We start from the raw sequence: 576,716 nt of genomic DNA on the forward strand, positions 1-576,716 counted from the left end.
AACGCAGCTCAGTGGCGCTAACTGGAAGCACCTGGTGGGCTGGTTGGCCCCCAGGGTCCCTCAGGATTGAAGGTGAATTATTTCTCCAACTTAAAACGCACCACAGGGTATGTTTGCACACGTTAACTCAGGCACCGTCCCCTCCCTTCACCACTGCGTAAACACGCCTTGTGGACGTTTTTCGTTGGGAGATTAAGTTCATTTGAATCCTGAGGGTCCCTAGGGTCCAACTAGCCCACTAGGTACCTCCAGTAAGCACCACAGAGCTGCGTTGCAGAGAGGTGTAAAAAGTGGCATGGCCTGCACCACCTCTCTGCAACGCAGCTCAGTGGCACTTACTGGAAGCACCTGGTGAGCTAGTTAGCCCCCAGGGGACCTCAGGATTGAAGTGGAATTATTTCCCCAACTTAAAACGCACCATAGGTCGTGTTTGCACACGTCACCTCAGGCCCCGTCCCCTCCCTTCCCCTCTGTGTAAACACGCCCTGTGGCCGTTTTAAGTTGGGAGATTAAGTACCCTTGAATCCTGAGGGTCCCTAGGGGCAAAATAGCCCACTAGGTACGTCCAGTAAGCGCCATTGCAGAGACGTGTAAAAAGGGGGCACGGCCTGCACCACCTCTCTGCGCAGTGGCTCTTACTGGAAGCACCTGGTGGGCTAGTTGGCCCCCAGGGTCCCTCAGGATTGAAAGGGAATTATTTCCCCAACTTAAAACATGCCACAGGGCGTGTTTGCAACAGTCACCTCAGGCAGCGTCCCCTCCCTTCACCACTGTGTAAACGCGCCCTGTGGCCGTTCTCAGTTGAGAGATTAAGACCCCTTGAATCCTGAGGGTCCCTAGGGTCAAACTAGCCCACTTGGTACCTCCAGTAAGCGCCACAGAGTTGCGTTGCAGAGAGGTGTTAAAAGGGGCGTGGCCTCAGAACACCTGTCTGCAACGCAGCTCCCTGGCGCACACTGGAGATACCTGTTGAGCTAGTTGGCCCTCAGGGACCCTCAGTATTGAAGGGGAATTAATTGCCCAACTTACAATTGGCCAGGGGGTGCTGCAAGGAGGGGGTGTCGCCTCCGGCGTGATGTCGGTCATTTATTTATTTTATTTTTTTAAGAAGGGGGGCTGTGTGGCTCTACCCCTTCTTTTTCTAATTTATTGGCCCTGGGGACCCCATCCCCCAGGGCCTGGCCACTAATTTTGAAAAAAAATAAATTGGAAGGGGGCCGCGTGGCCCCCCTCCCAAGGCCTTAATCGGCCCCGTGTACCCCAACCCCCGGGGCATGGCCTTTTTTTTTTAATTCTTTAGGAGGAGGGCTGCGTTGCCCCCCTCCTCAGGCCACTTATGGCGTCGGGGACCCTATTCCCTGGGGCCGGCCTTTATTTTTTATTATTTTAAAAAAATATATATTTATAGAAACACCTAGGACATGCTGGACAAACCATATGTACCTATCACCATGACGATTTGCGTGATATTCGTTAAAAGGCGACTATGCATACAATGAATCCATGTGGAATGTATTTACACCACTAGTGAAGCTCTGACGTGTCTAACGCCCTACGGTGCCTAATCCTGGCGCCCCCGCCGGTGGGTACTCTCCAAGTAGACACCCTTGTCGTTTATTTACACAAACATGGGTAGCTATTGACGGGCACATTTAATACACATGCACACCAAGCCATTCAAAGGGGATTCGACAAAAATTCGACCAAAACTATGCAAGAAACCACCCTCATGGATAATAAAACACACATCCACCGCAGGACGTGTAATATTTTTTATTTAATCTCTGGAAAGGAGACGAACCTCTCTTGAGAGTCACAGCGTGCTCCTGGCTGAGCCCAATGCTGTGTTACACCCACCAGTGCCCGCCGAGTGCCACACACCTCTGTGTTATATTCCACCAGCTAGTGCGTATGCTATGACACTCTCTAGCCCATGTGCACTGTAACACCACCCCGTGAATATGTCATGCCACACTTGCCTTCGCACGGGTTATATTGCCCCATCTAACGTGCCTGCCTCGATGCCTATGTTATAACATACAGCGCTATGCCATACGTATTACAATCTGGGATCCATATCTTTGTCACAGTGCATATGCAACGTTACACTCCCCAGCACATAATTTATATTACAACTTTAGAGACTAGTTAGGTTACACAACACTGCCCTGTGCATATTACACTACAAGGCGCATACCGTATAGCACGCGCTAGTGCCTGTGCTATCTCACGCTCTCCAATGAATCTGTCATTGCACACAATGTATTGCATATTATATTTCACGCCCCAGTTCATCTTATATCACACTTTTTGGTGCATAGTTTATACCATACACTATACCTAGTTTTCATTTTCAATCGTGCTCTCTGGACTATGTTCTATATAACACTGCATTCACCTACCCTTTTCACGGGCATTACATTTTGCGATGGGGGTGGAGGGACAGGGGGTGCTTCTGCCAAGTGAGCCCGGAGTCACAGTCACAAACGTCCTCTTCTTCCTGAATAAAAGTGAGATTATGCTGCATACTTGTTCATACTTGTTCATATTTTAAGTAGTTTGCACAGACACACATTTTAGAAACAATAAAGTTCCTAATACCCACCTTCTCTGAACAGTTAGCTTGCTGCCCCATCCACCTCCTCCCTATCCTCTGTTGTCTGAACCCATGGACTAGCCTCCTCTCTCCTGCCATGCATGGTCTGATGTGTTGCCACTGCCCTTCATTTAGCATGATGTACCAGTCCACTCCTCCTGCCCTCCATTGCCCAATTCTATGCCCCATCATTGACCTCCTTCTTAGCCTCTGTGCTTAGCTTTCTGACCCTATTCTTCTTCCCCCTGCCCTCCGATGTCTTTGTGCATGCCCCTGCCCCATCCTTTTTGCCCACCATGTTCCATGGACCTGCCACTCCTATCTACTCTGAATGTTCTGTTGAGCTGCCACTCCCTTCACACCTGCCTAGCATTGTCAGATGACTGTAACCTGTCCCTGCCACCTCCACCCTGCCTGTCCACATGCCATGCCCCTATCCCCTTCCTCCTGTCCTCCATGGTCCATTTTACTGCCACACCCTTCTGCCCTCCCTGGTCTGTTGTGCTGCAACTGCTCCACCTGCCTGCCCTGCGCGGTCTGTTGTGAGGCCCCTTCCCCTGAACTCTCTTGTCTGTGCCCAGGTCCTGACCCTCCCTTCTATCCTCCATGGTCCTTTGTGTATGCCCCGGCACCCTCCTACTTGCCCATCATAGTCATTGTGCTGCCACTAACCCTCCCGCTTGCCATGCATGGTCTTCTGTGCTGCCACGGCCCCTTCCACCTTCCCTGTGTGGTCAGCTAGCTGCCCCTGACCCCCTCCCACCTTCCCTCCATGATCTGTGTGTATGCCATCATAGTATCACTGTTGCTCTCCATGGAGTGTCTTGTTTCTAGTGCCCATCCTGTCTGCCCCCTTGCCCCCAGCCCTCTGTTTCCATGTGCAGACCCCTATTCTCTCCCTCCTGGCTTGTCTGTTCCATTGTAATGCCCCTGATCCGTCCCTCCTGCCCTTTATGGTCTGTTATGCTGCAACTTTCTCTCCTGTCTGTCCATTATCGTCAGCTAGCTACCATTGCCTCTTTCCCCTCTGTTCTTTGTTGTCCATGTGCATGGTACTGTCCCCTCCCTATTGCTTTCTATGGATTGTTGTGCTGCACTCCCGTCCCTCATGCCCTGTGTGGTGTATTGTGCTGCTGCAAACCCTGATGCCTGCCCTGTAGGGTCAGTTTGGTGCACCTCTCCATGTCCCTCCTGTCCTCTGTTATCAGAGTCCATATCCCTACCCCAATTCCTCCTGCCTTCCATGATCCAATGTACCATACTTGCGAACAATTTGAACTTGGTAAGAGGGAGATTTTGAAAAAAAACTGGGGTATTGATTTTCCCCTTTGAGTTACATTGAAAAAGAGGAGAATGTAGCCCCAGTGTCTTTTCATGATTTGTTCATAAGCAGGGAGTTGGAAAGCCTCTTGTCATAGGTCATTGTTGCTGATGGTTTTTGCCCAGCCTATTAGGAGGATTTTCCCCAGACAGGTGTTGATAAAGGTCTGGACTTTGTAGGTGGTGGTCACTGTTGTCTTCCAAGTTTCTGCTCTATTCAGAAGGACCACTTTTATGTTGGTGTTAAAAAGACTGATCATAATTTGCAGCGGTAGGTCCTTGAAATTCCAGATCTTCTTTAGCTGAATAAAGGCAGCCATTGCTTTGCCGAGTATTAACTTGAAGTTAGCATCTGCGCTAACCTGCTTGTCTATGACACAGTCTAGGTAGGTGAAGGCCTCAATCGCTTCCAGTGCATCACCGGAAAGAGTGACTGCTGCAGTGCTGGCCATGTTAGCCTTCAGGATCTTGGTTTTCCCCTGTGGATGTTGAGGCTAAGTTGTGCTGATGTGGCTGCCACTTTGTCAGTCTTCTCTTGCATCTGCAGATGGTTATGCGAGAGTAGGGCCAGGTCGTCTGCAGAGTCCAGGTAATTGAGCTGCATCCAAGGTGTCCTCTGGATCCCATGTCTTCCTGATCCACTCTATGGCCAGCAGGAAGTGAAAAAGCAAAAGCAAACAACCCTGGCAGACTGCAGTCCTCACTTTGAAGGCTTTAGTCAGTTGTCCTTCATGGTCTACCTTGCAGGTCATTCCCTAATAAGAGTTCTTGATGATTTCTATGAGTTTATCTGGCATGCTGTAGTGGTGGAAGAGTTTCCAAATGGTCGCTCTGTCCACGCTTTGCCTGAACGCCTTCTCATAGTCGATGAAGTTGATATAGAGGGGGTATTTCCATTCCATCTCCTGTTCAATGGTGATGCGCTGTGTTGCAATCTGGACTGTCCAGGATCTATGTTTGTGGAAGTCAGTTTGCTAGACTCGCAACTGAGTGTTGACTTGTTCCTTAATTCTGCTCAGTATGACTCTGTTGAACACTTTGTCTGGGGTTTATGGAAAAGTTATCCCTGTGTAGTTTGCACAGTTACTCAGGTAACCATTCTTGGGGATCTGATCAGATATCCTCATTCCAGTCTGATGGCATCTTTTCCACTTTCTAGGTCCTTCCAGATATGGGGTAGAATATGTCTACTGGTGTGTCAATGTCTGCTTTTAGTGCCTCTGCAGGAATGTTGTCAGGTCCTGAAAGACCACTGACTCACCATCAGTGAAACTGCTCTCCCACCCTCGCAGCTCCACCAATAAGTGAGGCCTCTTTGAGCCCTGCACTCCCATAATGTTGGTGTGCGAGGCGCTCCTCTACCTGCAGGTTATACCTAAGCCTCATCCCTGGTGATCAAGTGGACCTCTGACTCCTTTCTCTCGCTCCGCTTTCTGCCCCCTTCTGCTCCGTTTTCACCTTTCTGCTCTTTCACCCATTCATTCTTTATAGCAATTTTTTCCTGCTTTCTGCTCCATGTCACCCTTTATTCTTCTCATCATTGTACTCCTCATACCTTTTTCCTTTTCTTGTTCACCCTTTTACTCTTTTTCCTCTATTGCCTGCTTCCCTCTGTTTTTCCAGCCGCTGCTGCCCCCGCGGCCACTCCCCCCAGTGCGACCAACCTGAGCCAGTTCCCCTTCCCACTCCCGCCTCCCAGCTGTCCAGCCCTCCCCGACCCCCACTTAATGGCGGCCGCTGTGCGGCCGTGCCAAAGGCAGGCCAAAGGCAAGAACACAACTGAACCGAAGGCCCTGAAATGCATTCTCCTCAACGTCCGATCACTCCACAAACAAGCCACCAAAATCTGGGACCTCCTCAACAGCACCACCCCAGGCATAGCATTCTTCACTGAAACCTGGACCAACACCACCTCGGGACAGGACATTGCCATTGCCATTCCCCAAGGATACAAGATCTCTTGGAGGGACCACCCCACACCCCCTGGAGGAGGAATCGCCATTGTCCACAAATCCACCCTCCGACTGAGCACACTCTTCGACGAGCCAACAGACCTGATGGAACACCTACACTTCAAGATACAGGCCAGCCCTACCACTCCGCTCCCTGGAACCCTCATCTACCAACCCCCTGGACCCTGCGGACCTTTCATCAACTCCATCATGGATATCCTCTCCCCGCAAGCCATCGCATCCACCAACTACACCCTGCTAGGAGGCCTCAACTTCCACCTTGACAACCAACTAGACCCCAACACCACATCTCTCCTGAACAACCTCCACAACATTGGACTCTTATTGTGACCAAACCCATGCACTCAGCAGGACACACCCTTGACCCCCTCTTCACAACAGGAAACTCCCATGGATAGACCACCTATGTGTCCACTTCACCTTCAGAACACCCACCATCCACAGACACCAACCCCATGCTCCCACGAAGAAACTGGACCAAAATCACCGATGACCAGCTCCCCTCCTCACTCAGCAACTCCACCCCAACCGGAAGACGACGACCCCAACACCGCAGGCCGAACTCTGCACAGATGGATCTCCGACAGCGCCAACACTATAGTCCCCCTCAAGAAAAACAACAACACACACGCCAAGAAAGCCAGATGGTTTACCACTGAACTTCAAGAGTCCAGACGCACATGCAGCCGCCTCAAAAAGGACTGGAGGGACACCAAATCCACAGAAGCCCACAAGAACTTTGGAGCTGCCACCAACACCACCACCAACACATCAGAAAAATTAGGAAAAAAGTGATCGAAGACAGAATCTCCACACACGCGCACAACAGCAAAGAACTCTTCAGCATCATTAAGGAGTTCACCCAACCCACCAGCGAGTCTACTGACATTCCTCCCTCACAAGACTTCTGCAACAAACTGAGCACCTTCTTCCACCACAAAATCAAGAACATTTACGACAACTTCGACGAAGACAACAAACACACTGAACCCTCACCAGCCACCCCCAACACCCTGAAGTTAACGATTGACCACTGTACAGCCCTCACCACCAAAGACACACTGAAGACAAAGGAGTCAATCCACTACGGGGCCCCCACGGAACCCTGCCCCCACCACATCTTCAACAGAGCCACCGAGACCATCGCACCCATTCTCCGCTACACCATCAACCGCTCCCTGGCAAATGCCTCCTCCCCCAATGACTGGAAACACGCAGAGATCAACCCCCTCCTGAAGAAGCCCTTGGCGGACCACACCAACCTCAAAAACTACAGAACCATCTCCCTGCTCCTGTTCCCAGAAAAAGTCATTGAGAAAGCCATCAACAGCCAACTTGCCACCTTCATTGAAGAGCACAACATCCTCGACTCCTCCCAATCCTGCTTCAGAAAAAAACACAGCACAGAAATCGCCCTCCTTGCTGCAACAGACGACATCCGCTCCCTACTGGACAGAGGAGAAACAGTAGCCCTCATCCTCCTCGACCTCTCGGCGGCCTTCGACACAGCCTCCCACCACACCCTAACATGTAGACTTCACTACGCAGGGATCCGGGACAAGGCCCTCGACTGGATCCACTCCTTCCTCTCCGGCAGAATGCAGAGGGTCAGACTCCCTACTTTCCTCTCGGACCCCACACCAACCACCTGCGGAGTCCCCCAGGGATTCTCCCTCAGCCCCATGCTCTTCAACGTCGACATAGCTCCGCTCTCCCCCATCTTCAGAAGCCACAGACTCAACATTGTCTCAAACGCAGATGACACCCAACTCATCCTCTCCCTATCCAACGAACCCAACACAGCCAAACACAACTTTGAAGAAGGCATGGAAGCTGCCGCCAAATGGATGAAAAGCAGCTGCCTACAACTCAACACCAACTAAACAGAAGTGCCCATCATGGGCCCAAACCCTGACACCTGGAACAACACCTGGTGGTCTCCCACCCTCAGACGCCCACCCACCCCCACGGACCACACACACAACCTTGGAATCATCCTGGAATCCGAGCTAAAAATGGACTGCCAGATCAACTCCATCGCATCATCCTGCTTCCACACCCTCCACCTCCTACATAAGACCTTCAAATGGATCCCCCGAGCATAGAAAGACCGTCATTCACGCCCTCTTCACCAGCAGACTCGACTACTGCAACGCACTCTACGCCAGATTAAACAAACACCTCACCCTCAAGCTACAAAACATCCTGAATGCCGCCAGAAGACTGGTCCTCAACCTGCCAAGACACTGCCATTTCTCCCAGCACCTGTGCACACTCCAATGGCTCCCCATCAAGGCTCGAATCACCTTCAAGATTCTCACCCACACACACAAAGCCCTCTACAACACCTGACCAGCATACCTGAACAGCCGACTCAAATTCCACGCACCACCCAAAGGACCCTACGATCAGCCCAGCTCTTCTATGCAGTGGTCCCCTGCACCAGAAAGACCAGATCGGGAGGTCGCTCCTACTCCTTCCTCGCAGCCAGAGCCTGGAATGCCCTAACGCTCAACCTCAGACAGACAACATTGCTCCCCATCTTCACGAGAAACCTCAAAACTTGGCTCTTCGACAGACCCCCTCCTTGATGGACTGGAACCTGCACCTACCCCCCCCCCCACCACCTCAGCACCTTGAGACCCTTACGGGTGAGTAGCTGCATTCAACAAACACGTCATTGATTGATTGATTGTTGCCTTCCCATTTCTCAGATGTTTTATGGCTTGCTGTATTTCTTCCTTGGTTGGTCTGCTGCAATGAATTGGCAAGTCCTTGTCAGCTGGCTGTATGTCTGGTGGAGACTGCAGCATTGCCCGGTTTAGCAGTTCCTCAAAGTGTTTCACCCATCTTCAGTGTTGACCTTCATTCCCCATGACTGACTTCCCAGCTTTGTCATCCACAGGTCTTTCTGGCTAGCTATATCTGCTGGAGAGTTTCCTTGTTATTAGGCCTAATGAAGATTCTTTGAATGTGTCTGAAGCAGGAACACCGTGTGTTAGATCTGGGGGTCTCTGGTTGGCAGAGGTAAGTACCTTAGACCAAATAGGGACCCTTGCTTCTAGTCAAGGTACAGGGACACACACTGTAGATAACCCCTGCTCACCCTCTAGGTAGCTTGGCTCGAGCAGACAGGCTTATCCCCAAGGCAATGTGTAAAGTATTTGCACGTAACAACTACAATGACCCCCCTAGTACACCACAAACGTAGACCACACAGGTAAGTATATCAAAAATATAACTTTATCTAGTTTCAGCAGTGGAAATCAATTATCATAGCATTGCACATTAATCGTTTTCTTAGGTTGTTAGGAGCGTAAAAAGATAGTCTCTAGTCTCTCGTGGGACGTCGTATTCAAAGAAAAAGAATAAGTTCGTAGGCTTTCAGTAGTTAAATACCCCTGTTCCTCCAGCGGTGCCTCTTACGCTTATAACTAAAGCGCTCCTCTCAGGCTGCGCGGTGCAGGGCTTTCACAGCTCCCGAGCGATGGACCAATCCGGTCGCGGCTCCCTCGACGAGCCCCCCAGTGACGGTGTCGACGTCACCGGAGTCAGCCACTCGCAGCGCGGCTCCTCCAGCCAAGCCTCCTACCAGCAACCAATCAGGTCGCGGCCTCCTCCTTCTCTTCTCCGCTGCTTCGCAGAGCGGGGAAGTGCAGCTTTCGATCAGTTTCAGGCCCCCGGGCCGCGGCGGTGAATCGCAGGCAGGAATTTCCAAGGCGCCCCGTGTCAGCGGGTCGATCGTGACGCCGCCAAGCCTCACAGCGGCTCCGTTACCACGGGGACGCCCTCAATCCTGCGGCCACAGCAGTACACGTGCCGATGAGCACGTCGATCTTCTCCACGCGGCAACCGGTGTCAGACCCAAGATCAGCGCGGCGCTCTCCAGCAAAACAGAGAGCAGCCAGCGCACTCCCCGGGGCAGATGTTTAGAAACTTGGCAGAAACAGCCACGGTCCTTGCAGCACACAGCAGCACAGAGGGGACACAGCAGAGTCTTAAAGTCTTGGCAACCTTTCTGTCCCTGGGTTGCAAAACAGGAGGCCAGCTCTTCTCAGGCCCTTGGAGATTCAGAGTTGAAGACACAGCACACAGCAAAGTCTTGTCAGGTCAAGTAGGCAGGGTCACAGCACACAGCAAGGCCCCTTCTCCTCCTCAGCTTCAGTTGCACAGCAGAACAGGTCAGCCCTTAGAGCACACAGCAAGGCAATCTTCCTTCAGTCCTTCAGCAGTCCGTCTTTCAGCAGAGGTTCCTCTTGATTGTAGAATCTAAAAATCTGTTGTCAGGGGTCCTTTACTTATACCCCTAAAAGTCTTTGAAGTCTTTGTGCAAGTGGGTCCTGAGCCCGGTCTGATCCAGTTCTGTGTGTTGCTGGAGCACTTTGTTTTCCTGGCTTCTTCTTTCCTTTCAGAGTGAGGGGCAGAGTCGTCAGCCGCCCAGCAGGAGGTGGAGCCAGCACTGTGGCAGGCAGGCACATCCCTATTCACTCCCAGGTGCTACCTCCTCCCTCCACTCTACTTGCAAATGTTGTCATTCAGCAAAGGGCTGACTCAGCCAACCTCCTGGGGGATCCCCAGCCCCTGTCACTCTCAAACCAGACAGTCAATCCACAAGCATGCCCAGGCACACAGAAGGGTCAGACAAGAGAACAGCTACTCTCTAAAAAGTACTATTCTCCAACTCAGGATTTGAAAACAACCTCTCCTAAAAGATGTGTTATTAAATGCTGAGCTCAGGGATATCAAACACTCATGTCTTATCTTGTTCCTATGAGAAGATAGGCTGATAGCCATTGGCACCAGCCTCCCCCATGTTAGCTTATGGAGCAAGATAACTTTGCAGCAGTGAACACACAAAATGGCCGCTGTTTGCTACCAGAGCATAGTACCTGCACTAGTACATGCTCTACCTTTTACATACACTGCACCCTGCCCAGGGGGGTACCTTGGGCCTTCCATAGGGATGACTGATGTGCACAAAAAGGGAAGGGTTAGGCCCGTTCAGTGTGGACACTGGCCAGGAGGACATGGCAGTCCAGGGACTGCAAGCAGGCCTGCGGTGGCAGGCCTGAGACACCATTTTAGGGCTACTCATGTGGGTGGCGCAACCAGCGCTGCAGACCCACTAGTAGCATCTGTCATCACCAGCCCTGGCACACAAAGTGCACTTTACTAGGGACTTCATGGTGATACAAATATGCCAATCAGGTATATCCAATCAATATGATATTTTACACAGGGAGCACTTACACTCTGGCACTGATTAGCAGTGGCAGAGTGTCCAAAGCATCTAAACCAGCAAAAACGAAATCCAGCACAGCGTCAAAAATCCAGGTAGTAGAGGCAAAAGATAGGGGAAAAACCCACGCCAAGGATGTCAGGTCTAACACCGTGGAATACCCTCTGTGTTCAATCTCTGCCGCAGGGACCGATATCACAGCTATTTTTCTGCAATAGTTCTGAAATAAACTACAGAAGAGCTAGTTGTTTGGTCAGGGTTGTTAGCCAGTGAGTGGTCATGGTAGCTGATTCGAAAGGGATTGATTTGAATTCAGGAAGAAATTTTGCCTGGATATTTCCAGCATCCAAGCATGTGTTATTGGTTCTTCTCATAACTTCAGGAACAGAGAAAGTTCACCTACTACATGCTTAGGTAGCAGGCATGGGGCTGGCAAAGTCCTGATTGCTGTTATTGTTTGGAAGAAGAAGAAGTGGATCAAACAGCAACCTATGACTTGAACTTAAAATTCAACTAAACTAAAAGCTTGAAAATAAGGATGTTCATGATATTGCTTCAAGAGGAGTGCCAGCACTGCTCTCTCAGCTAAGATATTCGTTAGAAATCTATGAATGATTGTGATTCTTGAATGTCTTTTTTACAGCTCCTCTAAATGACCTCTAAACAGAAACAACTCACCAAAGTGTAACATTAAGAGCTGCTTTCTGGGTTCCCTTACCTTTTCAGTCATGCAGATAACTCTGCCTTTTAGCAGTTATGGTGCTTGTGCTTGTAGCAAAGGCAATTGCTTTCAAGTCAGTACACATGACATCAGAAATTAATTTTGCCAAAAGCTCAATGTTAGGCCAAAGATTCCCAAAGTCCTCCCAAACCTGAACTGACTGACAGGCTTTAATGAGCAATTGAGAAGCTTCCACCTCGTATAGTTGAGCTTCAGTCGCTTGATTTAATCGTGAAAAATTCTGTATGTGGGATGGCCCCAAATGTTTTATCCACAGAATCACTCATTCTTACCAAATCACTGAAAATGTCCCTTCCAGGTTAGCTAATATAGTATCAAGAGCTTTTACAGCAGGAATGTCTAATTCAGCCTTAGCCTTAGGGTAAAGTATTGTGATTAACTGAGGTAGAGCAACCTTTTTAGGATTGTTCCAGTCCCTGAGAAGGAAATATTCTTGACCTCCCAGTCCACCAGCAGTCTGATGGAAGGAACATACCGTACTCGTACTAAACGTCCAATCTATCATTTAAAGCCGGGGATCATTCCCCAGATATCTGAAGAAACCACCAACATGTGATTCTGCTGAACATGCTTGCTACTGTGAACAGGCTAGGGCTCACATTGTTTATTATTAGCCATACTTTGGAGACCGCTGAGAAGTCACGAAGGAGGGAGAAGAATCATCTCCAGCAGAAATGTGGAAGGAGAAAACAGAATAGACTAACACTGTGACACTCCATGATCATTCTAATTAAAGATTTATTCAAGACCTAGATATTATTTTTAGAGAAAGAGGAAGAAGTTTCTGGATCAACACTTCAACTTCTAGCTGCTGTTTCTTCTTATTCCTCTCCTCTGGAGGCATGCTGACAATGAGAAGAGTGCTAATGGGGAGTGCAAGTGCCATAAAACACACCGAAAGCTTCTACCAAGCTTCTTAAATACAAGCTGAGAAAGGACAGTGGGTAGACGCAATACTACCTTACTATACCTTTCAAACATAAAAGATAAAAGAGGGCTGCCCAGAAGACAGGGACCCATGTTTATATTTTGGCAGTTGGGTATTTTTCCCACCGGCGTAAATTCCTCCACCACCTTGGTGGAAGTGCTGACTGCCGAATTTATAAATGACCGCCAAGCTGGTAGACATTTATAACGCATTGGCAGTAACCACCATACCCAGACCGAAGGTCCACCCGCATTTAAATTGGGCGGGCTGACCTTCATCTTACGATAGAGTATATCTACTGTCAACATTTAAGTCGGGGCCAGAGTAACAACAGTGCATGTACAGCCAAGTGACCCAAAGGCCCCACATTTTTCAGTCACCCAGCAATAGTATTCTGACCTATAACGTGTTTGAATTAGAAATGGGGGAAAAAAAGACCTCAATTAAAGAATTAATTGAGTCTATGTTTGCGCCCCCCGCACAGACACACAGAGCACTCTCTTTATTGAACACATAGCTTCACTTATGCAAAGGAACAGAAAAACAAGGGTTTCAAATGGTCATTTCATTTGAAAATGACCACCTTCCCAGCACTCCTAGCTACTCACCGAATGGGAAAGTGGCAACATATTCAAAACATTCGCAGCCCACCGAGAATCATCATCACTCACTATCCGAGAGGCAAGATTGTTGTACACTGCGGCCACTCAACAAAACGTTTGGTTCTCAACTGAGAAGAAGAATAAGACCAGCCAGAATGAACTCACTCACCTTCTACAGACCATGAACAGTCTCGGTAATTTTTCTCCAGCAACCCAGCTCAGCCATTATCAGCTGTTTGAAGGAAAACATAGTTTGTTCAACTCCAAGCAGCTAGTAACCACTGTACTCGAAAAACGCACTTGTGCCATTGAAAAAAATGTATTTGGAAAGATATACACAAACTTCAGCTCCCTGTAAAGAATTTCTTAAAGAAATAAAAAAAAGAAATTCATCTTTAGATAAAAATGTCACGGTCTACGCAAAGCCAGCATTAGCGCTGGAGTTGGCCTAACGGCTAGGGCGCTCGACCTGGGATCTGGGAGAACTGGTTTCGAGTCTGGGAATGACGCTGAACATCCTGTGATTCTGGGCAAATCACTTAATATCCCCGTGCCTAGCAAAGAATGAATGTGTGTCCTAATGTAGCGTAACTGGTGCTATGTAAAGCGCTCTGATACCTGATTGGATTAGGGTCAAGTTCGCGCTATAAAAAAACCCAAACTTTTTGGTGCTTTTGGTGCTCCCCCCCAATGACCTTCTCCACAGATTCTCTCACTACCACCTTCCAACATCCCTCCATGGCCCCTGTCTCACATGCATTTTATCTTTTTATAGCGCTACTTATACAATTGTAGGGTGTCAGACTGCTTTACATAACACATACATTATACAAAGAGAATGAATCATATATGTGTAAATCAGACTACAGGAAATGTTACATAAAACAGTGAGGATTACAAGGTGTATGAATCGCATGCCATCCATACCAGTAACTAGTATATTTTAAGAGTGTTTGGTCAGAAAACGCGCACTTTCAGGATTTAAAAAATTCCACAGTTGTTGGGGTTGACTTTACTAATTAATATATTATTGTGAAAATGAACCCTTTTTTAGTAACATTAGGATAATGAAAGACAGGTAAAAAACGTTTGCATGCAGGTCTTTGACGACAGTTCAGAGGTCACTTTGCTATATTAGGATTGTAAACAATGAACTGCAAGTAACAAAATAATCAATGTGACAAAAGCAGTAACCAACTGAGCTATCCACATAAAATACAGTTCTGTGAGTTGCATGGTACACTTTCTTTGCAGCAGGCATATCAACCCTCTGCTCTCTTTCAGATGAGTCAAGGTTGTCAGTAGACAAAATACCATCTCTCTCCAGCAGAAACTGTATTCACCAGCTTTATGTTGACATTTTTATTGTTGCCTGAAAACTGCTTGACACTCAAGGAACTCTGCAGCAGCTGCTTTTAAACTCCTTAGTTATTTCTCAATACAGCTCCAGCCTGAGGGCTACGCCAGGTGCTGGCCCTGGGGCCACGTGATTTCTGCAGAACTCAGAAAGAAAAAACAGATAGAGCGACAGGATAGTTAAACCTTTATGGGAGGAAAAGGAATCCTGATAGGGGGAGGCTAGGGTATTCTTTTGGGAGCAGGGGCCCGTTTCTATTTTTTATGAGATCATGTAGCGCCTTTGGGCAGGTGAGACGTACCTTATTTTGTAAGGACAAGATAGTTTCGAGAAGGTAATGCTTGTTTACCACAGATAGTTGGATGGGTCGGCAAAGAAGAGAGATATTGATCAAGGGGGGGGGACACACACATAAAGGCAAATGACAGGATAAAAGATACAGATTAAAGTCACTAAGGGGCTTCTGTATGTGGATGAAGACCCTCTTAAGCAAACACCTGAACGTTCACACAGCGTTGGGTACTTTCTTCCTGCAAGTTGACGAACAGTGTAAATGTTAACCGGACTTCTTAGCGATTGTTTGAAATTGTAAAGCAAACAATATGCCTTCCTCAATGGAAATATGCATATATTACGCCAGCCCACTGCTGGTGGTTAGATGCGCACGTGCAATGCTTTGGTGAAGAAGCAGCTGGAATGGTCTGTGTATGGTCATGTGGAAAGCTTTCCAGTTGCAGACTACAGTAAATGTATATATATCAAGAGATGTTGCTTCTCATAACTTTAGGAGGCGTAGGCACCCGGACCCTCGAACTTCATTCACACAAAAGCATCACAACTGCATCGCAGGAAAAAGTTCTTTAGAGAAACACGTACTGCGAATGTGAGAGAAATGGTTGTTGTTTTGCTGAGAATGCAGTTTAAATTGACTGCATTGCATCCGTGAATATATTTGTATTTGAGAAAACGCCTGGGGGTGTTTCTTTTCAACTGCTCCCTGCCACAAAACGAAAGCTGTGCGCTCTGCTTGACTGCCTGTGTGAAATCCCAGCTGCTTCAAGGTTTGTTGAACTTGATGTGTTTTCTTTGCCAATCCGCAAACACTGAAGCAGGCTGTTTATTACCAGTTTAAGATGTGACTGAAGATTGAAGTAGACAGATCTCGAGGGTCAGATTAACAAACAACTCGATGTAAATGTTTAACCTGAATGGCGAGGCTTGCCTTTCTTATTAACGAGGCAGTTTTTTTACAGCAGGATTCCTGGGCCAGGATTCCTGGGCGTATGCAGCTCACTAGGAGGGAACCAGGCTCTGTGAACGAGCGAAGGGGCCAGGTAAGAGGCAAACAAATATTGCTGCAATGTATGCAGAGGGAATGTTTTATATGTTCTCTGTCTTAGACGGTAACTAGGACAAAATGTCACCGCACAGCCACATCTTTTGGGAGACACGTTGGAAGATGTGACTTTATACTAATCGAAATGTTGTGGTCTGTGTTTTTAACCCTGGTTACCACACTTAGGGGCGTATTTACAATCCCCTGCTTGCGCCGCTAGTGCATCACCTTTTCCCATGTTAAACGCGGCAAAGGAGGCTTTTAAATAAGCCCCGAGGTCCTTAGCTTGTAAGAAAAAAAACAAATACACGCAGGGTCCAAAGTTTTTTTTTAAGACAACGTCTTCAGCGCTGACGAATGCTCGGATTGACAAATGCCAAGGCTCTATCTGATCTGACAAATCTAAGTTTTGATTCCACCTCCGACTCTTTGCCTATTTTGTCTTCCGCCTCCTTTTTTTCTCTTTTATCCCTCTTTATCTTACTTTGAGTCAAAGTCTGCTAATGAAAAAGTAAGTGTCATTCCTCAAAAAATAAGTGCTGGTGCCAACCGCCGGAACAAATTAAGCACTACCTGACTACAGTCAACCTACTTAAAAAGCAGGGGGGCCCTGGCAATGAAAAATGTTATATAAGAGCAGGGCCACTGGAATTATGCGATTTCGTGGTGTTATTGACATGATAATGGATTTGCTACATTTGACATATTATCCATCACCTGCTGAAAATTCTGCAGATTTTAACCCTTCAAAAATAGTTTTGCACTCAAATGGATTCAAAGGTACTGAAATGGCGGGAACCTGTGTTGCAGCAAATTCGAAGGCGCCATGAAAAGGTTGACTGGTTCTCTTTTAGTGGCTTATTACTGTATTTGGATGTTAAACTGGTCCCAATAAAGTGAAACCATTTCCCAGCTAGTGAGGTAATATCAAAAAATGTGCTGCATTTAATTACAAATTTGCCTTTTCTTGCCACATAATTTAGTCAACCCTGCCTCATAATTTGCTCCTCCTCTGCCACATACTTCCATTGTCCTCCATGAAAATTGTGTAATGTCAGTAGATTTTGTTACACAACCACATTTCTATGGGCCCTATGAGAGGAACCCACCACTAATGAAAAAGTGCTCAATGGGCACCCTTGGAGAAGGGAAGGTTAACGCTCCTATTTGATGGTGGTTCCATAATAAATTAATGTGAAGATTTTATTGATACTTCAGAACAAAATGCGTGATTTTTAAACTATGATATTAGACACCTCCGACAATGGCCTCTATACTGATCTATCAGCAGGCTATGTGGTTTATTGGTTTGTTGTAGAACTGGTTAAGAAAGAAAAGGCCTTGGTGTGCAAAGTGTTTTAAAATACATAAGAACAAAATCTATTAATTTACAGTTACTGAAATAGCACACAGCATCCACTCAGGAAATATCCAGCTAATCAGATACACGTGGGTGCAAATGTATCACTTGGTTACATACCTATTTTTCAGCATCCTATGAACTTCAGATAACTCCAGCAGCATCTGGGAACTGAACTGGTGTTTGGTATACACTGGTATTGTATGTTTTTTTTAATAGTTTAAAACAACATTCTATTGAACCAGTAAAGCTTCTCAAATGCCCAACAACCAAGGCGTTTAATCTGGATAAAGTAGAAACCATCTCCTACTAATGAATTGGAAATTCGACGGAGGTGGTCATAGTGATATTCTCGAGAATTTCACAATCATTCTTAGCTTTGTGCAAAGAGAACTATATGTCGCCTTTAAAATGTGAAATGAGATAAGAAAATACCTTCTCATAGGACATCCTAAGAGTGAATCTGGCTCACAACTGGCGGTTTTACTTGTTCTGCAAACATCAGAAACATAAAGTGGCTTTTTTATGTCACACCAGAGATGAAAATTCAAAAAAGGTCATATAAAAGAAAGGCACACGCATCAGACCAAATGTCGATATGGCTAATGTGGCTATTTTAGCTAGTGCTTGAGATAAAAGTATTTCATCTTCTTTTACCAGTGAACTGTTGGTTCTGGTTTTGCAAGAATGAATGCTGTTCTTTTTGCCCATTGAATGCGTATGATTGATTGATGAAGTTCAGGACCGTATTCTAGCACCGTCCCAGCACTACTTTGAAATGATAGTACTGCCAAATGGATTGATTTGATGACTGTTCTGCAGAGAAGGGCAAGTATTGTCCCATAAATTGTCAGTCCTGTAGACAAGTGCAGGTTCTGTCTCATTTTTTGTTTGGGAGTTCTGCAGAGAAGTGTAGGTACTGTACCTTTAATTGGCAGTCCTGTAGACAAGTGTAGGTTCTGTCTCATTGTTGGCTTGGGAATTCTGCAGAGAAATGCAGGTACTGTCCCGGAAATTGTCAGTCCTGTAGACAAGTGCAGGCTCTGTTTCATTGTTGGCTTGGGACTTCTGCAGAGAAGTGCAGGTACTGTCACATAAATTGTCAGTTCTGTAGACAAGTGCAGGCTCTATCTCATTGTTTGTTTGGGATTTCTGCAGAGAAGTGCAAGTACTGTCCCATTAATTGGCAGTCCTCTAGACAAGTGCAGGTTCTGTCTCATTATTTGTTTGGGATTTCTGCGGAGAAGTTCAGGTCCTGCTCCTTGACTGCTTGGCAGTTCTGCAGAGAAATGCAGGTACTATCCAAGTAATACCATGAAAGACCCCCTATGAGCACCCTTCCATCAACAGTAGAGCAGCCCTACTGAGCAATTTATTTAATTTATTTATTTAAAAAGTTAGATATATAGCGCTGGCTCCACTCAGGGGTATCAGAGCGCTTTACGTTACTATGACGGTAGTAAAGGAATACAAAACAATTGTTTCAAATGCAGCATTCAGACATGGTGGACATTAGAGGACACATTGAGTAATACAGCTTGAATTGAATAAAAATGGAACGAAGGAGCTATTTACAAACAACACGAGAATAATGTAATTACAAATTATTATACAGTATATGGCGGTAAACTCAGTAGTCTGTATATGGCGGGAGGGGTTAGGCGAGTGAGAAGGGGGTGGGGAAATGATAGGATGGGGAAGGGGGAAGAAAAAGGTGGAGAGGGGTAAGGCAGGGGATGGGTAGGTGAGGTCAACAAAAAAGGGGGGAGAGGGGGAAAGGCAGGGGTTTCAAGAGGAAGGGAGAGTATAGCAAGTATGGTAAGAGAAGGATTATGGACCCCAATATTTGTTGAGCAGGTGCATTTTAACCCCTTCAGTGCCACGCCCTTTCCCCCTCCTGTGCCGGGCGTTGCACTAGTGGGTGGGGTTCATGACGAGATAGTCTCGTCATGGGCACAGCGCAACCGTGCTCCATGACGAGACTATCTCGTCATGGGCACTGAAGAGGTTAAGCTCTTTTTTGAAACTGACATAAGAAGGGTTACATCGTAGTTCTTTAGGGAGGGCATTCTAGATGCTGAGGACCTTATCAGAGAAGGAGCGAGATTGAGAGGCTTTCTTTTTTAACAGAGGGGGGACGAGGAGGAGAGAGTTGGTGCTTCTCATCGGTCGGGCGCAGCCTGCTTTATTGAGTTTGATTGAAAGGTAGAGTGGGGTCTTTTGATAAAAGGCTTTGTGCGTAATGCAGGCAATTTTATAGGAGGATCTGCCTTCGATAGGAAGCCATTTAAGGTCCTTGAGGGCAGGTGAGATGTGGTCAAAACGTTTGCAGTCAGTTGTAAGCCTGGCCGCTAGGTTGAGAACAGATTTGAGGGGGCAAGGTGAACTTTGGGAGTTCCGGAGAGTAGAGTTACCATAGTCAGTTTTCGAGAGGACTAGAGATTGGACAACCGATTTGAAATCTTCCGCTGGAATGAAAGGTTTGATTTTTTTGAGATGTCGGAGCGTGAAGAGTGATCCATTGCCCGAATATTTTATATGGAAACTGAGCATTAGCTTACTGTCGATGGTGATGCCAAGAGATTTTACTGATTCGGAAAGGGTGAGTGAACAGTTTATGGCATAAAGGTCAGCGATCCATGTTTGGATGGGGAGTGGGTTGTTTTTAGGAGAGAAAATAATGATTTCAGTTTTATTTGGATTGAGTTTGAGATGTTTGGAGTAGAACCAGTATTGTATCTTAGTCAGGGCGGTGTTAAGGTGCAAGACGTCAGGGTGGGAATTAATTTTATAGTACAGTTGGGTGTCATTGGCATACAAGTGAAAGTTAATTCCGGCTTGTTTAAGTATGAGGGTAAGGGGTTCCATAAAGAGGTTGAAGAGAGCGGGAGAGAGGATAGATCCTTGGGGGACTCCAAGGGAGGCAGGTGTGGGGCTAGAGAGGCAGATTTGAATTTTACTTTGCTGGGTTCTGTGTCGGAAGTAGGAGGCGAACCAGTTAAGGCCAGTGCCATTAAGGCCGAAACGATATTTGAGTGCGTTAAGTAAGGTTGAATGGTTAACTGTATCAAATGCAGCAGTGAGGTCGAGGAGAATGAGTAGGTAGATCTCGCCCTTATCCAGGACGTGGTGGATGTCATCAACTATATTTAGCAATGCAGTTTCAGTGCTGCAGCCTTTACGGAAGCCGGATTGTAGGGGGTCGAGTAGGTTGTAAGTGTCAATGTGTTTATCCAATTGAAGTAGGGCATATTTTTCAAGGACTCTGGAAAGAAGGGGGAGGTTGGAGATAGGGCAGAGGTTGTTAGGGTCGTTAGGGTCGGCCTTGGGGTTTTTAGGAATGGGCGTGATTTGTCCGATTGGAGGGAGACAGGGACGCACCCCGTGGAAAGGGAGGAGTTGATGATATTGGTCCAATAAGGGACAATGACGTGCTTTAGATCTTGGACAAGGGTTGATGGGAGTGGGTCTTTTGTGTGAGAGGACGGAGTTCTCTGGGTCTATTTTTGGCACGGGCGAGTTGTGAGCGAAAGAAGGATGCATTTTCAAAGAAAATGTGTTTCTTGTAGGTAGATCTAGCGGTTCTAAGGAGGGCGAGATAGGAGGAGGAAGGGTGTTGTCTCCATGTTCTTTCAGCTAGTCTAAGTGCACATCTTTCATTGTTGAGGTCTGAGTTAAACCATGATTTGGAAGGGATATGTTTTAGAGTTTTGAGTTTGGGCGGGGCAAGTTGATCTAAAACCTCGGGGACAGTTTTATTGAAGTGCTCCGTGAGCTCATTGGCATTAGGAGAGGGTGGGATGCGGCGAAGTTGAGTTTGGAGTTTGGACTCCAGTACACCAGGGGGGATAAGATTAAGATTTCTGGTCAATATCGTGGCTTTGTTGTTTTTAGATGGGGCGGGTGGGGCTGAGGGCGAGATCATGAACAGTATGAGATGGTGGTCAGACCAGTCGATAGGGATGGTGTTGGATAGGGATGCCAAGTCAGTGTTTGCAATGATGGCGTCAAGAATAGCCCCTTTAGAGTGGGTTGGAGAACGGCAACGTTGTTTGAGGTCACTAATCTTGAGAAGATTAGTGAGAAGGTTGACTGTGGGGTCCTTGGGCTCATTCCAGTGAAGGTTAAAATCTCCTAGGATGAGATTTTTAAAGTTAGGAAGAAGTGATTGAGTAAGAAGGTCAGATAGTTCCTCAGCGAAGGGAAGATGATCAACAGGTTGATGGTAGATATTGTGTAGTCGTATTGGGGGAGAGCCTTGAATCTTAAGTTCGGCTCCAAGCTATTCGAAGGTTGTGTAGTCTGTGTTCTTGACTAGGGAGAGCTGGAGTTCGTTTTTAAAGATAATTGCTAAACCACTCCCTATTGTCTCAGGTCTGTTTTTTCTGATGATGGAGTAACCGGGGGGAGAGTAAGTCGAGAATCGTTGTTGAATGATCTTTGAGCCAGGTTTCCGTTTGGAAGGCGACGTCTATATCTTCGCTAAGAATGGTTTCAGATATTTTGGTCGCATGACGAACAGCCGTACGGCAGTTCACAAGCATGCAGGCCAGGGATTTAGGGTTGTTTTTGGAGGGAGAGCACGAGTGAATGGCGGTAAGTTGATGGGGGGGGTCTGGGGAGCCGGGAGAAGAGTGGATTCTGCTAATCCCCATAATAACTGGGATGTTGGAGTGAGGAAAGGAAGGATCCTTAGATGAGGTGTTTTGTAGGTAGGAGTTGCAGAGGTCGGAGAGGTCAGAAGCGGAGTCGTCGCTCAAGGTGCGAAGAGGCCTGTGTGTACGGTTGTGTAGTGGCGTGGTTTTCCAATGTTTGGGATAAGGGAGCTTTTGAGGGCCAGAGCATGGAGAAGAGGACCAAGAGGGGCTGGATCTAGGGTTGAGGGATTTGAAGTTTTTGAAATCCTCTCTAAGTCGGGCGAGTTCGGTTACCAAGTAGAAATATTACAGTCAATGTTGCAAAGTGTCTGGGTTAAAAGAGTGTGGTGGGATGTGGTTGGGGCAGAAGGTGGGGAGGAGGTATGTTCTGAGTAGGCCGGGGGAGGAGGTCTGGTGTTCAGAGAGGGTGAGAGGCCTGGGGGGGATGAGAGGAGTACTAAAACTGTGGGAGTGGGGAGGCCTGGGGTGTGAGAGAGGAGTGATCCGGCAGTGAGAGGGAGGGAGGGGCGTGGATATGGAAGGCACAGTTATAGAGGTAGGAGATGGGGTATGAGCAGAGGAGAGTGCGTAAGGGGTGTGAGGAGAAGCAACATCAGAATTGGGGGTTGGAGTGTAGTTCGGAGAGGGAGGAGTTGGGGCAGGAGGGGGTATAGTAGTGCGAGCTAGGAGGGGAGTTTGGGGGAAGGAGAGGGGTTTAAGGTGGGGTTAGGGGTCGGAAGGTATCGGCAATGCCAGTAATGTAGGACTATTAGCATGATAGATTCATGCTGAGATACGCTGGTATGCCCAATTTATTGCTAGCAAGTCAAAGTGCTAGAACTGTTCAATTAAAATTCCGGCAGTGGTACTGCAAAGTGCTGCTACTCTCCCACTAATACTATGGCTATCCTGCTGAGCTGTGTTGGATTTGTTCCTTTAAAGGTATGCCAGACATCTTAAGATGTGTGTGTGCTGTTACATGTGCATCCGCTTGACAAGAAGTCCCTGCCCTGGCCCATTAAAAGCTTTGCTGGGTTTTAGCAAAAAAACTTGTTAGAAGATAGCAACACAGTAGGATTTTGCACACCACAGGCAACAGCAATCAGGATTTAAAAGAAAACAGGCTTGGGATAAAAGGCTAATATTCAAAATACTAGGGAGCATATTTATCAAGGGTTTGCATTTCATGTGCACAACACAACTTGGTGCATGCACAACACAAACCTAAAAATGCGATTTATCAAGCCATGCAAGGCCACTGTGAGTGGCCCTGAGTGGCTTAATAAGTCAGTAGTAACACAACGCAGCACAAATTACTGCGTTGCGTTACTTTGCTCCAGAAAGGCAGTCTGTGGGCTTTGCATGGATGTTCCCACGCAACTCTAATGGATTTTGAAGCATTCACAGATTTGCTATTACTGGTAGACCTGGGAATGAGCCAAACTGCTACACCTTCCCAGGGGAGGCATAATGAGGAGAAATATCTTTATTTCTCCTCGTTACTTTCTCAGGGGATGGTGCCCCTTTCTGCACAAAAACAATCCTGCAAGGCATCCTGCATTGGCGCTAGGCAGCACCAGCACTGGGAAAAAGGCAGGTATGCACACTATTGTTTTTAAATAGGGTGCATTCCTGCCCTTTCCTTGTAACTCAGCTCAGCAAGGTGACTTGCTGCGAGCGATGTGCTAATTTTTAATAAATTGGCCCCTTGTTTTCTAATAAGAATAAAGTATCTAGCTGTGTATAGTGCTTCATTGCAAAGCTATGTTATCTCTCTGTTGTGTCAGATGTTGACTACCAGTTAAAAGACCCTTGTCCAATAAATCAGTTTTTTGCCATTACCCCAGAAAACATGGAGCTTAGTAGTTTGTCGCATAAATGATAATAAACGCATTCAGGTATAGCTAAATGGTTAGAAATGATTATTAATGCAAACTATTGCATTTATCAGCGCAGATATAACAGAATTACTTGCCGCCACCAAGGAACATAACAGTAGTGTACAAAAATGCATCTTCAATCATGAAAGTTTAGAAAGAAAGGCCCTGAGTTTTTTTCTGCAAAGAGGGTGTGCTCGAAGGTCCAGAGGAAGATTGTGCCTTGTCGTAGCAGCGACCACCGAGAATTCTCCATCACTAAACGTGACGGTTTTACTCAACAAAATTTGTCAGCCGAGCACATGGGTCGATGTGTAATCTCAAAATACTTGCTGGTATCATTTCATCCTTTAAACTGAATGCAGCTTGTCATTTTATGTGATATCATGCTATCTTCATGTAATACATGGGAGTCTTCAATCCTTGCATAAAATGTCTCTAAGGGCCAGATGTATTAAACTTTCAGTTTGCATTTCCTAAATAGTGAATACTAAGAAATCACTACTTAGGAAATGCAAAATGTAATGTACAAAAATAGAGATTTCCTAATAGCGATTCCTACAGAGTAAGAATCGCTATTAGGGAATTGAAAATTGAAAATGCAAAACCAAGGGTGCCTATAGGCCTAAGGCCCCTCCTTGATGCACTCCTAAAAAAAGGTGGTGCACATGTAAAGCACACAAATGCCCTAAGGACATGTACGTGCTCGATGGCACTTAAAAACAAGCATTTGCAATGCAATAGGTCTCGCATTTAGAAGAGTTTGAGCTATTGGCATTGTAAAATTACAATGACTTTTATTTATGTTTTGGTTTTAAAACAAATAAAAGGCATTGTCATTTACAATGTCAGTAGCATAAACTCGCATAAAAGCAGGGCGTGGAGTGCAGCAGTGTGCGGCGGGCAGCAGTGTGCGGCGTGCAGCAGTGTGAGGCGTGCAGCAGTGTGAGGCGTGCAGCAGTGTGCGGCATGCAGCAGTGTGCGGCGTGCAGCAGTGTGCGGTGTGCAGCAGTGTGCGGTGTGCAGCAGTGTTTCGTGTAGCAGTGTGAGGCATGCAGCACTGTGACGTGCAGCGGCGTGCAGCAGTGTGCGGCGTGCAGCAGTGTGCTACGTGCAGCAGTGTGCGGCGTGCAGCAGTGTTTCGTGTAGCAGTGTGAGGCATGCAGCACTGTGGCGTGCAACGGCGTGCAGCAGTGTGCGGCGTGCAGCAGTGTGCTGCGTGCAGCACTGTTGTGCAGCATGCAGCAGTGAGTAATGCAGCAGTGTGCAGAAGTGTGTGGCGTGCAGCAGTGTGCCGGTTGCACCAGTGTGTGCCGTGCAGCAGTGTGTGGCGTGCAGCAATGTTTCGTGTAGCAGTGTGTGGCGTGCAGCAGTGTGCGGCGTGCAGCAGTGTGTGGCGTGCAGCAGTGTGTGGCAGTGTGTGGCGTGCAGCAGTGTGTGGCGTGCAGCGGCATGCAGCAGTGTGTGGCATGCAGCAGTGTGAGGCATGCAGCAGTGTGAGGCGTGCAGCAGTGTGAGGCGTGCAGCAGTGTGAGGCGTGCAGCAGTGTGTGGCGTGCAGCAGTGTGAGGCGTGCAGCAGAGACATGTGGAGGATGAGGAGAGACACGTGGAGGGTGAGGAGAGACACGTGTAGGGTGAGGAGAGACACGTGTGGATGGTGAGGAGAGACACGTGTGGAGGGTGAGGAGAGACACATGTGGAGCATGAGGAGGAGACACCTGTGGAGGGTGAGGAGGAGACACATGTGGAGGGTGAGGAGGAGACACATGTGGAGGCTGAGGCGGAGGGTAAGGAGACACGTGTGGAGGGTGAGGAGAGACACGTGTGAAGGGTGAGGAGAGACACGTGTGGAGGGTGAGGAGAGACGTGGAGGGTGAGGAGAGACACGTGTGAAGGGTGAGGAGAGACACGTGTGGAGGGTGAGGAGAGACACGTGTGGAGGGTGAGGAGAGACGTGTGGAGGGTGAGGAGAGACACATGGAGGGTGAGGAGAGACATGGAGGGTGAGGAGAGACATGTGGAGGGTGAGGAGAGACATATGGAGGGTGAGGAGAGACGTGTGGAGGGTGAGGAGAGACACGTGGAGGGTGAGCAGAGACACATGTGGAGGGTGAGCAGAGACACGTGTGGAGGGTGAGGAGAGACACGTGTGGAGGGTGAGGAGAGACACGTGTGGAGGGTGAGGAGAGACATGTCTGGAGGGTGAGGAGAGACGGGTGGAGGGTGAGGAGAGACACGTGGAGGGTGAGACACGTGTGGCGGGTGAGGAGAGACACATGACACGTGGAGTGTGAGGAGAGTCGTGGAGGGTGAGGAGAGACACGTGGAGGGTGAGGAGGGTGAGGTGGAGGGTGAGGAAAAACAGAGTTGGAGGGTGAGGAGAGACGGAGGTGGAGGGTGAGGAGGGACCGAGGTGGAGGGTGAGGAGAGAGGGAGGTGGAGGGTGAGGAGAGACGGAGGTGGAGGGTGAGGAGAGACCGAGGTGGAGAGTGAGGAGAGACGGAGGGTGAGGAGAGACCGAGGTGGAGGGTAAGGAGAGACCGAGGTGGAGGGTAAGGAGAGACCGAGTTGGAGGGTAAGGAGAGACCGAGTTGGAAGGGAATCAGAAGTGGAGGAGAGAGAGAGGTGGAGGGTGAGGAGAGACAGTGGTGGAGTGGGGGGGAGGGGAGGATATCACTTTTACTTTCTCTCCTAGTGTAAGGTAACGCCCCCACCCCACAGGCCCTGCCGGGGCCGAGAGCAGATCACTGTTCGCATCAGCCGTCACCCGAGACCGCTCCGTACTTGTTGGTAAATAGAGGTTCACTATCTGTTGATAATGGGATTCACTTGGGGGGCTGACTTACCTCCTCCACCCCCAGGGCCAACACTGAGAAGGCATCAGAGACCTGGTGCTGCCTATGCTGCAGTACAGCGAGAGAGAGGGATGGGGGGGGGCGGGCAGAGGAAGAGGAGTGGAGTTAGAGAAGGGACAGGTGGGGAGAGAAAGAGGAGAGAAGGGACAGAGACAGAAAAGGATCAAAAAAAGAATTAGAGAGAGTAAAGAGGAGAGTTGGGGAAAATTAAAACATTACGAGAGAACATGTAGCAAAGAGGTGGAGAGAGAAGATGGGAGAGAGTAAGGACGCAGCCAAGAGATAGGGCAGAGACAAAAAGAATCGAAACAATACAAAAGTATTTTCCAAACTCGTAAATAACCACGGGCCAAACAACTGATCTGCAATGAAGCATCCGAATCCGGTATATCATGACGTTAACCATGCAATAAAAAAAAAATAAAAAAAAAATTAAAAAACACCCAAAAACACGTATACACCATGTTGACCCTTTTCCATGCAACGTATTCTAAAACGCCATTCTCATTTATACATTCACAGCAAACCTGTTCACAAGAGTGACAGAAAATGTGGTATTAGTGTTACATTTTTATGTACATCCATACCCGCTCACTTATGCAATTAAAGGATTCATGACCACACGGTTAAACAAAAAGTACTGATTGGCCTTGCCGTGAAGGAGAAACACGTGTTGACACACACTCCCGATCTGTGAAACGTTCACCCCACTTTCTCGAAAATGAAACCAGTGCATGTGTCCGACGAACTTCCTGCCGCTTATCTGAATGCACCAGTGGCAGAAGATAGTCACCATCTTGCAACAACACAATTAAAGGGAGGCATGTCTGTCTCTCCCCACCGCCACATGTCTCTGAGTCTTACTGTCTCATGCGAGATCTCCCTCTAGGAGACAGCTGACACCGACTCTTCCCCTGAGACAGTACGGGAGATGTGTGTGTGTGCATAGTGTGTGTGTCTATATGTATATATCTGTGTGTGTGTGCATGTGTGTGTGTTTGTATGTGTATATGTTTGTGTATGCATGTGTGTGTTGGTGTGCAAGTATGGGTGTGTCACTGTGTTCATTTGTCTTCATGGATGTGTACACATATGTTTGTGTGTATACCTATGTCTGTGTATGCATGTTTGTGTGTATGTATATGTGTTTGAGTATGTTGGTGTGCGTGCTTGTTTATATGTGTATGTGGGGTTGGTGTGTTGGTGTGCATGTATATGCATATGTTTATGCATGTTTGTGTGTGTTTGTATATGTTCATATGTGTGTGTAAATGCATGTGTGTGTTTGTATGTGTGCATAGTTGTGTATGCATGTGATCAGAGGAAAGAGAGCACTTGAGGGCAAAGAGGAAAACATACAGGGAAGAGTATGTGAGGGCAGAGAGAAAAATACAGAGGGAAAAGCACGTGAGGGCAGAGAGAAAAATACAGAGGGAACAGTCCATGTGAGGGAGGAGAGAAAAATAGAGAGGGAAGAGCTCATGTGAGAGCAAAGCGAAAAATACAGAGGGTAGGGCGCATGTTAGACTGGAGATAAAAACATAGAGGGAAGAGAGCATGTGAGAGCAGAGAGAAAAATATAGAGAGAAGAACACATGCGAGGGCAGCGAAAAAAATACAGAACGAAGAGCACATGTGAGAGCATAGAGAAAAAATGCAGAGGGAAGAGTACAAGTGAGGGAAGAGAGACCAATACAGAGGGAATAGCATGTGTGAGGAAAGAGAGAAAAATGGAGAGGGAAAAGGACATGTGAGGGCAGAGTGAAAATACAGAGGGAATAGCACATGTGAGACCAGAGAGAAAAACATAGAGGGAAGAGCATATGTGAGGACAAAGAGAACAAGTACAGGCTATGCGAAGCGGAAGTGATCGCGTTTGCGATCAAACATCAAAGCGGCGAAAGTGAAAGTAATCGAGCAGAGCATTAAAGGGCTGGGTGAGAAGGGAGGGGGGAATGCAAGGGTCAAAGTGGCTAAAGTGAAAGTAATCGAGCAGAGCATCAAAGGGCTGGGTGAGAAGGGAGGCGGGAATGCAAGGAGCAGAGGAGCAGCTGTGCACGTGCACGCCATCGTGCACTCAAGCCCTAGGCCAGCAAAACCATGTGGGTAGCACTTTTGAAAGCCCACTTACAAAATTTCTCAAAGAGACAGCTTTCGCTGTCTCAGCGAGACCTAAAAAGCATTTTCTGTGTATTTTTCAAATGTACGTGTTTACCATTGACTTGGAGTCGATGGTAATAGCATTTCCTCAACGCCCATTTCACATTTAGGGAATGCTTTGCACATGTGCTTAGCAAATCACGAATTGGAAATCCCCGTTTGCGATTTCGTGGTTAGAGAATCACAAAATACGATTTCTACTGGATAGAATCGCAATTTGTGACCATTTTTAAGCCTTAGTACTTACTGAAAGGCAGTATTGCATTTCTTAACGGACCAAAATTGTGATTCGGTCCATAAAGAAATGCAATTCCCTTTCGTACATCTGACCCTAATTTCCTTTTTACAGGCGACTTGTGACATCCCTAGTCACCTTTAATAAAGAAATGACGTAGCCACACAACTGTAATAACTTATTATAGTTAAGTTCTGATTTCACAATACCTGCTGCCAGGTCCAGAAGCTGAGGGGAAAGGCAGATCACAGAGAATAATTAAAGGTGCATTTAAAAATATTTTTTTTTTAAAATGCACGTTTTTTATTCCTTTCTTTGTTTTTCTAGATGAACCATGATAAGCAGAATGGAGATATGTATGGCAACATATTTATATTTCTTCAAACTTTTAAGTTATTCTAGAAAAGGTGGAATATCTCTGAGCGATAGAACTTTTTTTAATCTGACTTGTATTAAACTGACATGAAGACTATCTTTTAGGAAAAAATATCTAGCTGCTTTTTGGTATATTTCATTTTGCACTAAAGTTTCTAATATTATTCCTCATGTTTAACTCTTTCATATGAAAGAGAAAGCTAAGGGATAGGGCACACTTATTAGTAATGATCTAATGAAGTCCATTAATGTGTATCAAACAAAGCTATTCTGAAGTTCCACAATATGTTTCAAACAATGTCCTTTCCATTAGCTTTTTTTGATGTATTTAACTTTTTTGAATTGTTTGGTACAGGTCATCGGGGAAAGTAATGCACCCATTTTTGTGGAATGACATAGTGTGCGGTAACACATATCATAATCATCCTAATCAATAGCTCTTCATATGATAGAGCACCGCACTAAGGATACAAGTAGTTTGTGGTAAGAGTTTTTTGTGTGACCATTTACTATAAGGAATAAAGTACACCCTGCCTTACACTGTAAGAATATTGCAAGCCATTCTTGAGTTCCATGACCTTGTAGAAGAGCCCTGACTTCGGCCTGGTTCCTCTATATGGTCACTGAACTCCTCAGTGACTTGCAATATCCTTATGATGTATGGCAGAGGGGTACTTAAGCCCATTTCTCTTACCTTATCTTACCCCATGTATAATTATATTATTATTAGAATTCATATTAATATTGATTTATGCCTCCAGTTCTTACTAAATTATTTCAAGAAGGAAAAAGAGGCTGCCTTGCCCCTACTCCACTCACCGCCTTATTTTCTCTGCAATGTCTTAGCCAAAAGAGAGGCAGTCCTGTCAACAGTTCAGCTGAGGTTTATGAAAATTAGGGGCACAAGTGAGCAATGTCTAAATTGATATCAGAATTTCTTCATAAACCATCATGACCCTAGGGGACCACACCTCCTGTATGTTTGGACAGGCCCAAATTGTGGGACATGTTAAACTCAATGAGTGTGGAAGCATATCTAGTGACTTTACTCTCTAGATCATGGGTACTCACAAACATTTTCCAGGGGGCCACACAATAAGATCTGTGGTGTGCCCGAGGGGAGCACTGATGCCAACATGGTAGCAACAGGGCTTTCCGTTATGCTATATCTGAGTCGCAATCTCTTTACCTCACCTTGCGGGTAAGCGTTTTTTGCTTGCATCGCTCGCTTGAAAGACCAAAGAGTAAAAAGGAAGTAATTTAATTATTGAATTGGAATGAAATAAAATTGCACAATGTAAAACCATAAAACCTGGGATTAATCATGGCTTCCCCAATTGACCAAATTGTGTGAGCCAAGGCAATTGTCTAATTTCACTTTGCTTCCTTTTTCTTCATTTTGGCATAAAAGAACACCTTAAAATTCATGCGGACAAGATATCCTCTGATTAAAACTTTCTCTTCTGTTTGATTTATTAAACTACAATGTTGCCCATCTATAATAACAACCCAGACCACCCAGAGGGTTCCTCCTGATAACTGACTTTCCCCTTAGTTCAGTATTGGTATTCTTGCCAGGTTGGGAGGAGGTATGACTGTTTCTTTGTTCATGTTGAAAACTGTCACTTTTAAAAATACATCTCAAAGCACTGATAAAATCTGATGGTTAAAAGCATGTTAATGAAATACACTTTTTTAATTTTGAAAATACTTTATTTTTACATGTTTGTTGAAGGATATCTTACAAAGGAATGTGTTCATAAAATTAAATGGTACAGACTACTTATATGCTTTTTTCTTTAATTTCAGTTATGGTAAGTAAATGCTTGCCTGTTTAATTAACAACTTTATGAACATTAGCGCTCTCAGCAGCCCGGCGTTGTAGCTCAGCCGGGGTGGTGGGTGCTGGGGGGGGGGGAATTGCATGTGAAGGTCAGGAGGGATACAATCGGCCCCCGGGCTGTACTTTGAGCATCACTGCTCTAGATTATGTAAGAATGTGACAGCAGGATATTTATTTATTTACTATTGTCAGTAGCTCAGATGTGCCTAACATGATGTAAAGTATACTTTACATATAAGTAAAAGAAGTGCAAGCAAGGGCAGGCAAATAAAGAAGAAACTATTCATACGAGGCAGAGGAAAGGAGGACTACCAGTAAACATTAAAAAGGAATTAATTCAGGTAAAGGTGGAAGAGGTACGTTTTCAGGAACTTCTTGTTGGTTGGCAGATACGGTTGAATTCTGACTGATGAAGGGAAGGTGTTCCAGAGGCTGGCAGCACAGCAGAGAAACATTGTCTTTGAACTGAGGGTGTAAATGAGGGTTTTTGTGGGAGAAGTAATTTCTTGCTCCTCCAACTTCTCTCTTCCAGAGAACATAAGAAGTGCAGCAAGTTAGGGATGCTTTGCAATTTTTTTTTCTTTCAAAGCATTAAAGCATAACAAGGGTGCATGCTTGTCACCATTCTTTTCTCGCAGTATGCCAGTGGTCTGGAACAAGCACTATTTATTCAATTTGATCCTCCCAAATTGTGGATTAAGATGTTCCATTTTCTCACTACATAGAAGATATGCTTTTAATTCTTCAGACAGATAATGCACTGTAGTTGCTAGTACATGGTAATGAGCAATTTATGGAAGATCTAGGACTCAAAACTAATTTGGGGAAATCTAAAATAATGACTGAGGGTTCCCATAATGCTAAGATAAACCAATGCATATTAAAAACTTTAATCTAAAAAGGGTTGACTAATCCACATACTCAGTGGTCAGGTTCAACACTAGGGTGCCGATTACGATCCGGTAAAAAAATTCCCCGTACGACTCGTATCCGGTCTTTTTACCGTACGAATCGTACAAGTGCCGTACAAACAGCCAATTACGATTCGCATGGGAAAAAGTCCATACGAATCGCATTGGGAATTATTCCCCACACGTCCTCGGGTCGGAAAATGTGTCCGACACGTCCTCGGACGATTTACCATACAAGTGTGAAAAGTGAAGTCCGACCGCGGAATTACGATCCATCCCGTGCGTCCGATGTTACAACCGTATGGAAAAAACACCGTCCGCACCTCACTCCCATAGCAACCATGGAGACATGTGCCCGCATTCGCGCCCAACACCCCCCCCAGCCCTCCTATGTACGTGTTGAACCCCCCCGTGTATGTACACCCGTGTACGTGTCGAACCCCCCGTGTATGTACACCCGTGTACTTGTCGAACCCCCCGTGTATGTACACCCGTGTACGTGTCGAACCCCCCGTGTATGTACACCCGTGTACGTGTCGAACCCCCGTGTATGTACACCCGTGTACGTTCGAGTCGTACCCCCACCCGTGTATGTACACCCGTGTACGTGTCGAACCCCCCGTGTATGTACACCCGTGTACATGTCGAACCCCCCATGTATGTACACCCGTGTACATTCGAGTCGTACCCCCACCCGTGTATGTACACCCGTGTACGTGTCGTACCCCCCGTGTATGTACACCCGTGTACGTGTCGAACCCCCCCGTGTATGTACACCCGTGTTCGTGTCGTACCCCCCGTGTATGTACACCCGTGTACATTCGAGTCGTACCCCCACCCATGTATGGGGGTACGCACCGTACATACACGGGTGGGGGTACGACTCGAACGTACACGGGTGTACATACACGGGGGTACGACACGTACACGGGTGTACATACACGGGGGTTCGACACGTACACGGGTGTACATACACGGGGGTTCGACACGTACATGGGTGTACATACACGGGGGTTCGACACGTACACGGGGGGTATGACTCGAAAGTACGGGGGCTGGGGAGGGTACGACTCGAACGTACAGGGCTGGGGGGGTACGACTCGAACGTACGGGGGCTGGGGGGGGTACGACTCGAACGTACGGGGGCTTTGGGGGTCGACTCGAACGTACGGGGGCTGGGGGGTCGACTCGAACGTACGGGGGCTGGGGGGGTCGACTCGAACGTACGGGGGCTGGGGGGGGTCGACTCGAACATACGGGGGCTGGGGGGGGTCGACTCAAATGTACGGGGGCTGGGGGGGGTACGACTCGAACGTACGGGGGCTGGGGGGGTACAAATCGAACTTACGGGGGCTGGGGGGGTACGACTCGAACGTACGGGGGCTGGGGCGGTACGACTCGAACGTATGGGGGCTGGGGGGGGTACGACTCGAACGTATGGGGGCTGGGGGGGGTAGGGCGCGTACCGGGCCACCTACTCTGGTCGTTTCGCGCCGTACTTTGCTTTTCCGGCACTTTTTGGGTGCCGTGGAAATATTGCCGTCCGGACTGCTGTCGGTTCGAATCGTACTTCCTGGGTCGTGAAACACAAAAAACCTCTCCAATAGACATGTGTTGCTCAAACCAGAGTCCTGCTAGTATTTTACAAAACTTTTTTACATCAAGTGTGCAAGTTTATCTAGGATATCCTTCCATGCAGGTGTATTTTTGTAGCGCAAATCTATCCATAGGCAAGCATTCAGTCAGCGATTGACAGAAGACGTTGCTGGATTCTGGGAGCAGTATATTGTTACTGCATTGTGGTGTAGTGCACCTTCATCTCATCCCTAAACTGGAGCAGTGATCTGATGGTCCTGTTGAATATGGCAATGTTACTTCAGGTACTGGGTACATAGATGGAACAGCCCTTCTGACTTTTGTCTTCTTTTTTGCACTTCTTAGTCTCTAGTCTGATGGTGGTCTGGCTGTGGGTGTTTCAAGAGCCAGTAGAGAGAGTGAGCGTCTCTCTAAAATAAGTGTGGGTGCTTGTCACGTTCGCTTTGTTAATGATCAATTAGTTTTGGAGATGGATTAAACCTCCAAGAAGTTCTAGAGCAGGGAATTTCCACCATCCAGATTCAAGGGTACGAAAGCTTGAACAGCAGTTCTGAACACTTTCTGGAAGAAATGGATTCACTTTCTTTCAGAAAAGAGAGCTGGTACTAGCCAATCTTTGTTTGTTTGCAATGTGTTCCTTGAGGGTGTGGTTGGGGTCCAGGGTGAATTCATGTAACTTGGGCACTCAGTGAAAGTTGGGGTTCAAAGCCAACACGGTTCATGTCATGGGCCTAGGTTTGTACTATTTCTTGTTTAATATTCTTGGCAAATACCATGAATTCCATCTTGGTAAGGTTGATCATTTCATGTCTCGTGCGGAGAAGACTTTCAAGAACAATTGTGTATCATAAGCATATTGGAGAATGTGATGTTGATGTCTTTGTTTGAAGCCCCTAGTGGTTCCAGTTAGAAGTTAATGATGACAAGGGACATGGTGGAGCCCTGAGGGAATCTGCAGGTAATAGGGATCTTTTAGGACCTGCAGAACACACTGGTGTTGATTGGAAAGGTAGAAGGAGAACCTGTGAAGGACATTGCCAGTGAACCCTATTGAAAACAGGCAATGTCCTTGTCTGTAGCAAAAAACAAACAAACGGCAGACCAAGGTCCAACACATTCAGTCCATATGTACATTAAGAGTAGAAAAGTGGTGCAATCACTTCCTGCGCCTGCCGTCCAAAGGTGCCACTATTAGCCAACATTTTCAAAAGGGGATGGAAGGTGCACTCGTTGTGAAGTCAATAAAGTAAGCAGAGATCTGTTCCAAAAAATGCTTCTTTTTGAGCCCTGATGAAGTTCCCACTAGCAAAACTGGGAACGAAACGCGTTGGCTGTGTGACAGTTTTTAAGAAATAATGGAATAAAATAAGCATTTTTTGGAACAGATCTCTGCTTACTTTATTGACTTCACAACGAGTGCACCTTCCATACCTTTTTGAAAATGTCCTTGTCTGTGTCTGCTATTTGGTGGGGATGCCCTGAGGAGTCGACTGAAAAAGGAAGAAATTAGGAAGTAATGTCACTAATGGTACAGATGGGTGGTTTGCAGTGCCACTTTTTGTAAAGAATGATGATGGGATTGGAGTCCAATAGCTTGCCATCTTCTTTTAAAGATGGCATTGGCAGGAAACCACTCATGTCACTTACTTTGAAGATGGATGAAATGAAGCAAGTCAGCTTGCATGGATTTTTTTATAAAGTTAGTTTTAAAGATATGGCTTTGTTGGGAAACCAATTATATCATTATGCTTTAGAAAATGTAACACTTATCCTACTATATGATCAGATAGCCAGAACTGCAAGGTGCATTGGCTGCATGGAGATTATCATGACTCCAACCACTCCTGCCCTAAGAGATATATTCAGAGTTTTAGCTTTATTTACTTCTTATTTTGATGCAGAAGTAGAGAATTGTGTGAATTGTTAAAATCATTGGTTAAAGCCGATCTGTCGTAGACTTATACTGTTGGATGAAAGCTTTATCTGAGCTGGTTGAATCATCATTATGAGTGCAAAACACTTACACATTTCATGATGAGTCTTTTTTCAGAGAGGATTAACATATGTAAATGAAGAGCTCCAAGGGAGCAAAGTACTTGTCCATGCAACCAACAATCTAGATGATCTAACATGCATTGTTTTTGTGAATGTTATCATACCCCGAGGAGGAAGTTTCTGTTGCATGTTTTACAGTGATAAGTAATCAGGACCTGTAGAGAAATTAACGGTTTATCTAATGGCTATATATTTGCCATTGGTGTGTATTAAGAACTGTATTGAGGCTTACTGACTGCTTGGAATCATTTTATATCTAATACCAAACTAATTATACAAAAGCCTTTTAATGGAAGTTGGAATTCTTACAAGTGTCTGCACTTTATATCAGTCCAGGCAACTTATACGCTAAAGTTTGTTGCACGCACAAAACAAATGTAAAGCAGTAAGCAGGTATGTGAGGCAGACTCTTTGCAGCAGGTTTGCTTGTTGAAAGAAACTGGAGTATTATTTGAAGGGGTGAGAACCCTTAGTTCTTGTCAGGATGAAAAACTAGAGTCACTGAACAAACCGATTCTTAACTCTCTGGTAGCATAGACCAAAGCATTCAGGCTTTACTTAGGGACAGAAAGTAAAGTGCAAAGTATTTATGCAGTACTTGAACAGTAATAAAATTAAAACACAATACAAGAAAAAGCCCAAACCTATTGTGAGAAATAGAGTAAAATTTAATTAATAAATTGACACCCAAATCACAAAAATCCAATAAGAAGAACCAGAGATATACATTTTTACATTTTGAATGAAAAATAGCGCCAAAAGCACAAAGTGTTAACCGCAGCTATCTGGTCACGCTAACCTGGGTGAAAGTCAAAAGTTAGGATCAACCGTGATTGAGCCTGGATTGAATACAGGGACCAGGTTTGTCTTGGTGGAAAGTTTATCTTCTTCATTTGAGCACTTTTTAGGAAGCATTTTATTGCAATACAAAAAAATAGGAACCATAAAAAGTTTACCTTCTGACTTAGAAATGCTTATGGAGAAAAAGTGATAATCGATGAATCAATGGTGGGGCTAGCTGAAGCAGGGCTTTACAACGACTGGTTCTTGGAGAGTGGCATCCTGATGTAGTCATTGATGAGATCGGGGAAGCTCCAACCAGGGGAAATCTGAAATCTGTGCCCTGGAAGACCTCAATGTCGATGAGTTGCTGGTCGGCGTCGGTCCTCATTAAGTCTCAATGTTCGGACTTAGAGGGATTGTTGCAAGTCCGATCTCCTTCAGCAGGGCAAACCAGCAAGTTGACTCTGACTGACGATTCAATGTTGACCCTTTGGCTCAGAGGCAGTCCCGTTCTCCCACTGGTACGCTGGAGGAAAAGTTGGCAAAAAACATTTCTAAGTCCAATCTTTTGCAATTGGGTCCAGAGGAGTACACTCTAACACCAGCCAAGGGTCCAAAACCTGCAAGGAACCACTTGGGGATAACGACTCACTCCAATAGAAGCCAGCAACAGGGTCCAGGGAAGGTCTGGGAGGTACTGATCAACTAGGCAATTGCAGGCAAAGGGCCTCTTGAAGCTTGTTGTGCCCCGTAGCTCAAACAAGAGGTCAACCAACTGGCCCTTGGAGTCATTTCTAGGGTCTTGGGTTAAAGCCAAGCAGGTACAGGCTTCCTTCAGATTTCAGACAGAAGAGCAGTGCTTCCTCTGATATTCACAGGTGCAGGAATGTTCTGAGGCGAGTTATGTGGGGTCCACTTTCAAGACCAGTGGATGCCTGTGGGTGGGTTAAACTCATGGTCACTCCCTAACCAATGAGAGTAAAGGCTCCCAGGGATGATCCTTCCCACGTTTACAGCAATTTGTGCTTGATTTATTGTAAACTATACCACAGTGCCCCTCTCTACCTAAATCCAACATGGCGGAAACCTTCTTCCCTTGGTCAGACCTCCCTGTGACCATCCAGCGGTGTGGCTTTGATAACGGGCAAACCCTTTCTTGTGGTCACTCCAAACTTGTTTTGGGGCTGATCCTTCCTCCCACTGGATTTGGAGCCATGCTGGCTAGGAAGACAAATGGATGCAGTACTGGGTGTGAGCTACATTTGCGCTTCTTCTCGCATCTGGCTGCCAAGGCATGGAACCTTCCCCAGCACCTCAGGACTGCATCGTCGCTCCAACAATTCAGGAGAGAACTCAAGACCTGGATGTTTGAATAATCAACTCATCACACAACAGCAAAACTCTCCAGCACCTCAAGACCCACTCAGGTGATTAGCTGTTCTTTACAAATGTTTCATTGCTTGATTGATTGAAAACTTTAATATAAAATTCAACTTAAATTACTATTAAATGAGTCTTGAATTGTGTTCCTAGCTGCCCTCAAACTGAAACTAAGCACTGGGAGTCTTTATAATGTACCCTAGTGCCTAGTACCCTAGGGCTTTTCATTGCTAGGGCATTTAGAACATTAAATTACATTCCCTAACTTTTAAATACCATGCACCCTGCCCTGTGGGCATTTAGGGCCTACCTTACGGATGACTTATAAGTATGAAAAAGCATGGTTTAAAACTGGCAAAAGTTTTACTTTGGCTAACCAAAATGGCAGTTTAAACTGCACAAGTAGGATGCAAAGGAAGGCCTGGAGACATTTTACGCTGCTACTTTAGTGGATGGCGAAATGAGTGCTGCAGCCCACCAGCAGTATTTAAATTACAGGCCATGGGTACAGGTAGTACCATGTACTAGGGTCTTACAAGTAAATTAAATGTGCCTTTCAGGTGTATACTAATTTTAACATGTTTTAGGAAGACAGTACAAGCATCTTACTACTGGTTAGCCGGGATGAAGTGCACTAAAAAACAAGCTCAGCTGCAGAATGCAAAAATCTGGGGTGACTGTCCAGAAAGGGCAAAGGTTCAACACCCATACTTAACCTACCCTACACCCTACCAGCTACAACCACAATTAAGAGCTGTGCAAATGAGAAAAGTGTAGGGCTCAGTTAGAGAACAAATTGAGCATTTAATAAAAAGTAACATCATTGTTATAAATACAACTAGTGCTTTATGGAAAAGGAAGTATAATATGTTCTAGACAAAGTTAGGTTATTTACCAAAAATGGAAAGCTGTTATGTGTGTGGAGTGGGGAAAAACAAGTGCATTGATTGAAAACCACAAGCTGATTTTATGGCAAAAAATATGTTAATTTCCTGGTAGATTAATCTGATATTTGTGTGAGTCTTTCTGCTAACTAGGGCCATTTATTGTTGTCAATATGACATCAATCCCCTGGTGCTAGATGCAACATATTCTCTGTTATAACTATTATTTAATGATTCGCATGGAGGCTGTTCATTATCTTAATAACTTTATACAAGTCTGCTCTCTGAGGCCTGAACCTCTAATATTTGTGTAAGAATAGAAGTGTGTCTGAGCCTGCAACGTCACTATAACCTGATAGAGAGCCCTATAGTCTCAGTCTGTTATATATCTCCATGACCTCAGGGATAGCTCTGCCGTGTAGGATTTGAATGATTATCTGACTAGTACCATTTGGATAGAGCACATTACCTAGGAGTTGAGATTTGTGTAACTTCATTTTCTGATCCTTCTTCTTACTCTGTTATTCTTAATACTAATATTTTTTCAGCGTCTGCTGCCTTTTGTTGCTGAACCCATTTTGGTTGGCATTAGGCTTCTGTGCATTTTCACTGCTATCCAATAGCAAAGTGTTTGTGCTTTCTCCCTACTTGTACCTAGGGCCTGTAAATTAAATACATCTATTGGGCCTGCAGCACTCATTGCGCAATCCACTAAAGTAGCCCTTTAAAACATGTTGCCAGCCGACCCAGTGGCAGCTCCTCTGCTAAGATGGAGGAGAATTGCCCCACTGCCTTTAGAAGTGGAAAAAAGGAAAAATAGAATGATAATAGCTTGCGTTATTATCATTTTATTTGTTCCTGTTGTGGCATCTCAGCCGGGTGGGGTGGATCTGCTCGGCTCTCAGAGCAGGGGAGGGAGTGGTGGGCACTATGTAAGTGGCAATGAATGTTTGACTTGCCCTCTCGGGCCAGCCAAACATTCATGCACACTTTGCATGTTCTCCATGCAGGCTGCATTACAGTCTCCACCGAGAACATGCTCAGGCCCCCACTCCCTGGCAGAACACCAAACCACGGTGCTTTCTGGTTCCTGTTTCCATGGAAGAAGCCAGAAAGAGGATGGAGGAGAAGCTGTGGCAGCCGGTCAGTTGGCCGGCTGGCTGGCAGGTAACTGATTTCTTTTTTACCGTCCTCCCCCTTCTTCCGCCCTACCCACTCCACTGCTTCTTCCCGGGAGCAGCCACCACTAAGCCTACTACTGCATCGTGCAGTAGAGTTTTAAACTGCCATTCTAACCTGTCAAAATAAACCATTTGCCAGGCCTAAACCTTCCTTTTTTAATGTGGACATTACTGAGGAAGGACTGGCCTGCTGCCATACGTCTGCCCTGCTTCTCAGAACTGCATTGATGTCTGAGAAGGAAGACTGGTTCTGCTTACATCCCAGGCTAACCTGACTGACTCCAAGGGTCAGTTGGGTGACTTCCTGTGTTAGCTACAGAGACCTCCCTGCAACTGCCCAGCTGACCTACTACACTGGACCTGCAACTGACCTGTTTGAGCCCTGCTGGCCTCTGCTGGAGTGAGTTCCTTATCCCCAAGAGGTTCCCTCCAGGTCCCAGACCCTTGCCTTCATCAGTTTGAGCACCTCCAAAGAAAACTAAGTGAAATTCTGCAGTTTCGGCTCTTCGCCACTGTGAACATGCCCCTTCATGCTGAAACTCTGACATCTATGATGACAGCCAAAGCCAAGCTACGGTGAGATCTGCTCTTCGCGCTATAGACACAGCCAGTGAAGACAGACAATTTAAGGTCTGCAGTGACCATCAACGCGAAGCTACAGCAGCGACTATCCACAATACCCGACCGGGTCTTCGTGCTACGGTACGGACAGCCTGTGATACCCAGCCTACTCTTCGTGTTAGAACGATTCACGACGCTCTACCTGCTCCTCACAGTCTCCTCCACAAAGAACGGAACACTGGACTCAGAAGAAATCTCTTCAGTGAGACTAACTTTGTCCTTGTATCCAACCCATGGTCCATTATAGCCTGCCTGACCGTGTGAATTTACCGCAGTCTAGTGCAATCAGATTGAGTGGCACTTTCTGCTTTTAGGTGCTATTTTCACATAAAACTTTGAAGTTGAATATCTCTGGCTCTAACATTCGATTTTTGTTTTGGATTCCTTTTTATTAGCATGTTAGGTTTAGTTTTGCTTTGACTCTTGAACAATTTAAGGGTATGTTAATAAGATAGTATTTTCCATTTTAAGTCCATTGGAAAGTTTCCTTTCTACTACTGCAGAAACTGGTTATATTATGTTAATTTCTAAAGCGCACATTCACCAACAGATCTCTTGGAACTGAATTGTTCATTCTGGAATCACCAGTTGAGAAGTCCATGTCTAACTGTAAGCTAGGGTAAAAAGCCAGGTCTTCAGCTTTTTTCTAAATTGCAAATGGTTTGTAACTAGTCTCAGAGATGTGGTCAGACAGTTCCAGAATTGGGGTTCTTGTATTGAAAAATGCGACCCTCCTGTCTGTTTGAGTATGAATCTGTGGACCACCGATAGATTCATGTGCATAGATCTTAGGGTACGCTGTGTGGAGTATTTGTGAATTCTTGAGGATATGTACTTAGGACTTGTGCCATGTATAGCTTTAAACAGGACTGCAAAGAAAAGGGGTCCCCTGGTACTAATGTGAAGTTCACCTAGACAGGGAAATACATATTGTAAATAATCTAGGGCAACTTCAAAAGAATGAAAATATCAGAACATGTCAAATAAAAATAGTGAGACTAGTGTTTAGAAAAATACAAAACAATTTATTCAAAATTCATAATTCTATTTTAGATATAAAAACATGATAGATCTAGTCTTACAGAGACCATGATTTGTACAACATCCTAACTACAAACATCCATCACACCTTCATACTACACTTTATTATTCATATCAATATATATAGACTGTCTGATAATAATACGAATCACAGATAAGCCAAAGTTGATATAACAAAACATCTAATTGAACACATGATTATTAGGGTGGTTTCCAGATTATCTCTACGCATGTTTCGGCAGAACACTGCCTTCTTCAGGAGTTCCACCACCGAATGTTGTGCTCAAAATGGTAAGTATTTCAACAGATGAGGATGTAGGATAAATAATATGAAAAAAGTCCAGGTTCAAACCCAATGTTATATTGGATGAAGAATGCCTCAAAATGAGATGGAGCCAGCAAGCCACAGGTAATGTATTTACTTCTTACAAGAGAAAGGAATATACATTGCAAACTTAATATACTGACATTACAGAGGTGGAAGATCTTCTCTTATAGCATCTTAACCTTCAGGCTGGCAAATGATGAACCTGGCAGGGTGGACGAGCTGCCAATCCACTAGCTCTTGCAGCGTGTGCTGGGTGCGTTCACGCTATGAAAGGTGCAGACAGCTCTTTCACTGACGCCGGTCATGTAGACTGAAGCGGCAAGATTTACAAATACTGTGAGTCGCTAAAAAGCTTTAAACAGGATGCATCCAGTTTTGAACATGGAACGCTGCTCCACAGGAAGCCAGTGGAGCTCTTTAAGAAGTGGCCTGACGTGGCATCGTCTGCCTTGTTGATAGATGATTCTGGCGGCTTGATTTTGTATCAGCTGCAGACTGTATTTCTGATTGTACAGAAGTCCTAAATAAATCGCATTTGCATAATCAATTTTTGATAAGATCAAGGCGATAAGGATTTGGATGCTGGCCTCTCTGCTGAAAAACCTTCTGAACCTTCGAGTTGGAAAAAACATGCAGCAATACGTTCCATCAATATGTCGTGGTTAACGTTATCGAAGGCTGCATATAGGTCTAAGAGAACCAAGGCCTGAGTGCAGTACTCATCCACCTTTCCTTCCTTTTAGATCGTCCATGATGGATAGTATGATAGATTTGGTGGAGGGGGATGGTCGAAAACCTGCCGTATGGATGTCTAAAAAAATGGTTCCTTCTATAAAGGTGCTAAAAGATTTGGCTACATGTGTCACTAGTAGTTTAGCCTGGAAGGGAAGAAGGGATATAGGCCTGTAGTTGTCCAGCCTCTGAGGGTCAATACCTTGCTTTTTTTTAAGCAAAATAACCACTGCTTCTTTAAAGACTGACAGCACAGTCCCATAGGTCAAGGATAGATTCAGCAGGGCAAGGATAATCTCAGGAAATGCAATAACAATGGATTTTTGTATATGGGTGGAGGGGGTGTTAGGCATCTTTAGGGGAGTCTGATTTTACTTTATTTAGGAGTTTAGTGAGATGTTCTTTATTTAGGCGTGGGAAAGCATCCATGAGGTTGTAGTTGGTGTTTCCTGAAAATTCTTCCACATCCTTGTGGTTGAAATCTATGGATTCTTGGATTTTCATAATTTCTGTATAGCTATGAAAGGGGGGGGGTCACACAATCAGCGTTTGATAACTCCCTTAATGTATTGCAAATATATTTTGTCTTGTTATTTGAGTTTAGTACTTTGTTAGTAAAAAACATGTTTTGCCTCCAGGATGGCTTATTTATATGCCATTAGGCTTACCTCATATTGTTCTTTAGATTCTGGTGAATAGGTGTTACGCTATTTCCTTTTGGCCTGACGTTCTTTTATTTAAGCTGATTTTAAGTCGGCAGTGAACCATTTAGATGCTTCATGCCACCTAATTGTATGATGATCTGACCATAAACAAGGGTGAATTGTTAATTGTTAATTGAATAGTGAACTGAATCATAATAAATCATGTTAAATTTGAAATTAAGGTGAAGCATTTTTGAGGATTGACCTTTCTTGTAGTTTTGATTAAATACAGTCTGTATTTTTCAGTAAATGTATTTTACAACAATTTGTAAGATGGGCTTCATAAGGGTTAATTTTAAGCATAACTTGACAATTTCCAATTAGTGATGGCAGTTTCCAAAGATTCTGATGGGATCCATTTATACTGACAGTCTGAGTGTCTGGACTGTACCTATAGGAGTAGGACCAAAGCTAGAATCTGATTCCCATATGGCTGATCCCTCTTTGAAGTGGCATGAGGGTAAAAAAAGGGTGCTCTGGGCTGTGTATTTACCAGTGGCTGAGGTAATTAACCCAATCATTCCACCCATCATATTTTGTATCTGAATTTTACTTGGTTTTATTGATAGTTGTTTGCAGGGTGGTATTAGGGCACATGGGATGAGTGCAAGGTGGGCCATCAGCCATAACATGAGTGCAATGAATTTGAGTTAAGTATTAGTGAATAGAGAGACATCCAATAGCATAGTGTTATTAGACAATCTACAATACAAGTCTAGAGGTGGCTTCTAGGATTTAAAAAATGTTTTTGTTGCAGATACAATATAAAAAATAAGTATTTGTAAATGTGTAAGTCACCTATGGAGAACAAGTACAGGGAGAAGAAAATAAAATGAAGCTCAAAACTGAGCCTTTGGGATCCTCAACAATTAGGGAAGTTGGTGGAGTGTATAAAATGCAGGACAAAACAGAGAAGGATTGGTCACAGTGATAGAAGGAAAACCAGTTGAGTGCCCTACTGAAGATAGGGTGGCAAGTGTTGAGGTAGTTTTTTTGAAAGATCAGCAGCATTGAATGTAGAATAACCAAGGATATGCAGAAATGATGTGCTTGGGTAATGAAATTAGACCACTTAGGGAAGGCAGACTCTACTGAAAGAAGGGGTCAGGTACCTGACTGGGTAGGGTTAAATAGATTTTATGCTTAGAAAAATGATGTGATATATTTTAACAACAGGGTCCCCTTCTGATTTCTCTGTTGATTCTGCTTGGAGATACAGAGGCTGAAAATAACAATTCAAGCCTGTATCACCCTTTGAATTAACAGGGATCACAAGTTCAACTACCCAGAATCGTGAATAACCTGCTGCATCTGGAATTAATGGCGCATTTCACATTCTGATGTTTACCACCTGCACTAAGCAGATGGTAAATATTTGTTGTGACGGGTCAGTACAGTTTGGGAGCATTGGCTGGGGTGCGGAGAAGAGGATGGGAGGTTGTGGCTAGGAGCATTGTTTGATTCACTGTAGTGCTGGAGTGGGTGCCTCCGCCCAAGGCTTCTGCCCGTCACCATCTATGTGTTCACCAGATGAGGATCCACACCCAGTAAAACAGGTCCAATGTTTCTAGGTCTGGAAGGTTTGCATTCAGAAACAACATGTTAATATCGGGGAATGCGATGTAAATGATATACGTAAACATAATGTCAACACCAGTAAATGCAATGCCAATGTATGCCATAATCCATGCATGCGCAGCAATGCCAATACTAGTAAAAACTCTGTTGATGTACGCATAATAACGAGAATGCCGGTATATATGATATCAATGACTGCAATGTGATATGTACACATAATAACGAACTCACATCATTGCTGTTGAATTCACACAAGGTGACCTCCACATCAACCCTGAGTCACAGATACAAGGTCAGATACGTCCTGCGACCCACACCCAAGCCTACCGTTAGAGGGGTCACAGGTGGGGTTACACTTAGGCCAAAGGAAAACCCTGATCGATCCAACAGATGGGCAGTCACACCACAAACTGGTCCAAGGAGATTGGCCCCAATAAAACACGTTTTGCCAAAGGCACTCTTTCCCAAAATACCGCAAAGTCAAATACCACATGTAGCTAGGAATACTCAGCCATTCAGAACACAGCATGCACACCACATGCAGTGATCACCCACTCCCCATGCAGGACATCTGGACACATACACCGTGGCCCACTCTAGCTCTCCATGAGGTCGAGAGCCACCTGTGTCCTCCTTATCAGATGGTTGTTTTTATTGTTCATGAATGGGCCCGGATCTACATGCTTTACAATAATGTGTAATCATTTTATTCTACCTCATGAACTGCATATATATCACTGGCTAAAACATTCTGTACATTGAGACTGTCTTCAGACATGACTATGTTGATGCTCTCCTGGCTGCTGTGTTTCCTTAAACCAAATCAAATCCGAGCACCAAACAGACCACTGGAATATTATGCCCCATCATGGACTGCTCCAAGCAACTCATAATAGAGCACTAGATGATGATGGATCTTGAAGAAAGATAGAAATTCAGAGACACTGCATGAAACTCTCACAGACAAATGCCCCGTATTAGCTGATGAAATTGAGTTGGTCTGGCAGTAAATGTTGTGTAGAGAAGCTGTTTCTTGGTATTATATGGTTCTGATGGCTCATGATATTTCATTTGGGAGGAGGAAGATAGAAAGTTGTCACTTTTGTGCCACAAATTTTGCCACACATTTATTTTGATGATGTAAGGATGGTCTATAATAGCTAAAAACAAAAGTAAAGGTGCTAGGTCTAGATATGGTGCTTTTTTATTTTGTTTTCAAATCTGACATAGATGTATGGACTTCACCTTTATGTCTCTTGATTAATAAACTCTCACATTAGAAGCAGTTTCCTATTCTTGAAAATCTACAATAAGATTCCCCATCTTTATGAAGTGAGATAGGATTTCCCACCATCCAATCTTCCTTTTGTATGATATTGATAAGCTTTATTGTAAAATTCTTGCTGGCCACTTAATGAGCAACATTTGACTAAATTAGGTTTTGGTAGTAAATCAAGCTGGGCATCCAATTGGACTGGGAAAAAGAACAGGTTTTCTATCTCTTTGTCTTGATTCTTAAATATGTCACCTTGAAAAGAGGCAGGCTATTTTTAGCCTTCCTCCCCTGTTATGTCTAAATTTCAGTGTGAAAGAGTAGCATATAGTAGAAGAGTGGTGTAGGGTAGAGTGGAGTCGCATAGAATAGATGTGAGCTGCGCAGAGCAGGGAGGTGTAGAGTAGAGTGGCATTCAGTGGCGTAGAGTGGTGTGGAGTGGAGTAGAGTGGCATATAGTTGCATGTAGTGGCAAAGAGTGGCATAGTATGTAATTGTATGGCATAGAATAGAATAGTGCAGAGTGAAAGGGCATAGAGTGAAGTGTGAAGTGGAGTGGCATAGAGTGGACTGGTGTAGAGTGGAGTGGCATAGAGCAAAGTGGCATAAATTAGTGTGGCATGGAGTAGCATAGAGTTGTATAGTGTGGTGTACAGTAGAGTGGTGAACAGTGGAGTAGAGTTCCATAGAGTAGAGTGGAGTTGAATGGAGAGGCGTAGAGTAGAGTGAAGACGGGTAGGGTCGAGTGGTGCAGAGTAGAGTGGCATGGAGAGGAGCAGAGTGAACTGGCCTAGAAGTGAAGTGGAGTAGGGTGAAATGGAGTGGCATGGGGAGGGGTGGAATGGTATAGAGTAAAGTGGTGTACAGTGGAGTGGATGAAGTGGCATAGAGTGGATGGCAGGGTCACAAGGCCACATGTACGACTGTCAGGTTTTGTGACTCGCGAATTGCAATTGTTAGCAACTTGCAATTTGCGAGTCGCAAAACCTGATGTACAACAATGTCTCAGACACTGTTTGCAATTCCCAGATGAGTCGCAAGGGACCTTCCTTATTAATATTCATAGCACAGGTAGCAATAGTCAACCCATTGGGGTCCGTGGGACCACTGCAGGCTTTGAAGAATATTGGTGCCCCCATTCACAAAGAAAAAGAGGTCCATTGGGGACCCCCTCCCATTTGCAAATTACTTAGCACCAATTTGAAATTGGTGGTAATCTGTGAATGTTTTGTGATCGCAATCCCAGTCGCAAAACATTCATGCGACTCGATAATAGGAAGGGACGCCCCCTACACACCCCTTCCTAGTTGCAACTTGCAAACCCTATTTTATGAGTTCGTAATAGGTTACTGGCTCGCGTAATAGGATTGGTACATAGGAAAATGCATTTTATCAGTCTTAAATGGTGACTGGTAAAATGCATCGTACATCTGGCCCTTTGGGCTACATGTACAAGGTCAGGTTTTGTGAATTGCGAAATGTGATTTTTAGCGACTCGCAATTTGCGAACCGTAAAACCTGATATACAACAATGTCACAGACACTGTTTGCGATATGCAAATGGGTTGCAAGGGAGCTGCCTCATTTTATTCATAAGGCAGGTCGCAATTTTCGAACCATTTGGCATGGCCGGCACTCATAGGGACGGTGGCCTGCTGGGGTCAAAACGTGATACAATTAAAAAATAAAAAGTTTTTTAAAATGTGTTTTACAGGGGGCAGTGGCGCCGCCATTCACAAAGGTGAAGATACCCCTTTTCATTTGTGAATGGCTTTCCACCAATTTGAACTTGGTGGTAATCAGCGAATGTTTTACAGCCACATTCCTGGTCGCAAATCATTCATACATACCAGTGTGACTCGCTATTAGGAAGGGATGCCCTGTACACGCCCTTACCTGACAGTCACTTGCAAACTCAGTTTTGCAAGTCGGTAATAGGCTACCGACTTGTAAAATAGGGGTGTACATAGGAAAATGCATTATACCGGTCATAAACGGCCCGATGGGCCATTTGTGACCATTAACATTCGTCATACATCTGGCCCCAAGAGCAGAGTAGAGTGGTGTGTAATAGCATATGGTGGCATAGAGTGGCATAGAGTGGTGTAGAGTAGGGTGCAATGGTGTAGAGTGGTGTAAAATGAGTGAAATGGTAAAGAGAAGAGTGGAATAGCATATAGTGGTGTACTGTGGAATGGCATAGAATTGAGTGGCATAGAGGGTGGAGTGGTGAGGCACAGAGTAGAGTAGAGTGACATAGAGTGGAGTGGCATAGAGTGAGATGGAGTGGCATGGAGTGTGGTGGAGAAGAGTGGAGTTTCGTGGAAAGAAGTAGAGTGACATAGAGTGGCACGGCAAAGAGTAGAGTGGTGTAGAGTGTGTAGAGTGGAAAGGGTGGTGTAGAGTAGAGTGGAATAGAGTAGAGTGGAGACAAGCACAGTTGAGTGGTATAGAGTGGTGTGGTGTAGAGTGGAGTGGCATGCAGTGGAGTGGGGTGGCATGGAATGGAGTGTGTCCAGTGGCCCTCAGTAGAGTGGGCAGAGTGACAGAGTGGAGTGGTGTGTAAAACGAATTACATTGCGCGCGCTACAACGCATATGGCCAAAACTTACCAATTATCTTACAGTCATTATTTCACATATTTCGTGTGAAGAACTATCTAACACATCTCATCAGGGCTTCTTAAATACAACGTGGTGCATGCTTCCGGAGGTTCAGACATTATATTGTTTGACTATTTTAGGCCGACTGTTCCCAGGGTTTTCCCTTTAGCCAAGTCCCCAATATATTTTTTTAATTTCTAGAATTGTTGTCAGGACTTTTAGTGTCCCCCTAGATATATGGAAATTCTCAATTACTGTTCCATTGGACATTACATAGCACGAGTGCACGCAAGGGCCTCACATGGTGCAGATCAACTTTGCATAGGGGTAACCATTGCACTATCTTGTGTTCTGGCTTCATTTTGGTCCCACATCCGGAATTATTTCCATAATCTAACCTTTTCGGCTTGAAAAAGTGCCTGTTCCAGTTGTAAAAGTACGCAGCCCCTTTCAGCCAATCGTTTGCTGAAGGGATGTTTGGAGATATCCATGTTTTTCCCAAATTTCGTACAAGGCCAACAAAATATTATAAAACAGCAATGCCTTTGCCTTGTTATATAAGTGTGAACTACCCTGCCCTCTTAGTTAAATTCCAAATCAAGTTAAAATAGGACTTACCTAACCTCTGTGTTTGAAAATGTTTGTGAGCACTGCACTTACTTCATCCCAATATGACTTAAATTCGAGACAGCCTATGAACATAAGCATGTCATTTGCTGCAGGGGTGCCACATTTTCTACAGACAGCTTCTTAGTTTTCCTTGAATTTGCTTCGCTTTTGTAGAGTTCAGTATATCCTGTGAAGTGTCATTGCAGCGGATTTTATTATTGCGTAAACAATGTTGTAAGGTACTTTCCATAAATTCTCCAACTGTTGGTTCGGCAAGCATACTGCCCAAATAGTATTTGGTGGTTTCCTGTTACACGTCACCACTGAGCACAATGCCTCATGCTATTTTGCCACTTCTTTCTTCTGCGGGGCAATATATGCTTTAGAGCATAGGATAGCAGAAACATTCTGACATTGATTGGAATGTTACGTTCTTGCAGTGCTGGTATGTCGTGTTTTCAGCTGACTTCATCGATTAGCACGAAGGGCATTTTGTTTTGGAACTTGACCAATTCTTGCTTTTTCTTATGATTTGGAGCACATTTGTGATAGCATTGCTTCTATTTTGTATCAATGTGAACAATGTGCGTAGTTGCATTGAGGTCATTGTTGTGCTGATGCGGAGACTGCCTGTGAGACTACAAATATTGGTTACAAAATATATTATAATGTTATGGGAGTCACTGGAGTAGAGGTATCTACGTAGCAGTGACTATTGCACGTTAAGGACTCAACTATTGGTAGCTGACACAGACATATACCAGTAACAACAAATGTTTGAGCTATCAAACTCGTCCTCCTTAGCTACAGTTAGGTTTGTCTAGAAACAGCTTAATGCCAGAACTCATGAGATAGAACCAAACATAAGCAATAATAAAGTCAATAAGTATGGCTTTAACATGCTACCAAAATGCAGGCCTGTCTGAGTTTGTAAACGTAAGCGTACTGAAACCAGACTTGTTGGCTTTACCAGTGCTTGTTATTGCATTCCTTTGTTTCACCTGGCTCCAGTCAGTTGTGCTTTTTTTAAACAAAGAAACAAAACATTTTTCTACGCCTACAGTTCAAAAGATTGCGCTAACCAGTGGTCCCTGTCCGTCCCAGAAATAAATAAACATATAAATAAAATAAAAATACTATGCAGTGGTGAGCCATTAAATACAAATACAGTACAAATAAAATAGGGATGCCTCACTCACTGGCACCATTCCTTAATCTATTGAAGTGTTTGATATGAAAAATGTTTTTAAAGTTCGTCAAGCTCGAAAAACAGCACATCTGTTGGGTTATTCCGACTTGGAAATAGTTGTAATATATATCATTACAGTCAGATCTCATACATAAATCAAGAAGAGATGTTTTGCATGTTAGGGCACTGCATTTAAAAAAAATATGTAGTTCAGTGATAGGTACCTAGGAAACCTCAAAGAAGTTCAAATATACAAAATATGCGTGAGTGATTGAAGGCCTGAGCTACAAAGCAATTATGGCACAACCCAATGCTTATTTCACCTTTGTTAGACCTGTCATCCTCAGGGTTGTTTCCCCCAAACATTTAATCTCTAATTCTTCATTTTGCTGTAACTATTTTCATTGGCCTTAGGACTCTGGGTACTTTACCACTATTAACCAGTGCTAAAATGCTTGTGCTCTCGCCCTAAAACATGTTAGATAAACTTATTCCCAATTGGCATATTTCATTTCTTTGTAAATCCATAGTAAAGGGTTACTATGTGTAACCAGGACCTGTATATTAAATGCTAATAGTGGACATGCAGCACTGATTGTGCCACCTACTTAAGTAGCCCTTTAAACATGTCTCAGGCCTGACATTGCAGAGCCTGTGTGTGCAGTTTTAAACTGCCATTTTGACCTGGAAAAATAAACCTTTTACCAGGCCCCAGCCTTCCTTTTGAATATATATTAATTCCCCTATATTAGGCTCTGGACAGCCCAGTTGGCAGGGTGCAATGTATTTAAAAGTTGGACATGCACTTTTACATTTTACATGTCCTGGTAGTGAAACACTCTAAAATGTGTTTTTTACTACAGCAAGGCCATCTCGCCAGAAGGTTAACATTGGAGTGGCCTTATTACATTTTATAAGTATAGTTTCCAAATGGGAAGAGATAATCAGTTCATTTTTGGTGTCTTTCGAATTGAAGTGAAAAGCCCTATTTAGTGGTGAATTTGGGTTTTTGATTACAACTTTAAAGATTCAACATTTAGGAAAGTTGACATTTGTCTGGCCCTAGCCTTTGTGCACCTATGGCCTGGCCTGGGTCACACGCCTGGGTGTAACTAACAGTTAGACTTTTGCGAATTCTTCCTAGACAGTCACACAATAAACAAATTAGGTTTGCCTGAGTGGGCCATCTGCTAGCAGCAAGAAGGGGGCAGAGCTAAGCACAGTCCCACTTACACCTGAAAAGCCTGTGCTCTGCCTTCACATAAAGGGCCTAACAACCCTGCATTGTCACTTCAGTCAGCTTGGAGCCAGAGTTCAAAGCCTCTGTCTAGAAGCTTCTCCTACCTCCCAGAATCAGGGCACCACTGTACAGAAGAAGGACCTAAGACACCAACTCTTCAGTACATTTCTGGACCTGTCGATACTCTGCAGAAATAAGGACTGCTGTGGTACTACGAGGACTGCTACTCTGCTGGACCGTGGCTCTAAAGGAACAGCTGACTTGTTGTGCTGACTTGTTACTTGCTACCCCCTTGCCTGATGAAGATGAACTGGACCTGCAACTTCATCTAGAACCCAGGTCCCCAGAGTGACTCCAAGGACTAGTCTGCTGGCCTCCTGATCTGACCCTTAGGGACATAAAAGGCTTTCCATCAGCTCCTGCACCTGGCTTCAGTGAGTTCCTGACACCCAAGTGGTGCCTCTCAGGTCCTGAACCCTTGGTGTAGTTCACATGCTCTTTAATTCAAGCTTTTGTGCTCTTTGCAATTGCAAACGGGCCTGTTCACACCTGAAAAGCACCACTCACAACAAAATTCAGCCTGAGCCACAGCAAGCTCGTCTCTTTGCATAGAGTGCATCAAAAGCCCATGGTGGACCTCCATCGCGAAGCTTCAGCACACCCATCCACAAGGCATGGCCTGATCTTCGCACCATACCAACCACAGCCCGCCACTCTCCCCTTGCTCCCTGCGACCCTCTTGAGAATAGCAAACAATTATAAACTTACACAAAGTGTAAGTTTACTTTTGTGGATTAGGCCGTGAGACTGTATTTGACACATGCAGCATCACGGTCGGCCTGATCCTTTGACTTTGACCCGGTCCAGAGTGATCAGAAAGTCGCGGTTGGTGCTTTCTGTTTCAAGACGCTATTTTACAGTTTATTCTTTAAAATTTCATAACTCTGTTTCTACTGATTAGATGTTTGTTGTTGTGGTCTTTTTTATTTATTAAATGTTGCTCTATATTTCTAACTTGGTGTGTAATCTTTTTGTGTGGTGTTTTCACTGTTTTACTGTCTGAAAGTTTGCACAAATACTTTACACATTGCCACTAAGATAAGCCTGTGCCAAGCTAACAGGGGGTTGAGCACAGCTTAATTTGGGGTTTGCTTGTGCCTTACTTACCCTGACTAGGATTGTTGTTGATGTTTGACCAGGATTCACACCCCAGTTAACCAGCAACTAAATTTCCAACCACCTTTATGAACAAGCATTGAATGAATAGAATCAAATATGCTTTTTCCCATAATACTACACAACAGATCATAAAGATAGCTCCAAAATATACCCACCTAATATAGTCATAGCAAACTAACCAGTGTCCTTTTACAATAAATATTCTCAATGGAGCTTAGTGACTTTAAGGGACAGAAGCTATTCCATTTGTGAAGACACTTATTGAATACCAAATCCCAAACGTTGCCTATTTTGAACTATCACACTTTGGCCCTGGATGTAAGGTGGGTGATAATTTGGTGCAGTTTTTACATTTTAGAATGAACTAACCCTGTGTGTAAATTCTTACCAGTATTGACATACAAAGAAAAAATGGGGCCAATGGTACAAGCCAGAAAAGAGGAATAGGATAAGAGAGACAGCTGAGGAACAGAATTCCACCACTCTGCCTTGTCGGTTAAGGAGGTCCACAGGATGTAGTGGATGTCTAAAAGATAAAGAGCTATCTTGTGTAACATGTCAATAAGAATTCAGCACAATTGTAAATGTCAATGCATGCAGATCAGCAATATCTCAGTGCAAGCAGGGTCCATGCACTTTGATGTGAAACTAATAATTTCTGAAACTGGAAGTAAGCAAAAAAGTAATGGGTGGAATGCATGGATTAACACCAGTCTCTGGTGATTACAAGAGGAGCATCCTAGTCCATTATTTTGACTGATTTGCTTATGGCTCATTCTAACCTGAGGTGGCATAGTGGCAAGTAAAGATGGACTGGGGTGCGACCCCAAGTAATTACAATTTGCTGAGATTAATTAAAGCATGCCGCTCATTACTTTTTTGTTAAATGCAGTGTGATGCCCTAAGTGCAGTAGGAATTCCAACATATGGGTCTAGTGCTTACTCTGCTCCTAGAACCAAGCTGCACCTGACTGGGCAGCTTATCTCTTACTGGGTCTGGTGACTGACTGGCTAGGTGGACAGAGAAAGGAGGCAGTCCCAGGTGTTATTCACATCTGAATGAAGCAATACTATACAGCCTGCCTTATGGGCAGGTAGGGCCAGCGTATGGGTGGCTGATTACTATTTTAAAGGAGGGTTTAGGCCTGTCAAAAGGGATTATTTAGACATGTCAAATTTGCTGTTTAAACCTACACAGCCAAGCTATCGGAGGCAGGTAGCAATCCTGTTTACACTGCTACTATAGCGGATGACACAATGAGTGCTACAGTCCACTTGTGACATTTAACTTACAGGCCCTGACCCTCAACCCATCTTTACTCCATTGAAAATGGTGCCCCCCACCCCCCAGGGCCAAGCCCTTACCTCTTGCCATAAAAAGAGAAGCCATTTTTTTCTGTGCACTATTAATCGCAATCTTGACAGAAATAATGATTGTCATCCTGCATCGTCAGTCACTTTCCCTCACACTCATTAAAAGAAAAGGTCCTCCTGCTAATCTCCTCCTCCTTCTTCACTTCAATACAAATTGTCCCCCTGGTGGCTGAACCTCTTCTTTTCCCTCTCAACAAGGAAAAAGGTGAACTAGCTGCCCATGTCCTCTCTTCTACCAAGATTCAACTGTCCCCTGGACCCCTGACCCACGTTTCCCCATTACACTTGTAAAAAATGGTCCCTTTGCATCCAAAGCTCTCATTCCCTTAATGGCTTCCCTTTCCTCTCTCCCACCATGAAAACTCAGACCCTCTCATATATCCTCCCAGCAAATAAAATTTTTACTCCTGCGCAACCTCTAAGTTGATTTTGGGATTCATCATTGTAGGCGAATTCTAAGTAACTCCAAACTTCCCCTGACTGTCGCGCCACCACCAGGGAATGCGGTTCCCTAGCGGTTGTGGCGGTCAAATGGCCGGTGCGGAGGTGACTGGATCACCACCGCCACGCTCTTGCGAATCTGTCATCCATGGACCGCCAGACTAATAAGGCCCTATATCTGTTCTCCCAAATTCTGTTGACACAAAAAAAAAGTGCTCATTTGAGGGACCAGGGTCTTTGTGTAGGTCCGCAAGGACGATGACCCCGGGAATAGAGATAAACTAAGTCAAATATCTCACACCAGACAAGCTTCAATGTCGAAAACCATGAAGATTTATTAAAGATATAGACTCTATACAGAAGGCAAACGTTAATCAGTCAGTTCTAATCAAAATGTCAGTATATAAAAAATGCATATAAATTGGAATTAGCATAGGAAATCGAGACAGAGCCCTATTCTAGTTAATAGTCAGAATCAAAAACAGTCTAGCACAAAGCAAATAATTAGACAAAGAGGAAATTGTTATAGGGCTAGTCTGTTTTCAAAGCAAAGCAAGTCGTTAAAATCCCCATTTATTGTGTCACTAAGCGGACTAATGTGAAATCTCCTAAGTGAAAGGAAAAGTTTCTGGGAAGCATTTGAAAAACACCATGTTACATAGGTTTTCAGAAAGAGCAAATCACGTTATTTGCAAGGTGTGAAGTGGCACCATGGGCTGTACTAATAAAGGTACACTGACGGAAACCAATGAATATTGTAGAAAGTATATAAGGAAAAACAGGGCACCATGGATGTCGATTCACCAAAATGCCTGGGGTAGTGACATGAAATGCCCATTGATCTCATGATGATGTCACAGGAAGTGACATCACAAGAGGTTTGATCTGTGACATCACAGGAAGTGACACCATGACCCCGGACACCTCATCTACCCCCAATACTGTAGCGGAAAGCAACACTACAAGTCTTTGACGAAGCATCATAACAAGAAAGGGAGTATTTGACAATTGGATTGTTATCGTCCAACATTACACAACTATTGTCAAGTCCCAATATAATATTCTTTTCAACTGACCACAACTACTTTTAAAAAAAAAAAGATTTTTACACACTTTATTGGTGACTGCTGTACGTTCTTATGTTTACAACATATAACCATGCAAAATACAGTCTTTTGGTTTTTCCTCCCCTCCCATGCCCTTTATCCCCTCAGATAATTACAACAATCCAATGTCTCCCATCGTATCTGAGAGGGGAATTCTGCATCTTGCAACTTACCACAACTACCTAACTCACCTTGCCCTTTTTAGGTCTCGGCTGGCGAAAGCAGCGCACATGCACTGCTCTCGTCATAAGAGAGCTTTTGGAATCAATACAGATTCCAAAGCTCTCGGAGGCGGAGTTGAAGCCCCGCCCATCTTTCTCATTAGCTGGTGTCGTCCTGCATGCAAAACGCAGGGTCACGATTGAAAAGGAGGCTTCTTAGTCCCTACTTGTTGCCGCCTTGTCTCCTTTTAGCCCCGCCCACCGGGATTGCATCTCTCACTTGCGGCGTTACACACTCATTATCTGCTATGCACTATATTTTTCCCAACGCCGACAGCTTGTTTTTTCTTGCCAACAACGTGTCTGTCGCTAGCTCTTGTAAGCTGAGGTGGGTTTGGTGCCTAAATATTTTTTGCGACGTTACATGAGAAATAAACTCCGAATATGACGGGGCTATTTTATCGGAACGCTTGTTTTGTGATATCTTGCGCGAACAGCTTTCCAGCGATGCACTCTGCCCATGGGCAAAATAAATGAAGAAAAATGATCCCTCCGACATTTCTCTCCGGCGTTTTTTCTTTCTTTCTACTTCAGAGGCACAATATATACTGAACAGAGCACGACATTGCTTGCTCAGTCGCTCATTGGAACTATTCCTGACAACAAGAGTATCTACAAATATCATTGAGGTGGACAACTGGCCCGTGGGGCTCAGAAGGTAGTTAGTTACTTGCTAAATAAATCACAGTATACCGCTGCTCTGAGGCACCGTCCGCAGCTCTCCACAGTAGATTCTTTCTCTGCTGGGGGCTTGTTTTTTTTTTTGTAGTGTGAGTTATATTTAAACCCAAAACAAAATCATGGTACATTTGTAGAAGGGAGAAGCAGTGATTAGGGCCAGTCATACCGGCGCGGTAGGGGCGCAGGGCCAATTCGGCACAGATGGCTGGAATCAAGCGGTTGGAGGAGGCACGTCCCATTTAAATGTACAATTTGTAGCACAGCCGGTTGAGGAGGGGGCGGTGAGAGGCGGCCTCCGAGAGGGAATAGGAACTGCTGCTGCGTTTGATTAATGCAAAAAATTGGAAACAGTGTTTTCTCACTCTCTCACTTAGGAGGTGACGGGGACGGGCAGGCATGCAAAAATAATCTGAATATATACACACTGCAGCCAATCAGGAGGAACCTTAGGCAGGAGATGAGATACTTCACCCCCACGTGGTCGGCTGCAGAGGCCCAATAATGCACCAGTGATGGGATTCTGTATCCCCCATCGCTGCGATGGTGCACATGCACGCCGGTGTCTCATGCATATAATGTACACACCATTAAACCGCAGTCCAGTGCTTAGGTCCTTATTGCCCCGAAAACATGTGCATGCGGTGGACATACAGCGGTCCCAGCTGCCATCAACGCATAGCCAGCGGTAGATATGCCCTTGCATCACTACAACGTGCACTTTGCAAAGTATGCACACAGAAGCCATCAATATATATGCCCCTCTTACAGGTGCATCGGCACTCTACAGGCGTGAGCGCAAAATGTCAGAGCAGCTATTCATACATGTACGACCCACTGTGGAAGGGCATCACCAAGGCGTGTACATACAGTGTACACACGCAAGTCATGAGGGCACAGCTCACCGTATGCTTTCATCTGCACCCCGATACATGCACGCTACAGTAACTGCCACCATCAAATCCAACGGCTACTAGCTGGAAAGACACTTCTACATATGTGCGTCCGTGTGTGTCCTTGCGTATGGTCCACTGGGTCGATAAACAAACACGAAATTGAAGAACACAGCCACACGTCTTTCTCGTTTTAGCGGCCCAGAAGCTCAGCAGCTGAAAGCAGTGCTTAAAGGCCGCTATTGGCACGATTCATTCGTGTTTATATTTGATGTGTGGAGACGTGAAAGCCATAAAGCTCAGAACACATGCATTGACTCAGCTGCAAACGCTCCTCTGTTTGCGGAAACGGTTCAGATGCTCAGTTGAAACACATTTGAATTCAGCTGCCGAAGGCAGGTGTAAAATCGTGTCGACAGCTAAGCCAGGCACATTCACACCCCCTCAAATCAACACCAGGCTCGAATTAAGGAGATAGGTCGACATGTATGCTGAAAATATCACGGGCAGATACACGCACGAGAACATGTAGTCTGTCCATGTATGAAATACTTGAGAAGGCGGGAGTAATGCAGAGTAATGCAGCCAGGAGTCAGCCAACTTTCTGCACAGCCTCCCTGTCCCTCCAATCCCTCCTACATACATCGGCGTACACCTCCAGGCATTTCGGTGCACACCCCCAGAGTTTGTTCTTTCAGATGTGACATTGTATATATGAGCAGTTTTTACCCCCTCCAGACACACGTTTTTATCGGGGTGCAGCAGTGTTGGGGTGTGCAGTGCTGACCACAGAAAAAAGGTACATACAGCTCGCCTCAAAGTGATGCGGGGAGAGAAGTAATGACGTGGTACACCGCCCTGCACAGGTATGTTACACATTCGAGAGGGCTCGCCTCAACTAATTGGAAAACAGATTATTTTCTGGTTTGTCCTTTGTCTCTTTCATTTATCCCCCGGCCTTCTGTCGTGCCGTGTAATTGTTATACACTTTCGTCAGGAAAGTAGTGGCGGGGGAGAGGGAGGGGTCATAGGGGCGAAGTGGCACACAGGGAGCTTTGGAAACACCGAGGGTGGGCGTGGCAGACAAAGGAAGGGTGGGGAACATGGGAGAGGGGGAGCAGGACACACACAGTGTGGGTTGTTTACACACTGTATGAACATGATACACACGCGGTGAGCAAATGAATTAAATACTTTGTATTTGAGGTGGTTCATTCGGTGGAAAGTTTACACAGAGCGGAATGGTTCACACCCAGAGTGGATGGGTTACTTGGATTATGATGAGTGGGTTATGCTAAGGGTGGGGGCTACATCTAGGGTCTCTCAAAGCAGGGTTAAACAGGGTGGGTATGTTGCCCGCAAGGAATATGGGGTGCCCATAGCTTGTGCCCTTACGCACAGGATGGGTTAGAAATAAGGTAAATGATGTACATGCATGTTGGGCAACCTTACGCATACTTAGTGGGTGGTTTAGAGGGTGGTTTGCATAAAGAGAGGGCAGATGACGTACTCGGTGGCTAAATTACGACGGGCCTAGTATGTTGCATTGATAATGCATGTGTCACTCACATGATTAGTTGGGTACAAACATGTTTGATTGGGTGCACTGTAGACATGGTGGGTGGGTTACCTGGGAGAGACTGATAGATTTATAGACAGCGGGTGAGTTAACTACAGGCAAATTGGTTACACATAGGGTGGATGGTTGCATACTTATTATGTGGGTCACAAAGAGAATGGATGCCTTTCTTGCAGGGTTAGGGGATCAAAAACAGACTGAAATGGGTAATGAAAAAGATCATGGAATTACACATGAGTGTAACAGGTACACACATAGTGCATAGGTGACACAAAGTACGAGTATGGTTACCCACAACATATGTGAGTTACTTGCCCACAGGGTGGGAGGGTTATACTCGAAGTATGCAAGTCACACACATGGCTGGTCTGTTACATGGGATTATTGGGCTACACAGAGGGCAGGTGGGTTGCACAGACAGTAGGTGGTGATCTCACAGGGAGTGGTCTACAAGCAGGGTAGATGGGATGCATGTAGAGTAGATGTATTTCACACAGGGTGGGTGGGTTACAGACAGGAGGGGTAAGTCAAAAGTTGGGGCAAAAGGCTGCACAAATATGTGGGTGGGATTCACACTTTTCAAGGAGGGTGGCTGTGTTTTATAGAGAAGAGTGGGGTTGCACACACTCTAGATGGGTTATACATGGGGTGGATTGGTTCCAGAGAGGATGTGAGATTTAAATACAGAGTGTGTGGGTTGCCCACATCATGAATGGGGTGCAGTCAGAGTGAATGGGATACACACGGAGTGGGTGGGTTAAACAATAGAATAGAGCGTTTTCCGACAGTAGGAGGGAGCTGAAGCTAGCGTTAAAGAGTTGCACACAATATAAGTCAGTCAGTGGTGACATACATGATGAGTGGAATAAAAAGATTATTCTAGAAAATTAACCCCTTAACTGCTGAGGATTTTCCACCCCATTGCTTATTTGTTGGCTAGTTGGAGTTCTTCATGCTTACACCTGCATAACCTTATTTCCACATAATGTATCTACAGCAAATGTGTTTACCTTTCTTCCCAACATCATGGAGAGTCTACACATACCAAGAGTTTGTGAATTTCCAAGAAGGGCACGGAGAAAATAGCCTAAACATTTAGTTTTTTGGGGGGAAAAATGGGGAAGAAGCGGTCCACAATTAACTGTGTTTTTTTAACTAGGAATGGCACAAACAAAAGGTTTGCTGTGCTAAAATCACTATCTTCCCAGCTGTCAGGAACATGCGGAGATGTATGGAAAAAACATTTTCTGTACCACAGTTTTGGCATTTTTCTAAGAGGTAGCTCATTTTTAGGTCTCGCCTAGCTATTGCGTTTACGCAATCGCAATGCGAGACTCTAGTAAGAGGGGCATTTGAAAGTGCTCCCAAAAGTGGATTGCATGGCGAGCACGCGCACAATCACGTGCATCGTGCCGCCATGCAATCCGTTTGGGAAGGGCTTCAGCCCACTGGCGCCCTCGGCATCATACTTCAAAGGGTCCGCTCCCCCGCCTGGAATGCGCTCCCCCGCCAAGCGCGCGCGCCACGCTCCAATTTGCTTTGCTGTTTACTTTGGCGCTAACGGAGACACGATTTTCTTTTCTGAAAACGCATTTTAAATTTGTCCATTTATCCTTTGGTAACTTTGAGAGTATTTGTACGCGAATAGATGATAGTTTTTGTGCACTCAGTGTGGGTGTTCGTTGGCGCTAATGGAGACACGATTTTCTTTCTGAAAACGCATTTAAAATTTGTCCATTTATCCTTTGGTAACTTTGAGAGTATTTGTACGCGAATAGTTAATAGTTTTTGTGCACTCAGTGTGGGTGTTCGAAGTCAGAGCTGTTTTAACTGTTCATCATAATAATAACTTAAGTAGTAGTGCTTTAATCATAATAGTAAAATCAATCACTGTAATCAGTGAGTGAGGCAGCATGCGGCATTGTTTGTAGCTGAATTGTATTTGAAGACGTCGAATCTGTTCATTGCATATTAATTGCACTGTAACAAGTGAGTCGATTTTTTTTTTTTTGTGCTATCTTTTCATTCGTTCGAGGTTCCCCTGTGTAACGAGCGAAAATCGATAGCTTCACACAGAGCATATTCAGTTTACGATTATTTGCACCAGTGAGAAGGATACGAGGGGTGGAGCCTTGCATTGGTTTCCTTTCCAAATAGTGACCCCATATTGGTCTGTCAAGAGTGCAACTTGGGCGCATTTGGTCGTGATATTCGACCGAACAAATATCTACCTCTGCACATAACCTCTAGGCAAAGAAAGATGTCAATGCAATCGTGCTTGCCGTTCTACCCAAACCATACTCGGTCTGTATGTTGACATTTAAAAAAATGTTTTGGGGTGCTCATTGGTGCGAAGATCTTGGTCATTTGCTTTCACATGTGATACTGTACTGGATTAATGTACAGTTGTGCAACATAACTTGATACTTCGTGTGTTTAAGTACACCTTTTATTAGCTGCTGAAGCTTTAGTAACGTTATGTTGTTCTAATCCTACTTTGGTCTGACGAAGAATGTGTGGATACCCAGCATGATTTAAATTAATACATTGTTGTCACGTAATGTGATGTCCTTTATTTGCAGTTTTTCTTCTTTCGCCCGCTAGGTCGTTGGTGTTGTCTAGGGACAGGAGCATTCAGGCCAGTAGGTCCCCTTTTTTTTTTTTTATCATCTCAAGCGATCAGACGTTCGAAAGAAGGTCGTTTCTGTACCAAGCTGCAGGACTCCATGGAACGCTTGCTTAAACAAGCATTGGCATAGCCAATAGGTCTCGCTTTTGGGACCTTATAAGTATTTAGTTAAGCAGCACAATATCCTTGGTGCAATAACATCAACTGTTGCATGGCTCAAAACTTATAAGGTCCCAAAAGCGAGACCTATTGGCTATGCCAATGCTTGTTCTTAATGTTTGTACTTCAACATTTTTACAATTTGTGGCGGAACCAGGTGTGAAACCCATAGGTGATGCCAGAAAGCTATACATTTTTGAAATGTACACATAATTCTGAATTCAGCACAGGGTAATTTGGGCAGATCCAGCAAGGTTTACCTAAAGAAATCAACTCCTGAAACAAAACAAGCATTGAAAATGCAATAGGTCCCGCCTTTGATTAAGTTAAAGCCATTTGCTTTGCTAATGGTATTGTATAGCAAAGCAAATGGCTTTAACTTAATGAAAGGCGAGACCTATTGCATGCTTAATGCTTGTTTCTTTTACTTTCTGTTTTAAGACCAATCGTAAATGTGTTCAATGCCTTTCAGTGGAAATACGTTCCTTAGGGGCTCATTTACTGCAGATAATAGAATACGTTTCCTTAGGGGCTCATTTACTGCAGATAATAAAATACGTTTGGTTACATGGAAACTAAAGTCCATTTGTAGTCTTTTCTTATCACAGATTAAAGGTTTGTGTCAAGGGATATACAAATTATCCCATGGCCTTGGAGATTGTATAGGCGCTAACACTGCTACACTGGAATGTATTGATGATGGTTTACTATTCCAAAAATGTAAGATTGGTATGTGACAAGCAGTATGTCGCTACAGTAACCCGTGGGCTAGTTGTACCTTGCAAAATAGTACAAATATATCTAGCAGATATGCATGAAATACTCTATAATCAAACATACCTTATTTAAATTCTACTCAAAACATTTCTATATACAATGCCAGTAGCATACAGTATCTTCAGGGACATAGTTCGATTTAGTATTTGTTTAGAGCCTTTTTAAATAGTGTACTAAAAAAACAGTACATTAAATTGTAAGAATGCTTTGAATGGAATTTATTTGAAGTGATCGTTTTCAAGGATTAACATAGAAACATTCATGCCTCTTCGCCCTCTGCTCTGCCTATGATGCCCTTAGTGAACTAAGAATCAAATTAGTTGTCATGTGTACCCTATGTGGGGCCTCAGTTTTTAGAGATGGAACAATTTTAGAATCTAATAAAACATGTACACAAGAGGATTTTGTACAGCACACATGTTGAGCCTTTCCTTTGTATTTCAAGCTGCTCTCAAAGGTGAGCACAGTGAAATCAGGCAATTGGTTAGGATCACTTAACTTGGTCCAGTGGGGAAGCGGGAATTTATCCCTTGTTTACTAGCCTCACATTGTGTAACTCAATAAATTAAGTAAAAGCTGTAATGTGTGTGAAGAGTGGATTGTCTGTCACTGGTAGGATGTGGCTGCACATCGGCCTTTGCCACCCAATGTGGCCTTGTCCTTTATAGTGCAAACAAGTGGCTGCTAGAGCACATCTACAGCATAGTGCAACTTTCCAACCTCTAAGCACCACATATTTAACCGATTGTTTATTTTAAGCCAAAAAAATCAAGCCTTAATCTATATCCCGCCCCTACTGAATAATATGATTGGCTGGGAGTCAAAGGTCGCAAACAAAGTAGTGGAAGTCGGAATGGGTTGCCTTGGGGTTGCAGTTTTGACCCTTGGTGGCTCCCAATTTATGTCCATGGTCACCCTCATGAAACAGAAGAGATGAGATAGTTACTGCAGAGTTTTTGTAGGGTGTGGGTTAAGGTTGGGAAAGAGGATGTAGTGAAGAGGATTAGCAGGCAAAGTTGTAGTACGGAGGTGTAGGTGGAAGATAGATAGTGGGGAAGGGTAGCAGGGTGCAGGAGTAACATACAGTATAATTAGGGTAGAGGTTGTGAGTAGGGTTGTTAGTATTAGAGTTGGGATAGAGACGTACAAGCGGGGTGAGAATGTGTGAAGAGAGACTTGGAGGATAGGAATGGTTAGCTGTGGTTGTGGTGAGGGCAGGGTATATATAGGATTCCTAGGGTGCACATGAGTGTAGGCCGAAAGATGATGAGAGATTATCTTGTGAGCATAAATGCATGTATTCTGCAATTGTGAAAGAAGAAACATCTAGAATAAATAGAGAGGAGGTCTCTGTGGTTGTATCTGAGAAGGGAGGGATGCTACAACCAAGATCTAATAGCCCACCATACAAGGGAAAGGGGTGCAACATCCAAGAGGGACTAGTCTTGAGCTGTTGTATAGGAGAGGTCTTACCTGTTTGTGAAGTGGGTGAATTTTGATGGGGGTGCCTCTCACACCCATGTCCCAGTGTCACTGCACCTGCTGCTCTTTTCATATGTCTGCCTTAGGGACCAAGACATCAGACTGCTTTAAAAACAATCATATCTGTTAGAGTACAGAGCCAAATAGAGGGGCAGATTTACAATAACTGGCGCATCCCTGCATATCAGCAGGGATGCGCCAGTTATTGTGCGTCACGGCTCCGCCACCATGGATGCGCCACATTTACAATGCGGCGCACCATGGTGCAAAAACGGACAGATGCCTGACGCATCTGTGCCATAAAGGCGGCGCATTGCTGGAGTTGCATCACAAGCGCGACGCCGCTCCAGCAAGGCTCTGGGGTGCCCTATCGTTACAATGCTGCGTCAATCCTTACGCCTGCTTCAAGCAAGCGCAGGGTTTTGACGCAGCATGGACTCAAAAGTGACTGAGTGATATCTTGTAGATTTCACTCAGCCACTTTTAGGAGGCGTTCCTGCGACGGAACGCCCCCCCCCTGCACAGGAACGCCTACTTCTGGCGCAGGGTTTACAACGTGACGCATCTCCCAGATGTGTCACGTTGTAAATACCCCGCAGTATGGCGCTGGTTTTGCACCGCCGCTGCGTCACAAAAGTGACACAACGGCGGCATAAAAGAGGCGCAAGGGGCTTGTAAATCTGCCCCAGAATGTTTAGCATTTGAAGAGATTCATGATTCTCCCTCTGTACCAACTTCCATTTGTGGTTGTCTCTATCTTTGTGGCACTGCCTCCTTCCTAGTGGAAGCATCCCCAAGATACTCGGGCAAGAGCCCCTCCTCTCAAAGCTCGGCTGTGCAAACAACATGTGCCGGCCTGTCTAGATCTGGTGCTGTGGTGTCTGGATAGGCCTTTTTAGAGCCTTTGGGAGCTGCATGTGTGCCCTTCTTTGATTCCTGCCAGGGTCCATGTAGGTTATGTTTTTAAATAAAAATTATTGGCTGTGCCAGCCCCCAGTACTTGTCACATGTACATCCTGCAAAACAAGAGAGGTGGTGTTATGACAACCCCTGCTTATAGGCTCACTTTGTGAAGGGGTGGAACAAGGGAAGTAATTAATGGCATATATATATATTAAAAGTGTGCACCTCGTCAGTAATGGTGCTTTGCATCACGCCTCCCCTTTGCTGTAAGGAATGGAACGAGAAAGAGACAGAGAGTGTACTTAAGGGCTAGCATTTGCAGGACAGGCACCGGCAGCAACTGCAGGCCTGGACAGGGGGTAACAGATGCCCCTACAGTGCGGGGAGAGGCATCTCTCCAGAGGTTTCCTTTACTTTCAGGGGTCCCATTCTGCCCAAGGCCAATGAATATCTGTGATATGTAGGAGAATTAAAACCCCTTTCACATTCTGAGTTATGTCGCTGGGCCTGGATAAGTATTGAGTAGAGATGCCTACAGGGGATTTTATTCACAGAAATTTCATGTACACTTGTTACTGATTAGTTAGGCCCCAGTTGGTGGCTAAACATTGCAAAAGTCTACACATCAATGTAGTTGTACACAAAATCAATATTCAACAGAACAATTAGAAAACACATGTATATCTTTCTTTCATAAATACACAATTTTTAATGTGAAACAAATAAGTGAGGGGTACATTCAGAAACAATAAAACACTATGATGGAGGTTACATGAATGAGCCTGCAAATCATAAGTGTAAACATCTATTCCAAAAGAATACACAGAGGGAAAAGAATCTGCAAAAATAGAGAACAATTCCTCAAACGCCTTCATTGTTAGGGAAATAGATGTAATAGTCGACGTTTCGGTCTGCTGTGGCAATAACATCCGTCAGACCATCTTTAGGACATACCGTTTTTTGTAAAACAAGTCCCCTGTATAAATATAATATATACAATTATTTACAATAGTCTATTATGTACAAAGATTTAAAAGAAGAAAAAAGATTCCCCATGTGAAGAAAAAAGAAAAAGGCAACAAGCAAAGTCTGCCGATGATAAGTGGTTTAGACCTTAACCCGATGATATGGTAAGGATCATCAAAGTTCATGTGCAATCATAGAATTAAATTCAGTGACACAGAAACTATCACCAAGAGAAGCTTGATATAGACATGCTACTTACTCAAATCGTATTCAGTCTCGAACCAAAAATGATCGAGTGATAGAAATACAGGGAGGGCCTTATGAGTAGGCTCCTAGAAGTATTCAGACAAGAGTGTCTATTAATACAGCTCAAAGTGACTTTAAAATATTTCAAAAAAAGAGAAAGAGAAGGGGGTTGGTAAGGGACTATTCAGACTAATTGTGCACGTATGCCACCCTAAGATTGTAGATGACACATTGGCAATATCTGATTGACTGTGACTGCGCCATATATATCGCCAGGTATAAAAGACTTACTCCTCTATGTTTAGGGTAATATCTCAGTTCAACTTGCATACATAGAGAACATAAACACTTAATTTGAATGAAAACTAATAACTGGCAAACGAACATCTTGATTATTTATTTGTTTTTCCTGAATTGGTTAGCTTTTCAATCCTCGACAAATTTCATAGCAAGGCTATGTAACTAAGATACATCAATAATACAATTTTTAGATTCTACTGTAATGAAAGTATCACAGCAAACCTATTTATAGATACATAGAGGACTGGCTTACCTCTATTAGTAGAATAAACTAAACTATACAGCACACAGGAATAATCTTGATACGTATCCCTGAGATGATATTTGGGGACTCATGGACCTCCGTTTCTCACCGTCCACACACCATACATTGCCCTGAAGAAGTTCATTCCAAATTAACGAAACGCGTTGGTGGGAACGTGTTATTATTGGATGACATTTTGAATAAAGGACTCACTAACACAACCAAATAAGCCTACAGGTTTTATTGAGAAATAATATTTGAGTGGTGCACCACTCCAACTTTGTCTTAGTCTTCTCTGTGCCTGGCAGTTTGCACCTAACGACGGCGGGTGCAGGAGTTGCATGTGCACACTATTTGGAATTATCCATGAACAAAATCACACAGGGAAAATAGCAGGAAAGTGCGGTAACCTGGTCAGCCGTTGTCCATCTTTTTCTCAAATATAGAGACAAATGTTTGTTGATTATTCTTTTAATACTGTTCGTAGCTGTTCCAAATGTTGTTACACACACTAGCTGGGGTTGTGTTGGTTTATTCTTTACTTCTAATAGAGCGTCACGGTTGTTACACCATGCACGCTTTAATGACTTTTTAAGAAGCTTGTTAAGATAGCCACGTAGTCTCAATTTATCTTTGAGTTTTTTTGCTTCCAAAAAATAATCCGCCCTGTGCGAGCAGTTTGCGCAGAAGCTGCCCAAAGGGTAGGCCATTCTTGCGCGCTTGTGGATGATGACTATTATATTTCAGCAGCGTATTTCTTGCAGTGGGTTTAGTTGAAAGAGTTGTATATAAAGGTTTTTGCTGTCCACTTTGATTGAAATGTCTAATAAATTCATAGAGTTGTTTATCACATTTTAGTGGGAATTTAAGGTGTGGATTTCTGGAGTTAATCCAGCCATGAAATTGAAGTAATAGATCTTTGCTACCTCTTCAAATGAGGAAAACGCCGTCTATGTACCTGAGCCAACAAGAGATATTAAACATGGATGGGTTCAGGGCAGCATAGATGAACTTACTCTCAAAATCAGAGACATAGATATTGGCTATGTCGGGAGAATTGACGGCCTGGATGGCATCAAGGTCCATTGCCTTTGGACAGTATAAGCTGCATGAGGTGCAGAGTACGGTGTGCAGAGTCTGATGGGACATGACATGAGGTTGCTAAGAATCTCGTCCAGGTAACGCTGAGCTGCTTCGCCTGCTTGCTTTCCTCTGGGAATACAGACTCAACTCCAAAGAAAGTGAGACCCTCTGATGGCAGTAGCGAGGTACAATCTGTGTGTACCCATTGTATGACTGAAGTATGACTATGTGATTCTACCCTCTCCACTTCCTTGGGTGGAGCATGAGGTTGAACACCACAGAAAATATATAGTTTAACGTTCTGTTGACTGCAATAGAGATCAGTTAATCGTTCTCTATGTTCATTTTGGGGCATGTTCCCCAAATGCTCCAGGTAGTCTCCTCAGTGCAGCGTTCCCCCTTAGTGCAGTTGAAATGAAATGAAAAACAAAAAAGAAATTAAAAAAAACATTTATATAGCGCGATGGCTACCATGAGGCATTCCAGTGCTGCAGAACGAACGCGGACAGGCAGAGAAAGCCCAAAGGTTAGAAGCAGTTATTGAGGAGCAGTGTTTTTAGGAGTTTGTGAAAGGGGTAGTAGATTAGGCTCTGCCTGAATGTGAGGGGGAGAGCATTCCATAACTTGGTGGAGTTATAGGAAATGGAGTGTCTGCCACATCAGGCTCTCTTTATTCTTGGGAGTAGGGCGAGGGAAGAGGATGCTGAGCGGAGGTTTCTGCTGGGTTGGTAAGGGATTATCATAGATTGGCTGACTGCTGGACCATTCCTCCAGAAGGTTTTATGAGCAATGCACATGGCCTTGAATTGGATTCTCTCCCTGACAGGCAGCCGGTGCAGGCTCCTCAGTGCTGGTTTGGTGGATTGCCGATGAGGGGTCTGGAGGAGCAGGCGGGCTGCACTGTTTTGAATGATCTGGAGCTTGTGTGTAGTGGATTGAGGGGCACCTAAATAAAGAGCGTTCCCATAGTCAAAGCAGGATAGAATGAGAGCCTGGACCATGTTTCTTTTTGCCTGAAATGGGAGAAGAGGAAGTATTTTGTGTAGCATCCTCAGCAGGCCATAGCATGTGGCTGATAGTTTAGCTGCTTGGTAGTTGAAGCTAAGGGAGCGGTCCAACCAGATGCCGAGGCTTTTAATCTGGTCTTTAGGGACTGGAGCTGGGCCAAGGCATTTCAGCAAAAGTAGCTTAGGATTAAAAGAAGGAGAGTTACCGAGGAGCATAAGCTCGGTCTTGTCCCCGTTGAGTTATAGGCAAGAGAGCTCCATTCATTTTGCTACCTCCTCCAGGTAACTTCCTAGGTCGCTTGGTGACTTCTCGGGGTGGTTTAGTGCTACCACGAGCTGGGTATCATCAGCGCAGGTAATAATTTTTATGCCAAATGGACAGACAATCTCTGCCAGAGGGCTCATAGAGACATTAAACAGAGTGTGGCTCAGGGAGGAGCCCTGAGGCACACCACAGCTGAGGGGCATACGTTTGGATACGACATCACCCTCAAAGACCTGGAAAGATCGTTCTCCTAGGAAGGACTGTATCCAGGCGATGGCGCAGCCTGTCATTCACAGGCTCCTGAGTCTAAGGATCAGTATGTCATGGTTGACCGTATCAAATGCGGCCCTGAGGTCGAGAAGAATGATTGCTGCAGTACCGCCTTGATCCAGGATCCTCCTGGCCTCCTCAGTTACTGCGAGGTGCGGCATCACACCTAATGTTTTAAGTGCTGAGAAAAGCCTCCCCTGGGTCTTCAATGCCAGCCACTCCCCACCTCACCCTTTCTCTGCTTAACTTTTGCTGAAGTCTAACCCCTTAAACTGCCTAGACAATGCCAGCCACATTCTTCAGGTGCATCATCAGTGAAGACCAATGGAAAGGCAGCCCAGCGCCACTCCCGGTTTTTGGTACCTTTTTCTGGAACTGTCAGTTCCAAAGAAGGACAAAAGGCAGGAATATGGAAAGAGAGCAAGTTTTGGGGAGCAGCGGGATGTCACAATCTACTGTGCAATGTGTTGGTGCAATCATAAATTCCACCCAAGAAGGACACTGGGTGCATAGGACAACACTTTAAAGGTGGGTGATAAAAAAACCAGCAGTAATGCACGCTTTGCACTCATTCCTGGATGAATTCCAGAGTTTATGCAGTGAAAGACACCAATGCAGGCACTTCAACGAGCTTGAGACTGTTCCCAAACTGGAAGTGAGCACTATAGAGTTTCCGTATCTGAGAACCAATATCCTATGCAAGCTGCAAGCTTTCAGCTTGGGTTACCTCGGGTTCAGAGTTAGATTTGGGCACGTGGCTAATGTACACACCTGCTTTTAATCACTATAGATGGCAGGTTTGTAGGGGAGTTTGAAAAGGAGGGGCGTGTAAACATCTAGTTCACTGTTCAACAGAAAAATTGAAGTTAAACTCCATTTTCAACATGAAAACAAGCCTCTTTCTGAACATAATGTACGGTGGACATATATCAAAGGCCGAGATTAAATTGGCATCCACAATGAAATTAGGAAAGATTTAATGTTTATCTCTAGATTCTTGCTCATCAGTATCTGCTTGCCTATTCGGAGCTCCATTGTGTGCAACTGGGTCCCAACATTCCAGGGTAAACATCAGTGCAGCTCCTGTTCACAGATGGCACTCGTGGTGGCTCTGATGGTCGTTTGCCAGGCAAGCCCACAGGGACTTGCGGCATTTGATTGCAACCGGACTGCAACTCTCTCCACTAGTTGAGCCTGATGTGCCCCGCGCAATCACGCCCATACATGCCCACAAATGAGCTGCCAGTAGTGCACGTGGTGTACCAAATAGCCCAGACCTCCCACCCTAGCGCAATGTTTTCCCAAATCTGTTATTCTTTCACTTAGTTATATTAACTGAACCTACCGTGTCCTTATAAAGGAGGCAGTGGTCGCAAGCAAAGTGCCAGGGGACACAATAGTTTTCCTAGGGGGTCACAGTTTCGACCCCCCCCCCCCATTGATGTACATGCAGGGCACTCTAGAAACTATCCCAAAATTAATAATAAAAGAGAATCTCTAAGCTACAGACAAGGGGAAATGACATTGCCATACTGTATAATAAACTACTGAAAAAAAGAAAGGAATGTGGCTTAAACAGCAAGCATCATACACCTTGAACATTTGCAACATTAGTGCATGCTCCCTTCGGGAACATCAGGAACACGAAAAGGAATACATTTTAAGATAAAATAAAACACAGCTGTTAAACTGCTTAAGTTAAGAGTATTTTGTAACATACTAAAGGACACATTTCAGTTGCACAGAGAGAGAAATGAGAAAGCATTAAAAATGTGCAAATGTACCACAACTGAAAATAATTTATAGGACTATTCATGTCAACTTTAAATACACTATTATGCTAAATACAGCTCAACTACATCATTTGTGACCCAGCCATGTTAACTAAACACACTTAATTTATTAATTCTAAATGTACTCTCTCAGTCAATCCCTCTGATGATATACATGATCTCACACCACACTCCTTAAAACGTAGTATTAATGTTATTTTATTCCTCTTGAATTGCTGACATCTCGTCAATAACCCTAGCATGAAAAGTTGCCCATTTCAAATTTGTCCATTTTTATTGTTCAGTCATTGATTGTCATCTTTTCTTTTTTGCACCCACAATTTAACCCATTTCTGAAAGATATTATTACTAAAAACATAAGTATAAGTAATAGAAAAAATTATACAAAATAAAAAATAACTTTAGGCATTAAATGTTTACTTCTCATTCCTCCACCCATTCACTAACGTTAGAAAATCCATCAGTCACATCAAACCATGAGCCAGCATTCTCCCACACACTAATCTCCCAAAGAACATTTGTCTCACAGGAAATATTAGTAATATTTCTAATATTGATGCATTAGCTTGCAATGTTCTGGCACAAAAGTATAACCCTACTGTACTTTTAAAACACAGCACCCTCCAATTTCTTGTGCCAGAAGAATATCCAATATTTAGAGAACAATGGTTTAGATGTGACCTAAAAAGGTCCAGTGATACGAGGGGTGACCCAGAGAGGGGCCATGCTTTCTTTTTTAAGAAGGGATGAAATCAATTCAGTAAGGAGCAAAGCATGAGGCTGTAGAGGGTCATGTAGGTCACAGGGGTGACGAATATTTATTTTCACGAAATCAATTATAGAGTGCACACATACATATAAAGCGTTATACTACGAGGATGTGGGGTATAGTGGGAAGGCAGCAAACCTACTTGTGTGACTGACGAACTGGAATTCTTCTTCTCAAGAACCTCCGATTAATATATTTTTTCGCACATGAGTAAGTCTGCTGCCTTCCCACTATACCCCACGCCCTCGTAGTACCGTGGCTACAAGCGAAAGGGCTCGTTTTAATTTAATTTTCATACCCAATTCCTGCGTCGCCCTCCGGTGATTTGGTTTCACGTTGTGGCTCTCATGTTACACCTGCCGCAAGCGCTCAAAACAATTACACAATGCGCGCGCTGTCCTAACTATGGCTTTTAATTTTAATGTTACTCACTCCTAGACTGTCATGCGCTTGTCACCATCCATTGCTAATTCCGGTTAATAATTCACCGTTGAACATTTGCTCATTTCTATGTATACTAGCGCCGTAACTCATCCATCGATATCTGCATGCCATGCAATGTCTTCCCAATCTTCCTAAAAACAGACGTAATGTAATCATATTGATTGAATTGTTTATCTCCTTAAGCGTTTGTGGTACTGGCTTCATTTTAGTAGGCCACCACTATTGTATAATTTGAATGCTTGTAATCTTTCGTTTAGGGAGCAAATCAAAAAATGGATTCATTATTATTTTAGTTATGTATATGTATACAGGGTCTTAAACAAATGTTTTTTTCCCCTTCCCTTCCCTCTCTTAAATTCCAGCTTGCTCACTTTGACCTGAAGATGAACCCCAATAATTGGGTTCGAACCACCGTCGACCATTTCACAGCATGAATTCCGTTACAAAATTGCATAAATCACTTAAGCAATTCAACTGTTTTGTTGTCAATGCGATGTCTTTTTTAAAAACTCACAGTTACTATTTCACACCACGCTTTCTATGCATGTGATCACTCTATAATTGATTTCGTGAAAATAAATATTCGTAACCCCTGTGACCTACATGACGCTCTACAGACTCATCCTTTGCTCCCTACTGAATTGATTTAATCCCTTCTTAAAAAAGAAAGCAGGGGCCCTCTCTGGGTCACCCCTCGTATCACTGGACCTTTTTAGGCCACATCTGAACCATTGTTCGCTAAATATTGATCATTACCCCAGGTTAAAATATCGGGGTCCCCTTGTTTTCTGAAAGAAGAATATTGAAAGCAAGTCTGTGCTGTAAAACCATAGCAACATATGCCAATCACCTCTTTATTCATCCAGTTACTCAATCGACCAACACCAATAGGAGGAATCAGTACACTAAAAGCACTTGTTCAAATCTGTTTCACTCTTCTAAGACCAGTTCACACATTTTATTCACATCATAAGATCTAGGGAAAACTAAAGCTACCTAACAGTTGCCCAACCAATTGCATGGCAGAATAAAATAAGCTGTCTTTCCACAAACATAATAAATTTCTCTATATATAGGCTCTTAAACCTTCATATATTCATCATCAACCACAAATGAACAACTGCATTGCCTCTCTGCAATCATTTCTAACATTTCTAGATTTTCAGATTTTTCACGCATCATGCACACAGCGTCTTTCTTTTTATGATCAATTCTAAGTTAGGATGTATCTTTCAGTTTCTGAATATCTCTTCAGCCTCTTCTTGCAACTCAATCTCTTTCGTTTATTCCAAATTTCTACAAATGATTACTCTTGCGTCATTAATTCTCTAATAAAATGTTGTTGTACATCTGTCAGTCTGCGCACTCTTTTTTTATTATTGATGTTAGTTTTTATTTCAAAATGTCTAATTGATCCAACGTGCTTTATGTTTGGATCTAACTTTGCAATTTTAAGCATATTCTCTAGTGGAAGATCAATATTTATTTAATTTATATCTTTGAGATATATTGACATGAACGATAGACATGAAGACACTGCATGAAAAGACATAAGTATGTAGAAGTTGTTTGTAGGTCACCCCGTCTACGACAGAGGATGGCAAGTATGCACATATATAACAATTAGTCACACTCATTGTTATTAGATACTTGTTTACCAAACTAGCATAGACATATTCACTAAAAACACTCTTAGAAATATCTCTATGCTCTGTACTTTTATCCCAAGGACCAGTATTATAAATATGCAATATCTACACAAAATCCAAAATCTAAACTACAAGTTATGGCACAAAAATGAAAAACTTCAAAATCTTAAAATCTTAATGTCACCAATAGTAAGCTCAGATCCAAAGCAATGTTCATGAGAAACCTACTATTTTTGACTGGATACCTAAGGTAGAAAATTAATCTTCTGTGGAGCATAAGAAATCAGACTACACCTAAGAAAAATAAAGTAGGTATTTTTACAAATAATTTTAAAAATCTGAATTACATTTCAGCATTCCTACAAAAATTATTCAATATTGATTATCTCCAGTTTTATTTTATAATCGGTACATGGAGGTTCCTCAAAAATAAACTGATTGTCTTTCAAGTTAATGCCTCTTGGCTCTGGTTTAGTCTTTGTCAAATATGCCGAATCTAGTGCAGCATACTCTTGTTTGGTACTCTTATTTTTGTAGATCTTCTGACCAATTGTTGTTATGACAGAGAGTCACTCAGATCTATTTATGTTTGTTCTTGGTCTTGCATTGTCACTCTTTCAATTGTTTCAAGTCTGTGATCTTCCTTTGACATTTTTTTCCTCCCTCTCACACTCTCAAGTCATCCTTCTTTAGTCCAGCTTTCATCTACAGATCCGCTTATGGCAACTGCTGAATCTTCATCTTCACTTGCCACTTGAACCGTGCAGTTTTCAACTGGAAAAGCGTGATTTGCTCTGGAGGTTTTGAAATTCTGACTTCTGCTTTCTAATTTTTGTGAGTTTGAGTTTGTTGTTGTGCTTGTTCTTCTTGTTGCAAAGTTTGATCTTCACCTTCCCCCTTAGGATCCACTTAGCCAACTTGAGTTTGACACTGTGAGTCAGTGGCTGCTGTCACCATTTCTTCATCTACAGTCTCAGGGGCAGATTTACAATAACTGGCGCATCCCTGTATATCAGCAGGGATGCGCCAGTTATTGTGTGTCACGGCTCCGCCACCATGGATGCGCCGCATTTACAATGCGGTGTACCATGGGGCAAAACTGGACAGATGCGTGACGCATCTGCTGCCGTAAAGGCGGCGCATTGCTGGAGTTGCGTCGCAAGCTTGATGCAGCTCCAGCAAGGCTCGGGGGTGCCCTATCTTTAAAATGTTGCGTCAATCCTTACGCCTGCTTCAAGCAGGCGCAGGGATTTGACGCAGCATGGCCTTAAAAGTGGCTGAGTGAAATCTTGTAGATTTCACTCAGCCGATTTTAGGAGGCGTTCCTGCGCTGGAACGCCCCCCCCCCCCTGCGCCAGAACGCCTACATGTGGCGCAGGGCTTTACAACATGACGCCACTGCGCCACAAAAGTGACGCAACAGCAGCGTAAAAGAGGCGCAAGGGGCTTGTAAATCTGCCCCATAGTCTTTTTATGTGGGATATGTGGATCCACATCGACAAGCCTACATGCTTCACAACAGTATTCATTACAAGTAAGAATTGAAAGGGTCTATGCCACCTCAGCTCCAGGCAGCTCTTTTGAGCGTGCTTCTTCACTACAACCCAGTCACTAGGTTCCAAGTCATGGCAGGGTTCTTCTCTAGCTCAGTTATGTTATGTTTAAATTATTTGTAGAGTGCACGTACACCGTTTGGTTTCTTGGCACTATATAGGAGTAGCCTGATTCCTGATGAGTTATTCATAAGGCTGAGTGAACAGCCATGTCTTAAGGAGTTTTTGAAATCTCATGTGGTCTGTACAGAATCTAATATTGTGGGGTAGAGTGTTCCAGAAGCGGGGGACCTACACCGCAAATCTGCTGCCACCTAACCGCTTTCATTTATAAAGTGACCAGAAGACTCATGGGAGCTGATCGCAAATTATGGATGGGTATGTGTCTCTGGATTAGATTGGAGACTAATTTATGGCAGGTGCCATGCAAAGATTTGAAAATGAGGCACCCGATTTTGAAGGCACTGCGTTGTGATATGGGGAGCCAATGTAGCTTCCTCATAAGAGGAGAAGCATGTTGCCATCTGGGCTGATGAAAAATCAGTCTTGCAGCCTGGTTCTGCACAAGTTGCAGTCTTTTGACTAAATATAGTGGCATACCGAAATACAGTGAGTTGGCGTAGTCTATGTCAGAGATAACTAGGGCAATAACTGCCTACACCAGTGCTTCCCTAGTTAGAAGTCTACAGATTGTTCTTATCTAACGTAACTGAAGGAAACATGTAGAGACTACCGTACTGATCTGGGACTTCATTGATAAGTCGCAGCTGATTGTGACTCCGAGGGTCTTAGCTGAGGAAGATGGGGTGGGGGGCTCAGCAGGCCAAAACACGGAGCTGCAGGGATTTCGAGCACCTCCTACTAGAACCAGCTCGGTTTTGTCTTGGTTCAACTTTAAATGATTGCAATTCATCCAGATGCATATGTGCAGCATAGTAGCTTGGAATTCAGACCTATAGTCAGATGTGTTGTAGATGGTAAATATTAGTTGCAGATCGTCTGCATAGTTGAATGTGCACACATTTCTTTCTCTTAAAGACAGGATCAAAGGTCGTAGATATAAGTTGAACAAATGCGGGGACAGTGAAGATTTCTGTGGCACTCTGCACATTATGTTCATGTTAGGCACAGTAAATTGAGAGAGGCGACCAGCCTGGGAACGATCTTCCAGGAAGGACGTAATCCTGCTCAGAGCCAAGCCCTGGAGTTCTGCATCCCTGACACGGTCCACCAAAATACCATGGTCGACCGTGTCGAATGCCGCTGACAGGTCCAATTGCACAAGAGCCTGATGGATGCCCTTGTCAGCAGATTCCCGTAATTTGTCCAACACAGTCAATATTACTGCCTCTGTTGAGTGCGAAGGTCGAAACTCTGCTTGGTGAGGGTCAAGGTAATGGATTGTTCGATAAATGAGCAGAGGCAATTTGCCACAAGAGATCCCAATACCTTGCCAGGAAGGGAAGCAAGGATATAGGATGGTAGTTAATTGGGATCAGGGGGTCTGCCCCCGTTTTGTTTAGGAGAGGGACTATGATAGCTCTTTTAAAGGCTCTAGGGACACAGCCCTGTGGTAATGATTCATTTAGAAGAGGAAGGGCAGGCTCAGGGCTAGGGGTTAAAACTTCTTTAAAAATATAGGGTGGACAACTGTCAGTAGGCGATCCAGATTTGACTTTAATCAGAAGTTCAAGGAGCGATTCTCTACTGATTGCTGGGAGCAGGGGTTTCTGAGCGCCATGGGTATTGCCTCACAAGCACAGCTAGTAGGAATGCTGGTTTTGATTGTAGTAATTTTGTTGATGAAGAAAGTGTTCAAGGAGTTATAAAGTGCTTGGGAAGGGATGGGTTTATTGTAACTCTATCAGGAGTCGAAAGCTCATTGACAATTGTAAATATTTCTTTTGATTTATTGGTGGAGCTCAGGATCTTGGAGGAAAAATAGGCGGCCTTAGTTGATTGAATAGATTTTTTATGTTCCTTAAATTGAGCTAAGTAGATCTCTTTTTTTATTAAGGGAGTAGTTCTGTCTCCATTTCCTTTCAGTTTGGCGCCGGTCTAGTTTTTTAGACTTTAAATCTTCTGAAAACCATCTCTGGGCCTCATGGCATCTGGCTGTTTTTATTGTCCTGAGAGGGGCATGTTCATCACTAGCTTCTGTTAACCAGGCTGTAATATTTCCCTCACTTAGGTTAACTGTTGCTCAATGTGTTTTAAACTTCACTTGGCGAGAAAAAGTGCATACACATACACATCAGCCAAATCTTAACAATAGTCCAGAACAAGATCATCAAAAATGCTCACACGTGCAGCTGAATGAATACAAGGAATCCACATTGCTGTGCTCATGATCACTTTATGAGGAGAAAGTTTTTTTTCACTTTATTATGTGTGCTTCTTAAACTCATCAGTACTAGTGGTAGAGCATCTTGCCATTTCTGAATTGCTCAACCATTGAATTGCTCAACAACCTTTGGTGCAAAATAAGTGGAATATATAAAAGTTTCATGAATTCACTTGAAGTCACTGCCTGCATCTGACTTTAAAGAAGTTGGGAAAAGCTAGGGATCAACTCCCTCAACACAAGCTTGCCTACAGTTAAGCTATCCAGCATTCTAGTTGGGTAGACCTCTACCCTCCTGGAAAAAAGACAATGACTAAAGTATATTGTAGCGCATTGCATTGAGGAATCTCTACAATGTCAATCTGTAACCTTGTGAAGGGTCCTTCAGAATGATCAATGTGACTTAAAGTCACAGTTGTCTTTTTGCCAACATTTGATTGCTGGCAAGTAACACAACAATGACAAAATCTTTCAGCTACAGTCCTGATATGAGTATTAAACCAAAACTGTTTAAAAATCTTTAACCCCTTCGCTGCTAGGCCTTTCCCGGCCCCCGTTGTGTGAAGTCTTTTTTGGCTATTTGCGGAAGTTCGCGCTTAGGCCCCTGCAACTTTTTGACCACATAAGGTTTCTTCCAACATCCTGGGGACTCTAAAGGTACCCAGGGTTTGTGGATTCCCCTGGAGGGGACCCAGAATTTAACCAAAATACAGCTAATGTTTGGGTTTTATGGGGAAAAAGTGCTGCAAATGAAAGCACCATTTTCCCAGCTTTTAGGGAATGACAGACTTTTGTCAGAAAACCAAACTTTTTTACACAGTTTTGGCATTTTTCTGGGACATAGCCTATTTTTGCTATTTTTTATGCTTTCAACCTCCTTCCAGTTAATGGTAGACATGGGTATGAAAGCAATAATGGATCCTGGAAAGCTATACATTTATGAAAAGTACACAAAATCTTGAATTCAGCAAGGGGTTCATTTGTGTAGATCCTTCAAGGTTTCTTTATAGAAACTAACAGTTAAATATAGGAAAAATTGAAAATTAGTTTAAAAAAACAGCCTTTTGTGTCAACTTTTTCACCTGTAACTTCTTCTACTTATGACAACTCTTTGAAAGCAATATACGGTTACATCCGCTGGACCTTACTGGTTGTGGGGATATATAGGACTTGTAGGTTCACCAAGAACCCGACGAACCCAGAGCCAAAAACTGAGCAGCGACTTGCAATGGTTTTTTATTATGTACCGGGTATCTAGCAATTATTCTGGGAAAATGTATACATGGAAAAATCGGTATGTAAGACACCTATGTATTTCTGAAATGGGAACAAAATATAGAGTTTAGAAACAGTAGATATTTGCACATTTCCGAAATTGGGAATACTCATACTAGCATGAGAATTATCGATCATTTTTCAAAATTACTTCTTTTATACACATTGTCTTTCATTTGGAAGGCAGAAATGCATCGAAAGTCAATAGGTAATAACAGTTGCTTTACAAACCTGAATTACCCTAAGTCTCCCGATAAAAATGGTACCTCACTTGTGTGGGTAGGCATAGTGCCCACGACAGGAAACTGCTCAAAACGCAACGTGAACACACCACATTTTCACAATGAAAAATTACCCTTTTTTTGCAAAGTGTCTAGCCGTAGTTTTTTAACCCAAGCTCTGCCGGCACCTATGGAAACTTAGCAAACCTATACTTTTTTTAAAACTAGACAGCCAGGGGAATCCAGGATGGGGTTACTTGACTGGCTCTCACCAGGTTCTGTTACCCAAAACCCCTTGCAAACCTAAAAAAATGTTTTAAAAAAACTATTTTCCTCACATTTCTGTGGTGGAAAGTTCTAGAATCTGCGTGGATCTACAAATTTCCACCCACCCCGCCTTCCCCAAAGTCTTCTGAGAAAAATTGTACCTCACTTGCATGGGTAGGCCTTGTGCCCGCGACAGGAAACGGCGCAAAACGCAACGTGGGCACACCATAATTTCACAGTGAAAAATTACCCTTTTTTGGTAAAGTGCCTAGCTGTAGTTTTTTAACCCTAGCTCTACCGGCACCTAGGGAAACCTAGCAAACCTATACATTTTTGAAAACTAGACACCCATGGGAATCCAGGATTGGGTGACTTGACTGGTTCTCACCAGGTTCTGTTACCCAGAACCCCTTGCAAACCTAAAAAAATATTTTAAAAAACACATTTTCCTCACATTTCTGTGGTGGAAAGTTCTGGAATCTGCGTGGATCCACAAATTTCCACCCACCCCGCGCTCCCCAAAGTCTTCTGAGAAAAATGGTACCTCACTTGCATGGGTAGGCCTAGTGCCCGTGGCAGAAATCGGCGCAAAATGCATTGTGGACACACCACAATTTCACAGTGAAAAATGACCCTTTTTTGACGAAGTGCCTAGCTGTAGTTTTGAACCCTAGCTCTGCCGGCACCTAGGGAAACCTAGCAAACCTATACATTTTTCAAAACTAGACACCTGGGGGATTCCAGGGAGGTATGGCTTGCGTGGATCCCCCAACGTTTCCTTACCCAGAGTCCCCTGCAAACCTCAAATTTAGCTGAAAATATCACTTTTCCACACATTTTTGTGTGGGAAAGTTGTGGCATCACTGGGCTGACACAAATTTCCTACCACCCAGCGTTCCCCCGGGTATCCCGATAAAAATGGTGCCTCACTCATGTGGGAGGCCCAAGTACACGCGGCAGACAAGGGCCCAAAACGTATTGAGGCGACATTAAAATTGCCTATCTCAAAACGACCTGGTTTCGCAAGGGGGGGTCACCTGGGTTTTTGGCCCCGTGCTCGTCGGCCATCTAGGGAAACCTACCAAACCCACACATTTCTGAAAACTAGACACCCGGGGGATTCCATGGGGGTATGGCTTGCGTGGAACCCCCAAAGTTTCCTTACCCAGAATCCCCTGCAAACCTCAATTTTAGCTGAAAAAATCACTTTTTTCACAAATTTTTGTGTGAGAAAGCTGTGGCATCCCTGGGCTGACACCAATTTCCTACCACCCAGCGTTTCCCCAGGTCTCCCGATAAAAATGGTGCCCCACTCGTGTGGGAGGCCCAAGTACCCGCGACAGGCAAGGGCCGAAAACGTATTGAGGCGACATCAAAATTGGCTATCACAAAACAACCTGGGGATTCCCGGGGCCATGTGTTATGATGGCCACCGTGTCTCATGACATCTCCTGGCCATCATGAGCACAGAAGGGGTTAACATTTAACATCCTATCATGTCCAACATGTGTGGGACCATTCATAGATCTTGTCATTTGATTCAGAATACAATATGGCAAATCACATCTTCCATCAGGTGATCTCCACAATCAATTGTCATCATTGGTACAACCTACTTTAACCCACTTTTTCTTTTTTTCTTCAGGCACATTGTTGTGCAAATTTTTCAGCTCCTCTAATTGCTGTACTGATATTGACAAACACATTGTATGCTTTTTTTCTCAGAATTATACTCTTAGTTTTATTCCATTGTACTAGACAGAAGAGCATAGTATTTTGCAACGTCATCTCCATATCTGTTGCCAATTGTAATTTTGTCATCTCCACTCTTATGTGCTGCAGGTTTAACAATAGCAACTTCTAATGGTAATTGCAATTTATTCAGCAGACCAACATTTTGGTCAGTTTTTAATGCCAGAGGATGTTAAGAAACCCCTTGGTGTCCACAGCTGTCCAAAATCATGGCCTACTCAAAAATATACTCGCTATTATTGTAGATTGTAACACTCAATCCATTGACAACTCAGTGTGCTCTTACAATCACAATTAATTCAGCTACTTTAGATTATGCTTCAGTGATGAATATTATTATGCAAACCACATATGCTGCTCTCAATGTTCTTTGATTGGGTTTCAGACAAGAAACATCCACAAATCAAATCAGCCAATTCATCTTGAATGGTCAAGTGTTGTGTTGGTTGACTGGTACATCTTAAATGTCTGGTCACGGTTTGATACACAATTCTGCCACATCAATCCAGTCATGATCACAAATATTTTCTCCATTATAGGTATCTTCCAATCAAGCAATGACAAGAGTATGGTGGAATCCAAGGCATTGCAACATTTAAATGATATGTTCTCAGCTGCAAAAATAATTTGCTTGTACTTTGTTAGACAGCTGCTTGTCAGATGCTGAGGTCATGTATGAGTCAGCAAAATCTCAGGTGAATGAGGGACTAACACAATAAGTATAACCCATCACAATTCCTTCACTTTGCTAGTGTGAAGACAGGTTATGTCAATGCCCCTTAGGCAACCCGAATGTGTGGTGGCTACTGGATCACATGTACCTGAGAAAAAGGCTACTGGCCACTTTACCCCTCCTTGTTGCTGAGTGAGTACTGAAATTAAGCAACCTTCTTTCTAATGATGGAATAAATAAATACTTTTTCGTAATTAGACATTCCAAGAAAGGGTGCATACTATGTCTGAGCTTTATGGAGGCATGTATGCATTCATTCATGCACCGGATCACTCACATCACTGTGGATAAGCCTCTGTAAAGACTCTGCAATCAAAGAAAAAGTTTGGCTTGCACTAATGGCAGTAGCCATCCATTCACAGCACCTTGAGACTGTCACGGGTGAATAGCCATGCTTTATAAGCCTTTGATTGATTGACTGATTGATTACCAAAAAACACGCTCACTTCTTTCTGAGTTGTTGATGGTATCATTCATTTCCAGAATCATGGAGATGCATTCTGAGGTCATCTTCCTCACTTCTTTTTCAATTTTGTGACCCAAATAAATAACTTCTCTTTGGCAATATTGCAGCTTTGTTTGGGACACTTTATGACCATTTTCTGCTAGGTGATTCAGCAATGCAATTATATCTAGATTGCAAGAATCTTTTGTCTTGGCTGAGACAATCATGTCATCTAAACATTGCACCAGCGCTGAATTAGAAGGCAGATGCAAACTCTTAAAATCCTTATTAAAAATTTGAGACAAAATTGATAAACATGCCCTATACCCTTGTGGGATCCAACATCAGACAGTTACTCTATTTAAAAGTCTGAACGCAAGAGATAATGGTTGTCCTCATGAAGAAGAATGAAGAAAAAAGCTTGACACAAGTCAATAATTGTGAAACACTCTGCATCCTCAGGGATTTGGAACACAGTTAAGCAGGATTTGATATCATTGGACAACATTGAACTACAATCTTGTTAATTTTGTAAAGATCTTGTAGAATGCATTTCTTTTTTGAATGTTGATATTAGCATTGCCCTTGTTTGAGTTATTAATAAATTCTCTTTTTCCACCATGTTTCAGTTTGCATCTGCCTTTCCACTCAGTCCATACATGTTTAGGGATAATAATCTCAAACAATGTATTCAAGTCTATCCAAAGTATCCTAGAAGTTGTCAGAATCCTTTTTACTTCGGTAATGCTGCTTATTAGTTTCTTCTCTAAGTTTTGGAAACATTTTAGGAAATGTAAGAAGATCATATCACATACATGGTACATGCACATATGATCATCTATGGACTTCTCTCAAAGTATATCCTGCAAGTACTTCACATTCAAGATCACTCACACTATTTTATTTTATTTTTCAAATTTATTTTCCTTCTGTTTCAGTCTTCCGTTCTTCAACCAATAATCTCTAAATCCCTTCAAATTGTCTTACTCGCTTATTCTTTTTATGACATTTTTATTTTGTGCTCTCAAACTCACAGGTCCCATTCCTTGTATTTTGTCTTCACTCAGATCAATTCTATGACCTCTGCATAATCTTCTTCTATACAAATGTACATTCAATTAATTTCACAAGTTTTCAAGCTTGTCAAGCTCCTTCCTCTGTCATGTAACTCAATCATTTCTCATTATATGATTTTCTTCATTCTGAACTAATACCACTTTTAACAATCTATCTCTCGAAATTTAGCTTTTAGTCCACAAATGCCAGCTTCTTTTTTTGGAGTCTCCCTCGGTGCTGATTGACTAGCAAGCTTTATAGGTCCTGCTTGATTTTCATGTGGACTCCACTCTACAGCTCCTGTCTACTGCTCTTGCGATCTTGGTTCATCATTATATGGAGGTGGTCTTGAATTTAACTAATGATCTGAAACTCCATCCTCCATCACTTTCTATCTCATTCTTTTCTGTCTCATTCTCACTTTGGCTTTAATTTTTATCAATATGTATTTTGCTTTTGTGGTTTACTTTAACAATTGCAGGAATCATATGCACACCCACTATCATGTCTTCTCTCCACATCTTCTTTTGTATGTGACATCTCGCATCCAGCCAATTGCTTACTACATTTCTAACCTGACCTTTCATCATTTTCTTAGTCCTTTTTATTTGCTACATGACTCCACTCATTCAAAGATTTGAAATTTGCAGGTCTAGGCTGTGGTTTTGCCCCATACATAGCATTCCTCAAATACTCAATCTTTCTCACGTTAAAAGTACCCTTCAAAGAAAATTACATATTTTGTCATTAATAATAATCTTATTCCAAACCGTGAGTCACAAACAAGTATAAAGTCATGAATTTAGCAACATCTTGTGCGCAGTGGAACGTTCTGATAGAATCTTCTCTCCTCACAAACAGTCATTGTAATACATTTTCTAAGGAGAGCACAATTTTACGCAACCTAACTCATACTAAATACACATTGTCATTACAAATAAATAATCAATTACAATGCAGTCTTGAGCCACAAACTGGAAACAAAACAAAATTCAGTAATCCTAAGTAAACAATTAATTTTTTTCAACTTTACCTTGACGAGAAAAAGAAATCAAACTCTCTACAGAAAAAGGGAATAGTACCTTTTACTGCACTATCAAAAGTGTGTTTTCAACCATCTATCTCTGTGCACAAGAGGATAAACAAATGCAAATCCCAGTTAGTTCGCATTCTCAACTTGACCTTTAAAAACTGAGAAACTATAGTGTGATATGGAGCATCACAACTCACACTTCTACTAGCAGGCAATTGCCATTATACCATAAATATGTCGAGATCCTGGATTTCTTCGAATGCGCTAACCTTGTCCACATACACCTGGAACCTACAAACTTTCACAAATAACATAAAAATCAAAGCCTTCATTTTAGAATTCAACAAAAATACAACACATTAACATTATATGACTTAAACAATGCAACACAATATTTTTGTACTTACCTGTTTGTAGATAGGAAATCGATATTCTGTCATTCTATCATTGATATTTTGTCAGGTCGATATTTTGCTCCTCGATATTCTGTCAGCGATCCGAGAAGGATAAAGTGATTGAAGAATGAAATATAGGGGGGGAGGGTTAGAATGGTTAAATATGATGTCATTGAGTACCATTATATGTGCAGGACCGACAACGCCAATATCAATAATTGCAATGCTAATGTATGCCATAACCTGCACCCATATGACAATGTCAATGCTCATAAATACAATGTTAATGTACGTTTTAATCTATGTTTGCAGAACAGCGATGATACCAGCAGTAGCAATGTCTATGTATACCATAATCCATGTACACACGCCAATGATGTTACCAGTAAAAGCAATGTCAATGTATGTCATGATCTAGGAATGCATAACTATGTCAATATCAGTAAAAGTAATACCAATGTATGCTTTTTCAACTCTACACGAGCTATTGAGAATGTAAAAATTAATGACACCAGTGAGTGCCATAATATTTTTGGGAGTTTCAGTGAACTCGAACCATTGCTGTCGAATTTACCCACTCCATCAACCACGATTCAGAGATACCTGGTCAGGCAGGCCCTGTGACCCACTCCTATCAAATAACAGGCCACAGGTGGGGCCTCTCTTAACCCAAAGATAAATGCTTGCCCAGAGAATACCTTGATTGAACTCCAAGATAGATAGTTGCACCACAAAAAGATCCACTGCAATTGACATCAATAAAACACATTTGGCCAAAGGCTGGCGTTCCCCAATGTTGGACTTGGCCCTTTTTGCAGGGTCATCCCTAAACTTTTTGCCTTCCTCCTGTAGTTTTCCTGACCTGTTGTTGGCTGATTTATGACTCTGGGCACCTTACCACTGCTGATCAGTGCTAAGGTGCATATGCTCTCCCTATGGTAAAATGTATTATGTGAATTGACTTCCATGTTTGGCTTATTTGGTTTACTATCAGTCCCTAGTAGAGTGCACCAGGGGTGCCAAGGGCATGTATATCCAAATGCTGCTAGTGGGCTTGCAGCACTGGTTGTGCCACCCACAGAAGCAGCCTGGTAAAATGTATCTAAGGTCTGCCATTGCAGAACCTGCATGCAGTCTGGTACTGTCATGCTGACTGGGCAAGTGTCCCCACTTGCCAGTCCCTAAACCTTCCCTTACCTTCATATTAGTCACCCCTATGGTAGGCCCTAGGGCAGGGTGCATTGTAAGGATAAGGTAGGACATGCCCTGAGGTGTGTGGCATGTCCTAATAGTGAATTACAGCCATTTTCGTTTTTCACTATTGTAAGGCTACCTGCTCTCCATAGGCCAGAATGGGCTGCTAGATTATAACACTCTATAATCCTAGCAGGCTCAGGAAGCATGGTAGAAATTCATGTTTAGTATGCCTGAACTCAGAATAATAAAATACATCTTTTAGTAAAGGTTATTTTAATATCCTGGGTTTGCAAATGCTACTTTAAGAAAGTTAGCCTTTGCGTGCCTAACCATTTCAGTCCGCCTCTGGAGGGGAGGGCTATCTTCTTTGTGTGCAGCTTGAGTGACAGGGCTGGGAAGTTCCAGGAGACAGGCTGGGGCTGCCAGGTGGTGAATAGAGAGATTACACCAGGATGGGTGGGCGGAGTGCACCTTGACTCTGAATAGGGCAGTGCTCTACCACCACAATGCTGGCTCCACCACCTGGGGAGCGTCTGATGTCTCTGCCCTGCCTGCTGAAAGAAGAAGCCAGAGTCCCAACAACAAAGTGCTCCTCACTGAAAAGAACTGGACTGGGATTATGCAAAGGCCCCCCTGGGCTGTGAAGACAAAAGAAACTTGGTATAAATGTAGGAGCCCTGCTCCTAAGAAATCAGATCCTGATTGAACCACGAAGGAACTCTGCCTGACTAGAAGGACCTGGAAGAAGCTGAAGGAGGAGTAATTTTCTCTGACCTGGGGGATTGGCCTGCAGTTGGTGCCTTGCTGAGAAAGGAGAGGAAAAGACTGAAAGAGACTTTGCACTTTGTTTTTCAACAATCTCCAAGGGCTTGGAAGAAGAGCTTGCCCCCTGAACTGAGTCCCAGGACCATTGGACTTATCTGCCTTCCAAAATAGAGTTGCCTGGACGATTTGTGCTTGTTTCCCGCTGGATTTGGCCCCAGTACGCCTCGTACCCCATCCGCCGCAAAGCCGTGTCTTTGCCGCCCGGCACCGTGCGTCTACGCTGATCCAAAAGCGTTAGTACGCACCGTATCCCTCCCGGCCGCATCGCACCCAACCTTCCCCACCGATTCGAGACGTACAACACTGGCTGCCGAACCCTGTACGCCGGACCCGAGCTCCATCGTCCCGCAGGTACGGTCCGTACGCTGCTAACGTACTGCACCGTGCCGTACTCAGAGCCGAGAAGCCGCATCACGCTGATCCTCCCTGTACGCTGTACGGCACCGAGAAGTGTCGCCGCCCATCCGCACCGAAGGTACGGCTCGAACGCCGAACGCCACGGACTCTGCAAGCTGAGCCGGGCCATCCGCACGTATCCCTGAAGGTCCCGTACCAACGCTGCGTACCGACGCCGCGACCCGAACAGCATCTGAATACGCTGCCGAACTACGACCCGGACCCATCAACTTGTCCCGCACTGTCCGTCGCGGACCCCACGAACTTAAGGTACTTTGTTCTGTTCGCACCGCAGCGTGCGCGTCACGGACCTCGGAGTCCGCACCGATTGTTTGACTCGTACTTTCCTTGTTTTTAATGCGACGAGTCGCACACCCAGGTACGAACCGTACAAAGCCTGAAAAGAAGCAGAATTGAGTAAAAGAAGCCTATTTTTGTATTTTAAGCCTTTTTACAAGAACAATGAACTTTAAAATAATACTGTGGTCATTTTAATCGTTATTCTGGTCTTGTGCTAAGCCTTATATAAAGAGAACTATTTTTGATACAACCTTGACTGGTCTCCATTTGTGGTGTGTCATTGTATTACTGTATGTGTTCAAAAATGCTTAACCTATGACGCCCTGAGAATAGTCTTGACTGCTTGCGCCACACTACCTAAAGGGTGAGCAGGGGTTATTTGAAAGGGTGATCTCCTTACTCTGACTTAGAATTGAGAGTCCCTGCTTGTCGCAAGTGCATACCTGTGCCAACTAGAGATTCCCAATTCTAACACCCAAAAATAACACAAAGCTAAATGCCACAAGTAGATAGAAACACTCAGTACAATCTGGACACGACATGCACACCACACGTAGTGATCAGGCGTTGCCAGACATCTGGACACATACACACTAGCCCAAACTAGCTCTCCCTGAGGTCGAGAGCCATATCTGTCTTTATCAGTTGCCCAAGTTGTTTATTTACCACAGTGATGTCTTTGAGGAATGCATACATCATTTTATAGCAGAAGATGTGAATAAAACCAGGCGAAACTTTGTACACTGAGAGACTTTCCTCAGATGCATTCTGTTGTGACTCTCCCGGCCGCTGCATTTAATTAAACCAACTTGTTCCTGTTTTGCTAAACGCGTCTTGTCTTTTCATTTCTTTAAGGTAAATTCTTATCCGAGCAACAATGGTTAACTCCTGCCGACTCTAAGCACTGTACGCATAATTACCGGTAATTATTAGGCCTGGGCTAAAATTTCGTTCCGTTCGCGGAAATTGCGATAATTTGACATTTTCGCGTTCCGCGGAGAGCGCGAAAATGTCACATTTTCCGCGGCTTGGCGATAATTTGTTTCTTGCTCGCGCTGTAAAATAATACATTCGCCTTACCTGAATCCCTGCGTACGCCGACAAGTTTACTTGATCCGGTCACGTTCTCCATGAGATGTTGTATTGTTTTTAGCCATTTGCGCTGTCTCGCGACAGTTCGCGCCCGCAGTGACGTCATGCGTCGCGCGATCACGTCTTTCTTCTCGCGATCATGCACCGCGAGACAACTCAAAACAAGATGGCCGCGCCCGCGAGCAACCAGATGGGTAATTTGGCGACCCGCAACCATGCAGAAAATCTCGCGAACATGCGGGAAAAAAACTTCCGCATCTTCGCGATATTTCCGCTTGTTTGCGATAATTTTAAACATTTTCGCGATAATTTGCGAAAGTGGATTTCGCAAATTCCGCCCACCCCTAGTAATTATGCGGGAGAGAATGAGAGAAATTCACCTGTTACACCCACCCCTCTATATGATGTGTTTTTACTGTAATTATGCTAATTTTACAAACCCCAGAAAGACATGAGTCTGAGTTGAATCTACTGGAATTTAAAATTGCTGCCTGCAAATCACCCCATTTTTAGGTCTTGTGACGTAAGCAGCGCATGCGCTGCTCTCGACTTACGAGGCTTCTTGGAATCGATACGATTCCAGAAGCCTCGTCCCAGCTCTGCCTTCAGCTTTCATTCGTGCGCGTCGTTTGGCGCTACAAATGATGCCTAAGGCAGTGCAATGATTGCATGCAAGGCATGTCAATCGCTGCTTGTTGCCACCCTGTCTCCTTTTAGACACGCCCACCGGGATTGGATCGTTTACGGGCGGATTTACACTCTTTCCTTTAAAGGACACGAAGCACTATTTTTTTTCTCATTTGCAGCGTAGTCTACACGCTTGTAATGGCCGCTGGTAAGCACTTTAATCAATGTTTTTCCCGTGGGAGGACTTAGCGATGACCATGCCCAGCGCTGTGCCATACAATACGGGGCAATAATTAGTGACAGTAAACAAAGTCAGCCGCGTGTTTATTTTCGCATCGCGCTTTCACTTAAAGTGAAAGCGCGATGCAAAAATGGACGCTGCTAAGCACTTTAATCAATGTTTTTCCCATGGGAGGACTTAGCGATGACCATGCCCGGCGCTTTTTTTCCCATGGGAGGACTTAGCGATGACCATGCCCAGCGCTGTGCCATACAAGTATGGAGCAATAATTAGTGACAGTAAACAAAGTCAGCCGCGTGTTTATTTTCGCATCGTGCTTTCACTTAACCCCTTCAGTGCCCATGACGAGCTGGACTCGTCATGGGCTGCGGTGGCGCTGTGCCCATGACGAGTCCAGCTCGTCATGAACTCCGCCCGCTAATGCAAAGCGCGGCACTGGGCGGGGAAAGGGGCGGGCATGCAAGGGGTTAAAGTGAAATCGCGATGCGAAAATGGCCGATGGTAAGCACTTTAATCAATGTTTTTCCCATGGGAGGACTTAGCGATGACCATGCCCGGCGCCGTGCCATACAAGTACGGGGCAATAATTAGTGACAGTAAACAAAGTCAGCTGTGTGTTTATTTTCGCATCGCGCTTTCACTTAAAGTGAAAACCCGATGCGAAAAAAAAACACGCTGCTGACTTTGAGGTACCGCGCTTGTTTTACTTGTCTCTTTGGTTGGCATGATTACAGAGGTGATATACACACATTAATGGCACAGGGGAAGGGGATTTGGTTGCGATGAAAAACGGAGTATCTGCGTCTGCCCTGCCTGTTGAAATAATTTGACATGATGAAATTGAATCGCACGGCATGAAACGTTTCTTCCACAGGTAGTCTGTTACTAAACTGGAGCTCAGCCTCGTAATCTTCATGTCGCTTAATGGTTTCGAGCGTGAGTGGACGTGATACACGTCCTACTATGCGCTCAATGCAGTATATTGGCGGCAAAACGCCAAGATCAAAGAAGTGAGGGGCAGAGACGAGCTAGTGGTCTCTTTTGGCCCCAAGAGCAAGCCGATGCATCAAAAAAATGTGGGTAGAATATTTCGTTAATAACAACAACTACACAATGTACTGTGCTATCTATGCTCTTAAATGCTGGGATGGGTAGCCCAACACTTTTATAATGCTAAATTCAAAACCTCTCGTCCCAGAGTGCGTAGCGCTGTTAAAAGCTGGTTTCAGACACTGTTTTAACAGCAATCACATACCCATTATCAGCAGGCAGTTTGTGCCCTTTATTAAGCACTGTCGTTTACAACCTGCAGTAACAAGCCAGTGTGTATTTAAAACAAGCTAGCCATTAGTAACACAATTCACTTTAATTGTGAAGCATGCATTTCGTGCCTTCAAAGGATTGTTGGACAGTCCCTTTCTGGTTTTATACATACATTCCTAAAACACTGAAATTATTTTTGCGAGTCTCTTTTCAGGGGTGCTGTGGCAATTTAACAAGATCCTGCTCCCACTGTCATTCACCAATGCTTGTGCGTTACTACAGAGAATTTGAACCAGACATGGTTATTTATGCCCCCCGTGACGTCATACTGATAGCTCCAATGATTCTGCTTACAATCAGCTGAGCTGATAGGACTGGTGAGGGATGCAGCTTGAACATGAGATGCCCAGATTCCAAATGAATGTGAACGAAAAGTGCTCCAGGCAGCTTTCAGCTATGGCTTTCTTTCACCTGTGCAGTAGCTTAAGGGGGCTTTCTTATTCTGCTTCATTTCATAACGAAAATGGGTGCCTGTGAAATCCTGTTTAAGTGTGTTGTGGCACAGTGCTTTCTATGGGCCAGGAAGTGAGTTGAGGTACTTGGCCTCTTTAAAACCCAGTGATTAGCTGTGCTTTTCTCACATCCCTGTCGCACACATCCATGCTCATTCCCTGCAGTGTATTGTGCTGTAGTTTACATAGTCCCCCTGACCAGATGTTGAAGCACTTTTGATATTAGTAAGTTACTTAGAGGGATAAGTAGTGACACAACCTATGGTATTCAGCACAATTGCTTATCTTGATAATTTCTTTCACATTTTCTTTCTTTCTCTTCCTTCTGGCTTTTTAGGTCTCACCTGGCAAAAGCAGCGCATGCACTGCTCTCGCTATTGCAAGTACCTTTTGGAATCAATTCTGCCTAGGGCTTTCATGCACGCGTCTGCATGGACAAACATGGCTGCTCTTGCCATTTGTTCATAGCAAACAGCATACGCTTGTCCGTACGGACTGTGGACAATCTGACGCCATCTTGCAAAGCTTTCGTTGTCATAGCAACGAAAATGCGGCTTTGCGTATGCAGCTTGTTTTATTTTATCTTGAAAGAGCGGTGTCTTTCAGAGCCGACCTTGAAGTCCACTGTCTGCGATTTTTATTAAACTGCCCCCCGCCCCCAGACACAGGGCTGGGCCTGCACGCTGTATTCCGCGCCGATGATTTATATAGAGCCGCATTAGCCTGCATGCTGTATTCCATGCCGATGATTTATATAGAACCGCATTACCCTTGGCAGCTCGCCGACCCCGGCATCCGCCTGGGTGCTGATCAGCTACAGTGACCCGGTGAGACACAGTCAAGGGGGCGGTAGATAACAGCCAGCATCATGCTCTTATGTGGCGTTTGACGGAGGCGGTGCGCGCGCTCTTCCGGCAGTTGTGTGAGCGGCGGCCGGGCAGCCCACGCTCATTTAAACTCCGAGCTGTCATGCGCGCAGCTCTCCAGCAGTTCCAACCGGCGCGTACGGGGTTTGAAGCAGTGACGATAAGTGCGCAAGATACAGGACGTAGTTGCCTTTCCAACCCGACAGCCCACCTCTTATGTACGTGCTGAGGCACATGCGGAGAGGGCGTGTACTTGTGGGAATAGGAGGCTGGGGGACCACCGAGGGCCAGCTGGGCTCAGCCTGAGGAAAAGCGGGTGGGTCTGAAGCGATGTGTGTAAGTAGATGAGCCAACGCGATAAAGGTTTACCAGGACCGCGTGATAATTCTTCGGTGGTGTTATGATATGACTCCTCACCACGCGGACACATCTCTTTAAAAGCCTGATATTTGCCACCATTGGATTATCGCACCTCAAGGTATCACGGAGGCATATAGTACCGACATTATCACACTGCACAAGTGCCTTTGTGTTTTTTAAACAAATAACACTAGACAGTAAGGCAAAGCAGAGTACATTCAACATTGTGCGCTTATAAAAAGTCGGATTTCACACATGAGTGATCTGGGCTTGGATTATTCTTTGCATCTGGTATTTGTAGTCTAGAATTTATAATGGGATTAACTGTACTAGAAAGAATGAAACAACAACCACTCAAAGTAAATAGGTCTCGCCACTTTTCTAATGCAGGCTTTTCTGTCGCCTGGGTACTAAGCCTCCCTCGTTCAGGAATGCTGAATGTTACTGGAACTTGCTTATTGGATATTTCAATGTTTTTGTTAGCTCCCTTTTTATTGCTGTAGTAAGAAGAGGAAATGCCGGTGAGAGAGGATTAGCTCAAGCTTTAGTGGCAGATTTCTAATATGTTAGCATTAATTCTTGCCTCTGTCTAGAGGCATGCCAGTTTCATTGCCTTCATTTGTGCGTGCAAGTATGAATGATGTTGCATTGTTTCTTTTTTTTCTTCCTAGCAAGAGAGTTAGAGTGAAGGAAAGCAACAAGATTCTCAGGAGAAAATGACTTCTTATTGTCCAATAATAAAAATCACAGATTCACTAGTCCTACATATTATTCAGAGACCATCAAATGCTCTTCAAACATTGTTTTTATTTCTTTTTTGTGGATCATGTCAATTTCTTGTAAAGTTGTTCCACTTGTGACTTCAACAGGGATTTTATTAGCTATCTTTTTTTGTGCAACCATCAGATTGTTCACTAATTCTGTAAGCAGTAAATTCGTTTTTAAAGGGCCTTCCTGTAAAATCTGACAACCACCAATTTGTGTTTGCTAGCAGTTGAAGTGTTGTAAATGTGTCTGCCATCATTTAGGAATATGATGCTTCTACCATCAATGTTTGGATTGTTTTTAGCATAAGTAACAACTGCACTGTCAACTGCGATGTGCAACTGTGCAACAAATAAGTATATAAACTTAAAAATATAAATCCATTAAGACTTAGAAATATGCAACTGGTACCATTGCTTAATCACATTCATCACCTTCCTTCTCCGCACCTAATAGCTGCGTCTGATAGAACAAGCATTAAAAATGCAAGAGGTCTCGCCTTTAATTAAGTTAAAGCCATTTGCTTTGCTATACAATAACATTAGCAAAGCAAATGGCTTTAATTTAATAAAAGGCGAGACCAATTGCATTTTCAATGCTTGTTCTCATTTCATTCAGTTGGCTTCTCTCAGGGAAAAGCCGGAGAGTGTGATGAGAGAGCTACTTTGTTCTTTGACAGAACAATCGTGAGTGGTGTCTCATGGTGCACCCTCTCCCGTCAGTGAAAGGCTGTCGAGGGAAATGAACTCGTCTCATTGCTATGAGACAGAACATCTGAGACTCCCTCATTCCACGGAAACGATTGTGAAGGGGAGCCACCAAACTCGCAGTTAGAGATTTGCTTTTTCCTGAACGTCACTATTCCCTTGTTATAAACTATTACAAGGGAGTAGTGATGCAATGTTCCAATTACAGACACGTTCTGATTAAGCCTGGGCAAAGCACTACGCTATGCTCGCATAGTTTGCGAAGTTTGCGCTACTTCGCACTACGCGAATTGCACGTAGCACAGTGCAAACACGCGTAGCGTAGTGTTGCGTAGTGCAGCGGTCATTTTTTGCTTGCTCGCGGTCCTCAACGTCAAGTTGGCGACCGCGAGCAAGCAAAATGACATCCCGGCGAGACTTTTTCCTCGTTCGCGATCAGCAACATCAAGTTGGCGATCGCGAGCATGGAAAATAAACCTCTCGGCGAGATTCCCAACGCGAGGAGGTCAGGTTTCTCTTTGCGAGTGGTCGCGAATGCTCGCGACCGCTCGCGATGAGAAACTACCAGTTCGCGTTGAGAAAGCTGCCGCTCGAGTAAAAATCTACTCGAGCAGCAGAAAACTACAGCTCGCACTGTGCACGATGCCGTTTTCAATGATTGCACAGTGCCGGTTGCTTGTCCGCACTGTGCAATCATTGAAAACGACATCTTGCACAGTGCGAACAGGGTACTACGCAGTTCGCGAAGTGCTACGCGTAGCTCGCGTAGTGCGAAGTGCACTTTGCGTAGCTACGCGAAGCGCTACTTCGCGAACTACGCCCAGGGTTAGTTCTGATCACAAATTGTGGCTATAATATAAAAATAATGTACGCGCGTTTCTACCAACTCAACAACAGGTCAGAGAAAAATTTTCGTCACTCACACCTGAAAGCGTTTAGAACTCCGGGCACCCATAGAACGAAATAGAGACACTCTAATCCGGATAAAGTAGGAAGACGGACTCTGAAACAGACTACTTTACATCCCATTCAAATCTAATTCCCCCCCTGCATTTAATGTTGCTAAAGTTATCACTTTTTAAAAAATGTGTTGAGTTGCACAGTTTGTGAAACTTGGAAAAAGCAAAAATATAATTGCAAAGAGTTGAGTCACGAAACTTTGCATTTTTGACATCCCTTATCTACACCAAAATTATCTTTCAACCAATTCAGCTATTATGGTCCACCATATTGTGACAGTGCATTTGGGAGATGCATTTGGGAGGTGCATTTACACCAAGTGTGACAGCCCAGGGATGTTTTTAGCGAACCTTAAGTAGACCTAGGAGTCATTTTCCAGGTTCGATAATTCCGTGTTACCCTTTGATGCAGAATTTCCAATAACAACACAATTAATCTGGGGGGGGAGGAATCCTACGGTGAGAACAAATTCAGTGACCATGAGCAGCTGCTCATGGTACTGTTTGAGTTCTGTTGCATCCTCTCGTCCATTTTGAACTTATGGGTGCATTTTGCCCTAGGAAACTACTGCTAAAGGGCAGTACTAAATTGAGGGGAAATCCTACTCTAAGAGCACATTTAGGGAGCTCAAGCAGCTTCTCATACTGCTATTCATGCTCTGCTGCATTTAGCACTATTTCCTGGAGCAAACTGCGTCCACGTATCCATTTTGGATCCGAGGGGAATTTTTGCGTTAAGAAAATAGGGTTAAATGCAGAATTAGTCTTCTTGCGTAGTTCTGCGTAATCTCACAGAATTGCTAGGTAATTCTGCGTGATTACGGTACATGGAATTACGCGAGTTATGCCCACCCCTAATTAAGGTATATTCAATCGTGATATTATGTTTTTTATTATTTGGACCACACATTTTGCCATTTTGAATGATTTGATTATGTGTTAAAGGTTAAGGGTTTTCTTGTCTTCGCTTTTTTTTTAATGAGGAGTTGGGTTGGGTTTTAAGATTATGGCCTGAAATATATCAATTACCTCATTTAGAGCTGTTATTTTTTTAACTGATATATTATTGGACGAGTTCTGTCACAGTATCTATCTTAATGTCTTATTTCAAACTTTGTACAGTATTAGCTACATATAATCTTGACATTTTGGGTAGCTCACTCGCCTTTTTTATTTTCATAAACATTCCTCATTGTTAACACTTTTTACTTTCCCCTACGCTTCTCTCCCTGCGCGGGCCATACATTTTCTCTGAAGTCTATCAGGATTTCCTCTCTGCTTTGTATTTGACATTCCCATAATTCTCAGTAGGTTTATTTGTGCCGGCCCATCTACCTGCATCTCTTGGTACAAAAACAAGTTGGTTACCACATCCATTCCTATTTGACAACGTCAGTCAGTTTCTTTGAGATGAACCTGAAGGTGATTATTGATGCAGTTCTTGAAAGGGTTCCCTTTGGAGCAAGGGATGCTCTCTGAGCCTGTTGGATGGAGCAGCCATGAGGAGCAGTGCCAATGAGCTCAACGATGCATCTGGTTGCCTCTATTTTCACCTTATCATGTTGGCTACACACCTGGGGCTCCAATCTTTGTTATATGAATGTTGTCCATGATGTAATACATCTGTTGGATGAGCTAGAGTCCCTTTGCTACCCATCTGCATCTGACTAGACATTGTTAACTCCATGGAGTACTCCAGTGTCACCCATGAAGTCCCTCACTGTGAGTTCTGGGAAACAGTTCTTAACACAGAACACAACAGCACCTGCCTTTTTCCAAGACAACATGTGTAGTCCTGGATTCCAAAACTAGGTGTTGCCTTATCTGTATACTATTGTAGGGAATGTAGAGGGATAATACCCAGATTACAACTGCAATGCATCTCTAGGCTTGGACTTCTTGATAAATTGCATAAGCCTAGGGGCACCAAAACCCAGTGAACGCCATTTCATTTGCCACTCACACCACAGTTATATGGCATTCCTGCCCCTCTTCCCAGAGACAGTGAGTAGGCGGTTTCTATTCATAGCAAATGGCATGCAAGTTTGAGGAGTGGTGTGCTAGATGAGATCCATAAGAAGGTGGAAGAATATGAGTGTTATATTTAGACTCTTAGGATCCACTTAACGAAACATGTGACGCGATGCAATGCTTCATACGGCATGTGTCATGAGGATTCTAAAGGGGGAACAGAAAAGAATGACCATTGAGGTGCTGGCTGGCAGCTCCCTCTTGATGTTCCCGGTACTCACAATAAAGGTTAATTACTTACTATTCTGGATTGGTGCATCTTTTCAATAGTGACGAGGAGAACTGCATTAGGAGGCGAGCCCTCTTGTGGGCCAGCAACATAGTACAGTGAGGTGCTGCAGGAAAACATTTATTTAATTGCAGCACTGTGCTGCACGGCGCTTTATGAAGTCTTTCCTGCAGAAGACTTTATCAGTGGTGCCCTTTCCGGTTGATATGTAGTACAGGTATGGTGTGGTAAGGCGTATGTGTGCAGAGAGAAGCAAGGCTGAACTGTGCTCTACCCATGTGTGGAGGCTGCAAGCTAGTGCGTGGTCTGCGCATTCTGTAGTGGCCATCTTGAAGGTTTTCTAGGATTGGCACATCAATAAAATAAGCCCAACTCACATATGAAAAAACGATGTGACACACGGCACATTCTGTGGGCATTTTGAGGGATTGGGAAGATTCCCATTGGCAGCAATTGGCCTTGTGGTGCCATGTGAGACTGAATGCCACTTTGTAGAGAAAAGCTGTTGGGAATAATGTGTGGTGCTTATTCTGCCCATTACGGTGACAGACACATTAGAAACTGGTTGTTGAGTTTTGTCTGTCCATTGAAGCTGTGTGGAAAGATTGTCAGAGTTCCGGTGACAGGCACACCATGTATATTCATTTACATGAATAGTTCCAGACGCATTCGTTGGAAAAGAATGGGGAGAAAAGGAAAATATTTTAAATAAATAAAACCTTTTTTTAGTGCGTGGAAAAATAAGTTTCCTGGTGCGTTCACTTATGGTGTTTTGCACACCTTTCCTTTAGTTCATGTTCATACATTTACTCAATTTATATTTTCGGGAAGTGTGTCACCACTAGTTACGATAAGTTCTCAATTAAGGTTTATCTGGTCTAAGCAGTTCAAACATGTTAAAGCCAAGGATGCTATGATCAGTAGTTGCATTTCCTTCAATGCGTGATTGACAAGAGTGACATGCGAGACACTTGTCTGCAGGGTCATAGCACATAGCACAGTAACATTTTAAGTTCAGTGGACTGCTGCGTTATGACAGTAACTCAATATACCCTCTCTGGTATGTTAAACTCAATGTGGGGATAATCTGAATACTTGTAATCTTAAAATCAAAGTAGCACATCATAGCACTCTCACATGCAGTTCGTTTAGTGAGCAGTAGCTTTCACCAATGCACTCAAATATAAGTGTTTATAACAGGGAACGCCTTTGAACTTACAACGCAAGCTCAGAACTCAAATGTGCACTCGAGCTGAGAGCCATTAGCTTTTCATATATGCAACGTTCCTCAGTTCAACTCGACTGCGATCCCTCAATCATGCACTCTCTCTCTTACCGGGAATCTGAAGATTGGCTCTACGTTTGCTTTATTCGCGAGCGCTCAGGAAGCTCTCCAGGACAATACAACTCTTTCGGCGATATACAACCACGAGCGGTTGGTGTCGGGTACGGTCAGTATTTATGGGAGCACCACACCCAAGATGGCGCATGAGAGTTGAAACTGTCACAAGAACTTTGGGAGCGAATAATCAGGGTGCCTAAAACAATAACCTGACATGAGTCTATGGGATAGGCATGCGCAAGATGGGCTTTATATATATGATAGTGTGGCAATGAACTATGTGGCAATAAACAAACTATATACAATGAAGTCCCAACTTCTCTATGTCCTTCCTTATGATGGCTTTTGTATGTTTACACAGAAGTATACCATATATACCCTATCTCTCTAGCAATGTCAAACACAGTATAGCTACAGGGTGTCACATCTGTAAGTAGATGCCATCTAATGGGTATACAATATCAGCCAGTACGCAGTTTTTTCAGTGGAATGGGTCCATGGACCACCACACAACAGTTGAGATCTCAGATTCACAAAGGATCTGCCACCATATCTCGCTTTGCTGATCTTAGGTACCATGAGCAATCCTTGTGTCCCTGAGAACAGAGCTTTCCTGGTGACGTAAGGTGAAATCAGTTTCTGGATAATTGGTGGGCCTCTTCCCTGTATAATCCAATCGACATCACAATGGACCTTGAAGTGAGTTCTTTTATGAATCAGCAACCAGTGCAGCGATGCCAATCTGGGCTAGCTGATTGATGTTTAGGAATCAGCATTATGGACTACTTGAAGTCTTTTGACAACACATTTTGGACTTCCAGCAAAAAGGGCGTTACCATAGTCTAACATAGAGCAAATCAAATTTTGCCCAACCGCTCTTATAGTAGGAGGTGGTAACCAGTGCAGTGGTTTCCTAAGAGCTCTCAGAATTCCGAAGCAGGACCTGGCAATACCTTAGCCTCTGTTGCCACATTGCAGGAGGTGAAGGAGTATATAACAAATAGATGGCCAGCCAAAGGTAAAGCTTCTGATAAAGCAGAGTCATTCAGAAATGTGAATACAGAATTATCAGTCACCCCTGAGAGATATTTCTCAGGGGTGAGTTGCTGGTTGTACCTGAGATATTGAGAGATCGTATAGTAAAACTGGCACACAAGGGTCATGCTGGCATGAGTGCAACCAAGCACAGGGTGAGGTTGGAGTATTGTTGGCCAAGAATAGACAAAGATGTGGGAAGAGCGATAAGAGAATGTGTGCCATTTGCGTGGAGTGATAAGTCACAAAAGATGGTGGACAAAAGGAATGCCCCCTGGAAGAAATTGGGTTTGAACATTTCTGGTCCATGCAGAGAGATGGATTTGTGTTATAAATTTGCTCTAGTGGCGATAAATTTTTATTCCCATGGCCAGAGGTAAGATGTACTGATCATGTGACTCCTGAGGATTTAACACAATTCTTGGAAGAATTATGGCATGGAGAAGGGGTACCTGAGGGGGAGTGGTTTGGACGCCGATCGGGATGGCGGCGTGAGCCTGCAGCTCCGAGCCAGATCCCGTTACTTATTCTGTATACCCGCAGACAAGCACTGCTAGCGGCGCTGGCTTGCAGCGCGGAGCACCGGGGCTGTAGAGGACGGTGAAAGCGGGATGACAAGAGGCCAGGGGAGGTGCTGGAGCCTGGTCTCGGAGCTGGGAAGTGCGACGCTCTGACGGCAAGATGGCGGCAGCCCCGAATGCCGGAGCCTGACTAGCGACGAACGGCGGTTCGCGGCTGGGGTGAGAGGTGGCTCACCCCCTGCTGCACTGAGCGGAGCCGGTTCCCCACCGTCCATGATTCCACGGACACGGCTTTGGTGAGAAGAGCTTTCCGCCGCGACAGAGGTGAAGGATTGCGCCGCCCCTCCCCCATCGCCGAACGTGGCGACCTTGCGAGACGGGCCTTGCTCCTAGATTGTGGCCCGGGACATCAGCAGCTGCCAGGACACAGACGGCGTCAAGCCGGGGATGCCGCACACAGAGGAACATAGCGGAGACGGCGTGGGTGAGGAGAGCGGCGGACTCCGCGCCCGACTTCGGGGCTGATTGCTTGCCCCCACCGACGGCCCCACTGTGGCACGGCTCCCTGTGCAGGGACATGGCTGTCCAGAGAGGTTGCTGAACTGCAGGGGGAGTGGGCCCAGGCGCGATCTGAGGGCTGGCAGGGGGACCAAGAGATCGGCACTCAGCGGTTGTGCGCTGACGTTGGTGGTCCTTCGGGGCACCGGACGCACTAAGATTGAGGAGCACTGAGGGCAGGCACACCGGACTGCCGCGGAGCAGCTCCCCCCAGGCTACATTGTTGGCCCCTGCGGGTGGGCCGAGCTGGGTCTGCCTCGGCGTTGGCTTGAAGACGAGGTGAGCCCGCACTGCAGGCGACGCTGAGCAGCACAGCGAGAGGCCCTTGACCCACGTGGCGTTCACTGGCATGTAGAGGGAGGCAAGCGCTGCCAGCGCCTGGAACGGGAGGTGTCGGCCAGTGGACGGCCATTTTGCCACGAGAGGGGGGCATACGGACTGCGAACATATCGGTCCCCGAGGGCGGCGGCTGGGGTTCGACGTGGGCATCGAGACCATTGTGTGGGGGACGGGCTCGGGACCCTCTCTCCCGAGGTGGCTGGACATTGGAACCGGCTCGTCCTCCTAGGGTGGCCCTGCTCTGGCGCTCGCGCAGGGCGGGATGGCCGCTAAGGGCTCTGCAACGCAGCTGCCTCCTGGGCACGGCCGGGCGACGGAGCCGGCCGCGGCTGGCGGGGCCCAGAGTGACTCGCAAGGGTCGGCGCAGGAACGTCGCTTGAAGAAACGGCTGGATGGAATACTGGAGGCGATCACCGCGACCAAGGAGGCTTTGCATCAAGACATAGCGCAGGTCGCCACTGGATTGGGCCTCTTGAGGGCGGATCATGCTAAACTATCGGACAGAGTTAAGGACAATGAGTTACTGCTACAGGAGCTCAAGCCGGCGGTGGTGACTTCAGAACACAAACTCGCTGATATCCTTGGCCGCCTGGCGACGCTGGAGAAACGGGCGGATGACGCCGAAAGTCGTAATAGGAGGAACAACGTGAGGGTAGTGGGCCTGCCGGAAAACATTGAAGGGGGTGATGCGGTGGCCTATATGGAGAACTGGTTTAAAACGATTGTGGCCCCGGAGGGCCTCTCCCCCTTTTTCTCCCTGGAGCGAGCGCATAGGGTCCCGGCCCGACCGCCCATGCAGGGCCGCCCTCCCAGACCAATGGTGGTCAGACTATTGCATTACAAGGACAGGGATCTTTTGATACAGAGGGCACGCTCGGAGGGCCCCTTTCAGGTGGAGAATAGCCCAGTCACGGTGTTCCCCGACTACACGCTGGAGGTCCAGAAAAACAGGGCTTCTTTTCTGGCTGTGAAAAAAGAACTGAGGAACGAGGGCTTACAATACTCCTTGCTGTTTCCGGCAAAGCTACGAGTGATCTCGGGGGGAACGACCCAATTCTTCCTGACCCCGGATGAGGTATGGTTGTGGCTTGAGTTGTAACGCGCTGGAACGGACCGCAAAGGGAAAGGTGAGAAGGAGCGACAGAAGCCGGTCCAGGTGCGGAAATCCCAACGCATCCGCAAACATAATAAACTCAGGAGGGGGGTGCGGAACGACCAGATGGCGGACGACAGACGGGGAGCGCTGGCGGCAATGGCGATCATCATGGGCTCACAACAGGAGAGAATATCGGTGGGCTCGGACTCTGGTGAGGAGGGCGGACGGTCCGGCGGTGACGTCTTGGATGCTTATAGTTCCGGAAGGCCGGTGGTCACCCCACAGACGGCTGATGGCCTATTTAACGAATGACACTGGGAGTGAGGCCATATTCACAACTCCTGGTCTAGCTGGGTGCCCTGGTGCTCTGTGGATTAGCAGGTATTGTGTTGAGACAGACATGGGATCGTGGGCTCGGGGCGGGGGATTGGCCTGCCCCGGGTCGGCTCTGAATCACCCTCTCGTTGCCCTTAAGGCCTTCTGTGGTGACGACCCCAGAGTAGGGAATGTTTGGAGGATTGCAGGTTTGGATGGGTGCTGATATTGCATTATTGGGTCCTGTTCTGGGGAGAGGGGTGGGGGGAGTTTGTTGGGGTGTTTTGGTTAGGGGGTTCTGCTGCACTGATGTGGGTGATTACTGGTCACTGGTGCAAGGGTTGGGTACTGGCTGCAATGGGGACATTACCTAATTTTAAATGCCTCACGTGGAATGTCCGTGGACTCCGAACTATGACACGAAGATATAAGGTACACGCCCATCTGGTGAGGCGAGGTATCCAAATTGCTCTCCTACAAGAGACTCATTTAACTAAGCAGGAATACACTGCGCTGCAGAGGAGGTGGCATGGCCAGGTGTTTGGCACCACGTACTCAGCGTTTGCCAGGGGGGTGTTGGTGTGGGTGAGAGCGGGGGTCCCATTCCAGGCCACGAATCAGCTAGTGGACCCTGAGGGTCGATTTGTGGCGGTGGAGGGGAGGCTCTATGGCCAGGACGTAGTCTTATGCAGTATATATGCTCCTAATACGGACCAGGCCCGCTTCTTTGCTAGCCTGACGGGCTCCCTGGCGCACTTCCTAGCGGGTCCTATATTGATAGGAGGGGACTTCAACTCGATCACTGATGTTGCACTGGATAGGTCGCATCCGCCATTGGCCGACTCCCCTGTGCGCCGGTTAGCGGCGCACAGGGCAGACTGGCAGGAGAGGTGGGGCCTTGTGGATGTGTGGAGGGAGCAGCACCCTGGAGTTAGGGACTATTCCTTCTTCTCTGCTTTGCATGCGCTGCATGTTAGGATAGATTCCATTCTGTGCAGCGGCTCCCTGGCTCCCATGATGGCCCACACGGAGTATCTAACTAGAACCATCTCAGACCATAACCCGTTGCTGCTGACGGTGCAGTGGCAGCGGCCGCGGTCAGCAGTCCCAATGTGGAGGCTGCGACCTGATGCATTAGAAGACCTGGTGTTTAGCGATGCGGTCCTACAGGGCATCGAGCACTACTTTAGGGAGAATGAGGGCTCAACTGCCACGAGAGCGATAGAATGGGATGCAATGAAGGTGGTGGCCAGAGGCATCTGTATGGGCAGATTTTCGAATGTACGGACGACAGTCCTGGCTGATCTGGGGAAGGCGGAAGGGGTGCTGCGGGATTTAGAGCGGCGCAGGCCCGAGCGACCAGACTTACAGGACAAGCTGCTTGAGGCGAAGGAGCTGGTTGCGACTGAAACAGAGCGGCTGCGGTGTTTTGATTATAAGTTGTATATCACCAGAGTGCATGTGGAGAGGGACAAGGTAGGAACGCTACTGGCTAGGCTAGCTAACCCAGAACCCAGAGGTTGCCCGGTCATGAGCATTAGAACAGAGACAGGGGAGGTAGTCTATTCGCAAACGGCGGTATTGAAGCGATTCCAGTCGTATTATACGGGCCTCTATGAGAGCCAATTGGGGGTGGATGTCTCTACAATAGCCGACTATTTGGAGACTATTCATCTCCCGAGGTTGGATGTTGAGACCGCGAACGAACTGGGCGGACCTGTCACGCTATCGGAGATCTGGGTGGCTATCAAGCAGATGGCTAGAAACAAAACGCCAGGGGTGGATGGCCTGCCGGTTGAATTCTATGCGCAGTATGTGGATGTCTTGGCGCCCAGGCTCTTGCTGGTTTACGCTGAGGCCCTGACGCTTGGGCGTCTACCCCAGTCGATGAGGGAAGCATTAGTGGTGCCGCTGCTGAAGCCCGGCAGGGAAGTTTACGATGTGACGTCGTATAGACCTTTATCTATGTTGACGGTCGATTATAAAATACTGAGTCGTATCCTAGCCACTAGATTACTGCCACATATGACCAGGCTGGTTCATGAGGACCAAGCCGGATTTATCCCCACCAGGAGCACAGCCATAAATATTCGCCGCATGGTCCGCATAATAGATAGTGTTTGGGACCCTGATCAGAAACCAGCAGTATTATCCGTGGATATCGAAAAGGCTTTCAACAGCCTCGAATGGGGGTACCTCGATGAGGTGCTGACGAAGTTCGGTCTGGGAGATGGTTTCGGGCGTTGGACGAGGGTCCTCTACTCCTCTGCTACTGCCAGGGTACGGCTGGGATCGGTTATATCCTCAGATTATCCGGTGCGCAGGGGGACGAGACAAGGTTGTTCGTTGTCTCCCCTGTTGTTCGCCTTGGCGATGGAACCATTGGCGGCACAGGCGAGGACAGGGACGATGTGCGGTGGGATTAGTTGCGGTGAGGCGACGCATCATATCTCACTGTACGCTGATGACCTCTTGTTGTACCTAGAAAATACCGACGAAGCTCTGGTAGGGGCTATGGGGATGCTGTCAGGCTTTGGCAGGCTATCGGGCCTCAGGGTGAACTGGACTAAAACTTGTATTTTCCCGCTGCGGGCGGATACGCCGTATCCCCCTCCCACTGTGGATGTGGTCTGGGAGACCACGAGCTTCACCTATCTGGGGTTCCGAATATACCACGACATCGCGAACCTGTTAGACGGTAATATAGGGCGTTGTATAAGGGCCCTGAAGGGGTGTATGACCTTCTGGGCCTCCCTACCGTTGTCGGTGCAGGGCCGGGTTGCACTATTAAAGATGGTGGCTCTGCCTCGGCTGCTCTATTACTTCCGTATCCTGCCACTCTGGATCCCGCAGCGGATCTTCAAAGATTTGAAGACGTTGGTTATTGGCTTCCTGTGGGGGACCGGACGGCGGAGGGTGGCCTTGACTACTCTTGTGCGGCCCAAAATCGAGGGAGGGTTGGCGGTCCCTGATTTCGAATTATATTACCTGGCGGCACAGCTACAAGTTTTGACGCAGAACGTTGCTAAAGTGTTTAGAGGCCCGGAACAAGAGAGGGGGACCGGCATCCAAAGACACATTTTATCTTACATTGTTATGCAACAGAAACTAGACCTGAGAGGCCTATCCGTAGAGGAGAGAACTCTTCAGCTGTGCTGGCACAGGAGTATGAAGAGAGCGAAAGCAGCGTGACCGTATGCACCGGAGATCCCACTGGGGATGCTGACAGCTTTGCCGCATGGCGGCGACTGGTCCCCGTTGGCGGAGTGGGAGGAGCTGGGGCTGCAGATGGTGGGGGACCTCTATGTCAACGGGGCTCTTGCCCCCTTCGGGGTGTTGCAGGAACAGTTTGGCCTCCCGGATGGGAGTTACCTCCTGCATGCGGCGGTGAGTGCGGCGATACAAAAGCATTGGAGGGATGGGCTGGTGGAACCTACCGCAGCCCTGACCGGCCAATACGTGGTGATGGCGGCGGGAACGATTAAGGCGGTGACCTGCCTTCACTCTAGACTGTTACATGAGGGACTGGAACCGCTTACAGCATTGAAGGAGAGATGGGAGGACAGCATAGGCAAACCCATTCCGGACACGGTCTGGAGCCACATTATGCGGAGGACGTGGAAGGGTAGTAGGAATGCCCGTTTTCAGCTGGTACATTTCTTCGTACTCCATAGGGCCTACCTGACCCCGGGAAAGATTAGACGATACTTTAAGGTGCAGGATGCGGCGTGCCCGAGACGCTTAGCACTTGGGGCCGAGCTAGACCACCTTCTGTGGGGGTGCCCGAAGCTAGGGACGTATTGGGCCGAGGTGGGAGAGCTTTTGAATGCAGTCACTGACCGGGAGATGGAGTTCGACATGGCGGCATGTCTACTGCTCTGGTTCCCTCACACGGCAAAGACGAAAGTGATGAGCAAATTCATTGACCTAGGTCTCATGTTAGCCCAGAGAGAAATTACATGGCATCGGAAATCCCGGGAGGGCCCATCAGTTGGGAGATGGATGGCTGAGCTGTTGAAATGGTCTAGATGTGAGAGTGTGCTTAGAAGGCGACAGGCTACCAAGGCGGGTGACGAGAAGGGCTTGGAGTGGGCGAGGGCCTGGGAGATGATAGTACAAGCTCTGCAAGATTACCGGCTGGAGCGTACAGAGCACGAACGTTCGGAGGGCGGGGTTCCATGAGGCTTGGGAGACTACATGCAAAACCCGAGGAATGGCAAACATTAGCGTTAGAACCCACAATCATGGCCCACATCAGCAGCAGTTGGGGGGTGGGTAGGGTGGAGGGGAGTTGTTGGGGTGTTGTTGTAGTGTTTAGAAGAGCGCCGACAGGAAGGGTCTATGATTGCTGACCATAGGGGACCGGGGCTCCTGGGCAGCTCTCCTTGGGCACCTAGGATGTGCGTACTGATAGGCCTTAGGCACTGCTATCACGGGAGGGCACTGGTGTGGACTGAAGCTGTGGACACGGACAATACTGGTGCCAACCACTCTGAGTGATTGATTGTAGCTGGCGGTGTTTTTGGGGAGGGAGTTTGATGGGTATAAACGCAGATACTATATTAGGCTGTTGACCTGACATCTCTGTGAGGTGATCGCCATGATACTCTGAGTCTCTGTACTAGTACGCCGCCCGGCCCCCGGGATGTGGGCTGACTGGCTGTGTGCATTGCTAAAACGATGGGTGTGCTCTGAGATAACATGCGTGTACAGGTTGACTTAATGGATGCCTTATTCATAATTCTGCATTAAAAACATGTTTTAAAAAAAAAAAAAAATGGAGAAGGGGTACCTGAGCAGGTGGTAACCGATAATGGTGTGCAATTTGTTTCACAAGAAATGAAGGATTTGTGGGGGGTTTATGGTGTTGAGCACATCAGAGCTTCAGGTTACTACCCCAGATCAATGGACTTGTGGAGAGATGGAATAGGAATTTAAAACAGGGTTTACAACTGGCATTGAGCCAAGGTTACCAATGGAGGAGTGCAGAGGAAAAACTGCTGTGGGCTTATTGTACTGCGCCCAACAGTGTCTTTAACTTTGAGTAAAATCGGACGATATCCCACGCTGCAGAAGGATTCTTAGAGAACCCAATTATACACACCAGAAAACGATATTGGTGACTAAGGATAAACTGTTGTAACCCGGTGGAGGAAGTATTTGCCCCTTTTGTTTCGGGAGATCTTTTACCTGAAGGGACCCCAGACCCCTGTGGGATCGTTCTTTACATATACCGGCTAATATCCAAAGTATAAACGTGTGTAGTACATTTACCTAACCCTGATGTATAAGTAATCATCAGAGATTGAGAGTTACTATCTCAGGATGCAAGATAACACCATCTATCTGATGTTGAATTATATTTGACATCTTTCTTACCAGATGGATTAATACCACTAGAAGGTACATATGGTACTATGCCTTGTCTAAGAGAGACATTAAAATTGAGAGTCCCGAAGAAGGTGGCTTAGCAATATACTGCTCACCGAAACGCGTCGACGCATCTGATCTCACTGTTAAATTCGAGGAACTTTTAAGTCTAACTGCAAAAGAATTTATAGACTTCAACCATATTGATTCAGTCGAATTAACTTGGTTATGATGATTTTAAATTGTCACTTGTTTTGTCTCATTTTTTATTGAAGCCCAAATGTTATATATGTGAATCTAACTGTTGAATGGTTTTTTAACTTTCGAAAAAATTATTGTATTTACTAATTGTGTTTCATATGATTGAAATTGTTTTTTAATAAATGTGCTTTTGATATATACAAAAAAGAAAAAAAGTCTTTATAATAGATTTTTGGGTCCTTGTATAAAAGTTGATTATGGTTATTTAATGACCTTTATATGATTGAGTGCAGGTGATTACATTGTTGTTGAGGTGTGATCCAAGAGAAATTCTCCTTTTATACATGTTTTGTATATGGTACCCTGTCTCTTGGATAGAGGGGCCACTCTCTTTTAGTTTCTCACAAGAGAAGTGCCATTCAAAGTTATGCATGGAAGGAAGCTGAGAGGGTTGATGTCTAAAGTAGTGGAAAGGAGAAGATGGGCAGAAACTGTTGATGGACCAGGAAATGGATTCAAAACCAGGGATTGGGTGTGTGTCGGAAAAGGCCTTAGGGAAGACAAAGGTTTGGCTAAATATTCAGATACTTTACAGTTTAAGAAGGTGTATCCCATACACCGTGTTGTTGAGTGATTGATGGTAATGTGTCGAATTGTTAAAAAAATGTGGTTAAAATTGCAGAATGTTAGTTGAAAGATGAAGTGGAAGATGGATCAATGAAGATAAAAGACTTAGGTGGCGATCACGATCCGGTAAAAAAATTCCCCGTACGACACAAGTGCCGTACAAACTGCCAATTACGATTCGCATGGTAAAAAGTCCATACGAATCGCATTGGGAAGTATTCCCCACACGTCCTCGGGTCGGAAAATGTGTCCGACACGTCCACGGACGATTTACCGTACAAATGTGACAAGTGAAGTCCGACCGAGGAATTACGATCCATCCCGTGCGTCCGATGTTACAACCGTATGGAAAAAACACCGTCCGCACCGAACTCCCATAGCAACCATGGAGACATGTGCCCGCATACGCGCCGACCCCCCCCAGCCCCCGTACGTTCGAGTCGTACCCCCCCAGCCCCCGTACGTTCGAGTCGTACCCCCCCGTGTATGTACACCCTTGTACGTGTCGAACCCCCCGGGTATGTACACCCTTGTACGCATCGAACCCCCCGTGTATGTACACCCGTGTACGTTCGAGTTGTACCCCCACCCGTGTATGTACACCCTTGTACGTGTCGAACCCCCCCGTGTATGTACACCCTTGTACGTGTCGAACCCCCGTGTATGTACACCCGTGTACGTTCGAGTCGTACCCCCACCCGTGTATGTACACCCTTGTACGTGTCGAACCCCCCCGTGTATGTACACCCTTGTACGTGTCGAACCCCCGTGTATGTACACCGTACATACACGGGTGGGGGTACGACTCGAACGTACACGGGTGTACATCTACGCGCTGGGGGTACGCACCGTACATACACGGGTGGGGGTACGACTCGAACGTACACGGGTGTACATACACGGGGGGTTCGACACGTACAAGGGTGTACATACACGGGGGTTCGACACGTACAAGGGTGTACATACACGGGGGGTACGACTCGAACGTACGGGGGCTGGGGGGGTACGACTCAAACGTACGGGGGCTGGGGGGGTCAGCGCGTACCTACGGGGGCTGGGGGGGGTCAGCGCGTACGTACGGGGGCTGGGGGGGGTCGGCGCGTATGTACGGGGGCTGGGGGGGGGTACGGCGCGTACCGGGCCACCTACTCTGGTCGTTTCGCGACGTACTTCGCTTTTCCGGCACTTTTTTGGTGCCGTGAAAATATTGCCGTCCGGACTGCTGTCGGTTCGAATCGTGGTTCCTGGGTCGTGAAACGCTGCCTGACAGCGTACCGACATCACGTCGCAGAATTCCCGGAGCACATTCGTATGTATATTTTCGTCGGTCGGTGTTTTTTACGATTCGTACAGAAATGGTGGTTCCGTGCGAATCGTAATTCCATGTTTGTCAAGTTTTATGACCGGGTACGAGTCGGACGGAGAAAACGCTCTGACCGACGGTTCGTACCCGGTTTTTGCCGGATCGTAATCGGCACCAGAGTGTTCAGGATGAGAGGGTGCAAACTGGACAAAAAGATGGATTACAGGGTAATTGTGATCCTACTCGTCACAGGAGGAAAGAGGAATATGATGGAGGGATCAAACAGAAGCCGATTTCACATGGGGATTATGTGATGAGGTGATGCAACGCATGTTGTTTGGAAATGTGTTAGGCATGTTGTATTTTAGTTTTCTATATAATGAAAGGTTTAGTAACAGTTGAGAAAGTTTCTACATTATGTTGTGTTCACGTGTATTTCATTATTGTTGCTTTTCTTTCTTTTTCTTTTGTATTATTTTTTGTTAATATAAGGAGGGAGATGTGTAGTATTTAGAATCTTGGGAGTCCACTTCATGAGACATGTGGTACAAGACAATGCTTCGTGTGGTGTGTGTCATGAGCATAATACAGGGGGGAAGGAAAAGAGTGACCATTGGGGTGCTGGCTGGCAGCTCCCTCCTGATGCTCCTGGTACTTTCAATAAAGGGTTTTTACTTACTATTCTGGACTGTAGCATCTTTTCAGTGAGCTTCTGCCAGTAGCGTTGGTTGAGCTTGCCCCCTGTTACTTCCACCTGTGTGTATCCCTACATTCTCTGATAATTCACTGGTAGTAAGGATGGAGAAAGTGCTGATGGCTTATACATTAAGCAGAACAGGTTCGTGGGTGGAGGGTGGGGCGAGAGAAGGCTGTGCCATAAAGTGTTAATGAGATGGGAGTGAAGAAGGGGGAGGATGCAATGAATATTTCTTTCCCTTCAGTGTCCCTGTAATCTGGAAAGGCTCCCTTTATACTTTTCACTGCTTTTGTTTGCGATGGGATCTAAAGCCAGACACTCTGTTTACACTACCTGTTTGCTGTCCACTGAGCACAGATAAACTAAACCCTGGAACCACTCTGAGCTGGTTTGAAAGCTCTCAATTGCCCCACCTGCCATTGGGTGTTTTGTGGAGAGCAGGGAGGAAGGACTGATGGCTCCGCAGCTCCGGAGAAGAGGAGTAGGTGGTGTGCTTGGTTTGTTGAAGCACAGGTACGAGTTTCTACATCTTTTGGTAGAATGCCGACGATGCACGGCTGAGATGGGGTTCCAGTTTGCATTGCCTTCTCTCGGGCTTTCCTGTGGGTGCTGCTCTTTGTGTTGAAGTCTCTTAAAAATGGTCCTATACCATTGAAGCAATGGAAACTCGCTGTTGTTGACACCGTCTTGGGTGGGAAAGACAGGACTTGCAGACAGATTCCTATTTTGGATTTTAATCTTTTTTATTATTGGTATCAACATGGTCGCGGTTAAAATAAAATGTTCACTTAAATAGAACGTTTCTTAACCTCTGCCTGACATGAAGGGTGCCAGGGTAAGATTGATATAGTTTGTGAAGCTTTTAGATAAGCGGAAACATCATATGTTTTTTAAAAGTGCGATTTTGCAACTCACAAATCATGAAAAAGTTTCAGCTTTAAAGTGGTTTATTCGTTATCACACGCAGAAGAGCGCGCGCGGGTACAACGTGCACGTGCACACACACACACACACACAAGCACGCATACACACGATGTGACTGAGCAAAAGCAACGTACACAAAGACGGCAACCAGGCATGACCACAGTATTGTCACACAGTCAAGAAACTCTAAAAAAACGATCAAGATAGAGTAGTTTGCAAACACACAATTTTAATTCAGTAATGACCAACGTGTTTATCGTTCATTCCAGTGCAGATATGTTCCCGATAGAAATCTGAGTTTGTTTACGAGTCCTCAGTTTATATTTATGGCCGTTTTTTACTTGTTCAGATAGTTTCACGAGCCGGCAGGTTTTGTGAGTGTCTGTTCAAAAAGTGGGCATTACAAGATGGTGAGATGCAGACAGCTCACGTCTGAGCGAGCCATCTCAGAGTCAAACTCCATGCATTTCTAAACAATCATTGAGAGCACCAACAGGTCTAACTCTTTGTTAGGGCTCGGGTGATAGTTGAGTGCCTTCGTGTGCTTTGCCCCCAATTGTCTTAGAAATAAAATCCCACATTTAAGCATCATCACCCTAGCCACCTTGATTATCAGACTCTGGGGTAGCATGAGGGCATTTCATCCATTTGACATCAAATGGGCCAAGAGGTCGGTCAGCCCTCTCCTCCATAAACATGTATAAATACACAACGCCCTCAGAGCACCATATTCTTTCTTAGAGCTTCAGGAAAGAAGAACGTGGTGCCACCGAATGCTCCAGGTTCTCACCTTGCACCGGTGATGGCTCTGTCAGAGGCCGAAGGTACGGTATCGGGGAGAAGGGGGGGTCTGAGGGCTGAGGAGGGGCAGGAGGGGGGGTGTGTGGATGAACAGCACTCCATTCAATATACTTTGTCATAGAGGGGCCTCACACTTTCATCCTTCTACGATTGTCTTAAGAGAAACAAATTCACAAATTGGACACTCTTTCCATCAAAGATGTCTCATCTTTATATTAGTTTGACTGCTTTTTATATCTACGAAAAACTTTTTTATGGTTTGTGGGAGGAGAAAAATGCATATTAATATCTTGAATGCCTTGCTTCTTGTATGCTGTAAAGCTCCTCGTTGTACACCTGCAAACATATTTTACACAATCTGGATGTATGAGTGTGTCTTTAAAACGAAATTAAAAGTAGTGCATGCTAAATGACTACACATTGACATTTAAACTGCGCTTTTTTATCATGACTGCAGAGCCAGGGTGCACAAGGACAACATCCGCTTAAAAAGTTCAAAGTTCATTCATCAAAATATTGCACAAATCTCAAGTTCTGTCAGGTGCAGGCTTTTACCTTTCCTTACTAGTTCCTGTAGTTTTGGATTTTCAATTGCAAAACGTTCAGTAGTACTTTGATATGGAAAAACAGGACTGTCGAATTGACAGTGTAGTGTGTGAGATTTAACCCTGGGCGTAGTTTGCAAAGTGCACTTTGTACTACGAGAGCTACGCGTAGTACCCTGTTCGCAGTGTGCAAGATGCCGTTTTCAATGATTGCACAGTGCGGACAAGCATCCGGCACTATGCAATCATTGAAAACGGCATCTTGTACAGTGCAAGCTGTAGTTTTCTGCCGCTCTAGTAGATTTTTACTCGAGCGGCAGCTTTCTCAACGCAGACTGGTAGTTTCTCATCGCGAGCGGTCGCGAGCTTACGCGCCCACTCTCAATGAGAAACCTGACCTCCCCGGGTTGAGAATCTCGCCGGGAGGTTTATTTTCCACGCTCATGATCAGCAACTTGATGTTGCTGACCGCGAACGAGGAAAAAGTCTCGCCGGGATGTCATTTTGCTTGCTCGCGGTCACCAACTTGACGTTGAGGACCGCGAGCAAGCAAAAAATGACCGCTGCACTACGCTACGCGTGTTTGCACTGTGCTACGTGCAATTCGCGTAGTGCGAAGTAGCGCAAACTTTGCAAACTACGCGAGCGTAGCATAGTGCTTTGCCCAGCCTTAGTGAGATCTATGCCTAACCCTGCTGGGCATGAGCAAGAATGAATATTTCTCTTTTTCTCAGTCAACCCTACATACTCTCAGCTTGGTTCAGGAATTACATTTGTTAAACATAATAACACAATGTTGCATAACGCTCCATAACACACTTGTTTTTTTTGTAAGTGCTGTAAGTAACATATGTTACTGTTACTCAATTTGATGGTACTCGGTTTACTAACTACAAAAGGTTGAGTTGACCGTGGCAGTGTTTACGACCTGTAGATCACATCAGATGTTGGAAGTGAATGTTAACTGAGACATCAGGCCAACTAGGAGTTGTGTTTGGTGAGACAGTTGGGAAGTGGTTTCTCAATATGTAGCGGAATTAAGAATAATCTTTATAGAGCAGTGATTCTTAAACTGTGGTCTGCGGACCCATGAGAGTCTGCGAATACTACTCAGGGTGTCTGTGGCTGTTCATAAAAATACACTGTCCCCCAAGCTCAGGAGCACTTCATTTTAAAATATCAAACAGGGTTGAAGGCCCATGCTAAAGAGTTCTTGGTATGACCTGCAATTAGGTGATAATAAAAATGTCATGTTAGTTGTGGCTAATATACTTACTGGAGTGGATTGAGTTTTGTCTAGTGGAAGTTTTGATTCATCGCAAAAAAATCTTAAATCCGCCTGCTGCAAAAAGCACAACGTTTAGCATGCAGATCACAGGTTTTTATTCCATTTGGATAACGCAATGGGTTAATGATTTTGCCATAGAGATCCATTTTTTTACTTGCATAAAATGTAATCCCTATAATATAGCACAGTAACCAGCATCAAACAGCTGAACTCAAACGTCAAGGCATCTGTTTAGAAACGTATAGTATTGTCCCCCTCAATCTTGTTTTATTCTAAGGTTGCTAAAAATGTGGTGCCCTTGTGTAGTAATAATTTTTCATTAGGGCAAGCAACCCAACCATTCAGCAAAGTAGCGATTTAAAAAAACAATTAGAGAGAGGGGTTAGGAAGAGATGAGGGGCACTGTTGGTGGATGGTACTGAGGAGTACCATGGAAAAGTAGGCTATTGTGGAGGAGTCAACAAAGACTGCCGCAATGAGTACCATCAATGCTAAAGCCGTCCCTGGATTGATAAAGTACGTACACATAATGAAGCGGAATTAAAAGTGTCAAAATGCTCTATAAATATGTAGGAATTTGAAACTGGAGGCTAAAAATTAAGTTGCCATCATTAGCTTGATTTACTAGAAAATCACAAGTACATCAACCAGTTGTTAGAATGATTACTGGATTCAATTGAAGCACTAACATGCGCTGACAAAAAGAGAGGTTGCATTAAAGGCAAAATATTCAAAGCAATATAGTGGAGCATAGCATATAACTTTGGGGCATATTATCAAGCACAGCGTTAAAATTATCGCTGCTTTAGCGGCAGAAAACTGCAGCTAAAGCGGCGATTATGGGCTTCATAATATGCCGCAGAGAATTCCAATAGAAGTCCATGTTGACACCAGAACATGGGCTTCTATGGGAATTCTCAAGGGCATATTATCAAGCCCATTATCGCCGTTTCTTGATAATATGCCCCTTTGTCTTTTAGAAATAAACTCAACTTCCGAAAAGCTCCGACCTTCCCATTAATTATAATTTACATTTTTGTTTGTGGATTAAATAAAAATACTTCACAATTTGTGTCTTTGCTGGATGTATACTTGTTTTTGTAGTTTTGTGTATTTGTTTGAGATTACCATCATAGAAATTATTTGGGAAGGGGTCAACAGTGATTGAGTGGGGACCCACAGAAGTCAAAAGGTTAAGGAACTCTGTTCTGTAGTGTTCACTACTAGGTCTGTATTGTGTGAGTGACCGAAAAGAGATGCACAACGTAACATAGTAACAGATACACATGATGTACGCCATAGTAGTTAGATGAAGAGTATTCAGAGAAATAGAACAGAAAGAATTAGTGGCAAACAAGAGGAAATAGTAGCAGATACATAGTGACAGCAATTAATATAATGCCAGAGGAGGGGGATTTTGAAAGATAACGTTAGAGTGACAGAGAGGTAAAAAGGGTGACAGAAAGAGTCAGAGAAAGACCAACAGGAACATGAGTGACACAAAAAGAGTACAATTAGGTGAATGTGATAGAAGGTAAGCATGGAGATAATGATAGGTGAAGTGAAAGAGGGAGAGGTGTTGGGGAAAAATGACAGAGAAGACAAGATAGTACGTAATTGTTAAACATTGGGTTACTGGTCGACTGGGGTGTGAGACCTGGTCAAGCAGCCTCCACAATCCTAGTCAATTGAGGCACAAGCAAACCTCAAAATAACCTGTGCTGGAAGCTCTACTGGCTTCACTGGCCTTCATTCCTGCCTGGCTCCGTCTTACAGAGTCTTTAAAAAACTTGGAAATAGAGTGTGAGGGTTTAAGAAGATATGGATAGCATGATGTTGTCACTGCACCTCCTGTGTGCGTATACCCCACTCCTGGTTTTTCCCTCTACTTGATGGGCTCTTCAAAGGCATCCGTGAATAGGATTTAATCCGGTGTGCAAAAGAGGGAACGTCTTTCTTTAAACAATTATTTTTGCTTTTATAACAGTACAAAATAATGTTTACCTGGTACAAATAATCAGTTACAATAAATGTCCTGTATTAATTTGGATGTTATACGTGATGTCATTGTCCAGTAATCCGGGAACTGAACCTTGATTGTAATGGCACCACTTCTCCCATACTTTGCAATGTTTCTGAGTACAACCCCTCGATTTATAATACTCTTCTGCCTTGGCACAGTACTCATGCCCTGTGTCTATTCCCCTATAGAGGATGCACTGTGTGAGCGCCAGCAGCGGGCAATATCTGTTTGTGCAATTAATAATTTCATGGCCAGCAACAACCTCCTGAAAAGAGGGAGAATCTGTGCTCTGACAGCTTTGCAGCCCTGGCAGGCTGTCAACCAGAGGGAAATACATCCGGTTTTTTTCAGTAGGTAGCAGATACTTCTCCTGATATTCCCTTCATGACGTCCCAGCTTGTAATGATTGAATTCGTTTTATCAGTATTTGACTTCCTTCGGTGCCTACCTGCCAGACACCGGGGCAGTGCTTAATGTTTAAAATAAGTCCCGAAGCTCAAAATATATCCTAGTAGGCTGCCACCACTTCTTCCAGTTGTCCACCCTGCTACATTCCTTCCACCACCTAATTGTACCATTGCCACGACACTGCTTACATGCACAAAGGGAATGCATTCAAAATCCACAAAACCGCATTTATTTTAGAGATGTAGAAACCACATTCCATGTACACCAAAAATACTGAAAGTACTTACAATGAACACAGAGAACACAGCTAAAAGGCTTTAAACAATGGTAAAGACTCCAAGTGAAATAGGAGTGAACATACCTGTAATGAGTTGGCGTTCCAGCTAATCAGCCAGGCACAGGCCGGATGTGTCACACCCCCACGCTCATGCCAGCGGTGGAGCGCGATCAGTGGTCAAAGTGGGGGAAAAAAAGTAGGGGAACTGTGGGCGGAGAATCAGAGGGCGGGAATAACCCAAGGATTGGCTCAGTGGGCGGAGCCAGAGGTGTGGCCAGAATGCGCAAATATCCCAATTTTTAGTATTTGTTTGGCATTTCACTGCCCAGTTTAATCAACCAAATGGATACACATGATTATATAAGGTTATAATGAGTTATTGACATTAAAACACATTCACAAAGTGGGATATGCTTCTAATCACAGAATGTCCCAAATACGATAAAATGTGGAAGCACAAGCAATTTTTCGCAGAGCCATGATGTTTATCATCAGCACTTCTCCCTTTTTCCACAACAGCAGTTCAAACATGAATGGCAAAATATCCTAGTTTGCAAATGTTTTCTATTTAACTCTTCCAAACAAAAGGTTCAGAGTGTGCAATTCAAAAACAAATATCCAAAAACAATAAAAGCATGAATTTATGTAAACGAGAGAAAAAGGAAAAGGAAAAAAAAGGAAAGAGACCCTAATAGAAAAACATACAAAATGTATTTAATAAAACAGCTCAGTGTATTAAGCTGGTACATATAACATTAAAAACATATACATGACCAGACAAGTGGCAGACAAGGAGAAAAGTACATAACATGGGAGTTTATACTATTTTTCATAAAACTCCAGTAGACAAAGAAATATGTCCTCCAATAGTTGCAGCCACAATAGCGTCGACGGCGTTTCGACCTGTGGTGTTAATCCATGGTCATCTTCAGGACGATAAATGTACTGAGCATCCTAAGAAAGTGATCTAAAATTGCAAAAATTGCATTACATCATGAACATTTAAGAAAGGGCCAAAAAACAGTATTATTTTACAGAAGAAAGAAGAGAAGAAAAGAAAAGAAAGCGACCAGAATTTGAAAAAAGTTATTTCGAAAGATTCCACCAAGCCAGAATTCAGAGTTAGCAATGAAGAACCACCGGTGTAGTGGAAAAGATATATAATGACCGACTAGAACCCAATGTGCAATCAGATCCTGCCACCCATTAATTTCAAAGGTGACTTACTTCTGTGTTAAACAAATTAGATACCAATGTTATTTTGCTCCAGCGGTCTAAACTTCAGAAGCCGCTTGAAATAATATGCAAATGTCAGGAAGACTTCGACAACCTCAGTTTGAAGAGCCGATCGTAAACAATTATGAATTCAGGGGGTCATGGAGCGAGCAAATCGTCCTCAACTTCACCCTATTTAATCCAAGCTGATCAGCAAAGTAGAAGGGGGGGGGGGGGGAAGATAAACTTATTTAATGATAAAGCTCACTGAGTGCAAAGCTTTAAAGGCATATGTAGTTAGTCATAGTACAAAGGAGGTCATCATCCTTATCTTACCACCATATACCAATTAGACAAGTCAATCAGGCTTCAACGCTTCTTATCAAATATATTTTTCAGATGTGCTATGCAATAATTCGCACCTGAGTGAAAACAAATCGTCCTCAACTTTGCCCTATTAAATCCACGATAAACACCACGGACAAAGGGGGAGAAAAAGGATTAGACTTATTAAATGTTAAAGCTAACTAAGTGAAAGCTTTAAATTCGTATGTAATCATTCATAATACAACAGAAATCGTATTCCCGATATTAAAAATGACAGAATAAGTTTTTAAACAAAATTGTGTGTGGTAATGCAATACAAAACATGCCTAAAGTGCAAGATATTGCCACAAAATACCAATCAAGCAAGTGAATCCGGCTTCAACACCTCTTGCCAATTGTATTTCAAATATGCTGTGCAATAGTTCGCACCAACCTCACTAGAATCATCCTGTATATTCCAAATTACGAATGTTGGAAAACCAAGTTTCATTACAAACAAACAAACGAAAGAGCTTCCCGGGACTTAAACAAACGACAAATCTCAGGACCCAACATACTTACAATTACGAGTGCAAACCAGCTGCACCAAAACGTATTAAACAAATAAACAAACAAACACGGGCGCTTACCGGGATTAAAGCACCGCACGATATATCACGATACCAGTGGCAGCAGTTTCTGTAAGACAAAATGTCTCCGCCAGGTATAAAGACGCCGCGAAGGGCTATAGCAATAGAAAAGAGACTTGGACCGTTAGACCACAACGCCATTTTGAAACAGGTAAAGGAAAAGAAACATAAACATAAATGATATCATAGTACTCGATATCAGTGTTTATGCCACCTAAAGTCCCAATATTAATTTCAAATCAGACTGATACAAGGGCAGTTTATTATGAGTGGAGCCTCATTTATTGTTGTTCAATTATAAAATTAAACCACAATTAAAATACCGGCTCAAGGCGACCGAAGACTCACTAATAAATATCGAGATCAAGTGCCAAACAGTTATACCACTGCAACAAAAGGCAATTTATCGAAAGTGGCCGTGCTAAAGGAAAAGAAGTAGATTATACTGAAAGGAAAACTCAGCAACTACTCTAAAGACCCCAGCACCAAACAAAAGTGAAAACTGATTATTTTTACCACCACAAAAAATGGAAAAATAGACAAAGAAATATTAAAAGTACAAAGTCATCATCCCAACAATTTCACAAATTATTGTCATATATAGTACAACCAAACGATGATAACTAATCACAAAGTCATAATTTTAACTATAGCATTGCATATTGACTAACAAATGTTTTTCTTTCGATCAAAATACACTGTTACATCGTCTCGATAGTGCAAGATGATTTCATTACGTTTTAATACACATATTTGTACTAATGACAGTATGTTGTTATAATGTCAAACATAATTATCAATCGCCCACATTACAATAATTAGAAAAAATCCCAACAGTGTAGTTTCATGGGACAAAGAAAAAGGAAACCTTTAACATTTAAACAATATCATAGTCAATAATATCTAGACAGGGAAAGCTGAAAAAGGTACCTCCTACCCTGCAACAAAAGAATGGCATTCCTCTAGAGTATTCAGATGACCATATGATGTTACAATATCATACATCATTATCAATCGCCTACATTGCAATAATCAGAAAAAATCCCAACTGTGTAGTTTCACGGGACAAAAGGAAAGAAAAGAACACCTTTGTCATTTAAACAGTATCATAGTCTGCAGTATTTAGGCAGGGCAAGTTGATAGAAGTACCTCCTACCCTACAACAAGAGAATGGCATTCCTCCAGAGTATTCAGACCCTGATTTATACTGTTACAACGGAAAATCCAGCGACATTCACTTTTATTTAAGATGTTAGTAATACTACCTCCTCTCAAGGGTGCATGTATTACCTCAATAACCTGCCACTGAGCTGTTTTATTAAATACATTTTGTATGTTTTTCTATTAGGGTCTCTTTCCTTTTTCTTCCGTTTCCTTTTTCTCTCATTTACATAAATTCATGCTTTTATTGTTTTTGGATATTTGTTTTTGAATTGCACACTCTGAACCTTTTGTTTGGAATAACTATTGAATGCCCCTGGTTCAGGTGGTTTGGGCTGCCCTTGTGGTGGTTAATGATTCTATTTAACTCTGGCTCTGCCATATTTGCCTCCTAATGCAAGATCTGCTGCATGATCTGACCATTTAAACTAATAAATTGTTTATAGCTCAAATGTATCAAAAGTTAACAAAAAATGTGACTTGTTTTGCTGCGGAGTGGATGGCTTATTGCAAAGGTTGACTGATCATCTTTCTCACTGTTGCATTTGTATGTTACACTGGTGCTCATAAGGCAAAATCTTTCCAAAGACTGTTAGCATGTGTACATGTCAAAATAATAAAATATCAGAAAATATACTGCATTACGCTGCAGCCTTTTTTTAAATGCATAATTTAGTCAACACTGTGGCATAATTTTGTCCTCCTTTGCTGCATATTTAATTCCAGTGACCCCACAGCAAGCAACACATGTTAAAAGTGCTTGTGAATGAAGCAGAGAGACTGTGAAATTTGCGAACTTAGTTTGGTGTGCGTGCCAAATTCTGCATTGCCAATCCCTGGTGAGTTGCAGCTACTACTTCTGAAACAAGGCCAAAGGAGCTAACTATGGTTGAGGCAGACTGGCCTCAAGGGCAGGGCAGGTCTTAGAACTGGTGGTGCCCTCTGCATTAATGTTTGTTAGTACCCCCCAATGACCACCTCTGCCATGGATTCCCTCACTACCACCCTTTAACAGTGCCCCTCAAGTCACCATAACCACACTCTCTCTCAGATGCATTTAATTTGATTTACAGCGCCACTCATACCAGTGTAGGGTGTCAGAGCACTTTACATCACACACATTACTCAGAGACAATCAATATGTGTGTACATCACTCTATAGAAAATGTTACATAAGACTAAGGACTAGAAGGTGTAGGAGTCACATGACAACCATACTACTAGGCGGTATAGTTTAACAGTGATTGGTCTGGAGAAACAAACTTTGAATTTTAAAACATAATACCATGGTTGGGGGTTCTCTTTAATAATCAGAATTGATTTCTGTCCAAAAGAACACTTTTTGCAACATTAGGGTAATCAAAGACTGGGGGGAAAAAACATAACGCTCTAATCAATACCTTGCTGTTTGTATGCAGCTCTTAGATGAAAGTTAATAGCTCACTGTTCTATGTTAGGATTTTAACTTATAAACTGCAAGTAACAAAAGGACCTCTCTGAAAAAGCAGTAGCTCACTGACCTATTTACATTATGTGCACTTTGTGATCTGTGTAGGAAGGTGGAATCTGACTACATGGTTGCCCCCACTTTTTTCCTGGTGTTTTGCTGGTTTCCGACTTAGTCTGGCTGGGATCCTGCTATTCAGGACCCCAGTCTATCTGCTTTCTCCCTTAAATTGATTACAAGTACTATAGGTACACTCCAGATTGGATTCCGGGGTACCCTTATAAGTCCCTAGTATATGGTATACTATGTACCAAGGGCATAGGTACCCCAGAGGCCTACCAGGGGCTGCAGCATGTATTGTGTCACCCCTGGGAAGCCTTCCAAAATGACACCACAGGTCTGCTACTGCAGCCTGGGTAAGGGAGTGCATGCACCCCTTACTGAGATATAGGTTCACTATATCTCTCCATATTACTGCACATATAAACCTATCAGTCACCCCTATGGCAGGCCTTACCAATCCTGAAGGCAGGGTGCTGGGTTTTATGTGAGAGGGTGCCCATGCATGAGCAGAGCCCCTCAGCAGCCTTCAGAACCTTTATTCTGGGGTTGTTTGTGATGCTGCCAAACCATACACTCTTAAGTGCATTATAACCAAACGGTAAATGCTAACTTTGGAATGGCTGCAAAGAAACATGTTGTATTTGGTGTCAAACACTTTGGAATCATACCCCCACACAAGTAACTGGTGTGGGAGTATGATCCCACCCTTCTAGAGGGAGAGACATGACAGCACCGGTATACCCGGTACCAGCTAACAGAGCCCTGGCATCAAAAAATGGATGCTGCCAGCCACAGACACGAGTCTGCCCTCCTGTTGCTGGATGAAACTCCGGCAGGGGAGGCCTGGACAATAGGTTTCCTGTCACAGGGAGGTGTCACCACCTCCCAGAAAGGCTTTACTGTATTGGGGCTGGGTGGGTGCACGCCAAGTGTGCTTTGAAGTTCAGCACTGGGGGCACATTTGGTGTCCCTGTGCATAGTCCAGCTCAAACCAGTTGCAGGGGCTACCAGCCCCTGCTCTGGCACGAAACTGAACAAAGGAAATGGGTGTAGCCACCCCTCTTTCCTGACCCTCCCATAGGTGGGTCCCTAGAGTTTGTCCCACCCCTTCCTTGGGTATAAGAAAGGAACCCCTGGCTACAGGACTTTAGATTACACCTGGACGAAACTCTGATACTGAATCCTGGAACTTCGACGATCTACATTGAACTAGATAAGGAAAGAATCTCCCTTGGAGTAAAGGAGTTACTCCCCTGCAAGGCAGGCACCAAAGTCAGATCTCACCGGTTTGCAGCTCCGAAGCTCCCGCCAGACTCCGAAGAATTTTGCAACACAGGAGGTGGGTTTCCGTGGTCTTAGAGGTAGAACAGTGCCCACAGCAAGTCTGAGGCCAGTATCCCTCGTGGCGACCGTGCAAACCGAACCCCTGGACACCATGTCACTTTGCAGAAGCATCAGCTTTCCAACAACTCCTGCAGCTAAGCTTTGATTTATAGCCCTTACCCCGAGCAACATTTGCACTGAAGATTGCCCGCCTACACTCCACGAGTGTTCCGTGAGCTGGCCCTTTGTGTTTTTTCTCGAGGTCGCGATCCCTAGTCCGTCGACTGGTGGGTCCCTGTGAAGACAAATTTACCTCTAATTAGGCTTACCTGATTGCTCTAGACATGTCCTGACTCTCCATTGCTTGGGGAGTCCCCAGGACCTTGCTGGTCCGCACCAAAGCATCTTTTCTCTTTCTGCGTGGGTTGCTGTTGCCAAGGCTTGTTGTGTTCAATACGAGGACCGACACCCCAGCACTCGACATCCTTTGTGGGACAGCTCAAATCCAGCTTCTGGTTGTCGTCGACGCCTCCTGGTCCTCGTGGCTGCTGAGTCAAGCTTCGCCTCTTCGCACTTGAATCACCCAACATCGGTGTGTTTTCGTCTACCGTGCCCCTGGTCACTGGGAAGTGACCCAGACTCTGTACCCTCTGCTTTCAGGTTCTTCTGATCTTCGATCCAGGCTTGGATCACACCGGACACTTTTCTCCTTCCCGGCAGCAGCACTTTGCAGTAGATCGCCATTGAAATCAACGACGATCCCCGACTCCATTTGACACCTTTGCACCCGGCTTCCCTGGGTGAGGTAACTCAAGTTCTCCGGTGCTCCCGTAGGTGCTGGCCCTAGAGTCTAAAGGGGTTTTCTCAAAGTCCTCTCCTAAGTGTCCTTAACTTCTAAAATTCCAACCGTGACTTTCCCATAAAATAGTACGGGGCTCGCGCCTGTGTTCTCACACTGCACACGCCCCTGTCGGTCTCTTGTGTCACTACCTTGGGTGGTTCCTTGAGGTCCCAGCGATTCTACGTGCTTTAGGCACTGTGTCTAGTGAAGTCGTGGTTCTTATACCACTTTCTTAATATATGGTTTGGTCCGCCCCTAGGGCCCATTGTATATTGTGCTATTTACTGTCGTTTTAGAACTGTATTATTGTGCATCTTGGACTCTAATCTCATAAAGAGATTAGTAGTGAGTGTTTAGAAATAAATACATATATTTTATATATACCTTGTGTGGATCTCCTTTCATTTAGTAATTCAAGAGGTTATAATCTGGTAAACCAAGCTGCTTTACACTCCTTCAAGACTTAGCCTGAAGGCTGCTCTCCATAGCTACTACTAGGATAGCTTTCAATAAAGGTTGTCTTTAAACCTATCATCAATAATAATACCAGGCCAACTTCTCACAATCTGTATGGTACATGTTCTTTGTAGCAGGCACATTAACCCTCTGAGCTACCTTTCCATGAATCAGAACTTTCCACTAGACAAAATGATCTCTCTCTAGGAAGAACATTAAACACCAGAGTCATCATGACATTTTTATTGTTGCCGAAAATTGCTGGAGGCCAGGAAGAAGGCAGCAAGCACTTTTAAAACCTTAATATACTTGCAAACATAATGCCTCCACCCAAAGTCACCACCCGGTGCGGTCACACCGGTTGCACTGCCCTAGAGCTGGCCCTTCTCAAGTGTCCTGTGACCTCCGGTGACAGAGTCACTGTCGCTCTAGGGTGTGCTGCTTCATAGGCCTGTCTACAAGACTGGAGGTGAACTTCAATATGGATTGTGGTGGTTAACTCACACTTGCCACTGCTAGGGTCCACCTGCTGGTGCTAAGACACCAGGGCTTCTAAGGTCTTGCGCAGCCTTCTAAGGTCTAGCATGGGATTGTGCTCTCTCAGGAGAGTGGTCTGGTGGACTGGTTATTAAGGCTGAACCTGGTTCCCCACTGAACTCCATACTGCCCCACTGAGAAAAACTCACACTGCCTTAAACTACAACCCAATTGCTGCCGGCTATAAACACCTGGATGTGGCTCAATTTAAATGACGCAGAGCAATATGCAGCCTACAAAAAAAAGTGACAACATCCTGGAAAAAGCAAACACTCATAGGGAATGCAAAATTTAGCAAACCATGTGAATTGTAAGCAGAAACATCATGGTTACCTTAATGCATTTACACTCACTATTCAGAAATCAGTGAGTGCTCTTGCCTGAAAAGTTAAGGACATGACTACAGGGCCCTGAATGGACCCATTTCAATGCCCATTGCTTATATCCTTACAAAATGTTAGCAGTATGGTAAAAAGACCACATCCCTGTACGCAGAGCCGCAGTACACATTTTGTTTTCCAATCCACACTTTGCAGTACCTCCAGGATTGGTGCACTAGTTGCAAGCCCCGGGAAAACAAAGACAAGAAAACAAAAATAGCGCTTCACTGGCAAACAATGTAAAAGTGGCGCTAATGTGTTTGGGTGTGAATAAAATCAATCCGGTCAGTTTGCTACCAGCAGGCGCGCAACACCCATTGGACTCAAAGGGCTTCAGCCGCCCCCCCCCCCCCCGTCGTGTGGGGCAGCCCGGGATGAGACAGCTTCCCGGGCACCCAGACAGCCGCACCCGAGCACTTCACAGGTCTTTTAAAGACCATTTGCATGTTAATGAGGCCTTGCTGTTGTTTCACCCCTTCTAAGAGCACCTGCAGCTCCACTCTGCCTATTGCTTAAAGATTAAGCCCCCCCCGAAATGTTTTCTTTGCCCTCTGGCTACCAGTCTGTCTTACTTTACTTCGTTATTTTTCCTGACCATGGCTGGGACATTTGGGAAATTATTTTGTGGCAGCCAGGGAAACAGACAGGGCAGTTAAGCGATCACTACTACTTCACTATGCGGGGGAAGAAGGATACCTGTTATTCAAACATCTCCCAAACACAGGAGCCCCAAACAACAACGACGCGGCAGTGACGGCCATCAACGCGCACTTTGATCCTCAATTGAACTCAGATTTCAAGAGATTCAAATTGCAACAAAGGGCAAAAGGAGGGGGAATCGATCAACGCGTTCCATGCGATACTGAGAGAGCTGGCAAGTACATACGCCACAGAAGACAGGGCTGCAGAGGAGATTCGTGCTCAGCTCATCCAAGGGGTACACAGTAAGATACTACATGGACTTCTATTGAGGCAGTCGAACATACCCTTCAACGACATACTGGTTGTGGCCAGGACACACGACCTATCAGCAGCTAGAGTAGCTGAGATGGACTTAGCGCTGACGCAAATGACAGAAAAGAGCACAAGCATCAAGATGGAGCAGGCTTACGCTGTCAGAGCACGAGACAGAGGGAGCAGGCAGTGAGGCCATCCACCCCAGACCCCGAAAGGCCAATGCGGATGCTGTGAGGGTGAAGAGCTGTGAAGCAGCTGATAAAATGTCTAAAGCAGCACAATGATTCGGTTGTCATCGACAGCCACAGAGGATTCATCCAGGGTGAGCACAAACACATACTCAAAACATTTCATACCTTATGGCCTTAATATAAATATTATGTAATGTTCTTCGATTGTGTTGACCCATGAAACACCAATCACCTCTACTACTGACCTCTGCAATTGTTCTTCTGCCTATAACATTATTTACCACCCTGTGACTATGATCAGAGTGCCAGGTGGAAATGTTTAGTTTACAAATAAATACTTTTTTTTAACATGCCCTGAGCCGTTCTGCTAGAATACATATTTTCAATTTAAGTCGATTTTATGATCTACTACATACAATTTTTGTAACTTTCAACAATGTACAGAAATACATAATATGACTGAAGGCCTCTACACCTAAGCAGCTCTCTTTACAATGCACCTGTCCACGGTCACTGAGCCTTGCTCATTACCACAATTTGGATGACCTAGCCAATGCTTAACAACTAGGGGCCAGATATAAAACGGAATTTTGCATGCGCAAACAGGTTTGCGACCCGTTTGCGCATGCAAAAATCCTGTGGGCCATGTACCAACACTATTTTGCGAGTTGCAAATAAATTGTGACTCGCAAAATAGTGTTTAGCGACTCGCTATTAGGAAGGGGCGTTCCCTTCCTAATAGCGACCCCACAAGCCATGTACGAATGTTTTGCAACTGCGGTCACAAAACACTCGCAATTTACCGCCCTCTTCGAGAGGGTGGTAATGCAATCGCAAAATCGTAGGGGTCCTAGGTGACCCCTTCCCCTTTGCCAAAGCAGGGGAAAATATTTTTTAGGGGCAGGCAGTGGTCCCAGGGACCACTACCTGCCCTTAAAAAATTAAATGAAAAACGTTTCATTTTTTTAAAAAATGCATCCCGTTTACCTTTAGGGAACACGGGCTGCATTAAAAGAAAAAAAAAAACCTGCTTTATTTAAAAGCAGTCCCAGACATGGAGGTCTGCTGAGCCCAGCAGGCCACCACACCTGGAAGGGCCAGCCATTCTCAATGGGGTCGTAAATTGCGAGTGCCACATGAATATTGATGACGCATGCAATTTGCGACCCCATTGAGAATCGCAAACAGTGTCTCTGACACTGTTGTAGATGTCATTTTGCGAGTTGCAAATTGTGACTTGCAATTGAACTCAATTTGCGACTCACAAAATGACATGGTCGTATATCTGGCCCTAGCTGATTAGTCAGTCATGTCGCCAAGGATTAGAGTATTACTGATGTGCTGCTCGATCAACATAACTAAATCGCTTTTGCAACTCTTTAATTTTTATGCGTTTATCCCCAAACTTGTTGATGTTCTTCCAAGACCATCTATTTTATCTTCTTCTGTTATCGTAGTTTACACCGGGTCGCTTTTCAGAGTCTCTTTGTGCATGTTTTAAAAGCACCCCATTATGTCTCCCTTGTAGCCTTTTTCAGTTGTGCTTGCTTCCAGCACACATCGTCGCTTCAGTAACATGCCATGGACGTTCCTTCATTGGGCCTTGAAAGCGAAGTTTTTCCGGGGCATCTGGATACTTATCTTTCTGTACATCCCTTTCTTTAGTTGACCCTGCTTATCTTATGGCCCTTATGTTTAGCAAAAAAATCTAAAGAATTAGCTTGTGTGTTTGTGTTTGCATATATGTTTGCACACCTAAGTCCTCAAGCAAACTCAGCACTAAGTTGCCTGCCTGTGAAGCAGTCTCAGCAAGTTTTTATCTCTGCCAATTAACAGCCAGACTCAGCTCTCAACTTTTGTTCAGATAATGTATTTGTGATTGGGTTTAAGTATGTGCAGTTTGTAAAGATTAAGGAATTGTTTTCACAAATAAGCTCCATTAAAAGCAACACAATCCATTTCTTAAATTAAAACAGATCCATCTTTTAAATCATGTGAATAGCATCAATGCTTCTCGAAAAGCCAAGCTGATTAACATTACATTCACATTAGAATGACCTCTGGACTCTCTTACCTCATGCATAAAAGCCGGGGACAATTTTTGAAAAAAGTATTTGCTGCAAAATCCGTGTGCCAACAATATTAAGGGCTCTATTACGATGTCGGTTGGTGGGCCTCTGACCGCTTGTCGGAGGCTTACCGACCAACATCAATCAATCAATCAATCACGGCATTTGTATAGCGCGCTACTCACCCGGGAGGGTCTCATCATAGGTTTAAAGTCTGACTTCTTAATGCCAATGTAGGCAGTCTGAGTGTAAACTTGCTGGTTGGATCCACTAGCTTCCGACGGGCTCAAGGAGCCCATCAGCCAGTTGTAGGCGGCACATAATCCTCTATGAACGGCGTTTCCACCGTGGAGATTATGATGTCGGTTTCTGACAGGCTTTGCATGTCGGGCTTTCTGACATGAAAAGCCGGTCGGAAAGTGACTTTGAGCCCCCATGCCTCAGCTGCCTCTGGTTGGGGGCTGGGGGTACCTATGGTGACCTTCTGTTAATCCCTGCACCATGTGGCAGGCACCATAAGGTGCCTGCCATGAGGTGCAGGAATTAAGAGAAACTCCAATCTCTATGAGAACTTGCGACCGCACCATGTGCAGTCGAATCATGACTGCGTTGTCAGGATCTGACCGGAAGTTGGTCGGTCCAGAGACCGTGGCATTGTCAGTCAGAGGCCAACATCATAATGAGCCCCTAAATGTCATAAATGATGTTATAGAACATGTCATCAGTAATGTGATATGTGAGGTCATAAACAGTGCATTGCAAGAGCACAATTTATAGTTTGTTCTTATAACTATGACTGGTGCATTTCTGTGTTTTTTTGTTCAAAACGTTAATTGTGGCACTGACAAATTCACCTAACTATAATGTTATTTTAACCTTTATAATAGTCAGTGAATTTCTAAGTTTGTTTTTTAAACAAAAACAGATCTTTTAATACCATCTAACTATAACAGTACTTTAAAGTTTTTTTTGGTCAGTGAATTTCTAGTTTTTTTTTAACATTAAGGAATATTTTATTACCATACGCAAAGTCAAACCCCCACCTTTGGCTGTGCATGGTGGGGTGGCTGGCCACAGGACTTTGTCATGAGTGATGAAATGTGTGAGATCATAAGCAGTGCATCGTGGGGGCATAAGTTACAGTTAGCTCGTAACTACAACTGTTTAATTTCACAGGTTTTGTATGAGTGAAATCTAAGGCTAACTATAACACTCCTGTAAGGGTTGTGTTTTCAATGAATCTTTAAGTTTTTGTAAATTCTATTTCGTAACTGTAACGTCCCTGTACCTTTTGTATTTTTCAGTGAATTTCTAAGTTATTTCCTAACTATAATGTCCTTGTAACCTTTGTTTTTTTAGTGAATTTCTAAGGGTTTTAAAACATTTTTAATTCTTAACTATACCCTTTAACCTTTGAGAGTGAGTGTGTTAGTGAATGCATGTGTCTCAGTGGGTGTGTGTGTGAGTGAGTGTGGGAGTGTCACAATGGATGTGTGAGTAGGTGTGTGAGTATCTGAGTGGGTCTGTGAGTCCTACATACATGTCTCACTGGTGGTGTGAGTGGTTGCATGAGTGTCTGAGTAGGTCTGTGAGCGTCTGAATGGTTGTCTGAGTGCGTGCATGAGTATTTGAGTGAGTGTCTGTGTGGATTTGGGAATGGGTGTGAGAGTGTCTGAGTGTGTTTGATAGTGCCTCCATGAGCCTGTTAGGCAGTCAGTGAGTGAGTGCATGAGTGTCTGAATGAGTCTGAAAGTTTGTGTGTTAGTTTCTGAGTGGGTCTGTGAGTGCCTAAGTGGGTCTGTGAGTCTCTGGGTAGGTCTGTGATATGTGAGAGAGTATGAGTGGTTCTGTAAGTGAGTGCATGAGGGTCTGAGTGGGTCTGTGAGTGGGAGTTGGTGTCTGAATTGATCTGTGAGTGGGTGTTTCACTCTCTGAGTAGATCTGTGAGTATATGAGTGGGTGTTTAAGTGGGTGCATAAATGTCTCAGTAGATCTGTGAATGGGTATATTATTGAGGGTCTGTGAGTGGATGGATAAGTCTCTGACTGGGTGAGTGACTGGGTGCATGTGTGCCTATTTGGATCTGTGAGTTGATGCATAAGTCTGTGAGCATAAGAGTGAGTGGGTGTGTGAGTCTCGGAGTGGGTGAATGAGAGGGTGCGTATATGTCACAGTGGTTCTGTGAGTGGTTGCATAAGTGTCTGAGATGATCTGTCAGTGGATGTGTGAATATCTGAGTGTCCCTCTGAGTGGCTGCATAACTGTCTGAGTGTGCCTGTTTGTGGTGCATTACAGTCTAAAAGGGACTGTGAGCAAGTCTTTCAGTCTCTGACTGGGCCTGTGGCTGGGTGCATGACTGTCGGAGTGAGTCTGTGTTTATGTGCATGACTGTCTAAGACCCTAAATGAGTGTGTAAGTCTCTGAAAGATCCTTTGAGTAGGTGCATGAGTCTCTCAGTGCATCTGTTAGTGGATCCATTAATGTTTGAGTGGGTCTGTAAGTGAGTGTGGGAGTGAGTCTATGACTGAGTCCATGTGTGTCTGATTGAGTCCCTGAGTAGATGCATACGTGTCTGAAAGGGTCTGTGAGCGGCTGCATCAGTCTCTGAGTGAGGGTGTGAGTGGATGTATGATTCTCTTAGTAGGTCTGTAAGTGGGTGTGTGACTCTTTGAGTGGGTATGTGAGTGGGTGTTTCTGAGAGGGTGTGTTCTGACAGAGCCTCTGATTGGGTGCATGAGTGTCTGAATGGGTGAGTAAGTGGGTGTATGACTCTAACTGGGCCTGTTACTGTATGTTAGACTCTGAGTGGGTCAATGAGTGAGTGCATGAGTGTCTGAGTGGGTCTCTGAGTGTGTGCATGAGTCTCTGAGTACATCTGTGAGTGGGTGCACTCATTTCTGATGGGTATGAAAGGTTGCATGAGTGTTTGAGTGTTTCTGTGAGTGGATGTGTGAGTGCCTGAGTAGGTCAGTGAGTGGGTACATGAGTGGGTCAATGAGTGAGTGCATGAGTCTCTAAGTGGGTCTGAAGGTGGGCGCATTAGTGTCTGATTAGGTCTGTGAGTGTTTACATGAGTGTCTGAGTGGGTCTGTCAGTGGGTCTGGGAGTAAATGAGTGGGTCAGTGAGTATGTGGATGAGTCTCTGAGTGGATCTGTGAGTGGCTATATAAGTGGCTGATTGGGTCTTTGAGTGGTTGCATGAGTGTCTGAGTAGGTCTGTGAGTGTTTTAGTGAGTCTGTGAGTGGGTGCGTAAGTGTCTGATAAGCTCAGCGAGTGGGTTCATGAGTGTCAGAGAGGGTCTGTGAGAGGAGGGTTGAGTGTCTGAGTGGGGTCTGTAGGTGGGTGTAAGTGTGAGTGGGTGTGTGAGTATCTGTGGGGGCTCTGAGTGGGTGCATGAGTGTCTGACTGGGTCTATGAGTAGGTGCATGAATGGGTCTGTGAGTGAGTGCATGAGTGTTTGAGTGAGTGTACGAATATTCTTTTTTGTTTTTTCACCATATTCACAAATTCATTGAGACATTACATGGGGCCCAAGCTGAGCATTGAGACGCATTTGAAAAAATCACATGTTGAAATTTTTTTCCCCGATGTTTTGAATGCATAAGGTGTCCCAAAACCACCCCTATATTCCAGCCAAGTTGTCAGGGTAATTCTACCCTGACCCCTTATATCACTTTTGTTCTTTTTTTCAACCCTGTGGACTGAATTCTGTCACTTAAAATGGTGTCCTTTACTCTCTGCTCAGGTTACGGTCAGCCAATCACAGCATTCCTGTTGGCGCACGCATTCGCAATTCGTCACGAATTAGTCGCGAACCTTGATATGCACATTTGAATTTCCTTTAATATCTCGAAAACTGCTGAATGGATTTACACAAAATAACAAAAAGTTTGCCTTTCAGGACCCCAAGCTACCTTTCTGACAGATTTGATGTAATTCCGTCCAGTGCTTCAAACTGTATTCGTGTTCAAAATCCCTATGAGAATTAACATGAGAACACATTTTTTGACCTCCCCCCCTTTTTTTGATCCCCACTAGATGGAGGACACTTTTAATGGAACACTTCATGAAGATTTGTCAAATCTCGGTAAAGATATAGCCAAGTAAAAAAGTGATTTTTCTATGGAAAACGGGTTAAAACTATAATATCTACTAGTGACCTCCAGTAGTTAATATATATATACATACATATAAATTATAAAAAAGCGCAAAGCGTTTAAATTTCAGAGAGATAAGTTAGACTATCAAAATGGACAGGTTTTTACATTCGCAAAGAAATTTGATTCATTCAAAAAGACCAACACATCGGCACAATTGCAGCAAGTGCTACAGAATGTAAACCCTATAGTCCAAACATCATCCTCTCTATCAGATCTGAGCTCTGTACCTGGCAGCGAGTCAGATAATGAACAAGCCACCACTAGTTCACGATTGGGGTTTACCAAATTTTCCCTGGGACAAGAGGTGGACTGTTTGCGCCAGGATCGCAGACAAACTCTCAGACCTCGGGTGTCAAACAGAAGAACAGACAAAGAGCAAACATCAAACGCCATGAGCGCAGAGAATGCCGCAAGAACAGACAGCGGCGGAAAATCAAATTTCAAGAAGTCACAGAGGAAATGGAATTGGAAATGATTCCTCTGTTCAATGACTCTCTTTCCATCATCAATCTTTCTGATATGCATCTCACCACCTCTGAAAATAAAATCCTATCATTAGGATTATCTTTCTGTCCACCCAACAACTTTAGCTACACGCAGACTCGCATTGATTTGTACAAATATATTCGCAGATTGAAACTTAGGAAGTTCCACCTGCTGAACACACCTAAACGTGCAATTCGAGATACAACTACAGTTGTTAGCTCTAGTCCATCTTGCACAACAGTAGGTGATTATGAGTTAGTTTGTGACTTACAGGACTTACATAGGGAAGGCACACTAGACGAAATACCCATTGATTACAATTTGCAGCCAAGACTAGATATGCCTGGATGTTCAGGTTTCAAACCTAAGTCCAAATTCAATCCTATCATGGTACATGATAATATTGACATCTATAATGACTTGGTAATTACCCAACTTAAAAAACTGCACATCTCTACCTTGCAGGCTCAACAGAAATGTCAGAGACAGAACAACTGCTATGGCAGCTTAATGAAAAAATTGCAAAGCAACAACAATGTGGTAATTCGCCAATCGGATAAGGGGGGCAATATTTTCCTCTGGCCCAGATCAATGTACATGGCAGAGGCTCTCCATCATTTGAATGATCGTCTATGTTACAGACGGGGTGATTTGCAATCAGTTAATCGGGCTTGGAATGAGTTTAATTCTAAATTGTTATCATGGAAAAGAATGGGTTTACTTAGTGGTGATGAGTTCATGTTCTTAAAAACCAATCCCCCGGTCATTCCTGTTTTTTATTTGATTCCTAAAGTGCACAAAGACTCAGTCAAACCTCCGGGGAGACCTATTATCTCCGAAAGAAACAGCATGATGGAAAATACTTCACAGTATATTGATTTTTTCCTCCAGGAACATGTTAAGAACTTACCCTCTTATTTGCAAGATACGGGGGATTTTTTTAGGAAAATAGAATCTGTAACCTGGCAGGATGATTATCTACTAATAACGCTTGATGTCACTGCCCTATATACCAGCATCCATCATTTGGATGGAATCAAGGCAGTCGAACTAAACCTGTTCACATGTTGCAACACAACAAAATGCTGTTTGATATGATTCAGACATGTTTGAATAACAACTATTTTCTTTTCCAAAGCCAGGTGTTTCAACAAATGAGAGGCGTGGCTATGGGGGCTTGCTTCTCCCCCAGTTATGCCTGTTTACATATGGGACTGTGGGAGGAGCAGGTCCTCAGAGGCCGCTTCAGTTATACTATGGACAAGCATATAGTAGCCTGGTATCGCTACATAGACGATCTTTTTGTAATTTGGAAGGGGTCTGAATCAGCAGCTAATATGTTTATTAAAGAAATCAATGTGAACAACCTCAATCTTGAATTCACAGCACATGTGAGCAAAGTATCTGTGAACTTCTTAGATGTAGAAGTATTTATCAGAGACAATCACTTGGAGACCAGATTACATCGTAAGGTCACGGCAGGCAATACAGTTCTACATGCCACCAGTCACCACCCTGACCATCTGATGTGCAGTATTCCCTACGGGGAAATGCTGCGCATCAGACGGATCTGCAGCATGGACACTGATTTTGTGGAGGCCCAATTGAAGAGTAGGCAACGCTTCTTAGCTAGAGGATACACTGCTAAAGTGCTTGACATAGCGATGAAGAAAGCAAATTCCATCTCTCGCCTTGCAGCATTAGAATACAGTTCTGTTTCCACCGCGTCATCTGAATCTTCCAGTTCTAACTTAGAGCCACCCAGGCTAATTACCACCTATAGCTGGCAACACAACAAATTGCCCATGATCTTCAATAGAAACTGGCCGGTGGTTCGTATTGATTCAGTATTGGGTGACATGTTGCCTAAATCCCCTGCTATCACGTTTCGTAGGGCTCGCTCTATGAATGACATGCTAGTGAAGAGTAGCCCAGAAATCAATATAAGCAATTCTTGGATACAGAGCTCTAAAGGTTTCATCAAGTGTGTCAATTGCAAAGCTTGCAAATTGGGCAGGAATAAGACCACATATAAAATTCCTTTCAGTGATGTTCCTGGTAAGATATCGAAAAAATTGACGAGTAAAACTGAATATGCCGTGTATGTGCTGGAGTGTGCGTGTGGCCTACAATATGTTGGTAGTACCAAATTGCAGGTCCACAAACGCATTCTCCAGCACATGCGGGCTATCAGCAACAATGACGCAGCTTACCCAGTTGCCAGACATTTCAAAGAGATCCACGGTAGCTGTTTAGACTCTTTGAGCTATTTTGTAGTGGATGCAGTCCCACGGCTACGCTGGGGGGGGGGGGGGGGGTGACCGTGAGTCCCTGCTTAGGCAGTTGGAGACCCGGTACATTCTTGAGTTAGATACCAAAACCCCTAATGGCCTAAATTAAAGTGAGGATCTCTTCACCTGTCTAGTACCCGGGTAGGCAGTTTACTGTAGTGGCACGACATCTCTAGGAATGGGTCATACCCCGCATTTACATATGGCTTAAGCGTGGATTGTCAATTTCTGCCGCTTTTGGTATATATTTTTAGCATAGATTATTAGTGTTTTATTCACTCCAAAGTCACCCCACTCCTCCCCCGTTTTTTTCTATATATACATCACTGGTTCGTGACCTTTTAGGGCAGATTAGATGTTTGGTTAATAGGGCTTCAGGAATCATATCATTGCAGTTTTTAGATTATGGTGTAAATATTTATGAAATAATAGATATTTATTAATGCTCTCCTAGAGACTTGGAAATTTTTGCTTTTAGCTGGAAAATTGAATGAATTTTACAATCGTTATGGTTGATATCAATTCCCTTCCAGTTATGTAATCCAGTTCTGGGTTGTTCAGAGGCTTAAGGATATCATCCTTGCTTAGTGTATGGTTCTCACTGATATAATTCCTTTGAGTGCGATGATATTGTTGGCCATATATTTTGATGACACTCTTGGCAAATTGTGTGTTAGTATTGGGGTCCCTGAGAACAATAAGTGTGGTGTTTTTGCTGCTCCATTAGGAACAATTTTGCAGCAGATTTGTTTTGGTAAAAGATGTGATTGCACTTTAGCATGCTATACGTTATATAGTTGTTACCTCATTATGGGGAACATTATGACATGCCCATATTTGCACTTGTGGAAATTTGCACTTTGTCCAGTTTGCACACTTGTTTAACATTGCTGCTATTACAGTTAGTAACTTATATATTGTATATTTTACAGTTTATGTATTGGCTAAATAGCACTATGTAAAAAACATTTACTATCATAAGTGAATTACTCTAATTGAATATGAGTTTGTCCACAGGTACTATTAACATCTATGAACATTGCACATTTTTGTATTTTGCACAATCGTGTTTTGCACATCTGTCGCCGAGATTGGAATCAATTGTATCAATATTTTAAGTCCTTGTAGCCACTGAGTTCGGTTTGAGATTTCATGGTTATTTTTTCTATATCTATTGGCCCGATGGTCACGTAATGTGAGTACTTGCACTTTAAATTTCATGGTTTCTACCACATGCGTCATGTGATCAAGGCCTCCGTGTTGGGGCCAAAACGCGTCATGGCGGTGCGTGGTACACTCATGGTCGAATAAAATTACCTTGCACTGAATGGATCTGGGTCCGTTTCGTCTTTCCAGCGATTGTGGCAGCAGATGAGGAAGTTCAGGCTTGACAGGCTGTCGTTCTGCTACCGGCAGCAAGCTGTGTGTATACCCCCTCATGTGCGGCTTTTCCACTTTGGGCAACCTGTGGTTTTGAAAATTTTGCGGCTCGCCGGGTCGCGGAAAAGCCCCGCTGCTGCTTCTGGCGGATCTGTGCTGCTCAAGCAACGAGAGCGGCGATCAGAATGAGGGGGGCCTGAGCTGCTGGCATATATTGGCATCGTGATGGTGATGTTTTGGCCTCCTTTCACCCACTTGGGTTTGACATTTGAACTTTTGCAAGGACTTTGGCACCGATCATGGTTGAGGCACCCTGAAGTTCCTGTAGCTTGCACTACATAGACCACAATGCCTAGCTACAACCTAAGTGGGTGGGACATGAATTTAAAATAAAAACAGGTGTGTCTGAATATGCCGGATCCTTCATTTGCTTAGCCAGTGATCAAGGGCGGGATCACGCCCGAAACGCGTTTGGCACGAGAATGGAATGGGGCTTGACAGGCTGTCGTTCTGCTACCGGCAGCAAGCTGTGTGTATACCCCCTCATGTGCGGCTTTTCCACTTTGGGCAACCTGTGGTTTTGAAAATTTTGCGGCTCGCCGGGTCGCGGAAAAGCCCCGCTGCTGCTTCTGGCGGATCTGTGCTGCTCAAGCAACGAGAGTGGCAATCAGAATGAGGGGGGCCTGAGCTGCTGGCATATATTGGCATCGTGATGGTGATGTTTTGGCCTCCTTTCACCCACTTGGGTTTGACATTTGAACTTTTGCAAGGACTTTGGCACCGATCATGGTTGAGGCACCCTGAAGTTCCTGTAGCTTGCACTACATAGACCACAATGCCTAGCTACAACCTATGTGGGTGGGACATGAATTTAAAATAAAAACAGGTGTGTCTGAATATGCCGGATCCTTCATTTGCTTAGCCAGTGATCAAGGGCGGGATCACGCCCGAAACGCGTTTGGCACGAGAATGGAATGGGGCTTGACAGGCTGTCGTTCTGCTACCGGCAGCAAGCTGTGTGTATACCCCCTCATGTACGGCTTTTCCACTTTGGGCAACCTGTGGTTTTGAAAATTTTGCGGCTCGCCGGGTCGCGGAAAAGCCCCGCTGCTGCTTCTGGCGGATCTGTGCTGCTCAAGCAACGAGAGCGGCGATCAGAATGAGGGGGGCCTGAGCTGCTGGCATATATTGGCATCGTGATGGTGATGTTTTGGCCTCCTTTCACCCACTTGGGTTTGACATTTGAACTTTTGCAAGGACTTTGGCACCGATCATGGTTGAGGCACCCTGAAGTTCCTGTAGCTTGCACTACATAGACCACAATGCCTAGCTACAACCTATGTGGGTGGGACATGAATTTAAAATAAAAACAGGTGTGTCTGAATATGCCGGATCCTTCATTTGCTTAGCCAGTGATCAAGGGCGGGATCACGCCCGAAACGCGTTTGGCACGAGAATGGAATGGGGCTTGACAGGCTGTCGTTCTGCTACCGGCAGCAAGCTGTGTGTATACCCCCTCATGTGCGGCTTTTCCACTTTGGGCAACCTGTGGTTTTGAAAATTTTGCGGCTCGCCGGGTCGCGGAAAAGCCCCGCTGCTGCTTCTGGCGGATCTGTGCTGCTCAAGCAACGAGAGCGGCGATCAGAATGAGGGGGGCCTGAGCTGCTGGCATATATTGGCATCGTGATGGTGATGTTTTGGCCTCCTTTCACCCACTTGGGTTTGACATTTGAACTTTTGCAAGGACTTTGGCACCGATCATGGTTGAGGCACCCTGAAGTTCCTGTAGCTTGCACTACATAGACCACAATGCCTAGCTACAACCTATGTGGGTGGGACATGAATTTAAAATAAAAACAGGTGTGTCTGAATATGCCGGATCCTTCATTTGCTTAGCCAGTGATCAAGGGCGGGATCACGCCCGAAACGCGTTTGGCACGAGAATGGAATGGGGCTTGACAGGCTGTCGTTCTGCTACCGGCAGCAAGCTGTGTGTATACCCCCTCATGTGCGGCTTTTCCACTTTGGGCAACCTGTGGTTTTGATACATATATATATATATATATATATATATATATATATATATATATATATATATATATATATATATATATATATATATATATATATATATATATATATATGTTTTCACTGAAAAACAGTTAGTTGGACATTTCACTCAGACAAAACCAGAGAAATTTGGCTGTTATAGCTAGTTGAGCTAGTTATACTCGCGCCCCTGCAATGCACTGCTAATGACATCACATATTACATCACTCATAACATGGTCAGTGACGTCACTGATGACATCTCAAATGACATCACTGATGACATCACTGATGACATCATGCAGAGACTGGGTGATTTAAGAAAGTTTATGATTGTTATATATAGATGCGCAAAGTTGTATTGAAGAATGAGTGGGTGTATGAGTGTCTGAATGGATGATTTAGTGGGTGCTTGACTGACTGTATACATGAGTGATTAAACGTGTGTTAGTGAAAGCATGGGTGATTGACTATTCTGTGTGAATGTCTGTATCAGTCTGTCAGTTGCTGTGTAAGTGCTGCATAAGTTAGTGAGTAGCTACATGAGTGTCTATATGGGTTAATGATTGGTTGTCTGAGTACCTGTATGGGTGCCTGAGTGTCTGTGTGGGTGGGTGGGGGTATAACTCACTGCATGGATGTGTGAGTGGGTGATTCAGTGGGTGTTTGGGTTCATGAGTGCATCTGCGAGGGGCTGTATGGGTGAGTGAGTGTGAGTATGGCTGTGTTGGTGAGTAAATGGATGGTTTAGAGGTATATGTGTGAGTAACTACATATGTGAAAGGCAGTATATGTGAGTGTTGAAGTACATAACTGAGTATATGTGAGGGTGAGTGATTGTGAGAGTGGCTGTATGGATGAGCTTGTGCTTCTGTCAGTGACTTTATAACAGAGTAAGTATCTGTTAGTATCTGTATGAATAATTAAGGTGGTGGGTGTATAACTGTATCGATGAGTAAATGGCAGTGTGATTGAGTCTTTGGGTGACTGAGTAGGTGTGTGAGTATCTCTGTGGATGAGTGGTAGTATGTGAGTGTCTGTATGGGTATATGAGTGCATATATCAGAGGCGGTATTGATGAGCATCTGCGTGTATGAGTGACTGTGTTGGTGAGTGAATGGATGTGTGTAGACTATGACTCAGTGAGTGGGTACGTACTAACTGGTATTGGTGTATCTGTGGTTTCGAGAATGGTAGTCGGTATTTCAGAGTGGGTGTATAAAAGGTTATATTAGGGTGTGAGGAGTTGCATAAGATATTAAGTGGATGATGTCATCAGTGATGTCATTTGAGATGTCATCAGTGCTGTCATCAGTGATGTCACTGACCATGTCATGAGTGATATAATATGTGACATCATCAGCAGTGCATTGCGGGGGCACGAGGTAAAGTTAGCTCAATTAACTGTAATGGACAAATTTCTCTGGTTTTGTATGAGTGAAATGTCCAACCAACTATAACGGCCATGAAACCTGTGGTTTTTTCATTGAATTTCTATGGTTTTTACATGCTAATTTCTAACTATAATGTCCCTGAAACCTATGTTTTCTTGGGGTGAATTTCAAAGGTTTTTTAAATTCTAATTACTAACTATAACGTCCCTGAAACCTATGGTTTTTTCAATTAATTTCAAAGGTTTTTAGTGCTAATTTCTAACTATAAGGTAGTAGTCACATTTGCAGAGTGTTGCAGAAAGGGGTCAGGACCTCCGACCAGTGCTCAGGAATTCCACTGCATAGGACTTACAGGAGGTACCAGGAGGGCTTCTTGGCCCCCAAAGTCCCTCAGGAGTAAAGTGGACTTAATTCCCCAAACCCTAGTAAGCCAGGAGGCGCGTTTGCAAAATGGTGGAGAAGGGGGGGATGTGGCCTCCAAAGACCTCTTAGCAATCCCACTGTGTGGGACTTGCGGGAGGTAACAGGATGGGTAGTTGGCCCCTAAGGACAACCTTGGGGGCCAACTACCCCTCCTATTACCTCTAGTAAGTCCCACAGAGCAGCATTGTTAAGTTCTCATAGCAGGCCACGCCCCCTTTACCCACCACTCTGCAAACGTGCTCCCTGGCATGCTCTTGGATGGGGATTAAAGTCCCCTTCACTGCTGGGGGTCCTTTGAAACAAATTAGCCTACCTGATACTGCCAGTAAGCCCCAGATAGTGGGATTGCTGAAAGGTGGACACAGGCCACGACCCCTTTCTCCACCGCTTTGCAAACTCGCCTCCAGGCGCGCTCTTGGTTGGGGGATGAAGTCCCCATGCCTCTTGAGGGTCCCTGGTGGCCAACTAGCCATCCTGTTATCTCTAGTAAGCCCCCCACAGTTAGATTGCTGAGTGTTCCGAGGCCATGCCCCTTTTTACACCACTCTGCAAATGCGCCGCCTGGTGCACTGCTGCTCGGTAGATAAAGTCCACTTTAGTCCTGAGGTCCTCAGGATACAAGAGGACATCATCGCCCCCCAGCAGTGCACCAAGAGGTGTGTTTACAGAGTGGTGTAAAAAGGGGCATGTCCTCAGACCACCTCTCAGCAAACCCACTGTGTGGGGCTTAGTGGAGGTACCTGGAGGGCTAGTTGGCCCATAAAAACCCTTTGTATTCAAGGGGCCTTAATCCCCCAATGCAGAACGTGCCAGGAAGTGCATTCGCACAGTGGTGCAGGGAGGGGCAGCGTTGTTTTTTTTATTTTTTTTATTGTTAGAAGGGGGCTGTGTGGCCCCCTTCTCTTAATATTTTGTGGGCCCTGGGAACCCTATCCCCCAATAAAAAAAAAAACAGGAAGGGGGCCACGCACCCCCCTCCTGAGGCCAATTTCAGCCACAGGGAACCCATCCCCAGAGTCATGGCCCAGTTTTTTCTTTTTTTTAAAGGTATTTACACGGGAGGGGGGCCTGCCTTATTTACAATTTAAAAAAAAAATAATATCAAAAGGGAGGAGGAGCCATGTGGCCCCCCTTCCTGTGACACTATTGGCCCCAGGCCCCATCCCCGGGGCCTGGTCTTAACGTTGGGGACCCAACGGGAGCCCCAATGCCCCTGCGGTCCCAGCCATCTACCGTCTCCTGCCAGAGCCGGAATTGCTTTTGGACAAGGGGAGCTGCTGACATGCAGCTCCCATTGTCCAAAAGCAATACTGCTTTGCTTTATGAAAGCGAGAGCAGGTTTTCTACTCTCACTTCCATGAAGCGAAACAGGGTTTGCAATGACAGGGCGGGAGCAGTGCTCATGCTCTGTCATTGCAAACTGCATTGTCCCAGCGGTGGGCACCCCAGGACATTGCTGGAGCTGGCCCTGGCGGGTGGCGGTCCCCAGGGCCAAGGAGGGCTCCAGGAGGGGGGCCACTCAGCCCCCCTCTCAATGTGAAGATAGCCCCGGGGAGGTGGTGGTCCCCAGGCCCTGGGGTCCCCAACAGACCTCCGTATTTCAATAATTAGTGCCCCGGGGAGGTGGTGGTCCCCCGGGGCAGTGAGGGGGGACTGGAGCCCCCCACACATATTATTAGTAATAGCCCTGGGGAGGTGGCAGTCCTTGGGGTTTGGGGGGCCCATGAGCCCCCGCCCATAATTAAACAAAGCTCTGGAAAGGTTGTGTTCCCTGGAGCTTTTTTTCCCCTCTCGCTTCCATTAAGCAAAGCTGGGTTTGCAATGACAGGGCAGGAGCAGTGCTCCTGCCCTGTCATTGCAAACTGCAATGTCCCAGGGGGTGGGCACCCCGGGACATTGCTGGAAATGGCCCTGGGTGGCCAAGGAGGGCTCCAGGAGGGGGGGCCACGCGGCCTCCCTCCCAATGTGAAGATAGCCCCGGGGAGGTGGTGGTCCCCCGGGGCAGTGAGGTGGGGCTGGAGCCCCCACACATATTATTAGTAATAGCCCTGGGGAGGTGGCAGTCCTTGGGGTTTGGGGGACCCATGAGCCCCCGCCCATAATTAAACAAAGCTCTGGAAAGGTTGTGTTCCCTGGAGCTTTTTTTCCCCTCTCGCTTCCATTAAGCAAAGCTGGGTTTGCAATGACAGGGCAGGAGTAGTGCTCCTGCCCTGTCATTGCAAACTGCAATGTCCCGGTGGGTGGGCACCCCGGGACATTGCTGGAACTGGCCCTGGGGGGCCAAGGAGGGCTCCAGGAGGGGGGGCCACGCGGCCTCCCTCCCAATGTGAAGATAGCCCCGGGGAGGTGGTGGTTCCAAGGCCCAGGGGTCCCCAGCGGATCTCCATATTTCAATGATTAGTGCCCCGCATGTATTATTAGTATTAGCCCTGGGGAGGTGGCGGTCCCTGGGGATTGGGGCGCCCATGAACCCCCCCACCCATAATTAAAAAAAGCTCTGGAAAGGTGGTGGTCCCTAGGGCTTGGGGGGCCCGCAAGTCGCCCAGGCCATAATTGAACAAAGCCCTGGGGAGGTAGCGATCCCTGGGGCTGCGGGGGGCACGTGCCCCCCACACATAATTAATAAAAACCAGGGAGGTGGCCGTACCCGGAGCTGCGGGGGCCCGTGCAGCCTCCGCATTTATTTTGCACTTTGCCCCCGGGACCTGGCCCACACAGGGGCTTATTAAAACAAAGCATGGGAGCCCATGCTTCATGTTTATTTTTTCAGCGAGATGCGCAAACACAGCGTGAACTCCGCTGTGGGTCCCCCTGACCAGGCCAAGGGGATCAAGGAGATTCTACCCTGCCCCCTTTTCTTCATTTTTCACCTTTTTTTGTGTCTTTCATAAGATGGCTACCAACACTTTCTGGTTTGAAGTGTTGACAGGCAATCAGAATCAAGCTCGTTCTCGGGAGGATTTGCGAATCCACCACGGTCACCAGATATATAATTCTTTTTAAATATGAATATTTCAGGAACTATGGAACGGATTTACACCATTTAAAAAAAAAAGCTTTCTGAACCAAGAGCTACCTTTTTTCCATATTTGGTGTTATTCCGTTCAGCAGTTCGAACTGTAGCCTATTGCAAAATTTACTATGGAAATGAACATGGTGAAAACGCGTTTTGGGACCCCCTTTTTTCTCGGCGCCTGCTTGATGAAGCACGCCTAAACTTTCAAGACAGGAGCTGACAGAAGCGCCCTATCCGTTTTGAAAATGTCACAAAGTTTTGTCAAACAGCACCAGAAGCCTGCGTGATCGGGCAGCATTAAGCCACTTTTTTGGCTTAATTCTGCCTGATAAAATATCAATCCCTTTAATGCAGTGTTCTGCATTAAAGGGGCATGCAATGGGTGTAACCCGGCAACATCCATGGCCTTTTGCCACTGCCCCAGATAAATCTGAGGCAGCGCCAAAAGCTTATGGAGGCGCAACGAGGAGAAATATCTTTATTTCTCCTCGCTTTTCCTTTTTCTATGTGTGCTGCATTTTACATCACAGAAAGAAAGAGGGAAAAGTTTCTTGTGATTAGTTTTGTACAGAAAGGTTTGCCTTCCTGTACAAAAATAAAGATCCCTGCAACGCAGGCACCCTTGCACCATGGTGCAAAGGTGCCTGCATTGGCGCACGGCAGCCCATTGTGCGTTGGCGCAGAGGAAAAGGACAGGAATGCGCCATATCTTACAGATCTGGCGCCTTCCTGCCATTTTCTTTTGACGTAGAGAAGCACAGCAGGAAGTCCTGCTGCGCTTCCCTACGGCAAAACCTCATAAATGAGGCCTTATATATATATATATATATATATTTGCAAAAACGTCTTGTAAAACATGAACAGACGATAAAGGAAAGAAAAGCAACCAAGTTCCAAAGAGATAAACGGGACTATGAAAACGGCAGAATATATACGTTTTCTAAAAAGTTTGAGAATATTAGCAGGCAACAACTGTCAACTGCGGCTGAAGCCTAAAAAATACTTGGAGAACCCAGCGGCTCAGAGCTTAGCTCTGAGGTAGAATCTGACTTAGAGGAGATAGCAATAAGCAAGAAACCTTCAGTAATTCAAGAACTGTGTTTTTTATGACTGGAGCACACCATGCATCTCTGACCCCGTCCCCCATGGCAAGATCTGCCAAACAAAGGACGAGGACAAAAAACAGGAGGTGCAAAGACAGACGATGGGGCAGAAAATGTAAGTACATCGACAAAGTAAACCAACAGACGCATGAGGAGACAATATTAAGTAACAATATGGATAACACAGTAATAAATCTTACCAACATGGCTTTATCTAAAGAAGAAGAAGAGATTCTCTCATTAGGCCTCACATGGTGTGTGCCTACTAATTTTGACTATGTGCAAACACGTGTTGACGTTTTTCATTTGGTGCGTAAACTCAAACTTCGGAAATACTTCATGAATGTTCCAAACAATGCATCAAATCCAAGGGGGATCATTAATACTAGTGAATCAACCATTAATCTCAATGTGGAAGAAATGACTCTCCTACATGACATGGCAGAATAAGAATCTGGGGAAGAGCTACAATTAAGTTCACCTGCTATGCTGGAATCAGCTGTAGGTTTGGACATTTACGGCAACATCCACACGCCATGCAAACAGAAGTCAGTTTTTCTACCTAACATGCCTAGAGATGTGTTAGATATCTTTGCAGAAAACATGATTAAAGATCTTAAAGATTTAGCTATTAAAGCTAGCAAGGATTTCACCCGAACCAACCATGACAAAAGAACAAAATATGAAAATCTAATTAAAAAAATCAAGGAACGCCAAGATATAGTTGTGAGATGGTCCGATAAGGGTGGTAATATGGTGCTTTGGCCACTTGCACAATACAACACTGAAGCATTCTCAAACAGCTGCAAAACAGAGAGTGTTATTGCAGAACAAGCCCAACCAATATCGTCAGTGTGAAAGAAAAATTCCACAAGGCTCTTTATGAGTGGAGATGCAGTGGCCTAATGTCTAAGCAGGAACTTGAATTTTTGAAAACTGATTATCCCGTGACACCACAGCAATATTTAATATCCAAGATTCATAAATATGCGATCGACCCTCCTGGAAGACCTATCATAGCAGCTATAGGGGGCCTATTGGAAAATACCTCAAAATACATAGATTTCTTTTTGCAACAGTATGTTTGTGAACTCCCGTCTTTTATCAAGGACACTGGGGATTTCCTTACTAACATCTATGATGTACAATGGAATGACAATTATGTGCTGATGACTTTAGATGTAAACACGCTGTACACAAGCATCAGGCACAGGGACGGACTATATGCCTTGAAATATTACTTAGGCAAAAGACCTATGTATCTTTACCAACATACATCAATGTTTCTTGAAATGGCTGAATGGTGTTTGGATAATAACATTTTTATTTTTGACAAGCTGTTCTTCAAACAACTGCGCGGCACTGCCATGGGTACCTGCTTTGCCCCAGCTATGCAAATCAACATTGGATTGTTACTGTAGACTTTGGAGGCAGTATTTACCTGGCACACGGCTCGGGGGTGAACCACGCACCCTCCCACGGGCTTCCATCAACATCAACCTCAACCTCTTGCGTTTCCCGCTTCGCGGGAAACACTCGCTCTTGGGACTACAGAGGAAGTGTAGCGGGGAAGACTACCTGGCCCAGAAGCTCTTGGGACACACCAACACCTTCCCGCAACGCCCAGAGGAGGCGCATTTAAACACACCTGACCCGCAAACCGCGGTACGCGCGCGGGACGAGCCGGGCTAAGCCCGGGCCAAGAGCGGGCCCGTTTAAGCCCGTTCAAGAACGTGCAAAGACGGGACGGGCCCCCCTCTTTCGTTTTGCCTGGGGGATTGACCTGTGAGTACACTGCATCCTATTCTTTTTACCGACCTGTTGGCCTTGTTTTGTCCCTAAAGGAGGCCAGAGGTAGAGTGGTTAATGCTAACCTCACAGGAACTATGGACCAATTCATTACCAGGGTAAATTGTGTTATAGACCAGGAGATCACGATGATGGAACGTCGAGTTTCCCAGGACCTCGCGATTGCGAGGAGGTCTTCTATGGGGCATATTGCTAATGTACGGACTCCTGCCCATCAAGGCCTAAATAGTGGTATTACTGTATTACCAATTTCAGAATCCCCGATTACACATTTACCACCTTGTGGTACAACCCATGTTTCCTTGGGGGAACAGTCCACGGCTCCCGATTCGTTACTGACATCTCCCCATATGTTGCCTTCTGTCCCCATTATAGCAAAGGAGAATAACACCAGGCAACTGCGGGAGAAACATCCAGGGGCTATTCCTAAGTATAAGCAAGGGCTGTCCAACAACAAGAGTGGGAAGAAGAATAATAATGGTGGGAAGAAAAAGAAAGCCACGAGACACATTGGAAACCCTAGAGTAATTCCTGCTATATTGGAGCAGCCTGATATGGATATGGATGCCTCAGCAGATATAGTTGCACCTTTAGCTCACTTAACATCCACTAGAACGGCAAATCAGGTTGCAAGGGGGGGGATAAGCCAAGCTGAAAGGGCATAGGGAATGGTCCCCGAGTTGACCAATATTTGTGATATAATTAGACTTCTCCTTCATCCAGTGGAGGATAGATTAAGCAAGATTGAACAGCATTTAATAAGGATTGAGCTTGACTTTATGGGAATCGTTGATTCCTTAAAAAAGGATGCTCCTTCCAGGGTTTCTCAACCACTAGATAAAGCCAGAGGAGAAAATGTCCCGGTTGTCCCGAAAGTCCCCTCAGCATTGACTATAGATCACCAGGCTCCAGTTGAAGCCTTTAAGGGTTCAGCTGCGGCTGTTGTCAGTAATTCCTGCCAGTACAACACACCTCAGCTTAGTGAGGGTGATGGGGTCCCTATAACCCAAGGTCCAAGGTGGAAAAATATCCTAAATTTACCCCCGGAAGCATGTCCGTTTGTGGTAATTCTGGCAGGGGTTCCCGAATTGGGTAAGCATGAAGTTGAATCTCCTGCAACTTTGAGGAACAGGGTTGTCCATTGGTTAAACAAAAATAGACCATTGCCATTACATATAGTGTGTAAAATACTTATGGTTAGAAGGATGCCATGGGTAGGACACCTGGTCAAGAACATAAGGGGGGATTGCATTTTGATCAACTTCAATGACCCTAGAATAGTTGAGCATATTTGTAATTGGAGATACCCCAGTCCAGGAGTAACTATTCGCTCTCTCCCATTGACCTACTTTTATCCCCCAGGTCACTTTACATCTTTAGCGGATGGGTGGACATTAGTACAGCGGAATGGGAGGGGGCTGCCGCAGGGGGGTTGGCATAGGCCTCTATTATCCTTAGACCGCACCCCCATTCACAATCGATTCAGCGGTTTGGAGGCTGTTGATTGACTTCAGGATAGAGCAGGAGTACCGAATAGTCCCTTTTTCCCTTTGGGCTGCCGTACTCCTAGTTCTCTTGTACCACCACAGTTTCCGGGTCTTGAACTACCAATTCCTGTCAGAGTACCACAGAGGGTTAACAACATTGCTGGCCGAGACTTAGATCATTCCCCAGGTGCCTTAATCTCCTGTGATGGTTTTACCAGTCATTTTAAGCTTGTTTCGTGGAATGTGGCGGGCCTACGAAATAAGCTTTCCTTACCGGACTGGAATGATTTTATTGATGGGTATGATCTGTGTTTATTTCAGGAAACATGGAGTCTTGAACCGCTGTATAAGCCTGGCTTTTCCTGTTTCTATGTACCAGCTACCTCGGTAGGTCGAGGTCGCCCATCTGGAGGGCTCATGGTATGGGTCAGGGTAGAGCTCAATCTTAAGATCACTCATCATCCTTGTACTACACCAGATGTAATGAGACTCTCTCTCAAGGGTACGAAGAGTAATAATACCTGGGAACTCTTTAACATATACGTTAGAGGCACCCAAGGGGGGGCAAAATCCTCTACCATTTCTGTCCTCTCTGATATGCTCCTTTCCTGTCCCTCTGATTCCTTTATCTTAGTTGCCGGCGACCTTAATTGCTCATTTGAGCCTTTAGCAGTAGATGACATCCTGGGAATCTATGATGAGGATGCCAGATGGGGCATCCCCTCCTTGTCGCTTAAGCCAGTAAAGAGATGGTTACCGGTTGTCATTCAATTGAATGCTCTAATGCTAGAATTTGGGTTAAGAGCTGTAAATGGGCGCACGACCTCTGATGTAATGGGAGCAATTACATACAACAGGGTCTCCTGTCAAAGTAGAATCGATTATATAATGGTTGACAGGAGGGCATGGAAGTTTGTGGATGATATGGTCATTATACCATCAGTAAACAGTGACCATAATCCTTTGTCCCTTACAATGATGGAATTGTGGCATAGGAAGGAGCACACCTCCACCGCTGGATCGAGAATGTTAACTAAGACAGTCTTATCGTCTAATTGTAACAGGTTCCTCAAATGGCCTAAGTTTATTCTGAGTGAGCTAAGATTAAGTACCCTAGAAGAAATCCTTAATGATCAGACTATTAGGCTTTCTGCAGCTTGTAAGGATAGGGCTGGGCCCGTTGCTGCAGTAACAATTTATGTGGACACTATAGATTTGATTGGCAGGCTGTTTTTAGACCCCAGTAAAAAGCGCCTGATGAGTGTCAAGCCAGTACAGAAGTGGTTCAATAGAAACTGTAGATTGAAAAAAGCCAGTTTGGTCCTTGCTATCAAATCTAACAAACTCGAGTGACGTCCGGCTGGCAAGACTGCAGTATAGGCAGGCCATTGTAGATGCAAATAGTAGATGCAAATGGATAGGGAGTGGTTTGAGCATTTTAGGAAACTGTATGTAGGGGATGAGCAATTAGGTGGCCTTGGGCCCTCAAGTGGCATCATAGCCACCGACCCTGTTCAGGTTTTATTTACTAGGATAGAGAAGAAAGAGGTGGAGGCCGCTATAAATAAGATTGTACCCGCTAAGGCCCCGGGACAAGATGGTATTCCGGGCGACCTATTTAAAGCCAATACTGAGGGTTGGGCCTCCTATTTTGTGATTCTCATTAATGCTTTGCTGGAAGGCTCACCGGTCCCGAATTCTTGGAAGGGGGCCGAAGTAATTCATATTCATAAGAGGGGTTCCAGGGGGGACCCTGCCAACTACCGTCCAATTAGTCTCATAGACGCTGGACAGAAGCTGGTAGGCAGGGTTCTCCTGGAGAGGGTCCTCTCATGGGCGGATGAAAATAATATTATCTTACAGTTCTAGGCAGGCTTTAGGGCCTGTACAAGTATGATTGACCAGGCATTTAGGTTGGCACTTTTGCACTGGAAGGTGGTTACCATTGGCAAAGGCGGTCTTTATCTGGCATTTATTGACCTGAAGACCGCCTTTGACTTGGTCCCCCGTGACCGCCTATGGCTGGTCCTGCAGGAGATGGGGATTCCTCCGCCCACTTTGAATCTCTTGGCCCGTATGCACGATGGTAATTATGCCTGCATTAGATGGGGGTCACAGGAGCAAAAAACTTATAAAATCCCTGTGAATAGAGGGGTCCGCCAAGGATGTGTACTGTCTCCAACACTCTTCACGCTTTTTGTGAATGGTGTAGTCTCTTTTTTGCTTGAAGTCAATGCCGATGCCCCGGTCCTGGCGGGTGATAAAGTCCCCGCACTACTTTTTGCGGACGATACGTTGTTAGTATCGAAAACTCCGACAGGATTACAGAAGCTATTGGACCGCTTCTGTTTGTTTTGTAAGTTGAGGGGCCTTGTTATTAACACTTCCAAAACTAAGCTTCTTTACTTTAACCCGAGTAGATCGTCTAGATCTACCTTGACTCTCGACGGGGTGCCATTAGAGAGCGTCAAAGAGTTTGACTACTTGGGGATTAGAATTTCTGACAAATTTAAATGGCAGCCTCATATTGATAAAATGGCACTAAATTATAAGCGGGTAGTAGGAGTACTAGAGAGGGAACTTCGTGCCTCCACCTCTAAGCCCATTGCTCCTGTTCTGTAAATCTACGCTGCAAAAGCTGTAGGCTGCGCCCTTTATGGTGCATAACTCTGGGGCTTTGGTTGTGTAGACGTGCTAGTCACTTCAGAAAATAAGTTCTTCAGGGAGCTTGTATCGCTCCCGAAGGGCACCCCAACCAAGCCACTTTTGAGTGATTTGGGTCGCTGTTCTATCAAAGACCTAGTCACTCTGCGTCCTCTTTTATTTTGGGCGCGGTTATGGCGTACTCCAGAGCTCTCCAGGTATGCTGATGGCCTAAGAGAGGTCATGAATCTTCAAGGAGCCTATAAAATTGGATGGCTAGTTAATATAAAGAAGCTTTTTCGGGCAATAGGCCTTGTAACTGCTTGGGAGTCTCGGGCAGTGCTATCAAAGACAGAAATTAAGAGAGCCTTTTGGGCATGGGTCGATAATCAAGAGCAGAGGGACCCAAACCAAGGCAGGCTGACTGAGGCATTTCGGCAGCACAAGCCCACGCCCCGCCTGGAGCCCTATCTAGACTTTATTAAGAAGCCTAGAGATAGATCCCTTTTTATTCAGTTTAGGTTGGGCACCCTTCCTCTTCGTGATCGTACTAGTAAGTGGAAGCCCCCGCACCAAACCCCCGTGGACTGTCCAAATTGTTTAGGTGTCACTGAAAATATTCCTCACCTTTTCTTTGTATGCCCAGCCTATTCGAAACCTAGACTGAAATGGTTAAAACATGTGTGCCTGTAGCTTGGAACTAGGGACCTTTCTGTTGCACTTAGAATACTCAAGGCTGACGCTAGTACAACCTTAGTGTGCGGGGTGGCTAAATTTCTAAGTTGGGCTTGGTTGATTAGGCGGAAGTCTATATGATGAGTTTGCTCAACTAAATGTCTTTTTATTCACAAAGCTGTTAAAGTTAAATACATTTTTTATCTATTTATTGTAACAAAAAGGTTTTTATACGACTCTTCTTTTAATGTATCTTTTATGAATTGTGTTTTAATTTGTAAATGTGCTTTTATTATATCAAATATCGAAATAAAGCTTTGTTGTTGGCAAATCTGCATATGGGCTGGTGGGAGGAGCAGGTACTCATGATCACATACAAAGAGATAATGACAAAGAATGTTGTTATGTATGTCAGATACATAGACAACTTATTCATTTTGTGTCAGGGTACTGAAGAATCAGCACAAACCTTTGCTAATGAGATCAATATGAATTGTCTGAATTTAACTTTTACCTGTAATACCAGCATCACTAACATACACTTCCTGTATCTTGAGATTTTTATCGAAGACGGCAAAATACAATGCAGGACTTATAGGAAGCCAACATCAGGGAATTCCATCCTACATTCAAGTAGTTTTCACCCTGCCAAATTAAAAGAGAGCATCCCCTATGCAAAATGCCTTCGAATGAAGCGCAATTGCAGCACCAAAGCCAGTTTGACCACAACCACCAATAATCTTTTTGAGAGGCTCAATTCCCGTGGGTATAGTACAAAAACCCTAGAGAGAGCTCGTGCAAAAATAACCAACATCAAGAGGCAGGATCTGTTGTTTCTTTCGCCAGAGAGGAGCAATCAGCGGGAAGAGAAAAAGAAAAAAAATGAGTCAGGGATTCCCAGACTTATTACTGGGTATATCACCTATCATACAACTTTACTCAAAATGCTTTATAAACACTGGCAGATTGTGCGAAGTGACCCGGTACTTGGACCCAAAATTCCCAGAGTACCCCCGATCTCCTTTAGGCGAGCAAAGTCCATGCGCCAAGAACTTGTATGCAATGCTCCCAGTAACAACAAAGGAATGAACTGGCTCACAACCCATAGCGGCTTTCTAAAATGCTCCAAATTCAAAGTCTGCCTTCATGGTAAAAACACCAAAGAGATTCACACACCTCTGAGGCAATCTCCGTTTGTAATAAGAGGTACTTGCAAGAGTGATTTTGCAGTGTATGTTCTGCAATGAACCTGTGCAAAGCAGTACATGGGTAGTACTATACACCCCATACATGTCCGTATCTTGCAACATTTGAGGGCCATCAGCAATGATGACCCCAATTATCCAGTAGCCAGGCATATTAGCCAATGTCATGGAGGGAATGCCAGAGATCTCTCTTATTTTGTGATTGGTTCTATCCCTAAGAACCCGAGAGGGGGGAACATGCAGCTAGCACTCCGGAGACTTGATTCTAAATACATCATTCGCCTTAACACCAAGATCCCCACGGCATGAATGCTGATGAAACCCTTTCCGTACATCTATAGATCCCGCTGCTTGTCCCGCTCCCTACACAGCTCTCCGTTTTACTTCAGGCTCACCTTTTCATTTCAATTGAATGCTCTAATGCTAGAATTTGGGTTAAGAGCTGTAAATGGGCGCACGACCTCTGATGTAATGGGAGCAATTACATACAACAGGGTCTCCTGTCAAAGTAGAATCGATTATATAATGGTTGACAGGAGGGCATGGAAGTTTGTGGATGATATGGTCATTATACCATCAGTAAACAGTGACCATAATCCTTTGTCCCTTACAATGATGGAATTGTGGCATAGGAAGGAGCACACCTCCACCGCTGGATCGAGAATGTTAACTAAGACAGTCTTATCGTCTAATTGTAACAGGTTCCTCAAATGGCCTAAGTTTATTCTGAGTGAGCTAAGATTAAGTACCCTAGAAGAAATCCTTAATGATCAGACTATTAGGCTTTCTGCAGCTTGTAAGGATAGGGCTGGGCCCGTTGCTGCAGTAACAATTTATGTGGACACTATAGATTTGATTGGCAGGCTGTTTTTAGACCCCAGTAAAAAGCGCCTGATGAGTGTCAAGCCAGTACAGAAGTGGTTCAATAGAAACTGTAGATTGAAAAAAGCCAGTTTGGTCCTTGCTATCAAATCTAACAAACTCGAGTGACGTCCGGCTGGCAAGACTGCAGTATAGGCAGGCCATTGTAGATGCAAATAGTAGATGCAAATGGATAGGGAGTGGTTTGAGCATTTTAGGAAACTGTATGTAGGGGATGAGCAATTAGGTGGCCTTGGGCCCTGAAGTGGCATCATAGCCACCGACCCTGTTCAGGTTTTATTTACTAGGATAGAGAAGAAAGAGGTGGAGGCCGCTATAAATAAGATTGTACCCGCTAAGGCCCCGGGACAAGATGGTATTCCGGGCGACCTATTTAAAGCCAATACTGAGGGTTGGGCCTCCTATTTTGTGATTCTCATTAATGCTTTGCTGGAAGGCTCACCGGTCCCGAATTCTTGGAAGGGGGCCGAAGTAATTCATATTCATAAGAGGGGTTCCAGGGGGGACCCTGCCAACTACCGTCCAATTAGTCTCATAGACGCTGGACAGAAGCTGGTAGGCAGGGTTCTCCTGGAGAGGGTCCTCTCATGGGCGGATGAAAATAATATTATCTTACAGTTCTAGGCAGGCTTTAGGGCCTGTACAAGTATGATTGACCAGGCATTTAGGTTGGCACTTTTGCACTGGAAGGTGGTTACCATTGGCAAAGGCGGTCTTTATCTGGCATTTATTGACCTGAAGACCGCCTTTGACTTGGTCCCCCGTGACCGCCTATGGCTGGTCCTGCAGGAGATGGGGATTCCTCCGCCCATTTTGAATCTCTTGGCCCGTATGCACGATGGTAATTATGCCTGCATTAGATGGGGGTCACAGGAGCAAAAAACTTATAAAATCCCTGTGAATAGAGGGGTCCGCCAAGGATGTGTACTGTCTCCAACACTCTTCACGCTTTTTGTGAATGGTGTAGTCTCTTTTTTGCTTGAAGTCAATGCCGATGCCCCGGTCCTGGCGGGTGATAAAGTCCCCGCACTACTTTTTGCGGACGATACGTTGTTAGTATCGAAAACTCCGACAGGATTACAGAAGCTATTGGACCGCTTTGTTTGTTTTGTAAGTTGAGGGGCCTTGTTATTAACACTTCCAAAACTAAGCTTCTTTACTTTAACCCGAGTAGATCGTCTAGATCTACCTTGACTCTCGACGGGGTGCCATTAGAGAGCGTCAAAGAGTTTGACTACTTGGGGATTAGAATTTCTGACAAATTTAAATGGCAGCCTCATATTGATAAAATGGCACTAAATTATAAGCGGGTAGTAGGAGTACTAGAGAGGGAACTTCGTGCCTCCACCTCTAAGCCCATTGCTCCTGTTCTGTAAATCTACGCTGCAAAAGCTGTAGGCTGCGCCCTTTATGGTGCATAACTCTGGGGCTTTGGTTGTGTAGACGTGCTAGTCACTTCAGAAAATAAGTTCTTCAGGGAGCTTGTATCGCTCCCGAAGGGCACCCCAACCAAGCCACTTTTGAGTGATTTGGGTGGCTGTTCTATCAAAGACCTAGTCACTCTGCGTCCTCTTTTATTTTGGGAGCGGTTATGGCGTACTCCAGAGCTCTCCAGGTATGCTGATGGCCTAAGAGAGGTCATGAATCTTCAAGGAGCCTATAAAATTGGATGGCTAGTTAATATAAAGAAGCTTTTTCTGGCAATAGGCCTTGTAACTGCTTGGGAGTCTCGGGCAGTGCTATCAAAGACAGAAATTAAGAGAGCCTTTTGGGCATGGGTCGATAATCAAGAGCAGAGGGACCCAAACCAAGGCAGGCTGACTGAGGCATTTCGGCAGCACAAGCCCACGCCCCGCCTGGAGCCCTATCTAGACTTTATTAAGAAGCCTAGAGATAGATCCCTTTTTATTCAGTTTAGGTTGGGCACCCTTCCTCTTCGTGATCGTACTAGTAAGTGGAAGCCCCCGCACCAAACCCCCGTGGACTGTCCAAATTGTTTAGGTGTCACTGAAAATATTCCTCACCTTTTCTTTGTATGCCCAGCCTATTCGAAACCTAGACTGAAATGGTTAAAACATGTGTGCCTGTAGCTTGGAACTAGGGACCTTTCTGTTGCACTTAGAATACTCAAGGCTGACGCTAGTACAACCTTAGTGTGCGGGGTGGCTAAATTTCTAAGTTGGGCTTGGTTGATTAGGCGGAAGTCTATATGATGAGTTTGCTCAACTAAATGTCTTTTTATTCACAAAGCTGTTAAAGTTAAATACATTTTTTATCTATTTATTGTAACAAAAAGGTTTTTATACGACTCTTCTTTTAATGTATCTTTTATGAATTGTGTTTTAATTTGTAAATGTGCTTTTATTATATCAAATATCGAAATAAAGCTTTGTTGTTGGCAAATCTGCATATGGGCTGGTGGGAGGAGCAGGTACTCATGATCACATACAAAGAGATAATGACAAAGAATGTTGTTATGTATGTCAGATACATAGACAACTTATTCATTTTGTGTCAGGGTACTGAAGAATCAGCACAAACCTTTGCTAATGAGATCAATATGAATTGTCTGAATTTAACTTTTACCTGTAATACCAGCATCACTAACATACACTTCCTGTATCTTGAGATTTTTATCGAAGACGGCAAAATACAATGCAGGACTTATAGGAAGCCAACATCAGGGAATTCCATCCTACATTCAAGTAGTTTTCACCCTGCCAAATTAAAAGAGAGCATCCCCTATGCAAAATGCCTTCGAATGAAGCGCAATTGCAGCACCAAAGCCAGTTTGACCACAACCACCAATAATCTTTTTGAGAGGCTCAATTCCCGTGGGTATAGTACAAAAACCCTAGAGAGAGCTCGTGCAAAAATAACCAACATCAAGAGGCAGGATCTGTTGTTTCTTTCGCCAGAGAGGAGCAATCAGCGGGAAGAGAAAAAGAAAAAAAATGAGTCAGGGATTCCCAGACTTATTACTGGGTATATCACCTATCATGCAACTTTACTCAAAATGCTTTATAAACACTGGCAGATTGTGCGAAGTGACCCGGTACTTGGACCCAAAATTCCCAGAGTACCCCCGATCTCCTTTAGGCGAGCAAAGTCCATGCGCCAAGAACTTGTATGCAATGCTCCCAGTAACAACAAAGGAATGAACTGGCTCACAACCCATAGCGGCTTTCTAAAATGCTCCAAATTCAAAGTCTGCCTTCATGGTAAAAACACCAAAGAGATTCACACACCTCTGAGGCAATCTCCGTTTGTAATAAGAGGTACTTGCAAGAGTGATTTTGCAGTGTATGTTCTGCAATGAACCTGTGCAAAGCAGTACATGGGTAGTACTATACACCCCATACATGTCCGTATCTTGCAACATTTGAGGGCCATCAGCAATGATGACCCCAATTATCCAGTAGCCAGGCATATTAGCCAATGTCATGGAGGGAATGCCAGAGATCTCTCTTATTTTGTGATTGGTTCTATCCCTAAGAACCCGAGAGGGGGGAACATGCAGCTAGCACTCCGGAGACTTGATTCTAAATACATCATTCGCCTTAACACCAAGATCCCCACGGCATGAATGCTGATGAAACCCTTTCCGTACATCTATAGATCCCGCTGCTTGTCCCGCTCCCTACACAGCTCTCCGTTTTACTTCAGGCTCACCTTTTCATTTCAATTGAATGCTCTAATGCTAGAATTTGGGTTAAGAGCTGTAAATGGGCGCACGACCTCTGATGTAATGGGAGCAATTACATACAACAGGGTCTCCTGTCAAAGTAGAATCGATTATATAATGGTTGACAGGAGGGCATGGAAGTTTGTGGATGATATGGTCATTATACCATCAGTAAACAGTGACCATAATCCTTTGTCCCTTACAATGATGGAATTGTGGCATAGGAAGGAGCACACCTCCACCGCTGGATCGAGAATGTTAACTAAGACAGTCTTATCGTCTAATTGTAACAGGTTCCTCAAATGGCCTAAGTTTATTCTGAGTGAGCTAAGATTAAGTACCCTAGAAGAAATCCTTAATGATCAGACTATTAGGCTTTCTGCAGCTTGTAAGGATAGGGCTGGGCCCGTTGCTGCAGTAACAATTTATGTGGACACTATAGATTTGATTGGCAGGCTGTTTTTAGACCCCAGTAAAAAGCGCCTGATGAGTGTCAAGCCAGTACAGAAGTGGTTCAATAGAAACTGTAGATTGAAAAAAGCCAGTTTGGTCCTTGCTATCAAATCTAACAAACTCGAGTGACGTCCGGCTGGCAAGACTGCAGTATAGGCAGGCCATTGTAGATGCAAATAGTAGATGCAAATGGATAGGGAGTGGTTTGAGCATTTTAGGAAACTGTATGTAGGGGATGAGCAATTAGGTGGCCTTGGGCCCTGAAGTGGCATCATAGCCACCGACCCTGTTCAGGTTTTATTTACTAGGATAGAGAAGAAAGAGGTGGAGGCCGCTATAAATAAGATTGTACCCGCTAAGGCCCCGGGACAAGATGGTATTCCGGGCGACCTATTTAAAGCCAATACTGAGGGTTGGGCCTCCTATTTTGTGATTCTCATTAATGCTTTGCTGGAAGGCTCACCGGTCCCGAATTCTTGGAAGGGGGCCGAAGTAATTCATATTCATAAGAGGGGTTCCAGGGGGGACCCTGCCAACTACCGTCCAATTAGTCTCATAGACGCTGGACAGAAGCTGGTAGGCAGGGTTCTCCTGGAGAGGGTCCTCTCATGGGCGGATGAAAATAATATTATCTTACAGTTCTAGGCAGGCTTTAGGGCCTGTACAAGTATGATTGACCAGGCATTTAGGTTGGCACTTTTGCACTGGAAGGTGGTTACCATTGGCAAAGGCGGTCTTTATCTGGCATTTATTGACCTGAAGACCGCCTTTGACTTGGTCCCCCGTGACCGCCTATGGCTGGTCCTGCAGGAGATGGGGATTCCTCCGCCCATTTTGAATCTCTTGGCCCGTATGCACGATGGTAATTATGCCTGCATTAGATGGGGGTCACAGGAGCAAAAAACTTATAAAATCCCTGTGAATAGAGCGGTCCGCCAAGGATGTGTACTGGCTCCAACACTCTTCACGCTTTTTGTGAATGGTGTAGTCTCTTTTTTGCTTGAAGTCAATGCCGATGCCCCGGTCCTGGCGGGTGATAAAGTCCCCGCACTACTTTTTGCGGACGATACGTTGTTAGTATCGAAAACTCCGACAGGATTACAGAAGCTATTGGACCGCTTCTGTTTGTTTTGTAAGTTGAGGGGCCTTGTTATTAACACTTCCAAAACTAAGCTTCTTTACTTTAACCCGAGTAGATCGTCTAGATCTACCTTGACTCTCGACGGGGTGCCATTAGAGAGTGTCAAAGAGTTTGACTACTTGGGGATTAGAATTTCTGACAAATTTAAATGGCAGCCTCATATTGATAAAATGGCACTAAATTATAAGCGGGTAGTAGGAGTACTAGAGAGGGAACTTCGTGCCTCCACCTCTAAGCCCATTGCTCCTGTTCTGTAAATCTACGCTGCAAAAGCTGTAGGCTGCGCCCTTTATGGTGCATAACTCTGGGGCTTTGGTTGTGTAGACGTGCTAGTCACTTCAAAAAATAAGTTCTTCAGGGAGCTTGTATCGCTCCCGAAGGGCACCCCAACCAAGCCACTTTTGAGTGATTTGGGTGGCTGTTCTATCAAAGACCTAGTCACTCTGCGTCCTCTTTTATTTTGGGAGCGGTTATGGCGTACTCCAGAGCTCTCCAGGTATGCTGATGGCCTAAGAGAGGTCATGAATCTTCAAGGAGCCTATAAAATTGGATGGCTAGTTAATATAAAGAAGCTTTTTCTGGCAATAGGCCTTGTAACTGCTTGGGAGTCTCGGGCAGTGCTATCAAAGACAGAAATTAAGAGAGCCTTTTGGGCATGGGTCGATAATCAAGAGCAGAGGGACCCAAACCAAGGCAGGCTGACTGAGGCATTTCGGCAGCACAAGCCCACGCCCCGCCTGGAGCCCTATCTAGACTTTATTAAGAAGCCTAGAGATAGATCCCTTTTTATTCAGTTTAGGTTGGGCACCCTTCCTCTTCGTGATCGTACTAGTAAGTGGAAGCCCCCGCACCAAACCCCCGTGGACTGTCCAAATTGTTTAGGTGTCACTGAAAATATTCCTCACCTTTTCTTTGTATGCCCAGCCTATTCGAAACCTAGACTGAAATGGTTAAAACATGTGTGCCTGTAGCTTGGAACTAGGGACCTTTCTGTTGCACTTAGAATACTCAAGGCTGACGCTAGTACAACCTTAGTGTGCGGGGTGGCTAAATTTCTAAGTTGGGCTTGGTTGATTAGGCGGAAGTCTATATGATGAGTTTGCTCAACTAAATGTCTTTTTATTCACAAAGCTGTTAAAGTTAAATACATTTTTTATCTATTTATTGTAACAAAAAGGTTTTTATACGACTCTTCTTTTAATGTATCTTTTATGAATTGTGTTTTAATTTGTAAATGTGCTTTTATTATATCAAATATCGAAATAAAGCTTTGTTGTTGGCAAATCTGCATATGGGCTGGTGGGAGGAGCAGGTACTCATGATCACATACAAAGAGATAATGACAAAGAATGTTGTTATGTATGTCAGATACATAGACAACTTATTCATTTTGTGTCAGGGTACTGAAGAATCAGCACAAACCTTTGCTAATGAGATCAATATGAATTGTCTGAATTTAACTTTTACCTGTAATACCAGCATCACTAACATACACTTCCTGTATCTTGAGATTTTTATCGAAGACGGCAAAATACAATGCAGGACTTATAGGAAGCCAACATCAGGGAATTCCATCCTACATTCAAGTAGTTTTCACCCTGCCAAATTAAAAGAGAGCATCCCCTATGCAAAATGCCTTCGAATGAAGCGCAATTGCAGCACCAAAGCCAGTTTGACCACAACCACCAATAATCTTTTTGAGAGGCTCAATTCCCGTGGGTATAGTACAAAAACCCTAGAGAGAGCTCGTGCAAAAATAACCAACATCAAGAGGCAGGATCTGTTGTTTCTTTCGCCAGAGAGGAGCAATCAGCGGGAAGAGAAAAAGAAAAAAAATGAGTCAGGGATTCCCAGACTTATTACTGGGTATATCACCTATCATACAACTTTACTCAAAATGCTTTATAAACACTGGCAGATTGTGCGAAGTGACCCGGTACTTGGACCCAAAATTCCCAGAGTACCCCCGATCTCCTTTAGGCGAGCAAAGTCCATGCGCCAAGAACTTGTATGCAATGCTCCCAGTAACAACAAAGGAATGAACTGGCTCACAACCCATAGCGGCTTTCTAAAATGCTCCAAATTCAAAGTCTGCCTTCATGGTAAAAACACCAAAGAGATTCACACACCTCTGAGGCAATCTCCGTTTGTAATAAGAGGTACTTGCAAGAGTGATTTTGCAGTGTATGTTCTGCAATGAACCTGTGCAAAGCAGTACATGGGTAGTAATATACACCCCATACATGTCCGTATCTTGCAACATTTGAGGGCCATCAGCAATGATGACCCCAATTATCCAGTAGCCAGGCATATTAGCCAATGCCATGGAGGGAATGCCAGAGATCTCTCTTATTTTGTGATTGATTCTATCCCTAAGAACCCGAGAGGGGGGAACAGGCAGCTAGCACTCCGTAGACTTGATTCTAAATACATCATTCGCCTTAACACCAAGATCCCCACGGCATGAATGCTGATGAAACCCTTTCCGTACATCTATAGATCCCGCTGCTTGTCCCGCTCCCTACACAGCTCTCCGTTTTACTTCAGGCTCACCTTTTCATTTCTTTTCTCTAATCTCCTTGTTACTTTTAACTTAACACCTCTTTATCATTTCTTGTATAATAATTGAGTGCCCACTTGCTGCAATGCTACTTTTTTGGTCCTAAGATGACCCACTTGGGAACTATTCCACCTTCTTTGAATGTCCACTAGGGATTCATTCTCTCAGATGTGGCATGACGACTTTCTTAATGTGAGATAACGGTGGTGTTCTATCTTACATCCGTTAATTCATTTGAAACATCCTTGAATGATGTAATTTGTTCATTAATTTATTTATTAGCTTACAATCATGTTCAAATCATTTGTTATGAACATTATGCATCGCCCTGAATATTTGGTTGGTATTGCACTCAAATATGGTCAATGGATTTTGGTGTTTTGTACACCTTCGGTAGTTGGAAGCACGAGAGGACAGACATATTTTTAGTCTGTTTTCCTGATCAGTTTTTGATCAACATCTGTTTCTCTATATTTTTTTATTTTTCACCTAATTTAGTCACAAGAATTTGTCCTTAGATATTATTTATTGGTTACAATTTTTCAATTTTCATTTTACACCAAATTGTGCAATGTGTTTTCGCTTCTATGTCTATTGCGAGCATGGTTGCTGTGACAACCTCTCAAGTGACTTGGTAATTTAATGGTTGAACAATGTGATGCCAGTCGTTGTGACAAAGGCGGCTTGCCGTCGAAATGCGTTGTGGCCTTTTCTTGTTAATAAATAACTCCTTGTTTCATACATATATATATATATATATATATATATATATATATATATATATATATATATTTATTATTTTTGGTTTTTTTCTCAAGCAAAAGAATTTCACTGCACTCCTCGAGTCTGAATTCTTCAGTTCAGATTTATTCGGCACAATTTCCACCATCACCACCCCCTACGCGTTTCGCCCATGAAATGGTCTTGTTCACGGTTTCGTGAGTCCATTCTCTATTTCAATTTTATATAGTTCAGCCATATTAGCCCATTATGAGGCATTATAGGACTTGTAGTCCTAAGTTACGAAAGTTCATTTGTCAAGGTTATAGTGCCAGTTCAATAATTCTGGGGGTTGTTCTATGTTAATAGTCACATATACTTGATTCCACGTTCTCTCTCTTAGTGAGTTTTTCATCCCATGGTTCTTTATAGCTTTCAGACATTATACAATGTTTTTTTCTTTTTTCAATTGTGTAACTGGGTGTTTTGGCATTTTGCCTATTCCTCCAAGATGTTGCACTGGGACAAGATTATATAATTAGACAGTTATTTAACTCCCACTGGTTCTGTGTCTGTTCCAGTTGTGTTTAGTTATAAGCCCATTCTGTGACTTCTATTCTTATTTGGGCATAGTTGTCTATATTATATTGTGTCCTTAGTAGGTTATAGTCCCAGCCATCTCACATCACACATTTTCAGGTTGACAAAGGCTGTAAAGACAGCCGAAACACGATCCTGCTTTTAAGTGCAAGTGCTGCTTTATAAAAGACTTCTTCCATATCTCGAGCGCAGGCTCCTTCTGAATTGAAGGGGAGTGTTTTGGGATATATATATATATATATATATATTCACTGAAAAAACCATAGGTTTCACACATGTTATAGTTAGCGGAAATTTTACTGATAAAAAACCAGTGAAATTCCCCCGTTATAGTTAGCGCAGGCAACTATAACTCACGCGACCGCAATCCTCTGCTGATGCTAATACTGTATTTAGACACTTATTTGCCCATGTCTTCTTCCATACATTTTTAGCTATACATATATTACAAATATTTTTTTTTCATAAAGACACATATGTCATCAGCAGAAGATTGCAGTCGCGTGAGTTATAGTTGCCTGCGCTAACTATAACGGGGGAATTTCACTGGTTTTTTATCAGTAAAATTTCCGCTAACTATAACATGTGTGAAACCTATGGTTTTTTCAGTGAATTTGCAAGGTTTTTTAAATGCTAATTCCTAACTATAACGTGTGTGAAACCTATGGTTTTTTCAGTGAATTAGTACGGTTTTTTAAATGCTAAGTTTTTTTCCCTTATAATAAGCCCTGTACATTTGGTGGCCTTCGGCCACCAAAAGCACAGGGGGTGGGGTAAGTGTGGATAGTGTTTTTTGCCCTTAACATAAGCCCTGTACATTTGGTGGCCTTCGGCCACCAAAAGCACAGGGGGTGGGGTAAGTGTGGATAGTGTTTTTTTTATTTTTATTTTTTTACCGTACGCTTACGGTAAGCGTACGGTAAGCGTACCCCGCGAAATTGCCGAAAAAAAAATAAAACCGTTTTTGCACTTGGGGGATGTTTGGGGACTCCCTCAACATGACTATGTGGGAGGGAGTTGTCAAAACAGCCCCTTTACATGTTTTTGGGCTTGATATTTTAAAAATCACTCTCAGTGCGAGAGACAAAATGGCGGCCGCCGCTTCCTGGTTTCGGCCGATTCGAATGTTTACTAAGATCTAAGAGCCAATCAGAATCGCGCTCGCGCACGCCACCGTACGCTTACCGTAAGCGTACGGTAAGCGTACCGTAAGCTGGCTCAGATATATATATTGATTTAAAGGCTATTTTCTCAGAATCTACTGAACAGATTTACACCAAACCTACAAAAGGCACTTCCTTGACCTAGGGACTACCTCTCTGCCAAATTTTGAGTAATTCTGTTCAGCCGTTCGGGCTGTAGCTCGTTCTAAAGGTCCTATGGAAAAATGCATGGGAAAAACGCGTTTTGGGACCCCCCTTTTATCTCAGCCCCCGCTTGACGGATCCCCCCGAGACTTTCAGGGTAGGAGCGGAGCATAGCGCCCCACCTATTTTGAAAAATTTGCGAGGATTCGTCGACCGGCGCCAAAGTTATTCAAAATAGAATGTTGAGGTTTTCCTATGGAAACGTGGTCCTAACTATAACTACCTACTGGCTATCGCCAGTAGGTAATATATATATATATATATATATATATATATATATATATATATATATATATATATATATGTATATGTATATGTATATGTATATATATATCCAAACAAAGGGATCCAAATTCCGGGGCACACTGTCAGCGGGTGCTCAGCATAACGGGCCGGATCCTGGCCACGGAATCCACAATAATAATCCAAAGATGCGGCACTCAGGAAGGAGGTGATTTCAAACAATTCTTTATTGTTCACACAGCTCAACCAACGCGTTTCAGCCTACACGGCCTTGCTCACGGTTAGTGAGTCCTTCTTCTATGGCACTATATATACACCCAGCTAGCCTGAGTATGGCATTGTGGGAAATGTAGTGCAATCAATACAATGTTGTGCAATTTAACCAAAAGAAAATCGATCTTATATTGTATTTAACAGGTAAATGAATTAGCATCAACGGGTCATGGTATAGTACCTAAAACGCAAAGGTATACAAACAACTTATAGGTCATATAGGTCAGGTACTGCTTCTACCCTTAGCGCGCTGGTACGAGCGCTCTGCTCGCTCTGCATTTTAAACTCCAGTTTTGTTCTTTTTGTCATTTTGGCTTTTATTGTTCCCCTGCTTTTAGCAGGACTTGGGTATAGATCCCCCCCTCCCTCTTACCGCACGTAAAATTGACTAAAGCACCGTCACTTGGCGGGTCCGGGTTCCGTGGGTGGTCCTGGGTTGCAGCTTTAGGCGCCATCTTGCTTTGGGCTTTGTTGTTTGTTTGCGGGCGCCATCTTGGAGCGTATTGACGCTCGCTCGGCTCCAAGGAACGCCTATTTAAGGCGGACTCGGTATTGGGACTCTGGTCAGGTACTGCTTCTACCCTTAGCGCGCTGGTACGAGCGCTCTGCTCGCTCTGCATTTTAAACTCCAGTTTTGTTCTTTTTGTCATTTTGGCTTTTATTGTTCCCCTGCTTTTAGCAGGACTTGGGTATAGATCCCCCCCTCCCTCTTACCGCACGTAAAATTGACTAAAGCACCGTCACTTGGCGGGTCCGGGTTCCGTGGGTGGTCCTGGGTTGCAGCTTTAGGCGCCATCTTGCTTTGGGCTTTGTTGTTTGTTTGCGGGCGCCATCTTGGAGCGTATTGACGCTCGCTCGGCTCCAAGGAACGCCTATTTAAGGCGGACTCGGTATTGGGACTCTGGTCAGGTACTGCTTCTACCCTTAGCGCGCTGGTACGAGCGCTCTGCTCGCTCTGCATTTTAAACTCCAGTTTTGTTCTTTTTGTCATTTTGGCTTTTATTGTTCCCCTGCTTTTAGCAGGACTTGGGTATAGATCCCCCCCTCCCTCTTACCGCACGTAAAATTGACTAAAGCACCGTCACTTGGCGGGTCCGGGTTCCGTGGGTGGTCCTGGGTTGCAGCTTTAGGCGCCATCTTGCTTTGGGCTTTGTTGTTTGTTTGCGGGCGCCATCTTGGAGCGTATTGACGCTCGCTCGGCTCCAAGGAACGCCTATTTAAAGTCGTCCTCTCCCGCGCAGCGGGTACGCGCAGTGGGACGCCGTCGCTTAGCCGGAGTCGTGCCTGAGTCCTGCCCGTCTGCGCCCGTCCGCGCTAAGGACGCGCAGGGCGCAGCGGGCACCTGGGGTCCTTGAGAGTTGGTCTCGGCTCTCGTTACCATGCTGGTGTACTCTGGCGACACTCTGCGGGGCATAGGTCGTTCAATTGTGAGTTGTACCCTTCCCCCTATACACCCACTAGTGGGCCCCTTTCACTGTGCGTGTGGAAGGTGGTCTTTGGATCCCCCTACCCTGAGCTCACATGAAAATCCTACGGTTGCCCTTAGTAGGAACCGCGCCGAGCATTCCCTTCGCATCTTCAGCCTGAATGCCAGGTCTCTGGTGCTGCATTATCAGGCCGTGTTTGACCTGATACAGGAAGAGGCCCCGGACATCGTAGCCATCACCGAGACGTGGTTGAAGGATGACGATGTGGCCATTATCAACTTGGCATTTCCCTCTGATTTTTCGGTTTTTACCCTTAACCGATCTACTAGGGGAGGGGGTATTGCGTTGGCCATGCGACCTGGCCTCGCTGGTAGTTGGTCTGGTTTGACCATTGCGGGATGTGAAAGTGCGGTGTTTAAGATCTCGGTCACCCCACATTTCACACTCTCGGGGATGGTGGTTTATCGCCCCCCTGGGAGTGATGTGGCGTTTAGAGCGGCCTTCCCCGACGTGGTTAGTTCCTTGGTGGTAGGCTGCTCCAATTTCTCGATTTTGGGAGACCTCAACTTACATTTTGAGAACCTTACCTCCCCCTCGGTTAGCGGTATTCTTGCTGACCTGGAGGCCCTTCAACTGGTGCAAATGGTTCGACAGCCTACCCATACAGGCGGCCATACCTTAGATCCTTTTTTCACCAATTTGGCAGACGCTGCTGTCTCCGCCGTCACACCTCTTGGCTGGACGGACCACTCTTTGGTTACCATCTGTACCCCTTTGCCGGGAATGATTACTGTTCCCCCGGCAAAGCTGGTTACAAGGCGGCAATGGAGTAAATTACGGCTGGAGGACTTACATCGTGTCCTCGGTGAGGAGCCTTTAGAACCTCCGATGCTGGTTGACTCGGGTTACGAGAAGTTCTGCTCCTGGATCTCCAAGGCGCTTGACGCCCTTATCCCAATTACCGCTTGTAAAGTCAGCTCCAGGGACTCCAGTCCGTGGTACGATGGCGCCTTACGTACTCTCAAGGGTAGTTGTAGGCGAGCAGAGAGGGCTTGGCGGAAGGCGTACGATAGCGGGAAGAAAGCTATTTATCTCGCCTCCGTCAAAGTATACCATCGGGCTGTTTGCCAAGCTCGGGCAGCTTACTACGCTACTGAATTCGGCAACAGCTCCAACCCCTCTAAAACCATCTTTAAAGTGATGAAGGATCTTTTGGCAAAGCGTGCCTGTATCACGACGACTGGTTCCACCACTCACTGTGAGGCTCTCGCTCGTTTTTTTTTGGAAAAGGTCCAAAACATCTATCGGACGTTCCCTTGTACAGGGCCTCCGGTTGAGCCCCCGATCAACATCTATGGTGTTTCCACCTTGCACGTGCTGCCCCCGCTGACATCAGAGGGGTTTGACCTCCTGGCTCTGCAGGTCAAATCAGGGTCCCCCGCTGATCCGCTTACAGCGACTCTTTTTAGAGAGCAGTCGTTTGTGGGACGGGCCGTGGTTCACTCCTTGATTAACATCTCGTTGGAATCAAGCACGGTACCCGCTAGCTGGAAGCGGGCAGTGGTTTCTCCCATTTTGAAGAAGCCGTCCCTGGATCCAGATAAACCTGAAAACTACCGGCCCATCTCCTTACTTCCGTGGCCGACCAAAGTGTTGGAGGCCCATGTCAACAAAGTTCTTTCTGCTCACCTTATCCATGCTAACATCTTGGATCCCACCCAGAATGGGTTCCGTGCTGGACACAGCACGGAGACCGCCCTCCTCTCCATGGCTGAACACCTTCTTACGGTGATGGATGCGGGACAGACAGCAGCGCTCGTCTTATTGGACTTGAGCGCCGCGTTTGATACTGTTTCGCATCCTATCCTGTTGCATCGCCTGGAGGAGATTGGGCTGGGTGGACCTGCCCTCCAGTGGTTCCGGTCTTTTCTAGACGATCGTTTCTTTAGCGTTGCCGTCCCACCGTTCCAGTCCCAATTCCATCCTTTGAAACAGGGGGTGCCGCAAGGATCCTCGCTGAGTCCCACGTTGTTTAATCTCTACGTGAGACCGCTGGCTGAGGTCGTCAAGCAATGGGGCATGACTATGGTCTCATATGCTGACGACACTCAGCTAGCGGTTACGATCAGCGGGGATGCGGACCGGGATGCCCCCAGGTTTCAGAGTGGACTTAGGGCGGTGGCGAGCTGGATGAAGAACAACTGTCTCCAGCTCAACGCCAAGAAAACAGAGATCATGATCGTAGGCAAGAGATCGGAGCTATGGGGGGACACGTGGTGGCCTATGGAGCTGGGGCCGGCCCCCCTTCCGGTCACGGAATTAAAGAACTTAGGAGTATGGATGGATCCCTCCCTCAGCTACGTTGGCCACACGAAGAAAATCGCGGCCTGTTGCTTTGGTATCTTACGGTCGCTTCGCCCTGTTTTGAAGTTCTTTGACCATCGCACCAGGCAGCTGATAGTCCAGGCTACAGTGTTATCTCGCCTGGACTATGCCAGCTCTCTTCTGGTAGGGTCCAATGTGGCTGAGGTTACCCGCCTCCAACGTGTTCAGAACGCTGCGGCGAGAGCTATTGTTGGCCTACCCCGTACTTGTTCTGCCTCCAGCACATTGAGATCACTGCACTGGCTGCCTATCAGGGCCAGAATTCAGTTTAAAGTGCTGTGTATGGCGTTCAAGATTCTGAGGGGGGTAGGTCCCCCTATTCTTGCGGACCTTTTGTCTTGGTATGTGCCTACTCGGCCCCTGAGATCCATGGGTCATGCACTCACTGTGATTCCCCGATACAGGCTGTGTCGGGTCGGTGGCCGTTCTTTCCGGGTCAGAGCAGCCGAGCTCTGGAACTCCCTTCCTGTAGAGTTGCGACTGCTAGATGATCTTTTAGTCTTACGTAAAGCCTTAAAAACCTTTTTGTTTTAATACATTCACTTTCCTCCTTTCGTTGTGTTTCCTGTGGTGTTGCATTTTTACCTGCCATGCGCCTGGACGCCCCTTAGCTGGGGCAGCAGTGCGCATTACAAATGTATGTAACATAACATAACATAACATAACATAGAGCTTATTCAGCCTGGTGTCTCTGTATAGTACAAAGTATTGACAAACGGCGGGATATCTGAACTCAGAAGGTAAAAAATAAGTAAGAGAAAGTACTGTGTAGTGTCAAAAAAGAGAAAAGAATCAGTGCTTAAAGTGTATGAAAGAGGGAAAAAGGGTGAGAAAGAGAAAGAGGAAAAAGGGGATAAAGGAGACGGGATGAATACTACTGTCTCAAAATGTCATTGATGGCTAAGGAAAACTGAATTTGTTATGCCAAGTGCACGTAAAGTTCTTCATCATTGTTCATCCCTATCGGGGTCTTAGTTTGTAATCTGATAATATAGCGGGATTCCAACTGTCGTAGCTTTTTAGTTCTATCGCCACCGCGTTCGTTTGGCATGATAGTGGCTGAATAAGCTCTATGACCTATAAGTTGTTTGTATACCTTTGCGTTTTAGGTACTATACCATGACCCGTTGATGCTAATTCATTTACCTGTTAAATACAATATAAGATCGATTTTCTTTTGGTTAAATTGCACAACATTGTATTGATTGCACTACATTTCCCACAATGCCATACTCAGGCTAGCTGGGTGTATATATAGTGCCATAGAAGAAGGACTCACTAACCGTGAGCAAGGCCGTGTAGGCTGAAACGCGTTGGTTGAGCTGTGTGAACAATAAAGAATTGTTTGAAATCACCTCCTTCCTGAGTGCCGCATCTTTGGATTATTAATGTATATATATATATATATCTACACACAAATATATGTCTGTGTGTGTTTTCTCGTGTGTGTGTGTAAATATACATATACTCACACATTAAATATATATATATTATATATATATATATATATACACAAATATGGATAGATAGATAGATAGATAGATAGATAGATAGATAGATAGATAGATAGATAGATAGATAGATAGATAGATAGATAGATAGATAGATAGATAGATAGATATACAGATATATATACAGATAGATAGATAGATAGATAGATAGATAGATAGATAGATAGATAGATAGATAGATAGATAGATAGATAGATAGATAGATAGATAGATAGATAGATAGATAGATAGATAGATAGATAGATAGATAGATAGATAGATAGATAGATATACAGATAGATAGATAGATAGATAGATAGATAGATAGATAGATAGATAGATAGATAGATAGATAGATAGATAGATAGATAGATAGATAGATAGATAGATAGATAGATAGATAGATAGATAGATAGATAGATAGATAGATAGATAGATAGATAGATAGATAGATAGATAGATAGATAGATAGATAGATAGATAGATAGATAGATTAGGCTCTTGCATCTTAACCTTCCTGCATAAAAACAATCACAAGAGGCTTTTTCCTTTATGTATGTGTGCTGCAGAATGCAGCACACATAGAAAAAGGAAAAATGAGGAGTACTAAAGATATTCCTCCTCATTGTGCCTCCCTTCCGCCCTCCCCCGGGAAGGCGTAGGTTTTTGGACCTGTATCAGATTTACAATTTCTCGTAAATCTGGGCCAATGTCAAAATGCCATGGATGTTGCTGGGAACGCCCCCAGCCAATAATGACATTACCATGTCATTCTGTGTTTTGCACTTAGGAATGTAGATAACACCGTGATGCCTTGTGTTTACCCTATTCCAAGGTACAGAAATTAAAAATGATGATAAATTTCCTCCCATGGGATGTATAAACCACAAGTGTATTACTTATGTATAGAGTGGTTACTGCAGAGAACCATGTTCCTTATTCATAAATGAGATTAATTGCATTACACTAGTGCAGATATCTTTTCTTTATAAAATATCTTCTGAGGACATTTCACTGTTAGTTAGCACAGAAGATTTCCACCCATTCCCTCTTCTTCCAAAGAAAATATGAAAAAGAAAGAAAATAACATTTGAAAAAAATCAGCTTACACCAGTTGAGTTTATCATATGGAAATATCAGTTGGCCCATAGAGGCTCAATTAGACAGACCAAGACCTATTAACTACCTATGGGCACCCTTTATAGACTGAAGCACTGTTCAATTGACCACTTTGCAGATGTTGCAAAATGTTTCTGATTGAGAGTGGGTGTCTAAAGGGTTTTTGTTACCAGTATGGAATTGAAACATATGTCAGATTTATCAAAAATGATTGATAATAATATACCTGTGATACACTGATAGATCTAAAAATACATTTTCCTTTTTTATTACTAGCACAACATGCACACACACTACCCCACCACCAGACCCTCATCCGCATTCTCCATCCAACCACAGTCCATCCATTAGTTTATTTTCTTACCTTCGAGGTTACCTCCCTCCCAAGTGTTTTTCTTCTGTTTCTCATTTCTGCTCCCTCACCACTGCTTTCTCTGCGCAATCCTCTTTTCCTGCCAAACACTTGTATCTCCTTTTCTCCCACACTTCCTCCCCTGTATGATTCTTGTTTCCCCACTCACTCTTCCATCTTTGCAACTTCTCGTAAGTGATCCCATGGTTTTATTTTAATTTCATAGGCAAGGCATTGTAAATTGAAGCTCTCTTGACTTTAATACCATTCTCTTTAAGGTCTTGTTTACAGACAGTTTAGACTGTCTGTTATCAAAGGCATATTTTGTACCATACAATATGCAGAGTGGACTTTGGGTCATCGCCTCACTCATGATTGTAAAGCTTTATTGTCTATCTCATTTTCATGCTCCTTGTTTTTGCCCTGGCCCTGATGGAGCGGCAGGAATTGTTTACATTTAAAAGTCTCAATTTACCAGCATCAGGGCCAACCCCAACCACTCACTGTTGCGATGGTTCTTTGCCGGTGTTTTAGAGACGATCAGGAGCTGTTCATCACACAAATTATAATCACAATCACTAACACATTTTCATGCAATGAAGATAGTTTGTTATGAGTTGAAGTGTTTTATTATTTAAATCTTTTAGTAAATCATCTTTATTAAGATAAGTTAATTTGTATCAATTGTGAAATCTCTGTCCTCCATGGAGCACATTTCCCCTCATATTGTCCCATCTGTTAAGAGCTCCAACTTGTTTGCTCACTTTTTCTCTAATCAGGTCTCTAAAAGTTATGACACTTTTACTGAGGCAGGTAGGTATACTCCGTGCCTTGACGCATGGTTTAGCCCATCTGATTCTAAGGAGAGGCTTTAAAAGTTTAACACTCCATCTCTAGAAGAGTTACAGGCTTTTTGAACTAAGGTGAAATCAGGTTCACCAGCCGACCCGGCCCCACTGAGGATTCTAGTCCTTGGTATGGAAGCCATTCCCAGGAACTATGTGACCTGATTAACAACTCGCTTTCACTGGATCAGATACTTTCTAGATGGAAACACCGAGAAATGTGTTAATAAGAGGCTGATAAACTTTATGGGGACCAAGGATTTTCTACATAAGGCCAAATCAGGCTTCCGTGCTCATTTTAGCATGGAATCAGCTCTGCTACTGGCCTCAGATTCCCTCAGACTTCTTGCTGACAGTGACAAATTCAGCTGCACTAATAATGCTGGACTTAAGAGCAGCATTCGACACCGTCTGCCATGGTTTTCTGTTATAACATCTATGGAGGTGCGGTGTTGGTTACACAGCCTTGAGATGGGTGGCTTCCTTTCTGCAGAATCGCACAGTTTAGTTAGCCCAACAATCCTTCTTCTCTGTGGCAGTGTTTTCCTCAGTTCTCGGACGGGCTGTGCTTTTTCGGATTCTTAGCCCCAAAATTGTGCTGCCATATCTGAAACAGGAATACTCAGAAACAATTTTTTGAAAGAGTGCTTTTTAGACTAATGTTCCTGAGTTTACTAATTAGTTTTCATCTCTTTAATGATTAGTGAGTAATTTGTCTTTTCCTCCTGGCCTCCTTTGTGCTGCAATTCTAGTGCCGGGAGGCTCCATGTGGATTAACCATGCGCTTTGTAAATTTTAATTTTCTACTATTTTTATAATTGTTATTAATATATGAACAGAACTTGAAAATCAATATTAGTTAATCAGATCATAGAACAAATGCCTTAAAGTGTGTTCCATAAAGGAAAGAATATCTCTATTCTAGAAATGGTCAGAAAATAGTGTTAGTCAGAACCCAAAAAGAGTTCCAGTTTGAGAGAGTGAGGGGATTCAGCATAAAGCTTTAGCATTAAATATCAGCTATATGAATCAAAATATCAATAAAAGGAGAACTTCTCATAAAGAGAGGTATAATAAACTCAGTAGTTTCAGTGCAACTTGGTTCAGGTCTGGGTCTTGGTAAATGGGTCTGGACAAGTGTGTGTGTTAGCCTACTCTAGGAACACAGTCTATTATAGACAGCACATTTTACCAATGTTGCCTCTTGTGGTCTTCTTCCTTTGTCAGCCAGCCAATCATCTAGCGATGATCTCATGGGAACAGGATCACTCCTAGTCTTTCACAGAAATAAAATAGTCCACAGACAGCAATTTAAAATTTGTGTCTGAGTTATATGAATTCTAACTTTCATTGTAGGTAATTCTCCCATTCAGGTCTACTTTCCCACGTATAAACCACATTTCTGACCTTCCTTTAAAATAAGTATATTCACTTGAGTAACAATGGTCTTTGTAGAAAGTAAAACATCAATATAACAATAAGAGAATCATTTAGCTCAGCAATCATTTATTCTGTTTAGGAATGTGGCAATCGTCACATGTGAACTCTTCACTACCCATTTAAAAGACTAATTTCTAATCATGTGTTAACAGTGACCTTTGTGGAAATAGAAACCCTCTATGGAAATAAATTAAAACATTTATGCAACCATTATTTATTATGAAAAACATGATCACGGAAAGGTCAAGAAATAAATATTTTAGTCACATTAGCATTGCCAGTAAAGTCAACTTGTCATGCAGTGTTGCTTTATCCATTTTAGGCCTAGTACAAGTAAATATGGTTGCCTACTACAATTTTCACATTTAAGCAAATTATTTTCTCCATTAAGGCTAACACGTTAATTCTGCACATGTATTCTAAACTATATTATTTTTTAATATTTTAAAACCGCTACCCCACCCTGATGCATACCTTCATTATCATAATTTTAATGGAATGGGTTGTATCCTTCCGTTGCTGACATTCAGGAACTACTTTCTCATGTATGTTTTTGCATTCCATCGGAAAGAATCATTTTCCTTGGCCCCTCCTCCATGTCTGCTTCTCTGCCAATGGAGTTGTTATTCATTCCACCCTACCTGCTCGTCCAGTCATTTACTGCTCCTGTCGAACTTAGTTTTTTTATTTCTTTATGAATATTTATTTGTATTTGTATTATTTTATATTATTATATTATTATTGTGCGGGCTTAGCAGCTACACACTATCACTCCCCTGTCCCAATTGCGTGGCTTGCTTAATTGTGCTTACTTCATTTTTTAAGTTATCATTTAAAAGCGCACATCTGCTTCTTTTAACTTGTAAGTTGGTATTTAAACGCTAACAAAAAGTATTTCCAAGATGGATGCCGCATGAGAGGACACCTACACACACCAGCAATCTTCTTGGAATGAACTAAAACTTTTCCAAGATGTGTGCCTATGTGTGTGTGTGTGTGTGTGTGTGCACGTAGCAGCCATGATGGAATGTTTTTGTCAAACTATAAAATTCAATATGGCTATGTAATTCACGCATTCACATTGTGTTGTTCATTTGTACATGTGGTACTGCTGAAGTGTGCACGACGTAAGCTTGTGCAGTACTCACTCGCCTCTTCTTCCCCTTCATCACATTAGATTCAGTTTCAAACTCTCGCAGTATCTCGAGAGGAAGACATTGCTGTGCTGTCTGATTGCAGGGACGTGGAGGGCAGGAGTGTCATTGCAGTTCCGTACATGTTGAGTCATAGCATCTTTTTAGGCTGGTAGAGGAAAGAAACTGCTACTTACATTTAGGGGTGGGCGGAATATGCGAAATTCACTTTCGCAACTTATCTCGAAAATGTTAAAAATCTCCGCAAACACGCGGAAATATCGCGAAGATGCGGAAGTTTTTTTCCCGCCCGTTCGCGGTATTTTCTGCATGGTTGCGGCTCGCCAACTTACCCATGCGGTTGCTCGCGAGCGCGGCCATCTTGTTTTCACTTGTCTCGCGGTGCATGATCGCGAGAAGAAAGACGTGATCGTGCGACGAATGACGTTACTGCGGGCGCGAACTGTCGCGAGACAGCGCAAATGGCTACCAACAATCCAACATCTCGTGGAGAACGCGACCGGATCGGGAAAACATGTCGGCGAACGCGGGGATTCAGGTAAGGCGATCACGCGCACGTGAGAATGTATTATTTTACAGCGCGAGCAAGCAAAAAATTTCCGGTAAAATGCGGATTGTGGAAATTTTGACATTTTCGCGCTCTCTGCGGAACGCGAAAATGTCAAATTATCGCAATTTCCGCGAGCGGAACGGAAATTTAGCCCAGGCCTACTTACATTGTATACATTTTGATAACCTCCGGCTTACATAAGGATGTTGTGAGAAAGTTATGGAAGTTCAACAGGGAAAAGATATGGAAATTATATAGTGAGGCATATCATGCGATCACGTTACTTATTATCCACTTTCAGAAGCCATCTAGTATGGGTCTCCACACCCTTGGCAATCTCCGTTTTTAGATCTTTTAGAGTCAGGGTGAGGGGGAAAGCTTGAGGCAGTGGGTAAGCAGAAGGATTTAGTGTGAGCTGTTAGACAGGCTTTCTCTTCACTGGTCCCATTATCACATGAGTAGCAGGTGCCAGTGACCAGCATTGTGGCCGTTGGAAGAAAACTCTTGCGCTGGTGCTGCCAATCATCTTTTGCTGACTGCATGAATCCCTGTCACTGGAACACCACATTCTAAGTTCTCACCTTTCAATCATCAAATTAGTGCGTTCTTGGGAGTGTAGTATTAGTTTATAACAAACAAATCAAGGCATACAAGCTATTACATTTTGCAGTGGACATATTAGCAGCAAAATAACAAGCATAGTTCCAAGTGGGGTAATGCACCCGAGATCAATGATTTGCGGCAGCCAACAGTCACTACCGCTGCACTGCGGGTGGCCCTTTTACTCGATGACATTTGTTTAGTTTATTTTGTCTGCTCTCAGTAACAAATCTCTTAATGAGAAACAAAATACGTTCATGTTCCATTTCTTGCTGTTAAGGAATGAGCAGGATTTGCGGCTTGGCAGAAAAGAGTGAATTTTGAGATTTGCCGTGGGATGCTTCTGAAAGCAATCTTCCAGATGTGGTGATAGTCTCCTAATTTAAACAAGAAAAAGGTCATCTGCAGTAGTAGGAGGCACTGATTAAATACTCATCAGTTTTCCTTGCACCAAATCTATTTGCGAATGATTTGTCATTTGTCAATGTCGACAGGGCGAGTGCATATGTTTAACAAGAAGAATACCTAACAATTATCTACAGTATTTTCAGCACTGACCTTTATTTGTAGAATGCTGAACTCCCCAGGTGGGGGTCTCCTAGAAAGAACACAGAAGAGTAGCTACAATTAGTGTAGAGGGTCTAATGGGGCTGGGGCCCACTGCATCCCAATTATGACTGTCGTTTACTACCCAACCAGGAGATTGTGGGGCTGGGCTTTCCTTACTTCCATTAGGACCTATGGTACACATGGCTACACCACATGAGGAAACCTTCTGGGATATAATGCAGCACTAACTGCATTCTCTGCAGAGTCCTATCTCAGACAAGCTGCTCAAGGTAAACTGCAAGAAAAAAACAGTCTTCACCTGATAAATCACAAACAGTAAAAAAACTGACCTTCGGGCCCAACCAGGCATTCTGATATTGACTCTTCCTGTCACTTAGTGCAGCAATCCCACTCCTAGGTAGTGTCCTGATGCACTCCTTAAATGAGGTTCATAAGAGACATACACATTGACATGCCTGCAACAGTTGCAAACACACATGCTACATTTGAATGTACAATAATCCTTTTATAAGGAGTAGCCTTATGCAACCATTATATCATAAGTCACAGATTTAGACTGGGGCCTTCTGTTTACAGCAGCTCCTGGCTAGAGTCGCTAGCACAGAAGATAGTGGGTAGCGGAGGTTACAGCATGTCCTCTGATGTGACCGGCACCACTGAAAGGAGCCCTCTGTGGGCCCCACCTGAATATAGTCCGGATGGCTTCATGAGCCAACCGCCACTCATGCCACGATCACTTGGGCCACTGAATGAGTAGGATGAAGAGGAATCCTTACTTGTTGCTATGACTCAGAAGCAGCAACAGCAGTGCCAGCAGCAGCAGAGAAAAGTGGATGTCAAGTATGGCTGCAAGCAGTTTTGGAAGGGGCAGAAGGTGCTGAAGCAGTGGATCATGGAGCACCTGGTGCTGAAGGAGTGGATGATGGAGCACCTGGTGCTGAAGGAGTGGATGATGGAGCAGCTGGTGCTGAAGTAGTGGATGATGGAGCAGCTGGTGCTGAAGGAGCTGATCATGGATCACCTGGTGCTGAAGGAGTGGATGATGGAGCAGCTGGTGCTGAAGCAGTGGATCATGGAGCACCTGGTGCTGAAGGAGTGGATGATAGAGCAGCTGGTGCTGAAGGAGTGGATGATGGAGCAGCTGGTGCTGAAGGAGTGGATCATGAAGCGGCTTGTGTTGAAGGAGCTGATCATGGATCACCTGGTGCTGAAGGAGTGGATGATGGAGCAGCTGGTGCTGAAGGAGTGGATGATGGAGCACCTGGTGCTGATGCAGTGGATCATGGAGCACCTGGTGCTGAAGGAGTGGATGATGGAGCACCTGGTGCTGAAGGAGTAGATGATGGAGCACCTGGTGCTGAAGAAGTGGATGATGGAGCAGCTGGTGCTGAAGGAGTGGATGATGGAGCACCTGGTGCTGAAGGAGTAGATGATGGAGCACCTGGTGCTGAAGTAGTGGATGATGGAGCAGCTGGTGCTGAAGGAGTGGATGATGGAGCAGCTGGTGCTGAAGGAGTGGATGATGGAGCACCTGGTGCTGAAGGAGTAGATGATGGAGCACCTGGTGCTGAAGGAGTGGACGATGGAGCAGCTGGTGCTGAAGGAGTGGATCATGAAGCGGCTTGTGTTGAAGGAGCTGATCATGGATCAGCTCAGCATGCTGTACTTCTTTGAGAGACAATATGATATTAACCAATATCCAGTAACCCACAGGCGGTAGCCATCTTTTTCTATTTTTCTCCAAGACATCAAATGGACCACACTGCCCGACCATCCAAGGGACAGCAGTTGGTATCAGAATAAAACGCCATTAGAGTGTCATGGCCATATTAGGTGAGGGTCCATTCAAGTTTTAGTCTTCAATAATCGTCCGAAAATGTAACATGGAACATCAAGAGGCATTTGGGAAATTGTACACTTATACAACCAGCATCAACTGAAGGTTCCATCCCTTACATTGTTCCTGTGTAATCTGTTCTAGAAGTAGCTCTTCAGGGGATGCAATCACTTGTTGCAGCCGACAGTTTTCTTCTTTCATCCAGGGGAAGATTACGGTGTTAATTAAGCCAGTTACTTTGTCATTGATATCGGTATATGATTCTTCCACTTTAGAGAAATAGTCTTGTGGCCAGTACAGAAATGAGATAACTTTGTTCATGGTATAATACCCATTGCTGACATTGAGCACCAGAATCTCAAAAGGCACTTGGTTTAGGTTCAGGCACTCTATCAGCCCCCATTTTTCAACCTCCATCGTCATGGCTTTGGCAGTTGCTTTCCCTCTTCTTTCTAGCACACAATCATTTAAAGGGCTTTAATGCTCGAACACTCATTGCAGCTTGCTGCATGAAGATAATATTCAAAAGCTTTGGGACCTCCTATATGAGGGATTTTATGGGAACTAGCACACTAAATGATCCTCAGGTGCTCCTGAGCTTTAAAGGAGTGGTTGAAATGTATGTAAATAGAGTCATGTTGCCATTGTGTTGTGGACTACCTCTTCTTTTTAAAGAAATTCCTGCACAAGCAGTTTTGAGGTAATGATCTAAACACATTCTAAGTATACTTGATCTACCAATGCTTTAACAATATTATTTCCATTGTCAATGACAAGAAATCCAATGTTGACGCCTTTGGATTGAACCCATTCATAGACTTTGAAATGGAAATATTCCGGAATTGGTGGCTGCATGTGTTTTCTCCATTGAGAACATTGCTACTGCTGCATTCTAATAAAGACCTCCAAAAACATCTGCATTAATGGTGCCAGCGGCTAGCCTTTGCTTAAACCCCATAAATGAAACCTTGTGTAAAGTGATGCACACGTAATCTGTAGCTTTACTCTTGGTTAATAATAATAACAAATACTTAGATTTGTAGAGCGCACTTATCACCCGTGAGAGAATCCAGGCGCTGTCCATGGGCACAGAGAAATTAAGGTATTTGCCCAGAATCACAGGATGTTGAGCCAATGCTGAGATTCAAACGTGGATCCCCAGCTCTGAAGTTGGCAGCTCTGGCCATTAAGCCACACCCTATCCTCTATTTCACGTGTCCTCTGGTTCACATGTTTGTAGTCAAATGGATGGATTGCACAGAGCTCTCCTTCATTGTATAACCCCTTCAGTGCCCCGCCCTTTCCCCGCCCTGTGCCGGGCGTTACATTAGCGGGCGGGGTTCATGGGCACAGCGCAACCGTGCTCCATGACGAGACTATCTCGTTATGGGCACTGAAGAGGCTAGGCAACCAATACCGGCATTGATGGCGCAGTTGTGTGTGTGGAAAATAGATAAGGTTTTGAATTTTCCTTATTGCACACATACCAAAGAAAAATGGAGAAGAGTTAGTGCTATGTTTTTGGCCAGTTTCCCATTGTATACCTGGACCAATTGATGGTTTTGGTGGTATGGCACACCTTTCTTTGTTTTGGGTTTTTTGTGCCGATTACACCACAGGTGTTGTCTGTGGAGGTAGGATGCTTGGATGCTAAGGGTTAACTGTGGCATCCCTCTTTTCTATTTACTAAGCTGTAGTTGCTGCTAATAAAAATTATACATTTCAAGGAAATTGACTGTTTCTAATGACAGTGGCATCTTCTTCATATTCAGTATTTCCTATGTGTTCAGGTATTTCTCTCCCACAACAGCCATTTTTTAAGGTGCTGTTCCTACAGGTTTGGATTCTGTTTTTGTATATGGACATTTGGCTTCAGGTAACATAAGGCCAACCTGGCTTCCCACAATGCCGCTGACTGTGGAAAACTATTCAAGCCTGCAATGTGATCCATATTCGGCCGAAGTGTAAACATGTCCAAAACCATGAAGGAGTGCTTTCTTATACAGCTTAAGTCAGAATATGTGGTGGAGCAAAGCCGCATTTGTTTTTACTTAAGGAGGACTCGGTCTGTAGTAGAGTTTCTTTGGTGCTGGCTTTTGGAGTTTTAATAAGATGGGAGCAAGGGTGGTAGTGCAGGAGCACATTGAATAGAAGTGATCTGCATTTCTTTAGGCCCATTGTTAATCATTAATTGTCGAATTTCTGTCTTCTTTATCATATAAATCTATTTTGCCGACAGGTAGCCACCTAAACACCTTCCCACAGGTTACAGAAGAGGAACTCTTGCAGACCATAACAAATAGCTGCCCTTCGGTTCCCCAAATAATCATGTTCCAGCACGGCATCCAAAGCTACTACTTTTAGCTGCAAGTAATATGCTCCTGACACTTTTAACACCTCCTTAAAGCAAGGGATTTTTCCAGACCTCTTGAAAGCACCCATAGGGAGACCTCCACAAATGAATCCTGCCTCAGGGGTCAACAACATTAACAATCTTAGACCCATCTCATTGCTTCTTTACATGGGCAAAGCTCTGGAAAAAGTGGCAATGCATTGGCTTCAGGACTTTCAATAACTGATCTACCTATTAGACAGGCAACAAGCAGGCAAGCTGGTGCTCCCATTGGCCTTTAATGAATTTTTGCAAGGTCTTTGATAAAGGAAATACTGATATCCTCTTAGACTTGTTGCAGTAATTGATACCATTGGCCCAAAATTTCTGCTTAGGGTTGTCATGGACTAGCATAACTGGCACCATTCACAGCAAACATTTACTGCGAGCACGCCATACATCGTGAAAAATTACTGAGAAAATTTAAGATCAACAGAACATGAGCAGCTGTTGCTCACATTGCTTTTGATTTTTACACCGTTTTTTAGCAAAATGCGTCCTTGCATTAAAATTTGACTCAAGTACACATAAAATATGGCACCGAGTGACTGATTTGCATTTTGTGTAATTAAGAGTAAGTCATCATAACTGTGTAAAAATGTTGTGTAATTATGTAAAGCAAATTACACAAATTTTGCACACCACACTGGAAGCAGCAGATATCACAGGTATGCTCCTGCAGTTAATAAAATGTTTCATTTCAGGGAGCTCACAATTAGTTAATCTTCCTATGTGCTCTTCTAAGGCATGCAGCATGGATTGTGGGGGGCAACCCTGTCTCCCTTGAGTTGAACTTTTACGTGTGACTTCTTGACCAATTGCTCCACCAAACAGGAGTGCACTTTTACATGCATGTTGATATTACTTGGCTTATCTTTGATCTATCTGGAGCGTAACACCATTAACGGATGTCCTCAACATCATCAATGGATGGTTTTCTGCAACAACTTCCTAAAGATTATCTCAACCAAAACTGAGATCTTAATTACCTCTACGCCACCTGGAGCCAGTGACGGCCCGTGTAGGGCGTTTTAGCGGGGCGGTGACGTGGTGCAGAGGAGGGGCAGGGTGGGGGGTTGCAAAATGCGGCATACGGCCGAGTTCAGGTAAGTTACGAAAAAAATTAATAAAACAAATTTTGTTGCGTGCGCTGCATCGCCAAATGCGATGCAGCGCACGCAACCAAATTCGTTTTATTAATTTTTTTCTTAACTTACCTGAAATCGTCCGTTTGACGCATTTTGCAACCCCCCACCCTGCCCCTCCACTGCGCCACGTCACCGCCCCGGTAAAACGCCCTACACGGGCCGTCACTGCCTGGAGCAGAATGCGAGATAGGTTTATGCCCAGATATAATAGGCTGCCCCCACAGATCTTTTTACAGTGGAGTGAAATTTAGGAGTTCTTTAGATAACACCCTGGGATGTGTTATGAAAATGGCAAATTTTTCTTTGTTTGTGCTGGGGCACACCTTTCAAAAGGACAGTGTGCCCTATTAGAATGCAAACGAGGGAATGCCCTCTGATGATAGTGCTGGCTCTATTGGTGCGCCGGTGCTATCTGTACCAGAGAAGGACTGTACAAGCATCTGCAGCCCTTTCTTTAATGCCAAAGTGCCCCAGGGGCGTACAAAGCAGGCCGGGGCACTTTGTGTAATATGGCCCCCTGTCTCTGAAAGCCCATCCATATATATGGCCCACATCTGTTTCACCTTCTCTTTATTGACCCTTGTTTAGAAATACCAGTAGTGAACGCTACTAATTAGACTAATCTAATGCAATCTACAGTGAATCACCAGCCAAATCTTAAGTCAATTCCAACTTGACGAAAATGCTAGGGCACAAGTGGTTAACAAAAAATTGCCAGAAGACTGCATAAGTTAACAGTACTGAAATCTCTAAAATTGCTTCCCATTTGAATCTGGACAGTGTTTTAGGCCCTAAATATGGTCCACAAATCCCTCCGTTCTGGACAATAAATGTTACTTCTATCACCCATCATGCTCAGATCAGAATGGCTTTGGTAATTGGTGCCTATGGCCTTTAGTGCTCTGGCTCTTTTAATTCTTACTTTACTTTTTGGCTAGTTTTTATGTTGCAGTGTTGGTTGATTCTTTTACATTCCCTTTGCTGCTTTACCTGTGGTAAACCCACTGATGGGCAAAGTCAAATTTTGGGTGTATATTTGTGCAATCCTTTCCATGCAAAGCTACATGTATTTGTTGGTAGAGAGGGAAGAAGGGGTTCCTTGTGAGGCAGTGATGTTCGCTTCCTCATACAAGCTTCCTCCTTTCTTGCTGTATGCTTCATCACAATTTTTTAAAGCTAGTGTTTGTCTTAAAGGTGTCCATTTTGTCATTGTTCTGCATGCCTCTTCCATCCGTGACAAGTGCTTATCTACCAAATGGTGAATCAACCTACAAAAGGAGGGACAAAGGACCAGCACACATGCCCCAAGGAATACAAGTGTACACAGAGGTATGCAGTTCCTCTTGCAGGAAAAAGGTCGGAGGTGCCTGATGGATCAACTCAGGGGATCTTATCCTTCAGGAGCAAGGGCCCTGACACACCCCAATGGGTGCAATGCCCAAAGGGCCAAGCAGGGGGGCTTGTTGCACGAGTTATTTTAAGCTGCCACCATGAAGTTTAATGTGAGTGAGTAGAGTGGTGTATTGTGAATCTAAAAATAACTCAAGGTAATCACAAAGCGAACATTTAGGGGCCGATTCCTATCCTGTAGTTTTTTTTTCCCGTACGACTCGTATCTGTAAATTTTTCCATACAAATCGTACATGTCCCGTCAGACCCGTGAAGTACGATTCGTACGGGAAAAATACATACAGATCGGCCCGATCCGTACAAATCAGATCGGGAAAAGTTGTACGGGACGGACCCGGACACTTTTCCATACAAATCGTAAAAATGCAGTCCGACTGTACTAGTACGATTCGGACCGGCTTTCCAATTTACGATTTGTACGGAAAACGTCCTGTACACGGGGAATGCCATTACCCGCTACGAAGCGAACTTTGTACGACTCGTATCCTGGGAAAAGTTGTTCCCGGGGTGCGAGTCGTGCAGGGGTACGAGTCGTACAGGCATACACCCCCGTGTGTTGTGTATGTACTGTGCGTACCCCCAGTGCACATGTACTGTGCGTACCCCCAGTGCGCATGTACTGTGCGTACCCCCAACATCGGGTACCCCAACATCGCGTATGTACGGTGCGTACCCCCAACATTGCGTATGTACGGTGCATACATACGTGATCTTGGGGGTACGCACCGTACATACGCGATGTTGGGGTACGCGATGTTGGGGTATGCGATGTTGGGGGTACGCACCGTACATACGCGATGTTGGGGGTATGCACCGTACATACGCGATGTTGGGGGTACACAACGTACATACACAACGCACGGGGGTGTATGCCTGCACGACTCGTACCCCTGGGGACTCTGCTTTTACAGCTGTTTTTGGCTCCCGTAAGAAAAGAGCCATACGGAGTGCCATAGGGACGAACCGTACTTGCTGGTCAGAAAACCGCTGCTTAAATACGTACAGACGTCGCGTACAAGCTGTTCCGGATCAGAATCGTTGGTTTATTTTAGCCATATGGTCTTTTGTACGATTTGTACGGAAAAAGGCTTTCTGTACGAATCGTACTTCCTAGGTTGTAAGAAAAGTTTACCGGGTACGAGTCGTATTGGAAAAACGCTCCGTACAATGATTTGTACAGCCTTTTTCCAGGATTGGAATCGGCCCCTTAATGTATGGATCCCTCGATTATACTAAAAGCAGATATAGGCTGAAGAGTGGCTGTAATGATCCAAGTTGGCTCTAAATACAAGTGAAGGTCAAGATGTTTCTTGCCATGTAAGTGTCTGTCAGACGAGCAGTAGCTGAGCCCGGGGCAGGTCGCATGCTTTACGCAGCAGCTAATCTCCACGGCACGACGCTTTTGAAGCTTGATTCTGCTACCCTCTATGGAGTCTTAGCTCAGCATTTTAGCGGTTGGTTCATACATCGATTGCATCAAGGTATACTATATACTTTAATGAGCTGAGGTCTGGTATGGCTTTAGGAAATACATGTACTTCTGGCCGACTTTCCCATGAGTAGTTTAGCTTTCACCTTTCACGGTCTTGACGAATTGCCACAATCATCTCTTTGACACATACATGGCAAGAAACATGTTGACCTTTACTAGTATTTAGAGTCAACTTGGATCATTACATCCACTCTTCGGCCTATAACTGATTTTAGTATAACCAAGGGATCCATACATTAAATTTTTGCTTTGTGATTGCCTCAAGTTATTTTTTATTTCACAATACACCACTCTACTCACTCACAGCACTTCTATATTGCACCTCACACTTCACAACAGCAGCTTAAAAGAACTCCAACAAAGAGCCCTCCTGCGGGGCACATTGGGCTTTGCAGCGCCAGCCCAACGAGGAGCTGCCCTATGATGAAGCAAGACACCCCTTGGGTGTGTGAGGACCCTTGCTTCTGAAGGATCAGATCCCTTGACTTGATCCATCAGGCACCTCTGACTATTTTCTTGCAATAGGAACTGCAAACCTCTGTGTATACCAAATGATGAAACCAGTGTGTATCTCACAGGCAGCCATTTAGTCTTTAGCTCCATCCCTCCGACTTCCTTGCCATGTGAGAAAACAACATAATTTGCCTACGGCAGACTAGCCCCAAACAGTAAAACACCACAGAATAATCATGAATCTGGACAAAAACACAAGAAAAAGGACAGAATATATTTAAAGCCAGGCCTCTACCATTTTCAAATGTTCTGTGTCCTTACACTTTCATCCCTTAACCCCACAAGGGCCTCCCTCACAGCCCTAGTCCAAACACTAGACCACCCTATAACAAACAAACATATTGAAAAAAATAAAAACAGAGACAAATTGGGTGTCTTCCGTCCCTCAAACATCAAACATTTTCCAAGGTACTTTACTGAACTTTATTTCCCCAGAAATGCAAGCGTTCCAATGGTGAATGATTCAGCAGAGATTAAAGACAAAGAATGAGTGATGCCGTCCCTCCAGAATTTAGATTCAAAATGATTAAGGGCTCATCAAAATACAGGGAAGAGTTTTCAAGACAGGAAGAAGAAGTTACTAATGTATATTGAGTAGCCTCACTCTTTATGAATCTTGCCTGTGAAAATAAAACTAATAATATGTTTCTCTTAAAGATTATTTTTGTGCTAAAAAAGTAACCTGAATGAACTACATAGGTTAAATTTAAACTCAATCTTAATTTTTCTAGTCGATTTTTTGGTGCACAGCATTAAACAACAGCCACTTGTGTTTAGTTTGTTTGTGCTGTTTCCATGCTCCTGCAATTGTTTTATCAGATTGAAGTCTTGTTAATGTGACATGGTTTATTGGCATAAATTTGGGAATTACATGTCACATTAATAATGCCAAATGCCGGAAATCTGCGGTCTCTCATTCTTATTTAAGAGTTGTGCTATTTTGGTCTGTGTTAGACATGATGAAGCCCTGTCTCTCCAAATCAAAACATATTTTATTGAGAAGTTAACTTACAAGTGCAATATGCTATGGGAGTCTGGAGTGGATTTAATAAAATAATTGACAAAACTGGATTTGTGTAATAAGGTAAAATTTGAATCTTAAAAATAACAGGCTTTCTATAAGGTGATAGTTTAAAGAGTTCCTTGATATTCAATCAATCAATCAATCACATAATTTTTAAGGCGCACTACATACCCGTGAGGGTTTCAAGGCGCTGGGGGGGGGGCTGCTGCTATTGGTCGAAGAGCCAGGTCTTGAGTTGTCTCCTGAAGGTCAGCAGGTCTTCTGTTTGTCGCTGGTAGAGGGGGAGGGTGTTCCAGGTCCTGGTGGCGCGATGGGAGAAGGATCTGCCTCCAGAAGTAGTTCTCCGGATGTGTGGGACCGTGGCCAGGGCGTGGTCAGCGGAGCGGAGTTTCCTGTTGGGTACGTAGAAGGAGAGTCGACTGTTGAGATAGGCTGGGCCGGTTTTGTGGAGTGCCTTGTGTGCGTGGATCAGGAGCTTGAAGGAGATTCTTTTGTCGACGGGGAGCCAGTGCAGGTTCCTCAGGTGGGGGGTGATGTGGTCGCAGCGTGGGACGTCGAGGATCAGGCGTGCAGAGGCGTTCTGGATTCTCTGTAGTCTGTTGATGTCTTCTGCTGACTAGGGCCTGGGTGACTGTTTTCCTCGTGTTTGTCGGGATCCATCTGTAGATCTTGCGGAGCATGCGGAGGGTGTTGAAACAGGTTGAGGAGACTGCATTGACTTGTTTGGTCATGGAGAGTTTCGAGTCGAGGATGACTCCCAGGTTGCGTGCGTAGTCGGTGGGGGGGACCCCAGTGATGTGGGCCACCAAGAGTCGTCCCATACGGAGGGGTTGGACCCGAGGATGAGGATTTCCGTCTTGTCTGTGTTCATTTTGAGGCGGCAGTCCTCCATCCAGTTTGCGACGGCCTTCATTCCCTGGTGGAGGTTGGGTTTGGCGGTGAGGGGGTCCTTGGTGAGGGAGAGAATCAGCTGAGTGTCGTCGGCGTAGGAGATTATGTTGAGGTCGTGCTGTCGGGCGATGCGTACTAGTGGTGCCATGTAGACATTGAACAGCGTTGGGCTGAGGGAAGATCCTTGAGGGACGCCGCAGATGATCTTGGAGGCATCAGATCGGAACGGGGGGAGGCAGACTCTCTGAGTTCTGCCGGAGAGGAAGGAGGTGGTCAGTCCAGGGCCTTGTCTCGGATCCCTGAGTTGTGGAGGCGCGTGCGAAGTGTGCGATGGCAGACGGTGTCGAAGATGGCGGAGAGGTCCATGAGGATGAGGGCCGCCGTCTCGCCATTGTCTAGCAGGATCCTGATGTCGTCTGTGGCGGCGATGAGGGTGGTCTCGGTGCTGTGGTTGCTGCGGAATCCTGATTGGGACGGGTCAAGCATGTTGTTGTCTTCGAGGTGACGGGTTAGCTGGGTGTTTACTATCTTCTTGATGACCTTTGCTGGGAACGGAAGCAGGGAGATGGGTCGGAAGTTCTTGAGGTCGCTCGGATCCGCCTTGGGTTTCTTCAATAGGGCATTGATCTCTGCGTGCTTCCAGTTCTCAGGGAAGGTGGCGGTCTCGAAGGAGAGGTTGGTGGTTTTGTGCAGGTGGGGTGCGATGGAATTGCTGGCTTTGTTGAAGATGTGGTGCGGAAGAGGATCGGACGGGGATCCGGAGTGGATTGTTCCCATGGTCTTGATTGTGTCCTCGATGCTCACATTGTCCCAGGTTGTCAGGGTGTCCTGGGCGGAGGAGTGCAGTGGGTTCGGTGCGGTGCGGTCGGCAGGGGTTGTCAGGGGTCTGAAGCTGTTATGGATGTCGGTGATTTTCCGGTGGAAGAAGACGGCAAGGGAGTCGCACAGGGCTTGAGATGGTGGGATGTCATTGGCGTTGGAGCTGGGGTTTAAGAGTTCCTTCACGATAGTGAAGAGCTCCTTGCTGTTGTGTGCGTTGTTATCAAGGCGGTCTGTGAAGGAGATCCTTTTGGCGGTCCTGATGAGGTGGTGGTGGTTGCGGATGGCGTCTTTGTGGGCAGCGCGGCTGTCTGGCATCTTGTCGCTGTGCCATATGTTTTCCAGTTTCCAGCAGGTGCGTTTTGAGTCGAGGAGTTCCTGGGTGAACCAGATGACTCTTCTGCTGGTGTCTCTGCTGGTGGGATTTTTCAGCAGGCGATGGTGTTGGCGCAGTCGTTCATCCAGCGTTCGAGGGTGAGTGCACCCTCATCGGGGTTGGTAGGGTTCGTCAGAGGGTTGAGTGCGAGGCTTGTCTGTAGTTGTTCTTGGGTTTCTTTGCCCCAGCAGCAGCGGGGGGTCTATGGTGTGCGGTGGTGTGTGAGGGGTTTTCGGAAGGAGAAGTGGATATTGGATACATGAATGATCTAGAGGACAACTCTGAAGCTTGCTATGCCTTTTTGCTTTGAAATCAGGCAATCCCTTCATATCTCTACACCACAACATTATCCCTAACTGACTTCTAAGCATCATAATGAATCTCTCTTTACAGCTCTTCTTTGACATCTCTTGCACCTGCCTGCTTATACATACCAAACCTTACTTCTCTATTTCACATAATCTACAACCTTGCTGATCACAGACTGGTGAGCAGCACAATTTTCTCAGCATTTCTAACTGGAAGAACCCAGGGATGTTCCATGCCAGTTGATTAATCTGAAACATCTTTTTGAATCAAGTCTTGACATCATTAGCAACAACTAATGTTGTTTGAATACGCTCACTGTATTGTTTCTACAATCCCAATGGCTTATGGGTTGTATATTACCACCCTCTTGTGAACAATACTACTGAAATGCAAAACTTGCACACCATTGTCCACTGTAGTTTCTTATGATTATGCATAGCAGGACCCTTCTGAACCCTGATGGACTCCATAGGAGAATGACGTAAATGGTTGGGTGTGTCTGGGTGTGGCTGATAAAGTTTATGATGCAGTGAGTGAAGTTAACAGTTGCACTATGAAGGATAAACATGTGACTAGAGAGGTCCATGTGTGGTGTGGTCATTTGCATGCTACCGGGTTGGGGAGGATGCTTCAACTGGCGATGAGAAGGGGGATACGTGCCCCAAAGAAACAAGACTGCTCTCCCCAAGGTCTAGCAAACTGCTTGTGCGTGCCAAGTGCGCCTTATTCAAAGTGAAGCCATTTGCAGTTGGCGTATATGGATTCAAAGCACCACTCCAGCCAGTGCAAGATTTTAGAAGAAGGTTAGGGCCCTACGGAGAAGCCTATTCACAGTTGGCCAGAAACCTGCTGGTAAGGCCAAAAGAAGTGTTACTGTGCCACAACATACCACAGACCAGTTGTATGTACAGAACATTAGCGCTAAAGGCTGCGACAACAAGGTGCAAACGCATGCCAGAAGCATCCAAGCATGAAGAAATGCTAAAGGCAGGGATAAATAGGTGTGAAGAAAAACAACTGTACTCACCGGTAAGAATGAAGAAAGAGTCGTGTGACATTGAGTCAAGCCCTGGTCGAAAACCGGTGCATGCAAAGTGGCAAGAAGCATCCATGACAACTCAAGTGAACGCACAGGGTTGTGCTTACAAAGTTGATGTTATTTGAAGCGGCAACTACCAAAGCGCCACTTGCGCTCACCACAACTCAAAAGTCTTCAAGATTTTGAAGGGCCCCAATGACTGCCAAGACAAGTGCCACATATGGCGCCGCTGCTTTCCTTAAACCACGGCCTCCATTTGAAATAGCCAAAAAGCAGAATATTGGCACCAGATAGACTGCATGGATCGAAATATTTGATGATTTCATCAATGCGCTAGAAGAAGCAGATGACAAAAAGATCATCAAAATCTTAAAGAGTCTTACAGGTTATGGAGTGAAAGAAGTGATAATGAAAATACTACACGTTGATGAAATATCTCAATGTCAAATTCAAGAGGCATTAGAAACAAAGTTCAAGCCAATGCTCGAATGTCGACGATTAAAGATACATCTTCAACAAAGCAAGACAGCAAGCTAGAGAAAATATGGATGAGTTCAGAGAAAGAATTGACACCCTCATCAAGCACTGCAAGTTTAATGAATTCAATGATCAAGATGTTTTATGTCTCAGAGTCATTGATGGTTGCTTGTCCAACTCGTCCAGATGACGTATTTTGAGAGAGACGCTCAGGCTAGAGAAGGTATTCATGGCTGTGAGCACAGAGGTTCGTGCAGATCGACAAGCTGCTCTTATGGAAGCTGGAATGGCCCAGAGCGAATCAGCATTGAACATGAAGCAGAAAAACAAGGTCGAGAGCTGTAAAGTGATATCTCCTAGGAAAAAGAAGTTGTGCTTCTGATGTGGATTCTCCTCCCCACACATGGGTAACTGTGACACCATTGGACAAGTATGCAAAGGCTGCAGGAAAGAAAACCATTTCATAATGGTTTGCAAAGCGAAACCAACTGCATCACATTGAGAAGAGAAAATGGATGCCAGATATTTCCATAAACACTCACCCACAAGGCCAAATGGCGACATCAATTGAGACAAGTGGAAACTTAACAAAGTCGATCATCATCAAAGTCATCTTTTAAAAGCTCTTCAACGTCAATGTCGAGTGACAGTGAAGAAGATTGCTGTGCAATGATGATGTCAACCACTAAACAACGTGCACATTTAGCTTTGAGTGCATGCAGAGAGGAGCCCAAGACCAAGAGAGATCACCATGTGAAACAACCACAATCATTTCGACAGTGCCCTATGATCACACTAAGGGTGAATGGTTGCTCCATACCTTTCATCATTGACAGTGGTGCATCCATAAAATTCATTCCGGCAGAAAAATACAACTCTCTGGTGCTCTGTCTCACACTGTTGAAGACCTAGGTATACACGTGGGCTGCCTCCACGCCGTTGCAAAATCAAGGATCATTTTTAGCAACCATGTGACACAAGAAGATGACAGTACGAGGACCAAATCATTTTCTTTAAGGTACTTTGTCAAGTGCATGTTTACTCAGTTTCAGTCCTGCTGCTGACATGGGGCTGATCTCTATCAATTATAACCTGAATGCACATGCTGAGATAGGGAGTCAGTTCACGTTGTTGTTTCATAGAATAGGAAAGCTTAAGACAATAAAACTGCAACTTCACATTAATGAGTACATTAGTCCTGTTGCTCAACGACATCATCTAATTGTTTTCAACCTACAGGAAGCTGTTGAGAAAGAACTCGAAATGCTGTTGAAGCTAGATGTTATGATGTATGTTTTATGACATCATTATAGAACGTAGAATGGAAGGTGTTGAGAATTCCTAGAAGATCAGTTAGCCAGGTTGGCTCTCGGGCAGGATCGACGCCAGTTCGTGTGCTTTAATAAAGATCTTCAATTTACATTTCTGTTGTGTCTACGCTGTTACCTCATTTTGGAGATGAGTAAGAGAGAGCCTTGAGGAGTGGGAGAAGCACAGGGGAATTGCCTCAAGAGATGTGTTTTAATATGGTGATTGTGGATGTTAGCTCCAAGTGCTTGTTTGTGAACTTTATAAGGAAAGTCACTACTAAAGTGACAGTGGAGGACTCAAATGTTGACCATTTTAATGATGAATGTGATGCTTCCAGGGTAGTCAGAGAGTGTAGAATTAGCAAATGACCTACCTATCTCAAGGAGTGTGTGAGATAATTGTAGGTTGGGGTAGTAATATTGTTTTGTGCTGACTTAGGTGATTTATCTGTTTAGTGATTTTGTATGTTAACTCTTATGTCTTTAGTTCATTTTATCAATACAATTCCCGGTGTTAAGTCTTTTGTGCCAATACAATGATTTAGTGAAGGGGAGTAGATATGTGGTATGTTTCTTCTCATCATTATAGAATGTAGAATGAAAGGTGTTTAGAATTCATAGAGGATCCGTTAGCCCAGTTGGCTCCTGGCTCTCAGGACGGATCAATGTCAGGACGTCTGCTTTAATGAAGAAGGTCTTCAATTTACGTTTGTGTGGTGTCTACACTGTTACCTCCCATGAATTCAATGAACGCTCTACTGGTCTGACGCCATGGGTTTCGCCCATAGTGGTAGTACCAAAAAGGGACAGTGGCAGTGCCGTGCGCATTTGTGTTGAAATGCACCAAGCTAACAAGGCAATCAAGAGAGAAAGACATCCAGGTCCCCACACTGCAGACATGATTACATGGCTGAACGGTGCCAAAGTCTTTTCCTGCCTTGATATGAACAAGAGATATCATCAACTTGACCTAGAAGAAAACTGCAGGTACATTACTAACTTTTCGACCCATGTTTGTATGCTCAGATATAAAAGACTACTTTTTTGGGTATTGTCAGCTGCAGAACTTTTTCAGGATGTCATGTGCCACATAATACGACTTGTCACACATTTAATTACAGTGAGGATATACTGGTATTTGGCACCACTCAAAAGGAACATGACAAAGCCCTTAAACAAGTATGCCATTTACTCGCTAATGCAGGTCTAATATTGAACACAGAAAAGTGTGAGTTTCATAAAACAAAACACAAATTCTTGAGACATATTTTTTCTGAAAAGGGTAACACACCAGATCTAGCTAAAGTGCAAGCCTTATGATCCACTTATCCCCCACATGATGTGGCCATGCTGCAGTCTTTACTTGGCATAGTTACTGTTCCAGGTACATTTGTGACTTTGCCACGGTCTGACCAGTTGCTGTTCTAGGCACATTTGTGACTTTGCCACAGTCAGTGCCCCATTGAGAGATTTAACAAAACAGAATGCTCTGTTCAAGTGGTCATAGGAATGTGATCAGAGCTTCATGAAAATCAAGCATGCAATCGAGAACAAAATTTAAATGGCCTAATTGATCCAAAACTACATTCTGAGATTGTGGATGATTCAACCCTGGTGGAGTTGGGTGTGATCCTGGCCCAGCACGATTGACACAACAGTTCTCAGGGATAAATTGTGTCTTATGCGAGCAGGAGTCTGTCGCAGACCGAATGTCCCAACCTGAGAAAGAAAGCCTAGCTGTAGTGTGGGCTTGTGAACACTTTCATGCGTTTCTATATGAAAAGCACTTTACCCATGTCACTGATCACCATGCATTTCTCACCATTTTCGGAAATCTGAAAGTCATGATGGGGTTGTGCATAAGGCAGGAGAATATCAAAATCCTGCTGACTATTAAGCACACCTGCAGCTAAATCTGTGGAACAAATTCTTGCTGCTGCGAACTCCGATCGAGGTATGCTTACCCTCAAAGATATTATTGCACGCCAATCCTTGAAGAAACATACTCGGTCTCTTAAGGATGACTTTGAATATCAAAAGTTTAAAAATGTGAGTGATGAACTTTCTGTTACTCAAGAAGGCATTATCTTTTGGGGTTCAAGAATTGTCATTCCTGTGAGTCTTACATAACAAGTCATTGAACTAGCACAAGAGGGTCATCGTGACATTGTTGCCACTAAGAGAGCTCTCCAAGACCAATTGTGGTATCCTCGCCTTGATGAAAGAGTTGAAAGGGAATTAAAGGCCTGTCATTTGTGTAACTGCTTATCTGCCAAAACAACACAGCATCCACTAGTTATGTCTGATCTTCCGAAGCAAGTGTGGGAGTGGATTGCAATTGATTTCTTTGGACCCCTCAACAATGGACATCATCTCATGGTAGTCATTGATGAGTGCTCATGATCGATTTCCCCTTGTAGAAGAACTATCATTAACCACACATGACAAATTAATTAGGACATTAAATAACATCTTTGCAACATGGGGTGTTCCCTCCATTCTTAAGTCTGACAATGAGACCAACTTTCAACAGCTGAGGGTTTAAGGACTTTCTCATTGATCCAAATGTTAAACACCAGAAAAATATACCTCTCTGGCCACAGGCAAATGGTACTGTTGAGCAATTCATGGGCACCCTAAAGAGAGTGGTTCAGCTCGCTGTGCTAAAAGGAAGTGACTTCAAGTCAGCTTTATGTTCAGCCCTCCATGCTGTCATGTGTTCCAGTTAGGCCTGGAGGGAAACACTGCTATTTAACATATACATGGGTCTTTCCTAAAGTTACATTCGCTTTTACACAATGACTTCTGACACACATTTGCATCTGTGACAGTATGTATTCGCTTCTTGGAAACTATACTTGCTTACAAAATCAATTTTGCAAGAAACTATCATGCTACCTTGACATGTAAAAGTTTTATACATACGTTGTTCAAATGTACTTGTTGTTTTCCTACATATGGCGACATAGCTATCTATCTAGACTCTTCTACTATTTGGAAATCTAAATGTACTTCCTCGCCAGAAGGCTGCTTCAGGGATGGTATGGCCGCAGCTACGGTTTTGGAGTGCCAGCGCTGCGCCAACATCCTCCCGCATTTATCACTACTCAGGTAAAACCTATGGCAAAGGCGAAGCACGGCATATTCTGTCCTGTCAAGGTGTATGCATTTAAGGAGCAGTCTTTTCTTTTCCAGGGACCTCCATGCTCTCGGGCACCCGTACGTTTCTTTAGAAATATGTGCTGCAAAATGCACTATTTATCCCGTTTTTTAAAACTTTTCTTGGGGAGAGAAACTCTATGTGCCAAATGTTCTCATGCCATAACAGGAAATTTGACTGGTGTGAGATGTGTGGCTACCATGCACTAATACTTGTTGGCGACTTTATCCTCACGCAGTTTGAACTTGCCCACTAATAGATCTAACTTCCTCTTATTGACTCTTATGGATTGGGCTCGTAGGAGACCTTTTTTTAACCTGAAAACATAAGCTATTGATTTATTGGATGCCTTGCTTGCAATAGTTCAGGGCAACATTTTCAGAGAGGTGTATATGTAATGAAGCCAGAGAAAACAGAGATACAAGGAATGTCTCATGGAACTTTACATCCATGATTCATTGACACCCAACCTAGTTGTCTCTCATTGACAAGAAAACTAGAGGTTATTTCAACCATGTTTCTGCACACTCTTTCAATAGTTCATGTTTGAAAATTCCATTAACATGTTACACATCCCTGGGTGATTCAGGGTGATAAGCACAGTAGAAATATTGCTGTAGTTAGAGGGCCTAACTTGTTCTAGAAATGCAGATGATACAAAGTGATCACCATTAATGCATCTGAGCTTGCGCAGTAACTCAAACCTTTGGGATAAAACCCTGAATCCATCTTTTGGCCACTGTGAAGGCAACACCTTTGGCACAAGTAAAATCATCAACCAACCAAGAAAACATGTTGCATGTAGGTGAGGGGAAAAAGATCCTCATCTCTTACTCGTCATTTAATAAGCATGTATCCTTCTTATACTGGTTCTGGCCCAGAAACAGGGGGAGAGGCCCCTATCCCCCTAATTTGAAGTAGGATTTTGTAGGTGTATCTGGACAAGAGTATAAATTTCCGTTGATTAGGATAAAATATCCAATTGATGCAAGTAGATCAGATGATGAGGGTAAGATATTCGTATTTTTTATTATTCGTCAGCTGGAAAAGAAGAAAGAATGGCACAGCCAACACGTGTTTCGCCCCCTAATTGGCCATCAGGCCTGGGGCTTCCTCAGGGCGGGTATTCGCGTAAAGAGGTATCTTTGTACGAGGGTTTGTGAACCCGAAGATTCTCCGGTCTCGGCTAATGCCAGGTGCTGTAGGTATCCGCGGCTTTGGCCGCGGATACCTACAGCACCTGGCATTAGCCGAGACCGGAGAATCTTCGGGTTCACAAACCCTCGTACAAAGATACCTCTTTACGCGAATACCCGCCCTGAGGAAGCCCCAGGCCTGATGGCCAATTAGGGGGCGAAACACGTGTTGGCTGTGCCATTCTTTCTTCTTTTCCAGCTGACGAATAATAAAAAATACGAATATCTTACCCTCATCATCTGATCTACTTGCATCAATTGGATATTTTATCCTAATCAACGGAAATTTATACTCTTGTCCAGATACACCTACAACAACCAAGAAAACATGCAAGCCATTACCAACCAACCCCTAAAGATGAGACAAGCATCAGGCAATCTGAATAAAGTCCCTTGGATATGCACAAAAGTACATAGCATGTCTGACATGTTGCACAATAAAAGGAAAATGAGAAGTAAACTAAGTGTTAGCTGCAAGTGCCATTCCATTTATGCTTAAACGTGATTTCGTGACATAAATGAGTAAAATTAGGCAATAACAGTTGGGCGGGGGGAGAGCACTACTTAACAATCTCTTGACCTTCGCAAACTGTTCTGATGTAGGTTACACACATGCTTTCTCTAAATCATTTTCTCGTTCTCAGGTACTGTAAGACAGTAATAAGACATGCAGAGTGGCCATTATGGGTTCGAGGTGATAGAGGCATACCAGGAGCTACATTCTTGCTACATTCTTGGCAAGTGAATCAACAAGAGCAATTCCACAGAACACTTCATGTTGCAATGGCTTCTGGGTAGCACATTTTACCACAACTACCTACTTTGGAAGCTGCAAAGCAGCAACCTTGTTCTTTTTACATAAATGCCATTCTTGAATGGTGCACATGCGAATGTGAAGCAAGAGAGCTCTCCGAAGTTATCTGTAACCCAATGCACATTTTAAATATGTAAAAATGGTAACACATTTGGTTTTAGATAGGATACAGGCGCCAACAAAGTTGACACGCTTGTCTACCTGAACAGAATACACCTACTAGAAAGACATCTACTCTTCATTACTTCGGTTTGCATGTACAATGCATAATTTGCCACGGGATTTCCCTCACTGGTCCTTAGGCAGGATCTATATTCATGAAACACAATTTCAGATTTCATTACTGGTGTATCTTTGAGGTAAATCTGAGGCTTGGTGAGATTGGAGGCTATTGCTAAACAATCATGCATTTACCATCTTGGCTGATATGAAATAGAGAGGCAGGCTTCAACACAAGAAGACATCTTACAAGAATAATATGTGAAGCAGACAAGAGTTAATTTCTATTCCTTGACAGTCTTGACATAGACAAATGCTGCATTTTATTAGCCCAGAAGGGCAACAACAGAATGGGGAAAGGCAACTGTAAGCAGAGAACCCAACACAATATTTTCAGACACTTCAATCTAGTGTGTAGCCACCACCACTTCACATAAGCATGAAGTCAATCCAGCAGCAGCAGTATCAGTGACCCACCAGGGGAAATTGAGGGAATAAAAGTCTTTATTGATGCCTTGGGAGAAAATGGAGGACGATTCAATATAGGCCTGAAAAGGTTTTGTCCATGCTTGTTATATCTGTTCAAACGTAAAACCAAAACCAAATAAAGAGGTTCAAGAGGATGGATGCAAATACTGAATAAGAAGGGGCAAAAGGGCAATTTATATTTTGACGGACAAAGCGTTGATTAACTATGCATCTCCAAAACAACAATGATGTATTAACTGAAGGATACAGCATGGATGTTGCAGGAGCTCCATCTCACGGGGTACACCCGACCATAATTGTGAGTGGGCCGGATAGGGGAGTCTTATGTGTCCACCTACTCAGCTTATGTGAGAGGAACAGTGATTCTCATATGCAAAGGGATTCAGTGGCAGATGCTGAAAGTGATATGTGATACTGACGGATGATATTTCACTGTTCATGTGGTACTGATGGGTGTCAGGCAGTGCTTAATTTGAGCCGAGGGTTTCCGGTGCTCAGCACCAGCATTTAATCACCAGCACTGGTGCTTTTTCATTAGCACCAGTTAAGGAAACATTAATTTATGGGGAGATGAAGTGATTTTCCCAGAATCACAGGATGTTGAGCCTACACAGAGACTCAAACCTGATTCCCCCACTCTGAAGTCGGCAGCTCTGGCCATTACACCACATCCTCTTCCCACTTTCATGGTTCTGTTTTCGGCGGCACTAACCAAAGAAATGGGCTGGGGCAAGCTACCTCCTGATGAGAGCCCCGGCACGTATTTTTTCACTAATTGACCACTGGTGTCAGGGTTACCCTGGCGTGTGTCTACGGCTGAAATGCGGACTCCCCTGGATTGTCTGTTGTCCTGTGGGCCCAGATCATAGTCATGGGCCATGCAATAGTGATCTGCGGAGGAGACTTAAATGCAGTACTGGACCCATGTCTGGACAAATCACCTTCTACTTTTAAGCCGCACCTCCACACCTCTACATATCTGCAGTCTCTCCTCACTGACTAAGCGCTGGTCAACAGCTGGCTCGCCCAGTACCCCCTTGCCGTCAATGACACATATGTGACTCCCCCTACTATGATGCATGGTCACACATTGACTATTGGATGATTACACCAAACTTTTTCTAGTAATATTAAGGGTGTAGAGCACCTGCAGCGCACATTTTCTTATCACGCACCGGTGGAGCTCTCACTGTCACCAGCTGGGCCTTCACTTGGATTCTGCCTGCACATGCACTGCGAGACCCCACATTCAGATCCGAGATAAGCAGAGCCATAGTCGAATTCTTTACACACAATGTTGGATCAGTTACCTCAACTGGCCTCCTTTGTGAGGGATTCAAAGTCTACATTCGGGGTATCTGGATATCAAAACATGGCCAAGATGGCGGCATGGTAGGATGCAGGATTTCGTCCCTCCGGCTTCGCCTTCTCAAAAGCCTTGTTAAAGCCCCATCCCCGGTCCTCAAGCACGCAATCCGGGACCTGAGATCGAGAGGGACTGCTGCAGTACCTAAGCAGGGCCTGCCTGCTGCCTCCGTCGATCTGCCTGGCATGGTTCCTAGCCGGACGGGAGTGGGGCCCAGGCCTTGGATGTGAGGCGCGGTGCCGCGGCTGCAGTCGGACCCCGGCAGGGACCGGGAGAGCGCTTCCCCAGAGTACTCACCTCAGGAGCGGCCCCGTTTGGTGATCTCTCATGGCCCACAATCGTCTTCCCTTCAGCAGCGTGCGGAGTAGGGGCGGCAACGATTGCGGAGCACCCGCCATTTTGCTGCCTTCCCTAGCCTGATGTGGCATGCGATGGCTGCGGCCCTGAGCCGCATCCTGGGTGGCCGCGGAAGGAAACTGCTCAGCTCTGCACTGTGGAATCACGCATTAGCCTGCACCTCCATGTCACACGGCCGGACTCTCCAACAGCAGCGGTCCAGCTCTGCAGCAACGCAGCGGCCCATCCCACAACAGAGGGACTACCACTTCTAATCCTCATGGACAGCTGTAAGTAGGGCCCCATGGCCTCCCTGCTTGACACTTGCGATATTTGGCATCTTGTCGCGGTGGAGGGGGTGAGCAGCGAGACTGAGAGACCCCTGGGCAGTGAACCGCTCTCGACCCCCACTGGGCAGTTCCCTCGACAAACGCCGCAACCTGTGGGCGCAGGGGACAGACATAGGCCTTGCATGGCGGTGGCCTCGTGCTCGTGCAGCACATGCACTGAGGAGTTGGAAGGTCACGCGGGCCGGACACAGGAGAGACCGTGGCCAGAGTACATGCTTGCCACATGGCATGAGAGCCCCTGAGCTGGATTGCCCAGTGTCAACACAGACTTCGACCCCCAGCAGGCAACATCAGGCCCCATTGTTGTGAACCCCCTGCTGGCCTTGGTTTTGCATCATGTCTTCAGCCTGTGCCAAGAAGGAGAAGTCTCTTAAAGACTTACTGCTCAAGCAAACTAAAGGCCCTAGCACCGCAGGTACCGCTCTTGGGGACACAAAGCAACCAGAGGCGATGGAGGGGGCGATAGCCCGGCCACAAAGGCCTTCATGATGGAACTGTTCATGGCCATCAAAGAAGACATCATGGACCTGAAGGGTCAGCTCGCTGCAAATCTTAAAGAAGTTTGACGCGACCTCGACGAAGTGGGTGAACATGTAGCCACTCTTGAAGTGCACGAGCTTAGCCGAGAAGATGAACTTCACCAGCTGCAGGAAGACATGCTCCGGCTGCAGGAACAACACTTGGACCTGCAGGCCCATGCCGAAGATCTCGAGAATCTCTCCCAGAGAAATAATATACGGATCCGAGCAGCACCCTGGCTGGCAGAGGGAGACAACCTCAGGTCCTACGTCTTGGCCCTTTTTCAACAGGTGCTAGGGGAGGAGGACACTCAGGATATTCAAATGGACCGGGTCTACCGTGTGGGCCTGCCCAGAGGAGACAAGGCCCCTCCACCGGACATCCTCGTCTGTGTACATAACTTCAAGCTTGAGGAACAAATCCGGGGTGGGTGTCCTGGAGAGAGGCTGGAGGGACACACGAGTCTGCTCCCTGTACCCTGCTGACGGATCGCTCACCGGTGCACCATCAGGTACTTTGGGGTCGCGACTTGCTGCCAGTGCCATGACCCCATTGAGTTTTTCTTCTACTGACGGACTTGTGTGTCTTGCTATTTCTGGGTTCTGGGTACAGAGGGGTATTTGTTTCTTTCCAATTGTTGTTGTTATTTGTTGTTGTTAATCTTTTGTGGGGCCTCCGTACTGGCTCAGATGCCCCTGCTTCCCCCTCACCATCCTTTGTTCGCTCTTATCCACCCTCAGCTCCTCTTTTCAAAGTGTATCATGGCTATGCGACAGGCACTGTTTTCTGTTTCTGATGGGAAGGGATCTCAAGATTGTAAGCCTTAATGTCCGGGGCATAAATCACCCAGTGAAGCGCTCTGCCGTACTGTCCTTACCAGAGCACTCGGAAGGGGACATTTGCATTCTGCAGGAGACCCACTTGCTGTCCAAAGACTCTGCCTGCATGCGCTCATTACGCTTTCCCCACCAATTTTGGTCCTCAGGCTCGGCGAAGACGAATGGGGTGGCTATTCTACTAGGGGCGAAATTTGAGGGTAAGGTGCTTTCCACTTTCTACGAGGCAAGGGGCAGGGTTTTTGCGCTCAGGGTACAATGGGGACCACTATGCTAACTGTGATGAATGTATATGCCCCTAATACACACCAGTAGCCATGTTTGCGCCAGCACATTGTAGAGGGCTTGGCCTCCCCCGACACGGTGATAGTGGTGGGTGGGAATCAGAACCTGGTCATGGACAATGACACCAATCAGTCCAGTCAGCATTATACACAGGGGGTAGCCCTCTCCCCAGAAGGTAAACAATGGTTGGCTGATAGTGGCATGCATGATGTTTGGCGGCTTAAGCACCTGACTCTCAGGGACTTCACCTTCTACTTCACGGCTCACAAAACTTATGCACGTTTGGACATGTTCCTCATCTCCAAAGCGCTTTTGCCTAGGGTTACTGATGCATCTATAGCACCGCGCTCCCTGTCTGACCACACGCTGATTTCCATTCACATACAGTCAGAGGGGGTCGGGTACAGTCCGGCTAGATGGCGTCTACGGGTGGGTCTACTTCATTTGCCTAGCAATGTAGAGATTATACGCACGAAGATTACTGATTATCTGCAGCACAACGACACTGGGGATACCTCATTGGCGACCATCTGGAAATCCCTCAAACTGGTTATTCGAGGGGAGTTTATGGCACTTTCCTCAGCTGACAATAAGCAGCGTAAAGAAGCCTGACAGCGCTTAGAACAAGAAGTAGGAGAATTGGAGGTGATTCATAAATGTACTGGTGCCCTGAGAGTATGGAGGTCCCTGGAAAAGAAAAGACTGCTCCTTTAATGCATAGACCTTGACAGGACAGAATATGCTGTGCTTCGCCTTCGCCATAGGTTTTACCTTAGTAGCGATACATCCGGGAGGATGTTGGCGCAGCGCTTGCACGCCAAAACCGAAGCTGTGGCCATACCATCCCAGAAGCGGCCGTCCGGCGAGGAAGTACATTTAGATTCATAAATAGTAGAAGAGTTTAGACAATTTTAGCAATCCCTGTATAGCGAAAGGGAGATCATACACTCCGAGAGAGGGGCTTACTTGGAATCAAGCAAGTTTACCCGCCTCCCGCGGGCCCAGGCGGAGCAACTAGAATACCCCATATGCCTGGATGAGGTCATATCAGCCATTTCTCGTCTAAAACTAGATAAATCCCCTGGGCTGGATGGCTACCCCGCCCTTTTTTACAAAACATTCTGTAGGGAATTGGCACCTGTCCTGACATGACTTTTCAATTCTTTCTTAGACAGCGGTGTGGTCACGGACTCTATGTCTAAAGCCGCAATATCAGTCATCCTCAAGCCTCATAAAGATCCTGGGATTTGCAGCTCTTACCGCCCTATCTAGCTGCTCAGTATCGACGCAAAGCTCTTTGCGGAAATTCTGGCGGCGCGCCTGGGCCCCCTTATGGCAGGTCTAATGGACCCGGATCAGGCGGACTTCATCCTCTCCCGTCAGGGGGGGACAATACGAAACGCCTTCTGCCCCTCATGGACAGCATACATCGATCTCATAGAGAAGCCGTGTTCCTGTCCGTGGACAAAGAAAAAGCGTTTGACAGGGTGAGCTGGGGTACCTGTTTGACACACTTTGGAGCTTCGGGTTTAGACCTCGCTTCATCCAATGGGTTCAATGCATTTACCATGCCCCCTGGGTATTTGTCAGGGTGAATGGAGTGTCCTCGATCCCCTTTGTGATCACTAGCGGCACGAGGCAGGGGTGTCCACTCTCCCCCCTCCTATTTGCCCTCTACACGGAGCCCCTAGCTCAAAGAATTCAAGATCATCCAGGCATCCAGGGTCTCCGATTCGGAGGAGAAACACACAAGGCGAGCATCTACGCGGATGATGTCATCTTATCCCTCGCAGAGCCCCTCACGTCTCTACCTGCGCTGGTTAGCGAATTTGAGTCCTTTGGGCGTGTTTCGGGCTTTAAGGTCAACCTTTCCAAGTCTCAGGTGCTCAACTTGTCCTTGCCCCAGGCGCATGTAGATCTACTGCAAAAGAGCCTTCCCTTGCACTGGTCTAGTGACCCCATGACCTATTTAGGTATTTTCCTTGCCCCCTCAATCCCCCGCACACTAGAGCTGAATTATTTTACTCTGGTGGACCAGACTAGGAAAGTGCTGGAGGCTTGGACTTAGCTTAATCTGGCATGGTTCGGGCGCATAGCCATGGTAAAGATGACGATATTGCCGAGGATCCTGTACCTTTTCCAAACTCTGCCCCTAGTCCCTCCACCCAAAGCAATGCGAGCCTTGCAGCTGGCCATCATTAAATTTATGAGGAGCAGCGAAAAAGGCACGTCTGTCCGTCTTACAGTTGGCTCGACCCAAGGGCGGGGTGAACTTACCACTGGTCCACAGATACCTTCAGGCTGCCCATCTCCGGTATGTGCTAGAGTGGAACCGCCCCCTTTCCGAAAAGCACTGGACCTTCATGGGCCGGGCGGTCGCTGGAGCGAATATCTGGAGAGAGATCTGGCTTCCACGTAAAGCACGAGCTTGGGGCCTCTACTCCTCTCCTGTAACGGCGGCCACAATGAAAGTGTGGGATGAGATGGCGCTAAAGAGGGGCCTCACAACATTCCCCTCCCCTCCTTGATGACTTTGATGGTCGTCAACCCTGACTTCCCCCCTGGCTGTAAATCCGAGATTGCTCAGCGTTGGAGGTGCGTTGGAATAGGCTGGGGTATTTATTCGATTTGGACGGCATCATTCCCTTTGCACGGATATGCCAGGACTACAATCTACCATGTACAGATGAGTTCTATTACCTACAATTACGCCACTGGGCTACCTCAGCGGCGTAACTGACGCATGCGTCTCGCAAACTTACACCCTTCGCAAGATTGGTGGTGAGCAAGACCGATGATAAGCATTTGATAGCCAAATTTAATGTTCTACTTGCACCAGGCCTGAGAGGGAGTCGCTTGAAAGGTCAATTATGCTGGGAGGCGGAGTTGGGGCGGGCTCTCACAGACAAGGAGTGGAACAACATTCATTATAGAGCTCACCACACTACCTTCAATACTGCGGGGACTGAGTCTGCATTTAAAGTAGCATCTTATTGGTACCTCACGCCCGCCCGTATCCATCAATGGGACAAGAACCACACTGAGAAATGCTGGCGGGGCTGTGGCCTGACCGGCTCCTTAGTGCATCTTCTTTGGCACTGTCCGAAGTTGGAGCAGTTCTGGGAGCAAGTGTTAAATGACATAGATGCGGCCTTTGAGACTGAGATCCCCCGTTTTCCGGCCTACACATTATTGGGGGTTTCGAATCCCATAAAGGCATATGGCTTTGGCGTTACTCACTGCTTGCCCAGCCCTCCTGGTTCACAGGGGCACTATGACAGTCCCGGACCACACGGCATGGCTACATAGATTGTGGTCATCCCTAGCTATGGAACGTTTATCCCTAGTACATGATCATAAAGGCGAAAAGTACGCAGACTTATGGGCCCCCTTCATTTCTCTACTATCCAAAGAATTCCGAGAAGTCACCTGCCCCAAACTCTTGCAAATCCTCCAGCTGATACCTAGACCTCAGGAACAGGTGACTCTCAAATCAGAGTGACCAGGTACTAGGGTTGCAGATAGTGGGGTTGGGTCAGGATACTCTCAAAGATCTAGTGGAGCACGGTGCGGTTACCCCTCTTTTTTCTCTCTTTCTTTCTCTTTCCTTTCTTTCCTTGGGGTGAGAGGGGGGACTTCTGCTCTTTTACAAGTTTCTTTTTTCAATATATATTGGTTTTTTTGTCGGTTGATGCTTCCTCTTCAAATTCAGGCAAGTTAAAGGGGGCTGCCGGCCCCCAGGTTGTAGGCACTGAAGCTGTGTACACATGTATATACTACTCATCGTTTCCTAGCCGCCGGCCCCCGGGGTTGTAGGCATATGGCTGTGTGTGTACATTGGTCTAACTTATAAAACGAATAAGAAAGATTTGGTCCATAAAAAGAACTGAAGCATTTCCTACATGACAGAACTATTAAAATCGATGGGGAAACATGTCACGCCCCTTCGTCATCACCCAAGTGATACTGCATTATTATATTTCTATTTACCACTCCACCAGCGATATCCTGCTTGACAGGATTGATACTTACTTTGATTCCATCCAATTGCTATGGCTAGAGAATGGACATAAACAATACTTAGACATATTGATTACAGAGGAAAATGACAGTCTGGCCATCCATTGAATGGCTGGAGACAAAGCACCTGGGTTAGACTGCCTAACTGTCTAATTTTACAAAGAATATGCTGATCTCCTGACATGCACCATTTGGCAATGTTTAAGTATTCCAGGCAGTTGAGCCAACTACCACCCTCTATTTGTGATGCTCTAATTATCATGACCCTTGAAGCATGGCTGGTCCCTCAATATATGTGATTCCAACCAACCGCTATCTCTAATTAACATAGATAACAAAATCCTAGCACACATGCATGCAGTGAGGCTGATACCACTGTTCCCTACCATAGTTAGCCTGGGCCAGTCAGCCTTCATTCCAGGGTGCTCCAGCTCATATAATCTCTGGATCCTCTTCTCCCTATGCTGTACCCACAGCTGCCTGCGATGGTGCTCTTCCTAAACACCATGCAGGCTTTTGATTCCCTGGAATGGCCTTTCATATTTGCACTGCTCTGGCACTTAAGGTTCAGCCCCACAATTCTCGAATGAATTATCCGACTTTTTATGTTATCCGCATCTCAGCTGCACGTTATTGGCATCATATAAGATCCTATAGTTATTAGTAGGGGGAAGAGGCAGTGTGCCCTCTTTGACCCATCTTATCTGCAATTGCTATGGAACCCCTAGTGGCACGGCTGAGACAGCACCACTCTGAGAGTGGCCTCAACGACCTGGCCAGACTGCCGATGGTATCTATGTATACCTATATCATTACAGTCTACGTCAGAAACCCAGCACAATACTTGGCCCCTATGCTCCGCAAGTTTATACTCTTTGGGGGCTTAACCGGGATCTCAGTCAATTGGATGAAATTTGCAATCTTTCCCCTGATGGATGCAATACAATAACTCCCAAAGGACTTCCCACTAGAACAGGTGGGTAAGTCTGTTTGATATCTGGGGATCCAAATCAGAAGAGATATGATGCCTCTGTGGTAAAGCAGAGATATGATGCCTCTGTGGTAAAAGAACTATCAGTGGGCCGTGGCATGGCTGGAAGAGCACATACCTAGGTGGAGGTGTTTGCCCTTGTCATTAGCTGGAAAAATGGTGATTGCTAAAATGGCTGTTCTACCCAAATGTCTTTATTTATTCATCTACATTCCTCTGCCCCTCACCAAAGCATTATTTTACTTACCTGCACTCCCTTGTGACTCAACTGACATCGGCGGGTGGACAACCAAGACGCTTGTGGGAGACTCTCACTTTCCCCTTAGATGGGAGAACTAAGTGCCCCTGACATTGAACTATACTAATGGGGGCAGATTTACAAGCCCCTTGTGCCTCATTTACGCCGCCGCTGCGTCACTTTTGTGACACAGCGGCGGAGCAAATCCTGCGCCATGGTGCGGGGTACTTACAACGTCCTTGCGACGCAACTCCAGCAATGTGCCACTTTTACGGCACAGATGCATCACGCATCTGTGCCGTTTTTGCCCCATGGTGCGCCGCATTGTAAATGCGGCGCATCCATGGTGGCGGAGCTGTGGCGCACAATAACTGGTGCATCCCTGCTGATATGCAGGGATGCACCAGTTATTGTAAATATGCCCCTTAGTGTGCACAGGTCCCATATGCTCATCGCCGGTTCTACTCTACCCAATACTTACCCCCACACTGGGTGAAGGCGGCTAATGCCCGTTCCTGCCCCCTATCTATGGTTATGAGTGATTCATCGACTAGACCCACCACTGAAATTGACACAGTTAGATGCACGGCATGAGCATGGAACTGGCAGAGATGTAGAGCGGGATTGCACTGCCTCTATTCTACAGGCCTAAGCCACATACATCACCCTCCACTTCCCCTCACGAGAAAAGAGATGATACTACAACAGTTAATACTGTTGAGCTTGAACACACTGGGAGATCTGTACCCTACTGGTGAGTTCCTGTCTTTACAGGATGTGCGGTCGTGCCCTGGCTGCGCTCCATTATATACATTCCTCTACTATAGGCCGCAAAGTGCCTCTGGAGCATTACACCCCATGCTTACCCTAGATAATTTCATCACTATCCCCTCCCCAAGGAATTGATAACCAGGCTATATATAACCATGCAGAGGAAGGACCCTATGGTCAAACCCGGGCCTATGAGAGGTGGCGTGAGGACCTTAGGGAGGAGCTTACAGAGAAGAAATGGAAATACTGTTGTAATACCATGTGCATGCTTCACCCAATTACCCCCTCCACCTCTTCCATGTTAAGTATCTCCACTAGACCTATTGTGCACCGGCTGTGATGAGCAGGTTGGGCCTTCGACCAGACGTGCATTGCTTGCATTGTGGCTGCAGGGATGCTTACTTTATGCATTTGGCCTGTAGCTGCCCTGGGGTGTCAGGCTTCTGGACACCTGTATTGCTGCTCACTCTGAACCTTGAACACCCCTGGTTGCTCTGGTTCACTATGTCAAAGATATCCCTGCCAGTGTTTGCCGACTAATGACCAGTTCAAGGCAACCCTCCTCTTGGCTATGTGGAGGGTTGCCATGCACTGGGATGACATGACTGTCGGAAAGGTAAAGACTGGCTGGCAGACGCCGCCTTCTACCAGCAACTCCTAGACTAATATTGGGAGCCAATGCCTGAGAAAAACCGACCTAAAGACATAAGGACCACGTTTGTGATTTGTGTTGCTTGGCATGTGTAAAAAGTTCTTCAATGTCATCTGTTCCGGTGCAATATATGAGGTCTGGGATGTGAGGCTAGTGAGATTTGAGGACATAGCATGCTCCGACAAATTTGTGTTTGGGGCTCCGGCAGCTCACAAGATTGCCCACAATATTGCTAGGAGTGAACCATGAGTGTTTAGAAAGGACACTAAGGACACCTACTGCATAATATTACATGTCGTCGGATAGCAATATACTTTTCTGTAGGATCACTTATTTCTTGAAAAACTAAAAAAAAAAAAATGCCTTTGTCAGTCCATCCATGTTTGGCTGTATGCACGTTGTCTGTGAGTGTGCGTGGTTTATATGTAACCATATGTGAGATCCGAAGGATAAGGAAGGCTAGGATTTGCGGACGATCTTTTAGATACCTGGCAGCTAAGCCCTGGAACACATTACCAGTTGACATGAGAACAGAGCCCTGTGAAGCCACCTTCCGTAAAAGGCTAAAGACATGGGGGCAGATTTATGTCTCCTGGCGCATCCCTGCAAATCAGCAGGGATGCGCCAGGAAAGATGCGTCATGAAAGTTTACCCTTGCGCCACAATAGATGCGCCGCATTTACAATGCAGCGCATCGTGGCGCAAGGATAAACAGATGCGTGACGCATCTGATGGCGGAAGGTTGGCGCATTGCTGGAGTTGCGTCGCAAGCGCGACGCAGCTCCAGCAAGGCTCGGGGGTGCCCTATTGTTACAATGCTACGTCAATCCTTACGCCTGCTTCAAGCAGGCGCAGGGTTTTGACGCAGCATGGCCGGAAAAGTGACTGAGTGAAATCTTGTACATTTCACTCAGCCACTTTTTGGAGGCGTTCCTGCGCCGGAACGCCCCCCCCTGTGCAGGTACGCCCACATGTGGCGCAAGCTTTACAACGTGACGCATCTCCCTAGATGCGTCACGTTGTAAATGGGGCGCAACATGGCGCTGGTTTACGCCGCCGCTGCGTCACAAAAGTGACACAACAGCGGCGTAAAAGTGCCGCAAGTCCGTTATAAATCTGCCCCATGGTCTTTCCCTACCATTAAACCAGAATAGATGCTCGAGATCTCCCGTCATAGGCCCATGGGCTGAGTGGATAATGCTTTACTTTCAATTTCTGCCTTCTGAAAGTCTGCTATCAGCGCGGGGACACACCAGAGGTGTGCCCATGCGCTCGATCAATGGATGAATAAAAATAAATAAATTGCCGATGTATGAATGTGTGCATCTGTGAATGTTTTACGTTGATACCTGTTTGATGTTTCTGTACATCATTGGCTGTATTCGTATTAGCCTCTGTGTCTACCTATATACCTATCTGGTGCTTTGTCTGTGATAGGAGCCAATATTTTTCTGGTCTGATGCCAGGACGTCTTTGCGTTGGTGTTTGAAGACGAGAGAATTTGTCAATCGCGGGTGCCTGTTAATATGTTGCTCTGTCTTCAAGCATTCTTGAATTACATGCGAATGTGTGCACAGACGTTTTATGTCTGTTAGTGCATACATCATACACAAGGCAGACGTATTGGCCTTGTCTGTGCTTGCTCACCAATAGCTTTCTTCCCAACCGTCTTGTGATGCACAACTGTCTCTTTTTCTCAGTTTTCCCAGTTGAAACCCAATTGTTTTATTTGCTTTGGGAATGGACGCTCTGCCTGGCTTGGCAGCCCTAGACAGTGGGTAGGGCAATGCGTGCAGACAGCATTCTCAAGTTCTCCGCACTCTTTACCACTCTCTGCCTTGTGACCATTCAACTGCATTGGAATGTGTCCAACTAGGCCTCGGCGGGGGGGGGGGAGGGGGGGGCCCGGACACCGCTCCTTTATATGGTTTATCATTGTGGGAGCTGTTATCACCAACACGCCTTTACACCAGACTTCATTTGATATCAGACATTAATTTCCATTGATAAGCTAACAAAACACCCTATTAAGTTGTTCAAGGATAAATCCCTTCGCGGTGCTAACCTTAGCGAAGGATAAGATTACTTGTTATTTTAAATCAGGCTTTCCAAAAGTCAGTGGAAACTTCACAGAGCAGTGCCTGTTTTTCTGGCGCACATCAAAACCGGTAGCCCTCAGCTTTCTCTGCAACAGATAAGGAAAACTGAAGCATGTTATGCGGGATTTTGGCAGAAAGAAAACAGATAAATGTGATATGGTTAGGTGGTAGGAAAGCGATGTGACATATGGAAAACATTTCTTTTTCCTTGTAGCGTTCAAAGAACTTCAATTTGTTTTGGTTCGGCCCGAGTTCTGCTGTTTTTCCAGATCCGATTCCAAAACAAATAAGTCATACCACAAAACCATTGTTGATAACTGAGCTGTGGAGAATTTGTAAATTATAAGTCAGCGCATGCTATGGTGACAGAGGTTAATTCCGAATGCTATGTTCATCGAGCCAAACACTTGTAGTATATTAACCGATGTTTAGACCAGGAATGTTCTAGAATGCACACCTGGAGCCTCTTACTGTTCATTATCATGTACTGTTTGTGTACATACGCAGCGCTGTGCATGTGACTTTCCCCTTCATTGTCTGCCAGCCCCACAATAGGCGAACTGAAGAACGAAGGACAGCCTTGTGTGGAATTCGAGTGCGGGTCGCTGCCCTCCAGACACATTGCTTTGGTTTGCTTTACACGTTTGTCATTTAAAACAAAACGTTTATTATCCGAAATATCCAATGATTTATTAAGTTCTGTCACGGAAAGAGCATAAAGGCAAAGGCTTTAAGGTGTTTTTTCTTGAGACAGTACAACGAAATGCGAAAAGTAACCTGGCTAACCCTGGGTTACTGGCATCATTTATGGGCACTGGGCCATGAAGAAAACACAGAAGAGAAGGGAGAAGAACAAGAGTACCGATTAAAGCTCTCTAGTCTTCCTGGGGTATCCAAAGATTTCAAAATAGACGCCTCACTCACTTAGATGAAATGAAACTAGACAGAGCGGGGATCCAGAGAAGAGTAGCCGATAGTGAGTTAAAAATCCCTCATAATATATCCCAAGGAAAGTCTTTTATTAGTAGGGTACTGTGAGCATGAGTAAAAAACATATTAGTGTAACAAGGTTATAGTTTGAGAGTTATTACTTGGATAACCTTGATTTAACTGAATGCCAATTGATGTGTTTGGGAGAACGTAACTGGACAAAATAATATCCCGCTCTCTAGCTGTGACATAATTACTGACCTAAGTCACAACATACATTTTTGCGTCAATAGATATAGCCTGGCAGTCGCTGATGTCGCTTCGGAAAAAGTCATCATCTAAATGCCCAACCACCCACAACACCCCCTAAAACATTACCAAGACCAACAAAGCAAGCTCAGTTGTCTTAGGGATCGAAATACCTCCTGTCCGTTTATTTACACATATATACAAAACACCTTTTTTTAAATCACTTTATGCATGGTAACCCACAGTTTTACATCTTTGTTCACAGAGATTAAGTCATAGCCTTAACAGAGACACTAGCTACATATCCATTTCTAAGATTACTCCTGTGCATCCTTCAAATCATACTTTCACAAGTGAGATCATGACTGGTAGCAGAGTCCCTTACTCTTAGAACTCCTGACCCAGTAAAACTGGACATTGGTGGGTCACTCCTTATGTGCCGACCCCACCCACTGACCTCCCATCCTGGGATGTTCCTGTGCAAAGGGCCCGTCTGCCGCTAGGATACCTACCTCGGGCACCCCTTCACCCAATTCCCTCCCCCCAAGGCCCTGTGCTAGTTTGCGCTCACTGCACCTGTGCAGGTTGTTGCCAGGCAAGAAACGTGTGTCCGTGACAGCCCCCAACCCCACCGTCCTTAGAACCTCTTGACTTGCTGCCAGCACCCTTTGGAGGGTACCATGACGCCGCTGTCACTTTGGTCTAAAAGGATGCCTTACATGGACCTGAATTGTCCCACCAATCATAACCTTTGCCCACAAATACAGTTGCTCCCAGTCCTCGTAAACCCCCTCACCTCCACAGCCTGAGCACGCCACCAGATCTGCTACTGTGTGCAAGGAAGAAAATGCAGCTGTGAGCTGTGGCTGCTGAGTTCGCAGTGGAGCATGCCGTGCTAAACCTGTAAAGAAAAGGAGAGAGGCAAACAAAGGAGAAAACAAAACCCTAATGGGGTAGGCTGCAGTAAAGGGTCCATGACTGGTAATCTTCTTATGAGGCGCTGAGCTTGAAAAGAGACACGCTCACTGCGTCACCTTTTATGGGCAGGGCAGCCATGTGGCTGTAACAACCCTGCAAGCACTCAACTCGATGTTAGTCAATCCTGCAGCGGCTCCACCAAGGGACGTGGTAACTCCCGCTGCACCCCAGGGTTGGGCCGCGGCTAGCAGCCATATGTGCGGCACCCCCGAGTTGAGGACACCTCTGCGATATGTGTGATTTGCAGAACAAACACTAAAGAAGAGTATTTTCTCTACCTGTAGCACAGAATCTCATAGCTGATATAGAATAAGATGCACAGTCTTTCATTAAATCAATCATTTACCCCACTTTTTTTCATTTCATAAATGTTCCTCCTTTTGGTCATTTTCCAGGACAAGCCACATAAAGGAATAAGAGGTGCAGTTGAGCCATTAAGTGTTGGATACGTTTGATCTGATTATTGGCTGGTTGGTATTAGGGGCCAGCAGTTGCTTCATAGACATAGAGTTGAAAACAGTTGGAGGGGCGGAGATTGCAAGCTGGAAAATGGCTGCTTGAGCTCGTAGCTCCGGGCAGCCGCTGAACTATCCTTCAACTATCCTAGTTCTGCGGACTCACCTTGCTCGGAAACAACACGGAGCAGTGATCCGATGACACAGGCTGTAGTTTGAGCCATCTTGGAGACCCCTGTAACGCTGGTATGTGGAGCGGTGAGAAGCTACGAGTCTGCGGCCTAGGAGCGAGTGCGAGACCCCGGCCTGAAGTGCAGGGAACGGGAGGCGGAGACTGTGCGTACCTCGGCTGGGGCGCGCGACTCTCCCCCCCTGTCGGGGGCGTCCCCTGGGCCGTCCGCGACAACTGTGGTCCCATTGTCTTTGGGCCGGTGGCGCTTCACCCTGGGGGGCACTGGGTGAGCCGGCGAAGCAGCAGTAACGCTCCTGCGGTGGCCTGCAACGACTGAGGAGCCTGCTGCGATAACCGAGGAGAGTCGGCCGGGAACTGCCAACCGTCACACATCTGTTACCGACTTGCTCTGCCATGTGGATATCGAGTACTGCCCTGACAGCGGTAAGAGGGTGTGGTGTGTCTAAAGGTGGGCAATGTACACAACGCGCCTGGGTTGTGAGTGAACGTGGCCTGGGAGAGCTATAAAATACCCAGTGCACATTAAGATTGCTTCAGAGACACTTTTACTTGTGTATAAGTTCCTGTGAGTGGTGAGAGGAGGGCACTGGCTGCACTGGAAAATAAATGCCAGTGCATGGTGGACGTTACAGAAAACAATGGTTCTGTCGGGTATGATCAAACAATTACTTTGTTCTATGAATGGATCAAGAAAAATTCAGAATATCAATCCGAAAATGGAGAAATCAATCATAGAGAAGAGTATTCTCTTTTTGAACGGACCACATAAATTGTGAGATTCAAATCACAGACACAATGACAAAATACAAATCACGATGAAATCAAATTTGGAGGGTGACATGCTGTTCTTTATATATAAATTGCATCATTTATATACACACCCATATCATTTATAGCAAAGCACGGTTGCCAAAGTAATCAGCCATAAAGTGAATTCGTGAATCAGTGAAAAAGTGACATGCGTGACAAAGTTGTGCATAATATATACAAGAATTAAATACAAAAGATTTTTATGTACACGATATAAAAAAAGGGGGGGGGCAGTTTTGAAGCAAAGTACAATGACACCGTTTCACGGATAAATAAAAGTATGTATGAAAACAGGTCTTGAACTGGTCCTAGCTATTGTCGTCGACGTTTCAACCCAATATAAGCGACACTAAATCATTATGCGGGTCTTCATCAGGACTTTAAAATACATGATGGCAACCTAACCGTCGGTCTAGGCTGGCCTAACAAGCAAGTATTTAAAAGACGAGTCACTCATCCAATGGGGTAGCTCAAAGGCAGTTTACTAACTGCTAAAGCTGTGTTAGTTGGGTATTATCCGTCAGATCCAATCTGATGTCAGAATTTATGAGAGAATTCTACCAGCGTTTAGAGTGAATTCAAAGATTTGCTGTACAGCGATATCGACTCACGCTGCCAGACCGCCTTTCGTTGTTGTGGGCTTTTTTTTTTTTTTTTTTTTTCCACAACAACGAAAGGCGGTCTGGCAGCGTGAGTCCATATCGCTGTACAACAAATCTTTGAATTCACTCTAAACGCTGGTAGAATTCTCTCATAAATTTTGACATCAGATTGGATCTGACGGATAATACTCAACTAACACAGCTTTAGCAGTTAGTAAACTGCCTTTGAGCTACCCCATTGGATGAGTGACTCGTCTTTTGAATACTTGCTTGTTAGGCCAGCCTAGACCGACGGTTAGGTTGCCATCGTGTATTTTAAAGTCCTGATGAAGACCCGCATGATGATTTAGTATCGCTTATATTGGGTTGAAACGTCGACGACAATAGCTAGGACCAGTTCAAGACCTGTTTTCATACATACTTTGATTTATCCGTGAAACTGTATCATTGTACTTTGCTTCAAAACTGGCCCCCCCCTTTTTTTATATCGTGTACATAAAAATCTTTTGTATTTAATTCTTGTATATATTATGCACAACTTTGTCACGCATGTCACTTTTTCACTGATTCACGAATTCACTTTATGGCTGATTACTTTGGCAACCGTGCTTTGCTATAAATGATATGGGTGTCTATATAAATGATGCAATTTATATATAAAGAACAGCATGTCACCCTCCAAATTTGATGTCATCGTGATTTGTATTTTGTCATTGTGTATGTGATTTGTATCTCACAATTTATGTGGTCCGTTCAAAAAGAGAATACTCTTCTCTATGATTGATTTCTCCATTTTCGGATTGATATATTGAATTTTTCTTGATCCATTCATAGAACAAAGTAATTGTTTGATCATACCCGACAGAACCATTGTTTTCTATAACACTCACACCCAGGTTCTGAGGGACACAGGGTTACCCCATTGTTCAGATAATATGGTGCATGGTGGACAGCTGGCGCTATTTTTGCGACGCACGCAGGAGTGAGGTGTGGCCGGCTACTCCGGATATGTATGTAAATGACGCCGCCATTTTAGCTCCAGGCGCCAACGTCAAAACTCCCAGTGCCTGGGGAAGCGGCATGTGCCCGCCAGAACTGAATTAAGGGAGGCGCAACAAGCATGGCGAAAAGAGCGGCTCGCTTCCTGCCTGCACACCCGAGCGGACCGCGAGATTGTGCGTATATTGATGTCTGGAGTCGCGGCGAGCAGTGAAAACAAGAGCTGGACAGTGCGGCTGTGACAGTGTGCACGGTGCTGGTGAGCGGATGGGGAAATCGATAGACCATTCAACACGGAGATCCTTCCAGTTTGAGTTCTGACTGCAGACTCAGCGGGAGACCAAGGACAGATCTTCTCCCTCTAAAGACTTGCACACAGTGAGCAGCTCCACCAGGGTGACCACAGGGTGAGACATTGCTGGCTGGCACAGTGCAGGTTTGGCGCACCTGATATTTTTGTTGTGTAGCGTGGTGACGTTCTGGGGAGGAATACGGATTGATAGTAGACCACGACTCTACGGCCCTCCAGGAGGAGCAGGCTGCAAGGGCACGGAACAGACTGGGAGTGCGCTCGACTTAAACTGCAAGATCGCCTGTGAGGTTGTGCCATAAAGGGGCGCTAAATAGCTTGCAGCTGTGCTACGCATGAGCCCTGACCACCCCTGATACAGTTGGCATAGACACCCACTATACGAATCGTCGAATCGTGTCATCATGGCAGAGTAGATCGCTCCCAGCCTAAACTCACGTTTGACAGTAAGAAACCGAAGGGTCGGGATGCTTCTACAGAAGACGATGACACTACCCAAGACACAGTGCCTGAGGAAATGGAAGGTGATATCCGTTCAATGCTGGTCTTAATAGAGAAGAAACTCCAGGGTAGTATGGCAGGCCTGTGCACCAAAATGGACGCACTCTCATACCGGATGGACAGGATGTCTGAGAGGCTCGTCAAACATGAAGAGCGCCTAGACATGATTGATTGATTGATTGATTGATTGATTGATTTATTGATTGATTGATTGGGCCCCCGTCCGCCACCGGGAGCCCCCCCTCGGCCTATCATTGCAAGAATGTTGAACTACAGGGACAGAGACTCGGCGCTAACAGCAGCCCGGAAGAAACAATCATTGCAGTATGAAGGTGCGGCCATCTCACTGTACCCAGACTTAACGGCACGTGTCCAGGAAGCTCGTTGATAATTTGCACCTCTGAAACGGCAAATGAGAGACTTGAACATAGACTATGCCATGCTCTTCCCTGCCAGACTAAGGATTAACAGAAATGGGCAATCTTGGATTTTCACCGACCCTAAACTTTTGCAAAAAGCTTTGAAAGACTGGTCTAAAGAGAATCGCTCTAGCCCTAACAGGGAAGAAACATTGGGTGTGGCTGGAGGCAGCTTAGACGAGCAGGATTGAGCTGAACAACAAGAGAATTATGTGAGTTCAAACGTGCAACGATACACAGTAGGGTGATGGGGTTGAAAGAGTGCCAGAGGAGGAAGGAGATGGGGGGGACGGGGGCAATATATTGTTGATCGGGGGGGTATATGTTATTTTCTCAGGGCAGCCAAAGCTGGCTACATAATCTGAACTATTGTGGTGGTTTCATTGGGGGACTGAAGAAGTTGTTACCCACGAACTGTATACCTAGTGACTGAAACGTCTATATTCACAGAACTAAGAAGGTGAGGCGTTGCTTGGTGGGCTGCGCAAGTCACCCTTATTACTTATGTTCTATTTGAGCTTGCAACATCTGCCCTTTGGTGTATCACACTGTTTGAAGTTGTTTAATGGGGTTCATAGGGAGGGGTGGGAGGGAGCTTGCCGGTCAGACACAGTTGGGATAAGTCTGATGTGGGTGGGGGGAGGGACATGTTCGAGACTCACAGAGATAGACTTACGTTCTGATACTATTAAGATTGTTGTCTGTGGGGTGTCCATTTTTGCAGAGGTACAGCCAGGAAGAGGGTTCCAAGTCACACTGCACCGTAGAAAGTATGGACAATAACACTAGAGACATGACCCTTGACACTGTAACGGTACTACTAACATGGAATGTAAAGGGGCTAAATGACCATAGGAAGATACGCAAAGTTCTGAGCTACCTGACCAGACATGACGTCGACATCGCGTTGCTGCAGGAAACGCACTTGCCACTGGACAGTCCTAAGCTGCGCTCTAAAGGCTTGCACGGCAACGTGCATGCAGCTGGTTTTACTACGCATGCTAGAGGGGTGCTGACGTGGATTAATCCAAAGAAGCCACTAAAGTTTGAACCGATAGCGGCAGATCGGGAGGGTAGCTACGTGGTTACGAGATGCAAGGGGAAAGGGATAGACTACTTACTGATTAATGTATATGGACCGAATTATGATGACCCTAGTTTTTACCGGGCATTAACGGATATAGTACACTTGCATATGGGGAATCAGCTACTTTCGGGTGGCGATTTCAATTTTGTAAGAAACCTGAAATTGGACAGGTCAGGAGGCCCGGAGAGACATGTATCATCCTCAGCTAAAGTGATGGCGGACACGTTAGTACGCCTGGACATGGCTGATGTCTGGCGGCACAGGCATTCGACGCAAGGGGGCTACACGCATTATTCGGCATACTACAACTTACATACGAGAATTGACTATTGATTTATAGCTAGGCACCTGCTTACACATATTCGCACATGCAAGATTCTCCCTCGCACCTACTCAGATCATTCTCCATTACTTTTGGTACTAGACTCTCCGAAGGCACGAATACCCCCCTTTACATGGAGGTTCCCCCCTACTCGTTATTGGACGCGGTATTCAAAGATGAAATAGCCGAAGCGATAGAGCTATTTTTTGAGAAAAATGTGGGGTCGGTAGACGTCTTTTAAACAGTGTGGGAAGCGTTTAAGGTATACATCAGGGGAGTGGCTATGTCTAAACATGTGGGAGTATTACGGTCGATACGCCAATGTTTAAAGGACTTAGAGCGGAAGTTGGAATCCCTGGAAAGGGCCCAACTCTCTGGTCCTGACTAGGCAATCGCACAGGAGATAAAAGCGACTCTAGCGGAGTTCCATGATGCAGCCGATGCGGAGGTTAAGCACTTGGGTAAGTATGCCACCGCCCGTGTGTACGGTGAGGGGGAGCGACGTGGGGCGGTTCTTGCGCAGCTGCTCAGACAGCGTAGGGACCGGCAGGCAATCCTGGAATTTGTGGCGTCGGATATCGACACGCCGCTTACAGACACGGAGGTTGCGGAGGAATTTCTCCAATATTATTCGGAGCTCTACACAACTAGAGGGGATAATTCGGATGAGCGGATACTCGAGTATTTGACCTATATAAAACTGCCTTGGCTCACTAATACTCATAGAGAATTTTTAATGCGACCTATCGAAAGAGAGGAGATTGTTTTGGCAATATCAGGTATGAGAGCGGGGAGTGCCCCGGGTGGAGACGGATTGACCGTGGCCTTCTATAAGGCGTTTTAAGACTTATTGATGCCCCATCTGCTAATGCTGTTTGAAGACGTGCATGTCGGAACCGATGCCACCCTCAATGAGAGGAGCAATTATAGTCACAATACTCAAACTGGGTAAACCCCCAGGAAATTGCTCCTCGTATAGGCCTCTATCGTTGCTTAACGTGCATACAAAAATATTTGCAAAAATTCTGGCGAATCGCCTGATCCCCTTGGTGCCAACACTTGTGGAGCCGGAGCGAGCTGGTTCATGCCAGGCAGGAATTTGACATACAATCTGTGTACGGTGTTCGCCGCCATGCAACATACTAGACCGGAAATCCCTGCGGTTGCGGTTTTTTTAGATATGGAGAAGGCATTTGATTCGGTTGAGTGGCCCTTCCTCAGGCAAGTTCTGACACGGATGGGAGTAGGGCAGGTCTTTCTCCAATTAATTGGCATACTGTATCACACACCCACGGCTCGCATAAAAATAGGTGGTCTGGTTACGGACCCTATTCGCATCACCAGAGGCACTAGGCAGGGTGGCCCACTCTCTCCTATACTGTATGCAATAGTCGCTGAACCCCTGGCTTGTGCCCTATGGGAATATCATGGCCATAGGGGAATAAGGTTTCCTGGTTGTTCCCTTATAGTCTCTACTTACGTGGACAACACGCTGTTATATGTACGTAACCCGGCAGATAATCTTTCCACAGTGCTTCTGGAAGTGGTACATTTCGGTGCCTTGTCAGGATTGAGGGTTAACTGGACTAAATCCATTGTATTCCCGATTACCCCCTCGACTATGGTTTTCGAGTCAGAGTACCCACTACAATGGACCACGGAGGCGGTCCATTATTTGGGCATTAGGCTGCATACGGATTCGGAGGTAGTGTTCCAGGAGAATTACGGGGTCTTGATGAGTAAACTCGAAGATGACATAGAAACATGGATATGGCTGCCGCTTTCCCTAATGGGCAGGGTGTCCCTTATGAAGATGGTAGTCTTACCCCGCTTTTTATTCCTATTTAATAACATTCCCATGGTGCTCCCAAAGTTTTTTTTTAAACGCCTACAATCCCTGATGATCCATCTAGCATGCGCCGGCAAGCAGGCGCGTCTCAACTGGCGGACGCTTACCCTTCCGTACTCAATGGGGGGACTTGGGGCTCCTGACCTCGACCTCTATTACAGAGCGGCCCAGAGTGCACAGGCTCACTACTGGATCCATGGACCATCTGCGACACCATATATACGTATAGAATCTGTTGTGGCAGCCCCCACTCCGCTCCCTGCCTTGCTTATTAACCCTTCCGACAGACGAACAGGGATTATTGATCCACTCAACACAGTGGTACATACTTGGCACAGTTTATTACAGCTACAGGCTGGCGCTATTCTATATTCCCCGGTTGCTAGACTGGACTGGTGTTGATGGTTATTGCCATGTGAGGATAAGGGAGTTACCATTGCGCTAAACTCACTAGGGATTCACACTATAGGGGATTTATTCTCTGACAGCGTAGCCAAAAGCTGGGGAGATGTATCCACAGATGGCGCTCCCACGAAATTACTCCAGAGATTTCAATTTTACAGAGTTAGACACGCACTCAGTGAGCAGTAAGGTGATGACATGGCAGAGACCCCTGAAGTGAAGACTTTAACTAATATTATCAAAACACAAGCAACCACAAAAATAGTATCTAGAATATATCACATCTCAATGACCGCTCGGAGTGGCGACTAGTCTAAGGCGAGATTAGCCTGGCAGCAAGACCTAGGTAGAGACATCACGGACGACATGTGGACATACTGCTGCCTCATCACAAAGCGTATAACACTCAATGGGAGACATAGGTTGATACATTTTAAGTATCTCAATAGGATTTACTACACCCCGGAAAGACTCCACAGATATGGACTCCGAGAAGAGTCGTCCTGTGATAGATGTAACGAACAAACGGCTGATTTTTTTCATCTAGCCTGGTCCTGTCCAGGAATAACACATTTTTGGGAACAGATATTTGCTGAACTAAACCAAGTGGTTAACTACACTGACGCCGGACCCGACACTTGCATTACTGGGGTACACAAAGATGATACCAAAAAAAGTCAGACGATTAATAGACATGGGTATGCTGCTTGCTAAAAGATGTGTAGCGATATGCTGGAGGAGAGGTCCCCCCCGTACAATCGCACAATGGTCTAGGGAAATGCTTTATTGTAGTACCCAAACTGAAGTTTACAGTGAATTGCTTCCGCCAAGGAATAGACCAAAGAACTTTTGGGCGTTATGTAAGACTTATGCGGATAGTAAAAGTGATGATGGCGAGCGCGGGTGGAGGTGGTGAGAACGGGGACTTAGATTGGAACAAAAAAAGAGTTATTGCTCAACTGATGGAAGAGCGTATGTGAAAGGCCACCGTAAGGAACTGACGGTCCATGCTGAGAGAAGTTCCTGTTAGGGAATGTGGTTTGATGGACCCTTTGATGTAAAGTAAGAGTGACGCTGGACAGACAATAATTGCGCAGTTCGTATCTAGCAGAATGACCAATAATTATTTTTTTTGTATGCTGTATACGATGTACAATGAGTCTCATGTTTGTTGTGGGGAAAAAATTAAATAATGAAATGAAAAAAAAAGAGTTGAAAACAGTTCGACTTGATGTCTACAGCAGCATTTTGAAAATCTGGCATTAACATCAATGGAGAATGAATCCCACTATACAAGTAGAAGGAGAAGAACACTCTAAATACAAACTTCAGTCACACGCACACACCACAAAAAGCTCTCTCACAGAGCATCAGTCACAACCTACCAGAAGAATTCTTACATCCCTCACAGGTTAGCAGTCTCACACTACTGACAAAGCTCACACTCCGAACCACTAGCAGTCTCATAGTACGAAAAGAGCTCTCACCCCCACCTGCTATTAGTCACACAGTACAAAAAGCAGTCTCCCACCCATCACAGGCCAGCAGTCGCACAAAACCAGAAGCACTCTCACACCCCTCTCAGATCAAAAGCAAAGCCATTGAATGTGTCTGATAACTAAAAGTACTTCTTTAATTATTGGTGAGTTTGTAGGAGAGGTATTGTGGACTCACAAGTGGGCGAAAGCAAAAATAAGTAAATGAGCAGATGAATAGATACATTAGTGGAAGGATGAGTGATTGGGTACATGGATGAATGGATGAGTGAATTTCTGGATGAAACACCTAGACACTTTCAGTTCTAGCCCAGACCTATTGACTTTGCCAGTTCTTGGTATTTTTTGGATGAAAGTATTTCAATTAATTAGACAACCTTGCAACTACCAACACATAGGAGGTTATCCATGAAGAGAAAAGCACATTAATAGAGAAATGTGAGGGACTAAATATGTGATCATGCATATTTAGGTCAGGAGGTGTGCTGAAATGTTGTAGGTTTTGAATGTGCGGGTAGAATCAATCAATCACAGCTCTCACCATAGCTAGGGTGAATACAATTGGCTTCATTTGCTTTTGCATAGTTGCACAAAAGTTCAGAACAATTATGGGAAGTTATGTGTAAATATGCAAAATACAAAATGGCACCTGGCACTGTATTTTGTGTGCAGTGCGTCCACGTGTCATGCATTTCACTCTAAAAAACATTGCAAACAGAAGCACTCGGTACAAAAGTCTCTCTTATTCTTTTATAGACATGAGCGTTCGTGGAATTTTTTATCAGTAATGTTGCATTTGCAGTACAATTTAAGCAAATGGCTCATAAATATGCAACGTAACCGGCCTAATAGTGTGAGTTTAGGATTTTCGCATATCTAGAGTAATGCAAAATTATTAAAGTTATGCTAGATTGCGTCAGCGTAGTGAAAAAAGTTCCTAGGCCTATTCAAAAGTGAGCATTCTAGAGTTCTCACTTAACACAGAAATAATAAAGAAGTAATTTAATTGAAGCTATAATATTACACCACATTTCCTCCAGTTACATTCAACAACATTTTCAAGGAATGAAATTGCTTATAGCAGCTAGTAATCAGAGCATAGGGGTGGAGAGTGGGTGATTGCACATGCACATATACTCACTCACTCACACCCATGCGTTCACACGCACACCCACTCACCTCTGAGTGCAAACTGGCATCTATCATAAGCAAACGTATGAGCAGCTTGCCATTGTATTTGCGCACCCACACCTATGGAGCCCATGATTGCGTGTGCCGCCTGCCAACGCAGGCTTGTGCATGCTCACAGGCACACATATTGAGTAAACTAGTGTCCAGTCTGCTGTGCAGACTCGGGGATGCACTTGCACCCCAGGTGCTGGGGACTATGTGTCCAACCTGCCATCACAGGTCGAGTGCGTAATAGCGCATGTGCGCCCTGGTAGAGAGGAATACCTAGGTGTGTTTTCACTACCCATGAGGCCTGCTCTTCCCATAAGTTAACATGGGGAAATGGTTGACATTACTTCGGGCTGCAATAGTGGATTGCAGTGGAGCAGCCTCATGGTGTTTTCTATCAATGCATTTGCCATACTAAACCCTTTCCACTGGTAAAGGGTTTTTTGGCATAACTCGCTTCAAAATGGCACTTTTAGAAGATGGATATTTCTTTGCTCCAAGAGTCTCGTGGACTGTGGTGACTGGATCCAGTGGAAACCAGGGGTCAGGGGACCGCATCTGTGCATTCACTAAGTCACAGTCATAAACCATGGACATCCCACAGGAACAGCAGACCTGTGCCCTTTAAGGGCCAATTTGGATAGAGGGGAGAGAGAGGTTTTGAAATTTAGTTTCTAGGGGCTGCATCATGGCCCCACTAAAGATTAATATCTGCATTCCATGTCCCCATGTCAGACAGGTCGACAATTAAGAGGAGACTACTGTGGTACAAAAGGAAACCTCCTAAACCACCCCTAACTTCAAAGACACACAACAGTATAACTACTCGTGCCATCCTTCTGCAAAAGGTGAGATACGCTTGTGGCGACATGGGACCGGAGAACCCAGATTGCATTATGCACATTGCCAGAGGACTCTGTTGTGCACATGGAGGATAAGTGGCTGGCCCAGGCCGAGGACCTGCTGAAGTGTGACACCCTGAACAGTGCTCTCCAAGGGCCTGGTTGTGGGTCTCTTTTTCTCCCAGAGATCTCTAGGGCATCAAATATCTCCTGAGAGGGACCTACATGATCTACCAGTGACATCTGGAGAGCGGTGCCCTCTCAAGTGCCCACATCTGCTACTGAATCCCCACTGGTAGAGTGGCGTGAGTATGGAACTAAGACTAGGGTGGAGCTCCAGAAATCTTGCCAGCATCTAAGACATGTGGTTCTTGTACTGAAGGGATGCTGACACTCATAAGCGCCTAGTTTGGCAGTGAATGGATTCACCGGTTACAAGACCCAGCATGGCCTATTGTATAGAACAAGCCGCATTTCTCTTTTGTGGCATGCCGACTGAATTCTCATTGCATGCGGTGTCTGATTCAAGGGTGTGACCCTCACAGGTGGGGGTGAACCCATAGTAGTGCCCCATTCTACCTCATGTGTCTCTGCTGAACTTGTGCCTGTGTGTGAGCCACCAGACTGGTCTGGTGCAACCTGTATCATCGTACACCGGATATTGCGCCTCATTTCCAGGGAGGTATGGAATTGCAACACTTCGTTGTGTGTGTGACCAGAATTGCCTGGTGCAACCCATCTCAAAGTGCACTGGTCATTGAGTCTCATTTCCAGGGAGGTGTGGAATTTACAAATCATCGTGCTTGAAATCTGAAGTGCCGGGTGTGACACATACAATGCACACCAGACGCTGTGCTCATATTGCCTGGGCACAACCCAGATCTTCGTTTCCCGATCATGGCGCTTGCTCCTAGTGAGAGGTTCCCTGTGTTACTCCCCATTCATCGGTTATTCCCTTTTGACCCTCATCGTGGTGCACCAACTGCCCTCTCCACACCTGGCCCCTACGGAAGACATCTTGGCGCTAGATAGTAGCAAGAGAGATTGACTGAGTTGACAGGTCGGAGGTGGGTCAAGAGATTGAGAGTTTCCTTTGTGTTTTGAGACCAGTGGGTAAACTTCCAGAGTGGCTACTAAAGTCCCTATGTTTACATCTGCCTCCTAATTTAAACTTCTATATATTTCCACCTGCTTCTCGAGGACCCAGACTAAGTGTGACTTTGGACGTTTTGCAGCGGAAGTGTGTGAAAAACTGGTTACAGCAGAAATGACAATCACATTATAATACTCATAGTCATCTACCACAAATCCCCAATATCACAGAGTTTGGCCAATATAAACTCTACATCACTAATTTCCTTCAAAACCACATACCACGAGGTCCTCCGATAGATCTTTTGATTGTGCTAATAGGGACTCAGGTAATCAGAGACGTTTTGTGACTCCTTCATGAAGACTTGAAATAAAGAAGTGCCTTCCTAACAAACAAAATGCATATAAAATATTCAATGACTAGACACTAAGAAATGGCATACACATGAATAGTTATAATAAGTACATTCTTTATCTAACCTTCACTTTGAATGGTCAAGGCACAAAAAAACATTAGATTCCTAATACCAGTTATCCATTGATTACAGGTAAATCCCAGTACATCACAGTTCAGTGTCAAATACATTTCAAAACAATTACCTGATATGAGAGAGAGGGAGAGAGAGAGAGAGAGAGAGAGAGAGAGAGAGAGAGAGAGAGAGAGAGAGAGAGAGAGAGAGAGAGAGAACATAACGTAATTTCAGAATGCAATCACGAATCATACAAACCAAAAGAACGGTTGCAGATTATCAGGAACGGGGGACTCAAGATGAACATAGAAGGACACTAGAGCACAGCGTGCAATAGCCAGAGTCATTCAACACTTTAGAGCGAAAGGCTTGACCTGTTTGAACTCCCCAGCTGGCAAAGCGCAGGGAAATACAGGAGAGTTCTATTCAGGGAAGTTCAGTCCGACAGCATGTATTGGCATATAGGAAATTTTCAAAGATAGCCGGTCACAGTCATTTTCCCACAGGGCAGTTATACTTCCAATCGTTCAATAGTTCCTTCCCACAAAAGTATCTTTTGTGCAGTTTGCATGATTTCCATTGGTCAAAGTCTATGGTCTGTCCTTGGGGAGATCGTTACCTTACCAATTTTCATCATTCTGCTAAAAGTTCAATTTCATTCCTCCTCGGAATTTGGAAGTTCATTTGTCGTTTATCATGTCTGTTCCCAACCACTCTCTTCTGAGGTTTTGTACTAGCAGAGAGGGTGCCCTTCATTAAAAAACTAGAGAAAATAAACTTCAGCGAAAGTTCTCACAGCTAGTAGTGAAGTCATGTCAGCATATTCTTCTCTTATTCGAAAAGAAATAATGAAGGAAAATGCATTCTAAGGCCTACACGAAAACCTACTAAAACATTATTGCCTATTATAGGTACTAACTAATCAAACATTTAAGGAAAATAATGAAGAATCTTCTTCAGTTATGGTTATACTTTTAATAGAGAGTAATATACGATTACGAACACCATTTTTATTCTGTCAAGCATCAACTTCTTTGCAAATCATTTATAAATGAACATCCACATTTCTCTCAATATTTTGAAATTTCCGTTTTTCATGATAGTGCTGAAACATGAGCAGAAATCATTCTATTCATCTTCGACTTAAATTAATCAATGTATCTACTAAATGAGCACTTTATGTTAGCATTTTCATAATCATATTTGTTAAAAGCTACATCATTACGTCACACATTATGGCATTTACAGGTTTTCACAGCACATTATTGATCGTGAATTCATTAACGTTATTACTCTCTCTTTCTCAGGAATAATTTATATCTCGATCTGGTTTGCGACCGTTCTGCATGCTTTTACGATGCAGGTTGAACTCTCATGTGTTTTACAAGTCACACTGTTAGTCATATTTCTTGAGTATGTATTAGTATCAGACTATTCAATGAGCAGGAATTAACTGAGGCAAATCATACTAAGATAATTACGCTCCATCAGATGCGTGTAGCCCAGTGTCCAAGAGGCAGGGTTGGTTATCTTCCATCTGGGGTATAGAACAATTGAGGTGAATTAAAGGGTGAAGGGAGGCTTGGTCATGGAGACTGCAAAGTGTAAATCATTGATCTGCTGGGTACCTGTGACACCGCATTAGGATGCTAAGTCCATTTGTGTGTAAGAGTGTTCCGTACGGCCTGACTGATACCTGCTGCACTGTATTGCAGTGCAGAGTACGTGTGTGTGAGTGGGAGTGATCTGTGCAGTCCACCTGTGATTCACAACACTGGCCAGTGGTGCCGCTTCATATGTAAATTGTATGCCAAAAGCACAATACATTTGACATTGGGTTTATCTGCATGGTTACAGCCGGCGTTGCTGCTAGAAAGTGTTCTACATTCATGTATGTTTTTAATATTGTGCACCACATAAGAGTACTCTCTCTCAATTGGAGACGGAGGTTAGATTAGGAATTGTTCACAGTGTGCATATATAATAGTACGAGTGGGCCTAGTACTGCTAGTAATATTTCCAAATCTGTTATATGCCCAAAAAGTATATGATGTTCATGTTATAATGATTGAATATTGGTGTTGAATATAAACGTTTTAAATACATCCTGTGTGAAGTCTTATTTGTGGCGCTCACTGTTTTTATTGCAAGTAACTGCTGTGCCTTTGCTTTACAAATTGCCTCTGTTTGAAGCCTGACTGCTCAGTGCAAAGCTACCCAAAGGTGAGCACGGATTGTACAGTGAGTGTAATCCCTGCCCTTGGCAGGAGCAGTAGGTTCTGCCTGGCTGGGGGCATCCCTTCAGCCTACCACACACTGATGGTTCCAACAATATGCATCTCTCATACGTAGCTAATTTTAAGCATTCAGCCATCCATTTTTGGAGCATAGGCACAGCTGTAGTGTGCCATATGTAGAGGTTACTTATTTTTGCCACCATGGGAGCTGTTGACATCCTTCTTCTGAAGTGGGAAGAGGAGTCTGCAATATTAGACACATCATGTAATATGGCCTGTCTGGCCGATGTCACAAAATGGTGGAATGTCTTGTGTGCCAGATATCTGTCCAAGTGCAGGACCACAGAATTTGATAAATATCAGAGTCCGGGTCCAGACGTCTCTAAGATTTGTCATCTGGTGTAGGTTGGGCTTTTCGAAGTTATAGGGGTCCAGTACCATTTGTTGAGCACTATAAAGTATGAGTATTTTGGTCTGGCTTTTCTCCGGGCACAATCACGGTATTCCATGAGTGCACACCAGTCTTCGTCAGTATAATCTAGCCTGCCACTATATCCTAATCTCACTTCTTGTGGTTGAGTATAGTGTATCAATAAGGATCTGGTATATGTTGGAAACTGTGCATCTAGATACTCCCCATGTCAGCAAGTATTTCTGAATTGGTGACTCAGGTAACATAAGGGTTGAGCCCTAGCCTAACATGAATACAATTGAAACAAATTTCTTATGATGTATAGAAGTGTGTTTATTAATTTATTTTAGTTGTGCCACATTTCTACGCAAAGCCCTGTCACAGACAAGATGGTTGCCATCTTTGTCATTCACTCCTGTTCTCCCCCTGTGCACATACTCTTCCCAGAGGCTTCACAGTACACAGTCAAACTGAGGTCACATGGTTTATTTTCTTCCCTGCATTGTTTTACTTATGAATATCTTTTCATAGTGTGGATGTAAGATTGCAACAAGTATCCACACTTTCGATTCCTTCACTGGTTTTATACATTCATAGAAAGTTTTATTGTTAAATGTTTCATATTTGTTAGAGCATCTCTGAATGACATTTGCAAAGAGTGTGTTGAATAATTTATGAAAGAATTGCGACAGTGCTTATGTGTTAAAGTAATGATGTTTCTTGTTCTTGTATTCTGATTTGCTAAAGAAATGATACTTTCCCTCACATCACAATGCGTTTGCAGTATTGCTAATTTCCTATGCAAGAAATGTGTATAAGAACCCCTTGATTTTGCGCGTGACCAGAAGACCTTCCCGTTCTACTAGGGATGCTGCCCAAATTCTTTCTGATTTTGATTTTCATTTGGGACTTAGAATATTTCTTTGCTGTTACATACTCTGTTTAAGTTTACTTCTGAGAGCTTTCATGGCATTGCCTCTATACAGTTTGAGTTTTTGTAATATATAAATTTTCAATGATTCTGCAAATCAATACTTTTTTGATAACATATTTTTATTGTAATTTTCTATATAACATACAATATGAGCATGTAACATGATGCATACAGTAGCATCAGGATATAGTACATTATGTATACACTCAAGAGATGGTTGGCAGCAGAGACCAGCCGAGGTCCTGGGTACCCTCTGCGTGAAGCTGGTGATTCTATCTCAAACCTAGGATTGGAAATTTGGTTCCATACTCCCCATAGTTGACCCCGTCATCCAACAGGGAGGTAAACATATTTGACAGTAGGGCTCTGCCTAAACATCTCAGTGCAAAGGGTCCTGTGGGTCAGTAAATGCCAGTCCATAATATTCGCTCCACATATGCCAGACTCAATAGAATTTCCTGGGACAGCCTCTGGCTGCATACATGACTTTTTCCACCCCCATACATACATCGATGCTAGAAAGCAACTGACTCTTTTTTTTTTTTTTACAGAGTTTTATATAGCGCAAACTTGACCTGAATCGGGTATCAGAGCACTTTACATAGCACCAGTTGCATTACATGAGGACACATTAATTTTTGTTAGGCACGGGGAGATTAAGTGATTTGTTCAGAATCACAGGATGTTGAGCGTCATTGCCGAGACTCCAACCCAGCTCCCCAGTTTTGAGGTCGACCGCCCTAGCCGTTAGGCCAACTCCCGACTCTTAGTTGGTATAATGGGTGACCCCCATTTCTGTGCAATGTTTCTCTTCTACACTTTCAGCCCAAGTGCACCGAATATCCATTTTTTTCCGCTGGATATTAATATTCCAAAGGACCCCTAGCAGTAAGAATTGGTGATTGCAACGTATCTCGTCTTCATGTACGGTGCTGAGTTCCTGCAGGATCATGTCTCAAAATTTCTGAATCTCCTGGCACCTCCACTGAGGCTTCAGTATCCTGGCTTCTGAGACAGTATTGTGAGGGGGATCCTTCTTATTTTGTGGATCTTAGCCCTGTTCAGGTAGATCCTGTGAAGGATCTTCAATTGAATCAGGCAGAAGTGTGCCCTCATGGCTACTTCCTGGGGAAGCATCAGGGCGGCCTCCAAGTCCACATCCTTCATCGATCCCTGGTTGCATTCCCACCTCTGTCAAAGGCACTCTAGGTTGTCTGGAATGCTCAATTCAATTCAAAATCCTTTATTTCGGCTCGATTGAGTCATAAAAGGTACAAGATAAAAATACTCTCTTGATACAAAAGTTTTAGATTCACATATATAGCGTTCACATAAAATAGAAGTACAGCACGTACACAATCTTCTTTGAAACAAATACTTAAAAGAAAAGTATCCTTTCATGTTCAAATCACAGTGGCCTACAATAATATTTGGTAGACAAATCAAATAAAAAAAAATAGTTCTTTAAAATAGTTCTTTAAAATTCAACATGTGTCTTGAAAAGGAAGGACTATTATCAAGTGAGGACTTTTCAGTGTCCAACTCATTTCAGTGCCTTCATCCTAGTACAATACAATAATGTTTGTTTATCCTTCATATTCTTAGTGCTGTATGTCGCTCAGTAATACCTAACCAATGGCAAAGGGGGATGATCCAGTGAGAATGCTGTTTTGAGTAGGCTTTGCAAAAAAATAAAACATGCTCATCATTCTCAATTGATGGACAGCCCATAGGGTAGCTGTTAGGGATAGTATCTTTTTTGTTCCAGGAGGAGGTAAAACCAGCCAATAATAGAATCCCCATCCGGAATTTGATAAAAAGTGCTCGTGCAGCAGGATTGGCTAAAAGGTCTAAAAAAGGTTAAAAATTAGGTGCACTTTTAAACCTCATAAAGGAGTTTAAAAAACAACATATACTAGGCATGGAAATCTGCTCTCCTAGAACAAAATGTCAGTAAGCTATTTTTGCCTTTTTTCTAGCATCACAATTAATGAAGTAGGATGGAAGCAGTAATCTTTTAGGCCCAACTTGAGGAGACATGTTTTTATATGTAATAACCATGGGAAGGTACTCACTGATCGGCCTTCAATTAGTACTCTTATACAATTCCTACTGATCTTCATTGGTCTACAACGTGATCCAATAAAAAAATCGGTTTTCAAGCAGCCACATCTGAAAAAGACGTAAGATTAGGATCTAGTTGTATTGACAGCATTGGGGCTCTATTGCAAAGTCTCAACAGAGACTTTACAAAAGCATTTCCCACTTTTTCTAGGGGAAACAAATTGCAGTGTCCCTACAATGCCACCTCAAACAAAACAGCTCTTCAGGCTTCACTCTAATATATCTCAACTGGGGGAGTAATGGCAAAGGTGGAGGCCCTATTAGGAAATCTCAAGATAGACCCAGGCCTTTGCTTCAGGGATAGTACACGTTTTTCTATCTGGGGATCCTGGCTATGCAAATTACTTATTTGCACTCCCAGGTACTCAAATGCCTTTACTCTGTCCAGAGTCTCACCCTCAAGCAATATGTTTCCCTTTATTTTCTTCTGCTGTCTAAACACTATGTTTTTATTTTAATAAATAGGTTAAATTTTGCCAAAAGAGTAGATAATCCCTTTGCAGATTTGGAACGGAGGAAGGTATCATCTGCAAAGAAGAGACCTGGTATTTTGTGCCCCCCCCCCCATTTTAGGAAAATTATTTTTGCTATCATATAGATAAGGGACGCATCCATTTATAAATAGGAGAAAAAGAGTGGGGGCCAGGATACATCCTTGCCTAACTCCTGTTCTAATGGGGATGGCCTCAGTCAATTCTCCTTCGGGACCCCACGTCACCATTGTAGAATTCTCCGATTACAATGTCTGTATTAAGGATAGCAGACTCAAAGGGACCCCTGCACCTTGCAGAGTCTCCCACAGCTTTGTTATTTGGATAAGTTCAAAGGCAGCACAGAGGTCGACAAAGACCACAAATAGCGACCCTGGTCAACATCTACATTTTTCTATTTAATGGATAAAAACTGCATTGTCTGGTCTATAGTCCTAGAGTTTTGGTGAAAACCCACCTGGAGGGAGGACAACATTTGGCTTGTATCAACCCATTCTCATAGCCTATTCAAGATCTGCCTACTATAGACTTTTTGAATATTATCAATTACTAGGCCTGGGCGAAAATTCCGCTCCGCTCGCGGAAATTGCGATAATTTGACATTTTCGCGTTCCGCGGAGAGTGCGAAAATGTCAAAATTTCCGCAATTCCCATCTTACCGGAAAAAATTTTCTTGCCTGCGCTGTAAAAAAATACATTATCGCGTGCGCGCGATCGCCTTACCTGAATCCCCGCGTTCGCCAACAAGTTTTCCCAATCTGGTCGCGTTCTCCACGAGATGTTGGATTGTTGGTAGCCATTTGTGCTGTCTCGCGACAGTTCACGCCTGCATTAACGTAATTTGTCGCGCGATCACGTCATTCGTCGCACGATCACGTCTTTCTTCTCGCGATCATGCACCGCTAGAGTATGAGATGATTGAGATCTCGAACATGTCATTCTCCACCGCGAGCGAGAGTGTGAGGACGCGGGCACATCATATCAAACGCGAGCGGGCGGGACAAATGAAAACAAGATGGCCGCGCCCGTGAGCAACCGCATGGGTAAGTTGGCGAGCCGTGATCACGCAGAAAATACCGCGAACGGGCGGAAAAAAAACTTCCGCGTCTTCGCGATATTTCTGCGTGTTTGCGGAGATTTTGAACATTTTCGAATAGTTTGCGAAAGTGAATTTCGCAAATTCTGCCCACCCCTATCAATTACGCTTATGGGCCTTTAGTTCCCCATGACTGATTCATTTCCTTTTTTATATATATAGTGATTATTACAAGCTCAAACTGGGTCCCTTCCAATAGAGCATTTGACAAGCTGTTTACATATGGTCCCCACATCTCTGGTTCTGAACAGAGTACGTCAGCCGGAACTCTGTCCAGCACAGGAGCCTTTCATACTTCTTGGGCTTGTACGTCAACAATAGTTGCCTCTAGAGTGAAGGGCAATGCTGCCTGCTCCAGGAGATCATTAGATCCCTTCTGTGAGATGACTGTTGCGGCTTGAATAATGTTGACATTTGCATATAGAATTGAAAAATGTTTGACCCTTTCTACTGGCACTATGTGAAAATCAGGGCGTGATGGCTGTCTGGATCCACTATGAGCATTCAAATGCCAAAAGCATTTGTTACACCCTAGTTTGAAAGTAATAAACAGTTCCTCCAAAATACCAGCCTCCCACGAGCTTTGCTAATTCATGACCTGCCCATACTCTCCTCTTTTAGCTCCAATCTCCATCCTTTGATTACTTCTCAAGGCTAGAATCAGAGCCTTTTTGGTGATTTTATGTGGCTCGTCAAACCATTCATTCGTTCTCGAAGTATAAAAGGCCCTGCTCTTTTTACAGTCTTTTGTGAACATATTTCCCATTTTATTAAAAAGGTTATTGTGGTGACTCGTAATTTGAGTTGAAGTTAAGCTCTGCAACTCAAAAACTTCCAACTCACTAACAACAATACTTTGAGGGTCATGGATAATTTTCTTGGATTTAGAAACCCCCTCCCATCTGACATTCCATTTGTTATTAGTCAGTGCTATAGGTGTGTGCATGAGATGGCCTACTGATTCCAAACCCTTTATCCATGCCTGTTCTCACTGAAGTATGATTTGAAAATGGTCGCTCTCATAATGATCAGCACTGATTGCATGTCACCCACGCAAATCCTCAGTATATAGTCAATATGACTGTTGCAATTAGCCCTCTTGAATGTGGGTTTGCCAGCTGTATCTGAAGGAAATTGGACATCGGTCACAAACCGTATGAGTCCATGACGTCTACCATCAGAGGAGCAGCTGAACTCATCTTGGGTGGTTTTCTATGGTCAGAATAAGCAGGAATGCCCCAACCTTCATCTTCGTCCCTAAATAAATATAAGAGGGGAGCATATGGCTTGAAACACGCATTAAAATCGCCTGCAATAATTACATTATGTTTAGTACTTTGACCTTCTAAGAGGGAATTCAATTTTATTAAAGTCGGGGATGGTTTATTAAAGGTTGTCGATCTATTATAAATATTTATCAGTAGATACAGAAGACCTAACTTGGGTGATAACTCTAATGCTAATAAATCTGGGGAATCAACATTTATTCTCTTGCTGGTAGACTCTAAAGATATTATAATTTTTTTTCCAGATAGTGAGCCCTCTCGAAGGTCTACCTGCCACCGGTGGGGTAGCCCTAACACTGTAGGTTGTAAACCCCAAACTATGGATTTCAGCAACGGCCCAAGTCCCGTTCAAAATACACAAGTGGTATTTGTGTATAAAGCTACACCAGCCTTCAAATCAAATCAGGTGTTTGTTAAGCACGACTACTCACCCGTAAGGGTCTCAATGTGCTGGGGTGTGTAGGGGGTGTTCGCAGGTTCCAGTCCATCAAGGAGGGGGTCTGTCGAAGAGCCAGGTTTTGAGGTTTCTTGCGAAGATGGGAAGCGATGTTATCTGTCTGAGGTGGAGCGGAAGGTAGTTCCAGGCTCTGGCCGCGCGGAAGGAGAAGGAGCGGCCTTCCGATCTGGTCTTTCTGGTAAGGGGGACCACGCCATAGGAGAGCTGGGGTGATCGTAGGGTCCTTTGGGATGCGTGGAATTTGAGTCGGCTATTCAGGTATGCGGGTCCGTTGTCGTGGAGGGCCTTGTGAGCGTGGGTTAGCATCTTGAAAGTGACTCTAGCTTCGATGGGGAGCCAGTGGAGTGTGCGCTGGTGCTGGGAGATGTGGCAGTGTCTTGGCAGGTTGAGAACCAGTCTTACGGCGGCGTTTTGGATGTTCTGTAGCTTGCCGGTGAGGTTTTTGTTTATTCCGGCATAGAGTGCATTGCCGTAGTTGAGCCTGCTGGTGACCAGGGCGTGAGTGACGGTCTTTCTGTGTTCGAGGGGGATCCATTTGAAGGTCTTACATAGGAGGCAGAGGGTGTGGAATCAGGAGGACGAGACAGAGTTGATCGGGCGGTCCATTTTGAGCTCCAGGATGATTCCCAGGTTGAGTGCGTGGTCAGTGGGGGTGGGCGGGTTTCCGATGGCAGGGGGCCACCAAGTGTTGTTCCAGGCATCTGGGTTTGGGCCCATGATGAGTACTTCCGTTTTGTTGGTGTTTAGTTGTAGGCAGTTGTTTTTCATCCATTTGGCGACGGCTTCCATGCCTTCTCGAAATTTGTGTCTGGCGGTGTTGGGTTTGTTGGATAGGGAGAGGATGAGTTGGGTGTCGTCTGCTTATGACACAATGTTGAGTCCGTAGGTTCTGACGATGGGGGCGAGCAGAGCCATGTAGATGTTGAAGAGCGTAGGGCTGAGAGAGGACCCCTGGGGGACTCCGCAGGTGGTAGGTGTAGGGTCCGAGAGGAAAGGGGGAAGTCTGACCCGCTGTGTTCTGCCGAGGAGGAAAGAGCGGATCCAGTCGAGGGCCTTGTCTTGGATCTCTGCGTCGTGGAGTCTGCGTATTAGGGTGCGGTGAGAGACTGTGTCGAACGCCGCTGAGAGGTCGAGGAGGATGAGGGCTGCTGTTTCTCCTTTGTCCAGTAAGGTATGGATGTCGACTGTTGCGGCGAGGAGGGCGGTTTCCGTACTGTGGTTTTTTCTGAAGCCGGATTGGGAGGAGTCAAGGATGTTGTGCTCTTCGATGAATGTGGCGAGTTGGCTGTTGATGGCTTTCTCAATGACTTTTGCTTGGAACGGGAGCAGCAAGATGGGTCTGTAGTTTTTGAGGTCAGTGGGGTCCGCCAAGGGTTTCTTCAGGAGGGGTTGGATCTCAGCGTGTTTCCAGTCATCAGGGAACGAGGCGGTTGCCAGGGAGCGTTTGATGGTGTGGCAGAGCATGGGTGCGATGGTGTCAGCGGCTCTGTTGAAAGTGTTGTGGGGGCAGGGTTCCGTGGGGGCCCCGGAGTGGATTGACTTCATCGTCTTCAGTGTGTCTTCGGTGGTGAGAACTGTCCAGTTGTCAATCACTGGCTTCAGGGTGTTCGGGGTGGTTGGTGAGGGTTCAGTGTGTTGGTTGTCTTTGTTGAAGTTGTCGTAGATGCTCTTGATTTTGTGGTGGAAAAAGGTGCTGAGTTTGTCGCAGAGGTCTTGTGAGGGAGGGATGTCGGTGGACTCGCTGGTGGGTTGGTCGAACTCCTTGATGATGTTGAAGAGTTCTTTGCTATTGTGTGCATGAGTGGAGATTCTGTCTTCAATCGCTTTTTTCCTCGTTTTTCTGATGAGTTGGTGGTGGGCGTTGGTGGCGGCTCTGAAGTTGTTGTGGGCTTCTGTGGATTTGGTGTTCCTCCAGGCCTTTTCGAGGCGGCGGCAAGTGCGTCTGGACTCTGGAAGTTGGGTGGGTGAACCATATAGTTTTCTTGGCGTGGGTGTTGGTGTTTTTCTTGAGGGGGGCCATGGTGCTGGCGCTGTCGGAGATCCATCTCTGCATGGTTCGGGTTGCGGTGTTGGCGTTGTCATTTTCTGCGATGGTTGGGGTGGAGTTGGTGAGTGATGAGGTTAGCTGGTTGTCCGTGATTCTGGTCCAGTTCCTTCATCACCAAACAAGAAGAGATTCCTGCGATATTCCTAGATATTAAATAAAGTGAGGGCAATGCATGTATGTGGATGCAATTCTCTGTTGAAGATGTTGGCATTGTCTGGGTGGTGTTAGTTACCAAATAGGCTGCCTTCATACACCCCTTTGTGTTATGGTTTGGGGCACATATTTTTCCTCCCTGCCTTTTCAGGCACCTATCTTGTCATTGGTACAAGGTGCTGTGTGCTCGGTGCTGGTGAAACAACATGAAGGCCCTGTAGTCAGTCTACCATTGATTGACCACTCTCTTGAGCCATACTCAACTGAGCCCCACTTGTCTGGCTGGGACATTTTTTTCCTTCACCGAAACCCCCTATCCACAACCATCCCTGACTGCATCCGTCTTCATAACTGGGGGACTTAATTTGAAGCAACTTTCTGAGCCATTAGCGTTAAGAGTCTACATGTTCAATGAGATCAAGCCATTTACCAACTCCGGAGAGAATAAACTTAATTTAATCACATCTTTTACTCCTGCAGGCACAACTAGGTGTTTTGCATAGGTGATATTGGACTGTATAATCAAGTGACATTTCCAAATGGGCCTCACCCAATGGGTGACCTTATTCTTCAGAGATTTCTAGTGGAACAAAGGGCCCTTACTTGCAAAATAGCACATGAATTTGAAACATAGAGATACAATGAGGTCTATGCTAGGTCTCCAAAAACGGAAATTTATACATTTATTCAATTTGAAATAACACATAAAAATAAAGTGGGAAAACAGGCAAAAATAGAAGTTAACAAACTTCTAGGCTCAGACATTACTCCAAGTGAAATGAAGACAAAATGCTTATGTCACCTACATTTGTTAAGTACCTATGTTCACATAAACATTTTTAAACCAAAACTTTGAGTTATGGTACTATGGTTTATGACGTTTTGATCCCCTTAAAAGGATGTAGGGATCATCATCCGGACATAAGAGATTATGCCTGGGACAAGAATTCCTGCTGAGAAGGGGTAGAAGAGGAGGGGAGACAGAGCAGAGGGAAACAAAAGGAAGAAGGAATTAGAGATCTGTTTTTAATAAAAACTTCAAGGTTCACTCACTCAAGCCATGCAATAGTGAAATGGTCCCATCAAACGTTTCTTCTGAGAGTGAAGATCGTGATTACATCAGGCATCTATGGCATGTGGAGGACAGCAATTTTTCCTGGTCCTTGAACTTATTCTTCAGAAGTCACTACTCTCAAAGAAACCTGGCAGAATTTGTTCCACTTTCATCATAAAAACAAATGGGCTGCTCATGACTCACAACTACCACCAGTTTTCCCAATAGTCGGTACAATAGGAGGAGGCATGCACTCTATCCTACGCTCATTGTAGATGAAATTCAACCTACCGAACCCAGAGGATGACGATTAGAAATCTGCCAGCGGACACCCAGCGGGCCCATTACATCAGTGGAGGCCCCGATATCACCTATAATGTTGACCTGCGAACCGCGCTGTGTTAGGATAAATGTGTGTGGTGATAACACAGATGTCGTACGTGGCACAGTTAATTTTGAGGCCATGCACGGCTCCTGGGAAATTTCTGAGACTGCAAGGTGCAAGCATTAGACTTCCCTAGCTATGAGATACTTAATGGCCCTGGTTTATGGGCACTCACCACATCCAAAAGTATAACCTTCAGATTAGCAACTTCTTTTCTGAGAGCTATTATCAACCCAATTGCTTCACTAAGGGTTGAGACCCCTTTTAAGGTAAGCTTTCTGGAGTTGGTACAGGCAGTTGCTGGGAAAGAGGGGCAGAGGAAGAAACACCATCTTCCTGTAGCACTGCAATCCTACTTAAACATTCCACATTAATACATGAAATTATTACATCCTACTGATCAGTGTTGTGTGCAAGCTTTTTGTCTTTTCCGTCGACCACAGTATCTATTTGCCCCATGATAGCAGCATTAATAGCTGGGATGTGGCGGAAGTTTGTTGTGGCCCTGGCTTCAATTTAAATAGTTCTGGGACTTTTGGCCCTCTGAAAGCTGTAGCTGCTTTCTTGCAGATATTACCTTTGCTGCCGAGAATTGATTCTACTGCTTCTATCAAAGTGTCAGTTTCATTAGCAACACAGTTTGCTGCTTCGGACCTTGGCTGCTTTGAGAGTTTTGGTAGTTAGGTTTCGGGGACTTGCCCACGGGGCTATTCAAAACGTTCCTCTTTTCACATTTCTCTGACTGCTGTCTGTGAAAATGAAACACTAAACCTTCACAAATTGCAGGCCAGGTAGCCAAGGGGGTGGCCCTGCCCCGCCTCTTCCTGGTGCTGACGGGCGCAGGAGGGGGCCCAGGCTTTGTCCGGGCATGACCCACTCTTGCCCTGCGCAGCTGGTTTGCTGTAGCCCTTTTCAGTGCACGGGGAAGAGGCCCCATCACTTCACGGCCAACACACTGCAGCTGCTCCTCCAGGCGCTATGGAAGATGGGGGATAGAGTCCCCTAGTATGCTGTGGGTCGGGGGGGGGGTCAACTACCCCAAAACTTCACCTCCAACTGTCTGGAATGTTATTTATGATAAATTTCTAGAGTGTGGAAAACACTTCACTACTCAATGGCTCGCGCAGCAGGCGATTCTCCATGGGGACTGACTTAGGCAGTTCTTCCCAGTCTAACTCCTCAGCATGAAGGGTAAGTCTGAGTTGTGTATATTTATGTCATTAAGTATGTGAGAGGTCGTAATCTGATTGTAGATTCTCAAATGACCTGAAAGCTCCATTTTCTATGACATCCGTACTTTAGAAATCCCAATCATGTCCCATCTAGCAATATCTTGTAGCCTAGGTACCTCTCTTTGCAATAACCCCACCCATTGCAGGGTTTCATTCATGACCCTCCCTTTCCATCCCCTATGGGAGCGCAGGCTTGTCCCAGGCCACCAGTGCCTACTGGGCAAGGGCAGGTAGGACCCTTCTCCCTTTTCCATTAAAGAAGTAATGCTCCTATGCGGGTTCAACCATGACACATCTGTCAATCTGAACCGCTTGGTCTCCGGCCAGGGGGTGAACTCAGTCGTTAATAGTCTGTAACTTTGAGGCCCAGAAGTATGTCTGCAGGTGCTTTAGGCCAAATTCTCCATTGCACACAGATCAATAAAGGTTTTTTTTAGCTATCCGGGGTGGCGGAAACTCTTGTCCCACAACAATAGTCTCATCTCTCTGTCCAGTCTAAGAAAGTAGGATTCAGGGATCAGGTAGGGGGTGTTCTGCATGGTATATAGAAGTTTTGTAGAGTGATCATTTTGAAGATGGCCGGTCTACCAAGGAGTGTCAGCAGCAGTTTACACCATCTGGCTACATCAATTTGCATTTCGATCAGTGGCCTATCCAAGTTGGCCTTCATGAACTGCTCTGGATTTGTGATGACAAAAAAACCTAAATATCTAAAACTATCATCTACCACCTGTAAGAGAAATATGACATTGTCCCTGGGTCCCAGTTTCCCAGTACAAATAGCACCAACTTTATTGTATGGCCAGAACAATCTCTAAAGGCTCCAAAAATCTCCAGGAGGGGGTTCAACATCTTTTAGGGATACGTATATATACAAGAATATCAGCATAAATGGAAATCGTTTCCTTCTCCCATTCCGCGATGGCGCTACCACCGCTAGTATTATGTTCTGATCAAATCCAGGCTGCCAGAGGCTCAATGCATATGATAAAGAGGAAGGGGAAAGCGGGCATCCCTGTCTGAACCCTTGTGAAGGTCTCAGACACCTTCCTGTTTATCCATATTGTTGGTGTGGGCTCTGGGTATAGCAAGGCCACTCAACTGTGAAAGAGGGGTCCGAATTTAAAGTTTTTCAAGACCAGGGTTAAATATGGCCAGTGTATTGAATCAAATGCTTTTTCAGCATCTGTGGACACTATGGCCAGGGGAGTTTTCACATCCTTCACTGCATCAAGCTAGTTATACAACCACTTCTAATTCTGCTGGGTGGACCTTCAGGGCATGGACCTAATTCTGGTCATAATAGATGAGCGATGTGATGACCTTATTGAGCCTGCGTGTCAATATGGCTGTTAATAATTTAGTCTCAACAATAAAAGTTGAGATTGGGTGGTACAACCCATAGCCTGTCTTTGGCTTTTCCTCTATATGTATTATCATGATTAATGCATGCCTAAGATCAGGCGGCAGCCCTCCCTACGTACGTACCTCTTCAAACATTTGCAACAGATGTGGACCCAACAGTCCAGCATTCTCTTGAACAGCTCCATTGGGCCATTGGGCCTACCAATTGCATTGCAGCAAGTGCTTCCACTAACTTCTCAAGTGTTAAGCCATCATCTAGCAACTCCACATCTTCCTGCGATTGAGTTGGGAGACACAGTGCTCCCAGGAATCACTTTGACTTCTGGTTATCCGTCGGTGGCCACTCCTTGTAAAGATAAGGGTATTATCGGCAGAACTCCTGGGCTGTGTCTCTGCTGTCAGTTAGTGACTCCCCTGACTGAGTAACGAGTTCCCTCACCCACCATGTCCCTCCCTACCTGTGACCCAACCAGAAAATGTATTGCCCAACTTTGTAACCACGTCATCCAGTTTTCTCTGGGTTGTCAAGTAGCGACCATGTGCCTCAACTTCTGCTGTGTTCCGATACTCCTCCGTAGCTGCATTGAGTTGCCAGAGGGCATTTGCCTCAGGCAGCGCAACAACTCCCCTCTCTAGATCTAAAATACAGCATTCAAGGGTGATTTAGCTTCCTGATGTAGCCCTCTATTTACGTGCCACCAGCATCTGTATTTTGCCTTGCAGGACTGCTTTATATGCCTTTCACGTGATGACGGGGGAGTCCACTGAGTCCTTATTTTTCTCAAAGTACGTTTCCAAGTACAGTCTTAGCTGTTTTACGGTGTCTAGGTCTTGAAGTGCCCAGGTGTTGAGTCTCTACTGTCCCTACCTCGCCATTCCCCTCTGTCAAGGGTGTCCAGCAATGGTGAGTGGTCGGAAATACTCCTTGCAAGATATTCCACCTAGCGTACAGCTGGGTGTTCTCCTGCAGGTGGGAACAGGTAGTCTTACCTCGAGAATGTTCCCACAGCCCCTGAGAAAAATGAATTTGCTCTCTCCACAGGGTGTTGCAGTTTCCGCAGATCTTTCAGTCAGAGCGCCCTAGCAAACTGGGACATTGGGGTGTGTTGCGGGTCTCTGTCAGATGGTGTCCTCATCCTGTCTAGGTCCTGTGCCATAGTGTCATTTAAGTCCCCTTCCCCTATCAGTAGTGCTTCCAAAAGTATCTGGCCTATTTTCTCTAGTGTATCTCATTGCCAACTAGAGACCCCCATTTCTAACACCTATGAACACTTACTCTGATATATCAACTCTTAGATTCAAGATTGTCAAGCTGCTCAGGTTACAGTGCTCTCTGTTGCTTTCACAGAATACTACATTTTTATAGTGAAGATTATGGTTGACTTTGCAGATGAGGAGGGATGCTGGAGTATTCTCAGGATTCCTAATGAAGGACAGGATACTTCCTGAACATAAATAATGACGGATGCAAATTCCTTAAGTGCCAAATGCCCAAGTGTCGTACCTCTTTATGGTTCAGTGCATTGACCTAAGGATGAGCATGCAAAGAAAGCCTTTTTCAACTGCGGATAGTAGTTGGCTAATTTCTGTAATGTGGTGTATTTTTCCTTTTCGATGCCTGAGGGTGGAGCGTGATGCAGCAGGCAATGAACACTTAAACCATGGAGCAGGAGCACTCAAGGTGACAGGTACGGGTACTTGGGGGTGCAGGAAACAGGCACAGGATGTGGGAAGCAATTTCTCAGAACTGAATGTGGGCGGGGAACCGGACTCGGATGCAGGTGGGATATGGGAAACTGAATGTGGGCAGGGAACAGGAATCTGATGCAAGTGGGATATGCGAAACTGAATGCGTAACCAGAAGGAAGAAGAGGAAGGACCAGTGGGCGGGAGCAGGTATAAGTACCTTGCCCCCACCCTTGGCCACGCTAGAAGTGACACGTAGCCGCGGCGGACTACAGGACTCCCAGGGAGTCCATGCCACTGGACTGTGTGATGTGCCTAATGTGGCACTAGGGTGGCCGGCCTCTTGAGTGGGCACCCTGCGTGTACCGCGGGCAGCCTCAGGAACCAGATGCAAGTGGGATGCAGAAAGCTAAATGCAGGTGGGACTTCACTAAACACGAGTCAGTAAGCCAAGCATCCGATACTAATCGGTACAAGTTATAAGTAATGCCTCAGCCCCAAGATGGCCGCTGCTGCCCCATACCCCTCGAGCTCTCGGGAGATTTCAAGCCTGACTGAGCCACTGTGCAAAACGGTGTCATGGGAAACGGAGGCCAAAAAACAGCTGCTGCGGAGTATTACGAGGAGACACTCCATAAAGGGAGAGAGCGGATGAGGGACAGTAGCAAGTAGTCCCATTTTGGGTAACCGGAATCAACAGCATAAGCAGGGCGATTCTTGACAGTGTGTCTCTTTAGGTGGCATGACTTTATCTGCCCTTGGTTTCCCCATGGTGACTCTTCCGTCCCTGTTTAAAGTCACGAGAGTGACCCCTCTACACCAAGAGCCAGGGTACAATAATCAATATTCAAAAACAGCTACTCTTGGCAGATGAATAACCAATCAATATATTCAAACAATCACACCATACCACTTCACCAGTCTAGGAAAGAAAAACCAAAGGATATGTATGTATACAATAAATGTAGTTGAATTAAAACATCATCAGAATGTACATTTCAACAATAATAAAAATTAATAAGATAAGTTATCATACAATGATTCAACATATTAAAAAGAGAACAGCAAAGAGAAATAAAAACAACAGACATGAGCAGTTGTCATTGGTACTGGTTATTCCGAAAGAATCAATAGCAGTATTGGCAACATTTGTTTTTTTACCGTCAATACGTTTGTTCCTCGGATGTAACCCCACAAGAATAAGCATTGACACGTTTTGGTGGTATCAAAGCAGAGTAAGACCACCTTCTTCAGGACAATGTATAAACTATCCCTCTTTTCTTATAAGCAACCTCCAACATCAAGGTAATTTTCACGTAGAAGCTTGATCATTCGGCCCTTTTATTATAATGGGAACCCTTGATCATGTAAACCATCAAGTATTTCTTAAATCTCCCTTTTTTCCCAATTAGGGACTAGCAGGACGGTCATCAATATGAACTCTTCGTTTTATGAGTCCGTAGGGATAACTTTTTATCCAACTTCACTACACTAGACGTAGAAAGGTTAAAATTAATTAAGTCCGGCCTCACTGTGGCATATGTGCGTACAATCCCTTGTCCCTGACCGGCACCCTCCACTTTCACTGCTGCTTGTGGCTCATTGTTGTGGTAACTACCTCTACCTCTGTAGGAAAAGGGCATTTTTGTTGGGTACTCTACACTCGCGCTCTACACATGAGGTCCCAAAGGGGGTCCAGATCAGGCTGAATGTGTCCCAAGAAGCATCCAGGCAGTGCTGCCAGACAGTTGCTCCCCGGCAGTGCCGTAGCAGCCCGTAGGTGCTGCGATGCACAGCTTGGCTTTCCCTAGCTTTTCGTGTATGATAGTCCAGCCAGAGCCCCATCTCTGTTCCAGGCTTCTTCCTGTCTCAGAGGTGATGGGCTCACTACTTGCTGTCTTTCTGACTCCGGACTCCACCTTTCTCTGCTGGGGCGGATATGGTGAGAAGCAGGTGGGAAGATGCCCCCCTGTTGATGTGCAGGACATCAGGAGGGAGCACCTCTCTTGTGTCACTGTAGCTGGTGAGATGTTAGCTTCTGGGAAAATGCCACATTTCTTGGGGGAGGCTAATGTAGTATGGATCTGTAGAGGGTTCCACTGCCTACCTCTATAGCTGCTACTAATGGCTTTACCTACCCAGTCCCTTTCTAGTTTCTCTGACTCTACTTGTGATAAGTGCTTCTCTTGCAGTATAGCTATATCAGGAGATGTTTTTGCTATGTACGTAAGGGTCTTTTTCCTTCGGATTTAGTGGGTTAATCCACTTACATTCAACAGCAGTATACACAGATTCTTAAGATGTGATTGTTCTGCCATGTCTCTGTCTAACCATATGCAGTCTGTAATCTGGATACCAATGGGAGGTGAAATGTTGTGTGTTGGGTCCTAGAGCAATGAATTAATTGAGTGCTACGTATGAAGTGTACGTTACTCCTACGGTCAGGGGTGCTGTCAATCTCATCTGGAAATATAACTCAGTACATGCCCAAGAAAAGGTGTAATAAATACGGTTTATGGATTAACACTCTGTAAAAGAAAGAAGTAGATCACTACATATAGAACAATGTAATCCACACAATTACCTAACAACTGATGACTTTAAATGGGTGAGCTTTCTCAGTTCCTCCCATTCACCCAACACCTCTAAAACAGGTAGGTCTAAACATTAGCCCCTTCTTATCACAGACATCAGTGACACTCAATCATTGTGGCTGGGTATTGGAGTCGTAGTCTCTGTGGATGTTCTGTCTCATGGCTAAATGTGACCAAGGCTCCAGCGCCAAGTAAGTCGTTCATCATGGTCCATCAAACCCACATCCCAGCCAAATATCATAATTGAACAGATCTTACCCAACTGAGTGCAACATCCAAGGCTGCTGTCACGGTTCTTGCCCACGCGTCCACAAACATCTGGTCCAGTCAAGCTTTCTAAGGGGAATGGGACTTATCCCTGTCTGATGTTTGTGTGTAAGAAATCCCTTCGACACCGTTTCCAACCTCCACCAGTCCAATGTAGGGTCCTCTGAGGCATCCTCCGGATCTGCATCTCCTGTAGCCCCTCATGTTGTCGATGTGTCCGGGCTATCTAGTTGCTATGATGTGTTCATGTCCACAATGTCTATTGATTCCAGAAAATGTTCCAGGTCTTCCTCTTCCCTGAATTCTATATGTGTGCCACCGGATATCTAGCTTCTTAAGCATAGGTCGTAGTGCCAAGAACTTTTTCTTCTATATCGTAAATTAGTTGAGGAATCCACTGGTACATATATTTTATTGTCTTTATAGTTAAAAGTGCCATTGTGATGCTTCACCACTGAGATAAGTGATCTAGCCTGCTTATGTCGCATGTTTACAAGAACTAGTAAGTCTGGGATTGCGCCAAAAAGATACACCTTCCCTGGAGACACATAACGAGGAGAAATATCTTTCTTTCTCCTTGTTTCTTCCTCTTTCTATGTGTGCTGCATTCTGCAGCACACATGGAAAGAGGAATTGGCCTCTCAGGAACTTTTTTGTGAAGGAAGTTGCCCCTTTATGCACAAAATCAATCTGCATGCAACACAAGCACCCTTGTACCATTGGGCAAGGATGCCTGCCTTGACGCTAGGCAGCCAAAGGGACACCAGCACAGGGAATAAGGCAGGAATGAGCAGTATTGCCTTAAATACAGTGAATTCTTGCCCTTGCCCTGTCCCACAGTTCAGCGCAGCAAGATGACTTGCAGTGCTGCACTGCGTGACAAGTTCATAAATCTACCCTTGAGTATGGAGTGTATTCCCAGCTATCGGTCCTGTGCCCAAGCTAGATAAAAATTTAACCAGGCTGAAATCAGACTCTGGTGGTTGCTCATGATCCCATCTGGTGATAGTTGGCCTGCAGTCGCGGCTCCTAGCGCGAGTGCTGCGGGGCGGTGGGGGGTGGGGCGGCGGAGGGTCAGGTTGGGGGTAGTAAACTCCGGCATACGGCCGACCAAAGTTAAGTACATAAATAAATAAATAAATCTAATTACATTGCGCGTGCTGCAACACAAATGGCGTTGCATGGCGCGCAATGTAATTCGTTTTATTTATTTATTTATGTGCTTAACTCCGGTCGGCCATATGCCGGTGTTTACTACCCCCCACCTTAAATCTGGTCTCGGGCTGCTTGTTTTCCCATCTGGAGGGAACCCAGCCTGGCTATCCAGTCTGTATTGTTCCCATTGGAGGAGAACCAAGACTGATTCACATATGTCTGATCTATGTCCAGAGTTGCATAGTTAGCAAAAACATAAGAGACTGGAATATGGGCTGAGTACTAGCCTGTGCCTGAGATTTATTTCAACAATTCCTTTCATCAATATATTGCTTGTTAGAGGGGCATCTTTTACAGAGTGCATAAAGATCTGAATTTAGGTTTATCCCTCACTGGATAAGATGTGCCCAAGATAAGTTACTGCTGCTCCCCACCCCCAAACCCGGCCCGCCCCTCAAATCTGTAATTTCTCTTCTGTCACCATCAGCCCATTCTCATCCAGTATTTTCAACACCTGACACAAAACTTGGCCAATTTCCGTAACATCCCACTTGATAAACCAGAATGCCAAGATAGGAACAATTAGCACTTAAGTACTTCACCCATTACACTGATGCCAAGCCAAAAGGCAATTGTCTACATCTTTAGCTGTCAAAACTGTTCAATCTGAAGTAATGTGCCAATTCGTAAATTAGAGCGGCATGTACCAGAGACTGTGTTCTTCTTACAGTAGTCTCAATCCGCATTTGGTAGGGTAGTATTGCTGTTTTACTCAAAATAGGATGAGATGCACCTAAGGAGGGTTCAATCAGTGGTTTAGTTGCAGCAATTATAGGAGTAGGGACATTTAATTTGAGTGAAAGCATAGCAATGTTTTAGTGTTTAGATCATAAATACACAATATGATAGTTTAAGAAAAATTCCAGTGCATTATAATCTACATTATGCGTAGGTACCTTAATATTACTTCTACACCGCAGACTGTCATTCCTTTATCCTACACAGACTACCCTGCATATATTCTTTTTTCACCTGACTGGGCCATAGACCAAAGCATTGTCAAAGCCCACTGTGCAATTGGATGTAACACATTTGCACATACCTTCACTGCCCCTCATTACAGTATTCCCACTCCGGGCAACTGCAAGTTATCAAGCTCTCTAAATCCAGGCCTGTTCTAGGCAACTACATGTTTTCAGTATCTCGGGGCCCTGAAAAATCGGATCCTAGAACTTCCGACCCAATAATCCTGGGTCTGGAGAGTCCGGACCAAGAGACTTGTAAGGAGCTGCGTGAACGGCGGACTGCTGCTGTGCATGGCCTTCCCACCCTCGGTCTTCTAGACGGGCGGAGCAGAAAATGCTCTCCCCAGTGGAAGCAAAAGAAACCATTCCGCCTGCCACACACCGCCACCTTCACCCCGTCATGTCCAGTGAAAAAAGCCACCACAGTTTTTAGCAGCAGCTTTTCACAGGTGGTAAATGAGTGTCGATTTGGGCCTGTTATTATTTCGTCCTGAAGTAGGGGGCAGACATGCGGAAACCGGCTCGGAATTCCTTAGTCTGCATGTTATTCCCCATTCAAGGAAAAATAACTCATAATCCTTGTTAACTCTTGGGGGCATACTGGCCACAATTTTTAGGTCTCGCCTAGTGACGCAGCGCATGCGCTGCTCGCTTGCGAAACTATTGTTGTCGGTTTTGCTTCGGAAGCGGGGTGTAAGCTCCCCCCATGCTTTTCATTGGTGTGCGTCAAAAATGTGCGCTGTTGATGGGAAGGGAGGCATGTTTGTTCCCTCCCTGTCTCATGTTTGCCGTGCCTGCCCGGACAGGAGATGTGCACGCGTACGGCCGGTGTCTCTTTTGCTCATGGCGTTTGAGCACAACACGCGCATGGCGCGCTTTCACATTTTATTTTGTGTGGTATTCTCTTATCCCGAGTTTCGCGGGCGTCTCTTTTGCTCGCGATGTTTCAGCACAATGCGCGCATGGTGCGCTTTCACTTTTTTTGGTGTGGTATTCTGTCATCCCGAGTCTCGCGCTGCTTGCTTGCCTCGCTGCCCTTCCCCTTGCTCATGGAGCGCAGCCAGGGCTGGTGGTACCGTCAGTTATTGATGTGTGCCTTAAGACACGGATTCCCGTTCGCCCCTCGCTTGCTCCCTCCCTCCATCGGACCCCTCCTTCTTCCATTGTTGGTTTCAAGCCGTTGCCGGAAGTGTCCCCAGCTGGCGGGAGGATGCTCACTAGGAAAGCTGCCCAGAAGTGTTTTTCTGCAATTTCCTTGCTTCCATGTTCATTTCGCTCCCCTCAGCACATCACGGCCGTTCCCTCTTTTTAAAGTGCCTTTTCAGGTTAACTGCTGGTGAGACGGATATGCAGCAGGCAGCATCGGAAAATGGAAAATCCATTTCTGAGTTGTGAAGGGTATTTTTAGTTAATGTACTTTAATCTTGATGAGACTAGAAAATGCCATTGGCAGTAGAGGGAGTGGGGTGGAGTGCTGCGAGCGATCAGAAAGTGTCTTAAATGTTTATGTTATATATTTATATTCTGTTTTCGCCTTGTCATTCATATGGATCCAAACATGTTAAAAAGGAATGCATTGTATTTTGAAAGGGAGAAATATCCTTGGCGCATCTGTTTTTTATTCTATCAGATATATAGCTGCTGTAAAAAGGCAACGTATGCAAATTCACAACGCCAGAAAAAAATTAAAACATGGACTAACGAGGTAATATCACTGCAGGACTTGGTGTGCCGCTCGTGCTGAAGTTATCGGGAGTTCCATTCATGTTGCACCGATGTGATGTTTTTTACCGCTATTTTTGCCGTTTTCTTTTAAAACACAACTTTGAAGGGAGATATGTTTTGCTGGGTAAATGCAAAGCGTGCTCAAAAACATGTAGCGCTGTAAATATGGGGTGTTCATGTAATTACTATGCGAATCGTGGTCCTTATCAGCTCTGCCTCCCTGCTAGCATCACTGAGGCTATTACATGTAACTTTATAGAAAGCTTCCTTGGGATCTCAGGCTCTAAGAGGCTTCAGACAGCTGTGATGTGCGTGCAATCTGTGACTGGCCGGGCAATGTATAGTGTAACACATTTACAGCCTGAGATGCACGTCTGCTTCTCCACTATGAAGAGAACAATATTATGTATTATAAAAGTCCAATGTTTACAGCTCATCTGTTCTAATTCTGTACGCATCTAATGTCAAATAGTCTGTTTTGATATAACCCAAAAAGTACACCATTGAACGAACATTTTAAATCCCACGTGAAGTGTTTTGTTAATATATTAAATTAATTTGACCACCTCTAAATTGTTATACTGTCCTTGGGACTGAAGGTGGGAGGGGGTGAGAGCAAGTAGTGGGTCACTTACCGATACCCAGGCATGACATCCCTCTGACCGACTCATGGAGAGCGCCTTTTGTATTAAAAATTCAGACCTTATCAAGTGTGATGTCTTTTTCTGGCACAATACAGCATTCAGCTTAATCAAGGGGATTCGCCTTTTACCCACTTGGATGCAAAAGCTTGAGACTCACTCAAGACAGATTGAGAGTGATGGTGTGTTTGAACTTCTTAGGTTCAGTTGTACTTTAATAACATGGTACCCATAGAAAGTTTACTTTTTGCACTTAAGCTCGCATGTTAGGGGCAAGATACCTTCACTGCAAATGTTACACTCTGTAAATTAAAATAACATAATATGTCAAAAGTCTGAGCTACTAACTACGAGAGTCGTCTCGCTGACCATGTTCTTCCTGCATTCATTATATAATTTATGTGTTTTTAGGTCTCGCCTACGCAGTGCGCATGTGCTGCGTAGGAGACATTAAGCCGTCGTACAGCTCTTTTTCCAAGCACATACTCGTGCTTGTGGCGGCATACAGCTTGCGGGAGTGCACAGCGGCGCGCCAAAAGCACGAGTGTGTGCTTTGAAAAAGAGCAGACTGCGCGCACACACACGCACACGCGCGGCCAATGCTTGTTGGGGAGAGAGCTCATTTTGTGCTTCAGGGCGCCTCGTTGCAATACCCCAATCCTGTAATGTCTGGCATTGTTCAGGGATTTTAACTCGTAGCTGCCACCAGGAAACCCTTTAACCCTCACTTCTTATTTGTGTCTCGTGTATATGATTACTAAGAAGTTTTGCATAGCCCTGAGTTTAGGTATGCAGTAATTTTAGAGCGCTAAATTCGGCCACACATGCGCGAAGAAGTCCTCCCACCTAAAAAACAGACTTTACAGCAGCGGCTTGTACCTTAGGGCCCTGGAGCGCCGCCCCTCTGAACTGCAGACATGTTAATTAAAATGTTTTTTTTTTTTTTAAACTATTGCTGTTTAAGTATTTTACTACCTGGCTGGCGCTAGGTACATAGGGGCATATCAACAACAACCGGCGATAATTATCGCTCAGCGCTCTTAGCGTGAGGATAATTATCGCCAGCTAGCGTGAATTTTTATCGCTGAGATAGCGTGCTATTAGCAACGCTTACCTCAATAGCGATAAAAATCTACACGCTAACAGGCTAACGTGAGATTATCGCTGGAAACCCAGCGATAATCACACGTTACCTTGTTGATAGTGACAGGCAAACTTAGCCATGATATCCTCCTTCCATAGGATATCATGGCTAAGTCTGAAAATTAGCAGACGTAAAAAAGCAGCGTTCACCGCGGTGAGCGCTGCTTTTTTTTATCCCTAACAGGGTTAGCGACATTCTTGATAATAGGAGAAATGTCGCTTAGCGACATTTCTCCTATTATTTTACTCTGGAATGCCCCCTTTGCATCTCATTAGAGATGCAAGGGAGAGTGTAGAGTAAAAGCGTGCTAACATGCAAATTTGCGTGTTAGCACCCTGTTGTTGATAGGGCGCTAGTTTTATCTCTGCTTTTTTGGCTTTTAAAGCCAAAAAAGCAGAGATAAAGCCCTTGTTGATATGCCCCATAGTGAGACTGCCAGGCACTGGCAGGCTCGTCATGTGCATTTGCGCATGCATCAAATCTCGATGCCTGGGGGTCTTCATGACGCTGGGCTTACCTATTTACAGCCTGTGTTTCCTCTTGAGAAGAAATGGATGCTTCATATTGTTCAGCGCAGATTAAACTGAGGCCTGGTCGGGCGCTGCAATCTGAAGCCCTGCGTGCTATAAGCCATGTCACACATGAGCAGTCACTCCACTCGTTAGACTATTTCATTGGCCCCCCCACCATTCACGGCAGTCTTTCTTTACGGCAATCTGTCTTCACTTAAAAAAAAACAGGCTGCCTGCCACCGAGATTGTCTTTTTTTTGCTACTAAGCACCGGATAGTAATGGCGAAAGGAAGGCTTAACTCAGAGATCAGCAGAGCCTGATTGATGTGAGTGTCTAATTAATTGTGCCACTTGGGTCAAAGCTACTTCGATAGTAGTAGGTACACCAACAAAGCTGTTGCTGCTGCCCCAGGTAAGACTTTCAGCAGCAGGAAGTAACTTATTGCAAGGGAAAGCCCTGGAGCGAAGTCGATCTGGTTTCCAAAGAGTCAATACCACTATAATTATATAGTGCTCTTTTGGCTGTTGGCTCTTGCTGCTATGTCACTATTTTGTTTTAAAATTGCACGCCTTTAAATAATACCAGCAACGCTAGATCATTGATTCATTTAAAGGAGCTGAAGGGACCGCGAAAGCCCATCTCACGCGCATGCCAGTTTTTTTAGTCACTGCCTCACTTCTCGGATCTGGAAGTATGCATGAGAACTTTTTTTTAAAAACTTTCTGTGGCCTGCGTGGTCAACAATTTTGTGCACACACATGCACACAAACTCTGTCTCTCCTTGTAAAGTCATAAGCCTAACGGCCTTTGTGACTGGAGGTATAGATACAATGTTTCATTTGCTGACAATGGCTTTAGGTAGCGGTTGTTAAGCGTCTCTCGGAGACGCCGTAATGTGCACACGAGTGTACACAGCTGCTTTAACCCCTTCAGTGCCCATGACGAGCTGGACTCGTCATGGGCCGCGGTGGCGCTGTGCCCATGACGAGTCCAGCTCGTCATAGACCCCGCCCGCTAATGCAATGGCCGGCACTGGGCGGGGAAAGGGGCGGGCACTGAAGGGGTTAAACAAGGGGCAATGGTGCCATTGGCCCTGGTGCATGCACTCAAAATATCCCAACTATTTGCTTGTTTTAAAGTAAAAGCATCTAACTTTGTTTCTGGTTGAGGAAGAGCACACTTTCAATGTAAACAATACACAATAAAGTCCACAAAGTGAGTTTTGATATTCTTGAAAAAGAAGCAAAAAAACAGTCAACGCATATCGTTCCTTCCGACTGTGGAATTTCGGGAGAGAGAATGTTTTTGTTCATCACATTGAACTGCTGATGCACTAATTCCTTGTCCGTATGTGTTTTTACATGCAGTCACAAGTCAATCAAGCTGCATGTGCTCTACATTTCATGTACAATTTGGTTGCATGGGGCACCGCTGACCTGGCAGCACGGCACCACTGATAGCTATCTCCATTTTCCTCTCACAAAAACAATGTGACAGACCATGTCTGACCTCTCTCGCGAAAAACGTTCTCTGCACACAGTATGTACACAATGACCGTGCTCTCAGCCCCTCAAAACCAAACATGGGGCCTCCCTTGAGCACTTACAACCACTGTACTTTGCACACAGACAACTATGCACAATTCCTTCTGTCATAGAGATAGTATTCCAGATGCACTGTTCTGCTGTCTACATGCCCAGACCACAGAGTCTCTCAATTCCACAGTTTTTTTTCACATGACACACGTGCACACACACAACTTTATCATATTTTCATGAAATAGCGTGGAGGCCCATCAGTGGGTGTGCAGCCTTTCACCAGTGCACCTGAAGCAGCAGTAGATGTTTCAGCACCCAGGATAATGTGCTGCATGGCTAAATACTTATAAGATCCAAATGGCGGGACCTATTGGCTATGCCAATGCTTGTTAAAACCTGCAAGCGATGCGTGAACATGCACTTTGTTCTGATAGTCCTTGCTTACGAGAAGCAAGACTTACAGTAAAAGAGGCGCAGTTACCGCCAGTCTTGCTTCTCGTAAGCAACAACTATAAGTACAACGTGTGTATTTTCGCACAGCTTGCAGGTTTCAAAACATATAAATATAAGACATTGCCATTTACAATGCCAATCGTTCAAACTCTTGCAAATGCGAGACCTATTGCATTGCAAATGCTTGTTTAACTCACCCGGCCGGTGGAGTTAAAGGGAAAATAGTAAAGAGGACCTGTGTGAAAGAGATTAAATCACTGATCCGCTCAGAGCCTCAAAGTTGCTTGGACTGATTTATACAATTGAATGCGCACATGGTGCTCTTGCAACATGAACGAAGAGGTTCTTTTTATTATTATTTTGTTTTACAGCAGAGGGACTGGAGTTTAACCTTTCCTTGTTCTCCATTTGTAATATTCATATTTTCAGATTTTGACTACACTTTTTGATTTACATAATTGCACGGTGTGCTTCTGAGTGACCACTTTCGCTGTGCAAATATTTTCACACTAAATCATATTTTATCCATTTGGCATAAATATCATATCATAGTGTTCCTTTAACTCTATGACTATATTTTTCTTGGAATCACGTCTGTCAGCTCAGACGTGCAATCCTGAGTATTTCACATTACCAGCGGATCCGGGTAAAAAACGCTTAGAAGCAGGCTCCTGCTGGCATAACAAAGTGTGCGTGTGTCCCGAATCCCAACCAGGGCTCGCCAGAAGCCCAGCAGTTGGCTGCACTCTGTGAACTAGCACCCTCTGATTCACCAATCGATATTTACTCGTGGGCATTGCCAGTACAATTTTGTCACTGTTCTGGCAAACAGCAATACATTTTGCAATTAGCAGACTGTAAAACCTCAAGGTAATCAGGTACACCGGGAAATGAATTACCACCGGTGTCAACACTGCCCTCGTGGTTGCACATCTCGCTGTAAATTCCAAAGCCAGCAGGGCCTGCTAAGAAGCGATATCTTGCACAGAAGCCTTTGTTCATCTTTGGCTCTGAATATTGAAATACCTGAGATGTCTGATGAAACTCTCATATCATAGTGACATTCATACCGAGATAACAAGGCACCTGAATCTATCTCACACTCTATGTATATGTACATTTCTCATCAAACACGTGCAGTCACCAACTTGAAGTTACATCTGACAAACAATGGACAAGAGAGTTGTTTTAGTTTGAAGATACTATAAATTGTTTCAGATGACCTTGACACTGCTTCCCACAAATACATTATGTCAAATTTTGTGGGCAATAAAGATGTTCTATAACCCTAGAACTGCATAAGAAGTGCATTTTACGGATAGGGTAACATTTTGTACAACAAGAGGCCTGGGCATATGGAATGCACCAGTGCCTGTGCAAATTTGCACTAATGTGCACCTTTTAGTGAAAAACTGTACAGACGTTGGTGCAGCTTATGTAATGCGGGAATGTTGTGCAAATATTGCATTTACAGGGGTGAAGTCCATGTAGACCTGCCCACGGTGTCACATGCAAACTAACCCTTGGTGAAATTCAAGTATCATGTATTTGTTATTGTTCTTAATTATTTTCTTTTTGGGGGCAACATTTTCTGTTTATTCATTCAGCATCATAACGAAGGTCATCAAAAAGTGTGAGGAGCTAGCGTCATCGCTCTGTGATGTAACTCCATTGGCTCTACTTGATGACCTGTGTCATCATCAAAACTAGAACTTTCGACTACAGAAACATCACTGCCTAAACCCTGGCCTTTCTGGCTGACAAGCTCTTGGCACATGCACACAGCCAGAGAATCATTAGACCAGAGGCGAAGTGCAAAAAAGAAAAAAGAAGCATTGGCATAGCCAATAGGTCTCGCCTTTGGAACTTTATAAGTGTTTAATTATGCAGCACAATATCCTTGGTGCAACATCAACTGTTGAATGGATAAACACTTATAATGTCCCAAAGGCGAGACCTATTGGCTATGCCAATGCTTCTTTTCTAAATGAGGCTGTGTCTTTTTCTTTGTGAAGCATTCCGTTGCCTTAATGCTAAGTTTATCCTATACCAATGCCACGTGCACACATACATAAAAAAGAAAGTAGGAACTCCAGCCGCAACCCCTCCCTCTGGTTCCCCTCCAAGTCAAGCTCGGAGGGATGACTCTGCGACTATCCACGTGTCACACAGAATCCAAGTAAGTTTGCCATGTCATAATCTCCGCCCGGGGTCTTAATATACCCTTTTAACCTGCCACCATCTAAGAGGTAATTCCTCACTTTAAATGGGCTGTTGTTTCTTTTTCAAGAGCTAAGCATCCCCCTCACACCCCCTGTAGACTGCTATCCAATGCTCTTTGATTTATCAAGCGTCACGGAATGTAGATGGATCACCCTGTAAAGGCACATACACCGATGTGCATAACCCCATCCCACGAAGGAGCGACACCATCACCAGAGTGGAGTCTTGCACCTAGAGAAGAACAAAGAGACTGATGTACACCCATCGAAATGAGAGACCAAGTGTCCAAAGGCCGTGTGCCATGTGCCCATGTGTCCTAATGGCAAGCCCACCAACCATTAACTCACACACCCGGACGGCTGCTCGAACGGCGTCGGTGGATCCCGTCAGTGTTCCTGCATTGGCCCCCAGGTGGCCCACAAGCAGCCCTGCACAAGGGCCTCAAGTACATCCTGCTCCCAGGGATCCTCGCACGAGAGGTGGTCGAGATGCGGCTCCAGTGACAAGGTACTGAGAGGCACCGCAGTTTCAGGGGATAACGTCCTGAACATCATTACCGCCATTCCAGCCCTGGCAGATTGGTCATCCTAGTGCCCAGACATCTCAAGCGAAGACTCTGCAGAAGGACTCCGCCGACGCTCGTGATGCACCATATTTTAGTTGACAGACACCAACAGCATCATCGCCAGAGCACGCTAGCTCAGCCATCAGTGTGTGAGAGGACATTGATCTGACTGACAGGCTGCCAAGGAATCTGGACTCCATCGATGCATCGTTCGTGCCCAGTAGACTCTGGGTAAATTATGGACGTGTGCCGAGATGCTCGGGTGCTCCCCGCTGTACCTGTACACTATTGTCCTGCGGACTGCCTCTCTGGCCCATGAGACTGTGTGGTGTCCTATGTGAATAGTTTGTTTCCAGAAGTTGGACTTTGTTTTATTTTGAATAAAGTCTGGGAGAAATGTAGTGTCGTGTTGTACACGTTCTAGTGTCTCAGCAGACAGTTAGTCAGCCACTCTCTCGTGGGAGTGGACACACATGCACCCCACACCCATCCATCACTGGTGTCACGAGTGACTTGACCCTGCAAATAAAAGGTCCCGGGTGCATGTGCTCCAGGCCAGTTAACTAACCACATACCTAGTGTCTGTGTCGTGATTTCGGCAGCATGTGGGCCTAGGGCCCACAACACTACATCGACAACTATCATTCCACAAGATAGGCATCAGGCGATTCTGTACATTTTGTGGTAAAAAGTGATCGCTACATACTTTTGTTTTAAGAATAGCAACAAACACTTTGATAAAATGCGATTAGGTCGTGTGTTCTGTCCCTGAAATGTAAGCACGTTTTTAAATTCAATACAATTATGGTGGAATGCAAACAGTGACGTTTAACAATTGTATATGCAGATGAATCGCAGTTAATTATTGTCTGCACATTCAAAAAATACACGCACATGCATGGTACGGTCCCCACGATCTGTCTTAAGAATGTGAAATGTCAAACAGTATTTTGTAAATGTTACGTTCCAGGAATAACCCGCAAGGACAACTTTTCTCCTTTTAGCTTTTACTAATGTATCATTTATTCCCGTGTGAATTTGCTATGCGTGAAAAACTATCCAAGGATTCATGTAAATGTAACAAACTGCACTTCTTTGCTGAACGCGGTCCCCAGATTGCAGTTGAAACACAGCTTTGAGCACAGAGGAAGGAGCTCTTTTTGAAAGTAGTGTTTACGTGAAGCCTTTATGGAACGTGTCACGTGACAAGGTCTGAGGCAGTGCTAAATAGAAGAAAAAAAAAGCTAGCAGAGCTGGTTCTTCCTGTTTGTGGTTGTTGGTGCTGCCGAAGCTGTAAAAGCAGCCACAGAGGTGTAATAAAGAGTTGTTAAAGCTGTTCAACATGTAATTCGAGAGTTCTCAATTTAAAAGAAAAAGAGCCAGTCTGTTTCATGCGCCCCTGCTCCGTAGCCATGGTGTGGGTTGAGAGAGTGAGAGCTGTTGACTGGGAGGTAGTGAGGGGAGAGGTGGGGTGGGAAGGGTCTGTCGCTGGATACGTAACGGGATTTGACAGGCTTGCAGGCGTGCGTGTTGCCCTTAGTTTCTCCTCTGCCATCGGAGGGTGTTTTAGGGGAAGGTGGAGCATTCATCGTAGCAGGGTTCTGATTTACTGTCTGTCATAGTCGCTGTCAGTCTTCCATGCTGCTGCTGCCTTTTCTTGGGCACACTCTGATAATATAATTAACATGTATGTGGAGGGCGATTGCTTGTCTACCCAATTGGAGTGCGGCTTTGGTCAGGGGGATGTAAATGCCCAGGCAGGTGAAATGATGAAAACACCTGACACTCTTCCTTTTGTAGATAACTATCCTACAAACCACACCAGTCTTGCGTTACTGAATGGCCATGAATTTTACTTTCCTCATCAGAATAGGGAAGTACTTTCATTCATTGCTGCAAGGACATCGCCCACGCAAGTCTAAACATTCCCCTTTTTTCCATAAAGTTATATTACAGTGGGCAGTGCGCAAAATTGATTTCACACTAAACGGGTTTCTTGTCAGTTTGTTTTCTTCACTTTTTGACAACTGTTTATATGTGTAGATAGCAGCTGCTAACAGCGAGCGCCTTGCGGGAACGAGCAGGAACCATATATTAGTAATTAGCACATGGTTTGAAAGCTCGCTCCCGCAAGGGAATCACCAAACGTGCACGCATTGTATTTAAAGCAATGCAATGCGTGCACGTTTTTAGCAGCAAAGCTGAAGCGATTGCTAAAGGTCTTTTCCTATACAGCGCATGCGTGCTGCGTAGGTGAGACCTAAAAACGACAACATGCATTTGCCTTCCATGCACTCAGGATCTGGAACAGCATTCCTATATCCACCAGGAAAACTCAAGCCTTGCTTCAATTTAGTTGAGAGCTGAAGGCATTCCTCTTTAAATAATACAACATCACCACACAGCGACATTCGACTTCCACTCTCATAATCTAGCAGCCCTTTGAGTACTTTGATGATTTGATCTTTGCCTTTGACTCTGTATAGCACCTTGATGCATTTTGGCTAGGTGTGTGGTATGCAACTACCACATGTATACATAGTTGATTTTCTATTTCTTTACTTTTGCTATAATCGCTGCACCCGCGCTTTACTTTTAATGTTAAAAGTAAAGCACCGGTGCCGCGAAAAAGAAGTGCACATCAGTGGGAGGGTTAGTAGGCCACTCTCTGCCTCAGTTTCAGCTTTAATTTCATGAGTATTTGTTTTGCAATGGGTTGCTTTTTAACAAAAAAAATGAATCAAAACTATGCACACCACCTCTAGACGAAGGCATTTTTTATTTCTTTACTTTTTATTAACTTTACACTTGTAATGTCTATTGTATATGTTTGTATATGTTTGCTACAAAAATAAATTAATTTAAAACAGAAAAGGTTTGTCAAGACAAATGACATTGTCAGTCTTTGCTGGGAATTAGAATATACAAGCTAAGAGTACAAAAACAAGGGATATTCTGGTTTGTAAACAGAAATCCATATATGCCAGTAAACAACTGAATGGCTGCAACTGGAATTAACTGTAATTTACTCCACAACATTTAAGCAGATGTCCAACCCCCCCCCTATGCAAGTAATCGAATACTCTAGAACAGTAGAAACCATTGGTAAATGGACAACTGGAATATCCACCGGGGCCACTTCCTGCAGGCCCGCAGCAGTTCTTCCTTACCCCCATCTCGGTCTCTGTAAAATAGATTAACTCTTCTTTCCCAAGAGCGTTGTAGGTCTCACTAAACTAATAAAACCACACCGAGGTCCAGAAACAGCCAATGGAGATGACGTCAGCTTGTCTTCTTGACAAAAGCTAGCTCGTGGCATTGATTGCCTGTCCATGGCACACAATTCAGCAAATATTTATTGTACCTTTTTGGGATGAAAGGATGAGTGAAGTAAACACACGGTTCACAACAAGTGGATTCCAGGTAGATTTATTCCATCAGAGAGGACAACTTAAACAACCACACAGGACGGACTCTAACTGCTAATGAACAGTCAACCCATCATAGAACCTAGAACCCCAGTGATACAATAACACTCCATCATAGAACGTAAGCACAGATAACATGGACACTACACACCTTCCCCCCCAAAAACAAAAAAAACACAAAAAAAAAACTAAAACATAACAAAATCATTCATTTTAACAGGTGGTTTCTTCACCCGAGAACTTCTCCTTGGAATAAGTGGAACGTGAACCTCAACAGAAGAAGTAGCACAATGGTTTTCTACAGGGACTACATTCGATGTTGCAGAGGAACATTGATTCAAACAAGGTTCAACAGCATTCCCAACATTATCCAAATTGGCAACATTAGAAGAAGGAAACACCCCTTCAAACTCAGAATTAGAACCATTCAATGTATCCAGAAAATTTTGAAAATCCCCATTCTCCTCAGTATCCACAGACTTCTTTGCCGGAGGAACAGGTGACTCATCAGAAACATTTTTGGATCTAAATATGGATATCCGTCTGAAATTCCATATTTTGCCACCATGTACCCTAACAGCTCTGCTGAAAACTTCAATGACCTTCACCGGGTCAGACCATTTAGACCAACGTTTGTCAATGCCACCCAATTTAACACGAACAAAATCACCCACTTTAATTTTACAATCCTTTGAGGAATTGTTGTTCCTCGCATTTTGCATCTTATCTTGGTATTTTTGAATCCGCTCTCTAACCATTTTGAGATCCACCATGGAATCAGGACACTTGTTATTCTTCAACCAACACGGCATGAGCTTAGAGGACGGCTTCCTTCCCCTTAACATCTCAAATGGAGAACAACCAGTAACAGAATGAGGGGACATCCGATATGTGTGCAAAGTGGCCCGTAAAGCCTTCCTCCAATCAATATTACTTTTAATAGCTAACTGTATAGATTCCTTTACAACCCTATTAAAACGCTCAACCTGACCATTAGCCATTGGATTATAGTTAGAAACCCTTTTGTGCGTGACCCCACATTTGTTTAGAAACATTTCAAATTCATGACTAATAAATTGTGGCCCATTATCAGAAACTAATTCAGATGGAATGCCTTCTCTACTAAAGATGTTATCCAAGAATTCTATGATATGGTTAGAGGTTATTTTGTCTACCACCTTGACTTCTGGCCATTTCGAAAAATAATCCACTAAAACCACCGCAAAGACCTGTTTAGCAGAAGAAAAATTCAAAGGACCAATAATATCAATTCCTAATTTGCTCCAAGGACACAAGGAATACTCAATAGGTGAAATCCCCACAGATAGAGGCTTGACCGATTTGTCACTTTTAGAACACTGCATACAATCTCTAACCCACCTGTCCACCATACCATCCATGCTAGGCCACCAATAAAATTCTCTCAAACGACGTTTGGTGGAAGACATTCCTAAATGTCCTTCATGTGACAACTTTACTAACTGTTCTCTAACACCTAGAGGTGGAACAATCTTATCACCTCTAATTACGAATCCATGCAAAAACATGAGTTCATCATTCACTTTCCAAAACGAACTCAAATCACCACTCAACTTCCTTTCTTCCGGCCATCCTCTTTGTAAGTACTTTACAACATTTTGTAAAACATCATCTTCCGACATTGCCTTGAACCAAATCTCCTCCGAGATAGCACTCGAACTTATACTTTCCTTCACATCTTCCATAGTATAAGCTACGTCACATTCCTCAGAGGTAATACTTACCCCAGAACACTCATCTAAAGACAACCGAGACATGCAATCCGCATGAACATTCAAACGGCCAGGAATATATACAACTGAACACTGATATTCCTGCAGTTTAGCAGCTAACCTGGCTAAACGAGCAGTCAAAGTTCTACCACCACCAGCCGCTAACATGTTTATCAGAGGTTTATGGTCAGTCCTTAATTGAAACTTTGTCCCCCATAAGAATTGCCTAAAATGCTGCGCAGCCCAGGTACACGCAAGTAATTCCTTTTCAATAGTAGAGTAATTAACCTCCGCTCCTTTTAAAGTTCTTGAGGCATACGAAACAACATACTCCTCCCCAAATTTCTTTTGTAAAAGCACAGCGCCTAAACCAATGTTACTAGCGTCTACTGCTACTATACATTCCCCACCAATAGTAAAAGGTCTCAAAAACGGAGCCACACAAATCTCATTTTTAAGTGTTTCAAAAGCTAACTTTTGCTCACTTCCCCAGATGAATTTAGCATTTTTCTTCAGTAAATTGCGCAACGGAAACACTTTTGAAGCATAATTCTTAACAAACTTACTGTAAAATTCCGTTAAACCTAAGAATGACAACAATTGATCTTTAGAAGAAGGAGGCGGAGCTTTAGTAATACTAGCCACATGATCCATTTTTGGTTTGATACCCTCTCTTGAAATCTCGTGGCCTAAATATTCCACATTATCTTTTCTGAATTTACATTTGGAAAGCTTAAGCGTTAAACCTTTGCACTGTATGTTATTCAGCACCTTTTTTAGATTGCAATCATGGTCTTCAGAGTCTTTTCCGAAAATCAGAATATCATCCTGAAAGGCTATGGCACCAGGGCAACCTTCCAGGACATCCTTCATGATTCTCTGAAAGACCGAAGCGGCACTAGCCAAACCAAATGGCATCCTCTTATATTGAAACATGCCTTCCGGAGTAATGAAAGCTGTCAAACATTTGGATTGTTCATGTAACACAATCTGGTGGTATGCACTCGCCAAATCAACTGTGGAAAACACACACGCACCAGATAAAGTTGATATCAATTCATGAATGTTGGGTAAAGGATGTCTATCAATCCAAATCTCCTTATTTAAGCTACGGAGATCAACACACAGCCTAAGATCTCCGTTGCCTTTAAGGGAAAGAACCACCGGAGAAACCCATGGGGATGATTCTATAGGTTCTATAACATTCCTTGACACTAGATCCTTCAACATGTCTTTTAACTTGTCACGATATGCTAAGGGAACATTACGGACCCTATGTCTCACAGGAATAGCAGAATCCTTAAGTATTATTTTGTGTTTAAAATTTGCATATTCCCCAAGTTGATCACTGAACACTTTAGGAAACATTTTTTTAATGTCATCGACACAATCCCCACTAAAAATACTGTATACTGGTGGAGTTGCATTGGGATCTAATTTTATGCCCAATTCTTGTTGATGGGGCCACCCAAGTATAGATACCCCTTTAGTTGCTACATATAGTTTCCCTTTAATGGACTTCCCTTTAAAAGAGAAATCTGTCCAAAAATAACCTTCGAGTGCAATTTTGTGCCCTGAATAACTACCAGGTTTAATATCTGGAGGTAATAATATTCTGTTCTCCCATAGTTTTAAGAAAAGATCCCTACCAATAATGGAGTACCACGCACACGAGTCTATCATCATCATGACCTCTTTTCCATCTATTAGTATGGATCCAGATGGAAACCCTTTACAATTGTTTTCAGAAACACAAGCGATGCAATTAAATTCATTGAACTCTGTAACAATCTCCTCTTCATCACAGGTAATACAATTAACTTTTTGTTGGGACCTACACATTTTTCCAAAATGACCTGGCTTTTTACATTTAACACAAACTTTAGTCCATGCTGGACATCCCTTATAGTTGCCAACATGTTCAAAACTGCCACACCTATAGCAGATCACAGGATTCCTCCTGTTGCTAAATTTATTGTCCTTGAAATTTGGATCTCTTCTAAAAAAAACAGGAGGAGTTTTCTTCTGAAAAACCTGAGGCTTCACAACTGAAACTTCAGCTACAGGATCTTGTGCTTTAACGTTGACAATAGAAGGTTGACCTCTGATTTCACTTACAAACTTCTCAGATTGTTCTATGCCTTTAGCAATATTGACCACGGCATTCAAAGAAGATTCAGTGCCTAACCACAACCTCTCTTGTATCTTTTTACTTTTAGTTTTCATCATTATCTGGTCTCTAAGCACTTGCTCGTAATTGATGGTATCAAATGCACAAGAACCAGCCAGAGAACGTAAAGCTGACACATAGTTTTCAATGGATTCATCCTCCTTTTGAGCACGGGAATAAAATTTAAATCTTTCCATCACAATGTTTATTTTCTTCCCGAATCTGGTGCTCATCTTTTTAACTGCTACCTCAAACACATTTACACCCTCAGTGCTCTCGAGAGGAGGTAAATTATCAAATTCTTTGATCCCTTGACCACCTAGACAGTGTCTTAACAAATCCAATTTCCTTTTTGGGGAACAACCTTCCTCCTCTAAAACCTCAACGTAAGCTAAAAACATAGGATACCATAAATCCCATTCCATTTTAGGATCTCCAGCTGCAGGCAAGAAATGTGGTGGTGCCGAAATATTAGACATACTAATAAAACTCCTAGTTGCTTTTACACAAATATGCAAAATAAAGTTGCTTAGAGTCTTGTTCTTTTTTTAAAAAAAATAAATGAATTTGATTAAGGAAAAAGAAGAAGAAAAAAAAAATGAAAAATATAAATTTAAATGAAAATGAGAAACGAGACTTCTCTCTTTTTCTTTTAAAACAAAAACAAAATTGTATAAGACAGGTAATGTTGCTTGTTGCACGAAATAAAGTTGTCGAAATTGATCACAGTATTCGAAACTAGACCAATCCAAGATGGCGGCCAAAAACGCGTGACATCATCACGCTCCCAGCATGCTTTGCTGACTTGGAATCTTCCGTGAGAAGGAAAGCGCGTAATCCAGATGATGTAGAAACTGGTTCCAGATAAGAACGCTGCGGCTAGAGCTAGCTCGAGCGGGTGAGTGTAGTTTTTCAAATTCTTTTCTTGAACAACCGCTACAATCTCCGCAGCCTATACACGCCAGTAATTCCGCCTTAAAATTCCCCAAATTGGTGAAAACACTGCCGCAGGCGCGATCAAAGCGCAGGATGATTCCACACACTGCCGCAGGCGCGATCAAGGCGCAAAACGATTTCACACACTGCCGCAGGCGCAATCAAAGCGCAAAACAGTTTCACACCGTGCAGATCACAAAGAGAATGTGAAAGGCACAAGTATTAACTACTCCACAACGCCACTTCCAAAACGAGCGAACAGCCGCAGGTGCAATCAAAACACATAGCATCAATACCTTGAAAGCGTCTTCAATAGTGAACGCTGTCCTCCTCTGACTCCCAGTCGTCGCCAGTGTGAAGTAAACACACGGTTCACAACAAGTGGATTCCAGGTAGATTTATTCCATCAGAGAGGACAACTTAAACAACCACACAGGACGGACTCTAACTGCTAATGAACAGTCAACCCATCATAGAACCTAGAACCCCAGTGATACAATAACACTCCATCATAGAACGTAAGCACAGATAACATGGACACTACAATGAGTTTCCGTCTCCCACCCAACACCCAAGCCCCGGCAAGCGCTGCTCCCAACACCTTTTAAAAGGGAAGCGAGGGAGCAACTGGCTGCTGTTTAACAACCTGTTGGGACTTCATTAGCGGAGGGATGTAAAGAGAGCGGAGGAGACTGACAGGGAACAACTGGGGACGAGAGGGCACGCAGCGTCAGACCCAGGGGGATGAAAGGGCAGCAGAGGCCGGGTCACAAAGGGTGAAGATGTTAGGGGGCGCCCTTCAACACTGTCATTACCCTGACTTGTTGTTGCTCTCCTCTTGACCCTGTTCTTTGTCTACTTTCTCTGCTACCCGAATGGCCACCTTAACCCTCCCCAACCAGTTTTCTTTCCCGCTTATGTATTATGGCCTCTAGGAACGAGGTCGTTCAGACAGTACTCTGCCGGTTCTACTACAACCTGCCCCTGCCTGGCTTGTCATCTCCCACCTGGGCCCTCTTCCGATAGGCCCTGCACACTGCAACAGTAGCTATGGTAACTCACGTCCCTGCACCAATGCGTCAGCGCATTCTGGAATCTGTAGCTTTTAGTTTGCTCTACGCAAGGGGCTGTTGCATCTGAAACAGGTGTGTTAACGAAAAGCCACGGCTTGGAAAAACTGCGCCTCCTGCCATGGAGTCGTATGACACATCTAGTCGAATCAGACACAAAACGTAATTTCTTTACATTTTACCTATTGGATTAGCTGGGTCTTGTCGTCTTTTGATTGACTGAATGCAGGCCATCCATACAAAGGGTGACGTTTTCTGAGAGCTGCCGTACAAAGCCGAAAACATTAACTACATCACCTGCATCTTCACTCAGACAAGACTAAGGGTGGACAAAATTAAACCTTCGTCCCAAAGTCTTGAATCTTTGCCCTCCGCAAGGATAGGTGACGTTTTAATTTCACCCACCACTAGAGTTGTGTGACTGAAGATGCAGGCTGTTTTCTGTGGTCTCTGTTGGCAGTGGTATGTGTGAGGAGTGTGTTTTACACTTCGAGAGCATTGGTGTGATATGCATGTGTCTTTAGTTCTTTGCTGTGTGTCTGAGAGTGCTGGGAGGTCTGGTCATGCATTCTGTCGCCGCTCCTTCGTACATCTTGAAATGACAACAGCCAGAGCACACTGCATCCTTTCTGTAGCTGTCAGCCACCATTGAAACTCCATTTCTGCCTTAATCCTGGCCAGAGCAAGTCGCTAGGAGTCCCAGAAACACGTCAAGACATGTCCCCTTTCCTTCCCGCCCCCCGAAAAGCCCCTCTTTAATATGCACCCTTGATTTCTAGAAAATCAGCAGCCTGAGGCAAGTTTAGTCTTGTATGGACGCTCATTAGAAATCACAATGACGCCAGCTGTATGTTCTTATCAAAAGCAATGAGGAGAAAAGCATACATTAAATGTTCAGTTTTCAGGCGTTGTCTATATTTGTTTACATGTGTTTGAAGGAGACAACGTTGGGGTGTGGGTTTTGAGTGCTAGATCGAAGCCGGGAAACGCAAACTGTGACAGCCTGCAATGAAACGATGCTCGTTTTTGTCAAAATATAGGTAGCAGCGGCAACTGCGAACTGAGGAGTGAAGTTTGCGTCAACTGTAAGAGAATAGGTATCGAATTCCACAGGGAGGGAGTGAACGAAAAGGACATTCACTCCTAGCGGAGAAAAGTGCCGATTTTTCTAGCCCCCCCTGAGAGTGCCATCAGATCATGGCCTGCTAGGGCATTACCTGCTGCCTGGTAAGGGGGTGTTCATTGCCACAAGTGCCACAAGTGCCACAAGTGGCACCCCATTTTGGGTTTGCAAAAGCCATTTTAGTGCCTAGAGGCATTTGTAGGAAGAACAAGATACACGAGCTTCGTCGACCTTTGGTTCTGCCCTGTACACTGCGTATCGATAGGAACAGTGGGGCATCCACCTTGGGAGTGCGCTTTCATCCTTGTGGGCTTGGCACCCTGCTGAGAGCTTTAAATGGCAGGTACTGTCCAGTACTGAGGAGCCCCATACTTCTTTAACGCGAAAGGGAGAGTGCCGGCAGTTGTCACCACTACTACAATACATCTAATGGGAGAGTATCCGAAATTCTAAGGCGGAAACAAGCGCTCTGGGATACTGAGTGCTTGCTCTTTAATATTAGCATTCATCACTCAGCAGTCTGTCAGCTGTCAACGAGCAAAGACCCGGGACATGACAGTATTCCGGCTGATCTATTTGTTTCAGAACCACAGGTCTGGGCACCCTTCCTCACCTAGGCACAGCCAATAGGTCTCGCTTTTGGGACCTTATAAGTATTTAGGTATGCAACTGTTGCATGGCTAAACACTAATAAGGTCCCAAAGGCGAGACCTATTGGCTATGCCAATGCTTGTTGGCAGTAGTGATTGATACTCATAAGTTTGGCTCCTCCCCTTGTTTCCAGGTATGGAGGCATGTACAATAACCACAAAAATAACCTGGGTCTGGTGCTGAATCAAAAAACTAAACCAGGAAGCATCATTTACAACTGTTCTGACATCTCTTTAGGAGAGAACCCTTCTAAGACAGGACCCATCAATCACAGAAGGTGGTGGATTTGTCATCATTTGGGTCTGTATTCCTCAGTGTAACGAACATGGTCTTGACATATCGACCAGGTAACGCACAGAGAGAACGCAACAAAGGAGGGTTGCTGTCAGATCTCAATATGTGTCAAAAAGCGATAATATGCCCAAAAGTTGTGAAGAGGGTCCTAAAATAAGCAGCACTAAATAATAATAGTGAAAAATAAAAATGACTAGAGGAGCTCAAATGTTCTTTATTTAGCAGAGTGCCCCTGTCATATTTAAAAAGCAGTATGGCAATTTAGCACAAATTTTTATGCTATTGTCCATATTGGTAGGGTCGACATGTTTCTGCCCACTATGATCTATAAGTATCAGGGCTTTCCTCAGGACCTTAGATGCTGCTATTTAAGTGAAAAACGTGACAAAAAGAATATATACAGTGAAAAATACTTCAAGAAAAGAATCCTTGAGAGGCATGTACACCTACACTTTTTTGTAACTTTATACTTGTAAATGGTGACTGTCCAAACTTAGTAAAGCTACTCAAACGAGTAAGAATAAACAACACAGGTAACTAACTCGCCATTGTAAGTTAGGCCCCTGTGTTATACATAAGAGCATTCAAGAGACCAAACCTCTGCCCTGGAGTGTCAAAGACAAGCTGTAACCTTTCGAATCCGTTGCAGTCTTTCAAAGATGATTTTTTTCTTGCCAAACCGGTCCCTTTTTTTTGCAAAAGTATTTGGTTTGCAAACGATCCGTACACAACTCTGGAATGCTCTCAATAGCTTTAGGGCAGAGAACTTTTTGAATAGCAAATCAGTAGACTGAATGTGGGGTGTGAAGCTTTGCAGTGTACGATACCGGAAAAAGCGATCACAGATATTCCTTCGCCAGGACTATGATAAACACAGAAATAACTCTTCCTCCCACCCCAGAGCACACACGGTTCCTCGGGGAAGTGCTTGGTGGGTGCTACTTGTGACCAGGATAGACATGCCGGGCGGCCGTCTCCCTGAAAGAAGCCAGCACCGTGGGATTAGGCATGACAATTATGCGGCTGGAGGATGATGTCACAGTATGTGCGTTTCGTTGATTTGCCCTTTGACACCAACCTTGCTGAGAGCTTTTTTTTTTGTTTTGAGATTTTTGGCTGCATTGAGAAGAATTTGCCCAGATTATCTCCGTAAGCATCACGATTCCTGGATATGGGAGGAGTTTGCCTTTCAAGAGTAAGTAATGTTAATTTTTCTGGATTTTCAAGTATAATATTACAATATCAATGCACCTACTCTTATACAAGGAACATTGCATTCTTCTGGCAGAAGAAATCAGCAGTGATGCCTTATAGCCCTTTGGGAAAGCGGGAGTAGGGAGGTTGTTATATCCTTGTAAGTTGCTACTCTGATCCCTTGCCCACCGAGGAAATAGCAGCAACCCATATATTTGGGTGCCAACTTAAATGCAAAACAGCACTGCCCACTAACACCTACCACACACCACTTTACAATAGTGTAGGTGGAGACAGACCTCTTGACATAAGCCTCACACTGTTCGGTCATATAATGATCTGCCTATTAATGAATCCAGCAGCGCTTATGGTCAGCCACATAACATGCACTTATATGTCCCTGGCAATGGGAACCTCTTCCAAACAAGCACATACCTTAGCAGTTTGGGGCCTTGTGTACCAACAGAGAGGTCTCAAATATTGGGTGCCCACTGTTCACCGATCACTGTGATATGTGATATTACGTTGTGCCACGAAAGCTCCAGTTGCAGTTCCTTACAGGACAACCTGCCTAATGAATAGCAATTATTTTCGCCTGACACTGGCATGGCTGCCTGCAAAGAACAGCAGACCACCATCCCTGTGTTTGCATCCCCAAACGAGAAGACTTTTCATTAAACATGAACCAGTACCAGTGCCGATTTTAGACAAATGTTTCACATTTGGGCAGACCCGGTGGAGCATGCATTGATTCTCTGGACCACTCCCCGCTCTGCTCAGGCCGCCCGAAGCTGTTTAATCGGGTCAGCTTCTTCTTTGACATCTGTTACCGCCTCCTTCGACGAACTGGTAACATTTTCATGGTTTGCGATACAATGACAGTCATAAATCACTGATGCATATCACTGCGATTTACTATTTTCATACCCCCTTTCAAATGTGCTTTGTAATGAGTCACAAAACCCTGTTAGTGATTCAGAAAAGGTTTTCGTAAGTCAAAAAAATTCATGTTATAGTCACAACCCCTTTGATTTTGAAAATTACAGGGTTTGTGACTGTAAATGCCGTAGCACATTGGGCCATTGGTTCAATCATCCAGTCAATCCCACTAACAATCTTACAGCTCATTAATGCTGACACTCTCCCCAAACTGACCACACTACTCCACATAACCAAAGCAGACACTGGTCTGCAATGGAAGTTTGCATCACACCTCGGAGCCCTGAAAGGCGCTGCAAGGCTTGAGTAATAGCGGCTTGTGAGCTGTGTAAGTGCAAGTTCACTATAACAATAAGAACGGATGACACATCCAAACAAACAAGAACATGTGCTGCAGCAGGATGTCAGCTGAAAGAATAACTTTGTAACAGGTGTTTTTGCGAGATTGAGAGCTTCAACAAGAGTCCATAGGAATCCAAGGGCTGCCAGTGTCTGGGCCATACAGGTTAGATGAAATCTACCAGAAACATGGTGTCCGGGCTATTGGGCAAAGATAAAAGGCGTTTAGCATGTGTTAAGGGGCATCGTGTGTTGGACATTGTCCATGACAATCGCAGCAAAAAGGCGGCAGGTGTTAAAGGAGTTTGCTTTATAAATTTGGGGACTGGTCTTTCCTACTGTCTGGCAATGAGGAATCATGCGTTTTTATAATCCACATGACAACATGGTGATTTTACAAGGTGTTGAGGTAATCGGTTCTACATCCGTTTTAGAGGATAACTGACCAATGGTTATCAGTAAACTAAAGATATTAACTTGTTTTACATAGTAATTCAAGCTACACTTCTGTTGTTTCTAAGCACTGTAAAAGAGGGGCGCTACTATTACCCAGGTCAATATCAACTCACTTTACCAACGTCAGATGGATGGAAGACTGAGAAAGAAATTCAAACTTGTGAGCTTCAGATCTCACTTAACTATTTGTGCCATCGGATTCTCCAAAGTGCAAACACTAGAGTTAAACAGTCATGTATGTATGCATTATAATATAATTAGGTAATGTAGTCCTAGCTTGTAGTGAAGCCTTAAAGTACGACTCTAGATCATTTACAATAGGTGATGTGAAAGGTCTCATCACTGCAGACTGCTGCCACGTGGCCTCAGGTCGTAGGATCACAACATCCTATTGACTTCCTTCTCTGCATGTTTTCTTTGGCATTCACGGCCTGATCCGATGAGACGCTCCACTGCCGCTTTTTATTCTGCAATAACACAGGCATGTTTATTTAGGTGTGCCCGTCTCTGCAGCCAACACCATAGTCAATTAAATTGGCTGAATTCACGGTATCTCAATCACATCATAGTCTTCTGGCACACCCCTCACATGACCTACTTCCTCTTTGAAGTGCAAGCAGTGCTGATCAAGAAATCCATTGCTAAAATGTGTCGAGCTGTTGTCAGTGGCAGAGCTAGACCTTAGACCTCCCGGGGGCGCTGGTGATTGCTGCCCCAAGACGACAGGTAAGAGCTTGAGGGAAGCCACCCTCCCGACCCCCGCTTCGCTATGCCACTGGCTGTTGTTTCACCCTTTCACTGCCCTACTGGTGTTTACTTAGCATACCAAGAAACTCTTATAATGCACATGTATGCCAGTACTCTGGGTAACAAAACAAACTGGGATTCATGAATGTCACATCTCCCGGTGCACTTGGGTACTGGGGGTGACCGTTTGACATTTTTCAGCATCCCGACCATCAATTGTTCTTTTTGCATTTGTCGCTCTGAGTTGGATAAGTATGTCCAGACGTTAGTCCTGTGCTCACCATGCCACTGGATTCAAGCTAACCTAGCTGAAGATACCTCAAAACAGGTCCCAGGAGGCTTGTTTCCAGTTCAGGGAGGACCTGGCCTGGCAGTTCGAACAGGACAGTTCCCACGGGGAGCAGGGTCAAGACTGATTTGCATATGGCTGGGCTGGGTTAGGGAGAGAGCACAATCACTTAACCACTTAGCAGTGGAAACGTGTGCAAAGCCCTATTGCCAAAACAAAGGGTTCAGCTACAAAACGCAAAGACATACAGAAGTGACCCTGCAAAAAGGGCTAGGTGCAACAGTTATGTTCAAAAGCTTGTCCTTGCCAACCAATCAGGGTGAGGGAGGTTTGATACCTAGTAATAAAAACATTAGGAAGTGTAGACATTGAAAAGAAATGGTTGTGGTAGGTTTCTGTGTAGATCAGAGGAGGTTCCTGCGTCCAAAGATAGATAATCATAGCTAAATATTTTTCAGTTGCCTTTGAACATTCCCAACTGCAATGCACTCAGTGTACTGTCTGTTGGCACACCGAACCCACTGAAAACCCAAACATGCCTGATATCCCGTACTTGGGAGACCCACATTTTATGATTGAGCCCTGGCAGGGGCAGTTTCAGGTATGCCCTCTGGTGTTCGAAGTATAACCAATATTGACCTAGTTGGAACCCTCTTTTGATTTTTTATAGTCACATGCGCGTCATGCGAGGCAACGCAAGTTTGTCGGGTCATTTTAACCCATACCACTTTGCAGAATGGGACAAGCCAGCCATATTTTTTATGGAAAAGGGTAAAGTACACCTACCGAAATGCAATGTGCTTCTGCCAGAAAAAATCCAGGTCTGGCTAATGGTGCCACACGTGACATGACGTGGAGACTCTCGGTGGCTGCGGCTTAGAATTATAAGGAAATATATTATCTTCACCTGACAGGGTCCTCAAACTGTTCCCTGACTGCTGTGACTAGTTCAGTTGTTCTCTATTTTCCTAGGATTTGGATGTGTTGTTTTAATGGAAAACTAGACTACAAATTACACAATCACAAAAAACACATGCAATGAGCTAACTATGTTGACCTGTCCTGGGATAAGTTGAGAGATATGCTTTCAGTGCCCCTCTATGGCTTATTGATATGTTGCTGGCACCAAATGGCATCCTGCAAATGCCTTTAAGAAAACTGAAATTATATTAAATGTAGTTGAAAACTGTGGGTGCCCATGACTAGGAGGTGCATAGATAGCACACGCTTCTTCGAACCACGTGGAACAGTTTATAAACAAAGTATTCTTCCTTGCAATGTTGCTCGTTATTGCTTCTCAGCCCACGGCACCCAATCTGCGGCGCTCACCACTGGCTGAGCACAGGTGCATGGAAAGTGATTCATGTTCTTTCAGCCATGCACTCGATCCAGAGCTGGCCAGTTTTACCCAGATCCAGCCACCCTTCTCCCTCTGAGAAAGGAAAACAGTATTGCAAACATGCCTTTATCAGCATTCCTATCAGAAGCAGAGAACAGAATGAAGCCCGACAGGCTGTAAAACATGCTGTTTTCATGCTCGAAAACGAAGGCGCCCGGAAGCTTATGTGCTTAATGAGATGTATACAAAACACGTGCTTGCTTAATAGAGCAACTCAAAGTAACCACGTGGAAACCACCCGAGGGAACACAAATGAACGGTGCATTGGTCAGGCATAAAACTGTATAATTACTCACCTGGCAAGCACCGCCTCTATCAACAACATTCTCTATTCGTGACAAGGCACATAAACAACGTATTTAAAGTATTACCTAACTTTTCGACAACTGCAGGTTAACCAAATTGAGGCATGCGTTAAAGTTAAGACTACATTTCACAGCTCCACCCATAAGTAGCTCATCGAGATTTGTGATTATCCGATGCCACTATGGGGCATATCAGCAACAACCAGTGATAATTATCGCTCAGCGCTCTTAGCGTGAAGATGATTATCGCCGGGTAACGTGGATTTTTATCGCTGAGATAGCGTGCTTTTAGCAACGCTTATCTCCTCAGCGATAAAAATCCTCACGCTACTCTGCAGGGTGGGGACGGAGGCAAGAAGGCGACCGATTGACAGCGCCGCGAAGGAGCTCTGCTGTGTCTCTCTGTATGAAGCGGCTCGAATTTTCTTAGATCACGCTTCGCATTACAATATGTGAAAAGCAAGAAATATACTCATTGGCGGTAAAGGTAAAACTGGAATGCAATATGGTACCGGAACCCGAGATCGGGCAAAATTTACCTGTGTGGTTTGTTCTCGCTATTGGTGGCGGCAGCGGCGACAAGGAAGCTCTGAGCTCATGGATCAACGCTGGGCTGCGTGAATTGCTTTCGCTACAGCTGGATGGTGGAAGGTGGATAGTTAAACGAACAGACTGCAACGTGTGGAGGAGACTGCATTACGCTTTCTGGAATAAAGGCGGCTAGGTGCAAAGGAATAAAAGCTGCATGGAGCTACATTGTTTCATCCAATACTCTAAAAGCATCTTTTGACAATCTACGCAAGCTAAGATGACCGGTAAGGGGGCAAGAGGTGGCAAGGGGAAAACTGGACAGATACACTCACTGTTAAACCCTGTGCCGACAAATTCCTCATCTGCACTCACACGCATGGGGAAAAAGACGGACTTAACTTGTGCAAGCGCCAAAGAAGGGGGTGAAAAGGGCGAAAAGGGCGATTCTCGGCATAAAGGCACGCAGGAAAAGGACCCAGCTTCTAGCTCTATGGGGAGGAGAAGCAACCCACGTTTACTCAAAGAAGCTGATAATTTACAACCCCTAATCTCAAGTAGCTTTGCAGTAGCAAGTGAAGTTGTGCTAAACGATTCAGGCAGCGCTCTTGGTGATCGGGATATGAGAGAGGTGCTGGCCTCAAAATCCCTCGTACCTGATGATACTAATGTTTTTTTGACCGACAGTCACATTTGCCACCCTACTTTATCAAACAATTGTAATAGCTTGATTACTATTACCAGTACTATTAGCGGTGCAAAAGATGGCGATGCTACTCCTACATCTGTAACACTCAATGCCTGTGCACTTATAGATCCTATTAAAAAAACACCAGATAATCAGGATAAGTTTTACTCGCTGACGGATGATTCTGAAATATCCGACATCAGTATTTCACTGTCAAGTGGAGAGGAAGGCAAGAAGTTGTATAGCAGCCCTAACACTGATGTCCCGAGAACTAAAATAGCTGCTAAAAAACGATCTAAAAAGAGAGGTAAAAATCGGGTACAAAGAGATGACAATTTCTCGGAGAATGAGAGTGTGCGAGAGTTGAAATGGGATTATAACAATACGCCTCTTACATTAGCCGCAAACACTTCCACAATTACTGGGCTCACTCCAACCCACAATAACCTAACTACCTGTGGCAGTGGCAGCAGCAAAATGGGCGATCACGGAGATCACGGGGCTTCTAGTAATGAACCCGCTTTGGCAGTTATTTTGCAGTCGATCAAAGGTTTTCAGGATGAAGTCAAGGCTGATAATCGAAGATCCCGCATGGCTGCCAAAAAACTTCAAGGGACAGTGAGAAAGGTCGGTAAAACCTGTTCCGATATTGCGGATCGGATGACTATGGTGGAGGGAAGAACCGAACAGCTTGAAAAAGATGTGTCGATATTACAGACACAGCATAATGAACAACATGGGGTAGTAAAGGATCTGATGTGGAAGATGGAGGAGCAGGAAAACCGTCAGAGACGTAACAACCTCTGCTTTTTAGGAATTCCAGAGGGAATTGAAAAGGATGACCCCAGAAAATTCATGATCAATCTCCTAAAAGGGGCATTCCCAGAAATTCAGTCATGGGACTTGGAGCGGGAAATACAAAGAGCCCATAGATTTCCCCTTTCTCTCGGTAAACACACATCAACGGCACAATACCCACGTGGCATACTCGTATTCTTTGGAAACTTTCTTCTCTGCCAAACACTTTTTGATCTGGCTAGACCAACCAAGAGACGAACTTTCGAGGGAGTAACTTTCTTTACCTGACCCGATTTCGCTCATGCCACAGTGGAGCGTAGGTGGAGACTCCGGCAACTCTTTGATCCATTTCAGAAGCTGCGGGCTGAGGTGTATTTGCAGAATCCTGCCAGACTGAAGATAATTTTCAAAGGGGCTACCTGTAGCTTCATCTCTGAAATTCAGGCGCAAAAATATCTTGAGGAACTTTCAGAACATAAATAATATAAAGTCAACATGTAAAGCTTATTTTAGGATGAAATAACTAGGAATGCGGTCAAGGACACCAGTTGGGTTCAACAAGTGGTGGGGGCGTGGTCTCCGTCGGGGTTTCGGATAAATGCTGGGCTGCTTGGGCTTGGGGAGTTGACCTGGGCCTCCCGTCTAGGCTGCACTGACACTATATTTTTTTTTAGCCTTTATCTTTTTCTAAAAAAAAAATTATTTCAAGATTTTGCTTTTTGGTTGTTTGATGTATTAAGGCTCACTGCTATTCAGGACTGGCCTAGTTTTCCCTTTTTTTTTTTTGGGGCTTTACAAAAGTGTGATTATAGTTTAAGGTGGAGAGACCCAGCGGGCGCGCGGGGGGTCTGTTTGTTGGATGTCACATCCCGGGCTTGGCCAGGTAACCTCCAGAATTGGTGGGGGGAGGGTGGGGGGGACAGACAGGGTCAGACAAGGTTGCAATAACAAAACTAAAAGCAAAACAAAAGAGAGGGGCAAGGAGGGGAAATTTTGTGTTTATGTAATTGTATGGTGCACATTAGCACATTAGGATGGGACTGCTAAGAATACTATCTATGAATATCAGTGGCCTAAATGATATTAAGAAACGACAGGCAGTTACGGTTGGATTGCAAGCTTGGGGCAGCAATATTGTTTGTCTACAAAAAACACATATTGAGGGGTCACAAACGCATATTTTAAAAACGCTGGGTTATCAATTGATATGTGCTACCTCACTAGGAGCTAGGGTTAGGGGGGTGGCAATTCTAGGTAAGGGAAATGGGCTCAACTTTAGTCATTCTAAGGTAGATAAATTCGGTCGATGGGCAATTACAGAATGTCAGTATGGGAGTGGACAAAGGATGACCCTATGTACTATATACGGCAGCAATGGTGATGAGGCAGTTGTGTTTGATGAGATCTCTAACGAATTGATGCACTGGCCACTACCTCTATTGATTTGTGGGGATCTTAACATTAATCTCCCAAGTAATTGGTCGCTAAATGAGGAATGGCACTACACTGGCCGTAAGCCCAAAGTGTTTAAAGCACTGCGACAAATGTGTTGTACTCATGGCTTAGTGGATGGTTGGCAGACATTAAAACCGGATGATTGTGGGCTTACATATTTTTCTAATCCGCATCTCACGCATGCAAGACTGGATTATTTTTAAATTTCCAACATAATTAAATCAAAGTGGCAATTAATGAAACTACCCCGGATCTTTTCGGATCATAATCCTCTTATCTGTACTTTAGAAGTAGACAACCAAAACCGTATACCCAATTCATGGAATTTCAAGAAGGCGCTATTCTTAGATGAGAATTACTGCACCCACATGAGGGAATGGATCCCTAAATTTTTATCTGACAATCTGGGAAGCGCTTCGATTGAAGTAGTATGGGACACCCTAAAAGCAGGGATACGTGGGGAGACCTTACAATTATCCCTAAAAACGAATAAACGAGCTAGGGAAAAGATGCAGGGGTTACAAGACAACTTGAGAATCAAGGAGGAGGGATTAATAAGTGTTACAATGGGCGTCAGTTTAGCTACAAAGGAGATGGTTGAAAAAGCGCAGCATCAAGTGTTGATTGCTAAAGCCCAGATCTTGAATGTTTTTACGGTTAAAGCTTTCAATAAAGCGCTGGCCCAGAAGGAGAGAGTTTATGAAGTAAACAAACAAATTGGACACCAGTTAGCAGTTCGTATGAGACAACAAACTACTGCAAATATAATCTGCGAAATCCAGGGCCCCTTGGGGAACCGTGTAGTGGACCCTATTCTCATAAAAGACGCCTTTTGGCGGTTTTATCAAGATCTATATTCTGAAACTGGGGAGGGTGATCAGGTTTGTGTAGAGGATTATCTAGTTAGCTCTTGTCTTGGAAAATTCGAGGATGAGGATATAAATAGCATAGAGGAAACTCCTAGGTTGGATGAAATTATAGCTGTAGTTACAAACTTACCCCCAGGGAAATCTACAGGGCTAGACGGTATTCCATCAGAATTTTATGCCTTTTTTATAGATGAAATTAAAGGCATTTTAGTAAACCTCATAATGCATATTTTTACGGGAGGCCACCCCCCAGATTCCTGGTCAAGGGCGAAAATAATTATCTTTCCGAAAAAGAAAAAAAACCCGAGCAACTTGGGTCATATCGTCCCATCACACTTATTAATGCAGACTCCAAGATCTACTCGAAAGTCCTGGCTAATAGACTTGCTCCCTTACTTCACAGGGTGGTTTCTCCGAGTCAACATGGCTTCATTCCGGGTAGATCAACTATCAATCATATACACCGAGTAATTACCCTGTTTGATGGTATGGAGGTTTCAGGGGACCCTATGGCGCTGGTTCTGCTTGATGCGGAGAAAGCTTCGATAGGGTCTCCAGGCACTTCCTATGGGCTGCGATGTCTAGAATAGTGATCCAGGCAGGGTTTATTCAGGCAATGCAAAAACTATATGTGAAGCCAAGGGCCATAGTGATGGTAAATGGTAGCCCAACTGAAGAGCTGATAATATCGCGAGGAACACGGCAGGGCTGTCCTTGCTCACCGTTGGTCTTCGTGATCTACATAGATCTATTTATTAGGTGCTTAGAAAAATATAGAGCAATTAAACCTATAGCTTCACAAGGATACCTTACCAAAACATTGGCCTATGCCGACGATATTGCGATTTTGACCGCTGATCCAACTGCGGCCATGATCGCAATAGAGGAAGAAGTGACGCAATTTGGGATAGTGGCTGGATATGCGCTGAACCAAGGGAAAACTCAGATTGTTCTCAACAAAAAGTGCGCAATGAGGGATGTCCAGGTGGTGGAACATGCCATTTATTTAGGTGTCTGTATTACAGCTGATTTGGATAAATTGGTAAATTTGAATGTAAAATCAACCACAACCGTAATGCAGAAAGATCTTAAACGTCTAGACAATTTACACCTCTCTATTATAGGCAGAGTAAATGCGATCAAAATGGTGTTCTTCCCCAAAATCCTGTATTTGTTTAGAATATGTTTAGAATTTTCTGTACCATGGCTTAAATAAATGGAACGGATATTTTCTAGTTTTATTTGGGCGTACTCACAGCCGCGTCGGGCTTATAAGCTACTTACCCTCCAGAAAGATCGGGGTGGCTTAGCTCTCCCAAATCTCCCGGCGTATTATTGGGCAACGGTACTTTTATACAGTAAGGAACTTCTACAGAGTAACTGGGAAGGTATAGTGGGGGAGGCCTACACACCAACTACATTTGAACTATTTTTAGGTAGGGATAGTGGAGGGTATTGGTGGAGACACTTGCACGATAGCCACTACAAAAAGGTAAAATTTAAAACAGTATTTAGTGGATATAGGGTTTGGTAAACCCTTAGGAAAATGTTGGGGATAGGGAGATTATCTTTCTATACCCCCATTAAGAATAACTCAAATCTGCCTGAAATTTTTAACGATAATTACATCCATAGATGGTACGAGGCAGGTATTAATCAGATAGGCCACCTTATGTCTTCTAACGGGATTCAATCCTTTGAGGAACTTAAGAATAGTTTTGATTTACAGTGGCAGGATTTTTTTAAGTACCTTCAAGTGAGAGATTTTTTGCGACGTAAATTAGGAGGGAGGGGGGGGATTGTTAAAGTTAATCTAATAGACATACTATTATTAGACACAAAAAACTCAATTGGGAATATCTATTCGCATATTATTGCGATGTTTCCTGAGGATATGGAGAAAGTTTCTCAGAAATGGCTAGAGAAAACAGAGATTTCTAACGATGAGTTCAACTATGCCTACGGAATGTCATAAACTATACTAATGTCAACCAAACTTCAAGCCCAATTTTTTAAAACTTGTTTTTTTTTAATATTACACTCCGGATAGAATTGCTAAGTGGGGTAGTGGGGTGTGCACGTGCTGCCCTAGGTGTAATTTGTATAAGGCTGTCTGTATACACATTTTCTCCACCTGTGAAGGCTTAAAACTGATTAAACAAGCGATTGGGGAATTTTTATCAACTATGTTACACAATAACACAGTACTATCTAGCGGGGTTATCCTACTAGGGGCTGTAGACCCCGGAAATTCTAGTGTAGGACACAAACTTATTTTTATTGCAATGGCTGTCTTTAGATTATGCATTGCCTCTGCTTGGAGAGATTCTGTCGCCCCCACCTTCCAACAATGGCTATCCAGGGGGCATATTAACAAGCCAGGCGATAAAATTATCGCCGCTTTAGCGGCAGAAAACTGCCGCTAAAACGGCGATAATGGGCTTGATAATATGCTCTATGGAATTCCAATTGAGGCCCATGTTAAATGTGAAGGACGTCTAACATGGGCTTCAATTGGAATTCCATAGAGCATATTATCAAGCCCATTATCTCCTTTTTAGCTGCAGTTTTCTGCCGCTAAAGCGGCGATAATTTTATCGCCTGGCTTGTTAATATGCCACTACATTTCTCGCTATAGCTAATATTGAAATTTCGGTTTACAAACGTAAGGGCAGAAGGAGACGTAAAATGGGCTTAAAAATATGGGCCCCATTTAAAAAGTGGCGCCAAAATGTCGGCCAGGAATGAACTTTAAGTGTAAATTATAATTGTTTTCTTTCCTCTCCTTATGTTTCGATTGTGTTGAAAAATATTGGGTTTTTTTCCCTTTGTTTTTTTTCTTCTTCTTTTTTTTTGGGTTTTTGCTTTGTCAATTATATAACCATATGTATACCTGTCTGTCTGTATGGGAGGGGGGTGGGGGGGAACGTGTCTTTATCAAAAATATGGCTTGAATAAAGATATTTTTAAAAAAAACAATCCTCACGCTAACTGCCTAACATGAGATTATCGCTGGAAACCCAGCGATAATCTCACGTTGTGTGGCGTTAGCTTGCTGATAGGGACTCACAAACTTAGCCATGATATCCACCTTCCATAGGATATCATGGCTAAGTCAGTCCTGAAGCAGGCGTAAGGAAAGTAGCGATAACAGGGGTTATCGCTACTTTTCCTGATGCTATGCTTTATAGCGTGGGGCTTGGTGATAGGAGAAATGTCGTAAGCGACATTTCTCCTGCCATGTTAGGTCAGGAACGCCCACTTTGCATCTCATTAGAGATGCAAAGCTGGGTGTTAGGAATCCTGACGCTAAAGCACAGTTTCACGCGTTAGCGTGGTCTTGCTAATTAGGCGATAAAATTATTGCTGCTTTTCAGCTGAAAACGGCCGCAAAAGCGGTGATAATTTTTTATCGCCAGCTTGTAAATATGCCCCTATGTTCCTGTCAAGGGCTTTCCTTTAGCAAACCAATGTCTCCAGGTGTATTAGTCCAGTTTTGGCAGTTACAACGTGCTTTAGCATGTTAAAGGAAAGCCCAGAACTAGAAAACATTGACTCTGATGACATGGAGAATTCTGGCAACCTCAAGAAGTATGTAACATAATAGAGAAGGGCAACATGGCTTGTATACGCTCTCTGTGATGTTCAGTTGGGACCTGTGTGTTGATAAGCAAGAAAGTCCTTCCTTTTCTGTCCACACTTTATGAAGATGTGTGCCTCCTCCCAGATGCCATAAACAAGCCCTCTTTCTGTTTGTGTTAATGGCCCCGCCCCTCAACCACAAAACAAACCCTCCTACAGCATAATGCGCTTCCTAACACTGCATTGAGAAATGGTTATGTTGCAGTATGAAGTGTGTGTAAATTTCTTTATTGTACGCTTACACTCCTTACTTCTCTTACCGTACTGTGCCCTTTTCGTATTAGACCGTCTGAAGCATTTCCATCACCACAGAGGCAATGATCCTCTGATGAATCTTTCTCCGCTGAAAGGAGGGGTGGGAATTAGGGTGACCAAACTCCACATTAGCTGTGCAATGAGGACCCTTAATTGACAGCCAACTCACAGAATTGAAATCAGATTTAGATACACCACTCTCAAGACCATACTGTGCAAATAAAGAATAGAAACTGGAAGACCCAAACTCCTATAGAAGTTAAATTGAGTAAGGATTATGAAAACCAAAAGCTTCACAATAGCAACACAGAATAAAGGAAGTAAAACCTGATGTTCTGATAGGGCTCGTTTATTCTCCTTACAACACATTTAAAACATCAGTACAGAAACAGAGTTTAATTGGAAGAGCAAACAGGACTCAATAATAGATTTAGACAAATTTAGATTCATTTGGTTATTGTATAAAATAATCAAATTTCATTAAAATAAGCATTTTCCTAAGGATTTCGTTCAGGAATATCACAAATTGCATTAAAATACTAGGCCTGGGCTAAAATTTCGTTCCGTTCGCGGAAATTGCGATAATTTGACATTTTCGCGTTCCGCGGAAAGCATGAAAATGTCAAAATTTCCGCATTCCGCAGCTTGGCGATAATTTGTTTCTTGCTCGCGCTGTAAAATAATACATTCTCGCACGCGCGCGATCGCCTTACCTGAATCCCTGCGTTCGCCGACAAGTTTTCTTGATCCGGTCGCGTTCTCCATGAGATGTTGTATTGTTTTTAGCCATTTGCGTTGTCTCGCGACAGTTCGCGCCCGCAGTGACGTCATGCGTCGCGCGATCACGTCTTTCTTCTCGCGATCATGCACCGCGAGCAACCACATGGGTAAGTTGGCGAGCCGCAACCATGCAGAAAATCTTGCGAACATGCGGGAAAAAAACTTCTGCATCTTCACGATATTTCCGCGTGTTTGCGATAATTTTTAACATTTTCGCGATAATTTGCGAAAATGGATTTCGCAAATTCCGCCTACCCCTATAAAATACCAAATATTTAGGCAAACGTGTGTTGAGTGGTTATAAAGATCCGTTTGTAGAGTTACAGAGTCCCACAAACCTTTAAGGCAGAAAGATGGTTCACATTCTTAACAGCTCAGTCCTATGAAAAAGGGGTGAGGTTCAGACTTAAGGTTCATTAGGGGCAAGTTCATTAGCTTAGAGCTAAAGAAATAAGAAGAAATTGAAAAAAATAAATGGTTCGGCAAAGAAGGTCTCAGTCCATCAGCTACTGATGGTAAAATCAACAAGCAGTCCAAGTAAAAGATTGATCCGCATAGCATCCGGGTCTCAAGTAGGAAAAATCAAAATGGTGGTTGTCAAGAAGCAAAAATCAATAGCGATCCGCGCCCCTCCTTTGCAGTTTCTTCTTTTATAACATTTTCAGCAATGTCCAGTGGCGTGGCATCAAACCACTATCGAAAGACTACCACATGTCCATGTTCACAAATGTGCCACCTAAAGTATTTGTAATATAGAGATGGTTTCCCATTCTAGTCTTGAAAAATGAACATTTGTTAGTCCAGACAGGCCTAACATTGGTAGATAAGAAATACAAAGTTGCAACTTATACCCATAGCTGAAATTCTTTCCCCACAAGAATATTTCACTGTGAACGTAGAAGAAACATTCAAGAATGTCAGGGTGTGGTCATGTACAGGACAAATATGCAACATTTCACTTGCTAAGTACGACCCATTGTTTTAGATCAGGGTAAAGGTCAACATTAGTAAAAAGTAGTTTCAAGAAGACCTTTAAATTAGCATCACATGTTTAAATGAAATGATCTCTAAACCAATGTTAAATATAATGACATTAAATGCATGAAATTGACGAATGTACAAAATTGACAAACCCTCACAAAATATTATAACATGAAAATGGTTAACAATGGAAATACCCTACTACAATACATTTTTATGATATTCATATAAATGCAAGTTTTTCTAATTCATTTCTACAAAATGTGTTCTTAATATTTCATAAACTATAAAGTCTCTAGTGTCATATTGCAAAATATCAAGCTTGTACTTTAATGCTACACATATTTTCTCTGACATTTCTCAGTTCTGCATTCTCAGCAAAGAGCATGAAAAACACTAGAGGCCATATGTAGGTAATTTCTATTTGCCGATTCCTAAATACCGAATTTTACCGATTCGGTATTTAAGAATCGGTAAATAGAATGTAGGTAAATAATTGGTAAATTTTACCGATTCGCTAATATTCGTTATTACCGATTCGGTATTTACCGAATCGGTAATAAGGCATACCTTCCCATTCATTCCTATGGGCCTGGAGGCCCATAGGAATGAATGGGAAGCCATTCACTATTACCGATTCGGTAAATACAGAATCGGTAATAGGGGGAGCATATTCAAGGGTGGCAGGGTGTCACATTGACACCCTGTTGCACCCCTGAATCGTGCATGTGTGCACATGTGACGCACATACATGCCCTAAGGGCATGTATGTCTGCCACATGGCACTTTTAAACAAGCACTGGCATAGCCAATAGGTCTCGCCTTTGGGACCTTATAAGTGTTTAGCCATGCAACAGTTGCATAACTAAACACTTATAAGGTCCCAAAAGCCAGACCTATTGGCTATGCCAAGTGGCCGTGCGGCCGCGAAAGTGAAAGCGATCGCGATCAAACATCAAACATCAAAGCGCCCGTGCGGCCGCGAAAGTGAAAGTAATCGGGGTAAAAGCGGCGCGCGCACCCGCGCACATGCACTGTGGCTCTAGGCTGGCCTGGTAGCACTTTTTGGAGCCCTCTCAATAAGTCTCGCCAGACCAGCGCATGCGCTGGGTCAGGCGAGACCTAAAAAGCACAAAATTGCTTTTGAAAAGGTATTCGGTATTTACCATCAACTTGTATTTGGTGGTAAATAACGAATCCTTAAACCAAAAATGCACTCACTTGAGTGCTCCCTACATAGGAGTTAAGGATTCGGTAATTTACCGATTCGGTATTTTACCGATTTCTTAAAATACTGAATCGGTAGATTACCGAATCCTTCAATCCAGCCTCCTACATCTCAAAGGGCTAAATACCGGTCGGTAACGGAAAATTTACCGATTTTCGGCCGTTACCGACCGGTATTAGCCCACCTACATATGGCCCTAGGCCCCTACACGTAGCATCACAATTTTCATTAATATAGGTTTGTCAGCAACATATGCATTAAAACTCATTACCTCAACTCATTTATATTTCGTACTGTTGTGTTTTCTTCATCTCACATTTTAAAGCATGCTTTTACGATGCTTCTGCTATACTTGTCCCTGTTTCATGTATCACCGTGTCTTAATGTGTGCAATGTGTACTTTCAACGTTCGTGTCTTCTGTAAAAAACATGTCATGTAAAGTGATTTTTAAAATCAAGCTGCATCAGTTCTTTCAAGAGGGAGGATAGGATTCTGGGTGGCGAGGAGTTACGTTTTGGGTAATGAAGATTGCCGGTTAGTCATATTTTCATCACACCAAAACCTGTTTGCTGTCCCTGTTTACACTGTATGAGGAAACACACAAGCAGAAATCTAATACCTCAATGTTAACAACAATGTGACACAAAAATATAATCCTCATCTGTTTATTGTATACATAGAGATAATATCCATTTTCTATTACCCGAGCACCAATTTAAGTACTGACAAACTAAAATTAGGAGAATCATTTAATTCTAACCTATAATGTTTTACAGACGAATCTTCTGATGACCAGATGGCAGCCCTACAGTTTCCATTAACTTCACACCAGTCAACTGCGCCCACAAGGCTGCTATACCTCTCATAGACTTTTCTTGAACACAATCAGGCAAACTGGAGGCCCATTTTAGCATACGCTTTGGGTACAGCCCATTGTGCCCATCTACTAAGGGTCAGAGTAGAAGTTTTCTTACCCTTATTAGCAGGCCTTAAAGCAGCAAACAAAATATGACACTTTGAGATTTCTGTGAGTACAGCACTAATGCCCTTTTAACATCCAAACAACAGGGATACAAAGGTTTATCTTGAACCTGTAAAACTGGAAACATTATTTCCTGATGTCTGTGGTACTGTGATTGTTCTTTGGGCCAACACTTTGGATCTAGTTTAAGAACAAACCTGTCTGTATAAAATTTATACAAGGATTGGAAGCCAAGAGTGGCTCCAAATACCCTAAGTGTCTTGCCAACAAAGTTGCCACCAGAAAACTTACTTTAATTGTAAGCCACTAAAATGAAGCGGCCTCCAATGGTTCAAAAGTGGCGTTTTGAAAACCGCACAACACTGTAGGCAAATCTCAAGGAGGAACATAAGAGGCCCTAACAGGTTTCTTTAACTTAAAACCTCTAAGTAATTTCTTGCCAAAGGCACTATTTTCTATAATTCCAGAAACAACTCACTAACCCCTTTGAATGGCCCCATTTGGAAAATAATGTTGCCGTGGATAAGCCCTCCTCAAAACCTTGTTAAAGGAACTGTACCACCTTAATGGGATCAGTTGTTGCTGCCAAGCAACCCTTTACCTTACACCAGTTCTCAAAATATATCAATTGTCTGTAGCTGCTAATAAGGTAGATGGTTTCCTTGACTGTTGTATTGCTATTGCCACCTCTTTAGAGAAATCTAATGCCTGTAACCCCTTCCTCTCAAGTTCCAAGCTGAACGATTCAGGACTTTGAGGGTCTCTAGAGACATCTGTGGGTAATTGATTGGCGATGGGTGAAATGGAAACACTATTTCTTTCTGAATAGACATTTTTATCAGCAGTAGAAACCATGTCCTCCTTGGCCAAAAAGGATCTGCCAGAATCACTGTCATACCCTCCACACAAACTTTATTCAGCACCCTCTGGAGAAGGTTAATGGGGAAAAGCATATAGGATTCCCTCTGGTCAAGGAGATGACAGAGCATCCACTTTCCAAGCATGAGGATCCTGGCTTTAAGTGCAGTAACCTGACAGCAGAGCACTGTTCAGTGAGGCAAACAGGATTAGCCAGGCTTGACCAAATATCTTTAGAATCTGGTTGAACGCTTTCTGACTTAGTCTGAAATTCACTGATAAAGGCATGTTTCTACCAGAATCTGCCTGAAAATTGTCCCTGCCTGGAATGTGCATCAGTGGTAATCACGTGTGGCCTTGGAGGAAGAAGGGGAATTGCTTTTCGCAAATTCCATGGACGTAACCACCAAGCTTCATCCTGTACTAGAAACTGAGATACTGAAATGCTTGATTCATACATCTGGGTCACTGGAGATCAGTGAGCTAGAATGTGATTGACCAAGGACTTCAAATTGAGGCGTTACCTAGGCACTACTGCTGTTGTGGCTGACATAAGCCACTGGACTTTCAGGAAAGTCCTTGCAGATGCTTCTTGACAGGAACAGAGATGTATCACATCATCTTGTAAAGCTTGGATCCTTAATTCTGGGGGGAAAACTCTTGAACTACCTGTGTTGAAAAGGGCTCTAGTCAACAGTCTCTCTTGTGCTGGCACCAACTGACGTTTTTTTAGGTTGAGGAGGAAACCCCTGCTGTTGAGGCAATCGACAATCTGTTTGATACCGAGTATCACCTTAGAAAGAAAAGAGGAAACAATTGCCAAACATTTAAGTAATGTAGGAAGTGAATACCTTTTAAATGTAGAAGAGCCACTGGTGCCAATACCTTTGTCAACACTCTTGGTGAAGATGTCAAACCAAATGGCAGGGCTGTCAACTAGTAATTCCACGGCAAAACGTACAAAAGTTGACTTGTAGAGTGTATTTGCATGTTCGGAGGATCCATGGCCATGAACAGATCTTCTTCAAGCACTACTGTGATTACTTCTCAAAGAGTCAATATTCTGAATGGAACCTTCTGCATGAAAAGATCTGGGGGCATATTTACAAGAAAGTGATGCATCTGTACAAATGCGTCACTTTCCCTGCGCTACCATGCAAGACCCTTGCGTCACCATGGATGCTCCGTATTTACAATACAGCGCACCATGGCGCAAGGATTGACAGATGCGTCAGAAATTCTGGCGCATCTGTTGGCGGAAAAGTCATGCATTGTAGGAGTCGTGTTGCAAGCATGATGCAACTCCAGCAATTATTGTTGTGGCCTATTCCCAATACACTGCGTCACTCCTTACGCCTGCTTCAAGCAGCCGAAAGGTTTTGACGCAGTGGCGTCCTAAAAGTCACGCAGTGAATTCTTGTAGATTTCACTGCGTCACTTTTACGAGGCTTTGCTGCCTGGCAACGCCTACCCTGCATACATTATACCTGACGCAGGTATAATATCACGCAGGGCTTTACAACGTGACACATCTCCCTAGATGTGTCACGTTGTAAATGGGCCGCAACTTTTACACCGCCGCTGCATCACAAAAGTTACGCAACAACGGCGCAAAAGTGACGCAAAGGGCTTGTAAATCTGCCCCCTGGTCTTTTTAGACTCATTAGCAGCCTGAAACACCTATTTTGTTTTGGAACCAGGAATATGAAGTTTGAATTTTTTCCATGAAGGGTACCTATGATAGATCCCCTTTTGTGAAAAGAGCATCTACTCCTTTGGTATGGGGGTTCCCCTGAACAAATGCTGTGGTTGTTCTTCGAGTTCTATAAAATAGCTATTTCTTATGACTGACAGAACCCATTTGTCATTCACCTGGGACTTCCATTCATTGAATAAAGCAAGAACTCTTGCCCCTTCATCTGTTGTTTAAAATCATGACTTTTGACCCGATGCTGGGATGCTTGTGTTCAGGTTAACTTGCCCCACACAGCACTCCCGACCTCAGGCTCGGCCCCTAAAGGGACATGATTTTTGTGCTAATTGCACCCATTTTCCCTTGAAAAAATATTTCCTTACAGAAAAAGATGTCTGAATGTTGTAGAATTTTCCAATCTTCTGCTGTCTTTTTTACTATGTCATTGAGCTCTTCTCTAAACAGTTTTTGGCCAGAAAGGGAAAGCTTCTGGATTAAGGTTCTCTGATTGGATACTTTCATAACTTCGACCCAAGTGACCTCCTCGCTGCTATTGAAGCTTCGACTATTGTTCATGCTGACCATAGGAAGTCGAAACCAGTCTCAGTAATTTGCCAGTAATCCATATTTCCTTGATTCACCTTCTAGACAATTAAACGGTGACTGAAAATTCTTCAACTTTGTTTGTGTTGCTTAAACCGCATATACATTGGTCTTAATTGGAAAAGTTGCAGATGCATACACTTGATTAAAGGGTCTTTCTTCCTTTTTAACTGCCAGGTCCACACTCAATGCTTCCTCCAACACCAGCAATGAAGATAAAGCCATACTCGAAAGAATGGAATTTAGTTCAGGAATCTGTGGAAAATCCACATCAAACTTTGGCAATTAGTATCTTTTGTTCAGAAAAGGTGGACACGCTTAGCTTCTTTATCCACGTCCTTCCATTCTTTAAGAACCATGTTCTCTAGAATATCATGGAATGGCATTTTCTAATTATTTTGCTCTTCATACTGAGCGAAGAAACCTTCCTCCACCTGTACTGATGGTTCAAAACCTAGTAGAAAAAAGAGGTTCTCTTATGTGAACCAGCATTTGTTGAAAGTGCACCCTTAAACATACTTGCCCTTTGAACCATTCTCCTGCTCATCATCCATGGGCTCCAGAAGCTGCTTCTTTGCAGATGGCTCATTTAATGCTTAAGACTAACTCAGTTGGTCATCTCCTTTAGGCACAACACTAAGAATGTTAAACAGCGATTTGTCTTCTGCATGCAAAATAATGCTATTTGAATGTCCCTCAATTGTCTCCAACTAAATGATGTAAAAACAGAGATTCTACTGTTCGGAAAAGCCCAGCTCTATTGGGCGGAAGATTAGTGGCCCAGTAGTATGGCCAGAAACTTGGGCATACTCTTAGATGATAAAATGTCCATGAGAGACCAAATTACCTATGTTTGTGGTACTTGCTTTGGCACTATGCACCTACTTAAGCAAATCTTTCAGTGGCTTCCTTTGAGCTCCCGGAAGACACTAACCCAGGCATTAATAATGAGTCATCTGGATTATGGCAATGCCCTAATCCTCACTGTTACCAAATCCCCGCTATACAAATTGCAGGTTGTCCAAAACACCACCGTCCTAATGGTAAACAACTGGCATCCAAGGGCACCGTCAGTCTCTACACGTAGAGCTCTACACTGGCTCCCTATTTACAAGTGACAGTTAAACTGCTCTGCCTGACCTACAAAACTCTGGCATGCTCTGGACCAAAATACCTTCAGGACAGACTTACCCTGTACCTTTTGAATATGAACTTAAGATCCAGCAATAAATATGTTTATATGTATATATAATTTGTACAAAGGAAAAAACAATATAATACACTTCTTATAAAATCCTGTACAAACAGGACATTTGCACCAGACTGTTAAGGATTCCTAAAAGCAGGAATTATGCTACAGATCTTAACATTATGCATTTGTGAGCCAACCAGTCAGTAAAATGGCCGATATTCGATATGATGCTTTCAACGGATCTATTGTAACCCATCTGCTAAACATTTGTTTAACACCATCCAAAGAAATATCGAGCACACGCCCTTCTTTACAGTCAGCAGGCAACTCGATGGGTCTGTGCCTATCATGAAAAAACACAGCATTCTTTTTGTCCATCAGGGAAGAAACTTCAAAAGACACTCATTGTTTTTCTTGTGAGGTTGTGCATTTATCCTTAAAGCAAAGGTTTTAGTGTTTCTTTCCTCTCTCAAGCCAACTTCAGACCGGAACGAAGGAAATTTCCTCAGGCTTAGCCCTGGCGTTGTGCCACCTTGGAACATGACGAGTTCTCCTCCTGATGTCAGCTGGTAGTGAACATGAGCATAAAAGTATTGATGTTCCCATGTGGATGTCCAACAAGGCCATGGAGGAATTCTGGTCGCTCTATCCTCGTGTATTTGAGGTAGAGCCACAACGTTTGCAAGATAATCACTAGAAATAATCATGTTCTCAGGAATTATGTTTATCCTTGACCTCTCTATCTTGGCCTAAGAAATGCCACAAGACATCAGGCTGCCCGCTGTGCATCGCTACACTCTAGATGCCATGATGCCTTAGGAGGTTAGAATGGGGTTTCACCTCAACTGAACTAGTAGTGCCCAAAGTCACATGTCTGCTCTCCAGCCACTTTCACTACCATCACAGCCATGCTGTAAACCAGGGAGCATGACCAGTTGCTGGTAGCGGTACAACAGGAAAACTGACATGAAACTGCTGGAATCATCATCGTCATCTGTAAATAGGACATCCCAGAGGAGGGATTTAAGGCCCAAAATGCTACACCAACCAAACAGCTCTGCCACCTCCTCCATTTTCAAATTTTGCCCCTTCAAGCACTCCTGGTGTTTTTCTTTTCACCAACAGTTTATGTGTTGCAGACCCCCAGTAATCCCTCAAACTGTACATGTAAGGCTTCACACGGGCTCCCATTGGTATGTCCTGATAAAGGGAGACCCTCCATTAGCCTTCTCTGTAGTCCCCTGTATTCCCTCAACTCCCTATGCACAATCTATGTCTAGTAGCCCTATATTGATTTTTGTGTTGCAGTAGCAGTACTCAGGCATTCTGGCCTACCTGTGTGAATTATACAGTGGCATGAGGCAAACATGGGTGTTTTTGAGGTTTTGTACGGCTATGAAATGTTTGTTAACATTTAATTCATACTCTTTGCAAGTTTGATTTTGATCTTTGTACTATGTGCTCATGGTGAATGCTTTGCAATCACTAATTACAATCCTCTGTTTGTATGCATGGCGCTTGCGAGATGGATGATGGATCCTTCCCAAAGAAAACAACAAGGACAGTCCCAACCTCCGTACTCTTCGTCTCCTCCTGGGAATACACGTGGTTTCTCACTGGAGAAACCCACTATGGTGCTGTAAACTGCCAACTTCATGGAGGTGGTGACCAGCACATTGCTTTCCCGGCATTCCAGAAAAGGCAGGTAGTGCCTTTCCAAGAAACACCTAAACGAAAGAAATATGTGTTCAAACCTGTGTTCAAACCTGACAGGTTGTAATTTGAAACTTTGAAGGTTGCAAACACTCTGCTACAATCCTAGTACTAGAAATTAGAAATATAAGCAGGACCTTCCTTCCAAGATATCAAATATCTCTTTGGAGCCACACCTGTGTGGACCCTGTTGCTGGGCATTCTCTCTTGGCTTCACATAAGCCTACAGTTCTAAGGCCTGCCCTTTCGCCTACCTTGCCTGCGAAAACGACCACACATACAGCCCAAAGAGAGAAGCAGACACAGTGCCTCCAAGCCCTCTCTGTGCTCACCAGAAGAGAAGGACTTCCCCAACACCCCCAACAAATAACATATTTAGGTGCACGTGAAACGAGTTCTAACTCCTGGTCGTGACACTCTTTTCCTACACCAAATATTATGTTTTTGTTCTTCACAAATCCTATTTTTTGATAGTGGTTCAGCACCAAGTTGGCGTGCATGATCTAGTGTGAGCCCTCATCAGGCTGGACTTTTATCAGTCACTGTGGGACAACTCTATATATATTTTGAAATTCCACTCAATAAATATTCCAAAACTTTGATGCTGTGTCCACTAAGGAGTGCTGCAGGTTTAAGTGCAGTGAGATGATTTTGAGAAAATGGTGGGGAAATTGTAGATTTTCTATGCACAGTTCCCTTACTAAGTACTTTAAAAGCTACAAGTGATACAGGCAGTTCTAAAATGCAATTTCATGTGGTCGTTAGCTCCCAGATATATTTCCATGCAGTTTGACTGCCTGGTGATCACAAGTATAGTGTGATCATCATTGTGGGTCCTCGGTGGATCCTGCACTGTCAATCAGATTGTAAGAGTGACACTGGGATTTAAAATTGATGAAAAGCGTTGCTAGGCAGCCCTACATTAGAGGGAGGTGAGACCCATGTGAAGGCCCATTTCCTCTCAAATAGAACACTTACTGTCAGTACCCTAAATAGACAGACTGTGAACGTCAGCCTGGGTGAATGTGCCATGCTGATCAACCTAGTAAGTCCACTTTGCTTTTACTTCTGCTATCTCTCCGAGTGTCTGCAGCTGTGTGCTCTAGGGCAGTGCACAGCTTCAGACTCTCTGAGTGATGTGGTATGAAAAGGAGGGGCAATGTTCAAATCCTGTAAAGGGCTGCTTGGTAGTCCTCAAATGAGCTAGGCCTTTACTCTTCACCTATGCCTACCTGGAGAGTCAATGAGACTTACAATGGCTCCAAGTCTTAACGGAGAGGCAGGTGGTTGTATAGTGCAGCCTTTCTGCAGGTGTGGTAGAGTAAAAATAGTTCAACATTTTAATTTATAATGAAACACTTGAACTATAGTCAATGAAAATGAGGGATAAAGCTTGAAAAGATACTGGATCTGTGTTTCCTGAGTAGGCGGGAAATGGCCAGCCCAGAATCTGGCGCGGCCAGTGCAGGTGAGAGCGGTGGGCGGGGTGGGGGCATGTCGACAGACGACGACAAGGAAAACTTAAATTTAAAAAAGAAAAGCACTTACCTTGCGCTCGTTTTATTTAAGTTCCCCTCATCATCGTCTGTCGAATCACCCCCACCCTGCCCCACCGCTCTTACTTGCATGGGCCACGCCTGACCAGAATATCAACGTTTGCAATTATTTTAAAATGTACCTGTATACAATCATATGAGAATATTAGTACTTTTGAAAAGCAAAAGTAAAACTTGAACAGCACCTAGAAGAAGCAAGAGTAAACCCTGGGACAATGATTAGCCCAAGTGTCAAAACAAGCAGGAAGCTGGCAGACTAGATGGGGCTAGGAGTCTTTATTTGCTGTCACATTCTTTGTTTTTTGCAGATAATTAAAAAGTATCTTATTAGAAAATACTCTTGCATACTTTACTTCCGAATTTATCAATTGTAAACTTTTATTTCGTTGCTGTGTGATGGCAGGACGGATCTGACAGTTTCTAAAGAAAGAAAAGTGCGCATTAAATGTATGCATTTGCAATTTTCTTCCAAATGTATAACGTGGTGTGGAGATTTTACAACATAGATGATTAAAAAGGAATTAATTTGCTTACTATGTCAGACAATCCAACTTTAATTAAGCTTAATTTACATTTTGCATGCTCCGAGAATTAGCACCATGCAATACACCTTTGTAATGGGATATGAATATCTAGTTACTGTGGTCTTTCAAATCCAATTATATGGATTAATGGAGGATTTGGTTCCTGCCATTGACACAGCAGTGAACAGTGCAGGTGCCATAAGAAGTACATGGTGCAGAGATTAAAATCCATAACTGAAGCATGATACTAGCATGCCTCTCTTTCTCTACCAATCACAAAGCCAGAAAAATCCAGACATTGCACTTGGCGTGTCTCAGTCCATAGTCCTCCTATTATGTTTTAGTCCATTTTCTTACCATTAGGCATGTGATTACGAATTATTGCTGAGAGTACTAACCGTATAGAGTTCGAAGTAGGGCAGCACACAGTAATAGCTACTCTAAGCACATTTTTTTGTTTGGTTTCATCAAAGGGGTAACATTTTGACTAGGAAGGGCCTCTCTCCATTGCGTTTAGTCAATGTGTCTGGATTTGATCTTACTTTTCAATGCTTTGAATCCTCTAATTACACATGTTTTTGCTACTTGCTTGCAGGTCGGTGAGCTGAGAGGGCAGCAATCGCTATTGTAGTGCTAATTCCTTTTGTAGTGTAATGTTTTTCACAGACTAAAGTATATGAGACAGATTTGAAGGCTTTCTAATCCTTTGAGGAAGGCCAAAGAATTGTAACACTAAGGATAATATTCCCCATGTTAATTCCTCTCCGTGAACACATAACATGTATCACTGCCTACTGCATCTATGCTGAAACGGCCTGTATTTGTCTAGGTGGAATCCTGTAACAGATCTTGGCAGTACACTGTGATGATTTTAGAACTCAAGCAGAAAAGTTTCATTGTGTGTACCAACACTTTTTATCGTGCACCATTAAAAAAAAGTTCCTAAAATGCGGATCCCTGAAAAGTCATCAGTATTGACAGACGTATAGTTACTGACCACGCATAGTGCCTTTCTAACACTCAAAGTAACTATAAACACGTTTAAAATGATCTGTGTTTGTCCACAGGTTCTCCTTCTTCGTGGATCGCTTGTGCTACTTCAGGAGCCTATTGTAGAGCAGAAAATTCTCTTTTCACATGGAAAAGCAGAACATATAAAAATATAAGGAAAGATCAAAGCGCTTTGAACTATGAAAGGATATTGAAGAAGAACACCTTGAAAAGTGGTAAGAAACACATTGCAATTCAAAACTCACAAACCAGAGCTCAGAACCAGCGGGGTATTTCTCGTGGGTCATGCCTGCATGAATAAAATTATGAAAAATGTTGATAAAAGTGTCCTGATCTGTTAGATGGCTTGCAGACAAACTTAGCATTTCTAATGTTTTACTCAGGACTCACTTGACATCATGGAAAGTTTTGAGTAGTAAGAAATTAATTGTAGAACCGAATGATTTAGATTGACAGGGCTTCTGTGCCAGAGCTGAATGGAAAAGAAGGTCAATTAAATTGATGAATGGTGGAATCAGGCTAGGCTTTAAGAAAACAAGTTATAGAGAAAAGTCACCCAGAGGTCTAGTACTCTCTCTATGCGCCAGGTCATGTGAAAGGAGAACCTCAATGGCAGTCATTTGAGCTGCTTGAAGGCTCTGCAAACATTTAATGGAAACTTAACCTCACTAGCGCCAAGAGACTTTTTTTCAGTAGTGTGAGCAGGGCTGTTTTTCTCACTTATTCACTCAACTTCAAGTGCTCACGATTTCGATTTTTTAAAATAATTAACCCTTTCTTTAGAGCCCTAGTTTATTCAAGGTCTAGCTGATATGTTTTGTGCAAAATGTTCTTAAGGCTTCATTTGTGTTTCCTCAATTCCCAATTATTGAGGCACTGGTTTCTCCACCGATATACTGCGTACAACACTAATCTGCACAGGAGTGGGCACACTTACTCGTCCATCTGTAAAAAGTGTACCATAGGAACACACTAATCCAAATGTGAATAATGATAGAGTTATCATCTTGTTTATGGGCCCAGAATTTAAGTCCCCATTTATCCTCTCAATCAGAAATACACAAAGCTGGCTGGATGCTTTACATAGAATTTTTATCTACCAGCAAGGAAAATTTACATTGATCAGCCGTGGCCACACTGAAAGCCGGGTATAACCATTGATGCGGGATTCTCACAATCATTATTGCCCCTCACTCTCTAGGCTATAGAGTATCACACACACTAGACAGGTAACAACGTTCTGTCTGGTTCCATCAAAGACTCGGGCACCTCATCCCTCCTTGATGATATACTACCCAGGATTGCCTTAGAATTACATGAGGAAGATAGTTCGATAAGTGGCGAGTTAACAGCTGGGTCATATGAGCAGTTGTGGTGGCAAATCTCCACAAGCGCCTTTTGTGATGATCATTATGTTGACTTATGCCTAAGGCCTGTCAGAGAAAGGCCTGCTGAATTGTAATGTCTGTGATCCAAGGTGTAAACTACAGTGGTGTTCCCTTGAGGTGAACTACAATCTAACCCAATGTCAGACACTCCTGTGTTGGTAACCCTGATATATAACACAATATACGCCTCCATCCTGCTGTCTACAAAGGAATTTGGTATGTCTGTGTCCATCATCTCCATGTGCCTCGCAAAAGCGGCCTGAAAAACGTGAAAGCTTCTGAAAATCTGCCTATCAATGGCTCATGTAAGCCTATAGCCTGGCCATCCAGCCTTTCATTTCAGGGAAGGTCTCTGGCTAATAGCGTTCCTCCTGTAAGTGGTGATCTCGGGTCCCTGCCCACCATTTTACATTTGGTGGGCACAAAATGTGCACTGCTTCTCTTTCTGAAGAGACCATTTCTGAAGTCAGAGGCGTAACGATAATTGAGTGGGCCCCCCTGCAAGGTACGTGGAGGTGTCCCCTCCAGACTCTATCAGGAGCTCTCCAGCTGAAGTGCTGTGCTGAGGGGGCCCCGGCACTGCGGGGGCCTGTGTTACGTCCCTGTCTGAATTCCAACTCATTGATAAATTCTGCATACTCACACACTCAGGGCCTGATTCACAAAGGTAAATGTAAACTTCTGTGTGCACTTATGATTGTTTGCTATTCTCAAAGGGATTTACGAGTAGTATCTTTATGAGTATAGAGTCTCCGCACATAAAAACATAGGTCTTTTTATGCATGGAGCTTGTAAATATGTTACTCGTAGAACCCTTTGTGAATTACAAACAATCGTGAACGTACACAAAAGGGTACGTTTAACTTTGTGAATCAGGCTGTCAGTGAATACATGGTCAGCCATCCAGGAGTCAATTGCTTGTCATCAGACACCCTGCAGTTGGTTAGATCTCCACCTTGTTCATGATCCTTCTTTCCTCAATGTACGTTAAACGTTAGCTTCCACCAGGCCTTCAAAGACATGTCCCATTATGTGTTCAGATACCAATGCAGCTGCTGCAGTCCCATAACCCACATAATTCACAATAACACAGAAGGTCTGCTCATGGGAGTAAAGGTTACTGTTTAAGATAAAAACAACTTTTGCTGACATCGATTCACACTTTGCTTTCAAATATGGTTGATTCATGATGGAAATTTAAGCAGCCAGAATGTTAAATTACAAAGGACATGTAAACTGTTACCATTATGACCATGCGTCCTTTAAATAAAATTGCACATGTAGCCTGAGCCTAAAAAGACACTCAGAGAGAGAAGATCACAGAAGGGAAAATAATTACTCAATTTAAAAAGAATCTTCTGGAACAGAAAATCTATTTGGAAAGGCAAAACATACCTCAGCTCTATAATAAAGTTCTTAGGTGTTCTCAAGTAAAAGCTCCTTGCAAAATAGTATAGAGAACAATGCATCAACAAGCACAGTCGTATGCCGGCCATCTTGTGAGATGCTCAATGCTGTCTTGTAAGAACCAACATCTTACTGCATAGATCATTGAACTGTCTGAGCTAATGAACCAGCTGAAATCTCAGTTGGGTAAGATAATGTGGACATGGTGGGACAGCATCGGGGAGGGGATTTCTAGGTGGGCAAAATAAATAAATTTACCTGATTGCCGCCGCCTCCGCCATCCACTCCATCCCACATTTCCTGCTTCTGGGACAGGCTCCCAGACTGCACTGCGGCCAATCATGACGCTGCCGGAAAGCAGCATCAGGATTGGCCTGAGCGCTACAACTTTGCGCTCACAGGCAGACTGGGCGCCTGTACCTGCTTTCTCCAGCCCCAGCAATGCAGCTGCGGTTGGAGAAAGCTTCACTGTGCATAAGGTGTTTGGCCGGCCTGCAACGGCCAGCCAAACACCCAATCACCTCATGCGCAGTGCCAACCACATGACATCTCCTGGGCCCGCCCCCAAGACTCATCACAGACTTGGGGGCAGGTTCAGGAGGATTAAAATAAAATGATAATTTTTGGCTGGTGACAAGCGGGGCAGCGCTCCTCTGCCCTAATGGAGGGGCTGCAGCTACCTGAGTACCGTTCTGGGGGGTCGTCCAGGGTTATTGTCAATAACAATGCCTCCTAACATACCATAGATCAAATGAGACGCAGACAAAGTCAGGGGTATGAGACTGATTCCTCCTGGAAAGAGAGACTATGACCATTGGGGTGCATCCTGGAAATGATCTAGTAATAACCTTCAATAACTATAATTCACAATACTGAAAGCAAAATAGGGGGCTCCAACCCAGCCTATCCTCCTGAGAACAAAAAGAGAGATAAATTACGAACATTACAGGAATATGCTTAACGAATACACTTTATAGACTGTTAGGAAGGAAAAGTCCTCTACATGGGAATAGACCTGCACCTCTGCCCTGAGTGCCCAACTGTTCTGATATCTGAATCCCTAATGCTAATTTTTGTTGTCATAGGTGAACACAGATCATGAGTGTGCGCCATGACATAGGCCTGTCTCACAGATTGCGGTCTTGTTGGGGTGGTGCCCAAAGCGCTACCTTCTTAGTGGTGGAAGGCTACGTCCTTTGCCAGGTGTTAAGCAACATGAATGTGCTAGTTGCAGCCCACACTGTAGTGATCGTAGTACAAAAAGAATAAGTCCCAGTGGAAATCAAATGAAATAGAAAAATCGATAAAGCGTATTAATCAATAGCATCTAATCAAAGTCAAACACCACCATTTATTCCTTCTAACAATAGGTCTGCTTTAATTGAATCACAGTATTTGAATACATCAATTCATACAATGGAAAACAAATCCTAACTGGGTATATTCTTTAAAAACAGGTGCACAGAGGAGTGAGGTGGTAGGTGTATAGGAAGGATTGTGAAAAAGGACAGTGGTGCATACATATATACATCAATAAGATAATTATAAACTATCCCGACAGTGTTACTGTCCAATCATTAAATGTCAAGTCATAACACATTTACAGATAAACATTCTCTGTCATATTTGTCTGGCATAAAAATACAGAAGTGTCGACATTTCGACCCCTAAACGGAACAGCCAATTTCACGCATTGTGGGCGGGGTCTTCATCAGGACAAAGGTGAGGGTGGGGGGGGGTTTGACACCTACTGACAATGACATAAGGTTATTTGGGTGGTGTGTAAATAAAAAAGAGATTTTTTTATATATACAAATGTCATGGGTATTTACCAGTAGAGACGGCTCTATTGCTTCGGGCTGTATTTGAGAAAAGCTGGGCTGGTAGGCTCCTATGAAAAGAGAGAGGAGGCAGGATACTAGGACCTCTGTTCCTAGGGCTACTGAAGGGTAACAGATATAGAATATATAAAGATTCCAAGACAACAAACTTACTTCTTAGAGATGATCGAGGTATTCAAAATGTAAGGGCCCAGGTTGACGAGTAACCTGTGGCTGAAAAAGGTAATACCTATGTCACAAAATAGCCCTCTAAAATAAGTCGAGTTTTTAAGGCATTCTGTGTATTAGAGCGACATATTACATGCCAGAGTTCCTGAAATGGTACCTCAAGCGAATCTTCCTGAAGAAGCGATGTAGTTTTGTTGGACAACGAACTTGTTGGGATACATTTTTGGTACGAATGACAGACATTCATTGAGGATCCGTGTCTCAACCTGGGTGAGTTCATGCGAGGATAGATTGATAATCGGATCTCTTTGGTGGATTACCATCTGTACACTCGTCGTATCGTTTGGATTTCGCAGTGTTGTTCCTCTGGGAGCCTGACCTGTTTCTGATCCTGGTTCTGTCCCCGTTGTGTGCCTCTGAATGAAACAGTGTATAGAGGCTACAGTACTGTGCAGTGTGTGTATGCTGTATCCATGCACAGAATGTATGTGTACCTGTAAATGATATAAAATGCATGGAGAGCCATGGGTTCCATTTTGGGAGACCCAGGCCTGCCTGGTGAAACATAAAGAATAGGTAGAGAGATCCCCCAAACAGATTTGTGGGTAGGGCACACACTGGAGAGGAGAGTACCAAGCCCAGTGACAGCTCACAAGGAAGGGGCCTGGGCACATCTCAGAAATGAGATGGGGGCTGATAAGAGAAGCATGAAGAGTAGGGCTGGGGTCCTTGTGCTAACCTTTTGATGCACATATCACTGTGGCTAACATCCAGGTGTGAACGCTAGACACTCCCATGGTCTGTGTTATGGGACTATTAGCTTTGGGGACACACTTGCCATGACAGATTTCTTTTCATGAGGAAGAGGGAGCCTAGGAGTATGTACTTCAAAGCAGAACCCCTCATAAAACTTCAAAGACTCATACCCTAAACCACATTTGGTGTCTGGAAATGAACTATAAGAAGGGTATGTTGAGACTCCAAATATTGCCATCTGCCAAGCAGTGAGGAGGCAAAGCTCTGCAAAACTTCTTCCTGCAACCAGGACTGAGGGTTAGGCCTGCAAGTCTCCCTGCATGGTGATGGGACATCACCCAGGAAGTCCGAGACCACCTGCCATGGAGCCTGGAGCACCAGTGCCTGCCTGCTTGCAAGTCCAGTGTAAACTGTGAGGAAGAGGAAAGTGCTGGAGGGAGTGAGGTCCAATGAGGAGCCCTGTCAAATGGACTCCCAATGCTTGGTGAGATGAAATAGCTGCTGCACCAGTAAGGTCATTGTCCATGGGCAGGACTGCCAGGAGGGGGCTGCCATGAAGCTACCCATGTGAAAGGCTGCTGTGTGGTAAGGGCATAAGTCTTGTGTGGTAGCGGTACAGTGACCCCGTATGCCAGGAGGGACTGTCCAAGAAAAGACTGCCATGCGGTAAGGGCTAAAGTCTTTCTTGTTTGGTAGCCGTGACCCTGTATGCCAGGAGGAGTCAGAGAGGAAAAGACTGCTGTACTGTAAGGGTGGAGCCCGTGGACAGTGAGTTGCAGTGATCCCTTATATCACAGGGGGTCACCAGGAACACCAAGAGCTGAGACTTGATCTTTCCACCCTGCCAGAGAAGAAAGGATACAGTGGGAGCTTCCATGCACCTTCGCATGGGCGAGAGCCCAAAGACAGGATCATCATTGGCTCCCCCCACCAGGAGCTGAAGGAACACTTACCCCCGAGGAGGAGCTGCATGATGCCGCTGGTTGCTTCAGGAGTGCTACCATGAGTGAGAGAATTTTCATCCGCTGAGTGCAGCTGCCTGAGCTGCCTGCTGCCAATGTACCCGAACTTGGCTGCAGCTGCTGTGAGCACCTGTTGATGGGGCGAACTCCGGAGCTCAGGGCAATCCACACCTGCTGGTGAGGGTAAGACTTGTTTTGGGTCTGACAGCCCCGGTGATAGTAGCTTCTAATTTAAGTTCATTTGCATTTGAACACTGTTGACTTTGAATCTAAGTCGGAGTGGACATACCCTGGATTTTACAAATAGCAAATGGGGAATAGCCACGATCGCTACCACGAGGAGTGAATGGGACAAGGATCTGCCACAGGAATACTAGAGCTTCTCCCTCAAGGGTAGAGCTGTGTAATTGTTTGTGAATGTCGTATTCTTTCTTTGTGGGTAGCTATAGAAATAAAATGCTTCTCATGAGCGTTTGGCTGAACAATGATTTATTGCTGCTCATGGGCACATTTTAAGTTGCTCACTACTCTGTATCGACATCTCACCTCCAAGGGAGCCTTGGACTGCTTGACCACGCTTACCACTGAGAGTCAAGTGCAGAAGGGGTACTTGGCCCTGTTGTTGAGAACCCATGGTGGGCCAGACCACAGGACATCAGGAGTAAAAGGCCTCGACCCTCACGGTTGGGCTCAGTAGCCCCTGCATGCCCCGTTGCCTTCTGAACAGGGTACAGGCATAGACAATATAAACGAAACAGCCTAATTAATCTTTGAATGGATGAGAAAAAAAAGTGAGTGGTGAGCGGGGTGCTCCAACTTACGGAGTACCCCCTGGGTGAATGATAGGATGAAGAGCAACATATGGACTTCCTCTGAATGAATGGGATTTTATATCCTGGAGCCACTTACATGCTCCTCGGAGCACTGCAATCTAGAAACATCACTTCTGACCACTTAACCCAAGATGCAGAAGTACTTTCACTTGTTCCACTTGAACTAGATCAGGGGTCTCCAACCTCTTCTGTAGTGAGAGCTACTTCTGCTCGAGGAAAGTCTTCCCGAGCTACTAGCAAATTGTATACCTGTAAAATAGTGACTACACTATGACCACCCAAAGCAAGATTTTCGGTAGTTACCACCCAAGTATACTAAGTGCGGTTACCAGCAGAAATGCTGGGAAAAAGTTCTTCAGTATTAAATGCCTCCCCTTGACTTATGAAGTAACATTCAAATCTTGACATGCCCAGTGGCACAAAGGACATAAGCACAGCAGTACGTCTCCCCAGCTCAGCTTAAATTATCATTTCACCAGTTTCTGAAAATGCACATTATTCTATCTAATACTACTTTCCACTGTGGGCAAACAAACTCAATTTTCCAGAAGAAACCCCATGTTTGAAAACTAAAACTGCCTTTAAAATATCAGCTTGTCATTATCATCATGTACTCCCATGTACAAATGCCTCATATGGACAGACTACTTTGAATTCCCAGGTATTAGTCATATGGTATTGGTATAGGAAACAATGGTCCTAGACTTCTTTAAATCTACAATTCAGTTATGAAAAACATTCATTAGTCCAAGGGCATCCAGTACTTATAGAATTAGCATTGTATCATTAATGTACCTCCATTTTCTTTACAATGCAAACCAGTATATCCTCAAAAGGCACAAAATATCGCTCCAATAGGGACTGTTTATTATTTAGTTATTTTTATAACAGATCACCATATCTAATGCTCCAAATAGAGAAGTTTTAGTAAAACTGGTCTTGGTTCATAGTGGCACCAGTTGTACAGCTAGGCCTGTCCCTTATGGATTTACAAATATTCATTTCATGATTTTCTGATGACGCACAGAGAACATTCATCTGTGAAAAGGCAGGTCTGGGATGATATCACGTACAGGCCCACTGGGGGAGAGTGTCGACGTTTAGACCCTGGTGCAATGAGGGTAATTTATATCCTCTGCCACTATGAACCACGACCAGTTTTACTAAGGATACCAGAATGTGTAATTGATTGGTTATTGAATTTGCCTTTTGGATTCCCTTCCTTTATTACTGACGAGCACTTTCCTTTTTCACACTCCCCTTGGTTGGAGCAACCTCTTTCTCTATTTGGAGCATTGGACATGGTGATCTGTTATAAAAGTAACTAAATAATAAACAGTCATTATTGGAGCGATATGTTCTGCCTTTGTGTCTTTTGAGGATATGCTTGTTTGCATTGTAAAGAAAATGGTGGTACATTAATGATACAATGCTAATTCTATATGTACCAGATGCCCTTTAACTAATGAATGTTTTTCATAGCTGAATTGTAGCTTTAAAAAAGTCTAGGACCGTTGTTTCCTGACCTATATGTTTATAAAAAGTTTTTACACGTGTTAGTTAAACCTTCAGAACTTTCTATGTTGTGCATGTTTTATTATCCAGAGGTTCTAGTTCTACTCCCAAGTATAAAATTACTTTACATTCATTGTGTCTCAAGATCTTGCAATGTTTTGGCACGCCTGAGCTTTGACCGACCAAAATGTGTTTTTGATACATTATACACAAGGACAAAACAAAAAATGGGAGAAGAATTGCATATCATTTGTTTTTTTGTCTTATAGTCATTGGATACAGACTCTAAGAGAGCCTGGGCCAGCCCTTTCATGGAACATACAAGAAAGTAGATACACTTTGAGCCCAATACTATTAACATATTCTGTGGCATAATTCTCAGCAATGACATGATAATAATGCATATTGAAGTTAGGAAACTAGTTGTAAAATATGTACAGTGGTCCCTTTAATAACCTAGCTGAAAAACCTTATGCATTTTTTCTGTGAATAATCTGTTAGTTGCTCCCATCGATTGAGGCACCTACAGTCACACACGCTACCACATACAGCTGACTAACATGTGTTGGTAAAAAACGTTCTGGAAGTGATCTCTTGTTTCCAACATATCCTCAGAGTATTTCCATCCAACAAAGGTCGGTGTCCATATAAAAAAACTCATTGTCTCATTTTTTAATGCGTGCACAAATAGTCTGATTTACTAGTGCAGGTCACGCAGACATTTATGTGTGATTATATCTGCTCTGCTGCAGTTATTGGATACTTGGGCCTTTAGGATAGGAATGTATATGATGAGTGTGCACACCCAAAAACTTACACATCTGTGGGTCATCACTGGCTATTTTCTGACTCCTTACTACTTTGAAAAACGTTGGAGAATTACTCCTGTCAAGGGCAAACATAAACCTTTTTTTAAGATAGAAAGGGGCAGGCGATGTCCACCACCCGAAAATTGGTGGGATGATGATTATAAGAGTTTCTATATTGAGAGGAATATTTAAGCTGGGGTAAAAAAAAAAAAAGTTGGTAACTGTCCTGATATCTAGGACTTCTAGAGACAGCTTTGTCTTTCATGCCAGTCTCAGGTAATCAAAAAAATCCTAAATAAAAGAAAATCTACATTCGTATGTATGTAGTAGTGTTTTTGCTCAGTCCTCTTCGTGCATCAGTTTGTTCAATTGTCGCTCACATATTGCATTAGTCACTTTCAGTGCCTTGAAAATGGGAAATGGCGCCTAATTAAATGGCTAATCATGGACTTTCCAGATGCAATACTGGCCACCAAATGTACAAGTACCAGTAACGGAAGTTTCATAGACTACATTCACTTGAGGCGCCAGTCAGGGTTATTGAACAAAATCTCTGGCAGATTGCAAAGTTTTTCCTAATGAAACATATTCTTCTTTGATGGCTATTACTAATCGCAAACATTGAATGTCGGACATATGTGAACATATTCATCTACTATCGTGCATATTTACGACCAAACCACAAGCTCATCAGGCTCATCAAACCGGAAATTGAAAAATGTGGCTAAAATTGTAATCCATGACACAATGAGCACATTTCTGCCAAACACCACCACCATCAAACCCCGATGAAAAGCGGAATGTTTGTTTTCCAAGGGTCTATTTCAATCCGTTCCTGTACTGTCTGCTTCTGCTAGTGTAAGCAAAACAAATTGAATTGTGTCTGGAAAGAATGCGTGAAGCGTGCTTGCGCTGCACGCCACAAAAGAGAGAGAGAAACAGCTCAACTCTGTCAGGAATTAGGGATGTGGTGTTTAGAGGGTTCAGTGTCCAGAAGAGTGGGAAAAAACTGAAGGGTAACTGCGTTATTGAAAACTCTTTCGAATATCTCCCCATTAGTTTGCCCTCTTGGAGTACAAATGAGCTCAGGCTATGTGGCACCAGGGATCACTTCATTAATGCTTAATTGTCTGGCCGCTATAGAGCTGTGAATAACTCCTCAGTCTATGCCACACTTCCAGCAGCGGCCCGTGCAGGCAAGAGTGGTGAGGCCTAGTGTGTGTGTGTGGGGTGGAGGGGGGATTTCGACAGACAACGACACAGGAAAATTAATTATTTATTTAATTTCCCCTCATGGTAGTCTGTCAACCCTCCCAACCCGTCCCGCTGCTCTTACCTGCATGGGCCTCTCCTGCACACCCCCTTACTCCACAAATATATGCAAACAAGGGTACTATGGGGTAAAGCAATAGTGTAATTGCTTTCTCTGTATCTATCCACACGTTTTAACAAGTCTCACATTATGAGTAGATTATGCCACCTGTAGCAATGGAATACTCCACTCCGTGGGGAATTTCACCACTCGCCACTCTGATAATTTTGGGTCAGCAAACTCCAGACCCAATATTTATGGGCCTGCCCACACCTGGCCCAGTCTCACCGGATGCGGTTGTGCACTCAGTGAAAATGCAGCAGGGGCAGAGGACAAGCTATAAGTCCAGCCCATCCTCACTCCCGCAGCAGATGGGGTAGCACACTATGCTCTCTTTCTGGAGGACATGGACCATGACTCCCTTTTTTTTAAATCTGTTCATTGCTTTTTATGGTTATAGGTACATACATATTTCAGGAACACAGTTAACAATGGGGACTTCAGTTAACAATTGCATGTTATTTCTTGTGATAGCAATAGCAATGTGACAAATTAGATTGTTAGCAATGTTGAATTGAAACTGAAAATGTCCCTTTGAGTACCTGTAGTCTGACTTTAGGCATATACGCGAATCGTAAGCTGGACTCCACCTACCTTACCCTACCGGGAGAAACACAGACCCTGGTCGATGGCAGAGCCCGGGTGAATGCCTCTCCCTTGCCCATAGCACATATTGGGAGACGCAGACACTGCTCCCTCTGAACAGCCTCTACTCTGCTATGGCCAGTTCCAATCCCTGAGCCCAATCAACACTCCACATGACATTTTCCACTCTGAGCAGGCACATATTGCCAGCAGATTTGTACACGGAACACGTGGAAAAACACGTGAAAAAAGACTGATTATTCCTGGGTCGGTGTACTTATTCCCAAATACAGGTCCAAAACTCAGGATATCCAAAATGTGGTACAGGATACTTGCCAGAATCCAGATTCTGGAGCCTCAGCATCCACCACCAAATTTTGGCAAACTTGTAATGAGGACCTCGGTCCTCATTACCTCTTTGATCTCAATTCCAGTTTGAGGGCAAATTGGAGTTTCTTGCGAAATCTAGATTATGAGTCAAGTGCAATTACTGCATACGATAATACACAATGTGATGCTGGGGACAAAGCCACACCCCATCAAACCTGGTGGAATATGCCTCTGGAAAAAGGGCCAGAATTCTGGGGTTTCCTTCAGAAGTGGATGCAGAAATTCTAATGTTTTTTTATTGGCCTTTAAAAGGGGCCATAATACGAGGAGCGGTATTATCGCACATTTTTGCCAAGCCACTCCTAATGATGAGCTAAGAGCGACCAATTTCTTGTTATATCAATGGTATGACTGAAACAAAACATGTTTATGATATGTAAAATATGTTCTACATCATAATGTATATGCAAGTTTTGAGATACAAAACAAATTATGCTATAAATAATCATATCCATGCATTTCAGTAATTCAAGGCACTGTAGGTGCTGAAAAAACAACTTGAGTGTGTGATAGTGTGTAGTACTCTGAACATTTATTTTGTGGCCGTGTAATATGGCTGAGTTCCCCTCCATACCTTGCTCGTAATAGTGGTAAGCCAGGGTGAAATCTAAACTACACTTGTGTAATTTGCGTAATTTCTGAAAATCTGTGTTGTGCTTGTTATGCAAAATTTGTTATATCCCGCCATTACAGTACTGCATCATACATAGAAAGAGGAAAAGCCTCAAAGGATTGTTTTTGTGTTGGAAGGTGTGCCTTCCTGCACCAAACAATCCTGCCTGTAACGCAGGCACCCTTGCACCAAGGTGCAAGGGTGGCCACTTTGGCGCTAGGTAGCAGTTTGTGCTCAAGCGCAGGAAGAGAGCAGGAATGCACCATATCTTGATATTTTGAGGCACATTGCTGCCCTCTCACTTTCACACAGCGCCGCAAGGTGTCTTTCTGGGGTGCTTGAAATAATGATAAATATGGTCCTAGATGAGATTTACCAAGCCAAGCACGGCCAACTTGCATGTCCCTGCGTGTCTTGGTAAATCTGGAGTACTGCAAGACAGTGCAAGTCGCTGACTTGCGTTATTCTGCCCCAGGAAGGCTCTCCATGGGTGGAGCGTGGGTGTTCCCACGCATCTGCCCATGGATTCTAAAGCATTCCCAGATTTACCAATATTGGTAGACATGGCAAAATGTCAGAATGCTACACCCTCCCTGGGGAGGTGTAATGAGGATAAATGTGTTTACGTCTTCGAATTTATTCCTCTTCCAACATGTGCTGCATTCTGCAGCACAAGTAGAAAGAGGAAAAACACTTTAAAGGAAGGTTTTGTCAGGAAAGTATCCCTTATTGCACAAAAGCAATTCTGCCTGTAATGCAGACACCCTTGCCCCATGGTGAAAGGGTGCCTGCGTTGGCGCTAGGCTGCAGTGTGTGCAGTAGGGAATGCAGAGTTCACAAATGCGCCATAGGTTGATATTTATAGTCCATTCCTGCCCTCTTCCTTTCACCCAGCGCAGTACACGAAAGTGCCTTTCTGCGTTGCATTACAAGAAATAATTATAAACATGGCCCTTGGTCTCTATTAGGAAGGGAACAAAAGGGGAGGCTAGATAGGGGAGCTACCCATTAACTAAGACATTGAGAAAGCTATGGGGAGGTCCTTCTAAAGGGTAAAAAGAGCAGCAGCCGCCAAAAAGCAACACAGAGGAGGAACCACCAAACATAGCAGATGAGAAAGAATGAAATGGACGCAAGTGTCACCCCAATAACACCACATAGTGCTCCAGAAGTAATAAGGGGCAATATTGGGCAGGGTAAAGAATAGGAAGTACTTTGGTGTCCATGCTAGTCATTGCCAATTCAGGGAGGGGGGGATAAATACCTAAACCCCAAGCTAAGAAACGTTCTTCCTACAAAATTAAATGATTACAATAGTGAGCCTTAAAGTTAGGGATCTGACTAACTCAGCAAAATGTTTGGCAATCCTCAACTCCCTGAGAACTTCGCAAGGTGATATTTTATTCAATAAATCCATCTTCTCAAAAAGATTATCCCAATTTGCAATCAAAATGTTTTCCAAATTAATACTTCTCATCGGCCATTTGAAGAGAGTAGGGAAGGCAATTTTATACAGTCATCGATACCAGGGTACTGTCAAAAAAGTTGTACTCAGCAAAGTGGCAGAAGTCTGAGTATAGTGGTGTGGATAGGTGATAGTACCTAAGCCATAACGTCAATGCAAATGGATGCAAGAGCTCTTCCTCCAGACAGCTCTTTCTGAAGTCTGGGCTGTGCTATCGCAGAGGTACAGGTAGTGATAGAGGGAGACTTTAATACAGCCTTGGTGGGAACCAAGGATTGCTCACACCGCAGGTTTGGAGAGAGTGGGTTGACCTGTAAAGAATTTATAGAGTGGCTGGCAGAGATCATTTTAAAGGATGCCGGGAGTTAAAGCACATATGGAAGATGTAGACACGCCATTCTACTCAGCTGCACGACACCTATGCTCGATTGCATTAATTTATGATAGGTTATTGTAACACATCCAAAACACAGATATAGGTCACATTACTCGTGACCCAAATCACATTGACACCAATGCTGGCCCTCACCTCAGTGGCCTGGGAACACCTAGAAGCTAAATGACATCCTTCTGTACGACCATGTGTTTCACAAAGGCACCAGAGTCAGTATCCACAACTTTATGACTGAAATCAACTAAGGGGACTTAACGATATCAGTGCTTTGCGACGCACTCAAAATGGTACTGAGTGGTGTTTGCACAGCAGCTTGTCTGATAAAAGGATGAAAACAGAACAAGTCTAGAGCAACATCTAGAAACCCTCTCGACTAAACTTAGATGCATTCATTGACGGAAGTCTGTCAAAAGATACTGACACTCAGAACCCAAATTTGGGCCCTGGATCTACATAGTATGCCGTCCTCAGTACCAAACAAAAATATTAAGCCAATGTCAATAAGCTCTTGGCTACCATAAATAAGGGAAACAGGTGTTGTTACAAAAAACGTGAAGTTCTCAGCTCTGATAAAAGACGGGACATCAGCACGTGCCTTTTAAACTTTCTACCAAACCATGTATGACGAGGAAGCAGTGGAAAACCTTAGAAGCAGAGAAATACCTAAATACAAGCTCAGCTGAAAGGTTTCTGACCATCATGAAAGGCCCCTTAATAGCAAGGTCTCCCGTTAAAAAGATGTGAGCATTTTATTAGAAAACCGACACATTTCCAGGCTCCGATGGATACTGAGCCCAACAATACGTTTCAATGCATTCGGAATCATCTATTCTAGACATGGCAGTGTTGTTGATCCATAAGTTGGGCAAAGATCTTACTCAATGTTGCTTCTATAGGTCTATATCTCCTACTAATGAAGATATAAAAATATGTATGAGCCGGCTTTCTGGTTTTCAGCTTTAAGTGAAAACGACTGATTGCAAACCAACCAAAATGAACATTTGAGTTTCTGGTTTTAACTGGAATCCACAGATTTGAACACATCTTCCTACCTAGTCCAAGATGGCCCCCAAACATATTAGCTGTAATGGGGCCTCAAAAAAGGTCAGTGGTCATGATTAAGAGAGTGATGTATACTGGAGAAGGAGGCTGTGCCCAGGAAGAAGTGTGCACGTAGAAATCCTGGAGGTATAAGGACTGCCCAGAGGTGACACATTTCCTGATGGTCAGAGTGATGGTTAGAGCAGCCCTGTAAAACTGCCACAGAAAAACAAAATAAGATGATAATATTGCAAGTTAGTATCCTTTTATATTTCCTTTATTTCACTACTAAAAAGCAGTGGGGCGACGCTCCTCTGCCTTAGCAGAGGAACCGCCACTGCTATTCATGCTATCTCTCTCCAGCAAAGGAGATGGTGCAGTGTTATTCTGTCTCCCCAGTATACTGCTCCTTCTTACTCTTCCCACTACTATTCCTGCTGTCTCTCTCTCCTGCCCACCTCTCTCTTGTCTCCTCTTATACTTCTTTCCTCACCTGTCCTGTCTTTTCTAGAGGTGCCCCTCCTGTTGTTCGACTACTCATAGTCTCTCTTCTTATGCTGTCTCTCTTACCCTCCTCCTTTCCTGTCTATCCTGTGTGCCTGCTACATAGAATCCAAAATTCATCTGCACAGATCTTAGTATTATTTTATTCCTTCCCCTCCGACACTACTCTTTCACACCACCCAGGTTGTCCCTCATCCTTTCTACTAGTACTATGCCAGCTGCCACTTTGGCACAATGTTGCCTTATCTTGCTAGTTGACTCTCACACATCTCCCTGTCACTCTGCTCCTACTGTATGCCATTTAGTTTGCCCCCCCAGACTCCTCCTGCTGTCTACCCTGTTTTATCTCAGACTAGGACTCCCTCTCAATGTGCTCCCGCTGTTTCTCTGCCATTCTCACTCTGATTCCTCTGCAACCTTTTACTTCTCACATTTGTCCTGTTTTCTCTGTCACTTTCACAGTGCTCCTGCCATCTCCGCATAACCCTCAGACCTCTGCACATGTTGCTCCCTGTCTCCTCCACACTACACTTCCCTGTTTCAGCTCTCTCTCCCTCTATTACATTATGAGGAGCCACCAAATTCTCACTAGACCAACACCCTCATGTCAATATCGTTAGAAACATTGAGAGTGCATTTACCCATTCATGGAGCAGATCTGCAATTATCCGCCCCAGGTGAAAGGCCAAATAAGTGAATCCATTATATTGACAGCCTCGTTGACCCATCCTTCTGCTCATGGAGCATGATGAATACTAAAATGGGCAAACCACACATTTAGATAAAAAAATATGCTAATCTAGAAAGTCTTTTATGAAGTGTCTGATAACATCCTCCAAAATGACAAATAGCTATTTTGACTTCTGTACTGATAGAAGAGGTGAGGAAAGCATTGGTTGGTGGGGGAGGGGTTGTTCTTTTCTTTTGGATGCATGTTTCTTCTTTTGTTTTCATCGTGTTTTTAAAACAATGGACTGAATCTCAAGGGTAAATAACATACAGGTGTATATTTAGTCGTGTACATTTACTACTGCACGCAGGTGTAACCATCTACTTTTTGGGCTGTTAGTCATTAACAAGTGGAGATTTACACCTGGGTGCAGACTAACATGTCTCCACCTCAAGTTGTCTTTGGACTGCAAAGTTAATGCATTTTACTTTAAAACCGTATGGTAAGTTTCAAGGACTTTGCTGATATGTCTGTCATTGAGGTGGAGACCTCCCTACAGGAAAGGTTTATTAACATTTATTGTGAGAAAGTCATACTTTTTGCCCTGATCCCTCCCATTTGTTTGCCTGCTACTGGTGGTAACTGACTCTGATTGTGACCTGGGCTCTTCTAACCATAAAATGTATATGGTAATTAGGTGTAATTGCAATTGGTATGACAACCTACCTTTATGTCTCAAGTATATGGTAGGAAATGTAGGTGTAGGGGGGCAGCAGAATGAATGCACTAATGTGTGCACTGTTTTGTTGCCTGCAGTCATTTTAAAGGCAGCCCTGCTTTGAAGGCTGCTTTTAAAAGTAAATTAATGCAAATTTGACTTTGGATTGAAGCTACGTTTTAAGTCTTAAACTACCTTATTTTTACATATAAAGTCTCCCCTAAGTGCTCCAGGGGTAGGGTGTCTTGTAACTATAAGCAGGACATTATAAAATATGATTTATATGCCCTGGTCAGGGAAAAACTGCCAATTTGGTTTTCTCCTTTGAAGCACATTGGCTCCTTTGGCTAACATGGGGACTCTTTAATATATACATATTGACAGGAGGCAGCTAAAAATATACTTCAAAGTATTAAAATGATAGTTAGAATACATCCAACAACTTGCCAAGGTTAGATTTCTAATAACTATCACAGAAAAGAAGTTATAGAACTTTTTTTTTCTGATGGACTAGAATCCAGCCTTCCAGCAGCTCCTCCTGATTGGCTACCCTTTGGCAGGCTGAGCCAAACTGCTCTGATGAGGTGTGAAGTGGGCTGCATAGAGGCAAGTGACATCTGGTTGGAGAAGATCTCCAAGCTGCAGAGCAAAAGGCAGGAAGGTGGCTGGGTAGCCAAACTGGTATTCAAAGAGGGAAAGGCATGATAGGACACAGGCTCAACCCCCACTTCCTGCAACCTCTGCCAAATAGGAGCCCCAGTGATTGAATTAGCAGAGGGGCTGAACGGGGGTGTTAGGGAATCTTAGCCACGCCAGTGGGTTAACCTTCAGGAGGGAGTTTCTCCATTTTGTATTTGAAAGGAATAATGCTTTTCTGGGCCAAGAGTATGCCACACTTTGGAGGAAGTGGTCTTACCTATGGGTGGCACCCTGCTACCCATTGGTCAGGGGTGCTCCCCTGCTTCTCACCCAAGAACACTGGATAAATATGGGAGAGCTGCACAGATCCCTTCCTGAAACTAAAAGAAACTGAAGGACTGCTGTGCTGGAACCCTGGCCTGTACCAAGAGGTCTGCACTCTGAATGACTGCACCTGCTGCACATTTTGGGAACTACAGCCCTAAGGACTTTGTCTTGCCTTGGAAAGTGAACTTCCTGAAAGCAACAGGTTAAAAGAGCTCCACCTGCATCATCTCCAGCAAGAAGAATTACGCTGACCACCTTCAACTGGACTTTAAAGGATAAGGCTAGGTGCATTGTTAGAAACTATGGGCCTTATTATGAGTTTGACGGTGCAGGAGCGGGACCCATGTTTGAACCGGCCGTCAGATTAGGAGTTTTCTCCTGTCTCGCCGGCAGTTCTTTGGGTTTCCCAGGGCGTTACCTATGAAATATCCATCGCAATGGGTATGTCAAAGGCAGTGCCTGCACAGCATGGACTGCTACAGTCCTTGCAGTACAGGTTCTGATCTGCATGCTCACAGAGGGGCACATGTTGTGCCCCCCTGTGTGCATCCACATTGTGTAAGGCACCAGGGAGACTTGTAGGGTGCCCTTTGTGTCCTCGCTGCCGCACTTTTCATGGTGGTCGAACCACCATGAAAATTGTGGTGGTGAGAAAACCTGTGATATGTTTGGCAGGGCCCGTAAAGCATAAGGCGGCCCCAAGTCCGCCGCACCAGAGCATTTTGTCATCGATGAGACTTCCAGGAGTTGACCAAGGCATCGAGATGAGCCAAAACGCCATTGTAGACTCGAAACACGGCCTGACGAGGAGCCTTGCTCGACATCGAGAGATTAAGCTCCAAAAAAGTGACAAAGTCAGAAGGTAAAAACTTGACCAATCCCTACCGCTAAGTGTATCTGACCTGTGCTCCATTGTGGTTATCCTGAAACTTGGAGTTTGTCCTGGTAAAGCGCGATCAGATGTCCCAAAGTGGCGCTGTTGCCGTTTTAGGCACTACAAAGTGTTTATTCTTGAAAAGTTAATATCGCCGGTCCCATATATTGGATGTTTGTCATTTTGGTCTCATTTTAATCATAAAAATATTTCCTATTTTTATAAGGTGAGGTTGGATTTTTATTGTGTGTTGTGTCTTACATATTTAATGTATTGTTGTTTTAAATGCCTTCAACACTTGTCTCCTAAGTTAAGCCTGCCTGCTTGTAGCCAGCTACCAAAGGTTGTGCAAGGGAACAATTTATTGAGACCTTGACTGGACCTTATAATGTGATTGTGGCCTTACTACTAGTGGTAGGTCCCCACCTACATCTACTAATGAACCACATTCCAACATTTATTATTATTTTTTCAAAATAGAATTAATTTAATATTTAATATAAATGTTAATCGATAGAATTTTTTATTAACCTCTCAATAATACAATAACTTTGTACAATACTTTAGCTACTCAAACAAATGTGTTTAAATAATACAATAAATAAAATCTATTATTTAAGTGTATAAACAATAATTAAAATAAATTACTCACACTAGCTAACATTTTTATTTAATGTTCAATAAGCATGTTATGGATTTAATTAATTAAAAACAATTATTATTGGGGTTTTTTAAATTTGATTTAAAGAAAAAAAGTATATCTTTCAATTAAAAAATAATTATATAATTTTCAATCTTCAATTAATGTAATACCTGCTCCTATGGGTATTTGTATAATTCCCAGCCTTCAATAATGTATATGGGTGTGTGTTGCAATACCAGTGGTTAACCATATGTAAAGTTTGACTCACTCCAAGTCTGGGTTGGAGTAAATATACCTATATATTGATCCCTTTAGGGACCTAGTAACACTAGAAATGTATTTTGTAATTTGCTATTATCAGACTATTTTTTGAGATTGTGTTTGGTATTAGGGCATCCTTCCCAAACCTTCCTTAAATTACCCTAAATCCTTCCCAATTAGTAGTAAGTATTCTGTATTTTCTAGCCACTGCCAGTTGCCCCTCCCACATTAATTATGTGAGACTTCCACATAGAAAATAGGGGCAAAGCAGAGGTGGTGGTCTCTGACTGTAAGTCTATAAATTACATTTTGTAGTACATGAGTAGTGCTACTGTAGTACTAGTTAACGTACTGCAAAATGTAGTTTGGGAATCAACCCCCATTGACTTTTGGTAATTGTTTGCCCCAGAACCATAATATTGCACCTACAGCTTACACAAACCATTAGCCCTTTCAGCTAATTTACAGAAAATACAAATTTGAGTCCTTAAGTTTAAATGCAGTGCACTCCACCAGAGACAGTACTTTGATTTTGAGTAGGGCTTCTATGTTGTTATAAGGGTGTGTGGCATATTGCTGCTCTATTCCCTAACCTCTCTGTGTATAGCGCAGGTTGAAAGACTGAAATCACACTCAACCTCTGTCTCCTCTCCCAAAAAGAAAAGATACTGAACAAGGAACCATTCACATTTCCCTGCTTTGCAAAGATGCTATTTTCATTATCTGTGAGCATTCGAGGACCCTTATACAATACATCTTGCTAGAGATGGTCCTGGTACAATGGAAATATAGTTTTTAAATGTAGTTCATAAATACTGGGAAACACTGCCTCTGGAAAATTTTTATAGCCCTAATTGTATAAACATTGCTAACCAATGAGCTTCATTAGTTGAGAATTCACAGAAAAATATCTAATGTAATTCACAAAAAATAAACAATTAAAAGAGGAAACTCTGTTTATGAGTTTTAGTAGCCTCATGCCTGAAACCCTTTATGACAGACTTGGTGGTAGGTGAACTATCTAATTTCTCAAGCCCATACCAAAGTTTTTATTTATTTATTTAAACAGTTTTATATAGCACTGGCTAGACCCGTAGGTATCAGAGCGCTTTACATAAGGTCAGCAAAGTTACAACACTAACAATTACATGTTACATCAAATATCTGAGACACATTAACGGGAGAGAAGGAGAGACAAGTAGAGAGGCAAGGGGGAGAGGGGGAGTGAGAATGGGTGGGGGGAGGGTTAGCTGAACAGAGCAGCTCCACCGATCGTCAGACATAATGCCTGGACTCCACTGTCAGGATAGAGGTCATGTGTACTCAGGGATTGTCAGAGTAGTGTGGGGGGGAGCCATGGTCCGAAAGAATTCTAGATGTCCTCTTGAGGTCAGGCACTGATCTGGAAGGGTTGAGTAAGTAAAAGTTCAGCAAGGGGGAAAAAGTCACCATTGTCGGCCATGTTGGGGTCAGGCATCCTAGGACCCTTTTCCACACCGAGAGTGTGCCAAGTACGACAGAGCTTTGTAGGGAGGGAAGGGTCAGACTCCCATTAGTTCTTACAAAGGACACAAGATCTCCACCGGTGTCTCTAGGCGCTCGAGGCGTAGCGCAGACCCTGAAAGCGCGCTGGGACACATCTCTCATTACGGAGGGCAGCGCGGTGGGAGCTGCCATTTTGCCTCGCGCGGGGGGGGCGCTCAATCCGATCTTCGGCAACAGGTGCCTCTGGGCTCCAGGCAAACTACCCGGCATGTCCGCTGAAGCCGAGGGATGTTTTTCACACACAGCGGACAGGCCACAAAAGTGGACACAGGCAGATGGAGGGTCGCCATAAGTCAGGATCGAGTTGTGGGCAGGACTAATGTTCAGGGCTGTGCCTGCTGTGTATCTGGTCAATTACAGCTGCAGGCGTCCACCTGGGAAGTGGGTAGTGGAGACCCCCATAACGCCGCGCTTGTTGAACGCGGGGCTTCAACAGAGTAGAAGCAACGAGCAGCTATGATGGATCCTAGCTCCGCCCACCCAGGCCAAAGTTAAAGGCATAAACTCACCACACACTCCATTAGTTTGAGTTGTCTCCAAATTGCATATGGAATGAGGAGAATGGCAAAAGAGTGTGCATCAAAAGACAAGACGTTAAGCTGACAGTGTTTGCATATGACATTAAGGTCTCACTAGCAGATCCACTAAAATCTGTCCCCATCATGCAAACAGAGCTGGCATACTGCAGTCTGATATCAGACTTTAAAATCAGTCTTAGTTTGAAAAAATATTATTAAACCTGCACCAATGGAGGAGGCAACCTTCTGAGTGCAAGTGTGTATTAGCTAGGGGCTGATTATGATGTAGATTGGAAAGGCTCTGAATTGCATTCGGATTTTCCTAACCTGTGTCGTAACCTATGTTTCCGACAAACTCGGAAACATTTCCGACCGACCGATTACAATGGAAAGGTAACCGTTCGGTCATTCCGAATCGGTTCCGATTGGCATTTGGAGACTTTGAGCCGGTCGGAGCCGAATCGTACAGTTCTATGGACCACATTCCCAACTGACGTATTATCATGTCGGTTTCGGACAGCCTTTCTGAATCGGTCTGCCTGACATGAAACGACAGTCAGATTCTGACTTTGGGGGCCCTCAGCAGGCCCCTCTTCACCCAGAGGCCTCTGGTTGGGGCCCGTGGGGGTACCCATGGGATCCTATTTACAACCATGCACAGTGTGGCAGGCACCATGGGGTGCCTGCAACAGGGTGCAAGGTTTTCTGCAACCACCCCTTTCTTCAATGGGAGCCTGTGTTGTTGGTCAGAACACAGGCTCCCATTGAAGTCAATGAGAGTTCGACCTAATGGTGTTTGGAAACATCATAATCAGCCGGTCGGATTTGCCGAACCCGAGTCGGTCGGAACTGATTCCAGCAGGGAGTCGGTCAGAATGCTTTCTGACCGACATCGTAATGAGGCCCAAAGTTGTGAAATGGTTAGGTATTCAGACAGTTCCTTTCATTTCTCAAACTGTGACCCTAAGCTAACCTACATTTCCACTCCTAATAAAACTAAGACATGAGCTCCACCAATAGCAAATTCTACATTTCTCTTGGTTGGGAAGGGCAGTCATTCTTAAAATGAAGGTCCTTGTGTAATTGCCCTGTTCTTTCAAACTATTCACTCCTCTTAGATCCTTACCACAATCATTATTTAACAATTTCAGTCTTCCATCAACACTTTTATTGGGATAGGGAAATGCTGAGGGCATCAAGTAGAAACCTGTACACTCTTGACCAGATTGTGGAGTCTCTTATGGTATAAGGAAAAGTAAAAAGGTTTATTTAGCTCCAAAGCAAATTAGTAAAAATATGTTTATGTTAAATATTAATGTAAATTAATGTTATATATAATTTTAAATGTAGAACAACATAAATAAAATGCTGCATCACTATTAACTTAATTTTAAATTAAATCTTTAACTAATTTACATATATGAACTCAATGAAAATGCATTTTCTCCAACTTAAAATATTTTTATTATTTTGCATTAATAATGATGCATGGTGATTCATGGAATTAATTAGAAACTAACTCAATTATATTTTCATGAAAGTTAATGTTACATTAATTTATAAATTCAAAAAGGTGGTTTCAATATTTTATAATTAAATAATACATCTGTTTTATTTTTAGATTTTGTAGCATCAAATTGTTTTTATTTATGCTTTAACTACTTTAAATAATTTATTTTAATTTAACATTATTTCTATGAGGTTGTATTTCAAGACCCATCCACCAATATATTCTTTCAAAGGGTGTTGAAGTACCAGTAGTTGGCCTTGTGCGGTGCTGGACTTACTATAGCTCTGAGCTGTAATCATTTACTACTGTTTTGGGTCCCTTTTTTCTGTAGTAACTTTAGAAGTGCAGTTTGTGAATAGTAATGGCTTATTGTTTTGTTGGTGAGTGCATGATCCTTTCTAAACCCATCCCAAACCCTTCCTAACCCCCTCATTATTCCTCCTTAAACTACTCCCAATCAGTAGTAAGTATGCACCTTTTTCCAACCACTCCCCCAGTCCCTCCTACGTTTGCTTCTAAGGGCCTGATTATGGATGTTGGACGGACCTGAGTCGGTCCAACATCATTTGGGTACTGAGACCGAACGACCTCCTGTCTTTGGTCCCAAACCAGCAATTAGGGTGCGACCGAACACTGTTCGGTCGCATTCCTATTCTTTACAATGGAAGCATGCATTTCGACTGGAATGCATGCTCTCATTGTAAAGAGCTGAGGTGCATGACACCGGGTGCAGGGATCAGCAGGGGGGCAACATAGGTACACCCTGAGCCACCATCCGGGCACCCATGGGGGCACTGCTGGGGACCCCCAAAGTTGGATTCCAACAGCCTTTCTGTGCCAGAAAGGCCAGCACAGAAAGGCTGTTGGAATCTGCAATCGTAATCCCTTGAGTGGAAAGAGCCACCCCGCAGGATTACTGGAGGCTTTCCGAATGGCAAACAGGCTCTCCGAGCCCTTCAGAAGCCATTCGAAAATCCGTTTCGGATTCCTTCCAGACCGACCCCATAAAAATCGGTCAGTCAGAAAAGAATCCAAACAGCCTATTACGATGCCGTAGGAATGGCTCCGACCGAGGGTCAGAGCCGTTTCCTACCACATCATAATCGGGCTCTTAGCAGTAAACTTACATGTGTGAGGATCTTCCTATAGAAAAGATAAGAGAGATGGAGTTGGAGATTTATACTCATAGGTTTGTGAACAGCATTTTGTAGTACTGCTTTATTACCACAACAGTACTACAATATGCAGGTTGTGAATACGCCCCGAGGTCTTGGTTGACTCCACTCAGGTTCATTTTATAAAGATCACAGCTGAACAGACAACTCTCACTTTTTCTTGTTATAGCCACAAATAGGATAGAGTGATCTGAACCCTAGTTTTAGGAGGTAGCCTTAAATGCACTAGCTTCATGTGAAATTCATTAACTTTGTTGTTGTTGCATTTCCCATATGATTCATGTCATGATCCACGTCTCGAATATGAAAGGGAAAGTATGTCTGGCTTTGTTTAGGCCCATAATTGCATGCATGTGGGATGTGTTATGCCTATAATCCTCCCACACTCTTAAAGTGTCTAAGTTTCCAAAGGTCATTGTGTGAACATAGAAAGCCTTGGTGCTGGATTGACAGCTTCCACGTTCTATCTGCTTCCTCTTAGCCAATGTGGAATCATTTTGTTTTGTTTCTAGGCTACAGTGAAATGTAAATGGATCACAACCCTTCATAATGTATCCTTTCTGTGCAATTCAATGATAAACATTGTTTCACCCACAATATCAATGCCATATCTGTACTTCACATTAGCATACATCAGCACACTCTGCTACATTGACACTTCTTTCAAATTATTTTAGAGTGTAGTATCATTCGATCCCGCATCCCGGCGGCACTATACTAACATCGCATGTGACATTATTTTGCAGGTATGTATATGTAAGTAACAATAATATATTTATATTTTTTCTGTACTTAACCTTTACCATTATTTATGTATATGTATATAAATATTACACAGTGGTGGTCACCACTGTGTTGTTATAGCTAGGTCAGAGTTTCCATAAGAAGAGCGTTTGCTAATAACTTTGGTTCTGTTTGACGGATTTTCATAAACCTTTCCCAAAAAACGTCATCCACCCAGTTCCTTTCTGGAATGTTTCAGGGTGAGCTGTCAAGTGAGGGCTGAGAAAAACAAAAGGGGGGGAGGGGTGGGAAATGCATTGTTTTCCATTCAATTTTTCATTGATACTTTAAGATGTATTTTAGAAAAAACGGCTGAACAGAATTACACCGAATTTGTCAGAAAGCTAGATCTTTTCTTAGAAAGCGTGCTTTGTGTGATTTAGTGTAAATCTATTCCACCGTTTCTGAGAAACTAAGGTTCAAATGTTATCCGGACGGTTGGTCCTACAAATTAACAAAATAGAGTGATCTGATTGGTTTACAGGGCTCTTTTTCCCATCTGTCACTTTGGTCAGTTCAGTGGTACTGAGGATCTGATTGGCTGGCCACAACATCAACAGAAATGTTGCAGCTACTATTACAAGATACAGAGACTCATTCCCCATGCCCTGATGTTAAGAAAAGAAAGTCACAAGGGGCCATTGTAGGGGTCCTTGACCCTCTGGCTCTTTTGAGGGTGTCCCAGAGGTACCCTGCTGGGGGGAAATTAAAAAGAATTGCGGCACAGGTTCCACAGTACTCCAGCTTGACCCATTGAGGACCCTGTGAGGTACCATGGGACCCAGCCCAGCCCTCCTGTGTGGTCCCACTGGAGTACCGCAGTCCTACAGAAAACAAAAATGAGGGGTAGATGTCTGTCGGATGTTGCACAACCATGGGGAGCATTGAGGGGGATTGGGTGCCTGCGAGGGATTGGGTGGAAGGCTAAAGGCCATAGGCAGCAGGGGATGGCCTCCTTGGGTTTGTGCTCAGACCTTGGCCAGCAGCCTGGCCCTAAGGCCAACACCAGCATCCAACCTTAGCAGCCTACCTAATGCCACTCATCGCTGAAGACCATACATGGCAATGGGTCGGATGTCCCCGGGTTTTGGATGCAGGGCCTCACCTCACACGAAAGAAGGCTTTGCTTGGCCTCCATAGGGGTTTGGGTGCTGGGCCTAGATGCAGGACAGGCCCTGCCTGCAAACCTCTACTCCCTATAATCAAAAGGTATGCTTAGTGAGGGAGTGGGTGAATATGGTAAAAAAACTGAAATAAACTGAGAAAAAACAAAAGTTAAATTGCCTTTATAGTTAGGCACGGTAATATGATCATTCTTTCATTAAAAAACTGGAAAAACTAAGGTTAAAATGACATGATAGGTATGGTAATATTATGTAGCTTTAGGTTAAAAAAACTTTACTAAATTACCAAAACAACTAAGGTTAATTTGATGTTAAAGGCCTTGTAATAATATAAAAAACTATAACTTTAAAATGAAAAATACTGAAATTTACCAGTCATAGTTTACTGAGCAAACTCTAACTTTCGCTCCGATCATGCACTTCGTATGACATATCACATCACTCATGACATTTTAAATGACATAATTGATAACATCACTGATGTCATCTCAAATAACATAATTGATGACATTACTGATGACATCATAGAATCATTGTAATACCGTCAAATAGGGTGTTGGCCTTGAAATTATTTATATACTACAGGTGTGTGAAGAGGTTGACCAATATACAGTTGCTACTGTAAAGAGAGTTTTTTCCGGGCCCTCTAGACGACACTGTAGCTTAGTAAGATACATTGCACACCTTCCTTCCTGAAGTGGGCACAGTGGCATACTACTTTGCCACTTGATTCAAGCAAGCCTGGCTGAAGACGGCTGAAATGCCAGAAACCGGTCCTAGGAAGCTTGTTTCCGGTCCAGGGAAGACATGGCTTGGCAGTTCGGGCTGGACTGTTCCCATGAGGCACAGGGTCAGACTGATTTGCATATGGCCATGCCTGAACTGGGGTGGCAGAGTGGGCTAAAGAACGGTGATGGATTAAACCCAGATCAGTTGACTGGGGGTGAGTGCTTGCAATGTTCAACACTCCGTCCATCATTTCCTTTGGTTTTTGCTTTGTTCGCCATAAGTTGGCAGGGTATGCTCAGACGTGAGTCCATTGCTCACTTTGCCACTGGATTCAAGCAAGCCTGGCTGAAGACGGCTGAAATGCAAGAAACCGGTCCTAGGAAGCTTGTTTCCGGTCCAGGGAAGACATGGCTTGGCAGTTCGGGCTGGACTGTTCCCATGAGGCACAGGGTCAGACTGATTTGCATATGGCCATGTCTGAACTGGGGTGGCAGAGTGGGCTAAAGAACGGTGATGGATTAAACCCGGATCAGTTGACTGGGGGTGAGTGCTTGCAATGTTCAACACTCCGTCCATCATTTCCTTTGGTTTTTGCTTTGTTCGCCATAAGTTGGCAGGGTATGCTCAAACGTGAGTCCCTTGCTCACTTTGCCACTGGATTCAAGCAAGCCTGGCTGAAGACGGCTGAAATGCCAGAAACCGGTCCTGGGAAGCTTGTTTCCGGTCCAGGGAAGACATGGCTTGGCAGTTTGGGCTGGACTGTTCCCATGAGGCACAGGGTCAGACTGATTTGCATATGGCCATGTCTGAACTGGGGTGGCAGAGTGGGCTAAAGAACGGTGATGGATTAAACCCAGATCAGTTGACTGAGGGTGAGTGCTTGCAATGTTCAACACTCCGTCCATCATTTTCTTTTGGTTTTTGCTTTGGTCGCCATTAGTTGGCAGGGTATGCTCAGACGTGAGTCCCTTGCTCACTTTGCCACTGGATTCAAGCAAGCCTGGCTGAAGACGGCTGAAATGCCAGAAACCGGTCCTAGGAAGCTTGTTTCCGGTCCAGGGAAGACATGGCTTGGCAGTTCGGGCTGGACTGTTCCCATGAGGCACAGGGTCAGACTGATTTGCATATGGCCATGTCTCAACTGGGATGGCAGAGTGGGCTAAAGAACGGTGATGGAGTAAACCCAGATCAGTTGACTGGGGGTGAGTGCTTGCAATGTTCAACACTCCGTCCATCATTTCCTTTGGTTTATACAATCTTTGAGCCATGGTTACTACACCTTTTAGAAAAAGCACTTCTAAGTGGGACACCACTACATTCTACATTAATAAACTCCAATGCCTAAAAGTCTTCAGCTAAGTTCTGGAAATATACATCCATACTTTATAAACGCACTTGCTACATGGAATTTGTGTATAGCACTAGAGACCAACTGCCCACATATCCACTGGTGGATTATCAATCGTTAACAGAAGGTTTGGTCTTTATCACAGATGTTTTGGAGTAAGTGTTATAATCTAGTAAGTGATTAATGCATCCTCTCTGTTGTTGCACTTTGCCTTGCTGCTCAGTCTATGTGATGTCATCAGAATGTTGAGAGTGTTTGAGTGGAAGAAGAGATGAGTTGGTGTGGAAGGGCTGAGCTGCAAGGAGGCTGCTCCTGGTGGGGCATACTATGAGGCATAGCATGAGACATAACTTGGATCCTATCTGAAGAATAAAGCTGTGATCCTAATATACATCTCTGGACTACGTATCTTTCATTTCCTTGTAACAGTAAGCTTTGGCTCTAAGTCGCTAGCTACTTTTAAACATAGCTCTACAACCCACATTAGGTGCACTGAGCCTTTAGCTTGTTTATAAGGGAGTAATACTTGCACCTCAACCTTTAGTAATTTATAAACTGTGCAACAGATAACTTTCAAGATTCACAATCATGCTGTCATCTAGGTCTTACGCTACTTCCATGCTATTGATCTGCACATGTACACTCAGTAACTAAATGCTGTATATGACTTATGCCATTTAACATGTCAGGAGTGAAGTAATATATGAGTTCATAAGCAGTGCATGGTGAAGGTGCAAGTTATAGTTAGCTGTGCATGGCTGAAGAGCATGTGCAGTGTGGTTTGGCCATTTGTGTAGGGTTGGGTGCCAGGCCTGGAGGCCGTGGCCTGTAGGCTTTTCCGCTATGTAGTGCTGAAGGCCATGCAAAACAGGGATTGGCTGTCAATGCAGTGTTGGGTACACAACCTAGCCCTTTATAAATATCACCAGAGAGCAAGATAGGACCATGTTATCCATTATGTCTTCTTTTATATTAAATGTCTATTTTGATGAACTTAGCTTGAAAACGCTGTTTCCTTCAAAGTGAAGCTAACCATGGACACTGATTTGAATTAGAACGTTAGGGTTTATTTATCTTTCATGAATAATTATTGATGTAACATTAACTAATAGTGAGGGCCAGTACATTAATGTAATTTTGTTTCTGCAGTGTTTACTGCATAATTATGGATTTTCCACATCAATCTACAAGATTTCACTCAGTCACTTTGCCGGCCATGCTGCGTCAAAACCCTGCGCCTGCTTGAAGCAGGTGTAAGGATTGACGCAGCATTGTAACGATAGGGCACCCCCGAGCCTTGCTGGAGCTGCGTCGCGCTTGCGACGCAACTCCAGCAATGTGCCAACCTTCCGCCATCAGATGCGTCACGCATCTGTTTATCCTTGCGCCACGATGCGCTGCATTGTAAATGCGGCGCATCTATTGTGGCGCAAGGGTAAACTTTCGTGACGCATCTTCCCTGGCGCATCCATGCTGATTTGCAGGGATGCGCCAGGGAACATAAATCTGCCCCATGGCATTTAGCCCTGTATTTTAGTGCGAAATGCAGCCTGCTGTCCATTTGAACCCAAGGAAACATTTTGTACTAAAAAAAAAGCCAAAACCACAAGTACTGCGAACAACAGGCTCTCACGTTCGGTCATTCACGTTGTTCCTGTGCTATGATTTTGCCACAAATGTGATGTAACTACATGACATGATGTAATGGAATCATTTTAAGAATTTCAAGTAACAAGCATTACACAAAATTCCCTAAATTGCACAAATTGCTCCAGTATCATTACAATTTCACCAGGACCTAGTAGAGATTTGCAATGTAATGACCTACAACCTATTTCACATTTGCCTTAGAGTTCCAGCACATGCACTTAGCCACAGCTGCAATGTTTTGTTTGAGACATAATCCACGTCTCATTATCCTTTCAAAGATGTTGCTCGCCCCTGACAATGCCTGAGCAAGCAGAGCATCACATTTGGGAAATAAATGGATCACATCGGAAAGGCACTCAAGGACTCATTCCTCTAAATGGTAATGGAACTCCTCACTCACTTGCAATATCTTTACAATGTATGGCAGGGGGTACTTTATCCAATATATTTTTCACACTTATAATGTACAACAGATGGCATTCCATCCCAATATAAAACTGTGTATCTAAATATGTACAACTAAGCAGTAGTAGTAGATCTTAGAGAAGTGTTAGTTGTATTGATGCATATACTGCTACTTTTATATATCAAAAGCCTCATGCAGTTTAACAACAATTGAATTATTAAAAAAACTATTCCTCAGGGCTACTCTTTGCAATCAAAATGTACAAAGTAGTGTTAGTCAACCAGCCATTCTTTAAAACATATCTATTAGATAGAAGGCTATTTTAATTCAAAGCAACCGAAGGATATACCAAATTAAAAACAAGTATTTTAAATTTGGAAAATAAAATACACAATAACCAATCATGGTCTGACCACAGATTTGGTCAGCTCACCCCAATAAGAGATGTTTGTAGCCAGCCCAGAGATTATTGCATATTCAATCAAGGTATAAATACAATTATAATTAAGCCATCGTGAGGCTGCATCGTTACATTTTCGTTTTGCATCTTCACTTGCGAAACTCAGTAAACAACCAAAGAGAAGGACAAAAAAGAAAAGCATGGTGATCACATGTTTATATTAATATGCTAAGACTAACTAAGTAATTACAGTGAACTCACTGTAATCATTCTAAATATATGTATAGTAATATGTGGCAAAATTTGTCAACGCCGGCAGACACAGCAAGATGTTTAGGAGTAACTTGTAATTGTAATCTCTCAGTCCTGACTCAAATTAACAAAGTTACCTTAATCTGTTTTATTCGCATAAAACTACTGCATATAATTCTACCCTTGGTTACATTAGAACAATGCAAATTGGTAATTTAGGCTAATTACGACTGAATGGATTACCACAATTGGACTCCTTTCACCTTACTTAATTGAATTCAATTAATTCAAAACAACACTGTAAGAATGTTGTTAAGGTTGCCCAAGTGCAAATCCATCTTTAGTCACTTAACACACTCTGCAATGCCTCCTGATGCTGAAGAAAGTTGGGAATCTCTCATTTGTTTTTAACGGGAAAGATAGAATGAAAGAAAGAAAGAAAGAAAGAAAGAAAGAAAGAAAGAAAGAAAGAAAGAAAGAAAGAAAGAAAGAAAGAAAGAAAGAAAGAAAGAAAGGAGACAAAAGAAAGAAAGAAAAAGATAGACCGAATAAAAAGGAGGAATGTAAAAAGAAAGAAGAAGGCACAAAAAGAAAGAATGAAAGAAAGACAGAGGAAGACAAGAAAGAAATAACGAAGAAGGAAAGAAAGGAAGAAAGAGGAGGCCAAAACGAAAGAAAAAGAAAGACAAGAGAGAGGAAGACAAGAAAGCAAGATAGAGGAAGGCAAGAAGGAAAGAAAACGAGAAGAAAGAAAAAGGATGACAAAAGAAAGAGGAAATAAAGACAGAGAAAAGAAAAAAGTGATGAATGAAAGAAAGAAGCATAGAAAAAAGCAAAGGAAGAAAGAGGGAAAGAAGGACAGAAAGAAAGAATGACAGACAGGCAGGGTTGCAAAGATGGAACACCCTCATGAGCTTATATTTAGAGTTTGTTTGAGCTGATGGTATGGTGTGAAAGAGCAGCAGTCATGTAAACAAAGGCCACTTCAAAAGCATTGGTAGGAGACAGGAACTGGCAAAGCTGGAATGGGCCCGGTGCACTCATCCGGTAGAAAGCACCCCTCTGTCACATCAGACTCTACAAATAAAGGCAAATCTAAAGTAATAATAAAGTCGAAACAAAAACATTGGCACTGAAGGGAACTACCTTGTTTGCAGATGTGCTTTTTGTGACATGTCTAAATGCAGTCACTCAAAGTGAAGTTACTCAGGAGCAGGCTGACCCTTCGTCCCATGCTGCATGCTGTAGTGGGCAGTAGTAGAATGCAACTGACACAAGTGATGAAGAGAGGTGGCTGGAAGCCTTTTAATATAAGTATGTTATATGTATACTTTTAGGAAAATCAAAAGATCTTGGCTAATACGAGACCTAAAAGGATTGACTGAATAGAAGATCTTTTTTCTACCATTCTTCAATGCTTTGGAATGAACTCCAATTGAACATGAGATTAGATTTCAGCTGTTTGGCCTTAGTGAACAACATTAACTACTTCGGTCTTTTCCTTTAGTGCCAGGACACCCATGTTTGGGTATTTGTTTGTCTCTACAAATATTCAAATGTATTAATTCATCTATGTGTCAAGGATGAAATTATTGGTCCTGCAATGAAACACATGCATAGAGGAAGTCCTGACTGCATAGTACAAGCTTCCTGAAATAATTAAAATACACATTTTGTACAAGGTATCATCAGACAGAGGAAACAGATAGAGGGACTGATTTGAAAAAAAGTCTGAAATGTACTATAGTATAAAGCACTGTAATCCATGTCCTGCACTTGTAGGCTGTCTCCAGATTTCCCACATGGGATTTCCAGTGGATGTTCCCTGTGGCTACCCTTCAATGGCCATTGCTTTGTTTTAACCAAACCATTTACTCTCGTAGCACATGGCAATATTGTCAAAGCAAACTTAATGAATTAAATTGCTTAGTACTTCAAATCAATTTCAACTGATTTGGCAACCCCATGAACCTACTGGTGAAAATGGATTGAAGCATTTTTTAGAGTATTTTTTTTAAATGAGGCATTGATTTATCAAGTTTGGGGACACAGAACATAATCATTTTCAGTATGTTTTTAGTAAACCTGACATGCACGCTACTCAGAAAATCATTATGAATGTATGCTCAGGTATTGTCTGGACATAATGGCACATGCAGTAGTTAACAGGCATTAACAAAGCCAAAAGGTCTAACTTTTCACAAACTTTTGACTTTGCCAATGCTTGTTACAAATGCTTCTCAGCATCAGCAAAAATGGACAAAAAGGTTGTTGCTGATGCAGAACAGCATCAGCAAAAACAAAGAAAGAAAAAAACAATGATGCATACATGCACTTGCATGATGATTGTGCAGTGGCCATTTTTAGGTCTCGCCTATGCAACGCTTGCGCTGTCTCTTGAAGACATGCTGTATTCAAACAAATGATGGAAATAATGCTGACAATGCAAAAATGTTCCCTCATTCAAAAGATATGGGTTAAATCCATCGTTCCTTTGCCCACTACGCCACCCCAGTTTGGATCCTGCTATATGCAAATCAGTCTTGACCCTGTGCCCCATGGGGACAGTCCAGACCAAACTGCCAGGCCAGGCCCTCACTGGACCGGAAACAAGCATCCTGGGACCGATTTCAGGGTATGTCACCCTTCTTCAGCCAGGCTAGCGTGAATCCAGTGGCACAGTGAACAAGGGACCCACATCTGGGCATACCCATCCCACTTAGGACGAAAAGTGTTACAGCAAACAAATGATGGACGGAATGCTGACAATGCAAACATTCTGCCCCAGTCTAAAGATCTGGGTTAAATCCATTGTTTTTTTGCCCACTACGCCACACCAGTTCTGTCCATCAATTGTCCTTTTTGCATTCAGGGGATATGGGCAGTAAGCAACACCCATCTTTCTAATTCTCCTTTAACTGTCCTGTGTAAATGGCTGCTTTGCATTGGTTATTATGGTTACGAGTCCCTCCTTTTTAGGTTGAGCCTAGCTGGCTCTGCGAGGCATGCTGTATTAGGGTATGCACTGGAAGCCCCGCTCACTCTCCTCCCATGTTTGTCATTGTCTTTTGTCATTGTACTTCTTAAATGCTGGCTTCAGGTTCATATATAGGCTTGTTAGTCCCTCCTTGGTACTGCCTTGTCTGCATTTGTTACCGCTCATAATGACTGGACCTTTTACTTGGCATGTTACACAGTCGGCTTTATCTAGTGGTGAGCACTATTTTATTTATGGTCGCTGATGGGTACAATGGCTGCCTTTTTTTGTATTTGCATGCTGAGCGCGGTGCCCGCTTTAGGGACACCATGCTCAGTTTAAATTTTATTTTTATAAAAATTTGATGTTGAGCGTAGTGCCCTCTTCAGGGACACTGCACCCTCTTTATTTATATTTTTTTAAAACTTCAATACCGAGCGCTGGAACCCGCCTCAGGAACACCGCCCTCGGCGTAATTTTTTTTTAACTTTAATAACGAGCATGGCACCTACTTCAGGGACACAGCGCTCTTTGTTTTTATTTTTTGATCTTTAATAATGAGTGCAGCGCCCGCTTCACAGACACCGCGCTCTGCATTACAATAAGGAGGTAATTCTGTGTTGAGAAGTTATTCCATTTCAGGTGGTTGTTCCGTGTTTCAGTGGTTGTTCCTGGTTGAGTGGCTATTCCATAGTAGGTGGTTCAGATGTCACCCTTGTCACATTGGTAGCACCATGGCACAATGTTTTCTTTCAAGCCGCGCCCGAGGCCGTTTCGTTAGCAGTGTGCGCTATATCTCCTGGTACTGAAGTAGTTTCACGCCCCAGGAAGAAGAACTCCACGAGTGTTACTGGGAGAGAGCCTTTCACATGTTCAAATCCAGGGAGACAAAGAGCTTTTTTTAGTTCATTCCAGGGGAACCCATGCCCCCACTCACCCCGGGAGGAGTGGCACATGAGCGGATACCAATCTACCTCGAGACACTACATCCTGCTGAAATATCTTCATTTGCGTGATTTACAGTGTGTACAATTCACATGCCTCTCTCAGTGATTTTGTTATATCTTTAACTCGTGTAATTTGCTGGCTGTGTCTCAAAGTAACTATTTTATTACACCAGGAAGGTGCTGTTAAATGAATGTGTTTCGTCCCTTTTTCTAGCAGTAGGCAAGAAATATTTCATATTAGTTTACACCATTCTCAACTATCTAAGCTTGATGGCAATAGTGTCTCTCTCTTCCCTTTTGGGGAATAAAGTGATGCAAATGTTACATGTATTTACCTCTGTAATGTTGCCCTGTTGTGTCTTTTGCTGTGCAGTTGTTCTCCGATGGTGTGTGACTGTCCTTAGTTGGGGGAGCAGCGAATGTTGCGGGCTCCCCTGAATATGAAGATGTGGTGCTGTGTGATCATGAGCAGAGACTTGTGCAGTGTGGGGTGCCGGCTCGCTCGAGGGGGGTAGGGAGAGTTGGGTTTGGGGGCTTGAGTGGAGACATGTCTGACACTCCCTTCCCAGGTGCAGGCACGTTTTGGGATCAAGGTCAGACTGGGCTATGGAATTATGCGATTCCACCGCTGCATCTTTTTTCCCTGCATAATTATGGAATTGCTGCATAATCCCTCATCTTCTCCACCATCTGAAGATTTTAACAAAAAAAATGTTTCAAGTTCAAACAGATAAAAAGTTATCAAAACCGTGGCGATGTGTGTTTGCACGCAGTGGGAGGCCAGTCACTAACTTTAACTGGTCAACTTTAATTTGCTTATTTCTGTATTTGGTTGTTAAACTGGTACTGAGGTGAAATCCTTGCCAGACAGTGTTATTATATGGGAAAATGGCAAAATAATGAAGTAATCCTACAACAAAATGTGCTGCATTAAGTAGCATAATTTGCTTTTTCTTGCCACATAATTTAGTAAAACCTGCTGCATAATTTGGTGCTTTCCTGCTGCATAATTCCAGTGGCTCTGCCTGTAGGGCAATCAGGCAGTACCCGCCCAATGGGCTGGTCTAAAAGATCAGAGTGTGGTATGTTTTTTGTGTACTTGTGGGCATTTGTTTTGGTTGACTGGGCTGGTTTATACTGTTAAATTCCTTGATATTAAAACAAACATTGCCTTCAGCAAGCTCAAATCCCTGATTTCTTCCATTACTGGCTACATTCTAATACAGCAGGTCTTTAGAAGTTCAAAACTGCCCCAATTTGCAAATATGGGCCACTCTTTTAGCTATTTAATTCACTGATGGGGGCCACTTTTATTTTGGCATCCGTGTCTATTTTCTGTCTTGTTAGGGATAGAGTGGAGATGATCATTCCCCAGGTTACATCAATCTTGACTTTGTCTTTACTTCTTCTTTTGAACACTTCATTTCAGATTTCTTTAAGCGTAACATATCTTTTGTATCATCTTGTCCAATTGTTGAACGCTTTTAAAGCTTCATCTAGGGACTTCATTATCTCTTATGTTGCCACAAAAATGCCTTAATTCCTGAAAAACATATGAAATCCTTAAAACTATCAAATCACTGGAGTCACTTTATACAGTTTCAAATTCCAAAGCTGATCTTGATAACCTTATAAAAGAAAACTTTTAATATAATACAGAAAATGAATCTGCATATCTCCTCCGAGGTAGAGCTCATTATTATGGCGGCCAAAATAAAGCAGGAAAATTACTTGCTTCATACCTCAAAATTAAAAAAAGTTCGTAATAACATTGATTATGTTCTAAGCTCAAATTACTCCCCAGTAACAAACATTTTGGAAATACTAGAAGAATTCAATAAATACTATGCCTCTCTTTATACCCTTAATATTATCCCAGACCCTACAGACATTCAATCCTATCTTGCCTCAATACCAAAACAGTTTCCCACAGATACTGATTTTTCACCATTAGAAAGTGATATTTCTATTAAAGATATTTCTCACACATTGAAACTTCTTAAGCTCGAAAAGCTCCTGGCCCAGAGAGTTTCCCTATGGAATTCTACGCCTATTTCTCTAAATCCCTTCTTCCCTATCTCATCTCCTTATTCTCACACTTTATTTCTTCTAAAGTTTCTGGTGGTACATTTCAAGATGCTCTAATTTGCCAAATCCCTAAAGAAGGAAAAGATCTTCACCTTTGTAAAAATTACAGACTACTTTCATGAGTTAATTCTGACTACAAAATATCTGCCAAAATTATCGCTCTCCGTCTTGAACCCTTTCTTCAATCCATTATTTGTAAAGAACAATCTGGTTTCATCAAAGGACGACATATTTCAGATAACACTAGAGTTTTCTTTAATTTATTACATAAAGCTAATAAATATCCTCACTCATTGGAAGCTATTTCTCCAGATGCGGAGAAGGCTTTTGACCGCATGGATTGGTAGTTTATCTTCCATATACCATCTTGGTTTGGATTTGGACCCAAATTTATCTCTTATATTTTATTACTATATACTTCGCCCAAAGCTTCTATCTTCGCCAATGGATCAATTTTGAATTCTTTTACTTTACAGAGAGGAGTCCGTCAAGGTTGCCCTCTTTCCCCGCTTTTATTTATTCTCGCTCTAGAACCTTTTCTTGAAAAAATTAAACAAAATTCTAATATACATGGTTTTCAACATGATAATTTACATGTTAAAATGAGCGTCTATGCAAACAATATTTTATTATATATCTCTAACCCAGAACATTCTATCCCTGCTTTTATTGCAGAAGTTAAGGCCTTCTCTGCCATCTATGGCCTGGCAGTTCAGGCTGGACTGTTCCCATTGGGTGTAGGGTCAAGACTGATTTGCATATGGCTGGGTCCAAACTGGAATGGCATGGTGAGCAAAAAAACGATGGATTTAGGCCCAGATCTCTGTACTGGGGTGAATGCATGACATTGTTCTGCATTCTGTCCATCAATAGTTCTTTTTGCATTTCTTCCATTATGGACGGACATGGAGCGCTCTTTCCTATCCCCTTTCTCCGTCACAGAATCTCTCACATTTACTCACAAGACATGCTTTTTATCCTCCCCTACGAACAAAACAGCTCATAGGCTTTACCATTCTTTTCTGATTTCTCATCTTTCCTCTAAAGATCAATTTCTTAACTCCTCAATTTGGCATAACCGATTTCTTAAAATTAATAATAGACCCATATTTTGGAAAACTTGGGGAGATAAAGGGATACTTTGGATCCATCAATTTTATTCTAGTGATACTCTGCTCACTTTTTCTGAAGCACAACCTCTTTATAAATTGCCAAATTCTTTTTCCGCCAAATTTAACATTTTAACACAAAGCATCTCTTCATCTCTGCCATCGTTATCCACCATTTCACCTTCCTTATCTCTTCATTGTAATATACTTCCAATTTTAAGTGCTCAATCTAGCGCCTCATCCATATATAAATCTCTTACCTCACCCCCAATCCTAGAACTAAAACTAAGATAGAAATCCAATGGGAACGTGAATTCCATTCATTGTGGTCTATTACTTTTTGGGATAAATTATGGTCAAAACTTCGTAAAACCTCTAGATCAGCAAGACCAACTCAAACTCTCTTCTTTATCTATAATAGATTTATGTTTACTCCAGTGTCCTTACATAAATTTAACTCTACTTCTTCTCCAAATTGCTGGTCATGTAACACTCTCCAAGCTGATTTATATCATATGCTATTTGCATGTCCCTCCACTCACCAATTCTGGTTGAAGGTCTGGTCTCAGGTCAATTCCATTTTCCATACTCATTTCTCTTACTCACCTGTAGATATTTTCCTGGGTTCCCTGTCTGACCATTGGCATGATTTTCCCACTAACACAAATGTTGTAGATTTATTGATTGCAATCTCCTTCCAACAAAAAACACAAAATTGGAAACAAGCTATACAGCTCTCCTTCAAAGCTTGGTGGTATAGTGTTTGTTATAATCACCGTCTTGATCGTACATATGTTTCCCCTTTATCTTTATATCTGAAAAGACAACTAATATGGTCCCCTGTAACCGATTTCATAGATTTATTAGCACACAAATCTGCTCAACACCAACCTTTACTGGAGGAAGTGCCCAAACCACCCAGAATTGATTTTATTGACCTCCATGTATATATTTTTATTTACTTATCTATATAATCCATTCCCCCTTTTTCTTTTACCACATTATTACAGCTATTACTCTATAAAATGTTGATATATTTTTTATACAGTATCATGACCTCCTACTTTTATATTGTATATTTTATAATGATTATTTTTGGATCCCTTTTTCTTCCCCTCTCTCCTCTCCTTATTCCTATAATTACAGTATTTTGTCTTTCCACATACAACTACTCTGCTTTATTTTTCATCTTTTCACCTTTTAATATATGGTATTAGCTTCTTTATTGATTTTGATTTTCTGTTAATTCATCTAATGGTTTATACTTGGTTGTATCTCTTCCAAAATAAAGTTTCTTTGTTTAAACAAAAAAAAAATAACTTGCTATAATAGAAGGCATTTTCATTTACAATAACAATAGGTCAAAGTTTCTAAAATGCGAGACCTATTGCATTGCAAATGCTTGTTTACTTTTGTAATCTCCCATGAGGACTGCCCCTCTTACATGTGATGTTACTTGTGATGTTATTTATTGCTGTCTGTGCACTCTTTTTTTCATTTTTCATTTAGGTACAGAAATTTACTCACACCCACACTTGCTCCCTCTCCTTGTAATTATAAACAGCTGCTCTTTATATTTGACAAGGCTCGCCCCCCACTTCCCGGCTACAGTTCCGCCCTTTCAACCTTCACTGCTTGCCCACCCCAACCACCTCTCCGAGGTCTACTTCTTATAAAAATGTTAATGTGTCTCTCCCCACCCCCCAACACTGCTTGACCGCCCCTCCAAGATCACTGTTAATTTTTTTTATTTTTTTATTTCAATTATTAGATCCCGGGCAGGAGATCTAGCAATTTGCTAATAATCACAGAATGTTGAGCTGACACTGAGGATTAAACTCTGGTCCCAACTCCCGAGTCCGCAGTTCTGACCGATGAGCCACACCCTCTCCTCCGGGAACAGCACAATAGAAATGGGACAACTGATTACATATGTGATAAAGCTTGATTATACTCAGCTGATCTCTCTCCTTGATTGTTGTCAGACACTGGTTCAAGTTTGCCGCGGGTTAGGTTTGACAAGCTGACCTCCATTTGGGCTTCTGACTGCACTTCATTTAGATGCTGCAGATGCGGGTTTCAGCTCATCCAGCCATCAGCGTTAATTTGTGCCAGCGCTCTACTTAGCTCCCTGAGCTCATAGAGGAGTAAGCAGGCATTTCAAGGCGCCCGCACACCTGCAATGACTAGCTGAATTTGTGTGAGCGCACTTTGGATATACACAGTGCTTTCACTAGAACGATATGGGATGGCTAATGACATGTGGCAAAAAGAAGCCTGCTGAAGAAGTCATTAGAAAATCTGTGCAGCGAGTCCTACCCAAGAGGGGAAGTAGGTCTCCGGTTCACTATACTTTCCATAATGCTTGTTCCTTTTGAAGTTGCCCAGATCGACCTGCAGAGTGAAGGGAGCCAGCAGGAAGTAGGCCTCCTCTCAAAGCATGCACTGGGACTGCAGCACTTGCTTCCTCAGGTGCTAGTAATAATAGTATCTTGCGGTTCTGTCACTGGGAGGAGAAAATAAATATAAATAGAAAGTAGAGTTAGCATGGATCCTTCGACAAACAAAAGTGGTCTGTGATAGTGCAGCCAAGAAGTGAACACTGCTTTTAATTCCACACTTTGCATGTGCACAATTAAAAAGAACACACGTCCGGCATTTTCAAAGAAGCAAGAGGCCAACAATGTATGTGCTGGTAAATGTACATGATGTGCTGCTGTCATACACTCACACAGCTGCCCCTGACCCATGCCATGTGTCACACCTTTAGCCTATCCTGTTTTTTTATCCAATATATTCTGCATGCGTGTAATTGTAAGAGTGTAAGTATAACTGGGTAAATAAAAGGGCAAGTCCCAGAATTCAATGTGCTGTTGGAACACAATGCAAGAATGGATCAAGATGTCATACACGGCATGAGTCTCCTTTGTAGCTATTCACTTTAAGTGTAGTCTGTGTGCCTTGATGTCAGTAAGAGGCGCACACAGTTTCTTATACAGTGGCACGCCATTTGCAGAATCTGTATAAGGGAGGGGTGTTAACTTTAGAACAAAGTGTGTTCGTTAGCTGTACAAGGCTGCAGCTTAAAACAACTCAATCCTTACTGTTAGTAATAAATGTCAGCAGGAAGTTCGAGCCAGCAGTAACTTGGAGCCCCAGGCACTCATATTGGGTTACAATGCAGATGCATTTATTGTGCAACCCAAGAATACTGTGTGCTTTACCTGATGTAGTACGTCAGTGCCAGTGGTGTGACGAAACTTGAGGGGGCCCCCTGCAAGGTAGATGGAGGGGCCCCTTCCGAGCTTAATCAGGCGCTCTCCAGACGGCATACTGTGCTGAGGGGGCCCACTGGAGCTTGGGGCCCCCCTGCACTGCAGGGACTGCGGGGGCCTGTGTTACGCTCCTGGTCTGTGCAAACAAATTGCAATCAGTAGGAATCACAGAATCCCTGCCCTTTTAATATGAATCAGGCAGGGATAGAGGTTACACATTTTTCTGAAAGGCTGTGAATGCAGGGATGGAGGCCAAGGACAGCAAACCCCCAGCCCTGCTTTCTTAGTATGCCAGGGAGCAGCCTCTGTCCCTCTATGTGGCAGGAGCTGCAATGCAATAGGTTTCGCATTACTAACATGTTGAGCTTTTGGCGTTGCAAATGATGTTTGTTAGTTTTTTTTTTATTACAAAATATCCCAGCAGTAGCATAAATAATAAAATGAAATCCACAAAGCAAGAAAAGGGTGCAGTCTCTTACTAGGTTTCCCTGTGGAGTTGTAAATAGACATCTATCGGCTGCATAAGGTTTACTGTTTACTTATGCTACTGCTGGGATCTTTTTTTACTAAAACGGATGGCAAGTATTGATGGGCTATGAGGAGAAACACAGAGAGTGGTGGTGTATGGTGCATGGTTTTGCGGGTGGAAGGAGCACATGGTAGAGACAGCAAGAGAACACAAGGACTCATGTAGGTTGTTGAAAGTAAAATGGAAAAAGTAGTTACCTGAATGTAGGCAGCAGAGGGATACAGGCTATCCGTTGTAGTGAAGCAAGGACCGCCATGTTGTGGTTCATAAGTTCTTTATTCCACAATTAGTAATATGCATGAACAGGTGAGCGCCAGGATACACCTCCACTCGATCCCCAAGTCTAACCGCTACTGCCCAGAATCCGAATGCCACTCACCTAGTGACATTCCAAGCACGCTCACTCTTACCTTAAAGGTATACCCATACTGATTGACCACCAGACATTAAAGTAGGACACAACACATCCCCCCCCCTTAATAACAAAAACAACAAACCATACCAAAATGCAAAACACTAACAGCCCCCCCCACACACATAAAAACACAAACACAAAACACTTTTAAGACAAACCACAAAACATAAAACAAGCAGTACTACACAATATATTCCTTGAGCCAACTTGGCAAAATCCTTTTTCTTTTGCCTTCCCCCATGCAATCACCATCTGAAATCACATTCCCCTGAGGAGGTACCGTGACTGACCGATGCATCACAGACCCTTTCCCCTCTGTAACAGAAAAGGTATCCTTGGTAACCCCATGATGTGGTTCATCCAACACATCATCCTGAACCACCCCACAATCACGCACACCTTCCATAGCTAGCTGCGACTGTAGATTACTATTTTCAAAATAATCTTCCACCCAGTCAAAATCTTCCCTTTGATCCTTCTCCTGATTTCCTCCATCCCGACTACTAACCACAGCTATGTCTTTCAAATTCCACACTCTCCCATCTTCTAATCTAACAGAATTCCTTAAGACTTCCATTACTTGCTTGGGTGCCTCAAATTTGCTCTCTCCTTTAACAACCTTGAACGGTTTCCTGACACGTACCCAATCTCCAACCTCTATATTCACCTCCTTAGCACCATGGACCCTGTCATAATAATCTTTTGTCCTTGAATGTACTTCTTCCAATCTTTCCTGTACATCGCTAGGAGACCAATGATGCACTTCACTTTGTACTAGCCAACTAGGATTGTACTTACTCCTAGGTGTTCTACCCCTCATCATGACAAAAGGAGACAATTCAGCTTGAACCTGAGAAGTAATCCTGTATGACCACACTGCTTTTTGTACCTGTATTCTCCAATCTAGATTTTTGTTCATTGATGCTTGTATGACTCCTTTGATCACCCTATTAAATCGTTCCACTGTACCATTCCCGCTTGGATTGTATAGCGCAGTGGTTTTGTGTTTTATGCCACACCTCTTAAAATACTCCTTAGCCATATTTGAAAGAAATTGCACCCCATTGTCTGTAAGAATGCAACCCGGTAAACCCTCCATCACAAAGATATTATCTAAAAATCTTAGAACGGACTGAGTATCCGCTTTCTCCACAATTTCCACAATTGGCCATTTGGTAAACAAATCTATAGCCACCAACCCATACTCTTTCATTTCACCTACCGGTCTAAAAATGTTCACCGCAATAGTATCCCATGGAAAACTAGGAATCAATCCTTCACTCATTGTAGGTCTTAAAGTTTTAAGAGATTTGTCCGCCGAACAACAAACCGGACAACTCTTCACAAAACCTTCAATCTCCTTATCGATTCCAGGCCACCAAAACATCCCCTTCACAATCAACTTTTTACTGACAATTCCAAAATGTCCCTCATGGCACAATTGTAATATCCTTCCACGCAACGTTTTGGAGGAATTATTCTATCTCCTCTCAACAATAAATCTCTGTCTAGAGCCAATTCCATCCGTACCTCCCAATAAGATTGCAAACCTCCCGATACTCGCCTTCCTTGTCCACCCATTACAAACGTACCTCAAAACTCATCCTTTGACTGTTCCTCCAGCCATTCACCCTTGCTAATAGCAGATGCACCTGAATCATGTACCAAGGCTACACTACAATTCCCCCCCGGATCATCCACACATTCCTCCAACGGAGTGGGCAATCTTGATAGGCAATCCGCCACCACATTTTCCTTGCCTGGAACATGAACCATCTTATAGATGAACTCCTTCATCCTCATCGATATTCTGGCTAATCTAGCAGAAGCAACCGCTGTACCCTCACTTGATAAAATACGAACCAGAGGTCGGTGATCCGTACGAATCATCACAGGTTTCCCCCATACAAAAGCGCGAAAATGTTCAAGTGCCCATGCACAAGTCAATGCCTCTCTCTCTATAATCGGATATTTACTTTCCACCGGTGACAACGCTCTAGAAGCAAATAAGATTATCTCCTCTTTTCCATCTTTACCTCTTTGTGACAGCACAGCACCAAGCCCCTTGTCACTAGCATCCGTAGTCAATAAACATTCTAAATTCGGATCAAAACTGGCAAGAGCATTTACTGCTTGAAGGTCCACCTTGACTTCCATAAATTCTCTTTCACACTCCTTACTCCAATCAAATTTAGCATTCTTCTTTAGAAGCGACCGAATATTGTAAACCTTTGATGCAAAGTTCTTTATGAACTTCGCACAATACTCTGCCATTGCCAAAAATGACCTTATTTCTTCCTTAGAAATAGGAGCAGGTGACTTAATTATGTTCTCGACCAACGCTGGTTTTGACCTTACCCCTTCCTCACTTATGATGTGCCCCAAATATGAGACACTTCTCTGCCCGAACTTACATTTAGTCAACTCAACTGTTAGTCCCACTGACTGTAAAGTTTCTAAAACCTGAATCAATTTGTTATCGTGTTCCCCTTTATCTTTTTCTGCTATCAAAATGTCGTTTTGGAAAAAGCGCACCCCTTCCACATCACCAAACAATCTATGCATTAGTCTCTGAAAGACTGCTGCAGCGGATGCAAGCCCAAAAGGCATTCGTGTGAATTGATAGCATCCAAATGGGGTAATAAAAGCCGTGAGGCTCCTTGAATGTGGTTCTAATACTACCTGATGGTAGGCAGCGGATAGGTCAATGGTGGAGAACCACGTAGCACCTCTCAATGACGATACCATCTCGTTGATTTTTGGTAAAGGGAACTTCTCAATCACAATATTATTGTTTAAATGGCGCAAGTCTATGCATAACCGGATTTTTCCATTGGACTTGCGGGCAACTGCAACCGGAGAAATCCATTCAGATGTCTCCACTTCCTCAATAACTCCCTTACTCAATAAACTCTGTATTTCACTTTTCACCTCATCTCTAATTAATATAGGAATAGGTCTTACTTTGTGAACTTTTGGTTGTGCATCCTTTTTCAGTACTATTCTGTGCTCAAACCCTCTGAGTTCCCCTAAGTCTTTCCCAAACACTCTAGGACATTTTTTGTTCAACACTTCACTCATCTTACTGCACTCATCCATTATAAGCACTTTTTCCACACTATTTGGGTCTAAAATTATATGTAGATCCTTCTGATCAAACCAGCCCAAAACCGACGGTCCCCTCTTAGCTATATACAATTTTCCTCTTGTGGATCTACCTTTAAATAGGAATGTCAGCTATCTGAATCCTAGCATGTCAATTTTCTCTCCTGTATAACTCACAGGATTCACATCTGATTTGTTTAAATGGTTTCCGATCTTTCCTACAAATTTTTCTTTCCAAATCCCTTCATTTATAATTGTGTAAGGTGATCCTGAATCCGCATAAACCATTACCTTTACCCCACCTAAAGATAATTCACAAATAGGTTTCCCATCCATAGAATTATCCTCTATGTTCAACATGAAGTTTCCTCTCACATTCTTCACACATTCTTCTTCACCATCACCATCCTCCTCATGACCATCCCATATGTACTTTACATTGCTGCACCTACGACACATTTTGCTAAAATGCCCTAACAACCCACAAATACCACACTTTTTCTTTAATGCCGGGCACAGTTTGCTAAAGGCTAAATGCTCTCTACTATCGCAACGATAGCATCTTCTCTCCTCAGTCTTAAGATCTCTCCCTTGGATCCTTGTAGGTTGGCTTGTCCATCTCCCTTGCGTATGTTGAAAGTTGGTTTTAACTTTACTTTGTATTTTAAATACTCCATCTGTCGTCTTTTCCGGATCCTTCTCTGCTTCCTTAACCACAGTCGCACATCTCCCAGACATTTCTGATTTCCTCATTATGGCCAACACATCCTCCAGTGGTGCATCACCATTAACCCATAAACGGTCTTGTAAAGGAGAATTGTTATTGTGCATGACCAAATGATCTCTAATTAAATCATCATGTAGATCACCAAACTTGCAATCTATCGCCAATTTCTTCAAGTCATCTAACCAATCATCCACAGTCTCATTCTTAGCTTGCTTCCTCTGAAAGAATCTGTGCCTTATTACTCCTATGCAAACCTTTGGGGCAAAATATTTGTCCATATCTTTTATCGCATTTTCAAAAGTATCTAAATTTGTATCCAACACTTTAGGCATTCTTGAATAAGTTTTCAACCCCATAGGTCCTAAGGAATGTAGAAGTATTCTCTTTTTCTGTTCCGGTTTCATTTTTCCCGCTTCATCTACAGCAGAAATGTAATTTATGAAATACTCCTTCCACTCTAACCATTTAATACTTGGCTCTGCTCCTGTCGCCCAAAAAGTGTGTGGGTTGCTGATTGAATAATTTTGATGTGCCATACCTGCTCCTGTGAGATTTCCTTCGTTATCTCCTTTACTCATATTCAGACGTTATAGTTCTTTTCCCACTGCACCCCCACGCACAACAATTAAAATGCAACTTCTGCCTTTATTCTGTCGCTTTTGGTATTCCCCCGACGGTCTCACCTGTTCCTGCTACTTATCCGCTACTCCGATCCTCTTGTGCTTCACTCCTTACGAACTCCCCTTCAGCGTCTGTTCCTTCGTGTTGCTTTGGTTACATCCGACGCTGAAAAATCAATTAAAAATGGCCACCACGCAGGGTCACGCAGCGTGACCTTGCGCAATTACGTTTCAGTATTCCTCACCACTGCGCATGCTCCTGACGTATCCAGACACACATCTTACGTCAAGAGCTCCACGCGGTTACAGCTCCGGAATCTCCACCGCAACTTGAACAACACCACCAGCGCGGACCCTCCAACCGTCCAAAGTCCTCTTGAAGGTCACGTATGTTACCAAGTCCGCTTCCTTTTCTTTTTTTTTTTCCACTTCCACCTCGTCTTCCGTCCGCCGTCTTGCCAAATCCAATCCAAACGCCGTAACTTCCGAAAAAAGACCCCCCCCAAAAAATCACCTTTTTAAAAAAAAAAAAAAATCCTTTACACGCTGCAGCTCCGCATCCCGATCATCGCCGATTGTAGTGAAGCAAGGACCTCCATGTTGTGGTTCATAAGTTCTTTATTCCACAATTAGTAATATGCATGAACAGGTGAGCGCCAGGATACACCTCCACTCGATCCCCAAGTCTAACCGCTACTGCCCAGAATCCGAATGCCACTCACCTAGTGACATTCCAAGCACGCTCACTCTTACCTTAAAGGTATACCCATACTGATTGACTACCAGACATTAAAGTAGGACACAACATCCGTGTAAAAGTGAGGTAAAGTAACTGTACTCCAAGGGCGGGTTAACACATGAAGACAGTCAAGCTATCTAGTAAGGCAAATGAGACTAACAAGAAATGACGATTCTCCAATTATGATACAGAGAGAGTCTTGATTTCATTAAAGACAACTGAGGCTAACATTATGTAATATACTTCTATTGTTGCCCCAACATGCAGCCCTTTAAAGAACACATTACATCATGAATGCATTACATCATGAATAACGAAAATTCAAAACAATAGTATATAGCGCCATGGCAACAAGTCAACATCCTCTTAGAGCTGCGATGGACAATCTTAAAAGTATAGACGATGAGACATTTCTTGTAAAGATGAAGAATCTGAAAGAAAAGAACAATCAAATTGGTAATTCCGTTTCAAATGTATTAATAACCTACAATAAGGGAAGAAAAAAGTAAGGAATTAGAGTTCAATACAAAATACTTAAAAATGTTGTTAAATTGAAACCTGTAAAAAAGGTTAGATCACAAGAGGAAATGTAAATTTAATAAAATGTCAGAAAAACAAATAGTTGGAGTTCCGCCAGGGTCTGGCGGGTGGGATAATGTTAGCCTCCGTTGTCTTTAATGAAATCAAGATACTCTCTGTATGATAATTGGAGAATCATAATTTCATTAAAAGACCGGAGGCTACCATTATGCATGTTTAAAGCTTTTTAACGCTGAACTGCTCACATGTTCCACATGTCTAAGGTAAAAATGTGAAAAAGTGTAAACATTTGACCAGTCTACAGCTTTTAAGATATCAGTAAGTGAACCTCCTGCCCAAAACACTTTACTGGCCATAGCTCCACGAGAAGAATGAGCCCCAAACTTAGATAAATCTATTCCTGCTTCTGACAATATAAACTTAGCCCATCTAGCAATGGTAGCTGTGGAAACTGCTTTGATAGGTTTTACAAAGGAAATTAAGAGTTGTTTTTCATCAATAGGTCTAAGGGTTTGCATTAAAGTATCATAACATTTCATGCAGTCAAATACACATAATTTCTTGCAATATGGGAAACAGGGATAAAAAATGTTTTCCGTCATAGTTTTAGTTCTTTTCCAAATTTCAAAATGTACTCCGTTGAGGAATAAAATCTACTAGATACATCTAAAGCCTTAACATCTGAAACTCAAACAGAGTAAGGTTGCTAGTTTAGCCGTCAGTTGTTTTCTTGAAAGGGAAGAATTATCTGTCCATGTAGACAAAAGATCAAAAACGAGGGTAACATCTCATAAAGAATCATACCTTGTCCTGGGAGGACGTTTGAGTCTAATTCCTTTCATTACTCTACGGATCAGAGGGTCTGAACCAATTGAACAGTCCTTTTTTAAGGAATGTCCTGCAGATATGCCTGATCTATAACAGTTTGAATGTTCTATAGCAAAAGCCTGAATTAAATAAACCAGCAAGAAAGTTTGCCAAATCCACGATAGGAGCCCCCACGGGATCTAGACCCCGTAACAGGCACCAACTACACCATTTTTTCAAAACTCCGATGTTTCTTCTCCTTGTTCCTGGTGCCCAAGACTCATCCTGAAGGTTCTCAGCCTCTCCTGAAAGGCCTGAGTATTTCTTGGATCTCCTGAAATCTTCCAGGCAAGAAGGTTCATGTTGCCTTCTAGGAGGAGAGGATGTTCTTCTCCATCTTGCCTCTGAAGAAGACCACTGTTCCCGGGCATAAAACATGGAACATCTATTGCCAGTTCCATCGCTCCGGGGAACCAAACTTGTGTGTTCCAAAAGGGAGTAATTAGGACTATCGTACACTTTTCTGTGCTGACTTTTAGGAGAACTCTCTGAATTAGGGCAAAAGGGGGAAAGGCATAACAATTCAGATTGTTCCAAGATTGGGCTACGGCATCCACTGCTTGGGCGTTGGGATCTGGTCTCCAACTGTAATTAGTTTTGATCTCAAAGGTAAGTCTGTTGGCAAACAAATCTACCTCAAAAGGACCCCACAGGTTCTGGATCTTTCTGAAGACAAATGGATTCAGTTTCCAATCGCTCAAGTCTTTCAGGAAACTTGAGTTCCAGTCGGCTCTTGTATTCTGATGACCAGGGATAAAATTTGCTTTTAATATAATTTTCTGGTTCCAACAGAAGTACCAAATCCTTTTGGTTAGATCTGCAAGGATCTTTGATCTTGCACCCCCCAATTGGTTGATATAGGAAACTGCTGTGAAATTGTCTAATTTGATCAGAACAACACTGTTCCTCAGGGTGGACTTGAAACTCATAAGAGCGTTTAAGCAAGCTAACATCTCCAAACAGTTTATGTGGAGAGGGAGTTCTTATCGGGACCACTTCCCACCTGTTTCTAACAAACCCATCCTGGCACCCCTTCCTAGGTTGCTCGTGTCTGATTCCACCGTGTGCTCCGGTGTGTTCCCGAAGATTGCCTTCCCATTCCAGCTGCCTAGGATGTTCCACCACCATAGAAGATCTTCTCTGGCCTCCTCCGAAAGAGGGACTGTATCTGAATACCATCGACCCTTCCTTAACCCTAAGGATTTCAGTGATTGTAAGGCTCTCTAGTGTAATGGGCCTGGTGAAACTGCTTGAATAGAAGAGGACAGGAGCCCAACTACTCTCGCTAAGTCGCGTAAGCTGACTATCTTTTTGGATATAACATAAGAAACCTTTTTCTTTATCTTGGAGAGTTTCTTGGAAGGTTGTTGTAATTGGCTTGTAGTAGTAGCTACCTGGAATCCCAAGAATTCTAAATACTGAGAAGGTGTCAAAATAGAATTTTCCATATTGATGATAAAGCCCAAACTCTCCAAGAGATCTACTGTCCATTTCATGTGTCTCAATAAGTCTTCCTGATTTTGCGACATCAAGAGGATATCGCCTAGATATATTATTAAACTGACACCTTTTCTTCTAAAGGCTGCGACTACTGGTCTTAAGATCTTGGTGAAACACCAAGGTGCTGAGGAGAGTCCAAAAGGAAAGCTTTGAAATTGGTACTTATACCTTTCCAAGAGAGTGTTAGAAACTTCTGAGAGTCTTTGTGCATAGGAATAGTGAAATAGGCGTCCTTTAGGTCCAGTTTCACAAGTCAGTCCTTCTCTTGAAAGATGTCTCTTAGGAGGTGAATACCCTCCATTTTGAAGTGTCTGTACACCAGGAAAGAATTCAGGTCTCTTAAGTTTATAACTGGTCGCCAACCCTTGTCTTTCTTTTTTACTAAGAGAATCGTGCTCATGAAACCTTGTTTTGAGTCTGACACCCTCCAAATAGCATTCTTTAACAACATCTGACTCACTTCCGTTTCTACTAGGGTGGATTGTTACTTAATTCATTATTAACTCCATGGGTTGACGTGATTGGAAGGGTGTTGAAATAAAATCTATTTTGAACCCCTTTACGGTTTCTAGTACCCAAGGATCGTTCGTTATTGAAGACCATTTTTAATAGAAAAGTCGGAGTCTTCCCCCTACCTTTATATGGGAAAAAACAGGAGTTTGAGATCTTACCTTGTTCTCCAAAGCTTTGACATCTATTTCTGCCACCACCACAGGTACGGAAATTTCTGCCTCTCTGTGGGACGGAGGAAGAATTGTGACCTCGAAGGGTCTTCCATATCCACGTTGATTCTTGTAATATGGGGACCTGTATTGCCCGCGGCTGGCAGCCAGTCCCCTCCTGCCAGTCCGTCCAAAAACTCTATTGCCTCCGAACATCCGTCTCATATTGAATTATGCCTTACTCAAGGCCGAAAAGGTGGCAACATATTTAGCCAAATAGGAGGCCTTTGGGGTCACCTTGTACTTCTTTAGAGGCGAGGTCCCTTGGGTTAATTCTCATAAGAATCGCTCTTCTACATTCTGACGTTAGGCCGGCATTAGCATTACCAAGCAAGCATAGCACGCGTTGGCTCAAGCACCTCAGTAGCTCTACATCTACTGGAGTGCCATTCAGGGATGCTTCCTCTGCCAGATCCAAGATTTTGGCTAAAGGGCCAAGAGTGTCGAGTAACTTATGTTGGAACTGCTTGAGACAACGTTCGAGACCTTTCCTCGGGTCTCGTCCTGATTTGAAGAGAAAGATTAAGAGCTCAGGGTCCAGGTTAGGGGTCAAGGCGCACTTATTGTCAAGAAAAGATCTAGGGCACTCAGTCCTCATGATGTTTCTGGTTTCCCTTTCGAGGGGTTTACGGATCCAGAACTTGATGAAATTGGATACGTGATCCATTGGCCACCAGTCAGATCCCCTTGGGTGAGTAATACGAGTAGGATTAAACATCTCTACTCCTGTTTTTTTAAAAATTGTATTACTCTTAGATGAATCGACTAGATCCTCGTCAAGGAGGTCAGTGTCCAAGGTCTCGAGGGGATCAAAAATGTACTCGTCCTCGTCCCCATCAAAACTACTAGTACAGGGGAACTCAACCTTATCAGAGTGTAGACTCAGGTCATTTGTACCAAAAGGGTCACTGTGTCTTCTTGTGTCGCAAGGGACACCTGTACTTGTTGCGCCAATAAGGCTGCTCTTTCTCATTGTGATGCTATGGGCACCTGTCTTGTGAGTAGCGCGTAGGCTACCTTGGGGTAAATCTTGGTCTTTTGTAGTGCAGAGGCTACCTAGGGAGAAATCTTGTTCTTTTGTAGCGCAAAGGCTACCATGGGACTGCATGTACTTAGTTTTCTTTGTAGCCTTGCCTCCTTTTTTAGGTGAGGGTTCATCTTCTTCAGAGAGGATCACTGAGTCCTCTTCAGTAACAAAATCCCTTTTTCTTTTGTTCATAATAGAATCAACAGCCTCTTTTAATGAGGACTTAAGATGTTTTTCTAGATAGTTCATTAAAATGGCTTCATTAGGGAAGGTATTATCCTCTTCCTCGTGTGAATCGTTGCCATTTTACATTTTTCTTTTTTTTTTTCAATAGGTTCTGTAACCTTTAATTGTAATAGCAAAAAAACCTTGTTTAAAAATATATTTGTTTCCTGTTAAATTGGTTTCTCAAGAGGCAAAGGGAAGGTCTTACCGCTTTAGAAACGCGTGTTTACGGGAGACCGTTAATTGCTCGCTCTGTGTGCTGCTGTGACAACGCACAGCGCAAGCAGATTTGGGTTTATCTCCCTCACGTCGGCGTTATGATATATTGCCCCCTTCCATCCTGATTCGACGCAAATATGCAGTATTTGGGTATGATGCGCGGGGTCGCGTTCGTAATGTGACCTCCGCCGTCCCACTTTTCAGAGGTTTCAATAACCAGCCTCCGGAGTGCTGCTGCACGTGAGATAGCGGCCCGGGGAGAGTCAATGGGATGGACCAATGTCCCCTTTTTTGGGGGGGGGATTAGGGAATTAAGGAGGGAGTGAAAGGGATAGCCCAACCAAAAATTGGAAGGGTAAAACTATGGTTAGAGGTAATTAATCTGAAAAGGAGAAAAACATTAACCAAAATATAAGAAAATCATTACAATTAGCTGTAATAGGTAACGTTACTTACCTTGTAGCGCTGTAGGTTAAAAATAATCATTAAGAGTCTAAAGAAAGGGTCATAGAGATCATAAAGTAGGAGAGTACAGAAATGTATACTTAACTGTCCAAGAGCAGCGAATAAAAGAGGATGTTGACTTGTTGCCATGGCGCTATATACTATTGTTTGGATTTTTTTGTTATTCATGATGTAATGCATTCATGATGTCATGTGTTCTTTAAAGGGCTGCATGTTGGGGCAGCAATAAAAGTATATTGCATAATGGTAGCCTCCGGTCTTGTAATGAAATGGGATGACCCAAACGCACTGTAAGTATTGGCACTATATACAATGGGCAATTTGACAATAGAGAGCTAAATCTTTTGGTAGACGAGACCTAACAATGACAGGAAGGAGCAACCTTAACTATTGGAACACATGTATCTGTGTTCAAATGAATTAATATTCACTCTGACGGCTACACATACGAGTTTACAAATGCATAATATCCTTTTATATGTGAGAGCACGTGCATTTGGAAGAAAAACATACCGTATAGATATAAATGAACTGCAAATATCTGAATGGTAACCCCATTTGTACCAAAAATAAGCCCAATTACACATAGAGACCTTTGACCATAAGTGAAAATACATATTTGCACAGGACCGCTCTGCAGTATGCGTTACATAGTTCAACTTGCATGGTCACTGTCATTCACTTTGCCAAATTATTATTTCCTGGGAGCCTATTTATTTACTTTCTTGACTATATCTAGTGCTTCCGCGGAAATGCTGTAAACTTAAATTAAAACGAGGTCTGTGATTGGCAAAAAATAATTAGTTATTGGGAAGAAGCGGATGATAGGGCACTGCTCTTTAGAAGGAAGTGAAAATAAAAGATAGAGTCGATGAGTGAAAAAATATCAAGTGGCAATGTATCGTTTCAAGAGTACACCCCAATATAGTACAGTAATAAGATTTTTTTTTGGGGGGGGGGGGGAATGGCTGCATGAACATATAGAAGCAGATGCTGCTTATTACTGCCATACACACATTGGTTCTGTCCTGCTTGGTACAAGACCTAGCACGCTTTCTGCCGTATTCTGATTTCGGGATGTGCAACATGAAATCCAGTGTCTCCTGGGATATTGTTCTCATATCCATATTCCTTGTCCACTGAAGATAGCAGCTCAGGAAACTCAGCACACTCTCCACACATGATAAGGCAAGCACTTACCACATGGCAATTTCCCAAACAGGTGACACAGTCCTTTTGGGTGTCAGTTCGTGGAAGCGGATTTATTTGAAGCATGACTTCTACACAGACCATCTAATGCCAAAGGACAACGGAAAAGTGTGAGAATAATGAGAAAAAAAGAAATAACACTCGTTCTGCGTGTCATGTCTATTAAATAAGGGCAGATGGAAGCAATCTTATGCAGTTAGAAGAACGTTCCAGGCTGCTAGATTGAAACCTGCCTTTGGTCATAAGGTCTGATAGAACCCAGAGCAGTAAAGTGGGTGCATACCTGTACAAGGGAGAATATCTGCTATGGTGGCCACCTCCGTGCGGAGCAGGTGTGGTCACCTAATGCATTCTTGCTCTTGTAGTCTAGCTTTGCTTCCATTGAACTAATTAGACTAACACACCGGGAAACACTGTCTTGAAAGGACTGGGCACACAGTGCATAGTGCTCTGGAATATCTGTCGGCACTTGTGCACATACACGGCAGGCAGACTTAAAACGACATTTATTTTTACACATCTTCTTTTATAAGCTTGCAAAGCAGTTCAGGTAATGCCGCATGTTGACAGGTCTCATTGGTTGGTAATAGGGAGTGAATGGAAACAGGGGGAATTGAAACACTAGAGCGACAAGGCAGTTTCCGGCCTGAAGATCCCTTCAGCTTGAAATAAAAAGATGTAACTGTCTAGGCCATCCAGTTCAATGGCTATAGTTTCCATGGCCTCTGATATTGGAGAGCGGTGTATTATTAAACCCTGGGTAGCCTTGCAGACAAAATTAAGACTGGATTAAAGTCATTTTACTGTCATCAAATTAGGTAAAGCTGTACTGTTCCACTGTCCTTCGCTTTAGTCCATTTTTTGAAATATATTTTGTAATGGTGCATTTTCACATCCTTTTCCTACATATTGTGCTCAACATTGTTTTTTCACGTCCACTATCTCCTTGAAAACGTTGCACAGATGAAGTTCAGGACACAAAGATCACTCGGTAACTTCAATGTTAAGATAGTATTTTAACAGGAACATTTAGCACCTATAATGATAGGTTGAAGAAATGTGGATAAAGCTCGCATCATACTCCCCTGCTGCTAGGACTGATGAGCGGGTAGGGCTAGAATGCAGTGTACGCCTCCTCACAGAGGATGCTAAAGAGGTTCCCCATGAACAACAATGCTTTTGTAACCCTAAAGGTTCCATCAATTCACCTTACATAATCTACTCTTCCTGGTCATGGTAGTTGGCATTGCAACAAGTACTGTGCCTCTGAGAAGGAAGGAGATTATTTACTTCAACATTTCATTATCTGTCAACGGGCAAAGGCCGAGATCCACCTTCTAATCTTTCAAATTGAACCCAATTGTTGTCATAACTGGAACTCGGAAACACCCTTGCCTGGAACTTTGTTGATTTCCCTCCAGCGTGCCATCAAAATGTCTGACTCATCTTGTTTGTATACTCTGTATTCACACACCTATAAGCTGTGTGCTCATTTTACCACACGCAAAACAAAGCAATTTGGCTTGCACCCGCTAATCGCGTGAAGTTCATCCCTTGCGGTGGGCACAGCACCTTCAGCGTGGCCACGAACAAGGCCAGGGGTTGCACAATCTTTCCTTGCATGCTCTGGCTGCTGAATAGCAGTTAAAGCTGTGATCGGTGTGAATGGCCTACATATCAGAGCATGATGCAGTTCCTGTAATTCTACTTTTACTGCCAGTGCTGACTTCAGACTGCTCGTGGCATTATATGCCACAGTCTCGTGATGCGTTATTTACGATTCAGCCAGACTTCCTCCTTCACTCCAATGAGTCCTGTGCAGTTGGGCGGGGTGAAGAGCTTCAATCCATCTCCTGTAATCAGAGACAGGCCAGTCTCTGCGTCAGTGGACTCTTTCATTCAGGGCCTTTTCTATTTCATCTACACAGACCTGCCTTGCATTTTTTCCCACGCTCCAACAGGTAAGCACATATTTTCTCTTCTCTGTTGTGTGAAACTATTGATTTTGGCACAGAATATATATCTTTAACTTGCAGTACGGGGAAAAGAGAGAGGCCAGGGGCACTTGCATCTCAGGTGATTAATGCAGGTTAGGCACTTGTAAGAACATGTGACTGCCAATGGAAGGTTCGAACTGACTGAACATTTAGATGCACTGCAGGAGTATCGGGATCTTTCTTAAGCAAACACAAACTTTTCAAATCACTGTTCTGACCACGGATTTGCTTTGTCCTAACATCGGTCGAGAGAGACTGTTGACCCACAAGTTCACGGAAAGGCTGTGTATTTGTACTGCCGTTGTGTTCATTCAGCTACACACTTTAATTTAAATCAAACAATAGAAGAAGCGGCCATTCTCTTTGCTTTTTTCTTGCTGACGGAAATGGAAAATTTGTTCCCTGGAGAAACATTGACATGAATGCAGATGGAGAATGTGGAGTAAATTACTAATCTCACTTGAAAACCTTCTGTAGGAAAGGGCTACTGTACTTTTGTATATGAGAAGTAGCATCCGCTCATAGTTAAACTTTGAGTTAAATTAATCAATCAATCAATCAGGGGTTTATAAAGCACGCTACTCACCCGTGAGGGTCTCATGGCGCGGAGGGGGGAGGTGTGTTTGCAGCTCTGGATCCGTCGAAGAGCCCGGTCTTGAGGCACTTCCTGAAGGTGTGCAGGGAGGGGGAGCGTCTGATGCTGACTGGGAACTCGTTCCAGGTCTTTGCTGCGACGTAGGAGAAGGCTCTTCCGCCTGCTCTGGTTCTGCGGATGCGTGGGGTCTCTGCCAGGGCGAGGTCGGCAGAGCAGAGGTTCCTTTTGAGTACGTGGAAGGAAACTCTCTCATTGAGGTATTTGGGTCCAATGTTGTGGAGGGATTTGTAGGCGTGGGTGAGTAGCTTGAAGGTCACTCTCTTCTCGATGGGGAGCCAGTGGAGTTCTCGTTGGTGCTGGGTCATGTGCTCGTGTCGTGGGGTTCCGAGGACGAGTCTGGCGGCGGTGTTGTGGATGGTTTGGACCTTGTGTAGCAGGGTTTTGTTGATTCCGGCGTAGAGGGTGTTACCGTAGCCCAGTGTACTGGTTATAAGTGCGTGGCTGACGGTCTTTCTGTATTCTGAGGGGATCCACTTTAGGGTCTTGCGGAGGATGAGGAGGGAGTTGAAGCAGGTGGAGGCGGCGGCGTAGATCTGGCGGGTCAAGGTGAGGGAGGAGTCTAGAATGATGCCGAGGCTCTGGGCGTGGTCCATCGGGGTGGGTTTCTAAGGGCAGCGGGCTACCGGCAGCTGTCCCACGCAGTGGGGGAGGGTCCAAGGACGAGGACCTCTGTCTTCTCCGAGTTGTGCTTTAGGCAGCTGTTGCTCATCCAGGCTGCGACGTCTTTCATTCCTTCTTAGAAGCTGAGTCTAGTGTCTTTGGGGTTCTTCGTGAGGGAGAGGATAAGCTGAGTTTCGTCGGCTCATTTTTGCAACCCTACAGTTCAATAAAATGACCACTGCTCATTAGTATCCACCATGCTCTCACACACTTGTCAATTTTTTAAGGCAGTGGTTTTCTTGCTCTCGCACTAAATAGATTTCTAAGTTGGTTCCGAATGGAAAAACATTAGGTAGGTTCTGTAGGCTCCCGTCTGCACAGGTAGAAAGTTTTTTGGGCGACAGAAGGATCAACATGGATAGTTAGAACAAATACTGATTATCTTCAGCCAGATGATGGCACACCTGATGGTGACGTCGATATTGGCGGTTGATTGGAATCCCTTCACTCGTGTGATCTTGTTAATTTTCTGGCTTTCTTCGACACCAGAGATAAAATAGCTTTTTCCTTCTAAGGTGTGGTTTCATTATAGACTGATTCTCCTCTGATAGCAACGTAGAGAAGAATTATTGCCTTAGATGTTCACTCAGCAGAGGTTTGCCACATTGAAAAGTGCTGGTTGTGTACTGAGCATAGGGCGTGTACGATGAGCATGATTTGATCCGCAGCTGTACTTAAACCCTTTTTTTAAAACTAGTTGCACTGGTTTAGGGAGTGCATAGATTAATATTTTTGGAAACTCACTGAAGGAATCATACTTTCCAAGGAGCAAAATGGGCAGTGACACGAGCAGGAATCAAAGAAAAAAATTGTCCTCCAAATGACCACATGAAAATAGAAGCATAATGTTAACAGTAATTGAGCTGTGCTCTGTGGGAGTAAACCAAATACAAAAAGGAGAGACAAAGAGGATGGATTAAACACTAGCAATCACTCATTTTTGATTGACAATCGAAGGGATGAATACAAAGGCAGTGGGTGGGCTGTAAGCTCACAGAGTGAATACAGCTTGTCGCAAAGAGACAGCGCATGTGCTACCTAGGCTCAACCCACTAAAGGATTATCTAACATTTTGTATCAATCTTAATGCTTCTCTTAAAAAACAGAAGTCCAGAAAGGTTGACTCCATATGCTTTTATGATCCAGATTCATGGCTTAAACCTTATGCCTCCACCGTCGTTCAACCAGCAATTTTTAGTGTTAAGTATCACTTATTCTACTACTTACCTTACCTAATATGGCGATGTCCCTTAGTCTTTCTGCCTTGTCCTAGTCCCTACCTCTTGATGGGGTCCAGCCCTCACAACAGGTTTCGTAAGAAGCAGCTCCCTATTGTAGTACTTCCCCTTCTTTTTTTAAAAACATACACCGTCTGAGTTATAAGAGCACACATGAGGAACAGAAGTCCTGTTCTATTCCCTGTACTGTTGCAATGGTTCTAGTAGTGTGAAAGGAAAGGCTAGATGTATTGACTGTTGAATAGGAATCTGCTGTGCAAATCTCTTTTTTTAAAACATCACTACTATTAAACATATGTATTTAAAATATGTAAAAAAAATAATGTTGAAAAGAAGCCCTTCTGCAAAGTGAAGGCATCTTAAACATACTTGTGAATTCATGACAGACTGTCTGACCTACGAGAGTCCTTTAATGACATAAATTCTACTCTCTATTCAGTTCTATGCAATGGCTAGCATGTTTCAACACAGAATATTGGCTACCCCCTGGTAAATCTATCAAATGTGTACTTTGTGAATAAATATATGGACTCAAACTGCTCACTTTTTGCTGAAAAGTGCTCATCAAAAAGAAAGCACAGCACAATTCTCCGACCATCACAAACACAGTAAGAGACACCTGCATCAGAGTGGGCATAAATCTTCTAAAACTAATGAAGCCAAGCTGAAATCTATTCTAGATGAGGATATATCTTCTGCTTTGAAAAAATCCTGTGAGGATTAATCCTCTCTTGGACACACAAATAGAATCAGTAGCTGAAGCTCTGCAAACAGTTCAGGAATCTAATGATGCTCCTGAAACAGAATCTAAAGGACATTGTAGGAGGTAATTGAAGAAATAATAAGCAACCTCTGTGCTAATATAGTTTTTAGAGATCTAGATGAATTTATTAACAAAATATGTATGCCTTTAGAATCTCACATTTTTTAGCTACATCAAGATATATAGAAAAGTATTCACCAGGACTGTAAGGATCCTCAAAAAAGTCTATATTCTAAATTGAAGTTTTTGCTTTCGGGATTGTCACTTCAGCGGCAGCCAGGGGCAATTGATGCTCAGAGCATGGAAAGGAGATGTGAACAAGAAAACTCCCTTACTCAGGTTACCATGTGAAGACCAAAACTTTTTGGTCTCCACTTAGAAAAGTTAGTAAAAAAGAGCTACAGAAGACAGAAACTTTGTTTCTCCATTTTCATTTTATTCCTCTAGTTTGTCCTTGGAGCCAGTCTTCCCAGAAGTATCCTCTCTTGGAGATGGCTGTGAGTAGAGGCCAGGTTGTTAGGGAAGGAAGAAGGCAAAGAGGAAGGTGACTGGTGGGTTACTGCCTACTTTGAGGAATAATCACAACCCATGTCAGGGTGAACCCTTCAACTCACTAAAGTAACCCACTCTCAACCCCCTGATAGCTGTGGCACAGAACAGACATACTTAACACTAGGCAACATGTAAAGTATTTATAAAGTGCTGAAACAGCAATAAAGTCAAAATGCCAAACATTCAAACAAGATTAGAACACTCGAGTAAAATGTATTAAACAAAATGACACCAGAATGATAAAATTCCAATTAGATGGCCCAGAGATATGAATTTTTAAAGTTTTAACTAGAAATAGTAACAAAAGGCCTATGCGCCAATGATAGTGTGAGGTCATGGTAGACCAAGACCTATGCACAATTTCAGGCTGACCGCAATGGAGCATGGATCGGATACACAAACCAGGGTCATCCTGGTCAAATATGTTGCCATCTGACTTGGTTTTTGAAGCCCTAACCAGCCACAGGAGTACACTTCTACGGTCCCCAGGATTTCAGGGGAAGGCACTTCCAGAGTCTCAGGGTATCAGGCAGAGGTCAACAGCAGCTTCCAGTCCAGGTCCTATTGCCACTAGCCGGTTGGGTATCTTCAGGAAAATGCCTCTTGCTCCTTGTTGTATCCCTAAAGCCACACAGGAGGCCAGCCAAGTAACAGTTGTTGTCAAAATCTTTGTCTGCATGTCCAGAAAGTGTTCTGAAGTGGGTGCATAGTGGTTCTTAGTTTGTGCCTGGCACCAATTAATAGGTGGGTGTGACTCCAGGGCACTCTTTCGCCAATAGGGTAAACGTTCACGGCTCCAATCCTACCCACTTTTTCTGTAGTTTCTGTTGGCCTTCATGCAAACAGGCCCAAAATGCCATTCCAAGATGCTGAAAGAAGAGAGTCACAGGCAAAAATACAGTCTGTTCCATAACTTATCAATATGCTGCTCATTAAACATATTCTACATTCACCTCCAGAGGATTTGAAGATTATTCGGGCACATAGAGTACCTTTCCACCAGTCTCCAGGTGCCAAATATCCACAAACTATCTTTGTCAACTTTTCGGAATTTTGGACCAAAGAGCAAGTACTCTCTAGAGCTATCAAGCCAAAATCTTTTACTGTCTTTCAAAATGTGACTCAGAAGGTTTTCTCTGATTTATTAGTGACCTCAGTAAGGTGCAGGAAGGCCTTTCAAGAGTTAGCGTATAAGTTCAGGATGATGGGTGCCCAGGCTACAGGAGTGTAATCTGCTATGCTAAAAGTTCTTTGGAAAGGTCAATTGAAGCTGCTTGCCATTTTGTCAGAAGGGCAAGCTTTCTTAAAATCAATTAAAAGCTAAAGATATGGTTGAGTATGAAATTGTCGAGCAATGGTGTTGGGGGTCGAGAGGAGCTGGTCCAGGTGGGCATTGGATGCGATTCCATGGCATCCTTTGTAGCAGGCTTCCCAAGAGGTGGGATGCGTGGGAGGGGAGGGTGGAGTGGGATCGTAATGGGATGGGGATGCAGAGAAAAAGGAGTAGGTGAAAAACATACTTCATTGGTTCTTTCTTTTCTTTTAGTTCTTTATTCTAGCTACTTAGTTTTTTGGTCCTTTGGTGTTAAGAAAAAATATAGAGACAAGTCAAGAAATGAGTTCAATGGTATGAGAAATGTATAGTATTAAAATAATCTTGTGCAATTGGAATTGATTACTGAATCATAGAAAAGCAGGCCCTGTGTTGAATTGGCTGTCGTCCTTTTCCCCTCAGATTCTGTTTATCCAGGAAACACATTGTTAGTTAACACTAAAATATCCTTACCAAAAAAATATACTCAGGCTCATGTTGCATCTCCGAATAAGGCTGTTCATGGGGTCGCTATAATATTTGGTAATATACACGGTTGAGAAGCACAACAAGTTAGCCGACATCCCCAAGGCCGATGGATATGGTTAAAAGTCAAGCTGGAGGAGACATTGGTAAATCATGTAAATTATTATGGTCCCATATTCGATGATACTGAGGCTCTACAATAAATTTACAATATATTAATTTCTTCGGAGGGATCAATAATATTGGGAGGGGGGTTTAACTATATTCAAGATATTAGGCTTATTACCTCTAAAAAACCCAACAAGCTATTAAAGCCTAAAACAACTAAGCTGATAAATAGAATGAAACATGAAATGGCCCACTAGGACCCATGGCGTCAAGGTCATCTATCCCATTTACAGTACACTTGTCTTTCTTCTAGGTTTAAGACGGCTTCTTGAATTGATGTTTTTGCTAATGGACAAATGGTTGCCAAGAGGGGAGTCAAAGATTATCAAAAACTCATTCTCTGATCATTCACTTTGATAAATATCTTCTTGAAGATTCAAACTGAATAAAAGAAATGCAGCTTTTTATAAAAAAGGTTTTTAAATTAATGAGAACTCAACTTCGGTAATCTTTGTTTGGGATTAGGTTATAAGGCTATGGTTAGCAAACAACAAGCACAAGTAATCCTGACATTGCAGACAGTTGTGAAAAAATCGAGGGATTAACTAAATAAGGCCAGCTCGGAATGCCAGAAAACTGTTTGCCAGCAAGATATTGCCATAGCCAAAGAACAACTGAAAGAATTGTTTTAATTCACGACCGAGCCAGTACGATGCACGCGTCGGACAGCCTGTGCGAGCCGGAGTGTACGGCTCGCAAATCGTCAGGGTGGTTGCCTTTGGGGGTCTGCGTCGGACCCCCTGTCACCCGCAGCCCTACGACTCAGACACAGGGGGAGACGCATGGGTCTCCCCAACACAGGGATATACGGTACAGATTGCACTGACGTGTACCCACTGTAGGGGGCGCACTTGTCCGCGACGTACCCATTCAGTCAATGGGAGCCCATGTATGCGTCGTACGACCGGCTCCCATTGACTTCTATGGGAATCCGACCAAACCGAGTCCGGCAGCATACGGCCGCATCGTACTCGTTGGGTTGGACTGCAGGACTCCGGCTTGGTCAGAAAACACCCCGGATCCGGCTCGGTCGGAGTGCTTTCCGACCCGGATCGGAATCGGCCCCTTAGTTGGGCCACTTCCGCAGACTTGCCTGGGCACAACACTCAGCGGTCCCCATTAATGGGGTCATGCACTCACCCCTCATGCCTTCCTGAGGTTTCCCCGCACACTGCCAAACAGGGAAAGAACTCTCACACCAAAGAGTTGCTCCTGCGCTCAGTCACCAGCTTTAACTATAGGAATGTTCAATGTAGCAATAGAGCACACAGTGGGGCACATTGGTGGAACACCGGCTGCCCCCTAGTTTTTATTGAGCCACCTCCGCAAGGTCACATTCATGCAGCAGTAGATGCGGTGGCTGTTCTTGTGTTGGCTGCACCTGTTACTGACCACACTTGCCGCTTGCCACTGCTACTTACCACCGGTGTGGATACACAACAAGGCTCCTACTGCTACTACAACTTCTGTGGATCCTTCTGTGAGTCCCGTGGCAAGACTCTTCACCGTCAAAGGCGCTTAGGGTGTGGAGCCACCGGGAGCAGCAGCGGTCTTACGGAGACGTGACGAGGCGAAAGGTGTGAGACAGAGGAACAGGAGAACAGCAAGAAGCTGCACGTCTTCCACCTCCTCACGCTTGCTCTCACTCGCTCTCACCCAGAATGCAGCACCTGGCAGCAAATAGCATCAAGAGCCTGGAATGAATCTTGCACAACCCTGCAGCACAAACAACAAAGTCTGCCTCCTCCCTGCTTCGCTCCGGCTGCTCCAAACTCAAGGCTCTTATATCCCAGTCTCTAAGTTTAGGGACACGCGCTGGAAACAGGCTGAAAATAAGCTGAAAACAGGCTGGGAGGGAAGGTTTGGGAGGGCAAGAGGGTAGAACTGCATCTAGCTGCGGGAGGGCTCGGTCCAGAGATGCCTCGAGCCTCGTGCCACGAACATGCGCCCCAATGCAGCCTGCAGTTCTCAGCCCTTCAGGACCGCTGAGAACCGCACCGGCCCCCCTGGAGCGGAAAAGCAGAGGAGCAGAGGTGCAGAGGACAGTGAGGAGAAACAGACAGCCGGGGAGGAGAAACTGGTGCACTGGAAGCCGTGGACCGACCGTGCTACCAGCGCTACCAGCGGCCTTGGTCCAGTTCTCCTGCTTACCCTCTGCCTCCTACCGCAGTTGCTGCCGCAGCCCGCAGTCCGCAAAGTCCACAAATCCTCAGGGTCCCGGAGGTGCGATGCCTCTGTGTCCCATAGTGTACCGTGCTCCCAGGGGGCTCCTTGCTCGCAGCTCACTGCTGCCTCTCGACCCATTCATCCCGCTAGGCCCGGCTCATTCTCTCACTTTCTCGCTCGATGGCTCGGCTCGGCTCTCTAGTCTGTCAGCTCATTCTGCATCCCCATTTCGTCGCCACGAATAAATACATATCCTTTCTCTGGATTCTATCAAAATAGTATCTGCTCTACGTCCTTCTATTATCTATTTTATCAAATATTTCTCACAACTGTTTACCTTTTTGTATCTTGACTCACCCTTTGCTTATACTGCATGACCACATGAGGATATGCTTTTTAATCAACATACGTCATTACTTTAGTAATCATTTAATTTCCTCTTCACACAAAAACACATCAAAACACTATATCCACATTTTTCACATCTTTCACTCGAAAATGTGTATCTCATTCATCCAATCATTAAAAGCTTGTAACTGTCACCAGTAACACATATTCCATACTTCACAAATTTCTAATATCTTTTTGCTGTGTGTTTGGGCTATTTTTATGATAGCAGTCAGAAGCCTGATCCTGTCTTTCCAACTGGTTTTGACCTTTGTGTGAACTGCTAAAATAAACCATTGGTGTCTATTCAATCTCATTCTGGTGCATGCCTGTCTTTTTTGCATTACGCTCCATGGGTTTATCAATCGGTTTCGTCCATATGGTCAATAAATATATAGTGAATTATATTTCCCATGATCTATTTCGTTATTTATTTGCTGTCTTGTGTAGAAAAAACACAATTCTGTTAAAAGGCAACACCAAGAATAAACTGGGAGAATGGCCAGTTTGTTAAGTGGTTAGTTTCTTAAAACCTGATATACAAACTCAAGGAGAATGGTACACAAAGATTTGAAACCCCAATCAACAAAAGAATTCCAGCTGTAGGTTTCAATTAGGAGATCTCAGAATGGAATACCCAGTGTTAGACCTGGCTGGTCCAGCGGGTTTATCCCCCTCTTCAAATGCCAGAGGTTAGGTGGCAGCTCTCTCACCCGGAAAGCTGCACTTCCCTTTGCCCTTCGGAACATTAAGGATCCACTGGCTTTTAGAAAGCTCCTGAAAACTCATCTCTTTGCCTAGGTTTCATCCGCCACCCCTTGTTTGGCTCTGCGCCGGGACACTCCTGAGTATCTGTGCGTGCTATAAAATAAAATAACATAACATAAAATCCCCAGACCTTTTGCTTTGTGACTATGTTTCTGACCAGTTTTAGTTGGTTGTATGACTCTGGGCACTTTACCACTGCTGATCAGTGCTAAAGTGCATATGCTCTCCATGTAAATTGTATTATGGATTGGTGTTTGCATGATTGGCGAATTTGATTTACTGGTAAGTCCCTGGTATAGTGCACTGTGTGCGCACAGGGCCTGTAAATCAAATACTGCTTGCGAGATTGCAGCACTGATTATGCCTCCCACCCAAGCAGCCTTGCAAAAGGTTCTCAGATCTGCCATTGCAGTGTCTGTGTGCAGTTCAGTACTGCCATGTCAACCTGGCGAGTGCACCCACTTGCCAGGCCCTAGACTTCCCTTTTTTTACATGTGAGTCTCCCCAGTTGGTAGGGTGCATTGTTGTGAAAGGTAGGACATGCCCTGATGTGTGTAGCATGTGCTGATAGTGAAATACTGCCAATTTTGTGTTTCACTATTGAAAGGCTATCTGTCCCATAGGATAGAATGGGAGTTTATTTATAACATCTTATAAATATGCCTGAACTCAGAACATAGAAATGCACCTTTGAGTGAAGATGATTTTTATATGGTGTGTTTCAAAATACCACTTTTAGAGAGTGGGTATTTTCGAGGCTTGGGCGGTAAATTCCGTTCCGCTTGCGGAATTTGCAGAATTTGGGTAATTTCGCATTCCGCGGAGAACGCGGAATTGCCCAAATTCCTGCGCTGCGCAACTTCGCGGAATTTTTTTGCTTGTTTGCGTTTTCAAAATGCGTGTTTGCGAGACATATCCCCCCGAGCATGCAAACAGCGATCGCGAACAGGAAAAAAGCATCGCGAGCAAGGTTCGCACAATTTCTGCGTGTTCGCTGAGATTTTTTACCGTTTCGCAGAACTTTGCGTAGTGCGACTATGCAAATTCCACCCACCCCTAGTATTTTCTTGCTTAGCCATCTTGTGTGCCTCTGCTGGTTTGTGGATTGCCTGTCTGGCTTTTGAATGACAGGGGCTGGGGCTGTGCATTCTCTCAGATGGCCACCAGGGTTGATGTGTGTCCTGCCTTTCCTGGATGAGTCGGGGCTGGGCTTAATGGACCCGGGCTGCATTTAGAGTAGGGGGAGGAGATATCTTTTCACGTGAATGGGCCTGGTTTGCCTGGGACACCTCCTGCCAGGCAGCTGCACCAGAGAGGACAGAAGTGGTTTTAGCTGGGCAAACAGCTTTTCTGCCACCAGAGAACAAAGTAATTTGTGCTATAAAACATACCAGCCCCCTGAACTTAAGATTACAGCTAGGAAGACGAACAAGGAAAGCTGGAGGAGGAGTACTGCCCCTGTACTGTGTGCTGTTAGGGTTGCCTGTAGTGGTTGCTTCTGTCTTGGGCAGGGAAAGAACTGGACTGTGCTTTCATCATCCTGCTGTCAGAGTTTTCTCCAAGGGCTTGAAGTAGAACTTGCCTCCTGTTGGAAGTCCCTGGGATAGAAAAGACTTCAAAGATTACTTCTGAGATTCAAGAGGAATTTTTGCAAAGGAAAAGAACTGGAGAAACTGAGGAGAAGTACTGCCTCTTCACTGTGTGCTGTCTGGGGTTGGCCTGCAGTGGCTGTTTCTGCCAAGGAAAGGACAAGGACTTTGCTGTGTGCTGTGTCCCCTGTTCGAGGAAGAACTCCTAGGGCTTGAAGTACAGCTTGCCTCCTGTTTCAAAGTCTCAGGAACACAAAGACTTCACCCCCAGTCCCCTCTGAACTCCTTTGCTGGGTATTCTGACCTGCCAAGAGGTACCTGCCAGGGTTCTGGGCCTCTGGAGGTTGTTTCTGGGGCTGGGTACTGCAAAAGACTAGATAAATGTCAAAGTGGACACATCACCTGGTTCTGATGCATCACAGCGGTGTGAGAAGAATTTCCGACGCATTGCTCAAGCCGAAGAATCGATGCCGTGCCTGCCCGCGACTGAAGTGTCTGCCGTGTGACGAGCCCTGTGCACCAATCTCCGACGTCCGAGATCATGGCACCGGCTCTAATGCAGGTCCTGCTGTGTAAGAACCGATGCAACAAGGGGCCACAGATGGAATTGTCGCAGCACATCCCAGATCTTCACACATCGCATCGTCCGGATCGTCAAGTATCACATTGAGGTGCAAGGTCTGTCGCATCGCTGGGGGACTCACTAAGAAACCGATGCATCACCTCCCCATGCAGTAAGAAACCAACGCATCACCTCCTCTCCGGTAAAGAACTGACACATCACCTCGCCTGTGCAGCAGTAAGAAACCAATGCAGCACCTTCCCTGGAGCAAGGAACAGATGCATCACTTTCCATGTGTGCAAGGAACTGACGCATCACCTTCCCTGCAACCCTTTCTGCTTGTGGTTTTGACGCATCCAAGGTACTTTATGGGGAAAGTGTTGCATCTGCAATTTGTTTTGAACAGAACTGTTTCTACCTTTTGAAAGTCATATTTTTATTACTGTATTGTAGATTTTTGTCATTTCGGTCTTGTTTGGTTTAGATTAAAATTACTTATTTTTCTAAACTGGTGTGGTGTTCATTTGTAGTGTTTCCACTGTATTACTGTATGTGTGCACACATGAGTTACACACTGCCTCAGATAAGCCTGTCTGCATGTGCCAAGCTACCAAGGGGGTGAGCAGGGGTTATTTTAGAAGTGTATCCCCCTTACCCTGACTAGGAAAAAGGGTCCCTATTTGGACAAAGGTGCAAACCATTGCCAACTAGAGACCCCCATTTCTAACACCCAGGATTTGCCACTGCTTTAGGATCTTACTTGAAGTTGAGAGACGAAGGCTGTGCACTTACAGCTGGAGGGTTAGAGTTACATATTTGTAGTTCAATCACTAGGAAGTGTGGCTTCAGAGTTCTTTTTTTAAAGAAATGGTGCCAGCTGAGAGCACCACTTTTTGTGCAAATTAGTTTTTCTGTCAAACTGTGGATAGGATGGTTAATTATTTCACTAATTTCTAGCATCTATGAGAAGCCAATTTAAAATGAACGGGATTCGAGTATTGTGATCCAGTTTTTAGTGACAGAGATACATCTTGCTGTAGCATTCAGGATATGTAAGAAATTGAGGTATTGGCGGGTGAGGGTGTAAACCACAACCACAATCCTTGTCCGGGTGAACCACAAAAGCCACCAAATTATCCTATTCTTAACATCTTAACACAAGAAAAATCCCAACCAATTTAGAATACTAGGATCTACTTTAATAAATAAAATGAGACCAAAAAAACAAAGATTCAATCAGTATATGAAATTCTAAAATTTTAGGTAGGGAGGTATAGCGCCTAAAAGCACAAATCGCTACTCGGGGTCATCTGGTCATAATAGGCCGGTGGAAAGGTCAAATTTTTGGCTGACTACAATGGAGATCGGATATAAAGACAAGGTTAGTTCCGCTGGAAAACTTACCTTCTCAAAGTCTGGCGCGAAAAATCCAGTGCACTCTAATGCCAGCCAAGGGTACAGGACCTGGGGAGGAACCTCTTGGGCATCAGGGACTCACTCTAGCAGACTCCAATGGGCTTCAGGCAGGTCCAATTACAGGTCCAGGTAGGTAGAGTTGCAGCAGGTCAACTGGGCAGCTGCAGGGTAGGGTGTTGTGTCCCTGTAGTTTAGAACAGAAGGTCAGCCAACTGACCCTTGGAGTCACTCAGCGAGCCTGGAGTGAAGAGAGCAGGTGTAGTCTTCTTTCACAGAGAGCAGGACAGGCCTCAAGCAGCATGGCAGTCCTCTGGGGAGCAAGGCAAGTATCAAGTGGCAGGTCAAATCTCTGAAAAATAAGGTAGGCCTCAAACAGGAGGGAGGCCCGCTGAGAAACCAGACAAGCCTCAAGCAGGAGGGCAGTCTTCTGAGGAACAAGGCAGTCCTTCCTCTGTAATGTCTCCTTTTCCAGAAGTGTACTGAACAGTGGCTCAGGAGGTTTAATATTTATACTCAGTGTCAGCCTTTTTGTGTCTGGGGAAACACACTGTCCTACCCTCATATCAGTTTCTGGAAAGTTCTTCCCATTCTCTATCGAGGATCCTAACTGTCTAGTGTGAGAATAGGCTGGGGTCAGTATCCTTTGTGTATGCTGGAGGCAAGCACTTTGAAGTGTGAGGGGTTCAGGGCACAGCTCTGCCCCAATTCATTCTGGCAAAATGGCCCTTGCCCAGCTACACCCAGGCCCCACTGTCAGGACCCAATATGAATTCATAACGGTGGAACATTTAACAGGTCTAGGCAGCTGGAAACTTCTATAAGGCTTCAGAAACTTTTTCGGGGAAAAATGCCAAGTTTCTAAAAGTTACATTTTCAGAATTGTCTTAAATTCGGACTTCACCATTAAATACGATTTTAAATTACAATTAGTTTGAATCAGGACACCTTGCCTGATGATGTGGTCAGGGACTCCAAGGTCCAGGGACTCCAGGGTGGGCTTCAAGAGGGCAGGAGGAGGTGTGCAATTAGACATAGAGCTTATAACCTTTGTTTTCTTCTGACGGTGTGGGATGTTTCACCTGCTGGTATGGTCAAGGACACCAAGTTCCACAAGTCTATACTTTAAGAAGGTGCAGAATAAGCAGTTCAATCAGTGTGTTTTTTCTTACCACGGGACAATCTAGAGCACTGCTCGCGCAAAGACAATGCAAGAGTGGGCCCGTCTGAACCCGTTCGAGCCCATAGGAGGCTGGGCGCACTCTCTGACATCTAAGATCAGGCACCTGATTCTGACGAAAGTAAGTGCTTCTTTACTTGTGGTCACTTTCTTGCCAATAGTTTGGGAAAAAGAAATATGACATGTCAGAGATTCGGTGAGGCAAATATTGGGGCTGTTTCTATGGTGGAGGAAACAGGGCTACAGCAAGGTCTAGCTAGTATCACGGTGCACACTGTAGTTGAGCAAAGGGCACATGGGGAAATCTCTACCCCCGCAATCTCAAGTTATCCATGTGTCAAAGAGCAGCAGAAGGGGTGGTTGGTGCCTCCCCCAGCCAACTACAATGGAGTTTGGTTGGAACCCCCCCAATATGTTCATTGAGGGAGGAAGGGATGGCTTACAGCAAGATTATTGTGGACTATTTGCAAAAGTCTGACAGGTAGCATTCAGATAGAAATACAACCCATCTTGGAGCATCTTACTTTAATCAAATCACGCCTGGTGACCATGCATCAATCTCAGATGATGTGCTTCTGCCTGCACCTGTGCAAGAGCCACCACTACCAATGAGCCACTTAATTAGCCAGCCTCCTCAGTCAAACTTACTGGTTGCTCATCTGCATTCTTGGATGGGTGCTGCTGGCACATAGCATTGAACAATAATATGAAGAGTTTTCAGTGGTGGGGATAACTCATTTTGTGGACAAAATCAATCAGAAAACAATTAAGACAAGAGCAAGGTGTCACGCCGCTACTAGCAAGTGCGGCACAAAAAATACACAAGGCGGCTTTTCCATTGACCACAGTAGGTTAAAAAAGGAAGCCTCCAGGAGATAAACTCATAATTACATGGAAAGCGTGCCAAATAAGCATGTTATCAATCTCCCTCCAGCCACTGGTTCATTTGTACTAGTCTTGACAGGTGTCCCTACTCTTCATAAAGGCATCCACAAGGCTCTGGATGAACTTGTTAACACATTTCTACATTAGTTCACTAACCATAGGGGCTTTTCGCAAGTTGGCAGCAACAAAATTGTTATGGTAAGAAGAGAGGGTTGAATTGGAAATCCTAGAAAAGATATTTTGTTAGACTGCATCATCATTGTAAACTTTAGCAGCACTATCTGTGTGAGAAATCTACTGTGTTATCCTTTAAGCTGGAAGCATGCACGAGGCTGGATTGTGACCTTACCCATATATCTAATATTACAAACAAAGATTTGAGAGTGATTGAAAGACCAGACAGTAACCATAACTGTTCAAAGAGTGATTTTATTGTACGCTTAGAGGCTGCTCCAAAGTCATTAAGGAGGGATTTATGGTCAGTCAACAATAGATGCACTCAAAATTGTGCTAGAGTGTCTAGTAAACCCAAGACCGTAACCTCTATGAAAAGGGTTCTAAACATTGCCCTAAAGGACATAGACAGTCAAGACCAGAACAGTTGCCATCCCTAATGTCCATAGTGCTCTTTTCCATGAAGTGAGTGACTGCTTTCTCCAAGATTCCAGGAAGGCCCATTCCTTTGCCAAAGATAGCTCCTCATGGTTCAACAAAAAGTGCAGGGTAGTAAAAACCAAACTGCTTCATGTGCTTACAACTGCCAGTGGTGATCCTATGAAGCTAAAGAGGGTACAATATAAAAAAATCCCCAGTGCAGGCTCATGTGGCACAGGACTCCAAACTTTGGGATCAAATATCTGACGCCCCAAAGGCAAAGGATGAGAAAAAAAGTTTTGCAGCCCATGCTATGGTGGAAACACTTTTCTGACCTATATGTACGACACAGCAGGAGAGGGTCCCTCTGATCCTCATGACTGAGTAGAGATGCTCCACCACTATATTTGAATTATTTATAGACCTTGCAGCCGCTAGGAGTGCCATTAACAGTATCATGCCAGGCAACGCGGCAGGACCGGATGGGATTCCGGGGATCTCTTTAAAGTCGACACAGCGAGCTTGACCCTATATTTTAACAAACTTAAAAATGTAATAGTAGAAGGTGTTCAGATCCCCGCCTCCTGGAAAGCATCAGAAAATGCACCTATCCGCAAAAAGGGCCCCAAAGATTCACCACTGAACTATAGACCAATCAGTCTTATAAATGTGTTAAAAAGGTATTCTGTAGTAAGATTCTGAGCACCCTTGAATCCTGGATTGAAGATGCAGCCATTTTGTCGGACCTGCAAGTCAGTTTCAGAAAAGGCGTCAACTCAGTACCATAGACCTGGCGTTCAGACTTTTTTCCATAGTCTGGAAAACTGTGGCCAACCAAAAATCCCACTTATACTTAATTTTTGTGGATTTGAAAACCACTTTTGACTTAGTTCCCCACTGCAAGCTCTGGGAGATGTTTAGGCAGATGGGGATCCCCATGCCATTATTTGACATTCTAATCTGCCTACATTCTGACACATATGCACAAGTGGGACTAGCAAGGTTCGCTCACTGAACGCATGAGAGTTGCAAGGGGGTGCAACGGGGCTGCCTGCTCGCCCCTACCCTCTTTCCCTGTACCTAAACAACGTTGTGGCACAGATGGTACTGTGCAGGAGTGAGGCTCGTTTTTGCAGGGGGCACTCTGTTAGTCTAAAAGACTATGATAGGTCTTCAGACCCCGAAGTCTAATTTTGCTGCTTTTTGTTTAGACTAGAGTACGGAAAAGAATCTGGGAAAACCGAAGTTCATGTGTAAAAACCCACCCAAAAAATTCAGAGGATCTATCAAAATCAATGGTCAATGCCTGGAGAAGGTGGACAATTTAAATTATCTGGGCATTAGATTAACCTTCTAATGCCCTGTCCTGGTTCCCCCAAATTAGGAAGAGTGGCCTAAACCTATGTCCTGCATTTGGTGTGTCCAAGCTGTTTGAGACAGATATCCTTGGCCCTCAATATCTGTCAGACATAGGCAGTAGCAAGCGCTCCATATGGAGCTGAGCTGTAGTGCCATACTGGCATTGCACAATTAAAAACTACTGAAAACGAATTCTTAAGATCCCTATCAAATTACCCCCACACTGCCGTTAATGTGGGACATGTGCATGAACTCAATCAAGAACAAGACCAAGTTACGTTCCATCTGATATCAATGAAGATTGAGGAACACCCCAGCCCTGGAAAGCTACCTATGTGCCTTTATGGAAATTGTAGATTTGAACATAGGCAGGGAAATGAAGTGGATAGTGAGCCTAAAGGCCTGTCTTACATCTTTGGATCTTGATGAGTATTGGGGCAAAGAGCCCCAATCAATCTCCATAAACAGAGCACAACTGAAGAAAGCCTATTGAGAGCACACTTGCGCTTCAGAAGTCAGAAGACCTAATTTAGGCTCTATTACCTCAGATTTTATGGACATTAAAAACTGTAGCAGGTTTGAGGTCTTTCTTGACTATGTCACAGTCCCTTTAGCCAAGCAGTTATACATCACGTTTCTCTATGGCATCCATCTCGTCAACAGTTTCACCAAAAAATGGAAGGACACTACTGATCAAAGCATTGCATGCCCAGTTTGGCTTAAATCTGATAAATCTCCGCCACACTTTTTCTTCATTTGCCTGAGTTATGAGCAACAGAGGAAACAATGAATAATACCAGTTTGTAGGCCACTGGGATCCAGACAGTGTGACAGGGCACTCAGATTGCTGCATGCAGATACTACTGAATTGTGTGCGGTTTCTACATTTTTATATTAAAGCTGGCTTGTAAGATCAAATACTATGACCCAATCATAACAGGCCTAGCGGCCCGGTGTGGTGATTAATCTTGCATGCATATCCACATAGATCCCTTTGCCCCTTGGCCCACTTCTCTTGCACCTCCTCTTGTACACCACTGTGGGTAGCTACTGACCCGGGTCTCAACTGGCTTCATAGGTTCTAAATAGAATAACCAAAAGATCTTCTGGACTATGTTTAATTAGTGTAGGTCTAGGGGAAGCCAGACCAATATGATATGTAGCAATGTAAATCATGATGAGTGGGTCAAGCACTTTTCAGCAATATATAATAAAAATGAAGATGACCTTAGGTCTTAATCTTACCTGAGCTGTTTCCTGGGGAGCACATACAATTGACTTTCTCCATTGAAGAGGTTGTGAAAGCCCTCAAACCAAAGCACTGGGACGGGCTGGGGTGCATATTGACCTAGTGAAACCTAATTTAGAGCTTTGGGCCCGCTTCTTATCAACAATTTCAATAACCTTTCCCACAATAATTCCAGATTCCTGGTCTTCCTCTACGATTGTGCTGATCTCTAAGCAGGGTAATAGGTCTGAGCTCAAGTGCTACCATCCCATCTCCCTGATTGATACTTTGGTAAAGATCATTGGAAGAAGAATTTTATTAGGATGTGTGATAGGGGCCATAATCATAGTATATGTCATTCAAGCACTGTACCTGGGATTCATGGTCCCTCTTCACCACTTTGGACTGTGACAACCACCAGCAGATATAAAGGTTATTATTGGATTCTGGTCTGGATATTGCATTAGCTCATTTTTTGTACACCTAACATGAGAATCTGGTGTCTGTGGTTCGGTGTACCCTGAAGAAAAGCTTACTGAATCATTTGCTCTTGCTCTTGTGGCACGGCACGGCTGTGTGATAGCTCAGCTTCCTTTTTTTCTTTATATCATCAATTTGAGTCCAGTTCTAACTACTACTGGCATGGAGGTCCCTCAAATAGGAAAAGAGGCTACTCCAGCACTATTTTCATGTGGACAATGCAGTTTGAATGGAATCAACACCTAATGCATGGCATAAGCTAGTTGATTTCTTTGTAGAGTTTATGGCCAACTTGAATTTATCAACTAATTTCAATAAATTCCAGATTATGGCCACTGGTCCTAAAAGATGTTTGGGGATTCAAGTAGAATGCAGTGGGAAATTAATCACGATGGATAACTTTCCTTACCTAGGAGTCACGTTTGACTCCTCAGGTTCACGTGGTTCCCTATTTCAGTTAGCAACTTAAAAATGTTCAGGGAGATGGGTGCACTTTTGAACTTGCCCTATCCCACTGATCATAAGTCCCTGACTCCCTTTTTAACCACGTATAAGACCCAGTGCACTCTTTTTGTCAGTTATGGTGCAGGAGTGTGGGGCTATTGAAATAGTCACCCCATTTAGGTGGAGGAAAATCGTCTTTGTAGGCAATTGTGGCAACTACTGCCTACTAGCTCACATTATATCTGCCATGACGATCTAGGCCTCATCCATTTGGAGGACCTTAATAATTTGGTCCCAATTGCTTTATTGCTTTTGATTTTGACTAACCCTGAAAAAACTTAACTAGGACCATTATCAATAATTGCGTCTATTGTAAAATTCTTTGGATGCTTGGAGCTGTTTCATTTGCCTTCATCTGTCTATAAATAGACAAAAAAATTGTAAAAGTTATTTTTATGGGGATTAGGTGGAACAAAAGGGAACATAGTGAATGTTGCAAAACTACGATGTCGTTTTACCTTAGTTTAAAAGAAGCAGATGGTTTGGAGCCCTATTTTTTTGGGGTGATGGGGAGGTGGACAAGGTCCCATTTATTTTGTTTCTCGGCAGGGGTGGTTCACCATTTGCTAAACAGCTTCCCTTTGGGCTTTAGCAAAAACTCTGCCCTGGGTGCTTGCACTTGTAATGGTTCTTCTGAGCAATCGCAGCTACACTTCTTCGTCTTTGGTAAATTTTAGGTAGTTTGTACTCAATGGGTTTTAAAACCTTTAATCAATAAACATAGCTTGGTTCACTGTAGGGTGGATCTTTGGTATTTATAATTGTTCGAAAATTAGCATGTTTGCTTCAGAGTTGGCTCTTTTTTAAAGTTATCTGTTCACTGTAGGAAGAGTACGCATTTCTTAACTCATAGTTTTTTAATGGTATGTATGTTTTTTTATATTGTATTGGATGAGTTATTGATTATTTACTGTATATTTGCAGCTTCCATGCATACTTTGGTACTGTGAATAAAGAATGGATGATGAGGAATGATGATGAGTCCAAACATGACATGAATTTCTCTCTTCTCCCAATTAAAGTTAATACTTCTTAAATGTAACAAGAAGTAAATTATCTTCATTGGGTCAGAAGTGTACATGAGTGTCACAGTGGGTGGGAGACACCAAGAGAAATCCAGTTTTTTTGGGGGGGGGGTTCAGTTTCAATAAGTCAATCAACGATTTGTAGACCTCTACTTATCACTAATCCTGGGCAGAGTTCGTGGAGTTGCACTATGCGGAACTCCACGAAGTGCAAAAAAACCTCAGTCGCACTACACGGAGCTCTGCAAGTGGCGGAGTATGATAGAAAAATGCTGCTTGTGGTGATTGCACAGTGTTGGATGCATGCCCACACTGTGCATTCACCGTAAACAGCACCATGCACTGCACAAGCAGTCCCTGCTTTCCTTTTCTGACACTCAAGTAGAATTTTATTCGAGCTGCAGTTTTCTCAACGCAAACGGGCTGTTTCTCAACGTGAGCGGTTGCAGGCATACGCGACCACTCGCAATGAGAAACCTGACCCCCCCGCATTGAAAATCTCACTGGGAGGTTGATTTCCACGCACACGCTCGCCAACTTGATGTTGGCAATTGCAAACAAGGAAAAATCTTGCTGGGAGGTTGATTTTCCTCGCTTGCAGTCGCCAACTTGACTTTGACGAATGCGAGCAAGGTAAAAAACTCCGCTCTGCTTATCAGGGCGGAGTTTTTCAGAACTCCGCGTAACGCAGAGTGTGGAAAACTCCGTAAACTCCGTGAGTGGAGCGGAGTTAACCGCCCAGGGTTACTTATCACCCGTGAGGGTATCCAGGTGCTGGGGGGGGGGCTGTTGCTGGGTGTTGTCGAACATCCAGGTCTTTAGGCCATCTCTGAACTTCTGTAGGGTTGGTGCAGTCCAGAGGTGGAGTGGGAGGCCATTCCAGGTCTTGGCAGGCAGGTAGGAGAAGATGCGGCACCACTTCTGCTTTTGTTGAAGTGGGGAGTGTTGACGAGGGAGAGGGAGGTGGTGCGTAGCTCTCTGCTAAGTTGGTGGAAGTTCAGTCTGTGGTTGAGGTAGGCTGGTTCTTTGTTGTATTGGGCCTTGTAGGCGTGAGTTAGCTGTTGGAACTGGCACCTTCTTTGGATGGGCAGCCAGTGGAATGCTCTGAGGTGGGGGTTCTTTATTCTTTAAGAGAAAAGCAACCAGCCCAAGTAAGTGGAAGATATCCGGTAGCCATTCATGCAGCCACATGCCCTACACAGAGTTCACGCAAAGGCTTCCAATTTTTTGGAATAGACACTATTGATCCTAGTCCACGTGGTGGTAATAGGGAACTACGACTAAGAAGGACTGAAGTCACTTAGATCATGCGTCTCCAGACAGTGGAACATGGACTTAATTTTGATTCAGAAATGCAATATTTTCTAGGATAAAGATATGTTAGATATTTTCCTGATACAGATACCTGTCCTCTTGTCTTCAATGATATATGACTTTACATGTGACATTAACTCTTATCTTTGTTTTCATTCTACGGATAGTCACATATTTTTCTTACTTTATCATTTACAATATGTGCAATTTTCAATTTTACATAATGACAGTTCACATTTTATTCATCATACTCTTTATCACATGTCTTTTATGTATGATATTATGCTTTGCGTTTCCATTTACCCAGTCTTGGATATTCGAGTTTTAATTCACAAACACTGTATGCTTGTCTCTCATGTATATGCACTCTATGTTTACCATCCATGGTATGTGTTCAAATATCAATGTTATACAAAAATCTGTTTGCTCTTTCTTCTTAAGTAATTGTCCACTAATAGCATTAGGCTGACTTCGTTTACTCTTTTTTATCAGTATGCTGTCACTTTTCTCTGCCAAAGAAAAGGCTTACTTGAATTATGTTTTTGCACTCTGTCCTCATCATTTTAATCACATTCTATACCACTTCCCTTTTTATATATTTTGACGCACATTGCCTGTCTGTCCTTCTCTTTGTCTCCACCTGTTTCTTCTACTTACTTTCCTCTATTTTTATTCCTGTTATCCTGTCATAAAATTTCTATTTACATGTCAACATTAGGTTGAATACCTTTACCCTTACACGACTTGTTGCTCCCAATTCGTTTTTTTGTGAACACCCACGCCACCCCTTTATGTTATAACGGAGGACCGCATTAGACATTAAGCTTCCCGCTTTCTTCTTATTCCGGTTTTCGTTCCATCTCTAAAACGCGTTCTAGTCGTTGGATATACAGTTTCTACTTAATCACTTTCGGGTTTAGCTTTCACTCACACACGCGATTGGATTGTTGCCGCCAGGACGCGCTAGGACTACTCTTCCGAGGTAAGAACTTTTATGCCACACTCCATGAGCATTTTTTTCCCCAGCCCTTGGCATAGACAATAGGATCCTACACAGAGATCAATTACTTTGGCTACTTTCCCTGACACGGTCCTTCCCGTTTTGTTTCCCTTTTAGATACTAATGGAAAACACACACCCGTGTTCCACTTACATGGGCTGGTTGCTTTTCTCTTAAAGAATAAAGAATTCCCAGTTCTTCTGAAGCACTCTGAACGCATCATTTGTGTTTTATGCTACATCTATGCATTGTATTATGTATGTGTGCACAGGACTTTGTTGTATGAATTGGTTGTAGGGTTTCCCTACACACATTGAGGGGTTATATAGGGTCTCCCCTTCCTGTCCAGCACAATACTTACTTGTTTACTCAAACCTACTGTACGCATATCTGCTGAGCGCCGTGTTTTCCTATATACTAAAACCCTTTGCACAGCTGCATTGCTCTGAGGTGGGGGATGAGCCTGGCTGCAGCATTTCCGATGGTTTGCAGTCTGCTCAGTAGCTGTGAGATGAGTCCCATGTAGAAGGAGTTTACATATTCCAGGCGGTTGGTAAATGTAAATGTAGTGCATTTATATAGCGCTCCGCACACCCCTGAAAGGGTCTCTCAGGTGCTGTGCACATACCGCTGTGGAACCCTTCCTGGCCTTTCCCTGTGAAGTGCCCACTCCTGGGCACCCCCAAGGTGAAGCCAGGCATCCTAGCGCTTTTGGGGCCGTTGTGGAGATTAAGCAAGCTATTGCCCAGAGTTGCAGAGTGGGACCCATGATTAGAATAGGCACCGAGGCGAGAATTATCGGGTCTGGGGAAATTGAGCCCAAGACCTGCCGAGGCAGGAATTGAACCCTGGTCTGTGTCAGACCTCTGCATCAGGGTCTGCCGCTCTAACCATTGAGCCACACTTCTCCACTGGTGATGAAGGCTTGGGTTTCAGTGCCTCTGGTGCTGATGGGGAGCCATTTGGATATTTTCCAGAGCATGCGGCGGATGAGGAAGCAGGCTGAGGAGACAGCGTTTATCTGATTTTTCATGGTAAACTTGTTGTCGAGTATGATGCTGAGGTTTCTGCATGGTCTATGGGATTGGGCAGAGGGTCTTTTTCCACTGGCCACCAGGCGTGGTACCATGAGGAGGTGTTGCTCCCGAAGATGAGTCTCTCTGTTTTGTCGGTGTTAAGTTTGAGGCATTTGCTTTACATCCAACTGGCTATGCTGGTCATACATGCATGGAAATTGGCTTTGATGTTAGTGGGGTTTGAGGATAGGGAGAGGGTGAGCTGAGTGTTGTCAGCGTATGATATGATGTTCATACCATAGGATTTGATCAGAGTGGCCAGGGGGACCATGTATGTGTTGAACAGGGTTGGACTCAGTGAGGAACCTTGGGGAATGCCACTGATGATGTTCTTTGGGCCTAAGATGTAATGCAGGAGGCAGATGCTCTGGGCTGTTCAGGTGAGGATGGAAGCGATCCATTTAAGGGCATTTCCTTGGATCCCCATCTGGTGGAGTCCATGTAGGAGGGTGCAGTGTGGCATGGTGTCAAAGGCAGCAGAAAGGTTGAGGAGGATCTGGGCTGAAGTCTCTCCCTGGTCTTGGAGAGATTGGATCTCATCTGTGGCTGTGATTAGTATGGAATACCAATTGGGATGGATCCAGGAGGTTGTAGATCTCTGGGTGCTTAGAGAATTGGCTGTTTATTGCTTTCTCCAGGACTTTAGCCAGGAACGGGAGCAGGGAGATGGGCCAGTAGTTCTTCTGGGTCAGCTGTAGCTTCTTTTGGCAGAGGTTTTACTTCTGCGTGTTTCCATTTTCCTGGAAAGGAGGCAGAGGGGATGGATGAGTTGTGGATGGTGGTGAGCTCCTTACTGACGGATTTGCTGCCCAGGTTGAATATGTGGTAAGTGTAGGGGTCTCTGGGTGCTCCTGAGTGGATGGAGCTCAAGATAGTAGTGGTGACTTGTGTGGCTATTTGATCCCACTTAGTGATGATAGTGTTTGAGGTGGATTTGCTTCTGTTGAGGAGTTCGTTGAAGTTTTCGCTGGTTGGTTGCGGGTCAAAGTGTTTGTAGATGGTGGTGGTTTTGTTGTAGAAGACGTTTGTGAGGGTGTTGCAGAGCTCCTGCAAGGGGGTTATGGTGTTCTCATTTGCTTATGGGTTGTTTAACTCTTTGATGATGTTGAAGAGTTCCTTGCTATGGTTGGAGCTAGCTTTGAGGAGGATGGCTAGGGCTTCATTTTTGGTATTTTTCAGGTGCTTGTGATATTTATTGAGAGCTGCTTTGAAATTGGCTTGTTCGCTGGTCATTTTGTTAGTGCGCCAAATTCTTTCTACTCCTTTGCAAGTGCATTTGGAGGATTTAGGCTCAGTAGTGAACCAGCTGATGTGTTAGGATGGTCTGCCCTCTATGCGAATTTAAGACAGTGTTGTGTCATCCATAATCTGAGATGCTCTAAAGTCTCCCCTAGCCCATTCACATGTTCCTGAGAGGAGACTTTCAAATATAGTGTCATCAGCGTATAGGTGAAAAGAGATACTTAATTGTGTGGCTTTAGGGCTGATGCGCCCAGTGCGACTATGTTTGTTGGCGCACTCCAATGACCTCCTTCTCTATGAACTCCCACACCATCCATTTAACCATGACCCTCAGATCTCCATAACCACTCTCTCATGTTTCTATTTTATTTTTAGTGTTACTCATACCAGTATAGGGTGTCAGTGCACTTTACATCACACACAAGTTACACAGAGACAATGAATCACACGTGTGTAAATCAGTGAATAGGAAATGTTACATCAGAAAGAGGACTACAAGGTATAGGAGTCACATGTCAGCCCTACTGGTAGGCAGTATAATTTAAGAGTGCTTGATCTCGAGAAGCACAAACTCAGCATTTAAAATGTACCACCATAGTTGGGGGATGTATTTACTAAGAAGAAATGATTTCTACACAAATGAAACTTTTTTGCAACATTAGGTTGATGAAAGACTGAGGAAAAAAATCATAACGCTCTAACCTATTTCTTTCAGTTTGCATGTAGCTCTTTGATGACAGTTAATAGCTCACTGTTCTGTACTAGGATCTAATTTATAAATTGCAAGCAACAAAAGGATCTCCTTGACAAAAGCAGTAAACCACTGAACTATTCACAATGGGGCAGATTTACAAGCACCTTGAGACACATTTGCGCCACCGATGCGTCACCTTTGTGACACAGCGGCAGGGTAAAAAATGTGGCCAATTTACAACGTGACGTATCTAGGGAGATGCATCACGTTGTGAAGCCCTGCGTCACATTATACCTGCGTCAGGAATAATGTATGCAGGGTGGGTGTTCCCACGCAGGAAAGCCTCGTAAGTTACGCAGTGAAATCTACAAGATTTCACTGCATCACATCTAGGACGCCACTGCGTCAAAATCTTACGCCTGCTTGGCGTAAGCAATAGGTCTCAAAATGCAATGCTGAAGTTGTGTCGTGTTTGTGACACTACTCCAGCAATGCGTGACTTTTGCCCCAACAGATGTGGCAGAATTTCTGATGCATCTGTCAATCCTTGCGCCTTGGTGAGCCGTATTATAAATACGGCACATCCATGGTGGCACAAAAGTTTCTCAGGTTGGCGCAGGGAAAGTGACGCATCTCTACAGATCCATCACTTTCTTGTAATTCGTCCCCAATATGCGCACTTCTGTGATAGGCCTCAGGTAGGCAGAGGGCATATTAGCCCTTTGCCTACTTTATGGTGAGTCAAAACTTCCACTAGACAAAGCTCATCTGTCTGCAGAAGGTCCATTAATCACCGTTGTTATCTTGACATTTGTACTGTTGAATGAAAGCTGCTGGGGGCAAGGAACGCTGCAGCAGGTGCTTTTAAAGCTGTCGGATTCACGAACAAAGTGATCTGTGGGGATGAAGGAAGTGATTCTTGCAGGACTTCTTGTTGGAGAGGAAGTTTACTATGCGAGATTTTTACTTGTGAGCAATTGACCAGCAGAAAAGGATTGAATCCATTGTAATAAATTATAGAAATAAACACATCAAACACAATAAAAGGCCTTAGATTAATCACTCCTTAGGAAACTCTGATGTCATCGCTGTCTTGAAGCCATCCCTCTTGTTTTTGTTTGAATACCTGTGACCTCATGTGTTATGAAACATGTTAAAGTTATGCAGGCATGAGGGGTGGTTTCAGCAAAGCATCCGACCAGTCCAACATGTTTCTGAAACTATGGACGCGCTCTTGCATACGCCCGAATGGTCTCCTGTTGGCAGAAATGGAGGCCGGAGCCAACCAGTAGCCCTTGATTTATGAACGTTTTTCTTGCTCTCTGGATCCCAGGATGTTTGCGGTTTCTTTTCTTTAAAGAACTGTTGTTTGAGCTAATCGACAGAAAAACAACTGCAGGCCTGGTTCTCATTTGAGCAAGCAGCGCTCTTTGATTCAGCATTTGCCTTCTTTTCACACATCACGTTACGAGCCCTTCACAGCAACACAACCGTTTCCAATTGTGGGAAGAGAAACCATTAAATGTCAAGAAACTTTCTACAATGCGTGCTCCATGCCAAGGAGAACACAAAGCACATTTCAGAGGCGCGAGTATTCCACAGAAAGTATTTTTGGAAACGCTGGTGCTGGGCTTTTCGTGCCTGCCACATTCTGAGGAAATGACACCATGTTTCACAAAATATACTCCAGTCTGTCCATATCTTTATAGGAAAAAGCTGTCGGCTTTGCGCTGCATTTAATTAGCGAAGTGTAAGCAGTCTAGGTTATTCCATTATGTGTTTCCTGTTTCCATGCCATATAACTCATACGGTAGATCATCGTGGGGCTGTGCACCCGGGATTCTGTGCATTGGCCAAACAGAGCGGGCCATGGAGTTCTATGCAGCTGCTCTTGGCGCCCCCACCACACTCCTGATAATAGATACGAGGGTTTGCCTGATATTAGCGTGGATTCGCTAGCAACAGGGTTTCAGGGTCAACTTCAGGGCAAAAGTCATTTTGTCACGTTACAGTTATACAGACTGTCACCTGGAAATCCTTCATTTAACCACAATTAAGACTAACGTGATTGGCTGACCCATGATGTCGGTGGCTGTCTTCCAAATGAGAGAAATGTGTGCTAGAGGATGTTAACCCTGCCAGACTGCAAGGTCCGCGTGATCTCTTAATTTTAAAGTTAATCACCTTCTCTCATCTTTAGCAATGGCTATTTCAAAATAAACTCTGGAATATAGAAACACATACACGTCTATGGCACATAAATAATGCCAGGCACGTCTTGTCTGCTCGTATCACTTCCTGTTGTAGCAATACTGACTCTAACTAGTCTTTACATCTGTCATTTTTTCTGCATTACTTTTTTTTTCCATTTTTAGGTCTGGCTAGAGACAGCATGTTCCTTGAGCTCATGTGATGAACAATGTATATATACAGGATGTGCTTTGGCCCGCCCCCTTTCAGCCATTGCTTGCTTTGGGGGTTATTGTTTGATAAAAGTGTAATTCATATTTTAGATCAGCCTACAGAAGTATTTCCTCTTTAGAATTCGATGATTGGTGCATTAGGTCTGTGAGTCTGCCTTTGGAGTAAGGCATAGCAAGACATGGACTATGAAGTATCCTAGCACTGATAAGAAATACCATTAAAGGCTATTGGCAGAGCAAGGGTGCAGCACCAGCTGGCATTCACTGGGCTGACCATACCTTCTATCAGAGCCCTGAAGAAACATTTGACTTTGTACAATATTTAGAACAGACATGATCACAATGAAAAAAATATTCCTGGTGACTTCCTCCTTTATAGTCTTGGTAATGAGCTAACCTTGCTCTTCAGGAGAAGGTTAGTAGTGGTGGGACCATAAAGTGGCTGAGGGTGGGAGATGCTGAAAAGTAGTGCTATCCAAAATAGCTATTCTTACGCTATACATCAATATTATCAAGCTCTCTCTTAACATTTAGGCAAGGTGGGAGGTGGCTGGAGCACCTCCCACCTGTATGCTGTGAATAGGATGGTGGTGATAAGTGGTGTTTTGCCAATCCAACACAAAGTCTCCCTAGTGTAGAGTCTTTTCAGAGTGGCAGTGGGTGGGGCGGCGGTGATAGTTCAATCGGACAGGAAAGGTATCATAGTGCAATCCAACACTGAAACCTCTCCCTCTTATAGATCAACTACTGCTGCTGTACTGTTGAAGGCAGAATGTTTGCAGAAAGCCAGTGGGAATTGATGAAGGAGTGTGGCGCTTTGAAATATAGTGGTCAGCAGGCAGGCGTGGTGGGGTACCTGGGCTATCCTGTGACTATCTTGAAGTACATGGCGGAAAAAGGCAAGAGTCACTCAGATCTTAAGACTCCCTCCTGCAGCACCCACGGAGACCAAGAAGATGGGAGGTGGGGAGAATGGGAGGGCTGATAGGCTAGAAGAGTGCAAGCAGCCTATGTCATGGTTCTGAATGTGTCCTTGTTGCAGAGAGGAGTTTAGGAAGGTTTTTTGTTGCTGGCACTTTAAGATGCAGAATGCATTTTTCAAAATAACGCCATCGGCACATCAACAATGAGAGGGAGATCACCTTTGGAAGGATAGGGGAGATTCCTTTGGTGCTGAGGGCTGCGTCTAGCCTTGTTCAGCATCAGGAACTACTAGGGGAGTGACATTACTCAGTGTAGGTACTAGAAGCTAGCGCAGAAGTGGTCCATGGTGGGGGTTTTAGGTAGAAGTTGTGTGGGCTGGAAACCCAGTGCTGTGTTAGTTCTTGCATTGAGATAAGTGATTGAGTAAATAGAGTCTCATTTAAATTTTTTGATGCACTGCAGCACAGCAAGCCTTCCTATTGTGCTGCCATGCGTCAACAAGAAAGGGCAGGAATACTCTGTATCTATGAGATACGGTGCAGTTCTGTCAATTTCCTCTGCGCTGGCGCACAATAGGCTGCCATGCGCAATTCTGACTACAAAGTGAAACTGTATCAGCTGCGCCATGACAAAGGAACTGTTGGAAAAAGGTTCCACTCCGAAACGCGCGTCGGCGCTGTTCTCAGTTTTGACATTTTTGTATTCTGTATATGACAATTATTTACGTATAATGTATATGGCAATTGTTTTTTGTTAGTGTGTTATGTACCACTTATGCTTTGCTCAGTTGGGATGTGTATGGTATGACTGATGGTTGTGTGATGTGTGGTGCTTAATTGTCTTTGTATATTTTTTGTATTGTTTTTGTTCTCAGGTCTTTCTGTTTTTGAATCAAGTATATTATTCTTTCTATACAAATGAATTCATATATTTAAAAAAAATATATATATCTTTTGATACAATAATAATAATAATTTTAAAAAAATCATAAATAGTTGCTCTGTGGGACAATGATACTGTTTTCATATTTAGGCTCTATGACTTATGTATTAATTAAGGTTTAGGGAGAGGTTTTTGTTCTTATTTCTGACCATATTTACAAGGCCATGAAAAGCCATGCCGAGTGACTTTGCGTGGCTTTGTAAATATGGCCCGGCACACTGCACCACCTGAGCGTCAAAAAAAGTGACGCACCAGTGGTGCAAGGGCCCTTGTAAATGAGACCCATTTTGAGAAATGCTGTGAGTGTCAGTACTGGTGATAAATATAGGTTGCCAGTAGTATGAGATGTTCAGTGGTAGAGCTAACAGTGTGGAAAGTCAGTGCTAGGTGTTTTCTACTGATGGTGATAAATACTGACACAGGACTCATAGTCAATACTCAGTCTTCTGAAGTCAGTGCTGGATGGCCAGTGCTGTTAGTAATTACTTTGGGGTCAGTACTGCAGCGATATTGGGACTATCAGTGCTGGGGATAATATTAGCGCTGGTGGCCATTTCTGTAGACCGTGATAGGATCAATGCCACATGTTGGGATCAATGCCACAATGAAGCCAGTGCTAGGGGAGCAGAGTTTGAGGCTATTGCTGGAAGACTGCTCTGGGGATCAGTGCTCTTGTTGGTGAGTACTGAGACAGTGCTGGATGCCAGTGCTTGGGAGCTAGTCCTGTGGTGTCTGGGGTGTTTGCCGGAGCTCAGGTTGCAACCCTAATTGGATTGTTATGAGAGGAGGAGGTAGGCTGGATGAAGGTGTAATTACAATTGGCTACGGGAGCTCCCTTAACAGTGTTTTTCCCTGGCGAGTGTCTGTGTCAAGATTAAAAACATGACTGAACTAATCAGAGCCCTTCGTTTTACAGTACGGTCAACATGTTTCATGCCCATTTCTGCCCCAAAGGGTCTGGCCATTTCCTCAGGATGAAAACCGACCCTGATCTACTAAAATAGATTTAGGTATTAGTATAATATCACCTGTATAACCATAGGTATGTTCCGAACTAACAGTGAAAATGATTAATTATGCCCCTCGACCTGTAAGTAAAGAAAAAGAGAAAAGAAGAAAAAAGAATAACATGAAATACGTTCATATCAATAAGGTTATGCCTCCTTACTTTTTAGTGATCCTTATTGTTAGAATCCGGGTTCTCTGGTTGGCACAGGTAGGTGCTTGTGTCAAGCAGGGAACCTTTCCTCTTGTCAGGGTAAGGGGGTACACTCCTAAAATAACCCCTGCTCACCCCCTTGGTAGCTTGACACGAGCAGACAGGCTTATTTCAGAGGCAGTGTGTAAAGCATTTGTGAACACATACAGTAACCAAGTGACAACACTACAAATGGACACCACACAGGTTTTACATTAAAAATAAGGATTCTTTATTTATATAGAGTTACCACAAGACCATTAAATGAAAAAAATACACAATACTGTTACTTTACATGGTAGAAGGTTGCTTAGTTCTCTTAAGTTCTTAAATGCGACACTTTAAGTCCATGTACCTTTTAGATGCGACATGCAGGGCAACGAAAGTGTTGCAACGGTGTTGATGCGATGAAGTTTTTGGTGCAAAGAAATAAAGACGTGAAGATCTTCCAGATGCAGCACGCTTCTCCGATGTTGCGAAAAGACTCGACTCGATGCGTCAGCTGCAGCGGCGACACCCTTTATGCGATGCGATGACAGCGGCCTTGACAGCGAAACTCTTCTCCGACGTTTGCGAGATGCTTCCGCTCGATGCGATGCTGCAGCGGCGACACCTCTATACGCGATGCGACGACTGCAGCTCCGACGGCGGCACACTTCTCCGTGGATGCGAGGCGCTTTTCTTGATGCGGTGCAATGCGACAGCTACGATGGTTGCGAAGGCGACACGTTTCTTCCTTGATGCGGTGCAATGCGTCAGCTACGATGGCTGGGATGGCGACACGCTTCTTCGTCGTTGCGAGACACTTCCTGGATGATGCGAGACGCTTCCGCTCGATGGGATGCTGCAGCGGCGACACCCTTTACGAGAGACGACGACAACAGCTCCGATGGTGGCACGCTTCTCCTCCTTCAGTCACGCTTCCAGCTCCTTGCGGCACGCAGTCCCTCAGAAGGCCCAACAACAGCAGCAGGCACTTCCAAAGAACTCTGGGGGAGCTGGGGGGTGAAGTCTGTTGTTCCTGAGACTTCAGCAGGAGGCAAGCTCTATTCCAAAGCTCTTGGAGATCTTTTTAAGCACAAGTTGAAATAAAGTCTTTTGTAGTCTTTCTCCTCTCTTTCAGCAGCAAGGCAAACACTGCAGGCCAATCCCCCTGGTCAGGGACAGTACTCCTCCTTACAGCTTTCCCAGTCCCTTCTCCTCAGGCAGAGGTTCTTCTTGTCAAGCAGGATCTAATTTCTTGGGAGCAGGTTCCCAATACTCATACTCCTAATTCCTTTTTCCTCTGGGGTAGAGGGGCCTTTGCCCAGTCCAAACCAGTTCCTGAGCACTTTGTTGACATGACTATGACTTTCTACTCAGGGTGCAGGGCAGAGACATCAGCCGCTCCACAGGAGGTGGAGCCAGCATTGTGGTGGCAGAGCACAGCCCTATTCAGAGTCCAGGTGTACTCCTCCCACCCATCTGGATGTAGATGTCTCTATTCACCACCGGGCTGCCCCAGCCTGTCTCCTGGAATTCCCCAGCCCTGTCACTCACAGAAACCAGACAGCAGATACACATCCTAGCAGAGGCGGGCTGAAATGGTTAGGCAAGCAAATAGTTACCAGCTTTCTAAAAGTGACATTTGCAAACACAGAATATAAAAATAAACTTTACTAAAAGATGTATTTTATTATTCTGAGTTCAGGCATACTAAACTCGAATTTCTACCATGTTCCCTGGGTCTGTTAGGATCATAGGATGTAACAATTCTAACAGCCCATTCTGGCCTATGGAGAACAGGTAGCCTTACAATAGTGAAAAACGAAAATGGCTGTAATTCACTATTAGGACATGCCACACACATCAGGGCTTGTCCTACCTTATGCTCACAATGCACCCTGCCCTTGGGCCTACCATAGGGGTGACTAATATGAAGTTAAGGGAAGGTTTAGGGACTGGAAAGTGGGTGCACTTGCCCAGTCAGCATGACAGTACCAGACTGCACACAGGTTCTGCAATGGCAGACCTTAGACATATTTTACCAGGCCGCGTCTGTGGGTGGCACAACCAGTGCGGCAAGCCCACCAGCGGCATTTGTATTTACAAGCCCTGGACACTCCTGGTGCACTTTACTGGGGTCTGACAGTAAACCAAATAAGCCAATCATGGAATCCAACCAACATATACATTTTGAATAGGGAGCACTTGCACTGTGGCACTGGTTGGCAGTGGCACAGTGCTCTGAGCAGCTAACACCAGCAAAACACATGAGGCACAGTGACAAAAAGTGGAAGGGAGACTCACGCCAAGGTGCCAGGTCTAACACTTATATAGTTAGCCCATTGCATGCATCATACATGTATAATGTCCACGACAGGGTACTCACAAAAGGAAAGATGTTTCTCACACACATATGCTAAAAGAAGGAATATATAATAAACACACTTGTAATTATACCAGGTTGGTCTGATGAGAGGGCATCGTCTCCTCAACCAACTGTGTAGGAGAACAAAAGTAGTCAAGCAAAAGTGGAATTACATGAGCAGGCCTTGCAGGTACTTGATGAGGACTTACATGAGTCTGGAGGAGACGCGGTGGACACCCTACCCTGCTTCCAGAGTCTGTGTACGGTGAATGCGGGGAGACGAGAAGTCATATATAAAGACGTCTTCCATACACAGAAAGGATCCACATCAGCACAGTAGGGTGTTCCAGCTGCGTCGTTGCCTTTTGAAAATGGCAAGTTTGGTACTTGATACACAATTTGAATGTTTCACACTATCCAGTTATAACGAACAATGACATTTTCTAAAACAAACGAGCAAGCGTATGTATCCGAAATGTTCTCAAATATACAATTGCCATATTGAAGTGGGATTAAAATCAGTGCATAATATACAAAATTGGTCAATTAACCACATGTGGAAGCATACCTTATTTTTATAACTATCCAGGTATGGATAAAATGATGTACTTAAAAGGGAAAATGAAAGCGGGGGGAGCGGTGTATGTGAGAATTTATTGGAACAGTGTCAGTATCCGAATGACAAACTATAAGTAGTCAACATATAGGACTGGGATTCATATAAGGGCAAGATATAAGAATTTGCCACTATTGCAGCTGGATCTCCATCAGGAGAAAGTATTAAAGAGATTTAGTAGATTTGTGGGCACAGGCGAGACAAAAGTGGAGTCTATCCGCGGAATCTGGATCAGATAAAGACATGACTGCATGTTAATTATAGTACTCTCTAAGAGGAAGTCAGTGACTTAAAAACCTTGGGGCATATGTACAAAGAAGTGGCGGAGTGAGGCATTAGCTGTCATGTCTTAACGCCTCACTCCGCCACTTCAGAAACGCAAGGCTGCACCATATTTACAAGAATATGGTGCAGCCTTGCGTTTCCCCTGCACTGGCGCTACACTTAGCTGTCTATAGTTCAAGGGTGTCTGCGTGCAGGGGAAGATTGCTTATGTGTAAGAAGGTGTTCCTTCCTGCACATAAACAATCTATAAATGCCGTTTTGTCACTTCTATGTGTTTTGCTTAATGCAGCACACATGGAAGTTCCAAATTGTCATTTTTTAATAAATATTGTTTATGTGCAGGAAGGGACATCTTAAACAATCAAAGACGTTTTGCTTTTTCCATGTGTGCTGCACAAGGCATCACACATGGAAAAAGCAAAAATGAGGAGAAATAAAGCATTTCTCCTCCTTTCGCCAAGTAAAGACCAGGTTTTCCCTGGTCTTAATTTTGACGCTAATTTTGACGCTGCCTCCTATTTACGCCACACTTGTAAATAGGGGGCAGCGTCAACATCAATGGGTGTTGCGGTGAAAGGCCCACTGCAACACTCACTGCCCACCCCTTTCACGCTAAGCATAGCGTGAAAGGGGGCCTTATTTACAAGGCAGCGTTAAGCCATGTTAAGTGGCTTTATGCTGCCTTGTAAATAAGGCGAATCCCCTATTGCCACAGGAACGTCGCAAAACAGTGACAGTCCCGTGGCGATAGGGGCTTGTACATATTCCCCCAGTTTGCTTACTAGGACCAGGAGGAAATGTCCAGAAAAATTAAAATCATAAGTAAGAATAAATGTTTATCCAAAAATCTTATAAAAAACAGATTTTTTATCAAAACAACTAGTTGCTGGCAATCTAACATTTTAAAAGAAGTTTCCAAGGGATCTCATCATTGAGGCCAGTTACATCAGTGTAAACACCCATGTTTGGTCTTTTGGCAAGAGCCTCTTCTGGATGTCAGGTCCTTCCTGTACTTTCTCAATAATCAACCAGATCATGCCATTCGGTGTGTGTCCGTGATCCACATAATAATTCATCAATCTTGTTGCTGTGCACTGGCACCTACTTGTGCTCCTCTGTTCATTGACCACACTTTTATGCAACAATGCAACATGTTGTCAATTTGTAAAGAACACAGTCATTGAATCAAATAGATGCAGTTCTTAGCGTTGCAATTGGTGTTGTCTTTCAGTTGCTGTTTTCTGGGGAGTCATAGGCCAACTTCTGTTTATTTGGTCGTACGGTGACATACTTTGCACCTACCTCACTGAAAGTGACCCTCACCTTCGGGAAAGAGCTCCCAGGACACAAAGGAACAAAAAGGCAATGCATAGGCAATACAATTAAAGCAAAACATCAAGCACTTCATATGCAAGGCAGTTAAAAGCAGTGACATCACCTACAATGGGAGCAGCATACCCACCATCGAGTTAGAGAAGCTGTCTCATGTGCTTTGCCACAACGGGCCTTAGCGCGCGGTCGCATAGGCACATGACTCTGATGTATAAGAGGGATATGTGAAGTGAGTGGGGCGGTCTCTAGACCGCGTGCTGCCCTAGACCTGGCAGTACTTCCCCCTCCCCTGCGCGGTCTAGGGCCCGGCTTTTGAGGATAACGGAAGTGGAAACGTCTCACCAAACATGGAGCGTGAACATTTCCTGCAGGCTCCCATGAGTCATTTTCAGGCCCATATCCTTTCCAGGATATCAAATACCACAACACAGAACCCCTGAACTTGGAATCCAAAATGTCACGTACTTCTTACTCCCAATGACTGTGGAACAAAAGAGGTGCTGGACGTTCTGGGCATGTGTCACTGGCAGGTTTCAACAGAGAAGTGTGAAACACAGGATGATTCCGTAATGAAGCAGGTAGTTGTAATTTGTAAGTAACTGGGTTAACTTGACGCACAACCTTATAGGGCCCAATGAATTTTAGATGGAATAAACTTTTTGTCTTGAAGGCAAAGTGGAAAGCCATACCTTGTCCCCTGGGTAATAGAGTGGGCCAGGTCAATGATGTGTATCATATTGCTGTTATAGTTTTGTTTGGCTTGAGTAAGGTTCTTTTTAATATGGTGATGAATTTGTTGCATATGGAGAACAGTATCCTGTACGGCCGGTGTATCAGAACTTGTCTTTGGTCATGTCACTGGGATAGTGTTGGAAACATATCCATACAAGCCTACAAAAGGGGACGTACCAGTGGAGGAATGTGATGAAGTGTTGTGAGCTAACTCTGCCATCCACAGTAAGTCCAACCAAGAGTGTTTTGCTTCTGAGACGTAACAACGCAAATATTGTTTCAAAGTTTGGTTGAGACGCTCAGTTTGACCATCTGTTTGCGGATGATAACTTGTTGACATGTTTGATGTGATCTGTAAGGTTTGACACCATTGTTGCCAGAAATTAGAAGAACATTGAGATCCACGGTCTGATAAAATTACATTAGGCAATCCATGAAATCTCACGATTTGCTGTAAAACTATTTGTGCCAGTTGACTGGAGATTGGTAATTTTCTACAGGCGATAAAATGTGCATACTTTGTTAAACTGTCTATGACCACTAGAATAACTGAATGTTGTTGCGCCGAAGGTAAGCCTGTGATGAAATCCATGGACACATGTTCCCACGGCGTGGAAGGTGTAGGAAGAACTTGTAACAATCCCTTCGGTTTGCTATGATCGGAATAGTTTTGTGCACAGACTTCACACTCCAAAACCATCTTTGCAATGTCTTTGGTTATTGTTGGCCACCAAAAGGTTCTTTGTATTTTTTCTATAGTTTTCTTGGGTCCTGGATGACCTACCAATGGGAGAGAGTGTAGCCAATAAAACACAGATTTTTGTAGTTCTTTGGTTGGCAGGTATACTTGTTGTCCATGAAAGGGCATCCCTTCTTTCACAGTTTGATTATTGCTTTGTTTAATCCAATTTGACCAAGAAGAAGGGGGAAAGTGTGCATGGATGTTATCTAAAAACTGTTCTGCTGATAATACACATAACACCTTAGTAGGGGTAATTATAGATTGAGGTGTCCCTTCTAGTCTATGTAAAGAAGAATCTTTTCTAGACAAGGCATCAGCTTTTTTATTGTCGAGTCCAGGTCGATACGTTACAATGAAATCATATTCGGCAAAGAACATCATCCAACGCAGCTGGCGTGGTTGGAGATTTCTGTGATCTGTGTAAACAGCAACAGTGAAACGTGCACCTAAAAGTTAGTGTCGCCATTTTTTGAAGGCGTCGTGGATGGCAAGCAATTCTTTCTCGGCTATCGTGTAGTTCTGTTCTGCAGAATTGAACTTTCTAGACATATAGACCACTAGATGTAATTGTCCCGTATTTGAGTTTCTTTGGGACAAAATGGCACCAATGGCAAAATCAGAGGCGTCCGCTTCTATAATAAATGGTTCTTGAACACCTGGGTGCATTAAGATCAGAGCAGCTGTAAAAGCCCCTTTGAGAGCTCGAAAAGCAGAATCAGCTTCAGGAGACCAGTCAAACGTTACCTTTTTTCGCAACAAACGCGTGATTGAGGCTATTAAAGACGAACAGTGATCAATGAAACGTCGGTAGAAATTTTCAAAGCCTAAAAAGCATTGTACGTCACAGATAGACTTGGAAATTGGCTAATCTGCACCAGCTTGTATCTTTCTGTCAGTCATTTTCATTCCTGATGGTATCAGAATTACTCCTAAGAATTCTACTTGAGTAACGTGAAAGTCACACTTTGATAACTTACAGTATAAATGATGGTTTTGAAGAGTAGTTAAGACCTTTTTAATATGGCTTTCATGGGCGTTGACAGTTTCTGAATAAATGAAAATGTCATCTATATACACAATGACAAACAGGTCCAAATTTTCCCGTAACACATCATTTAAGAAGAAGTGGAATGCAGCTGGTGCGTTGCAAAGCCCAAATGGCATGACTAAATATTTGAAGAGTCTATATCGTGTTTTAAAGGCAGTCTGCCATTCGTCTCCTTTTCGAATACAAACCAAATTATACGCCCCCCTGAGGTCCAGTTTAGTGTAAATGACATCTGTTTTCACCTGATCCAAAAGGACAGGAATCGGTGGAAAGGTTTTTTTATTTTTATTGTGATCTTATTCAATGCCCTATAATCGATGCATGTTCTTAATTCACCGTTGGCCTTTGGAATTTAAAAAAAGAGGAGATGCCACTGGAGACTGAGATGGACGTATAAAACCGTTCTCCAAGTATTGATCGAGACATTGCCGCAAGTGTTGGTTCTCGTTTTCAGAGAGAGCATAAATTCGGCAATTCGGGTACACAAGAACCAGGTATGAGATTGATCTGACAATCAATATGTCCGATGTGGTGGCAGAACGGCGGCCTTGGATTCACTGAATGCGTCATGAAATTGTGCATATTGGATAGTCAGGATAGTCTCCTTTTCTTCAGCTGTGGCAATATGTCCTTGTACCTTTTTATCCATAGTGTTTGGAGTGGAAAAACAATGAGAGTGACAATGACTGGAAAGAAAATGAAGTTCTCTTTTTTGCCAATCAATCACAGGGTTATGTAAACAGAGCCAAGGCATCCCTAAAATGAAACCATATTGCGGGGCTTGGATAACATCAAATTGTACTTCCTCTGTATGCTTCTGTTTCTTAGTGTCTGTACAGGGCATGAGAATTTTTGAAGTTTGCATGGTTACCGGTCCTCCTGACAAACTTTTTCCATCAACTGCTTGTACAATTTCTGGTGTTTCTTTCTTTTCACATACTATGCGTAATCTTTGAGCCGTTTCCAAATCAACAAAATTACCTGTTGCTCCAGAGTCCACCAATACCTTCAATTGATGGACTGTGGTGTTAAGCATGATTTGTACCGCTAAACGAAAATTAGCCTTGTAATTTGAGACACAAGGATTTATTGAAGGGAAGTCAAGGGTACCCAAGAGATCCCCTTCTAAATCAGTTTTCCGTCGGATTATCTGTAGGTTTTATTGGGCAGTCTTTAACAAAATGCCCCATTCGGCCACAATAAAAGCACTGCCCGTTCTTATGACGGGTGTCTTTTTCGTCTTTGGATAATGGTTGTCTAAGAGTTCTGATTTTCATAGGCTCGACTGTGGAATCTGAAGTAATAGGCTGTACCCTGGACCTCTCTGGACGCCAACCTGTTTTGTCTGGTCTTTTCCTTTCACCCTTTCTTTCAGAGAGTATGTGATCCAATCGCAGGGTTAGATTTATTAATTCTGGACACGTTGTTGGTTGAGGATCAATCTGTGCTAGAGCATCTTTTACCTCATCTTTCAATCCCTGATAGAATAGAGCTGCTCTTTTTTCCTTAGGCCAAGAGGTCTCGACTATTAATCGATTGAAGTGTGATAAATACGAGACCAAGTCTTTGTTCCCCTGCCTTAGTTCTAATAATTCTCTGTCGGCCGACAAAGTAACCACACGTCTATCAAATACCTTTTCAAACTACTCCACAAACCTTCGCCAATTGTACAATAGTGGGCTATCTTGTCACACCAAAGGAACAGCCCAAGTGGCAGCGTCATCCGACAGATAGGATATCAAAAAGGCAATCCTGGATTGGGGATCTGGAAATGCTGTTGGCCTACACGTAAAATGCAATTCCACCTGAGTCAGGAATATTTGTACCTTGGAAGGGTCACCAGATAAACACTCAGGAGGAGCCAATGGAATCTGTGTAGGAATGTTCACAGCAGTATTAGTGGAGGGCTGTGAGTCTAATCTCGACGTAGGTATTGTGGTGTGAGGAAAAGGACTACCAGCACCCTGCTGGTAATCTACTTTATCGGAAAGAGCTTCTGTAACATTTTTTGCTTCTGCTAAATCTCTCTGCATTTGAGTAATAACCTTCATAAGATCATCTAAGGTGGCCATTGTAACTTCTCGTGCAGACCTGGAGGAAAGAAATTTGTGGGCTCACTATTCTATCAGGGTGAGTTGCCTTCCTCGGGATCTGGATGCGAAGATATAATGAACCCACCTCTTGATACCTTCAACTCTGACTTTGTATAACAGAGTATTGAAGTGATCCAGCGGGGGGAAGGAACATTAGGATGGGAACAGCTGGGAAGGGGATCTGTAAAGGAAAAGGTTAGTAGCACCACAAAAGCAACTTCAGCAAAAGTTAAACAATATCGTAAAAACTCCCCTGAGTTTAGTCTCACGATTATCTTGCGCTATAAGATCATATACGTAAGTTTGACTGCACTCACGAAATCTTTGAACCATTGCACATGAGTTAACAACACTCACTAATGAACTGAATGGCACTTTCAAATACCTCTCTTATGCTCATGCAAAGTTATTCTGACCTGAGCCACTACGTAAATACAGAATATGCAAATGCGCTCATTATGTCTTTGTATCTCTTCGTATTAAAGAACATTCAAATGCTCTCTTTACCAAAAGAAAATGAAGTTGCCCAGTTACTGAATATTCGAAAATATGCAAATGTGTTCATCACAATGAAAACTAAGTCGCGATGTTCCAACTGTGACTAGATTACGATTCTTACCTACAGAGTACGACCTACTCTGCTAATTCTTACTTGTGCTGCCAAAGGCCGGGAAAACACTGCGGGAGCCGTCATGAACCTGTGAAGAGCAGTGGGAGGCCAGGCGCGAAATGGAACTGCCAAAACAAGGATCCGGGACCTCAGGTAGGCGAGACCCCCACTCCAAAGCCCTAGCGGTAAGTATCAAGGCCTCCAACAAGGAGCAGCAAGGCACCAGGAGATGAAGGAATCCGGAACAGAGACCGAAAGCTCTGCACTCGGGAAATCCCAAGAAATAGTGAGCACAGAGGAAGGGGAGTGGCGGATGATGTAAGCGCTGCCACCCCCTCTGTGCAACTTCCCCCAAGCATGATGAGATATGTAGGTCCCAAGAGAAAAACCTCTCCTGCAAGACAATAAAGAGCTATAAGAGCTCCCAGGACACAAAGAAACAAAAGGGCAATGCATAGGCAATACAATTAAAGCAAAACATCAAGCACTTCATACGCAAGGCAGTTAAAAGCAGTCACATCACCTACAATGGGAGCAGCATACCTACCATTGAGTTGGAGAAGCTGCCTCATGCGCATTGCCACAACGGAGCTTAGCGCACGGTGGCATAGGCACACGACTCTGATGTATAAGAGGGATATGTGAAGTGAGTGGGGCAGGCCCTAGACCGCGTCCTGCCCTAGACCTGACACATTGTCAGTGTGAGCCTTGGCTCCAAACACACCACGGGGGGCAGAGTCAGTATTGTGGAAGGCAGGCTCAGCCCTATTCAGGAACAGGTGCTACTCCTCTCACTACTCCAAGTGCATATCAGGCGTGTTCAGCCTAGTGCTGACTCATCCAGACTCATGGTGCCGCTGCACCTCCCCAGCCCCTGCCACTCCAAAGCCAGACAGTCAATCCACAAGCAGGCAGAGGCATAAAGGATGGTTGAACAAGAAAATAGCCACTTTCTAAAAGTGGTATTTTCAAACATTCAATTTAAAAACAATCTTTACTAAAAGATGTGTGTGTTCAGGGATACCAAACTCCATTTTTTCATCTTATCCCTATGCTTGGAAAATGTTACAAAGACTTCCCCATTTTGTCCTATGGGGTAAGATAGCCTTTCAATAGTGAAAAACAAAATTGGAAGTATTTCACTATCAGTACATGTCCTACCTTTCACATACACTGCACCCTGTCGAGGGGGTACCTTGGGCCTACAATAGGGGTGCCCTATATTTAAGAAAAGGGAAGGTTAGGGCCTGGCAAGTGGGTGCACTTGCCAAGTAGACATGGCAGTTAACAAACTGTGAACCGTCACCGCAGTGGCAGGCCTGAGACATCTTTTCAGGGCTACTGATGTGGGTGGCACAATCAGTGCTGCAGGCCCACTAGTAGCATTTGATTTACCAGCCCTGGCACACTCAGTGCACTTTACGAGAAACCTACTGGTAAAACAAATATGCCAATCAGGGAGAACCAATTACAATATCAATTTACACAGGGAGCATATGCAGTTTAGCGCTGATCAGCAGTGGTAACGTGCCCAAAGTCCTATAGCCAAAAACAACAGGTCAGGAAAAAATTAGCGGGAGGAAGCAAACTGTTTGGGGATAACCCTGCAAAAAGGGCAATTTCCAACACAACCCCCTTCCAGCCTAAAGCCAGGGTAGACAATCAAAACCTCGATGGGCTTACCTGCCTGGGGCGATAGAACATGGAACCTGGCCCACAACAGCAGGTGTCTATTCCTGTTCTACGCCTTACTAAACCAGATGGATCCCTCTATCCAAACTCTCAGGGCCTATGAGGCTAACCCATGGGGGACCCTTCTCCTCACCTGGGGACCCTATCTGTGTAGCGCCTTAACTTACTTTGCTCACAGAGGTGTCCCAACAGGTAGACAGTACCCAGATGGCCAACACAGTGGTGTGGCCCAGTCCACACCTGGGATGTGACTCCTGCCCCCCTCCCAGGGGCAGCTCTGTCCACCAGGACAGCCAGCTACGGTGGCCACTGACAGCTGTCAGTGATAAGAGCCAGGTTTCATGCCTTTCAGGCCTCTCTAACCTCTGTGGTGTCAGAATGTGGGGGGCAGTAGCCCCAGGTGCATGGTACCCTGTGGCTGAACAAGAGACTGGGATGGGTTCTACCACATCCTGTCTTCCTCCCTGGGGCTCTGCACCCTCCCACCTGGAGCGGTACCCCCAGAAGACAAGTTGGTAGAGGCACTGTTAGCAGTCGCCACTTCCTCCAGGTCAGGGGGGACACCCTGAACCTCGTTCTCCAACCCAGGGTCTGTACCTTTAGGCTTGACCTGAGCCTGGTAACCCAGAATTTCTGGGGGAGTACACCTACCCCCCAAGGGAAACACACTCATCATGAGTTGTGCGAGAGTCTGCCTGGCACAGGTCTCCAGCCTCCTGTCCACTTGACAGAGCATAAAGACCCAGGCCAGAAGTGGCTTCACCGGGGTCAGTCCTTTGGTGCTCTGACCTCAGAGCTTGCAACCCCTGACCCACTGGTCCTTTCACTGGGGACTGCGTCCCCCATAACCTTTTCTCTGGACTCATGCACCCTCCCCATTGGAGCGGTGCTGCCAGACACCAGAACTGGAGGGATGCTGGTTACAGCACTCCTCCCCAGTTCGCCTGACATTTTGAGATCCCCCTCAGGAAATGGTCGCCCGGTACAGACTAGGTCCCCCTCCTGGTGTTCCCTTATGGAACCAGCCAGGTCCTGAGACTGGGTCTCAGGCACCTTGGGACACAGCCCAGTCCCACTCCTCCTCTGAGACAGGACGTGGGACCCTACACCCCTCCCACTACACTCGGACCTATCTGGGCTGCCACAAACCTCCCATACCTCAATTGGTTGGGGAAAACCTGAGCCCCCCCCTTGAGGATCACTCCCAAAAGCTTCCTCAGACCCTCTGGAATCCACCAAAAGGTTTGCCTCCAGTGCAAGCTTCCGGGAATCAAAGAACTCACCCTCCACCATCCAGATCCTCACACAAATACCTCACACCACTCTCCTGAGATTGGCAAGACAGTGACTGTCTCTGTCACTTAACCCACACTCTTCTGGGTGGTCTCCACACTCACACACCAGGACTTCTACCATGGGGGAACCCCTCTCCCTGCACCTCTCATCTAGAGTCAGTAGAGTGTCCCTCCCACCACTAGGAATATAATCCCCTGTGTCAGTTCCCCAATCCACCTCAGGGACACTGCACACCGCTGGAGCTACCTCATAACCCTGAACACCTTGGTGTATGTCAACCCCCTCCCTCAAGTCAGGTGTCACATCTCTGGGTGTGTGTACTTCTCCCTCAGCACTAGACACTACATTTTTGATGCCACCATCTGAGCTGGACTCTACCTCCAACCCAGTCAAGCTCACTTCCTGAGCTACACACATCTCCTTTTGCTTGGTTGAGACACTCAGGGCCTCAAGCCTTCGCGAAGTCCTCATCGAGGTCTCTCATTCTCAGCTCATATGCCAAGATCAATTTCTTTTCTTCCAAGGTATTAGCTCTCCTGCTTTCCTCTGCCTTGGCCTGGAGCCTCATGACGCCCAGCTCATGCTCTCTGGCCCTCTGGTTCTCCTCCAGTTCCTCTGGGGAAAAACTGCTAGAGGAATGATTGCTGCCAGCCTGAGAGGCTACTCTTGACACAGGCAGATCCTGTGATCTGAAACCATCCCCTTGTGCATCCTTATCCATCTCTGCATCCTCTGCCTCCCCAGCCTCTCTGGCCTCCCACCAGGTCCTTATGGCCTTCTGTAGCTCCTCCTTCCTGGAGCTGCTCTTCATGGGATATCCAAAGTTCCTTCAGAACTGCTTGAGTTGACCTACTTTGTAACTACTTAACACTTGCGTGGCTACTTTAAGGGTCACTCAAAAATAGAACCAAAAACAAAACACAGTATGTGGTTGTGTAGGTGTCTGCACTAAACTAGTGATGTACACCAATCACTGTGAGTCAAGTACAAATACATGTTCAAATCCTCACCGCTGACCACCACTGTTAGAAATGGGGGTCTCTAGTTTGCAGAGGTAGGTATCTTTGTCCAAATAGGGACCGTTGCTTCTAGTCAGGGTGAGTGGGATACACACTCTAGATAACCCCTGCTCACACCCTTGGTAGCTTGGCACAAGCAGACAGGCTTATCCCAAAGGCAATGTGTAAAGTATTTGAAAAAAATTCACAGTAACACAGTGAAAACACCACAAATTGACAACACACCAGTTTTGAAAAATAAACTATCTTTATCTAAACTAAACAAGACCAAAACAACAAAAAACCAACATGCACAGTTAAGAATATGACTTTCGAAAGGTTCCAAGAACTTGTACCATAGAAAACTGTAGATGCGTGACTTTTACACAAAGTATTTGAAGATGCATCAAAATTCACAAGACCAAACAGCTGCAGCGTCGGAAAAACAAAGAGATCCGACACTCCTGAGATCCTGAGGAGGCGATGCGACAGTCCCGCTGCACGCAGAGAAAGGGTTGCGTCCATTCCGGTCTGTATGGGGAGTGATGCGTCGATTCTTCGTGCCGGTTCCTGTCCGCTGGTATGCGTCAGGAAAGCGTGTCCCACAGGTATGATGCGTGGATCTTCGGGACACATCGGCGTTGCGCGTCGCTGCGTCAGTCCTTAAGCCGTGTATCCCTCAATGCACGATTCTTGCAGCGATGACAGGCGCTCCGATGATTTTCGCAGCGGGGAGGCGATGCGTGGAAATTCTTCTCATGCCGTGAAGATGCGTTGGAAAAACAGCCGCAAGAATATCGATGCGTTGGTTTCCGTAGTTCTTTGAGTTTCTTCTCTCTTCCAGCTCCCAAACAGCAGCAACAACTTACAGAGGTCGAGAACAGGCACAGGCACCTCAAGGCAGGTCAGAACTCATGACAGCAGAGTTCAGGAGAGCTGGGGGTGAAGTCTTTGTGTCTCTAAGGACGGTTGGCCTAAACTTGTGACTTCATCCAGGTCCGGCATGACCAGATGACCACAGTTGGCGCTTTGTGCTTTAAAGCACTATTTTTACCTAACCCTTTAAAATTGCATATCTCTGATTCTACGGTTACATTTGTGTTGTTTTTGTGTTAAATAATTTAGTAAATACTCTAATTTTCTAAATTGGGATGGGAATATTCCTGTGTTCTGTTTTTTCTTTATTACTGTTTGTATGCTGCCTAAATGCTTTAGAAAAAGCTTGACTGTTTTTGTGACAAGAGGGTCAACTACCCGAGGATTAAGCACAAGTTAATTTGCGGTTTTCTTGTATTTCACCCTGACAAGAATTGTGGTTGCTGCTTGGGCAGGGTTCTAACCCCTCAACCAGTAGCCAATTTTTCTACAGCATATGTCTGTTAATTTTCCATAACAATCATAACATGAAACACTCAAAATTATGTGAATTATGTTTGCATAATTAGATTACACCCAGGCCTACTCACATTTTAGTCTTTTACATGAAATACGATATAGACATAAACAAACAAGTCAGAAATGACACTATAAAACCACTAGAAATCTTTTTAGAACAATTAATAATGTATGATTTACACTCTTGCTGCAGCTCGTGGGCCTCCAGCTGAGCATGCAGAGTCACCATAATGACTTTCAGACCGACTGGTACAGTGGGGAGAGCCTAGGTGCCAGCATGTGTTTCTGGCAGTAACCTTCACCATATCCTCCACCTTTAAAATTGCCCTAGTGCTTACAGTGCTCTCTGGTTCTTTGGTTGAGGATCCCACCATCGCAGTGCCTGGAAATGGCGTGCCATTTCTCTGCCCATGCTGTATTGCGAAGATAGATGTCAGGTTTCATGTAGATTTGAAAATACTTCTTTAGGACTTTCCCATGATCTCAAATTCCTCCAGGAAGAAATTATGGTGCCCTATACTCAAAAAACTCAGCCGTTTTGAGTGTAATTGTATTCAAAGGAATAACAGGATGCCGGTATATTGTTTGATGGTCCTTGGATAACTCAGGGGTGACCCACATCCTGTTTATCTGAGTAGGCTGAAAACTCTGCCCCAGCTACAAGAGAAACATTTATCCTTAGATTTTCATGTAAACTTAGTCTTGTATGAAAATTAATTTAAAAAGGATGTTGTAAATAGTTTAGGAGCACATGTATGTGTTTATGAAAATGTGTGTAATAAATGCAAATGAAATGATTGTGAGAAATTGCCCCTTATTGCGTGGTCATCCCCATTTCTTTTTCTGTCTGCTACTATTAGATTTTGGACTGTACATACTGTGAAATACAGACCAGCCCCCAGTGTATGCCCTTTGACCAGTGCTTAATTTGTAAAATATTAGGTGCAGGTGCTCACAATTGTTTAGGAGGCCATACACACTTTCCTGGCTCCACCCACTTCCTTCAGAGGCTCCACCCACTTTCTTTATTGGTTCTACCCACATCCACAAGTCTCAACACATCAGCGCCACCTCCTCACTTCTTGAGTTCTGCAAGAAGCTGAAGACCTAGCTCTTCACATAAGCACATCGAGTACCTCACACCTACACAACTTCTCAAGCACCTGGATACCCTCTTGGGTGATTAGTGCACTATATAAATCAATATAACATAATATAAAATATGGGAAGCCTATAACAACAACTTAAAATTGAGCTTGAATTACAGAATGTGTGTACAGATCAAAATGCATATTTTGGAAAGGTCATTTGAGGACTTGAGGCAGCTTAACAACTTAAAGAGAATGTGCTGGAGCTGTGCTGCCTAAAAGCAATAAAAGGATGAAGGAAAAAATACATTATAGAAGGCTGCAACAATAGCAGGCAGGAAGGGGAGTACTGATCTGGAGTGAGGAAATAAATGAGTAATGGATGAAAGGAGGAAAAAAAGAATGTGAAAGGAATAAATGAAGGGATAGAGGGGAAAAAGGAAGCAAGCAACGTGTGATGGATGACTAGAAAGAAGAAAGGAAGGAGAAAGAAAAGCAGAAGGAAGGGTTTATAATAAGAAAGAAATTAAAGAAGAGATGAAAGGGTCAGGAATAAAATATAAGGAACAAAAGGAGGAAGAAGGAAGAAATGCACCAAGTGTAGTGATTGAATAAAAGAGATCCCATGGCAAGAATGTCTCTCCATTCCTCTGGAGTGCCCCGCAAACTTCAATCCACAACATCAGCCTGTTCCTCCCAATTCAAAAGGAATACATTCTTTCATTAAACATGCCTTTTCAAGCACAGTCCTCTCCTCTCTCTCTTTTTTGAAAATAAATTACATTCCCAGCAAATTCTTACATAACAGTGCCCGTGACAATGCTAGTGACCGCAGAGCTGACTTAAAGTATAAAAACGACAATAGGAAAATGCTGCTACCAGAACTAATTAAGACGCTTGCACTTTTACACTGCCTTAAATTTCAAGGCAGAATGCCAGTAATATAACTCAGCGGGTTAGTGCCCAGTAGCAAAGATTTGAATACAACATAAGATTCTTTCATTCTACGCCGTAATTGTAAAGTCAATAAGATGAGAACCACGAGTTAGCTTTTAAAGTACTATGAAGTTCCACGACTAAGTCTCTAAATACTATATTTTAAAAAATAGGTTATTCCTTACGTGTTAGAGAAAGAGTTACTGCCCCGGCACGCATCTTACCATCATGGCTTCTGCCTGACTGCAGCAGGGACCGGACTGCCCCATATTAGCAGTGTTAGAAATGGGATTTTTAGTATGCTAGGGCGTAGGCCAAAGCCAGGCAAAAATCGCCACTCTAGTCAGGATACGGGTGTTACACATCCAAAATAACCCCTGCTCACCCCCTTGGTAGCTTGGCGTGGGCAGCCAGGCTTATCTTACACGCAGTGTGTAAAGCATTTGCATATAACCGACAGTAATACAGTGTACGCACCACAAAAGGACACCACACCTGTTTAGAAAAGTATCCAATATTTGTATATAATTAAAACAAGACCAAAATCGATAAAAATCCACAATACTATACTTAGAAGTTCACAGTTCAAAAATACATTTATTGAAAAGAGTTCCTTGTGTGGATAGCTCTGTCCGGGCTTCCACGGCATCGTGGGCACACAAATCCAAAAACAGTTCTGGCTGGCCGCGGGGTCGCAAGCCAGCTACGGTGTCGGGAAGACCCACAAACAATACCTTTCAGAGATGCTGGGCGATGGGGCCCTTGAAGTCACTTGCGTTGCAGGTTGCGCACCTTTCTGATGGGATCAGGAGTGCTGGCGCCAACAGGCGTCGGGTGCTGCTGTACGAAGGGCAGCGGTGCGGCGTGCGGTGTTCCCAGGTCGTGGTGGGAGCAGCGGATCGGTGGCAGCATCAGACGGCATCCTCAGTGAGACCAGGGTCGCGGTGCGAGAAGGAGGCGGTGCGCGGTGCGGTGATAGCAGGTCAAAGTGCAAGCAGTGTCGTTGCTGAAGCGCTGTCGTCGGCTGACGAGCGGGAGTCGATGGCACCGTCGTCGGTGGGCCAAGGCTGCGGTGTGGAATGAGTGCGGTGTGTTGTGTAACTTACGAGTGGTGCCCCCGAACCACGGTGCAAGCAGCGGCGTCGATCTCGGCGGGAAGTGGCGGTGTCAGGAAGGCCACGACGTCGTCAGGTTCCGGTGCAAGCAGCGGCTCGGTGATGGCATCAGCATCATCATCGATGAGACCAGGGTAGCGGTGCGGCATTGCGGCGGTGCCCTCTGTGGTGCCTTTAGGACACGGGTCAGCAGGGTCGTCATAGGCATCATGGAGGTGGTGTTCTTTGGGTTATAGTACGAAACACACAGTCCCCAGTGCTGTGGGTCGAAGAACCTGGAGTCTTTGATGTTCCTGAGACTCCGTGAACAGGGGGCAAGCTCTACTTCGAGCCTTTGGAGAGTCTCACCAATGCGGTTGCAGAAAGTCCAGTCCAGGCCTTTCACTGTCCAAGACAGAAGCAGCCACTGCAGGTCAGCCCAGCAAAGCACGCAGCAAAGCAGTTGTTCCTTCTTGCAGCTTCTCCGGCTCTTCTTCTTGGCAGTCTTCTTGATCCAGATGAGTTCTAAAATTCAGGGGTCTGGGCCCCAGTATTTGTACACAAAAATCCTTTGATCTTCCAGGCAGAGGGTGTCTGTGACCGGCCAGAACCAGTTCGGCCTTCTCTGGTGTGAATTTCTGGCAGGAGGTGGAGACGGCTTTTCAGAGGCAGACCAGGCCCTTTGAGGTGCAAGGAAATCTCCTCCCTCTTGCCTCATCGCAACTCAGGTGTTTTTAGGCCTTTCCTGACCTACCTAGATTATCGGGAGCCACCCTGCTTCCTAGCCATCTCTCATCCAAAACCCAGACAGGCAATCCACATTCCAGCAGAGGCACACGGAATGACCGAGCAAAATAATACCCACTTTCTAAAAGTGGACTTTATGAATGGCACTCTAGCTAAAGGCTGCGTCTCTAGATGCTGAGTTCAGGCATACCAATCTTCATTCACTTACACCTTTGTCGGGCTACGTACGTGGGTGGCACAATCCGTGCTGCAGGCCCACGAGTAGCGGTTGACTCACAAGCCCTGGCACCTGCAGTGCCCTTTACTGGGGACTGACAAGTAAATCAATCATCCAATAATAACACAATTTACCAGCACCACCACTTTACCACTGATCAGCAGTGCGAAAAGCGCGCAGAAACGTTACACCAGCAAAAACAGAGTCAAAACCGGGAGGGGAAACACGCCAAAAGATGCCAAGTCTAACAAGCAGACTGAACCGAACATAGTGAAACGAGACACCAGATCCGCAGGCTACACATTACTAAGACTGCCTTTTAGTTTTAATTTACCCGAGGCTTGCTGCGCAACACGCTGCTTGCTTCTTCTGTTTTCAGCACCCGATTAGGGCTCAGGCTGCGCAGTATGCTGGGGAGGGCCACATTCGAAAACAGTGATCATTGTTCCAAGTTGGGACCCACACTTGAGGATTTGCCAAGAAGAGACGGGGCCGGACTAATAACATATTTTCCAAGCGGTCATTGGTAGCACTTTTGTGAATGATTGGAGTGACTGATAAGCTGAAGTAGGGACCCAGGCACTGGTTTCTGGAAGTGTGTGTGTCTCATAATAGGAGGGTGTCCGCGGCGTACAATTTGAAATAGTTTAAGAACAGTCATGTGCGATATCAGCTCTTCGTCGAGAGACCCGTGTGAACTCAGTGAGCAGGGAGCAGCTAATATCGCATGTAGACCCGGCCCTGACAAATAAGTGCAGGTGCTAAGCACCAGAAAGCACCAGCACAAATTAAGCACTCGCTTTGATCACTAAAATATTATATAAATGGCTTATAACCAACTGGTATATTTAATCGGGAGTGCAAAATTTGTGTAATTTACTTGTGAGAAATTTCACCAAACTTATTTGAAAAAACGCATGATTATGCAAAAGACAAATCCATCATTTAGTGCTATATTTGGTACAAAAAGCATCCTTGTGTCAATTTGTGAGATGAAGACACATTTCATGCTAAAAAAAGTAAAATAAAAAACCAAAGCACATTAAAAAGCAGCCCCTTGCATTCTGTTCTTCGCATGAGTTTGAGGTGACTTTATCCCATGAACAGTTACAATTCCCAGTTACTTTTTTACCTTGAATAGCAGAGTACTTACGTGAAATGGGAATGACATAATTTCGAAAAGTTTGCAAAACAATAATGCAAAATTTTAGAAGTTACCCAAATACACCAGTGTGTTTGAAATTTCGCCCAGGCCAAACATTTAACTTGCCAATAAAGCCACAGCATATGGTGCAGGAATTTTATCAATGGCATGTAAGTTAAATGTGACCCGTGGACTACAGATCATATTGTGCCATCCACTAGGCTTTAGGCCTACATAATAAAATAACCCTTTTTGAAATGATCAAACTCTTATTTCAACTATTAATTGAGTCACCCATGAGTAGACCTTGTATTCCGCACTGTAGGGTGCCAAATGTTTCAAACTGGAACAGGTAAGAATTAAGAATGGCATGTTCCTAAAGTGAATAGCCCACAAAAGCTATTTTTACTGTAAATGGCTGTAGTTGTTTCAGTGAGAAAAACTAAAGTACAAATAAAATGTTATTTTGATTATTAATATTTATTTTTAAAACCCAGTTCAATGGCAAAGTTAAAATGTTGATATATATTCAGGAAAAGTAACTGTCGTGCCAGAGCCCTAGTATTCTAATTAACGGCAGCCTGCCTGCAGAAGCCTTCCCTGTCAGGGCCTTTCCCTTGATCAGGTGTGAAAACTGCCATCAGATTAGAAACAGCAGCATATGTCATTTAGTGGGAAGGCCTGGGTTGAGGTATGTAACTCCTTGCTCAGGAAGGGCAGTTGAACGGGGTTCAGGAAGTTCATTAACTTGAAATGGACTAAGGTGAAGACCACAAATTCATAGTTAAGTCTAAGTGAGGCTGAGAGGAGAAAGGCCTTTTGATCCAAGGGCACACTGTAACTATATTGACACCATCCCAGTGTGAGGGGAACAGACCCAGAACCATTTTTGTCTGGTTGAGGAGCAGGGAACTGCTTATTTCCTTAGATATACCCCTGGGTGTGTCACTAGCCTCCTCCAGTGACAGAAATATTCTGCCATCTTGATTTCCTTTAGAATAGTGTTCTGTAGTATAGTTTGCAGCAAGGCTAACACGTTGTGCTGCAAAATGGGGAAGGTTTGACCTTTTTACCAATTCATTAGATCATGTAACACTTCTAGGAGTCACACTCACCCACCAGCTAGTAAATTGCACAAAAGTGGCACCTCAGTTCCAGCTTTTTAGAACACATCTGGACCTGTGGAAGAACACAAGAGGACTGGACTTACTTTCTGTTACCTATGCAGAGAGTTGAAGAGCTGGATTTCCTCCCACTAGTCCCCAAAACTAAGAAGTGGACTCAAAGGGTCATTTGTATAACCTCCTGTAGGATTACAGGGACATCAAAAGTTTCTGGAGAGACCAGATGTGCAGTAGCAACTGGAACTGGACTGGACCCTACTTGAGGCTTCTGCTGGAGTGATTCTGGTCCCTTATGTGCTGTACATGCAGTCCTTGGTGGCTTAGAACTGACCAAGAAGAGGCATTCTAGAAAATTTGGGACTTAGAGAATTTTAATTTTACTCAGAAGTCCTCAGCTGGACTTCTGGGAAAGGTATGTGACTTTGGCACAGTCTCCCCAGTTACAGGCTGCAGCCACTTTCCACTCGAGGATTGTATGCTCTAAAAAAGAGTCTGAAAGGTAGAAACGTTAACTGGGTGAAGGCGTAAAAAGTATTCGGGCAAAGCGGGACTTTTCTGGGTGTGAAATTTGAATATTCCTGCTTTGAACTTTTCCTGCCAAAGCCAGCAGCTTCAGCGGGACATCCATCAATACCTATCCAACTTTGAGTGGATCTCGAATGTAGGCTGCAATCTCCCTCGATGGAAGGATTTCAACTTACAAAGTACACTAAGTCAGAAGGCAATATCTCTGACTGGGACAAACTGCAGGCGGGGGGACCGGAAGAAAGCAGAAAAAAAGAAAGGAAACAATATATATTTAATTGACATTTGCCCGTCGCTCTTTTCTCTGAGTCTTGCTGTAGCTGCAACACAGGCTCCCAGTGTCATTTGCGACCAATCCTGGCACTGCTCTCATGTTTGAAAGCAGTGTCAGTATTGGCCTGAGCGCTGAAAAGAATTGAGCTCCCAGTTGTGGTTTGCTGTCTCCAACCTGGCAATGCAGCTGGGGTTAGAGACAGCTCAGTGCACATGTGTGTTTGTCTGGCCTGAGATGGCTGGCCAAACAAATATGCACACTGAAAACAAATGTCAAACGCTACCTCTCCTGATTACCCCGCAATAGCCCCGCTCCCAAGACTAGAACTTGAAAAATGAAACGATAATAAACCAGATTTATTATCGCTTTATTTTCAAGCTTTCAGTCTGGCACAGGGGGCGATGCTCCTCTGCCTTAGCGGAGGAGCCTCCACATCTGCTTGGTGTATCAGACAGGCCTGAAATTTCACCTAGGTCCTAGTCAACCATGAGCAGTGACTTTGATTTATGCTTTACTTTGTATTGGTGCCTCTTGGCCTAAAACTTTAAAAAGTCATATCCCCAGTTCTCCTTTTTGGATTGTGTTCATTTTTGTGTACTTTTTCTTATTCAATTTTTATTGGGCTTCGTTTTAACTGCTTAAATGTTTTGATACTGCTAAATACAGTATTAATTTAAAAAGAATGTTGTAAATGATTTGCCAAACACCAAATTTAACACGGTAAGCATGTCCGCTATGTTCCATACCTACCAGGGTTTGAGTCCAGGTTTATTTTATTGAACTTGTGTGCTGGACCTGCCAATACATGAGAAGGACGTACACTCTCACCACTATTAACTGCTTTTTTTTTTTTTTACAAATCTAATATTGAATATGTTTGCCTTGTGGCGATATGATATGACTTCAAAATATTATTGTTCCTGAACAATGTACATAGTCATAAAATGTAATCTAGGAATTATTGAGTGAGTATGTGATGTGTTAGTGGATTAATATTACAATGATAGTTTGGATGTGACATCATGGTAAATGCAACAGTGGTGTCTCAAGATGGTATATGCAGATATGTTATAGTCCTCCATTGATCTTGACTCAGCACTCTCCAAACAATTTGATGCTGCCAGTAAGATAGCAGCTCAGGTGACAAATTATATCACTAATAGACTCCTTGAGATATTCATTACACCAGTTTAATCTTGCTAAATGTCTGGCATTTCATGTTCCGTTTGTTACATGAAATTCCCAAAATTACACTGTGAGAAATTGGGTTTTTGGTTTAGGGGGTGTGAACCTTCGCAAGCAACAACCACAGGCCCTGTCAGGGTGAACCACAGAAAGTCTTAACCCTCTGATAGCTTGGCATAAAAGCAGTCAGGCTTAACTTGGAGGGAATGTGTAAATATTTAATACAGTAATAAAGTGGAAAAACAACACAAGAAAAATCCCACACCAATTTAGAAAAATAGAGACAAATGTAATACATTATTTGGCCAAAATGACAAAATATCAAGCAGTAGAACCGTGGTTATGAATTTTTAAAGTTCTCCGTAAAAACTAAACTAGACCCTAATAGATCAAAGCACCAACCACAGATATCCAGTCACGCGAGACTGGGGCAAAGTTGAAAGTAGTGGCAGACCGCGATGAAGCATGGATTTGATGCAGAGAGTGGATTGACTTCCAGTCTCAGGTTACATTCAAACTCTGAAGAAATGCTGTTGGACAGAATATCATTTAAAAAATATCAGAAGACATATATAATGAAATTTAAATATTGTGATACACAAAGATCATCATGCACAGATGTCATTGACAAGAATATTGTTTTTTGAGGTAAGTAATATCGTTGTAAATATTATCAATGTATTTAATATCATTTTCACTTATATAGTGCTTACCAATAATGTTTATTTGCAACACGCGGTGGTCAAAAGCTTGCTAAAAAATTACATTCTCGACCCGACATGCCCAGGGAACTATAGCCCAAACTCCCTGCTCCCAGACAAGGTGCTAGAATGTCACCCAAACACTATCTACATTCCTTAAAGAAAATCATCCACTGCACACTTCCCAGATGGGATTCCATACCCACCACAGTATGGAAACTGCCTTTTTGGCAGTAACAAAGGAATTAAAAATGCTGCGGGACCAGGGAGGAACAGCTGCTATCATCCTCCAGGACCTAAGTAGAGTGCGTTCGAAACAGTTGACATGAGACACCTACGTACAGAATGGGTGAAGCCAGAATAAAGAGCTCCACATTTAATTGGCTCACCTCCTTTTTAAAGGAAGGATCTTTCCAAATTTGTGAGAATTGTTGCTACTCTGACGTCCTTCCCTTGAAGTGTGGGGTCCCACAGGGTTCGTCCCACAGTCACACACTTTTTAACCTGTACATGTGCCCCTTGGCAGATATTTTTCTGGAGTTCGGGGTGTCAATAGAATCATATGCTGATGACATGAAATTGGTTGTCTCCCTCACCCATGGAAAAGGCTCACAGTCCCAACAGCAGTCTCCCGACTTGGAAAAAGTATCCAAGTAGATGGCAAACCACTGCTTAAAACTGAACGGGGAAAAACTGAGCTGATAATTCCAGGGAACAGACCTGACCTCCAACCACCTATTGACTGGTCAGAATGTGTGGGCAATCCAACCATCCCCTCCTCCTCTATCAAAAGACCTTGGATGTGGCTGGAAAAGTCCCTTTCAATGGATACACATGCCAAAATACTTGCATTGACTTGTTTTGGCACCCTCAGACATGATCCTGTGTGTGTTCAGAATATTTGTGGTCCAATCCCTTGTTCTCTCCCGGTTGAACTACAGGAACTCCCTGTACACTGGCTCTGACAAATATGTCATCAAAAGTCTCCAGGTTGTCCAAATTACGGCAGCAAGGATCCTATGTAAGGTCATAAAATTTGCCTAAGCAAAGAGTGCTGTAGCTTCTCTGCACTGGCTCCCCATTGAGGATAGGATAACATTTTAAACATTCTGAGCCTGGTTATGAGTTTGGTGGTCTTCAGACCAGCTTTGGGGCGGCGTTGGATTCATCGCCGCTGACTAGGCAATCCATCTGCAGTATTATTAGTTTGGTGGCTTGCTGAATGAAAGACCACCGGAGCATCACTGACACCACCTGTCATAGGCTTGTACAGAGAAGTTCACCACCATCCAAATTATGAGTAGGCTTTCTCACGAGCCAACCATAGCGATGGGACCGCCTGCTTTGAGTCAGCAAAATAAAAGGATTTGGGGTGTATACTCACCCATTTCCATTTCCTCCCTTGAGTAACCGACGTGGATACCTTCCTTCATGACTCCCCTTCACAACAGTATCTTGACCCCGACAAAAACATCCCTGCTGCCGCCGAAATCCAGGTAAGTCAGTTTTATACTATTTAACCATTGACTGGACTGGGCACATATAGTCTAGACTCCAGCAATGTGAAAGCACTGGTAGCAGGTATTGGGTCACATGTGTCATGTATATGTGTACACTGTAGTCCAAAAACACACTCCTGCATTAACACTTATAAAAGAATAGCCGTCAGAAACACCGTCACCAGCCCATCAGGAACATCATAATACAGCGGGGGGCGGCAGTCTTCTTGGGACCGCCGCCATGGCAGTCGGGCAATCGGACTGCCATTATTTATAAACAGGCCCTCTGTCTGGCACATAGAGAACTAAGCACCAAAGGACCCACTATGATAAGGGCATTCTTGACCCCTTGCTCCCCCAGTAGGGCTTTAAGATCCTCTACGGGTTGATTCTTGAAGGTACCTAGAATTCACAAGGGCAGATGGGAAAGTAGGTCCTTTTCATCCCCAAACTTTGGAACACATTCCCTATAGAATTAAGATTCCTAAACAACAAATCACAGTTCAGAAAACGGCTAAAATTGCTATATCCACATTAATAGGCCCCCTGTGTTTCTCCACTTGTTCTGAAGCAACGCTGGGTCTTAGCAAGGGATGGGAAGCCTATGGGGAGCCTTGCACTTTAAAAATCAACATATCATAGCAATTTAAATATGTTTTAGTTGATAACATAATTTTATGTCTTACTTTTGTTTATATTTTATCTAAAGGTTAAAATGTAGCTTGTCATTTTAAGTTATTAAGAATTTTTTATGAATTCTTAATTAGTTATTTAAGTGTCATAGCACATTGCTGGGTTTGTAGTGTGATAAGAGGGGAAATATTCTTAGACTCCAATAATTCTCTTTTAATGTTTCTAGTATTTGTTGTAAATTTTGGATTTTTAAATTTTTGATATTTTATTTAGTGACCACATTAATTAATATATATATATATATATATATATATATATATATATATATATATATATATATATATATATATATATATATATATATATATATATATATATATATATATATATATATACCAACAAAAGTCAGTTCCGGACACAGACTCCAAATTTCCTCAGTGACACGTTTCGGCCAAAAAAATGGCCTTGCTCACATACCCACTGCATAGTCAAGCATTTTCTTTTATATTCATCACATGACCAGGGCATGTTAACAATGTTAACTGACAACAGACTTCTATTTTTTCAAAATCACTCATTTTTCAGAAGCTGGTAAAAACATTGATGTACATAAATGGGTTCGAGGATAATAAATATGTACTTTTAGATGCAAAACTTGATTTAAATACATGTCTCAATATATTATACTTCACATCAGATAAACAAGTATATTATTTAAAAACCAGAGTGATTTGCAAAATATGCAACATGCATGTTATGATAGATCCTGTTGTTAACTTCAGTCTCGATCCCAAAAATGGTAAATCTTGGGATGAGGCACCTGGTTGTGTATGATGTCTTCAAATATCATTGTATTATTTATATAAATACAACCAAAAAAATATACACATAATATACTTAAAAAACAAACAAATTTGAGCACATAATGAGCTTAGGTATTATTATTGGGCCAATCCCCAATTAGTTAAACTTCAGGTAAGAATAACAAATTGCGTACAGTTTTCATATCAATTTACACAACAGTTCAGCGGGGTGTGTTTTTGCCACAGATCCCCGCCATAAAAAATTGTTCGCCCAATTACATCATTGTTATAGTGAATCAACAGAAATAATTCTTAATCCTGCTGTCATTGTTTTTGAACCATTGAAACCAACTAAATAAAGAGCTATGTGCTAAAAGTGCATATTGAAAGAGTGATTATTGGGAACTTATCTAGCAGCATATTTTGTGTGGAAATATTAGTTACTAAGGAATCCAGTTTTCTCATACTAAATACACATATTTGCATCATCTTATAACTGGTACTTTCCACATACCGAAGCTTTCAAGTGCATTCCAGGACATGACAGCAAAATCAGTTCTGCTTGTAAATAGACCTTCCAGGTTTACTCGTCTAACATTAGAAGCTGTGTGGTATTGCAATGTATTGACCCCAAAGAGGCAAGCCCTGCAAGAACTAGATTTGAAAAAAGCCTTTCTAGATGAAAGCCAATTGGTAGTTTGGACTATTTCAGGATTGCTTTTAACCAGGGCACTGTTCATCTAGAATGCTTGACGGAAAGTTATGTTGGGTTATTTGGGGAGTATCGAGCCTATGGTAGGATCAGTTAGCACTATTGGCCATTGCTTATTTATTATAGATCTTATTTGTTTTTTAGGTCTCGCCTGACCCAGCGCATGTGCTGGTCTGGCGAGACTTTTAGTGAGGGCTCAAAAAATGCTACCATGGCCAGCCTAGAGCTACAGTGCATGTGCGCAGGCGCGCGCTTAGGAGCAGAGGCTGGCAAACCTCGTCATGCTCATTAAGCGCCCGCGATCACTTTCTCGTTCAAAGAACATCAAACATCAAAGAACATGTTGCTGTGTTAATGCTTTGCTGCACCTGTTTGACTTACAATGTGCTTTCTCTTTCCACAAACTCGATGTTTGTGTTCCTTTATTTTGAGATGCTTTTAGTATTACTGTTTTGTGACTTAAAGAACATTAAGGAAATGTTACTGTGAAACTGGACAACGTTCACAGTGTTTATTTGTGATCGCAGCGGCTGCTTCAGGTCTGTTGCACCATTCAAGGAGTCCTTTTGTTGGCGCTTTCATGAGGACATGATGAGGAAGCTGGAAACTTTTGGCACATTCTCTTTAAAAGCACAGCATGTTGGCGACTGGTTAATCAATTAGACCTATGTAGTGCTTTAGATCTCAAAGTGCTATGGTGGGTGCAGCAGTTACAACTCATGAAATATGGGGTGCAACTCACACGGAGGGGGCAGGTTTGAGTGCACATTGGCTGTTATCGAACTCTTAAGATGATGGGCTGTGTGTATCCATTATCAGCTCTCAGTCTTCGCTAAGTGATCTTGTTTGTTTTGTTGTTGTGTTAATGCTTTGCTGCGCCTGTTTGACTTGCAACGTGCTTTCTCTTTCCACAAACTCGATGTTTGTGTTCCTTTATTTTGAGATGCTTTTAGTATTACTGTCACACACACAACCACACACACAACCACACACAACCACAACCACACACACAACCACACAACCACACAAAACACACAACCACAACCACACACACACAACCACAACCACACACACAACCACACATACAACCACACACACACAACCACACACACACACACAACCACACACACACACACACACACACAAACACACTAACCCTGGGCAAGACACTACGCTTCGCCCACGTAGTGTATGTAGCGCTGCCTGCTTCGCAGTTTTCTAAGTAGGCGAAGCAGGCTAGCGCTACGCACACCCAGGGCGAAGCGTAGCTGCCTGCCGCTGCCACCCGCCTCCCGCCCGCCCTCCTTTTAAATCAAACCCCGGGATTTACAATAAATACTAAATTAAAGAAACTTACCTGAAACGCGGCGTCTCCGGGCCTCCCTCTTCCATTTCAAACTTCTTCTGACTAATGCGCATGCGCGGACGCCCACGCATGCGCATTTGTCAGAAGAAGTTTGAAATGGAAGAGGGAGCCCCGGAGACGCCGCGTTTCAGGTAAGTTTCTTTAATTTAGTATTTATTGTAAATCCGGGGGTTTGATTTAAAAGGAGGGCGGGAGGCGGGTGGCGCGTAGTGGGGCTACGCGAAGCACGTAGTGTGCGTAGATTTGGGCACACTACGTGCTGCTTCACGTAGCCCCACTATGCCCACCCTTAAAACACACACACACACACACACACACAACCACACACACAACAACCACACACACACAACCACACACACAACCACACACAACCACACACACAACCACACACACAACCACACACACAAACACAACCACTACCACACCCACAACCACACACACAGACAACCACAACCACAACACACAAAAAACCACACACACAACCACACACACAAAGACACACAAACACACGCACACACACAAAGACACACACAACCACACACACAACTACACACACAACCACACAAACAACTGCACACACAACCACACACACAACCATACCCACAACCACACACACACAACCACAAACACACACAACCACACCCACAACCACACAAATAACCACAACCACACACACACAAGCACAACCACACACACACAAGCACAACCACACACACAACCACAAACATGCACACACACAACCACACACACAACCACACACACAACCACACACACAACCACAACCACACACAACCACACACACAACCACACACACAAACACGCACACACACAACCACAACCACACACACAACCACACACACACATACAACCACACACACAACCACACACAACCACACACAACCACACACACAACCAAAACCACATACACAACCACAGCCACACACACACACAACCACACACACAACCACACACAACCACACACAACTACACAAAAAACCGCACACACACACAACCACACACACACCCACAACCACACACACACAACCACAACCACACACAACCACACAACCACATCCACAACCATACACACACAACCACAACCACACACACACAACCCAACACACACAACCACACACACACACAACCACAACCACACACACAACCACACACAGAACCACAACCACACACACAACCACAACCACACACACAACCACACACACAAACACACACACACACAACCACACACACAACCACACACACACACACAAACACACACACAACCACACACACAACCACAATCACACACACAACCACACATAGAACCACACACATGACCACACACACACAACCACACACACACAACCACACACACAACCACACAGAACCATAACCACACACACAACCACAACCACACATAACCGCACACACACAACCACACAACCACACACACAACCACACACACAACCACACACACAAACACAATCACACACACAACCACACATAGAACCACACACATGAACACACACACATAACCACACACAACCACACACACAAACACACACACAACCACACGCACACAACCACACACACACACACACAACCACAAACACACAACCACACACACACACACACACACACAACCACACACACACAACCACACACACACACACACACAACCACACACACACAACCACACACACAACCACACACACACACACAAGCAACCACATACACACAACCACAACCACACACAACCACACATCCACACGCACCCACAACCACACCCGTACCCACAACCGCACCCACCCACAACCACAACCATAACCACACACACAACCACACACACAACCACAACCACACACACAACCACACACACAACCACAACCATACACACAACCACACACACAACCACACCCAATCGCACACACACAACCACACACACAACCACACACACAACCACATACACAACCACAACCACACACACAACCACAACCACACACACAACCACACACACAACCACAACCACACACAAAACCACACACACAACCAAACATACAACCACACACAAAACCACACACACACACAACCACACACACAACCACACACACAACCACACACACATAACCACACATACAACACACACACATGCACATACACAACCACACACAACCACACACACACAACCACACATACCACACAACAACACACACAACCACACACACACACACATACAACCACACACAACCACACACACACACACACACACAATCACAACCACACACACACAGACACAATCACAACCACACACACACCACACACACACAACCACACACACAACCACACACACAACCACACCCACACAACCACACCCAAACCACACACACACACACACACAACCACAACCACACACAACCACACAACCACATCCACAACCATACACACACAACCACACATAGAACCACACACATGACCACACACACACAACCACACACAAAACCACACACACAAACACACACACACAACCACACACACAACCACACACACACAACCACACACACACAACCACACACACGACCACAATCACACACACAACCACACATAGAACCACACACACGACCACACAACCACACATACACAACCACACACACAACCACACACAACCACAACCACACACACAACCACACACACAACCACAACCACATACACAACCACACACACACACACACACATACAACCGCACACACAACCACACACACAACCACACACACAACCACACACACACAACCACACACAACCACACACATAACCACAACCACACACACAACCACACATAGAACCACACACACGACCACACACACATACAACCACACACACAACCACACACACAAACACACACACAACCACACACACACACACACACAACCACACACAACCACACACAACCACAACCACACACACAACCACACAAACAACCACACACAACCACACATAACCACACATCCACACACATACCCACAACCACACCTGCACCCACAACCGCACCCACCCACAACCACACACACAACCATAACCACACACACAACCACACACACAACCACAACCACACACACAACCACACACACAACCACACACACACAACCACACACACAACCACAACCACACACACAATCACAACCACACACAACCACACACAACACCACAACCACACACAAAACCACACACACAACCACACATACAACCACACACAAAACCACACACACACAACCACACACACAACCACACACACACAACCACACACACACAACCACACACACAACCACACACACAACCACACACAACCACAACCACACACACACAACCACACACAACCACACACAACCACAACCACACACACAACCACACACACAACCACACACAACCACACACAACCACACATCCACCCACATACCCACAACCACACCCGCACCCACAACCGCACCCACCCACAACCACACACAAAACTATAACCACACCCACACCCAATCACACACACACAACCACACACACAACCACACCCACAACCACACACACACACACACACACAACCACACACACAACCACAACCACACACACAACCACAACTACACACAACCACACACAAAACCACAACCACACACAAAACCACACACACAACCACACATACAAACACACACAAAACCACACACACAACCACACACACAACCACACACACAACCACACACACACATCCACACACACACAACCACACACACACCCACACATACCACACAACCACACTCACAACCACACACACACACAACCACACACACACACAATCACAACCACACACACCACACACACAACCACACACACACACAACCACACACAACCACAACCACACACACAACCACACAAACAACCACACACAACCACACATAACCACACATCCACACACATACCCACAACCACACCTGCACCCACAACCGCACCCACCCACAACCACACACACAACCATAACCACACACACAACCACACACACAACCACAACCACACACACAACCACACACACAACCACACACACACACACACACAACCACACACACAACCACAACCACACACACAATCACAACCACACACAACCACACACAACACCACAACCACACACAAAACCACACACACAACCACACATACAACCACACACAAAACCACACACACACAACCACACACACAACCACACACACACAACCACACACACACAACCACACACACAACCACACACACAACCACACACAACCACAACCACACACACACAACCACACACAACCACAACCACACACACAACCACACACACAACCACACACAACCACACACAACCACACATCCACCCACATACCCACAACCACACCTGCACCCACAACCGCACCCACCCACAACCACACACACAACTATAACCACACCCACACCCAATCACACACACACAACCACACACACAACCACACCCACAACCACACACACACACACAACCACACACACAACCACAACCACACACACAACCACAACTACACACAACCACACACAAAACCACAACCACACACAAAACCACACACACAACCACACATACAACCACACACAAAACCACACACACACAACCACACACACAACCACACACACAACCACACACACACATCCAAACACACACAACCACACACACAACCACACATACCACACAACCACACACACAACCACACACACAACCACACACACACACACAATCACAACCACACACACCACACACACACAACCACACACACACACAACCACACACACAACCACACACAACCACATATCCACATACACACCCACAACCGCACCCACAACCACACCCACACTCAAAACCACACTGACACACACAGCCAGACACACAACCACACACACACAACCACACACACACACAACCACACACACACAACCACACACACACAACCACACACACAACCACACACAACCACACATCCACACACACACCCACAACCACACCCACAACCACACCCACACACACAACCACACACAACCACACACACACTTAACCACACACAACCACAACCACACACACAACCACACACACAAACACACACACACACAACCACACACACACACACATTCATACACACAACCACACACACGACCACAATCACACACACAACCACACATAGAACCACACACATGACCACACACACACACAACCACACACACACAACCACACACACAACCACACAGAACCATAACCACACACACAACCACAACCACACACAACCACACACACAACCACAACCACACACACAACCACATACACACAACCACACACACAACCACACACAACCGCACTCACACAACCACACAGCCACACACACAACCACACACACAACCACACACACAAACACAATCACACACACAACCACACATAGAACCACACACACGAACACACACACACAACCACACACACAACCAAACACACAAACACACACACAACCACACGCACACAACCACACGCACACACACACAACCACACACACACACAACCACACCACACATAGAACCACACACACGAACACACACACACAACCACACACACAACCAAACACACAAACACACACACAACCACACGCACACAACCACACGCACACACACACAACCACACACACACACAACCACACACACAACCACACACACACAACCACACACACACAACCACACACACAACCACACCCACACACAAGCAACCACATACACACAACCACAACCACACACAACCACACACAACCACACATCCACATGCACCCACAACCACACCCGTACCCACAACCGTACCCACCCACAACCACACACACAACCATAACCACACACACAACCACACACACAACCACAACCACACACACAACCACACACACAACCACACACAACCACAACCATACACACAACCACACACACAACCACACCCAATCGCACACACACAACCACACACACAACCACAACCACATACACAACCACAACCACACACACAACCACAACCGCACACACAACCACAACCACACACAAAACCACACACACAACCACACATACAACCACATACAAAACCACACACACACACAACCACACACACAACCACACACACAACCACACACACACAACCACACATACAACACACACACATGCACACACACAACCACACACAACCACACACACACAACCACACACACAACCACACAAACCACACAACAACACACACAACCACACACACACACACACAACCACACACAACCACACACAGACACAATCACGACCACACACACACAGACACAATCACAACCACACACACACCACACACACACAACCACACACAACCACACCCATACAACCACACCTAAACCACACACACACACAACCACACCCAACCACACAACCACATCCACAACCATACACATACAACCACACATAGTACCACACACACGACCACACACACACACAACCACACACAAAACCACACACACAAACACACACACACAACCACACACACACACACACAACCACACACACACAACCACACAATCAACCACAATCACACACACAACCACACATAGAACCACACACACGACCACACAACCACAACCACACATACACAACCACACACACAACCACAAACAACCACAACCACACACACAACCACACACAACCACAACCACAGACACAACCACACACACACACACACACACACAACCACACACACACAACAACACACACACAACCACACACACAACCACACACACACAACCACACACACAACCACACACAAACACCACACAACCACACAGCACACAACCACACACACACCACAACACACACCACACACACAACACACACAACCCACACACAACCACACCACCCCACCCCACACCAACACACCCACACCACACCAACAACCACACACACACACAACCACACACACACACCACAACCACACACACACACACACACACACCACAACCACACCCACAAAACCACAACCACACACAACCACACACAAAACCACAACCACACACAAAACCACACACACAACCACACATGCAACCACACACAAAACCACACACACACAACCACACACACAACCACACACACAACCACACACACACAACCACACACACACAACCACACACACAACCACACACACAACCACACATACCACATAACCACACACACAACCACACACACACACAACCACACACACACACAATCACAACCACACATACCACACACACACAACCACACACACAACCACACACAACCACACCCAACCACACATCCACATACACACCCACAACCGCACCCACAACCACACCCACACTCAAAACCACACTGACACACACAACCACACACACAACCACACACACAACCACACACACACAACCACACACACACACAACCACACGCAACCACACACACAACCACACACACACAACCACACACACAACCACACACAACCACACATCCACACACACACCCACAACCGCACCCGCACCCACAACTGCACCCACAATCACACCCACACACACAACCACACACAACCACACACACACACACACAACCACACACACACAACCACACACACACACACACACACACACCACACACACACAACCACACACACACACAACCACACACACACAACCACACACACACACATAACCACACACAACCACATAACCACACACAGCCACACACACAACCACACCAAGTATTGGCATAGCCAATAGGTCTCGCCTTTGGGACCTTATAAGTGTTTAGCCGTGCAACAGTTGATGTGGTTGCACCAAGGATATGGTATACTTAGAAGGTCACAAAAGTGAGACCTATCGGCTATGCCAATGCTTGTCTTGTTTGCTATAAGTAGTGATTAGTTTAATATTGATCTCTTCACTATCCCTATTGACTTGGAGGTCTTGTTTCTTTTTAGTGCCTGTATTGACCCCAAATAAGATAGATTCCCTAGTTTTTTTGTTGGCTTTACTCATCGCCAGGTCAATGGTGTTGACTGAATATCCTTGATCCATAAACCTCTTTTTAGTCTCATTTTGGAAATGGGCTAAATCATTATCCAGGCTACAGGTCCTACGTAGTCTCGGCATCTCCCTGTAGGGGATGCTATCTTTCAGGTGTTTTGGGAGAAAGCTGGAAGCATGGAGCGTGGAGTTGCCGGCAGTTATTTTACGATGTAGTTTGGATTCTAGTTTATTGTTTTTAATATAAACTTGAACATCTAAAAATTCAATGGCTTGTGTGCTGATATGGGCAGTGAATCCCAAATTCATTGTGTTCACATGAATTCATTCCACAAAGCTTTCAGCACTTTCCATAGTTTCCTTCCTAATAGTAACAAGCATTTGCAATGCAATAGGTCTCGCATTTATAAGAGTTTGAGCTATTGGCATTGTAAAGTTATTTATGTTTTGGTTTTAAAACAAATAAAAGGCATTGTCATTTACAATGTCAGTAGCATAAACTCGCATAAAAGCAGTGTGTGGAGTGCAGCAGTATGCGGCGTGCATCAGTGTGCGGCATGCAGCAGTGTGTGGCATGCAGCAGTGTGAGTCATGCAGCAGTGTGCAGTGTGCAGCAGCGTGCAGCAGTGTGCGGCATGCAGTAGTGTGTGGCATGCACTAGTGTGTGGCGTGCAGCATTGTTTCGTGTAGCAGTGTGAGGCATGCAGCACTGTGTGGCATGCATCGGTGTGCAGCAGTGTGCGGCATGCAGCAGTGTGCTGCGTGCAGAAGTGTGCTGTGTGCAGCAGTGTCATGCAGCATGCAGCAGTGAGTAATCCAGCAGTGTATGGAGTGCAGCAGTGTGCGGCATGCAGCAGTGTGTGGCGTGCAGCAGTGTGTGGCATGCAGCAGTGTTTCTTGTAGCATTGTGCGGCGTGCAGCAGTGTGTGGCGTGCAGCAGTGTGTGGTGTGCAGCAGTGTGTGGTGTGCAGCAGTGTTTCATGTAGCAGTGTGTGGCATGCAGCAGTGTGCGGCGTGCAGCAGTGCGCGGCGTGCAGCAGTGTGCAGCATGCAGCAGTGTGCTGCGTGCAGCAGTGTGTGGCGTGCAGCAGTGTGTGGCATGCAGCAGCGTGTGGCGTGCAGCAGTGTGTGGCGTGCAGCGGCATGCAGCAGTGTGTGGTGTGCAGCAGTGTGTGGCATGCAGCAGTGTGCGGCGTGCAGCAGTGTGTGGTGTGCAGCAGTGTGTGGCATGCAGCAGTGTGAGGCATGCAGCAGTGTGAGGCATGCAGCAGTGTTTCATGTAGCAGTGTGAGGCGTGCAGCAGTGTGCGGCGTGCAGCAGTGTGTAATGCAGCAGTGTGCGCAGCAGTGTGTGGTGTGTGGTAGTGTGCGACTTGCAGCAGTGTGCGGCGTGCAGCAGTGTGTGGCGTGGTTTGTAAACAACAAGAAAAGCGGACATCAAAGGAAGGGTGGGAGGGAACGAGCATATGGGGTGTGAGTTATAACGAAAGTTAATTGTTGCAAATGGGGATGCAGGAAGTAAGGCCGAGCGTGCTCTGGCGAAAGCAGTCTGCTGCTTTCAAGTCCGATGCCAGATGCCAGCTTCGCGCTTGAATGCCTCACATGCACTGGCCATAAACCGCATTCCTAAGGTCCTTTGCCCCTTACTAAATCTCTCTGAATGCGTGAGGCAGCGCACACGCAGGAATTAGCTGGTGGCAAATGGAATGCGCGTGGTTGTGCGAGTAACCGTCACCCGATCCGCCTGGGAAGCCTTTGGGAGCATTTTCTGAAGCCCCTACAGAAGTTTCGCTGCGCGATCGCTTACGCGATAGCCAGGCGAGACCTAAAAACATCATCTATATAGTGCACCCAGCTCACCACATGTGCTTCCCAGTCTGCATGATGGTCCACTATGAGTACCCACTCCTCCAACCAGCCCACATGCAAGCATGTGTAGCTGGGGGAGTAGCAAGCACCCATGGCCTCCCCCTCAATTGTTGGAAAACTTCATTACCAAAGAGGAAAAGGTTGTTATTTAGACACCAGTTAATCGTTGCTAAAATCATTTTACTGTGATTATATATTCTTAAGGACCTAGTTCTGAGGTAATGTTATATATATAAAACGTACTGGTGGTCACCAGTAGGTAGTTATAATAAGTACCAAAGTTTCCATAGGAAAAGTGTTTTTTGTTTTGCCAATAACTTTAGCAACGCTTGATGAATTTTCACAAATTATTCACAAAACTTCCCCTTTGTGGTTCAGCTACTGTGTTGAAAGTTTCAGGGTGATCCGTCAAACAGGGGCCGGGAGCAGAGGCGGGCTTCCAAAACGTGTTTCCCCATGTGATGTCTATGGGAGTTTTCATTTTTAGTACATGTTGGTCCAGAAAGCGTGCTTTTTGTGTGATTTGGTGTAATCCATTCAGTAGTTTCAGAGATATTTAAGTTGAATAAAGACAGATACCTGGGAGCCCAATAGCCTTCTGAAACCCTACTGAAATTTGCTAAGCTGCCTTTACGGTCTCCCCCGAGACCCACATCTCCCCGGGGCTTTGATGAAAAATAAGTGTGAGGGGCACGCATACCCCCCAATGCCCCGGGGGCTGCCACATCCCTGGGTCTTTAATGCTAGTAAGTGCGGGGGCCACATGGACCCCACTGCAGCCCCAGGGGCTCCTCCCCCAGGGCTTCTTGTTAAAATAATGTGGGGGGCCTGCACAGGGTCCCCAGGGACCGCCAGCTCCCCAGGGCAAATGCAAACAAATGAGGGGGGAACTCAACTCCCCTCCTGGAGCCCTAGATGGCCCTGGGGATTGCCACCTCCAGGGTTAGGACCTGCAATGTCCTGGGACCTCCATATACCCTTTCAAACATCCACTTCAACTTCCACACTACCATAAACCCATTCACAAACCCATACCAGTACTTACACAGCCACTCACTGATTCATACATCAGCACTCATATTCACTCGCTCGCCCATACAGCCACTCATACACCCACTCACTCACTTATACAGCCATTGACATATCCACTAATACACCTGTACAGCCACTCACTCACTGAGTCAGTCACCCATAGAGCTCCTCACACACATACTCACTCACCCACACAGTCAATCACACAGCCACTAACTCATCCACACAGATACACATACACTCACTCACTCATACAGATACTAACAAGTACTTACTACCTATACAGTCACTGACACATTCACTCGCTCACCCATACATTCACTCACATACTGCATCACCTATACTGCCTTTCACGTAATCATTAACTCACCCATGTACCACGGACACATACACTCATTCACCGACACAGCTATACACACACCCACTCACCCAAACAGCCTCTCACACATGCACTCACTAACCCATACAGCCACTGGCTCACCCACTCACCCATCCATACAGGCAGTCACACACCCCCTCTCCACCCACACAGAAAATCAGACATCCATTTAGGTACTCAGACAACCAATCACTGACCCATACAGAAACTCATGTACCCACTCACGTACTTGTAATGCCACTCAGACACCAACTGACAGACTACTACAGGTATTTACACAATCAGTCACTCACCCATACATCCACTCACCCACCTAATCACTCACTTATACAGTCAGTAACTCACCCATTAAATCATCCAAACAGGCACTCATACACCCATTGATTCACCAATACACCTTGGTATATATATATTAACATACATAAACTTTTTAAAACTACTAAGTCACTGGATGATGTCATCAGTGATATCATCAGTGATGTCATTTGAGATGTCATCAGTGATGTCGTTTGAGTTGTCATCAGTGATGTCATCAGTGATGTCACTGACCATGTCATGAAGGAGGCCAGCCAAGTAGCCCCTGGAGTCACATTGGTAGTCCTGAGTTCAAGCAGCAAGGCAGTCCTCCAGTAGCAGGGCAGATCACTGAAGTACAAAGCAAGCCTCAAGAATCAGGGCAGTCCTCTGAAGTGCAGGACAGGCCTTCTGAGTATTCTCCACAGGTCCAGAAGTGAACCTAAGAGTGAGTCTCAGGGCCTGTTTTCATACCTGATGCCAACTTTGAAATGGTGGAAACGTCTGGAGTTTTCCTCCCGCAGATAGTTCTGGAAATCCCTTCCTCCCTGCCCAGACTCCAAGGGGTCTGGCTCGACAAAAGGCGAGAGTGAAGTTTTGTGTGTGTACGCAGGCAGCACAGCTGAAATATAAGTAGGGTAGGGAACAGCTCAGTCCACACATCCTGACAGGATGACCCGTCCTGCCAACATCTAGTCCCTCTTTGTCTCACTGGGATGAATGCACAAAGGCCAACAGCTACTCTAGTAACAGTCCTCACTTTCTGGGAGGAATACACAAAGGCCAACTTCCACTCTAGTCATATTCATGTGACCCAGGACACAGGTTGCATTCACCAAATGGTTAGGACAAGATAAATCTATTTTATAAAAGTGTCATTTAAAGAATTCAAATCAGACTTTACCATTGAAGAGGATTTTAAATTACAGTTCATTAGAGAGCAAACATGACATTTCAACGTGTTTCCCAATTAAATGTAATAAGGGAACCCAATGTTATACTATGGGAGAAGTAGGCCTTACAGTAGTGAACAAGAATTCAGGAGTTTTTCACTACCAGGACATGTAAAACTTAAAAGCACATGTCCAACTTTTTAAATGCACTGCCCCTATGGGCTATTTAGGGCCTACCTTAGAGTGATATATGTATTAAAAAGGGAGTTTTAGACGTGGCAAAGGGGTTATTTAGCAAGATCAAATTGGCAGGTTAAAACTGCACACAGGCTGCAATGGCAAGCCTGAGATATGGTTTGAAGGGCTACTTAGGAGGTTGGGGTAATAAATGCTGCAGGCCACTAGTAACATTTAATTCACAGACCCTGGGTACGGGCTTTAGCATTCTACTAACAATTTATAAGGAAATTAAATGTGCCAGTCAGGTATGGGCCAGTTTTGCCATGTTTTAAGGAGTGAGCCCAAGCACTGTAGCACTGGTTAGCAGTGGTAAAGTGCACAGCGTCCTAAAGCCAACAAAAACGAAACTCAGAAAGCAGACTGGTTGAAGACAAAGCATTTTGGGGTGACCCTAAAGAGAGGGCCAAGTCCAACATTTGCTATTACACCGCATTGCATAATTTCAAGTCTGTTTGTGTATATATCATAATTTGGTAGCATGTGATCAATGTGAACGTACAGAACACAATTGATTTTTGTTCACATTACTTTCGTGCTTTGTGCTCTTTTTTAGCACAAAATGGGTACTCTCATCCAAGATGAATGTAAGAACGCATTTCATGATCAAATATAGCACTAACATGCCAGATTTGAATTTCACATGATTTTTCTGATATTTTGAATAATTAAGCAAACCATATGTACGTAAAGTTTGCATACCCCTAGTAGCTAGTTGGTCATTCATCTGCTGACCCAGAACTCTGTTCTTTGCTCTATCGCGGGAGGATGCATGTGGCCATAGTTCACGGAAAAAGTCTATATGGAAGCCCAGTCGCATGCAATGCTCTGCAAACAGCTACAATATTTTTGCCCCCAAAATCTAAGGAGTGCTAGAGCACCATCAATGCATGGTTCTAGGCATGTGAATCTGGACTTTAGGATATGAAAATTGTGCTCGATGATGACATGCAGAGGTATGTGTGCCCTGTTGTACCTTTGATGAATGAGTGTGTTTGGATGTCAGAAGGAGGTTGGAATTTCAGGACCTTTGCATTATGCTTTTTAGGCAAAATTATGGAAATTTCTCCATTCCACCACTTTATATACTTATATGTCATTTATGACAAAAATGTACTGCGCACAAACAGGAACAACAGAATGTGAGCGGGGGAGATAGCTGAGATCAGCATACAGGAGATTATGTGGAGAATGTGAGGAATGGAGCAACTTAGAGAACAGTTATGTAATGCACCTTGTAATGGGATCCTAGTTTCAGTGTTCATCATTAGTTACTAGTCCAAAGGGCAAAGTTTAGAAATTGTACATTCAAAGCCCATGAAACCATATGAAGGAACTACTGTTGCCTTGAGATAAGTTGCTTGGAGCAGTGCAATTGTCTAAGGAGGAAGAGACGAAGGGGAATTCTTATCTTCAGTGATCATTACACCATTTTGTCTATTTCAGGGAATTTATTCAGAATTTTGTTCAGCACTTTACTGAAGCAGATCTTTGAAGGTTGTCCCATTTGAGAAATCCAAGCTACAGCCTAATTCCCAAGGAGGAGTAGAGAACATTCCAAGGATAGGATATCCTAACATCAGGCTCTTTGCACAAAGTCTTAATTTGCAGATTAAAAGATGTAAATCTAAGATTATTTATTCTAATTGTATTGTATTGTATTGTATTGTATTGTATGGAATTCTTGTATAGCACAGCTGTCACCCGATGGGTATCCTGGAGCTTAAAGACCATGATGAAATTAGGACAGCGAGAACCGGCTGAGCTCTTAATCAGGAGACTTACTTCCTATTCCTGGCAAATAGCCAGGTCTTAAGGTTCTTCCTGAAGCCCATCAGGGAATCGGCTTGTCTGATGTTTTGGGGTAACTCGTTCCAGAGACATGCTGCTGCTGTACAAAAGGCCCTGCCTCCCATCCTGACCATCTTAACTCTAGCAATAGAAACCAGGCTTTGACTAGTAGATCGAAGAAGTCTTTTGGGCTCGTACCAGGAGAATCTCTCTCGCAGGGCCTGTATTATGTAATGCCCTATATACCATGCATAGAAACTTAAAGCTGATTCTGTCTCTGATGGGCAGCCAGTGAAGGTCCCTGAGGGCCAGAGTAGCAGAAGAGCCACGCTGTCTATCAAGAGCCAGTTTGGCCGCCATGGACTGGACTCTTTGCAGCCCCTAGAGGATGTATTGAGGGGCGCCCAAATACAGGGAGTTGCAATAGTCCAGTCTGCTCAAGATCATACTTCTAACCACTAGGGGTCTATCCTCACTGGGTAGACGAGGGAGAATTTACCGAAGGGCTCTTAACAAAACAAAACATGTGCTGATTGTTTTATTGGCCTGAGATTGCATCTGAAGGTCCTCATCCACCATAACACCCAGGTTGCGAACCGTGTTTGTTGCCACTATAGGATCATCCTCCAACCTAAGCCTAAATTTGCATAATAGGGGTTTAGACCTTCTTGCTGCGGAATAATACAGCAGCTCTGTCTTCCCCCCATTGAACTGCAAGGAGTTAGCCTTCAGCCAATCCGAGACCTGGCCCATGCACTCCTGGAAGATGTTCATAGGCACCACATGCTTTCCTTCTAGGGAGAGAAGCAGTTGAGTGTCATCGGCGTAATTGACCAGGTCGATCCCGTAAGATTTTATAATAGGGATCAGAGGGCATAGATAGACATTAAAGAGGATCGGACTGATTGCCGAGCCCTGAGGCACTCCATAGCAGACCGGAGACCTCGGGGAGGCAAATGGCGCCATGGTTACCACCTGTTGTCTATTTGACAGATAGAATTGCAGCCACTTCAGGACACAGCCCCTCACCCCCAGCCTCTCCAGCCTCGCGATCAATACCGCGTGGCTAACTGTGTCAAAAGCGGCCAACATATCCAGTAACACCAACACTAATTTAACATGAATTTTCCGAAGCACTGTACATAATTGGCATCAGTTCAAGTTACCTTTCAATTCTCCAAAATTACTGCGATTGTACACTGTGTTGAAGTTTGATTTAGATTGCGGGATAGAGATAAGAGAAGGACTAGATGGGAGCTTGTGAAGGAAAAACTGCCTGGGATTGTGGTTGCTTGTGACAGGAAATGTAAGAAAAGAACGTTCTTGGTGGTGAAGGAGCAGGCATCCAGTGGAGGTGCACTTTTTAAAAAAGGGTTTCAGATCTACCCTGCTGTTCATTTAAGACTGAAGACTCTTGCAGGCTGCTAATGCCAGTGGCTCTATGACAGGTTTCATGCTGAACTAGTGAGGAAGATAGGAGGCAAAGAGGGGCATTTAGACATGTTGTGTATCTTGACTAAAGAGGGTTGCAGCTCGTCAAAGAGTGTTGAAGGCTTGTGGAAGGTGCTGGGCCAGAATGGGCCGCCCTATAATGGCCACGGTGTAAGTGTATCACAGGAGACTGATGGAATTGTTCAGTAAGGGGATATCATATGAGGGTCCCGTCATAGTCTGAGGTTTGACAGTAAAAGCAGCGGTCGGATCGTGTTGAAGTTAGATTATGCCTAGGTCTTACAATAGCCAGGGGATCACGGGAAGGGCCTCCGGACAATCCCAGTGTGGATAGGTCCCCTTGAGGATCATGAAAAAGATGCGACTGTGACATTACTTGAAGATGAAATGAGTCACCCATAGACAGTGGAGGAAAATGTCTGGATAACAACATTGTCCATATAATCAGTAAATGAATAGTAAGTCATACTCACATTTATTTTCCAGGTCTACAAAGAGGGACAACAAGAAGAGTGAGTGGTTAGCAATATGCAGATGATTCATGAGGTCAAAAGTGTGTAACAGCTTTATCAGGTTGTACAAAGTAAGGACAAAAGGTGATAGAAAAGGAATAGCGTTCATTATTTCAGAAATGAAATTGTATTTAGTCATGGAAAATGTGATTGATGTTAAAGATCCACCTGAAACAGGACGTATGATGCAAATCACTATATATCGCATGTGATTATCTCATTCTCTTTTGGACTATCGAAGAACAATCACTACTAGTTGAGCACCTACTGGAGAAATGTGTTGGAGTCGCATGGTTGAAGATAAGAATGACAAGAAAATTAGTTGGGGAAATTGTTTTGAGTTTGGCAATAGTAACAATTACTACTAAGGTTGGCAACGATAACATTTACTATTAAGCTGCAAGAGAAAATGTATTTTGCAGGTCATTATATAATTATCAATACTTTGGGAGGAGTCATTTAGACCCTGGTGAAACTTTCGGTGGCCAAGACCACAATTAGAAATCGGCTTTTACTCTTAGGCATTTTTCTATGACAAAAAGGCATAAGATGCTGATGTAGATACATTTTGTAACAGCTCAATACCGACTCAGACTGCATGTTTTTTTAAATTCTGTGTTTCATTTATCAGACTTTTCTGAAACACAAAATAACAATGACCTTCAAACACAGAATGTTCTATCTCTGTGTGGCCATTGCTTGATTTCCCTACCAGGGCAATCTGTGAGGTGGCCTGCCCTAAAACGGTGGGATCACCACCTCAGTGATCTAGTAGACCTATTGCTCACTGTTCACAGGTTTCTGATGGCAGAGTAATCTGAGGCTTTTCCATAATGGGCCTAACACTTTTCCATCATGGGCCTAACGCTTCCATCCACCTGTAAATTACCCCATTGTTCATAAAAGGGCTTTAAGTTATCGATGCATATTTTATCTTCATTTATAGATTCCAAGGAATTCTACCGCAGATTATGTCTCCCAAATCACAATGGCTATTTTCAGTTTGATATTGCATAAGTCATACATTCACTGAAAGGTATTCATGTAATCACTTTCCTGGTCATTAACAGTGAGAAATATCTCAAGTGACCACTGATGAATGAGCTTAAGTTGCTATAGATACCGTCTGAGAATCCATTCTGATACCCAACACAAATTTGCCCCTTACACTGAGGAAAGTGAGGTTTCTAGCCTATTTCTTCTCTGAACCTTCTCAGCTGGACACTGAATAGAATGACCCTGTTCTTCAAAAGCAAACACTCTGAATAGATGTATGCATGCTTTGAGCTGTTTTCATCTCGAGGTGATTGTTTATAATCTGGAAAACTACTTGACAAACAATAGATCAGCTTATTATGCCCATTTGCATAATCATTGTACTATCTCATGTTCCCTTCTTATTTCAGTGTCCTCAATTTTGAAAACTGACTTTCCTGCACATGTGTTCATTACAATTTAAACACTCTAATAATGTATCAATATCAAACGATTAAAAACTCTTTAACATTTTTTGTCTTTAGGTTTTTTTTAAGGCAGCAAGACTCATCCTAATATTCGCTGACGCAGAGCCTTCTTGCCACGCTCCAGAGTGGGCGGTATCATGATGAACAGAAGCATTAGTACCTATGGTTATAGTACCGATTATGAAAGCACAGTATCCAGACGAACATTTCAGAAGCGATTCCTTCAAAAGGATGGGAGCTGCAATGTGTACTTCAAGCATATCTTTGGAGAATGGGAGAGTTATGTGGCTGACATTTTCACTACCCTGGTGGACATAAAATGGCGCCACATGCTTGTCATTTTCTCTTTATCATACATTCTGTCCTGGTTGATCTTCGGTTTCATTTTCTGGATCATTGCTCTGCAGCATGGTGACTTAAACAGGGAGGACAATGTACCTTGTGTAGACAATGTCCGTACATTCAGTGGAGCATTTTTATTCTCTCTTGAAACACAAACCACCATTGGCTATGGTAACCGCTGTGTGACAGAAGAGTGTTCGGCTGCAATCATCTTAGTGACTCTCCAATCTGTTTTAAGTTGCATCATCGATACTTTTATCATTGGGGCGGCAATGGCTAAAATGGCTACTGCCCGGAAGAGAGCACAAACAATACGCTTCAGTTACTATGCTATTGTAAGCATCAGGGATGGTAAGCTTTGTCTCATGTGGCGCATTGGGGATTTTCGATCACACCATGTAGTGGAAGGAACTGTGAGAGCCCAACTTCTCCAGTACAAGGAAGATCATACGAAGAGAATAGCAATGGAGTACAAGGACCTTAAGCTAGTCAATGATAAGGTCATTCTAGTGGCACCAGTGACCGTTGTGCATAAAATAGACCGTGACAGTCCATTATATAGCATGGACAGAAAAGCTCTGGCTACAGGCTGCTTTGAGGTTTTGGTCACTTTTGTCTACACTGGAGACTCAACTGGAACTTCACACCAGTCCAGAACATCCTACTTACCCCGAGAAATTTATTGGGGTTTTAGATTCAATGAAATCTTGCAGGTGAAGAAAAAATACTACAAAGTGGATGGAACCCAGTTTGAAGAGATGACCGAATACTATGCTCCTTTTTGCAGTGCCAAGCAACTTGACTTTAATGAACAAGAGTACAGTCGAGCTGACAATCGCCCATCTCAAAGGAGAGAACAAGCTGCTACTCAATCAGCGAATGAACCTGCAGATGCACCTAGAAGGGCAGGAAATGTAACACTGTCGAAAGCACAAGTGCTTCACAGCAAGCAAAGTACCAGAGAATTATCCTCTGATGAAGGACTTACTAGCTTGAGTCCTATCACATTGAGCTCACAGACCTAGTCAGAAGATCCGAGGCTCACATTTTTTATTAAACAACACAAACGTTTAATGTGCCGCCTTATTTGTTATTAACCTTCACATATAGCACTGTACAGCAAAGAAACACACTGAACAAATGAGCATAACAGTATCAATAACTAAGACATACGTTTCACTGGATGATCGATAAACTTTCAGCCCAATGGCCAACAGTGAAACCTTGTTACAGAAGAATGAGTGTTGCAACTACATTTTAAGACATTTTGCAAACCATATATAGCACTTGCACTGGTTCTGTCGAGAAATCCTCTTCAAGGCAGGTGCAGTAATGAATTCCTTTGGAAATTTGGCATATCGAAGTGGTACTATATTGCAAAGTATGAGTGCCTAGTGCTAATTTTCTTTTTTTTCAAAGTCAAAACAGGACGTGAATGTACAGTGTAAAAGAAAGAGAACCACTACACAGCACAGGTACATTTATGGCTGCAAAGACAACCTGATCGTCATCTCTGTCTAAATAATGGGTATCACAAATATTTTCAAAGGGGCCATAAAGTACATTGTGGCGTGTGCTCGAGGGCTGCATTGATAGCGGGACAACCCCAGGGTGGCAGAGTGGGCTGAGGAATGATGCAATTCGAAAACATACTCACACCTTTTCGAAAGATTATGAGAACAGGCATTCTTTCAAATCTTTTTACACCTTGGTGCAGCAGCCTATCTTCTACTATGTGTCTCCTATACCTGTGATGTTGGCTGCAACTCAGTTCTTCTAAGCTCCCCAAATTCTATCCTTTACGCTAGCTAATCTATCGAACATCAACCTGGTGATTAATCTGCTAGAATGTTATCCAGCTTGACTAATAAAAAACAGTGATACTGCTCAACAGTCTGAAGAGAGGGAGAGGTTGGGGCTGGAGGGAGACAGCAGCAGGAGCTGGGCTACTGTAGAACCCATTTACAGGCTAAACTGAGGCTCTCGTGAAGCATGTCTCCCTGGCTCCCACTATGCACTGTGTCATCAAGTCGGACAGTAGGGCAAGTGGTACAGTTTGCGGAGCATGTATTAGACGTGGCTAAAAATGCCCACCTGTGAGACTGTAATGACTAGCAGCTGAATTTGACAAATCAGGTTGGGGTGCTCAAAGTCCCATCTGTACCAGCAGGAAAAGAAAGACCTGAGTTAGTAAATAACCCCTGGCAGCTGCCATCCCCTGATATATGACCCTGTGCAATGCACGTAAATGTATTTTAAGTTTAACATCAGATGTGTGGCATTTTCCATTACGCTGTGTGCATTACATTTTATATGCAGCCACCTTTAGGTTAAAGACCCAAAAAATATTGACATGTTATTTTGTTATGTAAGCTGCCTTCAGGCTCCCTCTCACTTGTTAACCCTACCTCTTTATACTACTGCTCACAGGTCCCTTACTTTTTCTTCCACCGTCTGTTTGGTTAAGCTTTCACCTATGAGCAGGGCTGCTCTGATGAGAGTACATGCTTAACTAGCTGTAAAACTAATGGCCACAACTACAAGACTGTGAAAAAGTTTGCCCTTGCAACATTGGTTTCTGATTCTGAGCTTTCATTTCTATAGTAATTTGCTGCTTGTTCAATGTGAAGGGCATCCCTGCTCGGAAAAAAAGATGAATTGACTACAGAAAAAAAGGGAAGAATCATCAAACAATGTTTCTTGGCTAGAAGCAATAAACAGAACAAGCATTTGCAATTCAATAGGACTCGCATTTACGCGGGACCTATTGCATTGCAAACAGGAGTGCGGGTGGGTGGGTATTAGGGGTGCGAGAAAGCATGAACAAAAGCAGTGGGGGGCAGGAGAGAAGGCACGGACAGCGGGAGGGGGCACGGGAGAGAAAATAGTGCTCATGAAACACAAAGTAAAGGGACCAGTAGCCATGGAAGGATACAAATGACGACATGGTCATCATAAGGAGGGACTAGCAGCCTATAAACCAATCGGAAGGCAGTATTTTCAAAGGACAAAGACACAAGCCAATAAAAAAGTGGCTGGGGCTTACCTCACGTAGTCAACTACCACAGATCAACCCCAGAGCAGCCCTTTCACGCTGGCTCAGGGCTCAACCTAAAAAACAGAGCTCGAGCAGCTTTCTCAGCTGCTGTCTACACACTCCTAGAGGAAGATCTACGGGGCCTCAAGGAATGGTCAGCGGCCTTCGGTCCATACATTGAGAACCACTGGTCCAATATAACGCAGAAAACCCCAGCTTAACATTTGCCTCAACAACTGAAGAGTGTGCAGCAAATATTAGTTCACCTTCTCAGGCACGTGTTACTGTTTTGCAGAAGATACCTTTAAATCAACCACTACAGACACCAGCACCACTTTAAGTGAACAACTTACAGTAGCATATCGCCTGTCCCTCCTTGCAGACCCTTTGTTCACCTACTTCTTTTCTACCGATCCGTTACCTGTCTCTAGAATAATAATTGAACTCTAAAGTGCATGATTGTGTCCATTTTTACTCCCACCCTCATCTGTTTTTGAATGGTAGTTGTAGAATAGGCACTTGTCAAGAGCAAAAACTAATTTTTCAATTACGTAATTAGTTGTCAGTTAATGAATCTGCCATTTGCACCAGGACACTGCGGTTCTTGTAGTAACAGAGTCAGTTATAAACAATATGTTTAATGAGTGCACAGGGTCGTTGAAATCCAACCAGGCCTCATTCAACATCCATCGCAGTGGCAACTGATTGGAGAGCTTGACTGTAGACTACTTTCAAATTACACGTGCATAGGCACTTCAAATACTTAGATGAAGATATTGTGGAAGAGAGTTTGCTCACTGAGAAGCTGCCATTGCAATATATTTCTTCATCTTACCTGTTTCTGCTTATTCACAAAGTCATCTACAGAGCTTACATTTGATCAGATGAGACCTGCCTGCTGAGAACTCAAGCAATTTCTGATAGGTGTTTGCCTCTGACTCTGAGACCTTTCCTGCTGGAACTTTCAGCATCACTTTCCTACCAAGTATTTTCATGGTTTCCCAGCAGTCTCGCCATTTGATGACTGTCAACAGGGGCAAGCAGTGATCCGCTCCACTGGAACAGCAATGTGCATTCTTAATTGGGAATCCACATGCCATCCGCAACCAAAAGACAGCCAAGCAAGTCTTCTCCCAATGTAGGAGTCTCCCAACAATGCCCCAAAAGAACTCCCAAACACTCAGTTCTGGTGTTTTGCTTCTTGAAGAAAGACACATTGTGTTGCTGTATTACCTTGAGCTGTCTGACCTGTGACTTGTGAACCATGTGACGCTTTTCAGGCTGGGTACCTTAAAAGTATTTAACTACACATAGTACTTATACTACTATTTTTTCAGACTGAATATTGTGAACTTTTATTGCCTTAAAATGTTTCTCCATATGCTATTGCAAATCCAAGTGTGTACTGACTAAGTAATACAAAAAAACTGCTTGCATAAGTAGTTTGTGTACCAGAGATCCACCCGTGCTCCAAGGGCAAATGGCATAAATAATGCACCACCGCCCTTGTAATTTTATTTCACGTTCACAGACTGCTTTGCAACATCACCGCAAGCTCTTGCTTCCCTGCTACACGACTGCCAATCACCATTTTGTCAGTTGTGTTATTTATCACCATTTTCTCGAGAAATATATTTACCACCCACGCGCTGTCCAGGTTTAAGCATGAAAAAATACCTAGGCTAGTGGAGGAATGTAAGCAATTTTCTCAGATGCCATAGCCACTAGAGTTAGCACAATATAAATGTTTTACCTTAATAAAAGCGTCTGTTAAATTGGAAAGAAATGTGAGCCTAAAGTGCAGGTCTAGCTCAGCAATTTGCACTGTGCTTGGCCAGATTGGCGACTTCAACCAGCAAAAGTCGCGGATTTCTTACTTTGCGAAGCGATGTGTTGGTTTAGAAATCAGTGTATCTTCTCTCATATCTGATATTACATCCATCAAAACTGAAGCAATCTGCTAAAGGCTAACCTCCAGCATTTATCATTAAAAACACAAGGGGCCTTATGTAGGTAGCCCAACATTTACCACTTCATAAATACCGAATTTTACCGATTCGGTATTTATGAAGTGGTAAATGTTATGTAGATAATAATTCGGTAATTATTACCGAATCGGTAAAATTCGGTATTTTAGAACCGGTATTTACCGATTCGGTAATAATGCATCCCTTGAAGCCAGTTACCATTACCGAATCGGTAAATACCGATTCGGTAATGGGGGGAGCACAATCAAGGGTGGCAGGGTGTCACAGTGACACCCTGTTGCACCCCTGATTCCTGCATGTGTGCACATGTGGCACACATACATGCCCTAAGGGCATGTATGTCTGCTACATTGCACACTTAAACGTGCACAAAAATGCTTTTTTTCACCTATTCGTCATTTACCACCAACTTTTAGTTGGTGGTAAATAACGATTCCCCACAACACCCACACACTCCCCCCACATATCATTGCAGGATTCAGTATTTACCGAATAGGTAAAATTACCGAATCGGTAATTTTACTGATTCGGTAAATACCGAATCCTGTAATGTGCCCCCTACATTGCTAAAGCCTAAATACCGGTCGGTAACGGTATAATTACCGAAAATCGGCCGTTACCGACCGGTATTAGGCTACGTACATATGGCCTCTGGTGTCTTACTATTAATTAGGACCTCGTAACAAATGAGCCAAGAATCCAGGTGTGGGTGCAAACCTATGTTTGCACCCAAACAAAGATTGTAACTTTGTAACTGCTATGATGATTCCGCACATTGCAGGCTTTTGCCTGCAAAGATTTTGACAGGCAAAATCGGGAGCACATAAAACAGGCAAACAATGCACACTTCAAGTTTGGATATCTCGGGCTTTGAGATTTTGGTTTTGAAAAGCAAAAGGAACAGTTTGTTAAAAAAAAGCTGTCAAAACCAAAGAAGGCTGTGCACCAAACATTTAAATAAGGGTCAAAGAAACCTTTGGGTGATTCAAGTGAGTGGTGCAGTCCCTCTTACAGTTCACAGGTTTTAGTTCTTGTTGCAAATATATGCCCCTGTGTCCTACGAGCATTTTCTTATCTCAGATGTTTCTGTACTTTTGTATTTCATTCAACATATGACTCTTATATAACGCATACTGTATACTTAGTTACCTCTAAGGGCCCGGTTATGACTTTGGCGGTGTGGCGCTGGGTCCATCCCACCGCCGCACTGCCAAAGCTGTGGTCAGACAGCCCACCAGATTACGAGTGTAACTCATATCTGGCGGGCTTTGTTTTGACATTCTCATGGTGGTGCCCTGAAAATGGCACCTTAATGGGAACGCCAAAAAGAGTTCCCACACGTCATGGACTGCAAAGTCCATGCAGTGCAGGAACTGGTGTGCATGCACACAAGCGGACACATGTTGTGCCCCCCTGTGTGCATCCACATGGCACACAGGCACAAGGGCCCCCATTGTTTCCTCTCCGCCCCAGTTTTTATGGCGGTGGAACCACCATGAAAACCCTAGCGGAGAGGAAACTTGTAATATGGTTGGTGGGACTGCTGCGGTCCAGCCAAGCATATTGCTGCCTCCTGACTGCCACACCACCACCAGGGAATGGCGATTCCCTGCAGCTGTGTAACACACTAACCCTGGCGAATTACATGGAGAGGGAAAAAGAGGCCCGGGGCACTCGGAGACAGCCAGCCCCCAACCTAATATGTAAACACAACAGAAGCTGCTGCAAGTATTGTGACTGAAATCTAGAAACTGCTAGGTAAAGCATGTGATGGCATCTCACAGAAAGTTAAGGACTGTCCTCACACACCACCTGGTGCCATGCTTCATCACCAGCAGTCCTCGCTCTCCAAAAACTTGGTTTGATGGAGAGCGGGCCTACACCTGGAGACAGGGAGGCTGCCGCGGGGCAATGACAGTCCGACCGCCCCTATCGTAATAGGGAAGAATGGAGACCTCCACCACAGCACCGCCACGAGTTTGGGGGTCTGTGGACCCCCTGACTCCTAGTTACGCCCTAAGTGTCATGGTGAGTTCAGTGTGTGGATTGGTGTTTACTATGTGGCATGATTGACAGTTCTTGTGTTGAGGCTGAAAGGAGAACGTGTTTCTCACAGAGATTATCACTGACTCATAAAGGTGTTGAGACTGCATGCTTATCTGTTCATTGGCATCTGTGTAGATCAATGGCACATATTGGCAATTCTAACTTACCTTCTATGGGAAAGTGTGTGAAGGAGCCGCTCAGCCAAAGTCAGAGTAAGAGTGCCAAAGTAAAAGAGAACTAGAAAGTAGAGAGAAGTAAGAGAGAACCACATAAATATAGGGGGACAAAGTGGTGAGTGTGCATGTGTGCGTGTGTGTGTGTGAGAGAGAGAGAGGGAGAGAGAGAGAGGGAGAGAGAGAGAGAGAGAGACAGAGAGAGAGAGGGATAGAGAGAGAGACAGAGAAAGAGAGAGAGAGAGAGAGAGAGAGATAATGCCATGGAGAATAAGGATTGGTGAAGCCACATGCAGTATTAGCACATCAGAACAAGGCACATGGAAGGGAGCTGGCAGGCGAGGACAGAGGGCTATGCAACTGTAAGCATGTTTTTAAATGCAAACACTTCAGTGGAGGCAGAAAGATACACTCACAACACGAATATCATTAAGTGGGAGGCGAATGCACCACTGGAATGAAGCAGGATTTGAAGGATACATTTTCAAGCAAATGGCTGAACGAGGTTGGTCGCAGAAAGCCAATGGTTGAATGAGGTGACCCACAGCCATCTCTATGTTTTTTGTTAGCAGTGTATATCAATACAACTGTGCTGTCAAACCCCAGAACCTAAAATGAAAAAACATGTGTGGAATGAAAGTGTGAAAAAACAGAGTTGGAGAGTAAGGAGATGAAGTGTAAGACAGATGTAGGAACTTGAGAGAGAGATGTGTAGAGTGCAATGGCGTAAATGGCTACTGCATTGAGGTAGATTGCAAAGTAAAGCAAAATGAATGGAAAAACTGAAGTTGTTGTTACCAACTTATCTGATATGAATTAAAAAGTAGTACTAGCCAACAATTGTAAAGGCAATAGCTCTGTCCTGCTTTGGGTGTATGAGTTTGAAGTTGTGCGGTGTATTTGGATGCACCTACATAAAACATAGTCAGAGCCATCCAAATACTGGCCAAATGCCATGCAGTGCCCAAGCACAGAAGTCCACTTCACATGCTTTAGGCACGCTCATAATCACATGAGCCACACCTCTGGTACATTATGCCTAGCTGAGCTTCTTCGGCCACACCCCTTTTCCAGATCCCCTGCCTCATTAAATCCACTAACTGTTAATGAACCATGCCTTTTCACCCTAAAACAGGCAAGCACAACATAGGGTATTAGACAGATAAAAAATTCACTGCCAACAACAATTTGCTAGTTGCACAGAGGTTTTTCACTTGAATGTACGTTTCTAATATCCTGCAGAGGAAACATGTTCCCACACAGGTGCATACGGGTTGCCCAGCTGCATCTCTTTGAAAATGGCATAAAGGTTCCCTCTTCAAATCAGCGTCATTAACTCAGGTACATTATTTACACTTGTAGAAAGGTTCATGGCAGCCTGAGAAACAAACACCGGGGTCAACAACATGACTAATAGGAAATTATGCGTTTCAAAATGTACTGTCATATCCACGTGTAATTTCAATTTAACAATTTCATGAGAAATCCCAAATATCCATTGTGTGATGTTTGATGATAAAGACATTCGAGGTTGAAAGTGTACTTGGAATGCCATCAAAACTTCATAACTGGCCCTGACGGGCTGCATACCTGATAATGACAGACATTTTGCGACACAGAGACCGTGGCTTTGTAACATCCCCTCTCCGAAAAGCGCTATATAGACACAGTCTTTGGATGTCAGAAGGAGGTTGGAATTTCAGGACCTTTGCATTATGCTTTTTAGGCAAAATTATGGAAATTTCTCCATTCCACCACTTTATATACTTATATGTCATTTATGACAAAAATGTACTGCGCACAAACAGGAACAACAGAATGTGAGCGGGGGAGATAGCTGAGATCAGCATACAGGAGATTATGTGGAGAATGTGAGGAATGGAGCAACTTAGAGAACAGTTATGTAATGCACCTTGTAATGGGATCCTAGTTTCAGTGTTCATCATTAGTTACTAGTCCAAAGGGCAAAGTTTAGAAATTGTACATTCAAAGCCCATGAAACCATATGAAGGAACTACTGTTGCCTTGAGATAAGTTGCTTGGAGCAGTGCAATTGTCTAAGGAGGAAGAGACGAAGGGGAATTCTTATCTTCAGTGATCATTACACCATTTTGTCTATTTCAGGGAATTTATTCAGAATTTTGTTCAGCACTTTACTGAAGCAGATCTTTGAAGGTTGTCCCATTTGAGAAATCCAAGCTACAGCCTAATTCCCAAGGAGGAGTAGAGAACATTCCAAGGATAGGATATCCTAACATCAGGCTCTTTGCACAAAGTCTTAATTTGCAGATTAAAAGATGTAAATCTAAGATTATTTATTCTAATTGTATTGTATTGTATTGTATTGTATTGTATGGAATTCTTGTATAGCACAGCTGTCACCCGATGGGTATCCTGGAGCTTAAAGACCATGATGAAATTAGGACAGCGAGAACCGGCTGAGCTCTTAATCAGGAGACTTACTTCCTATTCCTGGCAAATAGCCAGGTCTTAAGGTTCTTCCTGAAGCCCATCAGGGAATCGGCTTGTCTGATGTTTTGGGGTAACTCGTTCCAGAGACATGCTGCTGCTGTACAAAAGGCCCTGCCTCCCATCCTGACCATCTTAACTCTAGCAATAGAAACCAGGCTTTGACTAGTAGATCGAAGAAGTCTTTTGGGCTCGTACCAGGAGAATCTCTCTCGCAGGGCCTGTATTATGTAATGCCCTATATACCATGCATAGAAACTTAAAGCTGATTCTGTCTCTGATGGGCAGCCAGTGAAGGTCCCTGAGGGCCAGAGTAGCAGAAGAGCCACGCTGTCTATCAAGAGCCAGTTTGGCCGCCATGGACTGGACTCTTTGCAGCCCCTAGAGGATGTATTGAGGGGCGCCCAAATACAGGGAGTTGCAATAGTCCAGTCTGCTCAAGATCATACTTCTAACCACTAGGGGTCTATCCTCACTGGGTAGACGAGGGAGAATTTACCGAAGGGCTCTTAACAAAACAAAACATGTGCTGATTGTTTTATTGGCCTGAGATTGCATCTGAAGGTCCTCATCCACCATAACACCCAGGTTGCGAACCGTGTTTGTTGCCACTATAGGATCATCCTCCAACCTAAGCCTAAATTTGCATAATAGGGGTTTAGACCTTCTTGCTGCGGAATAATACAGCAGCTCTGTCTTCCCCCCATTGAACTGCAAGGAGTTAGCCTTCAGCCAATCCGAGACCTGGCCCATGCACTCCTGGAAGATGTTCATAGGCACCACATGCTTTCCTTCTAGGGAGAGAAGCAGTTGAGTGTCATCGGCGTAATTGACCAGGTCGATCCCGTAAGATTTTATAATAGGGATCAGAGGGCATAGATAGACATTAAAGAGGATCGGACTGATTGCCGAGCCCTGAGGCACTCCATAGCAGACCGGAGACCTCGGGGAGGCAAATGGCGCCATGGTTACCACCTGTTGTCTATTTGACAGATAGAATTGCAGCCACTTCAGGACACAGCCCCTCACCCCCAGCCTCTCCAGCCTCGCGATCAATACCGCGTGGCTAACTGTGTCAAAAGCGGCCAACATATCCAGTAACACCAACACTAATTTAACATGAATTTTCCGAAGCACTGTACATAATTGGCATCAGTTCAAGTTACCTTTCAATTCTCCAAAATTACTGCGATTGTACACTGTGTTGAAGTTTGATTTAGATTGCGGGATAGAGATAAGAGAAGGACTAGATGGGAGCTTGTGAAGGAAAAACTGCCTGGGATTGTGGTTGCTTGTGACAGGAAATGTAAGAAAAGAACGTTCTTGGTGGTGAAGGAGCAGGCATCCAGTGGAGGTGCACTTTTTAAAAAAGGGTTTCAGATCTACCCTGCTGTTCATTTAAGACTGAAGACTCTTGCAGGCTGCTAATGCCAGTGGCTCTATGACAGGTTTCATGCTGAACTAGTGAGGAAGATAGGAGGCAAAGAGGGGCATTTAGACATGTTGTGTATCTTGACTAAAGAGGGTTGCAGCTCGTCAAAGAGTGTTGAAGGCTTGTGGAAGGTGCTGGGCCAGAATGGGCCGCCCTATAATGGCCACGGTGTAAGTGTATCACAGGAGACTGATGGAATTGTTCAGTAAGGGGATATCATATGAGGGTCCCGTCATAGTCTGAGGTTTGACAGTAAAAGCAGCGGTCGGATCGTGTTGAAGTTAGATTATGCCTAGGTCTTACAATAGCCAGGGGATCACGGGAAGGGCCTCCGGACAATCCCAGTGTGGATAGGTCCCCTTGAGGATCATGAAAAAGATGCGACTGTGACATTACTTGAAGATGAAATGAGTCACCCATAGACAGTGGAGGAAAATGTCTGGATAACAACATTGTCCATATAATCAGTAAATGAATAGTAAGTCATACTCACATTTATTTTCCAGGTCTACAAAGAGGGACAACAAGAAGAGTGAGTGGTTAGCAATATGCAGATGATTCATGAGGTCAAAAGTGTGTAACAGCTTTATCAGGTTGTACAAAGTAAGGACAAAAGGTGATAGAAAAGGAATAGCGTTCATTATTTCAGAAATGAAATTGTATTTAGTCATGGAAAATGTGATTGATGTTAAAGATCCACCTGAAACAGGACGTATGATGCAAATCACTATATATCGCATGTGATTATCTCATTCTCTTTTGGACTATCGAAGAACAATCACTACTAGTTGAGCACCTACTGGAGAAATGTGTTGGAGTCGCATGGTTGAAGATAAGAATGACAAGAAAATTAGTTGGGGAAATTGTTTTGAGTTTGGCAATAGTAACAATTACTACTAAGGTTGGCAACGATAACATTTACTATTAAGCTGCAAGAGAAAATGTATTTTGCAGGTCATTATATAATTATCAATACTTTGGGAGGAGTCATTTAGACCCTGGTGAAACTTTCGGTGGCCAAGACCACAATTAGAAATCGGCTTTTACTCTTAGGCATTTTTCTATGACAAAAAGGCATAAGATGCTGATGTAGATACATTTTGTAACAGCTCAATACCGACTCAGACTGCATGTTTTTTTAAATTCTGTGTTTCATTTATCAGACTTTTCTGAAACACAAAATAACAATGACCTTCAAACACAGAATGTTCTATCTCTGTGTGGCCATTGCTTGATTTCCCTACCAGGGCAATCTGTGAGGTGGCCTGCCCTAAAACGGTGGGATCACCACCTCAGTGATCTAGTAGACCTATTGCTCACTGTTCACAGGTTTCTGATGGCAGAGTAATCTGAGGCTTTTCCATAATGGGCCTAACACTTTTCCATCATGGGCCTAACGCTTCCATCCACCTGTAAATTACCCCATTGTTCATAAAAGGGCTTTAAGTTATCGATGCATATTTTATCTTCATTTATAGATTCCAAGGAATTCTACCGCAGATTATGTCTCCCAAATCACAATGGCTATTTTCAGTTTGATATTGCATAAGTCATACATTCACTGAAAGGTATTCATGTAATCACTTTCCTGGTCATTAACAGTGAGAAATATCTCAAGTGACCACTGATGAATGAGCTTAAGTTGCTATAGATACCGTCTGAGAATCCATTCTGATACCCAACACAAATTTGCCCCTTACACTGAGGAAAGTGAGGTTTCTAGCCTATTTCTTCTCTGAACCTTCTCAGCTGGACACTGAATAGAATGACCCTGTTCTTCAAAAGCAAACACTCTGAATAGATGTATGCATGCTTTGAGCTGTTTTCATCTCGAGGTGATTGTTTATAATCTGGAAAACTACTTGACAAACAATAGATCAGCTTATTATGCCCATTTGCATAATCATTGTACTATCTCATGTTCCCTTCTTATTTCAGTGTCCTCAATTTTGAAAACTGACTTTCCTGCACATGTGTTCATTACAATTTAAACACTCTAATAATGTATCAATATCAAACGATTAAAAACTCTTTAACATTTTTTGTCTTTAGGTTTTTTTTAAGGCAGCAAGACTCATCCTAATATTCGCTGACGCAGAGCCTTCTTGCCACGCTCCAGAGTGGGCGGTATCATGATGAACAGAAGCATTAGTACCTATGGTTATAGTACCGATTATGAAAGCACAGTATCCAGACGAACATTTCAGAAGCGATTCCTTCAAAAGGATGGGAGCTGCAATGTGTACTTCAAGCATATCTTTGGAGAATGGGAGAGTTATGTGGCTGACATTTTCACTACCCTGGTGGACATAAAATGGCGCCACATGCTTGTCATTTTCTCTTTATCATACATTCTGTCCTGGTTGATCTTCGGTTTCATTTTCTGGATCATTGCTCTGCAGCATGGTGACTTAAACAGGGAGGACAATGTACCTTGTGTAGACAATGTCCGTACATTCAGTGGAGCATTTTTATTCTCTCTTGAAACACAAACCACCATTGGCTATGGTAACCGCTGTGTGACAGAAGAGTGTTCGGCTGCAATCATCTTAGTGACTCTCCAATCTGTTTTAAGTTGCATCATCGATACTTTTATCATTGGGGCGGCAATGGCTAAAATGGCTACTGCCCGGAAGAGAGCACAAACAATACGCTTCAGTTACTATGCTATTGTAAGCATCAGGGATGGTAAGCTTTGTCTCATGTGGCGCATTGGGGATTTTCGATCACACCATGTAGTGGAAGGAACTGTGAGAGCCCAACTTCTCCAGTACAAGGAAGATCATACGAAGAGAATAGCAATGGAGTACAAGGACCTTAAGCTAGTCAATGATAAGGTCATTCTAGTGGCACCAGTGACCGTTGTGCATAAAATAGACCGTGACAGTCCATTATATAGCATGGACAGAAAAGCTCTGGCTACAGGCTGCTTTGAGGTTTTGGTCACTTTTGTCTACACTGGAGACTCAACTGGAACTTCACACCAGTCCAGAACATCCTACTTACCCCGAGAAATTTATTGGGGTTTTAGATTCAATGAAATCTTGCAGGTGAAGAAAAAATACTACAAAGTGGATGGAACCCAGTTTGAAGAGATGACCGAATACTATGCTCCTTTTTGCAGTGCCAAGCAACTTGACTTTAATGAACAAGAGTACAGTCGAGCTGACAATCGCCCATCTCAAAGGAGAGAACAAGCTGCTACTCAATCAGCGAATGAACCTGCAGATGCACCTAGAAGGGCAGGAAATGTAACACTGTCGAAAGCACAAGTGCTTCACAGCAAGCAAAGTACCAGAGAATTATCCTCTGATGAAGGACTTACTAGCTTGAGTCCTATCACATTGAGCTCACAGACCTAGTCAGAAGATCCGAGGCTCACATTTTTTATTAAACAACACAAACGTTTAATGTGCCGCCTTATTTGTTATTAACCTTCACATATAGCACTGTACAGCAAAGAAACACACTGAACAAATGAGCATAACAGTATCAATAACTAAGACATACGTTTCACTGGATGATCGATAAACTTTCAGCCCAATGGCCAACAGTGAAACCTTGTTACAGAAGAATGAGTGTTGCAACTACATTTTAAGACATTTTGCAAACCATATATAGCACTTGCACTGGTTCTGTCGAGAAATCCTCTTCAAGGCAGGTGCAGTAATGAATTCCTTTGGAAATTTGGCATATCGAAGTGGTACTATATTGCAAAGTATGAGTGCCTAGTGCTAATTTTCTTTTTTTTCAAAGTCAAAACAGGACGTGAATGTACAGTGTAAAAGAAAGAGAACCACTACACAGCACAGGTACATTTATGGCTGCAAAGACAACCTGATCGTCATCTCTGTCTAAATAATGGGTATCACAAATATTTTCAAAGGGGCCATAAAGTACATTGTGGCGTGTGCTCGAGGGCTGCATTGATAGCGGGACAACCCCAGGGTGGCAGAGTGGGCTGAGGAATGATGCAATTCGAAAACATACTCACACCTTTTCGAAAGATTATGAGAACAGGCATTCTTTCAAATCTTTTTACACCTTGGTGCAGCAGCCTATCTTCTACTATGTGTCTCCTATACCTGTGATGTTGGCTGCAACTCAGTTCTTCTAAGCTCCCCAAATTCTATCCTTTACGCTAGCTAATCTATCGAACATCAACCTGGTGATTAATCTGCTAGAATGTTATCCAGCTTGACTAATAAAAAACAGTGATACTGCTCAACAGTCTGAAGAGAGGGAGAGGTTGGGGCTGGAGGGAGACAGCAGCAGGAGCTGGGCTACTGTAGAACCCATTTACAGGCTAAACTGAGGCTCTCGTGAAGCATGTCTCCCTGGCTCCCACTATGCACTGTGTCATCAAGTCGGACAGTAGGGCAAGTGGTACAGTTTGCGGAGCATGTATTAGACGTGGCTAAAAATGCCCACCTGTGAGACTGTAATGACTAGCAGCTGAATTTGACAAATCAGGTTGGGGTGCTCAAAGTCCCATCTGTACCAGCAGGAAAAGAAAGACCTGAGTTAGTAAATAACCCCTGGCAGCTGCCATCCCCTGATATATGACCCTGTGCAATGCACGTAAATGTATTTTAAGTTTAACATCAGATGTGTGGCATTTTCCATTACGCTGTGTGCATTACATTTTATATGCAGCCACCTTTAGGTTAAAGACCCAAAAAATATTGACATGTTATTTTGTTATGTAAGCTGCCTTCAGGCTCCCTCTCACTTGTTAACCCTACCTCTTTATACTACTGCTCACAGGTCCCTTACTTTTTCTTCCACCGTCTGTTTGGTTAAGCTTTCACCTATGAGCAGGGCTGCTCTGATGAGAGTACATGCTTAACTAGCTGTAAAACTAATGGCCACAACTACAAGACTGTGAAAAAGTTTGCCCTTGCAACATTGGTTTCTGATTCTGAGCTTTCATTTCTATAGTAATTTGCTGCTTGTTCAATGTGAAGGGCATCCCTGCTCGGAAAAAAAGATGAATTGACTACAGAAAAAAAGGGAAGAATCATCAAACAATGTTTCTTGGCTAGAAGCAATAAACAGAACAAGCATTTGCAATTCAATAGGACTCGCATTTACGCGGGACCTATTGCATTGCAAACAGGAGTGCGGGTGGGTGGGTATTAGGGGTGCGAGAAAGCATGAACAAAAGCAGTGGGGGGCAGGAGAGAAGGCACGGACAGCGGGAGGGGGCACGGGAGAGAAAATAGTGCTCATGAAACACAAAGTAAAGGGACCAGTAGCCATGGAAGGATACAAATGACGACATGGTCATCATAAGGAGGGACTAGCAGCCTATAAACCAATCGGAAGGCAGTATTTTCAAAGGACAAAGACACAAGCCAATAAAAAAGTGGCTGGGGCTTACCTCACGTAGTCAACTACCACAGATCAACCCCAGAGCAGCCCTTTCACGCTGGCTCAGGGCTCAACCTAAAAAACAGAGCTCGAGCAGCTTTCTCAGCTGCTGTCTACACACTCCTAGAGGAAGATCTACGGGGCCTCAAGGAATGGTCAGCGGCCTTCGGTCCATACATTGAGAACCACTGGTCCAATATAACGCAGAAAACCCCAGCTTAACATTTGCCTCAACAACTGAAGAGTGTGCAGCAAATATTAGTTCACCTTCTCAGGCACGTGTTACTGTTTTGCAGAAGATACCTTTAAATCAACCACTACAGACACCAGCACCACTTTAAGTGAACAACTTACAGTAGCATATCGCCTGTCCCTCCTTGCAGACCCTTTGTTCACCTACTTCTTTTCTACCGATCCGTTACCTGTCTCTAGAATAATAATTGAACTCTAAAGTGCATGATTGTGTCCATTTTTACTCCCACCCTCATCTGTTTTTGAATGGTAGTTGTAGAATAGGCACTTGTCAAGAGCAAAAACTAATTTTTCAATTACGTAATTAGTTGTCAGTTAATGAATCTGCCATTTGCACCAGGACACTGCGGTTCTTGTAGTAACAGAGTCAGTTATAAACAATATGTTTAATGAGTGCACAGGGTCGTTGAAATCCAACCAGGCCTCATTCAACATCCATCGCAGTGGCAACTGATTGGAGAGCTTGACTGTAGACTACTTTCAAATTACACGTGCATAGGCACTTCAAATACTTAGATGAAGATATTGTGGAAGAGAGTTTGCTCACTGAGAAGCTGCCATTGCAATATATTTCTTCATCTTACCTGTTTCTGCTTATTCACAAAGTCATCTACAGAGCTTACATTTGATCAGATGAGACCTGCCTGCTGAGAACTCAAGCAATTTCTGATAGGTGTTTGCCTCTGACTCTGAGACCTTTCCTGCTGGAACTTTCAGCATCACTTTCCTACCAAGTATTTTCATGGTTTCCCAGCAGTCTCGCCATTTGATGACTGTCAACAGGGGCAAGCAGTGATCCGCTCCACTGGAACAGCAATGTGCATTCTTAATTGGGAATCCACATGCCATCCGCAACCAAAAGACAGCCAAGCAAGTCTTCTCCCAATGTAGGAGTCTCCCAACAATGCCCCAAAAGAACTCCCAAACACTCAGTTCTGGTGTTTTGCTTCTTGAAGAAAGACACATTGTGTTGCTGTATTACCTTGAGCTGTCTGACCTGTGACTTGTGAACCATGTGACGCTTTTCAGGCTGGGTACCTTAAAAGTATTTAACTACACATAGTACTTATACTACTATTTTTTCAGACTGAATATTGTGAACTTTTATTGCCTTAAAATGTTTCTCCATATGCTATTGCAAATCCAAGTGTGTACTGACTAAGTAATACAAAAAAACTGCTTGCATAAGTAGTTTGTGTACCAGAGATCCACCCGTGCTCCAAGGGCAAATGGCATAAATAATGCACCACCGCCCTTGTAATTTTATTTCACGTTCACAGACTGCTTTGCAACATCACCGCAAGCTCTTGCTTCCCTGCTACACGACTGCCAATCACCATTTTGTCAGTTGTGTTATTTATCACCATTTTCTCGAGAAATATATTTACCACCCACGCGCTGTCCAGGTTTAAGCATGAAAAAATACCTAGGCTAGTGGAGGAATGTAAGCAATTTTCTCAGATGCCATAGCCACTAGAGTTAGCACAATATAAATGTTTTACCTTAATAAAAGCGTCTGTTAAATTGGAAAGAAATGTGAGCCTAAAGTGCAGGTCTAGCTCAGCAATTTGCACTGTGCTTGGCCAGATTGGCGACTTCAACCAGCAAAAGTCGCGGATTTCTTACTTTGCGAAGCGATGTGTTGGTTTAGAAATCAGTGTATCTTCTCTCATATCTGATATTACATCCATCAAAACTGAAGCAATCTGCTAAAGGCTAACCTCCAGCATTTATCATTAAAAACACAAGGGGCCTTATGTAGGTAGCCCAACATTTACCACTTCATAAATACCGAATTTTACCGATTCGGTATTTATGAAGTGGTAAATGTTATGTAGATAATAATTCGGTAATTATTACCGAATCGGTAAAATTCGGTATTTTAGAACCGGTATTTACCGATTCGGTAATAATGCATCCCTTGAAGCCAGTTACCATTACCGAATCGGTAAATACCGATTCGGTAATGGGGGGAGCACAATCAAGGGTGGCAGGGTGTCACAGTGACACCCTGTTGCACCCCTGATTCCTGCATGTGTGCACATGTGGCACACATACATGCCCTAAGGGCATGTATGTCTGCTACATTGCACACTTAAACGTGCACAAAAATGCTTTTTTTCACCTATTCGTCATTTACCACCAACTTTTAGTTGGTGGTAAATAACGATTCCCCACAACACCCACACACTCCCCCCACATATCATTGCAGGATTCAGTATTTACCGAATAGGTAAAATTACCGAATCGGTAATTTTACTGATTCGGTAAATACCGAATCCTGTAATGTGCCCCCTACATTGCTAAAGCCTAAATACCGGTCGGTAACGGTATAATTACCGAAAATCGGCCGTTACCGACCGGTATTAGGCTACGTACATATGGCCTCTGGTGTCTTACTATTAATTAGGACCTCGTAACAAATGAGCCAAGAATCCAGGTGTGGGTGCAAACCTATGTTTGCACCCAAACAAAGATTGTAACTTTGTAACTGCTATGATGATTCCGCACATTGCAGGCTTTTGCCTGCAAAGATTTTGACAGGCAAAATCGGGAGCACATAAAACAGGCAAACAATGCACACTTCAAGTTTGGATATCTCGGGCTTTGAGATTTTGGTTTTGAAAAGCAAAAGGAACAGTTTGTTAAAAAAAAGCTGTCAAAACCAAAGAAGGCTGTGCACCAAACATTTAAATAAGGGTCAAAGAAACCTTTGGGTGATTCAAGTGAGTGGTGCAGTCCCTCTTACAGTTCACAGGTTTTAGTTCTTGTTGCAAATATATGCCCCTGTGTCCTACGAGCATTTTCTTATCTCAGATGTTTCTGTACTTTTGTATTTCATTCAACATATGACTCTTATATAACGCATACTGTATACTTAGTTACCTCTAAGGGCCCGGTTATGACTTTGGCGGTGTGGCGCTGGGTCCATCCCACCGCCGCACTGCCAAAGCTGTGGTCAGACAGCCCACCAGATTACGAGTGTAACTCATATCTGGCGGGCTTTGTTTTGACATTCTCATGGTGGTGCCCTGAAAATGGCACCTTAATGGGAACGCCAAAAAGAGTTCCCACACGTCATGGACTGCAAAGTCCATGCAGTGCAGGAACTGGTGTGCATGCACACAAGCGGACACATGTTGTGCCCCCCTGTGTGCATCCACATGGCACACAGGCACAAGGGCCCCCATTGTTTCCTCTCCGCCCCAGTTTTTATGGCGGTGGAACCACCATGAAAACCCTAGCGGAGAGGAAACTTGTAATATGGTTGGTGGGACTGCTGCGGTCCAGCCAAGCATATTGCTGCCTCCTGACTGCCACACCACCACCAGGGAATGGCGATTCCCTGCAGCTGTGTAACACACTAACCCTGGCGAATTACATGGAGAGGGAAAAAGAGGCCCGGGGCACTCGGAGACAGCCAGCCCCCAACCTAATATGTAAACACAACAGAAGCTGCTGCAAGTATTGTGACTGAAATCTAGAAACTGCTAGGTAAAGCATGTGATGGCATCTCACAGAAAGTTAAGGACTGTCCTCACACACCACCTGGTGCCATGCTTCATCACCAGCAGTCCTCGCTCTCCAAAAACTTGGTTTGATGGAGAGCGGGCCTACACCTGGAGACAGGGAGGCTGCCGCGGGGCAATGACAGTCCGACCGCCCCTATCGTAATAGGGAAGAATGGAGACCTCCACCACAGCACCGCCACGAGTTTGGGGGTCTGTGGACCCCCTGACTCCTAGTTACGCCCTAAGTGTCATGGTGAGTTCAGTGTGTGGATTGGTGTTTACTATGTGGCATGATTGACAGTTCTTGTGTTGAGGCTGAAAGGAGAACGTGTTTCTCACAGAGATTATCACTGACTCATAAAGGTGTTGAGACTGCATGCTTATCTGTTCATTGGCATCTGTGTAGATCAATGGCACATATTGGCAATTCTAACTTACCTTCTATGGGAAAGTGTGTGAAGGAGCCGCTCAGCCAAAGTCAGAGTAAGAGTGCCAAAGTAAAAGAGAACTAGAAAGTAGAGAGAAGTAAGAGAGAACCACATAAATATAGGGGGACAAAGTGGTGAGTGTGCATGTGTGCGTGTGTGTGTGTGAGAGAGAGAGAGGGAGAGAGAGAGAGGGAGAGAGAGAGAGAGAGAGACAGAGAGAGAGAGGGATAGAGAGAGAGACAGAGAAAGAGAGAGAGAGAGAGAGAGAGAGATAATGCCATGGAGAATAAGGATTGGTGAAGCCACATGCAGTATTAGCACATCAGAACAAGGCACATGGAAGGGAGCTGGCAGGCGAGGACAGAGGGCTATGCAACTGTAAGCATGTTTTTAAATGCAAACACTTCAGTGGAGGCAGAAAGATACACTCACAACACGAATATCATTAAGTGGGAGGCGAATGCACCACTGGAATGAAGCAGGATTTGAAGGATACATTTTCAAGCAAATGGCTGAACGAGGTTGGTCGCAGAAAGCCAATGGTTGAATGAGGTGACCCACAGCCATCTCTATGTTTTTTGTTAGCAGTGTATATCAATACAACTGTGCTGTCAAACCCCAGAACCTAAAATGAAAAAACATGTGTGGAATGAAAGTGTGAAAAAACAGAGTTGGAGAGTAAGGAGATGAAGTGTAAGACAGATGTAGGAACTTGAGAGAGAGATGTGTAGAGTGCAATGGCGTAAATGGCTACTGCATTGAGGTAGATTGCAAAGTAAAGCAAAATGAATGGAAAAACTGAAGTTGTTGTTACCAACTTATCTGATATGAATTAAAAAGTAGTACTAGCCAACAATTGTAAAGGCAATAGCTCTGTCCTGCTTTGGGTGTATGAGTTTGAAGTTGTGCGGTGTATTTGGATGCACCTACATAAAACATAGTCAGAGCCATCCAAATACTGGCCAAATGCCATGCAGTGCCCAAGCACAGAAGTCCACTTCACATGCTTTAGGCACGCTCATAATCACATGAGCCACACCTCTGGTACATTATGCCTAGCTGAGCTTCTTCGGCCACACCCCTTTTCCAGATCCCCTGCCTCATTAAATCCACTAACTGTTAATGAACCATGCCTTTTCACCCTAAAACAGGCAAGCACAACATAGGGTATTAGACAGATAAAAAATTCACTGCCAACAACAATTTGCTAGTTGCACAGAGGTTTTTCACTTGAATGTACGTTTCTAATATCCTGCAGAGGAAACATGTTCCCACACAGGTGCATACGGGTTGCCCAGCTGCATCTCTTTGAAAATGGCATAAAGGTTCCCTCTTCAAATCAGCGTCATTAACTCAGGTACATTATTTACACTTGTAGAAAGGTTCATGGCAGCCTGAGAAACAAACACCGGGGTCAACAACATGACTAATAGGAAATTATGCGTTTCAAAATGTACTGTCATATCCACGTGTAATTTCAATTTAACAATTTCATGAGAAATCCCAAATATCCATTGTGTGATGTTTGATGATAAAGACATTCGAGGTTGAAAGTGTACTTGGAATGCCATCAAAACTTCATAACTGGCCCTGACGGGCTGCATACCTGATAATGACAGACATTTTGCGACACAGAGACCGTGGCTTTGTAACATCCCCTCTCCGAAAAGCGCTATATAGACACAGTGCCTTGGACTCAGGAAATCAAGTTCATCTGGTTCCTGACTGTGCAGTTTGGAAAATTAGCAGGAAATGTCCTTCCAGTTGTGATTGTACCAATTTGCGTTTTGCTTTGCTCTCCCGTGCATTGTTGATGAACAAATAGACCACTTCTTACCTACTGTCAACATTTATCGAAAGAATGATGGACGAGTCTCTACAGTCACCCATCAAGGAACTGGATCTTTCGTTCCAAAGAAACTTAGGAAAAAGTCCGCTGTTTATCTACAGAGGCAGGAGGTCATCACAGTGGCACCTGCCTGTTACAAATACAATCAGATGCATTTCCAATTGGAAAAGTGTGCCTCATATTCAAATGATGAAAATCATAGAAGTCTTTGGAAGCAGGATCATTTGACATTCAAAATCTTTGGAACGCCTTCTTAGAGGTGCCTTTCTTAGGAAAGAGCTACTGACTAAGGCGCACATGCATTGCTTTTGTATATTGCAAGGGACATCACTTACAGGACCTCTTAGAGGTAATTGGAGTCTCTGTACAGAGCCTCTAAAACAAGCCTTTCCCACTACGGGGGTGCTACCGAATGTGGTGGAGGAGGGGCAGTCAGGAGATCGAGCTCTCAATACCTTCTAAATCTTTGTATATGATTATGATATGCATTTTGATAGTTAATATTAGTCACATTTCCACACACTTATACGGCTCACTGTTGCAATATTCTATGATTATACAATAGATTATAGTTTCGAGCTTAAATCTGGCTGAAAACAGAATGCTTAGCGAGAGCACCCAAGTGATGACTGACAGAGAGGTAGGGAATGTGTGTTAGGTAAATTAGACATTGTGGGAGGCTTTGTAGATGACCCTAAACCTACGATGAACATTGACCCTCCTGCCATGGAAGAGGCTACTATCTCTGGTGATCTGATCATCATATGTTAGAGGAAGGGCTAATCAGTTCACAGTCACACTATGGGTGCAACAACGGTGGGTTGATGATTCTCCAATCACCTTCCTGTAAACGCACAAGTATTAAGGAGTTTGTATTATGTTTGTAGTTTTTGTGTATAATGATGCAAGAGGTAAATTGAGATCAGTATTGTAGTGCACTGCTTTAATAAAACTACTTTGTTGCAAAACATTTCATTGAGTTCAGTCTCTGTTTGCTTACTCAGCACCAACCCCGTCAAGCTCTTCCTTCGGTATGTCTGTGCTCAATAGCAGTTCCTGAGAAAGGAATGAAGTTTGCCAATAAGTGGGAGGAAGAGATCAGCAGGCTGGGATGGCCTGGGATTGGAACACGCCCTGCGTGAGATTGTCTGCAAGAGGTTTGCTAGATATTCAGATTTTCCAGAAAATATGCAGATATTTGCTATAAAGTGAACAAAGAATGCAAATGGGAAAATGTGCAGTAGTTAATTGACAGAAACTTACGTTAGCCAAGAGCTGTTGTTTTTGGTAAAATATTTTATGAAACTAGAATTACCAATAGGGACTTTCAGCCAGTCCTCCACAATTTAAATGTACATTTTGCTTCTGTTCACCACAGCTTACAAAATGGACAGTTGGAGAGCCCAGTTGGAACTTTGGTTACTTATTCTATAAACGACAGCATTCTGCAAAGCACAGTGTTGGTTCTCACGGAGAAAGCAGTCCCTTTCAGTGCCATGGACACTGAGCAAGTGTGGAATTCTATATTCTTTTAACTTATTTCAATTTTCTGAGTCCCCGGCAGCACCCTAGACACTGCTGTGCGACATATCTACTGGGCATAGCTTGTATGTAGTCAGGTTTTGAAATGTTCTTGTTATACATTCCAAAATGGCTGTACATAGTGCACAGGCATACACATTCATAGGCAAAAGTGGCCTTCTTCAAATGGGTTTTTGGCCCATTTTCACATGACCACCATTGCGTGATCATTCACATACATGCACTAGTAAGGGCGGCCATTTTTAATGTTTTTGTTAAACTGTTTACAAGAACACTGAAAGACTTTGTCTTGTACATGCATGTGCATGGGTAGCCATATTTTAATGTCTTTGTAAAACTTTATTATAAAAACATAAAAGACAACAGCATGTATGTACACACATTCATAGGTGCCTCGGTTCCTGGATTTCAATATTTTTTTAAAAAGGTTTTACAAAAATATTAAAAAAACACCATAATTGGCAACACCAACAGGTTTCCAGTCAATGCCAGCCCTATTAACTTTGCCAATGCTTGTTCTGCATGTTTTCTCTCCTCCTTTCTATTTCCCTTTGTGCTGAGAGAGCTGTACCTGCCCTCATTAAAGAGAGAGCTAACACAGCTGGACAGTAGATAAGCAGAAATGTATTCCTTCAACTGAATTTTCCCATACAATTTACACCTTTCAGTAACTTACCCAATATATCTTTTACGGTAAACTGCATTAGTTCGGGCCTGATTTAAAGTTTGACGGATGGGTTACGCCTTCAGAAATGTGATGGATTTCCTGCCCATCGTATTACAAGGGATTGAGAAAGTAGCTAGCTGGATTGACAAGTCCTGTCTAAAGTTCAATGGAAATAAAAATGAGCTGATGATATAAGGGAACAACGCAAACCCTCAAAAGCCCCTTGGCTGGCCTGACCATCTAGGCACAACCCACCCCAATAACAGCCATTAAAGGTTTGGGGGTATGGCTTGTAATGCAATGCGATGGGGGCTGGATTCGCCCCTAGTCTAGCTAATCTGTTCATGGACTTGTATGAGGATCAACACTTATACAATCAAGACAACCCTTTCATAAACCAGATTGCCGTCTGGAAGCGTTACATAGATGACGTGATTATGATTTGGACCAGAAATGAAATGAGTCTCACAGAGTTTAAGAAGTGGCCCAACAATAGGTCCACTGACATACAATTCACAATGACCTATGACAATATGACTATCAACTTTCTGGATGTAACCTTCGGGGTAAAAGATGGAGTACTATTCACGGACCTGTAGAGAAAACCGACGGAGAGGAATACCCTGCTAAAATATGATTCGCACCATCCGAGGAGCCTGAGGGACAACCTACCTTACGGACAATTCCTTAGGCTCCGAAGAAACTGCACTAGGAGGGCTGACTTCTTTAAAGAAACCGAGATCCTTACCAACCGTCTCAAAGAAAGAGGCTACCCATTGGGACTACTTAAACGGGCAAGAAAACGGGCCTGGTACTGCCCTCGTGACTCCTTATTGCAAGTGAAACCGAGGGTCACAGCACAAGATAGCATCGTGTGCGTCACCACCTTTAACCCTAGAAGCAACAAAATCAAGAAGATAGTAAAAAAGTATTGGAACTTGGTAGCGAGCGAACTAGGTACGATGAATGCACCAATCTTTGCGTTCAAGAGAGGAAGGAACATCAGAGACTTTGTGGTCAAGGCATACTTAGAACCACCTAAACCACCAGACATTAGGAGTCAACTCAACTTACCACCATTGACTGGCCATCATAGATGCTATGCGGAAACTGCAAAGCTTGCCCCCAAACAGTTGAAGGCACCTCATTTACATATCAGGACAGGACCTACACTCTCCCACTACATATAAACTGCAATAGTACAAATGTCATATACGCAATCCAATGCCCCTGTGATAAATATACATTGGCCAGACCACACAGAAGGTAAAAGCTAGGGTGCTCCACCACATGAGCTGAGTAAGGTATAAAGTACAGGGTACTCCATTGGTTGAGCACTTTAATGAAATGGGTCATCAACCGGATCGCCTCAAGGGGTCGGTGATAGAAAAAACACACCGAAGGGACAGGTCTGTCGCCATGTCCCAAAATCCTAAAGAGTGCAGGTGGACACATGTTCTGAACACGGTTGAAAATGGGTTGAACGAACAGGAAGAATCATTCAGACAAGTGGGGCAGTTGGTATTCTGAGGCCGCCTTTAGGCAACCGGCCCACCTCTGTTCTTGCTTTATTAAGGGTGCGATTAGCAGACACTGGCTAGTTTTCTGTTCAAGTTTTACACATACGTTACAGCTTGTATACTTGTCGAGTCCTGTGCCTGACATTATCATTTTTGGGCTTTGTTGACCTTCTGCATTTATCACTCCATCGTTCATATGTGTATATTGGATATTCACAAGCACAGGTTTATAATGCAGACGTTCTGCACATGTTGGTTGAGGATTCATGAGGCCTGCAGGATTTAGAAGGGGATAGATTGTTAGTTACTGAACGTAAAAAACGATATCATCCGTATTAGATCTTTAATCATTATTTTCAATGCAAAAATGGCATTAAAAACAAGCTAAAGAAGCTGTTGAGACCATGTGAGAAACAATATAGGCAACAAAAAGAGGCCTATCTCATTGCCTCTAGAGCTGCGAATGGTTAGATGACCCATATTTTGTTTTCTGAATTACATTTGTTGAGAAATATGGTGGGCTGAGAGCTGCAGTCCTTAGGCAGACAGGGACAGGTTAGTAAGGGGAATGGAATTTTTGTTGCCCAGGCATAATGCAGAACTAATAACAGAGAAGAAAATAGGTGCAGGGGGCAATAGGCAGGCCTTACGTTGTCCCTGCATCAAGTAATATTTTTGCAGTGGCAAACATTTAAGGCCCGGGCTGCAGGATCCCAACACATTTCATCTGCCCCTATAAATATTGTCGAGGATAAAAGAACCATATAATTTAGCGGGATTCCAACACTACATTTTTCATATTCAATTTATCATTTCAATTTATCATTTCAAAGAAGGGTCAGAGCCGCGTGGATGTCACGCTGTGCATACGCCAGGAGCCCTGTGTCATCTCGCAGTGCCAAGAGTGGTTTGCGGGTGTGTTCTTAGTGGATCAGCCAGGCCAGGAGCCGGCCCGCATGATCGGCTGTGGAGTCTGTGCGGGCGGTGTGTGCAGTGTAGTTGTGGCAGCCAAGGCGCTCCATCAATTCAGCATGTTGTGTATGTAGTGTTTCTAGCCATTTCCCATTTCTACCTCCTCCTTTCCTTTCCAACTCATACTGTAGGAGTCTCTTTTCTATTTTTCTCAGGTCGGAGGTTATCGACTTTCTGATGTTCCTGGACGCTCCCATGAAATGCCCCCTCGTTGTACCCTTAAAGGCATCCCATTCCACTAGCGGGTCACCCACTGTACCCTCATTGAGTTAAACAAATTTGAGAATTGCTGTGCCCAGAGAGGATCGGAATGGGGAGTCTTCTAGTGCCGCCGTTTGGAGTCTCCATGTTGGAGCAGGGGGGCATTCAGGTTCCCAGGCAAATTGGAGGTGTTGGGGGTTATGATCAGAGTGCGAGCAGCACAGATATTCAATGTGGCAGACTAGGGGGAGTAACACAGGGGATCCCACCATTCTGTCCAGCCGCACATGTAGTCTGTGTACCGCCGAGTAGTGTGAGTAGACGCAGGCATTTGGGTTGTTGGAGTGCCATATGTCCAACAACGCCCAGTGCGTTAGCCAGTCTGTGAGTGCCTGTGCATTAGACACTGCTGTGATCCTAGACAGAGGTGGGAAGGATCTGTCCAGATGTACACTAAGCACAGAATTAAAGTCCCCTCCCAGGACCCAGAGGACCCCGCTCCAGCCAGCTAAAGTCTGTGATAGGCTTTCCAAGAAGAGTGGCTGGCTGACATTCGGGGCGTAGATAGAGCCGAGAAGGATTGGTTGGCTGTTTAGTCGCCCGCTTACTAACGTGTATCGTCCTTCAGAGTCAACTAGTACCTCATAACTTGTAAATGGGACCCCAGCCCTAACCCAGATGAGTACCCCTCGGTGTGGGCTGAATTGCTAGTGCCATGTACTTTGTCTCTCCACCTGTGGCGTAGGTGCCCAAGTTCTGTATGAGTCATGTGCGTTACTTAAAGTAGTGCAATGACTGCAGCTCTATGACGTAAGTATGCATAGATCAAGTATCTACGTGACAGGGTGTGTAGACCACGCACATTCCATGTGATTATGTTAACCTGTGTCATGATTCCCATGTATCCGGACTGGAACCGTGTGGGGGGGCAAAGGTGCGGCATGCTTGGGTCTGCGCGAGCTTACTCCAACTCAGTGTTTCTAACAACAGTGTGTTGATGTAAACTAAACGATGCATAACTGGGAGGGCGAGTTCCAAACTAGTATTCATCCAAACTGTAACGCCCATTCAGGGCTTAAACTGTGTCAAACTGACGGATGGTGTGGGGATGTGTGGCGTGGGTTAATGCTAAGACTAAGAAAGGTGTGGGCAGTGTGTGCCGATCTATAGATAATATGCGTCCCTCTATCTCAGGGAAATAACATCTGTGTCCCCCATCGGCGAGCTGCGTGCACGGTATATTAAATGCATGGCATGATGTCTACAGCCTGAGCACAGCATATGTGTAAAAGACTCGCACGGGTAGTTGCAGCGCGGCATGCGGCATAAAAATTCAACATCATTAACAAACAAGGCAACATTAGTCTGTACTTGTGTGCGCAGTCCCCTTCGTTGCTCTAAGCAATGGGAGACTCTTAGATAATGTCATCAGAAGTCTGCGGGGTGACATCAGGCAGTCTCATCACATCACAGTCTTCCAGTCTAGGGGTAGATGAGCCGCAGGCCATCGCAGATTCAGAGGAACTGATTTTTCGGGCTGCTCGATGGACCTGATACCCCAGTGTTGTAACTGCCTCCAGGGCGTTGTTGCATTCCATCTTGCTCTGTTCCGGCCGTGGCGCCGTCGCCCTCGAGGGCATGTCCCCTGCTCTCCCCCACTTCCCACGATGACGACACCTACTGTTGACTGGTCGGGCTGCTTCCACACTCGAGGGGCGAGTTCCCGTCCACAGGCCCGTCTCCTCTAGCCAGTCCCAAGCCCCATCCTGTGAGTCAAAGAGGCGGGCAGTACCGTTGGCTACCACCCTCAGTCTGGCTGGGAACAGTAGGGAGTATGAGAGTTCCAGGTCGCGCAACTGGCACTTCACAGAGGGAAAGGTGCTACGTCGCCTCTGCACCTGTGAAGTGTAATCCGGGAACACCATGATCGGATTGCCACCAACTCAAAAGTCAGAGAGCTTGCGAGTTTCCTGTAGGACTGTGTCCCTGTCTCTATAGTTCAATAGTTTGAAGAGGACGGACCTGGGCCAATCCCCTAGAGGGGCTTTTGGGCCTGTACACGGTGCGCTCTTTCCACTACAAATTGTGGTGATCATGTTCCCGGAGGTAAAATGTCTTGCAGCCAACGCTCCACATATTGTTTCAGGGCCTGGCCCTCTTTTCCCTCCAGAAGGCCCACCACGCGGACATTATTGCGACGAGAGCGTCCTTCCCCATCGTCAACTCGATCTTCCAAGGCATGCATACGATCCAGAACGTCTTGCAGGGCTGCAGTGTGACTGTAGTTAACAGGTTGCGATTCAGACAGAGACAGTGCTTGCGAGTGTACCTTCTCTGCCAACTTATGATGGTCCGCATTTAAGAGAGGGAAATCAGATGCTACTTTGTCTATCCTGGCTTCAAGCGACGCTCGCATTTGCTCCAGCGTGGCTCCAATTTTCACGACTGCCGCCAGTACCGAGTCTAGTTTTTCCACTAGTGCTGCATTCGGAGTGTTCTTAGGCGCACCGTCTTCCGTATTCAGTGGTTCCAGGGTAGCAGCGCATGTTGCGTTCTGCTGTGCATTGTTGCGAAGGCGGTCCATGGCTAGCTTTTGGGCAATTGCCCCGCAGGGCCTAGTCTCCGCGGTCTCCCGAGGTCCAGTCTAGTATAGCTTCCCTCTCATGCTGGGTTTCGCAACAGTCCCAGGACATCACGCCTGTAGTCATCCAGGGCTCGGAGTATCCACACAATCTCAGCCGCGGTAGGCGGGTGTTCCAGGAGTAGAGTGCAGCTCGCACTCAGCCAATAACCACCACCGCGTATGATTTGCCGGATGTGTCGCCACCACAGTCCAAATCTACCAGTGCTAGGCCTGTCAGTAGTCCCAGCACAATATTGCAGTATCTGTGGGTCACGGTTGCGGGAGAGTGGGTTTCAACTACGTCCAGGTCACTTCCAGGAGTGGGGGAGGGGACCGCAGTATGTCGAGTCTGCAGCAGGTGCTGGAGCGATGACAGTAGCAGGGCCGGCTGTTTCTCTTAGCATCTCACCAGTGTGTGCATGGCAGTCGCAGGCCTGCAGGTCAGATCTACCAGTGCCACGTTGTTGTGGCCCACGCTATTAGGCCAGCGGAGACAATGACCGTCTATCAGTGCGACCGTGGGTGCCCCCACACGGTTAGAGCCATCGCAATCACGGGTGAAATTCCATGGTCCGAGAGAGCAGGTAACCAGGTCACAATGGGCGCTGTGCAGGCGAACTTGAGTCTCCAGGGGTGTGTCACCACTGAGCTAAGTGGGAGGTGTGTAACTGCAAGGGTGCATGACGGGCCTCCCGGCCGGTCCAGCATATGGCTCCATGGTCAGCGTTGGGTCCAACTGGCCACAAATAGAGGGGGTCTGCCCTGGGTGTCCAGTACAGCTAGCGATGGAGGAGGGCAGGAGGCACAGGGCGCCGCGCTGGTGTAGCAGAGGCAAGAGCGGCAGCCAGCAGCGTACCTGTTCTGGAGGCTCTGCAGGTGGGGTTGTTAGCTCCGGCGATATTGGCGCGTTCCGGACTGTCTGCGATGGGAGACTGCTGAGGCTGATTCCCACGATTCACAAACCAGGTCACATTATGCTCCGCGCCCCAGTGCAGACAGCAGCGTGCAGCCCGGGGACCGCGGGGCCCAACCGCCAAAGACGTGGGCCCAGGCGGGAGGTACCTCGGCTCTTGGACCTCTCCAGGCGCAGACACTGACCGTTTCAGGTGACCCCCAGTATGTTGATCCGCAATATAGGTGAGACAGACCATGTGGTTCCGAGGTCCACCGCGCCGTGCCTGCTCTTCAGAGCCCCGCCTTCTCCGCACCACCGATCATGGCCAATAAGGCTGCCCTGGGCCAGGAGCGGGTCGCGGTGGCCTCCAGCTAATTATTTCCATGGCAGTGACAGTCCGGGCAAGTTTGCAGCCATTCTCTAGTGTTCAGGGACGCTGCAGGGACTCTCAGCAGAGTGGTCTGTGTGGCGGGGCAGCCGCTGCATGGCGGGGCAAGTCGCAGGTGCCTGCCAAAGGGCCCGGGGCACAGGCCGCAGTGTTTCGATGAAAGTGCCAGCAAAAAGCAGGAGGGAAGCAGTCGTTGTCCTGAGGCTGTCATATAACGCCTCAGATATCGGGGCAGTAGCAGCCACCGCGCGTCAGCCTGCCAAGGATCAGCGCGGTTACCGCAGACCTGTGGCAGTTAGGCCGCAGCTCCATGCTCAGCCTCCCTTCTGAGTAGGCCGCAGAGCGTCTCTCGACGATTCCACAGCTTGTGTCTGTTTTCAGGACAACAAAGAGGCCTCAGCAGGAGCTGCAGGTCGTCACCATTGCATATCCAGCGTTTTTTTGCGTGGATGGGTCGGATGCAGGGTATTATGCAGGAGAACAGAGGCATTCAACACGGAGCACTAGTAAGTCGCGTCTGCCATGCTGGCTCATTCGCCACGCCCCCTCTCTGCTATTATTTTCATAGCGGGCTCACCGCCATGAAAACCGTGGCAGAGAGGAAACTCGTAATATGCTTGGCGGGACCGCGGTGATCCCACCAAGCATATTGTGGCCTCAGTACCACCACTCAACCGCCAGGGAACGGCGGTTCACTGGTGGTTGCAAAGGTTGCGGCAGTCCCAGGTTGGCCCAACAGCCCTAGTCATAATAGGGCCATCGGGTGACAGCCACCGTGAGTCTGGCAGTCCGGGACAACCAGACTCATAATAATGGCCATGGACAGTGGGGTGATATAGAAGGTGGATGTCGAGAGAGTAGGGTGAGGCAGAGAAAAAAAAGGAGGAAAGAAAGGTGAGGAAAGAGCACCTTCCTCCACAAAAACAATCCTGGGAGACATTTTTCTCTTTTCATCTGTGTTGCAGAATGCAACACACATGGAAAGAGGAATAAACAAGTAGAAATAAAGTTATTTCTCCTCATTACACCTCACTTTGGGAGACCTAGGATTATGGCACATCCCCAGATTTACATGTATTTTTAAATCTAGGGGCGTGTCAAAAAAGATGGGTGTTGCGTGAGAACACCCCCTGCAATGCCCATGGAACACTTCCAGTGCACAGAGTAAGGCAACACAGCAATTTGCTATGCCTTGCCTTACTCCATATCAGTGAGGCCATTCATAGACAATTAAAGCAGCTCTGATTTCAAGGTTTGCGCCACCAGAGCATCACAAAAAGTGACGCTCCGGCGGCGCGTGAGACTCATTAATATGCTCCTTTGTTTATTCCTCTTATCATGTGTGCTGCATTATGCTCCCATGGTGCAAGGGTGCCCGCATTTGTGATAGGCTGCTGAAATAGCGCCAGTGCAGGGGGAAATGACAGGAACGCACTTAGGGGCATATTATCAAGAAAAGGCGTTAAAATTATCGCTGCTTTAATGGGCTTGATAATATGCCGCAGAGAATTCCAATAGAAGCCCATGTTCTGGTGTCAACATGGGCTTCTATTGGAATTCTCACAGGCATATTATCAAGCCCATTATCGCCGCTTTAGCAGCAGTTTTCTGCCGCTAAAGCAGTGATAATTTTAACGCCGTGCTTGATAATATGCCCCTTTATTGGATAGGTTCGGTGCACTCCTGCCCTTTCACTTTGACGAAGGGCAGTGCAGCAAGGTGACTTGCTGTGCTGCCCTATGCCAAAACCCCATAAATTAAGGCCCAAGCCTCTACTGAAACAAAATACTCAAATTTGAGATGCTTGATCACCCATGCTAATGGCAGTGAACAAAGAGGTGCAGTCAGGGACACGCAATGAGATGTGATGCATTGAGATGCTTCCCACCAAGGTGTGCATCTCCAGGACCGATACGACTAGATAGACTTCATGGCACTTGGGCACCACTCCTCCATAATGAAAAAATAGATCCAATAGAAAATGTAGGTTTAAACTTTGGCAGGCAGAATATCCCTCGAACCCTAATCTCACCTTCCTCTGCACTACCTTCCTATATTCCCCACGAATCCACTGTTTATCTTCCTCATAATGATTGGTTATTATGTTATTTTCGCAATCGACGTTTGTCTGACAATGCTGAGTTGTATTCACAACTGCGTATATGGAAGAACAGGGTTGAACAGTAATAAGGTAAATCTTCAATCTCATCCTAATAAAATGTGAGACATTTTTTTATAATATATTAAAGCAGGATTGGATATGTTTTTTAAAGAAAAAAATAGCCTGAGTTGCTATCACAATTTTTTACGATGCGTTTATTGGCTATATTAGGCCCAATATTACCCAGTATAACACAAGAAATCTGCAGCATATAATCACAGGTCCACCTTAGTGCAAAAACTACAAAAGAGCTTTGCTATAGCTCTTAGTGAGAAATTGAGGTGCGAGAATGCCTGCAATTTGAGTCAGTGCTATGGGTTCTCACGGATGTCAAGGCAGGTGATACTTTCTAACCTTGGAAAATAAGTTAGCTGTTCATGTAATTTCAAGAGATATACAATAATGGTTTGTGCAGATACTGAGACACATAAAATATTTCACAAACATTATTTTGCGCTGCATTCTCAACTCTGGTTTACCACACCTGTAATGCTTTTGTACACCATATTAGGTTACACGGGAGGCCTGCTAGATACAGGTGGGTCTTACTGCAGAGATTTCAGCTGGTGAACTCCTGGATGCTATGCAAACTATACATCATGACAAAGTACCAGACCAAGATGACATTCCTTTGGAGTTATAGAAACTTAGGGGCATATTATCAAGACAGGCGATAAAATTCTAAAACGGCGATAATGGGCTTCATAATATGCTCTATGGAATTCCAATTGAAGCCCATGTTAGATGTGAAGGACATCTAACATGGGCTTCAATTGGAATTCCATAGAGCATATTATCAAGCCCATTATCGCCGTTTTAGCTGAAGTTTTCTGCCGCTAAAGCGGCGACAATTGTATCGCCTGTCTTGATAATATGCCCCTTAGCTCTCAGAGCTAAACGTTTCTGGTAAGTGGCTGCTGATTTCAATTAGCAAGCAGTGTCCTCCACAATCCTGTTGAAGAACAACAGTGTCGGCATTTGTACAGGAGAAGAAACAACCTCAATCGTGCTCCTCATGCAGATTGGTTATTAAATATGCACTCTGAGATTCCCTCTCAGGTCAGGAAAAAGCCATCAGAATAAAACCTGCTATCCATGCTGAACGATGGGGCTCCATGAGGTAAGCATATGGTAATGTGTGTAAGCAGCCCTTTATAACATCTGTAGTAAATGGTGAAAAACATTTGAGTTGGTTAATTGAGATTGTCTTTGGACAATAATGTCTAGAATGCTCACTGTTTACCACGTCAATAGAGCCTATGTACTTTTAAACTTTTATCAAATAGCAAATTCGGCTTTTAATAAGTCAATTGAGCAATATATTCAAGGCAGTAATGAGACACCTAAGGCTCCCCCTTTGTTGTTTTCTTTGTGAATTGATCCTCTACTAACTAATAGGCTAGGCACATATATGATCCCCAGCTTCTTATTAACAGAAACCAGCCATAAAGCCACATTCTATTCAGATGTTTTCTCGGTCCTGACTTCAGACTTGAATGTTATTTCAGAGTTTTTGACACCAAAAATATAAATTATGAAGTGTAATATTTCATCTCAGGCAACCCCATCTTCATTTTACGAAATCAGTAAATAAGAGTAGTGGCCTAGACAAAGTTAAGCAAGGCATTTCACTGGAATCATGAAAAAAGCCTGGTTCGAGCCTAAATAATTGTTAGACACATATCCGAAGCTATATTTTATTTATGCTTCTATTCTATTAATTATTATATTAGTCTACCATGCATACATGATCGTTATGGCCTAGGATACACTGAAGAATTTACAGCCATCTCCATATGTATTGAGGGTATTATACACATATGTATACACATATCATGTCTAAGTTTGGCTTCCTCGGGCCCATCAGTACCGACGCTCAACATAAGAGAGGCTGAGAGGTACCCCTAGGGGATGCAGCATATATTTTTAGCCATTTTTTAGCAATATTTCTGGGTCCATAGAATGTTTGTATATGCATATTACATCAACGATTGTACATGACATTATCTAGCCATTGCACAACGTTGTAAGACAGAACACGACTATATGAAATGGTGATCCGCTCAAACACAGCGTTTCTACTTGTGTGCTGCCTCAGCAGACAGTCATCAGTAAGTTTGCCATGTCAAACTCTGTCATGAGGTCTGACGGCTTCCGCGGCATCAACCAGCTGGCTGGCTCTACGCCGGGTTGGACGTGCATGCTTATGTGGTGGTACCCCTTCTTAACCCTGTTCTCCGCTGGCCCACGTCTTTCCAGTGGTCTTGAGTCGGGCAGCGGGGACAGATGGATGCGGATGCACCGTCTTTTTAAGGTAATTTCAGGGGCCTTTTTCAAGTCGGTCTTTATGCTCATGATATTTCATTATTTTGCCCTAAACCCAGGGATTTTTCTCTTTTGAATCCTCCGTAGAAATATTACGGGGACGTTTGAAGCACTTTCGGGACAATTTTCCCTATCATCCCCAGATAGAGAGGAGTTCGAGGGATGGTGAACCTGAGTAACTGATTAGCAAAAATAAAGTACAAATTCTCCAAGACACATTAACTTACATAACCACACTTTGGGGCCCATTAGGATGGTGGGCGGAGGCACCACCACAGTTCTGGCGGTGGCGGAAAATGCCACTTTCCGCACGCCAGCAGCAGTCCTCATGCCCGCCATATTAGTATGGCCAAACATAGCCCATTTTCCGTCCGCCGTGGTGCGACGCAAGCTGCCATCAAAATGCGCCTGCCACCGCAGCAGTGGGAGCCAATGGAGACCCACCACCATGCGAACTGACGCCCCGTCCGCTGTACAAATCAGGATGCCCCAAACAGCCAGTCGCACCGCAGCGGAGAAACCACCCAACCAAAGACGGTGGAAGCACGACAGCAGAGCGGGAAACCAGAGTCCCGGTCCTTTCCACCCAGTCCCGACCGCAATGGATCCAGCTGTACATGTCTTCCTGGTGCTGTACCTGATACACTACCAGCAAGTCATGCACCGTCACGGACAAAGCCGCAGGTACGCAATAACACAACTCCGCAAACAACAACAACACACAATACCTGGGCAGATATAGGGTTCCTGTCCACACCAGACACCCTGGTGGGGACAGGAACACATCCACAAGTGTATCCACCCATGTCATACCTGTCACAAAATCACCCCTCCGCATCCAGGTCACACACCAACCGCGATATCGATGCAATGTCCCGGTCACGTCACCGCAGCGATGCGGGAAAACATGCGCAGAAGGTAGGGCCAGCACCAGGCATGGGCAGTGCACAAAGATCATAGGGCCACACCACCACCCTCCACACACTAGCCCCCCCCATCAAGGGACATGCTATGTGCCCCTCCTGTGCTCCCCATGCACAATAACCGGCCAGGTGAACCCACACCCTGCACCACACACCAAACAACCAGGGAGACAGTCTCAGCAGGTGGGGCTGCAGAGGAACATACAGCACAGAAGCTCAGGGCCAGGGCAACCCTCACACCACACCCACACTACCTTCATGACAAGAAATGTGAGTCCAAGCACAAAATGAACATTCACACAGAATATGAACAATCGTTCAACTGGACACACGGCCTGTCAAGTCACACAGACATACCCCACACTGACACACAGCCACATACTCAGACCAGATGTCAGCAGCAGTGGAGGACAATGAATAGGAAAGCTAAAGTGAGGTGCACACAAATGGAAGGTCAAGGAGCCAACCACTAAGCATGTGTAAGAGAAGGAACATATAGCAACACCCATAGCCCATCAAATCACACATGGCTGGTGAGTGAAATCAAACCACAGTCACCTCTGTGCAACAACTCAGGGAGACAGCAAGGCAAACCATGTATAGGCACAGGAATGAAAGAAAGTCTCTGAAGTCAAACAGTGAAGAGCCAAACATCTGCATCCAACTACTTGACAGGTAAATGTCAGCAGCACAACACACAGGGCCCATTGTTACACTCCATGACTGTCAAACACAAGTAGGATCCTTCGCACATACCCCCCCCAATCTCACACCTGCAGCACACAACACCAGTGTAAAACACACAGGAGGGTGCCAATAATGTCCAGTCAATACACTGACAAACAATCACACTCCCTGGGGGGCATCCACAAACATCACACACACACACAATTAGGGATGTCTGAACCAATGCTGGCACAAAAACAACAGCCAAACTCAAAACTCAATAACAACATACACAGAAGTACAACAAGACCAGACCTGTCCTGTGCAGCAAAACTGTGGAAAGGCAATGGGAGCCCAGACAGAACAGGAGAACACAACCTCATCAGTCAGGAACAATGCACAGACAACATACCCCAACACAGACAAGAAGTGCATCATCTCAAAACAATCATGGACACAAACTGGGACCAATGGGCCTACAATGAAACACAGACAGACATACCACACCACACATCAAGTCAACATGGTGTTATAGTGTAGCACATGCATGCACATGCACAATCCTGACAAATGACAGGTCACATATGAGAGGAGAAAACCCCAAGGATGCACCCAAAACAAGCCCACGAACAAGAATTAGCCTTAAGTGCATGTCACAGACACACAAGTAATGCACACTACACTGGCAACACACATCTGAATGAATCACAACACACTAACAAAACACACACAATGACATGCAAATAGAACATCAAACACAGAGCCTCTATCAGCTTCAAGAGACAACAGTGCCCAAACACTGCACACATCCACATCAAACACACAACAGATGCACATGCCAATCCATCACATTGCAAACACAGCAGGGGTGCACACCAGACAAGGACAAGGCAACATACACTCACAGCACTTCATGCACGACAAGCAGCGTGTGCACACCAAACATACCAGTTCCACACAGATATGAGTGACACACCATGAACCCCCACAACACTAATCAGCAAAGCACACAGACAACATCACACTCAGGAAGTGAAGCAGTACCTCAGCAAACACACATACAGCTAACCCAACACCCACAGATGCACAAGTCTGGGACCCCCAGGTGACAACAACATGACCAGAGGACTGTGCAGCACAAATAGTTGAACTGCATATGAGCAACCATGGCTGCAAAACAAGACAAGAAAATCACATATAACCAGGGAACTGTCCTGAGTGGCACATTGGTCCTGTGCACAGATCTGCACCACAAAGCATAGTTTAACAAATTAAGTGATGGGGAGGCACACACACTGGCAACCCATGGGGACAGCTGACATGAGAGTGAAGTGGTGTGTATGTCAGTAGTGGACAGGTGAGGAGTGCCCCATACAAAAATAGATGGAGTGCAGACTCACAATGGGTAGGCATCAGAAGCATAGATTGGGGATGGTATGACTCCACACCCCACATGCCATAATGGAGCCAAAAAAGCCCCAAGTGACAGCAATGCATGAGAAAACACATCCACAATGTCAGTGTGGCTGAGCAGGTCTGCACAGTGAGTACAAACAGTATCAAGTCACATGGCTGATCAACAAAACACAACACTGACTTGCCAGTCACACACTCTCCATACTCATAATTGCCACCAACAATAAGTAGGTGTCCCACAGAAGCGAAAGGATACACCAACACACTGCACAGTGCACAACCGATAACTCCCACATGTGCACACAAGCACAGGGCTGACCAATCCAAATAACAAGCACTCAACTCCTGGGTGACACATGTGTGCAGTTGACATGGCAGGGGCACACACACATCATCACTACTGACAAAGGCACCCCCTTCACACTGCACACTTCTTGACCACCCAAGTGCACACATTGAAATTTACCCATGTGACTAGGATGCCTGCCCATCACAAGATGAGCATACACCGACACCACTGTGTACACATCAAGAAATATCACATAGACATGATGACCCTGGCCAGCCAGCCTACAATACTGTGGATAGAATCCCACTATGTGCTGGCAGTGAATACAAACATGACATGTGTACAATATAGCTATCCTGACCAAAGAGTGATTATGATAACAGTAGTTCATCACAAACCAACATCATTGCACCCCCAAGCCTCAGAGTCAAGAAGAACTGATGTGCCTGTCACCTCTGTAAACCCTGAAAAAATGAAACACGCCATTGGCAATGTTGAAGTGGCATATAGAGCTTGTGTCACAGTAAACCATACCCACACAGAAAACCCTTTATTTAGCAAGGACACTGACAAGGCAGACAACAGGAGTCTTTATTCACATATTACACAGATAGGCACCACACGTGGACAAAAGCAAGGCCAGTGGCCAGTACAAAGTCCAGATGAGGTACATGAGATCCTGCACAGGGAAGGAGCAAACAGCAGTGAACATCAAGGCCAGTGGCCAGTCCAAGGTGCAGAGTAAGTACATGAGAAGCTGCACAGGGAAGGGGCAAACAGCAGTGAACATCAAGGCCAGTGGCCAGTCCAAGGTGCAGAGTAAGTACATGAGAAGCTGCACACAGAAGGGGTAAACAGCAGTGAACATCAAGGCCAGTGGCCAGTCCAAGGTGCAGATGAGGTACATGAGATCCTGCACAGGGAAGCAGCAAACAGCAGTGAACATCAAGGCCAGTGGCCAGTCCAAGGTGCAGATGAGGCACATGAGATCCTGCACAGGAAAGTGGCAAACAGCAGTGAACATCAAGGTCAGTGGCCAGTACAAAGTGCAGATGAGGTACATGAGATCCTGCACAGGGACTGGGTGAGACTGTACCCTGCCATGATCATAAAGGTGGGCGGAATTTGCGAAAGTGCCTTTCGCAAAATATTGCGAAACGGCAAAAAATCTCCGCGATCACGCGAAATTTCGCATGATCGTGGAGATTTTGTGCTGATAAATGCGTTACTGAATTTGAGCTTCAACTCTGGACCTGCTTTATTTATATCTGTAAGTGCCTCCTGTTGAGGTTTAATTTTTGTGACAGGAGCATCGTGCCAGAATGAATCCTGCCCTGCATATTTATCCAAGAAGATGCCACCGTTTTGTGCAATACCTCTACTCAACTGGAGTACTTTCTACTGGCTAATCAGTAAGTGCTACCTCGTTGGGTAAATGTATAGTGCTTTTCCTACACTACAGCTGCGTAAAGGGCCAGAAGAGTTGTCTCCAGCGACCATTTGTGTCTGTAACTTTGCCACCGCGCCGATGGGCGCCGGGGTCCCTCAAGTGAGCTGTCCATCATAGTGGGGAAAGGGTGGGAAGACGTTGCACACCGCCAGTGTGTGGGGCGGGGCTTCTATGCAGTTCATATGCCTCTTGTTTATAAAGGGTCAGAGACCGACCAGAGCAGCAGATGAGGAGACAGAACCTCCTGATGTCACGGGGATTGCGCTCGAGAAACCCATGGATGCACAGACCTCCATCAATGATTACAGCAAATTGCTGACAGTAGATATGGGGAGAAAGCACACCTGCCTAGCCTCCACCGTGCTCACGAATCTTTTGTGCTGATTAATGCATTACTGAAAGTGACCTTCAACTCGGGCGCCTGATTTAAATCTGTTTGTGCTTCCTGTTGAGGTTTAAAATGACAGGAGCATCGTGCCAGAATGAATCCTGCCCTGCATATTTCCGTTCCGCCGCGGATCGCGGAAGTTTCGCAATTTCCGCGAGCGGAACGGAAATTGTCGCCCACCCTAATTCAGCAACACAGTTAGGGGGATCACAATGGGCAGTCCAGACACCACTGTGGGAGAGATAGGTGTGTGAGGGGGACTTTCACTCAGACTTGGCTGTCAGTCGGACTGGGAGGTGGCTGAGTGTCGGGGACAGTTGGAGGACTGGACCTGGGCGAGAGTGGCCCAGCTGAGGTAGAGGCAATACCAAAGAGGATGATGGATGGAGCGTTTGAGCAAATCAAACACTCACCCCCAGTCAACTGATCAGGGTTTAATCCATCATCATTCTTTAGCTCACTCCACCACCCCAGTTCAGACATGGCCATATGCAAAGTAGAGGCATCAGTGGCTTTGGAAGCCAGAGGGCTGCTTGAACCGGGTGGTGTGGTGGCACGTGGAGGTGGAGTCATGCTGTCGTGAGATACAGTGTGGGTGGGAGAATGTGAAGGGGTACTCGATACCCAAGAACAGTCTTGGTAGGAGTGGTAAGTGGGGCGGACACAACAGGCAAACTCTCCAGCAAAGCTGCATCAGGTGGAGCCGGTGGCCCTCCCTGTGGGGACTTGCTAGATCCAGCTGTACGCTTGACCTGGCCTTGCCTTTGCCCCTCCATTCCCTGTTTACCAGGTGTACCCCCTACAGCGCCCTCCTTTCTCTGCTCCACAGCGCTCCGGATGGGAGTTGAGGTTGTGGGTGAATCAACCTTGGAGCTCTTTTTCTGTGTACTCTTAGCAGGTACCAGCTTCTGCGGGCACGGCAACTGTCTGCTTGTCTTTGAGCGATGCTCTTGGGACAGGAGAGTCCTTGGCTGGGGATGCCTCTGAGGCATGTGAGCCTGAGGCCTGCTTCTTGGCTTTATGGCCCTGGGTGTCACCTGAAGGGCTTTTGCCTTTACGCTCTGGCATGGGTTTAGTTTTCTTTGGGGATGGTGTCTGCACCCAGGACCGCTTGGGCTGCTGCTGTTGTGTGCTGCGTGTGCTGTATCTTGCCCTTGAGGTCTGGTGTGTGTGGTCACTATCGTCAGATGTAGCCACTGACAGGGGTGTGGCCAAAGGGACTGGAGCTGGACTCTGAGATTGTGCCAGTTGAATGGCTGGCGTCACTGTGGAGGACAAAGACTCGACAGTACGGTGTAGCCCACCCGCGTCTGAATGAATGCCCTCCATGAAAGCAACGACCTGTGCCAACTTTTTGTCATGGTCTAGGAAGGCATTGATGAGAGTTGTCTGGCTCACACACAGCTGGCACAAAAGGTCCACAGACTCAGCACTGATGGCAGCAGGGGAGACAGGGGCAGGTGCAGCGGTGCCTGGGGTGAAGGACACTCTTCCCTTCTTACTGGTGCGAACACGGGCAGCACTAGTGGAAGTAGCTGGGAGAGTGGGCACTGGACGCTGTGTGGTGGAAGAGGAGGCAGAGTTCCCGCTCCCTGTGCCCGCCTACATAGATGTGTCACCGCTGGCGTCAGACGACGTTGAGGTTGGTGTATCTGGCTGTGATTCCTCAAGTAGACTCCTGTCCCCCTCAGAGGCGCTGGTCACATCAGTGTTACTGTGCTCATGTGTAGCAGTCGTGCTTGATGCCTCACCACTGGTGTCCGTCCCCTGTACTTCCGTGCCCATGGGAGATGCTGCATGAGACAGAGATGTAGGGTCAGGTCAGTGGAATAAACGCAACCATCATATCCAAGCAAAGCACTAAACAAGATGATTATATCCCCACGTTGCACACCACCCTGTGCAGTAACATTGTGCAACCTCAATTCTATAATCGAATTTTACGTGTTATCATGCAAACGTGGCATAAGTGAGGCATGTGATGACCACACAGCCAAATAGCCTGCCGGTGGCTCTGTGTAACCAGACACACAAATCCCTCTGAGCACACCTAGGGCCATGAGGGGGGCAAAGATGTACCTCCAAACATGTTGCCACTGACACATCTGGAGGGAGCAGAAGGGGACAACACAGATACACACTCCAACATAACAGTCCACAATGTACATGAGCTCATGCCATCCACCATGTCGTATTTTGGGGCACAACTACAGTTGCACATTGGTGTCAGATGTGTAGTCCTCCCAATTCTGATGTCAGGCAATGCACACATTGATGAAGCACACTCAGATGATGCACACTGCAGTTCCCATCCATGGAATGTCCCTGACTACCACAATGCAGACAATACCAAAAGGCCGCGACTCAGAATGCAATGTCAAGGGACATTACTCCAATGACATGAGAAAGTACAGGTAGGGCAAATGCATGACAGCTGCACCCAACACAGAGGCCACATACAAGCTGCTGCATCACACTATTAACGTCGCAAAGCCCAGCGCTGGCCCAGGCTGTGAACACATGCTTTGAGAAGAAAATAAGAGGGACCCCTTAACTCCAAAGGAATAGGGTTCAAAACAGCAAAGTTGCAGACAAGAGTTTTCCTTTGGAAGGCACTAGAATTTCAATAGATGTTATGATTTATCCACTCACACACTATCCACATTAATCTGCATTCAGGTTTTCACCATACCCACGAGAGAGATATTCATACAAACCCCAAGGTCAGCAGACTAGAAACAATGTTTAAAAAATATATAGATCTATTTATTCAAATTGGTATCATACACTACATAAAATATTTCAGTCCCTAGTCAATAATTTCACAATATCCTAGACAATGAGTTGTTTTTTAAAATCAATCAACACTTTATAAACATTTGTTATTTAAAAAAAAAAAAATGGTTTAGGCAGGAGTCCGAAACTGCAATTATTCAAATTCTGTAATACCAGCCTACACACGGATTGTGTCTCTAAGAAGTGCGTCGACGCGTTTCGATGGTACCAATTATAACACCATCTTTATCATGACTGTAATATGTAACTCTCTGTTAAACTAGTCGTGTCCAGGACTTGTTGTCCACACCTGTATAATAAAACACGTGTGTCACTATGTGTACACATTCACGTAAGTGCTTACATTGTATAAACAAAAACAAATATAAGAACAATCACATTTAGAACTATTCTTATAGAGTCAGCATTATTATTTCTAACTACAATCTCTGTCATTAGTTTGACTATAAGGAATTACCATCTTACCCTCTAAAGGTTCTAGAGAGGGCTCGATGTCCTTTATCAATTAATATACTGGGAAGCAAGACCACTGACTCATTGTCAGTGAAATTGCTCTCCCTCCCTCGCAGCTCCACCATTAAGTGAGGCCTTCCCCCGAGCCCCTGCACTCTCGAGTGTTGGTGTCCGAGGCCCTCCTCCACCCGCAGGTTTCACCTGCGCCTCATCCCTGGTGATCCAGTGGACCTCTGTCTCCATTCTCTCACTCCGCTTTTTCTCTCCTTTTTCACTCTTTTTATTTCCCTCACTTTGTATCTCCCTCCTTCACTCTCCTTCTGGGTCTTTCCTCCGTTTTCTGTCGTTTTCAACTCATTTCAAGATCCCCCCTTCACTCTCCTTCTGTCTTTCCTCCGTTTTTCACTCATTTTTTACCCTCATCTCAATCTCCCCCTTTTACTCTCCTTCTGTGTCCTTTGTGTCTGTTCCTCCACTCTTTCTTGCACTTTTGCTGCCTTATTTGCACTTTTCTCTCTCTTTTTGCCTTTTTCCTTTTGCTTTTTTCAGCCTGTTTTTCCCTGCCGCTGCTGCCCCCGCGGCCCATCCCCCCAGCACGACCAGTGCGACCGGCCCAATCCAGCTCCCCTTCGCACTCCTGCCTCCCAGCTGTCCAGCCCTCCCGGACCCCTACTTAATGGCAGCCGCTGCGTGGCCGCGCAGCGTCTGCGCTGCCGGTGCACCAAAGGCAAGCCCGTCTGCGCCCTTCCGCTCCCCGACTGCGACCAGCGCCAGGAACCCTGGATTTCTTCACCGCCAACGCTATGACCCAGCGGCACTCCATGCTCTCAACCGAGGCCGCAACAACAGCTGCAAGCTAGCATCACCAGCCGACACCCACAGACCCTTCAGCTGTCACCGCTGCCAGCACACCTGCAGCACCTCCAAGACCACGGACCCAGCGCAACCCGCCCGCAAGAACACAACCGAACCAAAGACCCTGCCATGCATCCTCCTCAAGGTCCGATCCCTCCACAAACACGCCACCAAAATCTGGGACCTCCTCGAACAGCACCACCCCGGACGTAGCATTTTCTTTACCGAAACCTGGACCAACACCACCTCGGAACCGGAAGCAGTGAGTTGTAAGTGATGGTACATGAGACAATTGAGTAGTCACCACATTGATGTGGTGGCCCAGTCCAACAGACAGATGCCATTCACAAGGCAGTGTGGGGAAGGACAGTCCAAAAAGTCAATGCAGTAGTGAAGAGCGTTGCCATCATGGCTGACTACTTGACTTGCATTTGGCAGGTGCTTTGCCACGGGATGCTTCCTGGGATTGTTTGGGACAGCACCCTTGATCGTTTGGCAGGGGGGGCCTCTGCTGCAGGGCCAGTGGGGTCTGAGGACTCCCCCCTCTCTGTGGCCGTAGGGAAGGATGGTGAACTGTCATCCTGCGGGCCACCAGAGGGAGGTGGAGGTGTTGGTTGTGGCACAGGCCTGTCCCTCAGTACCGCCACTAGCTGGCCCAAGAGGCCGACAATTTCGGCCCCATGTGGATGTCCATGGACCTCAGCAGCAGGCAGAGCTCACCTGCATCATCCTCAGCCCGTCCCGTTCGTCCCTGGGCCTTTTCATAGGCCCCTAGGACTCTGTTGATATTGTCCAGGGCTTCGGTCCCAGTGTCTGGTTGTCTTTGTCTTACCCTTGCCCTCCCACCTGCCCTGCTGCCACGGAGCTGTTGCCTCACCACTGTAGGCACCCGCATCCTCTCCCTGCCATCCTCAGTTGGTGGTGTGGGGTGGTCATCCTCTGGGGCAGGGAGACTGTTGCAGGCAGCACTGGTGGTGTTGGTGGTGATGGTGGTGGAGGACACACAGGCCGTTACAGCAGGGGTCTGCGTAGATGTTTGTGTTGCTGCAGATGTGGTGGGGGGACAATGGGGTCCTGGGACCTGTTGCGTACTGGCACACCAGATGGGCCGGCTTCGAGCTCCGCGTCCTCAAAATCCCGGGAGTCAACATCTGAGAGTCCATGTTCTGGAGGGGAAGGAGACTAACTCTGCAGTTTGCTGTTGTCGTCCTCTACAGTCAGTTGTTGGTCATCTGTGGGACAGAGGGGAAATGGTCATTGAAGTGCACCCCTCAAGCTTGGTGTTAGATGTATCTTATTCACAGGTTGTACACCACACAGTTTACTAGTTATCATGTTGTTTGTCTGCACACTACTGTGCATCCTGATATGATGTAGAGGTACATGCATTAGTTTTCCATGGTGTGACATGTCAATACATACGATGTGCCACATGCATATTTTGAGATTACAAGGACATGTTGTCATCTAACGACTAGCGCCACGACAAATTTATGTGAAGCATCGTTGTTGATAACTCTGCCTGGCAGACGTTACATCTGAGCATGAACTAGCCATTGTTATCTCATGCATAACTTTGTCGTGTCATGTGCAAATTTCAATTTGTACTACAGACCATGCTTGTTTTGTTTTCATATGGTCCTTGATGCTCTGCCCCCATGGCACTTACACATGTCATTCAGTGCTGTGCATGATTGTGTACACTTTCTTCAACATGTGAATTAGTGAGTCACACTTTGTTGCTGTGACAGTTACATTCGCTTAGCTGTCTGCACACTGTAAGTGGCAATTGGATCTGTGTGAATGTTTGTAGGAGGAGAGGGCTGGTGTTGTCATATGGGGCCATGCTTTTTGAGAGGAATGGCTGGATGCATGCACTGTCTACTTACCTGTTCTGTTTTCACATTTGGGTGAAATTTGTGACACATCTCTATCCGTGTGTGGTGGAGGTCTCCATCTTGCTCAGGGGTGGTACAAGAGAGCATAAGATGGCTACCTACCTGTTAGTTTGAAGTGTACAATGCAATGGCTGACACATGCATCTGGATGGAAGGGAGTGCTCCATCTTGATGGGCTGGGGAACAAGGGGGCATGGTGGGAGTAGTAGTGCAGTCCTCCCACCCCCAAACAGCCCTCCATGGGAAGATGGATACCTACCTGTTAGTTTGAAGTGTACAATGCAATGGCTGACACATGCATCTGGGTGGGAGGGAGTGCTCCATCTTCATGAGCTGGGGAACAAGGGGGCATGGTGGGAGTTGTTGTGCAGGCCTCCCACTCACAAACAGCCTTCCATGGGAAGATGGCTACCTACCTGTTAGTTTGTTTGCAGTGATACTATGGCTGCCAACTGGTTCTGGGTGGGTGTGGAGTGCTACATCCGGCTCAGGGGTTGGACAGGGGCCAGTCCGTCTGACCAGTATTGGCGTCGCACGTGGCCTCGCCGGAGCGGAAAGCTGGGATCTGCCGTGACGGCCAGATCCGTAGAAGGAGTGCGAACAGGCGGCCTGTGCGCCATGCAAGACTGCAGCCTGAGACCACGTCCTGAGTGTGGGGGTGAAATATCACCACACGGACAGTGCCCCCCCATAGTGAACAACGGAGAGTGGCGTGAGGCCCCCTGGAGCCCCTACTACAGTGGATCCCCCGGTCACACCGAAATGGACGGAGGGCAGTGAGCCCGCGTCCCCGCAGCAGCGTGGCTCGGCCTCCTGAAGCAGAGAACTCTACTGGCAAAGTAGGCCATGGTGACGAACGGCCGAGGCACCCCCATGACATCAGAGGACCTCGTATGTCCCTGAGCGTGTGAGTCCTACAGCAGCGGTGCTGCCGGCCGCCCCGGAGTAGCGCGAGGATCCTACGTGGTCTGATTCCCATGAGGCTTGGGTGGTGAAGGTGGGCCCAGCCCCCGGAAGACCCCAAAGACAGAGGTGAACCCCAGAGGTGAGATCGCTGGCTTGAGGAGCTGCAAATACGTACTTCGGGGATAAAATTGGGAGCCCTCCCCTGGGTCACTGACTTGGGAAGCCCGCCAACTGGCGAGAGAGAGAGGTGGCGCCCGTGTGCGCAGTTCGCACTTGTTGGAGTACTGAGACACCGGCATTATCCTCCGAATCCTCCCGATCTGGAGTCAACGGCGTGTTGATGGGTCACCCCTCCCACCCACATTCCTTAGTGAAAGGAGCCACGGCCTACACCAGTGTGATCAAAGGGGTGAGGGGAAGCGCAGGGAACACCCCAGGGTGGAACAAGATGTCGGTGGGAGAGGCCCAAAATTTACACAGCAGAATGAGCTGGACCGATATACTTGCCCGAAGGCAGCTATTCCTGAGCAGCTCACCTGGGACAGGCCCGCGGGGGTCAGAGGGAGACCACCTGAGCTCACCCTGAAAGATGTCATGGAGGCAATCGCTGGGGTAAGAACGTCAATGGAGCAGAGGACGGACGCTATCACAGTTGAGATGACAGAGGGAGCCTCACCAAAATGAGCGAAAAGGTTAAACAAATGGAAGTGACCACAGCTAGCCTCGTCGACGATGCCTCCCAACTCCAGAACGAAATGCACGAACTGAAAACCTTTAGAAAATTCGCTGAGGATAAACTGTATGATTATGAGGGGCGCTACAGACAAAATAACGTATGAATTATTGGGGTGCCGGAGAAAGCAGAGGGACAAGCAGCTGATCTCTTCATCAAGGATCTCATACTCAACCATCTACGCCCTAAGGGCCTGTCCCAATTCTTTGTGGTTTAAAGGTCCCACAGAGTGCCGGGGGGTGTCCGAAGCCTGGAGCTCCTCCCCAACCCTATACTGGCCAGACTGCTTAACATCCGGGACCGGGACGTGATATTACAGAGTGCCAGAGTGGCTCCACCACTCAAATATGAAAATGCAGTCATCTCTTTCTTCTCCGACTTTACTCAAGCTGTACAAAAACAGAGGTGACCCTTTCTTTTCGTCAAGAAGAAACTCAGAGATAAAGGAGTGAAGTATGCAATGCTGTTACCGGCTCATCTCCGGGTCGAAGCAGACGGAAATGCCTGTTTTTTTGATCATCCGGAAGCAGTGGCAGACTGGCTGGAGGGCTGGAGAGATGCAAAGGAACAGAATGCTCGCTGACACCTTGATAAGTATGGAACTCAAAATGCGATGCAGTCCCAGACTCGGTGAGCCATAGCTTTTGCTTTGCCCCCTGCCCAGAACTGAGCTACGAAGTGTTGGGCGGCAACTAAAGGCATCCTGGCGAACTTTGGCTGGTTGAGTCGTCTCACGTCTCCGGCTGCTATAGACACTGGTGACTGCCCTGTTCGGGGAATAAATCTTGACTTGAGAAAAGGGTGGTTGGGCAGAAGGATGGAGCATCTTCCCCCACATTTAGCTACTGTTGGTTTATAAGTTGGGCGACAGGCACTCTGCATAGTTGATTTCATGGGCAGTTTCAAGCCCAGAGTGCAGGGAAGCAGGGAGGGAGGAGGTTGGGTTGGTGGGGGGTGGTTTCTTGTTTTAGTTTGATCGGCAAAGACTGTTCTAAGGCACATGAAGGTATGCTTACAACTAAAAAGTCCTCATGGGTACACACTGGGATAAAAGTATAAAGCTACTGAGCTCTAACGTATATGGGCTTGGAGACAAGGAGAAGCATACTTTAGTCCTTCAGTATTTCAAGTGCCACACCCCAGATGTGGTGCTCCTCCAGAAGTCTCACCTGGTAGGTAGCACCTTTAAAGCATTGAACAGATGGGCGTATAGACTGATAGCTCATTCCAACTTTACATACGGCTCCAGGGAAGTCGGCATCTTGATCAAAAACTCCTTTAAATTCTCCATACAGTCTACGCGCTCGGACGAGTGGGGCAGATATATCGCTATCACAGGACAGTGGGAGGGGAACACACCAACTTTAATGTCAGTCTATGTCCCACCCGGACTACAGAGCCAAACATTCACAGATCTAGGCACCCTCCTGCTCTCGCTTCCTGAGGGTCTCTTACTGGTGGGAGGGGACTTCAATGCAGTAGCCTCCGGCTTCTTAGACTGCCACCCCCGTGACATAGGACCCTCGCGTCGATGGCTTCTTGACTTCCTGGAGGCCCTAGGCCTCGCGGATGTGTGGAGGGCGTTCCACCCGGAAGGCATCCAACATACCTTCTTCTATGGGGCGCATAACAGCCTGTCCCGAATCGACTACCTTCTTACACCAGCGTCTCAACTCACCCATATCCAGGAGGTTAGACACTTGGCGCGAGGTATCTCTGATCATTCCCCAGTGTGGGTCAGGTGGGTCCTGGGGGATACAAGGGTGGAAAGGGTCGCGCCTATCAGTCCATGGTTCCTACGGAACCCAGTGGTTCGAAAAGGGCTATTGCAAGCTCTCGACCACTACTTCTAGGAAAACCGGGGTTCGGTCGAGTCCCCCCAAACATTATGGGAAGCGTTCAAGGCGGTAATCAGAGGGCAGGCTCTTTCCTTGATTGCTGGAGTCAGAAAAGAAAAGCAGAAAGATCTGGTGACCGTAGAGAACGAAATCTTCCAGTTGGAGGGCAGTTGGAGGGGAGTCTTAGTGACGAAGTAACTCAAGAAAAGTTACATATCTTATAATTGAAGAGAGACGAATATAAAGGTATAGCCACTGACAGGGCCAGAACATGGGGGTGGGAGAAGGATGGCAGAGTGTATGAGTGGGGCGCCAAAGCTGGGAAGCTACTTACCTGGCTGGACTAAAAAGAAAGGGCCGATAGACTTGTCAGAGAGCTGATAAGCGAGGCAGGTGAGAAAATCACAGATCCCCTAAAAATTGCTAGTGAATTTGCCGCACACTATAGTGCGGTATATCAATCAAGCACGACCTTACTCGAAGCGGATTCCCTAGATCTACTTCGAGATATCCACCTCCCTACTCTCTCTGAAGAGGATAAGAACTTCCTGGAACACAACATCACCAACGACGAAATAGCTCAGGCGACCAGGAGCCTCCAGTCAGGGAAGGCTCTGGGCCCTAACGGCCTACCGATTGAACTGTATAAACTACGACCAGATAAAATAGCCCCGCATTTAAGAGCCATGTTCGAAGAGAGTAGGAGGGTCGTGATCCATAAAGAGGGCAAACCTAGAAACAAATGTTTCTCCTACAGACCCATTTCCCTGCTTAATGCAGAACCTAAAATACTGGCCAAACTCTCGGCTACCCGATTGACTCGAGTGATTAGTAATCTGGTGCACCCTGATCAATCGGGCTTTATGCCCCACCAAAATACGGCCCAAAATCTTCATAGAATACATGGAGTGCTGGGTAGGGTGGACACCATCCAGAAGGCGGCCGTGATTGTTTCCCCTAGATGCCTCTATGGCGTTTGACACCATCGAATGGACGTACCTTCTCGATGTCCTCACCAAAACGGGGTTCGGGTCTGTTTTCATAGCATGGGTTAAACTCCTCTACTCAGGGCCCCTTGCAAAAGTGGTGGTCAACAATAAACTATCAGACCCTTTCCCTGGAGCCACTTGCGGCATGGATCCAAAGGGACCCAGTGATACGAGGGCTAAGGTGGTAAGCGGATTGGGAAGACCGCATCTCGCTATACACAGATTATATTCTCCTCTACCTAGCCTCCCCCAAAATGTCACCTAGATGTGTACTAGACATCTTCACGACCTTTGGTAGATACTCTGGCTACTCGATCAACTGGAGTAAGTCCCTCATGTATGTTCTTAGCGGAGACCCTCCCCCCACAACCAGGGACTGCCCTATACAAACGGTTAGAGATGGCTTTCGCTACCTTGGGATCTTTGTCACCGCGGACGCTAAGCTCCGTTTTGAGAGAAATCTGCTCCCACCTTTGCTGAGACTGAGGTGAGATATCGCCGGTTGGAAGGCACTTCCACTCTCACTGCTGGCAGGGCAGCCCCATTTAAATGATGTCTTTGCCCCGTTTCCTATATGCCGTGCAAAACTCCCCAGATCCAGTCCCTGCGAGATACTTTAGGGAAATCAAGGGCCTGCAAAGGGAATTGCTAGGGGATGGGAGGCCCCGGATAGCCCTAAATAAACTGGTCTTAAATTGGGACGATGGCGGAATAAGTCTCCCTGACGTCAAGAAATATTATTGGGCTTCCCACCTCGCTGCCATCAATCACGGCACCTATCGCAGGCCAGATGATCCAGGTTATACCATGGATAGATGGCTGCTGCCTGGTGAGGACTATAACAGGGCCCTGTACTCGAACCCTAGGAAATTCCCTTTAACTGGTCCGACCAAACACGCTGTCCAGGTCTAGCATGCAGCAAATAAAAGTTTGGGATGGGACAGGAAACTCACATTGGCAACTCCCTTGTGGGACTCGGAACAACTGGGCAACTTGCGGTCCTCGATGGGATTTGACAAATGGTACCTCATCTGAATCTCCTGGATTGGAGACCCCTGGGTGAAAGGCAAGATGATTACGTTTGATACATTGCGGGGCACGAGTACGAGTTAACTGGCTCAGAGTATATCCGATACCTGCAGGTCCGTCATGTACTCCTAACAAACCTGCAGAAGGGCTCCTCCCCCCGAGTCTTCACCGTTAGAAGACAGATTACTCGATGGATACCTACCACAGAAAGCAATCTCCTTAATTTATAAAAAAAATGATCAATAACACTCCACATCCCCTTGAACGACTACGAGAGTGTTGGGAAAGAGACGACCTAGTGTTTGATGATGAGGATGAGGAGTGGCGGGAGGCGGTGGCCTCTCCTCAGGAAGTGGCGATTTTTGCTCGGCTACTGCTTGTTCAACTAAAAATAATACACAGAATATACGTCACAGGGCCCCAACTGGTTCATATGGGGAGATGGGAGGGGGAGGATTGTAGAAGGCACTGTGGTGAAGTGGGCACTTTCCTGCTCATAATTTGGAAATGTGAACATATACAACTGTACTGGCGGGCGATGCACGAGGTCATGCGGGAAGTACTAAAGAAGGATATACGCCCGGAGGCCAAAACATGTCTTCTTAATGTTTGGGAACCTACCGATCTGAATTGTATGGCTAAACTCTGGTCTACTTTGTGCCTGATGGTGGCAAAACAAAACATTGCGCAAATATGGGGGGGGGGGCACATCACCGACTCTGGAAGCCTGGATAAAGAACCTAGACTGGTGCATGTTCAGGGACAAAACTGTCTACACAGCATGGGGATGTCCCAAAAAGTGGTGCTCTGTATGGTGTAAGTAGAATGTCTACTGGGTAAATATATGTACGGTCCCAAATGTCCCCTCGGTGGATGAGTCTCTTTCTTCTTGAAACCCATTCCCGTTGTTCGTTATATGTCCCAGATATGTTAGTCGCCAAGTTGTGCATGCCATTTTTAACCAATACCTTGCAAGTGTAAACTGAATTGCCAAACAGTTCTTGTTTAATAAAGAGAAATGTAAAAAAAAAAAGCAATTCTGCCTTTCTCAACAGAACCAACCATCAGCATATACTGTTCTAGTTCCCCAGGTTCTGTGAGATACTGGGTTACCCCATTAATCTTTAATGGTCTATTTTACTTGTAGCATAATCAGCCATAAGCTGCGAGAAGCTATTTTTACAAAATTGTGATAGAGCAGAGGTGTTACCTTCCATCTATTTACAAATATTTTACACAGAAATGGATTGTGACACAATTTTATGTGAAAACAACAAACTGTGTATTAGGCTTCTACACGCAATGAAGTTCTGATTTAGATACTGCATCGTAAAAGCATGCAGAATGTTACAAGTGGTTTTCTGATAACATATAACAGTCAATAAGTAGATGTGAAATCTGACATTTTAGTGGCACTTGCTCTTATGCTCAGATAAACGTGATAAATAAACAATAACACAGAAAACTTCTATGTGAGAATCAAATAAAAAAACAATAGCAATATTAGAATGCAAAAACCTGAGCACTGACAGTGATAAGAAAAGTAGGCGCTCCCGAGGTTATGTCATGATTGTATTTCGTAAAGTTTATCATTGATGTGCCTTTAAATCCTGTATGCTGTTTTAACATCTAGGGGCCGATTCCGATCCGGGTCGGAAGGGCACCGAACGCAATCCAGACGGAAAAAACTATGAGCCGTACGTGTGTTTTCCGCCCGACTCGTACAGCTGTACCAGCGAGCAAGTACGATGCGAGCTACGTGAAATTCACCGACCGAGTCGTTCCCGGGTCCGAACCGCTCCGTACTTCTCAGCCGTAAGCTAACCGTGGTGTGCAATGGATGCGATTTACGACCGAGCCAGTACGATGCACGCGTCGGACAGCTGGTGCGAGCCGGAGTGTCCGGCTCGCAAAACGTCCTGGAAGTTGATTTTGGGGGTCCGCGTCAGACCCCCTGTCACCCGCAGCCCTACGACTCAGACACAGGGGGAGATCCAAGGGTCTCCCCAACACAGGCATGTACGGTACGGATGGCACCGAGGCGTACCCACTGTAGTCCTTGTGCGAGACGTACCCATTCAGTCAATGGGAGCCCATGTACGCGATGTACGACCGGCTCCCATTGACTTCTATGGGAGTCCGACCGAACCGAGTCTGGCAGCATGCGGCCGCATCATACTCGCTCGGTCGGACTGCAGGACTCCGGCTTGGTCGGAAAACACCCCGGATCCGGCTCGGAGAGCTTTCCGACCCGGATCGGAATCGGCCCCATAAAGTGCAAAAGAGATTTAAAGAATTGTATGTGAAGTGATAATGAATATTTAAAAAAAATAGTTATGGGTACCCTATATTTATATGAACTAATTGAATGTCCAACCTGTTGGCCTTTAGGAAGGGGCTTAAAACTTGGCTTTTCACTTCTTAGTTTCAGGTCCTATCAGGTCTCTTCTCTTTCTGTTTCTGTTCATTTTTTCTGTTGTGTTTTGCGATTAGCGTGCAATTTAAAGCGTCGGGACACTCTTTCGAGTAGCCGCACGCTATACAAAAACCTGTTTAACATAACATAACATAACATAACATAATTGCAATTCATAATGAAGTGATAATAATATGTTTAATTGAAGAAATTAATGCACTATTCTATGTAATGTGAGATTTATATTTTAGCACAATTTCATCATGAATGAGCTGTATTTCATGAAGGCCTCAAACTTTGCTTCCTTTTCTAGTATGAACTTATGAATTGAATTGTCTGAAGCATATGGGAACCTTTTGGAAAGTTACCATTTGTGTTTTAACACTCAATCACCCTCTTTGATGCTTATATCTTTGCTTGACTAGAAATGCAACAAAAGTGTTACTTCTTTAGAGTAAACGCTTGAGAATGGTCAGACAAAGGATGAGAGCATGAAATTACCTACTTTCTAATTGTAATAAATAATCGAATGACTAAACTACAGTGGCTCCAAGGAAATGACAAGTATGGATTACTTTATTCTTCTGGATCTGTATACTTTTACCTGCTTCATTATCTCATCCTATTGTGAGCAACCAATGGGACAGAGTGGTCCGACAGGTTTAGTGATGTCAGGGGGTGTAAATCTTGAATCAATGGAGTATAAATGCCTTCATTTTTAACTAAGGGGCATCATCTCTATACCGATCTTGTGATATAGAGACTGACGATTGGGACTGCCAGAAACAATGCGAACTGTGACAAAATACTGCGATTTGCTGCCGACTGGTTGCTAGAGTAGTGGAACCTTTTCTGCTGAATAGGTTTGAGTCAGAGCAACTGTGGAATTGACGCTGCGGTGTGGGCAGAGGCAGACAATTCTGTCCATGAACTGGAACTGGTCATTTGGAATTTACTGAACTTCCTTAATAGGGTTGGTATGAGACAAAACTGATTTCCTTACTAATTCACTTTTCTTAGGATAAAATCTCCCTCAACCGAGGAAGATAGTTCCTTCATAACTGAATCTCGCAGAGCTTGCAAATGCTTATTAAACCTGATCTATTTTAAATTTAGGTTGTATGCTAATTATTTGAATCTAAAATAAAATACAAATCAGATAAATTACTATGCTGATTCTGTTTCATTATTTGTTTGTGGCTAAGTTCAATTTGATTTGATGGTCAACTAAACTAAAAGTGGGATTACCTGGGCATTTATACCCAATATTGAATGTTAGCAATTATCGTATTCCAGGTCCTCATATGATAATTGTTCATCCTCTAAGTATTCCAGGCCCTTTCAGCACAGAACAAGATCCATCGGAGGACCTTGGAAATTTGATATGGTAGTTGAGGTTAATTAGGAATGGGAGAAAAATATTTTAATAAAATAGTTTGAGGCCCAACACGTTAACTCTACAACAATTGAGACTCACATTGATGCTTTACTTTGGCATCACAAAACACCTCAGATAAGCAGGAAATTGTGTAAACAAATATATAAATATTGTTACGGAGCAACAATCCTACATGATTTAAGTTTTTACTGATACATACAAGATGCTCAGAGACAATTTATTTTTAAAGATTTGAATTATCCAATAGACCAGCACTGGGATCTAATCAGGTTTAGTTGCTCAAATATTTTTTAGAAGAATGACTTAAAAGGATTAAGGTTTTTGGTCCAACCACTTGATAGTCCAAAGGAAAGACCCACATAGTCAGATAGACACCACAATCTTGATGTGAATCTCAATGTGAACTGTGACTAAGTTCCAGCATGCCCCACCAATCTGATTTCTAGAGGAATGCCTGCCTTGAGAGAAAATGCATGTGGGATGCATATGCAACTCCTGCAGTTATGACCATTTAAAAGAAAACTAATGTGTTTAAATCAACTAGTTCATTACCCTGTCACGCTCCCAGCAGCTTTAAGGACTGGGGTTCTTGCCCTGGAGGTCCCTAACACCTTTGAGCCAGGAAGTACAGATAAGATTTCACGCACACGGTTCCTCAAAAATAAAGCAGTGTCCTAGGGACCAACAATGAATTGTCTAACCCTTAAGTGCTGAGGCAAAAACCACTAATGTTTAGTCCTTCAAGGACAATGTAAGGATTAAAATATGTACCTTAGCCTCAACTACTCTTTAGCTCAGATCCTACACAATAACCTTGCTTCTTTGACAATCAACATATTGCAACCTTCCACTGGGAGTGATTTTCTTCAGGACAATGCTGGCTCAATGCTTTTCATCATAATTCATATTCAGGACTCTAAAGAACTCATCATGCAACCATGGTTGGGGGAGAGGGGTGTATGGTTTTACATAGTTTAGAAGTCGGTACTTGTGAGGCGTAGTGGCTTGACGTACAAAGAAGGTGATTCAGCTCCGTGATGGCCAAGGAAAATGACATGATAATGACATCAGTGAATTCAAATGAAATACAAATTGCAATGGAATATTTACTGGAAAACCAACAACGTAGAAAAGGAGTGTAATTTTATAGTCAGCTCCTGGAGCATCCTGTTGCCCTTTGAAAGAGGTCGCATTTCACATATTTGTTACTGTGCTTTGTGTTGTGGATGGAAATGTGGCAATGTATTTTTGCTTTCTTGCTGGCATTATGGCATTTAATTTGTGAGTATGCAAGTAAAACAACCCAAAATGAAATATATATTTTTTAAGCATCATGCGAAAGGCTCATATTCTGCTATCACTTCAGTCAACATTTGAGGGATTATGCTCTTTCATTTTTCCTTACTGACAAACGCCTTTAGTCATGTGGGTAGCACAGGCTCAGTGATAGCTCTAAATAAGAACATGTTTCTAAGCATTACTTTCAGATTACTTTAGTTTCAGCTGAGATAAGGTTTGTCATTAACAGCAAGTGAGGCTTTTACCAATAATTTGTCAGTCAGTTTTCTGCATGGGCAAAATGAAAAAATTCAAATTAACTAACTCTACTTGTTCATCTCAATCTTCTGGACATATTCTGAATTAAGAAGGATCTTCTTCTGAAAATAAGAAAGAACCTCATAATGTCAAGCAAAATGCAAAATGCAAAATGCAAATGCCGCTTCCTTGTTACCAAAATTGGCTAGCAACAAGCACTTCCAGCTTCCTTATACCCAAAGCATCACTAAACCCTGCAGCTCTACACATACATGGCCTAAAAATGATACTCCTTCACCAGCCAAACCATATTAATAGAATTACTCCTAGAAGTGATAAGAGCTTTGCGACCGTGTATTGAACAAACTAATAAGAGATTACAAGCACTTGATGACAAATGGACACACTTGGAAAAAAAGAGCGACTAGTGTTGGACAAAGGGCAAGCAACCTAGAGGATTGTAAAGCAAAAATTAACAAAAAGCAGTCGCACATATCTCTCATTCAAAAACAAGCTAATTATTTGGAAAATCACAACAGGAGAAATAATCTTAAAATGTATGGCCTGCCAGAAGAATCAGAAGGGAGTAAGCTTATTAATTTTTTTCAAATCATTAGACCTAAGGTGTTAGACTTGCCATCATCGTATTCTTTAAATATTCAAAGAGCACATAGATTGGGGTATACACTGAATTCTGCGTCACCATCTAACTGAGGTGTCATTATAATTTTTCTCGAATATACTGACTTACTTAAGGCCATTATTGCAGCAAAGACAAAGAATCAAGTTTCATGATCTGGTCATAACTTATATTTCTCTCAAAATTTTGCAAATGTCACTGCTGAAAGATGAAAGCAGTCCTTCAAAATGTGACCAGAACTAAGAACTCTTAATACTAGATTTGGGTGCCAATTCCGATCCGGTAAAAAATTTCCCCGTACGACTCGTATCCGGTCTTTTTACCGTACGAATCGTACAAGTGCCGTACAAACTGGCAATCACGATTCGCATGGTAAAAAGTCCATACGAACCGCCTTGGGAATTATTCCCCACACGTCCTCGGGTCGGAAAATGTGTCCGACACGTCCTCGGACGATTTACCGTACACATGTGAAAAGTGAAGTCCGACCGAGGAATCACGATCCAACCCGTGCGTCCGATCTTACAACCGTATGGTAAAAACACCGTCCGCACCGAACTCCCATTGCAACCATGGAGACATGTGCCCGCATACGTGCCCAACACTCCCCCCAGCACCCATACATTCGAGTCGTACTCCCCGTGAATGTACACCCCCCCTGTATGTACACCCGTGTACGTGTCGAACCCCCACCCGTGTATGTACACCCTTGTACGTACGAGTAGTACCCCCACCCGTGTACGTGTCGTACCACCGCGTATGTACACCCCTGTACGTTCGAGTCCTACCCCCACCCGTGTACGTGTCGTACCACCGTGTATGTACACCCCTGTACATTCGAGTAGTACCCCCACCCGTGTACGTGTCGTACCACCGTGTATGTACACCCCTGTACGTTCGAGTCGTACCCCCACCCGTGTACGTGTCGTACCACCGTGTATGTACACCCCTGTGCGTTCGAGTAGTACCCCCACCCATGTACGTGTCGTACCACCGTGTATGTACACCCCTGTACGTTCGAGTCCTACCCCCACCCGTGTACGTGTCGTACCACCGTGTATGTACACCCCTGTACGTTCGAGTAGTACCCCCACCCGTGTACGTGTCATACCACCGTGTATGTACACCCCTGTACGTTCGAGTCGTACCCCCACCCGTGTACGTGTCGTACCACCGTGTATGTACACCCCTGTACGTTCGAGTAGTACCCCCACCCGTGTACGTGTCGTACCACCGTGTATGTACACCCCTGTACATTTGAGTCGTACCCCCACCCGTGTACGTGTCATACCACCGTGTATGTACACCCCTGTACGTTCGAGTAGTACCCCCACCCGTGTACGTGTCGTACCACCGTGTATGTACACCCCTGTACGTTCGAGTCCTACCCCCACCCGTGTATGTGTCGTACCACCGTGTATGTACACCCCTGTACGTTCGAGTAGTACCCCCACCCGTGTACGTGTCGTACCACCGTGTATGTACACCCCTGTACGTTCGAGTAGTACCCCCACCCGTGTACGTGTCGTACCACCGTGTATGTACACCCCTGTACGTTCGAGTCGTACCCCCACCCCTGTACGTGTCGTACCACCGTGTATGTACACCCCTGTACGTTCGAGTAGTACCCCCACCCGTGTACGTGTCGTACCACCGTGTATGTACACCCCTGTACGTTCGAGTCGTACCCCCACCCCTGTACATGTCGTACCACCGTGTATGTACACCCCTGTACGTACGAGTCATACCCCCACCCCTGTACGTGTCGTACCACCGTGTACCTACACCCGTGTACGTCAGAGTCGTACCCCCACCCGCGTATGCATGGAGCGTACCCCCACCACAACATCCTAAGGACGGAGCGCACCCCAGGCCCCAACATCACAACCGAATGTACGACTCGTACCAAGCCACACACAAGGACAGCACTGTACAACAAAATGGCCCATGTACACACCGTATACATGCCAAAAAACGCACGTACACAACCAGGACAAACCAAAACGACACAAGAATACACCATTCGAATGGCACAAAGCCACAAAACATGTCCAACAACTACCAAAACAACACATTCACTGACCTGCAATAGCCAAAAACAAACAGAGGCCCAAAACACCACCACTCCTTATAACACACCCACCCAAAGTTCAAACACAGCCACACCCACCAATGGACCAATAAAAAGGGCCCACACACACAAACCATGAGCCTTTGCAACAGACTCACTGCTGCCAGACCCCACAGACAACCTACAGCACCAAACTAGAAGCTACACCACACCTTACACTTACACCTTCACACAACCACCTTCTCAAACACACCCTCATCACATTCACACACACACCTGCACAACCACACCCACAACCATCCACACACCCCCCCCACCATCCACACCCACACCCCACACCATGCCCACTAACAAGAATCCAAAGTTCAGTAACCGAGAGTTGGAGGTCCTTGTCGATGAAATCCTCAGAGTCGAGCCGCAGCTCTTTGGAACCTTGGTCAGACAGACCAGCATGTCAGAAAAAACAGCCATGTGGCAGACCATCGTCGATGCTGTGAATGCTGTTGCGGACACCAGAAGGAACAAGCAGGATTGCCAAGCCAGGTGGTACGATCTGCGGAGGAGGGTCCGAGCCAAGATGCTGGATGAACACAACCAGGCCAACGTCACAGGAGGAGGGCCGTCCCGCAGACCCGTACACTACCATCCCTGGGAGGAGAGGGTGATGGCCATACTGCCGGTGGAGGCAGTCGCAGGATTAGGAGGTCTCCGAGACCCGGGTGAGTACACAAACAACGCACCTCACATGGGGGGAACGTCATCCACAACCAAACTCACAAACAGGCACGCAACCACCCCAAGCTATCGCATGACTCAACCACACTCCATGAACACGCACATGCCACTGCCGCCACCATGCCCCATGCACCCAGCTGGACAATGTCAAGTCACAGGCCACAGAAGACACCAACACATGACACGGTAACCCGGATGGCGGGAGGGTGGGCCCCAAAATTCACATAGTGCAACTCAGAAGCAGACAACAATGCCCTCTGCCCATATGGCCTAGGTCACAGCCAGACAAACAGTGTGTCCCCACACAGGAAAGACTCGCCAGCAAATGGCGGACGCCTTGCATCAACACATGGGGGTGACGGCACTGTTTTGCACATGACAGCAGCTAATGAACAGCCAACACTGTGAAAGAGTGGCAGCACACACCACCACAGCAGCAGCGCAGAGACACACACTACACCCAATGGGTGCCTGGAGATCAGAAACAAACTCACATCAACAAGCCAAGGGCCATTCAAAGATCTGCTAACAGTGTGTGCCCAGGAAGCTGGGCTGAGGTGACAGAGGGTGACACACAGAGGATGGGAGAGGGGGACAGAGAGGGAGGGAGAGGGGGACAGAGAGGGAGGGAGAGGGGGACAGAGAGGGAGGGAGAGGGGGACAGAGAGGGAGGGAGACACAGGAAGACGGACAGAGGGACGAGGCTGACACACAGAGGGAGGGAGAGGGGGACAGAGAGGGAGGGAGACACAGGGAGAGCAATTCAGTCCTTTGGTGTGTGGGAATGTCTGCTCGTCAGCAGGTGGACTGCGTGCATGTAGACAACGGTGGCCAGTGCCAGCACCCCCCCTCTCCTCCATGGCAAAACACAGGGCCATGTCACAACCTGTGCACGAGCACAACGACAGCTACCTGCATCATTGAAGTGTGTGTAACTACTTCATGTGCCCACGTACAGTGCAACACGGAAGGCGCCAATGCACGGCTCGCCACACCTGCCCACTCCACTGCTGACTGCAGTCACACTTGACGCAGCAAGTAAGACTGTGCCACACATAGTTAAAGGCGCCAAACCTGTGCACAAGGGACACACCCATGCACAAGTGCACTGTGAGTGGAATGCCAGACAGATCCAAATTTCCAGAGGAAATGTTCCAACTTTGAAACTGATGAAAAATGGATGTTGCATGGACCAAAATTAACATTGTCTCTCTCACACACAGGTCAACCTCGTGGTTCACCCCCCAACACTGGGGGGGAAGACTCACAGGACCCGGCTCTGCGGGAGGCCGATCCCACCGGCAGCGACGACTCTCACCACTCTGTGGACGACCACGACCAACCTGGCCTCTCTGGTGTCCAACTACCTGCAGCACCTGCGTCAGGTACAACGGGGCCAACCACCACCCCCACTCCTGCCACATCCCAGGAGACACCCAGGATCCCTGCCCCACCACCACAAAGCAGCCAGACTGGCCAGGAGGGACACGGTGTCCCGGGCACCCAGGAGGAGGCAGGCGACAACGCCAATGCCAACCCTCAGGGGTCCCGGTGACCCGATGTGCCCACAAGGGCAGGCCAGGTGCAAGTGGGCAGGGGTGGTGGGAGTGGAGGACGGCGGAGGCGCCAGCCTGACCAGTTGGCTGGGGACCCGGTATATTCCCATGTCCAAAACATCCTGGACACATACCGGCAGGACACCACGGGCCTGGCCCAGGTTGTGTCCGTCCTCGAGGGGATCAAGACCCAGCAGGCCCAGCAACATGCGGAGCTACATGCCTGTCTACTGCAACACCAACGGAGGATGGAGGACGGACAGGCTGAGCTTGTGACGGCGTACACGTGAATTCACGATACACTCCGTCGGATGGCCGACAACATGGCCAACCCTCCCTGTGCCAGAAGGCGTAGAACATCACCACCCACAGGGAGGGATCAGGAGGAGGAGGAAACATACGATGGAGCATCCCAGACGTCGTCACGGCCTGCTTCTGAGGGTCCCCGTAGGAGGGCGGGTCGTCCACGGAAAAGACTGTGAGGGTCGGCGCTACAGCACCATCTCCCAGGACACCTGGCCTGGCACCTGGCCCACTGGAGCAACAGCAGCACAGCATCAAAAGACATTCTCTGCCACATGGCCTTGCTGGTCACTGTCTGACCAATGTTGACAAAGACTGTGGCATGGACTCTGAGGATTTCTAATGGCAAGGACACCAACTCCCCTACTGAACTTTGGATTCCAAACACCCGGAAAGCCCCTCATGTCATACCCCCCCCCCCCCACTAAAATAAAAAGTCACACCATGATGAGAAGATGCCTGCTGGTTGCATTATTACCTTACATGTGTCTTGTAAAGTCTAACCATGCCTGAGTTCTCTTTTGACTTCAACCATCCACACCCTGGGGCATGAGTCTGGCACAGGACACACGGGTCACAGTGTATTAGGCAAGACAGACATGGAGCACCATACACACCCGTGATGGGCCCAACCAGTTGAGGGGGTGGCCGCACAACCGTGCTGACAGACATATTGAGTACAGCAACAGTCATGCGCAGAGGTCAGGGATCATGTCCAGTGTCCTGGGGGGCACCCAGGTATGTGTAGACAGGTGGCAGAACCATGTCCTGCAAGCTTGAGTCCGGTGGATGCACATAATGGGGGCCTGGCCAACGTTGGATGCATGGGGATGGCACATGTCACAATACCCACACAGTCATGGACATCATGCACAACACACAGTCACATCCCACACACACAGCTTGCATGTTGCTACTCGACACATAGACACATAGCCACTATCAGGGAAAACCATGCCAGACATGCAGGATGCACCGTGGCAACACACCAGCATTGACTGAGAAGAGGCACCTTGGAGGCATAGGGACACCTTTATTAGTCATGTTTTCGGGATTGCAGAGGCAACTTGAAGTACACATGAACACTTCATGTGGAGTAACATGTGGGTCCAACACTGGCACCCCCCTTCTGCAGCACAAATGCGTGATAGCCATGAAACTGGCACACAAGCGTCGGCTAACAGCTAAACACCCACAGCTGCTCACGGAGAGCCTGCCATACACCATTGATCAGCTGATGTGGAAGTCCCACAGCATGTCAAGCCAATGCAAACCATATGTGTCCGAGGGCAGTGTTACACACATTGATGCCATCATCACAATCCACTATCCCATCACTGATGACTGTCAACAAGTCTGACCATCTATTCAGGTGTACCCAGCTGCATGTAATGTGCACCATGGTGATGCGACATGTCTGCAGAGGAACCAAACATCGACAGGGGCAGTGTGCATACATCGTGAACAACTGCCACACCCAATACACCCCTGATGCAACCCTTACCCTAAGGAGACTTCCAAACTTGTCCGTGCCTGTAACGCAGAGTCAGCACACGATGACGTGTCCATGAGGAATAGCAGTGCCACAACAATGCAAGCAGCAGACGGCATGCGCAAGTACCTGGGGAAGAGAGACACACAAGAAGTCAGCCACAAAAAGCACAGCCACTTGCATGTGCATTTACTCGACACATGTATGGATGACAACATGCTAGGTCACAATTATGACTGGGGAAATACAACCATCACTGGCACCATCACTCCAGTGACACACCCACACACACCTCTGACTCACGTGCCATACATGCAGGTGGAGACACACATCACAACACATGCCACACGGGGACCAATGCGTGCACACTCAGACACTGGTACTCACCACTAAGCAAAGAAGTCGCGTATGAGCCGAGTCCGGATGTCCTCTTGCGGCTCCACATCCTCCACATCACTAGCCCCATTGCCAAGGCCTTCGTCCTCCACGGGTGGATGGTCCTCGTCATCTTGATCCAGGATGAGTGGCACAGCTTTCTCAACTGCCATGTTGTGCAGCATGCAGCAGACCATGAAGATCTTGCAGACCTTCGCCGGGGCATATGGGAGTGCGCCGCCGGTCTTGTGTAGGCACCTGAATCGGCTCTTCAGCAGGCCAAACGTCCTCTCTATCACTCGCCTTGTCCGGCCATGGGCGGTGTTGTAGCGGAGCTGGGCCGGCGTGATGGGGTTGCGGAGAGGTGTGATCAGCCATGGCATGTTGGGATAGCCAGCGTCCCCTACATGGGAAGCACATGGACATCGTTAGAACAGGAGAAGCGGTCGTGCTGGGAGTCTACGCAAAATACAGGACAGACAGACTGTACCCACCAACAACACATGCTCGTTCGTTGCGCAGCTGCGTCATCATTTCAGGCATCCTGCTACGCCTCATTATGTAGGCATCATGTGCTGATCCTGGGAAACGAGCACAGACATGTGAAATCACCATGTTGGACAGACACACCACAAGGGCATTGATGGAGTGGTAGTGCTTGCGATTGCGGAACGCTACCTCCTGTGCGTGTGGTGGTACCAAAGCTACATGTGTCCCATCTATGGACCCAATGACATGGGGCATCCCTCCCAGGGCATAGAATCCACGCTTGACCCCAGTCAACATTTCAGGGGTTGGGAAATGGATAAACTCATCCAGGTGAATCAACATGGCCTCTAAGAAATCATGCAGCACACGGCAGAACATGCTCTGGGACATGCCACCAACATGAGCTATGGTATTTTAAAAGGTACCCGTGGCTAGAAAATGTAGGGCTGCCATTACCTTCAGCTTGGGTGTCAGTGCCGTAGGATACCTGTGCAGCGGTTGCAGGTGTGGTGCCAGTCTCGCCGTCAAATCCAGAATCAACCGTTGGGGGAAGCGGTAGCACCGGATACAATCATTCTCCCGCATGGCAACCAAGTCCGGAATTGCTCGGGGAAGAGGCGGCGCCCTGCAGGAATTTGGAAAAGACAAGGAGGAGTGAGTGCACCACAACAACAAATAATTTGTCCTGAGCACATGTTAATCTGTCTATACACATATGCGACATAAGGAGTGAGGTATGTGCCACATGCCCTGGACACGTATGGCTGGCAGGTGACACTCCTACCAAGACCCAGCGACACACGCAGATTGAGAACCTCCACATGCCATGGCATGGGATTAGCTGTGTCCCAGTGCAAGTGAACAGCCAGACGCAAGACAGGAGTGACATACACCCACACATCAGCAGAAGTAGGATGTCGATTGCAGAGACTGGTAGCGGAACACTAGAGCCACAGGTCACATGACATTACACTAGGACAGGCCACACACCTTGCCATGAAGGTGCACATGTGATGACTCACCACACATTCATAGAGAGGATGCAGACATGTCCTTGTTACGCTACTCCGTGTCCCATGCATGCATACGCACCTCACATCCGATACCACATGTAGCCTGGTTTGCGTAACAGTGTGCCATGGCCATCTACACACAGACACATGTTGGTTGCTGCAACGGCTGCAGCTTTTGAGGGAGCTCAAACATCTACCTAATGTGAACCCCCCACACATACATGACATAGTCACATCGTGCACCGTGGGTAGTGACATGTCAGGTGTGGTAACCCCTGTACCGGGCCTGAGGGGACACTTCCGTGAGTTGGTGTCCGTGCCATGCCAGTGACGCTCATGCCAAGTGTGCAGTACGACATGCACACATGTCAAAGGAGTCAAGGGCATGCCTGTCACACATTGCACCGTCACACATTACATATGTACACATCTCATCATACATCTGGTGCCTTCTCCACTCAGGAGTATTGTGCCACATCACACCCTTTCACACCTGTGCCCCACACATGTAGTACTGCCCAGACAATGCCTTGATGTCCATCCATGGACAAGTATGTCAGCCCTATCCCTTCCTGTGTGCTGCCTGTCACCACTGTGATGTGTGAAAAACACCGTACTTCTGCTAAGAGGGCCTGTGTACCTTCCCGTATCACTATGGGAGTGCTGCCGTATGTGTACCCATCGTGATGGTGAGCGTACAGGCGTGTGTACGGTCCGTACCACTACGAGTACGCATACGCAAGAACACTCATAGTGGTACGGCCCGTACACACTCCTGTACGCTCCCTATCACTATGGGTGTCCTCGCGTATGCGTACTCGTAGTGGTACGGCCCGTACACACGCCTGTACGCTCCCTATCACTATGGGTGTCCTCGCGTATGCGTACTCGTAGTGGTACGGCCCGTACACACGCCTGTACGCTCCCTATCACTATGGGTGTCCAAGCGTATGCGTACTCGTAGTGATAGTGAGCGTACAGGCGTGTGTACGGTCCGTACCACTACGAGTACGCATACGCTTGGACACCCATAGTGATAGGGAGCGTACAGGCGTGTGTACGGGCCGTACCACTACGAGGACGCATACGCGAGGACACCCATAGTGATAGGGAGCGTACAGGCGTGTGTTAGGGCCGTACCACTACGAGTACGCATACGCGAGGACACCCATAGTGATAGGGAGCGTACAGGCGTGTGTACGGGCCGTACCACTACGAGTACACATACGCGAGGACACCCATAGTGATAGGGAGCGTACAGGCGTGTGTACGGGCCGTACCACTACGAGTACGCATACGCGAGGATTAGACACCCATAGTGATAGGGAGCGTACAGGCGTGTGTACGGGCCGTTGCTATGCATTTGGGGTGCCCTAGGGCCCCGGAACGCATCGTACCTGTGTGTGAAGCTCCAAATTACATAGGGGACACATGGGGGACAAGTATTAAGGCCTACATGCATGCTGGTTGTCATGGAGACCAAGTTTTAAGTTTGAATTTGTTCTGGAAGGTGCACAGCAGAAGTCAGTTGGAATGAATCTATTTTGTTGCAATGTGTTTGTGGGGTTGACATCATGCTGAAGAAAAAAACACAATAAGAACCCACTGACTGCTAGGTTTGAAGGGATTGGAGGAAACATAGGATGCAAATGTGAGTGACCAATCACTCTGCACTCCTGTGAATGAAATGGGCCAGCAAGGCAGATATAAGGCAGCCAGGTCCCATGAGGGAGCACTTGCCTGCACATCTCTGTATTCCACGACCCAGCTGCTGCTACTGATTCCCTGGAACCATGTCAAGGGCTGTGGAGAGGTCACAGCCATTCACCCTGGAGGAGAACATGGCTTTGGTGGATGTGATCCTCCCACAGTACCCCATGCTGTATGGGCGACCAGGTTATCAGGTGAGTGCAGTGTCCACTGGCACAGACTGTGTCCCTTTTTTGTGACTGTGACTTCTGCCATTGTGTCCAGGTGTGACACACATGCTATGTACTGTAAGGGGGGTCCCGGGGGGGGATGCCTGATGTCTCCCGGAAGTGCCCAGAGACAGGAGGGGTGGGTGCCTATCACTCCCAGCAGTGCCCAGAGACAGGAGGGGTGGGTGCAGAGTCCTCCCAGCAGTGCCCAGAGACAGGAGGGGTGGGTGCCTATCACTCCCAGCAGTGCCCAGAGACAGGAGGGGTGGGTGCAGAGTCCTCCCAGCAGTGCCCAGAGACAGGAGGGGTGGGTGCCTATCACTCCCAGCATTGCCCAGAGACAGGAGGGGTGGGTGCCTATCACTCCCAGCAGTGCCCAGAGATAGGAGGGGTGTGTGCAGAGTCCTCCCAGCAGTGCCCAGAGACAGGAGGGGTGGGTGCCTATCACTCCCAGCAGTGCCCAGAGACAGGAGGGGTGTGTGCAGAGTCCTCCCAGCAGTGCCCAGAGACAGAAGGGGTGGGTGCCTATCACTCCCAGCAGTGCCACCACATAGGACATGCGTGCTGGAAGGCCTCACACTTGAGAGATTAACTCCCATGTCTGGACTCAGCATTAGTGCCAACTGACATGGAACCCACAAGTCCAGAACGGGACAGGGCACAGGCAAGGTCCCAATACCTGTTACACACCACCCCCACACATGATGCTGCAGGCATAGTACACTTTGAGAAGGTGCCAGGCTACATAACCTTGTGACGGAGTGACTACACACAGACCAGGGAACACATTGCAAGGAGGGGAAGGGAGGCAGGAGAGCACTGCAACACTGTGGGTAACAGGATCTGCACAGCACCATAAAACCCTGGCAGTGTATCCATGGAACAGTGCACGTACAAATACACATGTACCTACCCCCTTCCTGCTGCTGCATCTCCTGTAGGCGCCTGTGCAAGTCTGGAAAGACCACCGCCAGCACACGCTTGTGGATGTGGGAGAGACGACGGCGCCCGCGGTTCTTATGGCTCTCAGGTGAGTCCCCCAGCAGGACCCGCGCGATCCTCCGCGTCCAGCACCGGATATCCTGCCAGCGTTTCCTCACCTGGGACAGGCGCCGCCTCCGACCATCCGCACTCCTCACGGCGCTGACGGCGGTCAGCCATATCTGCTCCTTGGCAGAGGTGTCTACCTGTGAGGATGAACAAGTGACACTACATCAATACACCTGGCACATGTCACAGAGACACATATTAGAACACATTTGCTGTTTACAACAAGGCATAGTATGCATCCAACGCATTGCACCTTTGGCATAGGGACATGATCCTCTGGGGAAGGCCAAAAGCAGTACGTGCTATTGAAAGGACACAGGTGGAATGAGGGCAACTACACAATCAATGATCCAGGCTCACACTGTGCATCACACCCACCCCTCCTGTGTCTGGGCACTGCTGGGAGGACTCTGCACACACCCCTCCTGTCTCTGGGCACTGCTGAGAGGACTCTGCACCCACCCCTCCTGTCTCTGGGCTCTGCTGGGAGGACTCTGCACACACCCCTCCTGTGTCTGGGCACTGCTGGGAGGACTCTGCACACACCCCTCCTGTGTGTGGGCACTGCTGGGAGGACTCTGCACCCACCCCTCCTGTCTCTGGGCTCTGCTGGGAGGACTCTGCACACACCCCTCCTGTCTCTGGGCACTGCTGGGAGGACTGTGCACACACCCCTCCTGTGTCTGGGCACTGCTGCGAGGACTCTGCACACACCCCTCCTGTCTCTGGGCACTGCTGAGAGTGATAGGCACCCACCCCTCCTATGTCTGGGCACTGCTGGGAGGACTCTGCACACACCCCTCCTATTTAACAATATGTAGGCTTTGTCCATACACGTGTGTGGGTTCGCTCCATGGGGGTACGGGTCATACTTACACTGCTGGGGTGGAGGGTACGCTCAATGCATACGGGTGGGGGGACGTGTCGTACTTACACTGTTGGCATGGGGGTACGCTCCTTGCATACGCGGGTGGGGGTACGTGTCGTACTTACACTGTTGGGGTGGGGGGTACGCTCCATACGTACGCGTGTGAGGGTACGGGTCGTACATACACTGTTGGGGTGGGGGTTCGCTCCATACGAACGCGGGTGAGGGTACGGGTCGTACATACACTGTTGGGGTGGGGGTTCACTCCATACGAACGCGGGTGAGGGTACGGGTCGTACTTACACTGTTGGGGTGGGGGTACGCTCCATACGTCCGCGGGTGAGGGTACGGGTTGTACTTACACTGTTGGGGTGGGGGTACGCTCCATACGTCCGCGGGTGAGGGTACGGGTCGTACTTACACTGTTGGGGTGGGGGTACGCTCTATACGTACGCGGGTGGGGGTACGGGTCGTACTTACACTGTTGGGGTGGGGGTATGCTCCTTGCATACGCGGGAGGGGGTACGTGTCGTACTTACACTGTTGGGGTGGGGGTTCGCTCCATACGTCCGCGGGTGAGGGTACGGGTCGTACTTACACTGTTGGGGTGGGGGTACGCTCCATACGTACGCGGGTTGGGGTACGGGTTGTACTTACACTGTTGGGGTGGGGGGTACGCTCCTTGCATACGCGGGTGGGGGTACGTGTCGTACTTACACTGTTGGGGTGGGGTTTCGCTCCATACGTTTGCGGGTGAGGGTACGGGTCGTACTTACACTGTTGGGGTGGGGGTACGCTCCATACGTACGCGGGTGGGGGTACGGGTCGTACTTACACTGTTGGGGTGGGGGGTACGCTCCTTGCATACACGGGTGGGGGTACGTGTCGCACTTACACTGTTGGGGTGGGGGTTCGCTCCATACGAACGCGGGTGAGGGTACGGGTCGTACTTACACTGTTGGGGTGGGGGTTCGCTCCATACGTATGCGGGTGGGGGTACGGGTCGTACTTACACTGTTGGGGTGGGGGGTACGCTCCTTGCATACGCGGGTGGGGGTACGTGTCGTACTTACACTGTTGGGGTTGGGGGTACGCTCCATGCATACGGGGTGGGGTACGGTCCGTACATATCCGTCCCCACGCTATGTGATGCTTGTGCGGCCCGTACCCAGGCCTTTGCCACGTGGGTACGAGCCGTCCCGCCATTGTTGGGGTGACGTAGGTGTGGGCGTGGTACGACTCGTACCCACGCTCTTGAGGCGTGGGTACGGGACATACCTGTCTGGTTGTGTTGCCGGTTCGCGTCGTCAAGAACTTCCGTTGTGGCGGTCACTGGCTTAGCTGGACACGCCCCACCCCCTCGTAGTGACCAGGGCCTGAGGGTCAGGTATGTCCAGGGCATGTGTGCTGTGTGACTATGGTGGGGGTTTTGTGGCCTGCCCCTGGTCCTGCCCCCCCCCTTTCCCCCCTCCCTTTGTTGTTCTGACCTTCTGCGGCGTCTGCGTCGTAACCTGTAGAGGAGGTCGACTGCTATGAGGGCCGGGATGACACGTAGGTTCGGGTCCATGTCTGTCCATCACGTACGGGTACTCATTATTCGCGTCGTCCTGTCTGTCCGTCGCGTACTGGTACTCCTTGTTCGCGTCGTCCTGATTTCCCGGCAGTTTTTGGCTGCCGGAAAATATTCACCGTGCGGGATGACGTCGGTGCGAATCGTAATTCCTGGTTCGTGAATGGCAGGCTGCGAGCGTCCCGACGTCAGGTCGGCGTTTTCCCGGATCGCATTTGTATGTTTATTTTCGTCGGTCGGGGTTTTGTACGATTCGTACGGAAATGGTGTTTCCGTGCGAATCGTAATTCCATGTTGGTAGATTTTGACGACCGGGTACGCGTCGGACGGAGAATATGCTCCGTCCGACGGTTCGTACCCGGTGTTTACAGGATCGTAATCGGCACCTTGGTCTTTTTTTATCCGTGCCTTTTCAAAGTTACATGTATAAACAAGAACACAACATATGAAGATCCTACCAAGCTGAGGACATTTTTAGATAACTGTAAAGGAGAAGACATGGACACTTCAAAAGTTTCTCAATAACTAAAAGCTTTTTACTGATAGTTGTATGAATTCTGTTCACAAACATTTTGATGTAAATGTTTATTTTCTCCTTTATTCTTGCAGGTTATTTCAGTTTCAATCATTGTCACTGTCTTTATATTCTGTCATACATGGTTACATCCTGATCCGTCTTGGTGTGCAAGCGTGCCATATTCATCATATGGCCTCAACCTTTTATTTTGTTTCCAGTTATGTGCCTTTCTTCTTATATTTACTGCTTCTTTTTTTCCTTCATTCTCTTTTCTTTTCTATGTCCCATTATCATCTATTTCCCCAACCTCTCCTTTTCACCTCTAATCCAATCTAGTTCAACTTTACTTTCTTTATCAATGTCATGAATTCATTATGGATATGTTTTTCTGTTTATTCTTCATCAATTTTGAAGTGTAATCTCCTAGGTTTTAACTTATTTTTCAATATGGTACCTAGAGTAGTTTTAGAGAATTTAAAAGGATTAGGCTCGTCAGTTGAAAGACAAAGAACTTTAGCTCATCTTGCTAATCTTAAAGCAAGCATTGCATTACTGCAGGAGACCCATTTTGTTGAAAAAAGAAATATGGAAGCTTAAAAAGTGCTGGATGGCAATGTTCTTTCCCCCAAAAGCTAACTAAATATTCCGATGACAATCTATTACTTGGCGGAGACTGTAACCAGATATCTGAGCCTTTTCTTGATAGGAATTTCAACTTTACTTTTATCCCAAGTAACGTGCATAAACAATTTGTCAGTGCAATAACTCAGAGGTCACTTATTGATGTATAGAGACTGTGTAATCTTACTTTCAGGGACTGCACCTTTTCTTTACAGTTCATAATTCTCAGTCCAGAATTGATCAAATACTTGTATCATGAACCTTAATCAATGCTGAGATTGGCACAATTCTAATATACGATCATTGTCCTACCAGTATTGAGCTTGATTTTCTATTTGCTCTGAATGCAAAGAGACGGTCGAAATTTAATAGTGCTCTTTTAATGGATGAATCCTTCACAGACACCTTTCAGAACTTTGCTATTGAGTTCTTCAATCTTAACTCTACTGTTGATGTTTCTATACAAGTGGTTTGGGACTACTTGAAGGCGGCAGCTACAGATTTCATAATCACCTATGTATCAAATAAAAGAAGACTGCGAAGTAGAAAATTGTATAATATGCATAATATACAACAATTAGAACTTCAATATTATTAATCTAGATTTAAGACATGCTTAGATGAAATTATAAAAACAAAATTTACTAAACTTTCCACAGAAAACGCATTTTCTTATCTTCTTAGGTCCAGTGCAAAATATTATAGTGGACAGAATAAAGCTGGAAAACGTTTGGCAAACAACCTCAACATTTTTTAAAAAAATAACTAAGGTGGAATGTATTTTAAAAAATGAGAAAGACCCTATATTGAAGGATGATGATATTCTAAATGGATTTGCCCAATTATATAACACTTTATACTCTCCTGAACTAATACCTCAACATGAGTGAATTGCAGAATAACTTGCCTAAGATTCCTAAAGCACTTAATTAAAAAAAGCAAAGCATTGGATCTTTTTTTTCACATTTCAATCTTAAACTGACATGATTCTTTTCTAAACCAGGGACAGCTCAGGGTACCTTTCAAGATGGATTGATTTATTTGATCCCTAAAGGAGATAGAGATCCTAGATTCTGCAGGAAATATAGACCGATATCCCTGGTTAATATTGATTATAAGATCTTTTTGAAAATTATTGCTTTGCGTTTAGATGCACTCCAGCCAGATCTGTTGAAAAAAGAACAATCTTGGGGGCATATTATCAAGGATGGCGTTAAAAATTATCGCCAGTTTAGTGGCAGAAAACTGCCTCTTAAGCGGCGATAATGGGCTTGATAATATGCCCTGGAGAATTCCAATAGAAGTCCATGTTCTGGTGTGAACATAGGCTTCTATTGGAATTCTCCAGGGCATATTATCAAGCCCATTATCGCCGCTTTAGCGGCAGTTTTCTGCCGCTAAACCTGCGATAATTTTAACGCCGTCCTTGATAATATGCCCCTAAGTTTGTTAAAGGTAGATTTATATCTGATAATACAAGTTTATTCTTTAATATTTTAAGCAGATGTAATAGTTATAGGTCTTTTTTAGCAGCAGTTGCACTTGCTGCTGATAAAGCCTTTGATCGTCTTGGCAATGGTCCCCAAATTATCTGTTTAATATCACTTTTGTACTCCTCACCACAAGCTGAATGTATGACAGAATCCCACAAGCACTTAGCACACATGCCTTCATAATACTGGCATCAAACTGAACGCGTCATTATGAGGCATTCATTTAGCATGCAAGTTATTATAACGACTTGCCTTGGGGGGGTGCTGGACTTTGCATTGGTATCATGTACTATTCCAACTCCAGTCTGCGCAATAGTAGGAAAATGTTGGACTTGAAATCAAACACCATTGCACCAATGCACCTCCCCCTAAAGCAAGTCATTGCAATGACTTGCTTGGTGAACGAATGTGTGGTACCAACGCGATCATTCTATTGCCGGCGCTGTAAAGGCACAGCATGATTCCGGCTTCGTTCGAAAGGATGTTTCCCCCATGAGCTTTAACTCTGTTGATGGTTCATTTTCTGCACCTTTCAACTTAAAAAAGATTTAGACAAGGAGGTCCTTTATCTCCTATATTATTTATATTGGCCCTTGAACCTTTTTTTATCTAATATAGGAAAAAAGTATTATATATGTGTATGAAGATGACATACTTCTATTAATTTCTAGTCCAACTTTGGGCCTCATTATGATGCCGGTCAGATCGTGTCGGAAACGGGACCACCCAACAAGGAGTCGGTGGTCCCACTTCCCTAATTAGAATACAACCACCTTCGCGGCGGTCGGAAAATGGGCATTTTCTATTGTACTGCAGACTGCAATAGGAAAATTACACCTTTAAACATCCATGCACTATGCGGTGCCTGCCCCACAATGCATGGATGTTTGGGGGTGTCCTCTAGGCCTCATAGCAGAGGCCACAGGGGGATTCCGTTCCTGACAGCCTTGTCGGACCGTCATAGAAAGGCTATCAGAAATGTCCATCGTAATCCCCACGGCGGTAGAGCACCGCCTCCATTTTGGGGATCACGATCCACCCTCTGCATTGACGGGCTCATTAAGGCTGTTGGACCTGATTCCCCCGCAGGTATCAGTCAGACCTCCTGTGTCATAATAAGGCAGTCGGACTGATGCCTCAGTTGTCGAGAGCACTGCCACCGGTGAGGTGTCAGATGGCCTTCCGCCTGACATCGTGATGGGGTCCTTTGTCACTTCCAGCTTTTCTTGATGAAGTGAGCTATTTTTCCCTTAACCAACTTAATATCGAAAGAATGTAGAATACTTTCTCTTATTAAATTGTGTTTAAAACATGATTTTATATCTTCTGGATTTCATTGGAATCCAAAGAAAAGAAAATATTTTGGGGTCTGGTTCTCTAATTCTGTGAAAGGTATGGCCAAAATGAACTTGCAAGATAATATTAATAAGCTAACTTTATTCATAAAGAGATGGAACCTTTTATTTCTTTCCTGGGTGGGCATCCTGATTCAGTTAAAATGATGTTGGTTCCTGTTGTTTTATTTGCTCTATCTAGAATTTGTGCAAATATACCATCTTACTTTTTCAAAAAAATGTATTCCTTAATGTTATACCTGGCATCCTTGGTGTGGTTTACCCTGATTTTTTGCCTTCATGTTTGCTGGCTTTAGAATTCTGGACATTTTACCACTGCTAACCAGTGCTAAGGTGCCTATGATCTATACTCAAAACAGGGTAACATTGACTTATCCATAATTGTAATATTAAATTTACTAGTCGGTTCCTAGTAAAGTGCAATTTAAGTGCCCAGGGCCTGTAAATTAAATGCTATTACTAGGCTTGCAGTACTGATTGTGCCACCCACTTCAGTAGCCACTGCAGAGCCTGTGCATACATTTTAAACTGCCATTTCGACCTGGCAAGTTAACCTACTTGCCAGGACCAAACCATCCCTTTTATTACATATAAGTCACCCCAAAGGTAGGCCCTAGACAGTCCTATTAGTAGGGTGAAGTATTTTTAAAAGGCAGGTCATGTACTTTTGAGTTTCACATGTCCTGAAGGTGAAAAACTGCTAAATTTGTTTTTCACTACTGCAAGGCCTATCTCTCCTATAGGTCAACATTGGTAGTGCCTTAAAACAACTTTTAAATGCAGTGGCGTAAAGAAAGTTGAAGTCCTCCCCGCAAACTACATGAAGGGGCCCACTCTGAACTAACTCAGGCCAGGGTACCGTGCTGAAGCGGCTCCCTGGAGCTCTGGGGTCCCCCCCACACTGCAGGGGCTGTGGGGGCCTTTGTTATGCCACTGTTTTAAGTGTAATCTCCAATTGGGCTAAAGATAGAGATTTGGAGTTTGGTATCTCTGGGCATACAATTTAAAATCACAGCTTATGGTGAAGTAAATTTTAAATTGTAAGTCTGAAAATGACACTTTAGAAAGTTGTCATTTTTTTATATTAATTATTTTGTTCCTCTAAATACAGGTCTGGGTTGGGAGATAGCTGGGCTTTGTGCATTCCCTCTAGACAGTCATACAAAGGGAGCTGGGGTGTGACAATTGCATCCTGATGGCCCATAACCAGGCTGATGGGCCTTCCTGAGGTAGAATAGGTGGGAGGAGCTGACAGTTACACCGGAATAGGGATGTGCCTGTCCCCATACCAAGGGCTGCTTACCCCCCTGTAGTGAGGTTTGAGCCAGGGCAGGAAAGGCAGGTACCGTGTGATCTTCAAAGGCCTCTTCGAAGACGCCCCCACATTTGGGTATCAACCTTACTACGAGGTTCCACGATGACGCAGTGCAGAGCAGAGATCCCAACTGTGATGCTTGGTGCTGATGTAGCGCTGATCCAAAGACAATGCTGCAAGGCTCGACTTCGGTGCATCGACCCAAAAGCTTGAATTTGAACAGACGCATCAAGTCTTCAACGCCAACACTTGCTCCATCAAAAGGTACTTTGCAAGCGGGCCTTGTGTGAGTCCTTTTGCCAGCCTGCCCTCCATCGCGGTCAGAATCGAACTTTGGATTTACCCCGATCTAGCACGATCTCAAGTAACCTTTTAGCGTTATTGACTTCTAAGTACATTTTTGGATTTAATCTTTAAAGATTCATATCTCAAGTCCTACCTATTGGATTCTGTCATTTTGTTTTTGTTTTACTCCGATAAATATTCTCTATTCCTTCTAAACTGGTGTGGGGTATTTTTGTGGTGCTTTTACTGTGTTACTGTAATTTAAGGCTTGCACAAATACTTTACACATTGCCCCGTAAGTTAAACCTGACTTCTCTGTGCCAAGCTACCAGAGGGTGAGCACAGTTTAATTTAGGTTGTGTATCTGACTTACCCTGACTAGGATTGTGACTCCTGCTTGGACAGGGTACATACTCTGTTAACCAGAAACCTCAATTTCTAAGACTTACCCACATATGTCTTGTGGAATAAAGGGGAACCACATATGTCCTTACTGGAATAAAAATAGATAAACAGTACAGTGAAGTTAGGTTTCCAGATTTTCAAACTTATCACAATGCTTTTTATTTAAAACAATCCACTTATTGGCTATTATATTATGCTGATGATGATTGTCCTCTATTGGCTCAGGTAGAATTTCTTTTTATTTCTCCTTTTTATTTAAAAAGCTGATACCCTTTTCCCAGTGACCCTCATTTAGGTTGCAACCCATTCTTTAAAACACATGCAAATTAATGTACCCAATACGTTTTCCATGTCTCAATGATAGAGAACATTTCTTAAATTCATCTATCTGGCATAATAAACTTCTTACAATTAAAAATATAACAATTGTTGGCAACCATGGAGAGAGAAAGGGTTAATATGACTTCATGAATTATTTAAGGACAATACGCTACTTTCTCTGATGCATAACATATACTTCGGTTTTCAAATTCATTTAAATATAAATGTAGCTCTTTAGCACACATTGAATGTGCTATATATGTTAAACTTCTGAGGACTAACGCAGTCACAATATCAAATATTCACCTTTTTGATACTCTTGTTTCAACTCTATCTACAATGACTAGATCTTTGATAGTGAGTGGAAACAAATCACAGGTGGAACTGATGTGGAGAGATCTCAATGTTATCTTTTCTGTTAATCTATAGAATAAAATTTGGCTCAAAATTTGAAAACCTTCAAGAGCAGTAAACACTACACAATTCTTATTCTTTTGTCTGTAATAGACTTCTTATAACTCCTCCAATTTTTTCTGAGATAACTTCCGATATACCTACCACATACTGGTCATGCGACGAATGTAATTCAGACTACAAACACCTAAGTCCTTATTTATGACCCAGTTTGCATCTCTCTTGCACCATGCACAAGAACCTTATGTCAGATTTTTGAAGCCATGCAAAGCCACTTTGAGTGGCTCTAAAAATGTGGAATAACACAATACAGAGTAAATCACTGCTTTTTGTTACTCTAACCTGGGTAGGCGTTCCATGGGCATTGCCTGGGCGTTTCCATGTAAGTCCTAAGGTTTGTGATGCATTCACAGATTTACAAGACCATGTAAACCTAGGAATGCACCGAAGATTATATCTATCCAGGAGAGGCTTAATGAGGAGAAATATCTTTATTTCTCCTAGTTTTTTCTTCTTTCTATGTGTGCTGCATTTTGCATCTCAGGAATGTTTTTGTGTAGGAAGGTGCCTGGGGTCTCTGTGTTGGCTCTAGGCTGCCAAAATGGCAACAGCGCAAGGGAAAAATACAGTAATGCGCCGTATTTAATCAATTTGGTGCATTCCTGCCCTTTCCCTGTGATGCAGGGCTGTGCAACGAGGTGACTTGTTTGGCTGCCCTTTGCCACAAAAGTCATAAATGTGCCCCTTAATATTTCGTTGTCATGAATCCATATTTAGATTAAGGTTTGGGAGCATATTAATTCTACATTTTAATCAAATGTTCTTTTCTCCTTTGCCAATCTGTTCCTAGACAGCATATCAGAAGACCGAAGTGACTGTGTGTTAAATGTTAAAATATTTCACCTTTTATGAGTAGTTGCATTACAGCAATTTAACACAAACTGGAAGAACTCTAAAAGCATTTATTTTCAAGCTTGGTGGTATGGTATTCGTTTTAACCATAGACTTGATAGACCTTATATTGTACCTCCCTCACATGCTGTGAAAAGGGAAGCTCTATGATCTCCTGTTACAATTCATCAAAATACTACTGCTATTTTGCATTCTTTACATAAACTTTTGATTGAAGAGGTGCCTAAACCTCCTTGAAAATCTATCTACACACACACATATGTATTTATTCTTTACAATATGATTATCCTAAATTATTGTTGTTTTCTATATGATGCTCCATATTTATTACATATGGTTCTCTTCTCATTTACTCCTGAAAATGTCTAACTTTTAATTAATTCCCCACTATTCAGTCCTTTTTTTCTTTCCCTTTCTTTGACTTCTCTTCTCTTTTCTTTCCTTTTGTACGTTATTTTTCAAAATTCCTTATTGATCATGCTTGCTTTGAATCATTCATAGGGCCACATGTATTATTCTAGATATGATGGTATATTTTACACTATCTTCTATGTTAAAGCATAAATCTGTTGTTCCTTACAGAATATTTATCTTCTATTTCATATAACTATGATCAATAAAGTGTTTCTAAAACTTTAAAAATGAATTAGGTATTTGTCATTCTATGCCAAATAGAGTTGTGCAAACTTTGCAATCAATAATCACGACTGTACCTGCCCGCTAGACCTGTGAACAGTATTTTGGTTGTGGCTCTTTAGAGTGGTACCAAAGGGTCTGCAGTCCTTGGAAAGGGCCGACAGCAACCACTCCTGAAGTACCCCTACTAAAAGTTCCAAACCTAGCATTACAAATGTCCACTGAGTGCTAAGGAGGCCCAGACCCGTAGTGCACATTCAATGACTAATAACACAATTTCTATTATTATCTCCAGTTAGGAGACATTTTCGTAAATGATATTTAAGACACACTATTATTTTTATTTGGACCATTAATATTTAGGTACAGTACCTTTCCAGGTGTGTACTCTGTGAGGCTGTGCATTTGACCTTTATACAGGCAGCTGCCTTACTAGAGTAGCATTCATGTCAATTTCGAACAAAAAGATCCTATCCTTCTAAACCATTCAGTTCTAGCTTCCCTTATTAGCATTTTAAGAAACCGTGATATGAGAAACCACGTGACAATAGCATTCAGAGAACGGAGGATATCACAATTAACCAAATCATGATGGGTTTACCTTGTGTCTTGGGTAACCTTAAGTGGGGTAGCAAGCCCTGAGGTTTTCCAATAATATAACTATTTTCCAGCACTATGATCATACCTACAGATTGTCTTTTTTTCTTCTAGTTGCAACACACGTGATGCAATCTATTCAATCAAATGTAGTGCTCAATTACTCCACACAGACTGGACAAAAAAAATTGTAAAAAAAGAGAATCTGCCAGTCTCCACTGAATCCAATGAAACGTGATGAAAACATGAAAACTCAGTTTGAACACTATGGGCCTTATTACGACTAAAGTGGTCCATAGGATCGCTTCAGTCGCATTGGTGGTTAAATTACTGCTGCACTGCGGAACCACCTGCAGTACTACAATTGTGGCAGTTGGACCACCACGAGACCGCCGGCATCCCTGGCATCAAGGATCCTGCTGGGCCATCGGTATTTACCTGGGAAAAATATGCAGGTCTGTGCTGCTTGTGTCATCGCCAAGCATATTTTGAGTTGCCTCATCACCATCCTTTTCATGGCCATGCGACCACCATAAAAGGGTGGTGGAGAGGTAACAAAGGGCACCCTAACAGATCCTCCTGCCGCTCAATGGCACTTACAAGGCCTCCTGCTGCTCCAGGGCCTGGGAGTGCAGTAAGGGGGGGACATGTAGTGTCCCCCTGTATTTATGCACACCAGTTCTCGCACGTTGCGGCATGTACCATAGAGGAAATTGCAGACAATGCTGTCACTGCAGCAGTCTCCATGTGAGGCTCTACAGTGAGCCTTACAGACTGCTGCCATTGCTCCGTCGCCGTGCCAACGCCCGCCATGGATAAAATCATAATCTGGCAGGCAGTGTTGGAGCAGCTTTGGTAATCCTCCCGCAGGGCACTGGTGGGGCCCTATGTTTCACATAATTACCCAGCAGCTGATATTGAAAGGCAATTCATATCCATAATTAGTCTAGCCATGAGGGATGTTCAGATGACTAACAAAGATGGCCGTTGAATTGATCACCTACATACATACTGGTCAATGCCTGAATGAAACTCGTGAATTATGCAGTAGTGCACATAAATAACATTTGCAGTGTACATTATAGGTGTACTATTTCAGTTTGTGTGGATAATGCGATGTTGTATTCCTTTGGTTTCACTTGCACTGATCTACGAGACACGTGATACTTTACTACAAATTTGTATCTTTTTAAGCAAATGGTCTAATTAATGGATGTCCCATGACTGAAGGATGCAGCTGCAGACCTGTGAATAATGCAATTGACTATTCAACACATTGTTAATATTTCGACTATATTGTCAGGTGCATTTGATATGGCTTGATGGAATGAGCTTTCGTAATTGAAGGAATCTTGAACTATCACAAGGACTAAAAGCTTCTCTCATTGTGTAATTGGCGCACTGGAGAGGCTGAGATCCCAAGAGCAGGAGACCCGGGGACGTGCTACTGCTTACCTTGTGCCCTCTGCCTCGCTGCTGTCTCTCGTCCTTCGCCGCCGCCGCCATTTCCACCAGCGGCCGCCGAGAGAGGACGGACTGCAAGTCCCATCATCCTCTGGGACAGGTGATCCGCTGACACCGTTTCCCGCACCAGGAGGCGCTTAAAAGTCCAGCACTTCCCCCGCGTCGCGGGACGCGCGCGCGGACGGCGCCGGGCGAAGCCCGGGCAAAGGGCGGGCCGTCTGAGGCCGTCCGAGGTCGGCAGAGGACGGGACGGGCCACCCCCCTTACATCACCTACAAAGCTGTGGTACTGTTGACTCCTAAGTTCCTTTGCATATGATTCGAAGCAGAACAACACTGCATTGTATAGGTAGCAACTTGTAACTGTCCAATTATTACCTGCTATTCTTGATTTGGGCGACTTAACACAGAGCATATCGAGGTATTCGTATACTACTTCTGAGGTATGTCCAAATCAAAGGTTACTTCTGCAACTAATACCATGGACAATTACCTGGTGCAGATCGTAAGCAAAATCAACAATGACAGAAGGGCGTCTTTAGGCTTGAATTCCTCTTCCACCTCCCCTATGTTGAGGACTTCTTCGGAACCTTCGGAACTTTCGTTGGAACTTTTATTGGATTCTTCGTTTCAGCCCAATAGTAGTATTGCTGCTGACGTAGAGGTTGCAGTCAGCGACACGTTTGATCAATGTATGTCCTCTGTTACTATCCAGCACCCTAATCTTACCTCAGACGCAGCCCTAGACACTGAAGTAGTGATAACTTCGCCTCCAGTCCCTCCCCCTTTGTCTAGAGCAGTTAGAGCATGTAGAAAAGTTCAGTCCAAAAGCAGTGGGCCTCGTCCAGGTAGAAAAAAGGTAACCTCTGTACCTAAAAACCGGAACAAGGATGAGGCAAATGGGTCTTATGTTAACAAAGAGACCGAGAAAGAACTATCTACAAAAATAGCTAGCATGATTGATGCAAAGATTAAATGTATTATTAACCCCTTGGTAGCTAAAATCGATCAGCTTATGACTGAGGCATTACGATTGAGTGCTCTTATTAACAAGCCTGTGGAGGAGGTGGGTAGTACTTTGTCCCCGGTGTCATGCAGACCTGAGCCAAATGTGGTTCCCTTTAGTTGTGGAGTAGGGGCTGAAGCTAAAACAATAGTAAACTCTCTCCCTTCCCAACCTATAGTTGATAAGAATTTTCAGATTATAGTAAATGATGATTCTCCTTCCAGACCATCTAGACCCACCACATTTTATCAGGAGAGAGACCAATTTGAATGTATTGTTGAGGCTTCCCCTCTTGTATTAGTTCTTGCCAACGTACCCTCCTTGTCGTCTGATAAAGTGGAATCTACATCTTCCCTGATCAGTAAATCGTTGCACTGGTTGTCTAATAACATGAGGATGTCCCTTTGGGGCAAACAACAACTAGCTGGGGAAATCATTATGGCAAGACGAGTACCATGGTTAGGGAATCACCCGAAAAAATTTGGGGGAGATTGTATAGTGCTTAATTTCTCCAACGTAGGGGTCCTCCCTAATGTCTTGATCAATATATTTCCCCCACAACAAAGGCGTACTACTATTGTTCCATTAACGTTAGAATATTTTTACAGCAAGAGTGGCAGTAAAGTCAATCTGGAGGGACCAAGGATAAAGTGGACTCCTGTTCCCAAAAATAGGTGTAGGAGCAACCTAAACTGCAATTGGAATATTAGGCTGGAAAACAGGTTTGGGGTTTTGTCCGATTTAAATGAATGCGATTGACATGACCAGGTTGATAGATTAGGGAAATCGAATATAGAGAAGTCTGGCTGTATGAGTGCCGCCATGTCATAGAGCCCAATTGTATCAACTAGCAATCTAAATGCCGAATCTGACATGAGAGGACCTCCTAACCTTATAGTGAGTCAATCTGAATCAATTGATCCAGATAAACTAATATCCTCCAGCCCCTTAGTATGTAATGGTTCAGGCCCTAATGTTTTACAAATAGAGCTACTGAATAATATAAGCATCAACGGTGATCATGACATTGGGATGGAAGGTGAGACTCAAGACGTACTACCAACTAACGCCCCTCCTTGCCTTTTAGCAGCAGAGGTAGGGCTGTCCCTTCTCTCTTGGAATCTTGCAGGAATTGGTAGCAAACTACAATCTCCCGATTGGTGTAGCTTTGTTGACCAGTTTGATATCATTTTATTTCAGGAATCCTGGTCACTGGTTCCGGTTTATCGATTGGGGTTTTTAAACTTCCATATACCTGCTACCAAGAAAACCAAAGGACGACCATCAGGGGGTCTTATAATCTGGATCCGCCAATCATTATGCTGTATAACTAATCAACTGAGCTCCCCTCTAAACAACATCTTGTCAGTAAATATTACATGGCCTTCTGGTCAGAAAATGGCAATTTTTAACATCTATGCTAGAGGGATGGTTGGGGATCCTCTATCCGACGTAGTCTCTGTGCTTGATCAACAGCTTGCAATACTTCCAACCCAGTTTTCCATAATTGTGGGTGGTGATGTCAATACGACATTTGAGCCACTTGGCCCAGAGGAACAATTGCTGGCATCGGAGGAAGACAGTAAGTGGGGTGTCCCTCCGTTGGATCTTCCCGTAGTCAAGAGATGGTCAGCAGTTGCCATCCAACTTAAAGCTCTATGTTTAGAAAGAGGGCTTAGAGCAACTAATGGGCGCACTTTGTCAGATCATCTAGGGGCAAACACATTTGACAACGGTAGGTCCTCTAGTCGCATAGACTACTTTCTGGTAGATGTTAGAGATTGGCATAGTCTGATCGACATGACTATAATACCAAGAGAGGAAAGTGACCATAACCCCCTTTGTATGACATTAAAAATTCCGAAAGGGGCTAGAGAACTTAAAATGGGTGTGGAGAAAACTACTTTGGATATTGTAGTATCGAACAACATGCGCCACGTTAAATGGGGCCGATTTATTGAGAATCCAGAGAAATTGGAAACCCTTAAAAAAGTGGTGACCGATAAAGTGGTCCACTTAAAAACTCAATGTGAGAATCAAAATTTCCCCCAAGCTATGCTTCAGGCCCACACCCTCTTTTTCACTAAACTCCAAGGATTTTTTTCGAAGTCTATCAAGGCAGTAAAGGCACATAAAACAATAATAGCTGAGGCAGGATGGTATAATAAAGCTTGTAAATTGGCCCGCCAGAACCTTAGCGCCGAACTCAGATCCAGAAACATCGAGGGTGTGAGAAATGCTAGAAATATATATAGGCATACACAGAAAGAGGCATAGAAACAGTGGGACGAGGAACGGTGGCATGATTTGAGACTCGCCTGTGCAGCTAAAGACCAAAAGAAATTTTGGGCTATAGTCAAATGGGATAGAGGCGGGATTGCCCCTCCGCCTCAAAATAATGTTGCTAAAAATCAGTGGGTTGACTTCTTCAGTCCCCAATATGCTTCCAATCTATCTGAAGATGAGTGCTCACTCCCTCCCACCATTTACTATCAAAGGCAGTTATTTTCGCTTAAGGATGTTAACTTAGCACTTGATTGTGTGACAGGAGGTAGAGCTCCAGGAATGGATGGGATACCTGCCGACGTGTTTTTAAGCGATCGACCATCTTGGTGTCAATATTTTCAATGGCTAGCTAATTCTGTGGCCATGGGTGCGCCTATTCCCACCTCATGGAAAGGTGCGGAAATAATTCCAGTTTTCAAGAAGGGAGACAAATCACTACCCAGCAACTACAGACCTATTAGTCTGATTGACTCTGCCCAAAAACTTATAGGTCGATTAGTGCAAAACAAATTACAATCCTGGGAAGAAGAAAATTACATTTTAACCCCGTATCAAGCTGGTTTTCGACCCTGTACTAGTTCTGTTGATCAGGTCTTCTATTTTCTAGCACTTTATTGGAGGAACGTGAAATTGACCAATGGGTCTCTTTATGCGGTCTTTATAGACCTGAAGTCAGCTTTTGATTTGGTGCCCCGCTCTAAATTATGGAGGGTTCTTGCTGATGCAGGGATGGCGCCGGAATTGTTAACGTTATTAGTCCGTTTGCATGAAAACAATCACGCAAGAATCAGATGGGGGGCTCAGGGTGAGGTGACTGATCAATTTCCTGTCGAGCGTGGTGTTCGTCAGGGGTGTGTTTTGGCACCCACACTGTTTTCCCTGTACATCAATGGCATTGTATACCATCTTAGCCGCTCCCCTACCGATGCTCCAGTATTACCAGGGGCTCGCGTGCCTGTTCTCATGTTCGCGGACGACACGTTGATAGTTTCGCGGACACCGAGCGGGCTTCAAAAGGCACTAAATATGTTTGGAGATTTTTGTAAATCACGTGGTCTTGAAATCAATACCTCCAAAACCAAGTTTATGTCCCTAAACCAGCGGAAAAGATTTAGAGGTGTAATTAATTTTAACAATACCCCGTTGGAACAGGTCGAGGCATTCACGTACTTAGGAATATCCCTCCAGAGTAACATGTGTTGGAAAAACCACATTGATATGGTCGCCCTAAAATTCCACCAGTTGGCGGGGGCAGTAGCCTCCACACATAAACTTTCCCTAACTAAGCCCATTACTCCTGTCCTAGAAATGTATAATATGAAAGTCATAAGTACTTCATTGTACGGTTCAGAACTGTGGGGCTTTGCTAACTTGAACCAATTAAGTTTGGCAGAAAATAAGTTCTTACGCTGCTTAGTTGGAGTTTCTCAAAGTACCCCAACAATACCGCTCATATATGACCTTGGCAGGAAAAAAATAGAGTATATAGCACGGCTACGTCCTCTTCTGTTTTGGCGACGGATTATGACTACTCCTGAACTTACCCATTATGCCATCGCCATGAAAGATATTATTGCGGTCGATCGCTTTCACTCTATCCTATGGCTAAAGGAAATTAGGGGCTTGCTAACTAAATTAGAACTAGGCCACCTATGGGACGAATCAAGTGGCTTAAGCTTTCCATCTAAGCAAATCCTCCAAAAAATGTACTGGGATATGACCTGGCCAAAATGCTAAGCTAGCAGGTCGTTTCCTTGACATTAAATCTATACCCTTCTGTGAGGCCTATTGGGACATCATAGAAAGGGCCTTTGACAGGAAACTGTATTTTCAGTTTAGAATTGGGACCCTGCCTGTAAAAGCATTTACCCATAGATGGTCATCTAACCTGGATAACAAATGCCATCATTGTAAAGATCTGATTGAGGATATAGGCCACTTGTTGTTTGTATGTCCTTTGTACACCAAACCTCGCCACAAATGGCTAAAACCAGTGTGCCTAAATTTGGGGACAAGTAGGTACAAAGTGGCTCTAAGAATATTTGAATCTGATTGTTCCCCTCCCATGGCTATTGCTGTGGCAAAATTGCTAGGGTGGGCTTGGATTATTTGTTTACGCACCTTAAAATCTTTAGAAAGATGAATGAATGTATGAATTCCTGACACCTAAGAATGTATGATCAATTTTAAAACCAAGTTTTCCTTTTTCAGAATTGTTTTTAACCATTGTTGCTGAAGCTTTTTCTTTTAACTTTCTTAATTCGCCAGCATCATGATTTAATGAGTTTTTAAGGGAAAATATGTATATTGTATTTTATTGTAGTATTTATGGTATATGTTAGGATGTTACATGCTTTTATGACATGCTGTCGAGTAAAGCTTTGAAATTGAAATTGTAATTGCTCCTTGTGGCTAAGGTATGCAGACATTTTTGGTAATGGGGACTTTTTACACTGACAGGACTCTAGTCATGAATCATTTGCATCATCCCCTGATAGTGTGGATAGGGATCATTGACATAACATATATCCATCAAATATCAAAACACAAAAATATCGGAAATTAAATATCGTTAAAAAAAATATTGACTCAGTATACTTAACTATAAGAACCACAAATATCAAGAACACAAATATCAATGTGAGAAATATCGATTTTTCCATATATCAGAAACTAAAATATAGAAAACTAAAATATTGTTACCTTTAAATAAACATGGACTATGTCAAAAATATCTATCCACACAATATCGGGTACAATATTATCACCAAAATAATTAAATATTCATTAATAAAAAAATATTTTTCACATAAAACAATTACCTTGAATAAACCCCAAACTTGTCACATGCATATTTAAATTAAATGGAAATATATTACTTCAACAAAATGTTTACCATTCACCCCCAAAAAAGTATATATCTAAAGTATATACAATAAAACCCATCAAGAAATTAGCATTAACCACAAGCATGGAAACACCAACCTAAACAAACTATAGTAAGTAATACTTATACTTAAACTAAAACATAACTTTTATGAAACTTAAAAATCAAAACAGCAAATACATATTAACACACTCTCCAACTTTTGGCTTTTACACATAGACCTCCTAAACTGATAAACCGCCACAACATATCAACTATCACAAACCAGCAAAAAGCTATAACAAAGTAAATATACATAAATAAATAGCAAATTATAAACTAATCCAAATAGCAAACAACAATAAACCAAAGAACCTCCACCTCTTCAGACTATCAACAAAGTGCCATTTAAAATGTAACTTATGTTTTTATTGATTTCACACAAAAGAACATACCTGCTCCACATTAATACACCCCCAATAGAAAAACTGCAAAACTGTGTGAAACATCTCAACAGAACATGCATATAAGTATACAAAATAGAAGAAATTTCATTTTTTAATATGCTAATAACAAACGTGCAAAAGTTAAAAGATATGATATATTTACACTATTACACTACTGACAGATACAATGTTAGAGACCACCAAGGTTATCACTTCACAGAAAGGATAGTAGTTGTTAAGAACCGAATTACTAGTTTTGCTGATGCACGGCTGGGCAGTACTCCACCACTGCGCCACGCACCGCTGAGAGTCACCGCTCCCAGATTACAAGTTATTTCTAGTTTGGCAGGCTGGCGGCGTGGCTTTTCCAGGACGGTGCCTCTTTTAAAGGCAGCGGTGCCTTTGAAAAAGGCTTAACAATGGGTACTCCTCACAAGGTTCATGAACATCATGGACTCGAAAGTCCATGTCATGCAGGACCGTTTGTGCATGAACACAGGAGGGCACATGTTATGCCCCCTGTGTGAATGCACAAAGGGAGAAGGCACAAGGAGCCCTGTAGGGCCCTATTTGTTTCCTCTCCTCCATGGAGGAGGAACTGCCATGTAAAGCATGGAGGAGAGGAAATTCGTAATATGCTTGGTGGGACCACAGAAGTCCCACCAAGCATATTGTGGCCTCTGACCACGTATGAAGTCCGAGGACAATACGGCCACCCCATTCGCAATGGGGCTGTCAGACCGCCGGTTTCCAATAGAAATGAATGGGAAATTTTGTAAAAAAAAAGGTTGAATAATTGTTTAAAAAAAATACTAAACAAATAAAACATATGAAACAATGTTATAAGAAATGTATGAAAAAATTACAAACTAAGCATTAAATAATAATAAAAAATATATACAATTAGTTAGTATAGCAAACAATGTTATAAACAATTATCAAAAATTGTAAAGTAAACATTAAATATTAGTATAAAATATATACAACTATATAATATATACTTATAACACATGCTATACAATATAGAAAATGTATATGTAAAACTTTCCAATAAATGTTACAAAATTGTTAATAAAGAAAAACAAGAGTTGAAAATGAATAATATTTAAATGTATATAAATATAATTTGTCTAATTTTCTATTATTAAACCATGCAGATTTTTTTAAATTTACTTATTTATATATTTTTTCATTTCCTTACCTCTATATTTATTTTGTTTACTTTTACTTGAAGTTTACAAAATATAAAACTGTATCATAATTAAAACTTGGAAACAAATAGTAACTGAAAATTGTGTGACATGTCTTTATTTTACAAAATTTGGGGAAGATGTTGGGCACTAAAGCGGTATCATTTACTATTCCCACTCAAGTCTAACCATTTTGGGGAAAGTGTTGGACACTGGAGGTGTGACATTTACTATTTCTTCTCCAATCTAAGTCAATTTGGGAAAAGTGATGGACACTGAAGGAGTGACATTTACTATTCCCTCTCCAATCTAACAATATTGGGGAAGGTGTTGGACACTAAAGGGGTGACATTCACCCTTCACACTCCAATCTAAACCAATTTGGGAAAGGTGTTGGACACTACGGGGTGACATTTACTATTCCCACTCCAATCTAACCAATTTGGGGGAAGATGTTGGGCACTAAAGGGGTAATATGTACTATTCCCACTCCAATCTAAATCAATTTGAGGAAGGAATTGGACACTAAAAGGATGATATTACTATTCCCACTCCAAACTAACCATATTGGGGGAAGGTGTTGGATGCTAAAGGGGGAATATTTACTATTCCCACTCCAATCTAAACCAATTTGAGGAAGGAGTTGGACACTAAAAGGGTGATATTACTATTTCCACTTCAAACTAAGGGCATATTTACAATAACCCTGGGCGTAGTTCGCGAAGTAGCACTACGCGAAGCTACGCAAAGTGCACTTCGCACTACGCGAGCTACGCGTAGCACTTCAGAACTGTGTAGTACCCTGTTCGCACTGTGCAAGATGTTGTTTTCAATGACTGCACAGTGCGGACAAGCAACCGGCCCTGTGCAATCATTGAAAACGGCATCTTGCACAGTGCGAGCTCTAGTTTTCTGCCGCTCGAGTAGATTTTTACTCGAGCGACAGCTTTCTCAACGCGGACTGGTAGTTTCTCATCGCGAGGGGTCGTGAGCATACGCGACCACTCGCAATGAGAAACCTGTCCTCCTCGCGTTGAGAATCTCGCCGGGCGGTTTATTTTCCACGCTCGCGATCGCCAACTTGATGTTGCTGATCGCGAACGAGGAAAAAGTCTCGTCGGGATGTCATTTTGCTTGCTCGCCGTCCCCAACTTGACGTTGAGGACCGCGAGCAAGCAAAAAATGACCGCTGCACTACGCAACACTACGCTACGTGTGTTCGCACTGTGCTACGTGCAATTCGCGTAATGCGAAGTAGTGCAAACTTCGCAAACTAAGCGAGCGTAGCGTAATGCTTTGCCCAGGCTTAATTTACAAGCCTATTGTGGCACCGGTGCGTCACTCTTAATATGGGAAAAAGTGATGCACCGGTGCCACCGTAGTGGGGAACAGTGTTGGGTGCTACAGGGGGAACATTTACTATTCACATCGCAATGTAAACCAATTTGAGGAAGGTGTTGGACACTGAAGGGGTGATATTTACTATTCATACTCCCCAACCCTCAAAGCCCTTAAATGGTTACCCTTAGAAGGCCGATCCTCCTACAAGATTGCATGCATTATGCACAAAGCACTTCATCAAGTGGCCCTGCTGCATCTCACTGACAAACTCAACAAAGCGGGCTGCTCCTGACCATTAAGAAGTACCAACGCTCTCCTCCTTGGTCCACCTCTGTTAAAAAAGAAACGCCCCTAACATCTAGAATGCCCTCCCTAAAGACCTGCGTTGTAACTCGTCTTACATCAGCTTAAAAAAAACCTCAAACTTCACCTGCTCAACAAATATTGAGGTCCATAACCCCTTTCATTTCGCTACCCTCTCCCTTCCGCCTCCTTTCCCCTCCCTGCCTTCCCCTTTCCTTTCCCACCTCCCTTCACATGCCCTCCCTTCCTCATTCTATTCCTCTTCACCCCTTACTCTCGCCTAACCACCCTCCTACCTTCTAGCCTTCCTTCATCTCCTGTTATTGTTTCATAATTTGATTACCTGTACCCACCTTATTTATGTTGATAGCTTTATTGCCCCTCTGACATATGTAAATTGTATTATGCTATTTGTTCTTGGAATTCCTTACTGTTTTAACCCTACATTAGGAACAATTGTTTACTCCTGTACTATATCCATACCCTTGTAAAGTGCTCTGATACCCCCTGGGTCGAGCCAGTGCTATATAAAACCTTTAAATAAATACTCCAATCCAACCATATTGGAGGAAGATGTTGGACACTAAAGTGGTTACATTTACTATTCCCACTTCCAGTCCACTCCATGCTAACCATAATGTGGGAAGGTTTTGGACACTTTTTAGTTGAAAAACATATTACAAAATAAAAAATATAACAAAGACTATCAGTATTCCATATTCTCACAAATTTTTTGTAAGAAAAAATTTACAAAAATCTAATCTAAACTATTCACCCTTTTACATATGTATATTTTAAATGATACATTTACTATTCTAATTATTATACGAAAATAATAAATTGTTTTAAATAATTATTACCATTCGTAAGATTTAAACAAACAAAAATAACATGAAATTAACATTCATAAATGTATTTATATTTCATATTTTAAAGCAGTTTTAAAAATATAACTTGAAATTAGAAATCATTTTTTAAAACAAAATTAAAATATTTACACAATTGTAAATATTGTTTTTTAAATGTATTAATTTGTTAAACATAAAAATATGTACCTAAATACAAAACAAATTTGGGACCGTTTTAAAGTTTGGTGGTCTGACTGCCGGACAACCGTTATGGTTGTCGGGAGCACACTGCCAAGCCAGCAGCTTCCCAACTGCTATATTATGACACCACCACTGGGCTGGTGGTGTTGTGTCAGTGGCGCAACAGCAGCGGCATGCTTTGCCTCATAGAAACCCGACACATATGCTGCTGGCGTGGCAGAGCCACTTGCACATCAGTGGACTGTGTGTCATGAGCCATGTCTTGCATGGCACACAGTGCATGCACGACAGTGCAAGCAGGGGGAGGCACAACATATGCCCCATGCACACACCCCATGTGATGAAACACCTGGGCCCTGTTTGGGGCCACTTTCCTTGCCTTTCTGATGACCTGTTGATGGCAGGGTCTCTGCCACGTGCAGCTCAGCCGAAAGGCAAGTCATAATCTCCAGAGTAGCACTGGCATCGACACCACCACCGCACACCACCACTGCCCCATTGGGATCCAGGATCCTGGCGGTGGCGGCCGTCTTGTGTTGGGCTGGTGGCGGTCCGATCATCAGACTCATATTCAGGTGTTTGGACCACCAAGGTTGTCGGTTGGACCTCTGAAATTAAGGGGAGTTGGGCCACCGCCGAGGTTGTGACGGCCAGACTGCCACTGCAGGTACGGTGGTTTTGGGACCACCGTACTCATAAACAGGCACTATAATTTTTTTTACATTTGATTAAAAAAAGAAATTTTGTTTTAAAAATGAATACAATTAACACATCTTAAGTATTATCAAATTGAAATACATTAAAATATTATTATGAAAAAACTAATTTGAAAATTCAAAACTAATAATTTGCATATCTTTAAAATACTTACCTTACAATTAAAATTTTACATATAACTTTTTTTTAAATCCTCCTACCCTTATCTCCTTAAAGCCCAATATCCAGCTTCTAAAAAACAAAATATTCAACAATCATTTCTAGACATTATTACAACTAAAAATATGAATTTAAACAATTTCATAAATAAAATATTATCTTAATCTAAACTCCCAAAAAACAAATAAACACATACAATCAAACTCACCACATTACATTACATACCAATTAACACTTACAAATGATATTACATACAACAATATGTTCGACAAGGATATTTTTTACAGCACTAAAAACAATATTTTTACCTTCAATATTCCTATCCAAAATATTTTTGATGTTCCACTATTCTTCACACTATATTTCTGTAACATGATATTATTTTTCTGATATTTTCTCCAAGCACTGTGGATAATAATTCACCACAAGTCTTTCAATTGCCATTCAGTAGCATCCGATGCTATGTGAACGCGTCTCCTCTACTCATTAAACACATAGGGGCCGATTACGATCCTGGAAAAACCCGGTACAAACCGTGGGTCGGAGCTTTTTCTCCGTCCGACTCGTACCGGGTTGTAAAACTTTACAAACATGCAATTACGATTCGTTCGGAAACACCATTCCCGTACGATTCGGAAAAAAGACCAACCGACAGAAAAATACATACAAATGTGATCTGGGACACCGCGGACGTGAAGTCCGGTTGGAGTTAGGCATGTTTTTATGTACCAGCAATTACGATTCGCACCGACTGCAGTCCGGATGGGAACATTTTTACGGCACCTAAAAAGTGCCGGAAAAGCTAAGTACGCAGCGATGCGAGCTGATTAGGGGGCCCGGTACGTGCCGTACCCCCCCCGCCCCCCGTATGTACGGAGCGTACCCCCCAGCCCCCATATGTATGGAGCGTACCCCCCAGCCCCCAATATGTACTGAGCGTACCCCCAGCCCCCCATATGTACGGAGCGTACCCCCGTACCCCCCAGCCCCCTGTATGTACGGAGCATACCCCCGTACCCCCCAGCACCCCGTATGTATGGAGCGTACCCCCCAGCCCCCCATATGTATGGAGTGTACCCCCGTACCCCCCAGCCCCCTGTATGTACGGAGCATACCCCCACCCCCGTATGTACGGTGCAGACCCCCAGCGCTACGCGCTGGGGGTCCGCACCGTACATGTGGGGGTGGGGGTACGCTCCGTACATACGGGGGGCTGGGGGGTACGGGGGTACGCTCCGTACATACGGGGGGCTGGGGGGTACGCTCCGTACATATGGGGTGGGGGTACGCTCCGTACATACGGGGGGCTGGGGGGTACGCTCCGTACATATGGGGGTGGGGGTACGCTCCGTACATATGGGGGGCTGGGGGTACGGCGCGCCCATCCGCGGGGGGGGCTGGGGGTACGGCGCGAACATACGGGGGGCGGGGGGGGGTACGGCGCGTACCAGGCACTTGTTTGGACATCTCCATGGTTGCTATGGGAGTTCGCTCCGGACGGTCTTTTTTCCATACAGTTGTACAATCGGACGGATGGGACGGATCGTAATTGCGCATTGGGACTTCAGTTTTCCCATTTGTACGTAAAAATGTCCGGGGACGTGTCGGAGACTTTTCCCGACCCGAGGACGTGTGGGGGAATTTTCCCAATGCGATTTGTATGGACTTTTTCCCATAAGAATCGTAATTGGCAGTTTGTACGGCGCTTTTACCATTTGTACGGAAAAAAGTCCAGATTCAATTCGGTTGGGGAAATTTTTTCCAGGATCCTAATCGGCACCATATTGCTTTAGCACTGCTGATTGTATCGAGCCACAGGATGACCTAACAGAATTGTGTGGTAAGCTGACAAACCTTGTTTACACAACCACTGACCTACTTTTTTCTTGATTTGTTCATTTTGCCTGACTAACAAATGCTTTGTTGTTCACTCATCTTGAAACATAGCTTTGTATTAAACAGTGATCTTGATAGATACATTTACGTTTTAAAGAATTACATATCCACAACCTTAATTGCCATAGTTGATGAAATAGAAACCTAAGATTATTAGTCACTTTGTTGTTGCAAGTTAAAACCTGATGAGCAACTTCCACTTTTTATCGACATGCTCTGTACACTTTGAAATCAACTCAGCCTGGGCATTATATACAAAGAACAGTATTGTTTTTGTTACCGTATCTGAATCATGTGTGTTTAACAATGCTCCATCAGAATGGTCTCACCAATGGTTTGGTTAACATAAAAGAAATTCTGAAAAATTGTATGTATGAATCAGTGCAGCAGATGAAAATAGACAAGCAATGATGTAAATGTTTGGTAAACTACAAATACTTGGGTGCCGATTCCGATCCGGTAGAAAAATTCCCCGTGCGACTCGTATCCGGTCTTTTTACTGTACGAATCGTACAAGTGCCATACGAACTGGCAATCACGATTCGCATGCTAAAAAGTCCATACGAACCGCATTTGGAATCTTTCCCCACACGTCCTCGGGTCGGAAAATGTGTCCGACACGTCCTCGGACGATTTACCGTACAAACGTGAAAAGTCAAGTCCTACCGAGGAATCACGATCCCACCCGTGCGTCCGAACTCACAACCGTATGGTAAAAACACCGTCCGCACCGAACTCCCATTGCAACCATGGAGAAATGTGCCCGTATACGCGCCAAACACTCCCCCCAGCACCCATACGTTCGAGTCGTACTCCCCGTTAATGTACACCCCCCCCTGTATGTACACCCGTGTACGTGTCGAACCCCCACCCGTGTATGTACACCCCAGTACGTTCGAGTCCTACCCCCACCCCTGTACGTGTCGTACCACCGTCTATGTACACCCCAGTACGTTCGAGTCCTACCCCCACCCCTGTACGTGTCGTACCCCCGTGTACCTACACCCCAGTACGTTCGAGTCCTACCCCCACCCCTGTACGTGTCGTACCACCGTCTATGTACACCCCAGTACGTTCGAGTCCTACCCCCACCCCTGTACGTGTCGTACCACCGTCAATGTACACCCCAGTACGTTCGAGTCGTACCCCCACCCCTGTACGTGTCGTACCACCGTGTACCCACACCCCTGTACGTTCGAGTCCTACCCCCACCCCTGTACGTGTCGTACCACCGTCAATGTACACCCCAGTACATTCGAGTCGTACCCCCACCCCTGTACGTGTCGTACCACCGTGTACCCACACCCCTGTACGTTCGAGTCCTACCCCCACCCCTGTACGTGTCGTACCACCGTCAATGTACACCCCAGTACGTTCGAGTCCTACCCCCACCCCTGTATGTGTCATACCCCCGCGTACCTACACCCCAGTACGTTCGAGTCCTACCCCCACCCCTGTACGTGTCGTACCACCGTCAATGTACACCCCAGTACGTTCGAGTCGTACCCCCACCCCTGTACATGTCGTACCACCGTGTACCCACACCCCTGTACGTTCGAGTCCTACCCCCACCCCTGTACGTGTCGTACCACCGTCAATGTACACCCCAGTACGTTCGAGTCCTACCCCCACCCCCACCCCTGTACGTGTCATACCCCCGCGTACCTACACCCCAGTATGTTCGAGTCCTACCCCCACCCCTGTACGTGTCGTACCACCGTCAATGTACACCCCAGTACGTTCGAGTCGTACCCCCACCCCTGTACGTGTCATACCACCGTGTACCCACACCCCTGTACGTTCGAGTCCTACCCCCACCCCTGTACGTGTCGTACCACCGTCTATGTACACCCCAGTACGTTCCAGTCGCACCCCCACCACAACCTCCTAAGTGCGCAGCGCATCCCATGCACCAACATCACAACCACATGTACGAGTCGTACCAAGCCACACACAAGGACAGCACCGTACAACCAAATGGCCCATCTACACACCGTACACACGCTCAAAACGCACGTACACAACCAGGACAAAACAAAACAACACAAGAAAACACTATTCGAATGGCACAAAGCCACTAAACATGGCCAACAAACACTAAAAAAACACATACACTGACCTGCAACTGCCAAATACAAACAGAGGCCCTAAACACCACCACTCCTTATAACACACCCACCCAAAGTTCAAACACAGCCACACCCACCAATGGACCAATAAAAAGGGCCCACACACACAAACCATGAGCCTTTGCAACAGACTCACTGCTGCCAGACACCACAGACAACTTACAGCACCTTACTACAAGCTTCACCACACCTTACACTTGCACACCTTCACACAACCACCTTCACAAACACACCCTCATCACATTCACACACACACACACCTGCACAACCACACCCATACACCCACAACCATCCACACACACCCCCCACCATCCACACACACCCCCCACCATCCACACCCACACCCCTCACCATGCCCACTACCAAGAATCCAAAGTTCAGTAACCGAGAGTTGGAGGTTCTTGTCGATGAAATCCTCAGAGTCGAGCCACAGCTCTTTGGAACATTGGTCAGAAACACCAGCATGGCAGCAAAAACAGCCATGTGGCAGACCATCATCGATGCTGTGAATGCTGTTGGGGACACCAGAAGGACCAGGCAGGAATGCCAATCCAGGTGGTACGATCTGCGGAGGAGGGTCCGAGCCAAGATGCAGGAGGAACACAACCAGGCCAACGCCACTGGAGGAGGGCCCTCCCGCAGACCCGTACACTACCAGCTCTGGGAGGAGAGGGTGATGGCCATACTGCCGGTGGAGGCAGTGGACGGATTAGAAGGACTCCGAGACCCGGGTGAGTACACAAACAACGCACCTCACATGGGGGGAACGTCATCCACAACCAAAATCACTAACAGGCACGCAACCACCCCAAGCCATCGCATGACTCAACCACACTCCATGAACACGCACATGCCACTGCTGCCACCATGCCCCATGCACCCAGCTGGACAATGTCAAGTCACAGGCCACAGAAGACACCAACACATGACACGGTAACCTGGATGGCGGGAGGGTGGGCCCCAAAAATCACATAGTGCAACTCAGAAGCAGACAACAATGCCCTCTGCCCATATGGCCTAGGTCACAGCCAGACAAACAGTGTGTCCCCACACAGGATAGACTCGCCAGCAAATGGCGGACGCCTTGCATCAACACATGGGGGTGAAGGCACTGTTTTGCACATGACAGCAGCTGATGAACAGCCAACATTGTGAAAGAGTGGCAGCACACACCACCACAGCAGCAGCGCACACACAGACACTACACCCAATGGGTGCCTGGAGATCAGAAACAAACTCACTTCAACAAGCCAAGGGCCATTCAAAGATCTGCTAACAGTGTGTGCCCAGGAAGCTGGCCTGAGGTGACAGAGGCTGACACACAGAGGGAGGGAGAGGGGGACAGAGAGGGAGGGAGAGGGGGACAGAGAGGGAGGGAGACACAGGGACACGGACAGAGGGAGGAGGCTGACACACGGAGGGAGGGAGAGGGGGACAGAGAGGGAGCGAGACGGACAGAGGGAGGAGGCTGACACACGGAGGGAGGGAGAGGGGGACAGAGAGGGAGGGAGAGGGGGACAGAGAGGGAGGGAGAGGGGGACAGAGAGGGAGCGAGACACAGGGAGAGCAAATCAGCCGTGTGGCGTGTGCGAATGTCTGCTCGTCAGCAGGTAGACTGCGTGCATGTAGACAAGGGTGGCCAGTCCCAGAACACCCCCTCTTCCCCATGGCAAAAGACAGGGCCATGTCACAACCTGTTCACGAGCACAACGACAGCTACCTGGATCATATAAGTGTGTGGATCCAATCCATGTGCACATGTACAGTGCTACACGGAAGGCGCCAATGCATGGCTCGCCACACCTGCCCACTCCACTGCTGACTGCAGTCACACTTGACGCAGCAAGTAAGACCGTGCCACACATAGTTAAAGGGGCCAAAGTGGTGCCCAAGGGACACACCCATGCACAAGTGCACTGTGAGTGGACTGCAAGACAGATCCCAATTCCAAGAAGAAATGTCCCAACTTTGAAACTGATGAAACATGGATGTTGCATGGACCAAAATTAACATTGGCTCTCTCACACATGGGTCAACATCGTGGTTCACCCCCCAACACTGGGGGGGAAGACTCACAGGACCCGGATCTGCAGGAGCCCGATCCCACCGGCAGCGACCACTCTCACCACTCTGTGGACGACCCCGACCGACCTGGCCCCTCTGGTGTCCAACCACCTGCAGCACCTGCGTCAGGTACAACTGTGCCAACCACCACCCCCACTCCTGCCACATGCCAGGAGACACCCAGGATCCCTGCCCCAACACCACAATGCAGCCAGGCTGGCCAGGAGGGACACGGTGTCCCGGGCACCCAGGAGGAGGCAGGCGACAACGCCAATGCCACCCCTCAGGGGTCCTGGAGACCCGATGTGCCCACAAGGGCAGGCCAGGTGCAAGTGGGCAGGGGTGGTGGGAGTGGAGGACGGCGGAGGCGCGAGCCTGACCAGTTGGCTGGGGAACCGGTATTTTCCCATGTCCGTAACATCCTGGACACATACCGGCAGGACACCACGCGTCTGGCCCAGGTTGTGTCCGTCCTCAAGGGGATCAAGGCCCAGCAGGCTCAGCAACATGCGGAGCTACATGCCTGTCTACTGCAACACCAACGGAGGATGGAGGACAGACAGGCTGAGCAAGTGACGGCGTTCCAGGGGATTCACGATACACTCCGTCGGATGGCCGACAACATGGCCGACCCTCCCTGTGCCAGAAGGCGGAGAACATCACCACCCACAGGGAGGGATCAGGAGGAGGAGGAGGAAACATCCGATGGAGCATCCCAGACGTCGTCACGGCCTGCTTCTGAGGGTCCCCGCAGGAGGGCGGGTCGTCCACGGAAAAGACCGTGAGGGTCGGCGCAACATCACCATCTCCCAGGACACCTGGCCTGGCACCTGGCCCACTGGAGCAACAGCATCACAGCATCAAGAGACATTCTCTGCCACATGGCCCTGCTGGTCACTGTCTGACCAATGTTGACAAAGACTGTGGCATGGACTATGAGGATTTCCAATGGCAAGGACACCAACTCCCCTACTGAACTTTGGATTCCAAACTCCCGGAAAGCCCCTCACTTTGTCCCCCCACCCCCAATAATAAATCACACTATGAAGAGAAGATGCCTGCTGGTTGCATTATTACCTAACATGTGTCTTGTAAAGTCTAAACATGCCTGAGTCATCTTTTGTCTTCAACCATCCACACCCTGGGGCCTGAGTCTGGCACAGGACACATGGGTCACAGTGTATTAGGCAAGACAGACATGGAGCACCATACACACCCGTGATGGGCCCAACCAGCTGAGGGGGTGGCCGCACAACCGTGCTGACAGACACATTGAGTACAGCAACAGACATGCGCAGAGGTCAGGGATCCTGTCCAGTGTCCTGGGGGGGCACCCTGGTATGTGTAGACAGGTGGCAGAACCATGTCCTGCAAGCTTGAGTCCGGTGGATGCAGAGAATGGGGGCCTGGCCAACGTTGGATGCATGGGGATGGCACATGTCACAATACCCACACAGTCATGGACATCATGCCCACTACACAGTCTCAGCCCCCACACACAGCTTGCATCTTGCTACTCGACACATTGACACATAGCCACAATCAGGGAATACCATGCCAGACATGCTGGATGCACCGTGGCAACACACCAGCATTGAGTGAGAAGAGGCACCTTGGAGGCATAGGGACACCTTTATTAGTCATATTTTCGGGAGTGCAGAGGCAACTTGAAGTACACATGAACACATCTTGTGGAGTAACATGTGGGTCCAACACTGGCACCCCCCTTCTGCAGCACAAATGCGTGTTAGCCATGGAACTGGCACACAAGCGTCGGCTAACAGCTAAACACCCACAGCTGCTCACGGAGAGCCTGCCATACACCATAGATCCGCTGATGTGGAAGTCCCACACCATGTCAAGCCAATGCTAACCGTATGTGTCCGAGGGCAGTGTCACACACATTGATGCCATCATCACAATCCACTATCCCATCACTGATGACTGTCAATCAGTCAGACCATCTATTCAGGAGTACCCAGCTGCATGTCGTGTCCCATGCTGATGCTACATGGCTGCAGAGGAACCAAACATCGACAGGGGCAGTGTGCATACATCGTGAACAACTGCCACACCCAATACACCCCTGATGCATCCCTTACCCTATGGAGACTTCAAAACGTGTCCGTGCCTGTAACGCTGAGTCAGCCCACGATGACGTGTCCATGAGGAATAGCAGTGCCACAACAATGCAACCAGCAGACGGCATGCGCAAGTACCTGGGGAAGAGAGACACACAAGAAGTCAGCCACAAAAAGCACAGCCACTTGCATGTGCATGTACTCGACACATGTTAGGATGACAACATGCTAGGTCACAATTATGACTGGGGAAATACAACCATCACTGGCACCATCACTCCAGTGACACACCCACACACACCTCTGACTCACGTGCCATACATGCAGGTGGACACACACATCACAACACATGCCACACGGGGACAAATGTGTGCACACACAGACACTGGTACTCACCACTAAGCAAAGAAGTCGCGTATGAGCCGAGTCCGGATGTCCTCCTGCGGCTCCACATCCTCCACATCACTAGCCCCATTGCCAAGGCCTTCGTCCTCCACGGGTGGATGGTCCTCATCATGTTGATCTAGGATGAGTGGCACAGCTTTCTCAACTGCCATGTTGTGCAGCATACAGCAGACCATGAAGATTTTGCAGACCTTTGCAGGGGCATATGGGAGGGCGCCGCCGGTCTTGTGGAGGCACCGAAAGCGGCTCTTCAGCATGCCAAACGTCCTCTCTATCACTCGCCTTGTCCGGCCATGGGCGGTGTTGTAGCGGAGCTGGGCCGGCGTGATGGGGTTGTGGAGAGGTGTGAGCAGCCATGGCATGTTGGGATAGCCAGCGTCTCCTACATGGGAAGCACATGGACATCGTTAGAACTGGTGAAGCGGTCGTGCTGGTAGGCTATGCAAAATACAGGACTGACAGACTGTACCCACCAACAACACATGCTCTTTCGTTGCGCAGCTGCATCATCATTTCAGGCATCCTGCTACACCTCATGATGTAGGCATCGTGTGCTGATCCTGGAAAACGAGCACAGACATGTGAAATCAACATGTTGGACTGACACACCACAAGGGCATTGATGGAGTGGTAGTGCTTCCGATTGCGGTACGCTACCTCCCGTGCGTGTGGTGGTACCAAAGCTACATGTGTCCCATCTATGGACCCAATGACATGGGGCATCCCTCCCAGGGCATAGAATCCACGCTTGACCGCAGTCAACTGTTCAGGGGTTGGGAACTTGATGAAGTCATTCAGGTGAATCAACATGGCCTCTAAGAAATCATGCAGCACACGGCAGAACATGCTCTGGGACATGCCACCAACCTGAGCTATGGTATATTGAAAGGTACCCGTGGCAAGAAAATGTAGGGCTGCCATTACCTTCAGCTGGGGTGTCAGTGCCGTAGGATACCTGTGCTGCGGTTGCAGGTGTGGTGCCAGTCTCGCCGTCAACTCCAGAATCAACCGTCGGGGGAAGCGGTAGCACCGGATCCGATCATTCTCCTGCATGTCAGCCAAGTCCGGCATTGCTCGGGGTAGAGGCGGCGCTCTGCAGTAATTTTGAAGTGACAAGGAAGAGTGAGTGCACCACAACAACAAATCATTTGTACTGAGCACATGTTCATCTGTCAATACACATATGCTACATAGGGAGTCAGGTATGTGCTACATGCCCAGGACACGTATGGCTGCCAGGTGACACTCCTACCAAGACCCAGCTACACACGGAGATTGAGAACCTCCCCATGCCATGCCATGGGAATAGCTGTGTCCCAGTGCAAGTGAACAGCCAGACGCAAGAAAGGAGTGACAAACGCCCACACATCAGCAGAAGTAGGATGCCGATTGCAGAGACTGGCAGCGGAACACTAGAGCCACAGGTCACATGACATTACACTAGGACAGCCCACACACCTTGCCATGAAGGTGCACATGTCATGACTCACCACACAATCATTGTGAGGATGCAGACATGTCCTTGTCACGCTACTCCGTGTCCCATGCATACATTTGCACCTCACATCCGATACCACATGTGGCATGGTGTGCGGAACAGTGTGCAATGTCAATCTACACACAGACACATGTTGGTTGCTGCAACAGCTGCTGCTTTTGAGGGTGCTCCAACATCAACCTGATGGGAAGCCCCCACACATACATGACATAGTCACATTGTGCACCGTGGGTAGTGACAAGGCAGGTGTGGTAACTCCTGTAACGGGCTTCAGGGGACACTTCCGTGTGTTGGTGTCCGTGCCATGCCATTGACGCTCACCCCAAGGGTGCAGTACGACATGCACACATGTCAAAGGAGTCAAGGGCATGCCTGGCACACATTGCACCGTCACACAGTACACCTGTACACATCTCATCATACATCTGGTGCATTCTCCACTCAGGAGTAATGTTCCACATCACAGCCTGTCACACCTGTGCCCCACACATGTAGTAATGCACAGACGATGGCTTGATGTCCATCCATGGACAGGTATGTCCGCCCAATTCGTACCTGTGTGCCGCCTATCACCACTGTGATGTGTAAAAACCGCCGTACTGCTGCTAAGAGGGCCTGTGTACATTCCCAAATCACTATGGGAGTGCTGCCGTATGTGTACCCATCGTGATGGCGAGCGTACAGGCATTTGTACGGTCCGTACCACTACGAGTACGCATACGCGAGGACACCCATAGTGATAGTGAGCGTACATGCGTGCGTACGGCCCTATCACTATGGGTCTCCTCGCGTATGCGTACACGTAGTGATAGTGAGCGCACATGCGTGTGTACGGCCCGTACCACAACGAGTACGCATACGCGAGGACACCCATAGTGATAGGGCCGTACGCACGCATGTACGCTCACTATCACTATGGGTGTCCTCGCGTATGAGTACTCGTTGTGGTACGGGCCGAACACACGCATCTACGCTCACTATCACTATGGTTGTCCTCGCGTATGCGTACTCGTTGTGGTACGGGCCGTACACATGCATCTACGCTCACTATCACTATGGGTGTCCTCGCGTATGTGTACTCGTTGTGGTACGGGCCGTACACACGCATCTACGCTCACTGTCACTATGGGTGTCCTCGCGTATGCGTACTCGTAGTGGTACGGGCCGTACACACGCATGTGTGCTCACTATCACTACGTGTACGCATACGCGAGGAGACCCATAGTGATAGTGAGCGTACATGCGTGTGTACGGCCCGTACCACTACGAGTACGCATACGCGAGGACACCCATAGTGATAGTGAGCGTACATGTGTGTGTACGGGCCGTTGCAATGCATTTGGGGTGCCCTAGGGCCCCGAAACGCACCGTACCTGTGTGTGACGCTCCAAATTACATAGGGGACACATGAGGGACAAGTATTAAGGCCTACATGCATGCTGGTTGTCATGGAGACCAAGTTCAAATTTCGAAATTGTTCTGGAAGGTGCACAGCAGATGTTAGTTGGAATACTTCTACTTTGTTGCAATGTGTTTGTGGGGCTGACATCATGCAGGAGAATGAAACCGATAGAGAACCCACAGACTGCTAGGTTTGAAGGGATTGGAGGAAACATAGGATGCAAATGTGAGTGACCAATCACTCTGTACTCCTGTGCATGAGATGGGCCAGCAAGGCAGATATAAGGCAGCCAGGTCCCATGAGGGAGCACTTGCCTGCACATCTCTGTATTCCATGACCCAGCTGCTGCTACTGATTCCCTGGAACCATGTCAAGGGCTGTGGAGAGGTCACAGCCATTCACCCTGGAGGAGAACATGGCTTTGGTGGATGTGATCCTCCCACGGTACCCCATGCTGTATGGGCGACCAGGTTATCAGGTGAGTGCAGTGTCCACTGCCACAGACTGTGTCCCTTTTTTGTGACTGTGATTCCTGCCATTGTGTCCAGGTGTGACACACATGCCATGTACTGTAGAGGGGGTCCCAAGGGGGGGAATGCCTGATGTCTCCCAGCAGTGCCCTGAGACAGGAGGGGTGGGGGCCTATCACTCCCAGCAGTGCCCTTAGACAGGAGGGGTGGGTGCAGAGTCCTCCCAGCAGTGCCCTGAGACAGGAGGGGTGGGTGCCTAGCACTCCCAGCAGTGCCCTGAGACAGGAGGGGTGGGGGCCTATCACTCCCAGCAGTGCCCTGAGACAGGAGGGGTGGGGGCCTATCACTCCCAGCAGTGCCCTGAGACAGGAGGGGTGGGTGCAGAGTCCTCCCAGCAGTGCCCTGAGACAGGAGGGGTGGGGGCCTAGCACTCCCAGCAGTGCCCTGAGACAGGAGGGGTGGCGACCTATCACTCCCAGCAGTGCCCTGAGACAGGAGGGGTGGGGGCCTATCACTCCCAGCAGTGCCCTGAGACAGGAGGGGTGGGTGCAGAGTCCTCCCAGCAGTGCCCTGAGACAGGAGGGGTGGGGGCCTATCACTCCCAGCAGTGCCCTGAGACAGGAGGGGTGGGTGCAGAGTCCTCCCAGCAGTGCCCTGAGACAGGAGGGGTGGGCGCCTAGCACTCCCAGCAGTGCCCTGAGACAGGAGGGGTGGAGGCCTATCACTCCCAGCAGTGCCCTGAGACAGGAGGGGTGGGGGCCTATCACTCCCAGCAGTGCCCTGAGACTGGAGGGTTGGGTGTGATGCACAGTGTGAGCCTGAATCTTTGATTGTGTCGTTGCCCACATTCCACCTGTGTACTTTCAATGGCACGTACTGCTGTTGCCCTTCCCCAGAGGATCATGTCCCTATGACAAAGGTGCAATGCGTTGGATGCATACTAGGCCTTGTTGAAAACAGCGAATGTGTTCTAATCTGTGTCCCTGTGACATGTGCCAGGTGTATTGATGCAGTGTCACTTGTCCATCCTCACAGGTAGACGCCTCTGCCAAGGAGCAGATATGGCTGGACGCCGTCAGCGCCATGAGGAGTGCGGAATGTCGGAGGCGGCGCATGTCCCAGGTGAGGAAACGCTGGCAGGATATCCGGTGCTGGACGCGGAGGATCGCACGGGTCCTGCTGGGGGACTCACCTGAGAGCCACAAGAACCGTGGACGCCGCCGTCTCTCCCACATCCAGAAACGTGTGCTGGCGGTGGTCTTTCCTGACTTGGACAGGCGTCTACAGGACATGCAGCAGCCGGAAGGGGGTAGGTACATGTGTGTGTTTGTTGTGTTTCACCAGCATTTGTAAGTGCAATGTTCCATGGATACACTTCCAGGGTTTATGGTGCTGTGCTGATCCTATCCCCCACAGACTTGCTGTGCTCTCCTGCCTCCCTTCCCCACCTTGCAATGTGTTCCCTGGTCTGTGTGTAGTCGCTCCATCACAAGGTCATGTAGCCTGACACCTTCTCCAAGTGTACAATGCCTGCAGCATAATGTGTGGGGGTGGTGTGTAACAGGATTTGGGACCTTACCTGTGCCCTGTACAGTTCTGGACTTGTGGGTTCCATGTCAGTTGGCACTAATGCTGAGTCCAGACATGGGAGTTAGTCTCTCAAGTGTGAGGCCTTACAGTACGCATGTCCTATGTGGTGGCCTGTGACATGATGTGCATGAGTGTGCGTTACGCATAGTGCAGGGATGGTAGCGTGTGTTGCAGTCATTCCCATTCAGGAGCATGGAGTTGTGTGGCCACTACTGTCCCCAGGGGCATCTTTTCCTAGGTATCATGTGTGTAATCCGAATATGTCGACAATCTCTGTGTCTACAGCATAGGTTGTGCTCTGTGCCATTGTCCCCTGGAACCATGTATATTGACGTGCGATGTATTACAAGTGTCCACTGTACAGCCTGACCTGATTTTCCAAGTACATACTCACGGTGGCCATTGCCTGTGTGTCTTGTAGCAATCATCTGATGATGCCCATTTGTACATGATTCTTTGGACAGGCTCACCTTGGGTATTTGGTGTGCAACCTTGATTTCTTGCATCCCATGTGTATTTCACCCAGACTAAGAGATGTACGTGCTTCCTGTGTCTCCATAGATTTGTCTCATGTAGGGGGTGGGTGGTGCGGGCATGGCCTACATGTCAAGACCTGTCATCTCCTTGCTAGGACTGGCCAGTGTGTGATGTTTGCCTGGACATACACTCAAGGTGCAGTGTGCCAGTCAGGGTGGGCATGTTATCAGTATTACCTATGCTGCATGTGCCTCTTGTTCCTGCCTATGGTCCCTGCTTATCCCTATTTGCTGCCACGCTGTGTGGTGCTGATGCAGTGCTGGATTGTCCCCAGGGCCTTGCTCCTCAGTCAAAATTCCATTTCATCTCATTTGCTAGTGTGTCATGCTCTCCATAGTTATTCCATGGCATGGTGGGTCAAAAAACTGTGTCTTGCATGCCCTACATATGTACCTTGTTTTGTAGATGTAACTCTTCCTTTGTATCAGGCTATGCACTGTAACCTACATAGATTTTACTCATGTGACATATGTATACAGGTGTATGATTAATTTCTGTCTCTTCACCCTGCCCACAGCATCGTCGGGGGACACGGAGGGAGACATGGACACAGACGGCGCGGAGGGACGGAGCACCAGTGCCAGCGGTGACATCGGGGCTGGCACTTCGAGTGGGACTGAGGCGGTGGAGAGTGAACCCGGGGACCTGTCGACCGGCACAACAGAGTATGAAGCTGACGGGTCCGAGGAGGATCACTCCGAGTGGGCGGTGGCTGCACCACCATCTGACAGCAGCCCTACATCTGGCACCGCCCCCTCCATTGGCATCAGCCGCCTCCCACGTGCTCGTGTTCCTTCTCAGCGTGCCCGGTCCCCACATGTCTCCTTCCTGCCAGGCACCGCACCCCCTGCCCCTGTCTCCACTGCTGCCGCCAATGCTGAGTCTGTGGACATCCAGCGGCAGTTGCAGATTGGTCAGACTGCGATCCTTAATGTCCTCCATGGCCACAGCCAGGTCCTCAACAACATGGAGGCATACTTGGAGGGCATTCATTCATCGCAGGCTGACCAACGCAACTTGCTGAGGTCCATAGACTCCACACTGACTGCAGCAGTGGGTCTCCTGCAGCGCTACGTCCCACCCCCTACCCCTGCTCCTTCCACAATTCCCACTCCCATGCCTGTCCCACATACACACAGACGTAAGCATGCACCCACCACAACAGACACGGGCACCACACCAGCAGGGAAGGTCCGCCGCACACCTCCTGACACGCACACACAGGGTGCAGTAGGCACACCCACTGGGCCGGGGGGCAAACGTGTGACATGCAGCTAGAGTGGGAGTCCGCATTCCACCCAATCCACTCCCTCCAAATCCCCTCCCCTCAGCTCTCCTGGCCACATCTCCCCCAAAGACTCGTTCATGGCCGCTCTGTCCCTGAGCCCCACAGTGACGCCACCACGCAAGCGGTCAAGGAAGTCCTCGGTCAGGGTGCTTGAGTCCCCCCCCCTGTCCACATCCTCCCCCAGTGGTGCTGCGACCCATCCCTCTGACCCCCCCCTCCTTGGGGCCTGTGGTTCCTTCGGGTGCAGGGGAGTCCCTGGAGGACCTTGCCAAGGTGTGCAGTGAGATCCTAGAATCCACCTTTGGCCCTGCCCCATCCCCTGTGGTGGAATCCTCCATCCCTGCACCCAATTCGCCTACCCTTTGCCCTCCTGTCCCTGCGGTGCCTGTTCCTTCCCCCCCACATGATGCCCTCACCCCTGTGGAAGATGACGACTCGTAACTGTGCAGGCAAGCTAGGGGACACGCATCCCACTGTGTCCCCCATCCAGCTCGGACTCCTGGACTGCCCTATGGCCTTTGTTATGATGGGACTTACGTCATACTAGTTTTTTGCTCATGCTGAATAAAGCAATTTATTTTTTGCCCTTGGAACACTCCTGCATTGCTGGCATTGCTGTTGGTGGGGCTGCTACATGGTTGTGGGTGTTGGTCATGTGTTGGGTGTGTGGGAAATGTAGTGGTGTGCTGCTCATAGGGGGGACCCTGGGATCAGTGTGCCTCACACGGTGTTAGCTACCTTTCTCCATTCATGTAAGCAGTTGCTGCATGTTGCAATTGTCCCAAGGTGTTTTCCTTCCTCTGTGTACCCTGACTTCTTCCCTGCAGGGTGTTCCCAATATTTAGTGCAGAGATGTGAGTACATTAACTGGGTGTGTGACGGACTCCTTCACCTTGGCACATGCATGCTGAGCCATTCTCCAGCTGCATCATTCGTGGCATCCTTGGTAGTCATTGTACTTGTGTATGTGGACTATTGACATGACTTCATGTGTACATGTTTTCTTTTTGGCCCTATGCATGCGTATACTTCCATCCTCGCACACATGTGGTACATGTACTGCAGGGTCTTTGTGCACCTGTCTGACATTTGTGGGCATGGTATATGTGACTACTCCACCCTTTGCGTTCCATGGGCACTGCTGGGAGGACTCTGCACCCACCCCTCCTGTCTCAGGGCACTGCTGGGAGGACTCTGCACCCACCCCTCCTGTCTCAGGGCACTGCTGGGAGGACTCTGCACCCACCCCTCCTGTCTCAGGGCACTGCTGGGAGTGATATGCACCCACCCCTCCTGCGTCTGGGCACTGCTGGGAATGATAGGCACACACCCCTCCTGTCTCTGGGCTCTGCTGGGAGGACTCTGCACACACCCCTCCTGTCTCAGGGCACTGCTGGGAGGACTCTGCACACACCCCTCCTGTCTCAGGGCACTGCTGGGAGGACTCTGCACACACCCCTCCTGTCTCAGGGCACTGCTGGGAGGACTCTGCACCCACCCCTCCTGTCTCAGGGCACTGCTGGGAGTGATAGGCACCCACCCCTCCTGTCTCAGGGCACTGCTGGGAGGACTCTGCCCCCACCCCTCCTGTCTCAGGGCACTGCTGGGAGTGATAGGCCCCCACCCCTCCTGTCTCAGGGCACTGCTGGGAGTGATAGGCCCCCACCCCTCCTGTCTCAGGGCACTGCTGGGAGGACTCTGCACACACCCCTCCTGTCTCAGGGCACTGCTGGGAGGACTCTGCACACACCCCTCCTGTCTCAGGGCACTGCTGGGAGGACTCTGCACCCACCCCTCCTGTCTCAGGGCACTGCTGGGAGTGATAGGCACCCACCCCTCCTGCGTCTGGGCACTTCTGGGAATGATAGGCACACACCCCTCCTGTCTCTGGGCTCTGCTGGGAGGACTCTGCACACACCCCTCCTGTCTCAGGGCACTGCTGGGAGGACTCTGCACACACCCCTCCTGTCTCAGGGCACTGCTGGGAGGACTCTGCACACACCCCTCCTGTCTCAGGGCACTGCTGGGAGGACTCTGCACCCACCCCTCCTGTCTCAGGGCACTGCTGGGAGGACTCTGCACCCACCCCTCCTGTCTCAGGGCACTGCTGGGAGTGATATGCACCCACCCCTCCTGTCTCAGGGCACTGCTGGGAGTGATAGGCACCCACCCCTCCTGTCTCAGGGCACTGCTAGGAGGACTCTGCAACCACCCCTCCTGTCTCAGGGCACTGCTGGGAGGACTCTGCACCCACCCCTCCTGTCTCAGGGCACTGCTGGGAGTGATAGGCACCCACCCCTCCTGTCTCAGGGCACTGCTGGGAGTGATAGGCCCCCACCCCTCCTGTCTCAGGGCACTGCTGGGAGTGATAGGCCCCCACCCCTCCTGTCTCAGGGCACTGCTGGGAGGACTCTGCACCCACCCCCCCTGTCTCAGGGCACTGCTGGGAGGACTCTGCACACACCCCTCCTGTCTCAGGGCACTGCTGGGAGGACTCTGCACCCACCCCTCCTGTCTCAGGCCACTGCTGGGAGGACTCTGCACCCACCCCTCCTGTCTCAGGGCACTGCTGGGAGGACTCTGAACCCACCTCTCCAATGTCACGATATGTACGCTCATGACATGCACGGATGTGGGTACGCTCCATGCATTCGAGGTGAGGCTACGGGTCGTACTTACACTGTTGGGGTGGGGGTACGCTCCATGCATACGGGGTGTGGCTACAGGTCGTACTTACACTGTTGGGGTGGGGGTACGCTCCATATGTACGCGGGTGTGGGTAGGGGTCGCACTTGCACTGTTGGGGTGGGGGTACGCTCCATGCATTCGAGGTGAGGGTACGGGTCGTACTTACACTGTTGGGGTGGGGGTACGCTCCATACGTACGCGGGTGTGGGTAGGGGTCGTACTTGCACTGTTGGGGTGGGGGTACGCTCCTTGCATACGCGGGTGGGGGTACGTGTCATACTTACACTGTTGGGGTGGGGGGTACGCTCCTTGCATACGCTGGTGGGGGTACGTGTCGTACTTACACTGTTGGCATGGGGGTACGCTCCTTGCATACGCAGGTGAGGGTACGGATCGTACTTACACTGTTGGGGTGGGGGGTACGCTCCATACGTACGCAGGTGGGGGTACGGGTCGTACTTACACTGTTGGGGTGGGGGGTACGCTCCATGCATACGCGGGTGGGGGGACGTGTCGTACTTACACTGTTGGCATGGGGGTACGCTCCATACGTCCGCGGGTGAGGGTACGGGTCGTACTTACACTGTTGGGGTGGGGGTACGCTCCATACGTACGCGGGTGGGGGTACGGGTCGTACTTACACTGTTGGGGTGGGGGTACGCTCCATACGTACGCGGGTGTGGGTACGGGTCGTACTTACACTGTTGGGGTGGGGGTACGCTCCATACGTACGCGGGTGTGGGTACGGGTCGTACTTGCACTGTTGGGGTGGGGGTACGCTCCATGCATACGGGGTGGGGGTACGGTCCGTACATGTCCGTCCCCACGCTATGTGATGCTTGTGCGGCCTGTCCCCAGGCCTTTGCCACGTGGGTACGAGCCGTCCCGCCATTGTTGGGGTGACGTGGGTGTGGGCGTGGTGCGACTCGTACCCACGCTCTTCAGGCGTGGGTACGGGACGTACATGTCTGGTTGTGTTGCGGGTTCGCGTCGTGACGGACTTCCGTTGTGGCGGTCGCTGGCTTAGCTGGACACGCCCCCACCCCCTCGTAGTGACCAGGGCCTGGGAGTCAGGTATGTCCAGGGCATGTGTGCTGTGTGACTTTGGTGGGGGGTTTGTGGCCTGCCCTGGTCCTGCCACCACCCCCCCACCCCCCTTTCCCCCCTCCCTTAGTTGTTCTGACCTTCTGCGGCGTCTGCGGCGGAACCTGTAGAGGAGGTCGACTGCTATGAGGGCCGGGATGACACTTAGGTTCGGGTCCATGTCTGTCCGTCGCGTACGGGTCCTCCTTGTTCGCGTCGTCCTGTGTGTCCTTCGCGTACTGGTCCTCCTTGTTCGCGTCGTCCTGTGTGTCCGTCGCGTACTGGTCCTCCTTGTTCGCCTGTGTGTCCGTCGCGTACTGGTCCTCCTTGTTCGCGTCGTCCTGTCTGTCCGTCGCGTACTGGTGGTCCTTGTTCGCGTCGTCCTGATTTCCCGGCAGTTTTTGGCTGCCGGAAAATATTCACCGTGCGGGATGACGTCGGTGCGAATCGTAATTCCTGGTTCGTGAATGGCAGGCTGCGAGCGTCCCGACGTCAGGTCGGCGCTTTCCCGGATCGCATTTGTAGGTTTATTTTGTTCGGTCGGGGTTTTTTACGATTCGTACGGAAATGGTGTTCCCGTGCGAATCGTAATTCCATGTTTGTATTTTTGTACGACCGGGTACGCGTCGGACGGAGAATATGCTCCGTCCGACGGTTCGTACCCGGTTTTTACAGGATCGTAATTGGCACCCTAGTGTTGCTGCCCTCCCAAGTATTTGTATACATTGTGTAATTGTTATATGGCAAAATCCGATATGTACACCTTTGGGAAAGCTCATTAATTAACCTGAAAAATAATTAATCTAGTAGTTGAATGTGAAATGCTCAATATAAAATGTAGTGCAAAAAAGACACGCAGTTAAAATGTGACCTGTGTAAGCCATATAAAAGCAATGAAGCAGGTTTCCTTTAACTAGATGCAATCTCAATATTGCTTAATGTGCCAAATGTGATTTATGAGCTTGTCCGTAAATGAGCATACTTAGAAATGATTGTCATAAAGCAGAGTATTCTGTTTAACAAATGTATTTCTTTATAATTAACATTTTTTGTCATGAACTTCTTATTTTTCTTATGTTTGATATAATGTTTGAATAGAATAACTTTTGCATTGTAAACGATAATTAATGCTTGATTCATATTAGAAGGATACATTACTGTGATCTCCCCCAGGTATAGAGGGCGCAGAGTCTGGGTCGAGGGGTGACGAATGCTTTATTGATCTGCTGGCGTATAACAAGGTACAGGTCCTCAGGGGTCCCAAAATAAGAAAAATAAAAGGGAGACAGCGCTGTTAGGCTTCAACAACAAAGGGGGGGGGGCTCTTTGGGTGCAAAGTCCGGGCAGAATGTCATGGGGGGGATAGCTTCTATGGTTTCCTCATCGGGGAGGGGCTTCTGTGGCTTCTGACGGGCTTCTCCTTACTGCCAGGACGCCGGGGGGGGGGGGGGTGGGGGGTTGTGGCCCGTATCCTCAAAGAGAACAAATAACAATGAGGTCAGCAACACAGGGTTTGGGTGAGTTACTTCACCGCCACCGTCACCCACAGTCAGGGATTTGCCTTGAGCTTAGGAAGGGTGGAATTGTGCATGTGATGAGGATGAGGAAAGGAGTTTTTAACCTGGGGGCTTCTTACAGTCCTGACCTCCACCAGCCCGCAGTGAAATAGTTTAAAAACGGTACTTGTCTAGGGCCATGGCCCTCCTGGGTCGTGGCTGTCAGAGTCTTGCCGCCCTCCTCCTCTCCGGGCCAGCTGGACTTGTGCGTGTTGCCTCTAGGAGGTTTGTCGGGCGAAGGGCTCTCAGTTTCCTCGTCGCCGTTTTCCTCCTGGGATGAGGTTCCGGTCCGGTCTCCTTCACAGCAGTCAGCAGAAGCGGCATACAACGAACCTCCATCCTCCTTGGCGTTCTCTCCTCGCGCTATATCTTCCTCCTCCCGCCACGCTGTTGAATCCTCTTCCGGAAAGGCTAGACCGCCTATTTATCGTTCCGGCGGTCTAGTCGCGGGCGCCATCTTTGATTTCCTCGCCAGCGAAGGGTGCGGGACTACAATTACCTAACAGTGATTTTGCCTTTTGGTTAGTAGTTTATTGTTCTCACAGTGAAACAAATTGAGATCTAGAAGGTAGATCTGTGTTTAAGGGCTTGTGGAATCCAAGTCTAATGCTTCTAAAATCTACTGATGCAAGACTGTAGCTAACCTTGTGATAAATAGACTAAGCTGCATGTATATTCATGGGAACAGAGGAGCTGAACCTGCTTACCAAAGAATGCTGCCATCCCATTGATCCAAGAAGAGTGGTACAATGTTTTAACATGTTTTCCTGACTTTTATATTAGTGTGTGTTCCTAGGCATATATATTTATGCTTTTCCTTTGCTGGACCTCTGACAACTGTGGCTACTGCTGCTACTCTTTCCCCTTTGCCTCACTTTGCTATTTGATTTTTGACAGATTGCTACAGCAACTGTATGCTGATTTACTTAAATTTATTGAGCCTCGGCTGAGTCTTGTGAACTACTCATTATGGGAGGTTCTGCTACTCAAATTTGGCTTTGAAGCTTTATGCTCTTCTGATCTTACTCTTTTCTTTGAAACTAAACTCTTCCTCCATTCTTTAAATCTAAAACTCTGACCCTGATCTTTAGAATAGGGAGTTTATTCATTTATGGAACTAGCTTAATGTGAAATATATTTGTTACTTTGTTCTAACTATGCTTTTGATGATATTTCTGTGAATTCATTTGACTTATGGACTAACTGAAGTAAAGACAAAATAAAGAAAATAAATGTACTAATCTATTAATGAAAATAAAGGTTTTAGAAAACTATCACAACTTTTATCATTGACTGACCTTAAAACTGTTGATGAAATTTAAGTTTGAGATGTCTCATTTGCTCCTTGACTCCTAATGCAACATTTCATGATCCATCACAAGAAGGCAAAAAGATTTAACGTGGAAAATGGGGATTAACCCTGCAGGTGATGGTAGATTTGTGATAATTTTAGGGCCCAGTCCCAGTTGCTATATATTATAGGCTCCTTTATTCTATGGCTTTGACCCCCATACTCAGAGCCCAATTCTGATATCTTGCAAGACGTTCCACTCCCGCAGCTGCCAGGGACTGAAATCCAACTGCTTAATTAACCCATCTCGTGGGAAGAGATAGACCAGGCCATCTCAGGAATAGCAACAGGCAAGACCCGTGGCCCTGATGGCTATCCAGTGGAGTACTACTCAGCATTCAAGGAGATCTTGACACCACGCCTTCATGCTCTGTTCGCAAAAGCGGTGGAAAGGGGAGCCTTTCCAAAGGACATCTATTTACCACGATTGTGGTCATCCCTAAGGCTCACCCTCACTCAACCTCTTGCTTGGACTACCGCCTGATCTCACTTATTAACACTGAGGCCAAAATCTATGCAATGATCCTGGCTGCCCATCTCAAACAAGTACTCACCACCTTAGTACATCCTGATCAGTAGTACGAGGCATTGCCTGTGGCGCCTTCACGTGACCCTGGCCCACCAGAACCTCCTCCCACCTTACCTGTCCTTGCTACTGATAGACGTTGAGAAAGCCTTCAGCATGGTGGACTGGCGATACTTGGAAGCTGGAGTCTTGATCAATGGGGTCCTCTGGGAGGACTTCCACATCCGACAAGGAACGAGACAGGGCTGCCCCCTATCCCCCTTCTCTTCGCTCTGGCGACAGAACCACTAGCCCGACTGATCAGATATGATGCCCAAGTCCAAGGATGACACTGGAATGCTTCCCAAAAAGAGAGTATTGCTCTCTATGCAGAAGACATTCATTTGTTCATGGCTGACACAACTTGAACGGGCCCCCGTTATTTCTGTATCCTGCAACTCTTTGGGGAAGCCTCAGGTTTAATACTTAACCCGGTCAAATTGATTCTGATTTCCCTACACGTCTGTCTTGAATGTGTGGCATATCAAGCGCATAACTCGATTACATGCCTTAGTTTTCGCTACCTAGGGATCTGGGTGGCACTTCACCCGGAACCCACCTGGTCTCTCAACCATACCACGTTACTAAAGAAAACCAAGGAGGACCTCCGTAAATGGCAGGTTCTCCCCTTGAACCCGCTGGGGAAAATTGCCTTGTACAAGATGATGGTACTCCCCCGATTCCTCTATGTACTGCAAAATCTGCCCCTCCATCTCCTGCTTAACTGGTTTTTATGCCCTAGACAAAATGACCACAGTATTCCTCTGGGGTAACTCAAGGCAGTGTATGGCTCTGACCCACAGCCAAAAAGCCCCATATGATGGTGGGATGGAGATGACCAACCTTTTCTGTTATTATATTGCAATGCGCTTCCTAGTGATCAATGGTTGGTTCTCCGGGGGATGGTTGGACCCGGCCCACCAGCTAGAACTGAGGAACCTGGGGTTCTCGCAGATCCAAGCAATGCTCAATGATTCGCCAATCTCTCACACTATCCCAGCAGTGATTGGAGTGGTCCTCCTTGTGTGGTGCTCAGCGCTGTGATACACCTGCTGGGATGCTAAATTCACACTTCAGACACCTTTGTGGTGTTGCACATGGATGGGGGAAGTGGCAGCTCTGGAGGGGTTCCAGGACTTGCAAGACCTATACTCTCTGAACGCCACTCAGTTTTATAAATACTTACCGCTCTGATATGCCATTAATCTGCACATCCCTGCATGTACTAACATTCCTGAATTCAGCCCATTGGAAGCCATACTCCTTATGGGGGATTTGGGGAGGGGGAGGTGTCCCAGATTTACGGGTCTCTTGTCAAGAATTCCCCCACCACACTAGATCAGCTGTGGACTCGATGGGAGCAATGGTTGGGGCCATTGGACGACGAAGATTAGCAGGACGCCCTTATGCCCCCTGCGCGATCACTATCTCAGCTAGGCTGAGACAGATCTGGCTTTACTATCACCACTGTACATATCCCACCCTGACCAGGCTGCACAGAGCGGGATATCTCCAGAGTCCAAGTTGCCCATGGTGTGCGGAGATGACCGCAGACTTCTATCATATTATTTGGTCCTGCACAGCATTAACAAAATATTGGGCAGACATAGTAAGTGAACTAAATGGGGTCCTGGGGAGGGAGGTCCCACTCACTCCTCTGGTCCTACTCCTGGGGGTGTTGGAAGGCATAGGAGGCTCCCGAGGCGATAAAGCCTTTTTGGGCATGGCTGGCCAAACAAGACATAGCAGCCAGTTGGAAGGGACCTGCCTACCCCCCCCACACTATACCGGATGCACAGAGGACTGTATTGGTGTGCCGCACAGGAAGAAACAGTGTATGAGGCACGGGTTGTCCAGCCAAGTATGAACAGCTAGGGGGCAAATGGCTCGGCCTTTTGGGCTAAAACAAAATATGGTTGTGTAGTGGTCTCCACCTTTTTGGTGATTTTGATATATTGTCACTCAGAATGTATTGCGAGGGTGGATCCTTCTGCATATCGCATAATTATTATGTAACGCAGTGTGCATTCTTGTGCTATGAATTGTCGTGTCCATGTATTATCACCTTGAAACCCAATAAAGTTGATTATCAAAAAAGAAAAAAAGATGCTGTTCTTTACACTGCATTTCTCAATGTTCTCTGAGAATACACATGAATGAGTCAATAGATATGTGCTTATCTATGTATGCATGTGACATTTATAGACCACAAACCTAGCCGAAAAGGCAGTGGACTCAAAAGTACGATTAGAGGAGTGACCCTAAATATCAAAAGCACATTGTGGATGGGGCCCAATATCATGTAAAGATTATCGAAAATAAAATATCAACATGTAAGTCTAGATTTTCCATACTTAACTCCACATATTTGTCTTTATGCGGTACATACATCTTCAAGGTACGTAGATGTGCAGTTAGGAATCCATGCTTCCTTATTTGCATTTACATTTACATATTTGTTAGATCTATCACCCTTAGGGTTTGCCTGCTTACCTTCTCTTTTTGCTGTAACTTTTTGATGGCCTTAGGACTCTGAGAACTTTACCACTGCTAACCTGTGCTAAAGTGCATGTGCTTCTTCCCTAAACATGGTGACATTGATGTATGCATAATTAGCATATTTAATTTACTCATAAATCCCTTTTATGTTGATATGCCATATACCCAGGACCTGTAATCTAAATGCTCCTAGTGGGCCTGCAGAACAAAACAAAGAGAGTGCCAATGCTGCACTGAAATTACACAGTAAGTTTTTAAGCAAGAACTGAATTAAACACGTCCATTGCTCCCATTGATTAAGTTGATTTTAATCAAAAATATTTTTGCAAATTTTCTTATTATTTTGCACGGTTATATAGAGAAGTGATTAAAGCGTTTCAATAATCAAAAATTCAAAAAACCACAGATTTTTACAAATATATACATATTACATTAACACATATAAATGACGTCACCACTAACGTACCACAATCACTCAACGAACAACAACACTCAAAACACCACAAATATGTACAAAAGAATATTCAATAAACATTATAAAGCTAACAATTTACAGTTGTATGTACAAAATACATAAGGCCATCAACAACTAGCATTTGCAGTACTTCTAAACATTTATTTTTAGTTGTTTAGACAGATGATTGGCCAAGGGCGAAGACAGGTCAAAAAGGGGGGTCTACGCGTTTCGAATCCCTTCACCGGGGACTCTCTTCAGGACCAATACTTTCTAAAGCTTCAAAGTGCGTTACTCAGGCTTTCGAAGTGAGACGACATAACAGTCCGACACCCACAATTTGGTGAGGCGAACGGTATCTCATAGGCGTGGTTATGTTATCGTACAGAAAGGCGTGTTGGGAATTGAATCACCAGCTGTGGCCTTTTTTCCGTTAATCCAATGCCGCCATTGCGCGCCGTGCTCGCAGCACCGGAGACTGATTCTGGAAGGGAGCGATGGCTGTTAAGTGGATATGTGTCAGCTATCAATTGGAAAATTCAAGTCGCCAGCTAAGGTCTATTGTCCGGTTCTTTCAAAGCCGCCGTCACCATCGCGCACTGTGCTCACCACACGAACGATGGTCGTTCGTTGAAAGAACCGGACAATAGACCTTAGCTGGCGACTTGAATTTTCCAATTGATAGCTGACACATATCCACTTAACAGCCATCGCTCCCTTCCAGAATCAGTCTCCGGTGCTGCGAGCACGGCGCGCAATGGCGGCATTGGATTAACGGAAAAAAGGCCACAGCTGGTGATTCAATTCCCAACACGCCTTTCTGTACGATAACATAACCACGCCTATGAGATACCGTTCGCCTCACCAAATTGTGGGTGTCGGACTGTTATGTCGTCTCACTTCGAAAGCCTGAGTAACGCACTTTGAAGCTTTAGAAAGTATTGGTCCTGAAGAGAGTCCCTGGTGAAGGGATTCGAAACGCGTAGACCCCCCTTTTTGACCTGTCTTCGCCCTTGGCCAATCATCTGTCTAAACAACTAAAAATAAATGTTTAGAAGTACTGCAAATGCTAGTTGTTGATGGCCTTATGTATTTTGTACATACAACTGTAAATTGTTAGCTTTATAATGTTTATTGAATATTCTTTTGTACATATTTGTGGTGTTTTGAGTGTTGTTGTTCGTTGAGTGATTGTGGTACGTTAGTGGTGACGTCATTTATATGTGTTAATGTAATATGTATATATTTGTAAAAATCTGTGGTTTTTTGAATTTTTGATTATTGAAACGCTTTAATCACTTCTCTATATAACCGTGCAAAATAATAAGAAAATTTGCAAAAATATTTTTGATTAAAATCAACTTAATCAATGGGAGCAATGGACGTGTTTAATTCAGTTCTTGCTTAAAAACTTACTGTGTAATTTCAGTGCAGCATTGGCACTCTCTTTGTTTTGTTCAGTTTATATGACTTGGCCTTGCTGCCATCGAGTCAAAACCCAAGTGTGTTTTCCTAGTGGGCCTGCAGCACGGGTTGTACCACCTACACAAGTAGGCTTTAAAACCTGTCTCATGCCTACCATTGCAGGGCCTGTGTGCAGTTGACTGCAACATTGACTTGATATTTAAAACGACTTGCCAAGCCTTAAACTCCCCTTTTATTACACATATGAGAACCATAAGGTAGGCCCTAGGTACCCTAAGGGCAGGGTGCTGAGTACTAAAAGGTAGGATATGTACTTTTAAGTTTTACATGTCCATGTAGTGGCAAACAGCCAAATTTGTTTTCCACTACTGTGAGGCCGACTCCTCTCATAGGCTAGTATTAGGAATTCCTTAGAACACTTTCAAGCTGCAAATTCTAATTAGGAAGGAGTAGCTACATCATGTTTCATATATTTGGAATAGTAATGAGAAATCCTCTTTAGTGGTAAATATGGATTTAACATTGCTATTTAAGAAATTCCACTTTTAGAAAGTAAAAATACCAACACAAAGCCAATATTGACACAACTTAATATATAACCTTTTTTTGCTGATCACAGCTCTAAATTCATATACTCATATACTATTTCTTTTTCTTTTTGCATAACCATGAGTTCAATTCAACAATACAACCAATATCTGTCACACACATTGAGACAATGCAGTAGACAAGAACATATCAACACCTTTCCAAACATGATCATATGAATTTAGAGCCATGATCAGCAAAAAAAGTTGTCTACCAATTGGTGTCAGTATTGGCTTTTTGTTGACATTTGTATAGTTGAGAGAGGCCTAGCCTTGCTGACAGTAAATGGACCAAACCCCCTTTTTGTCATTTATACACTTTTAGAAAGTGGGCATTTCTTTGCTCTTAACTTAGCTTTTTGTGCCTGTAGCCTGTCTCCAACACATGTCTGGCATAGGTGACAACTGACTGTGTGCATTCCCTCTAGACAGCCACAAACACAGGAAGGGTGGCAAAGAACTCACCTGCATTTAGCTAGGGAGGGGGAGCTGACATTTACACCTGAATAGGCAATGACCTATGTCCCACACAAAAGGCTGATAACCCCCCACAGATAGCTTGGTAGACAGAGCTGGGATGAAAGGGGACCTGTGAGCTTCAAGGGCCTGGTTTAAAATCACTCCCACTTTAAAGGCACATTTGGGTATAAGTACTGGGGCTCTGACCCTACCAAGACAGTACACTACTGGACCTGTGATGAACTATGCCTGGAGTAAAATGTCTTGTGCTACAAGGATTGCCACGTTGCCTGACTGCTGCTTTGAAGGAACTGCTTTCTGCTTTGCTGAGCTGCCCTGCCGCCTGCTGAGCTCTGATCTGCTGGGGACAGGGACTGGACCCATCTCACTTGAACCCAGTGTGACTCCAAAGGCTTGCTGGCTTGCCCCTGTTCTGAAGTCTCAGGGCCATCAAAGACTTCCTCCAACTCTGCAACAGCACCTGGACTCTGTCATCTGTGAGTCCCACCTGCCAAGTGGTGCCAACGCAGTCCTGGGTCCATGAAAGGTGAATTCTGCTGTCTAGAATCATCAAAACTAGATGGCGGTCACGTTACAGCGTAGATAGTGTGGAAGGGAAAACATAATAGGTACAGAATGTGTGAAACTGGTCAAATGGTGTGTGTTTGGAATAGACTACATCACCCATAATCCCTGTAGAAGGGATCACATGAGCTCTGCACTCAGTGTCCTACATAAGCAACGCCTACAAGCAGCCCGGTGCTTGTCAATCTTGAGAAATATCCTGGACCGTCTGATCAAGACTCTGTGTTTGTGCAAGCTCTAAGAAGGAGAGATCACTATTTGCCTTGTTTTCTTCTTGCCCCCCACCCCCGGTCCTGTACCTTCCTGCTGGCTTATGCAGATCGGTAGACGCACTGGAGCCAAATTAGAAGCAGCGGAGTTTCACCAGGCTCTTCCGTGTTGAACGCACTGGAGTGCGACTAAGAGCTGTTACGAGACTCGGTGTGTTTTTTTTTTCCTTTGATCCCTGTTGTGTGGGTCAATTACATTGAATGCGCTGAGCGCAACCGAGAGCCGCTGAGAGGATTGGATCACTTGCTCCCCATTTCTTTCCTTATTCCTTCAAACTCGCTGGAAGGCATCTACGATCCGGTGAAATGCTCTTTTCATTAATTATCTTTGCCGTTGGGCTACGCTTTTGAACGCGAAGGAGTGCGTCTACGAGCCGTTGAATGGCTCTGAGCTGTTGACATTGCTTCTTCTTCCTGAAAAAGAACAAACGCGCTGAGGCGCGATTATGAGCCTTTGAGAGGCTCGGAGAAGTGTGTTTTAATTCCTAATGTTCCAGAAACGACACACAGGAACAGGGTGTTGACTCCTGTTATATTATTTTGATTGCCAGTGCCTTTGGAATTAACCCTGCAGTGAAGATATACGTTTTCTTCTTACTCTGGACAGCATCCGCCCAGCTAAGGACAATTTCCTGTTCTATATTCTGGGGAGCTGATTATTCTGCTGGATACTGCGCAGGCACTGTGTTTTTATTTAAAGGAGTGCATATTTATTTCTTTGGTTTACTTTTGTTTTTTGAATTTTTTACATCAGTACGATTGCGGCAAGTTTAAACGTAAGTGCTAACACATATCCTTTCTGTGCTTTACTCACTATATATATCATGGCTGTTACATATGTGTTGTGCTTGTGTTTTACTGTAGGGAGAACGGGGCTAAGCAGCCGGAGTGACATGACTAGGAGTGAAGCCTACAACTCCAGGTCCATTCCCCATCGTGTGTTTTCGCGGCTGAATCATTATTGTTTATTTTGTCCCTTTTTCAACTTGCCATATAATGGTGCTTTCTGTTGAGTGGTAGTTACGTACTCACAGGGCATTCCATATTGGGGATAGGCTTATGCAGCATCATTCATGCGGATGTAGGTAGATACCTTCCTAGGGAAAAAAGTAGAATTGAAAAATGAGATGGGCACTATGAGAAGAGAAGTAGCAGGTCTATCTCTTGCGAGCCCTACTGGTGCTAGGGGCTCCTATATCACGGACTGGACGTTATCACCCCCACTGACTTCCCTTGACACTGACTCCAGGTGCACGGACCACACCCAGGGAGGGAGTACTCATGGTGCTGGGTCCTTAACCACCTCTTTTCCTAACTCTTCCCAGGCAAGTCCCTCCTCAATACAAGTGATACAGCCCATGCAGCTGCCCCTTGCCCCTCCTGAAAGGTTCTTTGGGGACCCCAAGAGGTTTGGGATATTTTTGGGTCAATGTAGATTACATTTTATGTGCAAACCTGCAGTGTGTCCTACTGACCAGGCTAAGACGGCCTTTTTCATGCCCTATTTGGATGGTAATGCGGCTAGTTGGTCCTTCCCCCTTATAGAGAGAGACGATCCCGTTCTGTACAATTTTTCAGATTTCTGCATTGAAATGCGCAAGTTGTGTGACAGAAAAGCACATCAGCTATCCCTAGACAGAGAACTCATCTCCCTGAAACAGGGCTCACAAGACCTGCTTACCTACATCACAACCTTCAATAGACTCCTAGCTGAAACCAATTGGCCAGTTGAAAAAAGAACATTCTTGTTTTATCAAGGGTTGTGAGGGGAGTTGAAAGATGTATTGGCACAAGTAGTGCATAGGCCTAATAACTGCGAGAAACTAATAGACCTCACAGATCAGTTGGATAATAGGCTCCAAGAACGTAAAGGAGACAAATACCAAGCAGAGGCAAGGGTCTACCTGCCAGCCCTTACTGGAGGAACACCTGCATACCAATGATGGAAAGGAACCTATGCAAATCAGTGGAATACGAGGGCCCATAAGTCAAGAAGAACAGAAAAAAAAGAAGGCAGAGATTGTGTATGTACTGCGGGAAACCCGGACATTACAACAAAGACTGCAAGACCAGATCCAAGCTTGTGAACAAGGCAAACCCCGGAGCCCAGAACCTAACCGTGGTGGACTATACCTCAGAGAATCCGGGAAACTGATGTAGTCAAACAAGACCGAGACCCTTTGTTTGAGGCCCATGGAGGAAGAGGTCTCTTCAGCAGTGGCCAATACCGTTCAAACAGCAGTGGCGCATATAAACATATCTGTTCCACTGGAACTGCCCAGTGGGGAACCTATTGTAGTTCATGCATTACTGGATTCAGGGGGTACTGGTAACTTTATCGATCAGCAGTATGCCCAGGAAATAGGGGTTCCCTGTATATACCGGAACCAGTAAAGAGGGTAGACGGTAATGCGTTAACCTCAGGTCCTATACGATTCCACACACAGTTGATTCTGATGCAAGTAGGAGTGAGCCATTTTGAATATATACAGTTCGACCTAATTGATGCTCCTCACTTCAAGCTCATATTGAAAATGCCCTGGCTAACTCATCATGATCCTTTAGTCCAGTGGGCAGCCCGCACCATCTCCATGAACTCCTTGTTCTGTAAAGAACACTTCACAAAAGACAAGGTACAAAACACTGACGTTGCTATGAATCCTGCTGGCCTGCTCGCTATTGGATGCAACAAAAGGTTTTTGTGTTGTGTCTCCATTTTACCTGATGAATATAAGTGGTTCCATTTCATATTCGATAAGCAGGAAGCAGGGAAGCTGCCCCTTCATAGAGACTATGATTGTGAGATCAACCTGGTGTCAGGAGCCTTCAGTCCATGTAGTCGGGTTTACGCTCTCACGAAGGCCAAGACCACATATCTGCAGCAGTATCTCGATGAGTTGTTGGCCGCCAGCTTCATATGCCCTTCTTCCTCCCAGAACTCCTAGCCATTATTTTTCATACCGAAGAAGGAAGGTGGCTTAAGGGCTTGCATATACTACGGGGCCATTAACAGAGTGCCCATAAAAAACAGGTATCCACTGCTTTTAATACCTGTTTTGTTGGTCCAGTTGAAGGGAGCCAAGGTCTTCACCAAAGTGGACCTAAGGGGAGCATGTGCGGGTGCGGTGTGGTGATTAATGGAAGACAGCCTTTCGATCGAAGTTTGGGTTGTATGAATACCAGGTCATGCCCTTCAGGCTCTGCAATACACCCGCCGCTTTCCAGTTTTTTATGGATGAAGCACTGCGAGGGCTGTTGGACGTGTTATGCATCGTTTAAATTGACGACATCCTGATTTACTCAACATTCATAGAAGAACATTTTCTTCACGTGACAGCGGTACTGGAACGTTTGCAACAGTTCACTCTCTATGCCAAGTTGGAGAAACGTCTTTTCCACGCCATGGAAGTAGAGTTTCTAGGGTACGTCATTGGACCAAACGGTCTATGTATGGACAATAAAAAGATCCAAGCCATCATTCAGTGGGAATCGTCCTCCAGCGTAAAAGCTCTACAGAGCTTTTTAGGTTTCGCTAATTTTTATCGAAGGTTTATCAAAGAGTTCTCCAGGATTATACAACCCTTAACACACCTGTTATGGAAAGGAGCAACTTTTCTCTGGACCAACTCAGCAGACCAGGCCTTCCAGACTCTCAAGAACTGCTTCACACAAGCATCCGTGTTGAGACATCCTGATGCCTCTCTTCCTTTTGTGGTAGAGACGGATGCATCTCACTTCTCCATCGGAAGCATGCTAGTCCAACGACATCCTGAAACTGGCCAACTCCATCCCGTGGCCTACTTCTCCAAGAAATTGTCAACCTGTGAGGTCAATTACAGTATTACAGACATAGAACTCCTGGCTATAAAGAGAGTGTGTGAAGAGTGGAGACACTACCTATTGGGGGCTAAACACACCGTTGAGACATACACCGATCACCGGAACCTGCTGTTTCTAAAAACTGCAAGAGCCTTAACACCTAGACAGCTCCGCTAGTCATTATTCTTCTCTGATTTTGACTTTGTAATCAAGTACCGTCCAGGACCGCAAAACGGCAAAGCAGATGCGCTTTCGAGGCCGGCTCCGACTCCTGAATTCAGTCTAGTCTCATTTGACGTACCTCCTGTAATACTGCAGAAAGCCTCCTTCCCCGAAGAGATACTGGCCTTGACGACTACGCAAGACTTCTTGGGTGAGGTGAGAAAACAAATGGCAGGAATAGATTATCAGGCATGGATAAAATAAGATCCCGAACATCGTTCCGCTATAAACAAAATGCTATACCACGACAAAAGACTGTATGTACCGGAAGGTCGATTACAACAACAAGCCTTACGATGGATCCATGACTCTTCCTTGGTTGGACACCTGGGGATTCAGAAGACTGTTCAGGCTATGAAAAGGCACTTCTGGTGGGTAACGTTACAGGCGGACACCTCCAAATATGTTACTGAATGCGCCATCTGTGCCCAAGGGAAAGTACAACACAAACGCCTTGTGGATTGCTCCAACCCATACCCATACCTCCGACACCTTTGCACACGCTGTCCATGGATTCAAAAGGGGTTTGGGGTGGTGCACCACCAAATTGTTTGTAAGTATATTACACCAAGTGGTCAGTAGTTGGTATACAAAAAGTCTTTATTTTAATTTGGTTGTTGAAACAAAGCCTCAGCCAACGCGTTTCGTTCAGAATGAACTTCGTCAGGGCTGGAAAAATGTAGAGAAACATAACATAAGTGGACGCACCATACATAACATTTAAAAAATACATATAAAAGACACCATTTAAAAATTAACACATACTAAGAGAAAGTGCACAGGACAGATCATGAATATACATTATGCTGTGGATATGCTAACATTGCCACACAAAACAGTACTGAAAAACGTGACATATAACCTTACAAATGAAAACATTACATTAATAACAAAGGAAGCACGAGTGTGCCGCGGTGAATTCCCAAATCGAGTATACTTTTGAATTACTAAAACGGCTGATTTATTCAAAGGTGTCCCCATCTGGAGCATCGTTCCTATATCAATTGTTTGTGTCTTTCTACCCCATCTCGCCACATCTGGTATGGAGGATTTTATCATAAATAGGGGAGAAAAGAATGGGGGGGGGGGACATGTGTGTATCTACGTTATTCCACACTAGGAAGGGCCCAAGTTTACCCTGAACTATTATGTGTGAAGATAATAAATAAATAAAGCAAGTAGAATAGGTAAACAAAAGCAGGAAGCAAGCTAATTAATTAATAACAAAGGAAGCACGAGTGTGCCGCGGTGAATTCCCAAATCGAGTATACTTTTGAATTACTAAAACGGCTGATTTATTCAAAGGTGTCCCCATCTGGAGCATCGTTCCTATATCAATTGTTTGTGTCTTTCTACCCCATCTCGCCACATCTGGTATGGAGGATTTTATCATAAATAGGGGAGAAAAGAATGGGGGGGGGGGGGGACATGTGTGTATCTACGTTATTCCACACTAGGAAGGGCCCAAGTTTACCCTGAACTATTATGTGTGAAGATAATAAATAAATAAAGCAAGTAGAATAGGTAAACAAAAGCAGGAAGCAAGCTAATAAGGAAACATCTCCCGTGGGGAGACACGTACCATAAGTAGAAATGCAAGTGCAATCCAATAATAAAACCGGGGTTCATGTAGACCAGAAGCCGTCTCTCGGCAGTTTGTGAGACCGTTGTATTTTTGTTGAGTAAACAATCCTGTTCAATCATCCAGTACCACCTTGATAAGGGCACTGTACACGTATCTGTTAAAACAGAATGGATGAATATAAATAATTGTTGCTTGATAAGATTTAGACTTTGTCCGAACCTAATATAAATCCAAAATCCTGAAGTCCCATTCTGGTGTGTCTGATTTAAAAGAGTAAAAGAACCGTCTATGAACTTCAAAACACTACATGTAGGCTATAATTTATGAGTTTCAAAACATTAATCAAACGCAAAAAAGACCAGAATCACACAAGTCCAAACTGCCAATGGCATTGGTTCGTCAAGGAAATAACAACACAAGTATAAATTCGGCCCGCATGTGATGTGCGTGAACCCCTGTCAGTTAAGCTGGCATTGCTTCGTCAAAGGAAATAACAAAAACAAGTATAAGTTCTGCCCACATGTGATATACGGGGATCCCTGACTAGACAAGCAGTGTGTCTGCTTTTTGGACACAGACGTAGGCAGACTCGTGCCTCCGCACGGGAAATCAGAAAGCCTATGTGAGGTCCCGTCGCATAAAAAACCACAGAAGTTAATATACTACTTGGAATAGTCTATCATGGGACAAAAAAACCAGTCAGGCACCTGAGCAATCCAAGCAGCTTGCGCAGCGAAAAAAAGGTAAATAAAAAAGGTAATCGCAAAACATAGCAAATGCGTGTAGATACGCCCAAAGATCGAGTTATATAAAGAACTTAAAAAAGTAGCCACCTGTCACAAAGCCGGAGGAACAAATACGCCCAAAGATCGAGTCATAGAAAAAGCTTTAAAAAAGTGACCCCACGCCAAGAACTTCATAATGGAAGACCCATGCCATACACCAAAAGCAATATAAAGTTAACACTAGGTTCACCACATACCTGTGACGTGACGGTAGTCCGTGCTCTCCCCTACGAGTGTCCCGTAATATGACCGAGGCAGACGCCGGGTTATAACAACCAGCGTACGTGTACAAAATCTACGCACGTCATCGCGTATCACAGAATTGAAAATGGGCGTGTAACGGGCAGCCAATGATGGTCCTGCTTAGGCGGTTTCTAAGGAAACCCGGTTGTATATCAAACGGGCTGACGTGAAGGTTTGGATAGAAACGTCAAACACGTCAAGTCATGTCAGGAGCTGCCAGAGGGTGTGTCAGGGGTTAGCCAATGTGTGTGGATCAGACGCTGCGTCAGAAGTTTAAAGCGCGCCAGATTTAAAAGACAATGATGCAATGTCAAGATCTAAGAAAGCGCCCGTTTGTAAAGAGACAAGCCCACGGGTTATAAAAAACAGCGCGACGTGAGGTAAACACGATATTAAAAAAGCAAAAAGAATGCCCAGTTACAAATACAGGGGTTGCATGTTTAGATAAAAACGTCAAAGACGTTTAGACAAGTCAGGAGCTGTCACGGGGTGTGTCAAGAATATAGCCAATGTGTGGTGATCAGACGCTGCGTCAGAAGTTTAAAGCGTTCCGGATTAGAAAAAACAATAATGCAATATCAAGGTCTTAGAGAGCGCTCGTTTATAATGAAACAAGCCCATGGGTTATATAAAACAGCGCGACGTGGTGTGGGTGACGTGAAGGTTAGAATAGAGACGTCAAACACGTCAAGTCATGTCAGGAGACAATGATGCAATGTCAAGATCTAAGAAAGCGCCCGTTTGTAAAAGACACGTCGCGCTGTTTTATATAACCCATGGGCTTGTTTCATTATAAACGAGCGCTCTCTAAGACCTTGATATTGCATTATTGTTTTTTCTAATCCGGAACGCTTTAAACTTCTGACGCAGCGTCTGATCACCACACATTGGCTATATTCTTGACACACCCCGTGACAGTCCTGTGCACTTTCTCTTAGTATGTGTTAATTTTTAAATGGTGTATTTTATATGTATTTTTTAAATGTTATGTATGGTGCGTCCACTTATGTTATGTTTCTCTACATTTTTCCAGCCCTGACGAAGTTCATTCTGAACGAAACGCGTTGGCTGAGGCTTTGTTTCAACAACCAAATTAAAATAAAGACTTTTTGTATACCAACTACTGACCACTTGGTGTAATATACTTACAAACAATTTGGTGGTGCACCACCCCAAACCCCTTTTGAATTCTCATTGATCTGCCTGGCAGTTGGCATCCACTAACGGCGGATGCTGGGGTGTTAGTATGCACACCGTCATCAACTAATATTATTCTACACACACTGGGAACTAAGTAAGGAGGTGCAGTCATTGGAGTCCGCCGTTAATCCTGTTTTCTTCTCACGCTGTCCATGGATTTTATCGTGGATATGCCTCCCAGCTCAGGCTACAACACCATACTGGTCGTCATTGATCATCTGATCAAGATGGGTCACTTTATTGCGATGACGAAACTACCCACCTCAGTGGAATTGGCCCAGGCGTTTTTGCAGCATATTGTGCATTCTCATGGAATCCCAGTGGAAATCATTACAGACAGAGGAACCCAATTTACATAGCGATTTTGGAAGGCGCTATGTGATATCATGTAAGTAGATGCTCGCCTCTCCACTAGCTACCATCCGCAGACAGACGGCAAAACAGAAAGACTGAACCAAACACTGGAACAGTATCTTAGATGCTTTACTCTACTACATGAAGAAGAATGGAGCACGCTTCTGTGGATGGCAGAATTTGCAGATAATGATGCAGAACATTCCTCTCTGGGGTGTTCCCCTTTCTTTTGCTTAACCAGATACCATCCAAACATGTTACCCTTTGAACGGCCTGTGCAGTCTAAACATCTTACCATTCAGGAACATCATGCACATCTCAGAGCAGTTTTGTAGAATGCCAAAACACAGTTAGTCAAGGCACAAACATATGACAAACATTTTGTGGATATGAAACGTTTCCCAGGACCTTCCTATAGTGTGGGGGATAGAGTGTGGCTTGATACAAAACATTTATGACTGAAGGGAAACTCCTGGTTGAAACATAAATTCATAGGTCCCTATCCTATTGTTAAAATAATCAACCATGTTGCAATGAGATTGATGCTCCCCTCTTCTTGGCACATACATCCAGTGTTTCATTTTTCCCTGCTATGGCCCTGTCTCTCACAGACAAGACTACACTTAAAACCACTGGCACTAGACGTTGATGGGGATATGGAATACGAGGTCAAGCGTATTCTCGATTCCAAACTCCTCAGAGGGAGGGTGCATTACCTCATTGACTGGAAGGGGTATGGTCCAGAGGACTGCTTGTGGGAGCCTAGATCTAACCTTCATTGCCCTGGGCTTCTTAGGCGTTTCCACTTGCAGTACCCTTCTAAGCCTGGTAGACCGTTGGGACGCCTGTCATTGAGAGGGGGTTCTGTCACGTTACGGCATAGATAGTGTGGAAGGGAAAACATAATAGGTACAGAATGTATGAAACCGGTCAAATGGTGTGTGTTTGGAATAGACTACATCACCCATAAGCCCTGTAGATGGGCTCACATGGGCTCTGCACTCAGAGGCCTACATAAGCACCGCCTACAAGCAGCCTGGTACTTGTCAATCTTGAGAAATATCCTGGACCGTCTGATAAAGACTCTGTGTTCGAAGAAACAGTCTAAGAAGGAGAGATCACTATTTGCCTCATTTCCTTCTTGCCCCCCGAGGTCCCGTACCTTCCTGCTGGCTTATGCAGATCTGGGGATGCACTGGAGCCAAATTGGAAGCAGCGGAGTTTCACCAGGCTCTCCCGTGTTGAACGCACTGGAGAGTGTCTAAGAGCCGTTACGAGACTCAGTGTGTTTTTTTTTCCTTTCATCCGTGTTGTGTGGGTCAATTACATTGAACGCGCTGATGCGCAACCGAAAGACGCTGAGAGGCTTGGATCACTTGCTCCCTTTTTCATTCCTTATTACTTGTAATTTCTTCAAACAAGCGGAAGCGCGTCTACGAGCTGGTGAAAGGCTCTGTCCATTAATTATCTTTTCTGTTGGGCTACGCTTTTGAATGCGCAGGAGCGCGTCTACGGGCCGTTGAATGGCTCTGAGCTGTTGACATTGCTTCTTCTTCCTGACAAATTACAAACGCACTGAACTGCGACTATGAGCCGTTGAGAGGCTCGGAGAAGTGTGTTGTAATTCCTAATGTTCCAGAAACGACACGCAGGAACAGGGTGTTGACTCCTGTTACATTATTTTGATTGCCAGTGCCTTTGGAATTAACACTGCAGTGAAGATACGTTTTCTTTTCACTCTGGACAGTATCCACCCAGCTATGTACAATTTCCTGTTCTATATTCTGGGAGGCTGATTATTCTGTTGGATACTGTGCGGGCACTGTTTTTATTTAAAGGACTGAATATGTATTTCTTTGGTTTATTTTTGTTTTTTGTATTTTTTTACATCAGTACGATTGCGGCAAGTTTAAATGTAAGTGCTAACACATATCCTTTCTGTGCTTTACTCACGATATATACTGTGGCTGTTACATATGTGTTATGCTGGTGTTTTACTGCAGGGAACACGGGGCTAGACAGCCGGAGTGAAGCCTACAACGCCATGTCCATTTCCCATCATTATTGTTTCTTTTATCCCTTTTATCCCTTTCCCCTGTAATGGTGTTTTCTGTTGAGCGGTAGTTACGTACTCACAGGGCATTCCATAATGAAGATAGGGTTACGCAGCATCATTCATCACTCCCGCTGTATCCGGCTTCAAAGGTTAGTGGTTATCCAGTCTGTGATCTGACAATGGCGCTTAGTGCCAATCGGAACAGATGCATTTCCCTTTGAGGCCAGAGACTATCGACAAAAGCGTCTTGACGGACTGCACGGCTCGACGCCGATGGACAGCACGGCTCGACATTGATGCAGCACCTGCATCGTACAGGGGTTCGATCCTGACGCATTCCTCAACTGCAGTGATTGACACCAAAGCTTCGCCTTCATCCATGTGGTGCCTACTCGTCTCCTCACATCGAGTCTTCAACCACAATGCATGTTCCTTCCAAAGTACTTTGTCAGCAGGACCTGCCTGAATCCTGTAACTGGTCTGCCCTCCTTCGAGGTCAGCCTGAACTTTAGATCTACCCTGGTCTAGCGCGACTTCAAGTAACCCCAAGCACTAATTACTTCTAAGCACTATTTTTGGTTTATTCTTTAAAAATTCATAACTCCTTTTCTACTTATTGGATTTATGTCATTTTGTTCTTGTTTTATTCATAAAATTATGTTTTATTTTTCTAACTCTCCGTGGAGTATTTTTATGGTGCTTTCATTGTGTTGCTCTGTGTGAGTGTGTGTTTGTGTGTGTGTTGTACAAATACTTTACACATTGCCTCTTTAGATAAACCAGACTGCTCTGCCAATCTACCAGACAATGAGCACAGGTTATTTTCAGTGTGTATCTAGCTTATCCTGACTAGGATTGTGGTCCCCATTTGGACAGTATGCATACCTCTGCCAACTAGAGACCCACTTTCTAACAATATTCAGCAGTACAATCTTGATTAGAGTGGTAGCTGATTTCTAAGAGTAAAAGTTGACTGTTACTCCATTATGATATTTGGCCTGATTTATAGATTAGCGGATGGGTTACTCCATCACAAAATATCTTGCCCGACTTATTACAAGCGCATTAAATCCTATGGGACTTGCAATATGGCATACAGGATATCTGTCATGCTTGTTACAGAATAACCCTTCCACCAAACTCTAATTTGTGCCCATAGTGTTCTTTAAAGATGTGTTTCTTCAGTTCTTTCCTAATGTGGAGGAGGTTTGGGACAGTTCTAATGCATACAGGGATGCCACTCCAGGTATTGGTTACATAGATGGAGATGACTTGTTGCCTTATTGTTTTCTTTTTTGTGCTTCTTTATCTTCAGACTGAGCTTGTCAACTAGATAAGCAGGGGTGCAGGTTGTAATGGTTTTGGAGATGAAACAGCTTGTTTTGAAAATGCTATGAACTGACAAGGAGAGTTAATTGTTCTACTTTCTTTAGAAAGAAAGCTAATACCAGGTCGCTTTGATTTTCTTGCTTATGTGTTCCTTGAGGACGAGATGTCAAGGGTTAAGCTGAACCACTTGGAATTTGGTGAAAGTTATGGGTTACTGTTACTGAGCATGCCTAAATTAACCACAACGCAATTCCCTACTGCTGCAGTGAGGAATGGAAAGTGTGCTTCTCACTGAATGTCTGCTATTGAGTTTCCCAATTGGTACTCGAAGGTCAGGGTAACCCTGGGTAACAGCAGGAAAACTATTCACTGTAGTTTGATGTTCCACATGGCTGCAGCCTGCAGGAAATGGGTTGAGGTATATAGCCGAGTGACCCACAAATGAGATGAGATGTGAGCTATCCCAAATCCTACTTAAAAGCTACCCACACTTTCCAAGCTTGAAAATGTATGTTTTGGAACCTGATTTTAAAACTTGACCCTCGGAAATATCTCTTTATTACTCTCAATCTGCTTCCCATCCACTAGCATTTCCACCTGAGGGCCTGGGCAGCAGAGATACATAACACTGGTAAACGACACCTTACTATTGAATGGCCATGGCTAATGGATATATCTTCTTGTCGATGGAATAGACTCTGACAGATGGATATAGCTGCTTATTATAGGGAGGGTGTAGCTCAGCGGTCAGGGCTGCTAGCTCCAGTTCACAGGGCTCACCATTCGATCCCCTGTGCCGGTGGCAGGTTAGCTCAGCACCATGGGACTCTGGGAAATAGCTCACTTAAATCCCCTAATGATCCCCAGTGCCTTGAGACCATTAGGGGTGAGTAGTTTGTGCTTTACCAATACCGGATTTGGATTCACTTTTCCATGGAATAGACTCTGACAGAAACCTAGATGACTCCCCTGGAATCCTTCTTATGCTACATTTCTATGTATGGGGCATGAGAATACCCTTTAATGGCCATCCTACCATGGCATACTGGTTGATTCTCTCTGGTATATTTCACTAATTTCCCATATGAACCTAGATAGGCGAAGTACTGCATGGATTTATAACAAACACTAATGATATGAAACCCTGACACTGCAGAATTTCTTTAAGACATCAACTCTCAATTCCCAATGACTTTGCCTATAAGCAACTGGAAATATAATCATCTTGTTCTACTCCTGGTACCACCATCGAATGGTCCCAAGAGCACACTCATCAATATAGGGGAAGACGGACTCCAAGCAGAGCAAATGTTTGTTGGAACAAAGATGACAAACAGGATCATGTTACAGACAGGTCTCTCCTCTGCTCATTCTTTCCTTAGAGGAGACACAATATAGACAAAAAAACTATTCTCTTGAAGAAGAAGTTCAGTATGCAGGGTCATAGATGCCAAAATAGGTAATCTAAATGCAAGAATGGATCTGGTAAAAGACAGACTGGATAAACAGCAGTTGCCAAAACAAAAATTATTTTAATTGCCCTAAACATTAAGTACACCATGCTTTGCCCTGTTTGTCTTTAAATTCAAGAAGAAGAGTAATGGATTTCTCTAGTAATCCCACAGAGGCCTTCAAATTTGCTACAAAATCTGATAAGTGCAAAAGCGCAGCTGGCAAAGACCTCCAGCTCACAGACGACAAGGGACTGAGGGGCATATGTTCAAGGAGTTAACACCGCTGTAGCGTCAATTTTTTGACGTTACGGTGGCTTTTTTTATCTCCTTATTTACAAGTTGCTGCTAACCTCAGTCAGCTGCAGTTTTACCGCGTTAACGTGCAATTTTCAGATCGCCAAATCTGCTAGTGAGGCCTAACGAAAATGAGATGCAAGGTAGGCATCCCCTTGCAAAAACAGCAGCTAACTCAACTTCGCGATATTTACAATGATTCACTGGTCCAGCGATACTTCCAAAAAACAGCTGCTAATTTCCGTTAGCGGCTGGTTTTTAAGACTAAAAAAAGCAGACCTAAAAAATTGAGCAAAAACACCTCCACATAAGGGAGGTCAACCCTGACCCTCATCTGCTTACCAAATGACGCTATGGAGGTACTACTCTTGCAGCTTGGAGCTCCAAGAAGACCACAACCTCCACCACCGCTACCAGCACCACCACAGAGGCTGCGCCAAAGAAGAGAGCGGGTCTACTGCCAGAGCATCACCCTGATAGACATCAAGCCGGAGGATGTGATAGCCCACTAAAGGCTCAAAGGGACATCTATCCTATGCACACTAACCCAGATAACCCCCAGGTTGCAGGCACCATCACAGCGCTCCCTGGACATCCCTCTGCAGAAAAAGCTACTAGCAGTGCTGCACATGTTGGCCTCTGGTACCTTCCAACCAACAACTTCCAGAATGGGTGGAGTCTCGGAGTCATCCTTCTCAAGGTTTATCCCAAATGTCTTGGATGCTATCATCAGCCTGACGCCGCAGAACCTACGCTTCCCCAACACTGCGCAAAAGCAACCTGACAACAAGCAAGGCTTTTATGACATTGCTGGCTTTCCGCATGTGTTGGGGAAAATTGACTTCACCCATGTCCTACTTGTGCCCCCTGGGGACACTGCTCACATTTACAGGAACAGGAAGTACCTGTGTCTGACACTATGGGTCACATACAAATGATACAGTGTTGATTCAATTTCATGTGGACTGTATGTGCTAACTGGCATTGCACATCATGCTGTTGTAAGTAGTGCACTATGTAACGTGCTGCTTTGTTTTGGACATCCAACAATGTCCTGTTCACATTGGACTCTGGCTCCACAACAGTTGAACAGATGGCTTTGTGTGCTTTTTTATCCTCTACAAGCTTAGCACATAGCTCACACATTCTGCATTAGGGTGCATAGATTTCGGCCAACAACATCAGTGTTGCTACCACAAGCTCATTAAGTGTACAGTCTGAAACATGGCAAACTGCAGACACACAAGAAATGCTTGGCAAGTCACATGTCCAGGCATCATCTTGGTATCAACTTAGCTTCACGCTGTGTCGTGCTGTCACACTAAACTGATTTGATCTTGTGCTGGACACAATCTGTACAGTATGAGATGTAAGAATGCATCTCACATATGTAGAAGAAATTGCAAATAAAATGCCAAATCTACACAATTTGCTCACATCATCAGATAATGTAGATCACCATCGTGACCCACATCACCTTGATTCATTCATATGGCAGACTTTGCAGCTCTGCGCATTAATTGTGCATATCTGCTAATCTATGCCGAATAATGGCAAGTATAAATCTGTGATCAAGCATACCCATTGTTTTAAGCATCCAAAATGTGTTTTACAAGTACTAGATGCCTCATGTTAATTTGCATGTGTTTCGCAAGCTTGTCAACAGCAGCAGACATCACAGAAATGAGTAAATTGACAGTCACTCATGTTGTCACATATACAAAATATGTCAAACACAATGACGACCACTGATGCATTCATGTATGATCACACATGAATCAATGTGGCTAGTCTGCAATGTGTGATCCAAGTGCATATAGACCGCTATGTAATACTGTAATGCAGACATTTCAGATTGAGTGAAGTCACATACCTAACACAGATCACATCACACAAACAAATGGTGTCAGCAGTCATTCAATTCCATGAAATCCTGTTCATCTGATGAACAACTTGCACTTTGCGTCCAAATGTTTGCCGCTTTTACGCGAAAGCGATATTTTTCCATATCCGCCATCGAAAATAATCGCAAAATACATGTAGCAACACGGAATCTTACCACAAAACATATTTTGCATGCATAATCGTACCGTATAGTAAAAAAATGGGCCGCAAACACACAGGAAGTGATGTCAGCATGCATCATGTGTACTGTAGGAGTACTGTACACTTTCACTTTCTCTTTTGAACACTGTCGGTGACTGTGGAGAGTGTTGGAGGTTTTTGGAGTTGTGTGCTGTTTTTTTGGTAGTAGAGAGTGTTGTTGTGTCCTGTGAACTGTTCCGCGTATCTCTGTGAAGTCGTTTGTACTTGTCCTCACGTGTTTTTTGCATCTTTTAACTAATCGTGTCGGGTGTCTGTCCCAGGGGTAAATTAACATCATTCATAGTTTCTGTGGTATTAATTTGGGCTTCACTTTATTACTAGTGGGTTTAGGTGTGTTTTGTAAGATGTTGGGTGGGGGTAGAGAGGGCAGGATGTCAGAGGGGGCATTGGGGGGCTTCCTCTGGCTAGTAAAGTTCTACCTGCCCTTGATGGTCAAGAAGAGGAGAAGGATCCTGCAGAGGTATTCCGTAGGTATACGGAAGATGAGGTGGGAGCATGTACGCAGCCAAATGCTGAGGATCTTGGGGTGGGCAGGACTGTCAGACAATGGAAGCACCGATGGCAGGATTGCATGGGCCGTGAGGGTGACCTGTTGGACCACCTGGGAGTCATCATTGCCATACAAGGTGGTAAGTACAAGCTCAGAAATCATAAATGAACAATTTTGTAACAAAGTCAAAAATGCAGTCTGGAACACAATGTGAGAAGTGCTACAGGATGATGACAGTCAGTCATGTAGAATGAAGATGCCAGCTGCCACACAATCACACTTGTACCATTGTGCAAGTGAGACAGAGTTTATGGAGAGGTGTGACCATGTTCAGGAATGGGTACACTCCTGCACACATGAAACAAAGTGCTGTGTCAAGGTACAAGGTGGGTTGTGCAGAGCATCCTATGAAGATAGGGTATGATGAGATATGTGTGTGTATCCTTAATGTAAATGCAATGGCCATGTGAGCTGCACAATGCAGGATACATGACATAACACACTGCCTCATGTACAAACATGTCTGGCACCACTGTGCAAGGGTCTATTCCCATGTTGACACTTCACAATGTATGTGAAGTATCAGATTACTGCAACACTGTCTCACACTGACAATTGCACTATCACGTGGCTGATTTTGTTTAACGTGCGATGAGATTAGAAACATATTTTTTAACAAAATAGGCCATCTCCGTAGTGTCAGTCTGCCACATACAAAAGGTGTGATCAGACAACATCAATGTCGTAACATACCCTTGTGAGAACTGCAGCGATAATATTGTTTGCAGACCATGGAGAACATGATGTTGTTGGCAGAAATGTGGCCTTGGTAATGAGTGCAAAATGTCCAAATCTGCTAGCAGGATTATCTTATGTTGGCCAACTCAGTATTGGTCATGTCTTGTGGGAACAACAGGCAAAGTAGACCCAATCATGTATGCAACATGAGCTGCAACAGTACAGTTACAGGGCATTGTCATTGATGTTGATGAATCTGAGGATGAATAGGACACATGTGGGAATTCACGTCTGATACCATCACACGTTTCTTTTCATGCCTCACAGCTGGCCGACAACTGATCACTCAGGGGGACATCGACGCCTTCATGGACCCACAAGCCACTGGTGAGTTCATTCATTAAATATTGTCATTGTGAGATTGATGGATGTTTGGTTAAAATCCTGTATGTAGTAGTGTGCCTCCAGTTTGAAGATGTTTCAAACAAGTGTAAAGTTTGAACAAATCAGAAAGTTAAGATTGAGCAATGCATATGTCTTCCAGATGTGACTTTGCACATCTCCAGTCAGTGATACCCATGCAATAAATATCAATGAGTCATGTCACTCCAGCACATGCATGTGGATTACACAGCATACAGACAGTAGCGGAGACATTCAAAAATCCGATTGGCCGCACTCTGCTCATCCTACCAGCGTGTTACCCCAAGGAATTGTGGTCCATGAAGTGGGGACGGCGAATACGCCTGTGCCAATGTTTTAAGTGAAAGTAAGTGTCGCGTTAGCCATCCCTGGACACGTGTTTCGAGGTAGTTGCCTCTCGTCAGCAGGGAGTAGGTATGTGTGTGGGCTTGCCGCGTAGACTGCCAAAAAAGTATTCTCAGGTAAAGTACCACTCATGGCGCGCAGGTGCTCAGTCTACGCGGCAACCCCACACACTCACCTACTCCCTGCTGACGAGAGGCAACTACCTCGAAACACGTGTCCAGGGATGGCTAATGCGACACTTACTTTCTTCGAATACTTTTGGCACAGGCGTAATCGCCGTCGCCACTACATGGACCACAGTTCCTTGGGTAACATGCTGGTAGGACGAGCAGAGTGCGGCCAATTGGATTTTTTGTATTAAGGCTCCCTTGAGCCATTGGGCTGACGAGCCCCGGATCAGCACCTGCGCGCCATGAGTGGTACTTTACCTGATAATACTTTTTTGGCAGTCTACGCGGCAACCCCACACACTCACCTACTCCCTGCTGACGAGAGGCAACTACCTCGAAACACGTGTCCAGGGATGGCTAATGCGACACTTACTTTCTTCGAATACTTTTGGCACAGGCGTAATCGCTGTCGCCACTAAATGGACCACAGTTCATTGGGGTAACATGCTGGTAGGACGAGCAGAGTGCGGCCAATTGGATTTTTTGTATTAAGGCTCCCTTGAGCCATTGGGCTGACGAGCCCCGGATCAGCACCTGCGCGCCATGAGTGGTACTTTACCTGATCATACTTTTTGGCAGTCTACGCGGCAACCCCACACACTCCCCTACTCCCTGCTGACGAGAGGCAACTACCTCGAAACACGTGTCCAGGGATGGCTAATGCGACACTTACTTTCTTCGAATACTTTTGGCACAGGCGTAATCGCCGTCGCCCCTACATGGACCACAGTTCCTTGGGGTAACATGCTGGTAGGACGAGCAGAGTGCGGCCAATTGGATTTTTTGTGTTAAGGCTCCCTTGAGCCATTGGGCTGACGAGCCCCGGATCAGCACCTGCGCGCCATGAGTGGTACTTTACCTGATCATACTTTTTGGCAGTCTACGCGGCAACCCCACACACTCCCCTACTCCCTGCTGACGAGAGGCAACTACCTCGAAACACGTGTCCAGGGATGGCTAATGCGACACTTACTTTCTTCGAATACTTTTGGCACAGGCGTAATCGCCGTCGCCACTACATGGACCACAGTTCCTTGGGGTAACATGCTGGTAGGACGAGCAGAGTGCGTCCAATTGGATTTTTTGTATTAAGGCTCCCTTGAGCCATTGGGCTGACGAGCCCTGGATCAGCACCTGCGCGCCATGAGTGGTACTTTACCTAATAATACTTTTTGGCAGTCTACGCGGCAACCCCACACACTCACCTACTCCCTGTTGACGAGAGGCAACTACCTCGAAACACGTGTCCAGGGATGGATAATGCGACACTTACTTTCTTCGAATACTTTTGGCACAGGCGTAATCGCCGCCGCCACTACATGGACCACAGTTCCTTGGGGTAACATGCTGGTAGGACGAGCAGAGTGCGGCCAATTGGAATTTTTAGTAGCGGAGACATGTTAGTGATGTTGGTGATGACTATAATCAGACATGGTATACGTTACATCCTTGACTGAGATGACTGTCAATGGCGTTCAAATCTTTGTTGAACCAAGTGTCATTCACAGAAACCAGTACAAAGAGTCAATCACATCCACAGTATGTAAGTTTGTGTCCGTGTTTACCAATTTATTGCTGCAGGATCTAGAGTCACACCTCAAAAACACCTTTTCAGTTCATATCTGTGTACCAGGGTTGGGAACTTTAATACATGCACAAACAAATCTTTAGAGGTCTGGACACTCTCTCGAAGGCCAGCTAGAATGTGTTGGAGTGCATAATCTGAGATACCCTTGGCATTTTGTATTTGAATATGCACAGTGGTGAGATTTGTTGAATTTGTTCACAAACATGCTGTTCCAATGTGTGCTGCGTTGTGCGGTACACATGGAAACAAAAAGACACCACTCATTGTTCAAGTGCATGAATGTGCGCCTTACATCACATGAGTAATCAGTGCTGAGAATATTACTGTGTCAGTTCAATATGTGCTGCATGAAGCAGCACATGTTGATTTGTCTGGACATATTGTAAGTAATGGTCATATGCAGGAAGGGGCGCTCTATGGCCCATTCTCATCTTCAACAGCAGTGCAGAGACACTTGCAGCATTGTGCTAGTGGGCCAAGTTATGCTTAAGGAGACAGTGTTTTTCAGGCAGTGCGGGTCAGACACAGGTCTGAACAGTACTATTGTATGTATGCTGCATACCAGCTTTCATGAAAAAGCAGGGCGTAGCGTTAAGCCAAGGATACCAATGGCACACTCCCCAAACACCTTTCAGGAGATGGCCATATGTATTTAATGGGCATGTTTAGAATCTGCAATGGTGTTGTCAAGCTGTCTCCTTGGGCTCATCACTCTGGTAGACTCAGGGACAAATGTACAAGCCACTCTCGCAACCACAACATCACCTATTGCGAAGTTGTGGTGGCAGGAGGGTGTGCGCCTTATGTACAAGTCAGCGTTCAGCCAACTAACATTGTATTTCCATGTGTGCTGCCTTGTACAGTAAACATTGAAAAATCCAATTGCATTGTTAGTTACTGTACATGAAGGTGTCCCTTCCTGTAAATGTAGAAATAAAGAAACAAAAGCCATTATATCCCTTCCATGTGTGCTGCATCAAGCAGCACGCATGAAAGTGACAGAAGGGCATCTCTAGGATTGTTCATGTGCAGGAAGGGACACCTTCCTACACATAAAAATCCTCCCCTGCATGCAGACACCATTGCACTCTTGTGCAAGGGTGCCTGCGTTGGCGCTGAGTTGATGAACTTAGCACCATGGCAGAAGGAAACACAGGGCTGCAGCACATTATTGTACATATGGTGCAGCCTTGTGTTCCAGAAGTTGAGGAGCGAGGCGTTACTGCTAGTAGGATGACGCCTCTCGCCTCCACCTCCTTGTGCATATCCCCCTCAGTCAGGGTATGTGACTGCACCATCATTTGACACTGACAATCTCATTCTGTTCTGACAGTACATGTCACATGCCATGCACTGTCATGTCAGTGTCACCATCATGTTGCAACTAATCCTTAATTCAACATTGCATTGTCCATGTCACTTTTGAAATTCACAATCTGTGTAGGCCACAATGTATTCTAGCCCTTGTGTTTCTTAGTTAAATGGAGAACATTGACATAGTTATCTGGACTCACATATTGCCATTGGTCTTATTTTACAGACAACATGTCGCCAGAGGAGGCACACGAATTCCAGGTCCGTAAAGAGCGATTTCAGCACATACGCCGGGTGGCCAAGGGATATCGTACTATGGCAAAGAGGTACAGAGATGATCCGGCAGCTGGGAGATGCAAGTCTCTGCCAGAAGTTGGACTCTAAAGTTTGGTGAGGGACACACCGGCCATACTTGGCACTTCTAACATGAGGCGTGGGCCCAGACATGCCCAAAGATCTGCCCCTGCAACATCGGACACCACACAGCCAACATGCTGCCACAGGATCAGGCACACAAGTAGGTGCCCCCTTACTGCCACACGTACAAGGGACTGCCACACTGCCGTTTGCAGCAAAGACACATGCTGTGGGCTTCACAAACAGGGACCGTCGATGAATGATGGACATGAATATACTACTAGCCCAAATAGAAAGGGATGTTTAATGATCTTTGAATTTTTTTATTGCTGTAGATTTTTAATTGTTAGGTAGTGTAGTTGTAGTGTAGGAATAGTTAGTGTGATATTTTAAAAATGTTTTAGATTTGTTATTCTCTTAATGTAGTATTCTGGGCTAAGTTTCATTTTCCTTTGGGTGGGGGGTTGATGTTTTTTTTATATGAAAAAATAAAAATAAAAAAACAATATATATTTGTGTAAGATATATGTGTAGATGGTTAATGTTTAGCTAAGATGTATTTGTCCTGTGTGCCGATGTGCTTTTAGGGTGGAAGGGGAATTGATGTCTCAGATATGTTGTTGGGTGTTTAGTATTAGTTAAGGTAGACAGTTTAGAGTAGCAGTCAGTTAGTACCAGTTAGTTAAGATTATATTAGTTGTAGAGATTAGTGTTAGTTTAGGGTAGGGTAGGACATTTTGTGATATTGTAATAAATGGTTACTGGTTTGTAATTGTTGTTGCACTTCTGTCAGAAGTGAATTGATGGAGTGGTGCGTTTTACCTTGTATACAACTAGTGTAATCACACAACAAGCATTATAATGTGCACGTGTGGTCATGACATGTAATTTAGCTGGACGGATAGTGTCAGGATCCAGTTGTTTTATGCACAGGAAACTTGATTGGATTTCAGGATGGCAAGTAAGAGTTATGCCCTAGGCTAGGGACACTCTTTTGTTAAATTTTAAATCTTAAGTGGGACTCACCACATTTTGGCTCATTTACAACACAATGTAGAAACATGGGCTTAAGCAAACATTGACATTGCAACACTTATCTATCATGACAATTGATGTATGCGCCGTGTTCCCAAGATTTCACATGTGCCTGGCGCAGTGTCCAGCTGTCATGCATAAACACAGGCACCCTTGCTTAGTAGTGCAAGCGTGTCAGCATTTGTGAAGTTTTATGTTTATGTGCAGGGAGGCTCACCTTTTGGTTCATACCGAACTTTGTCATTTTGCGTATCAAATGTGCGCGATACAAGGCAGAACACAGTTAAAACAGCAAACAGGTGGTGAAATGAAGCATTTCTCCCTGTGGTGCCAGTGTTTTACCCACTTTTCCCAGCTTTTACTTTTGGCATTGCATCATAGTGATGCCACCCTTGAAATAGTGGTACAGCATCAATAAATCAATCAATCATGGAATTTATATCGCGCACTACTCACCCGGAAGGGTCTCAAGGCGCTTGGGGGAGGGGGTCTGCTACAGCTCGAACAGCCAGGTCTTGAGCTGTTTCCTGAAGGCGAGGTGGTCCTGGGTCAGACGTAGGTGGACGGGCAGGGATTTCCATGTCTTAGCCGCCAGGTGGGAGAAGGATCTTCCTCCGGCGGTGGCTCTCTTGATGCGAGGGACGACGGCGAGGGCGAGGTTCGCGGATCGTAGCTGGCAGGTGGGCGTGTAGAAGGTCAGGCGGTCGTTGAGGTACCTTGGGCCCAGGTCGTGGAGGGATTTGTGTGCGTGGGTGAGGAGTCTGAACGTGATCCTCTTGCTGACAGGGAGCCAGTGCAGGTCTCTCAGGTGGCTCGAGATGTGACTGCGTCGGGGGACGTCCAGGACGAGTCGGGCGGAGGCGTTCTGGATATGCTGAAGTCTTTTCTGAAGCTTGGCTGTTGTACCGGCGTAGAGGGTGTTTCCGTAGTCTAGTCTGCTGGCGACGAGAGCCTGGGTGACCGTCTTCCTGGTCTCGGTCGGGATCCATCGGAAGATCTTACGGAGCATGCGGAGATTGTGGAAGCAAGCTGAGGAGACGGCGTTGACTTGTCTGGTCATCGATAGGGAGGAGTCCAGGATGACGCCCAAGTTGCGTGCGTGGTCCGTTGGCTTGGGTGCGGTGCCTAGGGCCGGGGGCCACCAGGAGTCGTCCCATGTGGAGGGCGACGGTCCCAGGATGAGGACTTCTGTCTTGTCCGTGTTCAATTTCAGGCGGCTGATGTCCATCCATTTGGCGACGTCTTTCATCCCTTCGTGTAGGCTGGTTTTGGCGGTGTCGGGGTCTCTGGTGAGGGAGAGAATCAGCTGGGTGTCATCGGCGTAGGAGATGATGTTGAGGTTGTGTTGGCGTGCGATGGCAGCGAGGGGTTTCATGTAGATGTTGAAGAGAGTGGGGCTGAGCGATGATCCTTGCGGGACGCCGCAGATGACTTTGGTGGCCTCAGAGTGGAACGGAGGGAGGCGTACTCTCTGTGTTCTGCCGGAGAGGTATGAGATGATCCATTCCAGGGCCTTCCCTTGGATGCCGGTGTCGTTGAGGCGTTGGACTAGGGTGCGGTGGCAGACAGTGTCAAATGCTGCAGAGAGGTCTAGGAGGATGAGTGCCGCTGTTTCACCGTTGTCGAGCAGGGCTCGGATGTCGTCGGTGGCTGCGATGAGGGAGGTCTCGGTGCTGTGGTTGGCTCTGAATCCGGACTGCGATGGGTCGAGGGATCCGTTCGTCTCCAGGAAGGCGGCCAGTTGCTTGTTGACGACCTTCTCAATGACTTTGGCAGGGAAGGGAAGGAGCGAGATGGGGCGGAAGTTCTTGAGGTCGGTCGGGTCCGCTGTTGGTTTCTTCAGCAGTGCGCTGAGCTCGGCGTGCTTCCAGCTCTCCGGGAAGGTGGCTGTGTCGAAGGAGGTGTTGATGATGTCTCGAAGGTGGGGTGCGATTGTAGAGGCGGCATTGTTGAAGACATGG

At 45.0% G+C, this 576,716-nt stretch overlaps 2 protein-coding genes across 8 annotated transcripts; both read left to right on the forward strand.

Annotated features, from left to right (window-relative positions):
* The first annotated feature begins 16,012 nt into the window (after positions 1-16,012).
* LOC146810326 (inward rectifier potassium channel 16-like) lies at positions 16,013-431,430 on the forward strand. 6 transcript variants are annotated; one of them, XM_085617324.1, is made up of 4 exons: positions 268,891-269,271; positions 295,158-295,316; positions 320,702-320,770; positions 430,072-431,430. In XM_085617324.1, exon 4 carries the CDS (start codon positions 430,152-430,154, stop codon positions 431,379-431,381), a length of 1,230 nt encoding a protein of 409 aa, XP_085473450.1. In that variant the 5' UTR covers positions 268,891-269,271; positions 295,158-295,316; positions 320,702-320,770; positions 430,072-430,151; the 3' UTR covers positions 431,382-431,430. The 6 variants fall into 6 exon arrangements, with proteins under 6 accessions (XP_085473447.1, XP_085473448.1, XP_085473446.1 ...); XM_085617321.1 differs by lacking the exons at positions 268,891-269,271; positions 320,702-320,770 and adding an exon at positions 16,013-16,091; XM_085617322.1 differs by lacking the exons at positions 268,891-269,271; positions 320,702-320,770 and adding an exon at positions 111,877-111,962.
* Positions 431,431-431,572: 142 nt separating this feature from the next.
* LOC146810327 (inward rectifier potassium channel 16-like) lies at positions 431,573-453,885 on the forward strand. Of its 2 annotated transcripts, none has more exons than XM_085617328.1 (2): positions 431,573-431,680; positions 443,554-453,885. In XM_085617328.1, exon 2 carries the CDS (start codon positions 443,634-443,636, stop codon positions 444,861-444,863), a length of 1,230 nt encoding a protein of 409 aa, XP_085473454.1. In that variant the 5' UTR covers positions 431,573-431,680; positions 443,554-443,633; the 3' UTR covers positions 444,864-453,885. The 2 variants fall into 2 exon arrangements, with proteins under 2 accessions (XP_085473454.1, XP_085473453.1); XM_085617327.1 differs by having other exon boundaries at positions 431,583-431,831.
* Positions 453,886-576,716: the final 122,831 nt, after the last annotated feature.

The sequence above is a fragment of the Triturus cristatus genome, chromosome 7 (assembly GCF_964204655.1).
Source record: "Triturus cristatus chromosome 7, aTriCri1.1, whole genome shotgun sequence".
NCBI lineage: Eukaryota > Metazoa > Chordata > Amphibia > Caudata > Salamandridae > Triturus > Triturus cristatus.

Excerpts from the sequence above, each read along its gene's own strand:
- LOC146810326 (XM_085617321.1), top strand. The coding sequence starts at position 430,152 with ATGATGAACAGAAGCATTAGTACCTATGGTTATAGTACCGATTATGAA.
- LOC146810327 (XM_085617328.1), top strand. The coding sequence starts at position 443,634 with ATGATGAACAGAAGCATTAGTACCTATGGTTATAGTACCGATTATGAA.